Below are 527,948 nucleotides of genomic sequence, written 5' to 3'. Positions count from 1 at the left end.
AAGGTTGTTCAAAATAGGTTCAATTGATTTGCTGTTGGATCCTTGATACTGAGCTTTCTTCCTCCATTTATAGGCTTCAAGGTCTTCAAAAAAAAAAAAAAGGATAACTACTTGATGGGCGTTGCTGCTTCAAACCATAAAGAATTCACAAGATAATGAGAGCATGCCTTTCAAGCTGATCAATTGTGGTGCTTTCTAGTTTCAAACTTTGGGACCACTTTGCAGGAGGTGCCGCAACGAGTCAGCTTTGGGTTTTTTACCATTCTTTACTTGTCGGGAATTGAATATTCTCTGTCAAAGCAGATTTCTTTATTGTTTTGCTGAAGATCAGTCCATACCACCTGTACAAGCATAGTTGTTTGAATTGTTTTTTACCCAAAGCTCAAACTGCTATCCAATTAGCTCATAGTGCTTATAAAATGAACTGTCAAAAACCACTTAGATTGGTTATAAATATACTTTAATTGGCTTTTACTATAACCTCATACATTTTCTGTCTGAAATGGAACTACATCATTGGACATCTCTTATGTCTGAAGTGGGACTGTAGTGTCATACACTTGTGTTCGAAGCCATGCACTGTAGCTTCGGACACTATTGTTTGAAGGGTTGGTTGACCATGCGCTGGTCAATGTTTGCGGCCGGCTTCTGTCTGAAGGTCTTTGGGCCGTGTTTGTCACTAATTGGACCTTTACATATGCTGAATAAACTCTTGGCAGTTTGGGCCCCATTTTGCTAACCATAAGACTAGCCTGCTAACTATAGGAATTAACCTGTGTTAATTTCGGTTTGAACAATTACATATTTATCAGTGGATAAGTATATTCAGTGTATCTTCCTACCCATTCAATTCAAAAGAATGGATTTCTCTTTTTTAGAATTTAAAACAACGGATTTGGTTTTTTAAAATGGCAAAAGGATACAAAATTATGACAAAAGGATATGTTTGTAAAAGGAAAATTACGTGAGATATAAAATGCCAATGAAAATAGGTTAAAGTGTTCATTTGCTCTTTTGACTTCTTTTGGAATGTCAGATTCCAAATCTAGAATTTGGTTCATGTTTATGGTCAAATTCATAACATTGTATTGAATCTAGTTTAAAAACATTAAAATTATTTCTAATTCAATACAATACAACGTTCCCTCTTAGTATTATGGTCAAATTCATAACATGGTAAAAAATGCATTGGCTGGTGTATTGATGTTTTGTCTTTGAAATTTTGAAGATAAGGTGGGTAGGAAAAGAGGACATATAGGTGGAAATAGCAATACTCTTAATAAATAGTAAAAGAATTTTAAGTCGTGGTTGCCTATGTTGCACGGACACAAATACACGATATGGGGACACATCAATTAATTTTTCTTATATAATAATAAAACTTATATATAATTGAAAAAAATAAATTATTTATGTTCATATACTCCAATTTCACAATATCATATATGGTGAAATTCAAGCTTTCCAAGCCTTTCAAATGATATTAATTTTATATGAATTATAATTAAATTAACACATTAGTTGACCATAAGTATGAGTTGACCCGTATTCGGAGAGTGTCTTTACCATGTATGGGGAGTGTTTTGATAGTGGACACAAGTGTCCGAGGAGTGTCCGACACTTGGGCTTAGTGGAGTTTCGGTGTAACATAGGCAGTTGCACTATCATACTAAAAATAAGCATAGATTATTTAACAAACATTTTGCGGCATAAGTAAGACCCTTTAGCCAACGGGGTCTAATCAAATGGAAAAGAGCCTTAACTTGCAGACAAGAGGTCTCAAGTTCGAACCTCCATAGCATCATTTATGCGTGTGTGTGTGTGTGAGAAATCTCATTTCCCTCTAATTTAAACTATCGCTTATACTTTATTTAAAATTATTAAAAAAAAACCTTTAGTTGAAAAAAATAAAATTAATTTACTTTTTTGTACCCAACCCATTGAACTAAACTACAAATTATTTTGCACCAATAGAGAATTTCTAAACTTTTATTGCATTCATTTGGGGATTTTACAGTGTAGTCTTTTTTCTCGATTGGATTTTTCTTCATTTGCGGTTTTTTTAAGGCTAGATTTCAATGAGTCTACTATTGCTCAATCACTGGACTGTACTAATGTATCGTTTTGGGCACTTATTTTCTTTTATCTTTTTCTTTGTTTCCTCGTGATTAGTGCAGGTTGTGACTTTTTTTAAGCTCCTATTCCTGACTTTCAGGTTCGTTTTTGGATGTTTTCTTAGTATACTCTTAATGTGTTCAAATAAAGCATAAAAAAAAACTTTTATTGCATTCTCAAGTTATTTTTATATGCCTTTTCGGAACTAAAGTTTATTAAAAACCCACCAAGGTAGAGTAACACATCATAAAATTGAGACTCAACAAACTGATCTCAGCATCAATGCAACAAGGCCAGGGCCCAAATAAAACATTCAATTTATTTTGTTACAAGCGACATAAAACATTATTCTCCTTTTGTAGCTTTACGAAAACCTTTCAATTTCATGGGCCTGTAAAGTCTGGCCCAAACCCCGACAATATAATTCTGTGGCGGAGAAGGTAACGACTCATTTTTTGCGGCAATATCAAGCCCATAAAATGCGCCTGCTAGATAAGCGTATTCACACCAATTCACTTTTTGGAAAAGTAGCTTGTTGCTGCTGCTGGTGACGTTCTTGTTGTATTCCAGGACAGCAAACTTGGCGGCATTTATCACATTTGGATCGTTGGGGTCCAAAAGCTCCCAGGGAGGATGCACTACTGGAGGCTCTGTTGCACTTGCACCGGTGACAAAAAGAATAAGCAGTGAGATAAGAGGGAAGCATTTTTTGAGAGAAGACATCTCTTGCTGTGATTGTTGATTCAACAACTCAAGTTTCTGGGATGAGGGAAATCTGACTAGCAAAGCATGGTTTATATAGTTGATTTGAATGCTGGATTAGGTGCATCTTCCAAATTTAAACGACGGATTTTCATGTATTAATGGCAGTCTTTAATTTTTAAGAGAAAACTTTAGAATGGATTTGGGATATCATATGGTGCAACGAACCTAGTCACTTTCGAATACATTTTAAAAAAATGATTTTACTCATTCTTAGTATGTAAACCATCTTCTGAAGAAAACGTTATAGAGTAGCACCGTATCACTATTTTACTCATACTCAAAATCTGTCATTTATCTATTTTTATTTTTAAAATTTAAAACTAATTACAGATGGATATGAAATTATACTTTTACCTTTTTAATAAAACAAAAAAAAATCTATTTGTTGGTATATTTATGCTATAATTTAATTGTCGCCAACGTTGGATAGTAATTGTCTTTAGTTTTGGAAAACGTGCATACCAATTTGAACATCTTTGATCTGACTTTTTTTTTTTTTTTTTAATATCTAGCTTTGATCTGACTTGATTTCTTTTACCGTGATCATCTTTACTACATTAACTTTTGAATCCCATGGTAGATATATGAACTACAGAATGATCCACAATAAAAACAAAAGTAGATTATACAAACTAATAAGACCAATCAATTAGCACATACACTAATCCTTAAAAACGTCATGCCTCTAATTCTCATTCTAATTTTTGTTTCAAACTTTCAGCCCTAGTATCACAAATTCACAATAACATGTCTGCACAAACAAAAAGATGGCTTCTTGGCTATAAACCAAAGCTTTCACATGGTTTTTTTTCCCCTTTTACGGGGATGAGAGCAACGCGTATACATGCACTTCACTTATATGTGAGTATAATGGCTAGACTGTCCCTTCTATACCCATCTATACATTTATAATGAGAGGAAAAAAAATTTCTACGTATTTATCTAACTATTATGGAATAAAACGCGAGATGGGTGATGATTTTAGACTGTCATTGGACATAAAGTACAATAATGAGCCTTGCAGGAGAGGTGTCTGATGGATAGCATAATACCAGAAGATAATCAACAATGACTTAACAATGAATGCAAGTAAAAGTAAAGCAAGGTCCAACAAAACTACAAAAAGCCTTATCGGACAGAAACTGCAATCTACTTGGGACAGTGCAGAAGGTATGTCCAATGAGAGTTTTTCGGGTATATCTGCAGTCAGAACTTGTCCGAACTACAGATAGGAGTTTCGATTTAAATGAGTTGGAAATCGAGACCAACTATTAAATCATACCAAGCAGTGTTGGCAGAGCATATAGATTACAAACAATAGCAATGCAATTCCAGTCATGAGTTGTCAACTGAGCACTGGACAGAGTTAGTGTTTGGGAAACGAAAAGAATTCTGTTCAGTAGTTGTCAGCTGAGAACTCAGAGAAACGGAGAGGATTAGATTCAAGACTTGGCTTTGGTCTGCAGTGAGACGCTTTGCAAGAGTTTAAGTCTGGGTTACTTCAAGGTTGTCTATAGTAAGCGTATTTTGAAGGTTGTTCAAAATATGTTTGATTGATTCGCTATTGGATCCTTGATACTGAACTTTGTTCCTCTATTTATAGGCTTCAAGGTCTTCAGAAAAAAAGATGGCTGCTTGATGGGCAGAGTTTCGAACTTAGGGACCACTTTGCAGGAGGTGCCACAACGAGTCAGCTTTGGGTTTTTTACCATTCTTTACCTATCAGGAACTGAATATTCGCTGTCAAAGCAGATTTTTTTATTGTTTTGCTGGAGATCAGTGTGTACCACTTATACAAGCATAGCGGTTTGAATTGTTTTTTACCCAAAGCTCAAACTGATATCTAATTAGCTCATGCTGCTTGTTAAATGAATTGTCAAAAACCACTTAGATTGGTTATAACACTTTAATTGGCTTTTATTGTAACCTCAGACATTTTCTGTCTGAAATGGAACTGCAGCATAGTACATCTCTTATGTCCGAAGTGGGACAGTAGTGTCGTACACTTGTGTTCGAAGCCATGCACTATAGCATCTTCGAATTACCTACCTCGGTTTGAAGCTCTCATTGAGCTGTATAAGCATTGAAATTTCTTCTAAATAAAAAGCCTAAAGCGGTTCGCTTACTTACTTTGGGAAGTGAAATGCCAAGGCAGACCTCTATTTTGCTTCGAACACTTTTGTTTGAAGGGCTGGTTGACCATGCTCTGGTCAATGTTTGCGGTCAACTTCTGTCCTAAAGTCTTTAGGCTGTGTTAGTCACTAATTGGGCCTTCAAAGATGCTAAATAAGCTCCTGGTGTTTGGGCCCCATTTTGCTAACCATAATACTAGCCTATTAACTGTAGGAATTACCCTGTGTTAATTTTGGTCTGAACAATTACATATTCATCAATGGATAAGTAATTGAAGGATAGATATTCAGTGTATCTTCTCACCCATTCAATTCAAAATAATGGATTTCTTCTCTTTTTTTTTTCCAGAATTTAAAACAATGGATTTGGTTTTTTAAAATGGTAAAAGGAAACAAAATATGGACAAAAGGATATGTCTGTAAAAGGAAAATTAAGTGATATATAAAATGCCAATGAGAATAGGTTAAAGTGTTCATTTGCTCTTTTGACTTCTTTTGGAATGTTCGTTTCCAAATCTAGAATTTGGTTCATGTTTATGGTCAAATTCATAACATTGTATTGAATCTGGTTTAAAAACATTAAAATTATTTCTAATTCAATACAATACAACGTTCCCTCTTAGTATTGTGGTCAAATTCATAACATGGTATAAAATGCATTCGCTGGTGTATTGATGTTTTGTCTTTAAAATTTTGAAGATAAGGTGGGTGGGAAAATATGATGGGTATGTGTAAATAGCATACTCTTAATAAATAGTAAAAGAATTTCAAGTCGTGATTGCCTATATTGCATGGACACAAATACACCACACGGAGACACATCAATTAATTATATAATTATATAATTATACTTATATACATTTGAAAAAACAAATTAATTATGTTCAAATACTCCAAATTTACAATATCATATATAATGAAATTCAAGCTTTCCAAGCCTTTCAAATGTGGGTTATTAATTTTATATGAATTATAATTGCATTAACACATAAGTATGAGTTGACTCGTATTTGGAGAGTGTCTTGACCGTGTATAGGGAGTGTTTTGATAATGGACATAAGTGTCCGAGGAGTGTCCGACACTTGGGGTTAGTGGAGTGTCGGTGCAACATAGGTAGTTGCACTAACATACTCAAAATAAGCATAGACTATTTAACAAACATTTTGTGGCATAAGTAAGACCATTTAGTCAACGAGGTCTAATCTAGTGGAAAAGAGCCTTAACTTGCAGACAAGAGGTCTCAGGTTCGAACCCCCATGACATCATTTATGTGTGTGTGAGAGAAATCTTCATTCCCTCTAATTTAGACTATCGCTTGTACTTTATTTAAAATTTAAAAAACCTTTAGTTCAAATGATTAAAAAATTTAATTTACTTTTTTGTACCCAACCCGTTGAACTAAACTAAAAATTATTTTGCACCAATAGGGAATTTGTAAACTTTTATTGCATTCATTTGGGAATTTTATAGTGTGATCTTTTTTTTACCGGATTTTTCTTCATTTGGGGTTTTTTTATGGCTAGATTTCAACGAGGATACTATTGCTCCATCACTGGACTCCACTAATATATTGTTTTGGGTAGTAGTCTTCTTTTATCTTTTTCTTTGTTTCCTCGTGATTAGTTCAGGTTGTGACTTGTTTTAAGCTCTTATTCAAGACTTTCACATTGGTTTTTGAATGTTTTCATCCTATCTGCTGTATACTCTTATGGTGTTCTAATAAAACATCTTTACCAACAAACAAACAAAAAACTTTTATTGCATTCTCAAGTTATTTTTATATGTTTTTTGGGAACTAAAGTTTATTAGAAACCACCAAGGTAGAGTAACACATCATAAAATTGAGACTCGACAAACTGATCTCAGCATCAATGCAACAAGGCCAGAGCCCAAATAAAACATTCTCAATTTATTTTGTTATAAGCGACATAAAACATTATTCGTCTCCTACAGCTTTACGAAAACCTCTCAATTTCATGGGCCTGTAAAGTCTGGCCCAAACCCCGACAATATAATTCTGTGGCGGAGAAGACAAGGACTCATTTTTTGTGGCAATTTCAAGCCCATAAAATGCGCCTGCTAGTAGGGGCGGAGCCACACTGGGACAAGTGTGGTCCTGAGCCCCCACTCAAATTTTTTTATATTTTAAAAGTAATATACTGTTATGTATTTGTATATGTATATTATTTCAAATACCTTATGTTTTGATATGTACCCACATGTATTGTGGCGGACTTATTAAGGCACAATGAGGTAGTTCAAATTGCGCCCTTGCTCAGCTAGTGGTGATGAACTCTAGGTGTACAGATTACCTTATTTCCATTTTCAACATTTAAGTAAATGTCTTTGTCCTTTGACTTTAATTTATTTTTATATTACTCCATTTACTTAAGTTTACAATGTAAATAAGAAAGTACCCCCTATTTGAATTCAAATAAAAATACTAGAAAATCAAATTCTCACCAAGTCAAAATATGAAAAATCGGTTTTAGTGTAAAATACGACTTAGGCTAAAAATGATGGCTCATTAAGTCAATATATACTTCATACTAAAATCCTATAAAATCAAGTTTTCTTATTTCATGTGTAAGGAATAAAAGCCGCCAAAAATTATCTTAAGAAAATGATTATTCCGAAAAACCATTTTTCATACTTAGTCAATATTTTTTTCATGTATAATATGAATGCATAAAGGGACCTAAGGTTGTTTTTAATTTGGGAATTTTGATTTTTTTTATATTTCTATTGGACTTAATGGGGAAAAAGCTTTAAAGATATTTGCTAAATCACTACTCTTTGTCTATCTCTTGCAATTTTTCTTGCTTAGAATGTATTTGTCTATCCCTTTGTCGAGAACAATTATGATTGCAACCAATAAGCGATATAATTCTTGACATATGTGATATATATACACTATTTTTTGTATGTATTATGAGTTTGAATTTTTGATTCTTTATATTTTGTAAGAGGCCCCCACACACATGAAATCCTGGTTTCGCCACTGCCTGCTAGATAAGCGTATTCACACCAATTCACTTTTTGGAAAAGTAGCTTGTTGCTGCCGCTGGTGACGTTCTTGTTGTATTCCAAGACCGCAAACTTGGCGGCATTTATCACATTTGGATCGTTGGGGTCCAAAAGCTCCCAGGGAGGATGCACTTGATGCTCTGTTGCACTTGCAGCGGTGACAAAAAAAAAAAAAAAAGCAGTGAGGTAAGAGGAAAGCATTTTTTGAGAGAAGACATCTCTTGCTGTGATTGTTGATTTAACAACTCATGTTTCTGGGATGAGGGAAATCTGACTAGCAAAGCATGGTTTATATAGTTGATTTGAATGCTGGATTAGGTGCATCTTCCAAATTTAAACGGCGGATTTTGATGTATTAATGGCAGTCTTTAATTTTTAAGAGGAAACTTTATGATGGATTTGAGATATCATATGGTGCAACGAACCCAGCCACTTTCGAATACATTTAAAAAAAATGATTTTACACATAGTATGTAAACCATCTTTCTAAAGGAAACGTTATAGAGTAGTACCGTATCACTATTTTACTCCCACTCAAAATCTGTCATTTGTCTATTTTTATTTTTAAAATTTAAAACTAATTACAGATGGATATGAAATTATACTTTTACCCTTTTAATAAAATAAAAATATATATTTGTTGGTATATTTATGCTATAATTTAATTGTCGCCAACGCTGGATAGTAATTGTCTTTAGTTTTGGAAAACGTGCAGACCAATTTGAACATCTTTGATCTCAAACTAATAAGACCACAATAAAGAATGATCCACAATAAAAACGAAAGTAGATTATACAAACTAATAAGACCAATCAATTAGCAAACTTTAAAAACATCATGCGCCTCTAATTCTCATTCTAATTTTTGTTCCAAACTTTCAACCCTAGTATCACAAATTCACAATAAAATGTCTGCACAAACAAAAAGATGGCTTCTTGGCTATCAACCAAAGCTTTCACATGGTTTTTTTTTCTCCTTTTACGGGGATGAGAACAACGCGTATCCATGCATTTCACTTATCTGTGAGTATATTGGCTAGACTGTCCCCTCTATACCTCATCTATACATTTATAGTGAGAGGAAAATGATTTTATACGTATTTATCTAACTAGTGACTGACGGTAGTAGCTTCATACACATTGTTTCAAGGGTGAAGACAGTATCCAAGAGCAACACTGATAAGCGCCACCATACAAACATATAGTAGAGGAAACCCAACTTGGACTCTTTTCACACTCACCCCCATTTGGTTCAGTTGTGCCTGCAATAAAAGTACATACGAATGTCATGAATAAGAGTTTCAACAAGGTGCAAATACAAGTGCGCAGTGAGAGAGAGGTTAGCATAACCAAAGAGTAGAGCACACAAATTAAAGCACTCCCTCATTTTTAAAAGGAACATATTTCTGCATGCAAATTACAGGAAATTTAAAAGATAAACCATTTCATCCTCAATATAAACCCCAAGTAGGCAATTTACAGTAGATGTTCAACAACAAAAACCCAGAGAGCAGTTGGATAAACACAGTAACAAACCAGAAATAGAACTGCAATGCACTTAATCAGGCAAGTTATACATTTTTATCTCCCTGCTTGTCATAGAGAAAAATTAAAAAATCGCCTTGCATGAGAATTTTATTAAATTGAGAACGTATACTATATTGTCAAAAGATATTTGTACTATATCAGGTTTGTGTTTTTAATGGCAGTAGCACCGTCTAGTAATCAGGTAGTTTTTTGGACACAAAAAAAACTAATCCTTCAGAAGTAATTAAGCATTATTTGGAGAAAAATATGCTAGGGAAAATTTGTTGGCCTTCTACTGGAAACAATTTCAGGATGTAAGCAGAGATTTAAGGAAAGGGAAATGGTCTGATATAATAGAATTTTCCTTTGAATGCAGTTTACAAGGTCAGGCCACACACAATTGCGACCGAATGCAATCTTGATCACTTCATGCATTTCCTAAACACACCCGCAACGCAACAGCTTATCCCCCTCGAATTCAATACACCTCACCAAATGTAAAGACCCATGAAGTGAATCCATACCCTAGACTAGACAAATGAATTTTTTCGGAAGCGCTTAATTATGGTTTAATTGCAGCTAGGCTAGCCTAAAAGTTTACCACCGATGGAAATTGGAATAGTCAAAACGAGCAACTGATGTTAACCAAAACGAGCAACTATGAAAATGAAATGAAACAGAAAACTCAAACTCAAACTCAAAATGAAAAGAGGAGTGAGAAAGAGTCAAGGAAAGACATGTGAAAATGAATCTCTAAATCTCATCCAGAATTAAAACTATAAAACAAACAGCTAGCATGTGAAATCCTTCCTTAGTTACTAACTCAATAGACTAGGTGATCCCTTTTGCTGTATTCCTTCTATAAATGTATCAGAAAATATATGTGCTATCCTGTGCTGCAGGGAAAATTGTATTGTGACCGACTAATCCAATAATAATAGTAGATGGATATTGGGTGGTAACATTGTATATATAATGAGAAATTGGTAACACTGATCATATCATATCATTCTACTTTTCTCTCTTTCATCTTTTCTCTGTTCTCATGAACACCATCCTTGTCACCTTGTTGGTGTTCCTCGGAACACAAGGCTATGATCATCAATCTCATGCCTTGACCCTCAAAATCAAACACCAGCCCTTCCCGTTCACATTCCACAACCAAGATTCTGGTTCTTCTTCTGTGACACAGGGATTCTCTGGCCTCTTCTACACCGATGACCTCTACATCGGCACTCCTCCCCTCAAAGTCAACATTGCCATTGACACCGGCAGCAGTCCGACATGGGTGCAGTCTGCCCATTGTACCGAGTGTTTCAACGTCTCATTCCCCAACTTCAACCCCAACAATTCCATAACTTTCCACCCAATGCCCTCCCACCACCCGCTCTGTGTCCCTCTCTGGTTTGCTCCCGCCGGCAACTTCTGCCAGTACAGTGTGGGTTACGTCGGACACCAGTTCACCAAGGGCGACGTCGGCTTAGACACCTTCACCTTCACTCATCATGATGTCACAAACAACCAAACTGGGCACCACCACCACCACCACCACCGCCACCACAAAACCCAAATCCAGAATGTGGCATTTGGGTGCGGCGTCGTCAACCGCATCCCTGATTTGCCAGCACATCCTCGGCCTGCCAACCCCGTATCTGGAATTTTGGGGCTGGGGAGGGATCATCCCTCCAGCTTCGTGCTCCAACTGAGGGATATAACGTTGCTGAAATTCTCATACTGCCTGCCTAGACGCGTCGGAGACGAGGCGTCTCTGTTTTTCGGCGAAGAGGCAGAGCTCAAAGTTCCTGCGGGTCAAATCCAAACAACGCCAATACTGGGGCCATCAGATGAGCTCTATTATTTAAACATGACGAGTATAAGCTTGAATGGATCCATTCTTCCAATCGATCCGAAGCTGTTTACATCCGAGGGCGACTATGGAGTTGTTATAGATTCGGGGTCTCAGTACTCTGTGTTCGTGGACGCAGTTTATCAAGTCGTGCGGAAGGCAATGGTCTCGTACTTCATGGATGAGTGGCTGTTGCAGCCTATGCCTCCCAACAAAACTAGGTCCAAAATAGACCTTTGCTATGACATCACAGACATAGCAGCAGCAGCAGCAGCAGGAAGAGGCGGGCTGTTTTCAGTTGCGCCGCCGATGGTGTTTCAGTTTGATGGCGCCAGCCTTGAACTAAACCAAGAGACGACCTTCCAAATTTTTGATGAATTCAATGAATTCTGCCTGATGATAGAATCAGCGAACAAATTTGAATCCCCAAACATCTTCGGAGCATTCCAGCAGTTCAACCACAGATTTGTATATGATGTTGGGGCATCCAAGTTGTCATTTTCCCCAGAAAAATGCTGATCAGTTGATGCTAATATTATTACGTCTAAATAAAAAGAAGTCATCAACGATCGATCATGGTGCTGCAGCTGTACTGTTAATTATTAATCTCCAGAACCAGAAATACTAGGCATGTGTTTTTCTAATTCTATTATATCAGTCTAATCTAAGTCTTTTATTGTTGTGCTTAATTAATATGGATGGATGCCTCATGTCATGTCATGAATGAATCAGTTTATGAATGGTTAAATCGTTGTTGTTCTGTTATGTTATCAAGGGCATTGCAATGTGCAGCGATAACAAGGACACTGAGAGGGAGGCATTATTTTTATGGAGATTTTTTTCTTTCTTTTATATGGAAATCAATGATGCATCTTAGATTCAATGCTTTTTGTTGTTTCGTTAGAGGAGAAAACGTCAGTGGCAGCAAGCAGGCAGGCCCTTTCTTTTGTGGGTAACATAACAAATTTCTTACTGAGATCTAGTCTAGGTGAAAATATCTTTTGTTTTGGCTAAACAAAAGATGAACTATCGTCAATATGAAAATGTAGCAGTTTCTTAAATTCTGACTCTGTATACATTTACAAGACTCAAAATGGTTGGAGGCTTAGAAATGAGTCATGACTTTTCATGGTAGATTGGGTAAACAAATTATCCAAAATATATCATGACATTTGAGAGCATAATTGGGTGTAAGAAAAATATCATGACAACCTTAGCGAATAAATATAATGTCCCACTGACTTGAAAGTCCTTTACCTTCCAAATGTAGTTTATTAATTTTATATAAATTATAATTGAACTAACACATTAGTTGACCGTGAGTATGAGTTAACCCGTGTCCGGAGAGTGTCTTGACCGTTGGACATGAGTGCCCGAGTGTCCGACACTCCGACACTATGACACTTGGGCTTAGTGGATGCGATGCCATAATGATGAAGCTAGGCTATACAAGATCATTTAGTTCCATCCTGCAAGCACATGTACAATTTTCTTCTTTAGTATTGAAATTTCCCATTGCCATTGTCTTTGTCACTCTCATATTGATCAGTAAGAAATCAATAATATATTTTTCTTCTTCTCTGAGCTTAGGATTCATGTTTTGGTCTTTGCTATGTATATCAGGTTTCATGTTTTGGTCTTTATTTGTAAGCGTGATCCCTGTTGTAATATTTGGTGCCGTTGGTACATTAAAATATGCATATGATTAGGTAGGCTCATAGCCTATCCGAGGGGAATTATGCCTATTCTTAATCCTATTTTAGGTTCGTGAGTCGTGTGTTGCAGCATATATACCTATTTCAGATTGTGTATATATGCACATTACATTAGCTTTGCAGTTTGCACTTTATGGGCAACTTGTTATATTTGTTTTTCACAACTTCACAAGCAAGCACCAATGCACCATGCTAAGGATAGGTAGGAGGAGGAGGAGTGTTTGTTGTACCTTGTACATATCGGCTCTTAACATTATTGCATCATACGGTACCTATTGACTTGTTTCTACTAACTCTCTAAGTCTAGTGAGTGGGTTTATTGCATGTGGATTTGCAAATTTTAAAGGAAATTTCGACCTACGTTGGTTTCATTAGATGAAGTGATGAAATGAAACAAACCATTACAAGGCATGAAATGAAACAAACCTCACCTAATGAAACCAACGTAGTCGAAATTTCTTTCAAAAGGAAATATGTTGAGTTGAAGGAAAAGGAATTAGAACTGGTATACTATTTCATCGTTATTATGTCCAAATAAAAGAAGATTTATACTATTAAATATTAATGGTGCTTTCTAATTAATTTTCTTTTCAATCTCTTCTCTTTTTGTTATGTTAGTATGTACAAGAAACTGCCATATTTCAAACACCAGGACATGAATCAGGATGGCTGAACAAATTAAGGAAAAATGTCCAAAATATCAAACAACAAAGTCATGTTATTAATTAGCTATTACATTGGAAATGGGAGAGAGCATAGGAATTTCACACCTGATATATTATATATACGTTATGTTAGATTAGGCAACTTGGACATGTTAGCTAGGAGGAGGACTTATAAAATAATGGGATGGGAGTCATTATTTTTACAGAGGTTTTTAACACACAAAATAATTAATGGGAGATAAATTTTCTGGTATTACACTATTACATGAGGGTCGTCAATGGGTCGAGCCAGGCTAGCGCGGCCCAAATTTTATGGGCTTGGGTCGTGCTTTAAATAGAAAAGAGAAAATAATAAGCCAAGTTGAGCTGGACTTTTTCAAAAAATTCAAAGCCCAGGTCCACCCCATGGGCTAGACATGAGAAAGCCCAACGGGCCAGGAGGGCTTGGCCTATCGGAACGAGCCAAATGGGCCGACTATGTTTTTATCTTTTATGTTCATTTTTTTTCTATGTTTCTTTGTTACCTCCCTTTTCATATTCTCCTTTTTTTTTTTCTTTTTCTTTTTTTTCCCATTTTCATAGTTGTCTTTTATTATATGAATATACTTATGAATCCCCAATATCATGTTGAACAAAAAACAAAAACAAATTCTCGAATGTCATTTCTCTTTTGGTCTGAATTTGTTCCAGTACCCACCTAAGACATTTTACCCTTTTGACAAATGAGATGTTCAGTTAGTTTAATAATGGAAGCAATTCCTTGAATGCCAACAGAGGCACACTTGTTTAATGGAAGCAATTCCTTAATAGATATGGGCACTGGCCACAACCCGTACAAACAAACAGAAGGATACATAAGGGATGGTGTGATGTGCACAGATCACATGGTTGAATGACTCTGGAGACTACAAATTAGGACAAGACTAAATAAATGAATAATCTTTCTTCAGTTCCCTTTGTAAAAGGATCTTAATTTCAAGGGTTCAAAAAATTTGGCCCAGACACCAGCATGGTAATTTTCAGGTGAGTTAGGCAATGACTCATTCTTAGCTGCAACGGCAAGCCCATAAAAGATGCCTGATATATATATATATATATATATATATATATATACGGTCTCGCTAGAAACCACCCTTTGAAAAAACAACTTGTTTGTGACATTCTTGTTGTACTCCAAAACAACCCATTTTCCCATTTCTACCACAACTCGATCTCTAGTGTTTACACACATCCAGACACCAGGAACTCGATTTATTGTGGCACTAGCGATGGTAAGAAGAATGAGTAGAGTGGTCATCAGTATCAGTGTAAGTAAGAAATGAGGATACATTGTAATTTTAATTTTAATTTCTGGTGTGAATGTGATGAATGAGGAATCAAAAGTTTTTAAGCTTTGATTTGAAGAAAATCTTATTGTTGCATGGTCTGTATATATACTATAACGATTGGTTGGTTACAATTTACATTACTATTCGTCAAGTTTTGAAGACTGCGATGCCCCTGACCGCTTATAGGTTATACATTGGTAGCTAGCAGTTGCTTGTTGGTGAAGGAAGTGAAGCGAGAGAGATCTGGGTCTTGAAGTGGGCAAAAAAGCTGCTCGCTAGTGAAATGCGATAGGCGTGCCACTACTAGTGATACTTTTCTAGTAGAAAGAGGGAGTGAGGTGAAGATTAAGCCTGTTAAAGTATTGCACTCTTGTTTTCTTATCTTCTAATCCATTGCCCTTCAAAGAGAGGAATCTGGCTTTAGATTGGTTCTTTTCTATACCTCAACGAAGAAAACTTCAATATTTCACATATTATGGAATCAAACGCGAGATGGATGATGATTATAAACTGTCATCAGATATAAAGTATAATAACGAGCCTTGCAGGAGAGGTGTCCAATGGATAGCATAATACCAGAAGATAATTATATACCCAACAGAGACTTAACAATGAACGCAAGTAAAAGTAAATCTAGGTCCAACAAAAATACAAAAAGCCTTACTGGACAAAAAACTGCAATATACTTGAGACAGTGCAGAAGGTATGTCCGACGAGAGTTTGTCAGGTATATTTGCAGTCAGAACTTGTCAGAACTACGGATAGTAGTTTTGATTTAAATGAGCTAGAAGTTGAGACCAACTATTAAATCATACCTAGTAGTGTTGGAAGAGCATATAGATTACCAACAATAACAATGCATTTCCAATCAGGAGTTGTCAACTGGAAATTAGACAGAGTAAGTGTTTGTGAAAAGAATAGAATTCTAATCAAGAGTTGTCAACCGGGAACTCAGAGAAACAAAGAGGATTCGATTCAAGACTTGGCTTTGGTCTACAGTGAGAAGCTTTGCAAGAGTTTGAGTCTGGGTTAATTCGAGGTTGTCGAGAGTAAGCGTGTTTTGAAGTCTTTTCAAAATAGGTTTAATTGATTCGTTGTTGGATCCTCAATACTGAGCTTTCTTCCTCCATTTATAGGCTTCACGGTCTTCAAAAAAAAAAAAGATGACTACTTGATGGGCGTTGCTGCTTCAAACCATAAAGAATTCACAAGATAATGAGCGCATGCTTTTCAAGCTGATCAATTGAGGTGCTTTCTAGTTTTAAACTTTGGGACCTCTTTGCAGGAGGTGCCGCAACAAGTCAGCTTTGAGTTTTTTACCATTCTTTACTTGTCGAGAATTGAATATTCTCTGTCAAAGCAGATTTCTTTATTGTTTTGCTGAAGATCAGTCCATACCACCTGTACAAGCATAGTTGTTTGAATTGTTTTTTACCCAAAGCTCAAATTGCTATCCAATTAGCTCATACTGCTTATTAAATGAACTGTCAAAAATCACTTAGATTGGTTATAAATACACTTTAATTGGCTTTTACTATAACCTCATACATTTTCTATCTGAAATGGAACTGCAACATCGGACATCTCTTATGTCCGAAGTGGGACTGTAGTGTCATACACTTGTGTTCGAAGCCATGCACTGTAGCTTCGAACACTATTGTTTGAAGGGTTGGTTGACCACGCGCTGGTCAATGTTTGAGGCCGGCTTCTGTCCGAAGGTCTTTGGGCCGTGTTTCTCACTAATTGGGCCTTCACATATGCCGAATAAACTCCTGGCAGTTTGGGCCCCATTTTGCTAACCATAAGACTAGCCTGCTAACTGTAGGAATTAACCTGTGTTAATTTCGGTTTGAACAATTACATATTTATCAGTGGATAAGTAATTGAAGGATAGATATTCAGTGTATCTTCCCACCCATTCAATTCAAAACAATGGATTTCTCTTTTTCAGAATTTAAAACAATGGATTTGGTTTTTTAAAATGGCAAAAGGAAACAAAATTATGAGAAAAGGATATGTTTGTAAAAGGAAAATTACGTGAGATATAAAATGCCAATGAGAATAGGTTAAAGTATTCATTTGCTCTTTTGACTTCTTTTGGAATGTCAGATTCCAAATCTAGAATTTGGTTCATGTTTATGGTCAAATTCATAACATTGTATTGAATCTAGTTTACAAACATTAAAATTATTTCTAATTCAATACAATACAACGTTCCCTCTTAGTATTATGGTCAAATTCATAACATGGTGAAAAATGCATTGGCTGGTGTATTGACGTTTTGTCTTTAAAATTTTGAAGATAAGGTGGGTAGGAAAATAGGACATATAAGTGGAAATAGCAATACTCTGAATAAATAGTAAAAGAATTTTAAGTCGTGGTTGTCTATGTTGCACGGATACAAATACACGACACGGGACACATCAATTAATTTTTATTATATAATAGTACTTATATATAATTGAAAAAATAAATTATTTATGTTCATATACTCCAATTTCACAATATCATATATAGTGAAATTCAAGCTTTCCAAGCCTTTCAAATGTAGTTTATTAATTTTATATGAATTATAATTGAATTAACACATTAGTTGACCTGTATTCGGAGAGTGTCTTTACCATATATGGGGAGTGTTTTGACAGTGGACACAAGTGTCCGAGGAGTGTCCGACACTTGGACTTAGTGGAGTTTCGGTGTAACATAGGCAGTTGCACTATCATACTAAAAATAAGCATAGATTATTTAACAAACATTTTGTGGCATAAGTAAGACCCTTTAGCCAACGGGGTCCAATCAAATGGAAAAGAGCTTTAACTTGCAGATTAGAGGTCTGAAGTTCGAACCCTCATAGCATCATTTGTGTGTGTGTGTGTGAGAAATCTCATTTCCTTCTAATTTAGACTATTGCTTGTACTTTATTTAAAATATAAAACAAAAAACCTTTAGTTGAAAAAACAAAAATTAATTTACTTTTTTGTACCCAACCCATTGAACTAAACTAAAAATTATTTTGCACCAATAGAGAATTTCTAAACTTTTATTGCATTCATTTGGGGATTTTACAGTGTAATTTTTTTTTTATATTGGATTTTTCTTCATTTGGGGTTTTTTTAAGGCTAGATTTCAAGGAGGCTACTATTGCTCAATCAGTGGACTACACTAATGTATTGTTTTGGGCACTTATTTTCTTTTATCTTTTCTTTTTGTTCCCTCATGATTAGTGCAGGTTGTGACTTTTTTAAAACTCTTATTCCTGACTTTCAGGTTCGTTTTTGGATGTTTTCATAGTATACTCTTATGGTGTTCAAATAAAGCATCTTTGCCAACAAACCAAAAAAAAAAAACTTTTATTGCATTCTCAAGTTATTTTTATATGTTTTTTCGGAACTAGAGTTTATTAAAAACCCACCAAGGTAGAGTAATACATCATAAATTTGAGACTCAACAAACTGATCTCAGCATCAATGCAACAAGGCCAGAGCCCAAATAAAACATTCTCAATTTATTTTGTTACAAGCGACATAAAACATTATTCGCCTTTTGTAGCTTTACGAAAACCTTTCAATTTCATGGGCCTGCCAAATCTGGCCCAAACCCCGACAATATAATTCTGTGGCGGAGAAGGTAACGACTCATTTTTTGCGGCAATATCAAGCCCATAAAATGGGCCGGCTAGATAAGCGTATTCACACCAATTCACTTTTTGGAAAAGTAGCTTGTTGCTGCTGCTGGTGACGTTCTTGTTGTATTCCAGGACAGCAAACTTGGCGGCATTTATCACACTTGGACCGCTGGGGTCCAAAAGCACCCAGGGAGCATGCACTACTGGAGGCTCTGTTGCACTTGCAGCGGTGACAAAAAGAATAAGCAGTGAGGTAAGAGGAAAGCATTTTTTGACAGAAGACATCTCTTGCTGTGATTGTTGATTCAACAACTCAAGTTTCTGGGATGAGGGAAATCTGACTAGCAAAGCATGGTTTATATAGTTGATTTGAATGCTGGATTAGGTGCATCTTCCAAATTTAAACGACGGATTTTCATGTATTAATGGCAGTCTTTAATTTTTGAAGGGAAACTTTTCTTCTTATTTTTTGGTCAATAGGAAATTTGCAACGAAAATTTTACCCTTTTTTTAATGCATGTAAGAGGAAACTTTGGGATAGATTTGGGATATCATATAGTGCAATGAACCCAGCCATTTTCGAATACATTAAAAAAAAAAATGATTTTACTCATTCTTAGTATGTAAACCATCTTCTAAAGGAAACGTTATAGAGTAGTACCGTATTATTATTTTACTCACACTCAAAATCTGTCATTTGTCTATTTTTATTTTTAAAATTTAAAACTAATTACATATGGATATGAAATTATACTTTTACCTCTTTAATAAAATTAAAAAAATCTATTTGTCGGTATATTTATGCTATAATTTAATTGTCGTCAACGTTGGATAGTAATTGTCTTTAGTTTTGGAAAACGTGCAGACCAATTTGAACATCTTTGATCTGACCTTTTTTTTTTAAATATCTAGCTTTGATCTGACTTGATTTCTTTTACTGTGATCATCTTTACTACATTAACTTTTGAATCCTATGGTGGATATGTGAACTGCAGAATGATCCACAATAAAAACAAAAATAGATTATACAAACTAATAAGACCAATCACTTAGCAGACTTTAAAAAAATCATGCGCCTCTAGTTCTCATTCTAATTTTTGTTCCAAACTTTCAACCCTAGCATCACAAATTCACAATAAAATGTCTGCACAAACAAAAAGATGGCTTCTTGGCTATAAACCAAAGCTTTCACATGGTTTTTTCCCCCCTTTTACGGGGATGAGAACGACGCGTATACATGCACTTCATTTATATGTGAGTATAATGGCTAAACTGTCCCCTCTATACCCATCTATACATTTATAATGAGAGGAAAACGATTTTATACGTATTTATCTAACTATTCTGGAATAAAACGCGAGATGGGTGATGATTTTAGACTGTCATTGGACATAAAGTACAATAACGAGCCTTACAGGAGAGGTGTCCAATGGATAGCATAATACCAGAAGATAATCAACAATGACTTAACAATGAATGCAAGTAAAAGTAAAGCAAGGTCCAACAAAACTACAAAAAGCCTTATCGGATAGAAACTGCAATCTACTTGAGACAGTGCAGAAGGTATGTCCGATGAGAGTTTTTCAGATATATCTGTAGTCAAAACTTGTCCGAACTATAGATAGGAGTTTCGATTTAAATGAGTTGGAAATCGAGACCAACTATTAAATCATACCAAGCAGTGTTGACAGAGCATATAGATTACAAACAATAGCAATGTAATTCCAGTCATGAGTTGTCAACTGAGCACTGGACAAAGTAAGTGTTTGTTAAAAGAAAAGAATTCTATTCAGGAGTTGTCAACTAGGAACTCAAAGAAACGGAGATGATTAGATTCAAGACTTGGCTTTGGTCTGCAGTGAGACGCTTTGCAAGATGTAACACCCCGACTCCAAATTATTCCATATTTTAATTTAATTAAGTGAATTTACGAAATTGCCCTTAAGGTGAGGTTAATTTGGTCATTTTCTCATCCAAAAGAATTTTGGGACCACTAGGGGTATGGTTACGTAGGTGGTTCCGAGATGACTTCGTAGACAGGTGGCAGAATTGAATCGGAGTTATAACGAAGTTTTGGGGATCAAATTACTTTCGGTGGTAAAATCGTAAATAATTTGAAAAGGGTATTAGTAAAAATCAGATTTTTCAATTTCACCTCACCTTTTCTCTCTCTCTCTCCCGCGAACTCTCTCCCCCGTCACTGTTCACCCGAAAGGAAACAGCCACCCGCCGCCACATCCGACCACCCTAGCCTTCGAGACCAGTCCCGTTCGACTCGTCGTGAAGCCCCGATCCTAAACCACCCAAAATCCCGACCGGAAAGCTACAGAACCGCCGGTAGTTTCGACGGGTTCGAGCCGGACTTTTCGATCATTGCGCCGCCGCCTCGCCGTCCATTTCGGTAAAATTGGTGGGGTTTCTCTCTCTTTTTACGTGTTCTAGCTGGTTGTTACATAGGAATTGTTCAATTTTCTGTTTAGAATCCGATTTGAGAAGCTAGGTTTTGGCCGATTCTCAATTTGAAATTTCGGCCAGTTCCCGTACAAATTGGACTTCGTGATAGTTGATTAAAATGATCATGATCTTAAGAAGAAGCTAGGGTAGTAAGGGTGAGCGTTGGTGTGGAGAATTTCCGTCGTCGAAAATTACTTTGCAAACCCACGTGCTGCCGGCGCATGTGACGGCGCGTGGGCAAGAGTGGTGGAGCTGAATTATGTCCTGATGAGATCCTTAGGTTGTCACGAGCGAGTAGAATTTTGAGGATTTCAAAACAGAGGTCGTGGGTCCTGTGGACCCGGTTGACCCGGTTTGGGAAGTTTGACCACCCGGTTGACCGAGTGTCTTCTGAGGCTTTTCCATCGTCTGATTTGGATAGTTGGACGTTAGAACGTCTCTTTCCGCATACACTCACTAGAAACCCGGGAAACTAGGTTTTTAATTCAAAATTCTGTTTCGAAGCGCTTGATGTTAATCGCATGTTCGTATTCTGAAATAGGTATTCCGACCATGCATACGCAGCAGGCGGGACCCTCTCAAGGTCAAGCAGTGTGGGACTACTTGTAAGTGGACTTTGTTTTTACATAATATGCAAGGTTTTATGATGGGAAACTTTATGCATAATGTTTATTGGTATATTTAGATATATTATTTATTCAATGATGGAAATTGATATTTTTATGAAGTATTGGCTATATATGGGGTACTTGGGTTGTTAAAATGAGTTTGTGGGAAGGTTTGAATTTTGAAATATCTGTTTGGAGTGCTTTAAGCACTACCCTATGTATCTCCCCGGATTTGGAACTGATACTTGAGATACTTGGAATTGTCGGAACCCGGGACATCATTGATGGGATGTTGCTGTAGACCCTGGATTTGGGATAGTCTGCGCGCATAGGACTAGTTTTTTAGGCGTACAAACTTTGAGTATTTCGGCTGTACGTGCTGGCTGAGAGTTAGTCCCCCAGTTGGACGGCTCGTTCCCTAGTCACATGGTGAATTGAGGAATGACTCTGTCATGTTCACTAGTCAAACAATCCCCCGTTTGGATTGTTTTCCCGGTACAACTAAATGTTGGTTATAATTAAATATATATTTTATTATTATTATATTATATATTATTATACATATTTATACATATGAATATTCATTCGTTCTTGTTTCTCGGTAAGGGTACTTCCTCGCCGGTCGTGCCAGTGGGCACGTTTTCGAGAGTTTAATCTTTTAAGACTTTTAAGTTTTGAATGGTGGGTTTGTGAAGTGTTGTTCACGGATTTCGGACTTCGTATCTGGTATTATTTTAGTATATGTTCATATACTTGCTTATGACGATTTTAAGATGCATTTGGAATTCTTGCATGATTTTCTAATGGTGGGGTTATATTACGTTGATTTATTTGAACTGAACTTTATTTTTGTCCACTCACAATTTTCTGTTTTGCGCCCCCCAGCCAGTAGTGACTAAGCTCCGCAGTCAAGCCGGATCGGGTGCTTCCGAACCTTGAGTCTTTGTAGGGACTCCTTCATCTTTCTTTTCCGGTGGAACTCTGTTTATGTTGTATTTGAATTTCTTAGATATGCTCTGCGTCGCCCGCTTAGGGTTTGAATTGTGAGATCGGAGGCCTTTGTTATAAATTGTTTAACTGCTTTTAAAGCATGCTGCTGGTTGGGTTTATTAATTGTAAAATTTGAGCATGTTGAAGTTTGGGAAATGTTCAATTTACAGGAGAGACTCTGCCAAATTTTTGGTAGAAAGTCTCGGTCTTTAATAAGTGGGTCCGGCATCGGGGTGATGTCGGTAATTAGGCAGGGTATGTCCCGGTTTCCGAGGAAATTCGGGGCGGGTCCTGTCACAAGAGTTTAAGTCTGGGTTATTTCAAGGTTGTCGAGAGTAAGCATATTTTGAAGGTTGTTCAAAATATGTTTGATTGATTCGCTGTTGGATTCTTGATACTGAACTTTCTTCCTCTATTTATAGGCTTCAAGGTTTTTAGAAAAAAAGATGGCTGCTTGATGGGTGTTACTGCTTCAAACCGTAAAGAATACACAAGATAATAAGCACATGCCTTTCAAGTTGATCAGTGGTGGTGCTTTCCAGTTTCGAACTTAGGGACCACTCTGCAGGAGGCACCACAACGAGTCAGCTTTGGGTTTTTTACCATTCTTTACCTATCATGAACTGAATATTCTCTTTAAAGCATATTCTTTATTATTTTGCTGGAGATCAGTGTGTACAACTTGTACAAGCATAGCGGTTTGAATTATTTTTTACCCAAAGCTCAAACTAATATCTAATTAGCTCATGTTGCTTGTTAAATGAATTGTCAAAAACCACTTAGATTGATTATAAATACACTTTAATTGGCTTTTATTGTAACCTCAGACATTTTCTGTCTAAAATGGAACTGCAGCATCGTACATCTCTTATGTCCGAAGTGGGACTGTAGTGTCGTACAATTGTGTTCGAAGCCATGCACTATAGCATCTTCGAATTACCCACCTCAGTTTAAAGCTCTCATTAAGCTGTATAAGCATTGGAATTTCTTCTAAATAGAAAGCGTAAAGTGGTTCGCCTACTTACTTTGGGAAGTGAAATGCCAAGGCAGACCTCTATTTTGCTTCGAACACTTTTGTCCGAAGGGCTGGTTAATCATGCTCTGGTCAATGTTTGCGATCGACTTCTGTCCTAAGGTCTTTGGGCTGTGTTAGTCACTAATTGGGCCTTCAAAGATGCTGAATAAGCTCCTGGTGTTTGGGCCCCACTTTGCTAACCATAATACTAGCCTATTAACTGTAGGAATTACCCTGTGTTAATTTTGGTCTGAACAATTACATATTCATCAATGGATAAGTAATTGAAGGATAGATATTCAGTGTATCTTCTCACCCATTCAATTCAAAATAATGGACTTCTTCTTCTTTTTTTTTTTTCTTTTTTTTTCAGAATTTAAAACAATGGATTTGGTTTTTTAAAATGGTAAAAGGAAACAAAATATGGACAAAAGGATATGTCTGTAAAAGGAAAATTAAGTGAGATATAAAATGCCAATGAGAATAGGTTAAAGTGTTCATTTGCTCTTTTGACTTCTTTTGGAATGTCCGATTCCAAATCTAGAATTTGGTTCATGTTTATGGTCAAATTCATAACATTGTATTGAATCTGGTTTAAAAACATTAAAATTATTTCTAATTCCATACAATACAATGTTCCCTCTTAGTATTGTGGTCAAATTCATAACATGGTATAAAATGCATTCGCTTGTGTATTGATGTTTTGTCTTTAAAATTTTGAAGATAAGGTGAGTGGGAAAATATGATAGGTATGTGTAAATAGTAGTACTCTTAATACATAGTAAAAGAATTTTAAGTTGTGATTGCCTATATTGCATGGACACAAATACACCACACGGAGACACATCAATTAATTTTTTAATTATATAATTATACTTATATATATATTTGAAAAAACAAATTATTTATGTTCATATACTCCAAATTTACAATATCATATATAGTGAAATTCAAGCTTTCCAAGCCTTTCAAATGTAGTTTATTAATTTTATATGAATTATAATTGAATTAACACATTATTAATTTTGATAATGGACATAAGTGTCCGAGGAGTGTCCGACACTTGGGGTTAGTGGAGTGTCGGTGCAACATAGGTAGTTGCACTATCATACTCAAAATAAGCATAGACTATTTAACAAACATTTTGCGGCATAAGGAAGACCATTTAGTCAATGAGGTCTAATCTAGTGGAAAAGAGCTTTAACTTGCAGACAAGAGGTCTCATGTTCGAACTCCCATGACATCATTTATGTGTGTGTGAGAAATCTCTCTTCCCTCTAATTTAGACTATCGCTTGTACTTTATTTAAAATTAAAAAAAAACCTTTAGTTCAAATGATTAAAAAATTTAATTTACTTTTTTGTACCCCCCGTTGAACTAAACTAAAAATTATTTTGCACCAATAGGGAATTTCTAAACTTTTATTGCATTCATTTGGGGATTTTACAGTGTGATTTTTTTATATACCGGATTTTTCTTCATTTGGGGTTTTTTTATGGCTAGATTTCAACGAGGATACTATTGCTCCATCACTGGACTCCACTAATATATTGTTTTGGGCAATAGTCTTCTTTTATCTTTTTCTTTGTTTCCTCGTAATTAGTTCACGTAGTGACTTGTTTTAAGCTCCTATTCTAGACTTTCACGTTGGTTTTTGGATGTTTTCATCCTATCTGCTGTATACTCTTATGATGTTCTAATAAAACATCTTTACCAACAAACAAACAAAAAACTTATATTGCATTCTCAAGTTATTTTTATATGTTTTTTGGGAACTAAAGTTTATTAGAAACCACCAAGGCAGAGTAACACATCATAAAATTGAGACTCGACAAACTGATCTCAGCATCAATGCAACAAGGCCAGAGCCCAAATAAAACATTCTCAATTTATTTTGTTACAAGCGACATAAAACATTATTCGCCTTTTGTAGCTTTACGAAAACCTCTCAATTTCATGGGCCTGTTAATGCTGGCCAAAACCCCGACAATATAATTCTGTGGCGGAGAAGGTAACGACTCATTTTTTGCGGCAATATCAAGCCCATAAAAATCGCCGAGTAGATAAGCGTATTCACACCAATTCACTTTTTGGAAAAGTAGCTTGTTGCTGCTGCTGGTGACGTTCTTGTTGTATTCCAAGACCGCAAACTTGGCGGCATTTATCACATTTGGATCGTTGGGGTCCAAAAGCACCCAGGGAGGATGCACTACTGGAGGCTCTGTTGCACTTGCAGCGGTGACAAAAAGAATAAGCAGTGAGGTAAGAGGGAAGCATTTTTTGAGAGAAGACATCTCTTGCTGTTATTGTTGATTCAACAACTCAAGTTTCTGGGATGAGGGAAATCTGACTAGCAAAGCATGGTTTATATAGTTGATTTGAATGCTGGATTAGGTGCATCTTCCAAATTTAAACCATGGATTTTCATGTATTAATGGCAGTCTTTAATTTTTAAGCGGAAACTTTAGGATGGATTTGAGATATCATATGGTGTAACGAACCCAGCCACTTTCGAATACATTTAAAAAAAATGATTTTACTCATTCTTAGTAGTACCGTATCACTATTTTACTCCCACTCAAAATCTGTGATTTGTCTATTTTTATTTTTAAAATTTAAAACTAATTACATATGAATATGAAATTATACTTTTACCCCTTTAATAAAATAAAAAAAATCTATTTGTTGGTATATTTATGCTTTGTTGCCAACGTTGGATAGTAATTGTCGTCAGTTTTGGAAAACGTGCAGACCAATTTGAACATTTTTTATCTGACTTTTTTTTTTGATATCTAGCTTTGATCTGACTAGATTTCTTTTATTGTGATCATCTTTACTACATTAACTTTTGAATCCCATGGTGGATAGAATGATCCACAATAAAAAACAAAAGTAGATTATACAAACTAATAAGACCAATCAATTAGAACAGACACTAATCCTTAAAAACATCATGCCTCTAATTCTCATTCTAATTTTTGTTCCAAACTTTCAACCCTAGTATCACAAATTCACAACATGTCTGCACAAACAAAAAGATGGCTTCTTGGCTGTCAGCCAAAGCTTTCACATGGTTTTTTTTTTCCCCTTTTACGGGGATGAGAACAACGCGTATGCATGCACTTCACTTATCTATGAGTATATTGGCTAGACTGTCCCTCTATACCTCATCTATACATTTATAGTGAGAGGAAAATGATTTTATACGTATTTATCTAACTACTGACTGACGGTAGTAGCTTCATACACATTGTTTCAAGGGTGAAGACAGTATCCAAGAGCAACACTGATAAGCGCCACCATACAAACATATAGTAGAGGAAACCCAACTTGGACTCTTCTCACACTCACCCCCCTTTGGTTCATTTGTGCCTGCAATAAAAGTACATACGAATGTCATGAATAAGAGTTTCAATAAGGTGCAAATACAAGTGCGCAGTGAGAGAGAGGTTAGCATAACCAAAGAGTAGAGCACACAAATTAAAGCACTGCCTCATTTTTAAAAGGTACATATTTCTGCATGCAAATTACAGGAAATTTAAAAGATAAACCATTTCATCCTCAATATAAACCACAAGTAGGCAATTTACAGTAGATGTTCAACAACAAAAACCCAGAGAGCAGTTGGATGAACACAGTAACAAACCAGAAATAGAACTTCAATGCACTTGAATGCTCAAACCATTGTAACATTGGATTATCCAAGCCTTAGACAGCCAATAACCACAACAACCAAACAATTCAGACTTTGGCAGAAACTCATCCCTAGACAAACAACAAAACTACCAGAAAAGAAAAGGATGGGGTGCAAGAAATTACCAATTGCTCCTGTAATTTTTTCCTCTCCTGAATGCTTGAACTCCTCTCCTCTGTCAGCTTTAAAATAGTAACTTCAGCCTGGAAAAAGAAGTAAAAAAGAAAAAGAAAAAGAAAAGGAGCTTGGTTAATATTATATTTTGACAACCATCCAAGTAGTGTATCAGACAAATAACCAATCAGCAAAATTTTAGCATAATTAAGAGGTATACTGCTAGAGTCCAGTTTCTACATGCAAATTACAGACAACGAATAAGAACCACAACAATTGTATCATAAATTTAGAAAGAAAATTATGCAAAGACCAAAACCTGGCTCAGCTTTAATTCAAGTTCATTTAGCTTCGATTTTATCTCCTGAATATCTTTAACCAACTTCAAGTCTTCCACAATCTTTTCTGCATTCAACTCCACATCTCTTGCTAGTTTCAACTCCACAGCCTTTGATGGTTTCAACTCCACATCCTGTGTTGTTTTCAACTCCACATCTTTTGCTGGTCTCAACTCCACATCTTTTTCTGGTCTCAACTCCACATCTTTTGCTGGTTTCAACTCAACATCCCTTGCTGGTTTCAACTCCACAACCTTTGCTGGTTTCAACTCAACATCCCTTGCTGGTTTCAACTCCACAACCTTTGCTGGTTTCAACTCCACACCCTTTGCTGGTTTTAACTCCACATCCTTTGCTGGTTTCAACTCAGCATCCGTTATTGGCTTGGACTCCTTGCTATTAACAGATGTGAACTTTGCATCCTTTGTAACCTGCTTCATTTAAGAACCACAAAACAACATTACATAAGTGAATTCAGCATAATTGCATGATGGAATTGAACCACATAACAATATATCAAGAAACTGTTCCTGAAGGTGCAAAGCCACGCTTCCTAAAAAAATTTACTCAACTGTGTTGTCATAATTAACATATTCCTTTCCCTAAGTGATAATGCAATGCTCCTGGAGAAAATGAGAATGATAGAATAAACATAGAATGCAAAATGTAATAACAAGACCAATTAAAGTTTGTAACATTGTGCCGTAAGAAGAGTTTCCCTAACCATGTTCTGTTGAGGGAGGATTGCAACCCCACCAAATACTTGATCATTCAAAGCTTCATGCCCCAGCCCCTGCTTCAAGTCTACCTTGATTGGTGACAGCATTGGTGAGTTGGGTGGGCTAATAAGAGTTACTCTTAGCTTTTTCTCTTCAATGTACTTGCCATCATCTTTAGCAAACTGTAAATGAAAAAAATGAGAAACGAATACAAAATCTTAAAACAACAATTACCAATACTAGAAAATGAGAAACAAATACAAAATCTTAAGGCCAACAACAATTATCAAGACTAGAAAATGAGAAACGAATACAAAATCTTAAGCCCAACAACAATTACGAAGACTAGAAAATGAGAAACAAGTATAAATCTTAAGGCCAACAACAATTACCAAGACTTACCATGCTAGCTGTAATATCCTCATCAGTTGTCCCAGAAGAAACAATTGTGCTTTGGATTAAGAACTTATCTCTGCATTCCATATCAGGTGGAGCTGCCCTTGGAGCTTGCATTGTAACTACGTTGATTGTCAGAGTCAAAATTGTTAAACAAGACTGATTAAAGGAGAAAACAATCAGAAAATAGAATGCAGAGTAAGACCAAACAAATGATTCCATTAAAAATCTATCGAAAGCAGATAATTGCAATGGTACTTTACTCTGTCCATGAGGATAGAGCATGAGTAAAAATGTCAAAGTGCAACCCCAGTATAGCATATCATGATTCATAAAACAAATAAATTTTTTTTCTTCTATTTAAGCCAAAAATCCAGTAGTGAAACTTAAGCTTGAAAGTTCATCCTTCTGTACACGTTGATGAAGAAATGCTTACATGCAAAATCAAACATCAGTACACGCTTACAATGTACTAGGTGATATAAATGAAAAGGCATACCTGAAAATTCAGAAGTAGATTTTGGTAAGATAACACCAACATTTGGTCGCACACAGTATTTCTTAGGGGATGTAGTTTTAACCTGCCAATGTCATTGCTAAGTTACATTTGGTCACACACACTCACACACAATTCAATTCAATAATTTGGACACACACACACACACACAATTCAATTCATTAATTTGGACACACACACACACACAATTCAATTCAATAATTTGGAAAACAAATAAATGCAGTACGCACCTTAAAAGCAACATGGCGGTTGGTCATGTTAGTTAGCGCAACTGAGCATGAGCTTTGCTTCTTCAATTCAACTACGAAAACAATTACACAGTCAGTTTACAATTCCCAAGTAATTGGTAAACTAAAACATATCCTATTTCAATTCGAATATTACCACGACCCAGCAATACAATGTTTACATCTAGCTATGTAACAGTAACCGTTTGCAGGTACAGATTAACAAGAATCTGCACTAATCTGCTCAATATTCATAGTTTCAAAACCAATGCTCCATTCGATATGGAAAAACTAGAGAAGAGCTAAACTCATAATAGAAGGCAAACAGTTAAATGATTAAAAGAAGAACTAACAAAAATGAAAAATTACCGCTACATTTTAGGTCCAACTATGCGGGTCAACTAAACGAAATCAGCAAACCAACAACACCAAAACGTTATAAATTCCAAAGATGATTGTTGTGGCGATCGCAAAGATACCAGATCATAAAGAAAATGATTAGCATTGACCATCTACCAATAACGAACTTACATAAGAATTTCAATTCTTTGGGCTGAATCTCCAAAATTTGCGTACTCATTGTTGTCTCAACTGCACAACAATCCAACGCTAGATACTGATATCCAAATCTCCTTTTTCACTGCGTAGCAATGAAATGTTCAAAATATATTTAGAACTTAAAAATCCGTACACAATGCTCATAATATGTTGGTGATTGACACACCGTTTGGTTGCTGAGAAAATCTTAGAAATGAAAATATAGTAATTGAGTATATGACTCAAATTATTGAATCCTTGGGACCCAGTAATATTAATTAACGAAAATAAGAGAGAGACAGAGATGAGGAAAAAGAAAACCAAAAGTAGTAAAAAGTTTCATGCACTAGATCCGAAAACCAAAAGAAGTCATGATAAAGTTGTCGTAAAATCAGAATCAATCAATTTCCATTACCGCTTTTCTCAGCAACCAAACACAACACAGACCAAAGATCAAAACACTAACACCGGGTCGAGGGTTTTGACTTGTTTCTCAACTCGTACCGTCAAAACGCGTCACCGGAACGACGACGTGATTAATTTTCTTTTTCTCAAAACCAAAGAACCAGCTCAACAGTGTTTCATGTTCAGTCTAGACGAACTCAACTCAATTCTGAGTCGTTCTCCAAAACACAAAAAACAAGCAGAGGAAAACGAGCTGTAAAGGGACGACGCCGTTTATCGCATCTTCTTCTGAAGAGAATTGTGCTCAGAATACTGGTGGGGATGAACTTCAGAGACGACGACGTTTGGATCAGAGGGAAGAGAAAACTTTTACCTGTTTGGAGAGAGAGAACCGGAGAGGAATTGAAATGGCGTGGAAATGTCGCGTTTGGATGCAATATAATAGAATAGAGAGGGAAAGTTTGATAGAATCGATAAAAGTCAAGCCCTAGATTCTAGAGAGAGAGTATACGTTTGGTGGCCTGAAACATTACAGTGCTAATATATTGACGGGAGAAAGTGAAAGGCAACTAACCAAACCTGCTGCTGGTGGCGTTAGTTGTACCCGCCGTTAGGAGTTTGGACGACCCGCTTTTCTCCAATGGTCGGGTTTTATGGAATACGGGTCCCTCTTTCTTGATATTTGCCCCTGCCTCACTCGGGCGGGTTTAAATACGGGCTGAAGCCCAAATAAACAAAAAAGACTAACTGGGCCCTTCTTACGCCGTCAGATTCCAAAACGCCAGTAATGAAAACATAAGGGAGAATCAAACAAGTGCCGGCCCAATTTTTATTTTTATTTATTGCTAAAAAGACAATTACGATTTATTCTTCATTTTGTTGCAAAATATTATGTATTTAAATTTCATGAAGGATAATTTGCTGTATTGTTGAATCAAATAAAAATAAACTTATGAAGGGCCATAAATAGAAAGGATTGATTTGAATATAAATAAATAAATATAAGGGATTAATACAATTTATGCGTGCGTGTATAAAAGTGTAATTGGAGATCATAATCGGATGTTTAGTTATAACTAACGCATTGGCACGCTTGTGCCTATTGATTTTTTAATTACATAATTAAGAAAGATAAAATGGGTTGTTACATAAAAATAAGACCAATGTTCTGATTTGTTTTTTTATGTTAAATTTTGTTAATACTAAAAAATATAAATTGATTATATAATCCTCATTCATTTAATATTTTAACTTCTTAATATTAGTACTAACTGAGGGTATTTTTTTTTGTATTTTAAATGTTTCACCATTCTCTGTATATACTTTATATATATATAGATTTCGAAAATATGCAAAGAGAAATTGAAGAAAACCTAAGGAACTTGGAATGCAATAGCAAAATTATATTAAGGAACCAAATTAGACGTAAATTTCATTAACATAAACAATTAAAATTCTATTGATGTGTTTAATATAAACGATTATGAGAAATGGGTTGTTGAGGCCCAAAAAATCCACGGTCGGGCCAGAATAAATTATCGGCCCAAAATGACACTCTATCAAGGAAATGCGTAAAACGGAGTACACAAAAACCCGCCACATGCGAGTTGCAATCCACATGCCATGCTAAATAAATAATTCGTCATGCTAGAACATATCGACCCTGCAAATCCATGCTAATTATCTCATCAAGCATAATAAAAAACATGCCAAGCGACATGTCATGTCATGCCAAGCAGGAAATCATTATTACACACCCAACCACGCTATAAGCCTAAGTGGGCCCAAGCCACTCGAATGCCCGGGGCTTGCTTGAGTGGGTTGTGGTATGGATGGTAATAAATCAACATGAGGCTCATTAATGGGCCGAGAAATGGAAAGTTTCGGGTTGCTTGGGAGCCTCGAGACTCAGCCCATTTCTTGGCCCAAATATGTGGGTGAGCACAAGAGGAAAAGAAATAGCCCAAATAGCTCAAATATACCCAAATAGCCCCAAATAGCCTATTGACTCAAAGCCCAATATTTAACAAAATAGCCCACTTATTTAATGAACCACCTTAGCCTATACAAAGCTTCACAATAAGCCCACAAAAGCCTCAGCCCTTTGCAGGAAAAATAGAAGCCACGTAAAGAAGGTCTGCAAGTTCATTAAACAAAGCCGCTGGAGGTTCCAAACATGGGGGGAGCAAGTTCCAAGCAAGAAACATTCAAGGAACCAAAGAATATTAGCTTGCGAGCTGCCAGAAACACCCTTCGAACCAGCATATATTTCCCAACTCCTTTTCCCATCAGACTTGGCCATGGAAAAGAGAGAAGAAAGCAATAATAAAAAAATGGTGGGAATGGAAATATGTCACTGAGACAGCTGCAGGAAAATGGGGCCTTGAGCTCCCAAAATTCCTGATTTTGTGCTAATAAACAGAGAAAATTTCACCAAGATAGGAAAAGCCAGGGAAGGAGAAGAGAAAGGAAGGGAAAAGCTTAGCCAAAATGGGTAGAAACCATTAAGGTTTCTTAGGAATAGATGATTTCCAACGCCTATAAAATGAGGCCTCTTATACCCAACAAAAACAACCCACGCCTAGAAAGCAAGCTTTCTCTCTAACTTGCAAAAACCTAGCAATCTCGTGCACTGTTCACCATCTTTTCCATTATTCCCTTCTGGCAAACAGAGTATCTGTCAAGCTGTCAGAAGAGCATTGTTCTTCATTTCTCTCTTCCTAGCCAAATCTCCTACAAAATCTCTCTTTTCTCACCTTAACACTTCCCTTTTTCCCTCTAAGAGAGCCTAAATTTCCTCTTAGTGCTAAACTCATGTTGATTTTGCTCACATGCCACATGTCTCTCATGTCAAGCTTAAATTTTTTTCTGTAAGCATGCATAAATTATCTGTAAGCTGCCATTATTTTGGTTGGTGAAAGTAACCAAAATACTTCCTAAGGCTCTATTGCCTTTTCGAGGTATTTTGAGGCTTAATTTTCGAACTCAGGCAAATGGGATAATTTTATCATCTGCCTTTTTAAAGCCCATTTGCAGATCTTTGGAGGAAAAAGTCCCCTACAGGATTTACACAAATATTAATTGGATGCTTAGTATTTTTGAACCTCTACCCACATGGTTGCATTCTAATGATATGTTTAAAAGTTGTTAGGTTATCTTTCGAGTCTCCCCGAATCTGAAAATCATTATACAGCCAAAAAACAATTCAAATAAATAAAAAGGTGTAATTTAAAGAAAGCCTATCCAACATGCGTTGGCCCATAAGGCCCATTAAGTCAAAAGCGTTTATAGCCCAAAAACGTTTATGAACACTCACTCACTGTCTTCCAGTTTCTATTTGCTCGGTTCTTCAGTTCACCCTCTCTCTCTCTTTCTCTCTCTTTCATGGTACACGTGTCAAGCAGGGAAGTCTTATTAGAAAACTAAAACAGGTATAAATACCCACCAGCCAACGACCTCTCTGTCACTCTCATCCTCCTCGATTTCGCCGTCTCTCACTCTCCCTCTCTTCCTGCAATTTGATCTCTCCAGGATCCCATCAATGGCCGCCATCTCAGGAGCTTCTTCGATCTCCCTCCGCTCTTCTCCGCCTCGCTCTCATCAAAATCTCGTAATCCCAGTCTATTGTCATAATTTACCATTTCTCTGCTTCATTTTTTCCTTTTGAATATTTGTATATAATTTAATTGCCAGTGATTTTTAATTTTAGATAGAATTATTGAATTTGGTGCCATTTATTTTTATTTTTTATTGTCATTTGCCTTACTTTTTACTGGTTGGTTGCTGATAAAATTCAGTGATGTTACCTAATGCTACTTTTGAGATTTTACAAGAATTTGGATAATTTATTTTTTTCTTATTGTACCCATCTATTCATCTATTGCGTTACTAATTTCACTGGGATTTAGGTCTTTTATGGTTTTCTTTGGGGGGGGGGGGGGTTGTGTTTGAAACAAACAACTTATTGAACTCTATTGGTATGCTCTCTTAGATTTGAATATGAACTGAAGCACTCATGGTTGAACAGGCATTGCCCAGGACTAATGGTTTGAGGTCAATTTCACTTTCTGATCACGGAAGAAATTCCCTTTCTTTCGGGTTGCAGCAACGTTCAGTACACCTTTCTGTTTCCTGCGCTGTATGTATTTTTATATCATAAGCTGAGAGCCTTTCTTTGTTTCATTTATCCACAAGTCTCAAATCTTGTAAAAACTAAATGCCTAATAATATATGGATAACCATCGTTAATGTTAAATGTCCTTGAGCAGGCCAAGCCAGAAACAGTGGAAAAGGTGTGTACGATAGTAAGAAAGCAACTTGCATTACCAGATGACTCTGCAGTTACCGGCGAGTCAAAATTTGCAGCCCTTGGAGCTGATTCTCTTGATACGGTAAATTCAATATTTGTTAAGATGCTACTTGCCATTTTCTTTATCCTGCATTGTTTGTCTTCCTATAAGCATGCGGCTTTTGTTTGCTAGAGATGGGGCATTGTTTGGTACATTATATTGGTTCATTTGTCTTCCCTTGGATTTCTTGTTAGCAGGAGATATATTTTATGAAATAGAAAAACTGATACGGAAACGGATTGAAAAGTGAAGATATAATGTCTGTTGTTTGATTTGATCCATAAAGAGTGAAGAAATAGGAACTGTTGGGATGTTTGTTGGTACCAGGCTACCAGCTTTTGTAATTCTCTTGCTTTCAAGTTTCAACAATGTTAGTGGCTAGAATTCATTTTGGTTTTGTCTATCCATGTTAAGTGTTTCAGTTGGTGTAGTTGTTATTAAGTTTAATAACTTCTGATTTATGTTGTCATGTTGATGTAAAACGGCATGCAGGTTGAGATTGTAATGGGACTTGAGGAGGAATTTGGTATTAGCGTGGAAGAGGATAGTGCTCAGAGCATTGCAACAGTGCAGGACGCTGCCGATCTTATTGAGAAGCTCATTGAGAAAAACAAGGCTTAGAGATAGTAATCAAAGCAAGAGTCCGCGTATTCACTTCTTAGCCTGCTTTAGACTAGTTGAGTTGCTAAATATGAAATTATGAATTTACCAAGTTGCGTTTGTTTTTTTTTTCTTTCTCAATTGTATTTTTCTAGACGCCTATTTTAAAAGGTTTTGTTTCCTCCAGCAAATTTAATGTTGTTTCCATGAACTAGTCTTGGAAAGAAAAAAAATGCAATAGCTAATTACTGTAATCCCAGTATTACAGCCTCATCGTAAATTTTGCCGAAATATGAAGATGATAAAACAATTTAGATGATTATATGCTGTCGTAAGTTGATTACAATTACTAGTTCTCATTGTAAAATACAGAACTTAGAATACATCTGACCAACTAATTTATTTTGAAAATAAAAAAGACCAGTTAAGTTCGTTTCTTTACAGGCATGCATACATTCAAAATGTCGATGCCTCAACATATATAAACCTGCATACTCAAGGCAGTGATGGCATAAGTCTTAGAAATACAATTTTCATTATTTTTTACTGCAAAAGCAACCCAAGATGCAATATGACAAAAGATTCATTCAAGATACAGTATGAGAAAAGATTCATTCAAGATACAGTATTGACTTCTATATACAGCGAGTGCGGTGACCAAATAATCTTGTGATCAAGTGTTACTGCATCACTCCCAATCAGCATCAAAGAAACCAGCATCTTTCATCTCTGAATAATACACATTCTCCAAATGTAGATCTTCCTCCTGTTTTCATCCAAAGTACAATTACCAATTGGAAAAATAAAACAAAATAATACTACCACTATCTTAAAAAGAAAAACACAAAGTCACAAATACCTGGAAGAAGTCTGCCAGAAATGTTACATACAAAAGAGGAAGATAAAGGGCATGATAACAGACAACAGTGGCACCATAGAGCCTGCAAATAAAAATTTGGGAAATATTTAAAGCAGTTCTTTAATATTTGAATAAAATAATGGTCAAATGGAAACTTCAGATCAAAGACCAATCTACACACATACCAGAACCCAAATCTAGCCCCATTTCCAGTAAGCCCGCAAGCAAACAGGGCTAGTATGTTCAAGATAAACATGACAGCGGTATACTTGTAGAATGCAGGTCTTGCTGTAGAACAAGAACAAAGACATCAAAAGTTTGTTCTATTAGACAGCTATGAAATTGATGTAAACATCATATGAACTTACCTGGTAACCTTTCTCTCCACTTGGAATGGTACATGAACAATATGAAGCCATAAATTGCAGTAATCACTAGCCTGTGGACAACCCACAAGTCCCACTTCATCCGATCTGTACGATCTTTGTTGTCAACGAATAATGGAATTCCAAATCCAAATAGATAGATTGCCTGGAAGAGACACAATATGAAATTATAAGTCCATTATGTACCATGATAATGCTTCAAGTGAGAACAAAATAAGCAGGTGAAAGGAATTAGCAAATTGCATTGGGTCAACCACCCTACAACTACAAGTTGGGAGCTAAGAGTTTTGGCATATGCCACTAGCAGAAAAGGAGCGAGAATAAAAGTCCATTGTACCTCCACAGTCTCATATTCATATTCTAGAAGTAACTGGCAAGCATAGCTAGCTCAGAATGGTGAAAATCCATTTTGAGAAAAGCAAGACTGATACCTTGAGAAGTATATCCAAAACAACAAGGACCCCTGAGACAACGAAAGTCCGTGTCAAAGCTTCCAGTCCACTTGCATAATTCCCTTGGATCAAAAATGCCAGCAAGCTTACTTCCAAAAATAGCATCCCGGAGGTTGTGAACAAAGATAAGAAATTCCAGGCTAGTTCTTTTCCAGGAGTGCACTCCCATGCCTGCGCCAAAGAAGTGACAATTCAACCGGATCTTAGCAAAATTGTCAAGAAATGCCTCACAAGGAGAAGTTTAGACATAAACTACGAATTCTAATACACAAAACTTGAATAACCATTATTCCCCACCTCATATACAGCTACCAAAACAATTCAAAATACCCAAACAGCAATCATTTTCATACTATTCAGAGTAATTTATGTTATAACAATTTACCTTTGAAAAGCACACGAAATTTCCATAACCAAATATCCATCACACTTTATTGCAGCAATTATAACCAAAGGATCGTTAAGAAAATCCAAAACAATTATCACAGGAACGGTCTAAAATTAATAACCTAGAACCTTAAATTTTAGCTACAACCATTCTACTATTCAACTTAAAGGTTCAAGGTAAAATGAAGGATCAAGGCAAAGCTACAAACTTCAAAAGGGGAAAAGAGCCACGAACCTGTAAACAGCACCAAGCAAGATTGAGCAAGCTAACAAGCCAAAGGCACCCATAATACGCGATCATAATATACGACCGGCCATGAGAGAGCTTCGAGAAGCTTTTCCTTGCTTGATAGGCCAAGTACAGGACGAAAAGAAGCGAGGGTACAATTAGAGCGATATTGTGAAAAGCCCCATGGCACTCACCAAGCCAGCTGTAGAATCGGGAACCCGAAGCCCCTTCGCCTAGAGTTGAATTTGAGCCCGGGGAAAGTGAAATTGGAAGTCCAGGTTGTGAGGGAGCCTCTTGGAGAGCTCGCATTTTTTAATTCTGGGACAAAACAACCCTAATTTCAGTGACCCTAAGATCGATTTGGGGGTTCAACTCGAAAACCCTAACCCTAGATAATGGGTGTGGTGGAAAAGGGGGCTCCTTTATGCACTTGGGTGTACAAGGAAATAGCAGAGTCCACTTCTTCACCTGCTTCTTTACGATTGGTCAGAAGCGATGACTGGAGGTTTGGGACGTAAAGATTGGCGGGTTTAGGAACAAGCAGCACAACCCGATACACTTATTCGGATTTTGCTACCCGACTTTGAGATTTCTATTATTATTAGGGGTTTCTAAAACACCCAAAATAGGAGCTGAAATTATAAAAAATTCAATACACACAAAACATTTATAAACACACCCAAAAAATATACAATTATTAACTTTGGGGTTGATTTTGGGTGTGTTTCTATGTTTAAATAGTGTTTGAGTTTTTTTATAAATACATGTCTAGGATTGGGTTTATTTATAAATTTGTATATTATTAAAGCAAAATATCTTTTTTTTTATTTTCTTTGCCAAGAAGAAAAATACCATTAAATTAAAAGAGAGAGTGGGCCAAATCTGTTGATATTGCTGTCTTCTTATTTTTTTCATAGAAAATCTGTTTTTTTTTTCCTAGGGAAAATCTGCTGTTATTAAGTGACAAAGAAAGCTACCAACACTTGAAGAAATTTCGGATTATAATAAAGAATTTTTGGTTTTTTTTTAAAGATCTTTTCTATCGAAAGGGGGTGATAATATATTAAACTCACACACACACTATACGGATGCTAAAGTTAGGATCTTCACTCGGGGGAGCAATTGCTCCAAACCACTAGCCCTTTGCAAAGATTTTGTGTTAGATAGTTTGACATGGTATTTTTTTTAATAACATGGTATATTAGTAAATTGTCAAATATTTAGCACCAAACGATGATACTTAGCACCAAATTCGAATTGTTACTTAGCACCAAATATCAGGGGCTGGTATGATATTTCATAATCTTGAGGGAAAGTTTTCTAAAAAAATTAACCGTTACTGATTCAAACCAAACGTGTTGTAATGAACGCCAAAAGCTCTAATTTTTCTCCCTCCGTGCCTTATTTTTCGGATCATTTCCTTTGAAAACTCCAGAATTCCTACAAGGTTGGATTTTTGATTCAGCAGGATTTCATTGAAGAAAGCTAACTTTGGATTAAAAAGCTGTAAAATTTTACTGGGTTTGAAAAAGTCTTATGAAATATCCTTTGAATTAATTCTGGGATAATGTGATATTATTGAGTTTTCTTGTGTTACAAGCAATGGCATCCCTTTAAGGCAAGGAGGCACTAGAACTGCATTTGCCTTGAACAAATCCACCAGAGCAGGTTTCTTTCTGCTAAAGATAAAGAATTCAACTTTTGTTTGTCTCTTGCTGTTTGTGTATGTATTTGCTTTGTTAATTTTTCTTGGTGTTCATCAAATTTCAATGGCAATGGGGCGGCAGTAGCCATGGATCGAATGAGGCCGGTGTATGTCAGGCAGAAGAGCGGTGGCAGCACCCCCGGACCACCAACCTCACCAATGAAGTCGCCAATGCACCACCATGGGAGGTCGGGGTCGGTTGGAATGGGGGGTGCCAAGAAAGCACAGCACACGAAAGCTGCGGCTCAAAGACTTGCACATGTGATGGCCAATAAACCAACTGAGGACGACGATGAGGAGGACGACGACCTTTCTTATGATCTTAGCAGCTTGTCAAGCAGCACAGGGAGCATCGGACTTGCCGGTGGAAGATCAATGCGCCCTCGCTCCCCAATGGTAATGGGCTTGTGGGTAATGTTCTCTTGCCAGACTTTGACATTAATGAAGTTAACAGTTCAGATTCACAGTCTGACAAGAGAACGTTTACGAACACATGTTTTTAATGTGTTGTTATATTTTTATGCACATCATACTTACTTGAATTGAAACCTAAATGTCGTTGTGCTACTATTAGTCAGTTCGTACTGTTCAAGATCAACCTACATCTACACGCACAACACCGGGTGGCCGATCATCTCAATCTGTCAATCCTGTGGAACAGCCATCTTCAAGTCATTCAACACCAGCTAGCCGATCATATCAATCCTTAAACCAAGCAGAACAGCCATCATCTGCTCATTCAACGCCAGCAAGCCGACCCTTTCAATCCATCAACACTAAATCCATAAACTCTGCTGCCGAACAACCACATTCTCTTCGTTCTTCAATAGCTACTAGACCATTGCAGCAGTCTAGTTCCAACGAACAACCTACCTCTGCTCGTTCTATGTCAGCCATGAACTCTGTAGAACAACCATATTCTATTCGTTCTGGCATGGCTGCAACTCGATCATCTCAGCCTACCAACTCTGTAGAACCACCTACCTCTGCTCGGTCTATGTCAGCCATGAACTCTGTAGAACAACCACATTCTATACGTTCTGGCATCGCTACTCGATCATATCAGCCTACCAACTCTGTGGAACAACCTACCTCTGCTCGTTCCTTAGCCGCTGCTCGTCCACAATTAGGAACCAAGCCAGTCCACATGGTACCAGCTAGTGTACCTATATCACTTAGGCCACCCTCTTCTGCAGATGGTCCAGTTGATAATCGGAGAGAGCCAGTACCTATATCACTTAGGCCACCCTCTACTGCCATTCTATCAGAAGCTGCTGCAGTTGACAATCGGAGAGATAAAAGGTATCAAGCTTTCAAATGTGTACTACTTTGTGAATCATCATCTCAATTCTTTATTTATTTCTTTTGGTATTCTGTTGTTCCTTTTTTCTTTTCTTGGGGAGGGGTTGCAGGGTGAATGTTGTAACCTTGGAATGTCATTTTTCTTTTTGCAAGTCCAGATTATGTTATATCGCTTTTCCATTTAATATGGCCTTTGAAGACAAACATGCTTTAGATAACTCAGAAATCAAAGTTTTTCTATTTCGTTTCTAGATAGACTTGAACTCTATGGGACGATTGTTTGATCTTGGAACAATTACAGCAGAAATCTCATGTTTACTCGTATATGATTATATGAGAGAGACTCAACATAGTAGCTCATGTTTCGATTTTGTTGTTGCTTTGATATAAAGTAGTTCTTTAATGTGGTTTGTTTCAATTCCGTTTAACAAGTATGTCTTATATCTAATCCTTTCTAGCTCTGGTCAATGAGCAGGTTGTCTATGGATTTAGGCAGTTTAAACATGAGAGAAACTAGGACTCAGCGTTCTTCTGCTTTACAAGATGAGGTATGTAGTTACCTGTGTTTTATTACAACTTATGGACACTGCTGTGACATCTTTCGTCTCCGTTTGTTTCCTGTTTAGAACACTGTTAGTTATATTTGAAGTTAATTGACTTTAAATTTTAAGTTCATAGGTGAAAACTAGAGAATTGAAAAAGAAAAGTTATCAAATTGAGACTCAACTGATGAAGTGTAAATTTCATTGCAGCTTGATATGCTACAGGAAGAAAATGAAAGTTTACTTGAAAAGGTGATGCCAATGCATTTTTTTCTCTATAAATAATGTCAAATTGTTTGAATTTGGAAAATAAGCTTTTCCAGACCTAGTTAACCATCAGAAAGTGCTGCAACAGACATCTTCAGTTGATCCAATTTAATATAGTGCTCTCTCTTGGACATTGCTATTGCAGCACCATTAACTAAGCACAAGATTTGCATTTTGGGAAATATGATAGAGATCCACTGGTGTAAATACATTTTTGATAATTTGATACTGTTATCATATTTGTTTTTGGCACTCCATTTTGATATGTGCTTCCCCAGCTTCGACTTGCAGAAGAGAGGTATGAGGAAACAGAGGCAAGAGCTCGACAGCTCGAGCAACAGGTAATGTTTTATACTAATAAACTCTCACTTTTATTGGTTCATATACTTTTTTCTCTTACTGTAGTCGTATCTAATTGTTTGTATGTTCTTTAGGTTGCTACTCTTGGAGAAGGTGTAACATTAGAAGCCCGTCTTCTAAGCAGGCAAGCTTCAAAGTTCTCATGTATTTGTATTTCCAGATTGATTATTTAGAGAATGCTAATTCTCATTTGTTTGTCTTCAGAAAGGAGGCAGCACTGCAGCAAAGGGAGGTGTGTGTTTCAACATATCATTCATATACCTGCACCGTTACACAGCACATGTACTATGTATGTGATGTATGTGTATGCATACATAGCACATGTCACTAACTTTATTAACATTAATTTGTGCACATTGTCTTTGAAATGCTTTGGTTTTTAGACAGTATCATTCTCTATCTGGTCTAATTCAAGTTGATTGAAATATAACCTCACCATGACTTAGAACATGTTTCTCACAGGCTGCTTTGAGATTGGCTGCACAAACTCATGGTGGCAGTGGTGGCGGTAGTGGTAGAAATGATGAAGCAGAGTATGAACTGAAATCGCTTCGGATTATGACTCAAAGAATGATACTTACTCGCGAAGAGATGGTTTGTTCTCAATTTTTCAGCTCATGTTTATCAGTTCTTGTTTCCCCCCCTATTTTTTACATGATTTTCAGTGTTTTTATCTTAGGAAGAGGTGGTCTTGAAGAGATCTTGGCTTGCTCGGTACTGGAGTTTATGTGTTGAACACGGTAAGTCGTTAAGTAAGAAATTCCAAGATGCATTTGTGTTCTCGAAAAATTCCTCAGGAGGTGAAACATATCATTTGCATTTCTTTACTAAACATATTTTGCATCTAATGGGAAGTAGAGTATTTTGGCAGGTATTCATGCTGAGATTGCCACATCAAGATATGAATTCTGGTCAGCTCTTGCTCCTCTTCCTGTTGAAGCTGTCCTAGCAGCTGGAGAGAAAGCTAAGGAGGAGATAGGTAAGTTGAGTGCCTCAATCTTTATTGTTTCTTTTGTATGTTTGTCTTTGCCTTCTCTATTTGAAGGATGATATTGGATTTTTTCTTTAATTCAATTCTGTTCAGAACACAATGATCTAGATATAGATGAAAGAGAAGATAGTCCACTCGATTTGAATGAACTCTCGGGAGAGAGAAACATTGAGAGCATGCTTTTAGTGGAGAAAGGTCTGCGCGAAATAGCTTCATTGAAGGTTCTCTTCTGCATTCTTTTCTGCAACCCTGTTAGTCTGGATGCTGAAAAAGGGTTATATTCACTGCTATACTTGTAGACCTGCATGTTGAGTCTTTTCTTATTAGCAAATAAGTTAATAAAACAGAAAACAAAACTTGTCTTTGAATTGATCTGTAGATTTGCATAGCAATGACCAGTTTTAGTGTAATTATCTCAAAGGTAGAGGATGCAGTGGCGCTGGCGATGGCTCAACATCGACGACCCAGTTCAATGAAAACTGGTCTATCAGGTGAAGGGGTTCTTGATTACAATTGAGTGATTCATTTTAATCATTATCAGACCATGTGTATGTGCATTGTGTATAAACGATTATTTCAAGTGACATTAGCTGTGTGCATCAGTAAACCAAAAGGATCAAATAAACCAATAGAACCAAAACTGTGCACTCCATATGGGGTTAATTGGAATGGTAAATTAACTGAAACATCATGATAGTTGGCTGATGACTTTTTTCCTCCATGCATGTAGAGTTGAAGCTACCAATTGATGGACAGTTTGAAGCGTTTGGTAAGATTTTATCCCAAAAACATGATTTATAATAACTTAATCTTCTGACATAAGCCATGCCATGAGTTGTTGATAAATGCGTTTGATTTCAGAACTAAGCAAAGAGGAGTCTGAAGATGTGCTTTTCAAGCAGGTAATTTATGACACCTTTCGCCTCCTTATTTTCGATGAAGTGTAAATATTTGTGTGAAAAATGCCATTTCTTTTGCTGGTTTGAGTTGTTTGTAGGCATGGCTTGCATATTTCTGGAGAAGAGCCAAAAACCATGGGGTGGAAGCAGATATAGCAGATGAGCGTTTGCAATTCTGGATCAACCACAACTCCAAATCACCCACCGCTTCACATGACGCAGTTGACGGTGCATGCTCTTTCTTTCTAAGCTCTCTCTAATCATATTCTTTGTCTTACTTATGAAATGCTTTGGTTATAAAGATTGGAACTTGCCATTGTTGATATTTTGTTCTCTCTCTCTCTCTCTCTCTCTCTCTCTCTCTCTCTCTCTCTCTCTCTAACATGACAAATAGGGTATGAGCTTAAGGCCTTAAATTTGATATGCAGTTGAGCGTGGCCTTCTGGAGCTGAAGAAGTTGGGCATTGAAACCCAGTTGTGGAGAGAATCTCGCAAGTGGCTTGAGCATGATTCGATGCATAGAACCCGAAGTCTGTCTGATTTCTGATAAAAAAGTTGGAGGCAGGCCTTCTTCATTGATATAATCTCTTCTCCTTCCTTGGAATAGATTCATTTTTGTACAAGTTTTCTGGTGTGGAGAAAACCTAGCTAAAAGGAAACACCACATAGTATTTAATCATATGGTGTGGCAAAAAACAGATTAAAGTGAAGACTATCTTTATATAATGTCTTAATGGATCATGTACTCTCTCTGTAGCTATGTTCCAACAGGGCACACCTTACCCATCATGGGCAGGGAGCAACCAACATTTTCTCCACCTACCTTCCCCCTCCACTTCTTGGGTTAACCTAGAGGGCTAAGATCTTTTACCATTTTTAGCTAATTCTTTTAGCAATCCCTAAATCATAAACCACTAAGATGTATTTTTCCGCTTACTTATCAAAATAAACAAGATACGTTTTTCTATGTATTATAAATTTCTTACTTTGTTTTGTCTTGTTATTATTACAGGAGGGAGTCCAGTTCTTGACCTAATCAAATTCTAACCCATTTCCCCACCTACCCTCACCACTTTAGCTAATTGCAAGGACTTAAATTTAACTTTTTAGCTAATCGCTTCACATATATAAATAGCATATTACTACTGGAACTTCAAGTACTTGAGTGCATCATTAAATTTCCTATATACTATATACATATTTTATACATTCTTGCTATCTAATTGCTAATTCAAAACGACATGGACAAGTCTTCATCAAAATTGGCTCTTCTGATTGTGCTCATGGTCATTGTATCTGGTAAAATCTATCATTCTTGTTTTGCCATACTTGGTGTTTAAAATTAAATTAAATTGGATAACTCCCAAGATTTAATATCAACTAATGTCACAATATTCTACTCATTATATAAGTAAATAAATAAATAATTATTGGCAGGTTTGGAGATATCTGCTAAAGCAAGAAACATCGCAGTCGTAGATCCTTCTTACCCCTATGTGCGTGAATTTTTGGTGTGATTACCCCAAAGTAGAGGCGCATCCCATATACATAATACATGCATTGTTTGCCTACATGCATACATTAGTAGAAGATGTTTTAGGGTAATTTCAGAATCAGAAATATGATTTTTATAATGTTTTATTTTCTAGAGGTAATGACCATATTAATCATTTACAACTTTTGCTTACCAACAATGACATGTAACTTGAATTCATGCTTTCACGGAGAACAAATTTTTGTATTCAACCTTGAAATGCGTCCTTTTTGTCGGTGGATAAGATATATATATATATATATATATATATATATAACAACACATGAACACTTGAAAACTCATACATCTAGTTTGGGATCCTCAAATAATTTTATTTGAGGAAAATACATTTTTTCCAATGATCAAAACCATCTATTTTTAGGTCTTCATTTATAGATCATCCTTACAATTTTTAAAAAATTAGTACAATTTGAAACTAATTTCGACATCCAATAGACATGATGTTCTAAAAATGTTAATGTACTAATCATGTGGTGGTAGTGGTAGTGATAGAGTGGAGGTAGTGGTGGTGATGAAGGTGGAGTTGGTCAATAACTCAATTGAGTGGTGGTGATGGGGATCAAAGGTGATGGTGGTATGGTAGCAGTGATTGTGGAGGTTTTTGTAGAGGTGGAGGTGATCTTGAATGTGTATGGACAAATAGAGGTTTGGATTGGTGAAATACAAGTGGTGGAGTTGGATGTGAAGTGGAGGTGGTGTCATTTTAAAATGAAATGATATTTGAGGATTATAAAATAAAAGTTCTATCTGTTTATATATATATATATATATATATATATATATATATATTTTAAAACAACACATGAACACTTGAAAACTCATACATTACATACTTACTCACCTCTCTTTCCCACGTGAGATGATTGTAGTTTTTTCACCACCCTTTTTGCCAATTATGTCGTTTTCTTTTTAATTAGGTTTTATTGTCGTGTAGCTGAGAGAGGCTTCAACTTCAAGCCTGCATGAGCTTCAGCCCACGTCAAACTAAGCCCAGCCTACCCAATTACTGTGAATTTCTCATTTTGCCCCAACGTGGGTAGGTGACAGTAGACTCTAGAATCATCTCACTACTGGCTCCCAATGCGTTACTATAGACTGGCTCTTAATCGCATACCAGTTGCTTAAAAAGGTCAACCACATCGGCATAACATCCGATTCAGTTCAGATTGGTTCTTCTAAATCACCACCTTCTTTCTCTGCTCTCTTTCTTTGTTTCTCTCTAAGGGGTGTTCTGAGGTAAAGCTTGATTCTTTCCTATCTGGTAACTTCAAATTTTCAGCTTTTTCTTTTTCTTCCTGAACAAAATTACATTTTTGTGATATGGGTTTGATTCTTTTATCTGAACGTTGTACACAATAGCTCCGTTTGGATTTTAACTATTTATTATTGTAATTCTAGTTCGACTTTCTTGATGATCTTAAAGATCTGCCTTTTATTCTTCATAATATGCCAAATGTGTTTTTTTGTCCCCCAATTCCTGTCATTTTTTTTAATTTCTTATTGAGAATTGGACGACTGTGACTGAGCTTGAATTCTTGATTATCTACTTGGATTTAGTGTTTTTATTGTTTGTCTGTGTGTTTGTGAGTTCCATGACTGTTCATAGATCTCATCAGTTCTCGCTCTGGGTGAGCAGGATACTGGTTGCTCTGATTTGTTTTTACAAATTTTCCGCGTGATTATATGTTTATAATAAATTTTTCTTGAAAGCTGAAAGTTTTGTGGAAAATATGGACTGCTATTCTGAGGTCTTACTGTTTGGAGTGTTTATGCAACAAAAAATGGAGCTGGTAGAGCAATCAATGACTCATCTTAAATTGTTAATGCTATTTTTCAATTTAAGTCTAGTTTAAAGTGAAACGGTTCAGGGCTATATAATATGTGTGTTTGTGTGTGTGCGCATGTTCTGCTCCATTAATTTTTCAATCAGGTCTTTCTTGTTGTTTATCTAATAGTTATTTTGCTTAGATCACGTTGAACCATGGTGAAGGGTGTTGCTGTTCTTGGCTCCAGTGAGGGTGTTAAAGGAACCATCAACTTCACCCAGGAGGGAGATGGTATGTCAAATGCTAATTGATTATTCATGGGATGTATATTGCTACTGTACTGTTCAAATTGATTGCTTTTGTTTATTCCAGGCCCAACTACTGTGACTGGAAGTATTTCTGGCCTCAAGCCTGGGCTTCATGGTTTCCATGTCCATGAATTTGGAGACACAACCAACGGTTGCTTGTCAACTGGTAAGGACCATTGACCAGTACTTGTCTTCCTTTAAGTTCTGGTGGAGTTGGGGCAAGATCAAAGAACCAAAGAGTAGATCTCCACTCTGTTTCCATAATTTATATTCTTGTATCTAATGGTCAACTATCTTGTAGGACCGCATTTCAATCCTGATGCCAAGCACCATGGTTCCCCTGAAGACGAGATTCGCCATGCCGGTGATCTTGGAAATATCACTGTTGGGGACGATGGTAGATATTGTTTTGCTCTTTCTTTCTGTTTCTTAATCGCCTGAACACCCATTTTGTTGTTTATTGACAACTTTGTGGTCATCAAATTTACTTATTCCTTTGTCATTGCGGTTTGTTTAACACTCTAAATTTCTCTGTTTTTATTATTGCGTGGGAGGCATGGTTTTCTTGTTAGTTACATTGATAGGAAGGCTCAAACGGGAATTGAATACTTCAATCTATGTCTATTGCGACGATTTGATACTTTCTGAGTTTAATGTGTTTTATTTTTTTGCTTTAGGAACTGCAAACTTCACAATTATTGACAAGCAGGTATAATTGGCCTCCATGTTTACTTTTAGTTTATGCTATTTGTAAAAGTTTTGTACTCCACCTCTCTTTGAAGTTCATTTCCTCTTGTATAAAGGTTACATTATTGTTTGCAGATTCCTCTCACTGGACCACAATCAATCATTGGTAGGGCGATTGTTGTCCATGCAGACCCCGATGACCTGGGCAAGGGTAAGTTTTAGTGCTCTCTCTCCCTCTCAAGTGTTTCCATCTTATAGCAATTAGCATAATGAGGTAGTCAGTGAGATGGGTCCCACCTTGACACCTTTCAGTGGGTTTTCCCCACTCCACCTCTGTCTGTAGTAAGCGCTCTTGTAGTTTTGAGTAATTTTAGGCTGCTTCTCATTCCAATTGGCATACAATAGCTGCTGAATATGTGCAAATCATTTGGGACTTGGTATATTTTTGTTTGTTTTTATCATTGTTTTTTCTTGTGCCTCTCACCCTTTTAGATGAGCTGAAGACGCTGAAGAGTATTGGTTAACTGTCAGTTTCTAGTTCCTATGAGTTATTTTCTATTTCCATGTCAATTTTAATTACCATCTAGGTGTGAGCTGAAAAACCTGACAGTTCTGTTATTTCTCTACTTTGATCTGGCATCCATACCCCTTCTAATCCTCCCGAACAGCTCCTAGTCTTAGTTAGCTCTCCTAGCTGCACTAGAATAACTATTTATTATAGAAGAGTATGGCATCAGTCAATCTTCTTTGCACGAGCATTGAGAGAGAAAATAAATAAAGAGTAAGCAAGTAAACTACCGCGTGAGTGATATCTTTACTGAGGTTTTTCCTACCTCCCTTAGCGGGGAGAATGCCTTACTTGGAATCTCAAGCATTCTTTCTTCTTCACTTGCACAAAGCCCTTCTGTCGCGAATACAGTGCAAAGATTTTCTTCTATCTTCTTTGTTTGTGTCAGAAAAAGAATCAGTAATCGGATGCTATAGAGGAAGATTCAAAAAGTTAAGATATGCCAACTAGCTCAAGTCCCACAGTTGATTCAATAGCTTCAATAGCTGTGTTCTCTTTATATCTATCAATGAGGGCTTTCCAGACACCAAATGGATCAAAGAACTAATTCTTTTTGGTCTGACTCCCTGCTTCCCATCTTTTGTCCAGAGCTAAAACGAGTTATAAAGCCATATTTAGGTAGCAATAACCCCTTTTTCAACCATCTGACGTGGTAACATGAATACAATCCATTTTTTGGGTATTTCAGAGGAGCCCAAAGGCTCTCTCTATGAAATCCTACGGTCATATCTTTATCCTAAGGGCTATAGAACTCTCTTTGGCAAGCATTAAGCCGTCGAACTACCGACTCTATAATAAGCTTCTACGTGCTATATTCTCTTTGCCTAACACTCATGTTGTACACAGGTGGACATGAGCTTAGCAAAAGCACTGGAAATGCTGGTGGCAGGGTTGCTTGTGGTAAGCTGATTGGATTAATCTCATTAAACAAAATGCTGATCTTACAGTTGTCGTCATATACTTTGGACTATTCTTGTTGTATGATCATTTTAAGGTGCTTTTGACATCTCTGGAAATGGACGGTTATCCATGAAATTACATTGGTTTACTTGCAAAATCTTGGTTTGCTTAGTTTACAATAGAAATGAGAAGGCGAACTTGAATTAAGTTGATTCTATGTGGTTTATAGATATTGTCTTTTGCGTTCATCTGTAGAGGTCTATCTAGGTTGCAAATTTTTTATAGAGGTCTATGTTGCACAGTTTTTGTGTTGTATTGTATAGCCCTCTGTTATCTAGCTTTTATAATTTATATTGTATTGTAGAGGTTGGTTGTAGAGGTCTCTCTGTTGCTGCGTAGTTTTATATTGTTTGTGAAAGTCTACGTGCTTATAATTTTATGCTCTGTTCTATTTTTGTGCAGGTATTATTGGTCTCCAAAACTGAACTTGATCACAAAGCTCAAGACAAGACATGCAGTTTGAGTTGAATGCACTAGTTTCTATAAGCTTTGAGAGGGAACCGAACACAAAACTCCTTTGAATAAGAAGATACATCTGTCATATTTGGCTGACATTGTTTTGTTTGGTGCTATTTATAGAGTGCTTATGAGTTTGTGCATGTTTGTTTCTTTATCTCTCTTCAATGTCGCTGGTTCAAATTCGAAACTTCAAGGATAAAGAGATCGTTTATCTTACGACTCGGATGATTATAAGTATTGTAACAAGAAAGATGATGACTGAGCGATGATGAAAATGATAATGACGAAGGTAATGATTGCCATAGTGGTTATTGAATAAACGAGATGATACTGGATTGACCAATAGCTAGAGAAGATGATCGTAATTATTATTTATTATTATCCTGAAATAATATACATTGGGTTTAGTGTCGATACAACATCCCCAAACCCTAGTGCAAATTCTTTAATAATTAAGCAAAATTAATAAAGCGCAAGGTACTTGTAATTTAAGTGTTTTAAGAGTAAAAATTCTCTCATGTCTTTAGATAACAAAAGTGACATTGCAACTTGATAAGCAAAATAAAATGCAAGGTGAGCAATTAGTGAAATAAAATGTAAAGTGCTTGTAACTTTCTCTCATGTCTCTAATAAAAAAGTGACATTGTAACTTAATAAGCAAAATAAAATGCAAGTTTAAAATAAAATGAATAATTATCGTTGTACTTGAAGTTATGTGTTTGGTGTTTGAATTCGTCTATCCAAATATCACTTGTATAAAATAAAATAAAAATTGTTAACAAAGCAAAGCTAAAAGGCCCATGGCTTTTCAAGTACAAATTTTATGAATTAAATTTTAGTTCAATTAGATTAAATAGAATTGGCCAATCAGTGTTATACGGATTGCCAAGATCAAAGAGAAAATCCAGTAAATGATGTAAGAGCATCCATATTGGGATGATGTATTTTCGAGAGTGTAAATCTACTTTTACATTCTCTTTATACTATTGTAAATACTATTTTTACTATAGCAGGGAAGATGTAAATATAAAAATGTATAATTGATTTATTTCACCAACCGTAATGCGCTAACAGTAAAGCACGCTCGCTAGGAGGAGAGAGAGAGAGAGAGAGAGCGAAAAAGGCGCCTAACTGGTTCTGGTCGACACTCCTTCACCCCAAAAATCAAAATCCAAAGTTTCTAGGGCTTGATTACTAAAGCCAAATTGCAATCGACTTCGTTATACAATTCTTGTGCGGCCTTTAACTGATCGATGTCCAGTACCGTGGAGAAAATCTCAGGGGAGCTTCATATGAGGCCAGAGCTCCGCAAATCCTTCAACCTCCTGAAGACCCATGCGTCCAAAGTTGCCAATTTTACCCTCCAATGGCAGGACCTCGAGGAACACTTCCTCTCCATCGACAATTCCATCCAATCCAAACTCGACCAACTCCAAAAACAACAATCCAAAGAGACCCATCTCACTCCCACTCTGCAATCACAACCCAGTTTCAAAGAAACCGAATTGGATTTCCACGACAATTCTAAAGAAACCGAATTCAATCCAACTGACCCCCAACCGAGTTCCCGATCCGATTCTAAAGATACCCAACTCACTGCAACCCTCCAATCCTTGAAAACCCAATTCAATTTCGTCGAAACCCAAGTCAAAACCGGAGAGTCTTTACCAGAAAGTTCGAGTTGCAATGGTGTCCCAATACATGATGGCAAGGCATTGCTACTGTATTTGAATGAGCATTTGAAAGAAAGGGATTCGGTGCGTGATCTCATCGCAAATGCGCTTAAGGTTTCGGTGGACGCTGGGACGCTCGTGCTCGAGGCAGTAAGATGGTTTTATCCATCGGAGTCAACTAAGGGAGATGGGGACCTTGAACTCACTGTTGTTAGGAAAAGTTGTGTGCTTTTGTTAGAAGAGCTGATGAAAGTGAGACCTGTGATAAAACCTGAAATTAGTCAAGAGGCAATGAAGCTTGCATTGGTTTGGAAGGCAAAGGTGAGAGGTCAAACGACGAACTCTCTGGAGGTTTGGGGTTATTTGCAGCTTTTGGGTGCTTTTGGGTTGGTTGGTGAGTTTGACAGTGATGAGACTCTGAAGCTTGTTGGTTGCATAGCAGAGCGTAAATGGGCACCGGAGTTATTTAGGTCTCTTGGTTTGGCCAATAGAGCCTCTGGTGAGTTTTTGGAGAGCCTTTCTTATTGTTGTTTTTTTTCCATCTTTATTAGATATTTACTTTATGAATTGGTTTTGGTGGCCTTGATTATTTGTAGTTTTACTCTTAGAAATTGGATTATCCGTTGGTTATGGTGGAACTGTGTGGCATTTCTGTAAACAAAAGTATATATTTAATTTAAGTCTGGTTAATTTGAGTGCACCTTTCTAAACAAAATTATATAGATGTCACGTTCTAAGCTTTGATGTGATATTGTTTCTTTACAAAGACTTATTGTAGTTCTGTCCCAAAAAAAAAAAAAAAAAAAAAAGACTTTAAAGAGGACAGTTCCTTATTTGATCACCCCACAATCCAGCATGGCCTGGCCATGAGACATACTTGTTGTATCATTTGGTGCTTTAGAGTTGTTGCAACTTGCAATGGCAGTTTTTGTTACCAAAATGGCGTCTTTACCTTTGTTCATGATTATGGTGTTTTAGTAACTCTCATCCCTTAATGAACATGTTATCAATAATGTAATGAGAAATTATTCACACCAAATATGAGATGTAAAGAAAATTTAAGAAGATTTTTCATACTTTACAGTTTCATTCTAAATGTGAATGATAATCTGTCCTCCAAGAGTTACAGCCCCAATTGTAGCATAAAAATTGGATATTCGTAGAGATATATATAGTTTTTCAATGGAAATGTTCTGATGTATATCTGGGCTGAAGCAACAATTTTGTGAACATTTTTAGATCGAAACAAATGGAGCCTTGTTATTATTTGGAAACATGGTTTAGAAGCTTTTAATACGTGACAAATACTATGCATATTTGGAGTTTCCACTAGTCTTTGAGGAGTATCAAGTACATGGCTACAGGGAAAGAAAGTTTGTGGCACCTATGCTCTCGTTATTGTGGATGTCTTCTGTTATTAGCTGCTAGAAATTCTCCTATTGTCATTTTTCATTTCATTAATGTTTGTGATTCCTCGTCATTTTGGACCATTTGGCTGTTTTTATTTTATGACGGTAGTCTTGAACTAAGAAAATCTTTATTGTTTTTTTTTGCTACCTCTATCAAACCTACAAATTTGTTTTGTCCTGTAGATTTTATCCAAAAGCTTGTATCAGAGAACAAGCGACTTGATGCTATTAGATTCATTCATGCATTTGAACAGCTTGACAAGTTCTCCCCTGTACCCCTGCTTAAAGAACATTTGAAGTTCGCCAAAAAGGATGTGAGTTGCAAGAGGGGGCAAGATCGTCTTAGTGCACAGGTATAGGTTTTGTTTCTTTTGCCTCTTCAACACTCCTTAGACTCAGATGAAACAGCCGTCTTTTATATACTGTATCTTATTAAATTAAACCCCATGCAGGATGAGGCCAGAGAGAAAGAAATAGTCGCCCTAAGAGGCATAATACGATGCATTGATGACTACAAGCTTCGCGTTGAACCACAATATTCTCCTGAAACCCTCAGAAAACGCATCACACAGCTGAGAAGGCAGAGAAAAGAGAGGAAAGCAACTCTAACAGCTCCTGGCCGCGAGACTCAGGTGCAACACCTGAGTGGAAAGAAACGTACTGCCCCTGATTCGAAGACTCAACCAAATAAGCAGAACAGAAATAAGCATCAGCGGACAGCTCCAGCTCCAGCTGCTCGAAATGCTTCTTTTAGAGAACCAGCCACAGTACATTCTGTACAGCCATCCTATCTTCGGCAAGTAGGCTTGTTTGAGAGTCGAGGTACAGAATACTTTTTAACATCAGCTGGAATGCCTGGACAAGCAACCACTCCTCCCAATACCTTCATATGGAACCACTTCCACCTTTAACTCACTGCGAGCATCTCATCTTCAGCAAGGAGGCTCATTCTTAGGGCAAGGTGCAGAATACTCTGCTGGATACTATGATTCGGCACACTGCACTCCTGATACTCATAATAACTTATCCGCTCGATCCTATGGTTTGGTGGGTTCCTCTCCTGTTACCCATACCCAGCACTTGACAGCTCGAGACTATGGGTTGAACTCAGCAATTGCGTCCTATGGACTGGAGGGCAGTAGTCATGCGTCCTCGCATATGAGTCCGTTAGCCACACGATATGGGACAAGCATAGCTGCAAATGGTAGGAGTGGGCAGTTTGGATCAGCAGGAAGCCCTCCACCCGTTCGCATTACAAATGGGAGCCCAAATAGTTCTATCGCTTATGTCTCTAGGGATCCAGTGAGGATGCCTAATTACAATGACCGGTCAGTGTCTTCCAGTAGTGGATATGGCACCCTGTCTCAGTGCCCGCCATCTATTTATCACCTTTAGCACAATCCTGGCATTCCTGGTAATTTATACTCAGCTGTTGGTATTTCTGTTCTGTGTTATGTTATGGGTTTGTGTTTGTGTTTTTCAACCATTAGCATAAGAGAACTGTAATCAATTAGATTTTTTAGCTTTTCAAAGGGTGGTTTCGGGCGAGAGCACATTATATCAGGGGTCGTTGCCTTTACCACGCTGAAAATTACAAGGCTGGTGTCTGGGCCAGATTTGGAGCACGTTGAAATTAAGATCCTTTTACAAAGGTAAAGATTAATGTTATGTGTCGCTTTACTTTACAAAAAGAAAAAGAAAAATACACACACATATATATATATATATATATATATATCTAATAAAGAGATTTTGGGGTCCGGCCTGATTCGACATTTGCATTTACAGTCATATGCCAACCCAACCCAATCCAACCCAAGAGGAATTGGGCCTACATGTTTGTGTAATGGGTCCAACTGGGGATAAGATATTTTGACCTATGTCCCAAACCCAATTGCCAGCTAGACGACATAAGATCTGTGACAAAATTACCCATTTCCTAAACTAAAATGGTAAGCAGATTTTGCATTTAATTGAATTTCATCTGATTATAAAACACCTCAACATTGACAGACTCATAGTTACTATTTTGATCGCAAAATATACACCCTTGTGGTGAACCAGATAGCCGCGGTGGAGGAAGGACTTGTAGTATCTCTCTAGATCTGGCAACAACGAAAGACTCCTAACGTAATTCGAATGGGTCACTACGAATTCTATTTCAATTTTATGAATTATTTATATTTTAAGTTTTCATTCATAGATCATTTATAAAAAATTAAAAAAAAGGAGACAAATTGAAAATTATTAAGGCTAAAAAGAATGATAAATTGAAAATTATTAAAAAAAAGAAGAAGACAAATTGCTCAAACAAAATAAACGAATACGGACGGTGTTTCAAAAAAAAAAAACTCGAATGAATGATAACCATTAATTGATCAAATGGTTTTGAATTTAAATTACTTCTGCAGATATACTTTTTCTCTGAATACCTAAAAGATAGATGGTTGGGATCACCTGAAGGTAAATAGTGTATAAGCCCAATGACCTTTTTCTTTTGAAAGGATAAAAAGTTAACAAAGAAGCCCAATCACATATCATGGCCTATATTACATTTTGTATTTTCGAAAAGAAAAAACAATTTCGATTTTTTTTGTTGGTCTCAGACCATTTCAATTTTTTTTCTGTTGGTCTAGGAGAAACGAGGAGCAGAGCAAAATACACAGAGAGAGCGCGAGAGCGATAAACAGAGAGAGAGAGAGATGGGTAGAGAGGTCTCAGAGAGCTGCGTGGACAGTCTACTAACAGAGATGGTCTCTATGTACTGCAATCGACTATACGCCAATAAGCCTGAGCTCGCCGCCAGCAGGATCGACGCTATTGGCTACCAGGTCGGCCACCAGCTCTCCGAGCGGTACACCTTCCCGCACTCTATCTCAAACCCCTTTCTACGCCCTGCCCTCCATGATTGCTCTTCAATTTCATTGTATTCGAATAGCCTCTGTTTGATTTCATAGCAATTGGGCTTTCAGATCTGAAATGCGTATTTTCAAGTGTTTGATTTTAAGTTTGATTTCAGACTTTTTTCTCTTTTTCGTTTATAAGAGTTTGGTAGGGTGTTTGGTTGTTGAGAAGTTGTAGGAAAACAGACCACCTGTATGCATATGCGGCCCTTGCCTTTTTATTTTTTGATCCCAATCAAATTATAGGAATAGGAGCAGTGAGTGAGAGTATATGTATCTGTTTACTTATAATAAAAATGGAAGGCATTTTTGAGGGTGCAGCCAGTGATGATTAAATTTTACTTGTTAGGTACACAATGGAGAGGCCTCGGTTTACTGATCATCTAGATGCAATTAAGTTCATCTGCAAGGACTTCTGGTCCGAGCTCTTCAAGAAGCAGATAGACAACTTAAAGACCAATCATAGGGTAAATTTTAGAATCAATTCTGAGTTGGGGTTCTTTTTCATTGTGTGAATCTGATCAGAGTAAGATGGTCTTTGTTTATATTGTAGGGTACTTTTGTATTGCAAGATAATCGATTTCGATGGGTTTCACGCATGTCCCTTGATCCGTCTTCTGAAAACGGAGACTTATCTCAAGAGAATTCTGAGGCTGCGGATGAAAGCAAGGCAGCACAAGAACCAAACATGCATCTCCATTTCTCATGTGGAGTCATAAAGGGGGCTCTTCATAACTTGGGGATTGCTTGTGCTGTTTCTGCTGACACATCCCAGCTTCCTGCTTGTAAGTAGCTCTCCATTTAGCGGTTTTGAATTATAAATACATTTTCTGTGCACATTAAGTTACCTTTACAACCCTCGATCATGAATTGTCTTGGGGTTCTTAATATTATGTTGCATGATGATCATTGTTGCAGATTGTCTATTCATCAAGCTAACAATGCTTTATGTTGAATTGGTTTTCCACGAATATAATCTCCTTGACATGTGAAGTCGGATAACTTGACTTACCTGCAATAATTCATTGCCCTCCTCAATCCACTTATGTGTTAAGCATAACTTATTGCAGTGTTAATTGCTTATGAGTATACCATTTCAATACTCTTACCAAAACTTATTTAAGTTATGGTATTTTGAGCTACTGAATATAAATGTCCAATTGTTTCGCACTAGTCATGAAATTCAATGGTCCAGTTATGGAATTGTCACGAGATGATTGGTCACCTATGCTAGTTGGTTTAATGGTCTTCAACTTATTCTAGGTGGCTCATCTTTAATTAGAGAACAGTGAATTACTTGGTAAACATTAAAAAGTGGAGAACTCTTGGGGAATTTTGCTGTGCGAGTTGCAACCATGCTTAGAATTCCAAGTTGCCTGCATAAAAAGTGACGAACTCAGCCATAATCTGTCTGGATAGCAGCACCTTTGAACCCTGTATGATCTGCTTCTGGGCTCAAGTATCTGTTTCCTATAAGATCGACACTTCTTAGGTGAATCATAGGTTTCGCCTTGACTATTGCTTGGGATATCAATGATGTCAGTAGATCCAGTAGCTCGTCCTGCAAAATTTGTTCTGCCCTAATACTAGCATCAAAAGCCTTGACTCTTCTCCTCTACTTTAGTCATAATTCAGAGTTAACCCTTTTTTCATTCTAAATTTTTCTAAATTAGAAAGGACGGGTGAGTTTTATCCTTTGGGAATTTTCCTTTGTTGTTCTTGCTCCTTGATTTCAGTTTGAATCAATAAATATCTATCTTCTTTTATACTTGTTTTTCTCATCATTATTTCGTGCACTGAATCTGACACGATTTTATGACCTTATTGACAAATATTCCATTCATTATAGTTATCTTCTTGGTTTACTGGCACTCCCTGTTGTAATAGTGTTTGTTTGAAATTATTGAACAGGTTCATTTGTGGTTCGTATAAAGCCCTGATGAATGCTTCTCCAAGGAACTGTCAAAACAGTTAGGGTTTAATACATCGACTTATCAAGATTTGTAATCTTCTCCTCTCTCCTTTACAAGAGTTTTTACTTGATTTCAGAATTTCCTTGTAATCTTCAAACTAACACGAGTATTTGGGAAAAATCTCTGTTGCAACTTGCAATGCTATAGGAGAATGTTGAGAAGCAAAAATTGTTTTTATCCTTATATGAGACGGTGTCCTCCTCGCATCAGAAAGTTTGCCTGAACTGAGACTACATGATTGTATTTTATAATTAGAATGATGATTTAATTATGTTTTATTCAGTGAAATCCTCAAAATTTTATAGGAATTAGGAATTTGATATGTGATATGATGGGCCTACTGTCCGTTCTCCTTGTAATTCTCATCCAGCTCAACCAAATGCAGAACCGTTGGATGATTTTAAACTTGTCTCTAAATGAAATTGGACGGCTGAGACACAAATGTTATTTAAAATTGACGAAGTAAGGATAAGTGTGTGTGTTTGTTTGAGATAATGAACTTATAATTCAAAATACCCTTATTTAATGGAAATGTAAAAAAGAAATCAATTTATCAAATGGATAATATATTTAAAAAATATTGTTTGGCATTGTCAAAAGGCTAGTTATTTATTAAAAAATTGTAGGTGTTTCCTAGATTTTATTTAAGGAAGTTTCTAGTAAAAAATCTCACCAAGCGTTGGTAATTATGGGTGTAATGATATATTCCGTTATATTTTCCAAATAATGAGAGCAGTTAAAATCTTATTAGAAATTGATTCGAGTAGTACTACTGTAATAGTCCTAGTGGGAGTAAAATTAGGAAGATAATGGATTCCACCTCAACCGTCGGTGGTGCGCTCTAATTGTCGTCTGCAAAAGGTCAAAAAAATTTATTTTCTATTTAAACCCCACACTTCTCTTAGTTCACCCCATGTTCTAGTTCACCCCAACTTTTAATTTAAATTCTCACAATTTCTAAGTAAACCCCACTATCTTCCCAAACTACCCTTACATACACCCCAAGCTGAAAAAATAAGAAATAAAAGAGATTTTCTATTTAAACCCCACAAGCTACCTTTAGAGCCATGTCAATAAACTCTGCAGTCCACACTAACACGGTAAAACAACTCCAGAGATAAATTCATTTGACTCTTCCCTTATAAATTGGGACTGGTGTCTGAGCTTTTTATTCAGTGCATCATGGGTTGGTGAGAATATGTATAATTTCTGGCAAGCCTATGGGTGTTATGGAATTGATTTTAATTTCCTCTTATGCCTGAGTTTATCTGCATTGAGATCTTTATGATTGGAGAATGAATATTTTTTTTGTCTTTGTTTAGATATGCATCAAGTCAATATAACCAGTGTTTATTTCTTCTTTTGTCAATCTTCTAAATTGTTTCCCTTCAATGCGTTCTTATCATAATATCCTGTCTCCTAATTAGTGTTCTAGATGTGTAGAAGTAAGGAGAAGGGATATGAGACGATTGTAAAAGATGATTTCTGTGATGAGGTTTGGCATAAGTCCCAAATTCCCATTCTTAATTGTCAAATTAGAATGCTTATTTGCCTCGTGCATCATCTCATCATTGTTGTTCTTATTGTTTTTAATTTTCTTTTTTACATTTTGTTGTTTTTAAAATAGAAAAGCAATCTACTTAATTTGAAGAGTTTCCTTTTGTTTGATTTAAATATCGAACGGAACAGGCCCATGGGAGGGTGGAAAGATTTGCACACGTGTCCAAGCTGTATGGTTTGCGTGGTCCCTACTACACACACCACTTTTCCCTCTCCTCTTTGTTTTTGGTTTACAACTCCCCCTACTTCCGTGAGAAACAAAACAACTACAGGTTTCTTTGCGTTCGCTTTAAAATCCAGAGAAGCTACAAACCACATACCACACTCTCTTCTTTCTTCTCCTCCACTGTTTCTAGGGTTTCGTCGCTGCTGTTTTTCTTGTTTTCTTCGCTTTTAGTCTCCCGAATCTCCACCACGACGGAGACAATGGAGAAGATAGAGTCGGATTTGAAAGAGTCTGAGTTCAAGCAGAGGAGCCTGGCCAAGGCGTACGATATTATACATGCGCAAGCTAATTCGTTCCTCATTTTTACTGTGCAGTGGAAGGACCTAGACGACCACTTTGAGTCGACTCGGAACTCGCTAGAGACCCGGTTCCGTGAACTCGAGGCCCGCGAGGAGGATATCGGAGTCCGGGAGACGAAGTTGGAAGCCGAAGAGTGGGAATTTCGCTCGGAGAAGGAAGCAAAAGCCTGCGAGTTGAACGGCCTTGATAGATTGATCGATCAGAAATCGAAAGAGGTAACTGACTGTAAAAACCACTTGCATTCACTTTTTTCATTGATTCAAGAACACAGCGATGAGGTCATTGTTCAGGAGAATCGGTTGATGGAAGTTGAGAAGTTTGTTAGAGAGAAGGAGATGGAGTTTGATTCTATTGACCGGCGTGTTAAAGAGAGGACGAAAAAATTGAATTGGGTTGAGAAAATTGTGGAAGAGAAGGAGATGGAGTTTGATTCGATTGACCGGCGTGTTAAAGAGGGGACCGAAAATTTGAATTGGGTCGAGAAAATTCTGGAAGAGAAGTCGAAATTTGCCGAGTCTAAGGAGGAGGAAGTGAAACGCTTTCAAGAAGCGTTGAACAAGTACGTTGAGGACATAGAGTTGAAGAAGAGGCAATTGAATGAGATTCTTGGGTCAATTGAGAAGCACAAGAAAGAGTTTGATTTGAAAGAAGAGCTAGTTGAAGCAACGAAAAGATCGATTGAGGAATGCGACAGGAAGTTGATATTGAAAGAGGAGAAACTTAAGTTGATTAAAAAATCGTTAGTGGAGTGCTCTAATACACTCGAATCGAGAGAGAAAAATATTAAGGAAATAGATTTGAAAGAGAGAGATTTTGGTATGCGTAAGAATTCAATGGAGGAGTGGTCGTGTAAACTTGATTTCAGAGCGAGGGAACTTGAATTGATGGACAAGAGGGTAAGTGAACGCCTCAACGAGGTTAAGTTGAAAGAAAAGAATTTGGATGAACTCCAAAAATCGATCAGAGATGGCGAGAAGCATTTGGATAAAATGTCTAAGGGACTTCAAATGAAAGAGAGTCAACTTGAAGACCAGGTCAAAGAGCTTGCATTGAGGCAGAAAGAAGTTGATTCGATCAAAAAATCCAATGAAGAACGCACCCAAAACCTGGAATCAAAAGAGGCACAACTTGAAGACCAGGCCAAAGAGCTTGAATTGAAGCAGAAAGAATTATTTTCGATAAAAAAATCCACTGAAGAACACGCCTTAACTTTGAAATTGAAAGAGAGGCAACTTGAAGACCAGGCCAAAGAGCTTGCACTGAAGCAGAAAGAATTTATTGTGATAAAAAATTCCACTGAAGAACACAACGGAATCCTGAAAGCAAAAGAGAGGCAACTTGAAGACCAGGCCAAAGAGCTTGCACTGAAGCAGAAAGAATTTATTTTGATAAAAAATTCCACTGAAGAACACAACGGAATCCTGAAAGTAAAAGAGAGGCAACTTGAAGACCAGGCCAAAGAGCTTGAATTGAAGCAGAAAGATTTTGATTCGATCAGAAAATCCAGTGAAGAACTCATCCGAAACCTGAAATCAAAAGAAAGGCAACTTGAAGACCAGGCCAAAGAGCTTGAATTGAAGCAGAAAGAATTTGATTCCATTAAAAAATCCACTGAAGAACACACCCGAAACCTGAAATCGAAAGAAATGCAACTTGAGGACCAGGCCAAAGAGCTTGAATTGAAGCAGAAAGAATTTGATTCGATTAAAAAATCCACAGAAGAACACACCCAAAACCTGAAAGCGAAAGAGAGGCAACTTGAAGTCCAGGCCAAAGAGCTTGAATTGAAGCAGAAAGAATTTGATTCAATCAGAAAATCCACTGAAGAACTCATCCAAAACATGAAAGAAAGGCAACTTGAGCAGAAAGAATTTGATTCGATCAGAAAATCCTGTGAAGAACACATCCAAAACATGAAATTGAAAAAAAGGCAAATTGAAGACCAGGCCAAAGGGATTGAATTGAAGCAGAAAGAATTTGATTCGATTAAAAAATCTACCGAAGAACATACCCGAAACCTGAAAGCGAAAGAGAAAACTAATGCCCTTCATTCTCAAGTGAAGATTGAGCAACTGGAATGTATCCCTTCCAACCAGGCCTTTGTTCCTTCTTCTGCAATTAATCAATCCAGCATCTATAGGGATGGTAGAGGCTTGCAGTTGTTCATGAATGAGCATTTGAAGAGAATTGATTTAGTGGGTAGCGAAATCTCAGCTGTTCTTGAAGCCTCATTGGACCCAGCAAAATTGGTTTTGGATGCAATGCAAGGGTTTTACCCCTCAAACTCGACTGTAGACAACAGGGAGTGTAATTTTGATTTGAGAGTTATTAGGAGGAGTTGTATTCTTTTGTTAGAGGCTTTAAAGAAAGTCTCACCACAAATTAATCCTCCGGTGAGAGAAGAAGCAATTAAGTTGGCGGGTGACTGGAAGGCTAAAATGACGGGGGCAACCGAGAATTGGTTGGAGATTTTGGGTTTTTTGAGGCTTGTTACTACGTATGAAATCACCTCTGAGTATGATGGGAAGGAGCTTCAAAGTCTTGTTGCTACAATTGCCGAGTATGAACAGGCAACTGAATTATCCCAGGCCCTTGGTAGCACAGAAAAGGGATCTGGTAAGTTCTTTTCATTTATTTACTGTTTTTTTCACATTTTTGGATCTGAGTTTATAATTTGTATAGTTAATTAGGTTATATGTTATATTTCTGACCCTTGTCAACCCAACAAATAGAAGTCTATACCAGAGCAAAATGCCCTCTGCATGTTGTGGGATGGGATAGGCCTGTGAGTCATTGTCAATTTATAACAGTGATGACCCATGAATGCCACAAAGAACAGTTCTGAAATTCTGATTTCTTGCCTTATGGGAGCTTCTCTTTAGAGGGAAAAAGTTTTAATGATTATAATTCTTATTGTAGAGTAGCATTGGTTACAATTTCCCATTGGACATGCGTTTTACTCTTGTTTTTAGAGCAGTGTTGAAGAGTACTTGTTACTCAAAGAAGTTTCTGCAATCAATGATTTTTAAAAATGTTTCAAAACCATTGTCCTTTTTAGGCCTTGTTATTTTATTCTAGAAAGATGATATGTTACATTGCAAATTGTTTTTCCCTCTTTATTTTTTTTATAAGAAATGCTTTGTCCTTTGTGCTGTCCTGAAAATCATTAATGGTTTAAGTTGCCCCTACTTTATGAATATCTTGTTCAAGTCTTTTAGCATCTTGATACCATTTCGTCCTAGCTCTTGTTATTGAAAATTTTGCTTGTACTTCTAAATTAGCCATTTGGGCAGTCTCTATCTCCAACTTGCCCATAATACCGTCTGATGCTCTCATATATTCAAAACAAGACTTTTCTTAATTTCGGGGTTTTGCTTGGTAAGACTTGAACCTAATAGCTATCCCCATCCCCACTCCACACAACACTCAAAGCACAATTTGCACATAATGCTATAAATATGTTTTAATATGTTAAGTTCAGAATTATTCACTCACTAACCTGTCTACTGCAATTTTTTTTTTTTTGGCACAGCCAGCATCATTTGTTCCCCCGTCAAAACTGAGAAACCAGAATCTTCCCTGACCAAAAATGCAGCAGCTGTTTCTTCTCCGAATCTTCAACTAACTGCTACTACAGATGCAAGGAATTTGCAGGGGTTTGTACATGAGCTTGCGAGAGGGAATCATTTAATACAAAGTGAAACTTTGGCTGCTCTTCAGACGTCGTTGGACCCAGCAAAATTTGTGTTGGATGTGATGCAAAATTCTTTTGCTCAATACTGGGGAAATGGGGATGTTCGTTCTAGAGAAACTGTCATGTTGAGTTTCATCAACCTACTGGAGCAGCTAATTTGTATCTCACCGCATGTTGGACCTCATGTGAAGGATGATGCAAGAAATCTAGCAATCCAGTGGAAAGAAAAAATGGGAGCTGATACTCAAAATTCATTGGAACATTTGGGTTTTTTGCAGTTTATTGCTACATATGGGTTGTTTTCTACCTTTCCTAGATATGATATGGTATCGCTTCTTGGGAGGATTTCTCAGGATAAACAGACTCGAGAATTATGTCAGAAACTCAGTTTTGCAGATAAGATCCCTGGTAAGTTTCTTGAATATGAATTTTCATGTTGTGTTCATTGTGCTGTTTGTGTTTAGCTTACCATCAATCTTGTTTATTCCTTGGTAGGCTCTTTAATTTCCTTTTGCAATTTACAGTGTTTTGGCTATAGGTGTTTGTAACTCTGAGTGTCCTATATCCCATTCTTGTGTCACTTGTGCTAAAGTGATAATTATCTTTGGGTCGGTATTGACTGCTAATGGGTCGAATATTAGCAAATGGCTTGAAGATTTTTAATTTCGAAGATAAAATTCATGATATGAGGTTAGGAATTAGGAAAATGTACAATGAAGTTAAGATTCACTTAGAATATTTTATAAAACCCAACAAAATCAATATGTAAACAATCCCTTACATTGGGTTTTATAATATATTCTAAGTGAATGGTTTATCACTCTGTGGTTCAGAACCTCAGTATATTTATGCAGATTTGTAGCTCTTGATTCGTTTTATATCCAGTTTGTTGTGAATGATTATCCTCTCCTACTACTAGAGTTGGTGAATTCATGTTCTTGCTCCACTGGTATTCTGTGTTTTCCTTGCATAAATATGATTGTGTTCTCTGTTCTTCTTTTTCCATCCTAAATATTTTTTCTTCTTTTGTTAATGCATTTGCCAACATTACCCTCTTTTAAGTTTGGGCTATTGTATTCTCCTTTTGAAACTTCCGTGGAGTACTTTGGTTAATCCTGCAATTTTTTTTTTACATGCAGCCCATTTTATTCGGAATCTTATTGAAAGAAGGCAACTGATTGAGGCTGTTAGGTTGATTTGCACATTCAAGTTAATTGACACTTTCCCCGCTGTTCCACTCTTAGAAAAGTTTGTGGAGAATACAAAGAACTGGAACAGGAGAATTTGCAAGACAAAGAAATCACTAGATGAAAAGGTACCTTAGCTCTTCTTTGGTTGACCAATATTTGGTTCCTGAATATTTAAGTATAGGAAAATTGTATGGCTGTAAAGCTTACGTGCTATGTTTTTTTGCTCACAGGTTAAGGTTTTAGATAATGAAATTGCTGATTTAAGAGCTGTGATTCAGTGCATCAGAGATTGCAATCTCGAGTCTGTATACCCATCTGGGAAGATTGAATTACAAATAGCTATGGTTGAGAAAATAAAGGAGGGTCAAAGACGTTCAGCGATATCTCTTGCCTGCAAAGTTGGGCGACAAGAGGAGAACAAATCTCTTGTCTGCGAAGTTGAACAACATGAACAGAGTAAAGTTATTGCCATCAAGACTGAACAACAAGAGGCTAATAAGTTTGAACAACAAAAGCAGACAAATTGGAATAAACGCAGAGGGGCTCAACCACATCAACAACAACAGCATCCAAATAAATTCCAACGAACGGGGGGATCGGCTGCTAGACTATATCGAATGCCAACTTCCTGTCCTGACTATCAGCATAGAAGTGTGCCATCTTGGCAGCATGAGAATTATAGACACCCTGGGCGGTTTGGTATGGCTGCGGCCAACGAATATGGAATTGGCGCTAATTGTGGACTGCGGCAGTTTGGTATGTATGCCAACGACTACGAAACTGGTGCAATGCTGAATTCTGGAATACATCGGCCGCATCACTTCACCCCCAGCCCTCCTCCACTTGGCACTTATCAACCCTAGTATGAACTGCCTCAGATGTGTACATAGTAATTCCCGAAAGGCGGCCGCTCCCCAGTCTGCAGTGCTGCTGCCCATCTTTGGTAGGTTGCCAGCCTGCTTGCTTTTGTGAGTTGCACTACTTCCATTTTGGAGAAGCAACTGTAGGGAACCCTTGACAACATAGATGGAGCATTTGAAATATTTTGGGAACATGTTTACTGTTCATACAATGTTTTTTGGTCTGTTTTGTTCTAGGCTAGATGTTTATGTGGATTTATTACAGGTTAGTGATAATGTTAAGGCAGTACCTGATTGCTGCACTCTAGTTTCTTTCTTTAATATATTTGGTTCACCACCCTGATTTGCATAAACCTCTTTCACACGTGATGTAATTTCTTTTTTTGTTTTTTGTTTTTGTCACACTGGAATAACAATACCAGGGCAAAATGCCAAACAACAACATTGCAACGTAGACGCCACAACAACGTTTCTAAGATCAAGAATGATGATGGGGTTTGGATTGAAAACCCAGAGGGAATTAGACAGACTGGAGGAACATTTCAAAAATTTGTTTACAACTGGTGGTCACAGAGATTGGGGGGATGTACTTGATTGTGTTTCTCATACTGTTAGTGACAAGATGAATGCAGCGCTGACTAGCCCAATCTTGGAGGGGGGTGGAGGAATGAAAGCCCCAGGGCCTGACGGGTTTCAAGGAATGTTCTATTAGGCGTATTGGGACACCATTCTTGTTGAGGTGCAAGGGACAGTGAGATTTTTTGGAAGGTATTGTCTTCCCAATTTCCCTCAACTCAACCCACTTAGTGCTGATTCCGAAAATCCCGTCTTGAGACAGTTTCCCAATTTCATCCAATTGGGTTGTGTAATTATTCGTATAAAATTCTCTAATTATGGCAATAGGCTCAAACCTCACATGCCCAACCTCATTCATCACATCCAAAATGCCCTTGTCCATGGGTGCCAGATTCAAGATAATATTATCCTGGCTCATGACGTATTCCATTACTTGAAGTTAAGGAAATCGAAGAAGATGTTCGAAATGGGAGTCAAACTTGATATGAATAAAGTGTACGACCGCGAGGAGTGGGATTTCTTGGAGGCTGTGATGATTAGAATGGGGTTCACTGAGAGATGGGTGGAGTTGATGTATCACAACGGTGCATTTTTCTGTGATCCTTAATAGACAGCCAAGAGGAAGATTTAAACCCACCTGCGGATTGAGACAAGGAGACCCACTCTTCCCGTACTTGTTCTTATTAGTGAGCGAGGTTCTCTCCTTATTAGTGCTTAAGGCTTGCGAATCTGGTTTTTTGCAGGGCGTCAAATTAAGTTGGTCGGGACCTACTATCTCCCATCTCATGTTTGTCGATAATAACTTAATTTTCCTAAGGGCCTCAGAGCAGAATTGTACAGTCTTGTAAAGCGTCTGGACAACAAATTAGTCTGGCCAAATCAACTATCTTCTTCAGCCCCAATACTCAATCAAATTTAGGCCAGCGTCTCTGCCATATTCTTGGGATATCATAGGTTGATGATCCTGGGAGGTATCTTGGTCTCCCTACTATTTGGGGCCGCTCAAAGTGTGAGGCACTGCTATACATTAAGGAGAGGATTATGTCTAAAATCCAAGGTTGAAAACAACAATTTCTTTCGCAGGCAGGTTGTGAGGTTCTGTTGAAAGCAGTGGTTCAAGTGGTTCCAACTTATCCAATGCACATCTTTGTGTTCCCTTCCAAAATTTGTAAGGAAATTGATTCGTTAATGTCAAATTTCTGGTGGGGGCAGAGTGGAAATGAGAAAAGGATACACTGGATCAGTTGAAATTTTTAGATCTCTCAAAACAGTCTGGTGGTATGGGCTTCCGTGACCTTCATGAATTTAATTTGGCGTTGATAACTAAGCAATGTTGGAGACTCATCACCGAACCTGACTCTCTTTGGGCAAAAACTTTGAAGGGTGTTTATTTCCCAAATGAAATTTTTCTTCAAGCCAGAAAGGGTAGTCGGGCTTCCTGGTGTGGGCTAGTTTACTGTAGGGGATGGATATTCTGTTGCAAGGCGCTCACTAGCAAGTTCTTGATGGCTCTCAGGTTAGGCTATGAGTTGATAATTGGATTATAGGTTTTGAGGGTGGAAGGCTGCAACCAGTGGCTAATGGTATGGTGGATTTAGAGCAAAGAGTCAATTCCATTATTAATTTTGATACCCGTAATTGGAACCTCTATCTAATTCGACACCTGATTGATGATAGAGTTGCTGAAGCCATTTCCAAGATTAAATTTGCAAGCCTGAGGAATAAAGATAGACTGGTGTGGCCTTTCAAAAAGAATGGATTCTACTTCGTAAAATCTTGGTATAATTGGCTGCATAGCTCTTCAATTACTCGGCAACAAAATAGATCCTTCTCTTTTCGCAATGTTGATGTGGTTTGGTAGAAGTTTGTTTGTCAAACAAAAGCTCCCCCAAAAATTTGTAATTTTATTTGGAGAGCTTTTTGGAATGGAATTGCCACGAAGGAGAACTTATTTCTGCAAAAAATGGGCACCTCCCCTATTTGCTCTATTTGCGGTGAATTTGCCGAATATGTTGAACACATGCTCTTACTCTGTCCTTGGGTTGAACTTGTGTGGTTTGGTGGCCAATTGAATATCAAGTTAGACAAGGGAGCGATCACAAGTATGGATAGATGGTTGTTGTCAATCACAAATGAGGGGTTCTAAGTGTGACCGATCGAGAATGGATGAGTACTATTATTGCCCACAAATGCTGGCACATTTGGAAGCCTATTGCAAAGCTGTTATGGAGCATAAGGCCCCACATCCCCTCTCAGTTATAAGGGCAATCCAAACCTCTTGTGGCAATTTTTTTGGAGGTTCAGCGTTCCCTCAATCAACTTCGGAATGGTACATCTCAAGTGTATAAACCACCTCAGTGGTGGTCTCCTCCCCTAAGTAATATCATCAAAGTTAATGTAGACGTTTCATGGCGATCTACTGTTCAACAAGCAGGTGTGGGAATAGTACTTTGTAGTGCTTTGGAGTATTTTGTGGCAGGTGGGGCTCTTTCAATTATAGCTTATTCCTCCTTACTCTCTGAAGCTTTGGCTGTGTTGGGGGGGTGAAAATTAGCCAAGCAGCAGGATTGTGCTCAGATTGTATTGAATCAGGATTGTGCTCACATTGTATTGAATCATACTCCAGGGAGATTATCAATGCTCTTCAAGGGTCCATTTCAAGAGGCAGGTGGCATATGTATCTTGTACTCACATTGATAAAAGAGATTCAAGCAGAATTCAATGAGTGTAGTTGGTCTTGGGTTCCCAGAACCGCAAACCTGGCAGCATACTACTTGGCCAAGAAAGAAATGTCGAGGATGAGCCTATCATTTTAGGTTAATAGACCCCATCCTCACTGATATGCATTCTTAATAAGGATGGGTTACATTGTCAACCCCATCATTAGTTTGGGACTAGTGAGGAATTTGACGATGCCACCACCAGTTGGTTGGGTCGTCTTCTACCTCTAGTCTTTATATTTGTATGCTTTGTTTTTCTAGTTGTTGTTGTCCTTTAACTTTGGACTCTGGCTTTGTGATGTAATTTCGTTCATACTATATTTTCCAAAGTTTCAAGCATTAGACTATTTTCTTTTGCTGCAGATGTTGAAGATATAAGTCTCACATTGGAAACTTGACTAAATAAAAGACAAAATATAATGAATGGTTCTACTACTAATAACACTGAGGCCTTTTGTGATAAAATCTCACACCTACTGGGCTTTATAGGTGGTTAAGTTGGGGACAATATTGGTGTTCTAGTAGTGAGATGACCCGTCTCTCTGAATTTAACAGCAGAGTTTGTTGCAAAAAAGATATAATATTAATGGGGCATTGCACTTTCTAGTTTTTATTTTTACCAAAAAAAATTATAGAAAATTAGTTAAATATCAATTCCTAGACATAGTTCTATAAAGAAACCCTATATCATTTAATGTATATAAACACACCCAAAATAAACCCAAAAACTAACAACTGTCGATTTCTTAAATCCAACAGCAATGCTTGATTACTGTTTTGCCCTTTTGCTTTGTCTATTAATCAACTTAATCTTCATCACCAGCATCTCGAACTTTCTTCTTCTTCTTCAACAATGGCGAGGTTTATCGAGCTCTGCTTCCGGCTTTTCTCCTAGTCCAATTCTCCATTGTATTTTCTTCGTCTCCTCCACAACTCTTGCCGACTCCATTTCTGCAAACCGTCGCCAATTCACCTTCGCCCAAAACTCCATCGCCGATTTCCCTTCTCCAGTTAACGCACCACATCCTTCTTCACCTCCGCCGCCACCGCAATCATCTCCGTTGGCAGACGACAAGCCTCCAGTTCCTTCTCCAGCGCCGTAAATCTGAGCGACGTCAACCACAACAACCTCGAACAGAGATGGAGCTAAGAACTCCTCTGGAGGAATGAGCCATTCAAAGAAAGCAGAGATTGTACTTGAGATGATCGTTGGATAACATTCGTCGATCTCAGTACAGATACGCCGCCATGAGAGAATTGCTCTGAAGAACTACTCATAGTCTTGTATGCGCAAAAGCTCTTGAAGGTTATTGTGAAATTTTTAATTTCTTTTAATTTTTGTTGCTGTTAATTTATGTGTTTGCTTATTGTATGATTGAATTGAGGTTTTGGCGACGGAGATATGGTGATTCAATTTTGGGATGAGTTCTTGGCAGAAAATACTAATTAGTCAATATGAGTCATTGATGTATTGTCTTTTCTATTTTAGAATTATATAATAATTGGAATTAGTGATTTAGAATTCATTATGCTTGTTTTTCTCACTGTTGTTGACTTGTTTGGCTCTATCTGTGTATTCTATCTAATGTTTGTGAGCAAATTGCCATCTAAGTTTAGTTTTGTGTAACCTGATTCTGTAGGCTTATGAGGCAGATTTCAGCATCTCTTGATGCATCACATGCCATTTCTTGTCCTGAACAAAAAATTTGTGATATTTGTTTAAGGCAATGCTCATTTTGCAGCAACCTGATTGCATCAATGGGTCTGCAAGTCATCTGGAGTTTAGTATTGGCATTGCTAGATGCATATTCCTTGGTGAAAAAGAAGGTCCTTCACAACCTTATATTGGTTAGCCTCTTTGTAGTTGGAGACTAGGTCAGCCTCTACAAATCCTTGACTTACTTAGATGAAAATCTTGTGTGTCCATATAGTGTTTGCCATTTACTAGCTTACTCTTTTCCTTTTCTAACAGTTTACAGCAACATTGTCTCTTGCAGCAGCTTCTGCCTCATTTGGCATAATTGTGTTGTACTTTAGTGACTTGAGCCACTACAATTTTGGAGAGGAATGCCAAAAATACCATATGGCAGTTGCATTGGTGTACCTGAGCTGGGTAACAGTTGCAATTTCTTCTCTAATTATGCTCTAGCTATTGGCAGCATGTTAGACCACTTGTTTGTACAGGCCACAGGATTCGTTTCATCTCATTGTAGCCTTTCTCTGTCATATATATATATATATTTCATATTTTTTTTTCTTCAGAACATAAATAAGAAATTGATGTGTCAATAGAAAAGGAAACAAACTGGATAGAACATAGTAGTACAATATTAAAAACTTACTCTCATTATGTTGTCTTTTCACTAGAAGAAGTGGGATTAGAGTTGGGAAATAGTTGTATCAAATTGGAATTATAAATTGGATATACAATTACTTGTAAAGTTGAAGGATTAGCAAAAGGAATTACTTCTGTTGAATTTCTCCAAATTGATGATGATGTGAATTGGTTAGTGTCCGAAAGATCCTCATGAGTTCGTAACGTTATTAAGGAGAAAGACAGAAAGTGTAAGCTTTTTTCCTTCCAGTTTTCCACTATGAGTTAGCTAACAATGATTTTGCATACAAGAACTTAAACTATATATCTGTATTATTCATGTGGCATCTTGCCACTAGATCTTCATTTTCTTTTCTAATACAAATTGAACAAAAGAAAAGAAATTTGATAATTACTATTCTTGGATTTAGATTCTCAGTGATCTAGGTTCTTCGTAATTTTAATGCGCAAAACATTGTTTAGTGTTGACTTGGTTTTGATGTTTGGCATTATTTGGATTATTTATATTATCTATTATGCAAATGAAATGACGTAGTTGTTAACTTCCAATAAGTGGTATGAACAATTGTTATACTGTTCATACCCTGCAACTAAGTTGATTTCTATGACATAGTATTAACAGTATACTTATATGACATAGTATTAACAATTAACAATATACTTTGAAAATGGTACTTAGGTGGCGATGGGTAAATTTTACCACACAAACAAGACACAACAACCTTCACACACTTTAGACCTTGACCAAAAACACTTATGACTAGTCAAATGCTAGTCATGAACAACCACAATCAAAAGTGCACACAGAGCATGCCACAAAGTACCTGCAACCCTAGAAGATTACTAGTGACAACCTAGGCACTGAGAAGGACCGTCAATCTAGGCATCCCCTGTGCTAGCAACAACTATGGTGAAAGTGTGTGAAATCATTATAATCAAGTAAATACCAAATAGCAGATAAAGATGACTAGTCAACCACCAAGAACACAAATCCAGAAAAATTACAGATATGCAAAATATAAATTGTTCACCCAGAAACCCACAATTGGAAAAAACTGGGAGTCATCAACCGACCAGGCAATCCACTAAGTAGAAAAAGATTCTTACAAAGGATACACAACCAAGCTCAAGAAACACTTCTATCTCATCTGTCTAGGTTGCCAGCTTTCATGCTGATCATAGCCCTCTCACCTAAACTAAGTGTGTCATTATTGGCCCTCTTAATTAGGGAGTGAGAACTAGGAAACAACTAGCTCAAGAAATTAGCCATGTGTGTTATGTCTCAAAGAAAGAGCCTAAAAATGTGAAAGAAGCCTTGCGCCATGGTGAATGTTTTCTTGCAATGTAGGAAGAATTAAATCAATTTGTGAGAAATGATGTTTGGTACCTTGTTCCTAGACCAGTCAACACAAATGTCATAGGCACTAAGTGGATTTTCAAAAATAAAACTAATGAACAAGGTAATGTGGTAAGAAATAAGGCTAGATTGGTTGCTTAAGGATACACTCAAATGGAAGGCATTGACTTTGATGAAACTTTTGCCCTTGTTGCAAGATTAGAATCTGTTAGATTACTTATTGCCATTGCTTGTCACTTGAAATTTAAACTTTATCAAATGGATGTCAAAACTGCCATTTTGAATGGTATCTTAAATGAAGAAGTCTATGTTGAGCAACCCAAGGGGTTTTGAAGATCCACATCATCCAAATGATGTGTTTTGGTTAAAAAAAAAAAAGCTCTCTATGGTTTGAAACAAGCTCCTAGAGCATGGTATGAGAGGTTATCCTCTCATCTTCTAGGAAATAGGTATGTTAGAGGGTCGGTTGACAAAACTTTGTTTGTGAAAAAGTTCAAAAAAGATGTCTTGATTGCTCAAGTATATGTTGATGATATTGTGGTTGGTTCTACCTCTGACTTGCATGTTCAAGAGTTTATTCATGTCATGACTAGTGAATTTGAAATGAGTCTTGTAGGTGAGCTTAACTATTTCTTAGGTCTTCAAATCAAACAAAGCCATGATGGGATCTTTGTATCTCAATCAAAATATACAAAAAATCTTGTGAAAAAATTTGGTTTGGAGGGTGCAAAATTTGCAAGAACTCCAATGAGCACTAGTGCTAAAATTCATATACACTTGCATGACAAAAGTGTGGATCAAACTCTCTATAGAAGCATGATAGGAAGTCTTCTCTACTTAACTGATAGTAGACCAGACATTTCTTATTGTGTTGGAGTATGTGCTAGGTTTAAAAGTGACCCCAAAGAGTCTCACTTGTTTGATGTTAAGAGAATCATAAAATATGTGAATATGACTGTTGAGTTTGAGTTGTGGTATATCTATGACACTTGTGTCAATCTTGTTGGGTATAGTGATGCCGATTGAGCAGATTGTAGTGATGATAGGAAAAGCACTTCCGGGGGGATCTTTTATGTAGGCAACAACTTAGTTGCTTGGCATAGCAAAAAACAGAACTCTGTCTCCTTATCCACTACTGAAGCAGAGTATGTTACAGCTGGGAGTTACTACAATCAGCTTCTTTGGATGAGAAATGAGAGAGTGTTTTATGAAGCTAGATGCAAATTCGTATTTCAAATGCAGTTTTTCAAAAAGAAATCAATGGGAAAAACTCATAGATGAAATATTTGGTTCTCTCTTGAGGAAGAAGAAGAGAAAGATAGCAAGCCAATTTTTCCAAAACTTCCACCCAAAAGAGACGGCTGCCCAAAGAGGAATTTCGTAGCCTTTACAGACAAAAATTTCCTTAGGTCAGAATCACACTTGGCAGCAGAGAGAGAAAGGAGAATAGGACAAAGAAGTTGGTTATCCAGCTGGAAATCCAACAGAGCAAGGATGACTAGTCATACGAGAAACAAATGACTAGTCATCATTTTATAAAAACAGTTTAATGCAATGATATGCAATGCACACCTTACCTTTGTCAAATTGCTTGAACCTCCATAGGATATTTGTTAGTTAAGAACACATAGAGAAGCTATTCTTAATCTAAACTTGAGCTTGATCAACACAATAAAAATCCTATTACAAAGTTGTCAAGTGAAGCCAAAAGAAAAACTCAAAATACATACATTAACATACTTCTATGACATATTATCAACAGTATACTTCTATGACATAGTATTAACAGATTTTCAATAACAAAGCATGTTCTATATTTTACTCTATATATAGCTATGCACTTGAAGTTTATTATATGCATAATGTGATTTTTACTAGGTAGATAGTTCTATGACATAATATTAACAGTGTAATATTTTTTTTTTCTTACAGAGGTATTTCCTTTTGCCTTTGCGATTGTTTCTGGTGAAATTGTGGACAATTAGAGCTGGTTCCTGCAAAGGACATCAGATGTCTTGCTGGGCTTTTTTGGTTTTTAGTTTTTAGTTTTTTGTATGAAATGGTATTAACAATGTACTTATATGATATTGTATTAACAATGTACTCTATAATATGGTATTAACAATGTATTTCGGGCTTGTTGGGCTTCTTTTGGGTGTCTTTTGAGTTTTTTTGTGTTGGGCTTGTTTTAAGTTAATCAATGGCAGTCATGTAATTTATAGGAACTTCAACACTCATTTCCTATGTAGTAAATGATTTTTGGGTATGTTTCTAAAGTGCATTCTATATAGGGTTTTTTTTTATAATTTCAACCCATATTTTGGGTATACTACTAAAGCTCCCAAAAAAATATTAACCCAACTAAATGTTAAAACAATGAAAGGCATTGACCCATACAAATAATTAAAAATAAAATTCAGCATCCATGTTCAAGTGTTTTTACTAACCCTCTTATGATGTTTGTCATACCCGACCCTTAATTGGTCCGTTACCATCCCTATGTTTCACTTTTAAGTTTGATTTGTATGGTTATAATTTAAGGTTTTTTAGGTTTTACACATAAAAAAAATTTCACTTTTGAAAAAAGCCAAAGCTTTTTTAAAAAAGACAAAAAAACCACTCAACTTTCAAATCAAAGACATGCAAATGTATTGAATTCATTAGGAAATCTAAAAATAAATAAGGGCATTTTTGTCCATTTTTGCTTCTTTTAAAATTTTTCTCTCTCCTTTTGCTTTTTCCAAAATGTCCCTATAATTTAAAAGAATAAATAATAATTAAATTACTTTAATGGTGTGTTTACTAATCAGGAATTGAATTCCACCTATGGAGCCCAAATAAAATTAGAAATTGAATTCCTCATTTTGAAGGAATTGAATTCTTGGGTAGGAGGTGGTATTCTAATTCCAGGATAACTAATCTATTAGAAATTCATCTTTTTTACCCATTATATCCTCACACAAATTTGGAAATTCCAATTTGACATCTACTTTAACCCAATAACGATGACATTTTAGTAATTAGTACCACTCCTACCTCAATGCCATATGGTTCAGTAAACAACTTCAATAGGAATCTGGAATATAACTCCCTCAATCCATATGGTTTAGTAAACAACTTCAATAGGAATTCGAAATCTAATTCTCCTCAATTCAATTCCTTATAATCCAAATACGGATTTGGGCACGTGGTACCTTGCATGCTTGGGTGGTCCCTCCTTTTAGGGAGAGAGAAATTATAGAGACTTGAGGAGGATACGTGAATGTGAGTTGTACGACTCTCTTCCTCACAACATAATGCTATCTCTTCTTCTTTTGCTATCTCTCTCTCTCTCTCTGATACACTCTCTGGTTTAGGGTTTCAGAAAGCAAAATCTGTAAATCTATACTAGGCTTTTATACCATAACACTAACCTTGTTCAGCCATGGTAATTGTAGAGAATCTTCTTCACCTATGCAACACCTTATAATCTCTTTCTCTTAGATAGGGTGAGAGTTTGTATTGAGTTAGTTTGCTGCAAGGGAAGGGACCCCTATTTATACATGCATTACTCGAATGCCTTGCCCATCAAGAAGTATTCGGGTGTTCTATTTGCATTAGACTAGGTTTGTTTCAATCCATATTGCATCAGGAATTCTGTTAACACTTGTGTTTTACTTTAATAAGCTATGTACAAGTAGTTATCCAAGAAGCTTGAGATTTATTCCATAATCAGTTAAAACACTTGAGTCCTCTTAGGATTAGTAGATCACATTTCCAGGACTAAGACAATAAATTGGCTTACATTCTCTCACTTGATCGACTAATCCCTGAGTGTTTTTGTATTGATCACTTAAGACCTTTGTGAAATATAACTCAAACTGATTCCTATCAAGCAATTGTCAATTTCAAACAATGAGAAAGAACCATCAAGATTATACTGGATATCTAATACTCCGGGGTCTTTATAGTTACATTTAACATTCTTTAAAATCACATAAGCCTCCATCAGGATTGAACATAAAAAATAAACATGTTTTACTGTAAAACTTTATGAACATGTTCATTCAATGTCCCTTAATTCGACTACCAAGGTCTCATCATTTTATGTTAAATGATTTCACTATCATGAATGAAATACTGCACACAGATACCTTAAGCTAGCTTTCTGCTTAATTCCAGTCAAGTACTTGTGATAACATATACAACAAGTAAATTACTTTGATCTGTTGCATGAAATTTTTTCTTTATTTGGAACCTCAAACCATATTAACATCCATCGAAACCAACCAATTGTCAATAAAATAATAAACTCAGTAAAACTACTTAAACAAATAAGCTCTCACTGATTTAGGCATTCATATCAGCTATCAGTCCCATGCTTAAGACATGCTTATGAAAAACAGCATTTGGCACCCCTTTGGTGAGAGGATCTGCTATCATCTGTTCAGTGCTAATGTGACTTAAAGTAGTGTAACCTTGAGCAATTTTCTCCTTCACTATTATGTACTTAAAGTCTAGTAGCTTCGAACCTCTTGCTCTTTTACTGCCTTTTGCAAATAACACTGTTGCACTATTGTCATTCCAAAGTTGAATAGGTCTGTGAATAGATTCTACCACATTCAAACTAAGAATGAAATTTCTTAACCACATAGCTTGAGAAGTGGCTTCATAACATGCTAGAAATTCAGCAAGCATTGTTGATCCAGCTGTGAGAGGTTGTTTAATGTTTCTCCATACTGCAACTCCTCCAAACATAAACACAAAACCAGTTGTAGATTTTAATGTATCTTGGCATCCTAAACCCAAAGTTAGCATCTGTAAATCCTTGTAATTCCAGTTGCTCACTTATCTTGAATACCAGTTTGTAGTCTTTTATTCTATGCAAGTATCTCATAACCTTCTTCATTGCAACCCAATGTGCTTGTCCATGGTTTGACTGAAATCTCCTAACATGCTAACTGCAAAAGCCAAATCAAGTCTTGTACACACTTGTGCATACATTAAACTCCTCACTAGTGAAGCATAGGGTTTGTCAGCCATTTCAAGCTTCTCTGGTTCAGTTTTAGGTGCCTGCTCAGTGCTTAACTTATCTCCTTTTGCAATGGGAACATCATTTCTTGCACAATCCTGCATGTTGAATCTTTTAAGCACTTTCTCTATATAAGATCTCTGTGATAGTCCAAGCAAACCCTTCTCTCGATTTCTACTTATGTCTATGTCCAATACATAGGTTGCTTCTGCCAGATCAGTCATGTCAAAATGTTTGAACATAAAACTTTTACAATCATGTAACATAGTGAGATTTGTACAAGCCAATAAAATGGCATCCACATAGAGAACCAGGATAATGAAATGTCTCCTACTCATCTTCATATAAATGCACTCATCCAATGCATTTTTTGTAAATCCATATGCCTTCACAACCTTGTTGAATTTCAAATACCATTTTCTTGAGGCTTGCTTTAGTCCATAAATTGATTTGCACAACTTGCAGACTAAATTCTGCTTCTTTTCTTGAATGAAGCCTTCTGGTTGCATCCTGTAAATCTCTTCTTCAAAATCTTCATTAAGGAATGCAGTTTTAACATCCATCTGATGCAAGTGTAGATTAAAATGTGCTATAAGTGCCATAATTATCCTTAATGAATCTTTAGTTGAGACTAGTGAGAAACTCTCATTGTAATCGATTCCTTCCTTATGTGTAAAACCTTTGGCAACCTATCTTGCCTTATATCCCTTTTGAGTGTTTCTTTGTCTTAAGGCAGAGTTACAAGCTTCCAAACTCCATTCTTCTCCATTGAATTCAATTTTGATTTCATTGCTGCCCACAAGTTTTCACTCTTTTCACTCATCATGGCTTGTTTGAAAGTTGTAGGATCTCATGTGCTATTTACACAAAGTAATCATCTCCCAAAGTAGGTCTTCATTGCCTCTGTGACCTTTTTAATTCCATATCTGATTGTGAGTTATTTGTTGCTTGTGTCTGAATCATATTTTGGTTTTCTGCTAGTTGTGATTGATTGTCATTTATAAGCATTGGTTCTGCAGTTCTAACTTGACATGCAGCTGTTTCTTCAGTGTGATCCGATTGAGTGATGTTTGTATCATTTTGTGGCAATCTGAAAATTCCTTCTTCGGAATCTTGAACTGTAACATGGTCCATTGTTATTTCCTCAAAATCGAAACTCTCTTCTTTAGTTCTTTCTTTGTCAATCTCTATAAAAACTGCCCTAGATGTCTCTATGAATCTTGTAGTGTGATGAGGACAGTAGAATCTATATCCCTTTGTTCTCTATGGGTAACCAACAAAATAGCAACTTAAAGTTCTCGGATCAGGATTATAAGGCTTTGCTTCTGCTTTACAACCCCATACCCTAAAATGTTTGATGCTTGGTTTCCTTTCATTCATACTTCATAGGGAATCTGATTTATTCTTTTAATTGGAATTCTATTAAGGATATAGTTGGCAGTTTTAAGAGCTTCTCCCTATAGAAAAATTGGTAAGTTGGTACAGCTCATCATACTTCTTATTATATCCTTTAAGGTTCTGTTTCTTCTTTATGAGATTCCATTCTATTGAGGAGTGTCTAGATTTGTATATTGAGCCATGATTCCTTCTTGTTGAAGGAATTTTGCAAAAGAACCAGGATTTCTCCAAGTCTAATCAAACCTTCCATAGTATTCTCCACCTCTATCTGATCGAACCACTTTAATTTTGAGATTCAGTTGATTTTCTGCTTCAGCTTTGTAAATTTTGAACATGTCTAAGGCACTTGATTTTTCTTTAATGAGAAAAACATGTCCATGCCTTGAAAAATCGTCTGTAAAGGTTATGAAGTAGATGAATCCTTCATGAGTTGGATTTGGGAAAGATCCACAAATGTCTGTGTGGATGAGTTCTAGAACACCTTTGCTTCCTATTGCTCCTTTTTTCCTCAAATTTGTTAATTTGCCATTGACACATTCAATGCATACTTCATATGTGTTTTCATGATTCAATGGTGGTATGATTAATTCTTTGCATAGATGAGTTATCCTTTCTTTTGAAACATGTCCAAGCCTTTGATGCCATAATCTATATGAGACTTCATTGATTTTGGTTTGCACTGTGTTTACTTCCATTTTAATTCTTTTGCAGTTGAGTCGAAACATTCCATCAATAAGACTTGCTTTGCCAACTAAATCTTTATTTCTGAAAATGGAACAACCAGTTCCATCATTTTGCGAGTCTAGTAATTGACATAAACTCTTCTTCATAGAAGGAACATAAACTACCTCATCTAATTCCAAAACAAAACCAAAATCTAGCTCTATTTTAATTGTCCCTATGTAGTCTACTTGAACTTTTTCTCCATTTCCCACGAATACTTTGACTTCATCCCTGCTTGGCAGCCTTTGACAAAAATTGCAGGAGGTGTTTCTTCTCCGAATCTTCAACTAACTGCTACTACAGATGCAAGGAATTTGCAGGGGTTTGTACATGAGCTTGCGAGAGGGAATCATTTAATACGAAGTGAAACTTTGGCTTCTCTACTGGGGAAATGTGGTTGTTCGTTCTAAAGAAACTGTCATGTTGAGTTACATCAACCTATTGGAGCAGCTAATTTGTGTCTCACCGCATATTGGACCTCATGTGAAGGACGATGCAAGAAAGCTAGCAATCCAGTGGAAGGCAAAAATGGGAACATTGGGATTTTTGGCAGTTTATTGCTAAATATGGTTTGCTTTCTACCTCGACTAGATATGATATGGTAACTCGGGAATATGTCAGAATCTTGTTCCCTATTCTTGAATATGTATTGTCTTGTGTTCCATTGTGCTGTTTGTGTTTAGCTTACCATCAATCTTGTTTATTTATTCTTGATAGGCTCTTTGTACACAATTTTGCTATTTACAGTGTTTTGGCCATAGGTGTTTGTAGCTCTGTAACAAGAGAATTCGCAAGAAAAAGAAAAGGCACCTTCGCTCTTCTTTGGTTGTCCAATATTTGGTTCCTGAATAGTTAAACACTTGGCTCTTATCAACCCTAGTATGAAGTATGAACTGCCACACGCGTACATAGTAATCCCCAAAAGGCGGCCGCTCCCCAGTCTGCAGTGCTGCGGATCTTGGTTTACCATCCTCGTATATTTACCAGTAAGTTAATGAGTGGCCCAACTTCGGTAGGTTGCCGACCTGCTTGCTTTTGTGAGTTGCATTACTTCCATTTGACTGACTCAATTGTTGGGACCCTTGACAGCATAGGTTGGTAATCCCACTAATGTTAGCAAGCGGGCAAGTCTTGCAGGGAAGGATTCGCAGTTCTGGAAACTTCTAATTCCATGGGATGCAATTAATGGGGCAGTGTGTATCCAATTCTAACTTTTAATGACTTTTAATGAGTTTAAAAGTCTGAAGGTATTCAATTGTGACTTTTAAATAGTCTTTAAAAGTTTAGTTGTATTCAATTGTGAGTTTTAAAGAGTATTTAAAAGTTTTGAGGTATCCAAAATCTTAATGACCTTTGAAAACTTTGTTAAATAAATAAATTTTCAATACTTTTGAAGCTAATTCTTACTACCAAAAGTCTTGCTAATTTACACCAGATTTTATGAAAATATTGGGAAGCTAGGAAGATATAACCAAAACATCTCCAATTCTTTCTTCCCTCGTTATATCAAGCAGCAAGCAGATAGGTCTTTTTTCTTCATGGTTAGGGCTCCACTTTTGTAACCCATCTTGTCATCCACTTCCTTCAGTTCAGGTTAGTAAAATTGTTTGAATGTTTTCCTTCCCTTCTCATCCACACGTGTACTTTCCCTCTGTTGATGAATATTTCTTCTATTCTTTTCATCATGCTTGCATCCTGAAGCTTATCAATATTTCATCACAAAGCTATGTTTGCATATAAATATTTTATTAAATTGATTGTCTCATATGCTATGTTTGCATACAATATTTTATTATATAATTTTTTGCCCTTAAACCCATTAATTTATTATTTAGGTACTGTTTCTTTACCCATAATTCATTATGTGATAATTTTTTCATATAATATTCTTAATTTGATTACATCCCAATTGGGCTAGGAGAATTGTATAGACTCTTGTAATCTGACCATTTCTGGTTTGTGAGTGTTTATGAAATATTATTCGTGATTGAATAATATATATTTCTTTTGATAAGAATATGTTACTTATCTATGTGATTAGATTTGATATATAAAAATTTAAAAGGTGCATTGGATGCATTTTACTAATAAGCTATTATGAAAATATACACAATTAATAAGGATTTGTATCCAATTTTTTTTTTTCCTAATTTTTTGTTCCATGTATGCTAACTAGTTCATTTAACATAAAAGATAAATGCTATTCGTAAAATTTAAAATAATAAAAATAAGTATTTAAAAGTCTATAAAACTCTATGACAAAAGTATATGAAAGTTTGTCACTTAACTTTATCAAGTATATAAAAGTCATTAAGAATTTGTCAACTCTAGGAAAGTCACTCACTTAAAAAAAATTGGATACACCCCCCTAATTTTCTTTTTAAAAAAATTTACCATTAATAAATAATAAACCAACTAAATGTTAAAACAATGAAAGGCATAATTATAAGACCTCGACATTATAATTTAAAAGAAAAAAAGAAAAGCCATTGACATAATAATTAAATGAGTTTTTTTTACTAATAACACACGCTCACGTGTTTAGCTATTGGTTTTCTATTTTGTTTATTTATTTATGCTTTAAAATTTTAAAAAAAATTATGTTTCATATAAATAGGACCCATTATCTGATTTTGTTTTTAATTTGAATTATTTTAATAGAAAAAATATAAATTAATCATATTATTTTTATTTAATTAATAATTTTAATTTTTACGTTTGTATTAACTAATGTCATTTTCTGGTATTTTGAATGTCTCACTATTTTTTATCTTTTGCTTTATATATAGATAGATTAAATTTTATTTTATTTTCACTAATAATTAAATTACTTTAAACGAAAGAAAAGAAGATATTAAGCGCTAAATCCAGAATTAAAACAGGTCAATGACGAGTAGGACTGGATTTGGACACGTGGCACCTTGCATGCTTGGGTGGTCCCTCCTCATAGGGAGAGAGAAATTATATAGAGACTTGAGAAGGATACGTGAACGTGAAAGTTGTACGACTCTCTCCGTCACAGCACAACGCTCTCTCTTCTTCTTCTGTTCTCACTCTGATACACTCTCTCTGGTTTAGGGTTTCAGAAAGCGAAATCGTCACAGGCGGGAAAGCTCCGACTAGGCGCTAGGGTTTTCTCGTCTTCTTCCAACTTTCAATCTTCATTCTCCACCACCACCACCACCACGGCGTCTGTACCGTACGGTTATGGAGAAGATAGCCTCGGATTTGAAAATGTCTGAGACGAAGCAGAGCTGTCTCGGCCAGGCCTACGAAGCCTTGCATGCCCAAGCTTCATCCATCCTCCACTTTGGTGTGCAATGGAAGGAGCTTGAGGACGACTTTGAGTCGACCCGGAACTCGCTCCAGACCCGACTCCGAGAACTCGAGAACCGCGAGAAGAAAATTGATGACCGAGAGAAGCGTTTGGGAGCCTTAGAGTTGAATTTTGACTCGGAGATGGCGTCCAAAGCCGAGAAATTGCGTGGAGTTCAGAAATCGATCGAAGAGGTTGAATCTGGTAAACACCACTTCAACTTGCAATCGCTTAAGTTACTGATTGAAGAGCATAATGAAGAGCTTGATGTTAAAGAGAAGCGATTCTCAGAACTTCAGAGATTGGTTGGAGAGAAAGAGAGGGAGTGTGATTTAATTGATAAACGTGTTAAAGAGCGCACAAAGAAATTGAATTGGGTTATGAAATGTGTAGAAGAGAGGTCCAAGGAGGTTGAGTCTAAGAAGGAGGAAGTGGAAGTGGTTCAGGGGGTATTAAACAAGTGCAGAGAGGATATTGAGTTGCAAGAGAGGCAATTAAATTGGATGATGGGAATGATTGAGGAGAGCAAGAAAGTATATAATTTGAGAGAAGAGCAAATTAACGCAGCTCAAATATCTATTGAAGAATGTGACGATAGGATGAAATTGAAAAAGGAGGAACTTGGTTTGGTTCAGAGATCATTGGAGGAATGCTCTAATACTTTGGAATCCAAAGAGAACATAATTAAGGAAATGGAGTTGAAAGTGAGAGATTTTTATTTGCTTAAGAAATCAATGGAGGAGTGGTCCAGTGAACTTGAATTTAAAGAGAGGGAACTTGAAGGATGGTTTGAGAAGCTTGAACTGACAGAGAAACAATTTGAGCCACAACTCGAGGAACTCCATTTGATGGATAAGAGGGTCAATGAATGCCTCAATGAGGTTCAGTTGCAAGAGAAACATTTAGATTCACTCCAAAAATCGATACAGGAACGTGAAAAGAATTTGGATTCACTCTCCTATGGACTTAAATTGAAAGAGAGGCAACTTGAACAACAGGCCAAAGAGCTTGAATTGAAGCAGAAAGAAGTTGATTCAATACGAAAATCCACTGAAACTAATACAAAAAAAAGGAGATTGAAGAAGAAGACTAATATCCTTGATTCTCAAGCGAAGATTGAGCAATTGGAACATACTCCTGGTAACAATGCCACTGTTCCTTTGTCCAAAAGTATCCAGTCCCGCATCTACAGGAATGGTAGAGACTTGCAGTTGTTCCTGAATGAGCATTTGAAGAGACATGATCTATTGGGTACCGAAATCGCAGCGATTCTTCAAGCATCATCAGACCCAGCCAAATTAGTTTTGGATGCAATGCAAGGGTTTTACCCTTCAAATTCGGTCGTGGAAAACTGGGAGTGTGACTTTGATTTGAGCGTTATTAGAAGGAGTTGTATTCTTCTGTTACAAGAGTTAAAGAGAGTCTCACCACAAATTAATCCTCAGGTGAGAGGAGAAGCAAAGAAGTTGGTAGGCGATTGGAAGGATAAGATGATTGCGGTGGTAGAAAATTGGTTAGAGGTTTTGGGATTTTTATTGCTTCTTACTACATATGATTTGACCTCTACTTATGATGAGAATGAGCTTCAAAGTCTTCTTGTTGTAGTTTCTCAGCATTCACTGGCTACTGAATTAAGCCAGGCCCTTGGTATATCAGATGAGGCAAATGGTAAGATTTTCTTTTTTTGTTTCTTTCCCTTTTTATATTTGTTGATGTTTATATCTCAGTTTCTAATTTCTATAATACTCTTTCCCTATTTGGAATATGTAATAAATTGTTTCTGATTAAATACTCTGCGTTCAGGAACCAAATTGGATAATTGTTAGGTCAACAAATAAAAATCTATGCAATGATACCCTTCACATGTGATGCGATGGGATATGCTTATAAATCTTTCTCATTTTATAGCACTGATGGCCCATACATGTACATGGAAAAGTTCTGAAATGTAGATATTGTGCCTTATGGGTGCTTCTTTTAGAGGAAAAAAAAGGAAATTGAATGCTTATAGTTTTTGCATTGTAGATTGGTTACATTCCCTATTGCACATGCCTCAGAATTTGCATTTTGAAGCACCACTGTAGAGTGGTAATTTTCCCTAAGAAGCTGTTGCAAGCAATGATATTTAAGCATATTTCCAAATAGTTGTCCTTTTAGGCCTTGTTATACTCTGGAAAGAAGTGTTTTCATTTTATTTTTTAATCAATAATAATCTCTTTTGTCCTGGTCTGAAAATCAAAGTAGTTTCATTGTCCCCATTTTATAATTATGTTATTTTAGGCTAATAGCATATCTTGTTCCATGTTTCTTTCTGATTTATCTCATAAGAATTTCAGTGTTGGGGCCAGGCACACATGCTCTTCATTTGTTGTCATTTTATCCTAAATCTTGTTCTTGCATATTGTGCATATACTTCTGATGAGTTCTTTTAGGCAGTATCTATCTCCAATCTACGCATAATACCTTCTGATGTTGGCATATAGCAAAATAAGTGTTTTCTTATTTATTTTTAGTTTTGCTAGGTGATATTTCAACCTAATTGCAATGCTGACCACCACTTTCGCTCAAAGCTTACGTGGCACGTAATGCTATAAACATCTTTCCTTACTATCTTAAATTCAGAATTACACTCAGTAACAGTCTATTACGTTTTTTTATGTTCCTTATTGTAATTGCATAGAGAGCAGCATAATTAGTTCCCCAGTCAAAATAGGTGAACCCATATCTTCACTGGCCAAAAATGGAGCAACTTGTTCTTCTCTGGATCTTCAACCAGGTGCCGCCACAGATGCAAGGAACTTGCAGGTGTTTTTAAATAAGCATTTAAATGGAAATCATTCAATACAAAAAGAAATGTCGGCTGCCCTTCAAACGTCATCAGACCCAGCAAAACTTGTGTTGGATGAGATTCAAACATCTTTTGCTCAATACTGGAGAAAAGGAGATGTTGGTTTCAATGAAACTTTCATGTTTAGTAACATTGCCCTATTGGAGGAGCTAATGAGGGTCTCACGGCATGTCGGACCTCATTTGAAAGAAGATGCAATAAAGCTAGCAGAGCAGTGGAAAGCAAAAATGAGAGCTGACACTCAAAATTCATTGGAGAGTTTGGGATTCTTGCAGTTTGTAGCTACATATGGGTTGCTCCCTACTTTGAATGGAGATGAGATTAATAAGCTTCTTGGGATGATTCATCAGCATAAACAGGCTCTAGAATTATGTCTTACGCTTGGTTTTGCAGATAAGATCCCTGGTAAGTTTCTTGAAAATTGGCTTTCATAGTGTGCTGTTTGTGCTCCATTTACTATTACCCATTTATTTCTTGGTATGCAATTTAATTTTGTGCAATTTATAGTATTTTGGCTAAAGTTGTTTGTAATTACAGTATCGTAGATTCCATTCGTGTGCCCCTTGTGTAAGGGTGATACAGTTATCTTTGGGTTTCAAAGGATAGTTATTTTTCGGTTGGTTTTATACCCTGTCAGGAGAGCTAATGGGTTGAATATTAGCAAATGGCTTGAAGATGATTAAGAAAACTAAGATAAACTTCATGAGACAAGATAAGGTATAGAAAAATTCACAAGGAAGTGAAATAAGTCAAAGATTTTTTACAGACTGGTTTTGACTGCTTTTATGGTTACTTATTATATATTGTAAGCTCACGTGTTATAATTGTTGTTCAGACTGGAGAAATGTGTCCCTTTGTTGGCTTGGCATTTAGTTTGTTGGAATTGTGTACCTTCCTAGGATGATAGTTTCGTTACTCATGTCTTTTTCTCCCTGTTATCATGTTTTCCAGCATACTTATGATTGGTGTTTGAGTTTCTTCTTTTGTATCTTAAATATGATTTCTTTTGTTAATGCATTTACTTATAGTAACTTCTTTAAGTTTGGGTCTTGATACCATGCAATTCTCCTTTTGAAATTTCTCTGGAACAGTATGATGAATCATGCAATTTGGTTTTACATGCAACAGATTTTATTCAGAATCTTATTGAAAGGAAGCAACTGTTTGAGGCTTTTAGGTTTATTTGCACCTTCAAGGTAAATGACAAGTTCTCCTCGGTACCACTCTTAAAAGAATATGTGGAGGGTGCAAGGAAGTCTTACAGGACAGCATGGAGGAAAAAGAAATCACTTGATGAAAAGGTACACTCACTCTTCTTTGGACATATCCGATAGCTGCTTCTTAATTTGTTGAATCTAGGGCCATCCCATTGTAAATCTACATCTATCAATGCTTATTTTCGCTCACAGAATGAGGTTGTAGACCACCAAATAGCTGATCTAAGAGCTGTGATTCAATGCATCAAAGATTACCGCCTCGATTCTGAATACCCATCCAAGGACATTGAAATACAAATAGTTCAGTTGGAGAAAATGAAGGAGAATTGGAGAAAAATGGCGAAATCTCTTGGCTCTAAGGCTGAACAAGAGGAGAAATCTCTTGGCTCTATGGCTGAACAAGAGGAGAAATCTCTTGGCTCCAAGGATGATCAAGGGGAGAGACCTCTTGCCGCCACCCAGGTTGAACAAGAGGACAAACCTCTTGCCTCTAAGGAGAAGAAACCTAGTACCAGCACTTCTGTCTCCAAGGTTGAACAAGAGGATAAATCTCTTGCCTCCCAGGAGAAGAAACCTAGTACCAGCAATTCTGTCTCCAAGGTTGAACAAGAGGATAAATCTCTTGCTTCCCAGCAGAAGAAATGTAGTTCTATAATTTCTGCCTCCAAGGTTGAACAAGAGGATAAATCTCTTTCCTCCCAGAAGAAGAAACGCAGCACCAGAACTTCTGCCTCCAAGGCCGATCAAGAGGAGGAAAAAGAGAAGAAATGCAGCACCAGCACTTGTGCCTCCTCCAAGTTTGAACAGAGACAACAGAGTAAATATAAACGCCCTCGGACATCTGCTACACCCTATGCATTGCCAACTTTCCCTCGTGGCTATCTGCAGCCAAGTTCGTCCTTATTGCCGAATGGAAATTATGGACACCATGGACATTTTTGAAAGATTATGAGCAAAGCCACACTCACTTATTCATTGAGTTGTGCAAACAAAAGGAGACAAAAAGTCCCTAATACAAGGAAATAGAGTCCAGGAAACATGAGTCCGGACTATCAGGTCCATCACCTAGGAAACATAACTGTAGGTATCGGGGAATCACAACCCTACGGTCTATCAATTTTGGTATAGCTTCCGTGCCGAATGCTGGAATGCAGCACCAGTATCTGTTCTTGCCCAACCATCCTGTATATGGCTATTATTAAATCTAGTACGAAGCATGAACCTGCCATACATGCTGCTAACTTTGAAGGACCAATGTGCAGTGCTGATTGTGTTGATGGCACAACTTTGGCAGGTTGAAGGTAGACTGCCTGCTTTATTTTTGTTTTTGTTGTTGGTTTTCCCGAGTTGCATTGCTTTCATCTTGGAGAAGCCAAGTTCTTGTATTTTGACTGACCGACTCTATTGTAGAAATGTTTGACGGAGATGGAGGACTCCTAATATTGAAAAATCTTAATGCTCTTTTCAGACCAGCGTAAGCCCAATCTTACTAACTTGTCCAAAACAGAAGCTCATTCATTCAAAAGACCCATATGTTTTCTTGTGGGGAAACTTATACTTCTCGTGTATATATATTTTTTGTTTTTCCTGTTATTCAGTAGATAAATTTACTGAGAGCACATTTGAATATGAAAACAAAAATGTAAATTTGGAAATCAAACAAAAAATATAAAATTGAGAAATAATAAAGTTTGGATTTTTATTTAAAATAATTGAATGTGTAGTTTTTATATTTTTTTATGATCACAAAAAATATCATATAGATATAATAATGAAATACATGCTGACAAGTTACAATTAAAAGAGGCCAATCTTCTGCAAATTAAAAAAACTGAGGCCCTTTTTTTTCTGCCAAATAAAAAAAAAACCTAAAAGACTGAATTTCGAACATAACCTACCTACATTATTTTCCTTTATTTATTTATTTATTTATTTTGGGATTTCGAATCACATGTTTTGCCTGATTTTAGGTCACGGTTTTATTTTCCCCAAATTGCAAATGCAAATTTGCAACAGTGAGAAACGCTTGCTAGTGGCTCTACTGTGTGAAGGTAACGACAAAAACCCAACCAATCCAGCCAACCAACCAAAAGGAAAAGGAGCTCATAAGAAGGGCATGTCATAATCGAATCAATTAAAAGAAGGGTTATTTTATTTTATTTTATATAATTATTATTTTATAATCACAAATGGTGTTTGAGGTTTGTGAAATTATCATTTTTGGTTTTTTATGTGTTTTTATGACATTATTGGTCCTTATATTATATTTCACACATCAATTTACTCCCTCCCATTAACTATCGTCAAAATTTCTGTTAAATTAATGATGTGACATGTATATGGTACTCACGTATCCAATAAGGTAATACCATATGGATCTAAATAAAAAATTATGTTTTAAAAACAGTTTCACATTCAAAATTTAAATATATTTATATTTATATTTTAATATTGAAGAAGTTACGAAGGGACTTGGAAAAAATCTTTTTTTTTTTAATTTTAAATTTTTTAAATGTGAAACTATTTAAAAATATATATTTTTATTTAGATCTACGTGATATTATCTTATTGGATATATGAATGCCATATTATCATTTTAACGGAACCTAATGAAATGACCAAATTCTTGTATGATGTGTAATATAAATGACCGATAATGTCAGAAAAAAATATAAAGAATTAAAAGTGATAATTTTGCAAACTTATGGACTATTTGTGATAAAAAGGGCTAGAAAGACCAAGAAGATATCACTGGCTGGAAAGACCCATTCTGTTTCATTTACGATGGATGGACACGTGGCAACTTGGATGCCGTCCAGATGAAATTTGTAAAGTCATGGAGATTGCCCATTTTATAGAATCACAATCACCTGCATGGAACGACAGTGCTTGTGACTTGTGAACTTGTGAGCTTGTGAGCTTGTGAGCTTCAGAGCTTGAGGGCCGCTGGAGATTGAAGAAGAAGAAGAAGGAGAAGAATCTTCGGCCTACTTGTTACCTAAGTTCATTGCAAGAGAAAATCTGGAAAACCCAGCCCAAGGTATGTCACATGAGACCCTCATTCATTCTCTCTGTCAATCTCGTCTCCTCTGTTTTAGGGTTTTCAGAAAAAGGAAGCGTCTTTTACTTGTACTAGCCACCACATCCACAACCAGGGTTTTCTATTTTCTAATGCGGCTCTCCCCTGTTACTCTGTTTTGGGGTTTTGAGAAAGCTCTCTGCCACTCTCGTCCCTGTCCGTACAGCTACAACAAAGCTCTAAGCTTTTATCATTTTCTTCAACTTTTTTCACTCTCCGCCGTTCTCCACCGCCACGACTGGCCATAACCGTTACTAGTGTTTTCTTTCAGGAGGTACAGTAGCGAAGTAAGTAACAATGGAGCGGACAACACCTGATTTGGAAGAATCGGAAATGAAGCAGAGTAAGCTCAAGCTCACCCTGATGTGGAAGGACCTTTTGGAGCACATTGACTTCACCAGGAAGGATCAGGAAACCCAATTTGGCATCCTTGAGAACCAGTTGGAAGCCAAAGCCAATGAATTGGATGGAATTGACAAGTTGCTACAAGAGAAAGTAAAGGAGGTCGAATCGAGTAAGCAGCACTTGTGCTCCCTTCAGTTACTGATCCAAGAACATGAAGAAGAGCTTTCTCTGAAAGAGAAGCAATTCTCGGATGTTCAGAGATGCGTTGGAAACAAGGAGAGGGAGTGTGAGTTAATTGAAACACGTATTCAAGATCGAACAAAGAGATTCCAAGAATGTGAAGAAGAGCTTTCTTTATTAGAGAATCGATTCTCGGATTTTGAGAGATCGGTTGGAGAGATGGAGAGGCACTATGATGTAATGGGGAAACGTATTCAAAATCGAGAAAATCGGTTGAATTGGCTTGAGAAAACCGTGGAAGAGAAGTCGAAATTGGTTGAGTGTAGGAAGAAGGAACTGAAAGTCATTCGTGCACAGCTGGACAAGTGCTCCCAGAAGATTGAGTTGAAAGAGAGGCAATTCAATGAGATTCTGGGGTCAATTGAGGAGCAGCAGGAAGAATTTTCTTTTAAAGAAAAGCAAATTAAAGCGGCACAAAGATCAGTTGATAACTGTGACAAAGAGATAAAATTGAAAGAGGAGAAACTTAGTTTGATTCAGAAATTGATAGTGGACTGCTCTAATACACTCAAATCGAGAGAGAAAAGTATTAGGGCAATGGATTTGAAAATGAAAGATTTTTGTTTGCATAAAAAGACAATGGAGGAGTGGTCCTGTAAACTTGAACTGAGAGAGAAACAGTTTGAGTCAAAAGTTGACGATCTCAATAACAGGATCAACGAATGCCTCAATGAGGTTCAGTTGAAAGAAAAGCATTTTGATTCAGTTGAAAATTCGATACAGGAAAGCGAAAAGCATTTGGATTCGCAAGAAAAGTCATTACAAGAATATTCCAATGGACTTGAAATGAAAGAGAGGCAACTTCAGGAATGGGCCAAAGAAATTGAATTGAAAGAACAACAAATTGATTCAATTCAAGCGGCCACTGAAGACCACACCCAAAATCTGGAGTACACCCCTGCCAGTATTATCGCAGTCCCTTCTTCCTCAAGTAATCAATCCAGCATGAGAAGGGATGGTAGAGGCTTGCAGTTGCTCATGAATGAGCATTTGAAGAGAATTGCCTTATTGGCAAGCGAAATGTTTGCTCATCTTAAAGCATCATCAGACCCAGCAGAATTGGTTTTAGATGCAATGGAAGGGTTTTACCCTCCAAATTTGGGTGCGGACAAAATGAAGTTTGATTTTGATCTGACAGTTATCAGAAGGAGTTGTGTTCTTCTGTTACAGGAGTTAAAGAGGTTGTCACCACAGATTAATCATCAGGTGAGAGAAGAAGCAATTAAGTTGGCGGCTGATTGGAAGGCTAAGATGATGGTGGCAGCTGAGAATAGTTTGGAGATTTCGGGGTTTCTGTGGCTGCTTACGGCATATGAATTGACCTCTACTTATAATGCGAGGGAACTTCAAAGTCTTCTTGCTATAGTTGCTCAAACGGAACATGCAACTGAACTACGCCAAGCCCTTGGCATCACAGAAAAAGCACCTGGTAAGCTCTTTAGTATTTATTTTCCATATTTATATCTGAGTTTCTTATTTTATCACTCTCTTTGTTTTTTGATACACACACGCACGTAGAATAATTCTCTAAAGTGCACCATCCCAAACTTGATTTTCTGATTAAACTCTCAATGTTTGGAGGAGGGTCGTGTGGGTTAATTTGTCATATATTATTTACCCTTGTTAAGTCAATAAATCAACCTCTATATTAGTACATCAATGCCCTTTACATGCTATAGGAAGGGAAAAAATAAGAAGAAAAGTTGAATGCTCTTATATTTGGTAGCATTGGTTATGTTCCCCATCGGGCATGCCTTTAATTGCAGAGTAGTCATTTACTTTAACAAGTTGTTGAAGGCAATGAGTTTTAGCCCTTGTCATGTTCTGCAAAGATGATATCTTATATGGTAGACAATTTTTACATTTTATCTTTTTAGTACGTAAATAGTTTGTCATTTTTTTCTCGTCTGAAAAAGTAAACAGTTTCATTTTAACCTCTGTAATAAATCTGTGGTTTAAGGCTTTTAGCATCTCATGTTGCATGTTATGTTCTCATTTATCTGATGAGAATCTCAGTGGAGATATGTGGCAGTGGTTCAACATATGCTCATCTTTTGATACCATTTAATCCTAGATATTTTAGCATCTCTATTTCTGATTTGCACATAATACCATCTGATGCCTGACATATGCAACACGATAAATTTTTTAATTAAGTTTAGTTTTTCTTGTTTAGATTTGAACATAAAAGCTATAACCACTCTCACCCTACTGCTTACCATTTGAGTCAAAGCACGAATGGCACATAATACTGTAAATATATTTTGATATGTTAAATTCAAAATTATTCACTTACCAACCTGTGTACTGCCTTTTCTTTGTTTATTTTTGCAATTGTATAGCTGGAAACAGAGTTTCTTTCCCTGTCAAAATTGAGGAACCAGAATCCTCACCCGTCAGAAATGTAGCAACTTCTTCTTCTCCAAATCTTCAACTAGATGCCATAACATATGCAAGGAATATGCAACAGCGTCTAGATGAACATTTTAGTGAGAATAATTCGGTACAGAGCAAAATGTTTGATTATTTACGAGTGTCAATTGACCCAGGAAGACTTGCTCTGACGATGATGCAAAAATCTCTTTCTGAATACTGGAGAAAAGGAGGTCTCGAAGCAACTGTCATGATGAAGAACATCTCCATGTTGGAGGAGCTAGTGCAAGTCTTGCCGCATGTTGGATCTCATGTGAGAAAAGATGCAGAAGAGCTAGCGGTCAAGTGGAAAGCAAAAATGAGAGCCAATACTGATAATTCATTGGAGATTTTGTGTTTTTTGCAATTTATAGCTACATATGGATTGGTTTCTACCTTCAATGTAGATGAGACGGTAAAGCTTCTTGGGATGATTTCTCAGCATAAACAGGCTATAAAATTACATCAGACACTTGGTGTTGCAGATAAGATCCCTGGTATAAGTTTCTTGAAAATTGGCTTTCATACAAAAGCTTACAGGGAAAACATTTTAAATTGTTAATGCATCTTCTATAGTAACTTCTTTAAGTTTGGGCGGTGATACTGTGGAATTTTCCTTTTGGAACTACTCTGGATCAGTTTGATGAATCTTATAATTTTTGTTTTGCACATAGCAGATTTTATTCAGAATCTTATTGAAAGGAAGCAACTCATTGAGGCTATTAGATTTATCTTCACCTTCAACTTAATCGACAAGTTCCCGCCAGCACTACTCCTCAAAGAATACATGGAGGGTGCACGGCAGTCTTTCTGGACAATTTGGCTGGCAAAAGAATCACTTGATGAAAAGGTACCTTCACTCTTATTTTCACATCCAATAGCGCTCCTTAAATAGTAAAATCTAGGACCATATTTTCTGCTCATATTTACATCTATCAAGGCTTATTTTTGCACACAGAATAATGTCGTAGACAAGCAAATGGCTGATCTAAGAGCTGTGATTCAATGCATCAAAGATTACAACCTCGAGTCTGAATACGCATCCAAGGACATTGAAATACAAATTGTTGAGCTTGAAAAGCTAAGGGGTACTTGGAGACATTCTAGGAGACCCTATGCCTTTGAACAAGAGCTGGAAAAAAGGAAGGAAAGTAGTAGCAGCACTTCTGACACCAGATTTCAACCACCAGAGAAACGTCAAGCCATAGCAGCTGCTAGACCCTGTGCATCGTCAACTTTCACCCGTGGCTATCCGCAGTTAAGTTCGTCATCTCAGCTGCGGTATGGACATCCTGTGCAGTTTGACATGGCGGCCAATGACCATGAAGCTGCTGGTGCTAACTTTGGTGCCATGGAGTTAAGTCTGTCATCTAGGCTGCATTCTGGACACCCTGAGCAATTTAGTATGGCTGCCAACGTCCGCGAAATTGGTGCTAATTTTGGATGGATGCCATTAAGAATGTCACCTCAGCTGCTTGAAAATGATGCACACCCTGCACGGTTTTGTGTGGCTGCTAGTGACCATGAAATTGGTACTAATTTTAGTGCCACGCAGAATGCTGGGTTACTTCACCCTCATCACTTGTTTCCCAGCCCTCATAGTTATCACCCTAATTGAATCTAATAGGAATCTTCCACGCATGCAAACTTTAAAGGACCAGTTTACATTGGCATTCTGAAAATCCATCCCCAGTGTACAGTTCTGATTATAATCTTACCATCCCTGCCCAGCTTTGATAGGAGAAAGCACTTATTTTCACAGAAATGGAGTGCTTGGGATGTTTTGAAATCATCAATATTCGTAAAGCAATTTGATAACATTAATTAATATACGTAACTAATGCACATTTGAAAACATTGTTGTCGGTTTCCCATCAAGGCCGAGGGGGCTAGGGTTTCTTTCAGACAATCAAAGGCCCAAGGTTAGGATCTCTCTAGAAAATCAAGGCCCAGGGCTAGGGTTTCGATAGAAAACCAAGGCCCGAGTTTATGGTTTGCTAGAGAAACTTTTGCTTCTGTCTGTTTCTAGGAATTCATTTCTACTTTCGCGCGATCCGATCTTCTAGAGAAAGACAGATGCTAGCTTTCTGAGAATTACTAGCATCGTTTGGGTTTAGGGCTCTTGGATGGCAAAGGAGAACGAAGCGGCTTCGCAGGCCACCGTCAATGGCGACAATACACTCACGAGCTCTCTACGATGCCGTCCATAGGGGTGAGCACCGTTACCCTATCTTTTTGTTCGCACATTTTTCCTGTACTAATTCTAGGGTTTTGTATTTAGATCGCAAGAGGATGTGTTTTTGCTTAGGAAAACGACGGTAATGGCGAGAATGTACGAGGTCTCGATGTTGCCGTCCGAGGGTTCCTCATTCTCGGCGTGATAATAGACTTGTGTTAATAAGGGTGAGCATCTTTGCCCTATTCTTATGTTCACACCTTTTCTTGTATTAATTCTAGGGTTCCTTTCCGTGATAGAAGAACGCATAGGCAGTGAAACCTGATTGGCTTCAAATTAATAGTTGTAGAAATAATAGCATTGAAACAATAAATGAAGTTTATGGAGTGGAGTCGAATTAGGGTTCTTTAATGTAGGGGTGCACCAGATGCATTTTTTAAATATTTGGTATCACAGAGAGCAGAGAGCGTTCTTCTGATCACCAACTTCATATCCGCCCCTATATTTCCAACTTTATCTCGACCCAGAGTGAAAAAAAAAATGGGAAAAGGGAGAAAAACCATTACATTATCTACATCTCAAGTATAGTTAATTTTCTGCTGAATCCAAATTTAAGTTTCTTTGAGCTCATTGCACAAACTATATATTTTTTAAAGAGGTTTTGATTTTTCATTTTCTTTTGTAGCATGTGTTTGAAAAAACATATGAATCTGGACTTTGGTTTCAAGGAAAGTCACTTTCTAAATCCCTTTCTGCAAAGGATGCTCCAAAAAATTTCTCGTACAGGCACGATTATTTTATACTACCACCACTTGTTCCTGTTTCTTTACAATGTGTAGAATGATCTTATGTCTGCTCTTTAAGTGAGCTACCCTTTAAGCCTTATGATAGTTTCTTATGTCTTAAACTTTAAAGCATAACAAGATGTGGTACTTCTGTAGAATTCTGTTACAAGCCCGTGGGAAGGAAAAGAGAAGCCTTAGTAAAAGGACCTTCATCCTTCCATTCAGATTTTTCCTCTCTCACTCACACACACACACGCAGACAGTGACATTTCAATGCATATTTAGACTTTGTAAAAATATTCAATTTATCAATTAAACCAAACCATTATTTATGTAGGATATTAACCCTGCATCCCTTAAGCATTTCATTCAACTTCCTAGAGTTTGTTAGGGGTAACTGAAAGAACCTTTGGGTTTGAGTTATTCAAATAGATCCTATCTTATGTACTTCATTTTTATTCTTTTTAAGTTTTTAACTGTGACTAGGGATGGGCAATGGACACCCATGGGTACTAACCACCACCACCACCTAATTGGTATCCATTTGGGCCAATGGGTAACCCGTTGCCCATCCCTACCTACTTTACAAGTGGTGCCACAACACAGGGACAAGTATGATTTGATGGAAGTGTAATTTCCAAAATTCACACGAATGACAAAAAAAACGCTGGTCTCTTTGCATTGCAGGCTCAAAATATAGCAAGGAATCTGCAATTTGGGTTTGATTTATTTTTAAAGATCTTGACCTTTAGCCTATTACAAATTACTTTAAACCTTCTATATGATAGAATTTTACCACTCATCTTTAGGACTGTAGTACAAAATCGACAATGTTGGCTTTCGTGATCTGCAGAGATCCATATCTGTGCTCTTCTTCTTTTGTGTGTCTGTGTGAATGCTCAAACATCCAGTTTCATATGTGACGCATATCAAACTTTAGTTGATTGCATAACATGAATTTATAGTAATATATTTTATTCATTTCCTAACATGATTTTGATAAGATATGCATGATGAGAAGACTGTCTTTTGCAGCACAGGATTATATCTTAGTTGTAGAGCAGAGTAACTGCACCGTGATGTCAAAATAGACAGTTATAATTGTATTTCCGTGTATTGGCAGGTATTCTTTTTGGTAGTAAAATGTTGTTTAAAATGAAGTTATGAATATACAAGTGTAGTAATAGAGTATTTTAAAATGTTTCTTCAGGATTTGTGTTCTGGTTTGCGATCTTTAACATTCAGTGGTTATCACACACCAAATGTTCATCCTATGAGTTGCAGTAGTTCTATGTTCTTTTTTGTTATTGACATAACAAACTGTTCTTCCCATCATTCCCACTTGTGGCATTTTAATGTGAATTTTTTTTATTCTATGGTTTTTTTTTTATATCCTTTTATATCCTTTTATATTGCTAGCTTTCGAGTTTGTCCACATTTTAAAGACATTATTCGTTCTTGAAATGCCAGCGCTGGAGTCTGTTACTGTTAGCCTTTTATTTTGTAGGTAATTTTTTAGGATTGATATTTCATCTAGAGACGGGCAATGATGTTTTTTGTTAGTTAGTTCGTTAGTGTGACACTTATGTTTGTTTGTTGTGTCGTACACTTGCACATTCTGTAGTTATGCTTTGGTTCAACTTATTATTTTGCACACTGACCATCTGGTTTATTTCCGTCTTATTCCAATTGTTATTATCGTCTTATTCCAATTGTTATTATTTCTGATGGTTCTGAGTGTTTATTAATTGTTTAACTGTTTTTTTCCCAGGATATCTAAAACCAGAGGCTACGAGGATTTCGCCTCAAATTTCCTTTTTGTTTTTTTAACTAATTTGATCTAATTTCAATCAAAACAAGTCTGTATAATATCAATTCTTTTATTTTTTTTATTTTGATTAAATTCTTTTATTTGAGTGATGCGGATTGTAGTTTTTACTTGCATTGTATGCATGGTTTTCTTTTTCTTTTGTTAGTCATTAGAACATAGATTAGGCCCAAATATTTGTTGGATCGATACTACAGGGGAGCTTCTACAGGGGAGTCTCTAGTTTAAGAGGCTTTTACGTCTTTTTGTGACCCTGCTTTGGGCTTAATTTGTAGTGGCCCTCTATTAGGCCCACTTTGAAGTTTTTTGGCCCCACATTGGGCCTACTTGTCGTTCAATAGCGCTTCATTGGGCCTATTACCTTTATGGACTTCCTAGTGGGCCTTTTTGATCGAATATGGGCCATTCATTAGCACAATTTAGTAATGCGGGTCTGAAGTATCGATCCAACAAATATTTGGGCCTAATTTATGTTCTAATGAGTAACAAAAGAAAAAGAAAACCATGCATACAATGCAAGTAAAAACTACAATCCGCATCACTCAAATAAAATAATTTAAAAAAAATAAAAGAATTGATATTATACAGACTTGTTTTGATTGAAATTAGATCAAATTAGTTAAAAAAAACAAAAAGGAAATTTGAGGCGAAATCCTCGTAGCCTCTGGTTTTAGATATCCTGGGAAAAAAACAGTTAAACAATTAATAAAACACTGAACCATCAGAAATAATAACAATTGGAATAAGACGGAAATAAACCAGATGGTCAGTGTGCAAAATAATAAGTTGACCAAAGCATAACTACTGAATGTGCAAGTGTACGACACAACAAACAAACATAAGAAAGCGTCACACTAATGAACGAACTAACAAAAAACATCATTGCCCATCTCTAGATGAAACATCAATCCTCAAAAGTTACCTACAAAATAAAAGGCTAACAGTAATAGACTCCAGCACTAGCATTTCAGGAACGAATAATGTCTTTAAAATATGGACAAACTCGAAAGCTAGCAATATAAAAAAAATTCGTGTTAAAATGCAACAAGTGGGAATGATGGGAAGAATAGTTTGTTATGTCAATAACAAAAAAGAACATAGAATTACTGCAACTCATAGGAAGAACATTGGTGTGTGATAACCACTGAATGTTAAAGATCGCAAACCAGAACACAACATCCTGAAGAAACATTTTAAAATACTCTATTACTACATTTGTATATTCATGACTACATTTTACTACTAAAAGAATCCCTGCCAATACACGGAAATACAATATATCTTCCAGCTTTTACACAATCCAAAGGTATTGTCGACAACAGATTAACAAAAAATGAACGATAAACAGCTACTGTGAAAAATTATATCAAATTAAGCTTGATATGTACCAACTACAACTAGGAAATATAACAGAACAACCGAGAGAGAGAGTGAATAGATTTATAACTGCCAATCTATCCTCAGTATATATTTGACAATGTGGGCGGATAAATTTTAGTTCTATGAAATTTACTGCTTCAAATGTTATTTCCATGGTAATAACCTATAAACATTGCTTGGGTGCATAGATGCAAAAGCAAATACGGAGAACTTCTGAGACTCCTTGCAGTCTCATCCTAACTTGAAAAGTGGAGAAGGGGAGAGTCTAATTAAAACACTCAGATTACTGACATTGCCTAGAACATTGTGTGCAACAATATTTGAATAATGCACTAACCCATTTATGATTTTTCACGTTCTAATGTCTTCCACCTCATGTTACATTGAAAGTAAGAGAAACCCCATCATCTGATGTTCTCTTTTTGTCGGAACATCAAGTTGTTGAACAGTCTAGTTATGCATGGTTATTATTTCTACAGATCCGATCGTGGATCAATGGCGGACATCGAGGCGTAAACCTCGCAAAACAAGAATCGCATTTGAGGAGCTTTTCTTCATGCCCCGTCGTCTCTCTCTTTCTTCACGCTCAAGTCTCTGATCTACAACGAAGGCTCCGATCACAGAGCCAATGCCATTGTTAGGGTTTCCAGACCTTCTCCGTGTTTCTCATCCCTCATTTTCTCAGATCTGCTCTCACTCTCGTTTGGCACTCTGAGGGCCCGAGGGTTAAGGTTTATCATTTGCCAGATTAGGCTCCTTTTTGGATAAGAAGCTTTTCTTCTTCATACGATGTCGTTTCGTTTTATATCATAATTTAGAATTTGTAGAGTTAGTGGACTGGACTGGACTGGTTTGCTTAATCGCCTCGACCCTGGACTTGGCGGCGTGTCCTCACTTTCAATTCACTCTGGCCTATCCTATTTTTTTGGGGGTCGAAATTGGCCTATCCTTTTGTATTAGTCCAGTAGTGATAGCCTTTCTTGCGACATGTCGAATGAAATTACCGATGACTCCCATGATTAATGTTTTTTTTGCACTTTTTTATTGGTCATGGGCGGAATATGCCAACTTGCCATTAGCCCATCTTGGATTCATTTTTTTAAACTAAAAAATAATTGTGAGTTCAAAATCCATAATTCGCAGTTGGTAAAACTCATTTTTTAGAGTTCTTCTCTCTCTCTCTCTCCCTAGCTAATCCAAGTGATGGGTTTTTGAAACGTTTTTTGAGTGGGTTTTTTTTATATCTTGAGGCAGGTGAAAAACGTTATTTCCATGCCTAGTTTACTCGATTTTGAGTTCAAATTTTATAATTTTAAAAAAAATTAATATCAAATAAGTTTTAAAATCTTAAAATTAATATTTGAAAACTCATATTTTTTTAAATTTAAAAAATCATGTTTTTTTTTGGGCAAACAAAAGAATCATATTTTTAAATATCATTTTTTTAAATACATTTTTTTAGTAGAACACCAAACGAACACTTAATTTTCGATATGGATTTTACTGCCATAAAACAACCATGAGCTTTACATGTTCGAAATGTCATTTGAACACAATGCAACATTAAACAATCGCCGTAAAAAGAAAAGAGAAAAGCGATCGAAAAAGATGGATACGTGGCGACGTTTGGAGACACGACCATTGTACATTGGTTAATGTCCAAATGTCATTCGAAAGACATGGCCTTTATTGCATGCTACAGGAAGTTGAACGGCAGTGCTTTGCTCGAGAACAAGTGAGAAGAACCTTGTGAGGTTGAGAAAATTACAACCTTGGAGACGCTTGAGGTTGAAGAAGAAGAAGCAGCTTGGCCTACTTGCTACATAACTCCATAACTCCATTGCAAGAGAAAATCTGAAAAAACCCAACCCAAGGTATGGGAACAAGACCCTCATTCTCTCTTTCAATCTCGTCTGTCTCCTCTGTTCTAGGGTTTTCAGAAAATGAATCGTCTCTGCAGGGCTTAGGCTTAGCCATTAGGGTTTTCTGCTTTTCTGCTTTTTACCACTTGAAAGTGGCAGTGATTCCACCCACAATGCTTTCTCTGCTCTCCCCTGTTACTCTGTTTTAGGGTTTTGGAAACTAGGCACTAGGCTATTCTTTTTAATTTGCTTCAACTTTTCTTACTCTTTATTTTCTACCACCACGTCGTCTGTAACAAGTTTGGTCCTTTTACAGGAGAAGCAGCCCAACAATGGATAAGAAAGCTTTCAACTTGGAAGAATTAGAGTTGAAGCAGAGGAAGCTCGCCCTGCCATTGAAGGACCTTTTGGACTATTTTGATTCCTTCCGGAATGGGCTCCTCACCAGATTGCAAGAGGTACAGGATCACGAGAAGCAAATGGGGGTCTTAGAGAACCAAGTGCAAGCAAAAGCCAACGAATTGCGTGGAATTGAGAGGTTGATTGAAGAGAAATTAAAAGAGGTCGAATCGGGCACGGAGCACTTGCGCTCTTTTCAGTTATTGATTAAAGAGCATAATGAAGATATTTCTGTTAAGGAGAAGCGATTTTCAGATGTTCAGAGATGGGTTGGAGAGAAGGAGAAAGAGTATGATTCTATTGAAAAAAGTATTAATTGGGGAACAAGTAAATTGAATTGGTATGAGAAAACAGTGGAAGAGAAGTCAAAGTTGGTTGAGTCTAAGGAAAAGGAATTAAGAGAGGTTCAAAGACTTTTAAACAAGTACTCTCAGGACATTCAGTTGAAGGAGAGGCAATTAAATGAGATTTTGGGGTCAATTGAGAAGCAGAACAAAATATTTGCTTTGAAAGAAGAGAAAATTAAAGAAGCACGACGATTGGTTGATGAATGTGACAAGGAGATGAAATTGAAAAAGGAGAAACTTGGATTGATTCAGAAATCGATAGTGGAATTCTCTAAGACAATCGAATCGAAACATAAAATAATTAGGGGAATGGATTTGAAAGTGAAATTTTTTTCTTTGCATAAGAAATCAATGGAGGAGTTGTTCTGTAAACTTGAATTGAAAGAGAAACAATTTGAGTCAAAAGTTGAGGGGATTAGTCTGATTGAAAAAGGGGTGACTGATTGCCTCAACGAGGTTCAGTTGAAAGAAAACCATTTAGATTCGCTTGAACAGTTGATACAAGAATGTGGGAAGCATTTGGATTCACAAGAAAAGTCATTACAAGAATGCTCCAATGGTCTTGAAAAGAAAGAGAGGAAACTGGAGCAATGGGCCAGAGAACTTCAATTGAAACAACAGCAAATCAATTCAATTCGAAAATCCACCAAAGAACACACCCAAACTCTGGAATATACCCATGCTAACATTGCTACTATTCCTTCTTCTGCAAGTAATCAATCTAGCATCAATAGGGATGGTAGATGCTTGTTGTTGCTCATGAATGAGCATTTGAAGAGAATTGCTTTATTGTCTAGCGAAATGTCTGCTCATCTTAAAGCATCATCAGACCCAGCAGAATTGGTTTTAGATGCAATGGAAGAGTTTTACCCTTCAAATTCGGCTGTGGACAAAATGAAGTTTGATTTTGATCTGACAGTTATTAGAAGGAGTTGTATTCTTCTGTTGCAGGAGTTAAAGAGGTTGTCACCGCAGATTAATCATCAGGTGAGAGAAAAAGCAATTAAGTTGGCAGCTGATTGGAAGGATAAGATGACAGTGGCGGCTGAGAATGTCTTGGAGGTTTTAGGTTTTTTGTGGCTTCTTACTGCGTTTGAGTTGACCTCTACTTATGATGAGAGGGAGCTTCAAAGTTTTCTTGCTGTAGTTACTCAACCGGAAGATGCAACTGACCTATCCCAGGCCCTTGGCATCACAAATAAGGCACCTGGTAAGCTCTTTTATATTTATTTTTCATAGTTATATCTGAGTTTCTTATTGGTATAATACTCTCTTGTTTCTGAATATATACACACCCACACTTGTAGTACAAATACAATTCTCTAGAGTGCAATGTCCCAAACTTGATCTTCTAATTAAATTCTCAATGTTTGAAGAATCATATGGGTTATTTATCATGTTTGTTACCCTTGTTAAGTCAATAACTAGACATCTATAGTAGCACAAGTGGCACATAATCCTGTAAATTTCTTTTGATATATTAAAGTTGAAATTATTCACTTACTAACCAGTGCATTTCCTTTTCTGTGTTTCTTTTTGCAATTGCATGGCAGGTAGCACCCTTTCATTCCCTGTTAAAACGGAGGAACCAGAATCCTCACAAGTCAGAAATGTAGCAACTTCTCCTTCTCCAAATTTTCAACCAAGCGCCACCACAGATGAAAGGAATTTGCAGGGGTGTATAAAAGAGCATTTAAGTGGAGATAATTTAGTACAAAACGAAATGTTTGATGCTCTACGAATGTCATTCAACCCAGAAAAACTTGTTTTGAACCTGATGAAAACATCTCTTGATCAATATTGGAAAAAAGGAGATGTTGGTTTTGAAGCAACTCTCATGAAGATCCACATTCCCCTATTGAAGGAGCTGATGAAAGTCTTACCGCATGTTAGAGATCATGTGGAAGAAGATGCAATGGAGCTAGCAGTTCAGTGGAAAGAAAGACTGAGAGCTGATTCTGAAAATTCACTGGAGATTTTTTCTTTTCTGCAGTTTATAGCTACATATGGATTGCTTTCTTTCTTGAATGGAGATGAAATTGTAAAGCTTCTTGGCATGATTTCTCAGCATAAACAGGCCCTAGAATTACATCAAACACTTGGTTTTTCTGATAAGATCCCTGGTAAGTTTCTTGAAAATTGGCTTTCATAGTGTGATGTTTGTGTTCCACTACATTAATCTGCAGTTCACAATATTTTGGCTATTGGTGTTTGTAATTATGAGTATCCTAGATGCCATTCTTATGTACATACTGCTGGGGCAATAGCTTGGGGTTGGTATACTGCCTTAAGAAGTTAAAGGGCCGAATATTAGCAAATGGTGTGAACGTGATTGATAAACCTATGATAAACTTCATGAGTCGATATAGTTATGGAAATGTACAATGAGGTTATGTAAGATATTGTTTATTACAGACTGATCTTGTTGGAATATATTATATATTTTTAAGTGAACGTTTTATAACTGTGGTTCTGAAGCTCAGTAAATCTCCGCAAATTATCTTTTAATTGGTTTGATATTTTAGTTTGACAGGACCAGTGTCCTCTTACATCACTGGCATTCTGTGTCCTCTATTTAATATTGTGGTCTGATTTATTCTTTTCCACCCTACATATGTTTTCTCTTCTTTATGCTTTTTTTTTTATTTAGGACAAGCGATTGGGGGAGGGGGGTTTACACAAATATTCATTAGGTGCCTGGGGGTTTTCGAACTTCTGCCCGCATGGGTGGAGGTGGAAGAGCTCAACCAACTGAGCTATACCTCTAACATTAACCTCTTTACGTTTGCTTGGTGATACTGTGTAATTGTCCTTTTGAAACTTATCTGGAGCAGTTCGATCAATCCTGCAATTTTGTTTTACATGTTGCAGATTTTATTCAGAATCTTATTGAAAGGAAGCAACTGATTGAGGCTGTTAGATTTATTTGCACCTTCGAGGTAGTTCACAAGTTCCTGCCAGTACGACTCATAAAAGAATATGTGGAAGATGCAAGGAAGTCGTACTGGACAAAATGGATGGAAAAAAAATCACAAAATGAAAAGGTACATTTACTTTGGACATCAAATAACGCTTCTTAAATAGTTAAATCTAGGATGATTCTCAGTGTAAATATGCATCTATCAAGTCTTATTTTTCCTCACAGGATATTGTTGTAAAAGACCAAATAGCTGATCTTAGAGCTGTGATTCAATGCATCAAAGATTACAATCTTGAGTCTGAATACCCATCCAAGGACATCGAGTCAGAAATTCTTCAGCTGGGAAAACTAAAGGAGAGTTGGAGACCTTTACAGATATCTTTTACCTCCAAGTTGGGACAACGAAAACATGAAGAAAGGAAGAAGCGTAGTACTAGCACTTCTGCCCCCAAGTTTCAACCACCAGAGAAACGTCAAAATATAAGTCATCCGACACCTCTGGCAGCTATTCCTAGACCTTATGCATTGCCAACTTTCAACAGTGACTCGTCTCGGCTGTATGAAAACTATGGACACCCTGGGCGGTTTGGTATGGATGCCAATGACCATCAAATTGGTGCTAATGGTGCCATGCAGTTAAGTTCGTCATCTCTGCTGCATGAAACTGGTGCAGATAAGTTTGGCATGGTGGCTAGCAACCAAGAAACTGGTGCTAATTTTGGTGCAGTGGAGTTAAGTTCGTCATCTCGGCTGTATGAAAATTACAGACACCCTGCACAGTTTCATATGGCTGCCGCTGCCAACGAACATGAGACTGGTGCTAATTTTGGTGCCATGGGGTTAAGTTCATCATCTCTGCTGTATGAAACTTATGGACACCCTGCACAGTTTCGTATGGCTGCTGCCAACAACGTCCATGAAATCGGCACTAATTTTAGTGCCATGCAGAATGCCGGGCTACCTCACTCCCATCACTTGTTGCCCAACACTCATAGTTATGACCCTAATCAAATATAGTAGGAACGTTCCACACGCTTAAACTTTGAAGGACCAGTTTATATTGGATTGAATTCTGAAAATCCAGTCCCACTGTATAGTGCTGATTTTAGAGACCTTCAATTGCATCTATGGCACATCTTTTGGTAGGCATCCAGCCTGTTTTGTTTTATGTTTTGCATTACTTCCAGTAGGGGAAGTGTTTTGTTGCACAAAGTTCATACCTTTGGGTCGTCAAATGAAATGCTTTTTCCTAATTTGATGCTAAATTATAGGTTTTATTTACCTTGTGCAAAAGGCTGCAACAGTCCCGACCGATCTCTTGGACTACAGGGGTCCAAGAGATTTGTGGTCACTCACTGTTGGATGTAAATTCAACGGTTCACTCATTCTTGCACTCCTTTTAAGAAACATTTTTGAACCGTTAGATTAACATCCAACGGTGGGTGATCACAATCTCTTGAACTCCTGTGGTCTAAGAGATCGAGACTGAAGGCTGCCATACTATGAACTTTTTGTAGCTGTTAACTCAATACTAGAAATGATTTATTTCTCAAAATAAAAAGATGGGGGTGGTTATTTATTTATTTATTTTCACAAAGTGATATTCTAAACTACTCAAAGATCTCTAATATGCAACGTCTTGATCCACTGCTCTAATTCACTTCTACAAAAGATTATGGCTTATTAGACATCATCTTATTTATAAACAAAATAAATAAATTTGAATTGTAATGGGGTGGTGGTTTGACTAGGAGGATGGTGCGAGGGAGATAGAAAAATATAGGGTGAGACAGAAGAGGGAGACAAAAGGGGAATGAGGGGAAGGGGATGAGGGGGAGAGTTGCAGAGTTGTAGCTTTCTTTTTTCTTTTCTTTATTTAAGTTTTTAAATTTTTTTAGATTTTAAATGTTAAACCATTTTTTTAAAAATAATTTTTTATTTAGATTCACGTGTCATTATCTGATTGGATATGTGGGCACATATGTGACACGTCATCACATATGTGAAGTGTAACATAAAGGACCAATAATATCATATATATAAATAAAAAAAACATAAAGGACCAAAGGTGATAATTTCGCTAACCTCGAGACCATTTGTGATAAAAACCCTAGATAATAAAGCAGACTATCAAACTTATGAGACACCTATTTGTTGACTTCCAAATTATCAAATCAACATTTGAAGCTTTTAAAAAAACTTTTAGAGCACTTCCACCCATTTGTCATAATAAAGGGCAAAAGGAGGTAAGAGTTGCTACTATTCACGTGAATAGTGTTAACCCTTTCAAAAGGCTTGTTGTGTTTCCACTCATTGCCATAGCAAATACTATTTACTTTTTTTTAATTAACTTAAACGATTAATTTGGATAAGATTTTCAGTTGCCACGTGTCAATATTTCTTATAAAATTCATATTTCAAATTTCAGATCAGATTCTCTGTTGTTACGTGCCGATATTTATTATAAAATACAAATATCATATTTTAGATAAGATTTTCATCCGCACACTCCCTTTCTCTTGCTTTCTCATCCACATATCTTTTCATGTCTCTTTCAATTCTCATTGTGCGGTTAAGAGAAATTTGCTCCAAAATTTTTGTAATTTCATTGGTGGAATTACTCCATCTCTTGGTCTTTGTCGCCTTTCTCCCAACAGGCCTCGGCTCCCTTTGGATTGGTAAGTCTTGATTCATCAAGGAATCCAACGGCGAATATGATGTTGTTGAATCTTGAAGCGACGTTTCATTTAACACAACAGTCGGACTCGTAGGAATAATTTTGAATCTCAAACAATTTTTTGTCACCTCCTAACATTGATGATTGTTAAAAGATTTTTTGTCTTAGCTAATGGCATTAAACCACATTTGTGCTTGCATAATCTATAATAAATAAATAAAAATTGGAAATGCAATAAAAAAAATTTAAAATAGGACATTAAATTTAGTAAAACGGCAATTACAAATAATTTACCTCATTGCCAAGATTTTCGCCACTTTAAACTTGTCCTTCGCTTTTGCCGACGCATCTCTCCATTCCGTAACTCTTTATTCAAAATTTTATACCTACTAGCCAAGGCTATTTCCATACTAGCCGAACCCGATCTTTCACAAAATTCGGCATAAATTTTTCTCCACATATGAGAGAACTTCATCTCATTGCCTATGATCGGGCAATGACCAACTTGGACCCAATCGAGCAATGACCAACTTGGACCCAACATTCACACAACAAAATATCTTCCATGGTTGTCCATGACTCTCTAGCTTCAATGGAAGATGCTATTTGTATTTTTACACAAATGAAATTTGGAAAGTGAAGAAAATCTGGTGTGAAAAGTGAATAATATTGGAAGGATAAGAAAATGTATGAAGATTTTGTATGGAAAGTGAAGAATATTGGTAGGTATTCATAGAAAAAAAAAATCAGAATTTCGGTGGTGTTTGTTAAAAAAAAAAATCAATTTTTTTAACACAAAAATTAACAGCCGTTGGATTGGAGGAAAAATTATGATCGAAGACATCAAAATGCTACACGTGGCTTGTAGCCGTTGGCAAAAAGCAAGGCTAATGCCAGGCTGACTTCAGCGCTGACGTCATCGCCCCTCGGGCATGAGATCGGGCTTGTTTTGCCTTTAAACTTGCTCGGGTTGTAGAAGCCCCCTAGAACTGTGCTTGGGGCCTCAGGCCCCCACCTGCCCGGACCAACCCTCAGCGCTGGAAATGCCCTTAGGAGAGGGACCAACAAAATGGACAGACACAGACCACCCAATTTTGGTGTCGAGAAGTCCTTGTGTCGACAACACTGGGATTGAAGGGGGACTAGCGTTGGAGCCGGATTGAACTAAAATTCATAAGATCCTATTGTGGTCGTATCGTATGAGTTACGTAATTCAATTCATCAATCGAACCGAAGAATTTATTCTAATAATATAACACAAGTAATAATAGTCTGATGTGAAGAATCGCCCTGTCTATATACAACCTTTTCTTCAGACCAAAAAAAAAAATTATACAACCTTTTGTTTAACGCTACATGAATTGAGCTGACCCTACCAATAATCTCCTATCAAAGCAAAGCAACAAGTTGTACTTAGGTTTCAAATCAACACCATCCAAACCTAACTTCTTCTTTCAGAGAAGAGACGTGTATTTACTTGCCATCCAAAAGATCCATAATCCCAAGTGGTCCAACTAAAAAGCTATGGACTCTCATCAAATACAGGTAAGATTGGGCACCGTAAGTAAACATATGCATGAACCATTATCAGATTCATAATATATATAGATAACGACAATAAAAAATTGGAAAATATAATTGAGCCCCCACACCAAATCTTATAAGACTCGCACTCGGGAAAGGACAAAACATTGGTTGCTTTGTCTCTGCTGATGAGCAAAGTTCAAAAGTTAGTTGGTTTAAATAAAAGTTGGTGCATTCAAATTGCAAAGTGGTAAACTTTGTGGGTTTTGAAGCTTATGAGCTCCTCCTCCTTTCTGATATCCAAAGACCCTTTCTTTTTTACCATCCAGAGAAAAAGAAAATAGAGATTGAGGGTGGCTGTGGGGTGGGTTTGGGGGTTATAGCTTCCGGGTGGTAGGCATGGGGAAGAGGGAGAGCGCAGAGGGGAGAGAGAGAGTTTTATTTATTTTTTAAATTAAATTATTTTCTTATTTTTTTAATAAATATTTTATTCATATAATGTGGGACTCATCATGACAATGTATGTGATCATAAAAATTGAGAAAATATGAACTAAACATGTCTTAAGGTGTAACACATGCACCTAACCCTCACCCACCAACCTCAGTCTCTCGCTCTCTCTCGCTCGCACGCATCAAAATCACTTGACTTCGCTGACATTAGTCGCCATCTTTGAAGCTCAAACCTCAAGCAATTGACGCACAATGACTCTCCTTAGCGGACCGGTAAAGATTCATTTTCTGCATTCAAGTTTTCTGTTTTCTCCGTTTACTCTGTTTTCTCTGTTTTCGTTTCCGTTTCTGAGAATCTGGGTTTTGAGGGCAGTGAGAATTGTTATAGCAATCTTAGTTTTTTCTGACCCAAAATGGTAAAGAAACTCACCCTTTTGTTTGGCTACTAAGAAAATGGTGGGAAAGAAAGAAATAAGTTTCTCTGTTTTTTCATTGTTTTCTTTGCTTTCCCTTTTAACCAGAAGATTTTATTTTTGCCTCGTATTTTTTCAAAGCTTGACGTATTTTGTTTCTAGTTTTCTAAGAAAACTCAGGGGAAGAAATAGAATATGTTAGGTGTTTGAGCTTCGTTCTATGTTCCTTTGCACTGATTTACAAAACCAGAGTGCTAAGTTCTCTGTTTTTTTTCCCTCAATAGTTGTTCAAACTTAGTTGAATAGCTTCCTGCTGTAAACTGTTATGCTCATATTTCTTTATTTCATTGGGTGAACTTTTAGTCGGCTGTTTCGGATATTCATACTATCAATGGAACTCGAAGAAATTCAACACTCATCTGTGCGCCAGTAATGGCGGAATCAGTTGATCAAATGCTGGTCCAAATGGGGAAGGCAAGGGAAGTTGGTGCTGACCTCGTTGAAATTCGATTGGACTTCTTGAAGAACTTCAGTCCAAGACAAGATCTCGAAATATTGATTAAACATTCTCCTTTGCCAACTCTTTTCACTTACAGGTAATTGTTGAACCCATTGTTTTATCACTTTAGTTAATGAAATCTTTTCACAAGATATAAAGCTAGTCATAATTCCAGAGTTTAAGAATTTGACTGCAAATGCATGCCTTTTATGACTTGGGGATCAAATAATGTCTGCTGAGTCTCAAGTTATGCTATTCTAGTTGCTGAGAAGTCGCACTAGATTAAGTGATACGAGTAGTTTGATTGGTTTGTTTATGTTGTTTCGGCTGTCCAGATCTTCAATTGCTACTCTCACTTAGATTTCCATTTATCTCCTTCAAAGCAAGCAGACATCATGTATTGGACTTGTTGATGTTTTTCCTATTTTTTTGACTTCATTTTGCATTGAATTGTCTCTATTAAGGGCAGTCCATCAATATTTCTTATGCATCATTTACCTTATAGGCCAGCATGGGAAGGTGGTCAATATAAAGGTGATGACAACAAGCGACAAGATGCACTGCGTCTAGCCATGGAATTGGGAGCAGATTTTATTGATGTTGAACTGCAGGTAGGAATCTCATGTCTCTTTGGAATTCACCAGTTGATTAGTTTCCTGATGAAAGTTTTTACCTTTTTTTCTTCAGTCGTACTGTCTATAACATGGATGTATGCAACCTTTAGTGATATATAACCAACAAACTTAATAGCTTAAAGCAGAGACAGACATAAAAGAATAAAACATCGTTTTTTCTCCTTTTGCAATTAGTCAATCAGAACTCAAGTTGCAATTAATCACTAAGACTTTCAACTGTTTTCTCTTGAAGGTAGCCCATGACTTCTACAATTCCATTCAAGGGGAGAAGCCAGAAAAGGTCAAAATCATTGTTTCTTCACACAACTATCAGAAGACTCCATCCACCGAGGAAATTGGTGATCTTGTTGCAAGGATACAAGCCACTGGAGCTGACATAGTGAAGATTGCAACAACTGCCTTAGACATCACCGACTCTGCACGTGTATTTCAAGTACTAGTGCATTCTCAAGTACGTGACTCAATTCATTGCTCTGGTTTATGCAATTAAGGATTCTTTCATTTTTAAGAATAAATTTTTCCCACGTTATTAATGTGACATTTAAACTATTGATATATTTTGCATCTGTGCTGAACCTGAGAACAAAATAAAATTAATTCGCTGAACCTGCAGTTTTAACTTTTTCTTTGAGGAAACTCAAAAATGTGAAATAAAATGTTTTCTGAGTTTATCTGGTAATTTGTCATCTTCTACAGTGTGTGAATGGCATTTCAACTGAATCTGCAGGTCCCAATGATAGGGCTTGTTATGGGCGAGAAGGGTTTGATCTCACGCGTACTTAGTGCAAAATATGGTGCATTTCTCACATTTGGTACAATAGAGGCGGGAGTAGTATCAGCACCTGGCCAGCCTACTGTAAAAGATCTGTTGGACTTGTACAATTTCAGACTTATAGGGCCGGATACCAAAGTACATGGTGTGATAGGAAATCCTATTGGTCACAGTAAAAGCCCTCATCTTTACAATGCAGCATTCAAATCTATTAATTTCAATGGAATTTATTTGCCTCTGTTGGTTGATAGCGTTGAGAACTTTATCGACACCTATAACTCCCCAGATTTTGTTGGATACAGGTAAAATGTGATATCAGAAGCTTCAGCATAACATGTACTTTTCAATATATATTAGGTCTACTGCCAATATTTGTGTTCTGGACAGGGACTCTCAAATTTTTGGTCTCTTCAAGAGTTCTTTGTTTTTTCTTTTTTAATCTCAGTGGCTTTGGATGTAGAATTAAGATGTGTTGTTTTGAAAACGAGAATAACTTTTATTTATATGAAAAACAGTTTTACAATTCCTCACAAGGAGGCTGGATTAAAATGCTGTGATGAAATCGATCCAAAGGCCAAGGTACATCCTTTCTTTCATATCTTATCTGACATATTATGGTTGCAGCCCATCCAGTTACCTATAAATAGTTTGACATCAATTTATCTAGGAAGATCACTGAGCCATCTAACTGTTATAGCCTTTTAAAATAATTTTTCAATCAAAATATGTTTTGCAGGAAATAGGCGCAGTTAATTGCATGATCAGGAGAACAACCGACGGAAAATTAATAGGCTATAATGTGGACTATCTTGGAGCAATTGCAGCAATTGAGGAAGGACTTCAAGGTTTCTTTGCATTTTACATGTTATTCAATATTTATGGACTAACCTTTAAAAAAAATATGTTCATGGATCAAGCTATTTTGGTAGGTTGAATAACCACTATAATTTTCTTGCAGCATTAAATGGTTCAAGTAATACATCTGGTTCCCTGTTAGCTGGTAAGTTATTCGTGGTGATGGGAGCTGGTGGTGCTGGAAAAGCACTTGCATATGGCGGAAAAGAAAAGGGAGCAAGAGTTGTAGTTGCCAATCGCACATATGGTGAGAATCTTTAGTCGTGTGCTTTTACTCTGACAGCCAAGTTTCTTGCTCTTAATCCTTATTAAATTACATGCTTATAATGCTGGGAAATAGAAAATAAAGGAAATGTTTCATTTCACATTCTCATAACTTAAAAGAATGATAAAATTTTGAACATGTTATAAGGTTAACTAATGAGAAGAAACTAAGAATGTGAAAAGAAAGCTTTCTGTTTAATGAAATGGAAAGTAACTATTGGTTTGATGAAATTGAGAGTAACTATCGTTGTATTTAAATCCATTGTTTCTTCTGACTGCCAGACAAAGCCAAGGCACTTGCTAATAAAGTTGGAGGAGAAGCTATTACTCTTGCTGAATTGGAAAATTTCCATCCAGAGGATGGGATGGTTCTTGCAAATACCACATCCGTTGGAATGAAACCAAGAACTGATCAAACACCCGTATCCAAGGTTTGCCTCCCGTTATGCGTGAAGTCGTCAATTTGTTAAAAATATTATGTTTTCCTGGAACTTTTATCCATACATTCAAATTAATTAGCGTTGTATTTCCTTCTGTCATGATTAGGATTATATCATAATTCAATAGGTATATCTTTCCTTCTTTCTTGTGACAGAAAGCTTTGAAGCACTACTCTTTGGTGTTTGATGCCATTTATACACCTAAGTGGACAAGACTCTTGCAAGAAGCACAAGAGTCTGGAGCAGCTGTGGTCTTTGGGACAGAAATGCTCCTCAATCAAGCATTTGTACAGATTGAAAATTTTTCCGGTGTACCTGGTAAGTTCGATACGAAAGATCTTAACAATTCTAGTAATTTTCTTTGTAAAATCGTTTTCAATTTTAAACCACACTTTCAACCATTATCTTATCATTTTCTTCTCCTTCCTTGTTCCCCAAATGCAGCACCAAAGCAACTGATCAGGGATGTGTTGGCAAGAAATACATAAGCAGAAACTTTGTCTCATATCTCATGTTTTTGTGCAAGTAGCTATCCACTTTTGTTGTTGTACCAATAAATTTCCATTTCATCCCATATGGAATGTTATGTGAACATGATTTTCGAAATTTTTCGAATTTACTCCAAGCCGTAAATATTAGCCTGTAGACAGAATCATGAAAGGATTTTTGCATGTAATATTGCTTGGGATTTGGTAAAAGACAGAAGTTCATTCACTTGTATAATTCTCAAGATTCAATCTTTTTACCAGTTCATTCTTAATTGTCATGAAGAAGAAACACGGTGTCGTTTTAGTCCAACCCAGGTTTGTTTTTGGCGCAAAGTTTTAAACGCATCTTTGAAGTTTGGAGCACAAATATATCTTAAACAGACAAAACTACCCTTGATATTTTACACAATTCCCGCATTGGCTTCAAGATCGTTTGTCTTGTGTGAAAGTATTTGCCAGTTGGGCCTTTCGCCGAGAGCGTTTTTCCTCTATACGCTCTGCGTTTTGTGATCAAACCTTGTTCTGCTTTTCTTCTTCCGTGTTCTCCTTTTCAGTAGTTCCCGAGCACGCCGTGGTGTCAGCCGCAGGTGGAGGTGGCTGTCTGTCTGTGATGTGTTAAACGGAAATGGCGTCATCACGAATAAGGTGTTGTTGAAGGGTTGTTTCCAGCAGAGGAGAGGCCTGCAAGGGTCTCTAAGTTGTATAATTTGCTCATTTCTCTCTTTGTGTGTGGCCAAGTGAGTGCTAAAGGGAACAAAGAAAAGCCGCTGGAAAATAATAGATGGGATGGTTTTCCTTGGAAAGACGCGAGTAACGAAAACACACAAGTCAACCTATTAGCCTACCGTTTGTGTAAGGGACCTCCCATGACATTGAGCGTAGATATGATGATATGACCCGCCATTTCTCAAGAGGGCCTGCCTTACGGGATAAACTTGCTCATCCCAAGTGTATATTTCATCGTGTCCATAATTCTTATCACATGATTAACTCGACACAAAAACACGTGATGAGTATTGTAAACACAAAGAAATGTACAACTGTTATAAAAGGCAAATTCTCTAGCCCTATAGAATAAATTGTCACATTAATACGATGATGTTGAATTTCATAAATGAGACGGTTGTATTAAGTCAACATAGAGAGGAGACACATCACTAGACACAAAGCGCATGATGATGAGACACCCTGCTCTCACTCGAGAGAAGAAGAAAAAAAGGCCCGTCTTTCAATTTTATCATTACTATATATATATATATATATATCTCCTCTAATAATCCTCCACACGGAAGTCACGTGAGAAGATACATAGAGATGTCACATGAGGAGAAGCAGTTCAATATACGAGAGATAAGGAGAGATATATATAGTGAAGCAATGAAACGGAACATGAGACATAGAGCGAGACACTATGAACCGGCATTTGAGACATAGAGTGAGACATGGTGAATCGAGATAGGTAAGTTATTTCCCCTTCGTGACATGTCACATATATCACTTGAAGAGAGAGACATATACGTAAGTTATTTTTATTTATCTCTCATTATTAATTTTTTTGGTCCAAAATTTATCTCTCATTATTTATGACGATGGAATTGATTTAGTAAGGAAAATGGAAAGAACAATCCGTTTGGATTGAGGAATTGAAAATTACATAGAATTCTAAAATGACGGAATTTAGATTTCCATAATTCAAATTTCTAGCAATTGAAGATTTCATTGTTTGGATTTATGTATATCGAATTTGGTAAATGATACTACAGAAATTGTGAAATGACCCCTATTTTGGTAGACATTAAACTAGGAAATTTGATGCCCCAATTTCCACGATTTTTTCCGTGCGTCATTTAATAAATTCCGTGCTTAAATTGCCAAACAAGATAATTGTCAAATTCTCCTCTTAAATTCTCTAATTTTACTTAAATTCCGAGTTATTTTCCATCATCCAAAGGGATGGTAAGCTCTGGATTGGGGTTTTGGGGCAAATGGCCCGAATCAAGGCATGGCATACGGTGCCCTTCCATAATAGTGTACTCACTCACTCCCACTCTTCAATGCTTCTGCATGTAAAGTTGCAAACGTCATCACAACTCCCAACAAGTAAGTAATTCTTCTTCTTCTCCTTCACTCTCTTTTGTCATCACAACTCCCAACAAGTAGTGTTTCGGAATTTCTGTATGGTTTCTTGGTAATTTAGTTCACTCCAACTCCTTCCATGTTCGTCTTTTTTTTTTTTTTGGTTGTGTTTTGGCTGTTTGGCTGCTTTGATGAAATCCTGCATTTACTTGATTTTTATTTTAGAATTTGTTAAGATGGTCAAATAATTAAGGAATGTAGGAATGCTAAGGACTTGGGGAGTATTTAGTGGACCAACTTGAGATAAAGTAAATAATGAGTTTATGGTTGGATTAAGAAATTGAGGAAAAGAGAGGAGGATCTTTTTGATTTCATATTAACATCGAGAAGTAATTTGGTCTTTGGCATTATTGTGGTTGGGACTAGATGGATCTGAAATTTTCGTTTCATGCACAGACCATTCATGATATCTACATTGTTTGTATATATATGTAAAAGTGCATAATGCATATGCAATATGCATATACATATAGCCTATGTTCATTGTTTCTCATTCTTTAAACATGGATTTGAATTCTGGGCTGCAAGAGATTGATCGCTCGGGTTTCAGCTTCTGTGGTTTCGGACAGTACTTCACGGGAAAGGCGATGTCCTGAGCCTTTTGGCTGGGAAGACCCAGATTGTTGTTTCTCATTGTTTTTACAAGACATCTTTCCTTCAGATGATTTTGATACTTTGCTGAATGGTATTTGAAATTGTTGTTTGATGATAGTTAGGCTACACAGCTGCTGGGCTTATGTGACTTAAATTGTGTGGTTCGCATTTGTGCAGGAGGGTGAAGATTTCAGGATTTCCTTCTTTTGTGCAGGATTTATCTTAGGGTGCATCTTGTATATGAGATAATTTCGGTGATTTTTAAGTCTAAATCAACCATGGAATGCAACATAGAGGAGGCACTCAGAGCAATGCGACTTTCGAAACGAAAGAAAAAAGGTGGTGAATTTTCAGGTGCACTGAAGATGGCACAAAAGGCTAATGGACTCTTTCCCGATCTTGAGAAGATTCCTGAATTGGTTGAAAGGTGTAAAGCTCTTAAGAAAATTCCTCGATTACTTGCAAAGTGTGAAGTTCTCTATTTAATGATTGAAGTTGGTCTTTCTCAACTGAATGGAGGCCATCACCCGTGGACGTCTTCAAGCAAAATGCAGGGTCGTTCTAACACTAACTTTAAGAAAGATGAAAAAGAACCACGCACATTCACGTCATGTTGCCCTTCTTGTATGGTATCATGCTCAATCTACAAAGTCTATGAAAATCAATTGTTACTTTGTCACAAATGCCAAAGTACCTTTGTTGCTCATGACTTGTGTATTGAAGGTGTACAACCAGAATCTTCCGGGTACAAATTTGCGGATCATAAAGACTCTCCAAGCCAGGGTAGATCAGAAGTAGCCTCACAAAGTAATGATGGAACTGAAAACCCGTCTGCCACAAGATTTAATGGAAATGCAGCCTTGAGTCCGATGTCAAAGGCGAGAACTGCTGCTGATGGCAGCAGGGGGTCTAAGTCTAACCCTGAAAAGAATGATATTCAGCATGAGGTTGGAGTAGGGAAGGTTGGTTTTCAAATGTCCAAGTTTAGTCTAGAATCCGGGGAAAGTTGCAAAACTGGAAATAAAGCTAGAGCTGATTCTGGACAGGTTGAACTCAATGGAGGCTATCGCCTTAGGAGGTCTTCAAGAAAAAGGCAGAGTATTTGTTAGAATGAAAATCTATATCATGAAGGTGATTCTGTGTGTCCTCCCAAAAGGTTGAGGGACAGTCATATGTCCAGTGCTACTAAAAAGGTGCAGCAGAATGCTGCTGTGACTGATGGGGTATTTACAAGGGATAGGCCAACTGATTCTGCTGCTGCAGCTGCCGTGGATCGATACAAGAAAGAACCGAAACAAAAAGCGAGTGCCTCTCGAGAAAAAAGGTTTCGCAGCAAAAATTGCAAACTGGTGAGTTTGAGTTGGAGGTAAAGAAAGCAGTAATGCCATGCAACAATGAAACTAAGTCCAGAGCTGATGCTGCTTCTGGACCAAATTCAAACATTCCTGATCCTGAATTCAACAAGTTTGGGCTTGACAAGGAAATGCTGAAAAACATTTTTAGAGCTAATCAGACATGGGCTTTTTTTGCTCCAGAAGATGGCATGCCAAGATTCTATGCTCTTGTCAAGAAAGTGTACACCTCTGGATTTAAGCTGAAGATCACCTGGCTGGAGCCAAATCCAAATGACCAAGGTGAGATTGCTTGGTGCAACAAGGAGTTGCCAGTTGCTTGTGGTAAGTACACACTTGGTCACAGTGAAGAAATTACAAATCATCTTATGTTTTCTCATCAGATGCACTTCAGAAGAGGCAGGGGCAGAAACTCTTTTCTGGTATATCCTAGGAAGGGAGAAACCACAACTGGGATATTTGATGGAGTTGTGAGCCTGAAAAGCATGTACCTAACAAATTTGAATATGTGGAAGTCCTGCAAGATTTTAAACAAGATGTTGGCATTGAAATTGCTTATTTAGGCAAAGCAAAAGGATTTGTCAGTCTGTTTAAGCAAACCGAGATGCGCAGGGTTGTGTCGTTTCAAGTGCCGCCTAACGAGCTATAAAGATTTTCTAATCAAATTCCCTCTGTCAAGCTGACTGGTGATGAAAGAGATGGTGTCCCAAAAGGGTCCTTTGAGTTTGATACTGCTGCTTTGCCCCATGAATGCTGAAACTGTATGTTTTTCTTTTTGTTTTTTTTGGTGAGTTGCTAGAAGGTGAAGCCAGGGCAACCCCTCATCAACTTAGAGGAAGTGCTACCAGAAGAATAAGCAAGGCAACCTTACTGAAGTACGGGAAGGTGTTAGTCCATGTTAGGCTGATGATGCATCAAAGAATCATATAAATGAATTTTGCCCTTGGCTGTTAGTAGTTGACATGGATAGGGTCATTAAACATGAAGAGTTTTTGTTTTTATTTTTTATAGCCAACCTTCAAAAGTAGTGGATGGATCAATATATGCCAAAGGAATCAATCTGATTTACTGCAGATAGGAATATATGATTTTTCAGACGAAAAAGAATTTGAACACATGATATCGTGTGCAGAGTTAACTATTTTTAACTATTTGAGTTATAATTTCTCTGCCTAGTTGTGCTAAAATTAATTAAGTATACCATACTACCAAACTACTTATTGAATGACCAAAAATGATATATTTAATTGTGAAACAAATATAATTTTAATGAGTACACCCTACTCAAAAAATTGCATCCAACATAATAGGAAGAGGAGTCAGGAAGAGGAACAATCTGGCAGCCTCTAGGATAAAAGTCATGGCGAAGTCGTAGGATGAAAAATCAGCAAAGGGATGAAAAAGTCAAATAGCAATCGCCATAGAAGAAGTGGAAGGGTTCGTGACATCAAGAAGAATGAAGATTAAATCCCCCTTATATATGTATATACAGAGATTTTTTCCTGTTTTTACAGAGAAGGTAATTCTCCCAAGATAGATAATTACAATCTCAGAGAGGATAAGAAGGCGTGAAAAAGAAGTGATCACCTATCCGAGAACCTATCTGCCAAAATTGAAGAAGAAGAGGAAAAGGGAAAATATCTTTGCCGCCCAATAAAAAACACAATCACCCTACTCCAGGAGAAGAAACAGTTTTTCTATAAATACAAGAATGAGTGAACAGGGTAGAGGACACTCAAAAACCAAAAATCAATCAAAAACAAAAACTCAAAATGACTTCAAAACACTGAAGCAACCAAAGCTCATTGAGCCAAGACACAAACAAACAACTCAACCAGAAGCTCACTTGAATTCCAAGTGAAAACCAGCTTTAGATTAGAATTCCCAAGGTTCAGACTTAGAAAATAAGTCATTCAAATTTCACAAGCCCAAGCCATTGAAGCTCTGCCAGAATCAACCTTTGGTATCGATTTAAAGTTGAAACTTAGCAATCGAGTTGTCAACATTCCGCCCATCCCATGAGTTCCAATTGTATCTTCATCTCTCTAGCATGAGTATTTATTGTTATAGTTTTGTAAAAGGCAGTTCTGCCTAAAAACAATTTAAATTCCATCATTAAAATTTAAATTCCATCGTTTAAATTCCATCAACCATTTTGGCGTTTATCTTGAGATAAATTGTTAAAGTCCTCACCGTCTGAGGCAAGAAAAGAACTTACTTGGGAGATATTCTCACCCAAATTCACAATCGTTTGTTTGTAGAAATCAGAAGTTATCTACTCCAAACTAAGTCTGCTCTCACCATATTTAACCCTAATTAAATGTAGAGAAGTTTTCATACAGAACAACCAACAACGGAGGCGCAACTGCATATTTGCAAGTAGGATGACTGGAATAAAAGAGAATGAAAAATTCCAAAAGAATGACCACAACATTGAGCAAGTCTCCGGTCTGAAACACATTGTGGATGAAGCCAAGCAACATCAAAATGTGAAGTAACTGGTCCTAGTAAATTTTTAACTTTCTCGGACTAGCAGTGAGTGCCATGGAACTACCAGTTGTTCTTTTATAATGGTTTTACATAGAATTTGTTTATCTACTTTAGACACATCAAGATATTGCTGGGATTTAAAAATCCATAATTTTGTGTCCTTAAAAATGGTAGGTCATAGTAGAGATCCCTTGAAGAAATATTTATTACGATATTCAGAATTATAACATGAACGTGGGTGTTTATTGGGAAATTAATTACAGATATGTGTGATGTCGAAGAGTTACAGAGTATTAGGGTTGTGTGTTAGAGTGTATTAAGGTGTACTAGGGATATTTTTGGTAGTTAAATATGGTATACTTAGTTAATTTTATATTTTGATTAAAATATTAGGATGTACTTAGATGATACGGTGTACTTAGTTCATTTTAGGGTTCGTTTAGCACCACTCTAATATATTTTCTTTTTACTCTTTAACTTTTAGGGTATACTAGTGATTTGCCCCCTGAACTTGTACCTAACTTTCAATTGACCCCCTATCATTTTTTTTAGAAAATTAAGGATATGAACTTTTTTTGTTGTTGCCAATTTTCCCCCAATCGTTTAAATTCTTAACATTTCATCCAATTTTCAGTTAAATCATTTTAAAAATTATTTTTTGGAAAAAATTGAAGAAAAAGAATAAACCTAATGTCAACCCCTTCCATCTCCTCCTCCCTTCCTCCTCCCATGACTACCATCCTTTACTCCCAGACCAATCCCCACCCCCACAGACCCTTCCCCTACCTCCCATTCTGTATTTTCATCCCCAAACCCAGTCCCCCCTCTCCTCATGGTTTTCTTCTCCTCCCATTCCCCAATAACCATCACCCTCCACTCCTAAACCAATCCCCCACCACACAGATCCCTGCCCTCACCTCCTCCCTTGTGTTTTTTACCCCCTCCCTCTTGGGTTTTCTTTGTCTACCCCTATAGAGAGAGAGAGAGAGAGAGAGAGAGAGAGAGAGAGAGTATTATTTGAATTTTCTGGTTTTTACTTTATTTTTAATGTACAAAATGACCATTTTGCCCTCATATTTAACAACAAATTGGATGAAATGTTGTAGATTTAGACGGTAGGGGGGAAATTGGCGAAAAAAAGAAGTTCATATCCTTAATTTTCTAAAAAAGAGAATAAGGAGTCAATCAAAATTTATGTACAAGTTCAGGAGGCAGATCACTAGTTACTCTGACTTTTATAATGCATATGCACCTCACGTGCGTGATATAGGGGGAAAAAGAAGATGCCGGCAAAGTCATCTAAGCCAACGGTCCTTATTGGAGATCCTGACCATAGTTCTAGACATTTCCGCTGAAAATTTAAAATGAAGCATAAAGGGCATTGAGGCATTATTGGCTTCAGCGGCCCGCGAATAAAATTTCAAGAGAAATAAACCCAAATTTGGAATTTCATAGAAACTCAGGGAACTCTCAACTCTCCTCCTTCTCACCCCTTTCTCTCTCCGCTCTGCCTCCAAATATTTTTGCTCACTTTCGCTTCCCGCTCTCTCTTCCCCCCATCTTTTTCCATTTCTCTCTCAAAACGGAAACCCTAACAATCCAAATATCACGATTGAGTTCGCCTTCTTCTTCTTCTCTTGTTCGATCTACCTCTCACTCACTCGCTGTGATTTTTCTCATCAGCAAGATTTCTAGGGTTTTTGAAACCTCTGCGTAATTACATATTCGATCTTCGTTCCCTAGAAATTTACTCGAGCGCCCTGCTTGTTCGTTTTCTTCATTTCTGAGCTTAATTTTGGCTGTTTGGTTCTCAAGCTCTGGACTTGGGGTAATACATTGACTTGATCTGTATTTTTTAAGGCGATAGTACTTGTGGTTCTTCACATTTTATGTTTACTTATATATGTTTGGATTTGTGTTGTTTTTATTATGCATTTGTAAGGATGCGGTTGTTTCTAAGAGTATGTTTGGTAGCTGAAAAGAAAGATGGAGGAAAGAACAAGAAAATTAAGTGTTCAAGTCCTTTTGGTTTGGTTTTTTATTTTAAAGTAGGCTGAAAATTCAGTATAAGCTTATTTGAATTTTGAAAAATGATAGATGGTTCAAGGAAGGAAAGACATACATCAATACATGGAATTGGGTAGTACTTAGTAGATCACTGTAGGATAAAGTAAATTATGAGTTTATGGTTTTGATTAAGATACTTGCCGGAAAGGGTGGGCCTGATTGATTTCATATTCACATGTGGAATTACTTTGGTCATTTATACATATGTACGGTTACCATGTGGATTGGTTCTGATTCTTTCAATAGGTATTTTGTCTGCAGGTTTGGAATCTCTGGTTTGGGTGGTAGTTTGGTGTCAAAGGAACTGTTCTGAACCTTTTGGTCAGGAAAGGCCAGATTGTTGTCTTTCATACTCTTACAGGACGTCTCATTTTGATAGAACTTACTGAATGGTATGTCAATTTGTTGTTTCATGTTAATAAGATATATACGTAGAGCTGGTGGGCATGTTTGACTTAAGTTGCTTGGTTTGTATAGGTGCGGAGTGAAGATTTTGGATGACTGGACTGTGGACATGCAGGGGTAGATTTCCCTTTTTTTTCTTGTCTCGGTGTATATCCTGTATGTAAAAGAACTTAGGCGAATTTTTATTCCAAATCTTCCATGGAGTGCAACAAAGAGGAGGCAGTCAGGGCAATGCAACTTTCTGAGATAAAGATACAAAGCAATGATTTTACAGGAGCAAGGAAGATGGCACAAAAGGCACAACGACTCTTCCCTGAGCTTGAGAACGTTGAGAAGTTACTCACAGTCTGTGAAGTTCACTGTTCATCAGAAAACAAAATAGGTGGATCTGAAATGGACTGGTATGGAATTCTTCAGATTCAAAAATTTGATAATGATGCAACCATCAAAAAACAATACAGGAAGCTTGCGCTGTTACTTCATCCTGATAAAAATAAGTTTTCTGGTGCGGAGGCTGCCTTTAAGCTGATCGGGGAAGCAAACAGGGTGCTGGCGGACCAAGCGAAACGCTCTGTGTATGACATGAAGTGTAGAGCTCTAGCAAAAGCTGGTGCACCAAAACCATCAACTCATCCATCAAATGGAAACTTGTTTGTCAGGAAACATAACAATACTGCAAGCAATATTCAGAATAGTCCTCAGTCACAGTACACTAGCATGAATCAACATCAACAGGCGCAACCAGAAACATTCTGGACATGTTGTCCTTTTTGTAAGATAAAATACCAATACCACCAAGACTTTGCAAACCGATTGTTACGCTGTCAAAAATGCCGAAGAGCCTTTGTTGCTCATGATTTGGGTATTCAATTTCAGGTGCATCCAGAATCTGTCAGGAATCAATTTCCAAATCGAAAAGAGCCTCCAAGTCAGGGTGCTTCTAATGTAGCCTCACAAAGTAATGGTGGAACTGGAAACCCATCCTCCACCAAATATCAAAATGGAAATGCAGCCTCAAATCCATTGTCAAAGACGGGATTTTCTGATGATGTCAGTATGGATTCTAACAGTGAAAAGAAAGATATTGGGCATGGGGTTGGAATGTCCAAGTCTGGTCCAGTGAAGTCCAAGGATTCAGAAATTTCAAGAAATAAGAACAAAAAAAGAGGAAGGAATTCCATTTTTGAATCCAGTGAAAGCTGCAAGACTGGAAACACAGCTAGATCTGATTCTGAACATGTTATTATTCAAGAGAAGGTCAGTAAGCTATCTGAACCCAATGGAGGCAATCACAATAGGAGATCTTCGAGGAAAAAGCAGAATCTTTCTTATAATGAAAATCTAAATGATGATGATTTTGTGAGTCCTCCCAAGAGGTGGAGGGACAGCCAATTGTCCAGTGGGGTATCTAAGACTGATGGCTCAACTGATTCTGCCACTACTGCTTCTGTGGGTGGACATAAGAATGAGGCAGAACAAAACGTGACTGCTCCTTTAGAAGAATGTTCACCCAGCAAAAGAAGCAAACCTGGTGAATTTGAGAAAAATGTCAAGGAAGCAGCTATGCCAGATAATGATGACGGTAAGTTGAATGCTGATGTTGGTCCTGGACCAAGTTCAAATGTCGCATCCATGCCAGCGAGCGTTGAGGTTCCTGATCCTGAATTTAATAAATTTGGGCTTGGCGAGGATATGTTGGAAAATGTTTTTAGTGCTAATCAGACATGGGCTCTTTATGATCCAGTAGATGGCATGCCAAGATTCTATGCTCGTGTCAAAAAGGTATTCACACCTGGATTTAAGGTGAGATTCACCTGGCTGGAGTCCAATCCAGATGACCAAGGTGAGATTGCTTGGTGTAACAAGGAGTTGCCAGTTGCTTGTGGTAAGTACACACTTGGTCACACTCAAGACGTTACAGATCATCTTATGTTTTCTCATCAGATGCACTGCATAAAAGGCAGTGGCAGAAGCTCTTTTTTTGTATATCCTAGGAAGGGAGAAACCTGGGCCCTGTACCAGAATTGGGATATTGGATGGAGTTCTGAGCCTGAAAAGCATGTGCCATACAAATTTGAATTTGTGGAAGTCGTGTCAGATTTTGATGAAAATAATGGTGTTGGAGTTGCTTATCTAGGCAAAGTAAAAGGATTTGTCAGTCTGTTTCAGCGAAGTGAGCAGCATGGGGTTATCTTGTTTCAAGTACCACGTAATGAGCTATATAGATTTTCTCATCGAATTCCGTCGTTCAAGATGACTGGTGATGAAAGAGATGGTGTTCCGAAAGAATCCTTTGAGTTTGACCCTGCTTCTTTGCCCACCAATCTTGATGATTTCAATGACTTGAAAAAGGGTAACAGAGCCATGAATACTGAACCTAATGGTTTGTCCCGTGAGTTCCTAGAAAGTGAAGGCAAACCTGTTATGGGTTCTGGGAGAGTATGCGCAGCTGAGAAACAGGAGAATTCTGTAAGAGAGACTTCAATGCGTAGATCTCCAAGAAAGGCAAATAGCCAGTCTGCTAGTTCTGTTAAACTAGAAGCGACTCGATGTGACCTTACTCAACCCACAGGAAGTGCTTCTGCATGTCAGGCTGATGAAATTATCAAAACACCAAAGAAACATCTGAAAAATGATTCTGATAGAGAGACTTTCAGGCTTAGAAGATCACCAAGGGATTTAAGTAAGAACAGTACCAGAGCAAATGCAACTATGAAGCGCCCAGATTCCACCAACGATGAAAGCCATCCCAACGTCACTCCATCCAAAATAAACTCTACTTCTAGTCAGTCAGATGACAGAATGCACTCAAGTGTGAAGGATCTTCCTTCTGTTGGTTCCATGAAAAGCCCTGTTACCCCTCCATCTTCATCTCCTGCCTGTAGATTATCGCAGACTCAGTTCTATGACTTCAATGGGCAAAAATCTGAGGAGAAATTTCAGCTTGGTCAAATATGGGCATTGTATAGTGAGAGGAGTGGGATGCCTAAGACTTACGCTCAAATTAAGAGGATTGAGTCTAAGCCAAATTTTCAATTGCATATGGCACTGCTTGAACCTTGCTTGGAACCGGAAGGCATGAGTGAACCAGTTTGTTGTGGGACATTTAAAGTCAAAGGTGGTCAAACCAAGGTCTTCCCGCGCACCTCATTTTCTCATTGTCTGAAAGCCAAACCTGTTAAGAAGAATTTTGAAATAAACCCCAGGAAAGGTGAAGTTTGGGCACTATACAAGAACCACAACCCTGAGTTGGCCTATCCTAACTTGTGGAAGGGTGAAAGTGAGATAGTAGAAGTCCTGGAAGATAATGACCAGAGCACAAAGGTTGTGGTTCTGGCAAAGCTTAATGGATATAAATCAGTATATAGGGCTCCGAGAATCCACAGATTGAAAACTGGTGTGATTGACATACCACGGGCGGAGATTGGTAGATTCTCTCACCAAATTCCGGCTTTTCAGCATACCATGGAGAGTGACAGTCGACTTGCAGGCTATTGGGAGCTTGATCCGTTATCAATTCCTGGTATTACGACCATTTTAAATTAGAAATGTAGTAGATTGTAGCATCCTTTGTACCATTGATGTAACTGAGGCTACAATGCTGCACGAGAAAAATGGAATGAACTAGAAATTAATGTCAATTTACTTTTTCTTTCTGTTATATAGATTCAGTTTGTATGTGGAGCCAGGGGCAGTAGTTTTTTCTCTCCTCTTTCTTGGTGCAAATAAAATGCTGAGAAGAGGTTGCAAATACTTCTGGCAAAAACAAAAAAGAAGAGATTGCAAATATTGGTTTTCTGATATGCATGTTACATTAATTTAAAAAAAAATGGTGGTTGTTTTACAGAGGGGCATTCCGAGAATCGAACTCGGGACCTCTCGCACCCAAAGCGAGAATCATACCACTAGACCAAATGCCCGCCTTGTTCATTTAATCTTCATGAACTTTATTTATAGCCAAACTAACCATATATTAGAGTCCTCGCTCGCTTCCCAGACCCCACATAGGCAAAGGAACCAGGAGTTGTGTGCCGACTAGCGGCAGTTCTGAGCTCTGTGTTCAGTGCCTCTCTCTTTTCTTCTTTTCTTTGTGGTCGCTGTCACCACAAATTATTACTCCCTAGCTGAAGACCTATCAGTACGACGCCGTTTCTCTCCACACGCCGAAGAGAGCTCCTCTCCCTCACACTCCAGGTCTCTCTCTCTCTCTCTCTCTCCCTCGCTTAGTTTTGTTTAAAATTTGGCCATTTGCATAGTGCACTGTGCACTTTACTTGTTCGATAAAATGCTCATTTCGATTCGAGTCTGTGTAACTTTGAAGGTACTCACAATATTGGTCCTTACGTGTTTCCTATAAATGGGTTCTTCCTTTTTTATGTTTTTGTATATCTTCCATTGCCTAACACCTTTTCGATGTAATGCCTCAACGAAGGGACTGTATCTCTGCATGTTGGTAAATTTGTACAGTAAGGCATGCCATTGCTGAATCCAGATTTCTCATAGTTGTTCTAAGTTTCCTTCTTTGTGGTTGTGTATTGTTTTCAGCTTATTAAACAGAAGTAGGATCATTCTACATCAAGGTGTCTTGTGTGCGAGTAAAAAGGAAAACAAAATGTTGAAGCATGTCTTTGGGAAGGTGTGGAACAAAGGGGTTCATGTGTATGGAGGAAACAGAGTTCTGCCTTGCCTGTATGTGTCCACCAGTGGTTTCCACAGTGGACAGGTGCACTTCAAATCCCAATTTCCCAGTTCCCATATTTCTCATGTTCTGGAATTTTGACATCACAGAATTTTGGGTTAAGGAAGCACGTTTGAACATCTTTTTATGCTTGCATGATGCCATGAAGATTTGCTAGCCATCTAATTTTCCCTTTAGAAACCTTTTGATGAAACCAACTGCCATCTAATTGTGCAATTTATAGGTCAATTGTGCGCAGAGAAGTTTTTTCGGGGTAGAGGATTTCCTTGATGATAACAATAGCCGGCCATACACTTACCAGAAGGAGAGGATATCCAAAAATCCACAAAAACATGTATCATTCAAACAGCGCACCATAGCCTACATTGAACCATTTACACTTGATGTGTTCATCTCAAAGCGGTTTGTTTCAGCCTCTATCACCCACCGGGTGACCTGCAAGCAGGTTGCAGTTGCCGGTACCAACTCCAAAGACATTAAAGCTGTCCTCAAGTCTCGCTGTGATATACCGGCCTGTTTGGCCGTCGGCCAAATCTTAGCCGATAGGGCAAGAGAAGCTGATGTCTACACTGCTGCTTATACTCCCAGGGACAGGGACAAGTTTGAAGGGAAGATTAGGGCAGTTGTTCAATCCCTCATTGATAGTGGGATTGATGTTAAAGTTTATCTTGACTGAATTGGTTTTTCTTTCTCCTTTGAATTTAATTTTCTTTGGACGCTGTGAGAGGTTTTGTATGGAACTCTTATTTGTGATTATGAAGGCATATCATTGCCAATTTCTGATAGCTAGCTAAAGGCAGATGAGCTTTCTCTGCTCTCTATGGCCACATGTTGAAATTTTTGGAAGAAATTTTTTTGGCGTGGTGAGGGGTATTACAAATTACAATACATGTTAAAAAGATATTGTGTATGATTAAATACGTGGTATGTTAATGTAGTGTTAAAACATCCACTGAAATAATAATTTTGGATTCGAAAGACTATGTCCCTATGTCACATTTGTGACACTAAGACTGAGTAATTCAAAGTCCATTCAAGCACTTCATATCGTGGACCAACGTAAGCATGATCGGAACTAGGTTTTTAAAGCACCTCGTACATGCCAGTATAAGAAACATCGACCAACGTATGCACAAACTTTTTTTATTTTATTTACAAGAGCACTCTAGACACATACCTAGATTTTGGAAAACACGTTTCTGTTTTCCACCTTCATTTTGATTATTCTTGTTTTTGTTTAAGGAGGGAGATATGGTTATTTTCTTTTGATGCCCTTAAAAGAAAAAAGTGCCGAAAGAAATTAGCGGGTATAAAAGGAGGCTACTCCGGTAATTGGCAAATTCCAGACAGAGAGAAGGAACAAATCGTTCTTGATTTTATTATCTTTCTTTCTGTTCCAGATATTCTCCCCTCCCCTGTTTAACGTTCGTCGGAGTCTCTCAGTCTCTGATTCTCTTGAAGCAACGAAGGTAGTCTCCCTCTCTCTCTCTCTCTCTCTCGCAAACCATTACAGTTTTTTTCACTTATTTGAATTTTATTTATGGTTTTTGTTTTCAGATTCTGTGGCTTCTGTTTGGTCGCTGTGGGAAAGGTACGGAATCGTAAAGATATTAAATTTGTAGTGGCGTTGTTTGGCATTGATGTGTTTGCAAGCGCGGAATATGAAAATTTTCTGCTTGAATTGATTCTTTCAGTTTTGTGGCTAATAAGTTGAACCTCAATCGTATTATTCTGCTGACTAAGAATGATTTGGGATCTGAATTTTATGCTTCTCTTTCTTTTCTGGGCAGCCAAATAGAGGGTTGTTTTGTCTGTTCAGAAGTTAAGCTTGATTGTTTGCTTCCAGTCTGGGTCGGTTTTAAAGTTATTTCAATTTCTCATCTCGATGTGTCTGTCTAACAGGTTTATTTATTTATTTATTTTGCAAATTACTTGCATGATCGAAACTGGTTTTGAACAAATGATTGGCTTCATTGAGGGAACAGTAGAAATCTAGAGATTTTTAACTTTTTTTTTCTTTTCTGGTGAGCCTTTCTTTTCTTTTCTTTGTTTTTATTGTTGTGGCTGAAAATATATTCTTTCTGTTCATATCTTTCATCACCACATTTGGGTATGTGGGGCTTGATTGATTGATTTGGCATTGCCCTCGAAGTATGAGAATATGGTTATGTAATTACCGGATGTGATTATAATCTTAATTTTATGCTGAGAGTAGTTATGGCGAGAGAGAATGTAATTACCGGTAATAACTAACGAATACACACTCACTTCTCTTTTGGCATTTTCTATGGGATATAATGGTGTCCCTTAGATTTTCAACGGTTATTTTAAGCCCCAGAGGAGTTACCCTAGGAACTAACATAAATCTAAGTAACAAGGGTACTAGGAGAGAACAGGAAAAGAAAGTGTGCAAATAAGATTTATTGGTCTTGATACTGTCAGATGTACCAAAAATGCATGTGTAGCAGTTGGCATGATTCTGCCAAGCTGGCAAGTATGGAAAAAATTCAATAGTCAAATATTTGTCATGATTTTTATTAATCATTTGTTCCTTAGAATAAAGTAGTGATATTATTATCATGTAACAAATTTGCACGTGTAGCATGTTTCTGGCCGGTCGACAAGGATGGTAAAACAGTCAATAGTCAAGCCTTTTTCGTGATTTTTGCTGGTTGTTCATTGTGGTTTATTTGAGTAGATCAACTGTAACAAAGAATGCTCCTTAGATGGAGGTATTGAAATCATAAATAGACCCTGGTAAGTATCCATATTGAAAAAGCAGGATAATTATCGGCAGAGATAGATCTACAGGGGTGTCTTCATAATTTTCAAACGAGTGAGCCTCTGTGTTAAAAGGACAATGTAGAATGAATGAACTGTATTTTGACAGCTTAGTGCAGGAGAGGGAAGGGAAATTTGTAGATTGGAAGGGTTTCATGGAGAGAGATCTGTGTTTCTCATATTTTTTTTGTGAAACTACAACAAATTTATAGTTTTCACACTGGAGGTGTACTTGTTGAATAAAAATGGGGGATAGGACAACATCCACCTAAAGGTGTTGAAGTTATTGTTCTTTCCATATACATGACTTCATATACACATATGGATTCATGCACGTATACCTCATGCCCAGTGCAATATATATTCATGTGTATATAAGCATACACACAAACAGGCTCGCGCATACACACAGAGTTATTTCTCTGTTAGTTTGATAGCTTCATGCCTGTCAACTATACAGAATAAAATTGTGTACAAACAGTTGCAGTGTTGTTTTTGTTTTTTGGTTTTTTTTTTTTTTTTTCCTTTAGGGATATACAGAGGAAGGGGTCTTATCTTTACATGCAAAGCTAATGTGCACAAACTACCAGTCATACTTGGAACATAAAGCACCATCCATCATTTTTTCTTCTAGGATTTGTACTTCTACAGTTAGTGTTTTTTCAGTATTGAAACTAATTACAAAAATACAAATTTATAAATAAACCCAATCCTAGACATGTATTTATAAAAAAACCCAAGCACTATTTAAACATAGAAACACACCCAAAATCAACCCCAAAGTCAACTTTTTGGGTGTGTTTATAAATGAATTTTGAGTGTGTGTAATGATGGGTTTTGGGTGTGTTTATATGTTTAAATAGTGCTTGGGTTTTTTTATAATTTCAATCCCCATTTTGGGTGTTTTAGTGAAACTCCCTTAAAAAAAAGACAAGGGCATGAAGGTCGAAACCTTTTCTGTATTGTGCACCAAAATATTAAAAAGGAGATTTAAATTTGAGTGATTCTTGGATTGAAACTGATACCTTTCCACTTAGCTAAAATGTCTCCATGGATTTACTGTATTGCCTTTAAAAGAAATAATTTCAATGCTGTTTTAAGTTTTTATGTATTGCCAGAACAGAGTGAAGTATGGAAGGTGCTTTTACATTCATTTATTTTCCTTTTCCTTCTCATGTCGATTGATTCCTTTCCTGGTTATGTTGTTCCTGCATCCTTCACTTTTTAATAGAAAACAAAATAAATCACTACAATACCAAATTGTTTTCAGGATGCATTTGGCTTTGTGATCCTGATTGTATAGCATATACTATGGAACTAGATGATAACTATATGGAAACAGATAACAGGAAGGAGAGAAATAGTCCTGCAGTAGTGTTGAATAATTCAGAGTCATCTGAGCAAATCCCTTCCCCTGCAGAAGCATCCAACAACCTGGATTCATCTGAACAAATCCCCTCTCCAGCACAAGCATCCAAAAAACCAGACTCATCTGAACTGAAGACTTCTTCTGCTGAAGCGTTCAGTGGACCTGAGTCAGCTAAAATGAAAATGTCTTCTCCTGCAGAAGTGTCTAATAAACCTGATGTATCTGAAAAGAAAATTGCCTCTCCTGCAGAAGCATCCAACTCTGGAAAGAAAACCCCAAGATCATTGAAGGGCAAAGCTAAAATAGTGAAGAAAACTCCCATTCATAACAGCTTGAAAACGAGCAAAGGTACAACTAGCTCACAGGTTAATGGGAGGAAACGAATGCGGAATAGGGGTAACAACGAGAGTGGCAACAAAAGAGAAGAAGATGCCAAGAAGATGAATTCAAAAAGAGAGAAACAAGAGAATATCACGTGAATGAAAAGCATGCCGAGAAGAGCCATTGGGCTCAAAAGAATCCAGTAAAGATTGACGAATCCGAAAAGAGCCGACAAAAACAGCAGAGTACAGAAAAACGACGTGGGTCAGACAAGAGTCTGAAGAGTCAAAGGAACAGCGAAAAACATGATGAAAAGAGGGAAAAGCTTGGTGGTTTGATCTTCATGTGCAGTGGAAAGACAAAGCCAGACTGCTTCCATTACCGTATCATGGGTGTTTCAATGGGTAAAAAAGACCTTGTGTTGGGTATCAAACCTGGGTTGAAGCTTTTTCTCTTTGATTTTGATCTTAAGCTTTTGTATGGAGTTTACAAAGCATCCTCTTCAGGTGGCCTAAAACTTGAGCCAAAAGCATTTGGCGGAGCCTTCCCTGCTCAGGTCACATTTTCTTAGATCTCTCTCTCCTTGTTTGCTTTTTTTAGTTAACCAGACATGTATGCTGATGACTTGAAAACTTCAGGTGCGGTTCAACGTGGAGAAAGATTGTCTTCCTCTACCTGAGAGTGTTTTCAAGAAGGCAATACAAGAAAACTATAATGAGAAAAAGAAGTTCAAAACAGAACTTACAGTTCGACAAGTGAGATAATGTGCCCCCTGCCTTTTATTAAGTTTTCCTGGAGTGAGCGATCATTGTTTCTTCGCATATGCTGAACTAATAATATCCAATATTTTCCTTTCAGGTCAGGAAGCTCACAGCACTTTTCCAACCAGCTCAAGTCCATTCAACTGCTCTAGCCACCCGTTCCCCAGTCCAGGCTAAAGTTCGGGATCGGGGAGTTCATGAAGGAGCAAGGGAATCGCTGCCACATGCCCACAGGGATGCACATGCTAGAGATCTTTATGCCAATGGTGATGCTAGGAGTTATCCAGTGTTAGCTCATGAAAGGGACCAGCATGTTAAATACCGAGATGTGGCATCTGTAAGGAGAGAGGAAACTTCGCATGATTTATACCTTACTGAAAAGGAATATCGAGCTTATGGTCTTCGGGGAGAGAGAAGAAATGTGTCTCCTCGTATCGTTCCTCCAGCTCTGGAAGCTCACCATAGAGAGTATGAAAGAGAGCATCTTGCAAGACAGCCAAACCTCATTTACCGGGAGGCTGTCCCTGCACATCGAGAAAATGTTCATAACGTGTCTCCTCGTATCGTTCCTCCAGCTCTGGAAGCTCGCCATAGAGAGTATGAAAGAGAGCGTCTTGCTAGACAGCCAAACCTCATTTACCGGGAGGCTGTCCCTGCACATCGAGAAACTGTTCATTCCGATCCTCTCTACTTGAATGATAGAGATCACCCAGCTTATACTCGCGGTGCTTAGACATGAGTTGCCACCTGCAACATCTGCTTCTGCTGTAGATGCGTATGCAAGTGATCCATATTACGGCTACTCCTATTATGGTTCTTCATCATTGGACCCATATTTGGCACCCCAGAGGAGAGAGGAAGTTCCTTCGGGATCTTTTTCTGTTGTTGGGAGGAGAGAGAATCATCTAATTGAAACTGATCCTCCGAGGAGAGAAACTGATCGTGTGGAGAGATTATATTCAACACATGCTTTTGGTGGGAGGAGAGAGAACTATCTGATTGAGACTGATCCTGTGCTAAGGAGAGAAACTGATCGTGGAGAGAGACTATACTCAATGCATGCTGCTCCTGCTGATGCTGCATCCGGTTATAACCGGACAGAAAACTACCAGGCAACCAAGGCTGATGCATTGCCTGCGCCAGTTTCATCTCGTTATGCTTTTGCAGGTCCGTCATACTCCTACCGCTAAATGGCGCCCTTGCATCCCCTGTATGTGGGCTTTTTTTTCTAGGTTTTTTTTTTTTTTAAACAATAGGGAAAAAAACTGCATGTGACAAATATTTGAACTTTCAGACCCAAAGAAGGGACTAATACTTTTAACTTGTTAGTTGAATTTGTTAAATGGTGCTGCCGAGGTTGGCAGTATAAATGTTGGAACTTATTTATTTTGCCTTGGCAAGTTTAAAGAGTAATAATAATGAAAGGGTAGCTTTGGATTTAGCTTTTGCATATAAATCATAGCTCTCTTGCTCTGCTTGTGTTTGATAAATGCATATGTGATAGGCCTGATGCGCGCATGAGGAGAAGTGGGTTTTGGATAAAAAAATTCTTAGGCATAGACCTGAGTTGAGCCCAAGAAAATCAATTATTGGGGTAATCCCAGTAATCGACTTTCTTTTTTCCTGGGTCAAGACTCAAGACCAAGACAAAGAGGTTGTGATTGACTTGACCACATCAAGGATTGAAATTACTCCGTCACCTTCACAAGTTTCTCTGGGGAAGTACTCCTCATATGTTGTCGAAATGTACTTGAAACTTCCCTTAAAAAATGTTCAAGACATTCATCCCCCCACAATCACAAATCTTTATCCATTTATCCACATACGTTCTTCATGTTGACTGGCTTTATCAGGGTTCAGTTGTTGGATCTTAGGAGTTTCGGATAATCAGATGTCAAAAACACGATTGGTGTCTGACTAGTCCACATTCCATACACAAGCTTCATGTTTTGTATCATGCGCGTAACGTAAGCATATCGATTTTTCTCCACCAGGTATTCACAACACAATTAACCTGAAGTTTCTGCCAAATACTACTTTTCATTGCATTTTAAATTTTCTCCGTTGTACTAATTCTAACATATTCAATTAATCCTGAAAAGAACAATCATTGACGAATGAATCTGGATTTCATGTGACGTTGCATCTCTTACATAAGCAGCCACAAGTCTTGGTTGAATGTACCAACTCCACAAATGGCACAAACCCTTTTGGGATATGAGGGACCCAAAAGACATTCTGATACAAAAAAAGGACCCAAAAGACGTAGTCTTCTTTTACTCTGTGTACCAACTCTGGTTTTTTCCTCCTCTCTATAAATTAAGTAGTTGGGTGGAACACGTCAAACAACACTTTGCAATTGCCAAAGTTAACAAAAGTTAGCGGCTTATGACTCAAAACTCAACTAAAAAACGACATGATTTCTTAAGAAGCTGGTTTTGCGCAAACCAATTCAAATTAGGATAAATTGTTTTGACATAAATTTATTTCATTTTCATTTTTATGAGGAAAGTGGAAAAACTAATTGGTCATTGTTTTAACTTTTAACATGAATGATCATGTGAGATACCCCTAACGATGGATGAAAAACCAAAATAACACCATGTTGACGATTTTTACAATTCTAAGTCATTAAATCATCAAGAATTTTCATAACAAGTTCCATAAACAATACTCTTTTTGTTTTTTAATTAGTATAAACGATAGTCTAAATTACAAGGACTAAGACCAGTCATCTGTAAATCAAAACTCTAGTTTTACATTGAGCTAAACCCGTTGGCTTTTTGTTTATATTTTTTTTATTATGTATTTTTGGAGTTTTTATAAAAAATAGTTAAAATTGATCCCCTATTTTCATAAATGTCAGTTTTTATAAAAACTTTCAAAATTAGCCAAAAGCTCAGTTAAATAGACTCAAATACCCTCAGAATTTAAACCCCATAAACCTAAGAAGGAAAACCCTATTAGATGAAAGTAGGTAAGTTACACATTGAATTTCTATCTATGATGCGAAACCCATTGAATTTCACATTCATGGCGAGCACTAGAAGATTATGACCCAACCCATTAATTGGATTTTCAGGTTCCTTCAAAGTAAAGCTCGCATTTAGATTTGCTCTTGATTGAAGGCCGAATCATTGATTTTGATGAGTACATGAAATTGGTTCTCGATAAAGTTGAAGTCAACATTAAAAAAAAGAAAGAAAAAAAAGGGGGAAAGTAATGGCAAAGGAGACCTCATCTTAAGCAATATCGGATATTTTCAATTTTGCCATGAATTATTTTCAAAACTGTACTTTGGATTGTAATCCCTTCGTTTTTATTCGAACAAGTTTTATTTTATTTTAGAGGTTCTTGTTTTACAACAGTGATGACAAATAGAGTACCTTTGTTGATTAAAAGAGAAATGGCATGGGGTGGATGATCTTGGGGAGCGGTTGGGGTTGGGGCTGGGGCAAATGGTCAGGGAATTCTTGGGTTGGGGAAGATGTTGTTGGAAGCTGGTTATGGGTATGGAAAAGATTTGGGGTGGGGTGGTGAGTGTGACTTGGGGAATCGGGGCCTTGAGGTTGGGAAAGTGGCTTGGGTGTGGAGGTTGACAAGGTGGTGTGTTGTTGAATTGAAAGAAAGAAAGAGAGGAGAGAAGAGTGGTGACAATTGGGATAGGCGGGGACAGTGGTGTCTTGTTTATTTTTCAGTTTTTAGGTTGATGTGAGTTTTTGTTTTGAGGGCATTTGAGTATATTTAACTGAGTTTTTTACTAATTTTGAAAGTTTTTATAAGAATTAACATTAATGAAAGTATTGGATAAATTTGGGTTTTTATTTATTTATAAAAACTCATATTTTATATTGTAATAATTATTAATCATGCTCTCTATTTTTTGGGTGTAACCCGTACGAAACTTCCAAGTGACCCTAAAAGAGAAAAAAGAAAGAAAAACGCTTGGGCTTTTTATTTTTGTTTAATATACTTTCCGGATTTAAATGGAAACGCAAATTTTGGAGATTTCCATTTTGAGATATATAGGGAAGAATTTTCAACGAGCCCAAGAATTTTCTGAGAAAGAACACCCATTTCACTGCTATATAATATACATACGCTCGCTATTATAGGAGAAGGGCTCACGGAGGAAACAAGATCATATAACACGCATTGGCAGAGAGAGAGAGATATTAGCTAGGGTTTTGGAATTTGGAGAGAGAAATCAGAGGGTTTTAAGATTTGTCTTGTTGAGAACAGAGACAGCGAAGAGTCAGAGATGGGAGGTTGCTTTTCAGATGTGAGAGGAGGGAAGGAGGCCGTAGGCGGGGCCCAGCCTAGTTCCACAGTTCACAACGACGCCGTTGAGTTCTTTTACAGGTCCCATGGTGCTTTCCCACTATTTTCTCAACTCGAGGTACTCCCTCCTTCCTCCTCCCTCTTGCACGTTGCAATGTGCACTATTTTCTGAGAGTTAGCCCTTTTGTTTTTTATTTGTTTCTGTCCCAATTTTTTATTTCTCTTAAAAGATTTACACCTACGTTGAGCTTTTTTGTTGTCATTACATTGAGATTGAGTTTGAGTTTTTTTGTTGTCATTACATTGAGATTGAGTGAATGTTTTTTTATATATATACATATGACCATGTGCCTATTAGATTCTATTGTCATTTGTTTATATATATATATATATATATATCTCTCTCTCTCTCTCTCTCTCTATATATATATATACCCTACAATTTAGACCAATCTTCTTTATTCTTGTTGTATTTTGAAAATCTTTTGTTTTGAGAAAATTTGGTAGATTTGCCGTGCGTCTCTGGTTTAATTTAACGTGCTATTTTCAACTTTGAAATAATATTTTCATCAAAAGCTTTGCTTTCTTATCCTTCCAGAAAGTGGAAAAGTCTAAGGACCAAGAGCTTTGACTAATATATTCTTTGTGATGAATCTTCATTCATTGTGAAGTACAGGGCTGATGGCATATTGTGAATACATCTTCAATATCAACTTAGGCCAAGAGCCGTTGGTTTTTATATGAACAAAATGAACAAGTCTGTATTGTTGACAATGCATTTAAAATGTTGGGCCAACATGAAAAATACCATGGCTGGCTACAGTTGCCTTCGAGAAAACAAACATTCTCAAATGATTGGTGTGTTAACTTACGTGAGGCTGCATGCTGATTGATTGAGCCACACCTCCTTTTGGCTGAATTGAAAAAATGCCTACAAGATACTCTCTTCCTACAGAAGAACATTAGCAAGATTCCCGTTGTGCTGTTGCAAATTTGACTTTGGGAGCATGCATAGGACAAAATCTCAAAATAGTGTTTGTCACTTAAAAGTGTGACAATGTGGTCCTTACAAGAGTTGCAATGGATGTTGGACTTAAAGATATCATTTGGATGTGGACATAACCTTTGATCCTTTTCTCTCTGTCTTTTTCTTTCTCAGAGTTACATCAAACACTTCGTTTTCAATGACAGGCTCTGCTCAATGTGTTTATACGTACTTTCGAACTTGAAATGCCATGAGCCATCAAGCTGGACGTGTTAATTAAATAACTGTTAAATTGAAGTACCCCAAAAAAATAAAAATAAAAAAACTGTCGAGAGCAGCATGTTTGTTCCCAATAATGAAGCATAATATCCATGAATATTATTTACTGTCATGTCTGGTATAATTCCAAAATTAAAGTGCCTAGAGATTTGGCTAGTTTGATGCTTTATTTATTTCCCATTTCTTGGATGCGTTAAGTATGGTGTTTGTGTTCCATATAATCACTATGGGCTTTCCAAATGCCTGGATGGTTCCCTTGTTTTAGTTGTCTTCATTTTCTTTGTCTTATTTTTCTGTACCACTATGGGCTTTCCAAATGCCTGGATGGTTCCCTTGTTTTAGTTGTCTTCATTTTCTTTGTTTTATTTTTCTGTACCATTAGACCTTTTGTTTCATTCCTTTGAATGTATGTAATCATGTATTTCCCTTTTGTGCTACAGTTAACCCTGTCCGCATCTAACTTACTTGATCTTGACGTCACTTCAAAGGTATGTTTATATATATAGTTATCAGCATTTTTAACTCTGCCATGTCTTTATACCTGTTTATCATAGTAACTAAGATATTGTAACAATGCTTGACCCAAAAAAGAAGAAGATATTGTAGCAATGTCATATGACCACTACTGTTTAAAATCGAGGCTAAAGACTTACTGTGTCATCATGGGGACTTATCTTAATATAGTATATCCTGAAATAGTTATTAACTTGTTTAATCATATTTCAGAGTGATCCCATGGTGATTGTCTATGCCAAAAAAAGCGATGGTAAGCTAGAGGAATTAGGGAGAACTGAAGTAATACTGAATAGTTTGAATCCTGTATGGATAGAGAAAGTTTCAATTGCATATCAGTTCGAGATGGTGCAGCCATTGATGTAAGTTTCTCATATTTTTCAGAGCACCTATGTTTCTGAAGATGTCTTGTATTTTATCTTGCAAGATCTATTTTGACAATGCTACTTCTCTCACATTTGCATTTTTTCTTTGTTGTGCTGTCCCCTAAGATTCCATGTGTATGATGTTGATACAAAATATCACAATGTACCTGTAAAGGTATGACATGACTTCTTCTTTCAATTTTTAGCATTCGATTGGCATAAGAGCGTAATAGAAATCTTATTTTAGCCTTCTCATTGTATTATCTCGCAGACACTGAATTTGAGGGATCAAGAATTTCTTGGGGAAGGCAGTTGTGGTCTTTCGGAGGTAATTCCCTTGAAATCAGTACGGCTCAATAAAACTAGGTTACTTTCATTGAGCAGTGTGTGTATAGAGTTGTTTAGTTAACACTTCAGGTTATGTGTTTTGTTTTTTTCCAGTTTAATTTTCAATGTTGTAGTTATTGCAATGCTCACCATTGGTGCAACTAAAGAAAGATATGGATGTAGCTTGTACTATTTTCCTTTACTTACTGTATACAAAGATGTTTGCCAATGGAAACATATTGAAATCAGTGACTCAGATATCTCATAGATTCATTTGCTAAACTCTAACCTAAAGCTGTGTTTTTGTGGTACTTGTTCTCTTTTCTGGTGGCAGATCGTGACTAAACAAACTCGGAGTTTAACCTTAAATCTCATAAACCAAAATTGGCATGGAGGTATGAGAAAGTTTGGAACACTCACAGTCCAGGCCGAGGAAACTATTGCTTCTAGGAGTGCTGTGGAGATAAAATTTCGATGTTCCCACTTGGAAAACAAAGATTTCTTTTCTAAAAGTGTATGTGTTTTCAAAGCAGCTTCTTGAGCTCTTTTTACTTGTGAATACAGATTTCTGTTTTAGTCTGATCCTTATATTTCTTTTCCATTTCTTTACTTCAGGATCCTTTCTTAAGAATATCTAGAATTGTTGAGAGTGGAGGTTCTATTCCAATTTACAAGACTGAAGTTGTGGATAACAATTTAAATCCAACTTGGAAGCCAGTATGCCTGAGTATGCAGCAATTTGGAAGCAAGGTAAGCTTATGAAATTATTTCAAGGTTACCTGTTAAATTAGAGTATATAAGTCTGCTAATTGACAAATACTGTAGAAAAAATCTATAACTTTCTGAACCTCAATTTGTTGCAGGATACCCCATTAGTCTTTGAGTGTTTTGATTTCAACAGCAATGGCGACCATGTTCTTATTGGGTAATTATTGATTGGTGCCTAGCCTTTATTATTTTGTTAGTTTTTACTTCTTGCATGATATCATTACTTTGTGCTTGGACCGGAAAAAGGAAGAATGTTTTGGAATTTACCTCTCAATTGGTCTTATTTCAGGAAAATTCAAAAGTCAGTGGCGGACCTGGAAAAACTATACAAAGAAAGGAGTGGTGTGAATTTTGTCTTTCCAACTTCTCGTCAGGGTCATGAAAAGGTATTTATCTTGCATTCCCATTCTTGGTACTTCATGTCAATGTATTCTCACTTTTGCTTTATAAAATGCCAACATAGGTTTTGAAGGGCCAGCTGTTTGTGGATCAATTGTTTGAGAAGGAACAGTTCAGCTTTCTTGACTATATTTCTAGTGGATATGAGCTTAACTTCATGGTCGCTGTTGATTTTACAGGTAACTAATGTCTGATATTTAGAAAAGTTATTCAATTTTCACTTTACATATATATATATATATATATATGTTTGCATGCTTTGAATATTGAACTTTATCTAGGTTCAAATGGAGATCCTCGAAGTCCTGATTCTTTGCACTATATTGATCCTTACGGTCGGTTGAATTCTTACCAGCAGGTGAGTACATTTTAGATGCAGTGCTCAAATAGGGGTACTAGTTACACTAATAGGCTAATATAATGTTGTTAATAAAATGAGACATGATTTCGTATACCCCTTGTTTAAAATACCCTTGTAGGCTTCTTCAGTAGGTCAACAAGATAAAGTCGTTGGTTAAAAGTTATCCGATTAGGTTCAAGTTTTTTCATAATTAAGGTCATTCTTCGTTCTCGGGCTTTTGCTATGGGTGGCTTGCTGTTCAATGGTTAGAGAAAGCATCTTGATTGATTAGATGATTAGATGCTGTCTGATAAATCAATTATACCATCTGCAGGCTATAAGAGAAGTAGGGGAAGTCATTCAGTTCTATGATGTTGATAAGCGTTTTCCCGCTTGGGGCTTTGGGGGTAGGACAACTAATGGTACTGTGTCGCACTGCTTCAACTTGAATGGGAGTGCAAGTGACTTTGAGGTAAAGGAGTGGTTAAATTTTTGCAATGTCTCTTTACCTTTGTTGGCAAACTCATTCAATACATCTGAACTTTTATTTTGTTTAACCTTGTTAGAACTTGTTTGATTTATTTAATAGGTTGAAGGTGTTGAAGGCATCATGGGTGCTTACGCCACTGCTCTACACAACGTTTCTCTGGCAGGACCAACTTTGTTTGGCCAAGTGGTTAACAAAGCTGCGGAAATTGCCGGCAGATCCCTCTTGTCCTCCAACAACAAGTACTATGTCTTGCTTATTATAACGGTAAGAGGTGGATGAATTTTATTTGCATTTTTTTGTCTCTTGGGTTGAAATCTTTGTTTTAGCAATAATATAAAGGGCCATATTTTTTTTTTCTAGGATGGAATCCTAACAGACCTTCAAGAAACAAAAGATGCTTTGGTGAGAGCATCTAATCTTCCCTTATCAGTCCTAATAGTTGGAGTGGGTAATGCAGACTTCAAACAAATGGAGGTAATGCTTTTGTTTACATTTTGGATTTTCTCCTACTGGAATTTGATTTCTACATCTCATGAACTTGTGGTTTGAATTTTGTATCCTGCAGATCCTTGATGCTGACAGTGGACCACGATTAGAGAGTTCTACAGGTCGTATTGCTACACGAGACATTGTACAGTTTGTTGCGATGAGAGAAGTGCATAGTAAGTACCCGTCACCTCCATTTTTTTCTTCTGTAACACATTCATATTACCTTTAGATGATGATGGTAATTTCTTTCTTTTGGGTCCTCTCTTTGCTTTTAAGCTGATAAATTAATTGGGATTAATGTAACAGGTGGGCAGATTTCTGTTGTTCAAGGTCTTTTGGAAGAGCTGCCTGGCCAGTTTTTAAGTTACATGCGCTCCATGGACATGAAGCCACTCACCTTCCATGCAGGCCAACCATCTACATCATAGGTTCTTTCTTCTTTGGATTAGCAAGTAGTGATTAATTAGTTGATGCTTATGTTTCCACTGAGACAAGAAGCAGAAGCACTAGTTCAATCTCAAGAATCTGTTCATTATTACTAAGGATTAATTTCAAAGTGCTTTTTGTTTTTTAATTTCGTAGTGCTTTATCAGTGCTATTTTTTAAATCGTATTTACTCTGCAGTCCCTCCATATACGAAACCACACACAAACTCCAACAACATAATGAAGTAGAAGACTTAAACAACTCAAAGCTGCTTTCATTGGCCACGTCATGAATAAATTGAATAATTTCCCTGTTACATATATATACATTGGGAGAAAATAATTTCAGTACTGAACTGAATTACATGAAAGGAAAAAAATAATTGAGCTATTTAATTTTCTTACGAAAACATAACTACAAGGACTTATGGCATTCTCCAATAAGTATTTAAGTTAAGGATTTGTTACGTACTTTTTAATTTCGGTCGTTGGATTGCATCTAAGAGACTACCAACACCTTTAATGAATACAATCCAACGGTCAAGATTATAAGTATGTAACAAATTCTTAACATAAAATACTTATTGAAAAATCTCCCCAAGGGATTATGCGAGAGCAGCAACCTATTATTTTTGTGATGATGTCCTTCCTGAATTCTCCGAGGATGATGTCCTTCCTGAATCCTCCGAGCCCTCTCCTCAGAGAGAATTTTGGCCATCCTACATTATCAAGCAAAAAGTAAAAGTAATAATCAGTATCCCATTAATTTATTGAATTTACATGCATCATGCCACAACTTAATCAGAATAAAAGAGCAGATTATACACACCTCACGAGAGCCTCTGCATTTGTCTCAAGAGGAAGAGGCTCGGTTTCACTGGTATCAGAATCCAGTCTGGAAACCGGTTTCTTCAACAATGCCTCTCCAACTTTCACAAGATCATTCAAGTTTTTTTTGGTGGCAATATCCACAGAAGCCAATCTTCCGCTTAGTGTATCGTCCTGAATTCGGAGGTAATGGCCATGAGACTGAACATCTTCTAAAACGCATTGAGTGTGGTAATCAAGAATGCCACCAGTTACTTTGAGACACATATGCACCACTGGAGACGACCAATGGGGTCCGATGAGCCACTGGAAAGCACCCCAACGAGCTACTTCTTTGGCGTCGTACTCCTCCTCATCATTTGCTATACCAGTCCCCAGTGATACTAGTAAAATCCGCTTATGCAACTCTTCATTTCCACACCCAGGGTTCTTCTTGAGGATTTCTTTTTCCGCTTCCCTTATAGCAATTGAAGCCTACCCAAAAAAAATAAAAATAAAAATAAATAATGATCGTATATATGAATTATTCAGATTATGCAAATGAATAAGTTTTTGAAATTTGGGGCACATCAATACTACCGGGTTATTGGCAGCAACTCCACCATCAATGAGATTGAATTCTCTTGACTTGCTTGTTGAAGTTGTGGAACTAAATTGATGGGCCGGAAGGTAGGGTGGGGCTGCTGAAGTTCCAATGCATATATCCGACAGCAAAGCATCTAGGCTTGGGTGCCTTTTCAACTAAAATCATCACCAACATAAATATACAAAATCAAGAATTATTTATTTACAACAACAAAAATAATAATAATAAAACAGAACAAAGAATTAAATTATATACATATACGTGTCTGAATTAGGAGATAATTAATAAACAAACCTCAGAGCTGGAGAAAATAACTGGACGCGGCGGTTTTATATCAACCGTTGGGATTACAACATTAGTCAATGTGTCGTGCAAATGCTTATCGCCTAGTTTTTCCTTCACCAATTTGTGGAAATACTTCCCATTATATTTGGGCCTTACTAAACCTTTCAAACAATGTTTGATTTTGCCGATGAGAGATCTGTTGTACAAGGAAACAAAATTAGTTATCGTTACTCGTTATGCATATGGAAGTGTGGTCTCTTTATCAACAATTAACTGTACATACCTAGGTTGGTGGAAGATTTTAGGGCAATGTTTGAGATAGAAAGGGAGGATATCTTTTGCTGCAAACAAGGGACGGTTATTTTCATCTGGGGTAGCAAGCATGAGCGTCACAAGGCCACCTGTGCTCGTCCCTGCAACCCAATCAAAATAATCTACGAGCCTTACATGCTTACCATCAAGCCTCTACATATAGCCACCAAGTAAAGCAAAAAATTAGACTTACTAGATTACAAAAAAATAAAAATAAAACACAAGAGAAACACAACATAAAATTGTGAGTAGTAGAGCAAACATGTTAGCTAGGTATAACACCACGTGATAACGTGACTAATCCACTCATATTGTAATGTGATCGATCTTGAGCCTTTATCCATAACATGTGAATCTTGTGTTACAAAACCCCACAACTTATAAGATCGATCTTGAGCCTCATAACATTATTACAGTAGGTTTCAGATAATATTTGGTGTAAGATATCACTGTGGCACTATACATGGTTGAATTTGATCGCCATTATTTATCTTCAATGTGCTTAAAGTTAAGCAACCATCTATAAACTGGGGTTTCTGCGCCAATGCCCCGAGGCAATGAAGCCTAAATGTTTGAAAATTACAGAGAGAGTGAACATGTTGAAAGAGACATTAAAAATTAAGGACCGTATCCTATAATGCAGACTTTACTGCTATACTTGCATATTCGATAAAAGGGACTACTAATAAATTACCTGCAATATGTATATGCACACTTAGTGGTATTGTGACGTGATAAAATTTTGGGGCACTTGGTGGCAGTCGTGTAATAAGGAGTGATGCCACATTATATTATATCGTAGAAGTTCCTATAACATTCTATGAGCTAACAAAATTGCAGATTGGACTCATATATTTTAATGAATGAAATATATTGCCCAAAATAGAGTTGTAGTTTTATTATTTTTACCTGAAGCTCAGACTCTAGGAACTCGAGTGAAACTCCTTCGATGATCCCTCTTATTCCACCTCCATCAATGCTAAGAATAGTAGTGAGACCTCCATTAGTGGGAGAATGAAGGGATGATTTTGTTTTCTCCATGGGTGGGAAATTGAAGAGAAAGGCAATGCAATGCACAAGGCTTGATTAAAATTTAACAAGAAAAACTGAGAGAGCTATTAATTTGAAGTCTCAAGAATCTCAAAAAGAAAGGTTTGCTAGTTACGGGATTAACCAATTGAGTTGTGAGGTTTATATAGAGATCTTTCCCTCTCGGATCAGGTAATTTTAGTTTCCATTTATATATTCAAAGTTGTATTTGCTTTCCTTTTTGTATAGTTTCCTATATTGTTAGGATTTCCTACACAGACAAGTTTCTATAATATATTAAAAATACCTCACGCGTCAAAAGAATCATGCATATCCATAACCATAAATAGTCTCAATTGCTCACTTTTACATTTTCTGTCAACATACAAAGCCCAAAGTATTTTCAGTTCCGATGAAGTTTAGGAGAAAGAGAGATGTCTTGAAATTGATGATCAGTTCAAGCGTAAGAATGATGTCTATGGCGATCCTTATCCCGGGAAGAATAGGAGGAATTGTGATAGTCACGATCTGCACAGTAAGGGCAAGTGTCAGATGACGGGGTTCAAATCAAACTGACACAATTTGAAGAAACAAGAAGCAGCATATATTATTATATATACATTATAAGAACTAAGGGTGGCATTTTAGACTCAAAAACCGCAAAAACCAACCATTTTAGACTCAAAAACTGCAAAAACCAACCGACAATTTACCGCAATGAAACCACAATCGCGGGAAACCGAACCGCATTTGCGGTATAAAGAACCAAACCACATTTGCGGTTGCTGTTGCGGTATTTGATTTTCAAAACTTGCAGTTACCACAAACCGTGACTATATTTATAAATAAATAAAAATTGCATTTTGTATATAGCATTGATACTCAAACAACACAACGAAATCCTTCAAATCCACTCACCACCACCAATACTTGAGTTTATAACTTTAATTTGTAACATTGGTGCATTACATTTTCCTTTTAGTTTGTAACTTTAATTAACTTTGAATTAGATTTTTCCTTCGGGTTGCAACTTTAATTCATTTTGCATTACATTTTCCTTTTGGTTTGTAATTTTAAAGGATTTGGAATTAGAATGCTTGAAAAGTTGAGGTTGTGAATGTTTGAGAAGTTGAGAGGTTGAGAATTTATATATGCTTAAGAAGTTGAGGTTGTTAATTTATTATTTAGGTTGTGAATTTATATTTTTGGGTTTAAGTATGCTTGAAATCAAAACGCATCAAAAGAAGCATCAAAATTAGGCCTAAAATGTAGAAGATTGGATTTTTATGACATAAAAAGAACTTGCGGTTTTAAACCGCTAATTCACGGTAACCGACCATTTTTTGTGGTTTACCGCAATGCAGTAAACCGCAAAAAGCGGTCAGTTTACGGTTTCAAAAATCACCATACCGCAAATAGTCGGTCGGTTTGCGGTTTGAGCAAAAATTCGCGGTTATCGAACCGCAACCACCCCTACATTATAAGAACTATTCTTGAATAAGCATACCTCGTGACGAGTGATGTCTTGATTTCTCCAAATGGCCCCCTGCATTAATATTGTGCATTCAATATAGAAGTTCAAGTCAAAGAATTTCGGAGATTAGAAAATTTGAAATGACGCAAGTTCATAAATCCAATTTTAACAATGTGGTGGTGGGGAATTAAAACCCATAACCAACCTGAATCTTTTGCTCTATCCTTGGAACGATAACCTCGGTCCTTGGTTCTGTCCCTCTCAGCCTCCTCTCGATCTCGTTCCCGGTCAGAATCCCTGCCCCTATCACGATCCCGGACCTTCATTCTATCCCTATCCCTGTCCCTATCCCTGTCCCTGTCCCTGTCTCTGTCTCTCTCCCTCTCCCTCTCCCTCTCTTTGTCCTTGCTTTTATCACCACTAGATTCCATTCTGCGTTCAGACTTGGATTTCATACTGAAATCTTCTTTTGCCTCTCCCTCAATAGGCATACTTTCATCACTCTCTTTAGAGTCCTTCAGCTTGTCAGTGGCTAGCTTGGCCAACACACCCTTTGATCCACCAGAGTCAGGATTGACTTCTGCTGCAGCCTTTATATTAGAGGTATTGTCAATAGCTGATGGGCTATTCGTAGGAACTTCCTATGAAACAGCAATGAAAAAAAAAACTCCACATTATTAATGTAATTTCGGTATGATGCAATATAGAGCAGATTCTCGTCAGCCTGCAGTTGGCATCCTTGCTCACAGCCAGCAGTGCAGCAAAATGCTGACAAGTGGGCAACTGCAGTGATAAGAGAGAATATTGTAGAGCCCCCAGCTCTGAATAAATCTTGAGTGAGAAGGGGGAGGGGCAGGAATTAGAGAGAGAGAGAAAAGAAAAGAAAAAAAAGAATCAGAACTACCTTTGGATTTGGCTGAGACCCAGAATTCCATGACTTGTTAGAAAATGTAAAAGAATCTCCATCCTTACAGACTGGTACGTACTTTGCTTTAGGAAGGCTGTACAGATGAGCCAGCACCCTACAAACTTCGTCAATCCCTGATTTCTCAGCATCAAATGCCTTCCACCATGGCGGATTCTCAGGAAGGGGCACTTGAAACCTCCGAGCAGCAGCATAAACTACACCACAAGCAACAACCTCACTCTTGAATCGCACACACAATGTTGTACGCAAACTGCAGTTAAAAGGTTAGTGAGTACTAAACCAACAAAATAGTACATTGATTATAATTTTTTCAAATGAACTACACCAACAAGGACAACAAAGACACATAATCCAGTAAAACAGAAAATTCCAAATAATTAAACAATGTAAAGTTCAAAAGTTTCAAAGTCGCATGGAAAAACCAAGTACCAAGAAAGTAAATAAGTAATTGGCATATGTTGGGAGAGGTACCTGTCATTTGCTAGATTCCAGGCTTCTTGTGTTAATTCTGGTGGTGTCTCCAGAGTGGCAAGATAATTTGATATAAACTTATGAGGATGCTCAACATGACAAATGAAACCCATCTCCTTTAAAATATGTCTTTCTGCTTTACTCAACTCCATCTTCAAGTCAGAATATTTCTGGAAAGAAAGAAGACAAAGATAAACCATAGCATGCATTTTTGGCTCAAAATCATGATAATGGAAGACAATGACTTTAGTATGATGTGGATTATATGAGCTCTAACCTTTGAATACGGGTCCAACGGCTCAATGAGTAGGTTCTCCCTCCTACATTCCATCCTGTGGAAAACAATGATAACCTGCCTGGCTTTTTTAGGGCATTCCTCCAGTTTTGATGCAAGCCACAAACAGCTAGCAGCAACTTTCTACAAGAAAGCATCACATTATTAATGCAGAAGTTGTGACATTACAAGGCAAAAATTTAAAAGAAATCATTCATTCCTCTCAATTTCGGGACATGGTTTTAGAAAGAACGTCTGCTAAACAACTATTTGGACTAATTGAAGATAAAAGTACTCATCTTTCACAGCCCAAAGAGAAAACCACAATAAGTCTACAAATTAAAGAACTGTCATTTGCCTTTATCAGCATCCAAACAAATGGCTCAGAAAGTAATTATATATGTAGCAGAAATACCTTGACGTTGAAGCGTGCAAAGGACTTCTTACAATAGAATCGGTGAAACAGAACCTGACCAGTGGCCATAACAGCTTGAGGTCTGCAAGTGATCAAATGAAGCAAACAAAGTTAACAAAATTCACCCTCAAAGAAAAGAACAACAAGAAGTTCTACAAATTAAAACAAACCGGAACTGAAACCATACAATCTGAGCAAAATTCCACTTTCTTGGATTAAATCACAGCCATAGATTCTGAGCGTGGTCTCCGTGGCCTCATCTATGCCGTCCTTTCTCGACGGCGAGTTCTGCAATTGCTCATCGGTCAGATAGAACGTGTCTATCGCCGTGTATATCATCGTAGAAACCCTAACTAACTTCTACACAAAGTGAAATTTCACAAATTCAATCAAATTGAATCTCAAAGAAAACTGAGAAAGTTCCGAAATTTCAAAAACAAAAATCGTAATCATCCAAATAGAGCCTTACCTCCCTTCTTGGCGCCCCAGACTCAAATTAATCGAAGAGAATCAATCATGACATGAAGCAATTGGCTCTGAGCTATGCAATACAAGGTTATGTGATTATACGACGACATAATATGTGGGTGTTTTGGTCTTTTAATAGTTTTTTGGGTTATTTTTTAATAGCCCCTTTACTTTCGTGATTTTTCATTCCCGCCCATTTATAGGCTGCTGCAAGCAAGCTCTTCTCTACCTCTTCTCTACATGGAAGTGGGAGACCCAAATATCAAATACAGTTCATTTCTTTAGTCAGAAAGAATAGAAAGATTAACAATTTATATCATTCTTCTTCCAATGAGTAAAGATATCATTTTACAGAAATTGAAAGAAGAAGAAAAAGGAAAAAAAAAAAAGGGAAAAAGAGTCGGCTTTACAAGAAAAATCCCCTATGCTAATTGTTAACATAACAAATTGAATGTCTACTGTGATTGCGGCTACTTTCATTATATTACATATCCTTGAATGAAACACCAATCACAAGCAGTCGGCCATATCCCGTAGGCATAGATGGCTTGCAATAATGATACACAAAGCCAGAACAAGCATCTGATCTTTGCCAGATCCCTCTCTTGGTGTCACCCGCTGTTCAAGCATGAGAAATTTTGCGAGAACGGGCTATGAAGCTGTTCGATTGCTGGAAGAAACAACAAGAAGCAAAGCATACAAGGTTGAAGGGCCAGCAATCTGTCTCAGCCAGACTTCGATTTGGTTTGCAGAGACAACTGTCTTCTTGAGAGGGGCATGATGATCTCAAGAATATTCTGAAAGAATCCTTTGTCATATATGTTATTCGTAACCACTACCTCAACATCCTTAAGTGGGGATCTTCGGAACATGGCTCTCCATTTGTTCTCTGGAGGTTTTCTTTCACTACTCATCCCATTGATACTTGCTTTTAGTGCTGCAGAACTCGCTCTTGCTTCATTTAGCTTCCTCTGCCAGCTTACATACTCTTGCCACTTGAAAGTCTGCTTCAAAAGAAATGCACACACTAAGTTCCAATGTTTAAGTAATGACAGAAGCCACTGTTATGCTAAGCTTTCTTTTCCCGAGGGAGTGATGGAGCCTAATGAACTATCTCTGCCCCGCATCATTATTACCTCCTCTATCCTGCCCTCTTTGGAACTTTATATCAAGACATAACTATTCAACAAAGTCACAGAGAGAGAGAGAGAGAGAGAGAGAGAGAGAGAGAGACCTCATTTGTCGTAGTATTTGTGAGACAAAGTTTTGCATGGTAACCAAAGAAACCCGCCAATGACAGTGAAACTATTGCAAGAAACACCATAAGAAGTATTTGAGTGTTGTAGGCCCCCAACAACCACTGTAATGCATCAGGAAAGAATAAAGCAATGAGCAGCATGAAAAAAGGAAACAAAAAATAAATGAGTAGAGAAATATACAACCATGCAAAAAGTACCAAAACCACACGCCATATAAAAAAAATTGAACCCTATAACCCTCGAAATTTCCAGCTCAATGATTTAATGAAAGCAAATTATTATCACGGAAGAGTTCAGACTCTGCCTATTTATACACATTTCTAAGCTATGCTTCGTAGTTGGAGACATCATGGAAAGTAATTAAATGGTGAACTCCAACCAGGCTCAGCAAAAATATTTTTGGAAGCTGTTACTCTTCTACATTGGCAAAACAAAATAAATCAACTTACCTGCACAACATGCGGTGATAAACTGCGAAAAGAATTTTCTATACCATAATAAACTGCAATGAAGAAATTAGGGAAAGGAACGTTATTTAGGTTCAAATGAAACACAATCATCAAGTAGGAGGATGGAATGAAACTTAATTTACCAGTTAGGATATCAATAACTTTAAATTCTTTAATTTGTCCAGCAAGAATTAACCCAATGGCCACTGTTCCATATATGCAAAGTAAGGTGTGCCTGAAAAAGCACTAAAGAAATTATAACAAATAGACAAACAAAAAGTGTAGTATATTACCTCACAGCTAAAATAAAGTTAAAATTGACAGAGCAATTAAGTAAAACAGAAAATAAGATAAAAAATGCTTATTCATAAGTCTGGAATTGACACATTCATGCAAACATTAAGACCATAGAATGCTTATTCATTATTTGTAATTGAAACATTCGTGCAAATTTTAGGCCTAAACCCTAATGGTTATTCTCCAGTGTAATCTGTTGTGAATTTCAAGAGTGTAACGGTAAATGCCATAAACAAATTCAAAACCTCATAGACCAGAAGATCTAAAGTTTTTCCAATTTTTATTCGCACTAACTTCATATGCAAACATTGGATGGTTAAGTTTCAAAAAGAGAATGCAGATGATAACCTTTCATTATCAATCCGTGAAAAAACCGATTTTCTACCCATCATACCCATCAACATGTACAGTCAATTATTTGGGAAGCACAGGCAGTGGAGAAAACAAAGGGTCACACAAAACACATAAACACAAACTGTTGTTGCATCAGATAGAACTCACCACAAAAGAAATGCCATGAAGTACTGGATGTTTCTCTCACCTATGCAATTATTCTGCAATCAAAACCATGTTGTTAAATTCACAATCAGCACCACATAAAATGTCCTATATATGAGGGAAGGGATGGGAAAGAAGAAGAATAGTTCGAGAATTTCAGACCATCCATCCACAATGATGGTCAAAGCGGGCAACACAGCGATCACATATGCTGCAATGCTTAGACCTGGCAGGTCTAAACCACAGAGGAAGAAGGACAAGGTAAACGAGAAAGTAAGAAAAGGAAAGAAAGGAACAAAACCAAACAGCATAAATCTTTTCCATAAAAAAAAAAGACAACAGAAAGAAAACATTGGAAAGAAATCAATAAAGCAGGACTCACTTTGGAATTTTGCATGTTGAACATTCTTTCTCAGAGTATATAACATTGTCATAGGGATAAGCAGAGAGATACTGAGAAACATTATCAGCCTTCACTGTTCCTGGATCAGAAAAGCTAGTTAATAGAAAGAGCAGAACACCGACGCCAACAGCCAACAAGCTTGTATACCTGAAAGAACAGAGAAGAGAATGCGTAGAGGATTCAGTACTAAAAAATGGAAAATTTTATGTTAACAGAATACTTGACACATACCTGTGAATTTCACCTATATAATAGCCAGGAATGTAACCGAAGGAAGAATTTGCAACTAAGAAATACGTTCCTCCTACAATTGCAAGATATATTATCTGCACAAACAGAAAACTAACCATTAATCCTGAATCAAAGAGAAAGAGAAAAATAATTCCTAGTTGTCCACATCAGTAGGTGGAAATATCAAAGGCACTCGTATTTGACAGTTACACCTAGTCTTTTTCTTCTATTGCAGCCACAGTTCAAATTCACCAACTTTTAAGCAGTTCCTAATGATTCTGTCAAATTTACCAACTTTTAAGCACTTCCTAAGGATTCTTTCAAATTTACCAACTTTTAAGCACATTCATACACCTTTATCTGGAAATATTGTAACTTGGAGCACCAAATCCTCAATAGTCTGTTTTTACCACATTTTCCTCACTTTGGCTCCGTTAAGATTTCTCATGTTCTACTTACTCAAGCAAGAAGATAACCACAGATTTACCAAAATGCACACAACGTGAAAGACAAAACCTTTTACTGGATTATCTAATAAAACTGAGTTTAACAGAAGCAGCAACACCAAAAACGTGAATGAGACCGTAATGAAGCCACAATTCAATTCCCAATAAAGCACCCAAAGAAAATTACAACTTTATGAACAAAGTCAACTAACCAGAAGCCTTTATCTCTCAATTACAATCACAAAAATTTAGACAATTCTGTTTCGGGGACAAAAAAACGAAACCTGCAAAATTGGATTGGGTCGATCACAGCAGAAATACTCCACGGAGGAAATGGCATTAGTTCCCTTGGCCCCAAAAACAAACCCAACAAATCGTCTGCAAAATAACAGTAAATTGAATCTCAACAAAACCAAAACCAGTAGAAATATAAGTGATTGGAAGAGAGAGAGAGACAGAGAGAGACAGAGAGAGTACTGATTACTGAACTGAAAGTAATCGTAGGCGCCGAAGGTGAGAAAGTGGTGGATGCGTTGATGGGCGTGCCTTCGAAGATGGGCCATTGGCCACAGAGGAAGGAGACTAGAACAAGCGTTGTCACTAAGCCATGGCACAACAGAATCCACTGTACCTCCATTCTTACTTTTCACTTCTGACGACTCTTCTGACTTGCAGTTGCAGACTTGGTCGATGACTTCTTGGTTTTGTTTTAGTGGGAGGGAGACAGCAGATGAGGCCCTTTTTGGTTTTCGTTTTCGTTTTTATGCGGGCTTCCCACTTTGGAATTCTCTGCGGCTTAAATAATGTTTTTTCGTTCACAAAGAACAAAGAAAGCATCTATATATAAAATAAAAAGTAGATAACGGTTAAACATTCAAAATATCAGAAAATATTTTTAGTTAATGTAAATATTAAATTATTAATAATTAAAATTATTAATTAAATTAGAGTAATATAGATAAATTCATACTTTTTATATTTAAAAAATTAAAATTAAAAGAAAAATCAAATAATTGATCCTATTTTTATGAAACACAACTAACCATTATTATTTTTAATTCTAAAATAAATTTAAAATTTTTTTAAAAAAAGGCATCTCTGAAGAAGCGTGCAGAGAGGCTAATATTAATTAAAACTAAACAAAAAAAATCATTACTTACTTAGGGCCCCTATGGTAATGTTTTCGTAAAACATTTTATGCCCATAACAAAATGTGTCACGAAGATTTTCCATCAAAAAGGAAAAATTATTTCGGTTCTACAAAGTCACTAAAGCTGGTCAAGAATTGGAAGCGTGCATATATATAATCCAAAGGCTATTTTGAATCAAAATCTTTGGATTCATCCAAATTGACTATCATCTCCATACTCCATTGCAAATTCCTTACAGATATAGAAATTCAAATCTGTTATACTTTACATCCCATATAAATGAAAGAAAAGAAAAAATGTCATCAAAGCTTGATGAGTTTTTCAGAACCATTAGCTTAGATGTCTGCATTGCCAATGGTGTCCTCTATGACATCAATGCAAGATCCTACAGATTTTCCTTCTGACATGGCCTCTGCAAGCTTAGCTCGCACTACTTCGTGACGGCGCAAGATTAGGACAGTGTTTAAGACAGACCATCTGACTTGAGAATCTGTTTTCTTCTGTGTGAAGCCTAAGCTTCTGTACAACGAATCCAGCTATTTTAAGAGCAAGCACAATCCAGTTAGTAACTTGTTCCATTATGTCTGTCTTGCTTGCAGGAACAACAGAATCAAATTTGACCCCAAAAAAAAGGAACATAATCAAGTGAAACCTGGTTAATATCTGCCAGACCACCCTCAGCATAGCCGTATAAAATATACTCAGCAGCAACGCCGGCTAGCGCTACGCATGCAAATCTGTTCAGCGTCTAATAAGATGCATTTCCAATTCATGAAAGTTTCTCATTTCAAAAGGAAGGAGAAATTTTAGAGGTCAAGGGTAGAAACGTACGGTAGCTGATACTTTCCCTGCATTGACCTGTATGAAATGGGAACTGCTATAAATCAAGGATAATAATCAAAATACAGAATTAGAAGATATGATCAACGTTGAGCAGCATCGACGAAGCTTTACATAGACAATGGCAGCATACCTCTTCAGCAAATTCAAAATCCACAAAAGCAGTCCCAGCTTGAACATTGAGCGATCCTTCCTTCTTCAAAGCTTCCAAACTGGATAGTGTATATCCCTTTGGAAGGATGCCAACCAAGTATGCAATTAAGAAATGGCCAGCTTCATGCTACATAAATAGTTTCTCTTTTAGATGAATACTTCATGAGGATATCCTCACAACAAAATATCCGAAGGTTTCAGAACCATCGGCAGAAAGAGCATATAAGAAGATGAGAGATGGAGGGAAGGAGAGAGGGAGAGATCTTACTTGAATCACCCTGTTGTGGTACTTCTGACTAAAGGTGTGACCAATTGTATCAATAACCAAGCTACTAACTCCTCCATTGAAAGATACCTATGAGAATGTAGTGAAATAATAAGGCATTAAAAGCATTAGGAGTTCTTGTTTGCTAAAGTAATTAAAGAATGGAAATTGTAATTGAGCAAAAGTTGAAATGTCGAGAGGGGCTAGAAATGACTTCAAACAAGAAAAGCACTTCAGCGGATTCTCTTTATGGTAAATGTTCAATATCACTTGATGTATAGCTTACAATCTTTAGGATTGTTGTGATTGCTTCCAACAACAGCTCAAGGCTTTCAATGATATGGATTATCAAGACATGTTCTTAGACAAGCATAAGGAAATTACCGCGTCGAGAGTCCACAGAAACAACAATCCTAAAGAAATATAGAAAATCTGCTGTGCACTAAACCCAAACACATTCCATGCAGAAACACCTCCTAGCACAGCAGCAAGCTGAAGGTTTCTTTCTATGGAACCCAGAGTAGTATCTACTGGGGACAGAAGAGACGACGCTTCTATCCCATTCAGCTTTAGTTCATCCAAGCTGTAGAGCCTTTGGGGTACCTTGCACAATGAATCCATTTCAGTAAATGAAGTAAATCCAGACCTTGATATATCATATTGCTGCTAAAAATAATTCGGGAAAAGCCGAAAAGGTGTCCTAAAAGAAAAAGAACACCAAAAAAAAAAAAAAGAGAGCCAGAGTTTGGCAAAACCTGCCTAGCAGCACCAAAGCACCTGAGGCCACCAGGCTTGCCTTGCACATCTTTAACAAGTGAGAGCGCTGCTCGCTCATCTCCCTTATCCAACTCCTTATCCACTTGCTTCAAAACTTGTTGCCTTGATACACTAACCTCAGATGAACATATGATGCCAAAACTGGGAAATCTCAGGCTCAGTTGGAGTTGGGGTCTGTATGATGTGCCTGCATAGCAATGCATCACAGTGCCCATTCAAAGAAGAATTCAGGACACATTACCTTCACAAATCCCAACCAATGAAAAAGATTGGCTAATGTTTGAGACTAGTTTGTTTGTTGCACTCTTTTGGGCCACACAAAATGGATAAGCAATATTTATCTTCATATTCATGTAAATGTTTGTTCCTACACTTTTTCGCAGCGCAAGATTTTGAACCAATTTTCTAGTAGAGAATCCTAAAATCCCACATAAAAGTGTCGGCCCAAAACACTTACCATGTAAATCCCAAAACGAAAATGAAAAGTGTAAATTTGTATGTCGACTGTCACTGCTTGCAGTGCTCGTATTTATTTGTCAACATGTGATCGTTCATTTCACCATATCCTTGCAACAAAGTCAATATCTTACGAAAACATAAGTAAATTAGCAGACAAATTTTCGATCATTTCTCAATGGTGTATACACATATATACGTATTTTTCAATAGCACTTCCGTTTTCCGTATACATTTTAAAGACTCAGTAAAATAAAAGTTTAAAAATTAAAAAAAAATGCTAACGTATAATACACGTATTGTACATGGACATATGTAATTTTCTTGTTTTGTTTTTTATAAAAATTTCAATAATATACAAAAAATTCAGGATTATACACAAAATACTCACATATTATTGAATAGAAATAAAATATATTTAAATATTTAAATACTAATTATTCATTAAGTAAATAATATATAACTACTAATTAAAGTAATTAAAAAAGAGGAATTTAGTTTCTGCTATTTAATTGGTATAGCCGCACGGCTATACTTTTAAAGAAATTTTATTTTAGAGTTCCACTTGTATAGCCGTGCGGCTATTAAATCTTATAGCCGCGCGGCGATACTGTTAAAGAAATTCTAATCGTATAGCCGCGCGGCCATACTTTCAAAGAAATTATAGAGTACAGCCGATCGGCTATACGTTCAAAGAAATTATAGAGTATAGCCGACCGGCTATACTTTTGAAATAATCTATTCACGGTCGGCTATACTTTTGAAATAATCTATTTACATAGTATGGCCGCACGGCTGTGTTCTCTTTTTTTATAGTAAATAGTATAGCCGCGCGGCTATATGTAAAAAAACACACGTTTTCAAAAAAATTTATACAACACGGCCGGCGATACGCTTCATTTGTTATATGTAAACAGTATAGCCGGACGGCTATATTGGTGTCCTTTTATTTATTTATTTTTAATAAATAGTATAGCCGTGCGGATATACGCTTAAAATATCTATTCCAATCCTTTTTTTCATATAATTATTTTTACCTGATTTTCTTTTATCAATAAGAGTAATTTAGAGCATTATCCATTACTATTAGGTCATTGTCCGATTCACTATTTTCCATTTTTTAATTTTTACTTTTCCAATGTTATTACTCGTATAAAGAATTTAGCAATTTCCCGTTTAGTACTTGCGTATTATACATGTACGTATTTTTCTAATATTTATGCTTCTTCGTACTACACTTCATTGGTACATACAACGGGGTACCACTCACCACCAACACTTGAGTTTGTAACATTATTGCAAGACTCAGTAAAATTCATTTTGCTTTGTAGTTTTCTTTTTTTATAAAAAAGGTAATAATATATTGGAATGCTTGGAATTGTAACTTGCACGTACGTAATTTTCTTGTTTAGTACACGTATTTTTTACAAAAATTTCAATAATACAAAAAAAAATCAAGATTCTACACAAAATACTCACATATTATTGAATAAAAATAAAATATATGTAAATATTTAAATACTAATTATTCACTAAGTAAATAATAATTAAAATATATAAACTACTTATATATATATAAAGTAAATTTAGGTTTTAGCCAAAAAAAAATTTTCACTTTTGGAAAAAGCCAAAGCTTTTTTAAAAAAGACAGAAAAACCTCTCAACTTTCAAATCAAAGACATGCAAATGTAAAGGATTCCTTAGGAAATCCAAAAATAATTAAGGGTAATTTTGTCTATTTTTGGATTTGGCTGAGACCCAGAATTCCATGACTTGTTAGAAAATGTAAAAGAATCTCCATCCTTACAGACTGGTACATGATAAACTAGTAATACCGTGGTGATAGAGTGGCAATACAGGAGGGATACAAAATCTTGATTGTATTTATCTTTGGTTTTTGTTTTGTTTCATTTTATTTACATTTCCTTACTCATTTCTAGTATTCGATTTGTATCTTACCTATATGATTGTGTTAACTAAGTGTTCTACACGTACTCAAACTAGACCTTTATATAAGCCTCCAATTCCTTATGTGAACGATCCCGTATTTACAAATCTATACTCCAATATATTCGCACAATTGTGGATATTTTTAATTCAATGATTAGTACATGTAATTTTTGACAATTATTAATACATTAATTCTTGACAATTATTAATACAACACGAGGATAGTTCGGAATGTGTTTGGGCCCTCTCTCTCTCTCTCTCTCTCTCTCTCTCTCTCTCTCTCGTCTCTCTCGTCTCTTTCCCTTCGCAAAGTTGCAGCTTGTCGGAAGGATCCACCGTCAAGTGAATTGAATCTTTATCAAGTTGCGCCTTGATATCTCAACGTGCTCTGTTTATGTATACAAATTTACCGACAAGACGAATATGTTGGTATAGGTATTGTAAGGACTTTTTTGATTTTATTGTAGTATGATTTGGGTGATTTCATGTTCGATTAATTAAGTTGCTGGTTAAGTTTTCATAATTTTTGCAGTTTTGGAGTTTAAATTTGAAATGTAGATCCAATTCTTCTTGATTTTATATGTTTATTTTTGTTATTGTCCTGGATTTTCTAATTTCGTTCTAATTTGCTCCTTTTTGTGTTTTGGTTTGAGCTCCAATTTTTTTGAATCATTTTCGTGTTTTTTCTGTTTAGCCTATTGGTTTTTGAGCCTTAATTTGTTGTTAGGTAGCTGACCTTATATTGCAACATGTAAAACATGTAACTTTGAAATCCACCGTGAAGATATAAGGAAACCTCAGAGTTTATTGATAAATTGGAACTTTATGCAAATGAATTTTAGAGGAATCTAGCAAGTTGTCAGATATGAAGATATCAAGAACTCAAGGTTAAATGCTTCAAGGAAAAAAGAAGTGTTATTACCTTGCACCTTACTGCGTTCTTGATCCACTGATGATTTGAAATCTCACAGCATCACAAAAGCATGTCCTTTGATGAGAGAATTCACTGAGGCATTGTTTAAGACGGAAGTGTTGTATCTTATTATCCCCACCACAAAGGATCAAGAACCTATATCCAGAGAACGCAACAACCTTGACTGGTTATCACACTGGGATGCAGGCCAGTAGGGAAATTTATCCAAATTCAATGACGGACTTGACAGATAAAGTTGTCTACATCTTTTGGAGACACTGCCAAAACGAGTGAGCTTGACTGTTATATAAGGAATTTAAAGAATGTAATGAGCAACTCCCTCTGGAAGATCGCTAAATCTGTCTACCGTCCTCCTTCTCCTCCTAGCTAGTATGAACTCCAACACTCTGTCTAGGCAGCTTATGCATCTCCCCTGCCCTGAATGCTTTCCAAATGTTTAAGAATTACTGGATTTTGTAGAAAACAAGGATAGAGTTGTGTGAATTAAGGGGAATTAAGTTCATATTAAAACTGAAACATCAATTGCATTTACTATACACTGAACCAAAATAAAACCCTAATTAGAGTGCTTACCATTCATTCATATAAGCAAAAGAATTGGATCAAAGTAGGGTGACTGTTTATGGGGGGAACACAAACTTGTACTTACATCCTCTGTTATGTGGGATGCGGGCAGTGGATTGCACTTCATGCGCAAAGTACTCAAGTTAGGCATTCTCCTAAAAAGATAAGCTAATTCAGGGGCTAAGTGAGCTTCCAATGGTGATACACAAACAAGAAACATCATCTAATGGCATTGGCCCGCCTGCAAAGACGAATACACATCAACTAGCCAACGTTAAACCATAAACAAAGCACTTCTCTCAGACTGATCTTCAAACTAAACTTGGAGCATAAATGTGAATGTTCTTTCTAGCTAGTGTGACCGTTGCAATGCAATCACTCAAATCAAAACAATCCGAAATGTAAGATACATAAATTTATTAGCTCTATTGCATATCAAGACAGGAAAGATTGTACTCCAAAAAAAAAAAAAAAAAATCACACCAAATTGCAGGATATTTAGTATTGAACCAAAAGAAAAAGGCTGAAGAGTAGTCGCTATAACTTTTTCCCTGCGTATACTCCGAAAAACCTCAAACATCTTGCCAAAGCTATTGTGATCAGCAACCAGACAAATCTTGCCTTTTTCCAAATGCAATAATTTCCCCAGCTGGTGATTGATTGTGTTCCCAATCCATTCCAAATATGTAAGGTTTGGAGCAACAATGTTCCACGATTGGCCGGAAAAATTAGTCCGCCACCTGATGTGTATATCTTCAAGTTTCTCACCTGATATTTTAAGATTAGAAGGTTTATCGCCACCAGCAACAATGCTAAAGGATTTCAAAGAGGAGCTTTCAATGGTGATATCTGCCAACCCAACATGGCAACATGTTCAAGACGCAGTTCCTTAATGCATCTGCAGTGAGAGGAGATCCATTTGAACAACCCCTCATCTGTATCAACACGTTCAAGTGTTCCAACTTGGAACAACAAGCTGGGCGGGACTTTGATAGTTGCATTACACATGCTCAATGACAGAAACCTTAAAAACCCAGAAAGAAAGAGCCAACCTGGAAATGTAAATTGTTCCCCTCATTATTGTATATGTTGATATCAAGCACTTTGACCTACGGATCAGTGCCTTTCGAGATAGCTCCCATGATTTGACAATGCCATCGTGTTGCCAAAGCCGCCAGTGAAAACGAAGCTGCTGTATCTTGTTATTAAGAAGAATGAAGAGGTGGTTCGAAGAACCAACAACTCTACCCGCTGGCACAAGTTGGATTCATTCGGGTCGGAAAGTTGGACAAGATTCAAGGATGGAGACGAGAGATGGAGTTGTCTGCATCTTCTGGATACTGTGCCAAAATGGTGACGGTCTGCAGTACTAGTAAGGAAGGAGATAATGTGATGAGCAACTTGTTCTGGAATATCATATCTACCCTGCTCTCACCATGAACTCCTCTTTTACAACTTGCAGCAGCCATTTAAGTTATACCTTGGCTAGCTTTCCAAAAACTTCAGAATTACTGGATATCAAACATGAAATTGGTCAAGTTAAAACCCCTTATTGGTCAACTTCCATATGAAATTGTTGTTGAAAGCATATGCATCATCAATTTCATGTAGCCAAGAGAACAGAGCCCCCTCCTGAAGCAGAGCACAGAGAACCCTAACATGGCGTTAGTTGTTGATGTGAAAAGGACACGAAGACAGAAAGGAATTAGTTAAATGGATCATATTGGCTTCACACATAAACTAGTTGAACCAGGTGATGCGCTATGCCGTTTAATAAATTTGTGATTGAGTGAGCTGTGGAATTTCCTTCGGTAACTGGTTTACTATGGTCTGAAAAATATAGCTGGTCGTGTTTACAATTGGAGAAGACCGGCGCAAGATTAGAATGCGAAAAACTGAGGATTGATTTATTAGTAAGAGATATGCCTCTTTTTTTTAACTTGATTTGAGATAGTTGATCCAAAACTCTTTCACCTCATGAAGTGAAATCAAGCCCTAATGCATCAAATACCCAGAGGCACAAGCAATATCTAAAACATCCGCAGATGGTTTTGGAGAACAAAGTAACTTGAAAAGGGGAATTTAGTTGAGAAAATCCTAACACAAACTTTCATTTATAGCATACCAATTCCAAGTACCAAATGATCAAGCTCTATCCCAAAAAATTAAAAAACAACTTCATATAGTACAACTGCAGTAACTACTCTTTAACTCCACAGAAGGGAGAGAACCCTCTAGAACTCCTGAGAGGCGGATCCAATATCGCCCTTGCCTTTGCCCACCTTCTTCGGCAAAAGAGTTTGGTGGATGTTTGGCAACACTCCTCCATTAGCAATGGTCACAGACCCCAATAGCTTGCTTAGCTCTTCGTCGTTCCTCACGGCCAGTTGGATGTGCCTTGGCACAATACGGTTCTTCTTGTTATCCCTTGCAGCATTTCCAGCAAGCTCCAATACCTAAACACCCAATTTCAGACCAAAAGTCAGATCAAACCCATACAAATTCCATACTACAACAATCCATCACTTTCATGAAAATCTTAACCTATAAAACTCAATTCAATATCAATAAGATATAAAACTAACCGTAGGAACTTTTACTCATTTCACCAAAAGAACCGAACGCAAATACAAAAATCAATTTCAATTTCAATTTCAAATAACACAACCAACACATTCGATCTAGGTTAAACAATCCGATTAAACCCAGAATCAAGGCCCTCAAACATGAAATCCCATTACACAAACAAAATTAAAACCAAAATTTCAATTAATCACAAGCGGCCCATAAAAGTAAAAACACATCTAGATCAAACACAAACTAACCTCTGCAGCAAGGTATTCGAGCACGGCGGAGAGATATACAGGTGCGCCAGCACCAACCCGCTCTGCGTACTTGCCGGCCTTAAGAAATCGGGCGATCCTACCCACCGGAAACTGGAGCCCTGCTTTATGAGACCTCGATACAGACTTGGAGGCCTTCGGTTTGCCCCTGCCTCCCTTCGTCGAACCAGCTTCTTTAGAACTCATTTTCCCAAATCAACACTGAAATCACAAAACCCTAACCCTAGAACAGAGAACAAGTCTTGGGCGAGTGAGAGAGGCGTGCGAGGCAGAGAGAAAGAGGGATGGGTTTTTCTTAATGTGAAACTGAAATGCGAGTGGGGTTTGGAATAAATAAGAGGTCAAGCTGTGCTCTGGTTGGCGGAGAGTGCGGTCACACGGATCGCCAGCGTGGCACGCCCTTTGGAAATTCGCGGGAAATTGAATTTTGGTCCTTTTTAGTTTTCCCACGGTCCATCGCTTTGCGATTCTCATTTCGCGGTTAACAGGCAAACAGCCCAGAAGAAAAACGACGACGTTTGGGAATAAGTTATGGGCTTGAAGTTTCTTAACTTTTGGGCTCCGTTGTTGTGACCTATTGGATCGCAGCCCAAACGGTGAAGCGTGCGTGTAGGAGTACGATTGGTTGGCCCACGGAATACGATTCTGGAATCTATGAGCTGCATGACACTGAATCGTGACATGACGCATCAATCGCCATGAAGGGTGAAGCCGTACCGTTAGACAATTTTTACTGTGGATCGTACTGCACCGGGTTCTTTTTTTTAAATTTTTTTACTGTGGATCGTACAGTACTGGGTTCTTGTTGGCTTTTGGAAACCTAATACTAGTTAGGAGAAAAAGAAAAGGGCCCTTGAAACTTGAAAAAAGATTCTATTTTCCAGCTAGCTGTAATTATTATTGATGATTTAGTACGATGAACAACACGCTTGATTGATCATCTGATCAAGTAGGCTCCTATATTTGATGATGATGATGATGAAATATACGGTCTTGGGCTCTTCTTATTGTAAATTATTTTGAGGATGAGAAATTCGAACACAGCACCTCGGATTCCTAATCTTTTTAGACATCACAAAACAACTTTTGGAAAATCTATGTACACCCAGAAGTCTCCGTAGACACCGAATTTGATTTCCAATCTTCAGATTATTCATAATTTCGATGTACGAATTTGGTAATTGGACCTTACCACCCACCTTGTGCTGCAAGTCAACCTGGACAAATATAATTCTGATGTCCAAGGCCATTTCATGAACAAAGGAAGGCCCATTAGGCCCAAAATGAGAGAGAGAAAGAGATAAGAACAAGAAGGAACAAAAATGTGGCAAAAGAAAAGCCAAAACGCAGAAAAGGACAAAAGAGATAAAGGCAACAAGAAAGGGTTAGCTTAGGTGTTGAATCTTGGGCCATACACGTAGGCAAACAACTATAGAAAGATGCCCTCCCTCATTAAGGGCAGGGCAGGGAAGGGCAGGGAAGGGCAGGGCTTGGAGTTGGAGAGGATGATGATGGAAATATTTGAAATATTTGGAGTTAAAAAGGAGAAAAGAAAAATAAGAAGAAAAGGGCAAAAGCCAAACGCAGCAGGAGGCAGAAGAATCCAAAAACTGTGGGTAATTGTTGACCTCACAGTTAAGAGCAATGGTTCCAAAGGCAGTGGGCATGAACAATAATAGTGAAAGTCCCACCCAAAGTAGAACTTTGATGGTGAAGTTCATCGACAGCGACTGCTACTGACTTGAGAGAAAGATGAGAGATGAGAGAGAGGAGAGAGGAGAGAGATGATAGATGAGATGATGCATGCCTTTGCCCAGCAGGGGTGCTTGTTTGTTTTCGTTGCCAACTGCCCTACAAATAGTTCTAGCACTGCTACTCACAGAGTATAGCTCTTTTTTTCTTTTTCCTCTTCTTATGATATTTCTTTCTTACTTTACAGGCAATCAAGATGCAAAGGACGTACTATTTTCTTTCCAATTTTTGAAAATTTTAAAATGAAGATGACGTACTAGTCTAGTTAGTTCATTATATATTTTGGGTTTTGGGTTTTTGGGTTTTTGGTTTTCTTGTTTTCAAAATGAAATCAAAGTGTTGGAAATGCCAAAAAAATAAACGTTTACTGATGAAATGAAATGAAAGGGTCTTCTCTGTTTTCAAAAAGTTAAAAAGTAAGGAAGCAACAGAGCTTGAAATGTAACTGTCATTAAGCTTTAGCTCGTTATGGGCTTAATGACAACGACTAAATGTGAAAACGTGACATTGTCCTAATGGATTTTGGAAGGGGGAAAAGCATGATTGTGGAAGATTAGTTTTGTTCACTGTTTAAGTATTCTCACATGTATTTTCTGTTCTTAAGGAGGCAGCAGCTTTTTCTAAAGAGTGTTGATTGATCGTGAACTATCTTTTGCTTTTATTCTCCAAACGGAAAGTGTACAATATAACCAAATATAATGGAGCAAAATTAATCACGACTTAAATGTACATTAAGCATCACAAGAGAGCTTCAAAATACACTATAGTATACACTTCTACGATAGCACAAATCTTGTACATTGGCTATGCCATTAAGTTGTGCTTGTAACAACAACTCACATGCGTGTTAGTGAATATTAGTCGTTAGTGTTTTATTGACCCGCTTTCATGAACTACTAAAAATCACCCACCATAATCTCTCGTTACAAATTTTGATAATGTCAGTCACTTGTACATTCACGTTACGCGTGTGAGTGGATGTGTTAGCCATTAATGTTTTGTTAACTTGCTTTCATCCCTTATTGGGAATTACTCCACCATAATCTCTCGTTACAAATTTTGAAAACACCATCCACGTGTACGGCACATCTTAGTGGATGTTAGCTGTTAGTGTTTTGTTAATATTCTTTCAGCACATATTAGTAATCACATACTTGAATCTCTCTTTACAAATTTTGATAGCGCCAATCACGTGCACGGACTTACACTCGTGTTAATGTATGTTAGTCATTAATGTTTTGTTGACCCGCCTTCATCACTTATTAGGTAGGAACCATCCACCATAATATCTCATTACAAATATTAATAGCATAAGCCACCTGGACAACCACTCACACTCGTGTTAATGGATACTAAACGTTTAGTGTTTTGTTGATTCGTTATCATCAACTCCTGAGAATCACCAGCTAGAATCTCTCATTACAGAATGTTAATAGTGTCATCCATATGTACGTAGATGGAATCTAACCATCAACGTGCATAAATGATGAGGAATTACTTGTGGCGACTAACCATTGCATACATTACTATTTTTTTTTTTTACAGTTGTATCGCTCGCGCGTCACGTGTTACGATTAAAAAAATATCTACTCACACTCACAATGACATTTCCGTAAATACGATCCAAAATGAAAGACAAAACGGTCATTGTGGCACCGCCAAAAGTAGTACTTTGTGTTCGGACGGGCTCTGTTTGTCCTCACGTGCCCTGCCTTCCACCACACGCCCTGAAGCTTTTATTGCTCCATCCATCCAAATATTTTAAATTCCTCACTTTCTCCTGTTTTTCCTTTTTATTTTATTAAAAAGAAATTTAAGAAAATCAAGTAATTAACGAATTTAATTTCTTTTGGATAGGTGGGTTCCACTAACCGTGTTTCTTTCGGCCGCTCACTTTGTCCCCTTCCCCTCTATCTCCCGCGTCATCTCTGCACTCATCCCGCACATTAGCATACGCCCTCACTTGTATGCTAAAATACGCCAGCCCTCTTATCCTGCACCCGCTCCACACAAGCACACTCTCTATTGCTCTGTTTTATTGTAGTGAGATTTGTCATTTCATCACATGAATGCAGAGAGAGGTTTCCCCTAGAGATTAGGGGCTTGTTTTGTCTGGGACCAATGGGTTAACGAAGTACGATCTTAAAGTTGGAGAGATTCAAAGGTTAGGTGCAGCCTGGCTGGCTTTGCTTCTTATTTGAGTGTGAATACGTGAGGCTTTGTCTTTCTGAAGTGGGTTTGCTCTCAGAGGATCTGTGTTCGGTTTTCTACTAGCTGAGCTTTTGGTGTGGAATTTCTTCAGACCAGTTTCCATGGCTGGGACCAACGAAGTCAACGTTAATGAATCCAGGGTAACCACTTTTTCTTTGATTTTTTGTTTAATTCAAAGTTTCGTTTTGGCTCAGCTTCTCTGGGTTGTGGTTTAGGGTGATGGTTTGCTTATCTTAATGGGTTCTCTGTGTTGTGGGGTTTGGTTTGTGGTTTTGTTATAGAAAGCCAGAATTTGTTCTTGTTTCTTTGGTTGGTCTGAAGACTTTGTTCTTGTTTAAGTTGAGGTTTTGACCAGTTTTTATTTAGGATTTGGACAGATATGGTATTGGGTTTGTTATACTTGTTCGAGTTCATCAGGTTTTTGAAGCTCTTCTTGTTTGGAGATGTGATTGGGATTTAGTGTTGTGGTTTTGGCATTGGGATGGGAGGCTGAGTATCTGCTGAACTTCAGCAGCTTCAAGAAATTTGATTAGATGAACCATGATTGTATTTGAAGACTGGTAATAGATTTTAGGCTGTATGGCCAAATCCACTGCTTTATGGGAAGGCTTTAGTTGATTTTGGTTTTTGTGCTTTCTTGTCAAAGTGTTCATGTCCTTCATTTGTGGTGTTTCCATGATGTCTCTGTTACCTTGAAACAATAGCAAAAAGCTTTTTTTGTAGATGCCATTACTCTGGTGTTGGTTGGAGTTCTTGATTCTTAGTCATGTTTATCTTGTTATGTTGGAATATGAATTTAACATACATAATTTGTTTTTTGGGGATCTTATACTATATACAGACGGTGGTTCCATTGAATACATGGGTCCTCATCTCCAATTTCAAGTTGTCTTACAATCTTCTTCGTCGACCTGATGGGACTTTTAACCGTCACTTGGCAGAATTCCTTGATCGGAAAGTGCCAGCCAATGCAAAACCAGTTGATGGGGTTGTCTCATTTGATGTCATCATTGACCGCGAAACTGGCCTGCTTACTCGAATCTATCAACCAGCCAATGCTGAAGAATCTGTGCTGAATATTCTTAATCTTGACAAACCTGTGAGCAATGAGGTTGTGCCTGTCATAATTTTCTTCCATGGTGGAAGCTTTGCGCACTCCTCTGCTAACAGTGGCATATATGATATTCTGTGCCGCCGACTAGTTGGTATTTGCAAGGCTGTAGTGGTCTCTGTAAATTACCGCCGGGCACCAGAACATCGATTTCCTTGTGCCTATGATGATGGATGGACAGCCCTGCAGTGGGTCAACTCTAGATCGTGGCTTAAAAGTACAAAGGACTCAAAAGTTCATATATATCTTGCTGGTGATAGCTCTGGTGGGAACATTGTACACAATGTTGCTTTAAGAGCAGTAGAATCTGGAATTGATGTATTGGGAAATATACTGCTCAACCCAATGTTTGGTGGGCAGGAGAGAACTGAATCTGAGAAGCGATTGGACGGGAAATACTTTGTCACCATCCAAGACCGGGACTGGTATTGGAGAGCTTTTCTCCCTGAAGGGGAAGACAGGGACCACCCGGCATGTAACCCATTTGGTCCAAGGGGTAATAACCTTGAAGCTATCAAGTTCCCAAAGAGCCTTGTTGTGGTGGCTGGTTTGGATCTTGTTCAGGACTGGCAATTGGCTTATGCTAAAGGGCTTGAGGAGGCTGGCAAAAACATCAAACTTATGTATCTTGAGCAGGCCACAATTGGTTTCTACTTGCTGCCAAATAATGACCATTTCTACACCGTGATGGATGAGATAAGTAAATTTGTGTGTTCCAACTGTTAATAGAATTGACTTTCATCGCGTGCGGTGATATATAACCTAAGCTTGACATTTCACCCGGAATAATGAAGGGTTTGTTTGCAGTACGTAAGATTGTGTAGCTATAGTGATTATTACTATTGTATTGATAATTGTGGTACTAAAAGATCCTGCTGGGGTCTGGTTCTTGTCTGAGGAGGACTAGGCTTGGTTGTTGGATGCAAAGGTATATGTGGATCTGCATATAGCTGGATCAGCATGTTTTGTTCTGGTGCAAATCGGAGCTTCCAAAAATTTGGTATTTTGGTTCGATAAAGCTTTGCAGACAGCAGGTTCGATTAACTAAGGTTAGCAGTCCCACGATACTTCCAGATTTGAGGATTCCGACTACTGGCCACAATGAAGAGGAAGACACTCAGGATTGTTGGTGCAACACCCACATCCAGTGACTGATCCATGAGTCAGTGACTTGCTAATGTTATATTATATATAGCTAATTCGGAACATGGATGGAAAATCACCCTCCATGGTATTGTTGTCATGTATTATTGTGTATACTTATGTGCTAGATTCTATAAAATGGTTGTGTATTGGCTGTTGCCTTTGTTGTTTAAGCGTTCCAGTTACTTGGTATGCCAATATTTGATGTGAATGTTAATGTCTACTCTTAACATGTTGTGTATTTCTTTTCCTCTTTTCTCTCCTTAAGATCAGTTAAAAAAGCTCTCTAAGTTCTTATGGGGCCTTTTTATTCGACACAAAATGAATAATGGCTGTGGGAAGAAGCAATAAGCTGGAAACTTTATTTTTGGAGAAGTTGAATGCGACTTACAGGAGCATTATGCTGAAGGGGGATGGCAGAGTTGGATGGTGATTGTATTAGGTCAAGTCACTCACTAAAAGGCCTAGGAAAAGGAGGAAATAAAAGAGCAAACAAGCCACTAAATGACAAATTATACAGGCACCAAAGTACAATCTAATATGTCACATCTCAGCATCTCCCATAAGCATATGCGTTTGAATTTGGACCTTAAAAGAAAAGAAAAAACACATTAAAGGACACTAGCTAAAGAGAAGCAGAAAAACTTGTGTGAAACGAGGATAATAGGATAGCATTGTTTCTTCTCCTACAGACGTTCAAGGCTTTGAGCCCATGTTTGTGTTTCCATAAACCATACAATCAACAACTTTAATGATAATTTTCAACAGGATTTGACTCAAGATTTATATAAGTGAACCTGATTATCTGTATCTCTAATTCTCTTTAGGATGCTAAATGATTGAAAGAGTTCATATTTTAGGACTGATGGAGACTGATTTTGGGTCATCCTTGTCAGTTCATGAATGCCTCTCCTCTCTTTTTCTGCATGTGTAACTCAGAAGGTGGTAGAGGAAATGCAAAAAATGGCTTGTTTCTAAAGGAAAAAAGTACCCCCTACTAGTGGTGGTTGGCCTGTGGGTGCTTTTCTAAGGGACCACACTTAGAATCAAACAATGCCATCTAATCTGGGTGAGTTGCTTTCACAATGATTTAAAAACTGGCACAGCAAGCAACAGCTAAGCTTCTGAAAATGACATCATGACGCCTTGTTTGTGTTAATTAATCTGTTTTTTTTCTTCTTAATTTTAAATTAAAGTACCCAGAAAGCCTGCTATTAGTTAATTAACAGGAGAGGAACACAAGTGGGTTTGTTTGTCAGATGTGGTTGTTTGTTTATATAATTTGAGGTTTTGCCAAACACAGTCGTCATCCACTATGAAAAATTCATATCAGCCAACAATTATCAGATCAACTGACGTTAGCGAAATAAAGTCAAGCGTTCTTGGCTTTGAAAACATATTCTTAATCGGTTGAATCGGTCTATACCATATGATCCATGGCAGCCATAATTCATTTCCATGATGTGAAGATGTTTGTCGTCAGCATGCTTATCACTGAATTGTTGAATAATACAGTCTAATGATGAAAACGAAAGTGTTCTTCAAATACACTTGGAAATTAGTTCATTACTTTTTTAAATACAACGATAGTTTAAACTTATTATAAACACACTTGGTTTGGTGTTCCTGAATAACCGACCTAATCCACGTTTGCACGCTGTTGGAAATTATCAAGTGGGAAAGATTGTCTTCATCGGTTAATTGGGTTTACAAGACAAAAGGTACTACAGCGTTTTGCAGGGGGGAAAGCTTAGGAACCCGGCCCAAAATCAAAAATGCTTGGGCCAGGGTGTCATACATTCTTCTCCTTCTCCATATAATCTTGGACTGTATTGTTTGGTCTCTTCTGTGCATTGTAAAATGTTGCACTAAAATCCAATCATCCACCGTGATATTCCATATGTGGGCAGAAGCCATGTAGTGGCATGGCAGGCCCTGCTCCGAGTAGCTATTCATCCATGGTCTGATCAACAAGGATAAAGCCTGCTAGTTCATGCCATTTGTCTCATTGCACACATGTCATAAAAAACCTAGTTAGGCTGCCAGAAAGGAAACATTTCTAGTTTCTTCCACCACTCAAAGATGAATGATTGACAGTATCATCATCAGAACTGAGATTTGGCACAGATGGCCTTCTATAGATGGTGAATCAATTGAATATTTCATTAGTCAGTTTTCCAGCACAGATAATTTGTCTCATTTTATGCAAGACCTAAATGACAAAAGGCATAGAAATCTGAATAATCTTTGGGCCAAATTTGTCTCCAAATTATGCATTCCTCAATTGAAAAAAAGTGAGCAAGCAAACATCAAGACATGCCTAACCAACAAAAGGATATAGCAAAGTAGATCACACCACATACTTCACAATATGCCATCTAGAAGGAAACGTGAGCATTTTCAAATATGAAACAACAGAAGAGTAAAAAAGGCAGAGAATCCCATTGATTCAGATAAGATATCCTTATTCCTTCATTCATATAGCTGGCAAAAGAACATAGCATATCAAAGTATCCCATGAGACCTATTTCTGCACCAAAAACATTATTATCTAGATTAGAAGTTCAAAGAGGACAAACATGATAACACCGTGCCGTCAAGTAGCACTTGACTGGTTGATACAAGAACCAAGAGCAACCTAGTCCTTGTAACAAAATTGGCTGATGAACTACTCAGCGTCCTTTAGCAACATATGCAACAGATGCTGCAGCAATAATTGTTGTTGCTGATGACACCAAAGTCCAGAAACTCTTCTTCTTCTGTGCCTCTGCTACCTTCTGCAGTGACTCAACTTGCTGCTTCAAGTCTCCAACCATCTTCTCCTTGTTTCTGAAAGCATTTTGTATGGCATCCAACTCCACCACATATGGTTGAATTTCTTTTCCAAGCTTGTGATCATTGGGAACCACTTCTTCCTTACCTTCAGACTTAGAAGATACCAGTGCTGCAGTGTTCTTCAACATAGTCAAAGCTCGCTTAAGTTTGGCTCCTTCTGATTCAAATTTAGCTTCCCAATCATGAATTTTCTTCAGAGCCTCAACAAGGTTCTTCTGCATCAGATCTTTTTCCTTTACCAATGACTCCAAGCGGCTCTCCATCACTTCATTTTTCTCAGAAACGTTGTCACGCTCACTCCTTAGTTTTCCCAACTCTTTCTCAGTTTCTTTAATTGTCTTCTCCCTATCTGAGATAGTCAGCATCAAGTCTTCCACTTTCTTTTTCTCCCCATCCAAACTCTTCTGAGCCTCGGACCTCTCCTGCATAACACGGTCAACAGCATCTTTATATTGACTAACTTCAGAGACCAATCGTTCATTCTTATCTTCTTGCCCACTGCATGAATTTCGCAGTGTAGATACAATATCCCTTTGTTCAGCCACTTCTCTGTTCAGCTCAGCAATTTCAGTTTCTTGATTTACTTTTGCCTCCTCCATCTCATTCTTCTTTTGCTCCATTTCCTTAATTCTTTGCTCCTTGTTTTTCAATTCCTCAGTAACCATATCTAAAAGTGCCTTGTGTGATTTCACTTCCTCATTTAACCTTTCAATGCTGTGCTCCTTCTCCCTCTTCTCCTCCACTAATGCCTTAATGTCCCTCTCCCTCTCCTCTTCCTTCCCCATAGCCTCATTAATACTCTTCTCCAACTCCAAAACCTTAAGGTGCAACAGTTCCTTCTCTTGCCTCAAATTCAATTCAACCTTACTCAAATGCTCCACTTCATTTTCCAATCGAAAAAGTCTCACTTCTTGCCCATGTTTTTCCTTCTCAATCTCATTCTTTTCTCTGACAATCCCTTCAATCTCCTTCTTCAAACCCTCAGTTACTCTTTCCGACTCAGCATGCTTCCTCTGAGCCAAATCCTTCTCTCTGATGACTACCTCAACCGCTCTTTCTTTTTCAGCCTTTTCCTGCACTAACCCCTGACATTGGATTTTGAGCTTCTCAACTTCATCCTCAGTAAATCTATCTTTTTTCTCCATTTCTACCACTTTCAACCTCAACCCATTCGCCTCCTCAGCAAGACCATCAAAATCACTCTTCACCACATCCCTTTCCCAGCACACTCGGTTCAACTTTACCTTCTCATTTTCAAGGCTACCCATAAGCTCATTCATTTCCCTCTTCAAAAAAGCAATCTCAGTATCTCTCTCGCTCTTCGCCCTCTCAATCTCAACCTGCTCTTTCACCATTTGACCCATCTGAGCCAGAACAAAAACACAAAAAACACTCTTTTCCAACTCCAGGCCAACATTTTCCTCACTCTTCCCAGTCAACTCACTCTCCAACAACTTACTTTCCACACGAAACCTAGTCAACTCAGATTCCAAACCCTCCTTGGCCTGCATCAAAGACTCAACTTGTTGCCTGCGATCAAAGGTCTCCTTGAGGAGCAGAGAGTTGAGGGACTTGAGGTTCTGAACCTTCTCTGAAGGCTCATCCTTGGCGGTGGCTTGGTGGGTATTGTTCTGAACCTTCTCTGAAGGCTCAACCTTGGCGGTGGCTTGGTGGGTATTGTTCTGAACCTTCTCTGAGGGCTCATCCATGGTGGTGGCTTGGTGAGTATTGTGGCTTTGGGACTGATGAGCTTCGTGTTTGGTGTCTTTAGGTTGGTGGGTCACTTTCTTTTTTGCCATTTTGTGATGCTGTTGTGATGGGAAATGTGGGATTGAGGATTAGAGTATTAGGGTTTTCTAGGGTTCTTATGGTTGAGATGTGGGGTGGGGGAGATATTTAAAGAGATAGGGATTTTGAGAGACAGAAGAGAGAGAGAGAACTGTTTAAATGTTTAAATGTTTTGGGGGGATGGGTTAGGTTTTAAAATTTGGGGCCCAGGCCCTCTGGCCCAGAGCTTGAATAAATCCTAGAAAATTGGAAAATTGGAAATTGAAACTGGAAGATAGAAAGATGGGGCTGACTGTTGGGTGGGGGGTGCTCTTCTAATTTTTGTTTTGTTTTATTCTTGATTTTATTTTGCTGTTTGGAGCCCTATCTTACAGCCACGTGTCTCGGTTTATTCATATGCTTCACTTTTAAACGGTCCGGTGCTGAGTGCTGCTCACAACCTCGCTTTCTGTAGTAAACAATGATTTCTTTTTCTATTTCATGCATTTATTAATACATGAAGTTTTTGAGAAGTGTTCAAATTCCTGATTCTAATTGTGTTTACTAATAAAAGAATGCCTAAATTTCAAAATAATGAATTAGGTAGCCTACTTGATTTCATTGTCATTCCTTTTCTATATTCTTGATTTTCCCACATTTATAACTTTCTTAAATAAAAAAAACTTTTCTTATCGAGAAGGATGATAATATACTAAATTCACACACTGCACAGATATTAAAAATCAAACTCAGGACATTTCTAAGAAAACAATTGCTCTAAATTACTACACTAGTGAGTCATTTGCAATTTATAATTTTTTAAAACTAAAGTAAGGAAAAATGTTATAAATAATTGGGTTATGTTGTATGAATCAATTCATATGGTACATATTTAATTATTTTATACTAAATCTGTGCTTATTTTATGATAAACTTATTATTAACGGAATATTCTTTAATAAGTATTTGATAAAAATATGCAACCAATACTTGAGATAAAATAGTTAATGGAGAGAATCTCCTATTATTGACTAATAAATAGATTTCTCTCTCTGTTTGATGGTTTTGGACTTGGAGGAGCAAAGATGCTGGGAAGAGTCCTTTGGATGTTGATCACTGTAACTGGACTTCTGCTAAATCCTGTGGAAGCTCAACCTCACAGAATTCTTGTAGACACTGATGTGAATATAGATGATGTTCTTGCTCTGTTTTATCTCTTGAAGCAAAATAACACAGAGTTCGATTTGAAGGTTTATTCTTTTTCCTTTTAAGAACATGGATATAATTATTTGCACCTTCTGCGTTTCATTCTGGAATATTATAAATCTTCCTCTTTTAGTTTCACGAAATTGATTGGTGTTTTATGATCAATTCTGGTCTGTGTCACTCTACAATCTGAGAAAAGCCTCTTTCTTTTAGCTGCTTCAAGCCTGTTTGAGATGGGTTGTGAAGAAATGATGCGTCCTCTCTCAAGTTGAAAATTTTGGAATCAAATGAAAGTTCATGATGCACCATTTTTATGAACTATAATCTTATATGTATAGATATGTCCATGGTGATTGATTGAAAATTTGTAACTGAGGTTGCCGCAGGCAATTACTATTAATGCAAATGGGTGGAATGATGCTGGGCACGCTGTTAATTATTTGTATGACATTCTTTTTATGATGGATCGCGACGATGTTCCTGTTGGTGTTGGAGGTGAAGGTGGCATTTTGCCTAACGGTACCATCCTTCCAAATGTTGGGGGTTATCTTCCCATTATTGACCAGGTGCGTGTGTCTAATCAGAAACTGTTCAACAAAAAATAGAGACTTAACCAATTGTTTAACCCTGAAATCTTTAATGTCTTGTTATGAGTTCTAATGTCACAGGGCGTGTCCACGGCCGGTGGTTGCAGATACAGACAAGAAGTACCACCGGGCCAAGATGGGCGTCTAGATGTAAATACAAACTATGGCATACGCAAGGCTTTACTTCCTCAGGTACCAAATAATGGCCTCATGTTTTTTCTTTTCTGGTTTCATTTTTCAATGTAAAGTTTGTTAAACTAGGCAACCAGTATTGCCAATATATTATATATCATATGTCAGATACAGTAATGAAGCTAAAATTACAAACACAATCTGATACTAGGACATGTTGTAAATTTAGTATGAATGCAATCCTAGGCACAGCAGTTGGTTGTATCGTTTTCTTTGCCGAACTAGAAGTAGTATATGTTTCTGTCTGTACATGAAACAGGGTGAGAGAAAATATATGCCTCTTCAACAACCTACAGCTCAGCAAGTGATGAAAGATGCAGTATCTGCAGGTCCCGTCACTGTGTTTCTTATGGGCGCTCACACAAATTTAGCCATTTTTCTTATGTCCAATCCTCATCTGAAGAACAATATTAAGCATATATATGCTATGGGAGGTGCTATTAGATCAACCTGCTCTGAAAATGCCACCTCCTCCGAGGCAGGGCTGTGTGGTGACCTCGGTAATTTGTATTCACAAGACAGCAATCCATACGCAGAGTACAATATCTTTGTAGATCCTTTTGCTGCATACACGGTATATATGGTTGTTTGCTGACCATTCTACGCTGGACTAAAGTTCATAGTGACTGAATATGAGCAATGATTTATGACCAAATCAGGTCTTACATTCTGGCATTCCAGTCACACTCATTCCTCTGGATGCAACAAGAACGATTCCTGTAGATGAGAAATTTTTCTCAGCATTTGAACAGAAACAAGAGACATATGAGGCACATTACAGCTTCCAGTCCTTAAAAATGATTCGTGATACATGGCCTAACAAAGAATTTCATAAGGTAGTTTCCTATGATATCTTGTGCTTCTATGTATGAGCTAAAAGTCTGCAGTTCTGCCCTGATTTTTATATCAAGATGTTTGTCTAACTCAGAAATATATTAAAGAGACTTTGACTATTTGCAGGAATTTTGCATGTGGGATTTTTTCATGGTTGGAGTAGCGTTATCTCAAATGCAAAGTTTAGAGAGAGATGAGGGAGAAAATGAATTTGCTAAAATGGAATGGAGGAACATATCAGTGATTACTTCAAATCGACCTTATGGAATTTCAGATGGCTCAAATCCTCTTATTGATGGGCGTTCAATCCCAAAGTTCAATGTACAGAAGAATGGGGTGCATAGTGGTCATGTTCAGCTGGGAATCCAAGACCCGTTTTGCCTTGTCAAAGGGAGAAAAGGAAAATGTCAGGTGCGGTACACTAGTTTTCTTTCTTATACATTATTCATATCTTGATGACTTTAGGCCTCAAAAGATGTATTAACTAACTGAATTTCAGACAATACTAACAGGATGGTTACACAAAGGAGGTAAATGGTCCTGAAACAGTTAGTGTTCTTGTTGCAACAAAAGCTAAGGCAAATCGTGACGTTGACAGCATTCTTGCCAAAGAATTCTATAAAAGTTTCTTGGATGTAAGCTAGTTTATGATTCTATCAACTTTGGCCCAATCCATGTTCTCCTTTCCATTTATATGACATACAGAAGTTATGTTCTCTCCTTGTGTAATGCATGTTCTGAGTGAAATTTCCTGTAAGACATACAAGTTACATGCAGATTTAGATTTGTCGCAACCTGTCTACAATACATGGTGATAGGCTTACGAGCATTATTTGGCGATTGGCTTTTGCAGGATCCTATTTTGTCTTGGCTACAGAATGATAATTTCAATTAATGTGTCAAATGCAGGTTATAAATCGACCTAAGCGAATTGGACAGCTTAATACTCGAGCAGGGTTTCCACCCTATCAGAGTGTACTTCAAAAACCAGATTTTGGAAAGGAATTGATGAGTAAACCCGTGGTTTTTGATATGGATATGAGTGCTGGGGACTTTCTAGCTCTTCTATATCTCCTAAAATTACCTGTAGAACTGATCAACCTCAAGGTATTATACTGCCATTGTAGGCTTTGTCAAGCTTGGTGCTACACATGCATAAATACACATGAATAGCCTGACTGAGTAGCTTTGTGGGGCCTCATGCTAGCAAAGTAGCAATTACACATTTTGAATATGATTAATAATTATTTATATGATAGGAGTCTGCTTATTGCTTCCAAGTTCAACAAACAAGCCTTGAAGGATATTGCTATTGCACACAATGATGTTAATGTAATTTTATCAATACTCAGAAACTCTTTTTTGTTTGAATTTTCAATGTTATCCAGGGAATACTGGTTAGTGCTAATGGCTGGGCAACTGCTGCAACCATAGAAGTTGTATATGACATACTGCATATGATGGGCCGTGATGATATTCCAGTTGGTCTTGGAAATGTATTTGCAGTTGGTCAATCTCATTCAGAGTTCCCTTCTCTTGGAGACTGCAGGTACAGCAGCTCCATTCCTCAGGGTAGTGGTGGCTCCTTGGACTCTGATACACTCTATGGATTTGCTCGTGACTTACCTCGCAGTCCTAGAAGGTATCACTGTCTGTTTAAACTAGTAGACAGCTAGTTACAATGATGTTGTAGACAAATGTTTTGTGTAAGATGGACAGCTTACATTAATGATAAAATGATTGGGTTCTTCATGTCTGTTTCAGATACAGACCAGAAACCGCTGATTACCCTGGACTTGGACAACCGACTGCACTAGATGTTTGGAAGTCCATTGTAAAATCACTGCATCCAGGATCCAAGATTACTTTGTTGACCAATGGACCATTGACAAATTTAGCCCAAATCATTCTTTCTGAGAACACAGACTCAGTGGTCCAGGTAAATGTTGTCTATGTGGTCAAATGCTTATTGTGTAGCAAAGGAACTTGGTTTTTCAATGGTTGGGTAAGTTTATACCCAACTGAAATTTTTAGTGGTAGAACAAAACCAGACTATAAAGATGTTAACCTTCAATTTGCATGCCATGCTTTGATATCGGATGCTATTTTCATTGTCATGATTTTCTTGCAGGATGTATATATTGTTGGGGGACACATTCCCCACGATAATGAAAAAGGAAATCTGTTCACTGTCCCTTCAAATGAATATGCAGAGTTTAACATGTTTCTTGACCCTTTGGCTGCAAAGGCAGTTTTAGATTCAAAACTGAACATAACACTGATTCCATTGCGGATCCAGAAGCAAGTCAGTTCCTTCCAGAATATTCTTGTTGAATTGCAGCTAACAGATAAAACTCCTGAAGCTGCATTTGCCCAGCATCTACTTTCAAGGCTTTGGAAACTAAAACAGAATCATCATAGATACCTTCACATGGTAAAGTTCCATACAGTCAATTAGCTATCTAAAGAAGTCTCTTTTCTCCCATTATGTTTATCTGTCCATCTGGTTGAATTCAAGTTTCTTTCGTTCTGGACACATCTTCAACCCAACCCCTTAAAAGCCAAGCCTGACACGTGGACAATTTAATTGGGTGACGTCGAGCATGTGTGTGCTTGAATGCTTATAAGTTTCTGGTACACTGACATTGCACGAAGGGCTAGGGTACTTGAATGCTTCAATGCATGATACATTTTTCAACTCGCTTTCACTCTGAAGAACTTACATTTGTTTCCATTCTGTCATTTCACAGGATACATTTTTGGGGGAAATCCTTGGTGCTATAATCTTGGCTGGTGGTCATCCTCTATTAAACCAAACCTTTGAGTTTATGCCTCTCAAGGTGGTGGCTGAGGGAGATGTATCAATAATTGGGCAGCTGCTTATTGATGAAAATCAAACAAAGATGGTGAAGATCTTGTGCAGTATAAATCCAGAGGCATATTATGAACAATTTGCTAATATATTAGGAGCCAAACAGCTTTCTGCTGTTATAGCAAGCTTTGTTGAGGAAAAAGGAACATGGGCTACCCAACCAAATAGAACTTGTACAATTAATCACCTGGCCAACTGATGATGTTTTCTCTTGAAAATTAGGATCTGTTTAGTTATATTGTTAATTAATCTGTAAAATCCATCTTGAGTGTAATATGTTTGTGTTTCACAACGAATAAAACAAAGGAAAGTTAGAAATTTGATAATTATCTTTTTCCCTTTTTCCAATCTTGGTTTCCCCCTTGTTGTTTTTAGGTTACATTGGGAGGAAAGAAACCCTAGGGTTTTGATGCTGGGTGCCAAGCAAGGGGAAAGGGGGAGGGCCACAACCATTGTGGTAACCCCGCTAGACTGACTTGGTTTTCCCTTTAGCTGCAAAACAAACCAAGCACTAGAGAGTAACCTCATCTGATTGATTTTCCCTTTAGCTTACCAAATATTCTGTTTAGGAATTTTAAATTTGATTAATTTCAGTTAATCTTATAATAATTACAATTTACTCTCCTTCGTAACTCTCATTTTTATCCACGTTTTTTAGGTCATGGAATTATGTAGATTATTAGGCTGAGTTAATAATTGATATTATTATTGTCCATTCAAATGTAGGTGGTGCATATTGTCAACGTCTAGGGTTGGCTAAGTTGTTAAGAAATAGTACTTGGAGAATAGAAAGCATGGGTTGTTTTGAGGTGACTCTCTTTCTAATCCTGCTGCTTCCACAATCTATAATTATTATGGTTATCATAATTACTGATTGGAATTAGGAAGAGCCTTTACCAACATTGCACTTCATCCAAACAAGATTTAGAACACAATTCTGTTCATGACTCATATGTTATTGTGAGTTTTTTTATTATTATCAATATTTTATATAAAAAGAAGAAAGAAAAAAGGCATAAAAATTGGTTGGTTAAACACGAGGCAAGAAAAAACAATATTATATATTAGATACCCTTGGACCAAGAAGCATAAAATCATACATACAAACACAACACAGCATGCAATGCAGGTCTATTATTTTCTCATTAGTACCATCCAGTCCAGACTGTCCTGTAGATATCCCACGCCACATTAAAATACAGTTGACAGTAACTTGACCTTGAACTGCACATCTATCTCTTCATTCATTGAATGTAATATATGATCATGGAATGCTGATTTAATTAAAAATTAATACTGCTCATTCAACTAAATCATCCCAACAAAGTGGGCTTTTCTCTCCTTTTTCAATACCCTAATACGCTCGATACTCTTTTATATCGATAGGAGGGTGGAATCAAATTAACGACCTCTATATTGGAGAGAGAAGTATCACTGAATCAAGTTGTTGATCATAATATCCTCGATACTTGCAGATATATTCCTCATAATATGCTAATTAAATGTAAGCAAAAAAAAACATGCTAATTAAATGTAAGCAAGAAAAACCATGCTAATTAGTCAACAATATACAACAAATGGTTGGTAGAGAAACTAGCAATCTCTATGAAACTTTTTAAACTTGTGATAATGTGGCACATTCAATTTCATAATGATACAAACTTCCTCATAAATTTCCACAACCACACCACAAGTACTCTTCTTGCTCATGTACATTTGCTTTTGTGCCATCTACCAAGTCATTAACATGAATTATTATGCACTGATTATGAAACTAATTTTACCCAATTGCTTACTTGGGTGAATCCGAAAATTTTTTAACATAGAAAAGAAAGCAACTTTTCATTGCATTATCTATCAGATTTTGAGTAGTTAGTTTTCAGTGCTGCTTGTACTCAAAGTTACCACACTCTCTCCCACTCACTAGAGATTAAGTGCAGCTGGTAACTTATTGCTGTTTGGTTTTTGCGTAAGAAACTTTTGCCATAGAGAATAGAGATACTATTAAGAGGTAGAAATATTCATTCACATCCTTAACCATATTAACTCAGTTCAGCTTCTTTGAGCCCCAAGCAATCTGGATGCTCAACCAAATAAGAGATAAATAGAAGAGGAAACTAAAAAACAAGCTTCCACTGCAAATCTAGCTACGGACCCCCCACCTCCACAGTGTGCTTGCTTCTGTTATTTTATCTGCTGATAATAACTTCCCCACTGGGTTTCATCATTAAGCATCATTACCTTGGCAGTGGACCGCCGGCGGCCAAAAGCTGTTTCTGTAGCTGCATATGAACAAGAAGGACATCAAGGCTTTGAGACCAAGAGCTACCATGCATGCTTGTTTATGAAACAATTTCTTCTACTTACCTTGAAAAGAGTTTCCAGCTTATTTTTCACAAGAGAATACTCATGCTTCACATGCTGGAGAGACTTTAGGCACCTGCGGACCAATATTTTTCATTCAGATTTATATGAACATTTTCTAAAACTCATGGTTGTGAAAGACCAAATTTTATTTACCCTTCAACATTCTGCTCCTCACTGCAGTCACGAAATGCAATGCAGGCCCTCTGAACTCTCTGAACACCAATGCTGTTATTGCAAGAACCAAATTTTCTTCATGAAACACCAACAGAAGAAACATATATATAGACAAGAACAAGTACAACTAAAAAAAAGAGCTCTTTTTTTAGCTGACAAATACTTTGGAAATGTTATACATTTTAATGACTCTGGTGGTGAGTGAGCGATATTCTCAAGGTACATGCCTTCATGTGGGACAAAGTGGAGAAATGACTATCTTTCCAAGAAAACAACTTAAATATTTGGACTTTAGTATGAAAGATTTGCTGATATGACATTTCTGCTTGATGATAAACCCTCCAAATTAGCCAAAGGGAGCTTTGAGTCTTGCTTAAATTTTCATTTCAAAGCTGGAACTGTTGGAAGTCCTACTGGTCCAATTCTATGTTTCAGATATTTTCCAAGACAATTCCACTGAAATGTTCAATGGAAGTTTTGAATGTTTCAAATTAAAAGGATGTGTTTGCATCAAGCAGCAACTGATATGGTGATATCAAAGTGACTTGAAAGGTCAGAAGAGTGCTTCTTCCCATGCTGAACATAAGGGGGATGCATGAGACAGGTGCATTCTGTAAATATATGAAATAACCAGTAGGGACCTATAAAGGGAAAAATAACATATACCTGGAGCTGCTACCCTTCAATTGGTGAACATTTTTATCCACAAGTTTAAAGTCAACAGTCTGCTGATCTCTGCACCCAAAAATAAAGAGAAAATATAAAATATAAAAGAGACTAATAAGGCCCTGACTGTAAGTAGAACCATATATACCATACCAGGGCAAGAAAGTTACTTGAAAAAAGATAAATATTGGGAAAATTAATGATGAGAAAGCTTTAGTTCTTACAGAGCTTTGGTCAGTTCATCCATAAGCCTTTCAGAATCTTTAAAGAAAAGAGACACAACTTCAACTACAAAATCTGGGTTGTTCTCATCTTGCAGTTGCTGAAGCTGGTTGAACTGTTCATCCAGAAATGCCTTCAAACAAAAGAAAAACTTATCATTAAAAAAAAAAGGAAAAAAAAAGAAAAAAAGAAGAAGCCAACCCAATAAGCTGAACAGAACAAACACACACAAACTTCCTATATCATCCAATATACTGACCTCATCAAACAGTGAAGCTGTGTAGTCAACCAACTGCTTCTGCAACTGAGACACACCATCAGCCATTGTTTCACTCTCAAGCTCCACAGCACTCATTCTTTTTGGTTTTGTGTTTTCTACAGATCTTATGGATTCATTGCACCTTCTTCCCCCTCTTTAAATAGAACAAACCCCAATGGAAGGGTTGCTTAATTTTTATTTTTATTTTGTAGACTGAGGAGAGGAGGGATGCTGTTAATTAAGATTCCTACCTTTGTGGGTTATACATGCATATACATGTATAGTACATGAAGTCACCCTTTCTGTTATTCCTTACTTGGCTACTAGCTAGCTAATTTTGTAATTCTCTTTTCTTTTTCTTTCTTTTCTCAACACATTATATAAGGTTAAGATAAGCACCCAACTTCTTTCCAAATTTAAAAAGCATCACAAGATCCAAAACCTGATGCCATGTACCTTCCCTTCTTTTTCTTTCAGTAATTATTGCTCTCTCTCTCTCTCTCTCTCTCAAATATATTATTTCATGGAGCTAGTTTTCTCTTTTGTTTTTCCTCTCCAAGGTGCTAACTTAACTTGTGTTTTTTGGGGGGGAGGGGAGGGGGAGGAGTGTGATAATTTCCAAGTCTGGTCCACTCTTGTTGTGGAAGTTTTCGCTTGTCTATTACTCATGAGTACCAAACTCATGTATAATTAATTAGCATAATATAAAAGTTATTTGGACAAATACAATCTTATTAGTCCAATAAAGCAAACATTTGAGATTCTTTTTTTTATTTCAAGCGATAGTCTAAACTACATATAAGGGAATTTCTCTCACACACACAACTATGATGTCGTGGGAATTTGAGTGCAAACATTTGAGATTCTATATACGAAGATAAGAGAGATTTTAGGTCACAAAATAATACTGGTACTCTTTTTAACCCAAGAGAAGCAGAAGCTATATTATTCGAGTGACATGTGATGGGAAAATGACTTCAGACAATTCTCCATCCATATCTTCTGGATTTTTATTTTATTTTCTGGGATAGACTTTGTCATCATAATAACAATAATAAAAGCGAAATTTTAACATTTCTATGTACAAAGAGTTAAGTTGGTATGGCATAATAAATAAAGTACTGAACTTTTCTTGTCTGATGAATTCTCAACGGGCATGTGATAGCCTTTTATTTTTACCCTTTTCTCAAAAAAAATAAAAAATAAAAAATAAAAATTTATGTTTACCCAGTCCTCCATCCATCCATGATCCGTCCACCTTTCTTTTTCATTCGTACCCCTTCACAATATTTAACGTTGATCTCTCAATCTTTTCGAGATTCTTTATAATTAAATCGATGTTGCTCTTGTCTTTGTTGGGTTGTTTGCGTTGTTGCTGTTTGATTGGTTGGTACATTCGCATCGATAATTGGTTAATACCAGGTAACTGAAAAGAGGGACAATTTAGCAGAGCTTAGGCCTCAGTGACCCCATTGTTTCAGAGTACTAAATTGGCCCCACTTCTTCAAGCTCAGTAATAACTTGGTTCATCTTTCTATTTTTGGAGGGGTAATTTGGTGAGGGTAATTTTTGCAGGCATGGGACACGTGTCAGAAGCTCAAAGCATTGTGTGTGTGGGGGGGCACGCATATGGGATTTTTTTTTTGGACGAACGAATATGGGATTTTGGCTGCATTTGTTTGCAAATTGTCACAAATTTTGAGGCATCATTGGCGTTGGGTTGGGGAGAGGTTGGCATCTTACATGTAACATGTTGCTTGCAAGAGGCTGCGTTTGCATGATTGAATTCAAATGGGAAAATGATTTTTTTGTTAGGTTTCTGTGGGAAATGATGGGAATTTATAATAATAGCAACAAGATTTGGACCTTACTATTTACCCACTAGGGCAGTTCAAGATTGATGTGTGTTTCTTTTTTGTGGCTCAATTTGGATTGAGATCAATGTATGAGTTGTCACTCACAACCCTTATTGTTGATGATCAACTTTGTTGGGGCCTATGACTTCGGAGTTTGGATAAGCTTCCTTCATCTCATTGTTTCTTTGTTGAATTTTTGTTTTTGAGTCGATCTGTTATATCTTCTTATACCAATCAAACCAAATGTGATATCTTTTCACATATACAATTATCAAATTGATTGATGAATTACTGTGGGTCCTCGCTTAAATTACAAATCTTCTGTCTTTGACTCTTGACCCCAATTTCGTTCAACTTTGCTGACCAACAAAAACACTTTTTAGACATTTAGAACCATAAAGTAAAGAATGTTACTTTCAAGTACAGATGATTGAATTCTGATTATTCGTATATTGTAAGTCTCATATACATCAATAATTAAAATTAACTCATACATATACGGGCGACTGAATTTAGCACTATCTCCGAATCAACCGCATGCTAAAGATACTGCCTCCACCACTATCTAAGGATGGCTTAGCTTAGGGATTTTATTTTACTTACTCGAGTCAAGGACAATAGAGACCACATGGGAAGTTACTCATATGAACCCACATTGAACATTGATGACGACAAATCCAAGACCTCAAACGACAAAAGCCGACCGTTTTCGTACCGACCGGGCATGCCATAGTACCAACGTCACAGGGCCCAAACCAAACCAAAACCCAACCTAGCACCTTCTCCTCTCTTCTGTTCTGTATAGAGAGAATGAGATATTTAATCATGGCATTCAATCAAATTGGGTTCACATTTTTTCTAGGAGAGAGAGACAAGGGACCACTGCCCCATTCTATTCTGTATTCTCTTCCTGTCTTCCTCTTGATATGATATGAAGGGCATCAAAGTGGGTCCCAAAATTTAATACCATCTTCAAACATGAATTCATATTAGCATGGTAGGCCACAAAATTACAAGAATGTGGCATGTTTGGTAGAATCCAAAGCCATGGATCAAGAAGCTTTTTTCCCTCAATGTTTTCTCGTTACTAGTACCAGTAAATATTGTACATCACATCTTTTGTATTTATGGCAAATATTCTCCTTGTTTGGGAAAATTTTGAAATTGGCCACAATTTTTTTGAACAATTTTGAATTTTTTTGAACATTTTGTCTTTCTTGAAAACACAACCACACAACCACAACCATATGCACGCCATAAACACACAAATTCATACATGTGATAATGTGCATTGTACGTGATAATGTGCATTGTACGCATGTCTCTATTCTTATCCATTTTAAGTTGAACTTCTTTTTCTGTGTTTTTAATTTCTAGTTCATAAGAAGCTAGGCAGTCAATAATGTTCACATGCCTTTAGTTTTAGCCAATGAAAATTGAAATTATAAACTGACAAGACTGGAACCTAAGAAGCCAATGCCAAATAAATTAAATCCTCAAAGGCATTATAGGAAATTTTTTGTACAACTCCTATACCAAAAGAATGATGCTTGAATTGAACCCATATACAGAGATTGAATTAGAAAGCTCCAGACAATGAACTAATCACAAAAGCAAGGAATGCAACTTGTACAGTTATAATCTCTTTAGATTTTCACTTTATTCTTTTTTTTTTCCTTTTGTTTGAAGAATGAACAATGTTACGCATCACATAAAGAACCTGTCCACACAAATCATTTCTATTATGGATCTCAATTTACAACATTTACATGAGAATTAGAAGGGGAGGTACCAGGCATTTGCCCCAGCAGCAGCACCATGACGAACCAAAGATTAAGTCAGTAGCATCTCCATCGTTGAAAAGAAACAACTTCAATTCTGAAACTTCATCAATTAAATTCCACACCAGCATTTGGCTGAGGTTTGGCCAATCTTTTTTTAACCTTTTGAAAAATAAGAAAAGGTCTGATTACTTTGCTAGAATTTGAGCACTGAAAGGTACATCATCCTGCAACAGAGTATGGAAACATCAATGGATAGCCATTCCACTTTTCCAACATAGAATCATATGTCACATGCTATTCCCAACCGGTTCCATTGATACTATGTCCAAACTTATTGTTCATAAAAATCCAAAAGCATGTACAAAGCAGGATCATTGCGAAAGTGTTAGATAGCAGGCATGCGACGCCAATATGGTATCAATGAAATCCAGTAAAATAATAATTGATTACGCCACATTTGACAATGCTAGAAAACACAATAAACAAGTATAGCAGGGGTCAGCACTCAAGCAGCATTCATCTTTTATGTAAATATCCAAAAATAAGGAAATTGAATATAAAAGTGAACAAGTGGTACATGTTTATGGTCCTACCTTCCTCTGAGAAGGCAAATATACCACCAAGCATTTCATCACTGTCACCAACTTCCTCGCATTTCCCCCTATCACGGGGGCTGCTGCTATCCACATCAGTTACAACTTCAGTTGATTCACGAAAGTTGCTCAGAGGCGATGCTTTACAATAGCCCTCATGGAAAAATTGCTCAAAATCCAGCGATTCTTGTACTGGTCCCTCATCGAGGATGTTCATACTCAGATCAGAACGGTTAGAACTTATATTGGAACCTTCACTGGCCCCACCACTATTCACCGACTGAACCTCTTTTGCAAAAGTTCTATCGGCTGAAAGGGAGCTGGTCGTTAAAGTGGATAGACTATTTGAATAATTACTATTCTCAACAAGAGAAACACCTGAGATAGGTTGTTTCGAAGATATTAACATAATATTTTTGTTTGTGGAGCTTTGGTTCAGTAGAGGTGAGTCAGGTGACACCAAAAAAGATCTCCCTCTTTTTTCGCCATTACGTCCACTCCCGGGTTGGTGAATGGGTGGATAAGAATCACCTAACAATTCATTAAAAAAATAAAAGTGGCATTAGAAAGTCCTTCTACTGATAAAACAATGATATTACATCATAAACACTTATCTTACCAACATCTGGGTTTTCAGCTGAGCCAGTAGGTGCCACCTTGTCATCAGAAATACCACCCTTTTCCTGAAAGTTTTCTTTAGCTTCATGAGAATCAGAAGATGAACTTGAGTATCCTCCAACTACACGCCTGCATAAAGCACCCAAAAAAACTAATTAGTGGTTAATATATTCAAAAGTTATTTTAGTTATACTATTGAGTTAATAATTTGGAAACACCAGGCTCACAGAACATACAAGCCTCATGAGACATGTAAGTTTGGACAATTTAAAGAACACAATAAAGGTCGTGTTAAAAAATATGAACAGTCCATTTTTCTTCATCTTCCATATAAATTAGGGCCGTAAAAATATAGCTTTCCAGAAAAAGTCATCAAACCATACAGAACCACCATCATCAGAAAAAAGTCCTCATAAATACAGATTTTCAGGGAAGTAATAACCCTCAACAAGCAAGAAAAAGAAATATAAGATGGATCCATATGAAATGCTACAGAACGAATAAAGGCACAAATTCATTTCCATGTTAACATAAATAATAAGGTAGTTACCAGAGGGGTAGAATAAGATAATAATAGCAAGGATACCACAACTTGATGAATACAACAGCTAAATTACCTGCCACTCCATTCAGACTGAAATCTATGAAAAGGATGAACAACAGGTAGCAAATCCTTCCGCCTAATTTCCACCTCGTGAACAGGAACCTTCTCTATTTCCATCTCTCCTCCAGTAAGATCCTTAGTGAAATTTAGCTCACTAGCCCCCAACGGACTCATTGTATAGAAATATATCTAACAAATAAATGAAAGGATCACAAACATATTTAATAATGCTGACAATCAAAGGGATCTCACTGTCAAAATATAAAAGGTACCTTAGACTTTTGCCAGATTGGAATCCTTCCAGAATTGATATGAACCTCAGCGTTGGAGAGATACAAGTGAGATCGCTCAAGGGGTTTTACCAACTCCTTATCCCCAATATCATTGTCATCACATTCAGAACTATCCATGACTGTCTCCACATATTCTTGTTTCCCAAGCATAATCCCGGAAATGCATTCCTCTCTTTCAGGCCAATCATTTCTTCGGCAAACATCCCACCATTGAAGAGGCTCAACTCTCACTCGCAAATCTTCATCCTGTATCTGCACTGAAGAACCTGGCCCTGTTCTTGAAGCAGCTTCACCTGGCTCTCCCCCCACTGATGGAAGTAGTTTATATTGAATTGCATAACCAGAAGGAGTGTAAACCAATAGGTTCTCCAAAGCAGTGACCTTCGCGTGAGAAGATTGCAGATCATGAGGTAAAGAACTATGGAATACAGTGGCAACAGCCCCAGACGGAATGGAAGCCTTTCCTGCTGCAGAAGATGCAGCATTACTAACTGTGTTGAGCCACCCGGAGTTATTATTCTTTATTCTGCTAACCACAGAAAGGGTAACTGCCGGTGGTGGAGAAAAAGGTTGCTGATTTGTCATGAAATAAGGAGTAGACCACCATGGTGCAGATGGAACTGGTGAAAGAGTAGGCCCATCAACATGAGAGTTCTGAATTTGAAGAATTGTGTCACCACCAAAGGGGGACAAAGCAAAAATATGGCATGTCCCCCTGGATGAAACAATTGCAATCCATTGACTATATTGACTAAAACAGATGTCTTGGATCACCTGTATAATAAGCACAAGGAAAAACAAAGCCCAGATCAACATATGAACATAATAGAAAGAGCATAAGAGAACCCATTTAAAGGCCAAAACGTACAGCAGATGTCATGCCACGATGTAGCTTGTAAAGGTGCACATGAGAAGAAGTCCAGTCATAGCTTTGAGTGCCTGATCCATTATGCGAGCAGGATGGCATTATTCGAAAAATGTTGATATTGTTTCCATGTATTGAGGCGGTAACAAGAAGAGTCCCACTTGGGTCAAAACATAGAGCAGAAATGGGACTAGTATGTGCCCTAAATTGTGATACAACAGCTCTGGAAAGAAAGTCTTTTACAACAACCTGCAAAGACCATTTTGAGTAAGTAAATATGCTTCAATCAGATTTGCTGAACGTAATAACGTAAAACATTGTGACACTATAAAAACCAACCACATCCCGCTGTTATTTAGTATCGGGTTTTTCTAAACTATTGAGCAATAGTAAAAAATAATAGTAGTAGTAGTAGTAGTAATAATAATAATAATAATAATAACTATTGAGCAATAGTAAGTACGTGGTAGATTCTTAAGCTCACCTCAAACAGATTGTCTCAAGGAAATGGAATTTATAACTCAAAATATAAATAATAAATCCTTTCTTTTTTATAAGTACGCTGTGAAACAATGATGATTCCAGTGTAAGATTAAAATATAATTTTCAGCTAGAAAGAAAACTTACCATTCCAGCAATATCTGTTTCTGTTGAATGTGATGCAACCCTCCCAACTTTCCAGCTAGAATTTGATGACACAGGAGAGCTGGAACCATCGGGTATAAACTCTTGATAGTACTTGGACAAGGTTTTGTAACCCATGTCTCCCAGATTCAGTAAACCAGTTGCTAACTGTTTACTAGATTCCATTGCATATCGAGCCATCAGACTCCCACTGCTTGGTGAAGTTGATGGACTAACACCTGGAGGAGTAAGACTTTGCGGACTGAGGCGGCCTGTGTTTGACAGCAGAGGGTTGTTGGAAGCATAAGCCAACCACCTGGGACCAACAGCCATGGGACCATATCCAATATTGACCCCAACCAGTCCTTGAACTCCCAACTGGGGGACAGGATAAGTAAGGACACTGAATTTGTTCTCAAGAGTGACAGCATCAAAGCAGTATATCTGCCAACAAACAGTTGGAAAACAAAAAGAACTTAAGCCAGGTTCGAATACTTTTCATTACCTATTTAGTCATATGAATTACATAACATTCATATTTAAACGATGTAGCTTCTGCAGTGAATGTCTGAAACCAGTAACCTACAACCATCCAATCTGGTTCTTCTGGTTTATTAAAGGAACATGGTGAACTTTCCACACACACACACACACACACACACACACACACACAAACATCTATAAGATGATACAGTTATTCAGCCTCTACAGTTTGGCTGGAAGGAGAAGAGAAAAAAAGTAAAGCAATGCATTCCCAAATGCATATAATATTAATGAATACTTGGGATAAGTTAATGCTTACTTGTGATGCAAGACCAACGGCTACTATTTGAGGACTGCATCTAACCATATACACAGTTGAACGGAATCTCAGAACATGAACATAATTGCAAGACCTTAGCGAATAAAACCGAACAGCTGTAGGAGACAAAGGAGAGTTTCCTGTTTGAGGCTCAGTATGACCATTGACCAACCCCTCTCTCCCTGTTTGCATCATACCTGAGCTCTTTGATTCATCACAAGCAACAACCATGAGTAAAGGATGTGAAGATCTGAATCCTTCCTGACCCTCACACTTTGCAGGCAGGGGTTGCATCTGTAAGAATGTAACTGGATCATCACGCCTCGATGCAAGTTCATTGACATTAGAGGCATCTTCAACATCCAAGACTTGAAAGCCATTGGAATAACCGAGTAGTAGAACATGTTTGAAGGAAGATGGACCAAGCTCTACTCTGTCAAAGCAAGCCCACAGCACCTGTTTGCCACAACAAATTAAACTACACTGATACATCGAATCTAATAACAGATTGTACACAAAGAAGTTACTCAAACCCATTAAATCAATTGCATTTCATGTATGTTCTTGTTGGTTCTATATCATAAGGCAAACAAAGCATTTGACTGTAGAAAATGTTGAAAGTGTACACACTGGCTCTTACAACTTCCAGTTTTTTTAAAGCAATGCCACACTAATTCCATGACTCACCATTTTACAACCATCCACAGCTCTTATTTACTCATACATCTCACAGTTTAAACATATACCATCATCATACAGAAAATTCCAGGTTTCCAAAATCATGTTTTTGTTATATTTTGACTTCTATCTTAGAATTTGGACACAATATACTCCAGGATTTTCTTACATGTATATGCTAGGTTTGAAATGGTAACGGTCTACTGGACATTAATTGGATGATTGTTTCAATGAAAAACATCAAAACCTCATGGACAGGGTACATAATAATGTTCCACAATATCCATATCCTTCAGACAGCATAAGATTATCAATTTGATCACCATCAATAAATAATAATGGCTGCCATCATCCAAAAATGATATTACCATTCAACATTCTTAAATTTCCCCGGGCCATATCCATATCCAATATGATCCAATATCAACATTCTCAGATTATCAATTTGATCACCATCAATATATGTCTGATCATAAATTGGCTGTATTTCAACTTCTTTATTAATTAATTAATCAGGACTTCATTTATTCCCATCCTCAAAATACTAACCACTCTAAAACATCAGTTCTGACAAGCACAACAATTAAGTTGGAGTGTCCACTTTCGAAAACACTCAATTTCACATGAAGCACAACAGCCAAGCTCTTCATTCATTCTCCGCCCTCATTATCCGACCAACCAAACATATTTAAACTGAAGAAAATTCAATTTCACGAGCCAACCATTCACTCCAAATGAAAATTCAAAATCCCCTCACATTTTAATTGTTCTCCTTCAATTTTCTCAACAATCGAGCACAAAGCTTGAGCTCTTCATTTCACTCTCTGCCAAATTAAATCACATTAACTCAAAAAGAAGACAAAAAAAGAAAACTCAAAACTCCCTCACTTTCTAATTGTCTTTCCCTCAAATTTGCCTCAGCAACTAAACACAAATAACTAAGTAAAAATTAAAATTTCGTTTTCATATCCTTTATCCTTCAATTTTACCTGTTACCAAACAAAAAAAACAACACAATTTCCCGAAAATCAATTGCTAAACCTGTTCTCCAATTCCACAAACTTCCTAATCAAGGAACATGCAAATAAACAAATTTTAAATTTTTAAAACGAAATTAAACCTGGTCGCGGCAATCGTGAGGATCAGCGGAGATGGAGGCGGCGACGGAGGCGCCGGCTGACCGGACACCGGAAGAGGCGGTTTTAATGCAAGAAGAAATGAATTTCAGAGAATTAGGAAGGAAGCCATTAGTATTGCTATGATGGTGATGATTAGTCTGAACAAGCTTGCTATTATTGTTGTTCTGGTTCTTCTTCATAGTCAGGCAATAAGAGCCCGGGGAATGCAACCCGCCACCGGAGAGTTACCGCGAGTGGGAGGAGTGGACCCCACCGCCGACGACGGTCGCCGACTTAAGGCGATCAGCAATAGCATAAGATAGTTGGGTGAGGAGGAGGGGGATTGGAACGGCGTCGTTTTTTACGGAGGGAGGGAAGGTGGTGGTGGTGGTTGAGTTTTGACCTTGGAAGGCTTTGAAATGGAGACGGTTCGTTTCGGTTTGTACTGGAAATGTGGGTTTCTCTCTCTCCCTCTCTCTATCTGGCTTTTTAGTTTTGTTTTTGCTTTAGACTCCCTCTCTCCCTCTCTCTCTGTGCTTGCCTGGTGTTAATTGCACTGTAAGCTAATTTGGGGAAATGTCGAATGTATCCCAGTAGGATTTGGATAATCTCGTTGGTTCCCTATGGAATTTATTGACAATTAAAATGAAAACGAAAATGGTTGCAAATTTACGATTTTGCCCTCACGCGTATTTCTATTTGAAACAAAACCCTCTAAACATGAGTTTAAGCCAGTTGGTCAAAGTAATGAGATGAGATCCTTTACACCAAAGTTTGAATTTACCTCTTGTAAATCATATTAATTTAGGCTATCGTTTGTATAAAAAAGGAAAAAATAATCTATTTTTTTTTGAGAAAAAATATATCTTTCGTGTGTTAATTTTGTTGTTGTTGTAGTTGGAATTTTTCATGTTTTCTATTGGGTGAGAAATTCTTCATTCATATTTATCCATTTAATCTTGTATAGCCAAAAACAAAAACAAAAAACATGTATTGGTAAATGATAATTGATTTAAAACTTTCCTTATTTTTTTTACAGAAATTCATAGATTAGTGAGTCAATGTATCAACCAAAAAAAAAAAAAAGATCTAAATTTCCCTTGATATAATATTTAATCCAGAATTGAAGAAGTTCCCATATTTAAATTTTTTAGGATTTCGTTGTTTTCTCCCTTTCTTGAATCACATAATATGGGGTCAAACTAGTCTTTTTGAATCTTATTTGAAGCATTGAAGGCCAATTAGGGTCAATATCAGTATTTGATGAAAGTGTTGGGGGCCAAACGGGATTAGTGGGAACTCTCGGGGAGACCTATGATATTATAGACATAACGTAAGGAATAATATAATTTGAAAAACAGGGGACATTTGGTTCCTTTACGACAAGGGACGAGAATATCTTAAGCCAAGATGCGGAACACAACACGTTTGTTTCTTTTTGTTTTTTTTAATGGACAACGGTGGTATGATTATTTGCTGTCATCTCTTAACAGGAAAGAAATCTGAGATTGACTTTTTTTTCATATATGAAAATTAATCTAAAGTAGAAAAAGTACCAGATTATTATGTTGGGCCAGTTACATTTTGGATATGGACCTTTTTTAACGACCCACCCCCAATGAGAAAAATCAACCAACTCTTCATTTCAGACCAAAGAACAAATATTTTGAACATAAAAAATTCATTAAACAAGCAAATATTAAGTAGAGTTGAAGAACTCATCCCATGAGGCTCAAATTTTTCTTCCAAACAAAGTAAAAATCCAACAAGTTTGAGCAATGGAAGAACAAAAGCGGTGCCATTCGGGTGTTCATATGGAAAGGAAAAACCTTTTTTTTTTTTTACATGGAATTCATGGCATCTGACATGAATTTACATGATAGACAGAAGCCACAGTTTCAGTGATGAGAGAGTGCTTTCAAGCACCATGAAGATCAATATAAAACCAGTTGACTTCCATGGGACTTGCAAGCACCCCTAGAAAAGAGTCTATGAGAACTGCTATAATTAAACATTGTTCAAATATTCTCTCCACCTGTTTCAAGAACCAAAAGCAACCTGCTTGTGACGGTTGAGATCGCCCAGATACTTGGTTGAATTATATTCTTGTGCATCCAACAGTTCTTCCGAGTATGTTCTTTGATGAGACCTCCTTTTCGATTCTTTTGCGCAGTTCGATACATATTCATCACCTCTTAGAAGTACCACAATCTGCACCCAACCAAAGAATTGTTCATCAATCTGCCATCCCATACAATACATTTTTCAAAGCATCTAAAGGGTAGGTAGTATGAACTCCTTCCTAATCCTTCTTTTTGTTTTCTTTTGGTTTTAAATGCAGTTACAATTTTATAGTCTGCCACAACACAATGTTAGATCACATTCAGGCCAGTCATATTCTGCCATAACTTCTTCTGATTGTGAACTTACACAAACCATGAAAATATGAAGCACATAGATATGCATCTTTAATTTGTACTTGCCTGACTCATTCGCGGACGTAAAATAGAAGACTGCTCAATGCATAAAGATGCAGTCAAAACCACATGATCCATCTCTTTCTGGTCATAGTTGTCACAATAGAAGGATCAACAAGCTCCTTGATCTCATTGTTATCAAGCAAAGGCTTTGCCTACAACAGAGAAAAAAAATAATTAAAAAGGGAGCCAGGACTTGTATATATTGACATCATGAGATGATATGTTTCAAACTATGCAGAAGCAAATTTACCCAAATTACAACACTTTTCTGAGAATCATCCAGAGCTGGACGCCCGCTGATAAGCTCCAAAAGTAGGACTCCAAAAGAATAAACATCTGTTTTTTCATCAACTATTCCATGCATGAAATATTCAGGGGCAAAATACCTGCCATTTAAGGGTATAATGAAGAAATTGAACTATAAAGAGCGTTATTTAACTGTAAAATGACACAGGCTACCATACATACCCGAATGTGCCCTCAGATTTTGAGACATTGTGATGAGTCCATTGTTTGGGTAGCCACTTTGCAAGCCCAAAATCACATATCTGGTATAAATTGGCATACTGATCAGTAAGTCAAATTTAAAGCGATAAACAAAAACGAGACATAGTTTAGTAGTGTTAATTGTTCTTTGCCAATACGAAAGAGGCAATCATCATTCACAGTTTTCTACATTGCCATAACTGTTTGTTATCCTTGGCTACACATTATGATAAAAACAAACCAACAGCAGAAAGAGGAAATACCTGAGGCACAAAATCCTCTGTAAGTAGAATATTATCAGCCTTAATATCTCTATGAATGATTCGCCTCTGACAACTCTCATGAAGATACAGCAGACCATCTGCTATCCCCAAAGCGATTTTATATCTTTTACTCCAATCCAGTTTGTTAGCCTTCAGACCTGGAATACGCGGAATACTTAAGAAATCCATAAAAGTTTAAATTAAGAACATGAATTTACAAATTGTGATCATACCGTGCAGGAGAGATCCTAAACTCCCAAGTGAAGATAATTCAAAAACAAGGTGCATTCCTCCTTCAACGCAACATCCAATTAACTTAGCAGTGTTAGGATGATCTACGTGAGCTATAATGCCAAGTTCAGATAGAAAGCCTGCTGTTTTCTCATCTGATGTTCCTTTAGTCAGCCGCTTTACTGCTATAAGCTGCCCATTTTTCAAACAACCCTTATAAACTTCGGAATAGCCACCCTTACCAATTGTATTTTCTGCAAGAAATAGGAACCAGGAAGAAAATATCATAATCAAGATGAAAAATAAGACTTCCATTTGAAGTTTCTATATGGATTAAATTCAAGTCAGTAGTCTTGCATTTGCAGTTTTGTAAATTCTGCTATAAATGTGAAACAAATGAGTCTCATATTGGATAGTAGGTTTAAATTTGTGGACGAAATTACTGACCATTGTTAAAATTATTGGTCGCCCTTTGGAGGTCAGAGAAGGTAAAGGTCACCAGCGAAGACTTGAAGTTGTATATATTAGCTAGTCCTGGATTCTCTCTTGCACTCCTGATCCTTCTTCTTGATGATATCTTTGGCACGCCAAGAGGAGGGAAGGAGGCTAAGCGCTTAATTGATCTTTTACTCCATAATTTAAAAAACTTACGCCAGTGAGAACGTGAACTTGAATTTGGACAAGGAGCTTCTGATTCTGTTGTGCTGTTTTCAGAAACACTAGTTTCAGATTCAAAGCTTCTTATGCAAACTTCTAAAACTCCTCTAGGAGTTTGGGCATCTTCTTTCTCCTTTTCTATGTCCAAACATCTCAAATCTACAGAGAAGAAACCAAGCATTATGACAGAAGAATTAGAACATGGAAACAGATAAACACAAAGAGGAAAGGAAGTTGCCTTGGGCAGAAGCACAAGGAAGTAGAACACCTCTTCTTTTCTGCTTCACCTTAGAAACCTCGTCTGGTGCCTTCACCGTTAAGTTTTCAGGATCCTTTCCAGCCCCCCTGGATAGAAGTAAATCAAAATGTTGGCAAAGAATCTATAATCACAAAAAATGAAGGAAGTGAAAATCAGAATCTGCATCTCTGAAAGGGCAGATATAAGCCAGCCATCACGGCTCTAGTGAAGGATTAAAAAGGCTAAGACATTCCCTTAAAAAGTTATTTCCTCAATTTCAGACTCAAAATCAATATATCATCCACCACTTGAAACAGGACAGGAAAGGTACAAGAATTTCCAAGGGTTCCTAATACTGAATGATGCTGCAAACTTGCCAAAGTGCCAGAAAGGAAAGAGATTTATGCCATTCTTTGCCATTGCACAGACATTGAAAATCCAAAAGATCGCAAGCCAAAAAACCAATAGAAAAGCTTAGAAAAAGGATAAACAAAAGAAAGAAAAATCATCTCAGTTTTGCAGAAAAGACCACAGCTTTTACATTGGCATACATAATCCACAAGACCCACAAGCTGAACCTCAACATAAAACATTACAAAATGGTAAAATTTTAAAAACATGAAGGTATAAGGTATACCCAAATGAGAGAACATGGGGGAGAAAGCACACATACCATAGACAATAAGGTCCCTGCTCTTCACCATCCGCCATGAACACTGTCATAAACCAGCAAGAACCACTAGCCTGGCCAAGCAAAATACAAAATAGTCTCAACAAGAAGGCCCTGCTAATCTCTCTTTTAAAGGCAAAAATATTTTATTTTTCTAAAGCTACAAAATCTTCTTGTTATTATCCATAAGTAAAAGAGAAGGGAATCTAGAAACTAAATATGGAAGAGCCTCGCATTCATTATTGTCTTAAGTTTGTTTACTCTTTCTCTTTCCTTTTTCACACTGTTTTCTCTCCCTTTCGTTGAATTTTTTACATCGGTCCGAAAGAGTCGCTGCTGCGTCGAACTGGGTTACTGACAAGTGTTCAAAGCTCGACAGCGACTTCTGCTCTCAACCTTAAACCGAGTGAGAGAAAGTTTCACACAGAGAGAGAGAGAGAGAGAGAGAGAGAGTGGACGTTGGTCGTGGTTTGATTAAATTCTTGCGTCTTTCCACAAATTTAATATGTTGGCCTTGGTTTGTGAGACATCCTCACTAATTTGTTGGCACAGTTAAAATGCCAAGCTTTTCAATCTTGGGCTTCTTAATTTGTTTTTTAAGTAATTATATTTGCCCCAAATTCAACTAGGGTAATCTACCACAGAATCCTCCCATAAGGAAGGATGATCCATTTTTGGATCTTCCCTTTGGATATGTGCAATCTACTTGGTTGATATTGAGGTTTCACTTTTATGGAAGAATCTCAAAGAAAAAAAAAGATTAAGATTTTACCAAATACATGAAAATGTTAGGATTTTGAAATGATTAAGTGCACTAAAATATTTGAAATCCATGCATTTCTTTTTATTTCATTCCAAAGAAATACATAAGAGGCCACATTTAATAAAAGTAGATGTTGCATCATTGGGCAAAAGTTGTTTCCGAGAAAGCATATTCACGGGCTCCTTTGCATTTCTTCATTTATGTTGGGATTCAGAAAGTACAAATAGTATCTAAAAAAGTGTTCCGCTAGTATAGAAGAGTCCTCGAGTAGAGCGCGAATAATTCCACCATTACATGTACGCTTGACTCGTGTTGAATAACTTTACTATCAACTTTGGACAGATTTCTTTATCCAAAAGTAGTCACTTTAATTTCAATATTTTAAATATAAATTTCCCAATTGAACGTATGTATTTCATTTCCTTATTAACAAAAAATATATATCTACTCCATATGTGAAGTACTTCCAAGCATAAAATTTAGCGGAATTGACCTCAAATAACTTGATGGAGCTCAAAAATATATGATCATCTATAAGATAGACCTTATGATAATAAAAATAGCATTATATCATGAAAGTTTGATTAGGCAAAAACATATAGGGGAAAGGGAGTGTATGGATGGTATAGAACGCAAACCTATGCATGGATTGGGAAACAACACTGACCCGACGCCATCTCCCAATGTGAGGTTAGAAGAATGTTGTTCTGTCCCATCGCAAGACAACCCAGTACGGTCCCAACATAAAGTAACCCATTACAAATGGGGGATAGCATCAAGAAAAAATGATACATTATAATAAAATACACCTTCGTGACCTACACTACACGAAATATTATAATTTGCAATGACACTCCTTCTCTGGCAATCCACAAGCTTGTTTTAACCACTTGCATATGCATGCACTTTTTGTTTCTTGTGTGAGAAATGAAATCAAGAAATGAATGGCGTATTGTTATTAATTAGGTGTGTATGGTGTTTGAGTCGTGAAACTGAGCCTGATATGCCGGTTGATGTGTTAACATGTTCATTGTCCGAGTCTATGAAGATGTGGACATTCAAGCTAAACACATTAAATATGTTGTTGCTTGATTTGGTGGTCAAAATCAAGCACATCAAGTGGTGGATTGGTGTAAAGGCTTCCTTTTTCCATACTTTTGTCAATACAATTCTGCCAGAAAACATCCACGTTAAACCTGAAAGAACAATGACATGAGAAATTATTTGTACAACACTTGCCGACATAATAAGAAAAAGAAAAAGAAAGAGCAGGATTTCATGTGCATCATCAAAAGGATGGTCATCATGAATTTGTAGTTAGAGGTGAGATGAATTTGTATATCCATAAATGACTGATGAGACGATCATTTAATATCAACGTACAATCATATGTTTCTAGATAATAATTCATGAAAGAGAATTGTGTGGAGGGAAGGATCTGACAGTAACGTTTACAGAGAGTATGGTTTATTGGGCTATATAAGTTAGGCAGATCTGTATGTATTTGAGTTGTGAAATCAAAATCAGATGGACCCTGTGTCAACATGTGCACTGTCTCAGTCATCATGGCTCTATGCATGAATTGTAACTTTTACTTTTGACCATGAAGATGTGGACATCCAAGCTAGAGACATTAAATTTGTTTTTGCTTGATTTCATGGTCATAATCAAGTGGACGATAGGTGTAACGGCTTTCCTAAATATGCAAAATAAAAGTAAAATGAAAACAAGACAAAAGATTCACTTGAATAGTGATGTGATGGGCTTCTTAATTGCCAAAGATAAAAAGTTTATAAAAAACAAAAACAAAAACAAAGGGCTTCTTGAACAAGATGAAAAAAAAAAGTCCATGCCCAAAAGAAGTCCACAGACCAAATTTTACATCACTCATGGCAAAAGATCAAATTTTGAACTTGAGTATAAAGGAGCGAGCAACCCGCTTCAACTAACTTTGAACTTCATATACCGACCTGTAAAAATGTTTGCTAAACTCCAAAGGAGAGCATTTGCATTTTAGCCAAGATTGGCGTCATAAAAGAAGACTTACATTGAATGTTGATTGGATGATTGAAGCAGCTTCTACGCCACTCTCAAAAGTTGACAAGGTCAAACACCACCATGGAAATCATAAGAGAGCTTCACAAATTATTATCAAGCAACTGCTTGAACTCCTGTCAAAAATGTCACAATTGTAGCAAAATCCGACGGTCTACAATCCTGTGATCAAAATACTCCTCTCAACCTTAGAGTACTTATAGGTGTGAGCAAACACATCCAAGGCTCCCACTTTTAAAAATCGGTTATGTCTACTTCCATGTTGGTTCCCTCCAAGTCTTACTGTCAAACCTCGTATATAGAAATGGAAGAGAATTGCAAGCTTACCATATAATTCATTTGACTTCTTCTGAGATTACTCAAGCAAAAGTTTTCATTGAAAAGCAAACACATTCAATTGAATTGACCATCAGTTTCAAATGTTTGATGAAAAACTTAGCTTCAAATGCCTCTCTTCTTCTTCCTCTATCTTGGGTTGTGCTTAAGCTTCACCAGTTTTGGCTCCTGCGTTGCCAGCAGCCATGAAATCCCACATAGAAAATTGAGCAATGCTCCATGTCCATTGGACATTGATGCTTTCCGTAAAATAATCCGTGAAGGTGATCAACCCATCTTGCTTCTTGACGTCCAGACAGAGTGCCAGTTCATGCTTGAAGGAATCCTGTTACTTCGATCAGAATATCTCCGAACCACCGGCTACTTTTCCCCGCCTTCCAATGCCTCCGAGGCATGTTGGCATGCCTATGAAAGTTTGAGCAATGAGTCGTTACCCGGGTTCGGGGTTCAATCCACTTGTGGATTTAAGGCCAGTTTGATGACACGGAGTTGCATGAATATCACAACCCGGTCACAGTTTGAAAGCCTGATTTCTCAATCTGAGCTGCAGGGAATTCAGGACTCTTGCAATCAGTCTTTGGAGAATAATTCAACTTGTGATTCATGTAAGCAGAGGTTGTGGCGTCTTTAAAGTGCTTCTAACTTTGGTAGGCCTGTGGATGGGAATGAATCAGATTGCAATAGCTATCCATTTATGTATGCTGCAGCTTTTGCTAGCAGGTATGGGCCTACAAACTTGGGCACAGTCAAGTGTTTGTTTTCACTAGATTTCAATGCCTTTAATGTAAATACTAAAAGGATCAAGCATACCAAGGTAATGCATTGGGCGGTGTTGGTAGGATGTGTTAGTGGGTTCTTTGTGGCAGTTTTGGTGGTTTGGGTTCTTTGGAGAAGGCACAAGAAGCACAGGGGAAGGAAGAGAAACATGGCATTAACCGAGATGGGTTTTGCTTCAGCCATGGAGATTGTTGGTGAAAATACCAGTTTGGTTAAGTTCCCATTTGAGGAAATCAAAAAGGCTACCAAGAATTTCTCAAGGGAGAACATAATTGGGATGGGAGGCTATGGGAATGTCTATAAGGGAATATTAGCTGATGGGTCTGAAGTAGCTTTGAAAAGGTTCAAGAACTTCTCTGCTGGTGGGGATGAAGCTTTTGCACATGAGGTGGACGTTATTGCAAGCATTAGGCATGTGAATCTTGTTACTGTGAGAGGCTATTGTACTGTGGCAGTGCCTTTGCAAGGCCACCAGAGGATAATTGTGTGTGAATTGGTGCACAACGGAAGTCTCTATGATCATCTTTTTGATTCAAGGATGAAGAAACTCAGTTGGCCAATTCGACAAAAGATTGCTAGTGGAATTGCCCGCGGATTGGCTTATTTGCATTACGGTGTAGGAGCCTGCCATCATCCACAGAGATGTTAAAGCTAGTAACATACTTCTAGATCAAACATTTGAGCCAAAACTGGCTGATTTTGGCTTTGCAAAGTTCACACCAGAAGGATTTACACATTTGAGCACAAGGGTAGCTGGGACACTAGGATATGTTGCACCTGAATATGCCATGTATGGGCAATTATCAGAAAGAAGTGATGTCTACAGTTTTGGGGTAGTACTTCTTGAGCTTCTGAGTGGGAAAAAAGCGGTTGTAGAAGCTGATGGCACCGGAACTTTGCTGTTGGCAGATTGGGCTTGGTCCCAAGTGAGGGAAGGCAGTCCATTAGATGTTGTAGATGAAAACATGCCTGAATTGGGCTTTGCAGAAGTTATGGAAAGGCATGTTTTAGTTGCAGCTCTTTGCTCTCATCCAGTAGCATATGCAAGGCCAACAATGGACCAAGTTGTGAAGATGTTGGAATCAGATTTTCCACTTCCCTCAATCCCAGATTGCCCTCTTGTTGATGAAATGGTTAAAATAGATCAGCCAGCTAGCTTTAGTGGCTCAAGTTACATTTCAAGCCCTGAGGGCCAGCAACCATGTGGCTATGAGAGTGACCATCCCATTCTAAGTGGTTTGGAGAAAGTGGGAAGTTCACAAAAACACATGTAAAGATAGTATTCCAATTCTTTTGAATCATTATAGAGAAAGACATTTTTTACTGAAGGTGTAAAATTCTTTGATTCATGGAGCCATTCAGCTCAAATTTTGGTAATTAACAATTGCTGAACCTGACACTGGTTTGCTCTGGCTACAGAATCTTTTCTGATTATGTGTTACTATTATTGAGATTGTTCTGTCATCATCACTTAAACTGAGAAGTTCTTGTGCTGAAACTTACCCATATAACTTCTTGACTTTGAGCATGGACAAACTGGTCATATGCATACTGGTGTATTTTATAAGTAAAGAAAGAACACTGGTGGTGTAACACATGTGTTGACTTGATCGTTTCAAATGGAAACTTAACTGAACATAGACTGTAATTATACTAAACACTAAAATGATACTTTCAATGCTGACCTAGTATTTAATAATTTCATCTTGCTTCTCGATTAGATTCTTCGTTGCCGGTCGATTTAAGCTCCATAATCTTCCCATATTTTTCAACAGATGGAAGAGTTTTCAAAGAAACAGATCATATTTTTGTCAGCTTGATTGCATAGTACTTATTCCATTGGATAGGACAATTGGAAGATGTTAATTAGAATAGGACATGACTACATTCTAATCCAACCAAGGAACATAGGAAGAATCTAATAATTAAGGCCTATAAGGTATATAATATTGATGCATCATGTGGTGATCTACCATAAAAACTAAGACAAACATGCCAGGTCTTTTTGGCAACTCTTCTTTTGTTTTTCCTATTAGACTAATTCTTTGGTTTTCATGATTATAAGTTCTAACGTCTAAAATATTCATTTTGATTAAAAAATATATATTCATTTTGATCACAAGGCAACTTCACATAGGAAATGCGCTTATAGGTGTACTACACATACCCAAGATCGGTCAAACAAAGTAGAGCAAATTTTCAGATATGCTCAGATATTTTTCTCCAATATGGAGGTATTTATAAGAAAGTGCAATTCTAAATTACAATAGAAAATAAATCTAAATTACTATAGGAAATAAATCTCAATTAGAACTAGACAAATAGGTAAATAACCAAAAATCCTAACATAGTAAGAAACCAAAATCCTACTAAGGACTTGCTAAAACTCCTCCTCAAGTTGGTGCAAAGATGTTTTGCATCCCAATTTGAGAAGCAAGTCATAGAACACTATACTCGACATTAACCAAATCGAACAACTATAGAGAGGGTCTTGTCGTAAACCATGAGTGAAACAACTGACAAACCAAATCAAAGTTCGCAGCAGAAACATAAGAGCAAACCCTAAAAAATAGAGCACATAGCAGAACACATAAACCTTATGAGCACGATAGTAGGTAAGGCAAAACATAGAAACCTTGTGAGCACGGCAGAACACAAAAATTCAATTTGAATCCCAATAGTAGGTTGGTGGAAGATTCAATATGAACAATCATAATAGGGGTATGAGAAGCATTAGATGAAGTAGAACCAGAAGCAGGTGAAGAAATAAAGGCATCAACATTTGGCATGGTAATGGATGGGGCGGAATAGCGGTAGTAGCAGTAGTAGCAAGATATGCGGTGCCAACAGTGGCAAGGTAGGCGATGACGATGGGCTAGGATTATAGGATAGGTATATAGTGCATGATGCAAATAAAGAGCCATTAGAATGGAAACAGCCCAAGAGCGTAGCCAAGCTCTAATACCAATTGATGCAGCAACACTCGAGCAAGGATGTTGGAAAACATGAAACACGAACCACCAAGCCTAGATTATGAGAAAAGATGAGAGAACACTCTCTTTGTTTTCAATTTCAATTATCAACAACCACCCTCGGAGAAATATGAGCATACAAGTATTTACAGACTTAATCTCTCATTGCATACAATGAACTAGCACCTAAATTAATTAACCCATTAATTTAGATACATTAAGCCCCATCCAAATAATTACGACTCTAGCTATTCCATTCCAATTATATGGAATTTATTAGAAGCCAAAACAAAAAGTTCATGCATTGAACTTATTAATGCTTTTTATTCAAATGCCCCATAAACTTTAATGGCTCTTTATCTGCATCAGAAATAGGTAGTGTTTAGGGTTAGGGTTTTTAATGTTGTAGAGATGGATCGAAACACAGCAACAACATCGACAATGACAAAAGAATGACAAAGGAGAATTCCTCCTAATTTAGCGGAAACTTCTCTTCATTCTCCCTCTCCCCCTTAAGAGAATGGGTTGTTGGAGCCAAGAAATTGGCAATATCTTCATACATCAAGGTAATGGGGATACGTCAATAAATATATCATTTTCAATCTCCCTCCCCCCTTGAAGTGGAGGGGAGGAGAACACTTAAATTGCAAGGAGAATGCAAGCACATGTCACAAGAAAACCTACGTCGCAAGCACATTGTGTCTATCTCCCCCACAAATCCGAGGCTTGCAAAGGATCAAGATTTGGAAGAAGATAAAAAATTAAGGATAAGCGGTGAGCGGTGAGGGGGCTCACGAAGGAAAAAATAAGGTTTGTAAAAAAGTAGCAAATAGACACCCAGGAACCTGGTTATGATACCAAGTCAAACAAAGTAAGGCAAATTTTCAGATATGCTCAGATATTCTTCTTCAATATGGATTTATTTATAAGGAAATACAACGCTAAATAAAATGGGAAATAAATCTAAATTACAATAAAAAATAAATCTCAATTATAATAGGACTAGACAAATAGATAAGTAACCAAAAATCCTAGCATAATGAGGAACCAAAATCCTAACTAAGTAAGGAATCGCTAACAAGACCCCATATTTAAAAGTCAGTTAGAAGTTAGGATCATATCCACAAGTGATTTTAAATTGTTTCCCTCCAACAATAACTGCCAAAATCCAATTTAACTTTCAAGACTTTAACCATTTGTGAGCTCCCAATGACTGAAGTCAAACTTCCCATTTCCCTTCCAAAAAACCAAAAGGGCCATCCCCATTTCTGCAAATCTCATGAAAACCTTAATAAGCTATCATATGCCTGTTTTTCATTTCCTCCTTGGATTGGTTTTAGGCTTCACCAATTCTATAGCCGGTAGCCATGAAACCTCACATAGAAAACTGGGTAATGTTTCATGTCCATTGAATATCAATGCTCTCCAAAAACTCATCAGGGAGAACTCTCTACCATTCCCCAAGCAGGATATTGCAACTGAGTGTCAGTACATGCTGCAAGGAATGCGTCTGATTCGATCAGAATATCTTCGAACCAGTGGATTGTTTTCACTGTCTCCTAGTGTCTTGGATGTCTGCTGGGATTCATATGAGAATCTAGTCAATGAATTCATACCAGGGTTTGACATCAAATCCACCTGTGGCTTGAAGACCAGTTTCATTTCACAGACTTGTATGAACATCACAACAAAGTCTGATTTTGAGAGCTTGGTTTCAGCACAGGAGTTGCAGCAAATAAAGGGTTCTTGTGATCAGTCTTTGAAGAATAATTCTGCTTGTAATTCCTGCGTGGAACGCTTGTCGACTGTTCGTGCCTCTTATTTCAAAGCCCCTAATGATGGGAATGTTTCGGACCCCAATGGGTACCCATTTATATATGCTGCAGCTTTTGCTAACAGGTTTGGACCAACTGATATAGGGACTGCCAAGTGTTTATTTCTGCTTGATTTCTCTCCATCTAGGAAAAAGCCTAAAAACTCCAATGCAGTGATGTGGGGGATCATGACGGGTTGTTTCCATGGCTTTGTTGGGGCAGTTGTAGTGCTTTGGTTTCTTTGGATATGGCACAAGAAATGGAAGAGGACAAAAAAGGAGAATTTGGTTCAAATCGAACCATTTTCGAGTGTGGAGCTGGAATCCTGTGGCAGAAATTCTTCTTCATTAAAGCTCAGCTTCGAGGAAATTCGAAAGGCTACAGGGAATTTCTCAAGGGAGAACATAATTGGTATGGGAGGATTTGGGAATGTTTATAAGGGGATATTAGAAGATGGGTCAGAAGTTGCATTGAAAAGGTTCAAGAACTGCTCTGCTGTTGGAGACCAACTTTTTGCACATGAAGTGGAGGTTATTGCCAGTGTAAGGCATGTGAATCTTGTGGCTCTGAGAGGCTATTGTATTTCAACATTGCCTAGAGAAGGCCACCAGAGAATACTAGCTTGTGATTTGATGCGAAACGGAAGCCTCTACGACCATCTTTTTCTACCAGAATTCAAGAAGCTTAGTTGGTCGATTCGCCAAAAGATTGCGCTTGGAATGGCTCGCGGATTGGCTTATTTACACCATGGAGTGCAGCCTGCTATCATTCATAGAGACATTAAAGCAAGCAATGTACTTCTGGATGAAACATTTGAGGCAAAACTGGCTGACTTTGGCCTTGCAAAGTTCACACCAGAAGGACAGACACATGTGAGCACAAGGGTGGCTGGGACACTTGGTTATGTGGCTCCTGAGTATGCTTTGTATGGCCAAATATCTCAAAAAATTGACGTGTACAGTTTCGGGGTTGTGCTACTGGAGATTTTGAGTGGGAAGAAAGCAGTTATTGAATTCACTGATGAGAACAGGCCTTTGTTATTGGCAGATTGGGCATGGTCACAAGTGAGGGAGGGCAGAGCTTTTGATGTCCTTGATGAAGGCATGCCTGAGTTAGGCCTACCAGAAGCAATGGAGAGATATGTTTTGGTTGCTGTGCTTGCTTCTCATCCAGTAGCATATGTCAGGCCAACAATGGACCAAATTGTGAAAATACTAGAAAATACTATTCCAATTCCCTCCATCCCTGACCGTCCATTATCTCTTTTATCACACTGATGATGCAGAGAGATCTTCAAGGAGCTTCAATGGTTTGTATTTACAAATGCAACTCAACAGACCAAAAATGTAAATATCATATCCCATGTGAGACATGGTTTAAAATTGATTCATGTTTCAAAGTGCCTCATGAGTTTTGGTTTGTCTTTTGGAATCATAGATTAAAAGAATTAATAAGAGAAATATAGCAGCCATATTTGTATTAATTATTATTCATCATCTCTGTAAATTGTGGCCTACAATTTTACTAAACAAACTAGGCAACAAGTTAAACATCATCAACATGTTCTGTCAAGTGTCCCTGAAATTAGAGCTCAGCTCATGGCCATGGTAGGAAGTTGGCATCATCGTCTGTAGCAGCAGGAGCTGGAGAAATAGGGAAGCCCTTTTTGCAGCAGTGACACTGCTTCATAACGCAAGTGCAATAAACGCATATAGGTCAATACGAGTAGCAGTCTTCAGCATTGAGGCAGGAAAGATTTTGTACAGGCACCCTTGCTTCCGCATGTAGCTCCAGACCTGCCATGCCAACACATTTGAGTTCCCATTTTAGTTATAAACTTACCAACTTATTCTTAATGCATTTTCATGATACTTTTCCTAGTTTCGATCCATTTGCATGACATAGTTGCTAATTTAGAAGACATGATGTTTTAATAAAGGCCATATTTTGGGTTTTAACTTTCGAGTTTTGGTCGGACTTAGGGTACCTAACACTCGAGAATTGAAGCCTAAATTTAACCGAGATATGTAGTATTATTATCCCAAAAGTAAATAATGAGGATGAGATATCTTACCAGATGCAAGAACCAAGTGTGCAGCCAAAAAAGCCATTTTTTAGGCAAACTTGTCCGTGTCTTTTTTAGTTAGCAATGAGATAGCAAGGCAGGAATGTATAATGTTGGTAATCGCGCTTGTTGTTTGCACTCAAGGACTTAACTGTTGGTAATAACTTCCGATTGATTCATGTTTCAAAGTGCCTCATGAGTTTTAGTTTTAGTTTTGGAATCATAGATTAAAACGAATTACTAAGATTAATTTTAGGTAATTCAAATTGTTGTTTGTATTAAAAATAAATAATTTAATGCATGGAGTTTGTAACTCAAGTGGTTAAGAGCATTTACCGTTGCACCTTAGGTTCGATTCCCCCTGGATCTTGAGCCTCTGCATTTATATTACGTACATTTAAGTGCGTTTTGGAACATCTTAGCCCTCTAAATGATCTAATGTTTAAAAACAACCCACATCATAATTAGAACTTTTTTTTTCCACAATTGAGACTTTAACGCCGTTTGTCTCATCTCTATATTCCACTTTCTTATTTTGTCGTTCCCATTTAGTTTTTTATTTTGTGGGATGCTAAATGAACCTAAAATTAACTGAGTACACCATTGATGGACTCAGTTAATTTTAGTGTTAGTTTAGTAGCACTCTTTATTTTTTGGGGTGAACTGGGGTGGAAAAACCCAAACAAACAGAAGAAAACTAATTTGCACAAATCGTCGCTCCCCTCGTTTCACTTTATTGCATCCTCACTTTGTTGTTTGGCTGAATTCATGTGCATCACAATATTGGTTTTAGTTTTAGAATATCAACAACTTGCTAAATTAATCTGGATCCTAAACCCTCGGATTAATCTGATTTGAATTGTCTTCTTGTTCAATCAATTCGAATTGTCTAATTAGTTTGTTTAGAGAAGTCGCTCAAAGCCCCAATCAACCTAAAAGACGATTTTTAGATTTTCGGCAACTGAGTCGTTTGGATTTGACACCACAAAATCGTCGTGCGTGTCCAGCAGCTCCAGTGAGGCTTTAAGTGAGCGAAGCCAAAGCTGATTCGTGTCCGGATCAGCTTGGAATCATAATAATAAGTTAGGATCTAGGAGCAAGAAGAAGCAAAGCGATAATTCGCCAGCCAAATCCAGATTCAAGATGAGATCTAGTAGCAGCAAAGCGACGATGTCTTCACTATCTTCTTCAACATCAGCTTGTGGCAATCGTCGGAGGCTTCGATCCTACGATAACAAGAATGAAGACCAATTTTCTCTGATAGTGAAAAGAAAGTCGTTCCGGGACATTACTGACGAAAACAAGCGATCAGCAAATCCAAGGGCGTAGAGAAGGGGGATGAGTTTACGGCTTATTAGAAAAATAAAATTAAAACCAAAAAACTTTTACAGTGGCTTGCTATCAAACATGAGTTTACGGTTAAGGGCATTTACCGTTATACCTTAGGTTTAATCTCCTCATCTCATATATTGCTTGTATATAAAAATAAATTAATAAGAGAAATATAGCAGCTATATTTTTATTAATTCTTCATCATCTCTGTAAACTATGGTTTACAATTTTATTGAGCCAACAAGGCAACAACACCATGTCATGTGTGCCTGAAATTAATTAACTTCAGTTCACGGCCACGGGAGAAAGGGGAGGAGGAATGGTGTGATGCGCCTTTACTTTCTGGTTAGCACAGCAAAAATTTGCACATTCTGGATCATAGAGACAATCAGGCTCTATGACTGCGATGTTTCTTGCTTCAGCACATAACTCCAAACCTGCCAACAATTAATTATTGATTTACTTATATAATGAGTAGAATATTGTGATATTAGTTGATATTGAATCTTGGGAGTTATCCAAATTTAACTTAATTTTAAACAAGAATGAGAGATTTTACCAGATGCAATAACCATGAGCACAACCAGAAGAGCCAATTTTGATGAAGACTTGTCCATGTCTTTTTGAGTTAGCAATTAGATAGCAGGAATGTATAAGATACGTATATAATATATAGGGAATTGACTGCTGCGCTCAAGTACTTGAAGTTCCTGTAATGATATGAGATTTATATAGGTGTAGCAATTAGTTAAAAAGCTAAGAAATTAGGTAAAGTGGAGAGGGTAGGTTGGGAAATGGGTTAGAATTTGATTAGGCAAAGGGCTCGACTCCCTTATGGAATAGCAAAAAGAAGAAGGTAAGAAATCTAAAATACATAGAAAAATGTATCTTGTCTCTTTTGATGAGTAAGCGAAAAAACACATTTTGTTGGATTGTGTTTTATGAATTTCTAAAAGAGTTATGATTCATATAAGAGTTTGATTTCCTCCCATTTTAACAATAAGAAATTTAATATAGAGAAAAATTCATGTTTTCTCTTTTCGTAAGTAAACAAAAAATGCATCTTGTTGGATTGTGTCGTATGGATAGCTAAAAGAATTAGCCAAAAAGGTCAAAAATCTAAACCTCGGGGTCAAACCAAGTGGTGAAGGTAAGTGGTGACATGTGTTAGATCAAAAGTTTGATTTCCTCCCATTGTAACAATCAGAAATTCAATATAGAGAAAAATTCATGTTTTCTCTTTTGGTAAGTTAGCGAAAAATGCATCTTATTGGATTTTGTTGTATGGATTGCTAAAGGAATTAACTAAAAGGGTCTAAACCTCGGGGTCAACCCAATTGGTGAAGGTAAGTGACGACATGTGCTATATGAAAATGGTATAAAAGGCTATTAAAAAAAACTAATTTTGTATAAAACAAAATAAAAAACAAAGTTCACAAAATAATCTAAAACAATTAATTACTATATATTATGTAATTTATGAAATTAGTAAAATTTTTAAATACTAATTATTCACTAAATAAATAAACATAATTACTAATTAAAGTAATTATAAAAGGCTAAGATATTACTTAATTACAAAAAACAAAACCATTTTGGGATATACTTTTAAAATATTAGAATATATTTAACGAGTATATCCGCGTAGCTATACTCTTTAAATATATATATGAATATTTTTACAGTATAGTCACAAGGCTATACTTGTTAAATATTAACATATTTTAAAAGTACAGCCGAACGGCCATAATCGTTAAATATATTCTAATATTTTAAAAGTATAACCGTGCGGCTATACATTTAAAATATTAGAATATATTTAAAGAATATAGCAGCCCGGCTATACTATTTAAATATTAATATCATTTTGTTATCATCACGAATTAGATTATCCTCTAAGAGGCATAGTTGAAAAAGAAAGTCAATAACAAATCACTTAGTTCAAATTCAACCTCACGAATTTCAGAATCCTAAGCATGTTTTTCAATGCTTGATTGACCAAATGCATTTCGTAAACATGAACTTGCTGGATCAAGACACATCAATTGCTTCTGCATATAGCTCCAAACCTACCATGCCAACACATTTGAGTTTCCCATTTTAGTTATAAACTTACCAACTTATTATTAATGCATTTTCATGATAGTTTTGCTAGTTTCGATCCATTTGCATGAGATTGTTGCTAATTTAGAATACATAATGTTTTGATAGAGGCCATATTTTGGGTTCTAACTTTCGAGTTTTGGTCGGACTTAAGGGTACCTAACACTTGAGAGTTGAAGCCTAAATTTAACCGATATATGTAGTATTATTATTGCCAAAGTAAATAATGAGGATGAGATATCTTACCATATGCAATAACCAAGAGTGTAACCAAAAAAGCCATTTTATACAAACTTCTCCATGTATTTTTCAGTCAGCAATTAGATAGCAAGGGAGAAATGTATAATGTTGGTAATGGCGTTTGTTGCACTCAAGCACTTGCTTTGAATCCCACATAGTATGTATTTATATACGTGAAACAATTAACTAAAGAGGGTAACAAATTTAATACAGTGAAAAATGCATATTTTTCTATGTTGAGCAAGTAAAAAATGCATATGTTTTTTTTAAAGGGGGTAAGAAAGCATCAAACGCATTACAATACCCAAATTATTTACACATGTCGCACTTGGAATGGATTGATATATATTTTTGTTTGTGGGGTTTGTCACCCATAATTGGGCCGAGCTTAAGCCCTCATAAAAGTCACAAACGAGAAAGGCCCAAAGTCTTTGCCTATTTTCACTTTTAGGAAGAACCCGTATAATCTTCTTCAACATCTTTTTCTTGGTTTGAAAGAGCTGATTTAAAATCTGCTTGGACCGCGTATTCTTTTTCCCCTTGATTTCGGTTTCCTCTCTTTTCTTTTTTTATTTCTTTTTTTATTCCCTTCCATCATTCCTTAAGTCCCATAGGTTTGATCTCCCAAATCTTTGGGGTTGCTTTTTCCAATAAACGTTGGTTACATTTCTTTATGTTATTTGTACCAGTGAAAGTCGTAAGACCATGTATGGGGGCAAAGGTCAAGGAAGTTGATTTGTCTATTCGGTCCAAAAAAAGAGGGGAATGCACATTTGCTTGAAAAATACCCATAAATGGTATTTTTCGTAGAAATAGTATTCTTGCTTATTTCGATGATCCTCGCGAATTGACTTGGGTTATGTGGTTTGGGGTGTATTGACCGCATCTTTTGGTGTACTGGTTATTCTTACCTCGACAATTACTAGGAGCGGGATCGCGAAATGTTTGCCCAGGGCATAAGGGGCATTTTACACAAAGGCCCTAATGCTTATTGTTACATGTGTAATCAGCCTGATTGATTCATGTTTCAAAGTGCCTTATGAGTTTTAATCAAACATTAAAACGAATTACTAAGATAAATTTCAAGTAATTCCGATTATTATTTGTACTAAAAATAAATAAATTAAGGCAAGGGGTTTGTTGTTCAAATGGTTAAGAGCATTTACCGTTATACCTTAGGTTCAATCTCCCCATCCCATATATCGCATGTATCATAAAAAAATAAATTAATAAGAGAAATATATAGGCTATATTTTTATTAGTTCTTCATCATCTCTGTAAACTATGGTTCACAATTTTATTGAGCAAACAAGGCAACAACACCATGTCATATGTGCCTAAAATTAATTAACTTCAGTTCACGGCCATGGGAGAAAGGGGAGGAGGAATGGTGTGATGCGCCTCTACTTTCTGGTTAGCACAACAAAAATTCGCACATTCGGATCATAGAGGCAATCGGCTCTATGACTGCGATGTTTCTTGCTTCAGCACATAACTCCAAACCTGCCAACAATTAATTATTGATTTACTTATATAATGAGTAGAATATTGTGATGTTAGTTAATATTGAATCTTGGGAGTTATCCAAATTTAACTTAATTTTAAACACCAAACATGGCAAAACGAGAATGAGAGATTTTACCAGATGCAATGACCATGAGCACAACCAGAAGAGCCAATTTTGATGAAGACTTGTCCATGTCTTTTTGAGTTAGCAATTAGATAGCAAGAATGTATAAGATACGTATATAATATATAGGAAATTGACTGCTGCGCTCAAGCACTTGAAGTTCTTGTAATGATACGAGATTTATCTAGGTGTAGCAATTAGTTAAAAAGCTAAGAAATTAGGTAAAGTGGAGAGGGGAGGTTAGGAAATGGGTTAGAATTTGATTAGGCAAAGGGCCCAACTCCCTTATGGAATAGCGAAAAGAAGAAGGTAAGAAATCTAAAATATGTAGAAAAATGTATCTTGTCTCTTTTGATGAGTAGGTGAAAAAATACATTTTGGTGGATTGTGTTTTATGAATTTCTAAAATGTTATGATTCATATATGAGTTTGATTTCCTCCCATTGTAACAATAAGAAATTTAATATAGAGAAAAATTCATGTTTTCTCTTTTGGTAAGTAAGCAAAAAATGCATCTTCTTGGATTGTGTCGTATGGATTGCTAAAGGAATTAGCTAAAAAGGTCAAAAATATAAACCTCGGGGTCAAATTAAGTGGTGAAGGTAAGTGGTGACATGTGCTAGATTAAAAGTTTGATATCCTCCCATTGTAACAATAAGAAATTTAATATAGAGAAAAATTCATGTTTTCTCTTTTGGTAAGTAAGCAAAAAATTGTGTCGTATGGATTGCTAAAGGAATTAGCTAAAAAGGTCAAAAATCTAAACCTCGGGGTCAAATTAAGTGGTGAAGGTAAGTGGTGACATGTGCTAGATTAAAAGTTTGATTTCCTCCGATTGTAACAATAAGAAATTTAATATAGAGAAAAATTCATGTTTTCTCTTTTGGTAAGTAAGCAAAAAATTGTGTCGTATGGATTGCTAAAGGAATTAGCTAAAAAGGTCAAAAATCTAAACCTCGGGGTCAAATTAAGTGGTGAAGGTAAGTGGTGACATGTGCTAGATTAAAAGTTTGATTTCCTCCGATTGTAACAATAAGAAATTTAATATAGAGAAAAATTCATGTTTTCTCTTTTGGTAAGTTAGCAAAAATGCATCTTCTTGGATTGTGTCGTATGGATTGCTAAAGGAATTAGCTAAAAAGGTCAAAAATATAAACCTCGGGGTCAAATTAAGTGGTGAAGGTAAGTGGTGACATGTGCTAGATTAAAAGTTTGATATCCTCCCATTGTAACAATAAGAAATTTAATATAGAGAAAAATTCATGTTTTCTCTTTTGGTAAGTAAGCAAAAAATTGTGTCGTATGGATTGCTAAAGGAATTAGCTAAAAAGGTCAAAAATCTAAACCTCGGGGTCAAATTAAGTGGTGAAGGTAAGTGGTGACATGTGCTAGATTAAAAGTTTGATTTCCTCCGATTGTAACAATAAGAAATTTAATATAGAGAAAAATTCATGTTTTCTCTTTGGTAAGGCAAAAAATTGTGTCGTATGGATTGCTAAAGGAATTAGCTAAAAAGGTCAAAAATCTAAACCTCGGGGTCAAATTAAGTGGTGAAGGTAAGTGGTGACATGTGCTAGATTAAAAGTTTGATTTCCTCCGATTGTAACAATAAGAAATTTAATATAGAGAAAAATTCATGTTTTCTCTTTGGTAAGTAAGCAAAAAATGGTAATTGCTAAAGGAATTAGCTAAAAAGGTCAAAAATCTAAACCTCGCAAATTAAGTGGTGAAGGTAAGTGGTGACATGTGCTAGATTAAAAGTTTGATTTCCTCCGATTGTAACAATAAGAAATTTAATATAGAGAAAAATTCATGTTTTCTCTTTTGGTAAGTTAGCGAAAAATGCATCTTGTTGGATTTTGTTGTATGGATTGCTAAAGGAATTAACTAAAAGGGTCTAAACCTCGGCGTCAAACCAATTGGTGAAGGTAAGTGACGACATGTGCTATATGAAAATGGTATAGAAGGCTAAAAAAAAACTAATTTTGTACAAAACAAAATAAAAAACAAAGTTCACAAAATAATCTAAAACAATTCATTACTATTTATTATGTAATTTATGAAATTAGTAAAATATTTAAATACTAATTATTCACTAAAGAAATAAACATAATTACTAATTAAAGTAATTATAAAATGCTAAGATTTACTTAATTACAAAGAAGAAAACCATTTTGGGATATACTTTTAAAATATTAGAATATATTTAGCGAGTATATCCGCATAGCCATACTCTTTAAATATATATGAATATTTGAACAGTATTGTCACGAGGCTATACTTGTTAAATATAAACATGCGGCTATACATTTAAAATATTAGAATATATTTGAAGAATATAGCAGCCCGGCTATACTATTTAAATATTAATATCATTTTGTTATCATCACAAATTAGGTTATCCTCTAAGAGGCATAGTTGAAAAAGAAAGTCAATAACAAATCACTTAGTTCAAATTCAACCTCACGAATTTCAGAATCCTAAGCATGTTTTTCAATGCTTGACTGACCAAATGCATTTTTTAAACATGAACTTGCTGGATCAAGACACATTAATTGCTTCTGCATATAGCTCCAAACCTACCATGCCAACGCATTTGAGTTATAAACTTACCAACTTATTCTTAATGTGTTTTCATGATATTTTTGCTAGTTTCGATCCATTTGCATGAGATAGTTGCTAATTTAGAATACATAATGTTTTGATACATGCCATATTTTGGGTTCTAACTTTCAAGTTTTGGTTGAACTTATGGTACCTAACACTGGAGCGTTGAAGCCTAAATTTAACCGATATATGTAGTATTATTATCGCCAAAGTAAATGATGAGGATGAGATATCTTACCATATGCAATAACCAAGAGTATAACCAAAAAAGCCATTTGTTATACAAACTTCTCCATGTATTTTTTGGTCAGCAATTAGATAGCAAGGTAGAAATGTATAATGTTGGTAGTGGCGTTTGTTGTTTGTTGCACTCAAGTACTTGCTTTGAATCCCACATAGTATATATTTATATAGGTGAAACAATTAGCTGAAGAGGGTAACAAATTTAATACAGTGAAAATTACATATTTTTCTTTGGTAAGTAAGTAAAAAATGCATCCTTTTTTTTTTTTGGTAAGAAAGCATCAAATGCATTACAATACCCAACTTATTTACACCTGTCTCACTCGGAATGGATTGATATATATTTTTGTTTGTGGAGTTTGTCACCCATAATTGGGTCGAGCTTAAGCCCTCATAGAAGTCATAAACGGGAGAGGCCCAAAGTCTTTGCCTATTATTTTCACTTTCACTTTTTCACAAAGGCCCTAATGCTTATTATTCCTTGTGTAATCAGCCCGATTGATTCATGTTTCAAAGTGCTTTATGAGTTTTAATCAAATATTAAAATGAATTACTAATATAAATTTCAAGGAATTCCGATTATTGTTTGTATTAAAAATAAATAAATTAATGCAAGAGGTTTGTTGCTCAAGTGGTTAAGAGCATTTATCGTTATACCTTAGGTTCAATCTCCCCATCCCATATATCACTTGTATCATAAAAAATAAATTAATAAGAGAAATATAGCAGCTATATTTTTATTAATTCTTCATCATCTCTGTAAACTATGGTTTACAATTTTATTGAGCAAACAAGGCAACAACACTATGTCATGTGTGCCTGAAATTAATTAACTTCAGTTCACGGGCATGGAAGAAAGGGGAGGAGGAATGGTGTGATGCGCCTCTACTTTCTGGTTAGCACAACAAAAATTCGCACATTCTGGATCATAGAGGCAATCAGGCTCTATGACTGCGATGTTTCTTGCTTCAGCACATAACTCCAAACCTGCCAACAATTAATTATTGATTTACTTATATAATGAGTAGAATATTGTGATATTAGTCGATATTGAATCTTGGGAGTTATCCAAATTTAACTTAATTTTAAACACCAAGCATGGCAAAACGAGAATGAGAGATTTTACCAGATGCAATGACCATGAGCACAACCAGAAGAGCCAATTTTGATGAAGACTTGTCCATGTCGTTTTGAGTTAGCAATTAGATAGGAGGAATGTATAAGATATGTATATAATATATAGGAAATTGACTGCTGCGCTCAAGTACTTGAAGTTCCTGTAATGATATGAGATTTATATAGGTGTAGCAATTAGTTAAAAAGCTAAGAAATTAGGTAAAGTGGAGAGGGTAGGTTGGGAAATGGTTTAGAATTTGATTAGGCAAAGGGCTCGACTCCCTTATGGAATAGCCAAAAAAAAAGGTAAGAAATCTAAAATACGTAGAAAAATGTATCTTGTCTCTTTTGATGAGTAAGGAAAAAATACATTTTGGTGGATTGTGTTTTATGAATTTCTAAATGAGTTATGATTCATATAAGAAATTTAATATAGAGAAAAATTCATGTTTTCTCTTTTAGTAAGTAAGGAAAAAATGCATCTTGTTGGATTATGTTGTATGGATTGCTAAAGGAATTAGCTAAAAAGGTCAAAAATCTGAACCTCGGGGTCAAACCAAGTGGTGAAGGTAAGTGGTGACATGTGTTTGATCAAAAGTTTGTCTTCCTCCCATTGTAACAACAAGAAATTTAATATAGAGAAAAATTCATGTTTTCTCTTTTGGTAAGTAAGCTAAAAATGCATCTTGTTGGATTGTGTTGTATTGATTGCTAAAGGAATTAGCTAAAAGGGTCATAAATCTAAACCTCGAGGTCAAACCAAGTGGTGAAGGTAAGTGGGGAAATGTGTTATATCAAAAGTTTGATTCCTTTCCATTGTAACAACAAGGAATTTAATATTGAGAATAAAAATCATGTTTTCTCTTTTGGTAAGTAAGTGAAAAATGTATCTTGTTGGATTGTGTTGTATGGATTGCAAAGGGAATTAGCTAAAAGGATCAGAAATCTAAATCTCGGGGTCAAACCAATTGGTGAAGTTAAGTGGGGACATGTTGTAGATCAAAAGTTTGATTCCCTTCTATTGTAATAATAAGAAGTTTAATATAGAGAAGAATACATGTTTTCTCTTCTAGTAAGTAAGCGAAAAACACATCTTATTGGATTGTGTTGTATTGATTGCTAAAGGGGTGAAGGTAAGTGGCGACATGTGTTAGATCAAAAGTTTTATCCCCTTCAATTGTCATTTAAAAAATTAAACTTTTTGATACAATTGATATTGAGGGAGGGGGAATCAAAACTGGAACCTCGGGTGAGGTAAAACTCTTAACCACTTTAGCTACAAACTCTTGCGCAAAAAAGAAGGAAAAGAAAGCATCTTTCATCTTTTGGTAAGTAAGCAGAAATGCATTTGTACCAACATAGTTACATTACACCATGTTCGAGTCTGTAATGGATTGTCAAATCTCCCCCATAATTCTAAAAAGAAACTGTGTTTTTATCTTTTTCATCCTACTTTAAAATCTGTCTGACTTAGGCCCAGGATGAAAGTTAAAGTATCATACTTCTGAAAATAAACTAAAAAATTACGAACATCTTGTACTACTACTAATGTAGGCAAACGATGCCCGAATATATGGGAGAAGAAGTTGAGTTGGTAGATTAATGTAGCAGGATCATAGAAGTTGTGTTTTGCTAGAGAATTAATTCAAAGCTTTTTTTAGTAATCAATATATTTATATAAATCCGTTCGGTTTACAATTTGATTGCAGTAACATCTTCATCAACATGTCATATGTCATGTAAAGTGCGCCTGAAATTAGAGTTGATGCTGCTGATGGGTCAATGGGAGAAGCATTCTTGAAACTTCTTACAAGCTGGACCAGGAATGATTAGTGTTTACTGTTTGCACTGAACTACTTGCTTTGAAACCCCACAACACATATTTATATAGGTGAAGCAGTTAGCTAAAGAGGGTAAACAATTTACTACAGTGAAAAATGCATCTCGTTTTTTGGCTAAGCAAGTAAAAAATGCATCTTGATGGATTATGTTGTAGCTACACTACATTAGTTACACCTGTCTGACTTGGAATGGATGAAATGTGTGGCCTTCAAAAGTTGTAAAATGATGACTTTCCTTTTCTAAAAAAGTTTGCAAATGGTTTTCTGCACAGGTAATGAAAGATTGAAAGTTTAAAGATTTTCTCATAGAGACTTTGAAACTTGTCTTGAAAAAATTTGGTACCAACCTCTTTCTATCTCACCATATAAAGGGTGAACAATGGAAGAAATACGAGCATCACCTGTACACACTTATTTGAGTACAACAAACAAACTCTTAGTCCTCTACGTTAATTGGAGTATCATCCTCCAAATTCCCAGGCGAGGTTGTCTCCGGAAAGAATTCTTCATTTGGATACATCTTCTGGAAAAGCTGTCAAGTTCAAGCATTAACACCAAATTTCATAAGGGTGAATATCGAGCCATGTATAGTAACAAGAAATGAAGCATTATAAACAAAATATGATGCCAATTAAAAGATGATCATACCACCACAGCTGCATCTAACAGACCATCGTAGCTGAGATTTCCATCTGGCATGGGAGTTGAAATGAGATGTTCATGTTGCTCCTGAAATCAATGTAAACCAGAGAACAAAAACAAAAATCATCATAGATGGACATCAAAAGGGAGGGATGAGTAAAAAGCAGTCAAAAATTGCATGTAAATCAATGCGAGAAAATTATTGAGAAACAAAGTAGAGTGCAAAAAAAATTAAAGCCAACATAAGTGGCACACCATATACAGCTCCTGAATATACAATGTGCTCCAAAGTAAGTTAGGTTTCACTTTCACTTGTGCATCTTCACTTTTAACTGTGGAACCATTTTCAGGATTTCCAGGACCAGGAAGTGTGAGAAGAGAATTCATGGCCGCATGTAGCAACCTTTTCCCTTGTTCCTCATGATCACATAAAGCAGAAAAATACAACACAAACCTGAAGACACACCAAGGTAAACAAGGTCAAAATTTAATAGCTTCTTCAAGAGAGTGGGGAGCTTATTTCTTGAGCATAATTTTTTTATATTTAACATAAACATACATGCCCTTTGGACAAACATCTGCTTCCAAACTGCCACCTTCTGTCTGGATAACCCGGAATGTGCCATCAACAGACATGCCCTTTGGACAAGCATCCATTCCCGAACTGCACCAGCTATTTGGATAACCCGGATTAAGGTATCCTGTTCAGGGTACAAAGCTAGGGAGGAAAAGAAAGCAAAGGAAATGATTACTTTTTATTATTATTATTTTCTCAACAAAGTACAGTAGCATACCCTAAATTAAGTCTTACTTCTAGGAGGATATACAAGCAAACAGTTTGATGTTTTTGGCTTCACAGAACTGGCTGTGATGCATATTCCCCTTGCCACCTTTCCTTTAGTATCTTTAAGACTTAAACCTTGAAGGCCTTCTCTCAGACAGTCTGGTGGAGATGGAGCTGGTGCCAAGGGGACGGTGAAGGCTGGATTCAAAACTAGATGATGACTAAACAAATCCTGACCTGAAGCTAATCTAACACCCTTATATTTCCCACTATCCTGCAAAATTCTCAAGCCAATTTACATATGAAAATTAGTTTGCAACTTTCAGGAACCACATGTTAGTTTATCGATAAGTATATTCACTCTTATACCTTGTCCATAAGCACAGCAGTCACTGGCCTTCGCATAGCCTGCATGATAGAATTTTCAAAAGAACTAAGAGAAAGTGGTAAGCAAAACCAAAAAAATTGGCCCAAAATAAATAAGTAAACAATAAAGGGTACATGTGTGCAAAGAAGTATGTACAGGACAGCAATGATGTAGGATGTTTTTCCTTGAAAAACAAGAAACAGATACTTCTACTTGAACTTACACAAATGCAACCTTTAACAGCCGCACGACGGCCAAAGAAAGCTAATAAATCCCCATGACCATACTTAGGATAAATCCAAGGGCCAGGACCATTTTCAGACCTTGTGAGAAGAAGAACAAGCACAATGAAGAACATCACCACAACAATAATACATAAAATCTGAAAATTCATTAGATAAACTGTAATTACTGAGCAGAAAACGGAGAGGAGAAAACTAACTAACTAACCTCGATTTGTCGTAAAGTGCTAAACACTCTATCCCAGCTCTTGTCTTCAGATTACTTTTACAAACTTCCAAGTTGAAATTTTCTTCATCATAATCTATCATGGCAATGTACAGAAAAAACCTATTTTACAGAGCAAAAAATGACAGCAAGTTCAAATTTTTGTCAGCACATTCCAATTTCCAAATATAAAAAATTAGCAGCAGAACATCTAATCCAAAGCAAATAAAGAAATAAAAAACTCAATAGAAAAAAATAATAATAAAAATTGAAGTGATCAATGTGTACATACGACTTAATCTTGGCTGACAAGTGCATTCCATCTAAGAAATCAACAAAAGGGATCTCCAAATCCTCCTCCGAAATCTTGAAACTTTCACTACAAATTTGGCTCCATTCTTCGTCTTACTGCTGAACAAGCTTGATGAAACTCCTCAACTTGGACTTCTCAACAATCTTTAGGCTCTTGTCCACAAATACTTCTCCTTTTGAATATGGAAAGATATGTAACTTCCCATTGCTCTCATAAAAAACGCAAACTCCATCGATGCTTTTGAATTTCAAGATCCCATTTTCCACATATAGGTCGACACCGGATTTGATAATAAAGTCAGTGGCTTTGTCACCATGGAACAAAAGCCTGGGCACGCCAAGGTCAATGTTGAATTTATCCGCAGAAGGGATTTCAAGGGCATAGTTGGTAGTTTCAATGTCGGAGTATAGTAGCCGTGGGATGAGCTCTAAGGCCACAAAATCATGGTGATCATGAGCATGGCCGCTGCAAGTAGGGTTTTTAGCAGTAAAATGGGAATTTAGGAAGGAGGTGAATTGATGGATGGGAAGAGAGGCAAAGTGGCTGCCGTTAAAGTCGTTGGGGTCAATTTGGAGGACGGTTTTTCCGGCAGCAGTGGCTGCGGCGGCAATGGCTATTTCAGGGAGGCCTGTTCCGATCACAATAAGGTCATACGTTGTGGGTTCGATTGGAGAGTCTGAACTCATGGCTGCTTTGCAGAGCAAACGTTTGACGTGCTAGACAAGACAGAGAGAAATGCACCAACAAAATAAACGAAACGAACCGAGAAACTTGCAGTTTGCTTGGACTCACAACTTGGTGCTGGGAGATTGCGGGAGAGGGAGAGAGTGCGCGGGAGGGTGAAGAAGAAAGGCACGCGCTTTGCTTCTAAAACAGAGCAATTAATTTGAAATTTGAAGTATTAGGATATGGGAAATTATTTTCAATTAAAAATATTTTTCGCGAACCAAATTGGGCTTAATGGCTTTTTCTTTTCTTTTATTCCTTTAGTGGCCTAATATTTTTGCACGTGACCATGGACAGGGGTCACGTGACCAGATAGGAACCTGAAAAAAAGACAAAACCTTTACAGGGAGGAGTTCACTGTCTTAAGTGATGATCTTTGATAAACCAAAGAATAATAAACTAGAAAACGACAACTTTTACTTCATTACATGGAACAAGGCCTCAACAATACGACAACAGAGCCCCCAAGTTCATATTTTTATCTCCACATCTCTTTACTCTTTCTTGTTTTCTGCATATTTCTGCCCAATTCTCAGTTCCATATTATTTGTTGGTTTTGATTTGAAGGGAAGTACCCAAAACAAAAAATATGGGCAGGGAAAGCATAGAAGAAGGAAAATTATCAAATCCTCTGCTTGTCAAAAATATTGATTCTGAATCTCAAGTCTATGGCTATGGTGGTAGAGGTGAAAACAGTGGTGCTGGTAATGAACAACAAAGTGGAACTTTCTCATCGTCGGCCACGACCATGGTTGTGCTCAGCTCTCTGGTTGCTGTGTCTGGTTCCTATGTTTTTGGGTCTGCGGTAAGTTTGAGTTTTGTGTCTGATCTGATGATATGCGCGCTCTGTTTGGACCCTGTTTTCAACACTAAAAATTTGTTGTAGTGGCATGGGATCAAATGGTCGTTGGTGTGTCTTTGAAATATTTCTAGCCCTTTGATTGGTTTACTAGTGGACTGAGCCATTGCCACGTGTATGATTGTTTTACAGGTGGGATATTCCTCACCAGCTCGGTCTGGGGTCATGGATGATTTGGGCCTCACTGTGGCTGAGGTTTGTATGGATTTTTAGAAAATTTGCCCCCTTTGTTTCTTTCTCTTGTTTGGTGATAATGTATCCCCAAACCCTGCTATCTTATGTTTGCTCATCTTATCATGTTATGTAGCCTATTACATAATGGCAGCAAATAGGAAGGGAACATGTATGTATGTATATACATCAATGTAGTTATGTATATGTCTTCTTTATACTTCAACTTATGGGCACTAGCCATTTTGCAGTACTCGGTTTTTGGTTCAATATTGACAATTGGAGCAATGATAGGAGCAGTAGTGAGTGGGAGAATAGCAGATTACATAGGTAGAAGAGGTGTAAGTTTCTGCCATTACCCTTTTGTTATTTCTATAAATTTTCTAATATTTTAACTCCAAACCAACTACTGATCTCTTCAATTTTGCTCAATTCGGGTTGTTTTGGGAGGTAGGCAATGGCCTTTTCTGAGATATTCTGCATATTGGGATGGCTAGCCATAGCTTTCTCTAAGGTTTTTCCATGGTTTCTCTCTTTAGTTGCTCTTTATATTCAAAAAAGTGGAATTCTTGGTTTCAGCTCATGTTTTCAACTTTTGTTCTTCTTCAAAGGTTGCTTGGTGGGCTGAGCTTGGAAGACTGTTGGTAGGATGTGGAATGGGACTTCTTTCTTATGTGGTAATTTTTGTTAGGAATGTATGCAACTCATAAGAGATTGTTATTAAAGTTCCAGGTAAAAGTTTTTATGTTTCAATAACAAACAGGTGCCTATATACATAGCAGAAATAACACCAAAGAATCTGCGAGGAGGATTTACAACAGTTCATCAGGTAAGCATAAGCATCATGATTTACAAATTTGGAAACCATTAGATATACACTCATTGCTTACTATTTCTCACTGATTTTGCAGTTTATGATTTGTTGTGGTGTGTCACTAACATATCTTATCGGGGCCTTTTTTGAACTGGCGAGCTTTGGCTCTCATAGGTAACTTGCTCTTCCTCAATGATTTAAAAATGACTCTATACCAGTGAGATACCGCAAAAAAAAAAATCTACCTGCCAATGGATTTAAAAAGAAAACCAGGAGAAATATAAACCGAAGTAATTGACAGTGTTTTCTTTTGTCCAAAATTCAGGAACTGTTCCTTGTGTTATACAGATCTTAGGTCTATTCTTCATCCCAGAGTCTCCTAGATGGCTGGTGAGTCATGTGGTTAATTATATAAACATGGTTTCCCCAATAATGTCAACATTTGTCCTTTGATATGGAAAACTTGAGGAACTTTTGACATGCTTGATTGTGAGCCCATTTTCAGGCAAAGATTGGTCAAGAGAAAAAGTGTGAAGATGCTCTCCAGAACCTTAGGGGGAAGAATGCTGATATTTCTCAAGAAAAATCTGAGATTAGAGTAAGTTTTGAATTACAACAGTAAATTAATGACACAGTAACTCTTCTGCTTCTGCTGGAAACAACCAGTATTTTGAGTAGGATGAAAAAAAAGGACTAATATGTGTTTGTATTCTCTTATAGGACTATACAGAAACTCTGAAGCGGCTTTCAGAAGCAAGCATTCTTGACTTATTTCAAAGAAGATATGCGTATTCCCTCATAGTGAGCTTTTAAATCAGTCCCTTCTGTGACATCCTGCCTTTCTGTTTTTATTATCATAACTTATAATTGTGTTAGGTAGGAGTTGGCCTTATGGTACTGCAACAATTCGGAGGGGTTAATGGCATTGCCTTTTATGCAAGTACTATATTCATTTCAGCTGGTATGTGAAAGGCCTTTTTAGATCTTCTTTCATTTATCTAACAAGAGCCAAAAGAAAGCAGATGATGAATGAAATGAATCTATGGCTTATGACAGGATTTTCAGATAGTATCGGGACTTTAGCTATGGTTGCTGTTCAGGTGCTTGATGCTCTCAGTGTAATTCCAATTTGGCTTCTGTTTATTACTTCCTACTCATTGTATTTCTAATTTCTCTTCCGCAGATTCCAATGACCGGTTTGGGTGTAATTTTGATGGATAAATCTGGAAGACGTCCACTTCTTCTGGTAAGAACAAAGAAGAGTGAGAATTCTGGTCTATGTAGTGATAATAATACTAAATGAAAATCTAGTACTGAAGTCTGATAATTCTTACAGGTATCTTCAACAGGAACATGCTTAGGTTGCCTCCTTGTGGGGTTGTCATTCTTGTTGCAGGTTCCGTCTAGAGCACGATCTAGTCCTCTTTCAATTTTATTGTAATTTTTAATTGTTTCTTGAGAGAACCAAGTCTACCATGTGTAGAACCTTCAACAATGGAAGCAGGTCACTCCCATCTTGGCGCTTGTTGGCGTACTGGTAATGCAACTGGACTTGAATCTCGAAAGTTGTTTTTCTCCAATTTTCTTTTTGTAATGTGCCAATAGACCTAAAGTATTGCTCAACCTCTTTGAAACCCATAATCAGGTATTTACAGGATCGTTCTCATTGGGCATGGGAGGAATTCCTTGGGTTATAATGTCAGAGGTAGGTTATGTTTCACAAGCATGATCTCCACAATTTTAACTGAAATATTAGAAGCTAATTTCAGTCATTGCATACATGTGGCATCTTCTGTAAATGTTGACTTCTATTTCAGATATTTCCCATAAACATGAAGGGCTCAGCTGGTAGCCTAGTAACATTGGTTAGCTGGTTAGGTTCTTGGATTGTCTCATATGCTTTTAATTTCCTAATGGATTGGAACTCAGCAGGTAATGCCACAAAGTTTTCTCTTCCTAATTCTGTCTGGACTGGAATGAGAGAGACAGTCTCACACATTTCATCTTATTTCCCTCTTCCAGGAACTTTCTTCATGTTTTCATGCGTATCTGGTGTAACCATTCTATTTGTTGCAAAGCTGGTACCAGAGACAAAGGGGCGAACACTAGAAGAAATACAAACATCGATGAATCGGTTTTCAGAAAAAAGATAAATGGTATGCCTGCATCATGACATTGTCAATCCATTTCAAGTGTCATTTGCAGCATGATGAAGTATGTTCTGAATTGCAGCCAAATTTTGCAATTCAAAGTTTCCCTGTAGCTTTGGTCCATCAGACAGTTACTTATCACACAATTTCTTTCTCTTTGTATTTAGCCTGTTGTTGATGATCAGCACCTTAGACCAATTGTGTATTTTAGTTTCAGTTGCTCAACAGGAGTGCTGTTGGTACGGCACGAAGGAGAAGCATCTCAAAATGTTTGATGATGTAGTTCTAACTCCCGAAGATTAGCAATAAGACATTAAAGTTTATTGTTGGTTGATTGTTTAGGTTTGTGACCGCTTTGCCTTTGTGGTTGTGTGGTCCTTAAAAGTTTCTGAGAACAGGAACATAAAAGCTTTTCATTACCGCAAGCTAAGGAGACATGACTTGAACAAATCATCAATGTCTAAGATGGAAAGGGTAAAAAGAATTGCATGAATACACAGCGAGAGAGTCATCTGTGAAAGCTTTTTCAGTTGCAACGAAGTTAGATTACAGCCTCTAAGACGGTCCACAACTTTTGAAAGATAAGAAACTAGCTAGCAAACGAATTACTTTTCCTGAATCTCTAGGCATATTAGGTAACATATGCAATACATGAATCCCATGTTCTCTTGTTTCTTATGGCACGGAAATTAGGCCATTGTTTTAGTCCCTGACGCTATCCCTCTCCCAAGGCACAACCTACATGATTTATATTCATTAATATTATGAGGTAAGCCACCTAAACTCCAGTGTCCTAATTTCCTACATAAAGGAGTGCCCTGTATCAGCTCCAACGCAAAGCCAACTAATATAACCAGTAAACAAACTCTCTTTTCTTTCTTTCCATGGCTGAATTACCATCCCCAACAACCACGTCCACCATCATCCCCTTCCACGATGGTCAAAGGTGGCTCGAACTACCCTGTCCACCAGACCTTAGCCAGTGCAGCTAATCTTGCTAACCTTCTACCTACCGGCACAGTCCTCGCCTTTCAGACCCTCACTCCTACTTTCTCCAACAATGGGTCCTGCCAACTTTCCAATAAGTTCCTTACAGCATCTGTCATTATATTTTGTGCTCTCCTTTGTTTCTTATCTTCATTTACAGATAGCTTCAAGGACAACGGTACTGATGGGAAACTCTATTATGGCATCGCCACATTCAAAGGCCTCTACATCTTTAACTACAGTAAACTTGAGAACATTAACACGGATTTGGAAAAGTATAAGATCAAGTTCTTAGATTTTGTTCACGCCTTTATGTCGCTCTTTGTGTTCTTGATCTTTGCTCTTAGCAACTCCCATGTGCAAAGCTGCTTCTTATCTGGCGTGGGAATAAACTACAGTGAGTTAGCAATGAATTTGCCACTAGGGGCTGGGATTTTATCAAGCTTCTTCTTCACAATCTTTCCAACTGCTCGTAGAGGGATCGGATACACAGACATGGTGCCCCAAGCATAATATATAGTAGCTTTGTAAAACATAAATTATGTAGATGTGCATTCCAAAGAAAACAAAATTATGGAGATTTGGCTGTTGATATGAACTCCTTATACTGCAAATTATGTTTACTGTTCATTATTAGGTAACTTATTTTTAACAATTTGAGAACAAAGAAAAGATTATAGGACTGAAAATAGCTTTATTATCATCTTTCAATTTCAAGGCCAACCACAAAAACATAGAATTAACCATCACTATAACTAGTAAAAACCAGTCATCAACTTAACATGTTTTAATCAATGAAATTGGAAATGGTGGCATGGGGCTCACATGCCTTAGCAGCTGCAGTGGGCACAACATCAGGGCTAGGCTCCACATGTTTCCCAAGAAGCTGTTCAGGCAAGTCCTTGATACCCTTTAGATTAAAGGAGTACAATATTTTGAAAGGATGATACACAAGCTGGTGCAACTTTACTTGACCATATACACCTTCAAAAATTCCAGACCCACCAGTCACAGCCAAATAAGAGTCCCATAAGTCAAATAGGCACCCTGCGCAGATATGTGACCATAGTCTCCAAAGTAAAAGCTGTAAGCAACCTCATATCGGTCACCGTTCTTTTCTGGTTTGTTTTGGATTAAAGTGGATATCCCTGCTGTAATTCCAATGCGCTTCTGCAAATCACCAGTGTACAATTTGTTAGTAAAGGGGACGAGATCACTGAGTGTGTTGATTTAACCTCAAGTAAGCCGTGCTTGCGCAGTTAAGTTTATTGATCTCGTAGATATGAAGGACTTGTGGAGCTTGTTCAGTGGGTGCTGTTTGCTCAGAGGAAGATGATGGGTTGTCTTGCATTCTGCAAGTGAACAATGGGGATGTTTTGGTATATGGAAAGCAGTTCAAATGAGAGGTGGCAGTGTGGAGTTTGAGATCAGATGGATTTTGGAGCTTGAAGGGTAGGAATGGCTTACTGGGGGAATGGATGGCAGCAGCCTTGGGTTGGCAAGTTTCACAAAGGAGGGGATGAAGCTGAGGGAAGAGGTTGAAGAAGCCATTGATTGATCAAAGTTGTTAATTCTTTTTCTATGTAGTGATTGGTAGCAGAGAAAATGATGGTGGAAAGTGCATGGAAGAGATTGTATTTATAAAGAGTAGAATGATGAAGAAGACAAGTGATGAGTCAATATGGCATTTAAGGTGAAAGGGTGTGGAGATTGTGAACGACTGACTCATTGTATTTCCCTTCCCAAGTTACATCAATATTCATTGATTCCAAATTCCAATGCGAGAAATGAATCAATTTCTTTGATTTTTCAATTTCAGTACTGCATTCAGAGAATTTCATAATTCCTACATTCCCCTTGCTCCAACTTCAGTGCAAATAAAAGCCCCACCTTTCTTTAAAATTATTGATGGGTGATATAAACAAGACTTTAAATGCACAACAAAAATGTTAGAAATCTTGATCGTCATTTACAACTATGCGACATGCAATGTTATTTTCGACATCAAGCATCCGAAATGTGATGCCAAATGGGCATAAATTAATTTTTTTTTTTAGTGCAATAGTCTAAACTACAAGGAGGATGAAGGTTTCTTACACATTACTAATGTGTCATGAAGGTTCGAACATGATACTACAAGTGTGCAAGTAAAGGCTATTTTTCACGGGGCTAGATCACTTTGACAAATTTACATAACTAACAAGAACATCAAGCTTATTCCAACACAAAATCCCATTATTTTAATATTGATATTAATTTTTTTTTAATTAAAGGGTTAATTACTCAAATGGTGCTCAAACTTATACTCGATTTACATTTTGGTCTCTCAATTAAATTATTCGTTCAAATGGTTCATCAACTATATATTATTCGGTCAATTGATCCTACCGCTACATTCTGTCAATGTTGCCATCAAATGTAAGGGTAAAACCATCCATAACCGTCATATGTTCCCTAAATAGGTGATAAAGTGGTGATACATAGGTAATATAATGGTGATAAATGGGTGATAGAAATTGATGTTTGTGTTTACCTTTGGGTAATTAATCCCCCAAAAAAAACCTATTTCCCAACTCCCAACCCCCAAACCCCTAGCCCAATAAACCCATTGCCACAGCACCCCATCTTCTCTTCCCCACAGCCCACCCTATCTTCCCCTCCCTCCATGTCCCATTCTCCTCCTCTACAACATCATCATCATGGAGCGGAGGTCGAGAAATCAGCTTCGGCGATTGTGTTCACGGGGTTGGGTCGCAGGTAAGGATCGAGGATGGGTTGCGGCTGATACTGGGATGGTCTTTAGGGAGAAGAAAATACAGATGGAGAGGGAGAGCACATGAAAAGGTAGCGGGGGTTGGGTCGCAATTGTTGATCTCTTCCTTAAAGATTAGGATGAGTCAATGTTTGTCAATGGTGTGAAAACACTTCCTTATGTTGAATTCCAAAAACTAGCGAGAGGTTCCCCATTCTTCTTTCAGGAGTAGGTTATGGATGAGGCTGGGGTGATCGTTGGGGAGAAGAAAATACAGAGGGAGAGAGAGAGAGAGAGAGAGAGAGAGAGAGAGCACATTGTAGCATGTGCTGCTCACATGGCTAAATTTAACAGAAAATGTAACAACAGAACTAAAGCGCCAATTAATAAAGAATTGGTGGACCATTTGAACAAATAATTTAGTTTACGGACCAAAATGTAAATTGGGTATAAATTTGATAACCATTTGAGTAAATAATCCTTAATTAAATATTTCAATTTATGTGTTATAATATAAATGAATAAGAATAGTGATATGTGATGAGGTGAATGAATTGTGTTGACCAGTGACCCACAAGAGAATAAAATCAAAATTGTGCAAAATCGACAACTCCTTATCAACCTTTGGCTTGCTGATTTGGTTTGATCAACAAAACGCAGTCTAGTACACTTTGATGGAAAATTTTCGTGGTCTGGGTTTTGTGAACATTTCAACCTCCCAAAATGGGTAATAGTCCTCAATTTTTGCTTCAGTCTCAATTTGGTTTATAAACTAACATTTTCATTTCAATGGTTCTTCAACTCTTCATTTAGTATCCAAATTGGTCCTATCGTCAAAGTCTGTCAATTTTATTGTTAAATTGAGGGGTAAAACCATCCATATAAAGTATTTTTTTGTTGGAAAAAAAAGTGTAATTAAAAATTAAAGTAAAATATTGCAAAATCTACTTGAACTTAACTTCAAGCGGCCTTTTGACCAAATTTTTTAAAAAAAACTCCAAGCGGCTAGCGCTTGCTCCTAACCCCACTACTCGTACACTCCTCACGTTCCTATTCCTCCAAATTCATGGCTTGGCAGCCACGCATTCCCGCATAAGTGAGGTGAAAGTCGTGCTTGCAACCAACCACGTGGTCGTGAACCTCATGCTTGCCTCAAAATGGGCAATCGGAGTTGTAAGCCGAGTCAGAAACACCGAAACAGAGAGACCGGTTTTGCTTGGATCCGACAGCTATGGGAAATTGCTTGGATAAGGGCATATGACGTCATAGGAATTAGAGGGGGTTGGAGGCAGTGGCAGACCCCATGGCAGCCATGGAAATGGGCTTGAAGGTCCATATTTTAATTTTATATGGAGAGTTTTACCCTTCAATTTAATGGTAATATTAACCGTTTTTAACGGTGGGACAGTTTTGATACCAAATAAAGAGGTGAAGGACTATTGAAATGAAAATTTTAATTGGTAGACCAAAATGATACTGAGACAAAAATTGGGGGACCATTTCAGTAAATAACACTCCCAAAATTATACTGAGATCCAAAAACATACAAATCATTATCCATGGAACATGTGGGTGCTTATAATTTTGGCTAAAAACCATATAATCTTGCACTCGCGATAAAAGTTTGACTCCCATTTCATTGTTTAGTCGCTCTCCAACAAAAAATAAAAAGTTGTAATCAAATACTTTGTATTTGGCACCAATGCATATAGCTCTGAAGATATTTTTTTTATGCTCATTACCTTTTTGGATATTTAAATTTGGAAATAGGACCTTGGTACGAACCCTTTTTGGAATTCATGTCGAGGCAATGTCGCATTCGGTGGATAGAGGCTGACCCTGCCCATGGCAAATTGGCAATGGAGTTGTGCAACTTTATTATGCCAAGCCAAAATAACTATACATTTAAAAAGAGTGAATGCAATGCAATTGACCATTTTCATGTTATATATACCATAGTATATATATATATATATATAATATAAGGATGGATAAGTCACTTATTATTATTAGCCAATTAACAAAATCAACCAAAGATTCTTCAATATACATGTTCCTAAGAATATCCTTTTCAAGTCACCAAAGTTCAAATCAACAAGGTCCCCCCAACATCGTACGCACTTGGATGGAGCAAAACCACATCAATCTACCCTACTATGTACTATGGTATAATTTATACTGTTTAAGTGAATTATTATAATTTTGTATATATGAATTAGGTTAGTTAATTAAAACACGATGTCCCGTCTTTTTACACTTGAATTTGATCTCCTCTCGATTCATTAAGGTAGCTTAGAATATCAACTTATCAAAAGATAAAATGTATTGCAACAAAAACAATGCTTATTAGTTGCTGATTAAGTAGACTGTTAATAATGTCGTAGAATATTGCACGTACACCGTACAATATTCATGGGAACCGTTTTGGGTTGTGAGATATTTGGCATATCACATCAAATTATGCATCCAACAGAAAATGAAAGTAACGAAGGTCAGAGCCCTAGGCAGGCCCCCAGCTGCAAATGCCAGTGGCAGTGCCAGGTAACACAACCATAGCCTTGCCACCCTAAATAACTAATCTGAAACATTTATACATCTGTCCCTCACTTTAAAGTTAAAGGGCTCGCTGAGTTGACCTAAAGTCAAACACACAAACACACAAACACAGAATATCAACTTTAAAAATAAAAAAAAAGTGTTGGTGACTGGTGATGATAGGATTGCGTTATGGAAAGACTAGTGGAAGAAAAAGGCAGATGTGAGCGAAGTCTGAGGCCATCTTACGTGGGACCCGGCTTACTTTCCTCCTCATTTCCCATCTATCTATCTCTCATCTCACTTTAGAGCTAGCTCGCTAGAGGCTAGAGCTCCTCTTTTTTTCTTTCTTTTATCTGTCCTAAATTACAATTTCTTTTCTTTTCTTTTGTCACGCTGGCACTCTCTTCACCATTCCCACTACGTACCCACTGCTCTCTCTCTCACACACACACATTTGGCTCCTATAGGCTATATGCATATCTATCTTTGGCGTGGGGTCTCTATTATTAATACGATTCACACTCCTCTCTTTCCTTCCCCAAATTTTTTTCCCTTCCCTTCACTTAACAAAAGCCCAACATTTTCATGACCCCATTTTTCTTCTCACTATTATCCTTCATCCTCTTCTTCTTCACTTTCTCTCTGCTATATTTTAATAAGAAGTTCCCTTGTTATTCTTATAATAACACTGTTTTTCCAATTATGATTATGAGCTTTTGTAGAAAAATCGCCCCTCACTCTTTCCTTGGCCTCACCTCAACAACTACTACTACCACTACTTCAACAGCTGCATCAACCTCCATAGATGCTCACCATGAAAAGCTCCCCTTCAAATGCCACCACTGCATTTCTCCCCTAAGTTGTAGAGCATCAAGAGGAGGAGGGTTGCTAGGTTTGGTCAACGCACCAGATTATCATCACATCAAACACCAACCCCTCCTCTTGGAGTCTTCTTCCATCAAATCCTCCTCCTCCTCTTCCTCATCCTCCTCATCAGATTCTTCATTATCACCACTGTTTTCTCCTTCTCCTTCTCCTCCTCCTAGTCCTCCTCCTCCTCCTCCGGCAATTGAGTTTGAGGCAAAGAAAGATTATGCAGGTGGGTTTGGGTTCATAGACGACATAGGAGGCGGCGTGGACGGCTTGATGTCGTGCACGGAGAGCCTAGGGTTTGAGAGCTCGGACGAGAGGCGAGTGGATGACCATCAGATCATTGAAACAATCGGCCACCATCATCAGAATGAAGATGATGATCCTGTGGAGGAGGACGCCTGTTTGAGGATGATGAGGCAGTCGATGAGGAGAGTGTCCAAATGGAAGAGGACGGGGGAGAAGAGAGAGGAGGCCAAGAAGTTTCCACCGCCGCTTTCTTCTTTAAACCAGAATGGGCAGCCCAGGTATTACCTAAGGCCTGTCAGGAAAGACGGGAGGCTGGAGCTCACGGAGGTCAGGATTTACAGGCCTGAGATCTTGCGTGCTTATCGTCAAGATGGACGGTTGAGATTGCATCTTGTTACCCCCGAACCTGATCTCCAAGAAGAAGAAGAAGAAGAACAACAACAACAACTAGAAGGCATACAAGAAGAAAATGGAGAAGAAGAAGACGTTATTGATGAGAAAGAGAGTATAATTAATGTGAAGGAGGCGGGGGAGGAGGAGGAGAGGAAGCTGGCGGTGGGAGGAGAAGGGTTTCGGAGGTGTCAGAATCTGGTGAGCGGCGGCCACCATCACCACCGTGGAAACTTTGGGCTGTGGAGCCAGCGGCAACATTGTGTGACAACCAGGTGATGATAACATAGCAGAGAATACTATGGCATGATGTTCAAGTGGCCGCGTTGAGAAAGAGACAACTGTACTGCCTCTACGTGTAGTTTAATTAGGAAGAAGGACGAGATGTTTCATAGTAATTAATTAATGAATTAGAGAGGGAAAGTCAATTAATCGAGAGAGAGAGGCAATTAATTACGAAGGTAGCTAGCTATCAGGTCATGTTATGTTTGCAGTGGAGGACACTGTTTCTATCTATCAACGATTTAACTATTGTGATTAAAGTACGTTAATAGGTTGAATAATTAGCATGTGGAATCTATATTATAATGTTGATGATGTGTGTTTGATCAACAAATTTTGAGGGTCCAGAATCATTACATCAAGTAGACGGTGAGGAATCTCTGCAATTGCCTGCAGGCAGGAAGTGCGCAGATGATGAAACGCAGGCCCAGAAGCCAGAAAATAACAAGCAAAAATAGCTAGGCTAGCATACAAACACACCCACATGCACATACAGTACAGATGAGATGACCAGTTGCGTTTGCCAAACATAGGAGCTTTCTGTTCTGTCATATATGTATATATTCTGCCAGTGTTCCACATACATCACCATCATATATATATCTTCTCTATATTATATCGTCTGCTGGCCTTGAATTTTCAAAACATCTCACACTCAATGTTTTTATGTAAAACAAAAGTAAGTAAAAAGCTATTACCTAACTAGTCATGAGCTTCATGTGATTCTTGTTGAAGTTATTTAAGACGCGTGCATTAGTCCGAGAGGAAAAAAATAATTATAATTTTGACTAGATAATTGGAGAATAATTTATATATATATATATATATATGAGATAATACCATGGTGCTATTCCAAATCAATTACTCATTGTCATGTATTTTAACTTTTCGACATAATAGTGCAATACATCCACTATAACATTCCGTTATATGTAAATTCTTCTCCGATTTTATGTATCAAATTTTAGGCAACACTTTAAAGTTTAAAATCTTAATAATAACTTTAGAGCCCAAAACAATAAATAAAAAAATTGTATAAACCATGCAGATAAGCTAGAACTAAGAGCATCCACAATGGGAAGGTGTATAATGAGGTGTATGTTAAATATACACCTTTGTGATCGGAATCATCCGCAATGCAGAGGTGTAAACGAGTGTAAATAAAAACTTGTTTAAGAATTAGGGATTTAAACGTTTTCGTTAATAATATTTATTATCTTACACGATTCTAAGAAAGTTGAATACTCAGTTGATCGACCCTCAATCTTACTGTATGAACATTTTGCATCATTATCATGAGATGCAAATTTAGATGCACATATACATCTCTTTTTACATCTCTTGTAGGTGGGACCTACATGAGAAAAAATGGATAAAAGTGGGACCTACAGAAGAAAATGTGAAAGAAATCAATTATACATATTTAGATTTACATTTTTCCCACTGGGAGCAAAAATTATATTTACTACCACTTGAGGTGTAAAGAAGATGTAAAAGTGACTTTACATCCCCGAAAATAGACCCTTCCACTGTGATGCTCTAATCATCCAATGAACTGAAAAAGGAATGAGAGGGACGTGAAGCTGATGAAGACAAAAATAGAAAGGGTAATAAGGTTTCTAGGTGGATGACGTTGTTTTGTTGACTGCCACGTACTGCTATATATCATTAACAGCTGGGAAGGAAGGAAGACTTTCCACTAAAAGCATCCACAGTGGGGGGGTGTGTATATGTGGGTGTATGTTAAATATACATCCGAGTCATCGGAATCGTCTCTAATGGGGAGATGTAAATATACATCACCACCATGAGGATGTAAAATAAAATGTATATTTACATCTATTTTTATATTCCTTGTAGCAGGATCCACCCTAGAAATGAGAAAACAAATGAAGAAAAGTCAACATAAAAGGTTGGGACCCATAGCTACACCCCCCATTTGAGCAAAAACATATTTATACCTCAGAGGTGTAAAGGGATGTAAAAGTGGCTTTATACTCCCCGAATTTACATCCTCCCACTGTGGATGCTCCAAAAGTCATTGCCATATATATATATATATATATATATGCCAACTGAAGTGAAAGATCCTACTAGTACTTTAATATTAGGTAATTAAAATATAATCTTCACTTTTCAGGTTATTTCTAATTTATTTCAGCTTTTAGTTTAGTTTGCTGCAGAGTAACAGATTCATGCACCTACCGCCGCACATTTTACACATGCTTGATTAATATTGGTGTGTTCCTAATATTTTATTAACAATTAAAGCTAAATCATCACTTTACAACAATAACCATGCTGATTAGCAAAGCGACTGGCATTTGCGAGACTAAATAACGAATAAATCGTGGTTCAATTCACGTTAATCAATGAGTTTGGTGCATCTCTTTCGTTTGATCATGTGCAGAATATGAATAGAAATACATCCCTATTTCTATATTGTTGCGCTAGCACACACGTATTATAAGATGTCAAATTAATTACAAGATGTTTCTTGTCTGAATGTTACAACTGACAAATTATAAATACACTCAAGTTAATATTTGAATAGATAAAAAATAAAAAAATATGTGAAATTTTAGGTGAATCTTAGGTGGCTAAGTATTTCAAATTTGGGTTAAGATCTAATTGACCCATATGTATATACTTGTTTATTACATTTTCGAATTAATGTATAAATTCGTTCTCCATCTTAGATTATAAACGTGAATTAACGTAGCTTTATCACACAATAATTTTTCGTTTAATAGGTATTCATTAATGTAAAAAATTGTATATATAGTACAAGTTGGTTCAGAATTTTCCCAGTGCAGTTTGCATGTTATTTGGTCGAAAAAACCTGAAAGAGTATAGTCATGAGAGAGGGAAAATTAGAGGGCAAAAGTGAAAAAAGGTTTCTACCAAAATCGTCGACAGCAGGGTTCGAACCTGCGCGGGCGAAGCCCAACAGATTTCAAGTCTGTCTCCTTAACCACTCGGACATATCGACGCTTGTGTTAGCTTGAACATCCTATTGGTAGTGACCCAAAACTATGCCACAGCTGTGGATTGAGCTAGGGCTGGGTTTTGAGCCCAAACCGATCATCTACCAGGAAGTCTCAGCGGAGCAAATATAGATCAGCCAATTGGGTCCGATTTATAATCCAAAATTCATAACAACGATATGACGGATCAACAGTTTGCAAATTCATAACAAGTCAGCCGGAGGAGGGATCAAATTTATCTGAGATATAATTCCCGATGTGATGTTGAAGCCATCAACGAAGCTTTTACTTTCAAACGCTATGCAGTGTCGTTTAAATATTAAAGTTCAAGGAGAGTGAACGTCAACCGGTACGTAGCTCATATGGTAGAGCGCTCGCTTCGAGAGGCACGGGGTTCGATTCCCCGCATCTCCATCATGTTGTTTCATTTTCTATTTTTATCTTGCACCGTTGGATTCACTAACCAGACAAACAACGATCAAGTTGTGCGCTTGTTTTTTTATTTTTTTAAACTCAGAAATTTGAAACATGTTGCAAAATCGGCACAAATGAAACCCGAAAAGTCAAAAGTGCCCTTACTCTTTTGTTTTGCCCCAAACGCACCCATCGAGCAGCACTATGGAAGGAAGAGACATCCAGCTCAAAACCCATTACACAATCCATGTATATATATATATAGGGTCATGTTAGGGAGACCAACTTTAGATACTAACTTGTGTACCATTCTCTAATAGAGGTAGAGCCCACCAATACAATGGGTCTCACGCTTTATTAGAGAGTTGATATACAAGTTGGTATCTAAAGTTGGTCTCCCTAGCATTTTCCATATATATATATATATTAAACATTTATGTGAATGTCTTGACTATTGGGCCCAAAAAAATTCAAGATTGGGCCCAAATATATTTTCGGCCCAGTACAACACATAGCAGAAAATCCTTATTTAAACAACATGTTACGCTACAAGCTTAAGTGGGCCCAAGCTACGCGAATACATGAGGCTTGCTGAGAAGGTTGTGGTATGAATGGTTACTGAGCGTTCACGAGACCCATTGATGGTCCAATGAATGGAAGTTTTGGGCTACTTGGGAGCACCAAAACTTAAGCCCATTCATTGAGTCCAAACATATGGGTAAGCATGAGAGAAAACCCAATAGCCCATCACCTTAAGAAAAGGCCCAACCATCTTAGAAAAACATCTAATAGTCATAGCCCATAAAAAATCCCACATCAACCAAAGCTTCCAGCAGTCTGACGAAATCAAAAGGAACTCACAAGCCGCTGGAAACAAAACAGTCCAACCCAGCACCTTATAAAATATCTAATGTCGTGCATCTTTGTTAAAACCAGATAGCAGCCAAACCACCAAAACCAAGCAAACCCACGTGTTGATCACATTTTTTACGAAGCATCCTTACCCATTCTTTCCTCTTCAAGCTTTAGTTAGAAAACAAGAAACAAAAGTGGGTGGCTCCTCACCCACATGGAGAAGTCCAGTTGCATGAGGACCTTGGAACTCCAAAAAGCTTTAGGCCTACATGCTCAGGCTAGGGAAGTTTCATCAAATAAGATGGAATGGAAGAAAGTGAAATAAAATGAGAGAGGCTAGCTTGATAAAATTAAGGTTTTCAGTGCCTATAAAAGGAAACACTTTCTATCTAGCAAACACATCTCAGATCTGATCTCAAAACTCACATGCATTGTTGCAAGCCTCCCAGCAATCAAGACAAATCATCGAAGGCAAGCATCCCCTATAGAACCCTTCAATTTCATGCTTTGTTCTTCCATCTTTTTTCTCTCTCTTTTAAAACCCACATCTAGATAGAGCAAGTTTTATCTCTCACCTTTGAAATCTCTGCAATTTCAAGCCCCATCCTTCCATCTCCCTCATTTTCCCTTTTGGTAAACTATTCCAAAGCTTGACAAAGTTTTAGTCGAGCTGCCGGAACTACTCAACACACCCAATATACCACCATCTCTCTCTCTCTCTCTCTCTCTCTCTCTCTTCAACAAACCATCTTAGAATCCCTTTCCCTTGCTTTGAACCTCTGTTTCTCATAGGAAATCACAGTTTTCTCTCTTTCATGCTAAACTCGTGAGTGCTCAGCTCTCATGCCACAAGCTTCTTATGCTAAGCTAAGAATTTATCTGTAAGCGACTGTTGGTTTTATTGGTGAAGAAGTCCAAAATGTTTCCTAAGGCTCAGCTACCATTTCAAAACACTTTTAGGGCCTGATCTTTGAACTCAGACATAGGGGCAGCTTTACATGTTTCTCTTTTTTGGCAATCCAAGCCCATTCGTCAAGCTGCTGTAATAAAAAGACCCCTACAACTATAAGTAGCAAAAGCTGATGGCAAAACATTTGGCCTATGGAAGGATATGTACAACCCACAATTTGCTCAAACTTTTCAAAGAGTGGAAGATTTCTTGGTTTATGGGCATGACTCTCTTTGAATCTTCTTTGGATTTTAAAGTCATATATCCTATTATTATTTGCTTGATGTTGGGCATGTCCATGCATTATCAACTGTCACAATGTTATTAAAATTAGTACAAGGTTCAACCATCATCGAAAGGCAACAAACTTGCCTAAAAAAGATGCATATCCATTTGCACACGTTGCATTATTATTGATCATCCCATGCCAAAATTATACAACTAGAACCAAATATTTATAACTAGAGTCCACCAATTCAATTCAGGTGAAGAATTCAATTCAAATGTGACATGTTTTGAATAAAGAAAAAAGAATTCAATACAACTATGAAATTAACATTTTCTTTCCAAGAGAAAAGGAGGCGGAGGTTTTATTGAAAATATTTATTTAAAACAAGTGAAAAGGCCAAAATGAAAAAGAATTGGGGAAGCCTATAAATTGCGCAAGAGAAGAAACCCAGAAGCCAAAATGCCCCACTGCGCATTGTCGCATTGTCGCAGTCCATCAAAATAGACCAAGAGCAAAGAAAGAAACCCCACACGACCAAAGAGCTAACACATTTCACATTCTTGTTTCTCAGACTGAGAATCTGAGAGAGAGAGAGACACACACACACAAAGAGATTCACATTCAAACTGCTAAAGAGAAAGAGAAATTGAAATCCAAGATCTCAAGACCCAGAAGACAAAGACAAGAGAAGAGGATCATAAAATGCAGCAGCAAAATTGCAAGAGCAAACCGCAGCCAGTTCTTCCGAAGCGGATAATTTTAATGCGGCACGGCGAGTCTCAGGGCAATCTAGACACCGCCGCCTACACCACCACCCCCGACAACAAAATCCCACTAACGGACGTGGGCCTGGCCCAGGCCCACCTCGCCGGTGCCCACCTCCACCGCGTCATCTCCGACATCGACACCAACAACCCCAACTGGCGCGTCTACTTCTACGTCTCTCCCTACGAGAGGACGCGCTCCACGCTTTGTCAGATCGGACGGTCCTTCTCCCGGACACGTGTCATCGGCGTCCGCGAGGAGTGCCGGCTACGGGAGCAGGACTTCGGCAACTTTCAAGTGCAGGATCGGATGAAGGCCATTAAGGAGACCCGGGAGAAGTTTGGCCGCTTCTTCTATCGGTTTCCGGAGGGAGAGTCCGCCGCTGATGTCTACGATCGTGTTTCAAGTACGTTTTTTTCTTTTTGGGTTTTTGCTTTTGTTGTTTGTTTTTGTTTTGATGAGCATTTTGGCAATGTGAGGCATAATTAAGAAGTGATGGTTTAGGATTTGCAAGATAACCCAATTGGGAATTTGGTAGTTTGTTTGTGTTTTTGGTGAAAGTCCAAAACTTTACTTTATTTTGTTGGGTTATTTTGCATTCCATTTTTTATTCTGAGTGGAGTGGTTTCGAATTTGATGAAACCTTAAGTGGAACGTTTAGATAATTAGCAGGGTTTGAGGTTGAATTGTGGTGATGCTAAGTTGTGAGTTGAGTTGAGATGAGCAGGGTTTGAGGTTGAATCTTAAATATGTTCAAGCTTGGCTTGACGTTTAAGTACCTCTGGATCTTTAGAAAGAGGCTTTCCATTTGGAAATTGCATTCTGTGATTTAATAATGCTTTTCTTTGGAACCAAAAAGTATTGTCCAAATGTCTAATGATGATTGAAGTAGTGCTTTACACATAGTGAAGAGGTTATTGAAGAGGTAATGATCCATGGTTAGAAAGTGGTGGATGGCATGGAAGTCCAATTTAATAAAGTAACCGCTATAAGATGCTTTCACTCTCTGCAGATTTGTGAACCAGACCACTAGTCGTTGAATTTTCTCAATTTTAAATTTGTGAAACTAGATTCCAATGAAATGCAGCTTTAGATTTGTAATGAAAACGTGAAATCACACTTGCTGATGAGATGAATATATGGAGGTTCTGAAAAGTTTGCTTATGTATGTATTTGATTGTTGGATAAAGGTTTTGGATTTACAGCTTTCTATATCGAAATAAATATATTGCCTAATAACAAAGATAATTGCAGGTTTTCTTGAATCATTATGGAGGGACATTGACATGAACAGGCTTCACCATGACCCTTGCCATGACCTCAATCTTATAATAATATCACACGGGTTAACGTCACGCGTCTTCCTCATGAAGTGGTTCAAATGGACGGTTGAGCAATTCGAGCACCTAAACAATCTTGGAAATTGCGAATTTCGAGTGATGCAATTAGGAAAGGGCGGAGAATACAGCTTAGCAATCCATCACAGTGAGGAAGAACTAGTAGAATGGGGTCTCTCCCCTGAAATGATAGCTGACCAAAAGTGGCGAGCCCATGCCAACAGGGGTGATTGGAATGAGCGTTGCCCCTGGTACCTTGATACTTTTTTCAACCGTCTAGCTGACTCGGAAGACAGCGGAGAAAGTGAAGACATTTGGCATGAAACTGATGAAAAGATTCAACAATCAAATTGATTGTGCGAGTCTTGAAACCAAACTGATTCTTTTAGCATATAAACTAGGCTCCTCAGCAATTGGGTTGGGAATTCTTTTGATTTAACATGTAGTTGATTGTTGTATGTTCATAGTATCTCTTGAATGCTGGAAATAGAAATTAGCAATATCAATTGGAGTCCAGAATTTTACTGATTTCTTTGTTGTGAGGATTCGATGGGCTAAATTAGGGTTATGTAGTTTGGATTTGTTGAAAGAATGAAATTTGCATGCTTGACTGATTTTGTACAGGAGATGGATGTGAATGCATGGCAAACAGGACTGCTTTTCCGAAATGGGCATCAAATGACATTTTAGATGGCTAACTAATCAAACATGTGGTCCTTAGTTTGGGCTCTTATTTTTTCAGCCGCGCACAATTGGCCTCTCTCTATTGCTTTTTCTTGAAGGGCTAAATTAAAATACTGAAAAATTCAGGTGCAAACTAGCACAAGCAATGGCCTACTGAAGCTGGAAACTACTTGTTTGTTCCACTTGGACCCAGAGCAGAGCGACTCCACCTTCATCTGATGAAGCAGCCTTGGTCAGCATCAGGTAGCCACATTGGTCATTCAAGATCACTTTCTCTTTGTTCCTGCAAATATGAAAGATGTGGCACTATGATTCAATAACTTCGGCTACAGCTTTGTTAGCACCCTACTAACAATGCCAACAGAACAATTTGACAGAACGACCCGGCCTCAATAAAGAGAAGAATGAAACAAAAACCCAAAAAATTAGTCATAAAAGTCATATACCTTAAGTAAGCACCATATATCCCCAGCTCAGATACAGTATCATCTTTATAACAAATGCCATTGCGCATCAAGAATGTGCGCGAAACAGTAGGGAATATCCTCTGCATTAGGATATAAGCAGCATCTGCTTCTGATCCTTCTTTCTGCAATCTCATGAGGGCTTCCTTCACGTCATTGCCATAGATATTGTTCCCTGAAGTATAATGATTACTCGTTAATAATACTTGTCATTACTACAACAGCAGAGTAAAGTTTAGGAACGCGGACCTCCGCCTTCTCTTTGGGGCTTCATAACATATAATCCAGGCCTTCTATTGCGTCTTTTACGATATCCGAGTCGTCCAAACTCCACAATCCTACAAAGCATTTCCGCAATTTTGCAATGTCCTCTTTATTGTCAACGAACCTGCTCACATGAAGATGAAAGAAAGCTTTGAGGTTACTGGTTGTAACAACAGTAACCATTCTTTCTTAAAGTCAAGAAAAGCACACACTGAGCTTCTCATATCTCAAAGAAACAAATACATGATTCATACAATTCATACTTCCAGCTACCAGCTCCAAAAACAGAGTATTAAAACGGTTAGGATAATAATGTGACAATGGATGGAACTTAAATCCAGACATAACCCTCAAGAACATTAGGCTTCACAAGTTCTTGTTGAATCTTTTTGGTCCCTGCTAGATGATAAGAAATTGAGGGGCACTTGATGGCAGATGACTGCTCCATCAGTAGCCTTGCTTTCCACTCCTACAAATTAAAAAAACATGGTACTAAAAGCCATACAATAGACATCATATTCTGAGGACACATTTTTGCAATCGAAGTGTCATATTTCTTTTATAAGTAGCGTTTTAAGTATCATCTTAAGCATATTTCAAGTTAAGTCAACGAAATAAAGACATCCAAGAATGATCATGTGCGTAAAAAGCATGGAACAACATCCAAGAGATATTCACACTTACATGTCCAATCATACAAATAAAAACACATGCAGGATTAGCCCACCAAAGTCACACCCAACAGATATAGAAGAAATCTACATATGCCTTTATGGACTTGAGATTTACTCTTCTACTTTGTACCCTTTTTGTAGATAAGTAACTACATTTTCTGCTACTGAACAACAGAAGCTCACCACTACAAGAAGGAATGTCACATTCTTCTTAAAAAAGAATCAGTATTTGCATAGCAGGAAAGTAAGACTTGCTTACTGATTCAGAAGGATAATCATTTAGTGTGTACCCAGCTCTGAAATACACAACAGCAATTGCTTGGCCACCCCTGCAAGTTAAAGGCATTTCAAGACATTAAAGTCAACGATATAACATGCTAGATCCACAAATCTAGATTAGTATAATGAACTTTCCACAGCTAATAAGGCTACATACACAACAAGTGTTCCATCTGGTAGAAGCTCCCCCTCTGCATCAATTTCTGCCAATGTTTTCCGAAGAGTTGATACATTATGTGTGTTATACAGTTAAGGAACATCCTAGATCAAAGATACCACTTCCTCCAATATAAAGCTTGTTGTAAGCTAAAAAGGATATATTTCTTTCAATAGAGCAGAAAGCCAGTGTTGGTCATACATGTTGCGTTCATCAGCCTGAACCACGAACATGACTACAGCCCTGCACATATATTTGGAGTTAATCGTACCTTTATTCACTTTGCTGAAAGTGGCAGCAGCAGAAGGAACAAATGAGACATTGTGTCAGCTCTAACCTTGGGTCATTGTATTCCTTCCAAGCTTTAGCCAAAGCCTCTACAAACTGACTGGCTGCAGGATTATTAGGAACTCTTTTGGAATCCAATCCAAGAAATTCTCCATAGTGGTTAAGTAAGCTCCTGGAAAATGACAAGCTATGGGTAAAATACTTGGTAATCTTATTATGCTTAATTTTTTAGCATTGGATATGAGAATATCAACAGATATACACACATACAAATAAATATCAACATGGTTTGGAAGAATATAATGAAAACCTATGTGGCTAAGTACAGAAATTTCATAGGATACTTCTTCCAATTGCAATCGTTTAACTTCGAAGGAAAGACCTGGACCCACCACACCCTGAACCTTTACTAGTTGAACCAACGGCCAAAAGATTGTTTTGGAAATTGATAATTGAGACCTTTATGCATCCAAGACTCAAAATATGATTGATTTCTATGTTTGACAAGCACAAAGTTTGCAGTCTTTGGAAGTCTTTGGAATGCAGATCACTTAACACCACATATAAACACATTATGATAAGGAAAATTGATGGGCCATACAAAAACCACCAATATGCTTCTAGTTTTGGTGACTTTTAACATACAGGAACAATTTCATAAGTTGAACCCAGCATTACATTGACTAGTCATAAATTCATGGGCGAATCAATGAATGCATATTAATTACGAGATCTCCGACTACTTAACCTGTGAAGATCACCGACAAGACAACCGAGTCCTGGAAATGAACATGAAATTGTGTTCGTCTCTATCTGAAGGAGTAGTTTAGTTTGTTCATCAAGCATATAATCTGAGCGATGTAAACCCATGCGTATATCCTGTTTAAGTGATTAAAATAGTTTAGCATCTTCACCACCAACGAACAAAAAAGTTATCCACTTACACCAAACAGGACCTAAAGTAAATCAAATAAAATCAACATATAAGTGGCGCCCAGAACTAGATACTGTAATACTCCTGTCTGTCCATTGTATCATATTCTGAGTATGTCTGTCTTTCATATAACTTGTAATATAGGCAACTATAAGAAAATCATCCAGAAAATTTATAAGAACAACACTACCATAATCTGGAGATATTCAACTAAATCACATTCAATGTAGATTAAGTTCTCCTCTCACAATAACTAGTTTCCACATGTTGTACTCATATACCAGTTACCTCTTTCTTGTTAATCTCTTGCATCTTGGAATGAATATCTAGAAGTCCAGATGTAAAAGCATCCGATTTCTTCGTTCTGCGATATGAAGATTATATTAGTTCATGAGCTCTAATCTCTAGAGACAATAGACAAAAGCTGTAGCTGTCATGTATGTTGATTTTCTATCTTATCCCCATACCCAATCCATTAAAGTTCAAAGTAAGCTTCTTAGGGACAAGTATATCCCTAGCAGAGGTTCAACATTCTTTCTTAGGCACAATTTAAGTGCAAGACAAGCTCCATACCTTGCGGTTGGTTGTCGGCAAGGAGAAAGGGGACCAGAGTGCCGTTAGGGTTTTTAAGAGAGGAAGCAACTTCTTTAAAATTAATGATGGGTGATATAAACAAGACTTTAAATGCACAACAAAAATGTTAGGAATCTTGATCGTCATTTACAACTATACGAGATGCAATGTTATTTTCGACATCAAACATCCGAAATGTGATGTCAAATGGGTATAAATTTTTTTTTTTTAGTGCAATAATCTAAACTACAAGGAGGATGAGGGTTTCTTACACACTACCAATGTGCTATGAAGGCTCGAACATAAGACTACAAGTCTGCAAGTAAATGCTATTTTTCACTAGGCTAATCTCTTTGACAATTTTACATAACTAACAAGAACATCAAGCTTATTCCAACTCAAAATCTCACTATTAAAAAAAAAAAAAAAAAGATTAATTACTCAAATGGTCATCAAACTTATATCCGATTTACATTTTGGTCTTCAATTAAATTATTTGTCAATCAACTCTATATTATTCGGTCAATTGGTTATACCGTTACATTCTGTCAATGTTGCCTTCAAATGTAAGGGTAAACCCGTCCATAATTGTTCTATGTTCCCCAAATAGGTGATAAAGTGGTGATACAGTGGTGATAAAGGAGTGATAGAAATTGCTTTTTGCGTTCACCTTTGGGTAATTAACCTAAAAATATAATAAAATAAGAGATTTTCTATTTAAACCCCACATTTCTCTTTGTTCATTCAAATACTTAAATCATTAAGTTGTAAGTTTTATTATTGTGTAAAAAGACAAAAAAAGGTCATCCAACTTAATAATTAACCCTAGTACATCTATACACACACCTCACCACTCTTCATATTAAGTTTTAGAAACCTCCTTCCAATTTCCTATTTACAAACTCACTCACTCACTCTCTCTCAACAATACCCAAGTGTTAGAATTCCAATTACAGTTCTTGGAGAGAGGTAAAGTTGTTCTCTTTCTCTAGAAAGTATTAAATTTCGGATTTGTGGTTTCATTTGTTTGTGTTTTTTTTTGTTGGGAACAAAGAAAATTGTGGGGTTTAAATAGAAAATCTATTTTAGTTCTTATTTTTTTAGTTTGGGGTGTATTTAAAGGTAGTTTAGGAAGATAGTGAGGTTTTCTTATAAATTATGAAAATTTAAATTAAAAGTTGAGGTGGACTTAGAACATGGGGTGAACTAAGAGAAGTGTGGAGTTTAAATAGAAAATCTATATAAAAAAAACCTATTTCCCAACTCCCAGCCCCCAAACACCTAGCCCGATAACCCCATTGCCCTAGCGCCCCATCTTCTCTTCCCCACAACCTAACATATCTTCCCCTCATCTTCCTCTGCAACATCATCATCAGGGCTCGAGGTCGAGAAATCGGCTTCGGTGATTGTGTTCAAGAAGTGGTTGCTGGGGTTGGGTCACGGGTAAGGATTGGGGGTCGGTTGTGGCTGAGGTTGGGATGGTCGTAAGGGAGAAGAAAATACAGAGGGAGAGGGAAACACTTCCTTATGTCGAATTCTAAAGACCAATGCGAGAGGTTCCCCACTATTCTTTCAGGGGTGGGTTATGGTTGAGGCTGGGGTGGTCGTTGGGGAGAAGAAAATACATACATAGAGAGAGAGAGAGAGAGAGAGAGAGAGATATGCTGGGGAGGTTTCGTTTGGTTTTTTTTTTTTGTTTACTTCTTGTTGTTTTTTATTCTTTTAAAGTTTTTAATTAATTTTAAAAATAAAGAAAATTTTGTATTAATTAATTTTTAATCATATATTTTTATTTTTTAGTTGTCAAAAGTCTTATTTACCCCCATAAATGTAGCATGTGCTACTCGCATGACTAAATTTAACAGAAAATGTAACGGTAGGACCAAAGCGCTGATTAATAAAGAGTTTGTGGACCATTTGAACGAATAATTTAGTTTAAGAACCAAAATGTAAATCAGGTACAAATTTGAGCATCATTTGAGTAATTTACCATAATATAAATGAATACAAATATTGACATGTGATGAGGTGAATGAATTGTGTTGACCTGCGACCCCACAGGAGAATAAAATCAAAGTTGTGCAAAATGGACGGCTCCTCCTCAACCCTTGGCTTGCTGATTTGGTTTGATCAACAAAACGCGGTCAAGTTCACTTTGACTGAAAATTAAAGTGGGCTAGGTTTTGTGAACATTTCAATCTCTCAAAATGGGTAATGGTCCCTCAATTTTTGCTCCAGTCTCAATTTGGTCTATAAACTAAAATTTTCATTTCAATGGTCCTTCAACTCTCCATTTATTAATATTTTAATTAGTAGACCAAAATGATACTGGAGCAAAAATTGGGGGACCATTTCAATAAATAACCCTCCCAAAATTATACCGAGATCCAAAAAACATACAAATCATTATCCATGGAACATGTGGGTGCTTATAATTTTGGCTAAAGACCATATAATCTTACACTCGCGATAAAATTTCAACTCTTATTTCTTTGTTAGTCGCTCTCCAACAAAAAATAAAAAATTGTAATCAAATACTTTGTATTTGGCACCGATGCATATACCTTTGAAGATATTTTTTATATGCTCATTACCTTTTTGGATATTTAAATTTGGAAATGGGACCTTGGTACGAACCCTTTTTTAGGAATTCATGTCGAGGGAATGTCGCATTCGGTGGATAGAGGATGACCCTGCCCATGGCAAATTGGCAATGGAGTTGTGCAACTTTATTATGCCAAGCCAAAATAACTATACATTTAAAAAGAGTGAATGCAATGCAATTGACCATTTTCATGTTATATGTACATGTGAATACGTGGGTTGTGTAAGTCTCATATAAATATAAATATATATATATATATATATTAACAAATTTTCGTTACATCAGATAGCATGTTCCTAAGAATATCCTTATCTCTTCAAATCAATCCGCCGCCACCGCCCCCCACAACCCCCACATACGCACGTCCCACTTCGATGAGTACATGTACCCGTGTGGAATCTATATTAGAATTTGATGATCAACAAATTTTGAGGGTCCGAATCATTACATATGACGGTAGGAATTCTGCAATTGCCTGCAGGCAGGAAGTGCGCAGATGATTAGGGCAAAAATATCGTCTGCTGGCCTTGACAAAACATCCCACACTCAATGTTTTCATGTAAAACAAGTCGTCATGAATGTGATCGTGTGCATTAATACTAGACAATTTAGAGGATATTACCCGTTATTTCAAAACAATAAAAAAATAGTAGTGCATTGTATACCTCCACTATGACATCCCGTTAATGTACCATGTATTAAATTTTGGGCAACACTTTAAAGATAAATACTAACTTTAGCCCCAAAATAATAAAAAAATAAATTGAGCTAATCATCCCACGTGGTTTAATTCAGATAAACCATGCAAATAAATTGCATTCGTGAGACTAAGTAACGAATAAATCGTGGTTCAATTCAAGTTAATCAATGAGTTTGATTAGGGGTGGTTGTGGTTCAACCGCAATTTTTGCCCAAACCGTAAACCGACCGACTATTTGCGGTATGGTGATTTTTGAAACCGCAAAAAGCGGTTGGTTACCATGAATTAGCGATTTAAAACCGCAAGTTCTTTTTGTGTCCTAAAAATCCAATCTTCCACATTTTAGGCCTAATTTTGATACTTCTTTTGAAGCATTCTGAGTTCAAGCATACTTTAACTCAAAAATATAAATTCACAACCTCAACTTCTCAAGCATATATAAATTCACAACCTCTTCAACTTCTCAAGCATTCATAACCTAAATAAAATTAAAGTTACAATTCCAAGCATTCCAATTAAAGTTAAATTTCTCAAGCATTCACAACCTCAACTTCTCAAGTATTCCAATTCAAAATCTTAAAGTTACAAATCAAAAGGAAAATGCAATGCAAAATGAATTAAAGTTACAACCCAAAGGAAAAATCCAATTCAAAGTTAATTAAAGTTACAAACTAAAAGGAAAATGCAATGCACCAATGTTACAAACTAAAGTTACAAACTCAATTGTTGGTGGTGGTGAGTAGATTTGAAGGACCTCGTTGTGTTGTTTGAGCATCTAACAACTACAATTAAACAATAAAATGCAATTTTTTTTATTAAAAAAAATATATAATCACGGTTTGCGGTAACTGCAAGTTTTGAAAATCAAATACCGTAATCGCACCGCAAATGTGGTTCGGTTCTTCATACCGCAAATGCGGTTTGGTTTCTCATGATTGTGGTTCCATTGCAGTAAATTATCGGTTGATTTTTGCTATTTTTCAGTCTAAAATGCCACCCCTAAGTTTGATGCATCTCTTTTGTTTGATCATGTGCAGATGATGAATAGAAATACATCCCTGTGTTCTATATTGTTGCGCTAGCACACACGTATTATAAGATGTCAAATTAATTACAAGATGTTTTCGTCTGGATGTTACAACTGAAAAATTAAAAATACACTCAAGTTAATATTTGAATAGATTAAAAAAAAAAAGTGAAATTTTAGGTGAATCTTAGGTGGCTGAGTATTTCAAATTTGGGTTAAGATCTAATTGACCCATATGTATATACTTGTTTATTACATTTTTGAATTAATGTATAAATTCGTTCTCCATCTCATATTATAAACGTGAATTAACGTAGCTTTATCACACAATAATTTTTCGTTCAATAGGTATTCATTAATGTAAAAAATTGTATATAGAGTACAATTTGGTTCAGAATTTTCCCAGTGCAGTTTGCATGTTATTTGGTCAAAAAAACCTGAAAGAGTATAGTTATGAGAGAGGGCAAATCAGAGGGCAAAATGAAAAAAGGTTTCTACCAAAATCGTCGACAGCAGGGTTCGAACCTGCGCGGGCGAAGCCCAACAGATTTCAAGTCTGTCTCCTTAACCACTCGGACATATCGACACTTGTGTTAGCTTGAACATCCTATCGGCAGTTATCCAAATTAGTGGGAGGAAACTATGCCACAGCTGTGGATTGAGCTAGGGCTGGGTTTTGAGCCCAAACCGACCATCTACCCGGAAATTTCAAGTCTCAGCGGAGCAAATATAGATCAGCCAATTGGGTCCGATATGACCGATCAACAGTTTGAAATGGCCAACCTTAATTGTTGTGTGTTGAAGCGGTTGAGAAAACAAGTGACAATAAATTAATATAATGCTTAAAGTAGGTAGCTAACAAGTCAGCTGGAGCTGGAGGAGGGATCAAATTTATCTGAGATATAATTCCTGATGTGATGTTGAAGCCATCGACGAAGCTTTTACTTTCAAACACTATGCGGTGTCGTTTAAATATTAAAGTTCAACGAGATTGAACAACGACGGGGACGTAGCTCATATGGTAGAGCGCTCGCTTCGCATGCGAGAGGCACGGGGTTCGATTCCCCGCGTCTCCATCATGTTGTTTCATTTTCTATTTTTATCCTGCACCGTTGGATTCACTGAAAAACTCATCAACTTGAAACATGTTGCAAAATCGGCACAAATGAAACCCGAAAAGTCAAAAGTGCCCTTACTCTTCTTCTTTTTTCCTTAATAAAAGGGGTAAAAGGACATGGAAAAAGCACCCATCGGGGCGGCATTCCAGCTCAAAACCCATTGCACAATCCATATATATATAAAACATTTATGTGAATGTCTTGACTTGTACAACTAGCAAAGCTGCTGACAAACATTTGACGTGTGGAAGGATATGTACAACCCAGCCTACACTTTGCTCAAACTTTTCTCAGAGTGGAAGATTTCTTGGTTTATGGGCATGACTCTCTTTGAATCTTCTTTGGATTTTAAAGTCATATATCCTGTTATTATTTGCTTGCCGTTGGGGATGTCCATGCATTATCAACTGTCACAATGTTATTAAAATTAGTAACTAACAGGTCTCATTCAAGGGAGTGCTATGGGAGATTATTCACTGCTTTTTCCTTGTAGTCTTCAGGCAGGTCAGGAAGGGAAGCAGAACCGACAAGCACGGAGCCCAAGGCAAGACAGGAGTCTACCAATTCAATTCAGGTCAAGAATTCAATTCAATTCAGACGTGTTTTGAATACAGAATTCAATACAACTATGAAATTAATATTTTCTTTCCAAGAAAAAAAGGAGGAGATTTGGGGAAGCCTATTATAAATTACACATTGCACATTCTTTTTTCTCAGACTGAGAATCCGAGAGAGAGAGAGACATAGAGATTCACATTCAGACTGCTAAAGAGAAAGAGAAATTGAAATCCAATATCTCAAGACCCAGAAGACAAAGACAAGAGAAGAGGATCATAAAATGCAGCAGCAAAATTGCAAGAGCAAACCGCAGCCAGTTCTTCCGAAGCGGATAATCTTAATGCGGCATGGCGAGTCTCAGGCCAATATAGACATCGCCACCTACTCCACCACCCCCCACAACAAAATCCCACTAACGGACGTGGGCCTGGCCCAGGCCCACCTCGCCGGCGCCCACCTCCTCCGCGTCATCTCCGACATCGACACCAACAGCCCCAATTGGCGCGTCTACTTCTACGTCTCTCCCTACGAGAGGACGCGCTCCACGCTTCGTCAGATCGGACGGTCCTTCTCCCGGACACGTGTCATCGGCGTCCGCGAGGAGTGCCGGCTACGGGAGCAGGACTTCGGCAACTTTCAAGCGCAGGATCGTTTCAAGGCCATTAAGGAGACCAAGGAGAAGTTTGGCCGCTTCTTCTTTCGGAATCCGGAGGGAGAGTCCGCCGCTGATGTCTACGATCGTGTTTCAAGTACGTTTTTTTCTTTTTGGGTTTTTGCTTTTGTTGTTTGTTTTTGTTTTGATGAGCATTTTGGCAATGTCCAAAACTTAAGAAGTGATGGTTTAGGATTTGCAAGATAACCCAATTGGGAATTTGGTAGCTTGTTTGTGTTTGCGGTAAAGTCCAAAACTTTACTTTATTTTGTTGGGTTATTTTGCATTCCATTTTTTATTCTGAGTGGAGTGGTTTCGAATTTGATGAAACCTTAAGTGGAACGTTTAGATAATTAGCAGAGTTTGAGGTTGAATCCAAGACCATGAAATGCAGCTTTAGTATTTGTAATGAAAACGTGAAGATCCACACTTGCTGATGAGCAGTGAATGATATGGGGTTCTTGAAGAAGTTTGCTTATGTATGTATTTGATTGTTGGATTTACAGCTTTCTATATCGAAATAAATATATTGCCTAATAACAAAGATAATTGCAGGTTTTCTTGAATCATTATGGAGGGACATTGACATGAACAGGCTTCGCCATGACCCTTGCCATGACCTCAATCTTATAATAGTATCACATGGGTTGACGTCACGCGTCTTCCTCATGAAGTGGTTCAAGTGGACGGTTGAGCAATTCGAGCACCTAAACAATCTTGGAAATTGCGAATTTCAAGTGATGCAATTAGGAAAGGGCGGAGAATACAGCTTAGCAATCCATCACAGCGAGGAACAACTAGTAGAATGGGGTCTCTCCCCTGAAATGATAGCTGACCAAAAGTGGCGAGCCCATGCCAACGGGGGTGATTGGAATGAAGCGTTGCCCCTGGTACCTTGATACTTTTTTCAACCGTCTAGCTGACTCGGAAGACAGCGGAGAAAGTGAAGACATTTGGCATGAAACTGATGAAAAGATTCAGCAATCAAATTGATTGTGCGAGTCTTGAAACCAAACTGATTCTTTTAGCATATAAACTAGGCTCCTCAGTGTTATGGAGTTACAACAGTATTTCAGTTACAATAGTTAATCCTACTAATTATAGGAAATGGTCAGTTGTCAGTTACATTGTTATTAGGCAATAACTCCATATTTATGTTTGTGATAATGACTTGTTGTAACTGTAGATTATTCTCTACATACTTTATATATATTGTATAATTATCATATGAATAATATAAGAAACTTCCTCTTTGGTGTCATGAGCCCCCCATTTTTCCAATATCTATCTACATTCATGCTTCCCCTTCATTCCTTAAGCTTCATCTCTCTCTTCCTGCCCAAACACTCGTGCTCCTCACCTTAATTCTTCCCTTCCTTATTTTGTTTTTATTAGAAGCCCATATCTATAAATAAAATAAAATAAAATAAAAACTTCATTTCCTTTCACTTTTCCTAGTCTGCAATTGTGGTTTCTCTCTCATGTATTTTTTATGGTTTCTTTCTCTCATGTATTTCTGATGGTTTCTCTATCGTGGTGTCCATTCTTTCCCATTGTTTGTTGATGCTATCTGTCATCGCTCAACGAGCCATCTCTCTTTCCTCCGTAAGCCTCATCAACGCTCGCCGAGCCTTCTTTGCCGTGATACACAGCCAATGTTCCCTTTGCACAGCCCTTGTTTCTTCCTCTGTGTTGTCGACTTGGTATCGGCCACTTAAGCCCTATTACTGTGTTGCTGCCTTGGTATCGGCCTCTCACGCTCTATCTATGCTCAACTTGTGTTCTCCTCCCCTCTTCAGCCCAATCTCTTTCTTTGATTTTACTGTTGATCTCTGTCTTCTTCAATGCTCTCTTGCCCTGCCTTTCTTCTTCTCTGTTTCAAGGGTATTGTTTTCTTTTCTTTATAATTCTTTTATGTTACTGGGATATTCTCCTCTCTTCTTTTCAATTGTGTTGTCTATCTCCCTGTCATGGGTTGTCTTTGGCATCTTGAGTTTCCATTCCTTTTCATGGGTTATCTCTTGCATCTTGTTCTCTCTCCTTTCTTGCCTACTTTCTCCTTTTGATGGGTGTTACCTTTTCTCATCTCTTTCTTTCTCTCCTTTTTCCGTCTTTATTTTGAAAGGATTTTAACTCTGTGTTTTACCTACACTCTCTTTTCATTTCTTTGTCTCACTTGGTTTCCTCCTTTATTTCTTATTATTTTATTTTTTTGGGTCAATCATCCCTCTTTATTTTAATCTATATGGGCCTCTATCCTCTTGTGATAATCTTCTCTTTATTATTTCTCTGTTCCCCCGTGGTTTTCTTCCCCATACCTTATTATCTCTATGGTGCTTTGAAATTCAACCTTGTCCATGCTCTCGTTTTCTTTTCTCTGTGTCCCAAATTGGTTTCACCTCCTATCATCTACTGTTCTTTTCTCTTTGACACATCTTTCTATGTTTATTTGAGAGACTCTTTCCCTCCATGTCAAGGAGTTCTCTTTTCTCTCTCTTCCTTCTTCAACCTTTTTCACTGTTATCTTTGTAATCTTCTCTACACACCAATGATATCCCTGTGCTTAGCTCTCTCTCTTAAGCTCTATATTTCTATGCTTTCCACGTGCTGGGTTTTTCTCTTATTTTCTAATATTTATTTTATTTAAAAAATTGTAATTTATTTATGTACTTGTCTCAAGAGCCTTCTTTCTCACGCTCCTTTTAATTTATCTATGTCCAATGGCAAGTGTTTCTTCTCTTTTTTGTGGTTCTTTTTTTCTTCCCCATCCCTTTACTTTTAAAATTGTGTTTCTCTCTCTTTGTGCACGACTTTCTGGCCTTTCCCACTTGATGATGGGTTTCACTTCCCCATCCCTTTATTTTCCCGCTTATTGCATGCTCTTTATCCTACCTAGAGGTGATTCCTAGGTAGAGTTATGTTTCCACTTGATGATGGGTTTCACTTCCCCATCCCTTTATTTTCCCGCTTATTGCATGCTCTTTATCCTACCTAGAGGTGATTCCTAGGTAGAGTTATGTTTCTCAGGTGCCTAGAGTTGTTCCCTAGGTACATTAGACTTGTATGTTAGCCCTTCATTTTATTCCCTCCTTCCATGAGCCCATGCACTCCTTCACTTGCTGCCTCTCAATGGGCATTATTTTTATTTTTCTATTACTTTGTTTCTCTCAAGCCGTTGTTGCACCTATGGAGTTCTTCTTTTTTGTTTCCCTTACTAGACTACTACAAACGACTGCTATTGCCATCTCCATCACCATGTGGTTTCTTCATTCAAATCTTGCTATGCTGTGCGCGCTCGATTTGCGGAGGAGTATTATGGAGTTACAATAGTATTTCAGTCACAATAGTTAATCCTACTAATGATAGGAAATGGTCAGTTGTCAGTTACGTTGTTATTAGGTCATAACTCCATATTTATGTTTGTGATAATGACTTGTTGTAACTGTAGATTATTCTCTACATACTTTATATATATTGTATAATGATCATACAAATAATATAAGGGAAAATCAGTTTCTACACTCAACAATTGGGTTGGGAAGTCTTTTGATTTAACATGTAGTTAATTGTTGTATGTTCATAGTATCTCTTGAATGCTGGAAATAGAAATTAGCAATATCAATTGGAGTTCAGAATTTTACTGATTTCTTTGTTGTGAGGATTCGATGGGCTAAATTAGGGTTATGTAGTTTGGATTTGTTGAAAGAATGAAATTTGCATGCTTGACTGATTTTGGATAGGAGATGGATGTGAATGCATGGCAAACAGGGCTTTTCCGAAATGGGCATCAAATGACATTTTAGATGGCAAACTAATCAAACATGTAGTTCCTTAGTTTGGGCTCAAGCCGCACACAATTGGCCTCTCTCTCTATTGCTTTTTCCTGAAGGGCTAAATTAAAACCGAAAAATTCAGGTGCAAACTAGCACAAGCAATGGCCTACTGAAGCTGGAAACTACTTGTTTGTTCCACTTGGACCCAGAGCAGAGCAACCTGCTTTAACATAATGCGCGAGGATGATCGTGAAAAATGAAATGGAGCATTTGACTGGTGGCTGGGTGTGTCTAGAGAATGACACGTACTGTGCCAACATTGGCCAAATAAGATCTTTCACAAAAGAAAGGTTTCCTGTTCTCAAACAAACACCATCATCAAAGCAACATTCTTATTCAACCCAAACTCGTTAACCGAATCTTTCCTTCTCTCTCACACTGCCACCCTCTCTCTCTCTCTCTCTGCAAAATTCTTCAAATCAGTCCTTTATACTTTACCGGGATCTGGGTTTCCTTTATTTTGGCGGAAAAAGCAGAGGTTGTCTTTCACACACATACACAAAGATATAAAATTCACCTGATTTGAAGCAAAAGTTCTTGAATGTGCTTCAGTCACTGAGTTAGTCAGATTCTCATTGTAGGTCCCAGATCTTGAAGTGGGCATCTTTGATTGGATATTGTTAATTTATTTATGCCATTATTGCACACATTCTTAGAATTCATTAAAATTGCTGTGAAGTTCTGAGTTTTATTCATATTATATGAGTATGTAACCCAGATCCTGAAAATGAGTTTTTGATATCTGATTTTGGGCATTCTGCAAATTTGGAAACAAACAAACCGAAGTTGGGTTTTGCCTTTTTTTCTTCTTATTTTGGGTGGGAAATAGATGGCTCATCCACCAGACCACGGGTTTTGTACTAATGGTGTTGTGAGGCTGGTTTTTGTTTTAGTGGCAGTGTGTTTGGTTGGGTACACTATACGTCCATCTTTGCACTGGAGCTTGAAGGAGAAAGGTTCATGCCCTCAGTGTCCTTGTGATTGTTCAAAAGATTTCGACCCTATACCTGTAGGTGAGATTCACTTTTCAATGATTGTTAATGCAGTCATATCAAATATAGAAATGTTGGTTCAATTTGAGTTAACAATTGTTTTCGAAGGCATGTTCCTATTTTTGGTTTTGCAGAGCAAATTGTTAAATTAGTCTTAAATTTCTATAATTTTCATGTTCGAAGCCTGAGGTTCTAATAAAGGAGCGTACTTGGGCGTTGTTCGTTGGGTCAAGTATATTAAATTGGTTATCTTTCTATGTCAGTTTACATAGAAAGATATGAAATTCCGACTTCCATATATGTTTTGTATTAGGTTGACATTAAGATATGATATTCTGCTAAGCTTATTTATGGAAATACATCATATATTAACCTCCTTTTTCATGTCACTTACCAGATATTATCAATAGCTCATTTTCAGGTCAGTTCAACCCTGTCTTGAGTTCTCGTTTCTTTCCTGTTTCAGAAGAACATTGTCGGTTGATGTTTTTTTTTTTTTTTTATTATTTTTTGGTAATGCAGATTGTGGTAAACATGAACCAGAAGTGAAAGAGGAAATGGAGAAGGATATCATAGCCTTGATGTCGGAGGAGCTAAGTTTGCAGCAAACTGTAGCGAATGAAACCTTGCAACGGACCGATGCATTGTTGATGGGTGCAAGGAGAGTCTCTTTGCACTACCAAAAAGAGGCAGAAAAATGCAATGCAGGAGTTGAAACATGTGAAGAAGCAAGGGAGAGGGCTCAAGCAGAACTTGTAGAAGAGCTTAGGCTTTCAGAAGTATGGGAGAGACGAGCTAGGGAGCTTGGATGGACAGATAATTCTTGAATCAAGGCATTACCAATATTTTTCTTTTGTTTTATGTTTTTCAACTTGGTCATGTTTGGCCTTCATTTGCAAGACTGCACGTACAACTGATGCTTCGAGGCCTTTCTTGCGGATATGAATACTTTCAGGCTTTTAATGTTTTATAGTTTTGAGAATGAAACTTTCAGGATTTTGAAGTTGGGCCTGTATTATCCATCTTATCTTATCATTCCCATATATTTTAAGAAAGTAGGGGTAAGGAGAAATTTGTCGTGCTAAAGTGTTCACAAATGGAATTACTACTCTTTTCTCTCTGTAAATAAATGAAGCGAAAATGGGAACAAATACATGAAAAATGTGTTTTGACTTGTCAAAATTCAGTAACCTCTCGGATCTTGTGGTATGTTTTATTATGAGTAAATAAATCAACCGTGAAGTATTTGGCTCTATGAATCAACCCATTTAAGCAGAATTAGGAAGCCAGATTCCTCAGGTTAAATATAAACTATCTAAGACTGCAAATCCAGCTGCAACTCCACCTTCATCTGATGAAGCAGCCTTGGTCCGCATCAGGTAGCCACACTGGTCATTCAAGATCACTTTCTCTTTGTTCCTGCAAATATGAAAAATGTGGCACTATGATTCTATAACTTTGGCTACAGCTTTGTTAGCACCTTACCAACAATGCCAACAGAACAATTTGATGGAACGACCCGGCCCCAATAAAGAGAAAAATGAAACAAAAACCCCAAAAATTAGTCATATACCTTAAGTAAGCACCATATATCCCCAGCTCAGATACAGTATCATCTTTATAACAAATGCCATTGCGCATCAAGAGTGTGCGAGAAACAATAGGGAATATCCTCTGCATTAGGATATAAGCAGCATCTGCTTCTGATCCTTCTTTCTGCAATCTCACGAGGGCTTCCCTCACGTCATTGCCATAGATATTGTTCCCTGAAGTGTAATAATTAATCGTTAATAATACTTGTCATTACTACAACAGCAGAGTAAAGTTTAGGAATGCGGACCTCCGCCTTCTCTTTGGGGCTTCATAACATATAATCCAGGCCTTTCTATTGCGTCTTTTACGATATCCGAGTCATCCAAACTCCACAATCCTGCAAAGCATTTCCGCAATTTTGCAATGTCCTCTTTATTGTCAACAAACCTGCTCACATGAAGATGATAGAAGCTTTGAGGTTAGTGGTTATAACAACAGTTACCATTCTTAATCTTAAAGTCAAGAAAAGCACACACTGAGCTTCTCATTATCTCAAAGAAACAAATATATGATTCACACAATTCACTACACTTCTAGCTACCAGCTCCAAAAACAGAGTATTAAAACTGTTAGGATAATAATGTAACAATGGATGGAACTTAAATCCAGAAATAACCTCTCAAGAACATTAGGCTTCACAAGTTCTTGTTGGATCTTTTTGGTCCCTGCTAGATGATAAGAAATTGAGGGGCACTTGATGGCAGATGACTGCTCCATGAGTAGCCTTGCTCTCCACTCCTACAAATTAAAAAAACATGGTACTAAAAGCCATACAATAGACATCATATTCTGAGGACACATTTTTGCAATCGAAGTATCATATTTCTTTTATAAGTAGCCTTTTAAGTATCATCTTAAGCATATTTCAAGTCAAGTTAACAAAATAAAGACATCCAAGAATGATCATGTGCGTAAAAAGCATGGAACAACATCCAAGAGATATTCACACTTACATGTCCAATCATACAAATATAAACACATGCAGGATTAGCCCACCAAAGTCACACCCAACAGATATAGAACAGATCTACATATGCCTTTATGGACTTGACATTTCCTCTTCTACTTTGTACCCTTTTTGTAGATAAGTAACTACATTTTCTGCTACTGAAACAGAAGCTCACCACTACAAGGAAGAATGTCACATTCTTCTTAAAAAGAATCAGTATTTGAGTAGCAGGAAAGTAAGACTTGCTTACTGATTCAGAAGGATAATCATTTGGTGTGTACCCAGCTCTGAAATACACAACAGCAATTGCTTGGCCACCCCTGCAAGTTAAAGGCATTTCAAGACATTAAAGTCAAAGATATAACATGCTCGATCCACAAATCTAGATTAGTATAATGAACTTTCCACAGCTAATAAGGCTACATACACAACAAGTGTTCCATCTGGTAGAAGCTCCCCCTCTGTGTCAATTTCTGCCAATGTTTTCCGAAGAGTTGATACATTATGTGTGTTATACAGTTAAGGAACATGACTATTTATGAATTTTGTAAACTAGCGTCCTATCAAAGATATAAGCTTATATAACTATAAGTATACATTTTCCTAGAGATACCACTTCCTCCAACATAAAGCTTGTTGTAAGCTAAAAAGGATATATTTCTTTCAATAGAGCAGAAAGCCAGTGTTGGTCATACATGTTGCGTTCATCAGCCTGAACCACGAACATGACTACAGCCCTGCACATATATTTGGAGTTAACCGTACCTTTATTCACTTTGCTGAAAGTGGCAGCAGCAGAAGGAACAAATGAGACATTGTGTCAGCTCTAACCTTGGGTTATTGTATTCCGTCCAAGCTTTAGCCAAAGCCTCTACAAACTGACTGGCTGCAGGATTATTAGGAACTCTTTTGGAATCCAATCCAAGAAATTCTCCATAGTGGTTGAGTAAGCTCCTGGAAAATGAGAAGCTAAGGGTAAAATACTTTGTAACCTTATTATGCTTAATTTTTTAGCATTGGATATGAGAATATCAACAGATATACACACATACAAATAAATATCAACATGGTTTGGAAGAATATAATGAAAACCTATGTGGCTAAGTATAGAAATTTCATAGGATACTTCTTCCAATTGCAATCGTTTAACTTCGAAGGAAAGACCTGGACCCACCACACCCTGAACCTTTACTAGTTGAACCAACGGTCAAAAGATTGTTTTGGAAATTAATAATCGAGACCTTTATGCATCCAAGACTCAAAATATGATTGATTTCTATGTTTGAAAAGCACAAAGTTTGCAGTCTGTAGGAAGTCTTTGGAATGCATATCACTTTTAACACCACATATAAACACATTATGATATGGAAAATTTATGGGCCATTTTCACCGTTACTGCAATATCTGACATACAAAAACCACCAATATGCTTCTAATTTTGGTGGACTTTTAACATACAGGAATAATTTCATAAGTTGAACCCAGCATTACATTGACTAGTCAGAAATTCATGAGCGAATCAATGAATACATATTAATTACGAGATCTCCTACTACTTAACCTGTGAAGATCACTGACAAGACAACCAAGTCCTGGAAATGAACATGAAATTGTGTTCATCTCTATCTGAAGGAGTAGTTTAGTTTGTTCATCAAGCATATAATCTGAGCGATGTAAACCCAAGCGTATATCCTGTTTAAGTAATTAAAATAGTTTAGCATCTTCACCACCAACGAACAAAAAAGTTATCCACTTACACCAAACAGGACCCAAAGAAAATAAAATAAAATCAACATATAAGCGGCGCCCAGAACTAGATACTGTAATACTCCTGTCTGTCCATTGTATCATATTCTGAGTATGTCTATCTTTCATATAACTTGTAATATAGGCAACTATAAGAAAATCATCCAGAAAATTTATAAGAACAACACTACCATAATCTGGAGATATTCAACTAAATCACATTCAATGTAGATTAAGTTCTCCTCTCACAATAACTAGTTTCCACATGTTGTACTCATATACCAGTTACCTCTTTCTTGTTAATCTCTTGCATCTTGGAATGAATATCTAGAAGTCCAGATGTAAAAGCATCCGATTTCTTCGTTCTGCGATATCAAGATTATATTAGTTCATGAGCTCTAATCTCTAGAGACAATAGACAAAAGCTGTAGCTGTCATGTATGTTGATTTTCTATCTTATCCCCATACCCAATCCATTAAAGTTCAAAGTAAGCTTGTTAGGGACAAGCATATCCCTAGCTGAGGTTGAACATTCTTTCTTAGGCACAATTTAAGTGCAAGACAAGCTCCATACCATGCTGCCTAGCCGGCCAGATATACCACAACTATTCTTATTTGACACACCCAAGTCAAGCAGATTGGATAAGGCTTTCCTAGGATAATTTAAACTAAATTTCCAGCATGCTCATTTTCAAAATCACATACATAATTAAAAATACTATGTGCAAAAATACCTGGACAGTGAATCCTGCAGAAACTTTGCATCCAAACTCACTCGATCAACAAGTTCATTAAATATGGGGGCTAACTCACACGCTTGCTTCCAATGACTTTCTGGAAACGGCATCGGCAATAAAGCAAACGGCGCATGTACCATGCCCACACCAGGTACTTTTCCTGATCTCTGTAATTTACAGCATCCAACATCAAATTTCAGATTTTAAGTTATACACTGACAAATCATCGTAGAGTATCATTTCCAATAGCTTCTGGTAACCAAAAGTCTGCTCATTTGTCTAAAAGTAGAGCCTTTTTTTTCACGTACAATTACAAAGATGAACTATAGCTTTAAGAAAACAATTCCGGAGCAAGCACTTCTTTTTTTGCCAACCCGGAACAAGCACTTGGGTGCCATGTAAAAATTAATACCGAGGTAAGCTGTTCTCTCGAATCACTTTTATTTATTCATACATAGGATCAGAAAGGCAAACCCGACAACTTCGTATTCTTAGAAAATAAACATGTTTCTAACATTGGTTGTCTAAAAAACTGGGAGAAAAGAAAAGCAAATGAAAAACAAAAATTGAATATGATTCTCAGGAAATCTCAATCTAATCTTCAACAATCATACGCTGAATCAAGTGTTTCATTTTTCAAGTAACTAAAGACTTCTCAGACCACAAAAACGAAAATTAAGAAAGAAAATAAAACCTTCAAATTTCAATTTTTTCCATTTTCATCAGCTGAAACCAAACAAACAATTAGCTGAGCAGTACCACTGACCTGAACAGACTTGTCACCAACAACAAGCCCATGAAGAGAGCTCCAAACAAGAGCATCGTACAAAATCTTCTCAACCAATTCCTGATCAATCCTATGAAAATCCAACAAGGGTCTTGTGCCATTTCCCTCTTGGGTCTCCCCAACTTCAACTTTCCCACCCTGGAGAGGCAAAACTTGCGAGGGTTGGGCCATGATCCTGAGATGGGTCTGGAATATTTGATTGGTTGGATTCAATTTGAAAGATGGATTTGGTAATCCAGATTGTCTTATATGAGAAAAGGCAGTGGCTTTGGGATGTGAGAGCAGAAGGGTGTGAGTGGAGAGGGTACTGGAATGAGAGCATAAAGAATAGGAAGCACCCATGTTTGACCCTTTTAGTTGGTGACCACAGAGGCGGCTTTAAACGCACACCTTGGGCGCTCAATGCATACCCGCCATATGCCTTTGCAATGGCACTCTTTCCCACAATGATGTCCAAATTCAGTACCAATTTTAGACCTTTTTGGGTCATGAATGAAATAGATTCCGCTAGTTGGTTTCCACATGCTTTTTACTGTTAAGATTTCACAAGCTCGGATATGTGGCCCACATCACTATTACTAACATATTGTCTTCAAATATTGGTCTCCATGTTTTTAATAGTGGAGCAATTCATTATTTGTTATATGTTATTAGAAGTAGAATCACTCTTTAGTGAGTCACACATACAACCAATTCCACATCTTCACTTCTTTAGTGAGTCAAGGTTTCAATATGTAAATTTGAATTTCAATTCAAGTCAATTTGGGGTTTTTTTGTTTCAAGTTCAATCGGGTTGAGTAAACTGACCCACTCTAATATTATGTTAAGATTTTAGAGGGACAAATCCAAAGCTTATTACTACCAGCATCAATGCTCTTGATAGTGAACCATTTATTACATATTGTATTTTATTTTATCAAGTTTCCTCTGCGGCACTTCATATTGTTCAGCATCTAGCTTATTTTTGTCCTGATCTTTTTAAATCCAGTATCAATGCATTGTGCCAAAGCAGCCCGTCATCAAGAAGAAACTCTGGAAGGGAGTTGAAATATAATTCCAGGTCTGAAAACGGAACCTGTAATTCAATTCGTTGTATAAAATTAAATTTTTTTACAATAAACACGCGAATATATAATATCAAATATGAAACAATCAAACTACGAAATATTTTGGCAGTCCTATGAAATATAACTACAATTAAACTATGAAATGTTTTGGGGGCTTTCCAAACACGAATTTTGAATTTCTTGTCCACCTTGGTGCACCATCCTCGTGGTCGGCCGCAGCGGCGTCGTCGTCATGTTATTCATAACGTTGGCATTGGATTTGGTGTGGCTGCAGCATGGCTGATAGGATGTGCTGCCTAGAGTCACAGTCTTGAGCGCTTGTTCTTGTAAAATTTTCATTAAGAAGCTGAAGAGCCTGTGGAAAATTCCTGGTGATAATAAGGATTGGCTTTCTCTTGCATCCATTCTCCAAAAATCTTCTCTGGAACCAGGGTTGCTTTGCTTATGTGATTATATGCTAGCCAGTAACTTGGCGCTTGAGAAACTGAGGCTTCAACCCTTTATATAGGGAGAGTTACACAACTGAATAAGTAGTCGCTTAGAAGGGAAGTTTCACATGACTTTGTATATTGTTTTGCCGGATGCTTGTCAGTGAAAAACTGCGAAAGACATCTAGTTACATCTCATTCACAGAAGAAAACAAAGCACAATTTCTTCCCTAACCAGATCAGGAAAAGGAAAGTTACAAATTTGTTACCCTTTACTAATTTCAATTCTAGCGTAAGCCAGAAACCTAATCAGAACAGGAAAAGCAAAAGTTACAAATTTCGAAAATTCCCTACAAATTTAAATCAATGTTTTGATCTAGTAAGCAACGTTTGTTAGTTGATTAATTGTGGCCTATATTTGGATTAACCCTATGTGGTTACTGTGCTTCCATATTTGTATTACCCCTTTGTAGGCATTTGTATTTGTCATTGTGGCTTATGGTAGTCTTTGTGCCTAATTTATGAATACAATTATCGCTTGTGGCCTTTGTGCCTATTTATGAATACAATTATCGCTTTTGTATAAATAAATAAAAAGTTTCTCTATATGGATATAGGAAACATAGAATCACAATCCCTTAACTTGCAAGACAAACTTTACAAACAAAGTGACTTTAGAATTTGGCAGAGGGACAGAGGCATATCCAATATCTATCCAATAACTGTCCTCATATGCCGATTTTACACCAAGTTGTTAGATGCTTTTGGGGACATATTCTTTCCTTTTCTTGCAAGAAAGAAATTCTTAAACCCCAAAGTTTCACCACTAACTTTTATCATAATTAAACTTTTGCAAGGAAAACAAAAAACTTTATCATATTCATAATCATATCCGATATAAGGAAATTCTCCAATAAGTATTTAAGTTAAGGAATGGTTACATATTTCTAATCTCGACCATTGAATTGAATTCATTAAATGTGTTGGTAGATTTAATATGATTCAACTATGTTAAAAATATGTAACCAATCACACTTATTGGAGAATCTCTCATCAGGTATGATGATTATATCTGATTCAACTTGTATAATTCAATTATATTTGCCTATGCTAGCTAGTTGAAGAACTGTAGCATGAGCGCATTTGGTTACATTGTATATTTACACTTACAAGTTACAACAGAGAGAAGTAACACAACCCTACAAGGCCTTGAGTTGATGTAGTTAAGATTCACAAATATGTGCCATCTTCTTGCTCAAACCAGAACCAACCTTCAGAATTGATCTTGAAGGTTTTTGTTTTAGCTCCTCTTTTGCTAGCTCTAACCAGTTCAACTTTTCAAACGATTTGCTCCTTCGTCTTAACTTCATAGCTTTCTCCATATCCTCTATCCTGTCGCATATGCTAACCGTTTTCTTTGGAGGTTTTACTTGCTGTGCAATTGTTGCTGCTTCATGTGTTTCCTCTTCTGGTGTCCTTCCTGCATTACCATAGAAACCATTGTCCACATCAGCATGGTCAGCTGAACAACCAAGGGAGAAAGAGGGGGCTAACTTGTCTGAAGTATTGTTACCCGAAGTTTTTTGAGGCATTGATTCATCGTGCAGTTGGGCTAAGCCTTGCTTCATTGGAGGGCCTAAAGTGACAGTCTTGACAGTTTGATAGGCTAGGCTTCTCGAGATGATGTTGTAGAGCCTTCGGCAAATGCTCAGAGATTGAAAATGTTGTTCTCTCCCATCCATTTGTTGATTTCTTTCTTTGTCCCTTAAAATAATTGTTTAGTGTGCAATATGAATGCAAACTGGAGAGACCATGGTTTGGAATTCTGGATGAATGGTTTGCTTTTGTGGATACCATTCTGACTGGTTGTAATTTGAAACTTTGAAGTAAGGTATTCTATGTTTCTTAAAAACAGAGATAACAAATCCTTTCTTTTTTTCTTTTTTTTAAAAAATTGAGAAACTTAATGGAATGAAAGAATGCCAAAAATGGCATTGTCCTTGTCGAAAGTTATTCTGAAACTCAATGAAGCACAACATAATACCTAAGGAAGGCATTTTAATTGTCGAGTTGAGAGAAAGAAGAAGAAATTGGCAATTTGCCGATTGGTCCTTTTGCAGTTGAGGACATAAGAACATCTCCATAGGACATTTTTGCCCTTGGATTAGCACAGAGAGAGAGAGAGAGAGAGAGAGAAACTGTTTAAAAATAGGTTTTATCAATCAATCACGAATTATGAGCTTTAGACTCACAAATTGTTTTTGAGTTAAAACCGATGGATCCAAGTAGAATAACAACAAGCATGAGCTTATTCTCCCAATGGTCAATTGGTATTGTCCACATGTGCCCCGAGAGCCATAACTTTCAATTATATAAAACCAATCAACTATTTTGGTAACAATTAACATCAACATAATGGAATTACCATACATGATCTTTAAATGGTAATTTAGAAAGCAAACGGTTTCGATTATGACACGTGTATTAAAGAAAAATTCATTGATCACAATATACTAGATTGTCATTTTTCGGATTTACCCTTTTTTTGGGTAAAAGATTTATTCATTTATGCAGACCTACTTTGAGGATCAAGATACATATAAAATGAAAAAAGTCTTATCAAAGTAGGCAATCCAATGCAACCATTAGAAAATAAAAAACATTAGGTGACAAATGGAGTGTGTTTAATCTTTAATTCCAAGACAAGTCATATGCTTAATGTATAAATTATGCATAGAAAAGTAAAAAGGATGATGAATATTGCGACAAAAATGGTTTGTATTTAATGCAACCCAACAATGTTTGGTTTGGTCATTTTATTTTTTTTACTCAATGAAGTGCTATGTATAATAATTTTCATTAATCATGGGACTAATACAAGAGGATGGGCGAATGCGAATTGAGAGTGAGGACACGCGCCAAGTCCAAGGTGAAGGCAATTAAGCAAGCCAGTCCAGTCCACTAACTCATAAATTATAGATTATAAGTTAAAATACAAAAGGAAACGACATCGTCTGAAGAAGAAAACCTTCCCATCCATAAAGAGCGCCTGATCTCTCACATGATAAAACATTAACTTAACCATCGGCCCCTCAGTCAGAGTCCCGGACGAGAGTGAGAGCAGATCTGAGAAAATGAGGGATGAGAAACAGAGAGAAGGTCTGGAAACCCTAACAATGGCATTGGCTCTGTGATCGGAGCCTTCGTTGGATATCAGAGACATGAGCGTGAAGAAAGAGAGAGACGACGGGGCATGAAGAAAAGCTCCTCCAATGCGATTCTTGTTTTGCGAGGTTTAACGCCTCGATGGCCGCCATTGATCCACGATCGGATCCGTTCAAGAGCTCACTGTTGAAATCGCGTAGTAATTAACACCAAGACCAGAGATCTGATGGGGCTAGGTATGGGGTTTCCAGGACCCGTCAAAGTTGATTTTGAAATTTAGGGTTTACTTAGGTTTATGTTTACGGAGATCATTGTTTTTTATTTGATGGAGCGACATGGCTGGGGAATTAATTAGTAGGTCGGGGTTTAATTCAATGCATTAATGCGTTCGCTGTTTGCTTCCATTCCAGGTACATTCCCTGTCAGCTTGCTCAAGATGCGATAGAGTGCGATGTGGATTGATAGGCACTGACAGCGGGCCTTCCCTTATCTTTAAGGTTTTACTCCTTTCTCATTCAGCATGTGGATGTATGTTGTTCTTTTGTAAGATATCATTTTTTGTTTTTAAATGGAAACAAAATAAGTTTCCAGAGGTAAATAGCATACTATTGTTGAAAACTTGAACGATATATCTGACAAAAACAAAATTGGCACACATTATGGGAGCGCTTTGAAATAGCATATTTTTGTTGAATGATATATTCTGATATGAGGGAGTGGGGTTCGGTACCTTACATATGGAATCGGGAACATTGTGACATCACATCAGTGATACACGGTGGCGTGGTGAATTTAAAAGTAAGCATTTGTAGCAATATCGGATGGATCCATGTATAACTAGACTGTTCGACAACTTGATGTTCCGACAAAAAGAGAACATCAGATGATGGGGTTTCTCTAACTTTCAATGTAACATGAGGTTAAAGACATTAGAAAGTGAAAAATCATAAATGGGTTAGTGCATTATTCAAATATTGTCGTACACAATGTTCTAGGCAATGTCAGTAATCTGAGTGTTTTAATTAGACTCTCTCCTTCTCAACTTTTCAAGTTAGGATGAGATTGCAAGGAGTCTCAGAAGTTCTCAGTATTTTCTTTTGCATCTATGCACCCAAGCAATGTTTATATGGTTATTACCATGGAAATAAAATTTGAAGCAGTAAATTTCATAGAACTAAAATTTATCTGCCCACATTGTCAAATATATATTGACGATAGATTGGCAGTTATAAATTTAGAAGCCTATTCACTCTCTCTCTCTCTGGTGTTCTGTTATATTTCCTAGTTATAGTTGGTACATATCAATATTAATTTGATATAATTTCTCATTGTAGCTGTTTATCATTCATTTTTTTGTTATCTGTTGACTATACTGTTGGATTGTGTAAAAGCTGGAAGATATATAACATATATAATTTCTATGTTAATTGTATTTCCGTGTATTGGCAGGTATTCTTTTTGGTAGTAAAATGTTGTTTAAAATGAAGTTATGAATGGACAAATATAGTAATAGAGTATTTTAAAATGTTTCTTCAGGATGTTGTGTTCTGGTTTGCGATCTTTAACATTCAGTGGTTATCCCACACCAAATAAAAGAACCTGTTGTTCTTTGTTCTTTTTATTATTGACATAACGAACTGTTCTTCCTATCTTTCCCACTTGTTGCATTTTAACTTTAATTTTTATTATTATTATATGGTTTTTGGGATATGCTTTTATATTACTACCGTTCAAGTTTGTCCACATTTTAAAGACATTATTCGTTCCTGAAATGCCAGCGCTGGAGTCTGTTACTGTTAGCTTTTTATTTTGTAGGTAATTTTTGAGTATTGATGTTTCTTCTAGAGACATGCAATGATGTTTTTTGTTAGCTCGTTTCGTTAGTGTGACGCTTTCTTATGTTTGTTTGTTGTGTCGTACACTTGCACGTTCAGTAGTTCTGCTTCAGTTCAACTTATTATTTTGCACACTGACCATCTGGTTTATTTCAGTCTTATTCCAATTGTTATTATTTCTGATGGTTCTAATTGTTTTATTAATTGTTTAACTGTTTTTTTTCCCAGGATATCTGAAACCAGAGGCTACCAGGATTTCGCCTCAAATGTCCGTTTTGTTTTTTTGAGTGCGGCGGATTGTAGTTATTACTTGTATTGTATACATGGTTTTCTTTTTCTTTTGATAGCCACTTGGAACATAGATTAGGCCCAAAGATTTGTTGGATCGATGATTGCGACCCGCAATACTAAATTCGGCGTCGTCAAGTTTAAGGTTATATTATAAACGACCAAATAGGACCACTTAAAGGCCCATGAAAGACAAAATTGGCCCAATGAATGAGCCACAAACGATCAGAATGACCCACTGGAAAGCCCATAGAAGGCCCAATGAGGGATCGATAAATTACAAAATTGGCCCGACGGATTTCACTAAACGACAAAGTAGGCCCAATGAAGGGCCACTGAACTACAAAATAGGCCCGACGGACTGTCACTGAATGACAAAGTAGGCCCAATGAAGGACTACTAAACAACAAAGTAAGCCCCAAGAAGAGCCACTAGCCGACAAAAAGGCCCAACAAAATTCACTAAAAGACAGGATAGGCCCAATAACGGCGCACTAAACGACAAAAAAGGCCCATTCAGTTTGACTAAACGACAAAAAGTGGCCCAATGAATAAATGCAAAAAAGACAAAATAGGCCCAATGAAAAATACTAAACGACAAAATAGGCCCAAGAAAGGACCATAAACGACAAAATAGGCCCAAAAGAAGGGACAATAAACGACAAAATAGACCAAAAGGAGGGACAATACACGACAAAATAGGTCCCAAAGAAGGACAATAAACGACAAAATAGGCCCAAAATATCCATAAACGACAAAATAGGCCCAACTAAGCGAAAATGCTTATTTTGTCGTTTAGTGACCTTAATCGGGCCTATTTTGTCGTTTTCAATGGGCCTATTTTGTCGTTTATGACCTCCATTGAGTCCGAGCACTTTAATTGTCGGTGACCTATTTTGTCGTTTACGGGCCTATTTTGTCTTTACTGGGCCTATTTTGTCTTTTAGTGTACCCTCATTGGGCCAAGCTTTGTCTTTTAGTGTGCAATCATTGGGCCCATTTTGTACCTTACGGGGCCGATTTTGTCGTTTAATCAGTCTTCCTTGGGCATATTTTTTCGTTTAGTGTCCATTAATCGGCCCATTTTGTTGTTTCCGTACCTTTCATTGGGCCTAGTTTGTCATTTTTGAGCATTCAGTGGGCCTATTTTGTCATCTACGAGACCTTTAGGGGCCTATTTTGTCGTCAATGGCCTGTGCAGCGGAATTACATCGTTCATGGGCCTTTGTTTGGGCCGACTTCAACGTTTATGGGCCATAAATGGGCAAATGCGAAGCTATTAGGGCACGTTCACTGTTATTGGGTTGCTTTGAACAGTTAAGGGGCAAATACTTTCTCGGACCGAACACGTAAGCCCATAATTTATATACAAATTTATAAATAAACTCAATCCTGATGCGGGTTTATAAATGAGTTTTGAGTGCCAGAAGTGAAACTCCCTAATTTATAATGGTGCGGGTCCAGAAATTCCAAAATCATAACAAAATAAGGCCCAACCATTGAGCGACCAACTATTGTGGTTATTGGGCCCAACCCGTGAAAATGCATTTCAGCAAACCATACGCAGATTATAATTTCCAATAACAAAAATTAGACCTATTGACTAAATATAACATCTAATAGGAAGTGGATCCATGCACAGAAAAAAGAAACAACAAATAAATCGCCCAGCAATCTTTAATTCTATTTGAAGAAATTTGACATCAAACTGAGGATATGACCATGATTCTGCAACTTCACATATCCCTGCAAGGGCAAAGTCAGTTTACAAGTCCGACAATGTTAAAAAAGGAAAACGGATAACCCTCAGTCAGTTAGAAAACAGTCTATTGACATCATGGTGCAGTGACTCTCTGCTCTACAACTATGAATTAATCCAGTGCTGCAAAAGACAGTCTTCTCATAACCCATGACTTCTCAAAATCATGTTAGGAAATTAATAAAATATATTACTATAAATTCATGTTATGCAATCAACTAAGGTTTGACATCACATATGAAACCGGATGTTTGAGCATTCACAGACACACAAAAGAAGACCACAGATACGGATCTCTGCAGATCACGAAAGTCAGCAGTGTCCATTTAGTAATACAGTCCTAAAGATGAGTGGTAAAATTCTATCATATAGAAGGTTTAACATAATTTGTGATTGGAGAGAGTTCAAGGTCATTAAAAGTAAATCAAACCCAGATTGCAGATTGGGTGTGTCAAGACCCCATGAAGAATTCCTTGCTATATTTTGGAGCCTGCAATGCAAAGAGACCAGCGTTTTTTTGTCATTCGTATGAATTTTGAAAATTACACTTCCATCAAATCATACTTGTCCCTGTGTTGTGGCGCCACTTGTAAAGCAGGTAGGGATGGGCAATGGGCAATGGGTTACCCATTACCCATTGGCGCCACATAAGATAGGATCTATTTGAATAACTCAAATCCATGAGTAGCCTTGCTCTCCATTCCTACAAATTAAAAAAACATGGTACTAAAAGCCATACAATAGACATCATATTCTGAGGACACATTTTTGCAATCGAAGTATCATATTTCTTTTATAAGTAGCCTTTTAAATATCATCTTAAGCATATTTCAAATCAAGCTAACGAAATAAAGACACAAGTAAGCACAATAATGATCGTGTGCGTAAAAAGTATGGAACAACATCCAAGAGATATTCACACTTACATGCCCAATCATACAAATAAAAACACATGCAGGATTAGCCCACTAAAGTCACACCCAACAGATATAGAACAGATCTACATATGCCTTTATGGACTAGAGATTTACTCTTCTACTTTGTACCCTTTTTGTGGATAAGTAACTACATTTTCTGCTACTGAATAACAGAAGCTCACCACTACAAGGAAGAATGTCACATTCTTCTTGAAAAAGAATCAGTATTTGAGTAGCAGGAAAGTAAGACTTGCTTACTGATTCAGTAGGATAATCATTTGGTGTGTAACACAACTGCAATTGCTTGGCCAACCCTGCAAGTTAAAGGCATTTCATGACATTAAAGCCAAAGATATAACATGCTAGATCCACAAATCTAGATTAGTATAATGAACTTTCCACAGCTAATAAGGCTACATACACAGCAAGTGTTCCATCTGGTAGAAGCTCCCCCTCTGCGTCAATTTCTGCCAATGTTTTCCGAAGAGTTGATACATTATGTGTGTTATGCAGTTAAGGAACATGACTATTTATGAATTTTGTAAAGTAGCGTTTTAGCAAAGATATAAGCTTATATAACTATAACTATACATTTTCCTAGAGATACCACTTCCTCCAACATAAAGCTTGTTGTAAGGTAAAAAGGATATATTTCTTTCAATGGAGCAGAATGCCAGTGTTGGTCATACATGTTGCGTTCATCAGCCTGAACCACGAACATGACTACCGCCCTGCACATATATTTGGAGTTAACCATACCTTTATTCACTTCGCTGAAAGTGGCAGCAGCAGAAGGAACAAATGAGACATTGTGTCAGCTCTACCCTTGGGTTATTGAATTCCGTCCAAGCTTTAGCCAAAGCCTCTACATAGTGGTTTGGAGTATAGCTCCTGGAAAATGAGAAGCTAAGGGTAAAAATACTTGGTAACCTTATTATGCTTAATTTTTTAGCATTGGATATGAGAATATCAACAGATATACACACATACAAATAAATATCAACATGGTTTGGAAGAATATAATGAAAACCTATGTGGCTAAGTATAGAAATTTCATAGGATACTTCTTCCAATTGCAATCGTTTAACTTCGAAGGAAAGACCTGGACCCACCACACCCTGAACCGTTACTAGTTGAACCAACGGTCAAAAGATTGTTTTGGAAATTGATAATCGAGACCTTTATGCATCCAAGATTCAAAATATGATTGATTTCTATATTTGAAAAGCACAAAGTTTAACTAATAAAATGGATAAAGTTGGAAATATAAACAGAAAAATAGTAAAGGAAAACTCATTAGTGCTCTCATTTTTCACCACCAATTTCTTGTCCTCAAAATATGGGAAGATATGAAGTTGGTGATCAGAAGAACGCTCTCTGCTCTATGTGATCCCAAATCTTTAAAAAATGCATCTGGTGCACATCTACATTGAAGAACCCTAATTCGACTCCACTCCATAAACTTCATTTATTGTTTAAATGCTATTATTTCTACAACTACTAGATTTAGAGCCAATCAGGTATCACCGCGTGTAGTGAAACCCTAAGCGTTCTTCTATCACGCAAAGGAACCTAGATTTAATACAAAAAAAATGTGTGAACAGAAGAATAGGGCACCATCGAGATCTCGTACAGATTCTCGATGTGTTTCCCTAAGCAAAAACCCATCCTCTTCAGATCTAAATACAAAAACCTAGAATTAATACAGGAAAAATGTGCGAACAAAAAGATCGGGTAACGGCGCTCACCCCTCTGGACGACATCGTAGAGATCTCGTGAGTGTATCGTCTCCATTGACGGTGGCTTGCAAAGCCGCTTCGTTCTCCTTTGCCATCGAAAAGCCCTAAACCCAAACGATGCTAGTAATTCTCAGGAAGCTAGCATCGTCGTCATAGTTGCGAAAGTTAAAATGAATTCCTAGAAAAAGACAGGCGCACAATTTTCTCTAGCAAATCATAAACTCGGGCCTTGAATTTCTAGAGAGATGTTAACCTTGGGCCTTGATTGTCTGAAAAAACCCTAGCCCCTCGGCCTTGATTGGAAAAGCACAATACATAGTAGAATGAGGCCACGGAGTCGGCCTTATGAATAGCCCAAGGCGGGTCCGGATACTTATAGTACTTTTACCGTGGTGAAAAGACCTTCTTATCCTTGATGTTTTAGACTGAAATGAAGACGTGTCCATTTGTCAAGTGTTTTCTTTCTTAACAAATCAAAAGCAATAATTTTTTTTTCCTTTTAACCAATTATTGTTTACTTTATTAAATGCAAAAGAAATATCGGGTGAAATGTGTACATCAAATTGCCATGTCAGCTATCAAATTTCAATTTGATGTTTTAGATTTGACATTTTCCTTTGGAGAGAGCTGCATGCTCGTCATGCTGCAATGTGAGATCAAATGAGCTCCTTGCAAATTCTTGGAAGGCAAAAGGACAGTTTCTGAAGAATTGCAAAATAATGAAAATAAATAATGGCTAGAATGCTCTAAGTATTATATTCCTGCATGACTCAAGCTAAAAGTTGAATTTAGCAACCAAAAACATAGCTACATACACATAATTAGTACGACAAATTGAGATATGCTCAGTTTACAAAATTGGTTAACAGCATTTATTTCGTCATTAACACGGTACAGTAATCTAATGGTGAATGGTAGTTTGCTTAGAGAGAAATCCTCCCACAAAGACGCCAGAAAGCCTTATCATGGAAGAGAGATTTTTCAAATACCCAGATATCACGGACAAGGACCTACAGAGCGCAGTAAGCATATTAGCATCACAGAAAAGGGGGGAGGGGTAAGTCACAGAACATGAGAAAAAATTTAGTCAGCAACCCCATATTACAAAAGATATTAATGCATTTTACCTCCTTTGATTTATCTCCCGAAACAATGGAACCATTTGAGTCATATGCTTCGAACTTCTGCCAGAGAGAAAAAGGAAAAAGAAGTATTCTCAGTGGATGAAACTTTTGAATTAAAAGCAGTAAGTTATGAACAGATAAAAGCGGTCCTCAGTTCAAGCAGACAGTGAAAGAAAGCACCATTGAAAGGATAACATGATAAAATGAGTCCTGAGTCCAGCCGCCCATATACCTGCTTTGTCAGAAACTCAAGTGTAAGCTGTATGAACACCTTCTCGAGATCGTTCCGATCAACACCAATCTGTAAAAGGGGGGAAAAGGCATTCCATATAAGACACCCGGTGTACTAAAATTTAAGGAAATATTCAATTGTTACAATTTTTCCTTGGTAAAGCATCCTAATTCAATTCTGTAAGAACAGGATGGAGTAACCTTCCTTGGTTAAGCACCCGGTGTAATAATATTTAAGGAAATATTTAGGGAAATATTCAATTTATACTCTAATTAGACAAGCAATTACCAGTCGTGCTCGCAAAGTTCGTATTTTCACAACTGGTTCCACCATTTCCCAGTAGACCTTATTCCATATGGAGTCTCTTTGTTTTATTTCATTCTTTAGTTCCTGTAAACAAAAAGATAATAAATAATGTCTCAGAACCTCAATAGCAATCCCTTTACATCAGAAAAAGCAGCATAACTACAGCAAAAACCGAAACTAAAAAGAACAGAAGCATACAGAAAACATTTTCTCTGTAACTGCTTTCCTTAAAGAATTTTTGTCCCCATTTGCCATTAGAGTATTTATCTGGAGAAGAAGGTGAATAAATTAGCTACAGGAAGAAGATCAGACAGTGCAGCTGAAAGAGGCAAGAGAAAATTGAAAGGCCAAAAAAAAAACAGCTAGACTAGAACATAAGAAATTTTCATTTAAATTGGAAGTAAGAGTTAAAAGGGCACTACACTATTACAACTATTTATAAAATACAGAATGCATAAAACCTAGAGAGAAGAAACTACGTAGGAAAAGACAAAGATACCTCCTTATATAACTGTATTGCTTCTTTGTAGAATAAATTCTTTGAATAGCCCTTCTTTCTTAATTTAGTAATGGCATATGCACTTTTGAGCTGAAAATTGGAAAAACAGAAATATCTCAAACATAGATGTTGAATATTATGCCTTAATTGACTGAATTATAAATATATAAACGTCTGCATTCTAAATTTAAAATGAGTTACATTCCTCTAACACCAAGGCAACATAAATAAATTACAGCGGATGGCATCAGATAGCCATCCTAGTAGTAGTCTATGCATCAAACCAAAACATAAAAAGGAGTGGAATTTAGAATCAAAATATGGGGGACGGAGGACAGAAATGAAAGAACAGAAGAAAGAAGCTTCAACAGATTAACCAATGGCTTGAATCAATAAAACAAGATAGTTCTGTTTAAGCTGAATCTCTGAATCTTCACCTCTAAAACTATATCTTCTTTTGTTCTTCTCCACCCACTTCTGGTGAACCATCTGATACATAAAACATCAGATTGTTCATATACAAGGACAGGATATTATAGAACAAAAATATAAGTAATCAAGTCTTAACAGTTGTCCAGGGAAACTGAATCTGGGAGAGTTTCAATGATTACTAGTGAGTGACTCTTGTTAGAGTACTAGAGTTCCATCAGTATGCAGGCCTACTCTAATTACCACAATCTACAAGATCAATAAAATTCACTTTTGAAGTAACTAACCTCTTGAGAAATGAGATTTTTTCACGAGTTGTATAAGGCTCGTAGATAAACCCTGGACTCAACATGGCAACTTTAAGAGCTCCCTGCACATATCATAAGGCAACCACACATGGTATTATGGTTTGTCTTGCATACGAGCAGACTAAGAAAATTAGAATTCCATGGGCTGTTTTTTTATGAGCACAAGATGACAGATACAACTCTAACCTGTAAAAATGGATACTTCAGTAAAGCAGAAATGGAATATATTAACAAGAAGCAAAGCACTAACCACCAGCCACATAAACTGAACCGGAACAGTTACAGTATGAACAGTTGAGCAAAAAGATAGCATACCATTTGTCTTGCTTGTGCAGGGGCTTTTACTTGTGTTGATAGCAACCTTGTGTCATTCAAGAAGATGGGTAACTCAACAGCCTAAATTCAAAATAAAGAAATAATAAAAAGGGAGCTCAATGAATTGCAACATTTACCAAGGGTTATAGATACATAATAAAAAAAATGAGCATGGGCATCCAACTGATTCAAGTTATAATTTTAGAAACTCACCATTGCAGACCGCAATGTGATAGAACTTCCGAGGGTCCAAGGAAGGGCTCCATGGCCCTTGTTCCGGCAATAAAGTTCAGGGACTGATGACAAAGAGAAGTATCTCAATTGCTAAAGAATTTAACGCAAACCCAATAAAGTAATGAGAAATTACTTCATGAATGCCTCTTGCAGAAATTTACCAGTTGAAATACCACTTGCATAGCTTCTTGAGCTTCCAAGCCTGAAAAGTTTTTAAAAATACCATATTTTAAAACTGGTTTTGCCGCATAAATACCAATTTCATTAATCAAAAGAAGCATTTTCAATTCCCCTCCATTTTGCTTCCATTGTGTCATCTCAAGCTTTGAACAAAAAGTAAAATTTTCAATTCTCAGAGACCAAGCAGGGCATTAACCGATCATTTCTACTCACAGATGGGACGATTCTGAAATCTGAGCCGTACGATGGAGAGCTCGAATCTGGTGTACGCTTCTGAAAGCCATCATTAATCACAAATCTTCGAAACCCCAATTTGAGTTTCTATCAACAACATGGAGATCGACAATAGAGAGAGAGAGAGAGAGAGAGAGAGGTTTTGTGTTTTCATTAATAGGGTTTAAGGAGGAATTATACGGTGCTTCGCAGTGTACCAATATCATGGGTTGATCCCTTTTTCCCTTTTCAATAAATAAATAAAATTTTAAAATAAAGATTATTCTTTTTTTTTTTTTACAGAGGAAATGAGTAAACTCCAATTTTTATTTTTATTTTTCAAATGAAGTTATATCTTATTTCTCATCATTTTTATTTATTTATTTATTTATTTCACTTAGAAAACATCATTAAGTCATTGGGCACCTCTGAGAAATTGGAGATAGTTTTGCTTCATCATACAATATGCTCATTTGCAACAGGCACAAGGAAGTTCAAGCACTTATATTGTGAGTAAATTGACTATAATACAATTTGAAAACTATTGGCATTTCTATTTCCAAATTTAAGAAAGAAAGGGGAGGAAACTTTGCTCAAATGTTCTAACTACAGCACCAGCCCCACTCTCTCACTTTACATACAGACAAGAACAACAAGCTCCTAATAAGTTTATTTGTGCATCAAAAAAATCAAAAAATAATTAGAATAATTACTTTTACTGTATATTTATTTAGCCTTTGATTTCAAGGAGTATGTTCTCCAGCTTCTGCTGCACCACTTGGTGAACCAGGAACAAATGGAACAAAACCCCGTCCACCGAACACCGGTCTCATGAACTTGTCATCAAATTTTCTCCACAAGTAGTGAGCAGTCGAAGTTGGATGAGTCATCAGCAGCCTTAAGCTACTTCCCTTTCTGGCTGGCTGGCTGTTGCCTTCCCCACTTGGCTCGCCTGGTTCCAGGAACAGTAACCTTAAGTCTTCTAGACTTGGGATATCAGTTGCATCTGAAGTGTTTGGTTTTGCATGTTGAAACAGCAGAGCTGAGATTAATGGCTTTGTTATGGAGCCAAAGACCTGTTTGGATTGCCAAAACCAATTTCAGTGACCAAGCACAAAATGGAGCTTGGTGCAATATAAGTAACAGAGACAGAAGCAGGCATACCACTGTGCTGAATAGAACAACAATTATGGTACTGGTGATCATCAAGGAACTATCTCTTGTCGAAGTCGAACCGGTGCTGTCTGTAAACTGCATTAGTAGATTGTGGAAGTCAGAACTTGAGAAGAACCCAAATACATCTTGATATGTTAGGACTTGAAACATCATCAACTTACTTGGCTGTATGACAAAGCAATAGTGACTGCACCTCTCATTAGGCCTGCCCACCACATAATAAACTGGCATTTTCAAAAGAGTCAGTCAATTTGGAAGAGCAGTTGAATAACAATTACCCAAGCGCTTAGGTGCTTCAGATTAGTACCTGGTTACGGAACTCGATTTTCGTACCATCTCTTTTCTTAAAACAATTTGTAATGTTTGCAATTGGGAAAACAAATGCTGCCCTTCCGATTAATACGAGTGCAAACAACAGTGAACTGACACCAATTGAAGTTCCTGGACTGAACCAAAGAGAATGTTACAAGTCAGGCATAACATGTTTCAACATTAAAATTGAATTTTGCAACTTTTTACCTAAATTCATATACAAATCTGCCTATCAACTACAAGCTCTGGAGTGTGAAAGAGAATAGTAAGGTTACCTTGCTTTGCTGGCTTTCCATTTGTCAATGTCCAAGGCATCCATACCAACATAAAGGAATATAAAGGTTTCTGCAATGAATGACATTGTTGCAAATGCATGTCTGAAATAATCAAACAATACAAGATTACGATATATATCGAGTTCCTTTCGTTCTCATACTAATGTTGTAATTTACAACCAGCCATCTTTGGACTCCTCAGTCAGAAGGAAATCAAAAGAGGATTCTGTTCTTACTTGGTTGTTATCCTTGAGCTTTCTGTAACGTTGTGCCATGTGTAGTGGGACATAACTATGCCACAGAAGAAAACGGTCAAAATTCCACTGAGACCCAAAAGCTGCAAAAGAACAAATTTGTTAATATTGAGATCACAACGTATCCAGTTAAACATTACATACTACAGAGATCTCAATATTTTCAGAAAAGAGGAAAAGAAAACAAGACTAGTACTTGAGTAATTCATATTGAGATTCTTTGTTTAGCTACCTCAGCCAACATGTATGACAAATAAGCCATAAGCATCATGAGGGCACATTCACGATCTGTAGAATGTCTGTTGGAAAGAGAATCACAATTTCAGGGAAATTGGTAGAAGCAAGTTTCACAAGAATTTGAAGTGTTTGCTCATACCTTCCAAAGTAAAGTGTTTTTATGATATAAGCGCTAAGTAGGCCCGCCTGAAACATTGTAACAAAAGAAAGTGAGAACATAGATGCCAATAAACTAATGATTCTGTGCAGTAACTAAAACAACCAGCAACCAACTTACTGCTATACCAAGAGCAGTACTGGTGAAGAAGAGGTAAAGAAAAGTCCCCAACAATTTCAAGGCTGTAAGACCATCGATGTCACTAACGTCTAGCGATTGTACTGCATTGAAAATCACAATGGAGGTAGCATCATTCACTACTCCCTCCCCGAAAACGACACTGTAAAGAAAGGGCGTCTCATCTTGATTAAGAACCTTTAACATGAGAAGAAGATGAGGCGTCAAAGTTAGACATCAGTTCAAGAAACATGTGTTTGCAATGAGACTATAAAATTACCTGCAATGTACAAACTGAATCAGTTGCTGACAATATGGCACCAATAGCTGCACACAAAGGAACCAGTAAGCACAAAATGATCACTATAGAGCCATGAACAGAGACATTTAATATCAAGACAATGATTCAGAGGGAGATTTTTACTCACCTAAGAAATCTTGAAGGGTCAGAGTTGTGAAACCAAATCTTTTGAAAAGTAAATAGGCGCCTACACAGTTTTCCAAAAGGAGCAAAGGAGGAGTTAGTGTTCAAATATATTGTCAGTATATAAATGTATAGTGGAAGTGGAGGAGAGATTGCAAGTCTTTACCTAATGATATGAGGCAGAAAGAAATTACTGTACCAACTATTCCAAATAACAAAATTGTGGTGAAGTTCTTGAAAAATTGCTTTTTCTTGACCTGGAAACTGAAGAACGATCAAAATAAGAGATCCAAAACCGATTTGGGTGAAGAAACTAGGTATCAAGCATGTCCACATGTGACAAGTTTCAAGCTTCGCAGTCAAAATACAATATTCAAGATCTGAAATTTATCTTCACCAAAGAAATTTCAAACCCCACATTAAAATCTATGTTGCTTCATTGAGCATTGCAGAGGACTGGAGCCTTGAAACTGAAATACTGGAATTGCATAGAATTGAGATTTCTTCATACCCAGCGTTGAAAATGATTGGGGGAAGTAGATAGAGGAAGAACAAGTCTTCACTAAAGATCAGAATACGCGAACTCTGGAACTTGGTCACCAGCAACACCACAAGCCCAGCAACCAAACCCTGTTTCCAACAACACGCACAACACACAAATATATATATAAAATTGCATAGAAAAACTATGTGACATAAACAAAGGGTACAAATTTACATACCAAAAAAAGGGCAGTGATGGATTCATTGGCCCATCGGTTCTCTTCCAACAAATGACCAATTATGATGCAAGCGCAGAGGAGGGTGAAGAACACACATAGTGCAATAACAGTGCTGGTGCTGAAAATGGAATCTTGCAGTGGCAACTGAGACTGTATGGATTCAAGAGCTGCCATTTTTTGGTTTCTTTTGCAGCTGAATTGGTGGGCATTCACCTGGTCGGTTCTGAGAGTTGGAGAGAATATGGTAGGAGAAAGAGAGTTTGGACCATGAAAAGAAGAATGATACAACTTTGAGGCTTGTGTTGTGTAGCTGGTTTTGGCTTCGAATTTAAGACCAGGAGTGGACCAGAAAAAAAATGGAGGGAAGAATGGTAGTTGATGATGGGGTTTGGATCGTCTGCAATGAAATCTATTTTCAGCTGCTGCAGTTTGTCAAGTGGCACTACTTGTTGGCTTGTCATTCTTTGTTCTGGTTTCTCTTTCTTCCCCTCATTGGCTTATTGGATGGGATCAGTTTTGAGTTTTAAGATGGGGATTTCTTAAGAAAGCTGTCCTGTTGAAAAGGGCAATTAATGATTCACATATGAGTTGGTGTGCCCATTTAGTTGGAGACTAATTAATCTTCATAGTATTGTATGTTATTAAGGAGAAGTTTGGCAGCTTTTTTTTCTTTTCTTCTTCCTGTATTTAAGTAAAAAGAGCTAAAACGGGAAACGATTGTTAGACTATTTGGTCAGAATAGTGGGTCTGTGCTCAATATCCAAATTTGAGTCTCCCTCTCTTTAAATTATGTGTCACAACTAAACACCAAACCTCACTCAGCCACTCACACACACAGAAACAAAGAAAACCAAAAAGATAGGAGGACTTGCGTATGTTTGATATGATTGAGCATCAAAACTCTAAAGCCTCTTGACCCAAAAACAAAAAACAAAAAAAAACTCTAAAGCCTCCTCATCAGTTGAGCTCCACACAGATGGACAAACGTGGCTCTTGACACGTTCACGTTCCAATCAATTCAAACCTTTGATTAGATCTATCTCTATTTATTTATTTTTTTTTAATTTCTTTGGGCACTAAAAGCCTTCTACGGCTGAGTCTGGGGGTGATGAATGGATATATATATTGTCAAAGTCTTTGTAGGCCCACCATGGAACCATTGAGTTGGGGTCATTTTCCAGATGATTAATTATTATTGTTGTTATTGTAGTATGACTATCGAGTTAGAAGAACCCAGTGAAATCAAATCACATGTGATATGAAGTTACCATCAATTGACTTGTAATATGCTTCTTCATCTAATTAAGTGGTTCTGGTTGGTTTGGTTAATATATACTTAACTCTCCTTTTCTTTTTGGTCCAAGTTCAATTATATTAATTTCATTCTAATACATAAAGTTGATGATGATTGATTGATTGATAAGTAAAAGACGTAATGAACAAGCATGATTAACTTGATCAACGTATCGAGTTTAAATTATCGTTTTTACTAAAAAAACAGTTGGTATTTGTTTGTTTGTTTTTTCCATTTATAATGGGACAAGGGAAATGAAATCATTCAGATTTATTTAAATAATCTCAAACCATGGAAATCATATCAAGTCAAGATCTAATTATACCTCAGATTTTCTTAGATCAAATAATAATTTTCGGATTTGAGGTGAGGGAAGGAGCGAAGGAAGATGCTCTACAAAGTAGAAAATAAAACACTTGTTAATGATGAGCTCGATCGAACATGGCCAGGCCACCATATCTGTATTACAATCTGGAATTAAGGATTTAAGTTACTAGTGCGAGGGCGACGGACCACATGCAAGGTTTTTACTAGTGCACATGGGGCTTATTTTGGATGTGATGTGAAATTTGAAAATGATATATTTCCATGACTTCTTCTCTATAACCCTTTTAATTTTAAATAGGTATTAAATTAAATAATTCCAGCATTTTCTTTTTGAATTGGTCAGCCCTAGTTTAAGCATCGGTCTCTTCAATTTCAACATCAAATTTGAGGAATTGATCAGCCCATTAAGCTAAAAAGATTTCGCAAACCCAAACCTCGACCAGTTCAAAACTCAAATGAGCCTCCATGACTTAAAGTCCAAAACGCATGCCTCACAGAACAAAACGCAGCTTAGGCTTAATAAAAGAGCAAAGGGCCAATGGGTAAATATATTCTCAAAAGAATTTAAATGAGGTTAGTTCAAGAACGTTGGAAATTAGAAGGTGCTCCTCGTCAAATCTCAAAATTTTAAGCTGCTGTGCAATGCAAGCCGCCGCCTTTCAAGTTCAGCCTCCTTAAAAATACACTATAGAACAGTCATGGATATGGCAGCAGACCGAAGCTTCACGCCGTCATCGTTCCACTTCGACTGCGGGGCAGTTGCTCCAGCAATGTATGTCTGTAACAGAACAAAGAAGAGACAAAGATTGAACTTATCCAACATAAACATAGAAACCACTTGCATGAATGATTCTATGACATGGGACATTTGATAAAGAATCTTTGCTATGCAAGTCTGGTATATATGTTCATCCATGATTCTTGACAAGAAACAAGCAAGCAGTGTTTTAGCAGTATGTGTTGACAAACCTTTCCACCGTTAACAGCAGCTACAAGTGCTGCATGCTGTTCTTGTATACCAAACTCGTAGAAATAGTAAGTCCTGAAATGTGTCACGGCATTGGGACAACATGTGTCAGGAAAGATTTTGAAAATCCTATTTGCAAAAGCGGCCAAAAAGAAGTTATGCTTGCTTCCATATGATGTTCCAACAGCTATAATTTTACAAGTAGAAGGGTGTATATAGCATAACAAGCATGGCTACTTTCTTGAGAGAGAAAAGAAAGAGATATTGAACTTACCTGAAACCTTCTTCTTCCTTTATCTTTATAGTTCGAGCAGAGTATACAGTTGATCCAACTGCAATTTCAGAATTATTAGGATTAAGAATGAATACCATATATAACTGGAGGAGATACGGAGATACGCAAACCAGAGGCCCATGCACATTCCATATATGAGTTGTCAGGACAAAGAGAATATATATCTAGTCTAGATCAATGCTTACAGAAAATTAAAGTTATATATTGAAGTTTTTGGTTTACAGAATCAGAGAGGCGGAGAAAATAGAAATCATGCGACAATATACCTGGAATGAAGATTTTTGCTGCCTCCTTCAAGGAACCTAAATCTGTTATGTCTTTGGCCTGTCCAAGTTAGCATATATTAGATAAACTGTACATTAGTATTTATCAAGCAGTTTAGAAAGAGTACATAACAGAATCACCTAATATGGGTTCATACACGATATAATGGAAGTTGTTATGCTTCTAAAACCTGATCAGCCATGAATAAGATGGTTACTTCACTCTAAGATATCTATATATTACAATGCTTATGTCTTAAGAAGCCAAAACGTCTGAAGGGTTGACAGGGAACCAAAGGCAAGAATTACAACAGAACATTTCTGATAAGTGCATATTTTATAAATGCAAGAGTCATGTCACCCATGATACAAGAGCTGAAGAGAGAGAGGGGAGAAAGAAAGCTAATTATAAAACATAACTATCAACCAAATTCATGCATCTAATGAGAAGGTCGGATGACAAAAGCTCAGTGAAAAACCACTCTAAGAGGAGCTAAAGCATGTCAAATATAACCACAGAAGCTCAACACCTCCAGATTCCATCATTCTCCTCACACAAAGAACAGAAAACATAACAGTAAGCCTATGCAATAAAACCATCAAACATTCCATTTGGCCAACCACCACCTCAATCAACATAGTGGTTATAAACCAAAAATTTCAAGAGAGAATGAGAAAAAGGCACAATATCCACTAAACTAACGCGGTATTGTTGTTAATTCACGTGTGTGCACACACATGTGCTATAATATAGCTAATAGTAAATAAGAATAGGAGTAGGACAAATTATATTAAAAAGTCCATGATTGTCACTACAAACCTCTAAAAAGGTTATCTTGAGTGAATTGGATGGGCGAATAACAACACTCACAACCTCATATCTGCATCAACCAATAACAAGAAGAAAAACACAATAAATACTAAAACTAATAAGAATCACTGGAAAGCATCCAAAAACAAAATTATTTGTTAGCACGTTCTGTATTGTTAGTTTGCTTCACGTAAATATAAAAGAGCTTCGAAGATGTAAATTTAAACCATGATGAGGCGAACAAGTTATAAAAAACTTTCAAGAGTAGGGAACTTATGAAAATAGCATACCCATCAGGAGATGCAAAACGTGCGGCAAAGGTCTTGGGCTTTACCTTATCTCCATAAAGGGACAATCCAGTATTGTAATCCTAGAGTTTAAACATATAAGCAGCCAATTAGAAAATCGTGAATGAGAGGAAGGCAATAATGTAGCAACCCAAAAGCGAACAAGAGTAGGTCAATAATGAGAGAAAGGCAGTAGATTTACATTCACCAAAAACAAAACAAAAAAAGCATTAGATTTACCAATTATGAACCTTAAGTACATAGAGAAATGAAAGCTTCCCTTATGTGCATTCCCAATTAAAATTGACAATGAAGGATAAAGCCCCTAACAATTAATGCGATAATTTCTTTCATGGTAGAACATCTTAGCAGACAATTACAACGATAACACTGATATATTTCATTCTATAGCAATAAAATAAGTTTATAGTCAAACATCTCTCTCTAGTCCAAAATTAAGCATAACAAATGGATGCCAAAACGTATCCAACTTGGAACCATTCACTTAGTAATCAAAACATATACTAGAACTTATAAGGAACAAAACAATTTTTACACAATACGTGTGCTTTAAGGTCATGTACCTCAGGCTCCGAAACATCCTGAAACTGAGGGGGGACCCTAATGGCAAACCCATCACCGAAGAACTGGAACCAAGATTTCGTGTTAGCGATGCCGGAAAGGGATGGTCTTGGAGGCGCTGAAGCTTCTGGTGAAGAATGGGCAACTGGGTATTGCTGAGGGGTCAAGGAAATGAGAAAAAGGGAAGTGCTTTTGAGGATGAAGCGTCTTTTGGAGGTGGTAGAGTCGGTGAGAGCGATCGTAGGCTGTGGTGGAGTGAGTTTTGGGGCGGTCGGTTTAGGGTTTTTGGGAGGAATTGGTGGGTGGGGAGGGAGGGAGAGTAGAAGAATGGCCATGTGAGAATGAGGATGGCATTCATGGCTGTTGAAAATTTGGAGGGAGATAATGTGGGGACATGACCTGGGGTTTTTGTATGTCAGGATTGGGAAAGTTGGCTTTAGGTATTTGGATCAATGGAAAGGGTAGTTTTGGTTATTTGAACTAAAAATGGTCAAAAAGTTAGAGGCTTTCCCACTGATGTGGCACAAAAAGTTACACACTTGGCTCATTTCATTTGGAAAGTCCAATTTTCTCCTTTCTTTTTATCAAGAATATCAACCAAAATGGTGATGTGTTCACCAGGAGCCTTTGAAACAAACAGAGCCTATACGTTATCCACATTCAAATTCAGCCAACCAATCCAAAACAAAAGAAATCCAAACCACCCAAAAAACAGAAGGAAAAAAAATATGTAGAGAATCACTCATTTTTCCCTCTCACTGTTTCGCCATTCTAAATTCTATTTGTTCACCATGGAAACCATTCTTTCTTCTCCCTCACTCTCTCCTCTCTTCAACCCAAAACCTTCTTCTCCTAAGACGCTTTTGTCCCCCTCTCTCCAACCCAATTCAAAGTCCCTCCTCCTCACAAAACCTATCACCTCAAGCCTCAAAAAGCAATCTGTTCCATCACTCAAAACATCTTTGCCAATACCCAAGGACTGGTTCTCATATGCCCAGCAAGGACTAGCAGCTCTTGCACTGTCTTTAGCACTAAACTTTTGCCCACTCTTGCCTAGTGGCAATGCACTAGCATCTGAGTTTGATGTTCTTAATGAGGGACCACCCAAAGATTCCTATGTTGTTGATGATGCAGGCGTGCTAAGCCGGGTGACTAAGTCGGATATAAAGAGGTTGATGTCGGAATTGGAATATAAGAAGAACTTCCACATCAATTTCATCACTGTTAGAAAGCTCACTGTAAGTTGTTTCAGTTTTTTTTTATTTTAAATATTGTGTTTTATGAATTTTGAGTTTTCTGGGGTACCCTTTTGAGTTTTGATGATGATATGATTTGGTTGCAGAGCAAAGCTGATGCTTTTGAGTATGCTGACCAAGTTTTGGAGCGCTGGTACCCTTCTGTTGAAGAGGGCAACAATAAGGGCATTGTGGTGCTTGTCACCAGTCAAAAAGAAGGAGCAATCACTGGTGGCCCTGCATTTGTCCAAGCTGTTGGAGAAACTATCCTTGATGCAACTGTATCAGAGAACCTTCCTGGTAACCATGCCTTTACTTTTCAATGTTTTCATTCTTCAAGCAACTTTCTTTTTTTGGGTTGCTACTATTTCTTGTTTCAAGCAATGAATTTTATTGTATATGCCACACACACACTACAGTTCTAGTTTCTAAGACTTTGCAGCTAAGTTGATGAGCTTATTGGATGTGTGATTGCAGTCTTGGCTACAGAAGAAAAGTACAATGAAGCTATTTTCAGCAGTGCCAAACGGCTAGTTGCTGCCATTGATGGGCTTCCAGACCCCGGCGGCCCCAAGCTTAATGAAAACAAACGCGAATCCAATTTCAAAACCAAGGAGGAGACGGACGAAAAGCGTGGACAGTTCTCTCTTGTAGTTGGAGGATTGCTGGTGATTGCCTTTGTTGTTCCTATGGCGCAATACTATGCTTATGTCTCAAGGAAGTAAGGGTGGAATTTGCTCAGTTAGATTTGTCTTTCAAATGTTTCCCATAAATTTCGAAACAACATGTATAACATGCAGTTATACAAATGATCATTTTAAAATGGTTGTTGAGAGACTTGCAATCAGAGGGGATCCTTGGTCTTGTTGATATTTGTAAAAATTTATAATGGAATTAAGTTGTACCTATGACTAACTTAAGGTGTCAGCATTATTTTACTTTCAATCGAGATTAAGACTTGCATGCTTGAAGGGGAGTTTTTAAACTTAAGTATGCTCTTCATTATTAATGAATAAGATTAATTTTCACCAGGAGAACACACTCAGTTTTTACAGTCTTCATCCAATAACGAATGATGTAATGAAATTGCTGTTCTACTGGCTTCTGTGCACTTCAAATACATTTGTGAGAACATAGGTTTGCAGTTACATTAATGGCTTAGCATTAGAGTTTTCAGGCAAATGTTAATATGTATAAGAATAACATATTGGGACTTCAGAACTTGAGCTTCAGAAGGAAAGGCATTTTGTCTGAGAAAGGCGGATCAGAATATTTTCCGGTGAGTATCTTTGATGAGACAAACTGATTTGCAGCCTCTGTGTAATGAATTCCATCCCAACTAACATAGTCAGTACTATCACTGCATCCTTTGGCTGTGACAGAGGTTCCATTCAAGGTCTTTGTTTGTCCACAGGTAATCTGACTGTCATAGTTCAACGGCGGACCTCCATACCCACAGCAAGCCATAATAGATTGTTCAAATCCTGCAGATTATAAATCATAAAAACCAAATATGAGATTATTAAAGCAGAAACGTTGCCAATCAAGATATGAACAACTCAAAGGTGTTGAGATGTGCTAACCATATCGGGAATAATTTGAAATGAGTTCATATTTTATCGAAAAGATATCAACATATACGACATTTGCATCCGCATATTGGCCTTGCAACTTTTTAGTGAGGGCATGAAGCTGCAGGTTGAAAAGTTTTGCAGCTTCGTTGTGGGAGCTGACACATCCTCGTTCATCAAGCCTTGATGGATCAGTTCCAAACTTGGCAACATTCTGAGTCAAGCATCCGAGAGGACCTGTGTTGTGTATCCAAAAGTTCCTACCCCCTTGATCATATAGTTTCTGAAAAATAGAAAAGAAAGAACCCACAATAAGAAAACAAAGAATGAGAGTTTGGTGTCATTTTTATCCAATACAAGTTTGTGCTGCTGATAATTTAAACTGAAAGTATCAATCAGCCTTGTTGTGTTACTGAACTGACCTTTAGTCCTGTTTCAAATTCTACCAAAATTGTTGGAATTGAAGCAAGAATCTGATCCAATGTTTTAGAGTAAAATGCACCAGCAAGATCATTTTGGCCTATATCGAACATGTAAAGCCCCTTCGAAAAGAAATCTTCTGTAGGCAGATACTTGCTAAAGTTCTTACCTAGATAACCAAAAAGAAAGAAATAGTTGGATATCTTGTCTAATATTCATATGTTTCTTTCACTTAAAGATCAAGTTTTAAGAAGATTCGAGAACAGACCTTTAGCTAGCAATTCAAGAACCCTGGCTTTGAATCTAAGAAACTGATTGACCTGGATCCCAAATGAAAATGGGCAGATGGATGTTGCAGTTGCTGGAAGTATAGTTGACCCAGCAGCGGCAAAATTGCACCCTTTTTTGAAACTTGGCAAGCCAACTGAATCCAAATAGGCATTTAGAAATGGAAGCTCCATTGCATTCACTGCAAACATTATACTCGAGACATAAGGACAAATTCAAATGTATGTATCTATATATATATATATATATATATATGAATTAAATGCAGCAGAACAAAGATTAGAGGAACAAAATTGAAAAATTACTAAGAAAATCAACGATGAGACGGCCATCAGAGTATCTCCCAGATGGGTTTTTGAAATAAATCTGTCCATTAGGAGAGACAAGGGTTTCAATGCCAGCAGAAACAAGATTGCCAGTGTCAGAATTTGAATCACCGAAGTTGAAAACAGCAGGGTGGTCGAAGTGAATGGATTTGGCAAGAGGTAAAGAGATAGAAATCAGGGTGAGAATTTGGAGAATACGGGTCTTGGTAGCCATGGAGATTGGAAAGTGAAACAGAGGTTAACAACTTCTTAAGCCTATAGCTTTTCACTTGTATATGCAAACAACAGCAAAATATATACTTTATGAAACCTTTCATGAAAAGTTTTTGTTTGGTGAGAAGTGGGGCTCATCTGTAAGTTGTTGGTTTGCTTTCACATCTGGAAACCCAAAGGCCCCAAGACGGAAGTGTTTCTTGGTCAGTTGCAATATATTCATATACTATAAATGTATTCATGTATGCCAAGATTTGGATACCATTCTAAATGTATTATATTCAATTATTTAAACATATTGAATATAACATTTTCTAGTATTATTGTTCAATCAAAATCATTTCTTTCAAATATCCCCGTCCGAATGGAAATATTTTTTTACGTAAAAAGATATGACCACAGGATAATTAGACAAATTATGTGAAGTTTTGAACAGCAAATGTGAGAAGTTTACTGAGAAAATCTATCATGAGGCGGCCATCAGAAAACCTTCCAGATGGAGTTTTGAAGTAAGTCTGTCCATAAGGCTGGAAACCAAGGCCAGCAGCAAGCTCACCAGTGTCAGAGTTTGAATCACCGAAGTTGAAAACGGCAGGGTAGTAGAACTTTGGCTTTGAAATAGGTAGAAAAATGGAAAGTAAGGAGAAAATTTGGAGGATGGCATTCTTGGTAGCCATGGATATGAAAGCTTAATCTTCACGGATGCGTTATGTAGCAACCACCGAATATCATGTGTCACATGGTGCCAAGTTTGAAAGTACTTATATGGGGACATGGTGAAAGTTTGCTTTGAGTCTTGGAAAGGCTGAATGAAGCCAAAAAGCAAAGTTTATTTGTTCAATTACTGTTTTACCCTTCGATTGTTGAACACACTTGATGCCCAAGTTTAGCCAAAAGTATATTTACGACTACAAAAGTAGAAAACCTAACAAGTACATAAGACAAAGATAGCTGTAGTTTCCGTTGTGTTGAATATTATTTTAATCCCATCTTAGGAATTGTAGAAAAAATTGACGGAAGTCTATAAGCTAAAACATGAAGCACCATAGAGCAAACAAGGATTTCAAATTTACTTGTGATACGAATCTTAGAATTTTACTTATATTTTTTTTGATAAAGTGATATTCTAAATTACTTTAATATATGAGAACAGAGATCGAATTCGAGAGTAAAAAGTCGAACACACGATCTTATCCAATTAGTATTACTCGAGTCTACAAGGGCCTGCTTATAGTTTTTTTTTAATTTTTTTCAAACTACAAAATATGAGCTCTCTATATGCATGGTTTAGTATTTTAATATTTACATACTTAGAAATTGGTGCACATTTTAAAATTTTATTGCACACATGCTTGTATTCATTCACGATTTAATATTGATTTCCGATGGGGCATGTGATGAGTGAGGATGAGAATGAACTCACTGAGAAGATCTATGAGCAGACGACCATCAGAAAACCTCCCAGATGATGATGGAGGTTTGAAGTAGGTTTGTCCATAAGGCAGTGGAAGTTGCCAGCCACGCCCAGCAGTCATCTCACCTGTGTCTGAGTTTGAATCACCAAAGTTGAAAACTGCAGGATAGTTGAATTTAATTGACTTTCCGACAGGTAAAAAAATCGCAAGTAAGATGACAATTATTTGGAGAACGGAATTCTTGGTAGCCATGGATGAAAGCTTAATCTTCACAGAATCACGAGAGAGAGAGAGAGAGAGAGAGAGAGAGAGAGAGAGAGAATTAGCTGCAAATTTTATTGATCTATTGAACACTGACAAAAAGTTAAGCAATAAACAAGCATATATAAGTTTACCCTCTATTTGTAACAGGTGACCTAACCGCTAATGCATCATCACTTTTTGGGGTAAATCCAGCTGACATCAGGATTCAGGTTTAGGAGCCAAGGCGAGGGCGGAATCAGGAATTTTTTAATAAGTGGTTTAACTAAAAAATTTAGCTTAAAATCTAATAGGTTTTTTTAAACAAAAAAAGGGAAGCAAAAATCAAAACTGTAGCTTACATGTTTATGATCTACACGTGGATGCTAGTCATTGGTTTAAAATAACAGAAAACAAAATTAAAAAAGCCTAAGAGAATCACATATGATGGGCCATTTAGATTTTTTTCTTCAAAACCAGTCAAACAATATGGGTAGAATATTTTCAAATATATTTATATCTCCAAAAGGAGGTATATATAATACAAGGTTGTAATCTTAGTAGGGTTATACAAGGAAATAAGATAAAATCTTAATTACACTATCTGTACAAAAAGGAAAGAAATAGAGTCCTAATAGACTAGGAAATAAATAGAGTCCTAATAGACTAGGAAATAAATCTCCTAAATAATCAGGATCTTGCTAACAAAAACTCCCCAAAAGGAAGCAGACTTCTTGTTGTTGGCCAATATAGATATAGGTTTTTCCTTCAAAAGCTACCTAGGCTACAGTCCACCTTAGTCGTGGCTGTGGTTCCGTCCTTGGAGCCGAGTTTCCTTTTCTTTCTATTTTTCTATTTTATTTATTTTTAATTTATTTATAAGTTTTGGTGAAATGCCAAATTTCCTTTTCTTACTCAAAGAAAAAAGTTTGCTTTGAGGTTTCAAAAGGTTGAATGATTTCATAAAAGTAGAGTTTTATTTGTTCAATTAACATTTTACCCTTTAACTATTCATTATCAGATACCTTAATTAGTTGAAGAGAAAGTATATCCACAACTAATGTACTTATAAAATGTACATCTACAACCATAGATCCCAACAAACACCATCTTATATTGGCTTAAGCTGTAAGCGTCTATTCTGCTTAGTGTATACAATTTGAAGGGGCATATTCGGGATTGCAGAAAATTACTTCTTAAAGCAAGAAATACACGAAGATGAAGCACCGGAGAGCAAGCAAGGACTCAAAATTTTCCTTAGACGAATCTTGGCTTTTTCATACGCTTGCACGTCCACACCACACGTCTAACAAAACTTTCCATTTTTTTGGGGTTCGATTATAGAAAGTCTGCCAATTACTGTATTTCAGTTTCCTGTCACTAGTGATTTCAGCGAACGATTTCCACGTAGACCAATATTTAAAGAAGTTGGGTTTCTTCTGGCCAAAAAGAAGAAATGGGGCTTTTTATCCGAAACACCTCCATTTCAAACCCAAAAGCAAAGAAACAGCACATTTGAAATAGTCAAAGCTCAACTAGACATAAAACTATTAAAGCCCAAATAGTAGAGTCAAGACCAACCCAGATATCTCCTTTTCCGTTAGCCCAAATAGGAGTCAATGTCAAACCTCTCATAGCATTGACCAAACAAAAAAAAGCCCCCTGGCCAAAGATCAAAGACATGGGATATTTGATGGGCACAAACTCCTCTAGCAAAAAATTAATATAGCTAAGCTAGGACGTGTTAAAAATCACAAATTTTACTCAGTTTAAGATAAATTCGTGGAACTAGGCCTCATGTGCGTGTGCCAAGCTAGAAAGCATGTAAAGCAACCCACAACAAGAAGCTTAACTCTCTCCAAATAAGGTGGAATTCAAATTCTGGCACAAACTGTACAAAATGGATGTAAGGGCTCTTGCTGTGCTTGAGAATATGAGCAATGTTCAATTGACCTCACAATTCAACAACTTGATAGAGGAGAGTGACCTCACCCAAGACACAAAGGATCTGAGAATTCCTGGTAGTTTATGCACAAGACTTGAAGTATTATTATCTCCAGCCTCTTTGCCTGCTGCATGAGATCTTTCAGCAGCTGCTAATCTCTCCTTCAGACCCTTATTCTCTCTCTTAAGCTGTAACAGCATAAAATCGGCGATAAAACTCGTTCTTAAGACAAGTATATGAGGTTGCCAACATTCTCACTACAAAGTAAAGTGGTGTTCAAGACAACTTATTGGACTAGATCAGATTGTTTATCAATAAGGTTCAGCTAATTCAGTGGTAACGTGTACCTCATCGACAGTGGATGCAAGTTCTTCCACTGCTTGCTGCAATGAGACAATCGTCTGTGAAGTGACATCCTCAAATGCTGAATCCAACTCTTCAGATGAACAAGGATCAAACAAAATGCCATTCAATGTGAACAACTCCTCAAGTAACTTCACATCTTCAGCATCAAATCTCTCCTTCAACTATGTGTATGCACGGAGGTTGTGTTAGAAGAACTATAATAAAAGTTCACATTGACAATTTTACAAGAGAATTATATCTAACCTTGTCAAGGATTATCTCGCATGACTCATGTTTAATTGGAGATGATGCAGGTCCCTGTTTTTCAGCACATTTATCTTCATTACACTTGACACGTGGTGACATCTTGATATGCTTTGCCCTGGCAAAATGTCATATCCAAAATGGAAGTAAGATTAAAAGTCAATTCAAAAAATTTCTTTATGAGTCCTAATTCGTAATTAATCGAATTGATTTTCTTTTTCTATAGAAGAACTAGATGCTCAATATATCTTATGCAATAATGAAAGTTTTGCTCTTGGGGAAGTTGTAACAAAGAGAATACATCCTTATTGTGTGCTCAATCAAGCTATATTAGGGACTGAGGGCAAGAGGATAAGAAAACAAAATACTGAATGGCGTGCATTATAGGTTTTTGAATAATATATACCTCATCCCAAAGCGAAGAGTGGAGAGACTCTCCAATGCATTTGAAGGGCTTGGTGAGCAACAACACAATAATGCAGTGCGGGAGTTTCCTCCCTGCAAGATGAGGACCAGTAGATCTTCAATACAAATAACTGATAATACTATGGTGAAAATGACCAAAGGGAGGAAACTGACCAGTGAATCTTGTAAAATCCGAGTAAGCTTGGAATCACGAAACGGAATGTGGTTCGCTTTGCCTGGTGAACCACATGTAAGAGCATTTATCACATTACCAAGGACTGAGAGGGACTTGTTGATGGTCTTGGCTTCTTCAAGAACTTTTCCCTCAGCTCCAGTTTTCTCTACTTTCTCGGATCCAGCCAAGTCGACAAGAATTAATTTGCCAGTTTTCAACCTATCCACAGATTCAAAATGTTCAAGATCATAAAGCCAAAGACTTAGACACCAATATAAAATACAGAAATTTTACCTGTCATCTCTCTTTACTTCTTGGTGAACTGTGAATATGTAAATACAATGGCTTCTGCTGCTGGCCATGTTCATTTCTATGTCTGTATTAAGTTTTGAACACGATAATAGAAAGTGGATAACATTCCCATCCAAAAAAGAATGCTGCTATTATACTATGCAATTAAGAAACAACCAGAACTGAAAAAGAAAAGCAAAGGACACGGGTCTCCCCCACAGCTCTGTTAGCTATGCCACTCTGCATTATAAACATCACTGTTAAAATGTAAACCATAAACTATAAACTGACAGAGATTTCTGAAGTAAGTTTATCTTACAGATAGGCTTTGTAATGCTTCTGCAGGATCTGACACAGAGATCTGGAAGAAGGGAAAATTACAAGCTGTTTCTCAGTCCTAAGGCAATTCACGACATATATTGCAGAAATATTAAATGTCTAAATCCTACACAACCAGGATTCAATCTGTAGTCATCTCAGTTTTCTTGGTGTCAAAAGGATTTGAGCAAGCAAAACATTAAAATTTGAAACATGACTGGATTGATTGAAACTTTTTTCACTTCTAGGACAAACCCCATTACCCAAGACTAAGATTTAAAGTGGACAGATTGAACATTAGAAGCCTCAGTAGCTCTTGTGTGTGCACATGCATGTTAGTAGAAATGAACCAGTGAAGTTGGTAATCAAGCCTATTGCATTGCTGCCAACAAACGTTGCCAGCTTGTATAGGTGTATAATTTAGCATATAGTATCATGATAACCTATATGAAAATAGCCTCTATAATTACTCCTATTGATATCATGGGCATACAATTATGCACATATTTCTTCAAAAGCTAGGGATACCTCTGTTACTCCATTCAACAATATCCCCTGCGATTTACTCTCCTTAATCTGTATGTTGTCTTTTGATAAATCAAAAAGGTCCCTGAGTAAGAAGTGTAGTTAACACTAACTGAAACTGTAGTTATTAGAACCTTCCCAGAGTTCCACCATATTCAGCTTACTTTATACCCCAAAGAGAATGTATTTGAGTCAACTTGAGTCATTCCACTTCTACATACCTTACTTTTTCCATGTATATCTCTACCTGAAAGAGAAACAAACAGATACAGAAAATGACATCAGTAGAGACATTGCAACTTGCAACGTGTGTTTATAACCCCTAAAGGTAAGCGTATCTTAATACCATTGACAATTTGATTGAGTGCTTCCTTGTTCCTCCAGAAGATTTAATGCAATCAAACAGTCCCTCAACTATTCTTGGAAGTAATCCTCTTTTCTGCTCATCACATACCAGTATGCTAGCCCCCTGCACCAAATATGCAAACATTACTAGGCGTGAGTTTAATTAATTCAATATCTATTAACAATCATCTCAAGAATACTGTGATACCCCTGCCTCACCTCCATGCTATATGTCTTCCCAGCTCCAGTCTGTCATTGGTTACAAAAGGTTTGTAAGTTAGAACCAACAAAAAAACTAAGACATGCAATTACTAGACAGAAAGTGAACACATACATACAGGCAACCACCATACGGAGAAAAGTAAGACAACGATATCCTACCTGCCCATAAGTGATTATCGTCCCATTGATTGCGTCCACAGCATCTGTATCATGGTCACCGAACATAAATAGAACAAAGAGCACAGCATAACTGAGTTGGATATACATCAAATCAATACTCCAAACTAGATTGTCCCAATTAGTAAACCCTTTAGTAGTTTGGCTGCTACGAAAACCTAAGAAAAGAGATGGGGAGTACTCTCTTGCTTCTTCTTTTTTTCTTTCTCTTTTTAGGAATTAAGTAGAGAATCCACAATGTATCCATTAATATAAGAGCTAACAATCCACAATATTTTTACCTTTCACAATAGGCCAAGCTAGAAATTCATAAACTTGAGCTTGCTCGGATTTCTCGTAGAACACCTTATCAAAGCTAAATGTAAATTCTTCATCCTTCTCATCCTAGCGTACAACAATTCAAATCTTTTAACATTTATTTCTCAAACACACAACGTATTGACCAAACAAAAATAGCAGAGTTAATTTTAAGAAATTGAGGAATACATGGATGCATGAGCTCAGAAATGGAAAATGTTCCATGGATGGAAAGAAAAGAACCTTGAAGAGGAAAGTTTCAGCGTCTATGCATCGAATGCAGACTGTATCGCCGTGATCTCTTCTCTCTTTGGAGCTCAAAGGTCTGAAACGAGCACAAATTGTCATACTCGACATTGTCTGGCCGTGCTAAAAAGCTAAATTTGATCCAAACCTGCAAAAAAATCAAACACAAAAAGAGCGTCGGTTCTTATATTAGAAAGACAAACTCATATGACTGTTTGGCTGACGATAAATTATAAGAAAATCAGATTTCTAATACAAGATTGATGCTATTTGGTTGCTCAATATCTGGAGAAGTCTTAAAAATTGAGCTGAACTGTTGTGTTAGAATCAGCCTAGAATGTGAAAATACGTTCGAAATTCAAATGATGTCGATTCATTTTCTCAGCAGCCAAACAGCTAACAGAGTCGACCTCAAGCATTCGTGAATAGTGAGCTTCGAAATCTGTTTGGCTACTGAGAATTCAAAGAGAAAAATAGAAATCGAAGAAATAAAGGTAGCGAATCTCAGATTTTTCTGCAGTTTCCTACATTTTCTAGGCAACCAAACAATCAAGAGAGATCGAGAGAGTACTTTGGGTTTTACGCGCGAAAAATGAAAGTTGAAAAGAGTGCAAAACAAACTTCAAGAGGTAGCGTTAGGTTACCGGCTTTTATTATAGCTTCGCACCCCAACCCAATATGTGACAGAGCGACGCGTCGTTTTTTAAACATGGCGAGACTGACTAACGCATCATGTTGTCGTTGGCTACAAAAAAATCACTTAAGAAACGGCGTCGTCTTCCTGATTACCTTGTAAAATAAAACCTTTGCAGCCATGGCGGTGTGTCCCCAGCCTACTGGACATTGCTAAAACCCTAGAAAACTTTTCAACGGCAAAGGGACAGCCATGGCCGACCAGGAGCTCCACCCATCAATCCCTTCATGTCTCCACTTGCTCTCTGCTCTCCTCTCTATGGAGCCCACCGACTCTCTTATCGCCTTGGCCCGGTAACTTCCCCGGCGCACGTTAGCACAAAGCCGCTTACTTTAAACCTATTCATCCAATGAGAAATGCAATTGAACAACTTCTTGAGTTTTACACGGTGGTCGGCGCATTTTAGAGTCTGATGGCGCAAGTTAGCAAGTTCACCTTCTTCTTTGATAATGGTTTGTATTTGTGAATTGTGTAGGGTATGCGGTGGAGGGTTGGTTACTGAGGAAGTGCAGAGGTTTGTTTGGGACCATTGCATAGCCAAAGATGTAAACTTTTTATGGCCTCTGCTTATGCACAGTTCACTTAAATGCAATCTCTATCGGTTTTGGTATTTTTTTCTCAAGTATGAAGTTTGGTTCAGTTGAATGGTAAATGCAGGCTGGCAAGTTGCATGCGCCTTATCTGAAGAAGTTTCTGAAGAAGCTCATTGCTGAAGTTGAGCTGAACCAGGGTGATGTGCTGGATGAGCTATACGAACAGTATGCTCATTTCATGGCTTCTTTGAAGGTACTATAGCTAATTAAGGAACAGCTGTTTGATGAAATTGTTTGATTTAAGCTAATTACTTGTTTTAAATTGGAATTAACAAGCTGTTTTGTTGATTAGGACAGTGATTTTGAAAAAGGAAATGCAAGGGTCTTCAAATGCATTTCATTTCTTTTTCCTGATGGTAATGGTTTTAATTCATGTGATGTTGGTGTGTGGAGTTTCTTATTCTTGATTAGCATATTGTTTTAACGACTTGGTACCTCTAGGTTGTTCTAAACTTCCGAGTTGTCCCAAGTCGAGGAAACTGATGGCACCCCTGCAATGTTCACTCAACATGCTTGAAGGAGATACAGGGTATATTTCACTGTTGATATCTACTAAACCAGATTGTTGATTCCTTTGTCTGCATAGAGAGGCAATTTCCTTGTTTTTTTGATACCTTTTCTAGTTGTACAGCATACAACAATTTGACAGGCTATAGCGTTTTACATGTTTGATTAATCACTTCATTTTGTTTTTACTAAGAGTTACTGGTATGAAGTATGCTAATTTAAATTAGTATTGGCTTTTTTTAATGTAGGTGCTCGGTTTGGCCATCAAGTCTTTTTTTATCGGAATGTATACTTTCTTTTCCAGAATTATTTTCTAATAAGTCATGCTTTGAGGTAAGTTATATGTTCAAGCATCTATCCAATCTAGTTGGACATAGATGTTATTGGTTACAAGAATGTAGCCATGTAAGCCAAGAGTTGGCCGACTTTTCTTTTACCTTGTACAACTGATGTCTGTAAAAATCACTAGTTCTTACTGTGCTGGTTACTACGTTTTCGTTTCTTGTAATGCACTTTTCTTTATCTTTCCATGTATCTTTATTCACGTGGATGCCACTATTATGGCCGATATTCATTTCACACTTTTGTTTTATTTACGATGAACTAAACAATAGGTTGGCTCGGGCGTTGGTTTGGTTGGCATCTGTCTTGCCCATGTGAAAGCATCCAAGGTATTATCCAAAATTCACAAGTAATGTAATACCGTCTCCCTTTACAATATCATTGGATCAAACTGAAATTGATTTTACTTCAATCAGTAGAAGGTCTTGGAGAATTTGTGTTCTTTTACCACAAGTATGTGAATTGTTATAACCGGATGAAACACGCTCGTAGCTGACATTTGTTTCTGTGTTAGGGTTGAGGGTGATTTAACCATGCTTTGTGTAGTTTTGTAACTTTCAATTTTTAATGCATGCACACAAAGAGAGACATATGTATCACTAATTTCAATCAGGCAAATGGTGTCTGTATTCAGATTGTGGATCACTTTATAAAGTTTGTATTTGATATAGGTGATACTAAGTGATGGTGACCTGTCAACTTTAGCAAACATGAAGGTCAATCTGGGACTGAACCACTTCAGCGTTGAAACTGATATGTCAGAAACTACTGAAGATCCAAATATGGTAACTGACAATATTTTACTCTAGTTGGTAAAGAAATGAATGACGGTGCATTAGAATTGCATGACTTGCAATACCATTTATAATAATCTTACAATCTCAGGTTAAATGCCTTCATATGCCCTGGGAATCTGTCTCAGAAAGTGAGCTTCAGAACCTCAAGCCAGACATAATGTGAGTATATGAGATAAAGTTAGTTTGTGAACAGACACTGCAGTTTTATCCAATCTGTTTTTCAGTCTTATGAAGCTTGAAAGCTATTCTAATTTCCTTTCTCTTGTTCAACAGTTTGGGTGCAGATGTAATATATGACCCCGTATGCCTCCCTCATCTTGTTCGAATACTTGCCTTTCTACTAAACCCTAAGAAATTGTATCCTGAGAAGGGGAGTGGTAATCACCTAGGCCTTTCATTGGAAAGTAAATGTACTGATGTTAAGGTCAATGGAACTCATCAAGGGAGTGCTGGTAATGGTGATAAATTCCAAGCTTTTCTACCCAAAAGAACAGAAAACGGTGCCACAAATGCTGGATTGAAGAAAGGCTCAATGGCTTTTATCGCTACTGTGATCCGCAAGATTGAGACATTCGATAAATTCTGTGCTTTGTTAGACTCGGCTAACCTTACCATCAAAGACCTAACTGATTCACTTAGGCCTTTCAATTTGCTTCCCTACATGCACTCATATGATCGAACTGGTGTACGACTATTTGCCATCTCATGCAAATAGGCTTTGTGCAATTCTCACTCTTTAAAGTTGTAAGATTTGTTAGACTTGTAAGGTACTTCTAAAGCTGTATGATTTTTTTCTTCTTCGCACACAAATTGGGATGAGCATTGGTGAGCTGCCTTCTTTCTTGTGGGAATTCCACAACTACACAAAATTCAAAACCATACACATCCAGAGATCAAGATTTTACCAATTGTGAATCGTCTTTACTTTGATTTCAAGTTTCAATAGAACAGGTGTAAAGGACTTTAGTTAAAAAGAAAGCAAACTGATCTCTACACGAAAATGTACACAAAGGGTGACCACAAAAATAAGACTCCAAACCAAAGCCCCACCGAACGGCTCATCCACCGCATTATCGTGCTGCTTTTTTGTTTTGTTCTGTTTTGATGAAACAGCAGCAATGAAGGAAGGCACCATATGGGTCCTTAATTTGATAGCCAGTCTTGTCACTACACGAGTCCTCCAATATTCCCATGTGTGGTGGTGGTGACAGCCCCTTCACTTTACACAGTAGTTGATGACAGTTGACAGTTGACAGTTGACAGTTGTTACCATGAAATTGCAAATGCATAACATGTCATGTCATGGTAAAAAGTTTCCTGCACACATTAAACTTGTCCTATTTTCTCTTACTTCATCAACTCTTTTTACACATCCATAAAAAATATCAGCAACTTTAACGCTAGCATAATGTGAAGGGTCATTTTTGGATTGGTCAAAATCCCAAAGGACACCCATTTCTTTTACTTTTATTACGACACCGGAAAACATGATCGTATCGTATAACAATTGTCTATCTCTAGGCCAAAAGAGATTAACTTTTCTCTTTTGGGGTCAAGGAAGAAGGAAATTTCAAAATGGTTTAGTTTAATATCAGAAAAATAGTAAATATTATTTGTTAAATCTCACTGGACCAGATTCACTGCAGATAAACATTGAGATTGATGCAAGAGCTGACTTTCGTGTCTGTTCTTGTGACAATAACGAGGTAGACCCGGAGCAATCCAAGTTATCCAAATCATTCAGTTTTCAGTTGCAGAGCTGTCAGCTATACATGCATTCAGCTCCCAGTCTCTAAACAAAACTCAATCAATCTCACTAAAGGTTGTAAATTTCAATCCAAGCCCATCACCATGAATGAGCTGAAGAACCAAGCAGAGGTTGAAGTGGAGGCGATTCATTTGTGGGCTACTCCAAGATCACTGAGTACCAGCCTCATGTACTCTTTTGCTCAGGTGCCACTCCATTTTCTTTAATATTCTTTTCTGGGTTCTGTAAGAAAGTGCAAAACTAAAGATTCTTTTTTTTTTCTTCACCAAATTCTAACAAGCCTTTTATCAGAACTTTTGGTTTGGGGAAACTTAATGAACTAAACAGTATTGATTTCCAGAGCTTCTTTGTTGTTTTGGTTTCAGAGGGATGACATAGAAGTGCTTGATGAACCCCTCTATGCAACTTTCCTTCGGGTGACGGGTTTTGATAGGCCCTACAGGGAGGAGGTTCTGTCCAAAATGGTATGTCAGTGAAAATTTCCATCTCTTCATCTTTACAAGTTTACTTTTCAGGCTGATTTGGAAAATCAGCTTTGCTAGGAGGATCTCTATTGATTTTCTTTTCATAAAGATGAGCTTTACATATTTTTCTCTGAGACACAGGTTTTTATGCTTTGGTTTATTTCAAAGTTTTGCGCTTGGCAAACTTTGCTATATTGCATAGGTTGTATAATTGGTTTTACTACTGTTATTATACGAGCACGCTTGCCTTATACAAATGTTATGTTTCAAATTGTAGACTTCACAATTTGTTTTTATCATCTATGATTCTCTTTATCCTCACTCTTCACTTTGAATGTTTTGTGTCAATTGTATCAGGAACCTGATGGAAATAAAGTTGTAAAAGATATCATTCTTGGTCCAGGAAGAAATAAGTATCGCCTCTGTAAGGTGATAAACAATACCCTCCCTGGTTGAGCAAAGTAATGTCTGTGTTCATAAATATTGAGTTTAGCTTTCTCCTTTCAAAGTTATGTTGTGAATTCTTTTCCCCCTAGCTATTAAGTCCACAGCATACCAATGGCTAATAAGACTGTAAATACTTGTCTAAAAATATATCACTCGCAGTAAAGGTCAATTAATTTCAGGTTTAAGAATTATGCCCAAAAGAAATATAGATGAAAAGAGGCAACCGGTTGACAAAGTAACTAGCAAGAGCAAGAATACTATCTGGCTATCAAATGTTTGATAAACTAATACAAAAACTCCCTTCAGATTTTTGCAGTTTTCCCATCGGCCGTTTTACAAGATGAGGACCCTAGAAACTGAAATTGATCACCAATTCCTTTATTATATTATGAGAATTTTGCTATTAAATGGATCAGAGCTCAGAACTTGCTTTTTATGCGTTGGTGGCTTTGCTAATTGTGTTTTATAGTACTATCAGTATTTTTTTAAAATTGATCTCCAGCATATGGCCAAGCAACGTGTGCCTGGTTTACCAATTGATTTAATGAAGACAGGAAAGCACGTCATTTTGACCCGGAATCCCCTTGATATCTTGGTAAGAGTCTACTTTCATAAACAGATTGAAATCTCTTTCGTGGTCTTGGTAATTTAACCTGCTTCTGGCAAATATTGGCATGTTTAATAATTCACTATATCTTTAAATATTTTGTGCTTAGACTATGCTTCAGATCACTTGCTTTAAGTTACTGACTTCTTTGTTGGATGTTTTGTCAGCCATCCTTTGACAAGGTTGTGCCTCCATCGCTTCTTGAGTTAGGTTTGGCAGATCTGGTCTCAATATACAGTGAGCTCTCTGAACTGGGGAGACCCCCTCCTGTTATTGATGCAGCAGAGCTTCAAGTAGATCCTGAGGTGTTTGAGAGCTTTTTTAAATGTTGACAATCGTTAATTGTACAAATTGTCGATTTATCTTCTGTAATTGTTATTAAGTTTTCATATCCAGTTGTCTGCCATTGTTCAGTGGTTTTTCTATAATCTCTTCTGGAGAACTTTCTCAATCTTCTATCTTTTTTATCTTTATTTTCACCTCATCTTGTTGATAATGCAGGCTACATTACGTGGTCTTTGTGAAGAGTTGGATATCCCTTTTCAGTCCACAATGCTTAAGTATGCAAAAGCTATTCCATTTGAAATTGAAAATGTTTTAGTCTAGTTTCTTTAGACAAATGTGGATTTTTCAAGTCTATTTTTTTTTTTTTTTTTGGTGCATGATAAGTTTCCAATGAAATTTTTTTCAGATGGGAGGCTGGTCCAAAGCCAATAGATGGTGTTTGGGCCCCATGGTGGTATGAAACAGTGCACAAATCAACAGGATTTCAACCACCAAGAAAGTATCCCATGGTATGCTACTTGTGCATTACGTAACGTTAGAGTTGAAACCTTAAAGAGTTGTATGTTTAATCAAAGAATTAGTCTTTTTTTTTCTTGAACTGATGTTCATTCTCAGCTTTGTTATGTGTCTGGATCATAAGCAATCAAAGTTTGGTTTCTGTGTCAAAACGTGCTCAACTCTAATTTAAATGCTAGAAATTGATCACCAGCTTGGAAACAAGGGACACAAAGATTATCTGAAAATAGAGATAGTTAGGTTATATAACAAGTACTCCTGAATTTGGTTAAATATCTCTTTCTTAGTCATAAATTTGTGCCTTTTAAACCTTATTCTTGTCTTTTCTCACAAAATTTTGTATCATGAGATTGATAATGACAACTGAACTTATGACGTGACAGAATGTTTCGTTTGAGCTAATGCTCCATGTGTGTTTTTCAGCCATTCCCTATGTCTCTGTATGATGTACTTGAGCAAAGTCTACCTTTCTACAACTTTCTTAGGCGCCATGTGAAGCAGACATCGTGCCTTCTTAAGTCTCCTTTGCCTGAACCCGATCTTCCAGTTCCAGAAAATGAGAAGCTACTTGCATGGGTTGGTGATGAGATTGTACCACGCGAGAGTGCAAAGGTACTTGTACATGGGTCACTTGATGATCTCCACTGGACAGAATCATCCCTCCAATCTTTTGTTTCAATGCTTAGCCATCTAAGGATATTTATTTCTATCCTGTAACCTGTCTAAGGTTTCTGTGTTCGATTCGGTTGTCCAAGGCGGTGATTCAGTTTGGGAGGGTCTTCGAGTTTACAATGGCAAGATATTTAAGCTTGATGAACATTTAGATAGGTAAGTAGAAGAAAGGTTAAAGTTTCAACAAGATTGATGCTTGGTGACTATAGATTAATTGGAAAATTTATGATTGAATATTCTGGTATAATATGTTGATGATACTTAATTTCCCTGGAAAGATTTGATCTGTAATATTGAATCTTTGATAAACATGTTGATTTCAAGAAGACATCGTATTGCTTGCCAAGAGAGAGTAACAAGTATTTAAACAAGGATTATTTAGTTGTTTAATTCATTTATTAGCCTTTATTCTCCAAATTTGTCATTGCTAAAGATATTAGGAGCAGACCTTTTTTTACTGTCCTGTATGTTATGAAACTGTGATTTCTATAAGCTCCTATAAAATTTATGAATTACCCAATTTCCTATTTTACTATTATTATTTTATTCTTTTATTAGCAGTCCCTAATGTAAACTTTATTTTGATATCTACAGGTTATTTGACTCAGCAAAGGCTTTGGCATTCAACAATGTTCCTACTCGTGAAGGGGTAAAGAGTTTTTCAATTCATTGTATTGGATCTTATGCAAGGAGATCTTTTCTTCAGTAGCTTTTGCCTATAGTTCTGTATCTCATCATTGCAGGTTAAGGAAGCCATCTTTAGTACTCTTATTCGAAATGGAATGTTTGACAATTCACACATCCGATTAAGTCTGACGCGTGGGAAAAAGGTACTGCCCTGCCATGCCAAGTTTTAGATTGAAATTCTTTTAAGTGTAGTTGTTCAGTGCAGTCTTTATTCTTCTAGTAGTGATTAGTATCGTTCATCTTCTTCAGGTTACTTCTGGCATGAGCCCAGCATTCAATCTTTATGGATGCACCTTAATTGGTAAAACAAAATTCTTAATCCTCTGCCCTGACATGCAAATGTTTATATTCTGTTTGAAATGCATGTTCTGAGGTTGCTATGTGGACACGGAAACCTAATTGTGCTGGATGTAATATACTAATTGCTTTATTGACTGCTTAACGCACTAGTGAAACAATTGGTCTTTCTTATGCTGCACTTGCTATTTCTTTTAAACATGCAGTCCTTGCTGAATGGAAACCCCCTGTCTACGACAATGCAAGTGGTATTACTCTTGTTACAGCTACCACTCGTCGTAATTCACCAAATGTAAGCTTTAGGGAGTAGTGGTAAACCAACAAACTTGATCAATTATTATGTATATTTAATGAAGAAAAATTATGAAAATTTGAACAGTAAAATGCTGTAAAACCTAAATTAGTCAGTAGAGAGCAATCAGATTAATTCATATTCCGTTGTACCAGAAGGCCTGATTTGATTGATTTCTCCTATTTCAGTCCATTGACTTTTATTTTTGTTTTCCTTTTGTTTTTACCAGAATTTGGATTCAAAGATTCACCACAATAACCTACTCAACAATATACTTGCAAAGGTTTGTTCTATTCACATAATCAAATATCTCTTTAACTATGCAGATTTGGTTTTAAGTTAACTACTGGACGAGTTAATGGTCTGTTAGTGTGAAATAATCTGTTTTCTTTTTGCAAGTCTTTGCTTAAAATAGCACCCTTTAACCATAAAACTTTGTGCGGTCTATTTTGTACTCAGGCCCATTTTAAATTTTTTATAATGCACATACTCATGTTATGGAACTCTGCTAATAGTGCAGATAGAAGGCAATAATGCAAATGCCGCTGATGCAATCATGCTCGACAAGGATGGTTATGTGTCCGAAACAAATGCTACGAACATTGTAAGCCTGTGCTTTTACTTGTCAGGTTTTAGTGCTGTATGAAAACTTGGTAGTTAGGTTCCATTTGTCATATGTAGTTTTTCATTGTTCTTTTCCAAATTTCTATTGAGAAAGTGTCGAAATCCTCCATGCAAACTATCATGAATTGAATGTTAGATCGCTGGATCAACTTACAATCTGGCATAGGGACTATTACTATTGTAATGGACACAAAATTTCGATCCCTCCTCCTTGAGTAATCAATGGCATATAAAATATTGATATTGTATTATTGTGTCCTAGCAATTACCTATGGGTAACATTTCCTTTGAAATCTTTTCATTAAAGGAAATCAGTTCCTTCCGGTCCATGTAACTTATATGACATCCGCACTGTAAATAAACTCCTGTGTTTGATTTCACAGTTTTTGGTGAAGAAAGGCCGTGTTTTGACACCTCATGCTGATTACTGCCTTCCTGGTGTGACTCGAGCAACTGTAAGTTGTGTAGATTTCCCTCCTATTATGACAACTGTTATCAAACTTTATGAATTGAACTTACATTTGTGCAATGACTGGTGAAGAATACTTTGCACTTGGTCTTCCAATGACTTACTTATTTTTCGAGATTTCAGGTTATGGACCTTGTGGTGAAGGAGGAGTTGGTCTTAGAGGAGAGAAGGATCAGCCTATCAGAGTTCCATACTGCTGATGAGGTTTTCTTACATAAATATATATAGATGGTCACATAATTTGTATATATTTATGAACTCCTATTTCCACATGTTTATTTCCAACATGGTCTTCCTTCTATGGACAATAGGCTTACAACTATAATGGATGCCCTGCAGGTATGGACAACAGGAACAATGGGAGAACTCAGTCCGGTGAGTGCCTTATGGACATTGTAATCTCAGTTGCATGCTACCTGCGTATACAATTTGGTTCATTTCTAAATCTTGTAAACGTTATAGCCTGTATTTGACAAAACACATTTGCTCAACAAGTTAAATAATGGAATTCTTGCTAAGATGAACAACCATCTGCTACAGTTTGAAGTTTGATATGACTAATTATGAGAGGAGGTCCATAAAACCTGTCCAACCAGGTTGTAATTATGCCAGCTTCCGCTCATCAACGCTGTAATCTTTCCCTCTTCATAAGAACCAATACTTAGTCAATGGGATTTTGTTTTCCAGGTTGTGAAGATTGACGGCCGTCTAGTTGGAGATGGAAAAGTGGGGCCTGTGACTCGAATACTGCAGAATGCTTACAAGGAGCTGACAGAAGCATCGGGGGTGCCCATACCAACCTATCATGATACCTGATAATTTGCTTCCCAAGGTGAGAGTGTCTCACTTTTTGTTCACCCGTCAACTTTTATGACACTCAAAACAATGCAAACTTAAACAGTTCTTCTGAGTTGAAGATTAAGAAAACTTTTAGCGGATATTTTGATCCAAAATTATGCTTACTACTTTCATTTCTTCATTGTCTGCACAACTTAACCACTAAATACGATCACGGTTCATGAATGGCAGGTTGTAGCCAACTGGCAGTGGATGAATGAATCTCATGGACCCATGATGCATAGATGGAAGAGCTTCTCTCACAGATACGAATAAAAGTACCAAATGTTGTTGGTTCAGATGTGTAGAGAGCGCCATTGATTTTTCATTTTTTATTTTTTATCTTTCCCATTTTAGGAAGATCCTGGGAACTATTAAAATGTAATTTTATATTGTGTTAGTAATATTACTACGACTGGTTGTATACTACCATTATATCGCAATAAATAAATAAATTCTTTTGCCGTTCATCATATAATGATCTGGTGGTCTTCCAAACGACCCAAAATCTCTTTCTTTTTTTGATACAACCGATATTAGAGGAGGGGAGAATCTAACTTATGACCTCAGGTGCCGGGATAATTGCCTTTAACCACTTGAGCTACAAGCTCCTTTTTCTGCTCCATCATATAAATTATAATGTTGTGGTGTTTCAAGTCAGAGGCTTCGTGCCCTGAAATAATCTCTTCTAAACTTTGCCAACTCTTTCAAATGATCGAAAATGTCTTTCAGACTGGAATTGTGACATATTTACATGCAATGCAAGGGAAGTCGCATAACAGTAATTAACGAAAAACAAAATTGTTCAAAAAAAAAAAAATACGTTCCACTTTGCATATGCACGAAACTTGAAGTGCAGCTCATGCTTTGCAAACAAATTATGCAGAGCAGAACTTACGTTACGAAATCTTCATTCATACACGGAAAATATATATGATCCTACTACACAGCAACACAACCTAAATCACTTCTCTTTCTCAAAAGGGTTTTGCTTTTCATGTTGTATCGCTGTGTATCCTTAATTAGTGGGTTAATTAAAAACTAAACATCATTATAAGTACTGGTGTTGCTTTTTAATCAGTGGAAAGTTTTAAAAAGGAATTGGTCAAGCTGTCCAAGATGGATAGAGATCATACAGAAAGAATGAAGTGTGCATCTTTTATTCATTGAACTATAATAATCAAGGGCCACAAGCTTTCGTGTGGAATGCACCCTCCACTCAATTGATTATTCAAATTTCTTACTAAAATCTACAAAAGCTAGATATAATTTTTTTGGGGAGGACAAAATCATACGTTCTTTAATCGGAACTCTGCTGGTGGCCTTTGTGCGCAATCCACACTTCATACACTTTTCTGCATTTTAACAATTTTATAGTACTTAAGCCACCACCACCACCATAACAAGCTCACACTAACCCGTCAATTTGAGATACAATTCGGAATTTTCCTTGGTAGGTATCGGGAAGAAATTGGAATGTAATAATATCGATTAGACACATTTATACAGATACAGAAAGAAAAAAAAAAAAAAGGTTCTCTATACGCATGCAACCACTAGAGATTCAAGTGTTTGAGCTCAAAAATAAAAAATGGCATATTTTAGTTAGCCATTAATTTTGATTAAGTAAATCAAAAGCAGCCCTTGATTATGGTTAGTGCCTTCCATCAACATGTGCACTAAGTTAACCACTCCATAATTTTATAAACCTTGTCTATAAATACCCCATAACAGGGCGTGTGTCCTCCACAAGCAATCAATATTCAAATCCCCTTGCTTCTTTTTCATACTAATTTGCTTCACTTAAAACTTCCTAAATGGCTGCCCAAGGAGCTCTTGAACAAGCTTCCACGAACCATATTGAGATTCCAGTTTATGGAAATGTTGCCGATCAGCCAAGACAACAATCCCAGAGGCCTGAAGATGAAGAAGATGAGGCTTTTGACTACTCCCAGAGGACACAATGGCTTCGAGCCGCGGTGTTGGGAGCCAATGATGGGCTGGTCTCGGTTGCATCACTGATGATGGGCGTGGGAGCTGTGAAGCAAGACGTGAAAGCCATGCTGCTTGCAGGGTTTGCAGGGCTGGTGGCCGGGGCTTGCAGCATGGCGATAGGAGAGTTTGTCTCTGTGTACACTCAGTACGACATAGAGGTGTCTCAAATGAAAAGAGATGAGATGAGAACAAATGGTGCTGCTACGGAGAATGCACAAGAGGCAAAGAAGAAGAAGCTGCTGCTGCCAAATCCTGCACAGGCAGCTATGGCTTCAGCCATTGCATTTTCGATAGGTGCCGTGGTGCCTTTGCTAGGAGCTGCATTTATAAGTGAGCACAAGGTGAGGCTAGCCGTTGTGGTGGTCTTGGCAAGCGTGGCGTTGGTTGTGTTCGGAGGAGTAGGAGCCAGGCTGGGAAGGACATCGATGATGAAATCTTGTGCCAGAGTTCTCGTTGGAGGATGGATGGCTATGGCTATTACTTTCGGACTCACCAAGTTAATTGGGTCTAGTGGTCTGGAAATGTGATCAAATTTTATGCCTTTGTTGTCATTGTGTTCTTATATCTTCTTGTCATTTTCCCTTTTGATGATGTTGCTGGTGGTGTGATTGCAGCTGCATAGAGGCAGAATGTAAAATTTTAGTGTGATAGTACGAACTTGTGTTCGTCGAATAATGTTGGTGCCCTTATAATTAATCTACACAACTATATTTGGGTTGGTACATGCGCTTGTACTCGCTGATCGAGAGTCACTATATGCATGACACACGTGTTCGGCACATGACACGTGATGGGTGCACAGTTATACAAACAAATTTATAAATAAACTCAATCCTAGAGATGTATGCACCCAGGACATGTAAGTTTTTCTCCTAACATAGAGGAGAGGACGGTTAGTTGTCGGCTCACTGATGTTCAGTTGCAAAATGCATATGCCACTTTCGAAACAGCACTTCCCTGTCTCTCATGATTCCAGACGCAATGAACACGAGAGTTCGAAATCCTAAGCACCATCTCTCTCTCTCTCTCTCTCTCTCTCTCTGCATCGCATGCATACAAGACTAAAGAAATCACTGTACACATTACCCAACTCTTCAGACCAACTCTCAGTTAATTTCTAGTTTTGACCCCCAACAAACCTAACTTTCCTTCCCCAAGACTCCAACCCACTAGTATTACAACACTTTCAAAACGAAACCGTATGATGCCAAATTGTCTTATCATCCATACTTTTTACAGGAGAAAAACTTCGATAGTTTGCATCCATCCAATTGTACAAGAAAAAACATCACCACTTTGAAAGCCACTAACCACAACCCATCTTCGTTAAAACAACCCTAATTATTATGCAGGTTGCATTCCATGGCAGAAATATAAGAACGATAATGGATTTAAATTAACCCAAAAAAAATAGATGTACACAGAAAACCACATGCTAAGATACGTTATCAAGTGTAGAGTTGGTAATATTGCATCATTTAACGACCTTGGGAGAAAAAAGCAGTTTGGAACAGGAACAAAGAAACAGATCATCTTCTTGTCTCAGCAAACAAACCACGGCCAGGAACAGAAAAACAAGGCAAGACCAACAACCTTTCCCCCATGTGCAATTTGATAAGGAGACCCAGAGGACAAAACAATGGAGCAGTTATTGAACTCATCAAGAGCTTCCAAACAACAACCTGCACATGTTTACGCAGAATGGAACTCTCCCACCAGTGCTGTGGTGAAGGTGAGGGGGCTTATGTTCGAGTTAAATTGCAGATGGCTTGTTCTGGCCGAAAAGACTTTCAAAATATTTACGTTTAAAACAATGCATGTCCAATTAGTAACACAAACCCAATCATGGGTCGAAAAAGAGACCAGATCCTGCCAAAAGGTTAAACATATCAATATAGCAGGAATGACAAAAAAGGAGATATCATGTATCAAAGTAACTTATAAGAGGAAATATTACCCGCTTGACTCCCATTTATTAGTAAGATACCGAAAACAGGGCAGCCAAAATGGACATTCTACTTATAGGACCACTTCTACTTCCAAGTAACAAGAAGCAAACTCCCAATAGCGGACCCCTCACAATCTATTCTCCGAAATAACCAAACACCAAATGACCTTCCAATATCGCAATTGCCCATGCAAAACAGTCAACAGGAACCAAATGACCTTCCAATATTTCAATGGCCCAAGCAAAAGAGTGAACAGGAACAGACAGGATGCATAGCATTTGCAGTCACCGATGCATGATAGTCATAGACAACCACCAGTCGTAATGGAATTCACAGAGTATAAGGCCAAATTGAAATATCATTTTCAAGCAAGCATAAAATTCCATCGGATCAAAACATTCGGTTGATCGTTTAGCAACAAAAAACAGGTGAATATCTATGCAAGATTCGCACTTCAAAATACTGGTCCAACTAAATTAATCCACCCAGACAATCATCACAAGAACACATCCAGCAAGAGGAAACTTCGATGCATTGCAGACAGTGATAGTCAGCCGAGCAGCTCCTCGGGTTCCTAGGCTGCAATTAGCACATCAACAAAACTTCCTTTAGTACAATACTAACAGTGAAAAACATGAAAGGAAAGAGTTGTGTTACATACCACTATCCGAAGCAATTGTCCTATCCAGAACGGAAACCTCCTCCTGTCCCCCGACGTTCATATGGCCCTGAGCGGTCACGACTGAATCGATCACTTCCAGAACTTGAACGACCACCAGAATCCCTGCTGCGCCCACTATATCGGTCTCCATTTCGATCAGGTCCACCCCCACCACCACCATAACGACCACTGCCACCACCCCCACCGCCACCTCCACCACCATACTTATCATCCCTGCTACCATACCTGCCTCCTCCCCTTGAACCTTCACTTGGGCACTCCCTAGCAAAATGTCCTGGCTTTCCACACTTAAAGCATTCTCCTCCTCCACCTGATCCACGTCCACCTCCATAATCACGACCACGGTCACGGTCACGACCACGGTCACGACCGCGGTCACCGTCATAATCTCTACCTGAACCTTGGTGAGGCTGAGCTTTATCAACAGTAATAGTTCGTCCATCCAAATCCATTCCATTCATTTCTTCAATTGCCTCTTCCATTGCTTTTTTATCATCAAAAGTGACAAACCCAAATCCACGGGAGCGTCCAGAAAACTTATCAACAACTACCTATGTCATTTAAATTATTTCACCATAAAATTCCATTGATGAGTATTAGGAATATCAAATAATATCATGTTGAACAAAGCATGAAAAATTAGCACCTGATTTCAATCAAACCAAATCAAGATCATATTTTCCCATATTATACACTATCAAAAGAAGTTATTCACGGCCATTGCCAATTTCCCTTCTGATTCCCAAACCCTCATGGGACACTATGGTCATCCAAACTAATTGATTCCGCCAAGCAGTATCATCCTCAGAAACAAAGACCAGATGCAATAATCAACAGAAGAAAAAGAAGTTATAAACAAATGCTTGATGAAAATCAAACACATTTCATTTAGACTGTATTCAAACATAAAAAAACAAATCAATACCTTGGCTTCAACAAGCTTTCCAAACTTGTCAAATGCATCTTTTAGACTTCTATCAGATGTTGACCATGCCAGGCCACCAATAAAGCATCGATATTCCAGCTCTTCTGACATTTTTCTAAACTGCAAATTTACATAAAAGAGGGCATCAATCATGGAAGATAAACAAAAAGAATCAGGAAAAACCATTCAATAATCTATGAAAAAACTAACAAGAATTCTTCCCAATACTACATAATCTGGAGACAAGTAAACAAATCCGATGAGAGAGGAAAAATAAGCTCCCCCCACCCCCAATTAACTCTCTTTACCGAGAAAAACTTCTTTGAACCCCACACCAAATTCACTACGTCCTTCTATTGTTGATACACAGGTACGAATATGTATATCCAATCCATAGACATACACACTAATACTGGAATTGAAGAAAACCCACTTAGGGTTTTGGGCATATGTAAACAATTCTATACTAGGAGCATAAGAACAAAAGCATACATAGGCATACACTCATATTGAAATTATCCAAAATTTCTTGGCCCTTACCTTGTTTGAAAATTTACAGGCCCTATATAGTAGATCCTAATTAATTATCCATAGCACATAAGAAGCGAATCATCAAGATTTAAAACATACAAAATATCCATTTAAAAGAGAAAAAATTTGACAAATACACGCCAGAGAGCAGAGGCCAAAGGTAAAATTAAACTCATATAAATTAGAATGAACAAATCTGCCAAATTTCTAAGTGAATTCGAGAACAACAAAATCATAACCTAACAATATAAGCGCGGAAGGGGTTGATTTTTCATACCAGCAAATAGCGACGCAAGGATTTAGATCTCAAACGCGGAGAGAAACACAGAGAGAGGCTAAAAGAGGCTTTGGGTTTTTGCTTCGGCTTTCAACACAAAACCTAAAGACAGAGGGCTGCGGGTGTGGTGTAGGCTGGAAACCGGGTCAACGGGTTGTAGGGTTTCTTATTTTTTTCTTCCCGGACTCTGTGTCTTATTGGTCCACGTGTCCACTAAGTTAAGATATTTTCTTGGTTATTTCTGCTATAGAATATTATCACCAAAAATAAAATAAAATAATTAAAAGATGATAAAGCTTTGCATTCCCTTCCCTCGATATTATTCGAGTAATTAGAATATCGATTTGTTAAAAATAAAAAATAAAAAATAAAAAATGTTTGAAAATGTGTTTATACCCGCGACATGCATTAGAGACTTGTACACAAAAGTACAACATTAGATGGAGCAGAGGGTTTAGGGTTTTGCCCTCTTGTTTGTTTCTGTGAATCGCAGGCAAAAGAGAAGTGAAAACCAAGGAAGAAGAAGAAGATGTGGTATCTGTGCGTGTTCTTCCACAGATTATTAGACTACAGGAAAGCCGAGGTCGAATCTTTAGCACAACTCTTTAGCAACGAAGATCAAGAATACCAGTGTTTGCAATGGAGGCTGCCACTGCTCCACCACCCAGATTCCCCTTTCCATTTCGTCGATCTCCCTTCGGAAGACGTAGCCAAGAGCATCGCCAATCGAAGTCAGTACTTCTTTTCCTCCATTTCCTCTTTCTCTCATCTGCATTTTTTGTTAACTGGCCTTGAATTTCTCAAATCTGTAATTTGCTCAAATCGAAACCACTGTAATCTCATATTCCCAATCATGGCCTGTAAGATTTTGTACTTCATTGATCCTCATTGAGCAGAGTATTTCACTAAAATTTGAGCTTTCAACTTGGTATATGGTAGGCATACTTGTGAAAGGAATGTATGAACTTTGGGGAGAAGGAGGTAGCTATGAGGAACTGGAAGAGTGTATAAGAAATTACCCAGATGAGCGGAAGTTGCCGTACCTAGACTCCAATAGTACTTTCAAGATTAATGTTGACACCTTTGGTAAAGTCATCAGCCTCCAGGAGCAAACCCAACGCATTCAGGGGCTTAGCTACATTCCTTTCAAGGTTAATTTCTTAATCTAACTTATTCACTTCGGTTTTCAGTTTGGGTTAGATTCTGCAGGGATATGCACTCAAAGTATTTGTACAAGTACAGAAATCTGCATTTTAGCTCCAGAAAAATGATCTCAAATTGTTCTTCATTGTCACTAATGATGGTGGTTGCTACTGATCAATATGTTGCAGGGTCGAGTTAATTTGAAAAATCCAGAACACAAGTTCTGGCTTATGGAAACTGATGATTATGGAGCTAGCAATGGTCTTCCACCAATGGTCCAAAAAAGAATCTTTTTCGGTCGGGAGATTGGTGGTGCTGATAGAAAACTTTTACCTACATATCAGTTGAAAAGCCGTACTTATCTTGGACCAACGGCCATGGATGCAGAAATGGCTTTCTTAATGGCAAACCAAGCTTTGGCCACACCAGGGAAGCTTGTCTACGATCCTTTTGTTGGCACTGGGAGCATTCTTATATCTGCTGCCCATTTTGGAGCCATGACAATGGTTTACACTTCTTTCTCTGTAGTCCAATTCTGAGTTATGTGACAATTGAATCTTTTCCTTCATGTCAGGCATGCAGTTAACTATCTTTCTATATGGGCTGATCAAAATTTTCAGGGTGCAGATATTGATATCAGGGTGGTACGTGATGGCCGTGGCCCTGACTGTAATGTCTGGAGCAATTTCAAGCAGGTGAATATGCTTTATGAGATTGAGTTTTTGGTTTGAAGGTGCAGTCTATGGAATTATTTCTCAAATACTAATTGGCATCAGCAAGCACATGATAAGCTTATGATGATGAATATATCAAGACTTCTCCTTTGTATAAAGTTCTGACGGGGAAAGCTATTAATGATTTCTACTTATATGTTAGACCATTCATGATGGAGTGGAACGAACTTTGAAGTTTCTGTATCTTGGAGAAAGTTCAAGTGCTTGTATTCATTTTTTCATACTTTTTGGCAGTATGGATTACCAATGCCGATTGCTTTATTAAGGGCAGATAATAACCTTCCTCCTTGGCGTACTGGATTGAAAGAGGTACTCTTTCTCTCTATATGTTTGGTTCTTGTTGCATTGTGAACACCATTTACTTCCTTAGATGGCATTATTTAAGTAGCATGTGCTTTTCTTTTTATTTCCCAACTGTTATTCTATTTTTGGTGGTTACTTTATTTTTACTTTAGCAAACTGTTTGGCTGATATAGAACATCATATGTCCGGAACCACCGGATGAAAGAAAACTAATGATTTGGTCGTTTATATTCCACTATTTTTCCACAAGAAGACTTGAATAGCCTACTAGTTTTCCTATAGTTACTTTGGAAATTGAAGGATTGAAACTCAGCAGCATAAAGCTTCATGTGTATGGTGATTTTGCATTTTAAATCGTTTTGGTCTCTCTGTTGAGAAATATAAATTCCCAAATTTGGGGTCTTTTGTGCACTAATACTTATTCATTTCCTTGGTCATTTTCGCTTGTGTAGGTATTTGATGCCATAATTTGCGACCCCCCCTATGGTGTTCGTGCTGGGGGACGCAAATCTGGTGGCCGGAAGTTGATGAAAGGAGTTATCGGCCCTTACATTGTTCCGGATGACAAGAGGACAGACCACATACCATCAACTGCATCTTACAGCTTGGTCGAGTGTGTACATGATTTGCTCGACCTAGCTGGCAGGATGCTTGTAATGGGTGGGAGGCTTGTGTTCTTCTACCCTGTGTTGAGTGAAGATGATAATATCGATAACCATTTCCCAGAGCACCCGTGTTTCAAACTGATTGCTACCTCCGAGCAGATTCTGAGCTCACGTTACAGCAGAGTATTACTGACAATGGTGAAGACAAGTCCATACACTGAAGACATCGCAGAAGCAGCCAGATTAAAACACCTAGACTTCAAAGAGAACCATCTGAAATGGTTAGAAGATGGAAACCTTCATTCTGCAGTTTTCAGTCCTACGGATCCACAATCAAATGGGGCTGCTGATCATGCAAAGTTCACCAAAGAACCAAAGCCAAAATACAGAGGAAAATATGTATAGGCTTGACAATTGGCTTTTTAGCTTGAGTGGTGCTGCTACAGCTAGGTAGGAGAGTAGAAGAATTTTTGGTTATCCATGCATTACTTAGAGAGCTTGTAAGTTAATTTCGTTTGTTGTAATTCTAATGAAAGACCAATGTGATTTCCATATTTTATAAATGATGAAATTATATATCTTTGCCCTTATTAATTACAACAAAAAAACAAAAACAGAAAAAGGTAACTATCCGGATATGGGCTATCTTTCTTGTGCTCTCAGAGGGGTGAGGGCAAAGGCCCAACAAAAAGAAAAGGGAAAAACTTCCTGGGCCCAGGTCACTTTTCTCTCTTCCCAAACAATCGGTAAGCAAATTGACCCCTTAAAAAAGTAAAAAGAAACAAAAGGGAAGCAATGGGGTAACCAAGTAGGGCAAGAATTCCTTGTTTAATTTCCAAATGATGTAAAAACCCCACCAGCGCAGTATATCCACTTTATAAAATTACCTAGGGATTCGATTCGGCAATGAACAACGTACGGCTTCGTGGCCCCAAATATTATCTCCAATGCAATTCGCCAATTATTATTTATCTTTTTTAATTCATTTCATTTTATATAAAAATTCTCACAGTTGAGTTGAGCTGAGCTTTTCTAAACTTGTTCATGCATTCATGCATGACAATGGCATGATGGCAGCCTCTTGCCTTCTCATTCTGTTTTGACTTCAACTTATACCGTTTATTGGTACTAATTTATACGTCCTTTCCGAATGAAATATGTTTTTTTTATAACTTTTATATGAATTCTTTTTGTATCTTCTCATCTCAGATCTTCACATGTTTTCTGTTTGAATATTTATAATCAACAATGTGAAACCTTTCCCAAAGGCTGCAAGTGATGATATTGCCCGTTAAATTAGTAACTAGATGCAAAGGGTACCATTAGTATAGTGGTTTGGACTTTGGAGCAATTGTTCCTGGAGGAAAGGTGGTTATGGGTTCGAGTCCTAATATTCATGTAGTGCATGTGTGAGTTTAGTTTGTTATCGCCCCTCTCAATAAAAAATGTCTTGAAAAAATATATACTAACTAGATAATTAAACAACAGAGACTCTTTCTTAAACTGAAATGGAGGAAACCTTAATTAAAAACAAGAGAAACACACCCACCACATATGAAGGTGTAAAAGGATGAATTTCAAAGAGAGGGGATTAACTAACTAATTAAAAGAGGGGTTTTTTTATAATCAATTCAAATTCAACATTGCCTCCTCTTGAATTGTAGCTAGCATCTGATGCACAGCTGTTGCAATTTCATCCACTGAAGCCAGTGTGCACTCATCTTCTACCTGCTTACAAATTTGTTTTAAAAAAATTAATCACAAAAAACATACACAGATGACTAATTTCAAATTTCTAAACTTTCTCCACTAAATTAACAACTTAATTGAATTGAAATTAATCACCTTGAGGCTGAGAGAGTAGAGGACAACATCATCAGCAGTGACCACATTGAGATGAAGAATTGTGAGGTGCATACCATGCAACCCAGAAACAATCTTCAAGAGCTGCTTTGGGATCCTCTTGGCTCTCACTTTCAGGCTTGCATGGCTCTCCACCATTGTCACCTCTATGTCAGCTGCAATGTTACTCAGCTTGCACTCCATCAAAGGCAGCTCAGCCATGGCTGCCGCCGCAGCAGAGTCGTGGTCTCCGCTGGACCGGGTTGAGTATTGTGGGAAGGTGAAGAATTGGGAGAAAGGCACACCATTATTTGGCTTTTGGGTACCAAGAAAATGCACTTCTTGCTCTAGCTCCTTCACAAAATTAATCGCACCTCCAATGATTGATGCTTGGTCTCCCTAATAAAACCAAAAACAATGTCACATTTTTTGGTCGGTCCAATAAACTCAACCTTAATTATAAAAATTAATAACAATAATATTAATAATATTAATAAAAGTAGAAGTAAGACATATGTGTAATTATGTATGTACCCTTTGAACATATGAGTCTGGCATTAAAGATCGAAGCACAGAGAGATACTCATTCATCTGTTTTCTTCTATTTCGCTCAACTGCAATGTGAGTCATTCTCTGGTTCTCAATCTCCTCCTTGTTCTTTCTACTCTTGGCACGGCGCCGTTTGGCACGAGTACTAGGCATGCTGTCAGCCATTGTGATTGTGTGATCCAATGGTAGGTGATGAAATTCGGGTTGATCATCAGCTGGGCTAGTAGTATCACTAACATCTGGGTTTGGATTGGAGAGCTGCAATTCGTTGAAATGTGGCACCATTGAATTCAAAGGAGCTGAGGAATAGTAATTAGTACCATAATTAGGAGGGTTATGATCTGTTTGGTGGCCGAGAAAATCGAGGGAGGCTTGGTGCTGGAGCTGATCGTGATGATCTTGATCGTTGTCGAAACCGAAATTATGATGATCATCATCAAAAGAGCTCCAATAGCTGTAGAGGTCTTTGTTTGTGGCGCAACTAAAAGGGTCTTGAGGAAAAACAACAGCATCAAGTGCCATAATTTGTTGTCAAGGTGAAGCACAGAAGAGACGCCCAAAAGAGATATATATTGCGGTGGGTTTGGGGTCTTCTGTTGTGCGGATGGAGAAACTGAGCTGCCTTTTAAAGGGCTTCATGATGGAACAAATCTACAGGACGTCACACGTGAAATAAAGTTGTACTTTTTCATTATTATTGCAAGAGAAGGAATTAAACATATATAACTAGCTGCACATCTCAATGTGATTTTGTATGTCTCTGTGTATGTGTATATGCATTTAACAAAGACACATATTTGCTTGCAAGAATCAGACACACATATATATTTTATATACACATGTCACGTCGTCAATGGATTGAAAATGAAATTTGTCAAATCTTGCTGTTTTGGAAGTTAACAAAAATAATACCATTAGAATCTATAAAATGATACACTTGTGAAAATAATGACAAATTACTCAATGGACTTTTAATTCTCAAACAACTGCGCATGCATGTCATTATCCTCTCATTTTCTTATTATTATTTTTTTTTTCTTCTCAAAATCTAAGAACTCAATTGATAGTTTCGAACCTCTGCCCACATAAATGGAGATGGAAGAACTCAATCAACTTAGTGATATCTCACCGGCAATTTATTCATAAATCTTAATTACCCGTGAAAACCAAAAATTAGGCAAGTAATTATGATGTTTTGAAGTAGGTAATAAAGTGTGGGTTGCACGTGCTAGGGTGCCAGCTAGCTACATGGAAGGAAGCTTAAAGAAGCTGTGAAGCCGAAAGGCATTGTCATTTGGTAATAATAGGGTCGGATTGTACAATCCAGCACCGAGAGAGAAGACCTAGGGAAAAAGGTTGATGATCGATGCACAGAGATTCTTTACAGAGTTTGGAGAGAGAGAGAGAGAGAGAGAGAGAGAGAGAGCCTTCTTCCTTGCATGGCAGCTATCTTTCTGTCAGGCTTGTACGAAATAAGAATCCATGTGATGATATAATAATATATCATCATATCATCACCCAGTACCAACAAAACAACCAATTGCCACATCACCACCACCACCACCACCCACCACCCTTGAATTCAATATGGCAACAATTATAGGCTACTGTGTGTTTCTTTCTTTCATAATTTTGCTAGCTAGCCTCAGCTTTATTCAAACAGCTAGGAAGGATTCATGGCAAAATATTTTCTCATCTTTTTTTTTTCTTTTTTTTTCGTGGTACCTTGGACCCAGAAAAGTTGGTGGCATGCCAAATGAACATGTCGTAGAACAAACAAAGCTGAGGGATTCCTAAAAGTGCATATATATATATATATATATATATGAAAATATAGGGATTCGAATTTCCTCTTGTGCTTGACTGCATGCTGCTAACTGCCACCAAATCCACACTCTCTTAAAATAAAATATATTGCCAGATCCTAAACTTGGTTAATTGTATACGGGTGCTTTTCTGGGTTAATTAATAATTAATTAAATGGGTTTTTGCTGGCACAATCTTGTAATTAATAAATTAATTGAGTCTATTAAGTGAAAAACACAGTGCTAAGATTCCCTCGTTACCTAGTCCCACAAAATATGAGTCTCTCTTAATCCAAACAAAGAGCACGAAACTTTCTAGAACACCAATTAATGTACGTATATATATATATATATATATCATATATTTGTTTTTTTTCAACCGAAAATAAATAAATAAATAATATATCGGTTGATTTCTTGGAGATTTGGTGAAAGGGAATTACTTGTATGAAACTACGCACCTGATCATGTTTTGGAGTTAAAATTGACTCCTATAGTATACATCACCAACCGATCTAAACCCTTTTTGTTTATAATAAAAAAGCCTTAGACTTAACTGGCTCTCGTTTGGATGCGTCTAATACATTGTTTTTTGAAGGAGAGATATGCACCATGACGATCAAGTCTTCATAACAATTTTGTATCAACCCCTTTTTTTTTTAATAAGATTTGTCTTTGACCTTTTACACACTAAATTGCAGGGAAGGCATCTTCTTGTAGATTTTATTAGCCATGATTGAGATAAATTGTTTGTATCGAAGTCGCACGGAGAGCGCGTGATTTGTACTCGCAATAAGGGTTTTTCTTATATATTTTTTTAAGTTAATTAGTGTCACATGTGTGCGTATATATATATTATAAAAAGGCAGACCAATTTTTGCCATCTTCCACTGTGTTGTTGTATTCGATCGATGCAGAAAACTATTTGGGACGCAAATAAAGTTACAAACAGCAGCAGAATCATAATATCTTATGATTGTGTTGATTGATAAACCTATATATTATTATGCCATCAAGGTTCAAGATAAAGGAGGAGAAGGATCGATACAATTAATGTGCTAGCCCCCACAGATTTGGACTGGAGAAAAAAATTGGTATCTATATCAACACGTTCACACTTTGGAGCTTAGCCCTAGACGTAACATGGACAAAATTGCACCAGTGTTTCACCCTTGAGAGATTCAAAGGAGTGCATGATTTTGAGTAGGTAAACTCGATCCTGCTAATGCAATCAAAGCTGTTAGAGCTAGCTAGGGCGATTGATTAGGTATTAGGCCGGCACGGCCGGTTACTGGATCTTAATACCAATTTCAAAAATTATTGACCCTACTTAAGAAAAATGTAAGTACATGGGGGCAGCAAATGGGGGCAGCAAACCATTCTTTTCTTTGATCGAGTTTGATCAAGTCTCCCATCAAACAAAGTTTGATCGAGTCAAAGATATTCAGATAAATAAACTAAGGATATTTCTCATTAAACAAACAAACTAATTACTTTGTCTTTTCTTAAATCTTCAAAGTCTTCCCATATTTAATGAGCCTCAAAGGCAAACTTATTTTCAGGTTGAAATACATGCATGAGATGAGATGAACTAGTGCCGCGTTCATGAGGGAGTCGGTGGATAATTAACCATACGTACAGTCTACACAGTTGAAGAAATGGAATGGAAGGGAAGAGATCGATTTATACATGCATGCGATGCGATGCGATGCGATGCGCCCCAAGATTTTGTCTGTATCCTATCAGGTTGAGTTTGTGGATGGAAACAGATGTCAAGGATTTGGATTTTGTTTTTGCCATAGGATGTGGAAACACTAAACCCCTCTAGTCTATTAATAGGTTTTGTCTTTTGTTGATGATAATTACTCTAATTAATAATCACTAATCTATTTGAGCAGTGAAAGCCCCCACCCCCTCTTTGTGTTTCACAGCTCACACTACCCTTCCCTTATGTTCATGCAATTCTTTACCTAACAAAAAATATTATCATAATTAATTATATATTTAGGATAATTAAGTATCACTGATGACCACAACAACAGGGGGTGGTCTTTGTAGATAAGATATATTGTATACATGCTCCAAAAGTTTAAGATAAATTAAGATCTAGGTTAAAAATACGGTTAGTTCTCATAATTTTTTTACTTTATAGTATATAGCACTACTAGCAGTGACTGAGGCAACATTGAACTTTATGTCACAGAGATTGATTGAGATGGCATATATGTTTCTTGTTATTACTGTACGGGCATCTTGTATTTTCTACTACCGCTCCTTACTTTCCTCCTTGTTTACTAATGTAATAAAGTGTATATATATTCATTTGTGTCCCTTCACAAAACGAATATATTGTACATCTACTACCTACAATAAGGGACTGTCCTAAGATTCTGGAGGCTCTAGGCAAACCCTCAAATTCACATTGTATATCTACCTAGAAATGCATCTACCTTTCTTTCTTATAACTTTTCATATATATATATATATATATATATATGTGTGTGTATAGCGGTGTGTACAGTATAAATACAGAAATAATACCCTTTTCCAGCCATCAAATAAAAATATATATTGGAAAGATAAAAAAGTGAGAGAAATCATTGACAATATATGCCAATTGTATACATCGTTGAAAAGTAGGTCGTTTTCAAATTCCAAAAGAAATCCATTAGCTAATTTGGTCGCAGCATTTTCTGTAATTGCTTTTGTATTCATAGGAATAGTCAACACTGCACGTTGTACAACTGAAGACTATTATGCATTGCATTCTAGTATTCTAGTATTCTAGTATTCTACCAACCAACGAAGAAAAGGCTCTGCAGATGAAGATTATGCTGATTCTATTATGTGCTAAATTTTGTGCTTAAAACCCAAAATCAAATCGATTGACCAATCATTAACTACAATTTAAGATTGAATCAAAGGTCGAAGGACGGAATTGAATAAAAATAAGGTTTTTTTTAACACGTGAGTGACATGACTATAGTATTGGATAAAGCCGATATATATATATATATATATATACATACATAGATGCATATCTATCTATAATTATATTCAACTCTACCCATCATCATGATTAGACCACGCATTGCATTTGCTATTGCTGTTCCCAGAGAGAAACAAGGCTTGCTTTATCTTTACTTCAAGTAGAAACACAAAAGGAGTTTGAAAGATGACTATTAGACGTTCGTACAGAGAAAAAAAACTGTTTGCTTTTCATCTTATTCTATCATGTGAATTGTGATTACCCCACAACCCTTCTTGTGGGCTCTCCATCTCTCTCCTGTATGAGTATCATAAATGCTTTATATATTCCCTCGATCTAACTCCAAACCCACGCAGAAAAAGAAACAACCTCTCTCTTTTGAATCAATTCCACCAAATGTTAACATGTTGGTATAATATCTAACTGTTACATTCATTCGTACATATACATATATAATTAATTCTCTTATTCTGATGACCGTACGTTATTATCGTACTGACGCCATTATAAACATAAAAGAAAGAAGTGATAAATACTAAAATATATATGACGTTCGTACGTTGTCTGTATAGGAGAATTTATATATAAGAAGATAGTGTTTTGTTTTATTTTCTTGGTGCATGGAAAAAATAGTAATTATTTATATATAGGCCATTGAACCAGACCTGAGATGGTCGATTTGAGTAGCCAACTCAGCAGCAGCAAAATCCATAATTAAAGGCAGACACTTTTTTCCAGATCCATCCTAACAAACAGCAAAATCGTTGTCGTCTAAAAGCTTAATCAAATCTCTCGACCGCCCCATTCCTTCACCAACCTGTCCTACACTGAATACCTTTGCTTCATCATCATTATTATTATAATTATAACAGCAAAAACCAAAAAGTGTATTCGTCTCCAATCAAAATCCTTTCTTCTCAAGGCTTTGATTTCCATCTCAAAGTGGCCATAGGCCTTTTCACTTTTCTAAAGCATATAAAATACATTATCTATATGCAGGATTGCTTGTATTGTATCTGTTGTTTTAATGTCTAATTGTGGCCAATGACTTGTTTTTTGTACCCAAATGAACTCCTCTCATTGCTTCTTTATCTTTATAAATAATTAAATTCTCTTTATATAGTTCAACAAAAGAAATGAAAGAAATCAATCATGTGTATACATAAGTAGATAGCTAACAACTACCTTAAACTCGCATTAAGTTGATCGACATTATGAAACCGTGAGAAGAAGAAAAAAAAAAAAGAATGCACACGTAAGCGACCGAAGTCGGTAAGCTCAATAAACTAGTGAACACCAACATTATATGCATGATTACCCAAAAATAGACAAGCATGTTGTCACACCACATGAGGCTACAAACGACACTCCTTGGTGAGGAAATAAGAATTTTCCTAGGGGGAGGGTGGGGTGACTTTACAACGGTCCAAAACCCTAGCTACCATATGCAGTAACATATGTAACATGCATGCAAAATTGCTATTGAATTGAATGGTCATTATTTATAGACCATAACTTTTTACCTGATTAACGTTTACTACACTGTTCGAAATGACATAAAGAAATTTGTCTTCACGCGTTTGGAAGAGCACCTTCATGGCTCCATCTACCACGGCCATTTCAGCCGTACACGTGGCATCTGATGATGAAACCTCAAGAACTGTCACATTATGGATTATACAGTTTCCCCCAACAGGAGGGCAGCCATTCAAAAAACAGCGGCTGCAACAAATACCAGTTTCTGTAGAACCAATGGTTTCTGGTTGGGTTCTTTGGAAGCAAACCAAGAATGCCCGAATAAATAATTGATGCACAAAAGATACAATAATAATGAAAACGATATATATTTCATATAAAAATGGTACCCATAACTATTTATGAAATTATTTTTCATATATATTATATCAAGTTTATCCACTTGTAAATTTAAAATTCCACCATCAGTAAGTGAAGTATATAGTCATCTTTTTTGTAAAAAGGAAAAGAAAAAGATTCAGTTTGGTCTCCTTTTTTTTGTTGTTGAATATGATGGACGTTGACGAGAAGTTATAAATTAATACAGTAGTATGGTCACGTTGTATATCTTGTACATGCATTATAATATGGATAGACGACAATGAATAGTATTAATAAATAAATATCCACTTATATAACATGTGTACAAGCATTGGCGGAACATTTAAAAACTAGTTAAGTTAATATGTATTAATGCTAAAGTTTATTGGAAATTGTAAAGGGTTTGTAGCTCAAATAGTTAAGTTAAGATTATTTACTCCTGTCTTAGGTTTGATTCCCCCCCTTTCCTCAATATCACTCATATCCAAAGAAAAAAAATAAAAATTAGTCAATAGAGCTATGAAAAGCGTGGTTTATATGATTTAATGTATACTTTTATTTCTAAAAGGACTATAAAAACTGTAAATACAATAAAAAAATTATAATAAATTTTTAGGTAATAACTTTAGCTAGCTCGCTTGTTGAAATATTCCTGGTTCCACTCTTGCATACAAAATGTACTACCGTAATATTCTATAATCACTCAACATTGACATATAAATTAGATGGAGCAATTCAGCAGAATTTTCAGAAAGCAAAGAATTTAGGTGGTGTTGGCTAGTTTTTAGGCTTTCCCTTAATTCTATGACCCCCATGGAAAAAGTATAAGCATCTTTGCCTAAAACTTATTGGCATATATGATATGAGCAAAGCGATGATGAAATATTTAACACAAAATTCCGGATACCAACAAGCAAAGAACTAGACAAGTCATATTTTTCATCAAATATCAAATACAAGAAGTATAATTCCTATGAAAGAAATACAAAATGTAAGGTAATTGAACCCAAAAAGAAAAGAAAATATATGGAGTTGACTGATGAAGAGCTTGTGCTTGTTTAGGTCAGTGAAGGTAGCCCAGAATCACAAACAGAGGACAATTATGGGCTTTGGGCCATCTGAATTAATTATAGCGGATGCTTCTTCGTAGGGTGAAAAAGTAAATAAGAATTTATTTAGGTTGATAAGGTTGATCACTATGATTACCAATCATTCATCATGATTACGATCGAATATTGCAATGAGGGTTGCTTTGAACCTAAACAAAAATCCAAACAGCATAGGCTTAGGCAGAGAGAGAGAGAGGCCTAGAGAGAGTATTTTGTGACATCCATGCCCAATATTCCTCATGCTAGCTTTTGGGCCCCAATTTGAAGTTGACATTTGCATTATTTTTGTGGTTTCTTTGAGACTTGAAAGACCTAGTCATGATTCGTTCAAAGCAAAATCCAAATTTGATTATGAAAATTTAAGAGAGCTGTTTGCCATACGCCTTTGTTTTTGTTTTCTTTGGTAGCCCCCATATATATCATCTGCTTTACATAATTATGACAACCTTTTTGACCATACTTTGCTATTGTGATTTGTGAGGAAACAACCCACCTTTTAAACCTTGAATTTTATTATGTATAATCTGCAAATCAAATCCCTTGTCTCTGTAATGGGAATCTCATTTTATACGTGGCGTGGCATCATAAGAGTTTCAGCATCTATTTCTTTTATACATGGCAACCGATTTCACTATAATGCTACATAATATATTAGAAATCTCGACACATGTTATGCATTCTTAAAGAAAGTTACTGCATGAGAACATTGAGTAAGAAGAAGTAAAGAGTGGGAGAGAGAGAAAGTCGGTTGGAAAATTGAGGTCGAATTACTATAGTACCCTTGCCTATTTATTTTTTTAAATTAAAATTACTATAGTACCCTTGGCTTAAAATTACTTTGTTTGAAAAGGCTATAATTGGCATTTAACCCTCGTTGATACATATAATAAATACACACAATTTAACGACTTTTTGGGCTGTGTCCAGGCTTCAGAGCTACGGGCCTCATGGGCTTCATTTTTTGGGTCCTTTTGGGTCTTACAACTCTTTATTGAAAGCCCAAATGTAAAAGGCATATGAGCAAACAGCCCCAGACAGGCCAGAAGAAAGGTCCAATGAATCAACGGGAAACTCTGAGCACTCAAACAGCCCAACTATAATTTAGATAGGAAACTGATACAATCATATATTGTTAAAAACATTATTTCTACACCAGAAGTTCTGGGTTCGATTCCTCCCGATCTTAATATCGTTTGTATAAATATAAAAATTAAATACAACATTATTCAATTACATGTATTGCAATATTCTGTCTCACGACGGTGACACAAAAGGAAATGAAGAATTTAATTTGAATTTTCTAAGGCATAGTTTTACTTTTAGAGGAGGTGTTAGACTTCAGGTATAATTCTTGTTGGTCGGCGACCTAGAATTAATTCAAAGTTTGACAATATCATATGACCTTTGGGGCTTAGATTAAAAGTCAAATGAATTATTTAATTAGTTCCAAGTAAATAAGAGTTTCCCATCACTTTCTGAGAGAGAGGAAAATAATTCTAATGTCCATTTCTGTCTAATTTGTTTATTTTCACTAGAATAAGTTGACTAATGGCAATGCATATATAAGAACTGAGAACTGACTAATTCATACAAAACCCGTTCGAGAAAAAAGCATCAAACGCATTTCACACATGCAACTTATAAATCAAGGGAGAATTATATATGAAATTATTATAAAAAGTTTTAGAACCGAATTGTAAATTATGTTAACATGAGTCGCTCATGAAATGTAAATGTAAGTTACGAATGCACATCTCATTAGCCGTGAAGGGCTATTAGTCATTCATTTCTCATGATTTGTAAGCCTCGAATACTGATCACATGATGTATATCCATCCGCATATGTTAACGAGCAAAGCTTTCATGAATATTTTAGTCGTTTCAAATTACAATAATTGAAGACATGCATTTAGTTTGGGTCAAGCACAATTAAATTCGTAGAAATATGACACGTATGTGAGGAGTTTTTATATTTTTTGGTCGAAAACTGGTGTACGTGTGGAATTTATTGTGTGAGATGAATCATTTAAAAACGCTATTTGAGTTGTGGAGTCGTTTTATGATGAGAATGTCATATATGGACACATCTATAATTTATTTGAATCAATAACTTCACTTAAATTTAATAAAATAATCTTATAGTTTATATAAATGTCTATATTAAAGGTCCATATACGGTGCCCTGGTTATGTTATAGAATTTCGCTTGGATGTTGTCTTGTGTATAAATGCAAGGCTATATAAAGTCAAATGCAAAGGCCCACACCGTGCTCTTCCCTTCGGACCACGCTACTTGTTTAGTGGTTACAGAACCAACCCATTTATTTGAATTGATATGACCACCTAATAAGCGGAAATGCTATAATGAGATTTAAAGTGAGGAATTATTTGAAGAGGTCAAATCTCACCATTAACAAATGTAAAGAAATTATGAACTTAAATATTTTAAATGTTTTGACGGTCGGATCGGTCTCCTCAAATAATCTCCTCACTTTAACTCCTCATTGTAGAAGCTCCCCCTATCAAGCTAATTTAGAAAACTAGATTCTTCTAGAAACTTTTACGGTACTTCTCACATTGCAACTCTTCTCTCCAATACTTTCTGACAGCCGTACGATTTGGGCTGCTAAGAAAAAAATTTGTTCAACTTCTTATGAAATGTTGACCCACTTTATTTTTCAAACCTTTACCAACTTTTAGCTTAGTTGTACTATTTTGCTAACCTATAAACACATACATAAAATATTACACAATTACCACACTTTCAAATTTTTATTTTTTTTGGGAAATTGTTACTTTGCGAGAAGATAGGCTGTCAAATGTAAATAAGAGTAGTTGCAACGAGAATAACATTATTTTATTTTTTCTGATCAATAGTATTATGTCATGTGAAATTATTATCATGCACTTATAGTGTTATGGTGAAAATAACAAAATAGTGATAATCTTGTTTCATAAAAGTCTTTATCATAAATAAGGCCATGTATAAAATTGAAACCCCTCCTCAACTTTTTTTTCTTTTCAATAATATTTTTCATGGTCAATAACCTTTCTTTAGGCAATATGCTCTTATCATACTTTTCCAGTCTGTTGAATAAAAAATGAAAGTCATAGTTTTCATAAACAATAATTTATTCTTTATTCTGGTCAAATAAAGGCACGAATTGCGGACAATCATATATAACAAGTTCATGCTATTTGGCTTTGAGGGAGAAAAAAAATTTGAGATACAAAAACAATGTAATCCAATAGTAGATTTGTTTCTAGTATATATAAAATGTATTCCTAAATGTCTCGTTAATTTCAAGCAAAAAATATTAACAACTATCAAATATTCACAATACTTTAACGAAAAGACAAAAATTTATGTCCATTTTGTACAGATCATCACATCATCCAGAAGAATGGAAATACGACGTACGATTTGATCTCTGAATTTGGGACTGGTGGAGGGAGGCATTTGCAAGACCCCATTTTTCATATATTTTTTACTTTTTATTTGTCTCCGAAAGCACCGCGTGAGTCGACGTGGCACGCCATCCACGACTTAGCTGCTGACGTCACCCTTCACGAAGGGCCAGAGAAACTCCACTCCAATGAGAGGAGAGAGAGTGTGGGCCCTACTCCCCATACCCCTCCCATGGTCCTCGCTTCAATTTGTCTTCTTCAGCTCTTCCCCTTCTTTGTTCCCCACGACAGCTTCCCAGACACTCACTCCTTCTCTGCTCTCTCTCTCTCTCTCTCTTTTCTTTTCATTTATAAGTCTCTCTCTTCCTCCCTCATCCGCTAACTAACATCACAAGGACAACGTGCCCTCCTCCCGGCGAACGTTACACACCACGCCATGACTCCGATCTTATCCTATGACGCCAAGCATGGGACCCTCACTTTCTTCTTCCTGCTGCTTCTCTCGCCGGCAATCTCCCCGGTCGGAGCTCAGCCCACCCCCGACCCCTACCACTACCAGCGCTTCAGCCCCTCCATGGCCATCATCATCGTCGTCCTCATCGCCGCCCTCTTCCTCATGGGCTTCTTCTCCATCTACATCCGCCACTGCTCTGACGCCCAATCCGCCAGCATCCGCGCCGGCGGAACCCACACCGGCCGCTCCCGCCGCGGCGTCTCCCGCGGACTTGACGCCGCCGTCATCGACACCTTCCCCACCCTCGAATACTCCGCAGTCAAGGGGCTCAAAATCGGGAAAGGCGCGCTCGAGTGCGCTGTCTGCTTGAATGAGTTCGAGGACGACGAAACGCTGCGTTTGATCCCCAAGTGCGACCACGTGTTCCACCCCGAGTGCATCGACGAGTGGCTGGCTTCGCACACCACGTGTCCCGTCTGCCGAGCTAACCTCGTCCCTCAACCCGGCGATCCAATCACCCAACCCACTGTGCTCAACTCGGAACATGTACCGGTTGACGTCGAAGCTCAGAACGACGCCGTTGAGTGGGCACCGGAAACAGACGAGGGCTGCCAGGAAACGGTAGAGCAACCCGAGTTGGTGAGCATAAACCAAACGCTGAACCGGAACCGTACACGCGGATCGAGATCGAGCAGGTTGCGTAGGCTGTTCCCGCGGTCCCACTCGACCGGGCACTCTGTGATTCAGCCGGGCGAGGATACGGAGCGGTTCACCTTGAGATTGCCGGTCGAAGTGAGGAAACAGATCATGAACCGGAAACTGAACCGGTCCGTAAGCTTGCTGGTGTTGCCCAGAGAAGGGAGTTCGAGGCGTGGGCCGCGAATGGGCGAGAGTGGCGGTAGTAATAGGTTGCTGAACTATAGAAGGCTTGAGCGGTTGGACCGGGGTTTTAAATCGGACAGGTGGGTGTTTTCGAGAACGCCGTCGTTTCTGACGCGGATGTCGAGTCTTCTGTCGCCGAGGGCGGCGGCTAACGAGGGTGAGAAAGCGGTGGAGCCTGGGATGTCTAGGAGTGGCTCGGTTCGGCCTCCGGTTTAATTTTATTCTTTTGTATTTTTTAATTTACCGCCACCGTGCCACGGGCTTAGATGAATTTGTTAAATTGTCTATAAGAGTTTTTGTTGTAATTTTCTGGAATTTAGAATTAAAAAAAGACCCGAGTGAATGTAGTATGACAATGTTGAAATACAAATTAGATAGTAAATGGAATTAATATTTATTGTTTTATTGGCTGTCTTTATCTACAACTTATTATTTATTTGTTAAATGGAATTAAACTACTTTATTTGTTGTAGTTTATTTCAATTTTTATTGAGCATTAGGGGAATGAAAACAAAGATAAGTATAAAAAATAAAAAGTAGTTTTAGTGGAAGTGGTCAAGAAACAAGTAGTGGATGTAGCACAATATTATAGACATACATTCTGGTCCAGAAACAAGTTGTGGTCCATAATGCATAATGATTTGTCTATTGGACTTTGGATTCTTGCCCTCACAATAATTATGCTAATTAATTGTTTCCCAATTCATACAAGTAAAGTACCTGTTTATGCTAATTAATTTTGCTAATCAATAGTTTAGAACATCTCCAACTGATGTGTCAAAAGTGTCACATAGACATTTAACAACTATAAATAACATCTCACATCACTTCATTCGATGTTTTAAAGTGATGTGAAATAAAGTAGAGGTTGAGATGTTATTTTTGACATCCCAAAAGCAATATGTCAAATTAATATTTTATTATTTTTTCTTTTCTTTTCTTTTTAATTAAAAATAAATCAACACTAAAATGTAATAAAATAATATTTTAATTTGACATTTCGGGTGGAGTGTAAAGCTGTGTAAGATGTCAAATTACACATCAAACATCAAATTTAAATTTGATGTTTGGTATTTGACATCTTCCTTGGAGATGCTCTTAGATATAATTATTTTCCTAAATCAATAGTTATATCTACTTGGATTTTTTTTAACATTACTCAAATAAAGTATGGGAATAAGTTTAATAACACTAAAAATTGTACTATTGCAATATTCTCAAAGAAATCTTTAAAAATATACAAATTTTGAATATATTTGAAAAATAAATAAATGTATTTTCTTCTATTATATTGAAGTATTGAACAACCATTGTGATGCTTTTAACAACATAAAGCATTAATTACTATATTTTTTTTATTGGCATGCCGCATGTGGGTCTCATAATTAGCATATTGCAATTGTAATAGAGGGTTTGTCACACAACACCCTCTATTACAATTGCATCTATTGCAAATGAAATTTTACTATTTTAATTCAATTTCACGTAATAAAATTGCATTAATTATAACCATTACAAACATGATGTGATGGACATGTTAATGCATAAATAATGTATATAACATAAACAATAATGTGTCTGCATTTATATTTATTTATAAGTTGCAGTGGAAGGAATCTAAAACCATTTTCCCATCATATCTGTAACTTGACTGACTTATGGCACTAATTCTTCCCACTTTCCATGCTTAGAATATATATATATATATATTTTTCTGCTTCATTTTTTATACTTTTTGAAATTACCAACCAATTTCTCCTTCAGGCAGGCACATATTCCAGCCTTCCACTTCCACGCAATTAGATTTTTATAAATTATTCTTTTGACTTTCAAGTGCCATAAAAAAGCCCTCATATCATATCTTGGAACATATCTTTAATCAAAGTTTTCGACTCTCTCACTCCTTACCCATACCTTCACTCCAAGTTTTGCCAACAACTCACCCCACAAATGCATTAGAAGAGTATGTTTATATTTAGAGATAGGATGATGACCTATACTATTCACCAACAATTATATGTGCACGAGGTCCACAACCGGTTGACCAAAAAGTATCACATACTGACATAGTAATACCGTCTTATTCTATAATTTCTCACAGAAAAGCATGCTTCTATTGGCACCCAAAAACTCATATATAGTTGTCTAATTTTAATCAATCGACAAAAAAAAACAAAAACAAAAAGTTCTCTAAATAGAAAATGTTTAAATAATAAGCCCAAGTGGGAGTATTGAAAATTTTCAATACAATGGGCTTCAAATGTCCACAATCCATCGTCACTTCAAGCCCAGGCCTAAAACCCAACTACCCCTCACAAATCCGTCAACGTACTCAAAGAAAGAGAAGCAGCATCAGAGAGAGGGAGAGGGAGACATGGAAGACGAACACGGAGGGCAAAACACAGAGTCAGACCAAAACAAAAACAAGAAGAAGACAGTGATAAAAATACCATCTTTTCAAGAAGTTCTTGAGAGTTCACAGTCAAAATCAACCCCACAGTCTCTGTTCACTCCTTCACAGAGCTTTTCTCAAGCCTTTGCCTTCGTCAAGTCTTCTGAGTTCTACTCGCCTCCTCCTCCCCCTGCCACCTCCTCGCAACCCCTACAGGCCTCAGACACCGGTAATTCAAGGTACTCTTTTACCAATTTCAATCCAAACCTTTTATGTCTGTGCGTGCATTGTGCTTCTGATGGATAATTTTATTTTGATTTAAGTTAGTTGCTGATTGTGGAAATGTGGGCTATTGTTTGTTTTCGTGGAAAACGGTTCATGGGAAAGTTCTGTAATTCTCACACTTTTGTGGTGGGTTGGGAGAGATAAAGGAGAAGTTTTCTTAATATTTTGGTTTCTTAAAAATGTAGTCTTTAAAATGTTTGAGTTTGCTAGTTCCATTTTCCTTACAACCAAACGAAGCAATTCACTTTGATTCGAAATGTTAGGCTCTTTATTATTTTCTGCCATTTTGGTTGCGTAGGAGCTCAGAAAACTGAGAGGTTGCCAACTTAAGCTAATTGAACCATTTCTCGTTTTAGAATATTTGTATTTTCTTTGCCTGGTATCTGACTTTGAGATGTTTTTTCGTGTTTTTTTCTTGCTTTAGCAAAACTGGTCAATCTGATGTTCCATCATCATCTGCTCCTACAAATGCTGTTGCATCATCATCATCACCTGCTCAGCGTCGCAATGCAATTATTGTGAGCCACAGACAGGTCCAGTATTTTTTTATTTTCGGTGCATTTTTATTGTAATATTTAAAATAATGGTGGTTCTTTCTTATGAGTTTAACTTTGGGTGGAGTAAAGTTCATGAGCTGGAGAAGTTTAAACTTTGCAGTGTGTGGCACAACTATATTTTGCAGTTCTACTATTTTCAACTCCGTGTAAAATCTAATTCCTCCATGCAGAAGGGAAATCCCTTGCTCAAACATATTAGAAATGTGAGGTGGGAGTTTGCAGATATTGTTTGTGACTACTTACTTGGACAAAGCTCATGTGCTCTCTATCTAAGGTTTGAACTTTTCCACTTTGGTTTTACTATTTTATATACATGTGAGCCTATAGTTAGGATGCTCTGCGGTAAATCTGTTTCAACTGTTATCTGAAATGTTAAGATGGAAAAGTGACTAACAGTTAGACATGCAAGATATGTTGTTGCCTTAACTTTTCCTGCTTGAAGTGTTTATAACCTCTGGAGTTGATGATGCCTACCTCATGCTCATTTTTATAAGATGAAGTTTATAAATTTAATTCGATCCATGTATAATTAGTTTTATATATAAACATGGGCGATGATCGGTTGCTGCAGTCTTCGGTATCATCTGCTGCATCCAGACTACCTATATTACCGTATAAGAGAATTGCAAAAGAATTTCAAGCTTCGTGTTGTTCTTTGCCATATTGATGTGGTAAGCCATTGTGCCAATCAGTTGTCTTTCATAACTTTAATAGTAATTTGTTTTTTCCTGGTTTATGTTTTCTTGCAATCCAGTTGGACACATAGACCAAGCAGTTCTTTTTTCATCTTTGTAATAGAAATTTGGTTACTGCTTTCATTGGTTTCAGGAGGATGTAGTTAAGCCTTTACTTGAAGTTACTAAAACTGCTCTGCTTCATGAATGCACCCTATTATGTGGTTGGAGGTACATATATTTTATTTGAAACTGCAAATCAAATATCCAATGTAGGCTATGGTTGCTTTTTTTTTCCCTTCAAATATCCTAATCAAATTGTATTCACTATTCTTCTTGTAAACTTCTTCAAGAACATGATGAACTTTTTCTTTAACAGAGGTTGAACATCTGTTTGTAAAGGTGTTTAAGCATTTGGTTATTTCCCAGTAGCTTAGTTTTTGTTGGTTTGTTTGACCCAGCTTTGCTTTTAATATGTTTCTATAGCTTGGAGGAATGTGGTCGCTACTTGGAGACCATAAAAGTTTATGAAAACAAGCCTGCTGACATTATTCAAGGTCAAATGGATACAGACTATTTATCACGGGTATCAATACAGTTGAGGTCAATTAATCAATTATGTTTTTCATGAAAGCCAAATTAGAGTCTTACTAAATTATTTGGTTAATATGTTAAATATCAAGATTGCATTGTATGATGTACAGAATTATGAATTCCTTGAACTGATAATTGTCTATTTTATATTATAGTTAAATCACGCGTTAACGACAGTTCGACATGTTAACAAGACTGATGTTGTCACCCTTGGTACTACGTTTGGGGTATGGCTGCAGTTTTCACTGAGAATTTGTGTTGGCAGAGAATGTGCTTTTTGGTAATGTTGATATCAAGCTCATTGTCATGTTATTGCAGTCTCTTTCTCATATCATGGATGTTTCAATGGAAGATCTAGCTCGTTGCCCTGGGATTGGAGAGCGCAAGGTATTTGTGTTAATGTTTTTTCCTTTTTCTTTATGTTCAGACCAACATTCGAAGTGAGACATAACAAATAATGGTTTCTTGTTTTTGTTTTTATTGGCATGCGCATTCTGTTTGGTGGATTGTGTTGTATATTGTAAATATTTTGGTTATGGCTTTAATTTCTCACCATACCTTGTGTATCAGGTAAAACGTTTGTATGATACATTTCATGAACCATTTAAGCGTGTGGTTGCCAGCCGCCCTGCTGTTCCAGAAACCTCTGCCCCAAGCAATGCTGAACCTGGTTCAGTGGATGAAGAAGATAAAGAAGCGGAGGAAACAGAAGACGAAAGCAAACGCAGGAAGAAAGAACCAGAATTGACTGTTAAGTCAGCCTTGTCTGTTGCCTTTTCCAAATATGCTGATAAAGTTAATAAAAAGAACAGCAAGACACAAAGAGAGGAAAAAGGAGAAACAAGTGCTGCCATGGAAGCTGAAACTGAAGAGATGAGATCAAAGTGATCAGTAACTTGTCCCATTCGATGCCATTGGGAAGAAGATGGCCAGCTTCATAGACAAGTGCATTAACATGTTTAGTTGCTGTAGCTCTCTATTTGTGGGTTACAGTTCTGTTTTTGAGACCATAAAAGATCACGGTTAAGAAACTATTACACAGACGCTCTTCTTGTGTATCCATCTTTGAAGTTGAGGGGTCTCCTTTGTAACTTGGGTTTAGCTGTATCAAATCTTTTATTTTTATTTCTTGTGAAATGATCTTTTGGGTTATGGGTAAGCCAAATACCATGGGTAATGAACTATGGTTGCTTCAATCGTACTAATTTAATCATATCAAGTTTATGTATTTGACTTGTATAATAATCATGTAATATTTGACTTGCATTGCCCCAAATGCCATGGTGAAAAAGACTAGAACTTTTTGAAGAAATACAACTAACGTGAAGTGGGTGGGTGTGCAAGAAGAGCAAGTTTTGATGGGTTATGTCTCTTTCGTTTTTCTAAGTTGATTTTGAATGTCATTGGTGCCCACAAATATGTTCGGTCACAACGACCAAAGGAAATTATGAGTTCGATGTTTTAATGGGGTGTGCTGTTTGTTTGTGTTATTTTCATTGGCATATCATGATATATGCTTACGATGTTAATAACGAGATTTTCCTCTCAAGTCCAATCCAAATCATACTAGGATTAATGAACATGGATCGGATTTGACATGATATGATGTGGTGTCATTTACAAAATTAGGGATTATAAATACAACATATATATAATCAACATATGGTCCTCCAGGAAAAGATGGTAACTTTCTCTTTCATGACTAAATTATCTTTGATGGCAACTAAAAAAGGTTACAGCTTTATCAATTCTTAATTTACAACAAAAGCAATGGTGTTCAAATCAAAGGCTTTGCATACAGGAGATAATCACAGCTAATTAACAATGCATGTCCTCTGTCTTTCTAACATCTTTGCATTTGCTGCTTGATCGTCTGCTTGTTAAGGTTCTGACAAAGAATCGAAAGAAATGGCTGTTTCTAATGTTGGTGTTTTCCCATGTGGTGTGTGAAGTTTGAAGCACATGAAACATTAATTTCACCTTTATGAGTCAGCTTTACTGAAACTCAATCTATTATTGACCATTGGTTTTTCACTTTTCACTTTATTTATGAAAACTTGACATGTTTTCAGTGAGAAGAATTATTGCCAAAGGCTGATCAGATATCTGAACGGTTTACTTCAAGTTGCTGTTTTCACATAGCTCCTAATACCTTGGACTTGTCATATAATTCTGAAATCTAGACGAACCAGAAGAGCAGGAGTTTTTAACCAGAGGAATTAGAGAAGGCACAACATCAGTCATTAGAGGCCGATATTCAGCTTCTGGCTGCACGCACATTGCTGCAATAGCTGCTATCTGTAAAAAAGAACAACAATTTATGGTGGCAAGAAAAATTTAGAATCAATAATTTGCTGATGATGATTATAGGAAGCTAAGCTAAGCTGACCTGAATTAGATCCCTCTTTGAGAATTGCCCCTGTAGAGCTGGGTCAACCATTTCCAATACTTTTTCTCTGTTAGTTAACCTTGGAAGAGCCTGATAAATCATAGAACCAAAATCAATTGCTTTTTAGTTTGATGTATAGGGACATTGTATGCTATGATGATTGAATATTATTGAGAGGAAAAAGTGATGAATTTATTCATTGACGGACCCATGAGACAAGGACATGCTCTCCTGGAGGCCGTTTGGTGTCTACCGGCACACGCCCTGTTAAGAGCTCTAAAAGAACCACCCCGTAGCTGTATACGTCTGATTTTGTAGTAAGCTTTCCTGTTGAGGCATACCTATATCAACAAACGTCCAAAACTCATTAAAAATAAAACATCACCGTCATTAAGTTGAGAAACTATTACACACACACACATGATGCTCTTCTTGTACTTCCATCTTTGAATCAAAGGGTCTCTTTGAAGTCTTCTTAATATGCAGTTTCTAAAATGGTGTTTAGGTATGCATTTTCATTTTCATTAACAGCCTTTTGCTTTGCCCAAGTAACACCTGAAGATGATACAAAAATGACAGCTAACATAGCAGTGATCTAGTATATGCTCCCATGTGCATGCTTCTATTGCTGTGCCTATATATTTGTTGGTATCTTAATGAGAATGAGAGGGGGTCCATTACAGATGATATAGCACTCACTCTGGTGCCAGATATCCTGTGGTCCCCAGCACACGCGTCGAAATCTGACCGTTGATTTTATCAGAACCCATCTTGGCCAATCCAAAATCAGATACCTTGGCATGAAAGTTTTGATCTAACAGAACATTGGTGCACTTGAAGTCCCGGTGTATAACAGAAGGGATGGCATGCTCATGGAGGAACTCAAGGGCCTTAGCACAATCAAGAGCTATCCTCAATCGGGTCCCCCAATCCAACGGCTGATGTTTGTTTGTGGAATGTAGATGGTGTTGCAGAGTACCATTAGGCATGCATTCAAATATGAGGAGCCTATGGTGCTGGTCAGCACAATAACCAAGCAGCTCCACCAAGTATGGAGAGTGCAATCGGCTTAGCAGATCCACCTACAATACAAAGATATGAGGCATTTGTTATTTTCATTTTTCTCACAAACCCATGTGCAGAAATTGTCTAGAGGCAATATTGTATTCTGCAATTCAAGGTCTAAACTTGTTTAATAAGACATGCACACATAAAAATGAAATAAAAAACTCCTTGATCAAAACATAACCAGGACTTAAGTCAACCCCCAATATTTGCTTATTTAAGTGAGGTTTAGATAACACACCAGGACTAGAAAGTGATAGCATTTTTTGAAAGATGTAGAGATAGAAAGAGACAAAAATCTATTATTAGCCTCAGCCTGTGTTGACAATACAAAGGCCTACATCTAATAATGACAACAGGAAGAGAAGCAAACACAGAAACAGCAATTAACCAAAGAAAGAGGGGATTGAAAGCAGCAAATAGGAACAAAAAGTAATAAATGAAGTCACTCACCTCAACCCTGAAGGAACGCTCTCCTTGCCTTCCTTCCCTGTGCAGCATCTTAATTGCTGCCTCAGTCCCATCTCTGAGGACCCCCCTATACACAACTCCAAACCCACCATGCCCTATCACATTTGCTTCACTAAATCCATCAGTGGCTTCCTCAAGTTCTTTGTATGAGAACACTTGAACTCCTTTGTATCTGCTTGCTGCTGTGACTATAGGTGTCCTAATTGACCTTCCAGAGTTCCCTCCTTGGAGGCACCCACCCTTCACATCTGCCACTCAAAATCAATGGACTTGTTCAAAATAATGTCTTTAATTACACAAATACATCCTAGCAAAGATGAAAATGAAACACAAGATGGGTATGTTTTATTACCTGGGCTAGAATTAAAGGCCACTGTGGTTTGAGCAATGAACCTGCTACTTGTGTTGTTCATGATGCTGCTCTCTTTGTAAATATTGCCATTGTTTTTGGTGGACTTGACGACACGGCGAAGCATTAATATGATAAAGATTATAGCAAGGAGGACCATTACTGAAATGGTTGATATGATGATAATGAGAACAGATTTTGAAGGAAAAATGCCATGGTGGTGATGGTGGCTGTAGGGTTGAGAATGTGAATGATGATGTTTGTGAGTCTGGTTTTCTGCAGCAAGGCCTATTGGCCCTGCAGATGCAGCAGCAATGGTGTTAACTTTCATGAGCACAAAGTAATGCAAAAGCGAGAGAGAGAGAGAGAGAGAGAGAGAGAGAGAGAGAGTGGGTTTAGTAATGTTGAGGTGGAAGTTTGTATATGGGTAGTGTTGGGAGGTTGATTTTGTTTCCCTTTTAAGTACGATGCCATCTCTCTCTCTCTCTCTCTCTCTCTCTCCCCAACTTTGGTAATTTTACTTCACATGATTCTCCTCTCTCTCTCTCTCTCTCTCTCTCTCTCTCTCTCTCTCTCTCTCTCGTGAATACCAAATGGTTTTGTGTACTTCCTTCGTCTCTTCTTTTGTATTTTTCTAAGGAATTGTCCGTGTCTCTGTATAAGAAAATCTTGGAAGCTTTTGCACCATTTCATATCCATTCTCAACTCAAATCATTATTTCCTAATTATAAACAATCCACTGCATCCGAAAATTCCGTTTTATCACTATTCTTGACTTGCAGACAGGTGGATAATGACTTTTTTCACCAGTTCAAGTGGACTTGGCAAGTCTGCCAACTATACAATTGCCACCGAAAAATAAACAACAGAAAAGCAACTTCAAACCCAGGAATCGGGAGAATAAGGAGATAATGCGCAGATACTCGCAGGCTTGCCTACCATCAGTTTCTTCCAAGAGCAATGCTACGATCAGTCGGCCACGCAGCAGGATACAAGACACCGACCTTGCATCCCTCTTCTTCCTCTTAAGATGTCATAGGTGAATGAGAGATAAAACTGCTGTTTTGTGACTGGGTAACATTTTGCCGTTACATTTGGTACAAGTTAGGTGGTGCATAACATGGGTATGTAATAAAGTCATGTGGGGCCAAGTCGAAACAGTTAACACAATGCATCCCAAGTTATTCATGTCAAAAGAGTCTCAACTAAGCAAACGAAATTATTTCTCAATCTGGGATCATAAGGATTTGAGATCCTGGCCAACCCAATCCTATTAATCTTCATTTGGTTCAACCGTGTAGGATGATCAATCAATATCTATCACATTGCAAATCTTTTATTCAAATGGACATCATGCTAGTAATAAAATTTTACAATTCCATCAGTCGTCTGCAAAACCAAGAAACCGACTGACAAGCTTGGCGACAGGTGTGGCATCACCTGGGTGGTATGGAATGAGGGAATCCAAATTCATGTCTGCTATAACACGATGAAGTGTCTGCGGACGAGCATAGTACAAATGCTTCCTGTCTGCTAGTTCCTCTGCCAACTCACTTTGATGATTGTCCATCAAATCTTCATTCACCACCACAATTAACGGCTTACCATGCCGCAATGTCTCAAATATGCTCCCTGACCCTGCACCACAGCAGAATAATATTCACATAAAACATCAAGCCCATGATATATCAAGGATCAAAGTAAATGAAAATGGATCACAATTAACAAAGTTTTCCTCTTCTCGTACTTTTATTTTACGCATAAACTTTCCTCTAAAACATTCATTTGAAATTGATGAATTTTAAAAGCCAAGGGAAAAAATACAACTTTCCGAAAGATAAGAAGACGCTATCCGAATTATACCTGCATGACTAATCACAAGAGATGCTGCCCTCAGATGGTCTGCAATGCTTGATGAAAAAGTGAAGTATTCTACAGCAAGGGTCTCATCTCCTCCTTCAGACTGCATTATAAAATAAAATAAAACGGCTCATGCATTCTTTAAACCTCCGCTTTGCAACCCTAGAGTTTGCTACTTCACAGTAGATTGTGAGCAGCAGAAACTAACTACAATTCATGCAGAGTAACTAGAACCAGAGAAATAAAAAAAAATACCTTGGTGGGGATATAAGATCCACGGCCCATTTGAATGAGAAGCTGGGTATACCCTCTCCTTAACAACTCTGCTTTAACCTCCTGAGTATCCACTGCTCTAATAAGAGCATCAAAAGAAGTAGTTCCAACAGTTACAAAAACTGTCTTCTTCGGCTTCACAGTAGCCTCAGTATCTCCCATCTACAATCATGTAAATTTCCCCAAAGCACAAACTACTTAACCCTATAGCAATCACAAGCAACAAGAAACACCTATCACAATAAAAACAATTAAGGAAGTAGGAATTATGAAAATAGGGTTCTTCTCCAAAAACAAAATCGACAAAGAATACGCACAACAAGAAATGCAAAATAGCAATTTGTTAAACCAAATCTGATAAATTTTACTGAAAAATACCAACTTTAAGCCGTTCAACAACGCCATCAACAGAAGAAATATAAATGCACGTCTTAATCATACACAAGATCGATAAAACTCACAAACCCAACGTTTACAAACTTACTCGGCAGTGAATTCCGACGCAAAAATAACAGTTCCCATCAAACTGACCAATTACTGACTCAATTAATCACAAGAACCTGATTAAGTTAATAAAAAAACAAAAATTTGACAGATTATTGAAAAGGCTACAGACCTTGAAGAAAAGGCTAATGGGCTTGTGCGACTGAAATTGAAGGGGACGGTTGGGATGGGAGTACGTGGCGGTTAATCGACGGTTCTGAGCTCTCTCAGCTCTTCTCGTGCCCTCCCAAAGTGGTGACTAATCGACTCTAAGCTTCGCCATGGCCGGTCAGACTGACAGTTTGAGAAGAAGAGAGAGAGAGAGAGAGAGAGAGAGAGAGAGAGCGCGCGCGCCGGAGGGTGAAGAAGGAGAAAGGCACGGGCTTTGCTCGAACACGTGTGATGGAAACCGCACGTGAGAAGTGAGCTCCGTTTTAAGTTGGGTCTTGGGCTTATGACATATTTTTCAATGGGCTGGTCTTGTGTTCAACTCACGCGACATTCTATTAAATAAATGGGTCTTTGCTGTCATTGATGTTGGTTCTTTCAATTGGTCCGTTTGAGTTTTCTTATAGGTTTGTTTTGTAGAGTTATTCTATAGTGAGGGTCCTATCTCTTAACTGTTCGTTCAAACTAACTAATTTGATTCAACGACTAACTAATTTGATCCAACAGTTAAGAAATAATGCTCTCACTATAGAATTCTACTTGTTTCGTATTGTTTGTAGGCTTTGTTCTCTTTTATGGGCGATGGGCCTTGTGATCTTTGTTCTACATTTTGGGTCATTTCATTTCGATTTAAACACTGGCCCAAACCCCTTTGGGTCTCTTTGTAACACTACGTTCCTTGAACATAAAGAACACAGCTTTTTACAACGACAATTGAATTGTCCTGCTACCGAGTGTGTTGTTGTGTTTGGGTTGTGTGTTGTGTGTTGTGTGTTGTGTGGTGTTGGGGTGTGTGAAGGGTTCAAAGGACAAAGTGAGGGAATATTTGAGACACAAGTGAGCATATAAGAAGGAAAAGGGGGGTGCTTTGGGTTGGGATGTTTAGACGAGAACAAAGGAGGGGGACAAAAGTGAGGCTCTTCAGTGTGGATTTGAAGTCTAAAGGTGAAAAAGCAATCACTGCCTGCGACTATGACCATACTTATTCTTGGGGATTTGAATCTTTGTATTGGATTTTGTAACCATTTCTCTTTTTTTATTTTCTTTCTTGTGATTTGGGACATTAGTTTCCATTCCCAACATACAATTGCAGTTTGTGCACTTCACACGCTTAGAAACTTCACATGTGTGAGCTGGGTAGCATCTGTCACAACTAGACAAAGCTTCAGTTCAATTTCAACCAAGTGGGTTTTGACACATTCGGCTCTTGCATGTTAAGTTTGGTAGGACAGAGAGGGATGATTGGAAAGAAGAGTGTGTGTGTTAATCACATTATGAAATCAGTCACATCACCATCAATTGCGCAACGAGACAAACTAGTGATTAATTATTTTACCGGATGTCGTTCGTATGAAGAAAAGTCAGCTGCGTGCCTGGATTGAAACACATGCATAATGGATTTACCTTTGATCTGGATTTGAAGGATGATAATATTTTATTTGAGGACCCAATTTTTTCAGTAAAAACAGAGAATGAGTGTTTTGTTACTTTTCCATGGTTCACTGGCACACAACAAGACATATGGTGTTAAATGGATCAGAAAATGCGTGATTCACTTTACCTCCATCAAATCCAACATAAAGGAGAGGAGAGAGAGCCTGTGACCAGTCCAGAGGTGTGACTGTTCACCGACTAGCACCATAATTTTGGATCCCAACCCACCAGCCAACCATCTCCATTGTCCAGTCCATTAATATTTTATATAAAGCCTCTGATCTGGTCTGGTCTGGTCTCTGACCTAATTGTCTCCTCCTTTCTCGGGGACCCAGCTGACCTGACCTGAGCTACTTACTCTCAGAACCAAACAAACCCAGCTGTGTAGAAATCAATCAACAGCTGCCCATTTGGCCATATTTCCCAGTAACATAATCTCTTCCAAGCAACTCCGATTCTACATTTCTTTTAATAAATACCAAAAACAGAAAAATGGGTTTTCATTCACTACCATCTTCTCAAACTTCATACCAAAAACAGAAAAATGGGTTTTCATTCAGCAATTCAATCCAATATCTCAAGGACGACTTCACTTCACACAAGATTGCAATCTTCCCATCTGAATCTGATCATAACAAAAGAAATAAAATTTATTCATATATATGTGGTACAAATTTCTGTCATAGGAGCTGGACAGTTTAGGCACGCGCAGGGGCGGATCCACATAGGGGCAAAAGGGGTCTTGACTCCTGCAAGCCCAGAATCCACTATTGGATGTGAAAATGTTGACATCTGCAAATTGCCCCTAAACTGCTCCAGAGAGCGCAGTACACAAGTATAGCAGACAGATTACCTTATTTTCATTTTCAACATTTAAGTAAATGTCTTTATCCTTTTACTTTCATTTGTTTTTATATTACTCCATTTACTTAAGTTTACAATGTAAATAAGGAAGTACCCACTTTTCATTTGAAGAGGATTGCACTAATTTTTTGATTTATTATCACATTCTTAGAGATATTTCTAGTGTATTGCAATGATGTCTATTTTTTAAAGTTGATGCAGTTATCTTTGATAATGAACATGAGTATTTTGTATGGTTTTATCTATTAATTATGAATTAGAGTATTATCATTTTATTTCAATAGGTCTATTTTATATAATATTTTTTTAAATCTTTTACATGTTGACCCCCGTAATGAAAATTCATGGATCCGTCACTGGGCATGCGTATAGTCTGTAGAGAAGCAAAAGCTTTAAATGGGTAAAGTGGCTTGAACTCGAGCCATTATGAATGAACCATATAAAAGCAAATCATCCTGCCCTTTGCTTTTAAGGATTCGAATGTTGCATACGTTCACAGGCTTCAACAAAAAATATAGCTAGATATTTTGGTCCGTACCCTATATTGATTCGAGCCATAGAGTAGTAGTGCAGGAAAAAAAAAGTGTACGTATAATTTGAACCAACTATTATTAGTTGGTTGCTTTCCTTGTAATCTTTTGATCTCCAATTATTAGAGAGATTTGCAGTCAAAGTTTTGGGTTGGAAAGCCATTTTGTGAGCTACCCTATGCTCAGCTGCATAAAGCATTTTAATAACGTTAAATTATTTATCTCTGGGTTTCTAACTTTGTGGCGAGTGGTGGGGTTCCTTTTTGTCACCATTCAAATATCTTTTACAGATCAAGAATATCTTTTGCTTCTTCTTTTCTGTTTTTTTTTTTTTGGTTTCCTTCTCAAAGGTCTCAAAGGTAAAATAAAGAAGCAATGAGGACAAGAATTTCTTCACGGGTTAGGCTTTTGAGGAGGAGGACGAACAATAATGTTGTTGCAAAAGAAGGGTTCAAACTCAGAGAGAGCATTTTGATTCTTCTTCTTTCACATCTAAGAGATAGAGATATATATATATGGGTTTAGCTTTGAAATGCTCCGTTGCTTCTGGCAATTGGCCTTATCTGTGAATTGACCATTTTACTCTTATCGATCTCTCAAATAATTTCACAGTCGAAAATGGTCGAACTGACAGCCATGCTAGTGTCCAAACTTACGCTGACATGCTTCACAAAATACAATAGATGACACTCTTTCGGCAACTGCATCATTGCATGAGCTCCATCTTTGCCACGCTCGTGTTTAAGTTTAACCATAAAGATTCAAATTGTACTTGATAATCACTTGAGATAAAAGTTTTTGCATCCGTGGGCAATGGGGGTTTTATGATTCGAAAATTAGATGGGTAAAACTTAAATACTAAACTTTATTAGCATAGTCAATGCATACTCAGGATGGACACTGACCCCTCTTAAATATAGTTGTATAGACAATAATATGTTAGTGATATTGTAAAAATATTATAAAATTCCTCACAAATTCTTAAATGCTGACTATTTTCTTTGTTTCTCTTTCATTCTCATGTCTAAATTTCTTTTGAATTGCATGTATTTGTAATCATAAAAGAGTGATAGGTTATTCATACAAAAACATAAAAAGATACACATAATCAATGAGGACGTAATGAGCCTTACCCTCAAATACATCTCTATCCATAAATAAAAGTTCCACAAATGCACAAATAAACACTAAAACCAAAAGTAAATGCAATGCAAAATAAAACAAAACTATCGATGCTTATAACTCTTAAATTCTTCAATTATCAATGCATTATCAACATTATTAAAAAACTAGCTTTCATCTCTAATTAAACCCTAGAATACTCAATTTTAAATTAAAACTATAATTAAAGATATATAAAAAATGGAGGGAGAAAGAAGGTAGCTAAAAGATAGAAAAACAAGTTGATGTCGCATATCCAAAAGAGAATGAGAGAGAAGATGTGATGTAGGGTTTGCTTTTAATTTTTTTAATTTTGGACTGAACTTATAGCATATGGGTATTTTATATTTTAAAAAATTTGGGCTGGGTAGACAGTGGACACCCAACCAGCCCTATACATAAGTTAGGTGAGTTGGTAAATCCGTCACCGCAAACAAATTCTAATTTTCATTTCAGTTATATGAAATTAATTTAAAGTAATTTATTGCTTATATAAAAAAAACACAAAAAAGAAAGGATATCCAAATAATTTATGAAAGGGTACTTGCAAAAATTTATTGGGCTTTAAATAATTGTAAGAGCATTTGGGTGATGGAGCCTCGGATATAAAGGCCCAGTGCTAGGGCCCACCACTGCTCGTGATCCCAGAGAAGATGGGGCCCATGGCTATTGATCTTTCGTCTAATCATGTCTGGCCTTGTTTCCAAAATAAGTTATTAAATCACTTTCTGCGTCCCATAAAATTATAAAGCCATGTACTTTAGCAATCCTAATAATGTAACACAGAGAGAGCCGTGTCCAGCCAAGCAATCGCCAGCTGTTGCTTTACAATTCGTGCAAAAAGTGGTACAAAATCATGTTTAAGCTCTGCTTAAATCTTGCTTAAGTCTGGCTTAATTATGATTAATTATGCTTAATTTGCTGCTTTAGTGTTGTATTAGTTTCTACTATGTTATGTTAGAATATAATAGTATTTTTTTAATTGATGTTTTCCTAGTGAAAGGAGGAGGCAACTATTCGGTGTTTCTTTTTTTTCAATTGGGTTTCCTTGGCGAAAGGAGGAGGCAACTAATCTGAGCTGAACTAGGATTAATCCTTAACTTTCCTGTTTCTTTTATCTTTTCTAAACTAGGATTAGTTTTTGTTTAGCTATATAAACCACGCATTGTTGTTCAAGTTGTATTATTCAGAAGATATTCGATTTATAAATCTGGTCGCGGTACTTGGAGCTGGAGCAAACGGACTGCTCTCACTCCTCTCTCTCTCTCTCTCTCTCATTCGCTCTCTTTCTTGCTTTGAAAAAATATTGCTTGAAAAAAGAGTGCATAAAACCCTCGAACGGAGGAAGAAAGCTAAAAGATAAAGTGTTGAGTTCTCTCTCACCAACCGCCTTTGAGCTCTCTTCCTCTCTCTCTCTCTCTCTCTCTGTGTCTGCATTTATATCCTCAGCTCACAATCTCAAGCAAACCTGTTTGCTCTCTCTCTCTCTCTCTCTAGACAATGAGTAAGCTGGAGGTTATGGATCTTCAGGTACACTTTTGTTTAAACTATTTTCGTTCATAATGTTCTGAAACAAAGCTATGCTGTACTGTTCCTCTGTTAGTTTCTTTCTTACTAATTCGGCACAAACAGTGACTCAGTCTAAGTTGGTCTTATGGGATTTTTTTGTTGTTGCAGAGATCGGTTTACAAAGTAAATATTTGCTGCTTGGGCTGTAGGGGGAAAGTTCAGAAAGCGTTGAAAATTGAAGGTATGTTCGTTTAATTTGTTACCCATTTAAACTAGTCAGTATTTTTTCATTAATATTAGCTTAACGTACTGATCTTTATGCTGTGAATTTCAATGGGTTAAGTAGTTTTTGTGGCTAATTGTTTGAATGGTCTTGTTGTCCAGGTGTGTACAACAGCATTATAGATGCAGATCAGGGGATGGTGACTGTGGTTGGGAATTTTGATCCAATCAGATTCATTAAGAAACTTAAAAAAGAAGGCAAAAAGGCCGAGCTTCTGGGACTTCAAAGTGTTTCAAACAACATCCAAGCTCAGCTCAACAATCAGATGCCTGCTGGGAAAGGTGGAAAAGACAACAAATCTCAGAAGCAAAAGGATGGCCAACAACAACAAGCAGCACAGCAGCAGCAGCAAATTCAAAGGGGGTAAAGCCATGAAAATGCCTCCGCCCAAGGACCAGAAATCTGTGAAATTCAATTTGCCAGAGGATGAATTTGGTGGGAGTGATGGTGAGTTTGATGATGAATATGACAGTGAGTTTGATGATGAGGAATTTGATGAGTTTGGTGATGAAGATTATGATGATGATGATGATGAACAAGAGTTTGGGCATGGCCATGGCCATCACCAGCAGCAGCAACCCAATAAGATGATGCCAGGTATGATGGGTCCGCAAGGGCCTTATGGGAAGATGATGCCAATCATGGGAAATGGCCATGGGCCACATGGGCCTGCTGGAATGATCAATATGCATGCTATGAATGAGAAAAAATTAGGTGGTGGTGGTGGTGGGGGAGGCTCTGCCAAGAAAGGTGGGGTTATTGAATTTCCTGTGCAATTGAAGGGCAAGAGTGGAAATAATGAAAAGAAGAATGGTAAGGATGGAAAGAAAGGGGGTGGAAATGGCAAAGGAGGGGAGAAAAAGAAAGGAGAAAAAGAAAAAGAAGAGTGCAAGAGTGGAGGTGGCTTGGTGGGTTGGCTTAAAAGAAGTACTAGTATAGGAAGGGGTGGTTCCAAAGGAAATGGTGTGGATGGTGGTGATGGGAAAAACAATGGCAAGGGCAATGGAGGGAAAAAGGGTGGAGGCAAACATGATGGGGCCCGTGAACTTAAGAAGGGGAAAAATGATTATCATGAAATTGATGTGGTGCTCAATCATGGCAAAGGAGGGAAAGGGGGCAAAGAAATCAAAGAAGGCAAAGAGGGGAAGGGAGGCAATGGAGGCAAAGGAGGCGGCAAAGGAGGAGGCAATGGTGGCAATGGAGGAGATATGCATCAAATTCAAATGGGCCAAAAGGGCCAGATGGTTCCAATTGGGCAGATGGGTCAAATGGGCCAGAGGGGTCCAATGGGTAATTATCCAATGGGGCAGATGGGTAATGCTCCAGCAGTTCAAGGATTGCCTACACCATCGATGATGAACGGTGGATATTATCAAGGGATGGGGCCTGCTGGAAACCCTTATAACCAGCAGCAGCAGCAGCAGCTCCAGCAACTACAGCAGCAGCAGCAGCAGCAGCAGCATGCAGCTGCAGCAACAACAATACATGGCCATGATGATGAACCAACAGAGAGGCAATGGCAATGGCAATGGCAATGGCATGTACCAGCCCATGATGTATGCACGGCCACATGCCCCCATGAACTTCATGCCTCCTCAGCAAATGCCATCTTCAAATGATCCTTACTCCAACTATTTCAGTGATGAGAATCCTAATGGTTGCTATCTTATGTGAACAAGTAAAAAGTAGCTAGGGTTTCAGTAATGTTTTTTTCTTTTTCTTTTCTTCTTTTTAGGATTATTGTATTTCTGGTGCTTAATGCAAACACTATGGAAGTACCATTGCTTATGTTACTTGGTAATATGGGTAAATTTTGCTTCTTGGTAAATGTATATTAACCCTAACCTAATTCTCCCATTGATGATTTGTTTAACCAATTTGTTTAGGATCTCAATTAAAATACTATAAGGGTTGCCGCAGAGGAAGGCACTTTAACCAAGGTGCATCATGTGTGGGTTTCAACTTGGAAATATTTAAAGCATCAATCTCTATCTATCTGTTGAAATCACTAGGTCCATGATTTTTCTCCTTTTGACTTACATTTCCTCACCAGTCTCCACCAAGTCCGGATTGGAAAGGTGGCAAAACGTGACTTCATTGGCATTATAATTTATATACACAGACAGAGCTATCAGAAACCAGAATTGAAAAAACAGAGCCATCAGTATTTTTCTCACCTGGTGGGGTATGAGATAAAGACGCTGTTCTTTAAGCCTCACCAAACCAAACTAAATATATGGGCTTTGCCCATGTGAGCCTTTCATATTGACCCAATCTGAACAGGCCTAAAAATCTTAAGTAAGCTTCAGTTTCAGATATGATGATTAGTCTACCGTTACAGAAAAGAACTGGTTTTGAAATTCATGTCGGTAAGCTTTGTACCTATGTGGTGGAGGCTGCCTCTGGATGGATGAACGTAGAAACTGTGTTATTGCAGAACTCATTCTGCTTTATAAACCATTAAACATGATCCCTATCAGATTAAGAAAGATGATTAGGGTGATTTGCTTTCCAAATGCAAAACTAATGCCGGTTTGGAGTACCGGCCAAACCCAGTGTCATTTTTGTTTTGTTTGTTACTTAAAGCACAAGGTACTGCATGTCTGGGGCAGCCCATTGAAGCCCTTCCTCACTGCCAAGTACCCCTACATACTCACCAACTCTTTGTTCTCATATCAAGATTATGCTCACCTCTTTTGCTTTCAAATCCCTCAAGCAAGGACACAATGCCAAATTCTGAAATGTCCATATGCAAGCCACCCCTCTATAAATTGCAAGCTCTGCCTCTCTAGTTCTTTGCCAATTCCAACCGTTTCATCTTCCTATCTATACCAAAACTTGTTCATTTCCAAATTCCAATTGCATCCATGGCTCCTTTCCTTCATAATTTCCTGCTCTTCTTCTGTTCTTTATCTCTTCTCATTCTCACATCTTCAGCAACCAAATCCCAAACCCAAGTCCCCATCAGACCAAACAAGCTTGTCCTCAAAGTCCAGAAAGATAGTGCAACCAATCTCCATGTGGCCCAAATTCACAAAAGAACCCCTCTAGTCCAGTTCCCCTTTGTCATAGACCTAACTGGGAGGTTCTTATCAGTCAATTGTGAGAACCAATACACGTCATCAACTTACAAAGCCCCTGATTGCCACTCAAGCCAGTGTGCTAGGGCCAACAGCCACACGTGCCGCACGTGCAGCTCTTCGAAAACCAGACCAGGCTGCCATACCAACGCTTGTGGGCTCTTGACCACGAACCCTGTGACCCAACAAAGTGCCCTGGGTGAGCTCGCAGAGGATGTCCTCAAAATCCCATCAACCCAAGGCTCAAGCCCTGGCCCAATGGTCACACACCCCCAATTCCTCTTTGCTTGTGCACCTTCCAATATCTTGCAAAAGGGGTTACCCAAAAATGTTCAAGGTGTTGCTGGTCTAGGCCACTCCCCAATTTCCCTACCATACCAACTAGCTTCCCACTTTGGCTTCCCACCAAAATTTGCAGTGTGCCTCACTTCCTCACCTGGCAAAAATGGCGCCGTTTTCTTCGGTGAAGGACCCTATTTCATGAAGCCGGGCATCGATGTGTCACGCCAGTTGACCTATGCCCCATTGACCATAGGCCAGCAAGGAGAGTACTACATCAATGTTCAATCAATTAAAATCAACAACGCCATGTTGCCTTCGATCCCAAAAGGTGGGTTTGGTGGGGCAATGATCAGCACCACAACTCCCTACACAACTCTCCAAACCCCAATTTTCAGGGCACTCAATCAGCTCTTCATGAACCAGCTTCGAGGTGTGCCTCATGTGAAACCTGTGGCACCATTTGGGGCATGTTTTGACGCAAACAGAATCCCTACCAGCAAGATAGGGCCTACGGTTCCCAGCATAGACCTTGTTCTAGACAATAAGAAAAACATCATGTGGAGAATTTTTGGTGCAAACGCTATGATTCAGCCACGTCCTGGCGTGATGTGTTTGGCGTTTGTGGACGGTGGGATGAGGCCCAAGGCTCCAATTGTGATTGGGACCCAGCAGTTGGAGGATAATCTGCTGCAGTTTGATTTGATGAACTCAAGGCTGGGATTTAGCTCTTCCTTGTTGTTCCGCAGGACCAACTGTGCCAACTTCAACTTTGGCACCTCCTCCACCAGCACTGATCCGTAGATTGTGAACCCTTTTGAGAGATGATCTGAGGGTTTGTGTGTGTTGATCAAATAAAATATGTACTTTAAAGCTTTGTGCTTGATGTTGTCTGTAATTAAGTGACGGCATAAATAAAACTTTTATTTACTAATATTGTTTTATGTCTTTTTCTTGCTTGAAACTCAAATTTAGTCCGTATATGCATGACATGCTCAAATGGATTCCAAACCTAATGAACAAATGGGTGAATGGTCCATTTCATGGTTATGCATCTTAGTGCTAAAAAAATGACCTTGAATTGCAGATTATTGGTCTTGTGTTCAAAGTTTCATGGCACCTAAATAGTATTGTGTTTGAGAACCTCTCATTCCCATGTAGTTTAGAGTATCGCTTGTACTTTTAAAAAAATTCTTAATACATAATCTGCTAAATATATAAAGGAGGCTTGAGGGTGACTTGGGCTAGTGCTGCCATTGCCAGGCCAAGGCGTGTTTCGGGCTAAGTTTATTTTTTGGGCCTGTAACCCCGTTTTTGTTAACTACCAAAAAAAAAAATTTCAAAGCCAATGATATTTTGTTGGGTCTATCATTTGTTTTAAAAGGGAATATAATATTTTGCCAATTAAAGAAAAAGCCTTCCTTTGAAGAGCCCCAGAGCCCAAAGAGCCAGGATTTATTGTTATTTTCCTGTAGAAGCAACAGTTAATAATTAATACAAATTTTTTTTTTAAAGAAATAGTATAGCCGTTCGGCTATATTCGTGTTTACTAATCTTTTAAAAAATAGTGTAGCCTAGAGGCACTTTTTTGACACTTGGCGCCTAGGCACTGGGCGGGTCTTTTAAATAGTATAGCCGCGCGGCTGTATTTGTGCTTTCACTAATTTTTCTATAAAAAATAGTATAGCCAGTTGGCTTTACTTGTTTGACACGTGGCGCTAGCGCTGTCAGGGTTTTTTTGTTAGTATAGCCGAACGGCTATACAGGGTTTTTAAAATTTATTTTTAGAAAATAGTAGAGCCGCGCGGCGGTAATCGGTTGTATTTATATAGTATAGCCGCCTGGCTGTACACGTGGCGCTTAATCGTTAGTCTTTTGTTTTGTTTTTCACAGATAATATAGCAATAGATTTTAAATTTTTTTTAACCAATTGTATAGCCTAGCGGCTATACGCGTTTTTACTAGTTTTTTTTGAAAAATAAGTATAGCCAAGTGATCCAATGGTTTTACATGCAACTTCAAAATTTCCAATTTTTTATATTGATTTTTCTCATGTTCAATATTTGGAGAAATTATGGAATAGAATAAATAAAGAATTACAGACATAGTAAAAACCAGATCAGCAAAAATTGCCAAGAAGATTAAAAACGGAGGGCCCCACCTACGTGTCTTTGTCCAATGACTGAGCAGTATTGCCAAAGTGTGACGCTCTCTCATCCCCTTACTTTCTATGTGATTTGATTATTATAAGTACAAACAAAACAAAACCTCCAAGTCTTCGTTTCTTCAAACCCTCCAAAAGAAAACGCACATTTTCTCTTTCTTTCTTTCTCGGACCAAAACCAGAACAAGCAGAAAACGAAGCAAAAAAACCCAAAAAGGAAGAAAGAAAAAAGATGCATTCGTTTGGGTACAGAGCCAATGCTTTGCTAACGTTCGCAGTCACAATTTTGGCCCTCATGTGTGCCATGGCCTCTATCTCTGATAATCTCAACCACCCCACTCCCACTTCCCAAGTCCAGGTCCTTTCTCTTCTCTTTGGTAGATCTAGGATTTAAAAAGTTTGAATTTTGTTTTGAATTAGAATACCCAGTTCGATTTTATGTATGATTTTGCTTGTTGGGTCTATTTAGGTGCTGAACATCAATTGGTTTCAGAAGCAACCAAATGGCAATGACGAGGTACATTTCTCTAATTTATAGTTTGATGGGTTATATGTGAAATTGTTCTGTATATGAATTCGATTTGGTATTGGCTTAAATGGGTTTTCTTTGATTCTTCTTTATAATCTAGTTTAAAGACTGCCACTTTGGGATTTATTTTCTATAGCAAGGGTCTTCGGGTTATTTTCTATATCAAATTTCCATGTGTATGCAGTTGTGTTTGTATTGACTATGTATGGATGTACAGGTTTCGGAGGGTTTTGTGGTCTAGTTTCAGTACATCATTTGGTTCTTTGATCTAGGTGTATTTTATGTGTTGAAAGTAAAATATAAAACATTAATATTACGATCCTGGAGAGCTTAATCACCTCTTTCCACATATTGGTGTGAGCTCATTGGCTGTCTGTTTATAGATAATCAAGTACTAAGATCACTGTCCTTCAGCCTTTTAAAAGATGTGGTATTTCTCCTCAGTCGAAAAGGTGGTCCATGATTTGACTAGTTATAGGTGGTAGTTGCTGGTGTTTAGCTTTGTGACACATATAAGAAAACAGAATGGGATTGTGACTATAGGAAAACAGGTAAAAGAAAATTAGAGGCCTTTTTATTTTTGTTTGGTGATCAAACTAAGGGGGCATTTACTAAAGCTCGAGGTTATAATAAACTTGGTATTGGCAGCAGTTACAACTGCTCCTGAGCTGCATGAACTGTTTTCCCCTTCCAAGTTGGTTACGCTTTGGATCATCAACATTGGATTTTCCCTTTTGATTTGTAGAGAAAGTAGATGGGTGATTAAGAAAGGAAGATTATGTGTATGGAATGAATCACAATTTGATATGAACTAAAGTGATTTTCATTTTATGCAGGTCAGCATGACTATGAATATATCAGCAGACTTACAGTCATTGTTTACGTGGAACACAAAGCAGGTTTGCAATTTTACAAATTTTTGCGTGTATGTGTTAGCAGGAATTCACAGTTGCATACATTTTTTTGAGTATATCTTGTGTGTTCTTCAAGTAGTATTTGGGTACACTGCGAGGAAGTTTTGTGATAATCATGGGTTTGAGAGTAAATGTAACTTTCATGCACAGGACTAGAAGCCAATAAACAAAAGTAAAAACTACTCCTCATTTCCGTTGAGGAAGTGTCTTTGTTGTTGTGTTTTGCTGTATTTTCTTTGGAGTGTCTAGTGAAATTCAAATTATGCAGAACACAATAAGACAATTGAAGCTCTTTTCTGATTTTCCTGCCAGTTTATGTCATGCAAGTATGATTCATAACCTTGACGCTAATACCTTCTACTTTTATCTGCAATGCGTGACAGGTTTTTGTTTTTCTAGCCGCTGAGTACGGAACCCCAAAGAACTCACTGAATCAGGTAAAGCTACTTTGGATCTGGCTGCACATTTGCTTTTGGAGTTATATTTTTTCAATTGTATTTCTGCTTTAGTTATATGTTTCGGTTTTGCTTTTCTTGAGATAAACATGAGGTTGTCATCCCTAGGGCTTGTTGACTGTACCAGTGCTTTAGTTGCAGGTTACATAAGTCGTTGCTCTCTATTTTACAGATCTCTCTGTGGGATGGGATCATACCAACCAAAGAGCATGCAAAGTTTTGGATTCATACTTCAAACAAGTACCGTTTCATTGATCAGGTATGCCGTCTTCATGAATTAGTAGAGTCCCTTCCATTCTTTGCATCTGTTTCTTGGCGTTATGAAGAATAAAGATCTAGTGTAGTTTAGTGGTTCAATCGGAAATTGACAATCTTTATGATTGTTGCTTGTGTAGGGAAGCAATCTCCGGGGTAAAGAATTCAACTTGACGTTGCACTGGCATGTGATGCCCAAGACTGGCAAAATGTTTGCTGACAAGATAGTCATGTCTGGATATCGCTTGCCACAGGAATATAGATGAGGTTGTGTTTGTATTTGTTCTGTAGCTTTAGCCTCTCTTAACAAGGAATGATCATTGCCAAATTTATAGACTTAGAAACACGGAAGGCTTTCAGTTCTGATAAGAAAAAAGAAATATATTGAGATTTGCTTGGATTTTGGATTCTCTATAACTTGGTGTGCTAATTCTTGCATTGGATTGGAGTTACTGTAGCGTCTTGCAGTCCGTAGCCTCTGTATCCCCCAAGGAAACCCCTGTAACCCAGTTTTTTATTTATTTAAAATTTTAAAAATTGTTTTAAATAACGAATAAATTTGAAGGGTATTGGAAGGTTGGGACAAATTTAGTGGGTGTGTTAATGTGAATTAATTTTCCTTGCCCGCCGCAAGTAATGAATTTTATGTGGACAGGCCTAGGGGGGAATTGGAAACGGATCATATTTCCACATTGCTATTGGATTTCGAGAGTTTCCGTTATTGTTGATGATAAGATTACAAATGTCCCTATAAATTAAATACAGACTTGTTCTCTTCAATTCACACTTTGCTCTCTCTACGCAAGATGAAGCACACACTGACCATGGACATGGGGTCGAACCCAGTTGTCCCTGCTCTCAATGCTCCCAATGCCACCACTCTTCCACACCACAAAAGCTGCGCCAAATGCACCCCTTCATCCATCAAAACGCAAAGTAAATACAACCTTAGAGCAACACTACTACTCTCACGAACCACCCCGTCCCGAAAGAGAAAACAAGAGCCGACACTGCCACGAGAACAAGAACACGGACACGAATATGAACACAAACATGAACATGAACGCAAAAATAAGAAGACGACCATGAGAGTGGTTCGCATCCATGTTTGGGACCCCTATGCCACTGATGATTCTTCTAGCGATGACGAAAATAACCTAGAATAGGAAGAGTTTAGGAAAAAATTTATTAGAAATATTTTAGTTATATATTAGCATCTTGACTTTCGCTCACTCATATCAATAATTTTTTTTGAAAGTTTATTTTATCTTCATCTATAGAAAGTTTTTGTGGAACATTGATTCATGTTTCATTTTTACTTTTATAATTATTTACATTTTAATACTATTGTTTTACGTATTTGTCCTTTTAAAATGAAGCAATTGTTTAAAATTTTAATTATAATAAATTGTTGCTACATATATTTAGATAAAAATAAAATAATTTTAGATGATAAACAAAAACGCAATTAAAAAAAAGAAATACAAATTTATAAATAAACTCAATCCTAGACATGTATTCATAAAAAAACCCAAGATAAAACATAGAAACACACCCAAAATCAACCCCAAAGTATTTTTGGGTGTGTTTATAAATAGGTTTTGAGTGTGTGTAATGATGGGTTTTGGGTGTGTTTATGAAGTGTTTTGGGTGTTGGGTTTTTTTATAATTTCTCAGGGTGTTTTAGTGAAACTCCCAAAAAAAAAAAAAAAGATAAAAGTATGCTCAGCTCTTATGCTAAAGAAAAAGAGAATGGAAAAAAAATTAAAAAAATCTGAGTCTCTTTGGAAAGAAACCAAAAAAGCCGTTTGATTTTCAATATCGTGGGTTAAAAAGTCGCAAGTCCAAACAAGGACGAGTAAAACTACTGTCATGGGCCTGCGAGTGTAGCCCAAATCTGATCACAACCAGCTATCGCTCGCTGTTGCCTCTCCAGAAAGTTTAATCCCCAAATCCATTCGGCGGAATCAAAATCCCTAACCCTAATTCCCTAGTCGACATCGTCGCTGGCATGACACCTCTGTCGAGTTAGTAAAGAAAAGGTAAAGACTGGCTTTGGCAATACATATCTAATTGGTTGAAAAATTAACTTTTGAAAGAGACCAACGATTTGGTTTTCAATATTCTGGGTCAAAATCAAAAGTCGAAAGCTTTGGGCTTTTTCTTTCTCATTCTTTTCTCTTTTCTCTCCAGAACTCGAAGCAGAGGATATGACGATTGGAGGCCTGCGCTAAAGGGTGTTTGGGTTGTTCTACATTACGGTTCAAAGCACAAGTCGCTCGGTTCAAGGCAGTGTTAATCTTCTTTATGGTAAATCTTATACTTAATATATTTTAGAACTTCAATTCAAATATTGTGGGCTTATGAGTGATTCTCTGGACTGTAACCTCCAATCATGTAGTTGCTAATTGGGTCTGATATAACTTTTGTTAACTCTGTGCTCTTCAAACTTGAAGCAGCTGTCTGGGTTGATTACCTTACCCCTTAAGAAAAGATGCATTTTGTCTTATGTTTTCTTGGAAGTCACCTTAGAGATGTAGATAGATAGCAAGTAAATGGCTAATTAGGTGCTAAGATAATGGAATTTTATCTCTGTCCCAATAGAAGGGTACTGAAAGGTAGGTCATACGTTAGAACTGAAAATACTTGGAGAGTGGGATGCTGATCTCTATTAACAACTAAAACTTAGCAATTGAGTCTTAGAGACTCCTTAATTATTGCCACCTTTATCAATTGTGTTCATACTAATTGAGTTTCACATGTTCATGGAGTTTCAAAAATGTTGGATAAATGGTTTTTTGATATATGTATGTAGTTGAGCATCATGTGATGCTGTAAGTGTTTGTTCCACAACACGAAAAGCTGCAAGGTCTGGAAGTTAGTAGCATCCTAGTTCCCTTTGGGTTCTGCTTGATAGATTGCTTTGGGTCACTGTGCTGTGGTATTGGCATATTGATTTATTGTTTTAAAAAGCTTTCTCCTGTTTGATATAATTCTTTGGTCTTGTATTTTAAACTCTAAGTTCTGGTTTCGGAAGATAGAAGACATATGGTTCCTTTGTTTAGGTGAAACATATTGCTCCACAAGGTTCTACAGTCCGACAAGAAAGGGAAACTGGAATCAGAATTTTACTTTTATGAGATGTTGAAACAGATATTTTTATCGTACGAATGCTACTCCTTTCTAGGCTCTCTAGTTTATGTCTGGTGTTGTAAGACTCTAGTTTTGGCTGACTCTTTCTTTTCTTCTTGTTTAGATAAAATTTTTCATATGCTGTAATTATATTGATTTCATAAGCCTTTTTTTTTTTTTCTTCTTTCTGAGGACCTCGTGTCTTATGCTTTTTGTTGCATGAATCTGATATTTTCTTTGTTCTTGCTTATCTAGTGTTCGTACACACAGATGCATGAAATTACTTTTGGAGTTTTTCTGACCCTGTTGTATTTGTGAATCGCAGCAGTCATTCTCATAATAATGCGTAGCTGTGGAAATGGCTTCATGTGTGATGGGAGTCTGAGCGATTCTAAAGCGTGCCCGGTTCAAACTATTTGGGCTGGCTCTATTAGCCTAGGCACTGGAGCAGATCAAGTTAAATTTTCAGCAGCCAAGAACCATTCTACCGTGCAAGAGTCATGGGACATAGCAGATGTGCTAATCATTTATTGTCATATTTCCTTACCAAAAACATGAGAGAGAAGTGAGATATATGAGATCATGCTATTGTTTTGTTTCATGTGTGCGATATTTTCATTAAAAAAATACACTAGGAAATAACTTGAGAGAAACTTGTAACAATATTTGGATTTAAGTGACATTCCCAATTTACTGTGTGTTTTGTGAAGGGAAAAAAACACCAAAAACGGGTGGTGGATGAAAGAATGGTTTTTTAACTTTTTTCCAACTTTTAGCTGCGGTTTCTATAAACCGTTTCAAAAACAAGTAATCGCAGCGGTTAGCGACGGTAGAAAGCGCTGCTATAGGCACTCTCCTGATAGGTACCTTAAAATCGTCACGAATGCTTCAAAACCCGTTGCAAAAGATTTAAAACCGCCGGAAAAGACAGATATCGTCATCTAAAAGGAATATTGCCCTACTTTCTGTCTGCTGATTTGGGTGGTTGTTCCTTCTGTTTTTCAGTAGCCGTCTATTTTACTTCCCAATAATATTGTAGGCCATTTAGGAGACCAAGAAATCAAAGATTCAAGTCAGTAGAACAACGAATTAATATCAATTCTCTCAAGAGAAAAGACCATCAAGTTCAAAGGCTTTAAATTAAACCCCCACATGTACATTGATGTGATTTTCATTTAACCCAAAACAAATATGCACACAAACCACACGTACGTCTTTCTGCTCTAGACGTTTTTATTCATAGTATTTTGTAGAAGGTGGTGCTCATCATCAATTTTGTTACTGGGGTGAGTTTAGCTTGTTTAGGAATAACAAAAATGCTGAGCAGAGAAAGTAGAACAAAATTCACTAGCACTATATGCATAATGCATGCAATATAAAGTTACAGTGCTCGAATTGGATTCAGAATGTTGTCCTTCCCCTGATGTTGTTCGAAGAAAGACTCAAGAGGTTGAAAGAATTTCCAGAAGTTCGCGAATCTTCTGCTCGACATATATATGGACATTAGCAATATGGTTGGTTTTCATGTAAATTTGCAGCTATGCAAGTTGTGTTGCAAAATCACAAATATAGGGCACCTGTGAGAGTGGTGGATTTACTAGTGAATGCATTTCTCTGTATCTTACTAGGATCCGAGCTTCTAATCGCCTTTTTATTTATTTATTTATTTCATATCTGAATATTGCGATATCGCTTGTCACAAGAATATAGATGATGGTGTTTTTTAGTATTGTGTATCTAGATAATATAAAGAAGATCATAGACACGAAGAGGGTTTTCACTTCTGATAAAGCAAAAAATAAAAATATGAGATTTGCTCGGATTTTTGGATTCTCTATATAACTTGTTTTTTTTTTTTGGCCAAGATTCTCTATATAACTTGGTTTCCTAATTCTTGCATTGGGAAACTAATTCAACCAGACCTCTTTATTTATTTATTTATTTATTCGCGTGTGCGTTAATATTTTGAAATTATTAAATTCCTTTTCATGCAAGGAATCAATTATATGTGAATAGCCCTAGGTTGAAACTTATATTATATATTATTAACAGGATTTAGCCAAGTGGAAACCCCTGATATTATTTTCTCCTTATTGCTTTTGGATTTGTAGACTTTCCCTTATTTGAACATAAGATTGCAAATATCCCTATAAATTAAATACATGTTCTCTTCAATTCACACTTTGCACTCTACACATGCATGATGAAGCACACATTGAACATGGAGGGTTCAACAAAAAGTGAAACGAGAGAAAAGCCAAACTCAGTCATCTCAGTCGTTCTTGCTCTCGGTGCTTCCAATGCAACCACTCTTACGCACACCAAAAATGGCACCAAATGCACCCGTTCATCCACCAAAACGCAAAGTGATTGCATCCTTATTAGACCAAAATTACTATCGCAATCCACACTTTGCCGAAAGAGAAAACAAGAAGCAGCCATGCTACAACAACATGAAGAAGAACAAGAAGATGAACAAGAACAAGAACAAGAACTCAAACGCGAACATGAACATGAATGCAAAAAGAAACGTTGAAGGTGGTTCACATCCAAGTTTGGGACCCAATGCCATTGATGAGTCTTTTAGCGACGAATAAAATAACCTAGAATAGGAGGAGTTGAAAATGATCTCGATACTTGTTTTTTGGTTTTTATGAAAAATTATAGTAGAATGCTTTTATTTATAAATTAGTCTCTCGATTTGCGCTCACGTGTTTGTTGATAGTTTCTTATTTTTATTGTATTTTATCCTTATTTATAGAGAATTTTTTATTTGTAACACAACTTAGGCATGATTCTTGGGTACAAATTTTTGTACAGTCCACCACGATCTTAAATGTTTGTTATTAAATTTTCACATTCTATTTGAGGGAAAGTGATGAAATCCGTTGTGTTACCTAGCTAGGGTTCTTAATTTCATGGAAGTCATTGGGGTTCTTTCTTACCCATGAATTTTGTATGCAGTATGCTTGTAATTGATTTTACGAAAATTATTGGAAGGAATTGAAGTGATGAATTATATTTCAGATATCATGAATATAGTGTCTGTCTTATGAATAACGTCTGTCCCAAGCCAGGCTAGATTTTAACATTTATTTTTTGTCTTTGTGTTTTTTTTGTTGTTGGTATGGATGGGCCAAAGCCCATAAAGGAAGGAAAAAAAAAAACTGGAGGCCAAATGTTTGCCCACTCCCGAAAACCATCTGAAGCATTTTAAGAGCCTTATGATCCTCTACAAAGCCGAAGACGCGCTAATGTGCAAGGTGTTTGCAATGACTTTGCAAGGAGCAGCTCAGGACTGGTTCCACACCCTGCCATCTGGGTCGATCAGCAGCTTCAAGGAGCTTGCTTATGTCTTCACTAAAGAATACACTTCTTATCGGTCAATCAAGAAGAATCCTGACCATCTGTTCAACCTGCACAAGAAGTCCATTGAATCCCTGCGAGACTACATCAAGAGGTTCAAAGCGGAGAGGGCAAACATTGTAGGATGTGATGACCAAATTGCGTCCTCTGCCTTCAAGAGAGGTTGCCAACCGAATGTGAGTATGTCGCGGTGACCATCTATCCTCGCCAAACACTGGTAGAAGTCTTCGCTATAGCAGAGCGCTACGCATTATGGGACGACGACCGGATCGCCACGAAGAAGGCTGATCAAGTAGGCGAGCAAGCCAAGAGAACAAGCGTAGATCACACCTCGGGAGGTGCTTCGTGAGAGCTACACCAAGTTCACTATCCCGATACACGGATCTTGGCCCAAGTAAAGACATGCCTTGGTTGAAGAAACCATCGCCTTTAAAGGGAAACCCAACCAAGAAGGATACCAGTAGATACTGCACATTCCATGAAGGGCATGGTCATTACACAAACGATTTTCGCTGGAAAAGGCACCTTGAAGATCTAGTCAGAGACGGCCATTGCACAAAATTCATCGCAAGGAGGGCTATCCAGCAAATCAAGGATTGTGACGCAGCTAACGATGAACCTCAACGAAAAAGGTCATATGGATCAACACGATCCTAGCTGACTCCAAAAGCCCGAACGACCACCGGGGCAAAGAGAAAGATCAAGCAGGCGACTTCCGTCTCTTAAGCCGTCACTAGCAACCAAGTTGTGGAAGACGAACCTTTCATCATCTTTCAATGGAAGGAAGTTCTAAGACAATGAAATACCCATCACCTCCAAGGGTACTATCCATGAAGCTCTTCACCTATCAGCTCGGCTCTAAGCAGGCGACCAAGCCTTCCTCACCTTCATTGAAGACAAGTTACTTTTGATGTTACTCATGGACTCATCGACACGTCTTCGGACGTAGGCCAAACGGGTCACCATCATCGACACGTCTCCGGACGTAGGCCAAACGGGCCACACACATCGACACGCTCCGGGCGTAGGCCAAACGGGCCACTATCATCGACACGTGATCTGGGCGTAGGCCAAGCGGGCCACACATCGACACGTCCCCGGACGTAGGCCAAACGCAGGTCATACACATCGACACGCCCCGGACGAGGCCAAACGGGCCACTATCGCCGACACGTCTTGGGCGTAGGCCAAACGAGTCACTCTCGCCGACACGTCTCCGGGCGTAGGCCAAACGCAGGCCACACTCATCGACACGCCTCGGGCGTAGGCCAGCGGGTCCTACACGCCGACACGTCCCCGGGCGTAGGTCAAACGGGCCACTATCATCGACACGTCTCGGGCGTAGGCCAAGCAGGGTCACACATCGACACGTCTCCGGGCGTAGGCCAAACGGGCCACTATCATTGACACGTCCCGAGCGTAGGCCAAACGAGCCACTATCATCGACATGTCTCGGGCGTAGACCAAGCGGGTTACACATCGACACGTCTTGGACGTAGGCCAAACGGGTCACTTTCATCGACACGTCTCGGACGTAGGCCAAATGGGTCACTCTCATCGACACGTCTCCGGACATAGGCCAAACGGGCCACCCTCATGGACACGTCTCCGGACGTAGGCAAAACATGCCTCAACCTGAAGCACTCAAGCAGTTCACAAGACACTATGCAAATTGAAGTTGAAAAAATAACTGAAATTTCCTTAGTAAAGTGACCAACTGGCCAAAGTTCAACAAAAAGAAGACGATCAGGCAAGACCAATTACTCTAAATGAGAAAGCAGACTACAAAAGCTAAAAAGAGATAAAGAAGTCTTCATCTATTCCGAGACGCCAGCAGGAGATCCCGATCTGCAGCCACTTCGTCTGTCTGATCACCACACTCTCAGCTCAACTGCCTGATCCTCAACGTCTGCCCCCACCTCCTTTTTGAAGGAGAAGAAATGTTGCTTCCTTTGTTTTTCCAAAGAAAGACTTGAGAAAGCACCAAGATCGCCAGCCTGACGGATTTGGTCAACCATCAGCACAAGAGGATGGACTTGATAGAAATTGCGTCTTTAGCAGATCGACACGCCTGCATCCCCTGCAGGCTAGATTTTTCAACCTTTGGATCAGCCGCTGAAGTTGCAGAAGGACCTTTCGTTCGGGCAGATGACTCTCTTGCTTTCCTAGCCTCCGCCAACCTCACTTCCAAAGGAATTTGCGACGTCGAATCAACTCCACGCTTGATTGCTCGTGACTCAACAGTTGAAACATGATGGTTGGATGGATGAGCAGACTGCCCAGATCGACTTCCAATCTTCGACTAGTACAAACGACTCGAATTTCAAAAAGGAGCATCCGCATCTCTTTGCCTCTCAACAAGTGAGCTAGATCGCGCACAGACTACTTTACGGAGCATATCACGATCTCCAAACTCATCAGGCTTGAGCTCTCGAAGACTTGACATCAGCCTTCCTCTTTTAGGGGAGTTTAGCAAAACACTCCTCATGTCCAGCAGGCAGATCATCAAGGCTCGAACCATCCTGCTTCCATCTATCGACATCCTTAGCAGGGGCGTCCACCAACTTTCTCCGATCGTTGCTCAAGAGCGCCGCGGTCACCGCCGCTAATCGTCTTTGGCGCCAATCACGACGACAACCAGCCTAGTCCCACCCAACTGGTCCTCGCCTTGAAAAAGAGAAGACGAAGAAAAATTTACGTGCTCGACTTACTTTGGGATGCACGGCAACTCCTCTCTTCGACAAGCAGTACAAAATTCTCCAAGATCTTTCTCAAGCTAGAAAGTAGAGAAGTTAAGTTTGCAATGTAAGAAAGAGTGAAGAGAAGCCCTGTATTTGTATAAGTTGGACAACTCAGGTCAAGAAGGAATCGCAAGCTCATTCTTATTGGGAATCCAACTCCAAGAACAGTCAGAAGCCTACGCCAATTAGTAATCCTATCTACAAAAAGCCTGCAGACACAGTTGGAGAGCCCGAAAAAATAATTTCATCTCCTACATGCCACACAAGCGCCATGCAGTGAGGGCATTTGTGGAGCAGATATTTTCGTCTCCAATCACAGCGCCACGTGGAAAAGAAGATTATCTCTTTTAATTAATTAATTGAACCAGTTTATCTGGCCAATTAATTAATTGGGATAAATATCTTAATTAACATGATATTATCTTTATTTAATAAGATAATATCATTAATTAAGATATTATCCTAATAAAGAGAAGATAATGTCATTATCTCATATATTATCTCCATAAAAAGAGATAATATCATTTAATTAGATATTATCTTAGTCCGACTCGATCCCTACGAATTTGGGTAGAGAATAAACTCAGCATATTCTCTACGAAACTCTAGCCCCGAGGCTCCTATAAATAGATGACTTCATTCATCATTCAAGGTACATCTAAACCTACTCCTAATACCCGAGAAAAATACCCGAAGCTCTCTCTTTCTCCCTCTCCACTCTCCATATTTTCTCCACACGGCTCCGCCACCACACACGGCTCCGGCCGCCGGTTCACACCCTACATAAACACTACTCCGTACCCTTTGCTTAGCTATTGTTTTCCTACAAACACTCGAACTAACTTAGGCATCGGAGGGCCTTTGGCCAACACCCGGGTGTGGTCTATTTACTCCAATCTGCTTTTACAGGAATCGAGGAAGAGAGAGAAGGAAGATCAAGGTTGAAGGATCTAGAAGCGAATATTCTCCCGTGAGAATCTAGCCCGCAGGGATGCAGCGTGTCGATCCGCTAAAGACGCAATTTCTATCAAGTCCATCCTCTTGTCCGAAATGGTTGACCAAATCCAGTCACGATCTTGGTGCTTTCTCAAGTCTTTCTTTGGAAAACAAAGGAAGCAACATTTCTTCTCCTTCAAAAAGGAGGTGGGCAGACGTTGAGGATCAGTGCAGTGGAGTCGAGAGTGTGGCTGATCGACAGACGCTGAAGTGGCTGCAGATCGTGGATCTCCTGGGCGTCTCGGAATAGATGAAGACTTCTTTATCTCTTTTTAGCTTTTGTAGTCTGCTTTCTCATTTAGAGTAATTGGTCTTGCCTGATCGTCTTCTTTTTGTTGAACTTTGGCCGTTGTCACTTTACTAAGGAAATTTCAGTTATTTTTTCAACTTCAATTTGCATAGTGTCTTGTGAACTGCTTGAGTGCTTCTGGGTTGAGGCATGTTTTGCCTACGTCCGGAGACGTGTCAATGAGGGTGGCCCGTTTGGCCTATGTCCGGAGACGTGTCGATGAGAGTGACCCGTTTGGCCTACGTCCCGAGACGTGTCGATGAAAGTGACCCGTTTGGCCTACGTCCCAAGACGTGTCGATGTGTGTGACCCGTTGGTCTACGCCCGAGACATGTCGGCGATAGTGGCTCGTTTGGCCTACGTCCCGGGACGTGTCAATGATAGTGACCCGTTTGGCCTACGTCCGAGACGTGTCGATGTGTGACCCGTTTGGCCTACGCCCGAGACGTGTCGATAATAGTGGTCCGCTTGACCTACGTCCGGGACGTGTCGGCGTGTATGACCCGCTTTGGCCTACGCCCGAGGCGTGTCGATAAGTGTGGCCTGCTTGGCCTACGTCCGGAGACGTGTCGGCGAGAGTGACCCGTTTGGCCTACGTCCCAAGACGTGTCGGCGTGTGTGACCCGCTTGGTCTACGTCCCGAGACATGTCGATGATAGTGGCTCGTTTGGCCTACGCCCGGGACGTGTCAATGATAGTGGCCCGCTTGGCCTACGCCGGAGACGTGTCGATGCGTGTGACCCGCTTGGCCTACGCCCGAGACGTGTCGGATAGTGGCCCGCTTTGACCTACGCCCGGGGACGTGTCGATGTGTATGACCCGTTTGGCCTACGTCCCGAGGCGTGTCGATGCGAGTGTGGCCCGCTTGGCCTACGTCCCAAGACGTGTCGGCGATAGTGGCCTTTGGCCTACGCCCGGGACGTGTCGATGTGTATGACCCGTTTGGCCTACGTCCCGGAGACGTGTCGATGTGTGTGGCCCGTTTGGCCTACGTCGAGACGTGTCGATGATGGTGACCTTTGGCCTACGTCCGAAGACGTGTCGATGAGTCCATGAGTAACATCAAAAGTAACTTGTCTTCAATGAAGGTGAGGAAGGCTTGGTCGCTTTGCTAGAGCCGAACCGATAGGTGAAGAGCTTCATGGATAGTACCTTGGAGGTGATGGGTATTTCATTGTCTTAGAACTTCCTTCCATTGAAAGATGATGAAAGGTTCGCTTCCACAACTTGGTTGCTAGTGACGGCTTAAGAGACTAAGTCGCCGCTTGATCTTTCTCTTTGCCCTCGGTGGTCGGGCTTTGGAGTCGCTAGGATCGTGTTGATCCATATGACCTTTTCGCTTGAGGTTCATCGTTAGCTGCGTCACAATCCTTGATTTGCTGGATAGCCTCCTGGCGAATTCGTGCAATGGCCGCCTCGACTAGATCTTCAAGGTGCCTTTCCAGCGTAAATGCTTGTGTAATGACCATGCCCTTCATGGAATGTGCGATTCATCGTATCCTTCTGGTTGGGTTTCCCTTAAAGGCGATGGTTTCTTCAACCAAGGCATGTCTTTACTTGGGCCAAGATCTGTGTATCGGATAGTGAACTTGGTGTAGCTCTCACGTCAAGCACCTCCCGAGGCCGTGATCTACGCTGCCGCTTCTCTTGGCTTGCTCGCTACTTGATCACCTTCGTGGCGATCCGGCCGCCCCATAATGCGAGCGCTCTGCTATAGCGAAGACTTCTACCGTTGTTTGGCGAGGATAGATGGTCACCGCGATACACCACATTCTTGGCAACCTCTCTTGAAGGCAGAGGACGCAATTTGGTCATCACATCCTACAATGTTTGCCCTCTCCGCTTTGAACCTCTTGATGTAGTCTCGCAGGGATTCATTGAACTTCTTGTGCAGGTTGAACAGATGATCTGGGTTCTTCTTGATCGTCCGATAAGAAGTGTATTCTTTAGTGAAGACATAGGCAAGCTCCTTGAAACTGTTGATCGACCCAGATGGCAGGGTGTGGAACCAATGAAAGCAAACATTTGAAGCATTTGTGGGAGCAGATATTTTCGTCTCCAATCACAGCTCGCCACGTGGAAAAGAAGATTATCTCTTTTAATTAATTAATTGAACCAGTTTATCTGGCCAATTAATTAATTGGGATAAATATCTTAATTAACATGATATTATCTTTATTTAATAAGATAATATCATTAATTAAGATATTATCATAATAAAGAGAAGATAATGTCATTATCTCATATATTATCTCCATAAAAAGAGATAATATCATTTAATTAGATATTATCTTAGTCCGACTCGATCCCTACGAATTTGGGTAGAGAATAAACTCAGCATATTCTCTACGAAACTCTAGCCCCGAGGCTCCTATAAATAGATGACTTCATTCATCATTCAAGGGACATCTAAACCTACTCCTAATACCCGATAAAAATACCCGAAGCTCTCTCTTTCTCCCTCTCCACTCTCCATATTTTCTCCACACGGCTCCGCCACCACACACGGCTCCGCCACTTGGCTCACACCCTACATAAACACTACTCCGTACCCTTTGCTTAGCTATTGTTTTCCTACAAACACTCGAACTAACTTAGGCATCGGAGGGCCTTTGGCCAACACCCCCCGGGTGTGGTCTATTTACTCCAATCTTTTTACAGGAATCGAGGAAGAGAGAGAAGGAAGATCGAAGGTTGAAGGATCTAGAAGCGAATATTCTCCCGTGAGATTATTTGCACAAACATTTGGTGCTTTCATTGAGAGCACGAGTTATACTCAACGCGTGCTCAAGGAATCCGTTCCTCCTATTTTCCAATCTACCGAAGCCTTCCAAACAACCATGGTTGGAAGCAAACGCACTAGAAGCAAAACCGCCGCGGCTCGATCCGAGATGGCCCAAAGCCATTCCACCCACGATCCCGCGATCGACATGGTGGCACCACCACCTCTCGCCACCGTGCCACCTACCGGACCCGCAACCGGATCTAGCAACCTCCGTGGCACTGCCGCCGAACATGGTGGACCCTCCCATCAAGGTGGGCTCGTTACACCACCGATTTAGGCCTGGTCTTGGAGCAACTGCGTTCCCTCCACCGCCTCCACGCCAACGCACACTCTGGGTACACGTCTAATGAAACCCTAGGCCGTGTGCAATTGGGCTCCACACGCTTCTCTCCTCCCGATCCACAAAGTCAAGCAGATCTCAACCTGAGAGTCGACCAGCTAGCTCAGAGAATGGATGACCAAAATGCTCTTATGAGGCAGCTCATTAATCAAATAAACATGGCTCAAAATCTTGGCCTTGGACAACCAGGCGAAGAAAGAAGAATAGACGAACGATCGGTGGGCACTCAACGGCACCAAGCGGGTCGAGCAGGAGTGAGCGACAAGGCGATGCACAACCACGTGATCAGCTTGCCGACATGTCGCAAGCATTTGCAAGCCACACGCAGCTTACGTGCGAGAAAGGCTAGGCCCACGACTTGACGTCCGTGCTCGCCTGGGCCCGCAGGAAATGTGCTACATAAACACTACCCGTACACTTTGCTTAGCTATTGTTTTCCTACAAACACTGAACTAACTTAGGCATCGGAGGGCCTTTGGCCAACACCCCGGTGTGGTCTATTTACTCCAACTGCTTTACAGAATCGAGGAAGAGAGAGAGGAAGATCGAAGGTTGAAGGATCTAGAAGCGAATATTCTCCCGTGAGATTATTTGCACAAACAGTTCTTTCTTACCCATGAATTTTGTATGCAGTATGCTTGTAATTGATTTTACGAAAATTATTGGAAGGAATTGAAGTGATGAATTATATTTCAGATATCATGAATATAGTGTCTGTCTTAAGAATAACGTCTGTCCCAAGCCAGGCTAGATTTTAACATTTATTTTTTGTCTTTGTGTTTTTTTTGTTGTTGGTATGGATGGGCCAAAGCCCATAAAGGAAGGAAAAAAAAAAACTGGAGGCCACAACGGCAGAGCCCAACCTCCGGACAAGGAATATGACACTCCAAACATCCAAACGGAAGTTAAAGAGGCTCCGAATGCAAAGACCCGTGAAATCCAAACTCGGTGCCAGAGCTCTCCTGCTTCTCGCTCTTCGCTCACTAAGAAATCAAAGGTGCCAAACCCTAAATCTCTTGCATTTACATTCAAATATATATACATACGCACTCACATAAAGTTGCATTTTGATCACTTCATGGCTAAATGTGATGTTTGATAAGATGCAGTTTGCAGAAACTAAGCTCAAAACAGTAATCAATGTATAATTGAATTTCATTTTCCTTTGTTTCTTTTTAGTTTTTCTTTGTTTAGAGACCGAATAGTTCGTAAATACAATTTTATCTCAGATGCCATACTAATAATCGTTCTTTAGCTTATGCTTTATATGCATAATTTTGATTCCTAATTTGAGTCTGGATATAATCATGCAGCTATTTTCATCGGATTTTGGCTAAAACTTTTGAAGTTGCTTTGACTGAAAACCAGTTTACTTACCGCCGAACTACTGAAAGCCTATAAGATGCTAGTTTCCTGACCTCTCTGGTGTTGCAGTGACATGACTAGGTTGGCTGGTGTTTAATTAATCAATTGAAATGTTTGTAATTCACCAAAGAAAGGTGGGGATGGGGGTTGGTTTTATTATGGTTATGATGAAATTTCATTGTTGCAGGGAGGGAATGGGCAGCCAAAACCCAACAAACAGTGAGCGCTTAAGGACGAGTTGGACCCTACCTATGGAACGCTATTTTATTGATCTTATGTTAGATCAGGTTCATAGGGGGAATAGGATGGGCCATACATTCAATAAACAAGCTTGGAATGACATGTTGGTCATGTTTAACGCCAATTTTGGGTCTCCCTATGATGTAAATATCTTGAAAAGTCATTACACTAGTCTGTGGAAGCAATTCAATGATATAAAGAATCTTCTCGATCAGAATGGGTTTTCGTGGGATAACACTCGGCAAATGGTGATTGCTGATAGATATGCTTGGGATGCCTATGTCAAGGTGCATTACTTAGCTTATATCTACTTGTGAATGTCTTCTAATTTGTGAAAGGTAATTGAAATAATGTCCATGCAGGTTCATCCAGATGCACAGTTGTACAGGAACAAAGCTTTGATGACCTTCAATGATTTGTGTTTGATATATGCGCATACCAAAGCAGATGGAAGATACAGCCTTTCAAGTCATGATATAGATTTCGATGATGACATTCAGGGAATGACTGACGGTGTGTCTCTAAATCCTTTAATGACATAGTGATATATTTTCTCATACAAGTTGAAATTTATTATGTTGGTTAGTTATGATGATTTGTATGTTGCAGTGAGTATTTTTTTATAAATAATTCGCCTGCTGCTCTTTTCAATTAAGTGAAGCCAATCATAACCTAAAAGTGAAACTAAAACCTCAATTTAATTTGCTTTCAGTTCTTTTGCAAGCTATTCCTCTCTGATATGCTCAAGGTGCTTAGCCAGAAGGGGTAGTAAATTTTTCTTGAATAAGTGAGTCCAGAAAGTCATAGTAACTTAACTATTTATGAATTAATTGCTAAACATTGGATTTTATTATACTGACTTAGCTAATACTTTTGCAAATTAACAAGCATGAACTGTTCTTTATGAATAAAATTTTCTTAGTTATTCCAACTTTGAACAACTGTCCCTTCTCTCAATTATTTGGGGTCGGCTTCTAATGTCTGTTCTCTCCTGGGCCATATATTCATTTACTTATTTATGTTTCTTTGGTTTTTTGTTTTTTCGGTTTAAAGGTGTCGGAATGAATAGCCCTACCCTTGCCCCTGGCCCTGGCTGTGTTCCTCCCCCTGCAAGTAAAGTGCAAACAAATACAGATTGGAAACCACCCATGGACCGATTTTTTCTGAAGCTTATGCTGGACCAACTGGGAAAAGGAAGTAAGACCAATAATTCATTCAAGAAACAGGCTTGGAAAGACATGGTCACATTGTTCAATGCAAAGTTTGGTTCTCAATATAGGAAAAGTTTCTTAAAACAGCTTTATAAGAAACTGTTGAAGTACTATGCTGATGTCAGAAGCATACTTGCAATTAAAGGATTTTATTGGGACGAAAAAGAACAAATGATAGTGGCTGATGATGATGTTTGGGATAATTACATCAAGGTATATTTTTACTTGTATTTGATAGCATTAAGTTGTGTACATTTTTACACTTCTGTTGTTGATGTAGGCACTTCCAGATGCACGTCTATATAGGAAGAAGCCCTTGCTGAACTATCAAGATTTGAACTTGATATATGGAAATGAAATTAGCAATGTACTTCGTAGTCATTTGCATCAAGGCACAAATTCTGAAGATGACATCTTACAGTACATGACTGGTGAGGTTCATTAAATAACCAAATTCATATGTTTGAAATAGTGTTAAATAAATGAATGATTGAACAATTATGTCTATAAATGGGTTCTATTATTCATGTAGGTGAAGAGAGGGAGGGCCATTCCGTTTATGGTAATGGTCATTTGGCTTCCTTCGAGGATCTTGACAGTGAAGGCCAAGATTTAATGATAGGTGTGTTTCTTACCCAGCTCTGAAGATTAGAATACTCTATGTTGAACCTTGCTATGAGTAAAATCTCGAGTTATGATATTTTCAGGTAGTAAATTGAGTAGAAATTCCACCTAAACAAGCTTGAGATAGTCTGATAGTAGACACTGCTTGTGTTTCATTAGCCAGTACAATCTATGCTGTTGAGGATGTGCATATAAACTTCGAACTCTTGCTGTTACCTAATAATTTTAAGTAATACAATTTTAAATGGTTATCTCCAGTTTTCCTTTGCAATTATTTCTGTGATTTGTTCATAATCATTTTCCATATTCAAAATTTCACAATGTCCAATGTGGGTGTAAAACCTGTGAATTATTTATGCCTGTCTGCAATCATCTCTTCAATGGCAACTATGTACTTACAACATTTTGGTGGATAGAAGGGGAAGAGTCAGAAGACACTCAGATCCATGGAAATGATGATTTTTCAAGGACAGATTGGACACCTCCAATGGACCGTTTTCTGATTGACCTCATGCTGAAGCAACTGCAGAAAGTGAATAAGATTGATTATTCTTTTGACGACCAAGCATGGATAGATGTGCTTGTGCTGTTCAAGGAAAGATTTGGGTTACAACAAGACAAAGATCTCTTGAGGAGGCGCTACAAAAGTTTAGAGAAGCAATACCATGATACAAAAGATCTTCTTGACCAGAGAGGGTTTTGGTGGGATGATACACAACAAATGGTCACAGCGTATGATGACATTTGGGATGCTTATATTAAGGTGCATTACCTATCTCTTTGTGTCTTATTCATCAGTTTATATATGTGTTAACATATGGTATCTATAGGAACACCCAGATGCGGAATCATACAGAACCAAATCCAAGCCATACTATAATGATTTGTGCTTGATTTATGGAAAGTCAAAATCAGGTGAAAGGTGCAACCAATCAGGTCAAGCTATGGGCTGTAATGGTGATGGTGAGTTTTTGCCTCGATGAAGTCTCCCCTCTTCCTTCTCTTAAGATTTTGGAGCCCAGCCTGTGGAAACATTACTGTAGTCTGATAGTGTTGTCGGGTTTGCAATGTGTTTATTCCTTAAAATGTGCTTATAAAGTAATGTTACATCAATACCTTTGAGCTTGTTGACATGACATGTGACATCATGGCTGTCTGAAGCTCTGCCTGGTTTGCTAGATATAACCAACGTGATTACTTTTGTCTTTCATTAAGCAATTTTAATATACTTGATGAATCAAAAAATGAAAATTTTCCTTATACATGTATTGTTGTTTTATTCCTAAAGCAGCTAAGTATAACCATAGCTATCACTGTAGAACTGATTGGACACCTCCAATGGATCGATATTTCATTGATCTAATGTTGGAGCAAGTTCGCAATGGAAGTATGGTTAACTCTAAATTCAGCAGACTAGCCTGGACTGAAATGGTTTCAAAGTTCAGAGCAGAATTTGGTTCCCAGCATGACAAAGATGTTTTGAAAAGCCCTTTTTTTAATTTGAGGAAACAATTCAATGGCATGAAAGCTCTACTTGACCAGAGTGGGTTTGCTTGGGATGAAATGCAACATATGGTAACTGCTGATGATCATCTTTGGGATGCTTATGTCAAGGTGTGTCTTTTGTTGAATTGTTGATTGCATGAGAATTGTATGTCTATTACAGGCTAACAGCTCACATGTTCTGGTGCAGGAACACCCTGATGCACGATCATACCGCAATAGAACTCTCCCAAATTTCAATGATTTGTACTTGATATATGGAAATGGAGGCATTTTTAAAAGGGAGAGTACTTCAAGTGCCATGGATGATGATCTGGGAGTTAATCTTGGTGCGTGGCCCTCTCTCCCTTTCTCACAATGCCATAGATGTATTCTGCTCGGCTCTTTGATTATTGCAATGGAATGAACTTATTACAAATGTTTTAGGATGTCAGAAACTTTCTCAATATGAACTTGTTTTGCAGGGGATGAAACTCAGCGAACATTATCTTCGGAAGATGATGTCTGGGAAGCTTATATCAAGGTGCGTGTTTTTCTCACTAGTTGCTGCCTAGGACAAAAGGAGGTTCCTATTTCTAGTACTAATTACAGCCTCTTCAACATTTGAGGAGGGAAGCAATATGATGTGTGTGCAAGTTTTGTATGTGTCCATGTTGAATGAACTTGTTGGGAACGTATGCTATCCCTTTGCACGAAGTGAACCCTGAGTAGCTTTGGGCTCAGGAGACACTTTCCTGATTCGGTGACATGCGTTTCTTTCATGTCAATATGATATTTTGCAGGAGCATCCATATACAATTGCATGTGCAAATAGAATCTTGAACAGTTATAATGATTTGACAAAAATATACGGCAATGGAGCCCGTGATGGAAGATCAAGTTGTTTCAGTAGGAGCATGGAGAAAATGGAGAAAATGGGGATCAACATGATGTTTGGTGATTCCCCAGCCATGGAGTATGAAATATTTGATCAGCAAAAGAAGCGAAAACCAGCAGCTTCATCCACCTCAGCTAGTAAAAGAGCTCAAAGAATCATCAAGGAGGAGATACAAGAACCATTGGATGAGAAACCACATATAGTAAAAGGGTTGGTCAGCGATGAAGAGGACAAAGACTGCTGCTCAATAGAACGCATTGTTGCTGCACTTGAAACAGTACCTGGCATAGATGATGAGCTCTTCTTGGAAGCTTCTCTAATTCTAGAAGATGATAAGAAAGCCAAGATGTTTGTGGCAATGGATGTTGCAGCTCGAAAGAAGTGGCTATACAGAAAACTTCGCCAGTAGCATCTTAGTTGCCCGTTAGCATGCAAGTGTAGTTTTGATATGCTTATCATCCTTGTGTTTTTTTTTCTCATGTAAATTAGATAAATGGAAAGACAGTTCCCCACTACATACATAATGTAATTCCCTTGTGTATATCGGTAGGTTTTGAGATGGGCTTTTTCCCTGCTATTGAACAAGAAAGCCTAAGCTTCTTCTTCTCCTTTTTATGTTTTTATAAGCAAATTAATTAACCTCAACATATGCTAATTATAGCAAAAGGATTATCTCCACCCTATTATGAGTTTCTTTGTGTGGACAAAATATTATTATGAGTTTAGGTTTACCTTTTAAGCCTAGTTAGCATTTTCCCGTTTAATACTATTATATATGTACATACATATTTTTCATTTATACTTATGTTTTTCGTATATGTCTTAAAGACTCGGCACAATATATACTATTTTTTTTAACAAGAAGTATAATAAATATATTATACATGTACGTACATAGTTTTCACATTTAATACACGTATTTTTTATATAAAATTTTGAATAATACAAACAAAATTCGATATTTTTCACATATTATTTTATATATATACATATACAAAATAAATTATATTAAAATATTATATAGTGACGAACTTTTCGGTATCTTGCCAAAATTTTACCCAATAAAACAGGTACTTTTCCTATTTCGTATTTTACTAGGCTTTGAATCTTATAAGTTGTAAATCGAATTTCATACTTACCAAGAACTGCAATACGTATTAACAATAATTACATTAATTACAAGTAAAACAGTAAATGAAGTTACTGATGAATTAAAGAAAACAAAATTACCCAGATCAAGAAAAAAGAAAAGCTACTGTGTCGTTCTTCTCTGATGAATTACTGATGAATCTTTTCTATTATGTGAACCGCGTAAAGACCAAGGTCGTCGGCAAAAAGTTGGATCCAAATTCCACTCTGTGAACTGGGAGGAAGAGCCAAAACAAACACACAGAGATGGAGACAGTGTCACGACCTTGACAAAAGATTGGTGCTTTTGCTAAATGGCATGGCCATCTCATTCTCTTCTTTCAGAATTTGCTTTCTCTCTCTCGCGCTGCTCTCTACCTTCTTCTTCTTCCTCCTCACAACCCCAAATTCCAATTCCCCAAACTACACCTCCCCATTTCTCATAACCCCCCACAGGTTCCTCATCACCACCCCAGCAAAAAACCCACCTTGCTCCACCACCATAACCCACTCCAATGGCCTCTTCAACTACTTGTACCTCCATTTCTGCCTTTTCAGCCAAAACCCTTTTTTCTCTCTCTCTTCTCTGTCTATCATCCTCCTCCTCCTCTTCTACATCCTCATCAAAACAGCTCAAGATCACTTCTCTTTGGTCACAACAAAGCTCACTTTTTCCCTCAATTTAACTCCAAGCATGGCCGCCGTGACCCTCTTAGCGCTCGGCAACGGCGCCCCTGACGTCTTCGCATCGGTCGCGGCGGTCCGGACCGGCCAATACCGAACTGGCTTCGGCGCAATTCTCTCGGCCGGTACGTTCGTCTCGGCGTTTGTGGTTGGTTTCGTGGCGATTTACGCCGCACCCTTTTCGCTCAATCCGGCGCCGTTTGTGAGGGACGTGTTGTTTTATTTGACCGCGGCGTTGTTCTTGTTCTATGTGTATCTTAGTGCCGAGATTTTTCTGTGGCAGGCTGTTGGGTTTGTTGGGTTTTACTTGTTTTTTGTTGGCCTTGTGTTTTGGATGGACTTGGGGTTAGGTGCAGGAGGAAAGAAGAGCAGGGTTGAGGAGGGTGTGGTTGGAGACAGTGAAATTCAGAGGGGTTTGGTTGCACCAGATTTTGAGATCGGACAAGTTTCGGAGAATTCAGAGGATGGGAAGCCAAGTTTCGGGTTTCGGCGAGCTCTTGTAATGGTATGTTTCAGCTAAGTTTGTGTTTCTTCTCAGCAAAAGTTTAGTTACAATGTGCACTATAGGCAATGCTTTAAAGGGTGTCCTTAGTTCAGGATTAGTGTCAATGGCTGTTTAATGTTTTTCGAGAATTGATCAGACTCCTTTTCTCAAGAACTACTTGATAGAGGAATGTGGATTGTGTTGAATGGTATCTACACAACTTGCTAATCAACTCATCACTTTAAATTTCTATATTCTCATGGTTTCCTTAAATATTTTCCTCATTGGAACAGATGGTTTGGGTAGCCGAATGTAGGTGAAAGTCGCCATGGATTTCATTGGGAAATGAAATGACAATTTGGATTTTGAGTTTAGGCTTGCCACTTAGTTAATGTTACTACTTTTGGATCATAAATGTTTATGATCATTTGATATTTAATGACACCATAAATCGGCTACATATCTCGTAGGCTTTTATACTGAATAAAGCTTCCTCTCTTTGGCATTGCAGAAGGAAATGAATTTGAAATTTTATTGTTTTCTGTTTGGAAGACTTCTTCTATCAAGAATAATGACTATTGAATTGAAAGTTTTTACTTTACTATGAATAATTTTTGTGAACCTTTTGTAGGGTCGATGATAAATTAGATCATCTAAATTCCTGTAGATGAAAGGTGCAATTTATGAAATAATTAAAGGGTGTGATATAAATTGTAGAAGCACTTGCTCAGAGGTTCATAGCGTTTTGGGATAAACTGCATATTTCAGTATATCATCTCTTCTAGTTCTTCTTGAACTTGGAGAAAACATGAAACTTTATATTCTGATTGAGCTCATTTTGCCTCTATACAATTTTTTTACTTCTTTGGAAATTTGTATTTGTTAACTCTTCTTGTTTCATATATAGATCTCAAAAGCATGGGAGCTTCCAGTCTCAGTTCTTCTAAAGCTCACAATTCCGCAAGCTGCACCTTCTGAATGGAGCAGATTCTACACATCAGCCAATATTGCTCTTTGCCCTCTAGCCCTTCTATATGCTTGCAATTCGTTCATGCCATTCAACCATCCTGTTGTTTTTCTCCTTTCCGATACCCATTTGCCCCTATGGTTTGTAGTCCTCTTGGCAAGCTCCCCTCTTGCACTTCTTCATTATATAGTGGAAAAAGATCCCCCCAAAACTGAGCAAATGCCTGTATTGCTTATAGCATTTGTTATGAGTGTTTTTTGGATATCAACCACTGCTGGAGAACTGCTGAACTGCCTTGCTGCTCTTGGATCACTTCTGGAGTTGCCACCTGCACTTCTTGGGCTTACGGTTCTAGCATGGGGAAATTCAGTGGGGGATCTTGTTGCTGATGTTGCACTTGCCAAGGCAGGCCACCCTGCAATGGCCATGGCTGGTTGTTTTGCTGGGCCAATGTTTAACATGCTTGTTGGACTTGGAACAGCTTTGGTTATACAGACATATAATGTTTATCCGGAGGTGTACGAGCTTCAGTTCCATGTGGGTATTATAATTGCATTTGTTTTCTTGCTTTTGAGCCTGATGGGATCTCTATTGGTGATTACATGGTGCAGATTCCGGGTGCCTAGGTTCTGGGGGTTTTGTCTTGTTGGTCTCTATGTTATTTTTATGGCAGTTAGTTTGGTTATTGCCAAGTTTTCAGGATGATTCTTTATCCATTGAGATTGGATCTACCATAGAAAAATTGCACGCAACCGGGGATAACTTGCAGCAACCGAATGTCATCTGAGCTTGATCATGCCAACTATGACTTGGATGAATTGTGCATATTATAGAAGCATCGTTCATTGACAATGTAAGAAAGAGGTCAAGGATCAAGAAGTACATTGCTTGTTGAAGAATTATGCACCCTCTTTGCTCCCCCATATGAAAAGGATATGTAGCTTTTACAGGTTCATTTGATTTTTGTTTCAACACTGGATAGCTGAAATTCTTTTAGACTACAAGAACTGTTGAAATAATCTTCTTGTAGATGAAATTTTTATAGGTGGTATCATTGTTAGACCCAAAATCTTGGCTCTTGCACCACTTGTAACATTACCAAATAGCAATGGCAATTTTTTGTTGCAATCAGCACAAAGTGGTCCAAATATTACACTTTTATGTTCTCCCTCAACCTCCTTACAATTTAGAAACACGGCCATGAACCATCCTCACCCTCTTCAGTGGGGAAGAAAAGCACCGGTTAAACATCTCCGGTCCTTATTAGAACATTGATGAATTATGGTATCAAAATTAGGTCCATGAGATGAGGGTTTTGTGAAGTGGTCCATGCATGTGGTGGATTCTCTTCCTCTTTTTTTCTTTTTTTACCCCTTGGGGGAGGGTTTTGTGAAGTTGAGGGTCACGATCAGAATCAACATAGACTTAATTTGAGGGGACAGAAACTGATGATAATTGGCTCTTACCCTAACAGGTTTTAATAATATGTGCCCAACACTTGAAAATCACATTATTGGGACCATTGATTTTTGGTTTATGATACCAATCTTCCTAAATGTTGACTTCATGGAATTTACTTTATAAGAAAGCAGGAACTTCATGATCACAAAAGGGCATTTCCCTAAAGGATATAAAGGAAGAACTTTTCCTTTTCTTTTCCTTTTTGGAGGTACAACTTCTTTTTCCTTTTTTATCATCACTTTTGTGACAAAAAATAAAAGCAAATATAAAAGAACTACTTTAGCATGTATTGCAGGCCATGAATGAAATCAAATACATTTTCGAAAAAGTAGTTTCAAACCAACATTCCTGGCTTGTTTGGGACGTCAAACTCTCAACTAAACTATTATAATTAAACTGAATAGAAGTCTAAGCTTCACAATAATGGCGTAAAAAGTGACTCAACTGTTACAATTAAATTGAAAAATAATCGAGTATTAAAAAATATGGGTTAACTTATCTCAACTTTGGACTTGATCTTATAAAAAATTAAACCATTGGACTACAGAAACTAAACTGAACAGTAGTATATTTTTTTGTTTTTATGCCGGCCTTTGTCTATTTTTCTCCTTGTTTTTCGAGTCTCTCGTTGACGCGAATATTGGTGCACATTTAGAATTGCACTTTTATAAATTTGGATGTTATCTAACTGTAATTATTTCCAATAATATAAATTATAATTAACAAATAACACACAGCATATCATTAGAAAATACTTTGAAAAAGAAAATAAAATCCCATCCCAAAATTGAATGGATCTGGTGACAATCATAGGTTCCAAATAAGTAGAGTGATCTTCTCCGCGTAGCCAACAGGCACCATGATCAAACATAACATAATCCGTCATGCCCCTACCGTAAATAACAACGTCCACCAAGGGCAAAACCGTCAGACAAAAAAAACTCCATAAAAGTTCGATGTTCTGACAATTTTAAGTCAGAATCGAACACTCCCTCGCAGCTTTTGTTCTTCCTTTTTAGGTTTGTATGCGAAACATTAATCATTACGAAAAACAATACATAGAAAAGAAAAAGAAAGGTTGCAAACCCAAAAATCTAGATCTTTCTCTGTACGAAAAATTTCCAAAGAAGAGAGAAAAATAGAAAAGTTTCAGCCCAATAGTTTTTGTTCTCATTGCCCAGATGGATATTTCTGTGGCTCTGTTTCTGAAAGAATTTTCCTTCTTTTTCAGGTACTCAATTAATCTTGCGTAGCAGAGCACCACCTGTTTGAGAAAAGGTACGAAAGACAGGCATACGCCCACACACACACACGTAAACCTCTCTGGTTATATATCTGTGTGTTTTTATGTATTTCTTTGCGTGCGCGCGCGTGTGTGGTGGGTTGGTCTTAGATTGCCAAATGGGTGATCTTTGTTCTTTTCCCATGTAACATTTTTCTTTCTGGATATGGGTTTTCTTTTACTGTTGGTTTTGTTGCCCGTCTGAAATCAAATGTTGGTTTTTTTTATTTGCTGTGATTCCGTTTTGCCTAATTTTTGTTGAGGAAATGTTTTTCCTAATTGAATGATCATATATCATGCGTTTTCGCGCTGGAATTATTGTTTTGTTTTTGCTTTTATAATATTTTATTCTCCTTTTTCCGTGTTTCTGCTCTGTCTTCTTCGTTGATCATTGTGTCTGTTCTTTCTTTTTTCTCTTGAACATACTGTTAAGCTGGGTGGTAGAATGATTCCTACAAAAGAAAAGTACCGTCTTTTGTTCAGAAGATGCCACTTTGACTAGTACCCAGATAGTGGATTGCAAATCTAGTGGATTTGCTGAAGATTTTTAGTTATAAGAGAGCATTTAGACCCTTCATTCAGTGATTTGACTAGTTTGGCAGCTGGAACTTTTGATTCTATCACATGGGGAGATTTGAATAAATGAGTATGCTTTGATCTTTTATCATCTAAAGAGGAAAAAGAAAAGAAAGAAAGAACAAACTGTTTAGATTTATTATGTGCAACGTAGAACAAGATGGATGGGCCCTCATTTACCATTTCATTGTGTGAGAAGGAGATCCTTTGATATTTGAGGAGTATTTAGTAACTAGCAGGTCTCTAAAGCAGAAGTCTTTTCTGTTGCTTGCTTCTATCAGGGCCAAGTTGCTATGGATCCACAAGGGCATAACCAACCCCAATCTATGGGGATGGTAGGCAGTGGAGCTCAATTGACATATGGTACTAACCCATATCAGCATAATCAGATGGTTGGGAGCCCAAACCCGGGGTCAGTTGCCGGAACAGTGGGAGCTATTCAATCAACTAGTCAATCTGCTGGAGCTCAGCTTGCACAACACCAACTTGCTTATCAGCATATCCACCAGCAGCAACAGCAACAACTTCAGCAACAGCTGCAATCTTTTTGGGCGAATCAGTATCAAGAAATTGACAAGGTAACTGATTTCAAGAACCATAGCCTTCCCTTAGCAAGGATCAAAAAGATTATGAAGGCTGATGAGGATGTGAGAATGATATCAGCTGAGGCACCTGTAATATTTGCCAGGGCATGTGAAATGTTCATATTGGAACTGACATTGCGGTCTTGGAATCATACGGAAGAGAATAAGCGGAGGACACTTCAGAAGAATGACATTGCAGCTGCAATCACAAGGACTGATATCTTTGATTTCTTGGTAGACATTGTGCCAAGAGAGGATCTGAAAGATGAGGTCCTTGCATCAATTCCAAGGGGAACAGTTTCTGTAGGAGGACCGGCTGATGCACTTCCATACTGCTACATGCCGCCTCAGCATGCGCCTCAGGTTGGGGCTCCTGGGATGATTATGGGTAAGCCTATGATGGACCCATCTATGTATGCTCAACAGTCTCACCCTTATATGGGTCAGCCAATGTGGCAGCAGGCACCGGAGCAGCAGCAGTCACCATCAGATCATTAGCGGGTGCAGCATGGAAGTGAAGAAGGTGTAAGTTACTTTGTTTTTGTTCTCCAGGCTTGTGACTGAAAGCTGAGAAAGCAAAGTGGTGATTTGAATGTGTTGAAGAAAACTTTGGTTTTTGTAATTATAATGCAATTTCTTACCTTTTGTGGTTAACATCTAGCATCTTTCGTCTCGTAGACTCTTCGCTATAAAACCATATGGTTGGTGATGATGCAGGTTGTGAACTGATTTTTGTTAACTTTTTTTTATAGTAAAAGAATGGTTATGATTAATATACGTGTGGCTCTCATGGTTTAAGCAAGGTATTTGTCCATGATTCGTGCCCCTTTTTTAGTATGATATTATGAGACCTTGAATGCTGTAATGGAACTGTAGCATCAATTTTTTGAGACTGTTTATGCTGCAATGGAACCAGATTCCTGATACCTGAGTAGGAATTAGTGGTCAATTGCAACCAAACACGGGAAAGTTCCATCTGAAACTTTGGCTTTTTGAAACACGAAAGCCATTGTTTGATTGCCACATGAAATCCAAGCAGACCCATTAAGCTACTTTTTCAACTTTGGAGCTTCCACAAGGACAGTAAATAAGTCAGAATTGTTTCAATGACTACCATTATTCATGAAGGGAAAAATATAACATCATCGAAGCAATAAGTTTGTTGACATAATAACAAAATATTAATTTGCTCACCATTTTTTTGTTTGGGTTACAATCAGGGCCAAGGCCCAAAGAAAAATAAATTATCAACCATTTGTGGGCTGAAATTAAATTCGATCACAAGAATGGGCCTTCTTTCTTGTAACAATGGATGACTTTTGGGCCCAGGTATAATTCTGCCCAATTTCCAGAAATTAGGCCCAAATAAAAAAGAAGGGAAATCATGAGCTTACGTGCAAATCTTCGTAGCTGATCACCCTAAGCACCTCCCGCCTCTATAAAGCACCTCACTCTCTGACAGCTTAGGATCTGTGATCATTAACATTGAGAGAGCGCAGGGCAAATATGCCTTAAAAGGAAATTAACCCTGAAAAATAAATAAAAGGAAATTACCTCACTCAGTCCATCTGATAAACAAGCAAAGCAAACGGGCAAAAGCCCAAGGAACTCCCCGCTGCGACGCCGTTTCGTACATCTCCGGCCGCCCTCAGATGGCTGCCTCCGGGCCAACTAGGTATACGCACACATACCCTTTCACCTTATACATATATACACTTGATAATTTATATATATATATATATATCTCTCTCTCTATAGGCTATATGAATTATACAGATATGAAGTCGAATATTTTCACTCAACTGGTTTCAGTTCATTTTAGACTATTTTGGGGGTTCAGATCGGCAATTGCATGTATGGTTATGCGTATATATGAGTATCTGTGTAGAAATGTCTGCTATTTGTATTATATAGTAAATAGACTCGTATGTTTGCAGGTCGATGTTAGGGCTATATGCAAGTATGAATTTCTTGAAGAAGCTTTTGTGTACAAGAAATTGATAATGGTGTGTGTTTTTAAGTTGTCCCTTGTTATGCATGTGCAGAGGCAGAGCAAATTTTTTCATGAAAAAGTTGGTATGAGTGGGAAATACGCAGAAAAGGAATAAGAAACGATAAATATTTGTTTGATTAAAATAGATCTTCTATTTGAGAATTTGTTGGATGAAATTGATGATGGGAAGTGTGGCCTGGTTTGGCAGGTAGATTTTGAAAACTGTTTCTTTGAAAATTTGCCTATGAGGCTAGAACAGCATGCTTTTAAGGAATGCTATTGGTCATGGTAGTTCAAATGTGATTTTAATTGAGGATCTGTTTTTGGAACCGGAAATGAATTTTATGAGATATTGGTTTTTAGGTCTTGATCGTCAGTTAGGGAAACATTTTATTTATTATAATAATTCCAACATGTCATGCAATACGAAAATGGCACGCTGCATGCATTTCCCACGCCGTTTTCAAAATTTTCCCATTTTCAGAAAGAAAAAACCATATTACCCAAATGGGGTCGCAGAAGTTTGATTAGTTCTTTATCATTTATTTGAAGTGATTATTGTAGAATGAGTAAGATTGATATGGAAATGAAGTTTTTGAAAAGATTTGTGTCATTTAGGAAATTAGGAGAAGTGAAATAAATAGATTAGCCTATTTATTGGATCATTTTCTTTCATTCACTTCCCTCTGGCAACCTATAATATTTGGAAGTTTTCCAGTTTTTTTGTTAGGTTATGTAGTTGTTGCAAATACTCATCAAGAATAGCAAGTCTTTAAGTAGATCTTAAAACATTCAACAAGTTTTGTTCCTTGAGTTAAACATAAAAAGTAAAAGGAATAAATCATGCTAGTTGTGATACTGAAAAAACCTAGGATTTTAGGGGAAAAAACCCATAAGGAATTTGTAAAAGTAAATGCAAAAAGGGAAACGAGTGAAGTCACGCTAGTAGTGATATTGAAGAAATCACAAGAATTTCCGGAAAAACGCAGAAAGGAATAGACCGAGTAAGAGAAAATTAAGTTTAACTAGTATAGCTGTGCAAGTTTCTTTTGGTAATGGTGGTCCATGATATATATGCATTTGTGCCTCAAGGACATTTCAAGGAAGATAGAGCCACTCTGGGAGTTTCTTAGGTTTGGGATTGTAACATTAATTTGATTGTTACCAAAGAAAAAGGAAAATGAATTGGTGGAGTTGCGGTAAAATGGGGTAAGAGTTGAAGAAAGTGTGTGAGCTCTAATTAGTCCCATTGCTTCTCGATTATTGAAGACAAATGAACGATAAGGCAGAGAGAATATGGTTGTATATCAGAAGGTAGCTTTTCCTGACAATGGCAGAGAGGATAGCCTCTGCAGTTTGACTAAGGGTATATGAGTGCTGACTTGCTGATACATATATTATGCCTAAATAGCCTATGTTTTAATAATTGTCTTTTTCTAGAGTAGGAATAATCCGAGAAAATTTGTTGTGTTTGTCAGTTTGAGTTAGGGCCAGCCTTCAGGGGAGCCTAGTGAAGCAACTGCCTTGGGCCCCCAAGTTTGATGATTTAAATAGGCCCCCAGATCCAAGGTACCAATGTTGCATTAGGCCCTTAAAAATATGCTTATTTAATTCTAAATAAAAGCTCCAGTCCAATCCTCACATATATTTGTGAGGAGAAAACACAAAATCTATTTGCCTAAATTTCGTCTTTCTTCCTCTGGTTCGCTCTGGTTCTCCGTTGTTCGAAATACCATTTAGGTTGGTTCTTTCATCAATTTATTCTTGCTCTTCCCTTTGCTTGGTGTGCTTATCTTCCCTTTGTTTTTCTCATTTTTGATTTTGTTGATGATAAATTCTGTATAACACTCTGTTGTATTTTAAAGAAGATTGCTTTATATTATGTTCGTTAATCAAGAGCACTGGGTGTATATGACGAGTCTATTGTTTCTTTCAAAAGATGTGTACTGTAAGTGCTGCCTGGAACAGATTGGTTTTAGGGTATGTCATGGTAATGGTGTTGGTTATATGTGGCTTCCAATATGCCGACATGTCCTTTTGCATCCCACTTATTGTGGTTTAATAAAGAAAATCATCTTCTGGCCAAATTAGGTGGTTTTTTTAATGTCTGAAATGCTATTAAGCTAGTAGATTAGTTGTACTTTATTACTTAGCAACAAGAATTTGGATTTTTCTTTATTTTTTATATTTTATTTATGCCAATGCAAATTTTCTTTGCCTCAGGACCCCAAATTCCCAGGGTTTACCCTGCAACGAGTGCATGCTTTTGTGATTACACTGTAGAATTTTAATAAACAGAAAACTCACTTTTTTTTACAGCTAATATTGGAAAATAACCATTTCTCACATTCTTTTGAGAGTGAGTAGCAAAATATGTATTTATTCTGACAAAATATTCTCTTTGAATAATGAAATATATGTTTCACCTGACTACTTAGTATTTTTTTTTCTTTCTAAATATTTTCACGCTAGAAATCATTTGGACGCTTTACAGGTGATGCTTGATTGTATGTGTCAGCAGTATGGGATTATTATCTTATTTTATCACGGTAGTGTTTATGCAAGTTGAATTTTATTTGAATTTTATTTTAATGCAGCATCTTCAGATAGTCTTTATTGTACCCTATTTGCCTGTTGTGATTAACTTTGAGGACTTCTTGTAGGTTTGCAGGAACAAGTAAAACTAATGAACCAGATCATTTTGATCCTCAACAACCCATACTTGATGTGAAACCTCTCAATAGCATGCCTTATATTGGTCCACCTACAATGCATCCATCAACAACTACAGACTCTGATGCACAAGAGAAACTGAAGCCAACTGTGATTATTCTACCTCCTGACTCAACAAGGGAACAGTGGAATAAGGCTTTGGAAACCAACAAATCAGGGATTGTTTTGACTGGAGCGGCTGCGAGGGGACAGGTGGGACCAATAATAGGATTAGTTGATATTGGCGAGAACGAAGACTCATACTTATTTCGTGTCAATCTACCAGGGGTTTTAAGGGATGAGAGTGAGTATGAACACCTTGCGTCATTTTGTTTACAACGAAGACTCAGTCTTGTTCGTTGACTTAGCATTCTTTATCTTATATATTAATGGTTGATTGGTAATTGTGATTGAATCGTTATGGCGTATTACACTAGGTGTGCATACCTCTTTTACAAAGGTGTGAAAATCAATCAATTTGTTCTACATTAGTCATGCACGTGACGACTTGTCTGTTTGTTTTGTAAAACCTTCGTCTTAAGCTTTCAATAGTTGGGTTCTCCGGTTGTCATGAAAATTGGATTGGTGCTAAATTGAGATTGAATCTTCATCAACATGTCTTGATATTATTGATCATGCTTAATGAACCAGACCACTGTCTTTGTGCATGCAGATTTTGAATGCAGCGTTGACATTGATGGAGAAGTATTTATAAAAGGAGTAACTACGACAGGAGAGAAAACAGTGTGCAAAAACTCCCAAGTCTTTAAGATGCAAACACAAAATCTGTGCCCCCCAGGTCACTTCTCTATCTCGTTCCAGCTTCCTGGTCCAGTTGAGTGCCAAAAAGTTACTCTCTCTTTTGAGACTGATGGGATTTTGGAGGCCATTGTGCAGAAAAAATTACCATAAAAGTATTCCGCTTTGGGGAGCTTGTATGGTTTTTTATGATGTGAAATTAGAATGGAGAAGACTCTAGGTGGTGAGGATTTATAGACTATAAATAATTGCCTCTGATATTGCAGAGGATGAAGGCGGGGATACAAGCTAAATGGTGATATACAGTAGGCTTGGTCGGGCTCAAGTTATAGTGAAGTAGGGCTTTGTTAAGTTGTTTGTACTCACTTTAGGACCGGAAGCTGTGTTCATAGGTGGACTATGGTTATGTACTAGCCACATCCTTTGTGAAATATTTTATTTCCGTTGAAAGTTCTCTCTGCCAAGATCAATTCATGGTGAAACAGCTGCTAGTTCTCTTGAAATTTGCCAGAGGCTTACCTTCGTTCATTTTGTGGAAAATGTTCTTTTATGGATTTATTTTTCATGAAAAATCCTTATGAAAAAGGCTATATATATTATGAGTTTCTAGTATTTTGCGTTTATGATATTTTTGGTGGGTGGGTGGGTTGACAGTAAGGGGCTGACATTGTTAATGGTGTTTATGTTGTCGGATTAATTAACAGCTTGCTTGCAGGTTTGAACTCTGAAACCCAAATTAAGAAATGTTCATAGATTTGGTTTCTTTTCTTTACCGGTCTCTTGGATATCTAAATGACCAGCCAAATGTTTTGGCTGAATTGATAAAAAGATTTTTTGTAAACACCCTCTAGCATTTATGTCATGAAGGTTAAGATAATCCAACCTTAGTCTCATCTCAAATTTGTGGTTCAGTTCCCATTCAAATTTTTCTAGAGCCTCTGACAAGAATTTATGGCATCTATATCAAATTTCACTGTTTCATGCTTGTGCACTCTGAATTGTTCATTTTAGGAGATTCACGGTTAAAAGGTTGAAGCAATTTTGACATCAGAATGTTTGCTTGTCATGTGAAACCGCATAATTCGTAGAGGTATTACTATTCTGAATCCTGTCTTCGAATGTATTTAGTTATTTTCTTCCCAAATCAGGAGATTATGAATGCTATAAATATTACAAGCAAGTTGTTTGTTTTGTTAAGGTTATAATTATTGCTTTTTACTTGGAAAATCATCTAATGATTTTCTTACTATGTCACCCTTTAGCATATATCTTACAAAATATTTAATGGATGTCTTAAGTATATCTGTCTTTTTTTTTTCCCTCTTTTATATCTTATATACATAGAGAATGTTTAGCATTTCATTTTTGGGGTCTTCAATTTTTCGCCTATTTTTCATGTTTTCTTTGCTAGTCAGAATTGAATGATGATTCAATGTTTACCTTGGTTGGATGTAATGAATGATAGCCTCTATGTCACAACCAATTATTAAGGTAAACAGACAGTTCATCTTTCTTATCAAACAATGACATATGTATCATATCAATGGAAGTCATTTTCTAAGGACAGTACTAGATTTATCTTCTTTGTCAATAAAACACCGTTTTAATGTGTAAATATGCCATTGCCTGGCCGTAGATATGTTCTCTTTACTCTTTGTGCAGGAGCCACGAGTAAAATGGTTTCTTCTTGTAATAGGGGCTAGGTAGGAGGTGTTGAAGTGTTGGAATTTGGTGCCTCCTTGCAATGGGGAATATAAGTGAGGCAAACCTATTTATTATCAATGTAATTCATCTGTAGGTGTTAATGATTGCTCGGTGAGATGTTTTCTACATATTCATGTAGAAATTGCATCTCTTTCATGTTAAGGAGACCACTGAGTCAAGATAAGTGATCTCTCAACTATGTGGAATTTTAGGTTTTATTTAATTCAGATCTTGTTGTAGCTTTATGCCTATGAAGCCGTTACCAAACCTCTTGGAAAATTGAAATACTGGCTACAAATCCTGGCGTGCCGCTCGTTGTATTAATCCTGGTGTGATACTGCATGGTTTCCGTGTGCGCGCAGCTTCGTGTTCTGAATAACTCTATAAGTACTACCAGTAGTTGCATCCCTAGAACATATCTGTTGGTCATTTGTAGCTAGAAATCAAAATTATCCAAGGTCCATTGTTGTTTTTGTGTTTTAGAGTCATGATTTCTGGAGAAGGTGCAGGTGAAGGTGACGTTGAAGATGAGGATGATGGGCATCTCAAAGTGTAGACTACCAGAAAGTTGGACATCTCGAAATGCAGATGTTTGAAAAATCGAATTGGTGATAGATTACCAGATTAATTTCCCTTCTGTGGCGGTGTATACACCAATGTATGTTTAGAAAATAAAGAAAAAATAAAAATCTTCTCAAAATGGTTTGATTCTGAAGCACTGTGTTAGAAAACTTTATTTGCTTTTATGGGAGCGACTTTATTACATTGTAAAGTAAGCTCCATTTTAGATATGAGATTATTTGTAATGTTTTCATATTTTTCACGTTTGCTCTAGATGCGAATAAACATTTATGAATTCAAGATAAAAAAATATTCACATATAGCTTTAGAAGTTAATTTTTTTAATAGAAATTAGCTTGAGATATGTTCTTCAACAAACAGAGTTCATCGTATAACCAAACCAAATTGTTTATTAGGCCTATTTATGAGCTAATGGGAGAATTTAAGTCCACTTTGGTGCGAATGAAGCTAAAATTTTCTGACAGATAAAAAGGACTTAAAATCTTGAAAAGGAAAGGGAAATGGCAATGCTTTTTACATGGAAGCAAGGAGATAGAGGGCGGGGGCACCAGAGGCCAAGGACCGAGACGGTATCGCGTTGGTCGAAACCATAAATGAGATGGACATATGTGAAGACTAAGTTATGGGTGGTCATAATATAACTTCAGCAAACATGTGCATTGTTTAGTTGGGTGGGCAGAGTGACCCTATTATAAATAGTGGATGCAAATGTTTGAGATTTTGAGCTTGGCATCTCAATCTCTTTGCTATTGGGGTTACAGAGATTATAATACTTCTTGTTCATATAATTGTGAGCAATATTCTTGAAGGGTTTTGTTTGCAGGCTCTGATCTTCCAGTCCAAACTGCTCGTTGTCATTGTTGGCTAAATCGCCAACAATGGCAGTGAGCAGATTGCACTGGGAGGAAGTAACTTTTATGTCTCTTTGCAGCTTCCTTCTCCAATGGCCCTGTGCTTGCCTTTTGAGATTATGACAGATAAACATGCATATGATAAATATGTCATCTGGGAACTTTTAAGTAAAATAAATTTGGAAATGAATCAATAAAATATACTCATGAACTTAACAACTTCATTTCGACTGAACTATGACCAAGATTTTTGGCAATCCTCCTATCTTTCATCAATTCTCTAGCTAGCTTTACTTCCTGCCATCGACCGGCCCTTGCGTATATATTTGAAAGAAGAACATAAACTCCACTACCATAAGGTTCCATTTCTGTTATGCGTCTTCTCACTTGGTCAGCTAGATCAACATTTTCATGTATCTCGCAGCCATTCAGGAGAGCTCCCCATACAGCAACATTGGGTTGAAGTGGCATTTCTTCCAGTAGTCTCACCGCCTCTTCAAAGCGGCCTGCTCGACTCAAGAGATCAACCATGCAGCAATAATGCTCTTCAGTTGGTTCTATGCCATAAACATTTACCATTGAGGCAAAATGTCTCTGACCCTCCTCCACAAGACCAACATGGCTACATGCACATAAAACCCCGATGTAAGAGATCTGGTCTGGAACAACCCTAGCATCCTCTTGCATTTTTCTGAAAGTTTGTAGCGCTTCCATACCGTGCCCATGCATAGCTAAACCAGTAATCATGCTAGTCCATGCCATCGCATCTTTCTTCTGCAGATTGTCAAAAATTCTTTGAGCACTTCTTGCATCTCCAGTTTTGGCATACATGTCCACTAAGGCAGTGCCAATAGCTGTGTCTTTGCCCATGCTAGTTTTTGATACATATGAATGAAGACTTTGTCCCAATGCCAAAGCACCCAACTGCGCACAAGCACCTATTACACCCAGAAAGGTAGCTTCATCCGGAGCAAACCCAGCATTCTGCATATCAGAAAAGAGACCAATTGCCTCCTCAGCCCGGCCGTACTGATTATAAGCACTAATCATGGAATTCCAGGTAACCAGGTTTCTCTGAGGCATTTTGTTGAACAGATCTCGTGCAGTTCTCAAGCTGCCACATTTTGCATACATATCTAATATGGCAGTTGCTAGAACTATATTGAAATTGAAACTTGACCCAAAGGGATCAAACCCAAGTTGGCGAATACGACTGTGAACCAACTTTCCAGTATCAATATCCCTACTTCGAGCACAAGCAACTACAACATGCACCATGGTGAACTCATTAGGCTGTACATTTTGAAGTTCCATATCCTTGAACACCTTTATAGCCTCAGTAGCCTGATTGTTCCCAACAAACCCAGAAATCAAACTAGTCCAAGCAACTACATTCCACTTAGGAATATTATCAAACACTTTCAGGCCTGAATTCATATCTGCAAAAGAAGCATACATACTAAGCAAACAAGTAGAGGCATACATGTCCAACTCAAACCCAGTTTTCACAATGCAATTATGAACACATCTTCCATAATGGTAAACAGTGATTAGGGAGCACGCTTTAAGCACAAATGGGAATGTAAAATTGTCCGGCACGTAACCCCTTTGCAGCATTTCTCTATACATTATCAAAGACTCAGCTGGGTTTTCACTATTGGAGTAGCCTCTGATCATGGAGTTCCAGATATAGACACTAGGCTGATTAATTTGGTGAAAAACTGACTTGGCATAAATGAGGTCTCTGGCTTCAGAATTTGCACAAAAATCAACAAGCCTACTTAATGGGATCACATTCTTAAAAACTGAGGTAGTGATCATAAGCCCATGTAATTGTTTCAATTCGCTCATGGATTTGCATGTTTCCAACAGTGAGAGAATGGTGTTGTAGTGTTTCTTCATGAATCATGAGCCTTCTTATTCAAAGGAAAGACCTTGATGGGCAATGAAAAGCTTATATAGGAGCAAAATGTAACACTCAGCGTATGAAACACTGAGCTTTCTATAGGAGCAAAATGTGAAAGCACCATGGCAACATATCATTTGGCACAATGCAAAGAACACATGTTACCATAAATAAACAAAATCAATCATGAAACAAAGAATCAAATTTCATTGTATTTTTTACTACATATCATATCTCATTGTCTTTGAGGAAAAAAAAAAATTCCATTACAAAAGAAAAAAAACTATGCTTTCTCTTTCTCTTAGAATGTTCTTCTTCGGCTTCGTCTTCTTCTTCTTCTTCTTCTTCTCCATGTTACAGTCTCTATTATTGGATAACAAGCCCTAAGCTTCAAACCCCATTTTTGCAATTCCTCTCTCTTAAACCCAAAACCCACCAAAACACCCCCAAAAAGGACTGCAAAAAATAATAATAATAATAATAATAAATACAAAGATATTCCATTACAAGAAAAAAGCTATGCTTTCTCTCTCTTTTTCTTAGAATGCTCTTCTTCCACTTCTTCTTCTTCTTGTTCTCCATGTTAGAGTCTCTATTATTGGATAGCAAGCCCTAAGCTTCAAACCCCATTTTTTCAATTCCTCTCTCTTAAACCCAAAACCCACCAACACACCCCCAAAAAAGACTGCAAAAATACCTATCTTCTCCCACCACTGAACCATAGCAACCCCAGAAAGGCCAAAACCCAAACCGCAGCAAAGCACATTGCTTTCCACCTCGCTTCCAAACAACAACCCCAAACCAGAAATCACCAAAATCCCATACAACAGAAACAACAAGAACAACTTTCTGTTTCTTTTCCTTCCGAACCCATCAAAGCCTCCTCCTCCTCCAAAACCCTTCCAAATTCCCAAACCCCCTCCATTGCCATCTCCACTGCAAATTTCTTCGATAACCAGATCCAGCGGCTGAGGCAATATCTTGAGGTTAGACACGATAACGGGCATCAATTGGCGCAACAATCTTGGTAATCGTAGAGACCCAGCTCGCCTTTTATTCTTCCTTGCACATACAATCTGTTTTTGGATCTGGATTTCATGGCAGAGTGAAAGTGAAACGCTAAAAACGGGAGATTTTGGTACAAAGATGGCGTTTTGAATCGATGTGTTTGTTTTAACAATGGGGTTGAAGAGGCAAAGAGAGGATTTTGAGAAGTCCGGTTGTGTTTGGAGGTGAAGGGTCTTCAGCATTGTACACTCCGCTCTCTGTTCTCAGAGATGAAGATTCGAAGAAGAAGAAAGGTGACCGTTTGAAGAAACAGCCTAGGGTGTTTTGTTTTTGTTTTCCCTGACCTAAAAGAAAAAAGAAAAGAACCCTTTTTTTTTGCAGGGCCCTAAGCTTAAAACATGTGAAATTTTGTGTCATAGTCTAATAGGAAAGAATCTTCATATTAGAATTGTGTAATAATATATGTGGACCTTGTCTTCCTAAATTGACATTTCGAAACTTGTTATCTGGTTTTGGTTTTTTTTTTTTTTTTTTTTTTTTGCCAATATATTAGGCAATTTACAAAACATAAGTTTATCTTAGATGAAATTGAAGACAACCCCAAGTATCAATTGAATTTTCAATGCTTTTGGAAGATCATGGAGTGGATAGGGAGGAGGGAGCTAAATCCATGACACGTGGATTTGGTTGAAAATTGAACTGAATGATTAAGGTGATGCTGATGGAGAAAAAGTGCTTCAGGTTCTTTAGTGGATGTGATTGTAGGACATAATATTATCATGGGGTTGGCTTCGATTCATCCACACTCTACAACTATGCTTAAATTGACAGGAGATGGCAAAAGGCAACCAACCATCTTAATGGCATAACTACTTCACACCCAAATACTTCAAGTTCAGCTTATTTATGTCCTCCATAAGATGCCAGAGACTCCAAAGTTGTTTGTGAAGAATAATCTCTCTGTGTTCGAACTTTTATGCAAAAATGCAAGGCTTTGTCTTCCCTGGAATTGACAGGCCTGCCACAGGCATGAAAAGTGTTGATAGAGAATATCCTGCACACCGTTCAGTATCTGGTGGGAGGCAAAGCAAATGCGTCATGTCACCATCCAATGCCGGCATGGTTGTTGAAACTATAGAGAGAAGAAATAAGCACTGGTACCTCTTCCTTCTCCTGTTGTCAACTACTTGTATGCCAATACTGTCTTTCTGGTTCTGATGTATGTTTTCGAAACTATTCGATCTTTTCTTGCAGGTTTGTCCGGACAAAAGTGGCAAGTGATTTGATCATACAAGTTGGAGATTCCAGCTTTCACTTGCATAAGGTATGCTACTATGCTGAATACACTTCTTAATGGAACCAACAAAATTGACTTGAGCTATTATCAGGATCCGCATGTGAAATACGGATTGCTTTATCAAGAAAGGCTTTCTTTAATTGTGGGGAATTATTTTACCAAACTAGGTCAGCATGCTTATAGTAATAGCTCTAGGATGTTGTTACAATCATTATCTGAGTCTTTCGAACCCATCTGCCTTGTACTGTTTTGTTTAAGCAGCCTATTGATATGGAATTCCTCTTAAAAATGCCTTAAGTGAAGTCAGGCATCTGACATGTCGTATCGAACATTTAGACTCAAAAAATGGATCCAAATTTTGAATTAAGAAAATGAGATGTCATGTTCAGATTCTTTATAGTTTGATTTACTGGTGTTTTGGTGCTCAGCTCCCGATGGTCATGAGAAGTGGACACTTGAACAGACTAGTATTCCAGAGAAGTGATGCAGAGAGAGAAACCAGTCGCAAAATTCACATAGACAATCTTCCAGGTGGAACCAAAGTTTTTGAATTAGTAGTCAAGTTCTGTTATGGTTGGAAGACTGATCTAACAGCTGCCAACATTGCTCCACTATATTGTGCTGCACATTTCTTGGAAATGAGTGATGATTTTGAACAAGGAAATCTGATATCCAAAACTGAGGCTTTTTTGAGCTTTTTGATATTTTCATCATGGAAAGACACATTTAGGATTTTGAAAAGCTGTGAATCCATTTCTTCATGGGCTAATGAGTTTAAAATCACAAAACGAAGCGCCGAAGCCATTGCTTGGAAGGCCTGCACAAACGTTAAAGCATTTGGTTCTTCTGAGAATGATAATGCACAGTGCTTCAATGTTCTACCAAATAATGCAGAGAACTTCAAGTTTGAAGATGAAGCTGACATTTGGTGGTTTGAAGATGTTTCATCCCTAAGAATAGATCATTTCATTGAAGTGATCCAAGCCCTAAAATGTAAAGGGATGAGAGCAGACCTTGTAGGATCATGTATAGCTCATTGGACTGCTAAGTGGCTTGAACGAATCACTTCTGGGCTTGAAAGAATGACCCCAAAGCATATGACCCATCAATTACTAAGAGTTACAGCTGAGTGCTTGATTAAGGTACTGCCTACAGAGGAGAATTCAGTTACTTGCAATTTTATACTTCATCTTCTTAAGCTGGGGTTCATGACAAAGATAAATTCCGAATTGCTGAGCATGCTTGAAAGACGAATCGCTTTCATGTTGGATCAATGTCATGCTCCAGATCTCTTGGTTAAGAACTATGGAGGTAAAGATAGTGTCCATGATGTAGGTCTTATTGTAAGGGTGGTGGTGTCTTATGTTTCTATAGTTTTGAGTAGTCCCACACCAAAAATGTTCGCCGTTGGAAGGTTGATAGATGGGTATCTTACTCTAGTTGCAAAGGATGAGAACCTTACGGTGAATAGTTTCCAATCACTTGTAGAAGCATTGCCGAAAGACGCTCGGTATTGTGATGACAATCTTTATAGAGCCATTGACATGTACCTCAAGGTATAGAACTTTCTTCTCTTCCTTATTTTTTTGATATCATGCAGTAGTTAATGCATCTCATCACCAATTGAACCAGAAGAGGATGCAAATCTTACATTACTATAGGCTTAACTGCAATGACTTAAACAACTAAGTAGCTTATTGTTTTCTTACTGCAGGCACACCCTAGCTTAACAGAAGAAGAAAGAATGAGTCTATGTGGATCCCTGGAATATCATAGACTGTCACAAGAAGCACGCGAGCATGTAATGAAGAATGATCGGTTGCCCCTGAAGATTACGACACGGTTTATCCTTCTTGAACAAGTAAATATGACTAGGTCAATGACAGCTATTGGATCAAATTACCGAAGAATGAAGACTCAGGCAATTGTCAGAGTAAACAAAGGTTTAGGGAAGGGATGGATGAACTCCAAGAAGGAAATAAACTTGATGACAAAAGAGGTTGAGACAATGAGGGTGCAACTCAATGATTTGCAAATGTGTAAATTAAAGCTTCAAAACCAACTGAAAAGGTGCATTATTTAGAAGAGAAATGTGGCCTTCATCAGAAAGTTCTTGGTATTGTACTCTTTTTTTTTTGCAACACAAGTTTGACACCTTAATAATGTATAAAAAGATATAATGGTCTGCATTAAGAAATTTTTATGCTATTTAACACCTTGAAATACCTCAGGCTCTGCTCTACCTTGAATTAAGACCACCAGAGAAGATCCACTTCTGGTCTTCTATTACCAGAAACTCAGATGCAATTACAAACCGGTTGAACTCAAACTGTCTTGGCACTATCAAGAAAGATAGGCTAGGCTGACAAGGACCTTCAATCGGGAAACTGAAAATTTTGTAACAGCTCAACTAGACTAAGCAACAACTCAAAACAGTGTAAAATTCACAGTGCAAGAACATCAAAGAAATAGTTCATCAACCATATTTGGGTACGTGGTGACAAATTAAGAAGGAAAGAAATGTGTACACTGAACCAGAATAGTTGGCACATTAATATGAATAAGCCTGCCAGACCAGAAAACATTGTGCCTTCCATAAATCTTAACACTAATCACAGAGGCAGGCTGATTTAAATGAAAATTATCGTTCGACATGACGCGACGTGTCCCTTGAAAATGTAATTAAATTAATGGCATGCTTTACAAGATTATAAATAGTGTGAGGATAGTACATGTTTGATCACCCAAAAACAACTGACCTGTGGCAGAAGATACATATGAAAGCAAAAGCTTGGCTCCATTTTCCGGCTTGACTTTGCAATCCATCAACTTTCTTGATCAAGAAAAATTGGATTGTTGAAGGCTCCGAATCGCGTCATGGAACAAGCGGGCAGTAGCAGCAGCAAGAGGAAAGGCAAAGGGGTAGCTAGTAGCAGCAGTGCTGCAGAAACTGACACTTCATGGCCATTCAAGTTAAAACTCAAACTAGCCAACTTGTACACTGATCTCCTCAAGTTTGACCCCTCAAAGGAGTTTGAAGAGCATGTTGTAGGGGCCATGAGTGAGGCTAACCGCAAGCTACTGGAGGACTGGAAACCAGTTTATATATCAGTGTGTGATGTAACTGATGCTGCTGATACTTGTCAAACTTACAGCATGAAGTTGGAAAAGAAAGAGTCTTACTGGTTTGGACCTGGTTTTTTTACTCATCAGCCGCCCCCTACTGACACTTATTGATTTGACACCATTGGGCCCCTTAGACGTGTCGTGGACATAAGGAAGTTGTTCTTTCAGATCGAGAGATTGGCCCTCGATGGTCAGACAACAACAAGAACACACTTCAGTTTACTGGTTTTTTTTTGTTCCAAGGTTGGACTTGCGCACCTTGTTTTGAGAGGAAACAGAGATCAATACCCTATGTACAATAGTTTTAAGGGAGTTTCACTAAAACACCCAAAATGGGGGCTGAAATTATAAAAAAACCTAAGTACTATTTAAACATATAAACACACCCAAAATCCATCATTACACACACTCAAAACCCATTTTTAAACACACCCAGAAAGTTGACTTTGGGATTGATTATGGGTGTGTTTCTATATTTAAATAGTGCTTGGGTTTTTTTATAAACACATGTCTAGGATTGAGTTTATTTATAAATTTGTATAGTTTTAAAGGATTTTTAAATTTCATAAAATTATTTAAGATAATTATATATAATTAATTACTATTTATTAAGTAATTTTATTAAAATATTTAAATACTTCACTACATAAATAATAATTAAAACAAAATATATTTAAAGCGTATAGCCGGGCGGCTAAACGCGTATAGCCAGCGGCTATACTTTTTAAATATTTGAATATATTAAACAAGTATAGCCGAGCCGCTGTACTATTTAAATAATCGAATATATTCAAATATTATCGCCGTGCGTCTATACTATTTAAATATTCGAATAAATTTCAGCCGTATAGCCGCGCGGCTACACTATTTAAATACCCGGCTATACTATTTAAATATTCAAATATTTTCGAAGCGTATAGCCGAGCGGCTATAAAATTTAAATATTCTAATATATTCAAAGCGTATAGCCGCACGGCGGTACTATTTAAATGCTCGAATATATTCAAAGAGTATACTCGTTCGGCTATACTAATTAAATATATTCGAATATTTAAATAGTATAGCCGACCGGCTATACTGCTAAAATATATTAGAATATTTTAATATTCTTATACATTTAAAAGGTATAGCAGCGCGGCTATACTATTGAAATACTTTTGGTTTCTAATTATGCTTGTAGTTAAACGATTTGTTGATCCTCAACCAAAAATACAAAGAAAAGGAAACGACATTGTTTGCGGTACAGCTAGAATAATAACCAGACGGTGATGATGAATGAACATTGAAGAAAATAAAGGATAGTGAATTAAAGGTGCAGACATGGAGCAGCTGAATGTGAACAAGAACACCAGCTCTTCTTCTTCAGAGGACTCAAATCCGTGTCCCATTTGCCTCGGACCCATAATTCAAGATTCTTACCTTGACAAGTGTTTCCGTACGTTCCCTCTCTCTCTCTCAATTTCTGTTTAGAATCTGGGAAAACTGAAAGGAGAATAAAACGAAAGAAAAGACCCAGTTTTTGTAATTTTCTCTGCAACCAAACGGTGGGATGGAATTTAATTTTTGGTTTTTTAATGGTAAGTCGGTGTATCGACATTTGTTTTCAGTTTTCATGAATTTGGTTTCTCCAAGAAATCTGAAAGGGTCATAAAGAGACCAAATTGGTGAAAGATTTTCCTATGGTTGCCTGTAATGAATTTTTGCTATTAGTAAGACAGATGAAAGTTTAATTTATATTTGTGACTGATGAAAGTTTAATTTATATTTGATTTTGGTTAAAAAGTTTAGGGCTTCCTTTTTCTATAGCTGTAAGCGGTCATGCTGAAAGCTTCAGTATTATGTTTCCTGTAGTTGATAAGCTATAATGCTTGATAAACTCGGTCTTGTTGTATGAGTGTACCTGCACTGTATTATCTCATGTGTTGAGCCTCATAAATTGACAAATTTTGTGTTGCAGATAAGTTTTGTTACAATTGCATCTTACGTTGGACCAAAGTTGTTGCTCACAAGCAGTCTTGCCTGCCTACGTCTGTAAAGTGCCCTCTTTGCAAGGCCAGTTTGTTCATATGGCATTCTATTTATCATACTCTGCTCCATTTTGTTTCTTATGCTGCGAAAAATTACTGACCACACGAGTGTTTGGGTATACCACTTCTAAATTTAGTCATAGTGCTGATTTTTAGTGGCTTGGCGCAGACTGCAAATTTATCAATAATACATGGATATGATGGAAGTTCTTTTCAGAAGCATTACATCAACCAGGATTCTGGGTATGGGTTCTGTTGTTTCTTTTCTTTTCGCATGTGTCTGTGTTGTAAATGTAATTTACTTATGTATGTTTCGTTACTGGTATCTGCAGCTTTATCTTATCAAAAGATCACAAGTATAGATTACAATGCTATTATACTGAACCAGGTTTTGTGCTTGTCATTTGATTTATTGTTTGTGTTGTTTCTTATTTTATATCCTGAGAATCGCTATCACCGGTCTAGATGTCTTCCAGTTAACTTTGTTTTTCAGTCAGGTTTCTTAAATGACATATTTGATGTCTTGCGGTATTGGAAATCCCATAAGTATCTTCAGCCAAATCGCTGGCTCCAAAGTTGGTTGAGAAGGGAAATCCAAGCTCTGATGCAGGTCTTGAGTTCTTCTTGCTTGAATTTTCTCTCTTGGTGACATAAGGCACATTTCATTGTTTCAACATCCTAGAGACTTTCGTTTGTTTTTGGCTAGAATCACCCAGTCCACCTGGCTAAATCATAAAACTATGCATATGATCTATCTTTATCGACGACAGACCTGGCAGGAAATCCGTTTTAATCCTCTTTATAGCTAACTTGCTTCTTTTGCTTCTTGTAGGAGGAAGATGTTGATATCATTATGCACCACATACATGGGCTGATTCATTCATCCCTGACTAGGTGAAATTTGTTACCGTTTGGATCTCCAATTGAAAAATGATTTGATCATATTGAATGACGTTTCCCGGTTTAGTCACCTTCTTTTGAGTTCTTTTGGATGAGATATGAAAAGGGATATACTATTTGAAGGCTTGAAAACCTGCAGAGTTTCAATAATCTTTGTGTCTGAACTTGCCTGCCTGAACCCTGCATTTTTTAGGCACGAACAAAAGGGTCAAACGAAAACACCTGAAGCCAAACAAAGAGAATTTCAAGAATCAATATCTGATGCAGCAAGGCCTTTCCTAGCAGCAAGAACTGATCGGTTTGTAAATGAGGTGGAGCTATTTCTTGCTTCGGGTTTGAACATTGAAGCATACGATGCTGTGTGCATGCAACGCTTAGGTTGGAGTGCTCCAGGAGTAACTACGGAGCCTAGAAGGAGAACTTGCCGAACACAGACCTGCGATCCCTTACTTGTATATTTTTTATGACTCCGACTGTAGTGATTGAAAGTTTCATCTTAACATGTATGAAACAATCACTTGCATTCTTGTGTTCACTGATATACACTGTACTTGTATTGGATCCATAAGCGAACAGTTAACATCGGTACTTGAAAATATAAGAGCCTGCATTCCCATCTTTTTCATGGGCTTTTACTATTTTAGGTTCTTGGTCTATCCAACTTGTTTGACTCTTGTGGACTACATTGACACCATCAACATAATTCAATTATGACGTAATGTTTTTTTTTGGGTTTTTTGGTTTTTCGGATTTTCATTTAATGTTTTTTGGTTAAGAGTTCGATAACAATAAATAAATTACTATACACTGCGGATGCTAGAACTCAAATTCATGACTTTTTCTGAGAGAGCAATTGCTCCAAATCCTACACTAGTGGGTTGTTTGCATATTGACAATCTTTTGAGGTACTACAATGTGGTTGTTTTTGAAGTTGAGATAGATAAGAGAAGAGGATGAGGGATGTAAGCCAGAGATGAGAACAGAAGAATGCATAGAGATTTTTTAAAATTAAATAAATAAAAATTGATAACTCAAAAATACTTTTATCGACCTATAAACGTAACCCTACCAATCACTGGATTTTCCACTTTGCCCTTACTGACCCGACGCGACTAACTCATCCACTTTAAAGGGTAATCTCGTCATTGTGGTTGAAATAGAATTACAACGGCCCGTTATGCGGAAATGTGTAATTGGATATAATCGTATCATATGACTGATCAGTGCTGGGCTTGTCTGACAGAGCAGTAGCAGATATGGCGATAGGCTCAAATTATGGAGCTTTCATGGAGAAATTCGTTCTGCAACCACACTCTTCATCACATGACCTTCCTTTGAGTGGCCTCACTTTTGCTGTCAAAGACATGTGAGCCACTCTGTAATCTATACATGTGCTCTCAAGTTTTCCTCAATATATCACTCTTTCATTTGGTTTATGCAGCTTAAATTCTATGTTTTCGTTCTTATTTGCCAATTTCAGATTTGGGTTCAATCAATCACTGTTCTTGAGTAAACCATTTTGTGTGTTTCTGTGATTGTGTTTGTAGTGTTTGTACAAACTATAAATGATTTTTAAGCTATTAGGCTGTATCTATGTGATTTGTGTGCGTTTATGTGTTTTGTAAAACCATATTGATAGGGTACTGAACTGCGCAATCTTTTCATGTGTGTATCTGTGGTAAAGCTAAATTTTTTTGTTTCCTCACTTAAATTTCAACTTGGAAGCAGATTTGATGTGGCTGGATATGTGACTGGATTTGGAAATCCTGATTGGGCAAGGACTCACCCAGCTTCCGAATCGACAGCTCCAGCTGTTTCGGCAATCTTGAGGGGAGGTGCCACATGTAATGGTAAAACTGTCATGGATGAAATGGCATACAGGTTAGTTGAATTACTATTTTGATTGCATGAAATGGCAACAAAACAATCTATATAAGTCTATTTTCGTAGTATTTTGTATTTGAACAATGATACCGTGCAATAAAGAGCTGTAGGAAAGAAGGCTCTTAATTTTGTAACTTGACAGAATTTCACATTGTGTTTTTGGCAGTATAAATGGAGAGAACAAGCATTATGGTACACCCATAAATCCATGCGCACCGGATAGGGTGCCTGGAGGATCATCTAGTGGCTCTGCTGTTGTAGTAGGTGGAGACCTTGCAGATTTTTCCTTAGGTAAGTTATTCCTTCTTGTACGATCTTTTGTATTTCTTGCCTCTTTTTGTTGAAGCACAAGAAACTCACTTTTTCAGGAACTGACACTGGAGGAAGTGTTAGAGTTCCTGCCTCATATTGTGGAATTTTTGGATTTCGGCCATCTCATGGTGTCATTTCTACTTCTGGAGTTATTCCTATGGCACAAAGTTTTGATACTGTGGGTAAGAAATCAAGTGTTTTATTTTATTGCAGTCCAGAGATTTTTGGATATGACAAAAAAACTCTGTTTCGGATTTCCCTCAATTTGATATAATGGGAAAATATAGTCTTTATTTCTATTTTTGGAAGCAGATAACTTCTTCCACCTGATGATTCATAAGCTATCCATGGATTATGCGTTTTGATTGATTATTATTTGTGATACTTTTGTAAATTTAAGTTTCAGTATTAGGAAATATGCTATTTTTCAGAAAGCTTTACTCTTGTGAATGATGTATCTCTAGTTGCAACATAAGAGCTTTATAATATGTAGCACTCTTGCAATTGAAAATCATCCCTTTGACACCAACTTCTGATCTAGGATGGTTTGCGAGGAATCCTGCGATTTTGAATAGAGCTGGAAGAGTGTTACTGCAATTGTCTGATATGAGTCCTGTCGGACCTACTCAGTTGATCATTGCAGATGACTGTTTCCAGCTTTCAAGCATTCCAAGCAATCGAGTAAAACAAGTCCTTGTTGACTCAGTTGAGAAGTTATTTGGGGGTAAGTGAATTGACCATATTGATCTGTTTTAGGTCCAGCTATAAGCATTTTAATTCATACATTATTGAGTCCAAATTATTTTTTCCCAGCATTTTAAGTCACAAATATACCATCTAAATTGGAGAAGATATGTTATCACCTGAAAATCATCATCCTCTTAACTTGGTTATGTTAGGTCTCTTGCTGAGATACAATAAAGACGCCATCATAATATGGAAAGAAGAAGCTCACTTATTTTATCTACTAATGCAGGTCATGTTATAAAGCATGCTAACCTTGGGGACGTTGTCAAGGACAAAGTTCCAAGCTTGAACTGTTTCTTGGATAAAGGAAATGCAGGTCAAGAGTATAATATTCCATCCTTGGTAGCCCTATCAAGTGCCATGCGTCTACTTCAAAGGTGCTGACTTGGTGGACTTGAATATAAAAGTGTGATTTCTCTATGTTGATTAATGAAATTCAATTTATCTTTGGTGTTGAGTTCTAAATATATCATTGGGAGCATAGGTATGAGTTCAAGAACAACCATGGTGAATGGGTCAGTACAGTCAGACCTGATTTAGGTCCTGGGATAGCAGAACGTGTATGGGAAGCTGTTCGAACAACAGATGAAAATGTCTATGTATGTCAATCTGTGAAGACTGAATTACGTGTTGCTCTTACTGACCTTCTTGGGGTATTCTCTCTCTCTCTCTCTCTCTCTCTCTCTCATGCAAATCTTCTTTTTGGGATGTGATGATCCCACACTTAAAATCAAATGAGTTCAAATCCTTATTATTCTTGACAAAGTTTCTTGTAGGAGGTGTCAAGGATGCCTGTATGCATTAAGTAACATAGTATACAATGTTGTTTTTACATGTCCTGCCTATGCACATGGACAATATTTGGTCGGATTCTCTTGAATGTTCAGAACAGTAGCTCTGTTCCATTTGACTCACGTTTCTTCTCCGAAAAACGATTTTGGGAGAAACATGTTTTGTAGAAGGATGAGAGCACAAGACTATTTGTATCATTGCTGTAAAGCTTTGATTAATCTTACTTGAATGAATCTGGCTCATCCAGTTCCTGTATATGCCATCTCAAACATAAAGGGAGCCTTTTTCAATCATATTGAAGAACTGATTCATTCTTACTCAAAATACCTGACGTTGTTCCCCTGCAAAAACAACCATTAAACGAGGATTTTCCCTCAGGCCAAAGGAAACAGAATGAGAACTTTCCCATGTCATTTCAATGATCTTGTTTTCTCAATAACCAAATGAAGAATATTGTTCATATTTCCTCATACTTTTCAGATTGGTTAGAGTAGAGAGACTGAAAGATTGTTATTTGTTGCTACTCAGTGTTAGTTTTGAGATAATTTGGTAACAGAGATAACCTTGCATCTTACTTTCCTTTATAACCCGTTGGCTTGATTTTCTTCTAGGATTTTGGTGTCCTCGCAATTCCTACTGTTCCAGGGGCTCCACCAAAACTGCAAACAGATCCTACTACACTGGAAACTTTCCGTGCCAGGGCTTTTAGCTTGCTATCCATTGCCGGAGTATCTGGGTTCTGCCAGGTTTTTTAGCCCTCTCTAGATCTCTCTCTCTCTCTCTCTCCCCCTCTTTCCATGAGTGCATGTTCGGGCATGAGGCCAAATGTGACACATTACAGTCTTTTCCTTCCTCAATTACGCCAAATACCTTGTGAAAGTATGTCATCTCTTTCTACATATTTGCAGGTTAGCATACCACTAGGCCTGCATGATGAACTACCTGTGTCAGTTTCCTTGTTGGCAAAACACGGCTCGGATGGGTTCCTACTCAATCTTGTTGAGACTCTTTATGACACTCTCAAAGAACAGGTTGGAAACTTGGGGTTGCTGACAAGATTATGAGTTGCAAATTCTGGTCTCTTCCTAACATATGAGTGTGAGTTCTGATGCCTAAAATAGACAGGAATTTCCCTGCTTTCATCCTTGTGTATGGTTCATGAACAAATAGTTATACTAGCAAACTCATCTGAGCCTGACCAATTGGCCCAGTTTCAAGCTGTTAAAGCTTTTATAACAGCTTTTATGGTCACATTTCCAGATACTAAATAATATCTTGTGAGAGCATCCTAAAGTAGGTAAATAAATACGGCCTTTGTGTTCTTCTGCACAATAGGCCATTAAAAATTGAGCTATGAAGAACCTACTCTGGTTGCTCTTGCTGCCATTAAATTTAGACTAGTAGAAGTGAAGTAAGTAGTGGCAAATGCCTGGTCAAGGAAGAAGGTGGGGGTAGAGGTAGGTAGTAGGTAAGGTAAACAAGAGTGGGCGCTCTCTTCAGCCTCTGTCAACTGTGTTTGCTGCGTTCAACAAATGACAACTTGTATTTATGGGCTTCTGACTTCATTAATCTTTTTATTTTTCGGTCAATAAAAGCCCCTAAGACACTATGTGTGGTTTATGAGTGGTTCTGTGTCCCAAAACCTAAGCGCCACTTACACTCGTGCAAAGCACGGCCCACTCTCGTAACATCTGGAATTATGGGTGGAATTTGTATACCATACAATTTTATATACTTTCCTTTGTTTTGTCTATCAGTGCTTGCAAAAAAACTTGCATGTCACAAGAATAACACCATTTTGATGTCTCCAGCTAATCACGTAGATAAGGATTTTACCTGACGAAACTAGATGGTTGTGATTGGTATGAATGTTGTGTCTTGTACCAACTGATTCGATCAAATCCAGTTCAAATTAATCTGTTTTTGAAATAAGTAGAGATTAAGTAAGACCTCTAAATTCACAAGTTGATATAATTTCATCATTATGAAATTGATCGTAGAAAGCCAATCTAATTCAGTTGGATTCTAGCTTCAAATTTGCACTTGAATTGGATTCAATCTATATCGAATTGGATGCAAATTTGCCAAAAACCCCTGTATACAAAGGTGAAATTTTCTTATGTAACAAAACGAAAAAGTGTACGAGACTGACTTGGCAGGAAAAAAAAAAAAAAAAAAGGTCACCGAATTTTGCCCTTTCTTCACCAACCCAGTGGCCTGGTCCCCGCGGATCGTTCATCCACGCGCCACCACCTGCATGGCAAAAAGAAGAAGCCAAACAAGCGAATCGGAAGGACCCCTTTTTATAATGAGGCCAACAGCGTTGAGTTGAGTAGCAGCAGCAGCCTAAATGCGACCTTTCCAACGAGTATGGATCAAATAAATTCATATTCCAACATTTAACTGATTTAATTCAACACACACACTCACATTCATAGTCAGTGAGATTGTTTGTTTGTTTATAAGTAATTAGCACCAAAAGAACCACAGAGAAATTCAATCAATAACCAGATTGGTTGTGGAATTCAACTGAATTTTGAAGAGAATAATGGAAGTGAAAGCTAGAGCTCCTGGGAAAATCATCCTCTCGGGTGAACATGCTGTTGTTCATGGATCTACAGCCGTTGCTTCCTCCATTGACCTCTACACCTATGTCTCTCTTCGATTTCCCACTCCTTCTGGTACGCTCTATCTCTCTCTTGCTATTTTGGGTTTCTTCTTCTTCTTTTTCTTTTTTCTTCCATCTATCGATTTATTTATTTGGTTTGTTCTGGTTTTGGTGCCTTTGGGATTGGTTTTGATTTGGGTTATGGTTGCGATGTCATTCGGAAGATACAATTTTGAGTTCTGTTAACCGTGTCTCTCCTTGAATCATTATTGTATTTTCTTTTGAATGAGATGATTGTGTATCTGAAACTTATTTCTACTTGGGTTCATGGGTGCTTTGTGATTTTACCAATGCAAAAGTTTGTCTTTGTGTGAGCTTAACATTTGCCTATTGGATTGCTTGAAATCATATGATTAACCCTTTTGATATGATGTATAAATCTATTTCGTGGATTACTCTGCTAGCCTAGTTGCAGGGTTTATGTGATATTAGAAATCTGATTACTTTCAGGGATATGTTTTCAAGAACGATAACTTTTTTGATCTGGAAACTAATGGGATTCATATCCTCAAGTGATATTGAATGAATTTCTCACTGCTGTTTCCTGCTTTTTTCATAGACAATGATGATGCACTAAGACTCCAGCTCAAGGATGTTGGATTAGAGTTTTCATGGCCAATTGGTAGAATTAAAGAAGCACTATCAGAAAAAGATATTCCCAACTCATCAGTGCCGACCTCATGTTCAATAGAGTCACTTAGATCACTTGCTGCTTTAGTTGATGAACTAAAGATTCCAGAAGCAAAAATTGGACTTGGTGCTGGAGTGTTGGCTTTTCTTTGGCTGTATTCATCTATACAAGGGTGTGTGTCCATTTTTTGTTTATATAGTTGAATGCTTTTAGTTATTGGATGTTTATTTTTATTTTCTTAATTTCTAATTTCTTCTCTTTATTGATCAGATATAAGCCTGCGACTGTTGTTATTACGTCTGAACTTCCTTTGGGTTCAGGCCTGGGTTCATCTGCAGCATTATGTGTTGCATTGTCAGCTGCTCTTCTTTCTTTCTCAGACTCTGTAAATCTGGATTTGAGCCACCAAGGGTGGTTAACTTTTGGGGAAAGTGAACTTGAATTGCTGAACAAATGGGCTTTTGAAGGTGAAAGGATTATCCATGGAAAGCCATCTGGAATTGACAATACAGTTAGTACATATGGTATGTTAGTTTTTGACTTGTGTCAGATAATTATATCTTCTTGCATCAATATCTCATTTCTTCTTCTTTTGCTAATCTTCTTTCCTGGAATCTTTGAATTATAAAATGCTGGAATTAATTAGATATATAGTTTCTCTGGATTAAATATGAATGATGTCCAAAAGCTAATGGTAAAAGGGAAATTTGTCAATGCTGTCCAAGCCACCATTTTTCATTTATGAAGGAACTACTTTACTAGTGCTTGCTAGTACCTTGACGATAATCCAACTAGATCCACATTGGATCCTGGATCTCTTTTGGGTTCACCCAGAACTGTGTAATTTTGAATTTCTGCATTTCAAGCTGCTTGTCAGCAGCCTCCTTTCAAATAGGTAATCAGATATTTAGGGATACTATAGCAATTAACCTTACCCACCAAACCAGTTGATCCTAAATCTTCATCTTAAGTATGCTTAGTTATTCTATATATAGGCTGTAAAAGACTACACTATTTTGCATAATGTTTAAGAAAACTTCAATTTGAAGATTGAGTGGGATTTTATAGGGGTCATGGATTCTCATTTTGGGTTCATCATGATTAATCTAGAAACTTCTGAATAACCTTTAATTATAGTGATTCAGGTTGACATGTTTGTTAGAGTTCAAATGTTAACCATGGAGTATTTAGTTTCCTCATCTGTTCAAGGGAAGGGATTAACTGCATTTGATTTTCTAACGCAAAATTCTTATGCAACAGGCAATATGATCAAGTTCAAATCAGGTAGCCTAACTCGCATCAAAACAAATATGACACTGAAAATGCTTATTACCAACACAAAAGTTGGGAGGAACACAAAGGCCTTAGTTGCTGGTGTTTCAGAGAGGACCTTAAGGCATCCAGAAGCTATGGCTTCTGTGTTCAATGCAGTTGATTCTATCAGCACGGAATTGGCTGCGATCATCCGATCACCCGCTCCTGATGATCTCTCCTTAACTGAAAAGGAATCAAAAATAGAAGAGTTGATGGAAATGAACCAAGGTTTGCTCCAATGTATGGGGGTCAGCCATGCTTCAATTGAAACCGTTCTTCGGACAACGCTCAAATACAAGTTAGCTTCGAAATTGACAGGAGCTGGGGGTGGAGGTTGTGTTCTCACACTATTACCAACCTGTATCCTTTTTGTGATTCCTTTTATTTTTAGTTTCTTATCTTTACAGTTCATGATGAATGCCTTGATATGGTTTAATGAGCTTGAATTTTTCAAAATTTTGCCAAAATTAAACTATCTTGCCTAAAAAGTCTTTGACTATATGAAGCTAGATAGACTAGCTTGCCTAAACAATTTTCTTATTTTCTCATGTCTTGAACATTGTTTCTCTTAACCACATGAATCAGTGTTATCAGGAACTGTTGTTGATAAAGTAACTTCTGAACTGGAGTCTTGTGGGTTCCATTGTTTGACGGCTGCCATTGGTGGAAATGGTGTTGAAATTTGCTTTGGCGATTCATCCTAACCTTTAAGCTGAATCTCAAGTGGTGAGAGTAAGATCTAGCTCCATTGCTGACTGGTAGGGCAGAAGCACTGTTTGATCTGTAAATTATCTTATTGTGTTCTGCATTCAAATCTGATCGACTTTCGTCTTCAAGCTTATTTGACGGGAACTCTCAGCTTTTTTGTTCCAAATTAATAATTTAAATATATGCCAATTCGGTGCAAGTCAATCAATGTAACTTTTGTCATTCGTGATATTGGAAATAAATGTTTTATCTTTTGGGGAAGTGATGCAATGCCTATTGTTACATTCGACTTTGCAAATTCTGCATAGATTTCTTGTGACACAAACCAGATCGTTGCATTGCATATATATGCAATTCCTTGAGGCCGGACTTGAATTGTTTGTTAATGTTATGCTCCGCAGAGCTTAGAATTGTTTTTACATGTCAAACAGACACCCAGCAACATAACTAAAACTCTTTTCATATTTTATTAGCAGAAAGCACATGTACAGACCATTCCATGATCATTCTCTACATATACAACTCTTACCCTTACAAGGAAACAGAAACTAGCTAACACATTATGACTCAAAAGACCCAAAACCACCAGCCGAAAGACTCCTCCACAAACCTCATCACGCATTCACTACAGCCCCACCTACAAAATCACAAAATAGCCATTAAAATACAAACAAGGGTGGGTGTTCATCAGACCAAATGCATTATCACAGACAGATCATTACCATTGGGATGGAGAACTTGGCCAGTGTAATAAGAAGAGAAAGCATTGTCAGCAAGGAAGATGTAAGCCGGCGCAACCTCATACGGCTGTCCAGCTCGCTGCATTGGCACTTCGGAGCCAAACTGTGTAATCTTCTCCTCATCAAAAGATGCCGGAATCAACGGTGTCCAGATGGGTCCCGGAGCTACACCGTTGACACGAATGCCTTTGCTTACCAGCTGAAGAGAAAGTGCTCTAATGAATGCCACAATGGCTCCCTTGGTGGAAGTATACTCAAGCAGCTGGGCGTGTCCCTTGTAGGCTTTCACTGATGTTGTGCAAATTATGGAGCTGCCTTCTTTCATGTGCTTCAAAGCATGCCTCACACATTCACAGTAAAAATGTTAAGACCATGTTTGGTGTAACATTCTGGTTTTCTATTTGTATTTACCTGGTCATGTAGAAATGAGAAAATATGTTGGTTCTGAAAACCCTCTCCAAACGGGGCTCATCAATCTCTTCCACAGAGCCCGCCTTGTAATGCTCGGCCGCATTGTTGATGAGGATATCGATGCGGCCATAGGCTTTTACCACCTCCTCAACAACCTTCTTGCAGTTTTCATCATAACCCAGATCGGCTGCAAGGGCCTTGGGGTCCTTGGCATCAGAAGTCTACACCTTTTTAATCATTTGGATTGTGTCATTTGCGTCCTTGTCCTCCTGCTCCTTCACATATGTGAAGAAGCCACAGTTGCACCCTCTTGAGAAAACAGATAGCACACAGCTCGACCAATCCCAGAGTCCCCTCCTGTAATTAGCGCCACCTTCCCCTGCAAAACAAAATTATTAGCTACTAATTAATATTAAGCTCTTAACTAAGCTGAATTATATGTGATGATACTTGGAGCTTATTGGAGGGCTTGTAATCTGGGTTTTTGAACTGAGGATTGGGGTCCATGACATGTTCTTTCCCAGGCTGAGTTCCTTGTTTTTGAGGAGGGAATTGCTGCTTGCCACCAGAAGCCATTGTTCTTCCAAAAACTCTTCAAATGGGACTTTTCAAAGAAGTTGCCGGAGAGCGTGGTTTAATATTCCAGTGATTTCCGAGGTGGATTTTGGGAGAGAAGGAAGAAAAAGCTGACGATCTGCTTGCTAAGGCTCTTGATAATGAGGAAACTAAAAGGGAAAGCATGCAAGTGGTACACAAGATTTGGACAATAGGATTATATAGGGATATTGAATTTGACACGTGGCAGGGAACCAGTGTCTACGTGTCCTGACAGTCGCATGCAGTGTGCACATCTGTGGAAGCGGACAGCTTTGTTGACATGGCCATGCCTGAAATCAAGAGGGGCTTTCTAGAGTGACCAGGATGATGCGCTAATAATATCCTCTGAAACATTGACATAACTCACACCAGAAGATCAAATCAGAGGAGGAGAAATGAAGAGGGCTTGAAGAACAAAACTTATGCTGCCATTGGTGTGGAAATTATTAAGATCTGAGCTACATTGCTGACTGATCTGTAAATTGGTTTGTTGTCTTCTGTATTTTAAATCTGAGTGCATGCATTTCGCCTTCAAACTTTTGAAGGGAACACACAGCTTCTTTTCTTTTTCTTTTTTTGGTTCTGCTCAGCTGTGATATTAGAAATAAATGTTCATATATTTTGGGGAGTGATGTAATTAAATAATTTTAACATTCAACTTTGTAAGTCCTGCACAGAGATTATACATTTATGAACTCTTTAACTTATTTGTTTTATTAGCAAAGAGTGCATACAGTATGTACATACATTACACCTGAGCTAATAGATACAGAAGCAGACATTTACAAATTAACCCATTTCATCACCGTTCTCTGCATACACAACTCTTACCCTTACAAGAACATAGTACTAGCTACTTTATTATGACCCAAAACACAAAAAGCCACCACCTAAAAGATTCCTTCCGTCAAACCCCATCAAGCATTCACAATAACCCCACCTGCAACATCACAAAAATTGGCAAAATTTTTAATAAATATGTAGCAAAATTACTATACAAACAAGGGTGCAGCAGCACGTCAGACTAAATGTTTATATGAACAAATAGTCATTACCATTAGGATGGAAAACTTGGCCAGTATAGTAGGAAGAGAAAGCATTGGAAGCAAGGAAGACGTAGGACGGGCCAACCTCAAACGGCTGCCCAGCGCGCTGCATTGGCACTTCAGAGCCAAACTGTGCAGTCTCTTCCTCATCGAAACATGAGGGGATCAACGGGGTCCAGATTGGTCCAGGCGCCACACCGTTGACACGTATGCCTTTGCCTACTAGGTGAAGTGCAAGTCCTCTAATGAAGGACACAATGGCACCCTTTGTTGCAGTATAATCAAGCAGCTTATCATTTCCTTTGTACGGCCACCACTGATGTTGTGCAGATTATGGAGCCACCTTCTTTCATGTGCTTCAAAACATGCCTAGCACATAATAAAAATGTTGTCAATGTCAAGGGCTTCGTTTGGTAAAGCTTTCGTTTTCGTTTCGTTTTTATTTACCTGGTCATGAAGAAATAAGAAAATATGTTGGTCCTGAACACCCTCTCCAAACGGGGTTCGTCAATATCTTCAACTGAGCTTGCCTTGTATTGCTCGGCAGCATTGTTAACCAGAATATCAATGCTTCCATAGGCTTTGGCCACCTCATCAACGACCTTCTTGCAGTTTTCATCATAACCCACATCAGCTGCTAGTGCCATGGGGTCTTTGGCATCAGAAGTCTTGGCCTGCTTGATCATTTGCATTGTGTCACGTGCGTCCTTGTCCTCCTGCTCCTTCACATATGTGAAGGCCACAGTTGCACCCTCTTGAGCAAAGAGATGGCACACAGCTCGCCCTATCCCAGAGTCACCACCTGTCACTAGCGCTATTTTCCCCTGCAAAACTTAATTGTTAGCTGGTAATTAAGTTTAATTAAGCACCTATCACTATATATAACAAAAATTATAAGTACTTGGAGCTTATTGGAGGGTTTGTAATCTGGGTTTGTGAACTGAGGGGTGGGGTCCATGGCATGCTCTTTCCCAGGCTGAGTCTCTTGTTTTTGAGGTGGGAATTGCTGTTTACCACCTGAAGCCATTGTTCTTCTCGAAAATTTTTAGAACAAGAAAACACTGATGATCTGCTTGTTAAGGTTCTTGATGAGGATAGGATCAACTATGTGTTGTGGTAGTGCAAAATGTTGATATGGGGTTATATAGAAATTTGAATTGACACGTGGAAGAACAGGTGGCAGGGAGCTGTTTCTACGTGTCCTGACCTTTACATGCAGAGTAAACATATGTGAAAGGGGACAGTTGTGTTGACATGGCCATGCGTGAAAAAATCAAGAGACTTCCTGGAGTGATCAGGATGGGGCTCATAACACTAGAGAAGGAAACAGAGGAAAAAAAATGAAGTCTTGAACAGAGCATACTTGAACCAAAGCCTCTGATTGTTTGAGGTAACTGATTTTTCTTCGATGTTTTTTTCTGGGTTTTGGGGGCATGCCTTTGCATGTTGTCCACGTGCTAGGCCAACTGGCCAAGCAACTGATACTTGTCAATCTGACACGAAGCTTATCGTTGTGCAATTGATCAACACTTAAACACCTGGAAGCTCTTTCAACTCAAACCACCTCATAAAATAATCTCAAGTCTTTCACTTCTTCCACCTCTCTCTGTCTCTGGTACATTCTTATCTAAAGCTTATTCTCTAACTTTCACAAAAGGACTTTCTGCATTAATTGAAACCATGGCCTCCCTGATCAGACTTAGCTTCTTCTTCTTTGTGCTTTTTCATGCCTTTCTCTTACTTTCTCCCTTTGTGCATGGTAGTGGTATGTGCTCACTTTTCCTTTCCCTTTCTCTTTCTTGAAGTCATTCTTTTCTGTGAGGAATTATTTGAGTTGTATATGTACTCTGCTCTCTGCATGCATGTATAGCAGGACAAGCCTGATTATTAGTTATTAGATTTTGCTAATGATATTGGACAGCTTCAGTTGGTGATTAAGTTAGTTGAGGACCAAACTTGTCGCATTTGGTATGATTTCAGACTTTATGTGGCTAACCAATTCTGAAGCTTACTACACACCTATTTGCCTGCAGATGAAGATGAGGACAATCTTCTCCAAGGCATTAACAGTTACCGAAGATCACTAAACTTGCCAGTCCTCGTCAAGAACGATAACGCAGGTTGCCTAGCAGATAGAATTGCTGATGAAATAGAGGACCTGCCTTGCAGCAGCCCCACCAACGGTGCTAACATTCTGCCTAGCTCCCAGAGTCCACTCGCCAATCTTCCCAAGCACTTAAGGAAGTGCAAAATCGATGCCAACAGCACACAAGATGGGGTTATTTTGCCTGTTTGTGTGCCTAAATTGGTCCCAACTCTGGTGCTAACCAATTATACTCACTCTCCAAAATACGCAAAGTATCTGAACGATTCGAGGTTCAGTGGGGTTGGGGTTGGCTCTGAGGATAATTGGGCTGTGGTGGTTTTGGCCTCATCTAACCCAAGTGGAAACTTTGCTAATGCAGCAGGATCTTTAGTTTCAATGTTCGGTTTTGGACATTATTTGGTCTTCTTGTTGTTAGGAGTATCTCTTATCTTGGTTAGCTGAAGTTGAAGTTGTGTCTTTTGCTCTTGTTCTTGTTATGTTGTACCTTATATGCAACTTTTGGTAGTTTTATATGAGTGTATTTTGATGGAAGGATTCAGATTGTATGTAATTCCTGAACTATATATGTTTTTATTTCAATCTGTTATTTGCATTAGATATGTAATTATGCAGGCAGGGCATCTTTGTAGTATCTCAGCTAAAAGGTACATAGATCTTAACTATGCCATTTCTGAATAAGATTTGTCAACCAGAATTCTCTAGGCAAGAGATATGAGAGAGAGAGAGAGGGAGAGAGAGAAGCAACTCTATCCACTTTTCCAAGTTATGTATAACGAACAAAAAGAGATTGCACCTGGAACAACTTGGCAGCCAAGGCAACTCACAGAAAGCAAAGAATTGAGGAACAATATTCAGCTCAAAGTCTCTAAAAGAAAATCTTAACCGCAAGCCATCTTCTTATTCTTTCCCTCTGGTGTGTTTTTATCTACCCTCTTGTCACAAGGCCTTGTCCTAGCAAGCACTGAAACCATGGCCTCTTATAAACTGAGCTTGTTTCTCCTGGCGCTTCTCAATTGCTTGCTCTTTCTTTCTCATCCAGCATCTTGTAATGGTATTCTCTTTCTCTGTCTCCCATTTTTCCATATTTGTTTTAGTCTGTTTGAAGAGAAACAGAAAGTGTTCTTATTTCTTGGTTTGCAGAAGAAGAAGACAAAATTTTCCAAGGACTTAACAGCTTCAAGCAATCACTAAAGAAGAACAGCAATGCAGAATGTCTAGCTGATGAAATTGCAGATGAGCTAGAAGACCAGCCATGTTCCAGTGCAGACGACTACGCCATAGAGCCAGGCAATGGCCCAAAATTCCCAAAATTCAACAAGCTCATCAAGAAGTGCCACATAGACATCAACACCACCACAGATGGTATCATCTTGCCCGTTTGTGTGCCCAACTGGGACCCAGATCTTGTGATAAAAAACTACACTCACACCCAATATGCCAAATATCTGAATGGTTCTAAGTACACAGGAGCTGGGGTTGGCACTGAGGATGATTGGGTGGTGGTTGTGTTGAGCACTGACACAGAAAGTGGAAGCTTTTCTGGTGCTCCTTTTTGGCTGCAATTGGCATGGTTCATTACATGATGGCCATGTTGCTGGGGTTGTTCTTGATTTTGCTCTGCTGAATTGCTCTCCTGTTTTCTCTGATTATGTGTTGGTGGAATTTGTGAAAAAATAATGATGTGATTTTACCCTTCTCTTAATCACTATTGTAAGAATGTGCAACTTTTTCTTCTGATTTAAAAGTATGATGTAATTGTTTGTCGTTGCAATTATTTCTCAGTTCTCATTCTTTTCAACGGCAAAGTTTGCTCTTTCCCGACAATTTTCGTAGGGATCAACCTCTCCTGGCGAAGTTTATTCTTTGCCGACAAATATTAGCCGGTATAGACATTTCCCGGCGAGTGTGTTCTTTATGACCAATTTTCGCCACCTTTCGGCCAATTTATCTTAGACATAGACAACATGCTTTCATCACTAAAATAAAATAAAATAATTAGACAACATACACATATGCTTGGGCTTAGTGGTTGAAAATGACTCCAAAAAATAACAAATACTATCTTCCCATTTTTTTAAACCTTGGATTGCCATTCTTGAATAAAATTAATTTCCATTAAATTCAAGTGGTATATATAAACTTAATTTAAATTTTTAACTCTAATATATTTGTTTATATATAAGTATAAAATTATGGACACATTCATAAGAGCATCTTGGAGATGTCAAATGCAAAATGTTAAATTTGAATATGATATTTTATGTGTTAATTTGACACTTTGGAACAAATTTAACTCTACAAATATCAAATATCATATTATTTTATTATATATTTAAAAACAAATTGGACCCATATGAAGCATAAAATTTTAAAAATAGAGTAAATAATAGTGAGATTCATGATTTAAAAAAATCAAAATAATGTTTGACATCAAGCTTTTTGATTTGTTATTTTTGACATATCTCTTCCAACATTTAAATCCACGTAGGATCTAACTACTCAGTTGCAGCAACTTTAACTTTCAATTTTTGCTATTTTATGTTCATATGACAATTTGACATATCTATTGGAGATGCTCTAAGTACGCTATCAAAGGACGAATGAATAAATGACAAATTACTTGAAAAATTCAATCAAAAACATGAATTTAATAGAATGATATTTTAAAAACGAAAATACATTCTAATTGTTTTTTACCTCTAATGTATGTCGTCCAAATATGTTTAGATTTCGTAGACTCTCAGTTCTCATTCTTTCCAACAACAAAAAACTTTGGCTTAGCTGTATTGGATCGATGGTCCACGTCAGACTCCCACAAGCAACAAAACCAAAACCTGCGCGAAACAGAGAACACCAAAGCCATAGACACAGAGAAACAGAGAGAGAGAGCTTCAAAGCCCTCAGAGCAATGGCGGAGGACGACGACGCCGAGGGCTTCGGAGACTTCAAGTTCGTCACCGCCGTCGATCCCAATCCCAAGATCAATGGACGAGTTTCGACCGTCTCAGATGACGATTGGGGCGATTTCGTAACCCACAATACAAGTCAGATCAAAACTCAGGCCGTGCACTCCATGGACTCACATACTCCCAATCACCTCCCACCCAAATACCCTACGACCCTTTCGGTTTTTTCAACATTGCTAATGGGTCGGCGCCTTCCCGACCCAATTCCGAGCCAAGCCGGGTTGACACTGAGCCCGAGAAGGTTGACAAGACTCGTTGGATGAAGCCTCAGGGAGCTCTGCCGTTATCGTTATTTGGGGAAGAGCAGGAAGAAGAGAAGTCTGGTGCGGGCGAGTCCAGGGTTGGGGACGTTGCGACCGGCTTGACAAAAAATGAGGGATTTGTAAAAAACGAGTTGAATTTGAATGTGAGTAGTGTTGGGATTAACGATTTGATTGCGAATTTGTATGGTCAGAATCCAAAATTCGTGGTTCAAAATGGATCGAATTCGCATTTGGGGTCTGGTGGTCCTAATTCGACCATAAAGGGGTTGAATTTTAGTCCCAATACGTTGGATTTGAAGTTTGATTCACTGATTCCAAATGAAAATGGGAAATTTGGTAGTTTGAATTCGGCTTCGAATGGTTTGGATTTGAAATTTGATGGTGTAGATTCGCATTCGAATTTGGGGTCTGGAACTCCTCATTCGACCAAAAACGGGGTGAATTTTAGTGCCAATGCGTTGGATTTGAAATTTGATCCTCTGAGTGCCAACAAAAATGGGCAATTTGGTGTTTCGAATGGTTTGGATTTGAAATTTGATGGTGTAGATTCGAATTCGAATGCAAATGGGTTGAAATTCGATTGGGAGGAAGGAAATGGGGATTTTGATGAGGAGGATGATGATGGTTGGGAATTCAAAGCTGCGGATTCAGAGCGCCAGGTTAGCAATGAGAATTTTAAGGTAAGGTGGCTTTTTCTTTGGTGATTTGATTGATCTTGTTTGTTTAGAGTTTGCACTCTGTTTGCTTTCAGAGAAAACTGTAATGAGAGGATATTAGAATTTCTCTCGCTCTGTGTGTTTTGAAATGAGTGAATTCTAGGTGGATAAGTGACGAACAATTCCATTTAGCTTTTGAATCTGCTTATACGTATTGCTTAACACCAAATGGAGCATTGGTAAAGCTATGACCTTTGCCTTTGTTTTTGTTTATTTGTTTATTATTTTGATTTCACTGTTCATATCAGGAACAAGGGGTTGTGGAAGTAGCAGGATCGAAAGTAGAACCAAATGCATTCACACACCTAGGAATCCAGGCGGGTATTGTTTTATGTTGCATGTCTTGTTTTTATGTTGTTTTTGTGCCACCATTTTGAAATTTTGTTGGAAATTTTGAGCTAGTTTACATTTCAATCAGTCTTTGTTCTTTAGGGTCCAATTTGCAATTGCGCATTCACATAGGAACTTAATTTTGCCATTAAACATTGGAATATTGTACCATGCCATTAGACATTAGAAGTCGGATTTTCATTTGGGCCACCAAGTCTGACATATCCTAATTTGAATGTTGATGAGAATGGCAGGAAAATACTGGGGGAACTGGACTTACTTGGGGGTTTGGAATTGATGCTCCTGAATTTAATAATGTCTCTGTTCCATCTCATGGAAATGATCAATGGGGTTTTTCATTTGATTTCAACCCAAGCCCTGTAACTCAAGATAATTTTTTCTTGGATCTGCACTCAAAGAACAAGCCAAACAACGCTGAAACTGTACCCAATTCTTCTCCAGTTGATGGAGATGTGTGGGAATTCAAGGATGCACTTTCAGAAAATGGATCAAAGCATAAGTTGGTGTGTTAGTGTGATTTGGCTTTGTAGTTTTGGTCTGGTTTATTAAAATGTTAACTTTTTACAAGCATGTCTTATAATACTTACTTTTTGGTTGTAGGGAGAGTCAAAGGCTGCCATCCATTCTGGTTTAGATGTGCACTCATTAGATGGTGTTAGTGCTCGTGCTCATAATGAGTTTTTTGCTGGATCTGATGGAATTTCTCACAAGTCTGGTGAAAATAACTTTGCATTTCCTTTCATCCCAAATTCTGGCACTGAAGATTTTATAGTCTCAGATTCATATTCCAGTGACAAGAAAGATGACATTGCAAAGGGCTCGAGTTGTTCCCCAGCCAATGACCATGTTGAGTCTGATGACAATTTTTGGGAATTTAAGGATGCATTTTCAGAATCTGGATCAAAGCTTGAGGTAGATGATTTAGTTTGACCTTGATTTATATGCATTTTTTTTTTAAGTTACTTTAAAAACTTTCAACAGAAATGAATAGTCATACTTCCATTTTGATTTTAGGGGGAGTCAGTGATTGCCTGTAATCCTCCTACGAATATAAAACCGCCTGCAATTAGTGATGAAATCCAGGTGCTTACTCCAGATATATATTTTATTGATGAAGTTCTGTATGATTTTGATATTTAACTGAGATGTATATAACCATCATAGTGAGAGCATATTGCATATTCTTTATTTATCTAAAGCAACTTTACCATCGTGGTGTTTAAACGATTGTATTAGTGTACACTCGAATTCATTGTTTCTTCTTTTTCTTTTTTTGGTGATGGTGGGCTATGCAAGGAGGAATTTTACAGCATCCATTCTTCGTCATAATGCTTGAACTTTCGTTAGCAAACTTTTGTGTATGTTGTTGAAGTTTCTATTAATTATGATCTACTAACTTGTAATTGTTTTCCTTCTATATTACAGCACAATGAGGTAACATTGGAGAGTCATCGGCAAGCCTTGCCCCTGTCCATATTTGGAGACGAAGAACTGGAGACTGATGATTCCTCAATCCGTGAAGATATTTCTACTCATGCAGCTGTATCCCACCAAATAAATACCGCCAAAAGCCCTGTGCCCAATATATCCATCACTGATCTAATATCAAGCTTATACAGTCAAGTGGACCAGAACACTAATGCAATTCATGCCCCAAAAGCAACTGAAAATCCTCCGCATCCTGCCTCAACAGTGTTGGAGTCTGTTTTGGGTGATGATGATTTTGATGATGATACCTGGGAATTTAAGGACGCTGTTTCAAGAGATCAGGACCAAACTTCTATTACTAATCTTGAACATTCACCTCAAAATTCCTTGACCAAAGTCCAGCTGGATAATCTTGTGGATTTCTATTGCAAATTGAAAGATGAATCATACTTTCTTGCACTCCGCCATCTTGACAATAAGGTCAGTAAATTGCTCTGGAGTCTGACCCTTTTGTTATCAAGTTTTTAACAGTATTAAATATCTGAATGTGCATTTTGTTAGAAAGCTCAAAGTAGTGCTACTCTTTCTGGCGAAGATACAACAGTAGAGGCTTTGGAAGAGGAAATCCAGGTTTGTAGCTTTATATGACCATTTTAGTTTTATTCTTTTTTTCATTATCATTGGGCTGTTTACTTCTCTTATGCCTATATATAACTCAATTGACTCCATGGTGCATTAGCTAATAGATCTTTCTAATAAGGAGCTTGGTTTTTGTATGAATGCTTTTGTTAGGTTTGCAATTTCATATTTACTTCTTGTTGTTGCTATTTATAATGATCTTCATTGGAGAATAACACTCTTTCACTTGTTGTATCTTTGTGTTTATAATACATAACTCCATATTTTGACTATCTTGAGAATCATCATTAGAGAATAGCATGAACTGTGACAATCAGAAACTGATGTTGGTGGATTTCATACTTTTATGAATAATGAAAATATTCAACTTGTGAGTAATTAACTCAATCCTTTTCTGTTACTGTTATTTGAGATTTGAAATACACACATGGTATTAGATGATTTAAGTTTATGCTATGGTGCTTGGTTTTGAAATGACTGGTATTGTTGTGGCTTGTAACTTTGCCAGTTACTTCTAATTAACTTTTTGTTGTCTCTTGTTGTAGAAATTATATAATGAACTGCATCAAGACATTATGATCTCCGATCAATTCCAGTCAGGGAATCCTTCACAAAGAAATGCATGCCTTAATGAATTTCATAAAGTTCTGAAGGATCCAAAGTTCCAAGTTCTTGAGTCAGAATATCAGTTGTCACAAAGATTGTCATTGGTATGTGTCTTGGCATTGATATGATGTAAAATCATGGAACATTTCTCGTTTGTAAATTACACAGCAATCATCATAAAGAGAAAAGGCAGAAACAAATGCACAAAAACACTTCCAATGTCTATCAAGGAACTTTTGTTATGTCAAATTATTCATAATTGAAAGTTTATATTTTCTGTTTCCATTTTCAAAGGACTTGGCTTGACGCTGCTTGTATTTTGGCTTTGAATAGGCAGAGAAGGATTTGAGATCATCAATTGAACTTTCAAGACATGCAGCATCCACGTTAAGGATTCTTAGATTGGGATCAAATGAGGAGCAATCTAATTACATTTCCACGTGGTCTCAAATAGTATCTATTTGTGCTCAAGAACTGAAACATGGTTCTTCAATTTGGATGCAATCAATAGAAAATAATGTTCAGAATCAAATATTGTCTGATCCTCAAGGTATTTTCACAAAGTACCTGTTCTTGATGACATCCCTAGTAATAATTGTTATTTCACAAATTTTATCTTTAATTTGCTTTTTGGTTGAAACACAGGCAAGCAGTATATCCTTGCACTTGGAGAAATTTACAGAGTAGTTTTAGTTGTTGGAACCTCAGCCAAACTGTACAAGCCATGGACTCTATTACATTCTTCAGATAGTTCTAGCTTGTTTGCTCTTCTGAACGAGTGTTCTACTCTATGGTCAAGTTCGGGACTCAATGAAGCTCTCAAGAGTATTGCAGATACAATTGATTTTAAATATGATGGAACCGTTAACGCACTGCTTGAGTCCATGACATATGTTCATCATATTGATGCATTTGCACTTCAAAACCATGTTGTTAATGGACAACAACCTACTTGTTCACTGTCACTATTAACTGCAGGAGCTGTGCCAGGTATGCAGAAATTGATTTTAGTCACCAAAGAGACATTTAAACTAAGATATGTGAGGTGGATACTTGGTTTGCTTCATCTAGTAAATTGGGAGTTCTTTTAGCTCAAGGAAAGTGTGGTTATATATTTTTACTTCATCTCAAAACTAGCTTCTGGTTTTATGTTCTCTTAATGTATTTGTTTGTTTGTATGTTTCAGGTATTAAAATGGTGGTGTGGAATGGGGAACACTTCTTATTGACGCTTGCAAACTTGTGGACAAATTTGATTAGTCCTGATCCTCCGAAATTGCCCCACTTGAGTTATAGCTGATGGGAAAAAATCATGTTGAAGTGATGAGGACTTTGTTTTGACATGCACTTTGGCTGAGATTGCCATTAAAATCCTTCAGTTCCCTCTGAAACATGGCCTTTAGGGTGTAACCATTGTTTTGCTGAGTGAAAGGATGAACATCAATCAGCAAAAAGGTAGAGGCTTCTCAACATCACGGTCACAAAGAAAATCTAAGTTTGGGTTTTAGAAGATATAAAAGCCCGTCGGCTGCTTGGTTTAATCGTACTGAGTTCTGATCCAAATTCTTGTATTTTGAGCGACATTCTTTTTCTGGGAGCTGTTGTACAATAGAAATTTGGCTCTAGAAAGTGTTTGTATTCTAGTTATGTATGTCTGACACTGGCTGGGTGAATAAGAAAGCATTCACATACCCAGTAATAGAATTTTGAAACGAGGAAGAAAATAGGGTTCTCCAATTTCCAACTTTGTTTTTATTTTTTATTTTTTATTTTTTATAATTGTATTGAGAGTTCACTCTACGAAAAGGAGGTGTCAACTGGTTTACTAATCAAAAAGCTTACTTATTGGTGCAAATAGAACTTTACAAACAAAAAAAAAAAATTCATATTTTTTATCTGTGTTCTTTTGCTCATCAGTGAACCTCTAATTAACATAAGAGAAATGTTAGCAACCTTTTCTCTAATCTTCTCCTTTGGATCTTCTCTATTTTTTGCTTAACATCCTTATACTTAAAATAATGTCATTAATATATTATACAAGCTAACTTATGCTTTCCAAATTTACTTTTATTAAATGTATTCAATTTATCCAAAAAAAAGTTCACAACTTTCTTACCATCTTATTAAATTTGTAATTTTTTTAACATTAATTATTATTTTTAAAGAGGATGTTTGCTTTTTTTTAAAAGAGGATGTCCTTTCTTTTTAATTAAAAAAAGAGTCTAAACTTAACGTTAAAAAAAAGGACATTTCCTCTTCTTTTTTTAAAGCAGATATTTTCTTAAATAAAAAAATTTAACGTTAAAAAAAAATTTAATAAGATTGTAAGAAAGTTGTGAATTTTTTTTGTATAATATATTAATGACATTATTTTAAGTGTAAGGAAAATAACACATGTCAAGTAAAAAATAGAAAGTCCAAAAAAAGTCGAGAAAAAGTTCTTTAGCATTCCCCTTAACATAAATATCGATTAATTACGCGTGGCAATCAAAAATCAGATTTTTATGAAAATAATAATAATAAGAAAGTTTTGTTGTTGTATAAACATAAATATCGATTAATCAACACATATAGAATAACGAACCCAAAAAAAAAAAAAAAAGTTGCCTGAATTAACAGTAAAAAAAGGGGTGGATCCGACAAAAGTCGGGTCAAATGGGCCCAAAATCACCGGCCCAGTCTTTTTTTTTTTTTTTGTTCTCAATTGTTTGTTTTAGGAGAAAAAAAGAAGAAGATATTAGGGTTTTGGCTTGCCACTATCAGTAACAGAGTATACAGTTTATTCCTTGCTTGCGTTGTTTTTCTTTAGCTCCCAACTCTTTTCGGTTCCAATTTGCATCCATAGATAATCAGACACTCGGAGTAGCAAGCAGAGGTAGACAAAATGTTGGACATCAATCTGTTTAGAGAAGAGAAGGGCAACAACCCCGAAATCATCCGCGAATCTCAACGCCGTCGTTTCAAGGGCGTCGAGATCGTCGACGAGGTCATCCAGCTCGACAAAGAATGGCGTCAGCGTAATTTCTCTCTCTCTAAAAGCCCGAGCTTTTTTCAGTTGGTTCAGAAAGCCTGAGCTTCTTTTTTTTCATTTTCTAAAAGCCTGACCTTTTCATGAGCTTTTAGTATTAAAGTTTGGATTGTTCTGGTGATTATATTTAAATGTTAGGTCAATTCGAGCTCGAGAATCTTCGGAAAGAGTTCAACAAGATCAACAAGCGAGTTGCTCAGCTAAGGATTGTCAGTATTTCATCTCTCTCTTATTTTATTTTATTTTAATTTCTTCGTTTCCTAAATTTTCTTTAATTATTGGATAGATTTCTGAAAATTGTTCTCAAATCACTAAGTTAAAAAAAAAATTCAGAAGATTGATTTTCGAATGGATGAGGAAATGGCTTCACGAGTTTCTGTGTGGTTGCATCGAATTGCAGTGGTGATTTGGATGCTTACTTGAGTGTTTGTATTAATATGTGCACGACTGCACTTGTAGGCATGTGAATGCAATGCAGACTCCTTTGCCTACTCACATATGACACTTGAGTGTGGAAACTTAATTAAAATTGTGCTTCCCAATCCTAGAAAGGTCAATAGTAATTTGAATAAGATTTCATTCCCTCTTGCTCTGGAAAATAAAAACAGATTCTTTTAGTGCCATCAAATGCAGCTTGATTTTGTTTTCTTTAAGTTGGTATGTTTCTATATTGAGTTCTTGGTTTTTGTTATTTATGGATTATGTGACTGAATTTTATAATTTTCTGGGATAAAAGGCTGGTGAGGATGCAACTGACGTGATTAAGGACACAGAGGAAAATAAAAGGTTGGCGGCAGAGAAAGAATTAGAAGTTAGAGAAGCTTTAACACAGTTGAATTCAAAATTGGAAGTCATTGGAAACCTTGTGCATGATTCGGTTCCCATCAGTAATGATGAGGTAGTGATTTGGCACATTGATTGTGCTTTTACCATGGCTCTATGTAATGCTTATTCTGATATATGGTGTTATTATGTGTTTTAGGAAAATAATGCTGTGATTAGATCATGGGGTGAGAAGCGAATGGAGCCAAAACTAAAAAATCATGTTGAGCTTGTTGAGCTTCTTGGGATCGCAGACTTGAAAAAAGGTATTGACTCCACTTGGTTTCTTGGTCTATGAGGTTTGAAAAAGCTTGGAAAATTTATGGATAGTTTAAGTTAACATGGCATGGCATGTATAATCTATATTGCCTAATTACACAGTAGCCTGTTCTTTTAACTCAATCTGCTTAAAATGTATAGGTGCTGAAGTGGCCGGGGGTAGAGGTTTTTACCTGAAAGGTGCTGGTGTACGCCTTAATCAAGCTCTGATAAACTTTGGTCTTGATTTTCTTGAGAAAAGGGGATATACAGAATTGCAGACTCCATTTTTTATGAGAAAAGATATCATGGCAAAGTGTGCTCAATTAGCACAATTTGACGAGGAACTTTACAAGGTAATGTTTGTAATTGCCAACATTTTTTGTGTGGGCCACATAGAGTTTGTTCATTTACATGATTTTTGTTGTATTTGTGAAGTTTTGTTTTTCATTAATAAATAGACGGGCTTTGCTTGATGATTAACTTGTCAAGAGACTGTACTTGGTGTGGATTTTTTCATTCGAAAATACAAATGAATTCATCATTGGAATCATTATTCCTACATTTTGTTTGCCTAATGTGAGGATGACGTTTGATTTAGTTGTTGTGGAACAGGTAACCGGTGAAGGTGATGACAAATATCTGATTGCTACAGCTGAACAGCCACTTTGTTCATATCATATAGATGATTGGATCCATCCATCGCAGCTACCCTTAAGGTTGTAACATCTTGCTGGAAGTTTTGGCTATAAACGAGTGAGTTGTGTGTTCTGTTCATTAAACTTTAGGATTCTTTTCTCAGATATGCTGGATACTCGTCTTGTTTCCGTAAAGAAGCTGGTTCACACGGTCGAGATACCTTGGGAATTTTTAGAGTTCATCAGTTTGAGAAAGTTGAACAGTTTTGTATTACAAGCCCAGATGGAAGTGATTCTTGGGAAATGCATGAGGAAATGATAAAAAACTCCGAGGATTTTTATAAATCGGTATCATATCCTTTTCCCTGATCACTTTTTTATTTCCTTTGCATATATATTTTTAATATCTATTGAGTCTGGAAAGTATTGTTCAGTGACCAGGTGACTTTTGAATGTCAAATGGCATTTGTAGCACATTGAACTGATTTAAGTTTACTCTCATTCTACTTTTACAGAGGAAAATGGTTATAATGCATGGTTGTGCATGTCTGTAATTTTATAAGTCGGAGGTTGACACACCAGCAATCCCCGCTTATTGTAAAACAAAGATGGATACCTTTTTATGGATTCAATTAATGTTGATGAACATTTTCTGTTTAGTAGTGTCATTACTAAACTTGATCAATTTGAATGTTGCGATTTTCAGTTAAACCTCCCCTATCATGTAGTCGCAATCGTTTCTGGTGCTTTGAATGATGCTGCAGCAAAGAAGTATGATCTGGAAGCATGGTTCCCTGCATCTCAGACATACAGGGAGTTGGTCTCTTGTTCAAATTGTACAGACTACCAGTCAAGAAAACTAGAAACTCGATATGGGCAGAAAAAGGTAGGTCCTGAGTCCTCTTTGCTGCTGATCGTATGTCTAATTTAACATAAATATTTTGGTTATGTATGCCTTAAGAAATTTAATCGGGTAAGAAAATAAGTGACTTTTACACTGGGTCATATATAACTGTCTGGTCTGCACATTCCACTTAGAAGCTGCATGGACAATTTCATTAAGCTGCATTTTTCTATATTAACCTTGCTGTGTTTTTGTGCTTTTGCAGAGCAATGAGCAGACAAAGAAATATGTTCATTTATTGAACTCCACTCTTACCGCGACTGAGAGAACCTTGTGTTGCATTCTTGAGAACTACCAGAGGGAAGATGGTGTGGACATACCAGAAGTTTTACAACCTTTCATGGGCGGAAAGACCTTCCTACCTTTCAAGAACAAACCAGCCCCTGAAGTCAAAGGGAAGAAATCAAAGGCCTAAATTCATAATTTTATTTTGAGTTTTCAATGAAGAATAGGTTAATGAGATTAGTTCATGACATCGCTTACGTAAACTATTCTGATGATTGTTTTGAGAAACTGTGAAACCCAAATTCCATGTCTTGAAGTTGATGTAATGAATTTTAAAAGTTTGGCACTTGTTTAGTCCTGGTTTGTGTTATAGATACATTTTGACCGCCGATTTGCACCTTTATATCAATAAGACGTACCCTTTTGCTGCAAGAAGTCGTCGGTACAGATAGTTTTACCAAATTAATATAAGTTTTTGCAGGGGATTTTAGTTTAATATTGGGAGGGTACTTGTTATTCATAATGTAATAATCAAGTCGCCCCATTTCTGAAATGATCTATTTTTGCTTCTGCAGGGTACGCAACCCTGTTCCTTTGAAACAAGCTGGTCCACAATTCTCATCTTCTTCAATCATGAAACTGTTTGAAAAGCCATTCTTCAACTTGGTCCGGCGCTTTGGGTTAAAAAGACTTGGCATGATGTTGAAATGAGAATAACTCAAATTCTGTTTCGAGTCACGTTTCAATTGCACCAAAATAAAAACTCTGAGCCCACAAATTGGAAATTTTGCATTATAAAGGGATTAAATGTTGGAAACTATTGCATCTGCAATCTTGTTTTTGCTCTCAAAAGTCAAAGAACCATGACTTTGGAGCACCACACGTACACAATGTGGCATCAATTTAAGATTATATTTCTTGTCCACAATTGTACGGAGATTCCCGTTTCTCAGCTGATATGATCTTCTCTATTTGCTAGTTTGTAATTGTATGGTTGCTTCTTTATTTTTCTGTGTTGGATAATGAAAACCAGCTAAGTTGCTTCTTTATTTTTCTGTATTGGATAATGAAAACCAGCTAAGCTTTTATCACTGAAGTTGAGGACAACAAGATTTTCAAGCAATTAGCCCATTCGTCATTTTCACAGTTGATAGCCTGATAAAGTTTTTTAATCTCTCCCTTTAGAAAGATATGAGTCCAAGCACAACAGTCATTCCCATTTACAAATTTTTGTATATAACGATCTTCTCACAATAATTAATCTGAGATAGTTTCGATACGAGAAAGTAGTTAAAAATAAAATACAACGAACAGACGAAGTACGTAACCCAATGGCCTATTCGAAGACTGAATGAGGATAAGGCATTGTGGCATTGCAAGTTTGCAACTATTCATTGACACCCAAATTCATTATCTCTTCATCATCAACATTACAGAGCTATACTTAAACAAGAGAATTTGGCCCATCTTGTAGTAAAATGAATATAGTCAGTGCTCGAACCTGATATGCAATGACCCAAAATGATATTTATACTTGATTTGCAGTACACCATAAACTCACATTTGCCAATACTTATTTCATACAAACCTATAAATTTAAGGTTCTAAAAGTACCTAAAAAAACGTCTGAGCTTTCTTCATTTCCAAAACTAAAGAAAAATAATAATTCTTTCTGTCATCCAATAGATATTGGTAGGTTATGTACAGGCGAGCTAGCTTCTACACAACATACCTGTTTCTGAACCTACCTATTGTGCAATGGGTCAGGAGAAGAAGGCACTTCTCTGTTGATAGTTGCAAAAAAGCCTTCATCTGTAGAATTACTGGAGCTTTTCCTCTCAAGAACTTGAGGCTTCTCTGGATTTTCCACCTTCTCATTTAAATATCTAGCTCCAGAAACTCCAGTGTATAAACCTGAGATGCCCAGGAAGATCAACAGAAGACCAATAACTTGATTCCTTGAGATGAACATGGACATGAGCAGCGTGAGCAGAACTTCTGTGGATCCAAAAGTAATTGTTTTTGTCTCTGTTCAGCTTCCCTTTAAGCCAACATGTGGAGAATATAAAAATCAGACTTTTGGGTTCCTTTTTGTGGAGAGAGAGAGAGAGAGCTTTTGGACTTTGGACATGTTGAGGAAGTTGGCAGGTTTTAAAGGCAGGCCAGGAGAGAAGAACTCCAACTTCAAATGTTTGCTTGTGTGTGTGAATATGTAATTGGTGAGATTCCCAAGCATAAAAACTAAACTATATGATAGGAGAGTGAGACTTTAACTGGTGGTTTTGTGATTGCTTGTTTGACTGGTTGTGTGACTTGTGTCCTACACCACCAATGAACCCTTCATTTGTTTAAGAAATTGTTTAACATTTCCCAATTACCAAACCAAACAACATATGTCATTGACTCATTATTTAGTATTTACTATAGCTTAAACTAGAAATTTAATCTAATTACTTAATTATAAATAGAACATATTACTTCATTTGGGGAAATAAAGGGCATTTCAGAAATTTTAGATAGGGGCACATTGATAATGTTTCAAGTCATATTCAAACCAACCAGTCCAACCAATATTATACAATGTGCTTTCTATAAAACTACTTGTAATCAAAACCCTAATTCAACTTATGCATTGTCTTCTGAAAGGTCCTCAATTTCAGGATCTTGGTTTTGACTCTTGATTTTGGTTGTCATCAGTTTCTTCATTCGGCATTTCAAATGTCTAAACTCGTAAATGTGCTAGTGTCCATGTGAATATATGCAATCTAGGCTAATGGTACATATTTTTTCGATTTATTAATCGTCGTTTAATTTGTTAATTACGTTTGCGTTTCAGAAAACTAGGGGTTTGCCCTTGCCTTTTGAAGTAACATTTGTCTTGCTGGGCATCCGTTTGTGGTTATATATTTTACCCTTCTTTTGTTTCTTCTTTTGGACTAGCTTATATGGCAGTTCTTCCATAAATGTATCTCCTTCTTTCTTTAATCCCAGTGTTAAGGTTTGTCTTATTGATCCTTGATCTTGTTTTAGATCTCTCTTATCTCTTTCACTTCACTGCATATTATATTACTTCTTTCTTTGTTGATTTTCATGAAAATCATCAGAAATTATAGCATACGTTTCAGCCTTTGTGTTGCTAACATTAATGCATGTGTGCCAAAAGTAAAGCATGGTTAGGATCATGGGCAAGTTGCAAACAAGAACAAGAACAAAAACAGAAACGATGAACTCTCTGAATTGAACAGATTTTGGGTGCGTGTTTCAAAATACTGCAGACATTTGAGATTAGACAAGTGTCAATTTTTAAGGTCTTTATTTATTTGTATGCGTCCAATCCAAGTGTTTTAATAAGAGATGGTGATGCCCATACAAACAGGCCTGTTTGATGAATAGGTTATAGGCCTGAGAAAAAACATGTTGTTTAAACGGCACAAACTGTTAATTTAATCTCACTCTCATCCTCTAATTAAGTGCAAAGTCATCTCTCTTTCACTCCTTTATTAAATTATTACTCGTGTTTAGGTCTGTCTCATGCTTCCATTGTCACCTGTCAGTGTTTCTCTCTCTATCTTTTTCTCTTCTCTTTCCTTCGAAATATTAGTAATGTAGATTAATTTGGCCGGCACTTACTTACCATGCTTGACTAAAAAACCAGATGAAAATTTAACCACCTTTACCCAAAGTCAGTCTGTTATGATTATGATTACGCTTTTGGTTTGTAGAAAAATGAGACGATTATCTCCAAATTACTTCGGTAATCATGACATTATTGGACATTTTGAGGAACAAATGGAAGATTAGAAGCCAACATGACTTGGGACCCATTCGCATTGTCGAACCAACTACGAATTTGAACCTGAGCTTTTAGTCAAAAGACTTAATGATACATTGGAATTGGAAGAAAGCTTCATTAAATTATGTGCAAGTATATTACATTTAACTTAAATCGTTAATTACGTTTAGACCTGAAATCATGCTTACGAAAGACTTAACGACTCGGGAAAAGGCTCCCACCATGTTTGACCGCTGAATTGGATCAGGAAAATAACGAATAGTGATCACATACTCTGATACATATGAATTTGTATTGCCGGAAAGAATGAATACAAGATGTTTTTATAGTTGATGAATGAATATTTCAGCTAACAGTAACAAGCCAATGGACAAAAATATCTTTACTTTGTAATCTACAACTCGTTCATGCCTCTTTATGAAAAAGCACGGTTTAATCTTAGACTGTTATGGTGAACAAATAGAGTTTTAGCACGACAGACAGAGCCAACTGCAACAGAAAGATCCCGGCGACAATCAAGAACCACCTTTCACCGGCTGAAACGATGTGGGCTCGAAGGTTAACTGCAACAAAGGTGGCAGACATAACCCCAGCTACGCCTGCAACTACCCATCTGAAGATTTCGATGGGCACAATTGAGAGGCACTGCAACCAAAACAGAGTAGGAATGTCAGCTAGCTATTACCATCTATCTCAATGGGTGACTTTTTTTTGTATTTTGACAAACAGAAGCACAACAGAATTTATTGATGGAACTCATCTTGCACCTATTGAAACATTGTATCTTAATAAAACAAGGTGAGATTGATGAAGATACCATAACTGAGTCAACTATGATATTTGGGTTTAAAACTATTAGAATTGACACTGTTTAGAAAGCTTCTCCAGGATTCTTAAAAAAATTATTCAAAGACCATTTTGACAAAAACATTCAGTATCTGGATAATTTCTGGCAAAAGTTTTCCTCCCACCTTGAATCTACACATACACTGCTTGAGACGATGGGCATAAGCTTTTGGGAGAGAGGGGTCAATGTAGCTCTTCTACACCCAAACCTTTCTCCTTTCTAGAAAACATCTTTGTGGTAATAAATCTAATTAAAAAGAACTACACTGGAAAACCAGGGACTTACCAATGCTGGAATAAAGACAAACAGGGAGTAGCCATAGAGACAAAACAGCTGAACGAGACCTGATGGTGCTGAGAAGTATTTGAGAATTACATACAGTACAAGAGGAACAATAGTGACATAGCCATAGAACAATCCAGCAGACCATTGCACTACATTAATGTCATATTCCCAATCTTTACTCTTGATCTTGTGTGCTACATATGTCACAAAAGTGCCGATGGCAGCTGCTACAAATATTAGGGTAGTGCATATCCAGAAAGGTCCATACCTGCACAGCATTTGAAGTTAAGATCAGATGACATGTGTCTCACCATACAGATATTTTATGAGACACATTTCCCAATATTTTCTCAAATTTTAAGATTAATTATTCTAATATCAAAATCTTCATCCACAATTATCAACTCTCAAAAGGACTCCACACCTCAGGGATGTTTGAATTTCAAAGGAGAATGCAATTTGATACTAATATTCAAAAGATTACATTATAGACAGATAATTTCAGTTAAGTTGACAGAAGAAAACTTACAAATCTGGGCTGTTAGATGTTTTCTCATTGAACGTTCCACTGAATGGAAGGAGTGAATCTTTAATCCTCTCTAGAACATCGGAAGTGTCAACATCAAAGTATGACTTGTAAGAAGATACAGAGAATACCCGTAGCCAACCACTCTGCTGGGATTCATCAGAACCAGATACAGGTTTTGAAAACGTGTCTGTATCAAGAGAGAAAAATGGCTATTACCCTTTAACATGACAACAAATGACAACCATAGAAAGAAGAATAATAAAAAATATTAGTAAAACAAAATACTCTTAACACTTATAGAAAGAAGTATGGCTAGTAGTTTTAACACTCCTTATGAATGAAAGGTCTAAATTTTATTGTAAGTCCCTCTTGGGTGTAATACCAACTATCTGACATATGAATGAAACAGAGGCACGAAGGAGATTTCAGTCATTTTTGTTCAAATATCATCTCAGCTCTTCTAAGGTTTCTTTTCCGAACATCTACTGTGTTAAATTTCATCTCTCCCATGATTAGCAGTTTAAAGGACTAAATCACAACAAAAACCACATTTATTCTAGATCCTTGTTGATTCTCAATGGTACACCTAATTACTATTGCTGCAGATCTCTTTTTTACTTATAGTGCTGATCCAACCTAATCAAGTCTTATCATCCTTCATGATGGAACCATCAATCCAAAGACTTTAAACTTAGCTTTCAAAAGCTTTTTAGGCAATGGATCCAAAGACTGTATTCCCTGGACTAGAAAGATCACAAATAATGTAGGAAAGACCTATAGCAAGGCAAAACCTGGCTCGCACATTTCCATAAATAAAATCAGAACTAGTATGTACCATCGGCATCACGAGGAGGGCGAGCACCACTAGCAATCTTCCCGTGTGCCTCAGACGGAGGAAATGTCTGAAGGTTTGAATCTGCATTTTTACAAATCATACAGTTATTTCAAATAATGAGAGAACTTTGCACCTACAAACTCAAAACCTAGCAACTGAGCTGGATGTTAGTAACATTAAACCCATCTAAGCAGAGGTTATTGAGCCCCTTCCACTTCAAGCCAAATAATACTGGTAAACTACATTCACAATTATGCTTATTCTTCCGCTATACTAATTCAATAAAGCCCTTCGGCAATAAAAATTTACATTTTCAACTGAAATTTTAATCAAACAAAAGCTGTCTGGTTGCTGAGAAAGGCAAGAAAGTAGAAAGCATCGTTAAAATTCAATTTTCCTGCATCAAAATCCAACAGTTTGTAACCAAATTTTTTTTCCAACAGCTAAAAACATAACACAATGATGCAACGATTGCAAACTGATTCTTTCCACATCTAATCTTGTTTCGTAGTATTTTCCCTCCGTTTCGCGCCAACCAAATAAAAGGTAAGGAATTCCACAAAGTAATCACTCATTTCCAGAGCTCAAAAATAGAAAGGAATTGTACCTTCGAATTTGACGGTGAGGTGACCTGGATCTGGAACCGCCTGTAGAATTTGCCAACATCATCTCACCAGAGATACATACATGTATAAATATACGCATTTTTATGAATTTATGAATTGAATGCTTACAGCAGGAACGGATCCTGAGACGTTTTGGTTATCAATGCTCGTATAATTTCCGGACATCATCTTTCCCTCTCTCTCTTTCTGCTTCTTCTTCTTCTTCCTCCTCCTTGTCTGTGCTCTCGCTCAGATCTCTCTCTGGTGCTCTCGGAGACTTGGAGTAGCGCGTGGCTTTTATTATCTTTTTTGCATTTATTTTACTCGTTAATTTTTCTTACATGACAAATATGTAATGGAGACCCACCCAAAAAAACTGACAAATATGAGATGGTAAGCTGAAAAGAAAATAAAAACTAAAAAGGTGGATTGAGGTTTGGGCTTTTGTTGGGCCCAAGCTTTTCTTTGGTCAAAGGCCTTTATTTTTCTTTTCTTTTTTTAAATAACATTCAAAATATAAATTTCCTTTTTTTTTGTCTGCAAAATAAAAACACTATAATTGTGTGTTTACTAATCAGTAATTGAATTCCACTTATAGAGGATTTCTGCATTGACTTCACATCAAGGAATTGATAAATAAGTGGGGCCCATACAAATTAGGAATTGAATTCCTGATTTTAGAGGAATTCAATTCTTGGGTGGGAGGTAATATTCTAATTTCTGAAAAATTAACCCATTAGGAATTCATCTTTTTTACCCATTATATCCTCACACAATTTTAAAAATTCCAAAATTTTCATCTTACTTTAACCTAACAACGAGAACATTTTAGTAATTAATACCACTCATAACCCAATTCCATATGATTTATTAAATAATTTCAATAGAAATCCGGAATCTAACTCATCTCAATCCATATAATTTAGTAAACAACTTCAATATGAATTCAAATCTAATTATCCTCAATCCAACTCCTCTTCAATTCAATTCATCCTCAATTCAATTCTTTATAATCCAATTATGAATTAGTAAACATGCCATGAACATGTTAACTTACTGGATTTTAAGGACATTTATTTATTTATTTGCACTTCATTGTTAGTATTTTGAAGAGGAAATTAGATATTCTGGTGCTTTTTTAAAGGGAATTTTATTTTTTTTGCTATAATTCAGATGTCATTGTTCACTTGTTACTTTAATACAAATTTATAAATAAACTCAATCCTAGACATGTATTTATAAAAAAACCCAAGCACTATTTAAACATAGAAACACACCCAAAATCAATCTCAAAGTCAACTTTTTGGGTGTGTTTATAAATGGGTTTTGAGTGTGTGTAATAATGGATTTTGAGTGTGTTTATATGTTTAAATAGTGCTTAGGTTTTTTTATAATTTCAACCCCCAGTTTGGGTGTTTTAGTGAAACTCCCTTATTTTAACAACAAAATTAGGTAACTTGTTAACAGTTTACCATTAGCTATCTCAGAAATCTTAGAATTTGAGCAAAGTTTGATGGTCATTTGCCATGTTAACGAAAACCACATTTACTATGGTAATTAAATTTCCATCTGAGAATAGTAAGCAACAGCAATCACACAATTAAAATTTATGCATAATTATTTTTGCAGAACAAAATTTCCGCTCTACATTATTTCTCTTAATTAAAAGCTCACCCTAAAGTACCGAGCTCCAACAGATTGACACGACCATCATCTTTGAAGCAGGGCCTGAACCATCACTCCTCTCTAACAACAAAAAACCACTTTATTACAAAAGCAAGAGCTCCTATCTGAAAATTAGTATTCCACTTTAAAGAGCACGTCTGTTTTCAGCTAATCAGATCAAACTCCCACCTAATTTACATGTGAATTCTGCAAGTTCTTGTTGGTACAATTCCAATCAAGCATCTTTTAGTCTTCCCCTTGTAAGCAAAAGATACCTTCTGATTGAAAGTAAAAGAACCCAAGTAGCAGCTGAAAGTTTTTCCTTGATCATCAAAAGCAATGCCGAGCTAAGGACAGTCTTCAAGATCTGTGCATGCAATCCCTTGAAGAAGCCCAGAATCCCTTCCTTTTTCCATATAGCACATAGAACTCCTGGTATCGTTTTGCTGGACTTTGGTCGAGCATTCTTGGTTTTTTCATTATCGTCCTCAGCAGCTTGGATCATGACCTTACACCTGTAGAAAGTAAGAATTTCAATTGATATTCATAGGTTATAAGTGAGACACAGTTTGAGAGAGAAATTACGTACCTAATGGCAGGGTAGGTTAGAACGGTGGCAACAGTCTTTGAGACCGCGCCTAAAGCAAATGCTGCAAAGGCAGAAAGGGCTACTGGGGACAAACCGCTGCCCGTTTTGTTTTTCCTTTCAAGAAGTCGTTGTTTTAGCTGATCAAACACTGTATACTGAAGTACATAACAATTTCAGTTTCAGCCTCAATTATCATCTTCAAATATTTTGAGTTAATGGGAACGTAATAAATTGCAGTCAAACTTCAATTCTAGAGACAAAGGCAACAGAATCAGTAATTAAAGAAAGAAAATGCCAAGGTAACTACCTGGATTGCAGGGTTTGCGGTCAGCAACAGGGAGATTCCAAGACCATCAAATGCATCAATCCAGGTGCCCTCTGCAAGGGTCTTCAACAGCCCTTTGGATTTTCCAAAGGCACTTGTCTGCATCCTTGATGAGGCTGTGTCCAGAGGCTAAACACACGGTGATAACCAGATAGTCATTAAACTTCAAAATTCAGTGATGTAGATTGCTTGTGCATAATCATAGAGAAGTAAAAGAAAATGCCATGAAGTTCATGACATCAATATAAATAGAACCCACAATCTTCCTATTCTCAATTTCACAGTTAAAATGGGAACAATATTCACTGAGGCTGAACTCATGTTTTGCTATAAGAAATTTATATCCGAGGTTTATTTTGTTATTTTTGTTTGTAACCCCAGGTTCTTATTATATCACTTAAACAATTCTCAAGTAAAAATGGGGAGCACTTTACACAAATGGCTCACCTGAGTCACAATGGCAGTGCAAGCCCCAGCAGCAGCAGCAAGGATCAAGTTCGCTCTTGTACCTATTGATTTAGAACCACTTGTTTCCAGATATAGTCTTTTGAAGTAGCTATACCCATAGAAGTAAACAAACTGAGCAATGAAAGATTGCAGGTTTTTTGTTTCCAGACCCTGATACAGCGAAAGAACCTGGCGTGTGGATATTGCTTCCCAGAAAACATCCGAAAGGTTCCTATATAAGACAGAACCAATGAAATTTGGTGAATTGTATATCACTTAGTTAGCTGACTGGTGACTTACACAATCTATGACCATGAAAAACGTAAATGTGTGTATGTATATTTAAAGCCTCAATTGTAGCGTGGTTCCTACAGCACATAGTTAAAGAATTCATCATGTGTAGGCTTTAAGCGCATCAAAAACAGGGGAGTTGCTACTAATTGTAACAGTTAAATTGCAACTCACTGGCACTAACTATATAATCTCAAATCTCCCCTTCTCATGGCAGTCATGTGGTGAAACATTTGTTTAACTATTTCCGTGATCATTTATCTTTTTCCAATTTGCAAATTTTCCAGTATGTAGTTTTTCTTTTCTCTTCTGTGATCAAAACTTGACAATATGAACACCAGTTGAAAATTAAGAAATCCAAAACACGGTGAAATTGCATTTACAGATGACACCTCGAAGTTGGATTGCTACAAAGCTCTGTAGCATTCGATGAGACTCGCAACCCAATTTTGTTTATTCCATATAACTTTCAAATTCATCTCAATTATATGATGATCCAAATTATTACTTGGTATTCACCTATCAAGTTCTTGAACATTAACAACATATTGGAGTTAATTTCCAGCTACCCAATTAAAATTCACTCAGAAATTCTCGCAAAAAACCAACAAAAGAAAATACAGAATTTTCCAGGTCGACCGATCACAGGTCGATGATCCAAAGAAAATATACAAACCCAGATAATAAAAAAATGATAATAATAATTGAGGATGTAAGAATGAAGAGGCAGGAGTGTCCTTACTTGTATCTGGCCTGATCATTGCCTCGAACTTCAGCTTGGTACCTGGTTTTGCAGGTGTCAAGAGGGTACAAGATGGTGGTGCTCAGGAGTGATCCAATGGCTCCTGAAGTTGCCTCTGATATAGATTCTAGATCAAGATCAACACCCATCTTCTCCAATTTCTTTTATTTATTTTTTAGATACCAGTAAATACGTAAGATATAAAAAACAAAAATAAAAATGTTATATATATATATAGAGAGAGAGAGAGAGAGAGAGAGAGAGATGGAGAAGGTAGGTGGCGTTGAATATGAGAGTGCCGATCGATGTGAACGAGTGGGAAGAGAAGTAACGGAAAGAGAGGAAGACCGGTGTGGTGTCGTTTCCTTGGGATTTGAAACATGTGGATTGTCTCACCGACCTTTGATTAATCACGTGGCGCGGTGCAAATTCATTCATCAATCATATGTTTCACTGCAATTCGTCATCCCTTCATTAACACCTCATTTCTCACTAACCTTTTTGAACTTTCCATAACAGCATGTATATGGCCAATATGCCCCTAGTAGAAATGTATGCATACCAGTTTCTGAATTTTCTTAAAATAAATTATAAAAGGATAATTTATTAACAATATGACTATACAATCAATATTTTTAGGCACTCGCTTTTCTGTTTTTTAGTGGGGATGATAGTTTACACAAATATTCGTTGGGTGCATGGGTTTTGAATTTGTGTTTTTATATATATAGAGGTGAAATAGCTCAATCATCTGAACTATAATGTTGTGATATTTTTCTAGCTTTCTGTTTTTGTTTTAGGGTATATTCGGTTATTAGTAGTATATTGAATTTATGAGGTACGATTACCTTTGATTATAAATGACATGTAGCTAACTAATTCCAACATATTCTGTAGGTAGCTAACTTATAGTTAGAAACTCTTTATTTTTTAGGAGAATGACACCTCATCCTATGAGTACGCATGATTCTCTCAGACCATATGGTCAACTCCACACTGAAGTGGAGTCAAAGTTAAATTTTGATGGTTAATTACACAATCAATACTATTTTGTTCCAACTTTTTATTCTACACGATGATTTTTGAGCTCTTATTTGTGATCCGTTAAAAAATATTTAATTTCTCCAATGTGCTTCCTAAAAAAGGTTCTTTCGTGCCAATCAACATGGACTTCAAATATACCCAGGTTTATTGCTAACATTATTAGCAAATAACATTTAACACCGTGACAAACTCTTTTACAAAATATTAAACACCTTATTTAATTTTCAAACAAACACATGATTCATGGGACAATCCCAAATCTCACAAGATGTAGAGCACCCAATTGTTATAGCAAGGCTGGGTAGGGTAGATAGCTCACAATAAGAGTTGCAGCCATAACAAGTAATTTGTGCCATAAAGTTTGAGAAAATGTGCACCATTACATTAGGACCATAAAGAGAAGATGCATAATCAAGAGCCGTGGAATAAGCCATGAAAAAAGAAAAGAAAAGAGAAACCCGTGAAAGTTCTTGAGAATCTCTGATACCATGTATAATTAAGATAGTACATAAGTTGGAGTCGTATCATAAAATGTGATAAACTCCCTCAATCCTTAACATAAAATCCTTAATGCAACCAAACACAAAAGATCCTACTGCAACTATACCGATGGGAAGAGACCAGTGGAATGGGTTGCTGTGCTAACATGATCCACATTGGTCGAGAGGCTAATTCGACAATTGGTGTCTTAGAGTATTTCCCACCGAAATGCCAATTCCAACGTGGCAAGTTTTAACCCAAGAAAAAGACATTTTAAGCCTTCCAACCGTGATGCCAAATCCTAGTTGGATTGACATCCTTCACTTTTGCTGTCAAAATTGACACCAAGATGTTGAGATGTCTTTTTATTTTTTATTATTATTTTAATGATGAGCCCACTTTCTTTTCTCCTCTTCCATGTATAGTTCTTAACTCTATTTAATATTTTACTCTTAAATATCGGGGCCACCTGCCTTTAAAAATAATAAAATAAAATGTATATTTGACATCTTGGTTGGATAAAGAGTTGTCAAATTGGTTATCAAATTTAAATTTGATGTTTGGTATTTGACAAAATGCTCTTAGAGTTAAGTTGCAATATTAACTAGTGTAAATTTATTAAACCAAAATTATAGGCATTACTCTTATTTTTCTTGTTGAGCTTTGATTGAATGAAGAATAGTACATTTGTATATCACATCCCTATACTATCTTATGTAATAGAGATGGACAATATCAATTAAAATTATTTAATATTTTCTTTTTTTTATGATTTATTCCAGTATTTGTTTTTCTAATTGTCTTATATTAAAACACTTCATTGATTTAATTGATGTGACATATAATATGGACATACCACATTATGTGATATAAAAATGTATGATAAAAATATGATAAGTATAGCATTACTCTTGAATGAAATAGACATTTAGTGCCCATTCAAACTCCTAGGTAGGCCTCTCGCATAACCCCGACGTGGCAAAAACGCCAAAGAATATACAACTAAGCTTGCCGAATAAGCCACATCGGCCTACGTGTCAGTACGGCTAAGAATAAAATATAGGAATCCGGTAAAAATAAAAAAACACAAACCAAAACGTATTTCTTTCTCTGGAAATTTCCTCACATTTTCTCTCACGAGCAGCCACAGCCACCACAACCGCCACCACTAGACCAGCTAGGGTTTCTGGTGGGTTCTATTGAAGCTTCCTGGACAAAGAAAGAGTTCTCAAGTCTCCATCATATCCCCGGTATTCCAGGTAAATTACCATTCATGCCATCGCTTCCGCCACCGCCCCCACCCTTCTCTCTATGCATTTCCACTCATTCACAACGCTGAGGTTCTTCGAATCTTGTGTACTTTATATTACTTGATTGTTTGAATCTTTACTCCCTTAAAAACTGAATTTATTTACGGTTTTGCCATTGCATCACTCACAAGCTACTAAAAGCTTCATAAGATTTATGCGTGATTGAAATTTTTTGATTCGCGTTTGCCACTAATAATTTTGAATAATTCTGGTTATGCCACTGCGCTTGTTGCAAAGCGTTATGCCCGAATCACATTCTTGTATATTTTAAGTATTGGTAGTTTTATTGAGCAATTAGGGTTTTGGGTTTTTATCTGCAGTTTCAATGGCAAAAGCTGCAGCAGGAACTGATAACCCTGCCACCCCAACCGCTGTCCGGATCGTTGTGGCTGGAGACCGTGGCACTGGGAAATCGAGCTTGATTGTGACTGCTGCAACCGAGAACTTCCCAGCAAATGTGCCTCCGCTGCTGCCCCCAACCAGGCTGCCTGAAGATTTCTACCCTGAACGTGTGCCCATCACCATTATCGACACATCATCTCGGTATGAATTTCATACTTGACATAAGGAAATGCTTGGTTTAGTTGCTGAGAAATGTAGGAAAGGAAAAGAGAATTAGTCACGTTCGTCAGTCACCCTCCTGCTGAGATTGAATTGTTTCACTCTGTTTACTGAATCAGACCGGAGGATAATAGTAAAGTTGCTGAAGAATTGAAGCGAGCTGATGCAATTGTGCTCACGTATGCTTGTGATCAGCCTCAGACTCTTGATCGACTGAGCACCTTCTGGCTTCCAAAACTTCGTCAGCTAGAGGTGTGTGCATGCCTTTTTTTGTTTTTTTTTGTTTCCTTACTACATATGGTGTACTACTTGATAAGTTTAACATCCAATTTTTATAAAGAGAAAACTAGAAGAACAAAACACCTGATGAAAACCTTAATCTCAACAGTATATCATTCGCTGTGAAAATGAAGGCCAATAAATTTATTGTTGAACTGATCTGTTTGAAAAGTGGTTTGATATAGACGTTAAAATAAACAACACCTGTCTTTTAGTATTACTTCTGATGGGGAAATATCAAATTTAATAAGCAGGTGAAGGTACCTGTTATAGTGGTCGGTTGTAGGCTGGATTTGAGAGATGAGAACCAACAGGTGAGCCTGGAACAAGTGATGTCACCAATAATGCAACAGTTTCGGGAGATTGAGACTTGCATTGAGTGTTCAGCGTTTAAACATATTCAGGTATGTAGTAATGGCTCCTCTATTTTCAAGTTCTGCTGCTTCTTAGTATGTCACTGTTTTGTGAAAACATGTACCATATGATGTGTTGCATTTCTTCATACTTTATTATGTGTGTTTGGGTTGGCTCCTAATGATTGGGGACTTGTTTATTGTATTTCACACATTTATATGAACTACTTGTGTGTTACATTCGCTAAAGTTTTATTTAATGGCTACCAAGGATCTAGTTTCAATCGATGGCTTTATGTTGCAAGTATTTTTTGTTATTTTGGCATTGACACTGTAATTCTCTGACTATACTATCGAACGCTTTGTATTTTCAGATTCCTGAGGTCTTTTACTATGCACAAAAAGCTGTTCTTCATCCAACAGGCCCATTATTCGATCAGGAAACACAGACTTTGAAGGACCAATGTGTGCGAGCCTTGAAGCGGATTTTCATTCTTTGTGATCATGACAGGGATGGTGCCCTCAGTGATGCAGAGTTGAATGATTTCCAGGTTATCTTTTTATGTTTTTCAAAGTCCTAGTGTTCTATGTGATCTTTTGATATGATCTTATGGCATATTCTCGAATCTCCTTAGCTCAATTCATGGTAACTTGTTCCTGAGATTCATGAATATTTCAATGCTTATTGTAAACAGGTTAAATGTTTCAATGCTCCATTGCAACCTTCTGAGATAGTGGGTGTTAAGAGGGTTGTGCAAGAAAAGTTACCGGAAGGAGTCAATGAACGTGGGCTTACATTGACAGGATTTCTCTTCCTTCATGCACTATTTATAGAAAAGGGACGTCTAGAGACAACGTGGACTGTCCTCAGGAAGTTTGGATACAATAATGATATAAGACTTGCAGATGAACTAATCCCATCTCCTATGAAACGGACTCCTGATCAGGTAATATTTATTGAGTTTCTGTTTCTATTATGCGCTGACATTGTTGAGATACTTTATTACGTGCTGATGTTTCATGCTGAAGCGAAGTAGAGATCCCTTGATTTTTGAGTAATCATTTTCAAGAATTTAGTACCTTATTTATGTTATTTTGCCATCAGTGCCTGTATTTTGGTTAAAATTGATTATTCAATGAGTGTTAGAGTCCTATTAATTAAGTACCTTATTCTGACCATTTTGAACAAGCCAGAGGCCCAGAGCTACTCTCTGCTGTTATCTAGGTCTGTGCTTGTGTGTTGCCTAATCAGTAATTCTCTTTACATATACATATTCTTTGCTAGAACCATAGAAGCATCAATCCAAACCGGGCCTTCGAGAGACAAGACTGGGCCCTATATATGATGTGTCATAATCATGCCACCTTAATTGCATCATGTTCATGAAATTCTTTTATTAATTATACAATATTCCATTATGTCCTAAAAATTTATTTTACTTTTACATTTTCTGAAGCTGTTTTATGTTTAACTTTGTTGGCATGTGGGCAGAGTGTGGAGATGACAAATGAAGCAATCGACTTTCTAAGGGTAACCTTTGACGTGTTTGACAGTGACGAAGTATGTCTCAGTACTGATCTTTTCAAATGCTACATTCTCTTATCCTAGATATGTTAATCTTGAAGACGTTTGTTCTTTCCACCAGGATGGGGCCCTACGACCACGTGAACTTGATGAACTATTTTCTACTGCTCCAGCAAGGTAATTGTATTTCTTGAGAATCATTTTTTAAATTTCAATTTGTTTTAGTTGGTTGCAACTTGTTTCTTTTCCATATGAGGTCCTGTTTGCAGTTGTGTTTTCACTTCATTTTTGCTCATCTGTTATTATGATGTAATGTAAGAGTGTTAAATCTCAAGAAATTTATGATCAACTTGATGTGTCAATCTTTGTTGGTGAGTAGAATCTTGATATTATAATTTGTACACATGGCCTAGCTGTTGTAACTTATAATTCATGACTTTCTACCTAAATGTTGGTTTTCAGTTAAAATTTTGGTCTGTTGAAGCTTCATAGTTCATAATGTTTTCAAAGTTCTTAATATTGATAAATTCTTTACTCAGTCTAGTTCACTACAACCCTAGCTATGAATATCTTGGCATGTTTTAAGTTTTGCCCTTTGATGTTGCAGTCCGTTTAGTGAATTGCCATATACGGATGCTGCAGAGAGAAATGCATTTGGAGGGTTATCACTTGATGGATTTTTGTCACAGGTATGTATGCATATTTCTGTGTCTCTCTCTGGTGGGGGAAGGGATATTATGCTCTTTGTTCTTGTTACTATCCAAGTCTTGAATTATACATGGATTTATAATTGCATTAACATTCGTAGTCATGTTTGTACTTTATCACATGTAACATGCATTTACAAACAATTGTTATTTTTTCTCTTTAGCATGTACCCACATATTTATGAGTAATATGCATAATTTCAGTGGGCCCTCATGACACTCCTAAACCCAGCTTCTACGATGGAGAATCTGATATACATTGGTTATCCTGGTGATGTTTCATCCACAATCCGTGTGACTAGGAAGAGGCGTTTAGACCGCAAGAAGCAGCAATCGGAAAGAAATGTTTTCCAATGCTTCGTTTTTGGTCCAAAGAAGGCTGGGAAGTCTGCACTATTGGATTCATTTCTTGGAAGGTCTATCTTATGGATTATCATCTAGATTTATTCTCCTTTGAATTTAGTTTTTATTTATTTATATTACATTACTTAACATTTTTTTTATGATAACTGGAAATGCAGGCCATTTTCTGATAATTATAATCCAAACACTGAGGAGCGTTATGCAGTTAATGTTGTTGATCAACCTGGGGTAAGTTGTACTACATGAAACACCTTGTGTCTTGACAATTAGATGGAATATGCTCTCTCTCTCTCTCTCTCTGTGTATTCCTCAGAGCCCGAAACTTATCGTGGGGAAACAAGAAAGCAGCAATGTAAAAGCCCCCTTTTAGAAAATTAATTGAGTGTATCAAGTTTTACCTCTAACATGAACTAGGTTATTAATGTATTAGCTCATCGCTGAACATTGTTGAGTGTATGCTTAATTGCTTACAGTTATTCTGAGCTTTTATTTATAAATAATTTTCGTATGTGTACAACTATAGTTTGATTGGCAATCTACATTTTTTGTGAGGTCTATTATTAGTCCTTTTAATGGGTTGTCTAATTTTTTAAATATGTTTTTCACAGGGAATCAAGAAAACCCTAGTGTTGAGAGAGATTCCAGAAGATGGAGTTAGCAAATTGCTGTCAAGTAAAGAGGCTCTGGCTGCTTGTGACATAGCTGTGTTTGTTCACGACAGGTAAGCAGAAGCCTAAAATGGTTGTGTAATTTCCTATTCTGTTTTTTCATCTTTTGGTATTATTTTGCTAGTTATTTCTCCTATTTCAGTCTTAAGTTTATGTTTCCAGATGTAAAACATTTATTATACTTTGATATATCTTTTCCTATTTTGTATTTAAAAGTGGGGCCCTCATCTAATGTAAATGGTAAACTTCCGTTGTTTAGAAAACTGGCAAATTTATAGATAAGCAGAATATCTTTGTTTCGGCTGTCTAGAACTAGATGGCAAAAAAACGAAAACGGTCATTGTTGAGGATGGCTTGTGTATGTGATTACTGCACACATGTATTCTGTATGTACCCTACTCTTTAGGTTGTTGGCTAAGAGCATTACTTTAACATGTGTATATTCTTTCCTTACTGTTGAAAATTCATTTTATTTACTGTTGAATTACCTATAAATTCTAATAGTTGGTGCCTTCTTCTTTGCTAGTTCTGATGAGTTGTCCTGGACGAGAGCAACTCAGTTGCTGGTAGAAGTTGCTAGTCATGGTGAGGATACTGGCTTTGAGGTTCCTTGCCTCATTGTTGCAGCTAAAGATGATATGGATTCATTCCCATCGGCCATTCAACATTCTACGAGGGTATTTTGATGTTTTTTTTCATTGACTATATTTTCTTTGCATATACTTTTCTATGTAAATTGGAATTGTAATATTAGATATCAATATATTCTCTTATGTAAAACAAGAATGAACACATCTTTAATATGCTCGTGCAGGTTAGCCAAGATATGGGAACAGAGGCTCCTATACCTATCAGCACAAAGTTGGGTGATTTGAATAATTTATTTCGTAAAATTGTAAGTGCTGCAGAGCACCCTCATTTGAGCATTCCTGAAACTGAGGCTGGGAGGAGCCGCAAGCAATACCACCGGCTCATAAACCGCTCACTTATGGTTGTTTCTGGTATGACGACCTTTTGCATTTCGATTGTTCATTTACATGGTTCTTGTCATTTTTTATATCTACTAATGACATGTGGGCCTCATGGCACATCCTTGCCCTTAAGAAGAGGGGTATAGGGTGACTACTGGGGTTCAATACCTGGTGGATGCATGTGTAATGTGTCTTTTGAGAAGAAAGGAATTGTTAGAACTGCTAGGGTAATTTAAATTTTCTGGGTTTTGAAATAATCTGCTCACTTTTAGGAGAAGTTTATATTAAAAAGGCACGCATTTGAATGGATTTTCCGTTAATAAACAGTGGTCAAAGTTCAAATTTGTTGGTCATGAGTATTCCCTTCTGGATGGGGTTTCTAATGAATTTGGTTCAGCAATTTTCGATGATTATCTGTGTTTGGTTAAATGTTTGCTTTGTTGTGACCAAGCTTTATCTGTCAATTTGTTTGCACCAAGCTTAGTGGTTATAATTTAGGTTGTGGACTTTATGGAATTTGTGTTGCTCTTCTCAGTGGGAGCTGCAGTGGCCATTGTTGGACTGGCAGCTTACCGTGTCTATGCTGCAAGGAAGAATGCCTCCGGTTAGAGGATAAAGGATGAAGTTTCATGTGCATCAACTGACTTATTACTTGAGGCCGACTTTCTGCAAACTTGATGGCTTCACGAAGCGGTCATCTTCAGTTCCCCATTTTGTTGGGTGGATTTGCAGAGAGATTGCAAGTATCTGTTTAATTATTACACCCTTGAAACCTTTCAACTCTTGCCGTCTCGGCAGGGTTGTATCAAGTGCGCTAAATGTTTCCTTTCCATCAGGTTCCCATTGTGCCTATGGCTAAAGCTCTTTGAAACAGATGATATACAACTTACAAGGGTAAATTCGTTTTTTGCGTTTGTCATTTCCATAAGCGTCCAATAATATGTTAATAGAGATAAATTCAGTTTTAATATCATCAAAAATGGAAACGCTACATGCCAGGAAGATTTCTTTGGAGGGCCATTAATTAAGGCCGTAGAGGATTGGTTTTACTTTTAATTTTGATAAGGTGGTGTCCATAATTAAGTATTTGCATATGTTGCCCCCCTTTATTTGTTTGTTTGGTTGAATGTTTCCCCTTTTATTAATAGTTATCATCTTCATAAGATGCCAAAATTAATTACTTGAGGAAAGGTGCTGGGTCCGGTCCATCTGTGTAGTGGTGTGTATGAGTTTTGTATATTATTGTCTCTCAACAAGAAATATCCTAAAAAAAAAGAAAAAAAAGATAGCAAATCGTGCATTTTATTGTATATATTCAGGAAAAACCCACAAGTCTACACAGATTGGGTACAAATTGTTCGATAAAATTGGCATAGTAATACTTAAAAGAAGTTGTGTTAACATAGTATTGTAAAATTTAAGGACTAGTTTAAAACCAAGGTTCCCTAATGTATTTTACATTTTTTCTATTTGAATTTGAATCAAATTAGGTGTCTGAACACCATACACAAAGGCGTTTTGTTTTGTCAGTCTCCACGGATGCTGGACACCCTCATTAAGCGACTAATTTGTTTCTCTCCAACACCTTCATCCTCAAGCTGCCGACAGTATTCTCCAAACGTGTCTATCGTAATTTGTTTCTCTCCACATTCATCCTCAAGGAGTTTCTCCAAACGTGTCTATCGTTACAGAGTTTAAAATCCAGACTCAACAAGAATTCAATCTCTAATTTGTTCAACTCTGATAAGCTCACACCTCCAATTTTGGCATAGTAGGCGTTACTATAACATCTGCAGTCACAGGAAAAGTAACTCAACAGTCATGAACATCACCAATAGATTACACTTGGTGCCCCGGTAACAGCTAAAACACAAACCAAATGATCACAAAAAGTAACCGTTTTAAACATGAAAAGTAGGCACTTACTCATCATCCATAAATTTTGCAGCGACCACAATGCTGGTGATCAAAAGGCGGTGAATGTTGAGAGAAGTAAGACAAATCCCTCTGCGTTGAAGGAACCTTTCGATGTATATGTATGCAACAACAAAGCAAGAAGGGCTGCAGCTTGAGTACTTGAAAATGCGCTCGATATACCGTCTAATGCTCAAGGCGGGAACTTCTGATGCATGGAACATTGTAATCACATCTTTCATCTTTGATCCCCTAATTAATTTCTCATTCTTTCGAATGGATCTCTCTAAAACCGAAGAAACAACCGATAAAACTCGCGGCGTTCTTGTTGCAGATTCTTCCAATATTCCCACAGCGATGAACACCATGCCATCAAGTGCCACTGTTCCCATGTTTAATTAAAGAGACAATTTTGATGTTATGTTAGCTCGGAAAGATGCATATATGTATACACATATTGTGGCTCAATTCTTGGCTACTTTACTTATTCTTTTCTTTTCTTTAACTCCACTTAGAGATATACATGATAATAGTATAAACTACGGCATAAATTAAGGCATATATTCAATAGCAAAGAAAGAAGGATGTAACAATACAAAGGATAAAGTGTAAGGGCACCACTTTGGGTTCCAAAATTATGAAAACCTGAATATTCTTTTTTGATAAGAAGGGGATACAATTTCAAGGGATATTTATTGCTGAAATGGAATATGTTATACTCAAGGAATTGTTTTTACTATTTGATTTATAATGAAATAAAAGGCAAAGTATCCCACCATTTATTTGTTAATTGGTATGAAATTTAATTCTTGTTATAATAAGCTGGATGCCTGTTTTGGCCAAACATGCCAGATATGTCTCTTAGCATGTTGAACTGTTTACCTGATTAAGGTAATAGTTTAATTACCCGCTCTCAATCAGGTAACATTTTCTTTTGGATTTTCACATCTCATTTTTCCAGTATGGGTTATTTTTGAATCCGCAAGGTAAAAATATTCTACCTTCATCTTCACTTTGAGAAGTTCTACTTAACTCATAATAAATATAGCTCATACTTAACTTGTACATATACGATTCATTTTTTCATTCCTGATTGTAAGTAAACGCGTGAAAGTCAAGAATGAAAGTAATTTTGTTTCTTTTCCCATACCCATTATTGATACGTAAGTACATATCCTTAATTCCAATGTACCAAACTGAGATGGGTTGTATGTATTTTGAAAGATGGAAGGTATATTTTTTTAATGGAATAAAATCCTTATATCCACACTCATATAAGGTAATATATATATGGAATAAATTGCATATATATATATATATATATATATATATATATATATGCAGATACTTCTTCGTGGAACGTACAACCATGCAGACCTTCCTATTAAAACCGTTTCCACATATAGCAAATTATGCTCCTCATTTTTTCGGTAGAAAAATATATGCTCCTTCAAGGCTCTCTCTTACACTCTCATACAAGGCCACTAGAAGGCTGCTTTTGCTTCACCCAATTATGTGAAAATGGCTTCCAAGTTCTCCTTCTCCTTCTCTTCCAAACACTTCATTCTCTGTCTATTTATTCTCTATCTGTGCCTCTTAATCCTAATTTTATCATCATTTATACCCGCGAAGCCCAGAAACCTTGTTATTACCAGTCGACACCAACAGGTTTTTAAGAATGAAATCAAGAATGTGGATTGGTTCATTGCCATTTCCAAACTATTCAAAATCAAGGGCAGGAAAATTAAGGTTGGTTTGGTCAATGTAGATGATTATATTCATAGTCAACTTCATGGACTAGAAGATCATGTTGAGACAGTCTTAGTAGGGTTTGAGCGTGTGTCCAAGGACAAAAAATGGGGGGACTATTTTCCAGAATGGATCGATGAAGACAAGAAATGGGACTCCCCGAAGTGTCCCAAAATCCCAATCCCCAAATTGGAGGGGTATAAGGACATCGATGTGGTGCTTGCCAAAGTTCCGTGTGACAAGGAAGGGATTAGGGATGTGTTTAGGTTACAAGTTAATTTGGTGGTGGCTAATCTAGTGGTGGGGGAAGGGTGGATGAAGCCTGATGCTCATCGAACGGTGTATGTTGTGTTTATCGGGTCATGTGGGCCCATGGTGGAGATTTTCAGATGTGATGATCTTTTGATGCACCGAGGGGACTATTGGGTTTATATGCCTGATATTGGGAGATTGAAACAGAAGGTGCTTATGCCTGTTGGTTCTTGCCAACTTGCTCCTGGTTATGCAGAAACAGGTACTAATTAGTTAACTAATAAGAATTCATTCATGCCGTTCTAAACCATATTTTTAGTCAACATTTGGTTGGTTATAGTTGGTCAAATATACGGTATCACATAGTGTCAATGTAAATATATATAGACATAGTTGCACATACATGAGCCAATTTGAAATATATATAATTCACATAATGTTACAAATTATCTGGGTTTGTAAATATTTTGAATATGTTGCAGGTACAGAAATCTGGAAAAAGTTCATGTATAACTCAAGCTCATGGACCCCATACATCAAGCGGAGGCTTGCGTATGTAACAATCCTGCACTCTTCAGAAGCTTATGTCTGTGGAGCAATAGCTCTAGCCCAAAGCATCAGACAAACCAACTCCACCAAAGACCTGGTCCTCCTTGCTGATCACTCCATCACTCCCCCCTCCATCCAAGGCCTAACCGCAGCAGGGTGGAAGATCAAGCAAATCGAAAGAATCCGAAGCGCATTTGCCCGCAAAGGGTCATACAACGAGTGGAACTACAGCAAACTCCGCCTGTGGCAGCTCACAGAGTATGACAAAGTCATTTTCATTGATGCCGATCTTTTGGTCCTAAAAAACATAGACAGGTTCTTTATGTACCCACAATTGTCAGCTGTGTCAAATAACAAGATGTTGTTCAACTCTGGCTTGATGGTTGTGGAGCCATCGAATTGCATGTTCGAATACCTAATGCGAAAACGTTCAAGATCAAACCATACAATGGCGGTGATCAGGGCTTTTTGAACGAGATTTTTACATGGTGGCATAGGTTGCCTTGGAGGCTAAATGCCCTGAAAATGTTTAACAGACCAAGTAAGGAAGGAAACAATGAGATGGCCAAGGATCTTTACGCAATACATTACTTGGGGAAGAAGCCATGGACTTGTTACAGAGATTATGACTGTAATTGGGAAGCGAATGGACGAAGTGTTTTTGCAAGTGACTCGACTCACAGGAGGTGGTGGAAAGTGTATGATAAAATGCCAGAGGAGCTGAAATCTTATTGTGGGTTGACAAATAAGATGGATGCAGAGTTGAAGGAGAGGAGAGATAGAGCATCTAAGGCTAATTTGTCTGATGGGCATTGGAAAATTGAGGTGAAGGACCCTAGACAATATCACTTGAATATATAGAGCTACATAGCTTTGATGTAGTTTAACATAGCATTTACTCTTGCACCAGAGGTTCTATGTTTGATTTTCCTCCTCTCTGAAGATTCCTTGTATCAAAAAATAGCCACTCCTTTTTCTTTTTGGGTACTTTATGTAATTGTGAAATTTGGGTTTTTCTTATGAATGGGTATGTAACTATACCATTTGATTTCTATAAATTTATAAAATAAATAAATAAAAAAAAAACTCTACTATTGCCATTGGTCCTATTTTTGAGTTTACTTAATATACTACTTTCCTGTTTTACCCTTTTGTTTTGAGTGTTTTGGGAGGTTTTTTTTTTGTGAGGTTTTAAGGTAGGGCTTGTTTTAAGAAAATCCATGATAGTTTTGTAAATTATAGGGAGTTGGAAGCCTCTATTTTATGTTGTAAATGAGCTTTATGTGTGTTTCTAAAGTTTATTTTATATAAAGTTTTTTATTTATAATTTGGCCCATTATATTGGTCATAATAGTGAAACTCTATTTTCATAATTTGTTGGGTCGATTAAAGTATTGGGTTAATTGGGTTCCTAAAGAAGAAGATTATGATGGAGTTGAATGTTTGACTCAAGGCGGCCTCATTTATTACAATAAGCCCAGCCCAACTTGGAAATGGGTTGAACATATATGGGCCTAGGTGTCCCTTCTCCATGTAGGACCATTTCTGTAATTTCAATCAATCAATGATTAGCTAAGTAGCACTCACAAATATTTAAATATATATATATATATATATACAGTTTCCTTCTATTGAGGGATCCTCAAATAATTTTATTTGAGGACGCCTTTTAAGGGACCCTACAAATTTTTTCCCAATGATCCGAACCATCTATTTTTAAGTTCTTCATTCATAGATCATCCTTACAAAAAATTAGACAAATCGGAAACCGTTTCGACATCCAATTGTGTCTTACAAAATCAATGAACACGATACTTCAAGAAAATGCTAAAATTTCTATAACTCAAATGAGTTGTCAAATGATATCGGATTCAAGTAATTTTTTGTAGAGAATGATCTTTGAATGAGTATGTATAAAATAGACGGTTTGGATTAGTGAAATACAATCCGGAATGAGGCCTACAAGAGGTGTCCCTCAAATAAGCTTATTTGAGGGATCCCTCAATGGAAGCTCTCTGTATATATATATATATATATATATTATAAATCTTGTATTCTATGTTATGAGAAATACAAAAAGATAAGGGTTATTCGCAGTAATGGTCCCTCAACTATACCCGTATTTATATTTAGGTCACTGAACTCAATTATTAATTGTAGACGTCACACAATTAGGTGTTGTGTTGCACCATTAGTCATTCCGTCAAATTCTATTAAATTTTCTGTCAAAGGTGAGGAGAAATTCAGAAATTCATCCACAACCCTCCATTGCCGTAACCCAATCTTTGTTGACACCAAAAAATTCAATTAAAAAGATGCCGCACAGCAACAAGAATATTTTCAAATATTCATAATAAATACCTTCAAACCAGAAAACAAATTCAAGATCTCTCATTTTACCTTCAGACCAACCCTTCTCCTAAATCACATCGATCTTCTATAATCTTCGAACCCAATTCAAATACACCAATTTAAAATCCGACCCTTTTGCAAAAGCCACTAAATCTGACTCATGGGTGCTAAATTTTGTAGACTTTTGAAACAAAAATGAAAAAGGATAAGTGCTGAAATGATGAATCTTTGGACCTCCCCGAGGAAGCAAACAAGAATGGAAGGTTGGACCATAGGTTCGGCACAAGAGGAATCTTTCTTAGACTCGGTTCGCCGTCAGTTTGCAAACCATTGAGAGGTTGAGAGGGAAGAGGGGTTGGTGGGTTTTGAAGTTTTGTGCAGCAGATATGTAGGAATTTTTATTATTTGATATTAAATTCGAATTTCCGAATTTACAAATTTACAAATTTTGAAGTTGTGGAGGAAAGAGAGGGTTGTGGATGAATTTCCTAATTTACCATTACTTTTGACAGAAAATTTAACATAACTTGATGGAAGGACTAGTGGTGTAACAAAACACATATTTGAGTGACCTCTGCAATTAATAATTGAGTTCAGTGATCCAAATGTAACTACGAGTATAATTGAGGAACTATTGCTACAAATAACCCAAAAGATAAATAAAAATTAATCGACCATGATGACATGCTCCCATATAGAAAGCAAACCGACCCGGCCATTGCTTACCTAGTAACTTTTCCGGGGCTTGAATAACTTTTGAGGTTTACTTTTATTTATTTTTATGATTTTTTTTACAACGAGCGATGTCAAAAGAGGGATGTTTTAAAAAACCAATATTAAAAGAGGGAAATTCGAACACATAATAAAATACTTAACTACATAGTAAAAATTCAACAAGAAAAAATAATCTGTAGTGTAAGGTATAATTTTCTCACTTGTTCTATAGGCCAGGCCACTAGCCAAGCACTATTACTTTTATCTTATTTTAGTTTTTAAAATATACTCCTCCGCCTTTTTCCCTCCTCTCTCTCTCTCTCTCTCTCTCTCTCCCACAAGTTTTCTCACTCCCTTTTACCGACCAAATGAAATCCCAATAGCAGAACGCGACGCTCTCACACACTCTCTCTCAACTCTCTCTCTCTCTCTCTCTCACACACACACACACACACACACACAGACAAATGCAAGACATATTCGGATCAGTTCGTCGATCACTGGTGTTCCGTACAGCATCAGACACCGAAGAGTCCCCAGTAACCCTAGTGGACAAGATCAATTCCTGCATTCGAAAATCCAGAGTCTTCTCAAAACCCTCGCCGCCATTGCCTTCAATGCCCAAAGACAATGCCCCTCCGATCCGATGGCGCAAGGGCGAGTTGATCGGTTGCGGTGCCTTTGGCCGTGTCTACATGGGGATGAATCTTGGTTCTGGAGAACTTCTTGCTGTTAAACAGGTCCATATTATCTATTGGTTTTCTGCTGTTTTAGGCCTTATTTTTGGGTTTTGGAGTTTTCTTTTGTTCTTTACGGCTGGTCATTCCTTCTGGATTTTGTTTAAGTTTGGTCTTTGAGTGTCAATTTGACTTATTTGGCTTGTTATTTTATTTTTTCTGGGTTTCAATTTCATTTGTTTTTATGTTGATTATATGGATTTGATCTGGAGCTGGTGCTGGAGCCGTTTCTTGTTAGCTCTCAAAATTTGGGTTTTCCTCCAATTTTAGTTTTGGAGTTGATTTTGTTAATTCTCGCAGGTTTTGGTTAAATTTTTGTTCTGAGTTTGATTTTTGAATCATGCTGGAGTATCAACTCTATCTGGATTTTCCTTGATTTCACTTTACGATTTCCATAGCTAGTTCAGTCTGGGATTTGGTTCAGAATATAATTTTGATGTGTGCTGGTTCTTTCACAGGTTCTTATTGCAGCAAATAGTGCTTCAAAGGAGAAAACACAGGTTTGAATTGAATTCTTGTTTTACTATACAGCTAAGTTTTTAAAGTGATATATGCCGTTGCATGTGATGATTGTGATGCTGAGAATCAGCACTGACTCTTCACCACCTCTCCCTTTGTTTAATGCACATCACAAAATTGGATAGGTCGTATTGTCAAATATGCTAGAACTTTTGAGAAGGTTTGCAGACAGTTTCCAGAACCATTGTTTCCATAAAAGGAAGCTTAGCTCCATTCTTGTGCATGCCCATGATGTGGTGAATCTCGGATGCCATTAATTTGTGAGAGAACGTAAGTGTTACTCTAAGTCGATGAGTGTGCATAGGAAGTGATTGTGAGTGGATAGCTGCCCTCTATGTTAGGTGTTTGGGCTTGTGTATGAGTGAATGAGGTGCAAGAGGTGTATGAGTGCTTATTGTGTATGACTAATGTAATGTATTCTGATCTATATATAAATTTTTGTACACTTAATTTTTAATCTCCAATATTTCTTATTATTTAGACATCTAAAACATTTTCTGAAGATTTTGCCAAGTATGACAATTGATATCATATCTTTTTAGTTGCTATTAATTCGCCCATTAATGATTTTAATGCTATAAGTAGGCTCACATGAAGGAGCTTGAGGAAGAAGTGAAGCTTCTAAAAAATCTGTCCCATCCAAACATTGTGGTAAGTTGTCTTTCGTCGATATAAACTCTTGGAGTCTATTGATTTTCTGACCTTGTACTTTGTTTTGGTTTCTTAGAGATATTTAGGTACAGTGAGGGAGGAGGAAACCTTGAATATTCTGTTGGAATTTGTCCCTGGTGGGTCCATATCATCGCTTCTGGGGAAATTTGGATCTTTCCCTGAGGCTGTAAGTCCTTGACGACTAACTTTGCATTTTGTAGGTCTTTTGAATGCTAAACTTATACAATCTGTTTGAGCAGGTAATAAGAACATACACCAAGCAGTTGTTACTGGGACTAGAATATTTGCACAAAAATGGAATCATGCATAGGGACATTAAGGTACTCCTCACCTGCGGCATGTATAAAATTGTCAATCACCTTTCCTGATGTTTTCTTTGTAAACGGTTAATATGTATCTCATATTAACTTTCAGGGAGCAAATATCCTTGTTGATAATAAAGGATGCATTAAACTTGCAGATTTTGGGGCATCCAAACAGGTCGTTGAGCTGGTACAGACATTTATTTCCTTCATTTCTATTTAGACGTGCAGTATCTATTATGCATGGTTACTTCTATAATGCATGGCCTATCTAATTGAGCAATGCGTTGTTGTAGGCAACTATTTCTGGTGCTAAGTCTATGAAGGGTACACCATACTGGATGGCTCCTGAAGTTATTCTTCAGACTGGTCATAGCTTGTAAGCACAATATTAGCATCTATTTGATTTCAGGCATGCTATTCGATCATGACATGTCATTTCTGTATTATCTTGGGTTAGAGTATTGATTCACTTCAGGAGGTGTATTGCTGGTAGTTCTTCCTAGACAATGATTGCAATTTTGCATTATCTATTCCATATTTCTTGGATAAGTAAAGAATGCTGATATATGAGAATAACTCTGCAGCTCTGCTGATATATGGAGTGTTGGATGTACTGTGATTGAGATGGCAACAGGAAAGCCTCCTTGGAGCCAACAGTACCAAGAGGTAATTAATCTGCTAATTCTTTAAGTCTTATAATAAAGTTTTCCCTCCTGCTTGTTGCACTAACGGCATGTTTTTCTAGGTTGCTGCTCTCTTCCATATAGGGACAACAAAGTCTCATCCACCAATCCCTGAGCATCTTTCCTTTGAGGCGAAAGATTTTTTGCTAAAATGCCTGCAAAAGTATGCTAATGTTGTCTTCTTTACATTATTTCTATTTGGATTCAAACTCTCCTAGATATGTGTTGCATTTATCTGTTCCATTAAACTATAAATATGATTCTTGTGGAGCAATCAATAACATTCATGTTTTAGGTAGAGAGACAGAGGAATGGCTCAATTTATGTATTTATTTTCTTTGAATTTATGTTTATTTTGGTCTTGTGGCAGGGAACCAAATTTGAGGCCAGTGGCGTCTGAGTTGCTTCAGGTAATTTAAATCTCATTAATGTTTTCTTTACACAACGGAGTTTCTTTATATCTTGTAAATCGTTTGCTTCCAGTGTAATTTTTTTTTGTGTTTTCTGTTGGCGAAGCCCAAGTCAACCCTTATCTTATCAAGTTCTTACACTTCTACTCTTACAACTACCTGCAGCATCCATTTGTAACTGGGCAACATATGGAACCTCATCCTGTTTTTCGTAATTCCGTCATGGTAATGAATGAGGTTGTACAATATTGCGGTTGTTTTTCACCATTAAATATTTTGAGTGACGCTTAATTTGCTATCATCAGGCAGAATCTGAAGTCCCATCTCCATCATATTCTACAAACCTACACATCTTGTAAGTAGTACAATTATGCTTCTTTGGAACTTGTAAAATCAGAGAATGTGTGCTATAATTTTTTTACAGGCTTTTGACATGGTAGCATCAATTTTGTTGCCAGCGAGATGTCAACCTGCCCTGATTCAGATGATATGTGTAATTTGGGTAGTTTGCAACACTCAACCATACATCCTAACAAGTTGTTGGGAAGTAGAAATGTTTGGGGAGGAAACAGCAGTGATGATGATATGTGTCAGATTGATGACAAATACGGTACTATGGTGGGCGAAGCAAAGCTCGGTTCTTCTTTGATGCCCGACAACCTTAAGGTAATTGAATTTGTGCCCTCAAGATTTGGATAAGTTTTAAGCAGTCAAGAAATTCAGAAACTAACTGTTTGCATGCTATTCTGTTATGTTAGAGCTTTAACCCAATGTGCGAGCCCACTGATGAGTTGGGGTGCAAATTTGGTGGAAGTTCAGAAACAGAACAAAATGGAATGAATCTGGATACAAATCACCAAATGGATTTTCCTGCCAGCCGCTCTGGAACTATTGGAGAGGGAGAAAAAGACTTTTCATTTCCTTGCGGAACATCACTTGCAGAGGAGGATGATGAACTTACTGAATTAAAAATTACGGCTTTTTTGGATGAGAAGGTACTGTTTTGGTTGGAGTTAGAATTATTTGTCTTCTATGTTACGGGACATGGGTATGGATGGGTATGTGTCTTGGAGGAAGAGTTAAATAACCAAACACTTAGCCATGCCATGCATGCTGACATTATTATGGAAAGCTGAAATTAAAGGTTTATGAAACTATCTTGCAGTCATGTTTTTTTAGATTTCGGTTTGGACTTGATTAATTCTGAACTATGCCATTGATCAAAATCTCAGGCTCTAGAACTGAAAAGACTGCAAACACCATTATATGAAGAGTTCTACAACAGCCTGAATGTAGTGTGCTCTCCAAATTTTTTGGATAACTCGCCTGATGAAACCACCTCAAGGTACTTGAAATTACCTCCCAAAAGCAGATCGCCTAGTCGGGGTCCAATTGGTACCCCATCTGCAGTAGCTGATGCTCTTAGTTCTGGAAGCCCTGGGAGTAATGGCAGGTGTGTATCAAATATTGGCAATGGAAATGATCAAACTGCACAGGACATGCCATCACCTCCACTCAGTAATTTGAAAGGTCTTGTAGTTGATGGACAGCAAGAGCCAGGTAGTCCAAGGTTAGTTCATGCATTCTGGTTCATGTAATTCGATCTTTTTTTCTTTTTCTTTGCTCTCCACTCTTTTGAGTAACATCTGATATATGATAGTACTCGCAGTATGAGCTTCTCTGAGAGAGAGAGGAAGTGGAAAGAAGAGCTTGATCAAGAGCTCGAGAGAAAGCGAGGTAGATGTTTCTTTTCCTCTTCTGGTTTCAAATTCCAACTATATATATTATTTGATTGGTATAAATAGTGTGGAACTTGTAGGATTCTGCTTGGATTTTGATGTGCCCACAAAGATTATATCTAGATAAATGTAACATAACATGTCTGAAGTTTAGTATTAAATAATCTAGGGAAAATGCATAAAGTGTACAAAAAATATAAAAATACAAACCATCTTATATGTAGTTTGGTGACTGTCACTTAAGTCAAATGGTGGTGTTATCAGTTTTCTTTGCTTTTGCAGAGATGATGCGGCAAGCAGGTGTAGGAGGGAAATCATCATCTCCAAAGGATCGAGCTTTAAATAGGCAGAGAGAGCGAACTAGGTTTGCATCTCCAGGCAAATGAAGTATGTGAGCTGGTCCTTAAGATGGTAGTTGTATCTTTCCTTGGGGAATTCATCCTTTGGAGTTGGAGTTTTGGAGACAAATATACCTGGTGCTCCAGTTTACCAGCTCCATCCTCTCCATGCGGGAAACAGCAGTGCTGCTGCATCCGGTTCAATTCCTCATTGTGCAACCTATAATGATGCCCTTGTATGTTCTATCAAAGGCCAAGCTAGTGATTGCAAGCAGGGCTGCATAAAGCAATGATCTCAAGTTGTTGGATATAAATATATAGATTCTTTTTGGGGGTTGGGGGGGAATCATACAGTGCATATAAATTGTATTATTGATGTAGTAATCTGGATCTATGGCACAGGCTAGATAGATAGTATACAAGAACTTGATGCCACTGTTTTTGTGTGTGTTTTTTGTTCTTGTGATTAATGGATTACAAAATCGTTTCCTGTGTGTAATTTCTGGTGTTGTGCATACAGCAGCAACTAATATAGTTGAATTTGAGTTTTATCCCAAACCCATGTATAATGAGATGTTACCTCAAAACTCAAACAGCGAGGGGCCCAGATATCATAGAAGACGGAGAGCTTTTAAAATGAGGGGTTACAATGAGAGGTTGAATCCAACAATCCAATAATAAATCTGCACCGAATTGGACGATTATTAAGGAGTGTAGACTCTGCACCGTAGAGGATAAAAAGAGAAGGCTGTGGTATGGCCCGATACTTGACATAACAATACGGAATGAATGGGCTTAATCCACAAGAAGACCGATGAGACCCGACCCGAATAAATCACAACGTAGCCTGTGCCTTATAATTTGATCATTCGTTCGACTTGCGCCTTATCTGAGGTCTCTTCTGATATTTTGATCTGAGACTGAGAGAGACTTCTCTGCTGAACTATCTCGATCTAGAGACGTCGGCTCATTTCCATTGGAGATTCTGAGATTTCGCTGCTAAATGGAGGACGTGGGAGGCCGATATGGATTAACGATTCGAAGATGGAGGTTTCTAGGGAGGCCAGCATACGAACCGTCGTCGTCGTCGCCCTTGGTGTTCGCATCACGAGGGATCTGCGAGAAATTTGCATGAAATCTTGGAAAGCGTAGCGTAAATCTCTTACTCTCTTCTTTGAATTCGTCAATCTCTAGCACATCTCAAATCCTAACCTATCCCTATCCCTAACCCTAATTTACCATTTCATTTTACCTTGTTTTAGATCGAAGAAATTTGTGCATACGAACCGTCGTCGTCGGCCTTGGTGCTCTCGGTCTGCGAGAAATTTGCATGAAATGTAAATCTCACACCCTTTTTTTAAATTCGTCAATCTCTAGCATGTCTCAAATCCTAACCCTAACCCTAATTTATCATTTCATTTTACTACCTTGTTTTAGATCGCAGAAGCTTGTGATCGGCCTCGATTTCCGAGACCATGGCTGGGTTGCGTAAAGAGAAGCATCTTCAGACCCATTCATTGCATAGCTTCCACTTCCAGCGAAGATCTTCAGGTGAATGTTTGAATTTGTGGTTCTTTAATTGATTGGTTTCTTGTTCGGAATTGAAAGTTTTAATTTGGACTGTGCTGAATTTCTCAATTAGAACGCTTAAGTGTTGGGGAACATGACAATTCATAAGGTGCGTATAAATTATGTGTGGCAAAAGCGAATGGCTTTCGTCAATGGCCAAAGTTGGCATGGTCCTTTTAATCCTTTTAGAAAAAGGTCTCTTTCATGCATTATTACTAGTGTGGTTTCTCACTGCGAAGCAAAACACACATGGAATCGTATTTGTACTTGTGTTTAAATTGTGTAACTTGTTTGTTGCATGGTATGTTTTAGCTGCAATTCTATGTTTTGTATGTTTACTTTGTTAGAGTAAGCAAGAGAGCTTTAGAATATTAGAAAGCAATGTGTTAAGTAGCTTCAGAATATCTAGGAAGTGAAGTTTTAAAGTTATGATGAATGCTGTGGCAAATAAGTGGGTTTGCTTGCAGTACAATATGGGCTATAGCAGCCTGAATATGATAATGGTCATAGTTTTGTATGCTACGTCGAATTCATGCTTAAAATCATAATAGATTTTGATGAGGTGTAACTGTGTTAGTTATTACTAGAGGCTGCTACAAGTGTTCTAAAAGGCTTGTGCCTTAAGGTTAACGTCTTGTTTGTGGGGATGAAAAAATATATACTAAACTAACTATAATATTGTAAGTATATTATGAAAATACCCTTGAGGGATCTTCTTTTTCAGTCTTAGTAATAGGATTCTTATCTTATATTACATTGTATAGTCTTCCTCTGTTCAGGTTTATTTTATATGTTGTGTTTGCTGTGGGCCTCATTTTAGCTAGTTGGCTTGGCTGCTGGGTACTTATTGTTACCTTTGTCTAGGCCCAAACTTTTCGGTTACACCCCCAGCAATTGCAATTTGGGAACTAGTATTTCTGATATCAAATCAGTACTTCCGCAATTTTGGCCCAAGAAATTTACACCTTAGTGTATTTTATCCATCTGTATTTTTTTGAATACTTGATATTCTTTTCTGCAGCTATGCTTCTGTTTATATGAATTAATTTGGTTGTTGTCTGCCTTTTTTGAACAGCCCTTATGTAAAGATTGAAAATGCAAAAAGGTCCCTGCCGAGAAGGCACGGGTTTGTTTAAGATGAAGCGAAGGTTGCTGCTGAGAAGGCTTGGGATCTTGAACAGCACGGAATGCTATTTTGTGTGCGCGCGCGTTTCTTTTATAATTTTATAATTTTTTCAGCTCATATAATGAATAAGGACAATGAATTACTGAAAACAAAAACAATTAGATAGCAGGTAAAAACAATTGCATGATATGGAAATATGACATTAATACGGCTGCATACATCTTTAGCAGGTAACAATTATTTGGACAGTTTCCCGGCCTTTTCATATTGGAAGGCCCAGTAATCACCAAATAGGTCAACTAAAAGGCCCACGGACGATAAAATAGGCCCACTGTAAGCTGTATCTGCATACGAACTATAAAATAAGCCCAATTAAACTTAGGCAACGACAAAATGAGGCCCATTAGGGCCGCTCAAAAGACAAAGTTGGCCCAATCGACGCTTCATAAAAGACAAAATTAGCCCAATTGACTACGAAAACGACAAAATAGACCCAATGAAGGCAAAGGAAACTACAAAATAGACCCAGTAAAGGCCTCAGAAACGACAAAATAGGCCCAATTGGAGTCAGAAAACAACAAAATAGGCCCATTGAAGGGATATAAACGACAAAATAGGTCCAATACAGGGCCACAAAACGACAAAATAGGCCCAGTTAAAACTTCATAAAAGACAAAATAGGCTATATCGGGCCAGAAACGACAACATAGGCCCAGTAAAGGCCTTAGAAAAGACACATTAGGCCCAATATAGTACCATAAAACGACAAAGTAGGCCCAGTAAAGTCCTTAGAAAAGACAAAATAGGCCCAGTAAAGTCCTCATAAACGACAAAAAAGGCCCAATAGGGTCAGGAAACGACAAATTAGGCGCAATATAGTACCATAAAACGACAAAGTAGGCCCATTAAGTCCTCAGAAACGACAAAATAGGCCCAATAAAAGCCTCAGAAACGACAAAATAGGCCCAATAAGGGCCTTAGAAAAGACAAATTAGGCCCATTCAAGCCCTCAGAAACGACAAAATAGGGCCCAATCCAGCCCAGAAAACGACAAAATAGGCCCATTTATGGTATATAAACGACAAAAGAGGCCCATGTAACGGTCCAGAAACGACAAAATAGACCTTTTGGGCGTTATTGGGCCGATTTGTTGGCCATTTTCCAAGTTACTGGGCCGAGTTCTGGGCCTATTTTAAGCGTTATTGGAGCCTTTTCTCAAGTTATTGGGCCCATATTGGGCCTGCTTTCAAGTTAGTGAGCCTGTATTCAATTTATTGGCCCGTTGTCGGGTTGTTGGGCCCACATACGCGCGGAATTTCATGTAATTGGATGTCTGGGCCTTCTTTACTGGTAAAATTTCACTTGTAGGGACCCACTTCCGGAGCTTTGGGGCCTATTTAATGCAAGTTTATGACTCTAGTGGTGAAATATTGAGCCAGTTATATCAAATTTGATTTTACGAAATTAAATTTTTGTATCAATCGACCCAATGTTTAAAATAATGAGTTCGTAACAGTGAATGGATCTGCCATCAACAATACTAGAGAAAATTTGATGATACTGAAACACGGAATCGGACCTACTGGGACTTACTGGACCTAATGGGAATTATGGGGCCGACCATTCAGTCATCCAGTGTTTAACTCCTAACATGTAATGAAGTTTCCATATTAAAAGAAATTAAAATATCGACTGCAAATTGAAACTAAAAAATAAAAAATCGAAATACTTAATCATAGAACCTAAAACAAACTAAAACAAAAAAGAGATTAAAAAACACTTGGAAAAACCATGCCAGCCGTGCTTCAACTCCAATCCTCTTTCCCATTTGGGTTTCATCCGTTGCCTTCATTTTCCTACCGCCTCAACCGAAACATATGAAAGGAGATAAGAGGAGACGGATGAGACAAGAGAGAGAGAGAGAGAGAGAGAGAGAGAGACACACACACACACACACACACAAACAGAGACCATGCAATGCGGAAAAGAAACTGCAAACAATGACGGAAATTTGAAAAACGCCTGCAAGACCAAAGAGAGAAGTAAGTCGATGTAGAATAAAGTAACACACACTTGGATATCGACCCAAAGAAAAATCAAGTAATGTAAAACCAAATGATATCACGTTTCATGCTTCACAATTTTTAAAAGTTTTTTTTATTAAACAAGAAACTTTAGTTGAGCAAGAAGAAAAGGAAGAACGAATGCATTATAGAGGCAGGAAAGAAACCAGTGAAACAAGGTTAAGCAACTGCTACACTGTTTGAAGGAAACCCATCTGTAAAATGTAACATCCCATAACCAAACTCGAATGTCAATGAGGCTGAGTGAGCTCAGTTAAATGTATGACCTGCACATTCATCAATAAGGAATAAGAGCCACAAAGAAAAACAGGGGGGAAAACTAAAGTCTGGCAAGAATATAACGGGGCTTTTCTCATTACCAAATCAATTTTGTGCATAGAAATGTAAAAATGCCAGCCACTAATGATTCGTATATATATACACACACACATGTACTAGACGCATCAAACAGAAGCCAAGCATGTTGATTACGATGACAGTCACCGTACCAAGAGATAAACTAAGGTGTGGGAAAGAGAATGGGTGTGCTAAAAGTGGATGCATGACCGTCAGGTAAGATAACCTGCTTGGATGCACGACTGGACATCAAAATGTGAGACTTCATGCATTATAAGCATCATTGACCAGAAGGCCGGCAAACCACCACATCATATGAGGCGAGCTCCATAATAGAATCTACAGAGATTTAAAAAGTAATCCATATAACTCTCAAGCCCTAAACTGAATAGAACTAAAAACTGTCCAACTTATAAAATGAAAACCTAAAGCGCAAAATACCCTAGGGAGTTATTCGTGCATGTTCCATAGACAAATTGAAAACCGAATGCTCGTTTTCAATCAACTTAACAATGGTTGTAACTGTTTAAATATAAAGCACAGAGGCTAAGTAAAAACAAAGTTAGACATATATATATGAACAAAAATTTCATGTATTTTACATCAGTAGAATAACTAGGTTAAATTAATCAAAATATTCCGATTAAAAAATAGTCAAAAACTGCCTACATAGGGGAAATTGAACCTTTTCTTTTTCTCCAAACAGGTATGAAATGGATTCTTGCTACTAGTGTAAATCTAGCACTCAAAATTAGGGTTTAAATCATCGATTCAGACTCTTACCGTAATCTGAGACAGATCCTGATCCGCGCGACATGGCTACGTTCTGGATTGTTGTCATCTTCATCGTCGACGCAGAGACCAACGATCTCACTATTCTCTTTGCACCATCCGAAACCCTAAATCATTGCCTTGTTCGGAGGCTAACAATGGTTGTAACTGTTTAAATATAAAGCACAGAGGCTAAGTAAAAACAAAGTTAGACATATATATATGAACAAAAATTTCATGTATTTTACATCAGTAGAATAACTAGGTTAAATTAATCAAAATATTCCGATTAAAAAATAGTCAAAAACTGCCTACATAGGGGAAATTGAACCTTTTCTTTTTCTCCAAACAGGTATGAAATGGATTCTTGCTACTAGTGTAAATCTAGCACTCAAAATTAGGGTTTAAATCATCGATTCAGACTCTTACCGTAATCTGAGACAGATCCTGATCCGCGCGACATGGCTACGTTCTGGATTGTTGTCATCTTCATCGTCGACGCAGAGACCAACGATCTCACTATTCTCTTTGCACCATCCGAAACCCTAAATCATTGCCTTGTTCGGATCCGGATCCGGATCCGGACAAGGCAATGAAAATGATTTAGGGTTCGTATTTTGCCATGGGGCTCCATTCTCGAATGTCATCTGCTCAGAGACGCAAGCGACGGAACCTAGGGATTCTCTACTCCCTCGGACTCTCTAGCTCGCTCTCTCGCTTAATCGCTTGGAATTGGAAGTCAGATCTCATTGTGGAGTGATTTGAGAGGCCATTTTTCGTATTTGCCCGGTTATGATATGGGCCTTTTATACGAATTTCACCGACCCAACAAAATGAGAGTAATTAAAAAAATCAAACAATATTATTACTTTTCTTTTCTCAAGAATGCATTTGTATCTGGGTTTGTTTTTTTTCCCATTACGTAGGCTTTATATTTTGTCCTTAAAAAAAAATATAATAGTGTAAATTACTCAAAATTAATTGGAAAAAGGAATTCAAACTTTGATGCAACCAAACGAGATCATTGCCCTGGCCAATTAACATTACCCTCGCGTGCTATCATTGTTAATAATTAAGTTGTCTTTTAAGATTTTAGTCAGTACATAATAATTCAAAATAATGCCACAAGGAAAGATGAATGCAGCCAAAGAAACTGCTGAGTGTAGAAGTACTCGTCCATCTTACATATTGTGTGTGTGATTCTTCAGTCTAACAATCTTTTTTCAATCTCCTAATTAAGGAATCAGAATGACTGTCTACCTATTAGATTACTCCATTTTTAGGAATATTCAGAGTTAGGATGATGATGTGCATTTGAATATAAAAAAACAATTACACATGATAATTGTTAGGTATCCTCCATTGCACATACTTCTCTCAACCTTTTACATGAAAGAATGGAATGACAAATTTGCATCCTTAAGCAAGAAATAATCCAAACTAATGGAACACTATGGACATTGAGGAAATATCTTAAAACACCAAACACAATTCAATCCAAACCAAGCCGTTGTGCATATATTATCTATAATCATTAACATGTTTAAATTCTCCGAGCTGAAATTCCCAATGGCAATGAGCAAGTTGGACGCTGTTTCAAACCACGCATTACTACTCCCTCACTCTTTTGCACACTCTTTCTGCTCTTCAATGGAGACACCAATCTAGTTGCCAATCTCGACGGCGAAAATGACCGGCGCAGTTTCGAGGCAGTTGACATCTTGGGAGACTTCTTGGCTATTTTTGTTGGAGAAAGAGAAGAAACCAATGGAGGGCTCTTAATCTTGACTTGAAACTTGGAAGCTGAAGGTGGAGACTTGATTAAGAACTTGTGTGGAGTCTGAATCCGTGGCTTATTATTATTTTCATTTCTACCAATGATTGGTGACCTTGTCCTGCAAAACTTCTGCTGATTCTGTGAACAAGAAGAAGGATCTGAGGACAAAAACAAAGGGTTGGGAAATAAAACACTCTTTCTAGCCCATGGCCTATTCTTGGGAGACACTCTGTTTGCCAAGTATCTGTTGTTTTCTTTCAATACTTCTCTCTTGTTTGGAGGTGAAACCTTGAAATTGATTCGAGAACGGGCCCGTTGGAGTATTGGGGAACCTGATTCTGATTGAAAGGATTGAGATTTGTTGTGCTTCTCCTTCTTCCTTCTGGCCCTGAGTTCTGTGTTTTCAGGGAGTTGCCTCTGTTTCCTCTGTTGGGTCAATGGGGTTTTGGGGTCTTCCACAGTGGTTTTCTTGGTTTTACTACCAACTGCTGCTACTATTTCTCTTGCAAATTGACTTGCTTGTAGAATTTCTCCGACTGTTTCACCTACCAGCATTGCCGGCAATGACATTCTCTGCCACTCCCCTGAATGTAAATAACAATGAAGTTATTGCCCAATTTGCTCTATTTGGTTTCCAAAATGAGGTTAGAAAGGAAAAAAAGAAACTTTGAATTCAAAATTAGAAACCCATTTGGACCAATCTATGATTTCAGAGAGAGAAAGATAGAGAGAGAGTTACCTCCTGCATTTGCTGGAAACTTCCCAACAGGAGATTTCCTAGGGGCAGAACCTTTAATCCTTCATAAAGCAAAAGACCCATTTGAGTTCACATATCAAAATTGACCAAAACTAACCAAAGAGTTCAAATCAAAATCAAAGGCTGAGAATTAATGATACAAATCAAATTCAAATCAGATTCTTACCTTGCAGTTTCTTGTTTGCATCGGAGGCTAGTCCTTAGATAACCTCTAGTACTGCGAGGGCTGAGACTCACTCCGGAGATCACCTTTGTACCACCTGAAACTGTGTACTGTAGCTCCTGCAACCGAGCCATGCATCTATCCACCTTCACAAACCCACAAAATAACAAAAATTACTTCAAAAGACAAGAAATTCCCACAGATTCAACTTCCACCAAATATGGTGCTTTGCTGCTGGGAAAGTGAAGGAAATGTATAAAAAATGAACTGAACTTTCAATTCAAGAGTTGGTCTCAGAGAAAAGAGAATGCTGTGCTGTTGGAAACCAAGTAGCGGAGAGCTTTTATTTCTCTCTAAGAAAAAATTTCATGTAGTTTACCTTCTTCACTGTTTCTCTGAGCAAAACAGGATTCAGAGGGGCTACCATTTTCCTCTGCTTTGGTGGGGTTCTCGCAACCATTTTCACTTGAAAGAGAAACACTAAGTGGGTCTCAAAGATCGATCTCTCTCTCTCTCTCTCTCTCTCTCTCTCTAAATACCCATGAAATGGGTTTCTTTCATTTACTCTCTCTCTCTCTCCTCCTCTCTTTGGTTCCTTTTTGGCTTTCGCAGTTTGTCTCCGGAACTGAAAAGTCAAACGGGTCTAGAAGCAGAACACTTTGGTAACGGATCTTTTGTTATGTTTCTTTGATGGAGTCCAACGGTCGAATTTATCCAATGAAAACGGCTACTTTTGGTTTCAATTTAGCCGCAAATTTTTCCTCTTTTAAAAGGGTGAAGCTGTTATTACGCATAGATCTAACGGTCGGTACCCTTTCTTACTTTAGTCATTGTGCAGCTACAGTCCATCAACCACCATGGACACCGTGCTCGAATTTGAACCATATTGCATATCAGTCTCACAATTTAAATTCATTTTCCCCTTTCAATGATTCATTTTCCCCTTTCATATGAATATAATTAATTTCCCTTCTTTTGAATGATCCCTTTTCATTACTAGATTTGAATTCTATACATATTCAGACTGCAGATGTGATGTCGTGGCAGAAGGGTTTTCATATTTTCTCAGTTCAATCAATATTCTAATTTATAAAGGAATTGGCTCATGACTTCTTGAAATCTCAAATTTCATTTAACAAGGCAATACTAAGAAATGCTCGAAAACTTTGTAGGGAAAATAAGAATGATTGGTGGTAAGCAAGAAGCATACAATTGCAACACTATCCCAGAAGTTAACAGGTAAATAACAAAAAAAGAAAAGAAAAAGGATTTACTGTTCCAAGGTGTTTGAAAATATAGACAGTGACTACTTGATTCATTGCATCTCATAAGAAACTCGGGAAGGCAGTAACAGTGATGGCCTTCTGTTATTTTTCATGCCTCTCAACTTGAGCGGACTCCAAATTACTGGTTTCCGCTGTAATGCAACAGCTGTTGGATGCCTCTCCTTTGCTGAGCCAAGCTGTGCCGGGGGACTACTCATGAACTTACTGCTCCTCCTCATGGTAGCTGGTGTTGTCTCAGCTTCTGTTGTCAACTCAGGCATTGGAGAGAACAGCCTGGAATACCGTGCCTTTCGTGGATCCCTCATGAATGACTGTCTGCAATTGTTAAATCGAGAGGCAGAAGTATGGAGGGGCGTTGTCATGTGAGAGTTTGGCTCAGGGCGATAGGTAGCAATGGAAACCCGTCTCTTAGGCTGAAGAATCTGCGAGGTTGTTGTAGTTGGAGGTCTGACAGCAATGGAGATTCGTCTTGGTAAAATTAGGCTTTTTTGGTTTCTTCCTGCCAATGTTGTGGAAATGTTTTCTTTGCCATCCATTGAAGATGGGACAACAGAAGTTGTACAGCTGGGTTTTTTGGGTGGTAAAGCTGGGGGCATGAAGTTGGTAATTCTTCGCAGAGGTAGCCTCGATTTTGAAGGAGCCAACGGTGGCTTCTTCTCTACAGCAGTCTTCTGGGCTGCTTGTTTCCGAAATGATGATGCTGAAGACTGATGAGAAGCAGCTGCAAAAGCTCTAGTCTTCCTGTTTCAGTCTTGTCTTCCTTTCCTCTCCCAATTGGTTCTCAAGGTCTCGAACCTATTATGGACAAATGTAGTTGTTAATCTATGAATACACTAATAAAAAATAAAATTAAAAACTCAGTAAGATAAATCAACTTCCCAAAACTCAGGGGAAAGTTGTCTCTTTGAGTTGTATTGAGAATGGAATACCTTTTCTTGTAGATTTCTGCAGATGTGTTCTCTTGCAGCAAGCCTCAACTGCAAAGACTGTAAGCCATCCTGTAGTTTTTTTGTTTCCTTCTCATCTTGCTTAGCCTTTTCTGCCTGTTACATTGGAAATCTAAATATTTTTATAATTTGAAACCAAGAGAAGAAAGAATAAAGTAAAGGGTTAAATTACTATAACATACCATTTGTTTGTACTTGAATAGCTCAGTGAGGTCTGCCTGTTTGCGAGCAGGGCCACTCTCTATTCCCCGGACTGGCAAAATTCAAGGAACATAGTGTCTCTCCAAGATCTGAGGCACTTGGGCTGATCTGGACAAACATCAAGGTTTTGCAATCTCCTCCTGCAAGTTAAATTTCAATCAACATCATGCATGTAGAACCAAATTAGAGAAGCCACTCACATTAAGTAAAATACTACTACAAAGGCTCACCTAGAGAACTCTGTAGCATATGAGTCAGCTTTGAATTCCTGGTTTTTGCAAACGAACACAAATTTAGATACAGTAAGCAAATGTGAACATGAGAGAGAGAGAGAGAGAGAGAGAGAGAGAGAGATGCCTGTAAGGAATGTGGGCTGTTTTAGATGCAAGGGATGAGATAACATCACCAAGGGCTGAGAGAGATTTGTTTATAAACTGAGATTCCTTCAGTCTTTCACCTTCAACATCAATCCTCCCCACACGCTCACTACCAGCCAAGTCTACTAGCCAAAGTTGACTCCTAGTCCTCTGCCCATTTATCAAGTTCTCCCCCTTAACAGTCACTCGCAACAAGCTACAGAAAAGAAACTTGAACTCATTACAATCATATAAGGAAAAACTGTATGTTCACTCTGATTTGAAATAGTAAGAGTACATGTGATTTTGCATGTAGTGTTTACGGGCAATCTTGATCCATTTTGCATGTGATCTGGTAGAGAAACAAACTAGAGTCTGAAAATATAGAATTTAGGAAATTAGGAGTATGAAAAATACCAGTGAGAACGGCTGCTCAGCTCATTAGCACTGGTAGATCCAACAGATCTAGCTCGGCTTCCAGACTTCAAAAGTTCCCACATCTCTTCAAAGCCATAAACATGCGCTTCAACAAGTCCTGGAACATCTATGGTTCCCTCTGCAACTTGCTTTATTTCCAACCTTTGTTCACATAACACAATATGTATTATGACTCAACATTATATCCTCTAATTGAGATTCTTAAGATGCCAATAGATAAAACAATATTACCTCTTCAAAGAAAAAAAAGTCAGCCAGTTACAATTATTTCTTTAGAAGAAGTTAAACCCAGAGGGCAATCATATTTGGTTCTTCAACATCTTAAGACGCCAATAGATAAAACAATATTACGTCTTCAAAGAAAAAAGGTCAGCCAGTTGCAACATTTCTTCAGAAGAATTTAAACCCAGAGGGCAATCATTTTTTGGTTCTTCAACGTCTTAAGAACAGCCAAGTGCATGTTGATACTTGATTCAAATAAATTTTCTGTATGAAAGGTAGCAAAGCCTACTCAATTAAAATTTAAGCAAAAGAAAACTCACTTCTTTGTTGGTTGATTGGTGCTATCGACCAAGAGGTCCCTTATCTTCTCATTATAAACCTCCAGCATGCTAACACATAATTCATATCTCATGAAACCACCTCTGTCTTTTGAAATCCGAAACAACTCCTCCAGAGTCCTGTAGTTAACACCCCTATTTTCAGGGGTTCCCTCCATTGTAAAAGTCTTACCAGTCCCAGTTTGTCCATAGGCAAAAATGCAGACATTAAAGCCATCCAATACTGAAGTCACAATGGGTTTAGTTTGAGCAAAAACAGCCTCTGCATATTTAAAAAACTCAGCATCAGTGATACAAAATGTGTTTATAATTTATTCATCGTAACAATCAACTGTGGAGTATTAAACCATGCATTGCAAATCAGTATGACTTCTTATATACCTTGGTTGTCCTCAGGTCTGAACACATGGTCAAACTTGAACTGCTTTTTTGAGGAATCAGAGCAAATGACCTGGAGCTCATTATCTAAGGAGGATTCGAATTCAATAACGGAACTAGATCCAGTTGAAATTTCATTTGGATTCAAAGGTCTACATCTGCAGAAAACCCTGATGTTTCCTTTAAGCTCGATTACTTCATTGTAAAGTCGCTTCCGCTCAGAGGACTCATCAAGGTACTTCTTCTTTAAAAGTTCATGTTCCATACCTAGAGAGCCAGCAACAACCGATTTCAATCAAAGAGAAAGGAAAGTTGGTAAATAATCATGAGTGATCAATGCAAAAGGCTCACTTAGCAGCTGAATAGTGTTTAAAACTTCAGGGTCTGGAAAGGAATGTGTAGTGAGCTTGACTTGATCAGACAAGACAGTATGGTCTTTCTTTAAATCCTGAAAAAAAAGTGCAATATAAAAGATGAATTAGAATGTTAGCCGTAAAACAGTGAAAACAAAAACTTTTTATAAATTCGTTCCACCCACATTTCACCCTGTGGCAGTCAATCATTATAATTTAAAAGGAAAAGAATATACAAATGCTTTCAATAACTTTCTAAGATTTCCTAGAAGCAAATTGAAATACAGGATGCTATATTTAAAAAATTACCTGAATTTTGGCACTCAAATCAATGATCTTCTGCAAAATTGGAAGGGTCTGTCCCTGATATGACGAAGCTTCTTGAGTTCCATTTGACTCACTACTCTCATCAACCAAATCAGAACCCTCAACTTCTTGTGTAGCAATACCTGAAATAAATTCTAAATCATTAAACACGTTGCAGAAGCAATATGTATATGTACCATGAGAGAGTGGGTGTTAGCCGTCTAGTTGCTGAGAAAATGTTATAATGGATATGAAGATTAAGGTTTAAAGCCTGGTGAACCACTCATCAAAACTCAAACATGCAAATCAAAGAAAGAAAAAAAAAAAATCAAGAATTTATAGTGCACCTTAGTTTTTTTTAATGTCATTTCAACTACTAATTTTACATCTGTAATATCACAGTTCAGTTGAAATCATTACAATCTTTAGTTTAAATATATAAAAAATCAAGAGTTGTAGAAAATACACACCTTTGTCGCTGACATAACTGTTCAACTCGCATGTCGCAGCTTCTAGGGTTTTAACTGGAAACATAAAAGATTAAATCTAATCAGAAAATTTCCCAATTTTACATTCTCTAGGACTGAAAATAAAATAATAATAATAAAAATCAGTAATAATCGCATTCAACCTCAAATTCGACTTTAAAATAAACAAAACCTCAAATTCAACATTTTCTTGCAATTTTGAAACTAGAAAAGTGGGGAAAAAACACAAACCTTTATCGGATTCTAAAAAAAGTAACATTTCATCTTTTTTTTCCTTTTCATTTCAAAATTAGGAATTAGAGAATAAAAGAGGAGGAGAAGAAAAACGAAATCGGAAAATTAATAAAACAAAACAAGAACACGTACTTGTTTCGGAGGTTGAAGAAGGCTTGGAATCGTGATCTGGAACAACATGGTCGCAACTTTCAGGGATCATTTCCACCATTTGATCTGAAGAAAAGAAGCAAAATTCGTCATTATTACACCGTTTGAACAAGGATTTAGGAAAATTAAAAAAAACAAGAAATCATGAGAGAGAGAGAGAGAGAGAGAGAGAGAGATTACCCTCCATGGCGAATCAGAGCAAGAATGTGAATTCTAGAGGGAGAGTGAGAGTGAGGGATGGCTGAGAATTCTTGACGAAGACCTCTGATAGCTAGAGAGAGAGAGAGAGAGAGAGAGAGAGAGCGTTGATTGTTTTAGGACCGGAGGTGTTTGTCAGGGTAGGGTTTTGATTGCGTTGAATTTGAAATTGAGTGAATCACAGCCGTCGGTTTAAATGGAAGGAGCTCTTTCTTTCTAACGGCTATCAAAATCTTCTCACTGGGCCATAAAGGGCCCAATTGGCCCAATCGGTGAGAAGGAAAAACGACGCATAGTTTGACGTCGACTTATTTATAACTACGATGCAACATTCACGTCGTTTATTAATATGAAAATTAATAAGAGGTGCAATTTTGTTAGGCCTTGATTGGTTTTCTTCCTAATTCCCCATAAAGATCTGCACTGAATCACAAAACAAATAAATAAATTTATATCTAATAAAACATAAAAATCTCTGTAACTTCGCTCCTATAACTACTTTTCCAGTGGCTAAGTTCGTCATTCATGGCTTCCACATCCCCGAACTGCTTGTTTTACTTCTGCTCCCCTTCTTCAATATCCAACTCAACCTCAACCTCAACCACACAACTGCCCTTATCTTATTCTCACTCTATCTTTAATGGGTGCAATGGGATTTCAGTCACCAAAGCTTGGCCTTCTAGCTCATCAAGAATTTGTGCCAAGTTTGAACAGTTCCAAGGTGAGCCTCCCCAGGACAATCTTGAAGATACAACACCACCAACCCTAGAAGCAATTTGAAGAAGATGGTGAACAGGAGGAAGAAGATGACAGGTGACTTAATTTCTTTCATAATTTGGGTCGTATGCAGTTTTTCTTTCATAATCTAGTGTGCATATGAAGTACAATTGGGCTGATTGTGGAGGGAAAATGGTGATTTCCATTTTATGTAAATGAATAATTCAAGTGTGTTCTTTGAGCTGCGGTTAATTTTGAATTGAGATTAAAAGAAGCTTCAATATCTATGCTTTTACATAATATTGTTTGGAAAGGCATTGATGTAATTTGTTTAATGGTTTAGCTGCTTGCCTTCTGACTTGGAGGGTGCAGTCCGGCAATCTGGTGAAGCAAGTGCAACATTTGTGTCTTCAGGAGGACTGAGAGCCATAGTACGTGCCATAACAAAATGTAATCTGATTGATGCATGTTTGAACAAATTTGTGCGGAAATAGGAATATTATTTTCTTGTCTCATAGTTGACATTCTTTAATTTTCTTGGCTTGTCTGCTCAATTTGTTTCGTAATTTCGTTACAGGTTGAGCTTTTAATCCCCCAGCTGCAATTTCTTGATGAAGAAGGTGCACAAGCTGAGCTCTGGGAATTGTCAAGGGTTTTCTTGGATACGCTTATTGAAGAAACTGGTGGTCAGGTTAGTTGAAAATGTTTCTTTAGTTAGGAAACTTTAGTAAGTGATATTTAACCAAGAAATAATCTCAGTTGATAAGTTGTGCTAATTTAATTGTTAGAGAGTTAAAGCCATATTTCCTGATGCTGGTGCCGCAGCACTTCTAAAATACCGGTGGAAAGATGCCGCTTTTGGATTCTCCAGGTAATTTATACCATCCCACTAAGTCTTCACTTTGATTAGTCATCCTCTTCAGTTGAATTCTCTTAAGCTTACTTTCGGTTCGCATTTGTGGCTTTAATCTTAATCTTCTGTCCCCTAATATCCAGCTTAAGTGACCGAAAGCCGGTACAGAGTGAAGATGAGATTGTGGTTATGGTTGTTCCTGATTATCAGATGTTGGAATATGTAGAGAAGCTTGCATCTACTCTCTCAGATGATCCGGTAAACTAGTGATTCTTACTGTTGCATACCTTCTTAACTTAAACTTACTGAATAGCATCTCAAAGTGGGAAGGATAATTTTCGACATTTTCTTGTGCATTGGCAGCCAAGGCCTCTCATCATGTGGAATCCCCGTCTCATCAGTGAGGATGTTGGAGTTGGATTTAATGTTCGAAAGCTCAGGCGGTACTTTCTGAGGTATAATTCTGATCTCTCTGCATTCATATATGGTCATTCTTAATTTTTACTTTCTGCATTTGTGTTGTGCAGCACTTTTACAACGGTGTACTCAATGAGGCCTATGCAGTCTGGTGCTGTCTTTAGGTGCTATCCAGGGTAAGGGATTTAAACATCATATCAAATTCTTAACATTTAAATTGGCCTCTTTGGTCTATGGTTTCGGCCGCTAAGTGCTATGGTTTCTGCACGTTTACCAGGTCATGGAAGGTGTTCTATGATGACAAGGATAGACCAAACAGATATCTGCTTGCCAAAGAGCTCATTAGGCGCCCGGATGCCGAAGAACTTGAGGTTAGTTACTTGTTGCCAACCCCTTCACTTGAACAGATTACACAAAATGTATAAACAAGCTCAATGGCGTTGGTTTGATCTTTTGCAGATGATATTTGGAAATGTAGACGAGAAGTCAGAGCAGGGCCAATCTTTGTTTGATCAAGCGGCAGGGATCTTCTCTTCACTAAATCGATTTATGAGGGTCATTTCAAGATAGACTTTGTCTCTGATCTATCTCCTGAATTGTAATGTGTATTGTGTATAATATTTTCTAGCACAAACCGAAGTTGCGTTTGCTGCTTTACGTCTGCTGTTTTTAGTGAAAACAAATGAAAGAAAGACAAAATACACATTTTTCGTATCACTGAAATTGAGTGCATCTGGCATATAATTTCTTGAGCAAGGCAACTTTAATGATCTCTTTTACAGGCAACCCAAATCAGCATTTCTGGATTTCAATTTCTTCCCCCTATAAATACAGGGCAACCAGCTACATGTTTTGTTTGACTATGAAGACTGAAGATACTATGCTAGCAACATATGTGCTCTAAAACAAAGTCAAAACCAGTCTACATGTTGTGTTGAAGCTTTGGGTTGCTTCTTCGGCTTTCGATACCGATTGTTCTCAAACCTGGCTTTAACTATAAGCGAGTATAGCAAATCCGCCTCGGCTGAACTGTCATAAGGCATGTTCAAGATACTACAAAATCAAGAGTTACCACACAGAGGAAGAGTTAATTAAAAGATTAAACAAGGAAGAAACAAACAAGTTAAGTTTTCTTTTGTTCTTGAAAATTAATAACCACCTGTCAAGTAACTCCTCCAAGATAATTCTCTGTAAAGGTGTAACATAATGAATGCAACTTCTTGGGCACTGACCAACTGCAAGCTGAACTTGGTAATCATCCCCAACTCCTATTAACACACATACAGAGTGGACTTTAATCAGAAAATTAACAACCTATTCCACCTTCTACAATTCCACCATCCTCAAAACCATAGCATAGGTTTCATCTTCTGTTCCTGTATCTACAAACAAAGACGAAAACAAAACGAAATAATTAAACCAACCTGGAGAAGTTGCTCTTGCCGTCCCGGTTGAAGCATAAGTGAAGGCATGAGGAGCTCTTTGTACACATGAATATGGACAACCTGCAGATTTTTTTCCCTCTAAGTGCTGCTCATTCTTTATAATGTGATCGTAAAAAGAATCAAAGCTTTATACCTTTTCCAACACAAAGAACCTCGTTAATGAAAACATCAAATGCTTCACATTCTGGATTATCAAAGGGATCTACACATTCCCTACAAATTCATCACCAACTGTCAAGTATTACAATAAGGAAGCAAAAAACAACAGAAACATAATAGAATGTGAACTTAAAATGGACAAAAATGATAAATTATATATATATATACACACACCAAACAAACTCCAAGTTTACCTTTCAATTATCTCCGATCGGCTGTAATTAGATAACATCTGCACACATTATATTAACCACCATCATCACCAATTATTCTGTTTTAGCAAAACTCCATTTTTTTTCCCTTGAAAAATATTATAGAAAAAATATTTATAAATAAAAATGGCATCTTTAAATACAGAAAAACCTCATAGGCTTGAATTACACGGCGAATCATCATATCAGAATCTTTCCCAGTCCTATTTACATCAGGATGAAACTGCTTGACCTATTTTTTTTCACAATCAAAATATAAAAATTTGAATTAAACAACATATATATACAAAAATGAATGCCATATTTAATTTTTCTTTAATAAAAAGAAGAATGAAGATAAATACTTTGGCGCGGAAAGCGGCTTTAAGGTCGGTGGCTGAGCAGGTTGGCTGGACGCCGAGAATAGCGAAAGCGGATGAAGTACCGGAGGGAGGAGCATCCTCTCCGGTGCTGTCTCTGCAATTCTTCAGTGTGAATTTGTGACGGCGGTGAGTTTTAACGGCTTTTTGAAATGGAAAAATTGGAGGTGTCCAACCGCACACGGATAAACGTTCCATTTCTCTCTCTTAACTTTTACGCGGGGCTCTGCTATTCTGTTAACGAGTGAGTGGAGTAGAAGACTAAAACGCTGCGTTGGAGTTTTTGTGGATCCCTCCTCCATCTTTTTTTGTTGGAATCCCTTCTGAGCGAATTTTAGATGTATAAATTTTTATTCTTTTTTTTTTCTATATCGATATAGCGAGAAAATATTGAGATGATATAATTGGTCTAACTGAGAACAATGTTCCAGTAAAATAAAAGTTCTATTAGATAAGTATCTGATTGGGAACTAATTGATGGTGAGAAAACAATTTATTTTACACACATGATTTTGATATTGACAATAATAATATTATACAGACATAAACACACTCACAAAGGACTTTCATGAGCCCTCAGTATGAAACTTCACACGAGCAAAAGGCCAAAAGAAATTAAAAACAACTGGTAAATGTAAAAGTTTTCCTATATATATGGAGCTTCAAATTCCTCTTTTTTCGAGACATTTTTTCAACATTGGCACAACAGAGGACATAAGGGGTCGTTTGTGTGGACTCTCTTCTGTGCAAATCATCCCTACCTCAAGCAATTGAATGCTGCATTGCTCAAGCTTCTCCAAAGCATCACATGCGTCTTTTGAGCTCGCCTCCTGCTTCAGTGTGGTGTCAACAACATCCCAAATTTGGTCTGGAAATGCAGAACCCACCCACTTCCTTAGATCAAGCTCATCCGAAAACACATTACTCTTTTTCGCGTAAACATCTCGAGCAGAACCACACCAAAGCTATACACATCCCCTTTAGCTGATACCTCAACTCCCTGCCCATATTCTGTTTCACAAGCAATATATATATTCAGATGGTTGCTCATAATTGCTTTAGTTTCTGGTGTTTCTGATATATGAAAGTGATGTATGTTCATGTGATATGCATACCTGGGGGAATATAACCAATCGATCCCCGTAGGAAACCTGTTGTGCTGACATGTTCTTTCAATTTGTCAGCTGAAATGAGCTTTCCAATCCCAAAATATGCTACATGAGCCACCATATCATTGTCAATAGTATATTTTCTGGTTTTATATCACAGTGCAAAACTTGGACTGGACAGCCTTCTTGAAGATACTCCAATCCATTGGCAATATCTACCGCTATTGACATTCTTTCCCTCAAAGTTAATCTACAAGCTCCTTCCTCTAGTCCACCCGGATAAAGATGTTGTCCCAAGTTTCCATTCCCAATATAATCAAGGATAAGAGCTTTAAACCCTCTGTTCCAGGTATATCCTACCATTCTAACAAGATTCCGGTGCTTGATTTCAGACAATATTTGACATTCCCTTTTAAAGCTTTTGAAACTCTGACTGCAGTCACTATGCAGAACCTTAACAGCCACAGTAATTTTCCCATTATCAATAATTCCTTTGTAAACTGATCCAAAGGTTCCTCTACCAAGGAGATAAGCCTCATTGAACCCAAATGTAGCAATTTCAAGTTCCCTTTGGGTGAAAGTTTGACTTCCATGATGTTCTGGGGATTCCATTAGCATCACATGCGCTGATTTTGAATCCTTTTTTCTCAAGAAAAAACGAACAACAAAGAAAGCAATCAGCACACAGCTTACTGCAACTGCTGCAACCATAAAGTATATTACCCCAATTCTTTATCCTGCATTTTATGTTTTGAACTTCACAAGGAGGAAGACCAATTAGTGCAGAACCACCACACAACCCCACATTCCCCAGGAATGAGCTTCTATTTAAAAACACAAACCTTCCAGTGTATGGAACTTCACCTGATAGCCTATTATAAGATAAATTGAGAGTCCTGATCATCTGTTGATTAGCAATCCAGATTGGAACGGTGCCATTTAATCGATTATGAGACAAGTCCAAAACTTCAAGATGACTGATTAATTTCAGAGACTCCGGAATCGTTCCTTCAATCATGTTATTGGACAGGTTCAGATACACCAGCGACATGCAACTTCCTATCAAGCTAGGTATGACACCAGAAAACTTATTCTTCGAGAAGTCAATTGCCTGTAGAGACACCAGCTTTCCAATGCTTGCTGGAAGTTGTCCTTCGAAATGATTGTTTGAAAGGTTAAGTGAGAGTGCTAAGTTTGAAAGAAGGCCAACCTGTACAGGAACAGAACCTTGTAAGCTGTTAAAAGATAAATCAAGCAGCATCATAAGAGAACATTGAGTAAGCTCCACTGGAATTTTTCCTGACAGGCGATTTCTAGACAGGTCAAGATATCTCAGTTGTGAGAGATTAGCAAGTGAAGGTGGAATCAACCCGCCAATCGAATTCTTCCCAAGATTCAGTACTCCAAGGTTATGCATATTCCCTAAGTCATCTGGAATTGGCCCAAGAATTCTGTTTCTCTCCAAGTATAACCTCTGCAAATTCCCAAGCTTTCCAAATGATGGTGGAATTTTTCCTTCCAAAAGGTTGTATGACAGGTATAAGGTTACTAGGCTGCTTAAGTTTCCAATACTGTCTGGTATACTTCCCATAATGTAATTATCCAAAAGATTGAAGTAAAAGAGGTCTTTTGAAAGACCACCTACAGAAGACGGTATATTTTCTTTGAACGAGCATGAACCAAAGTGTAGCTTTTTTAGAACTGAACAGTTTGTGAGAGCTGTTAAGAAACTGAGGGAAGAATTACCAGAGCTGCCACCTAAGTAGTAGTTGGAATGAAAGTAGAGAACCTCTAGGTTCTTTAACATTCCCAACTCTGCAGGAACTTCCCCCTCTAAATTGTTGAGACTCAGATCAAGCAGTGTCAGCTGAGAGAGATTGGAGAGGGTCACTGGAATTCTACCAGAAAGCTTGTTATCATTCATGTACAATATCTGCAAGTTCTGGAGTTTTGCACCCAGCTCTAAAGGGATTTCTCCACTTAATAGATTCTCAATCAGAGAAATCTCACGTAAAGCGGTGCAGTTGCTAATTGCTGCAGGTACTGGTCCCTCAAGAAAGTTCATATGGCGGTACAGAATCTCTAGCTTTCTTAATGCTCCAAGTTGTGGTGGGATCTTTCCAGTAAAATAATTGACAGCCAGTTCTAGTTGTGTCAATTCAGTCAAGTTCGACAGTGATGATGGTAGCACTCCAGTGAGTCTGTTCTGTGACAGACATAAGTACGTTAAATTCTTCATCCAGCTGAGTTCCTTAGGAATGATCCCAGATAGATTGTTGTAATTCAAATCTACGACTTTCAAGCTTTGGCAACCATGTAATGAACCAGGAATATTACCTTCAAGGTTATTTTCACTTACATTGAGAAATGCTAGCTCTGAAAGTCCTCCCAAGGAAGATGGAATTTTTCCATAGAATCTATTGCCTTGTAGAGACAGGGTGGTAAGAAGAGAAATATTGGATATAAATGGTGATATCCCTCCTCGCAAATCCATGTCTATGAGTTCAAGACCTACACCCCGGTGTTGGAGATATGGGTGGCATGTAATACCAGTCCAGTTGCAGAAGGGATTGGCTTTGTTCCAAGTTTGTAGATGACCTTTGGGATCGCTTCTTAGACCCTCCTTGAATTTAAGAAGAGCATGACAATCTGTGGATTCTTCACAAAGAAACGCATAACTAGATGGCAGAACGAGTAAAATGAAGAGAAAACAGCCCATCATGGCTGTGACGCAGTTCTTCAGATTGTATGCCATTTCTCTCTCTAGCTTCTAAGAACTTTTCCTTTTTCTTCCAGATATTTTTATCATTTTGAAACTGCAGAAAGTTGAGTAAATTGATTGGCTTGACAATTCAAGTGACTTCTCTCAAAAGCAATATGTAATTTCATGTAATTTTATTGCATGATCATTGATCACTCAATCTTGAAGCCTTGGCATAAAAAAAACAATGGAGCACAAGGTGCCAACAGTATCCTTGGGTCTTGGAGGGATGAGCAACTACAAGACTTGTAGCATTGACAGTTTGACATTTTGGTCCCTGGGCCCCCATCATAAGAACTGGTAGTCAATAGCTTTGGCCCTTGATAACAATAATTCATCGCTGTTTACAGAGCAGTTGTTGAAAGCCATAACTGAGGCTTCTTTTGCTAGCCACATAATTATTTGAATAAATGTTTCATGCTGAGTCACCTGATAAACCCAAATCTCCAGCTATTCACAAAGAAGAAATATCAGACATATTTTTTCACATTTAAAGTTCCCCAACCAACCCAATATACCTACTAACCACCCTTGTTCATCAGAAACCCTTCAATACACCCAAAATAGCAAAAGTGAACTTCACAATGCAAACATAAAATGGCAGCAGGGCTACAGGGGACCAACTTGGCAATCAATTCCTTCTGAGTTGCAATGTAAAAGATAACCATTCATTATACCTTATGCTACTAGTGTTCTCTTTCGTTTAGTCTACAAAACGAAAGGGAAAACCCAGCTTTGTACCAGCTTCTTTAAAATTTATCCTGCCGTGGTGAAAAATATGCCGGATAAGAAATCATAATCCCGCATGCGAAAGTTCAACAGTTGAACTTCTCTGCAGATAATATTAACACAGAAAATTAGTATAATACAGGAATGACAAACCTAAATCATTCTTCTTCTTTTTCCAACAGAAATACAACCTTCATGGTTTTGGCTTGTCTGTAATAAAGAATTGGCTCTTATCTCTTTCATCATCACCTAAATAGTAGAGTATAAACCTCTAATTTGTTACATATCCTTCATCTGTCATAAGTCTATACAGTTCTACCAGAACTCCATAAATGATCTCTGTTTGTGGATGCATTCTATCCCCAACAACAAAGCTCTGAACTTTGTTTTCAATCTCAATCCAACTAATACCTGTTTCTTTTGCGACCCCCATTTCCTTCATCCCCTTAATGGTCTTTGCTCTCTCTTTCCACCTTCCTTCAGAAGAATATATATTCGCTAGCAAAACATATGGTGCCGGGGTCTCAGGTGCCACCAAAAGCAACTGATCTGCAGCATACTTACCGATCTCCGATTCACCATGAATGCTACAAGCACCAAGCAATGCTTGCCAAACAAGTACACCCGGATTCTCAGGTAGTCCCTCAATGAAATTTTTGGCCTCAGTGAGAAGTCCTGCACGACCTAACATGTCAACGACACAAGCGTAGTGTTCTGGTCTTGGACTCATCCCAGGGTTCTCATTCATGGAGTTCAAAAATTCCATGCCCCTTTCAACGAAGCCAACATGGCTACAAGCATGAAGTAGAGACAAAAATGTAACTTCTGTTGGTTGTACACCATCCATTTTCATCTCTTCATATAATTGTAATGCTTTGGAGCCATCTCCATGACGGGCAAAAGCTGCAATCATGGAATTCCACGAAATTGAGTTCCTCTGAGGCATCCTACTGAACACTTCGACTGAATCCTCCAACTCTCCACACTTGGAGTACATATTTATAAGCCCATTGCAGACAAAAGAGTTATGACCAAAACTTTTTTTGACAATTAAAGAGTGGAGTTGCTTCCCTAGACCTAAAGAAGTATCAACACCAAACACACCAAGAACAGCTGAAACCATGTTTGGGTCGATTTCAATTCCTGCTTTCATCATTTTCACAAATAGTTGGATCGCTTCACTTTCAAATCCATTTTGTGCAAATCCCACAAGGATAACAGTCATGGAAATCTCATCAAGTTCTTCTGTGGATTCAAATATTCGCCATGCATCTTCCACGCTGCCACACTTCGAATACATGTCCATTAGTGCACTCTCAATGCACAAGTCTGATTGAATTCCCAGTTTCCATGCAAGTCCATGAATTTGACGCCCTACACTTATTGCCTGCAAACCAGAACATGCAGTGAGTGACGCCAAATAAGTCAAGGAATTTGGATCCACTACTCCACTACGCATCTCCAAAAACAATTCCAAACTTTCCACATAGAATTCATTTTGTGCGAGCCCCGAAATCATTGCCGTCCATGTAATCACGTTCCTCTCAAACATCTCATCGAAAACCCGCCTTCCTGAACCGAAACACCCACATTTACAATATGATGTGATCAAAGTATTCCCCACTGCAGTTTCCCGCTCAAACCCATTCAAAACCACCAAACCATGCATCATCTTATTCAAGTGACAAAACTCAGGCCCATCAAAAGCTGCTAAAATCGAAGTCAAAGTTGCTCTATCAAATCGATAAAAATCCGATCCACGCATTTGCTTAAAGTAGCCAAACCCAACATCAGACTCCCCGTTCCTTAAAAACCCAGATATCATTGTATTCCACGAAACTGTATCTTTCATGCCCATATTGTCAAACAGCTTAACTGCATTGGAAAATTGACCGCATTTCAAGTACACTGAAAGCAGAGAATTCCAAACAACAAGGACATTACGATAATCATCTTGACTCTCGGGGTAAAAGAATTCAGGGTTCTTAATGATAGAGGCATGGAGGGAAGAACCCAAGTGAAAGTTTCCTTCTCTTCCACAAAGAGAGAGAAGCAGGCTTATGTCTACATGGTTGAGGATCAATCTTGAGGTTGTTTCTGCAGAGAGGTTTTGGTGAACCTTGGCTTTGAAAGGAGAGATTAGAAACGAAGCCCAAGAGGGCAAGTAGTGAGAGTTGAGGTTCTGAAACTGAAAGACCCATCTGGATTTCATCCATGAAATTGGGGACACGGAGACCAACTGCAGTTCTCTCAGTTTCTTCAGAATTTCGCTTTGATGTTTCAGGCACAAAATACGATAGCGCAGACTAAACGGTGACTCTTCTGGGCCCAAACTTTTTAGGCTCATCAAATATAAGCCCAAAAATTGGGAGCATGCAGCCCATTTGGGACTGCTTGGGCTGCCTGCTGCATTGGATAGCGCGCACTCTCTCAGATATTCTCCCTCTCTTTCCTGCGGTACTTTTTTTTCCCTCCATTGATAAGAAAATAAGGGAGAAACAATGTGCAACACAAGATCATGTGAAACTCAAAAAAGAGATAATTCTCAGTTTGTATCTTTGTTTTATTCCTACCATCATTTGAGGAGGTTGATGTACCATGTTCGAGTACAAGCACATTGGGATAATAATGTCTGTAAAATTGGACATTGTTTCCTTACATTGGTCTTTGCTCGAGGAGCAAGATCTGTTGTGTATAATTCAACTATTACAAAGAGCAAAGGAAAAAAAATGCATTAACCAACTCAATGGACTGTATGGATACCATGGTAATTCCATCCATCAAGAGTAACTCGGGGGGTGACACCAGGAGGGGCCTCAAAAGAGATCTTGATGGGCATAGCTTCACCTGGCACCAGTGAAAAATAGTTGTCTGAATAATGAACAGGAAGAATTCTTGTGTCTTCTCCTTCCTTATGGTCTGTCTTCAATCCATGAACTGAAAAATGAAGGAAGAAAGCAACACCTGTGTCGTTGCCATTGATTTCAGCAACCCTCAAACCACCATTCTCCTTTGTGAAATGTCTGGATATTTTCCGAAACCAACCAACTTCAAGCTCTTTGTCTGCTCCGTCATGTGTAGATTCCACTGATGCTACATCAAAATCACCATCACCTTGTTTAGTAGTGAAATTGTTTTGATAGGTTAAACTTTTCGGCACTGGTTTCTTAGATTTGTTCTGGATGCGCATATGCATTTCATAGGTGGTTCCTTTGATGGAAACCTGGGATGTAACTTTTAATGGAACTGTTTTCTTCCTGTACGGTTCTAACAGCTTGTAATCTCCACCAGACAGATGCAACCAGTAAAAGTTCCTGGATATAATGCGATAATCTGACATGTGATACAGCTTGAGAAGAAGAAAGTACACTGGCCTTGGGTTTTTAGATTTTGGATATTTCATCTCAGCAATTGGTACTGTTCTTTTTGGCGGCATGGACACCTTTTCATGAGCTTTGTAGTATGGGCATGTTCCTTCTAGATCCCACACCGAGGCTTCTATAGCGACATCAGATAGTTCCTCTGATGTAGTGTTGACAACCTGTTCAAGGCGGCAAGTTCCACTTAGATATGGATTCCTTCTGTGAGGACTTTTCTTTTTTCTTTCTTTCTTTACAGGTAAATTTTCCACTAATTTCAGTATTTTAAGAAGAAATCAGAGCATATTTGCACGTCGCCAATTAATTAGTCTGATTATGATTTTGTTATAGAACTTACCTCTATGAAATATGTAGCCAAGTTAAGCTGGACATGGATTAGCTCTGCTGCGCTTCGACAGCCATAGAAACCTGCCGTTTGGTCTAGAAAATGGTCGTAAAGTTGCCCTCTAAGACCTGGCCAAGGATTCTGTGTTTTCCAAATCAAAACACCAGTGTATTTACTCCACATGCGGGAAGTCCAACCCTCTAATAGAGCTTTATACTGAATGTAGTTAGCTAGTTGAGCCTGAAATGATTTAAAGTCAAATAGTCATAACAAAGATAGAGTCCAAATGCACCCTGAATAATAAAAATACTATTTTACCTTCAAGCAAAAATCATCAAGATCCTTTGGCGACCCATAAAGTAAAATCTGGTCATGAACCTCGCCTGGTTTTGAATAAGGGATGTATTTATAGTGTACCCACATGCCGTTTGGAACTTCTTCATAATCATTGGAAACCTTCTTAAACAAAGGAATCTGCCGTGCTTCTGGAGGCATTGTAGCTCTGATGGTAGCTGAAACAGGCATACCTACAGAACCAACTTCAGGATTGAACCCATATTTGTAAAAGTCATCTTTAAAGAAGTCTTCAGGGTTTTGAATTTCAAAAGGGCCATCAGTGAAGTCCCCCTTTCCATTTGCAAATCCATCCCACAAGGACCCTTGGATGTAAATGCGTGTACCATCAAGATATTGGCTTGGATCGTCCGACCCTGCAGAAAAATCTTTAACAATATTGCCACTCTCATTTGATAAGCTTTCAAAATTTGGATAATGCCTGAGGTCATGTTTCAAAGCTGTGTTGATGTCATCTGGAGGAATTTGTTTACTTCCACCCACCCAAAGGGCAAGACTTGGATGGTTCCTTAGAAGCTTGACAGTATCTCTTGCGCATAGCAAGAAAAGATCATGGTCCAGTGGACCATTTGGATTTGATACTGGGACACCTCGTCCATTGACATCACCAGTAATCCAAAATTCTTGCCAGACCTACAAAATTTAAATCAGCAGCAGTATGGATCAGATTCACCCAACTAATTCCATGGCCAATAAATTTTAAGCCAGGCTCTCAAGATTTAGCAGTTATTAACTTCACAAGTCTACTGCCCTCCTTCCCCAATAAAACCTAGTTAAACATGCACAGAGAGAGAGAGAGAGAGAGAGAGAGACATAGCTTACCAACAGGCCATAAATATCACAGTAATGATAAAATTCTGGCCTCTCGGCCACTCCCCCTCCCCAACAACGGAGCATGTTAAGATTCATATCTGCATGAAACTTGATGTCTGTTCTGTAACGCTCTTTTGAAAGTCATAGGAGGCCATCTGACACTGTCCAATTACCACCACGAATAAAAATAGGCTGACCATTGACCTTGAACAACCTGAAGCGCAGAATGTACGGATAACAGAACATACACACCAGAAAAAGAGTTAGCATGTTGAAAAACTGCACATAAGGTAATAAACACACACACACACACATATATATATATATTATATAATTACCTCCCACCGGTGGTAGTATCAATGTGGCTCTCAATTTTGCGGAATCCAAATAATTGGCTCCACAAATCAGATTCTCCGTATCCCTTTACATCGACAGTAATATCAACATTGTACAAGGATTGCTTTCCCATACCATTTGGCCACCATAAATTGGGTTTGTAGAAGAAGAGCTGCCAAGTTATACTATTTAGAACACAAGCATTGAATGTTGAATGCAAGATAAACAGATAGTCCAAAATGGATTCTAGAAATTTACTTTGTTCTACTAAGATAATAAAAATGCATCATATGTTCTTTCACGGACCTCAGGAAATGTATATTTCACCCGTGATCCAGCAGGGATTGACAGATGTTGAGTCTGAAGATGCTCTACTAAACAAACGTTTCCTTCAAGTTCTGTTGTGACTTGGATATTCAAAGAACACTCGACAACGCAGGTACTTCTATTTTCCAACTCAATTGTAGCATGAAGATATACCCTCTTGAAATTGTCAAAAAACGATGAAACCAAGTGGGGATCAATTATTTTAACTGGCTGCAACAAAATGGTAATGAGTCAAAAATTGAGCTTATACAAATAACTAATATTTGAATGAAAATTGGTATCTGAAGATAATAAAAAATGCAAGACCAAATACATTAGCAGTGCAGAATAAGACGAAGGAAATTCTGACTGAAAGGGAAGCAAACTCACCCCTGTTACAGAAATTGACACCTCATCCCATATGCCAGTGTTTCTATCCCTGTAACAGTATATAAGCGAATTACAACAGAAATCTCGTGTACGGAAAATATCTATATAAAAATATCTGAAGATTCTGCAAGGGCAGGCAAGCAAATAGATCTGACAAGAAGTTTCTAGATCAAACTATTAGAAGATACACGAGAGGATGCATACAAATCATTTCCTTTATCACCATGGCCTTTCAATGCAGTGCATTGATTTTTCCTCCTAAACAATAAAGGATAGCCTTTGAACCATTTTAGCTGGAAAGAGGTGGAAAAAATTTCCTCAACAAACAAAAAGTATGCTGAAACGTTTTCTGCCATCCCAAATTAGAAAGAAGATGAAAAGGATATCATGATCACAAAATACTAAAGAAAACACTCTACAATCTTAATATGGTAAAACACAGTCACCTTATAGGGCACATCCAATCCCAACCTTCCACATATTGTGCAGCTACATCTTTCCTGATCTGAAATGAAAATTAGATACCGTAAGGCACTTGCCTCAATTTAATAATGAACTCTTTTCAAGTCACCATTGCTCTTGCATGAGACCCAGTATCTGAATGAAATTCTGAAATCAGTAATTAGTAGAAGGATAAAACTTTGAGCAAAAATCTAAAAGAAACAGAATGTAATCAAATAGGTTTTATGGATATGGATGTGTACCTCATGATCGCCACCTTGCCCACCCTCAGGAGGAATGGTCCCAGGATTATCTGGCGGGTAAACACGAACAGCAAGCAAATTTCGACCATCAGGATGCGCTATATCAGTGACATCAAGAGAATGTCTTCGAAACATCCCTCTTGGCAGGTCTTTTTTGTGCCCATTTAAATATACCTCTGCGTAATAATTGATTGCGCGGAAATTCAGATCCAGGAACTGTGTGCTGGACTGGAAAAAGGGTGAAGCAAATTTAGAGGAAAACTAAAGTGAGAGCAAACTTACAAATCTTTCTTAAATTGCATTTATCATTTAAGTCGGATATGGCTTACCAGTTTACACTGAAAAGTTGTGAAGAGCCAGAATGTGTAGTACTGCCTCCCGGATTCAGTAATATCTATGATGTAATCGTTTTGCAGTTCATAGAAGGGATCGGGTACATCTTTGCCCTTCACCAAGGTTGCCATAACACTGTCAATTACAACATCTATGATCATTGATAGCCAAGTTTTGATTCAAGAAGCAGATTTGTTTCATCAGTTGGTTGCTTCAATCAAGATGGAGTTAGATGAATTAGCAACAATAACCAATAATTATGCTCTACATACACTAGAATGCTAGAAATGAATCTAGTCAGAATTCCTGAAGCATCTTTGTATTTGTAATTAATGTTGAAATACAGGGTTCTCATCTCAGCAAAAAATATTGATACAGTAGAGAGGCAACTTAAGGCTTAGAAATTGAAGTTAATCTAAACTCAGCCAGAACCCAAAAAATGAAAACTCAAAACTTGAATCAGATTAACCCACATTTACTGAAACTCATAGAAGTGTTTTATTATGTCAATGTATATGTATGCGATGGAGAGAGAGAGAGATATATATATATATATATTACGTTCCGGGGACGACGGCCTCCATCCAAGGAAGGGCAGGGGAGGGAGGGTGGGTGGTGGTGAGCTGGGTGCCACTAACCGTGACCTCCCTGTCTCTAGTCCCGATCCAACCCGAGTCCAGCCTCGTCTTCCCTATCGCCGCCATTGAACCCTAGCTCTCTCTCTTTCTCTCTCTTTCTCTCTCTCTCTCTCTCTCTCTCTCTCTCTCTCTCTATACAGTCACAGTCAGTCAAAGTCACAGTCTCACTCAAGATCTCTCTCATTTTAAAAGTGTGTACTTTGAGCGCGGGCTGTGCTGACAGAGACAGCCGACAAAGATGACGGGAAAGATGGCATTATTTATTTATTTATATATTGATTTTTGCCGCGCATCACACCCACCGTTACACAAAACGATGTCGTATGCTCCATTATTTATTTGACAACATTTCCAGGACCTTGATCATCATATTTTATCTGTTTTGACATGATATAGAGTTTTTTATTTCATAACTATTTGTTGCTATAAATTATAATTAGAGTTTTATTTTATGACTATTTAAGCCCTCTATGGAGTCCCATTAAATCCTTATAAACGTCCTCTTCTTCGTTGTGTATAATTCAACTATTACAAGTAGCAAAGACAAAGCAGAACAAGTTTTTAAACCAGCTCCATCAATGGACTGTATGGACACCATGGTAATTCCATCCGTCAAGAGTAACTCGTGGGGTGACACCAGGAGGGACCTCAAAAGAGATCTTGATGGGCATAGCTTCACCCGGCACCAGCGAAAAATAGTTGTCCGAATAATGAACAGGAAGAATTCTTGTGTCTTCTCCTTCCTTATGGCCCTTCTTCAATCCATGAACTGAAAAATGCAGGAAGAAAGCCACGCCTATGTCACTGCCATTGATCTCAGCAACCCTCAAGCCATCACTCTCCTTTGTGAAATGTCTGGATATTTTCTGAAACCAACTAGCTTCATGTTTTTTGTCTGCTCCATCATGTGTAGAGTGCATCGAGGCTACATCGAAATCACCATCACCTAGTTCAGTAGCAAAATCGTTTCGATAGGTTCGGCTTTTTGGCTCTGGTTTCTTAGATGTGTTCTCCACAAGCATATGCATTTCGTTAGTGGTTCCTTTGATGAAAACCTGGGATATAATCTTGAGTGGTACTGTTTTCTTCCTGTATGGTTCTAACAGCTTGTAATCCCCACCAGACAGATGCAACCAGTAAAAGTTCCTGGATATAATGCGATCGTCTGACATGCGATACAGTTTGAGAAGAAGAAAGTAAACTGGCTTTGGGTTTTTAGATTTTGGATATTTCATCTCAGCAATTGGCACTGTACTTTTTGGCGGCACCGATAGCTTTTCGTGAACTTTGTAGTATGGGCATGTTCCTTCTAGATCCCACACTGAGGCTTCTATAGCGATGTCAGATAGTTCCTCTGATGTAGTGTTGACAACCTGTTCAAGGCAGGAAGAGACAATGACAGCAATCTCAAGCCATGTCTCCAGTGTAAACTCCGTAAATAGCCAAGTAACCTCTAAGAAATATGTAACCAAGTTACCTCTAAAAGATATGTAGCCAAGTTAAGCTGGACATGGATTGGCTCCGCAGCACAGCGACAGCCATAGAAACCTGCCGTTTGGTCTAGAAGATGATCGTAAAACTGACCTCTAAGACCTGTCCAAGGATTCTGTGTTTTCCAAATCAAAACACCAGTGTATTTAGTCCACATTCGAGAAGTCCAACCCTCCAGTAGAGCTCTATACTGGATGTAGTTAACAAGTTGAGCCTGAGATGATTTAAAGTAAGTCCAACAGTTAAAACAGAGATAGAACCAACGTGCACCCTGAATAACCAAAAGATTAGTTTACCTTCAAGCAAAAATCATTGAGATCCTTTGGGGACCCGTAAAGTAAAATCTGGTCATGAACCTTGCCTGGTTTTGAATAGGGGATGTATTTATGGTATTCCCAGATGGGGTTTGGGATTTCTTGATAATAATTGGAAACTTTCTTAAACAAAGGAATCTGCCATCCTTCTGGAGGCATTGTAGCTCTGATGGTAGCTGAAACAGGCATACCTACAGAACCAACTTCAGGATTGAACCCATATTTGTAAAAGTCATCCTTAAAGAAGTCTTCGGGATTTTGAATTTCATAAGGGCCATCAGTGAAGTCCCCCTTTCCATTTGCAAACCCATCCCACATGGATCCTTGGATGTAAATGCGTGCACCATCAAGATATTGGCTTGGATCCCTCAACACTGGGGTCTTGCCACCTTCATTTAATGAGCTTTCAAAATGTGGATGGAGCCTGAGGTCTTGTTTCAGAGCTTTGTTGATGTCATCTGGTGGAATTTGCTCATTTCCACCCACCCAGAGGGCAAGACTAGGATGGTTCCTGAGAAGCTTGACAGTATCTCTTGCACAAAGCAAGAAAAGATCATGGTCCAGTGGACCATTGGGATTTGATACAGGGACACCTCGTCCATCGACATCTCCTGTAATCCAAAATTCTTGCCAGACCTACAAAATTTAAATCCGAGGCAGAGCAGTATAGATCAGATTCACCCAACCAATTCCATGGCCGTGAGATTTCAAACCTGATGCATTCAAGTTTACTTATCCCTCCTTCCCCAGTAAACCCTGACAAAACATGCACATGTTAAAGCAAGAGCAGGCATGACTTACCAACAACCCATAAATGTCACAGTAATGATAAAATTCTGGCCTCTCAGCCAGTCCACCACCCCAACAACGGATCATGTTAAAATTCATATCTGCATGAAACTTGATGTCTGTACTGTAACGCTTCTTTGAAAGTCGTAGGAGGCCATCTGATAATATCCAATTACCACCACGAATAAAAATAGGCTGACCATTGACCTTGAACAACCTAGAGAGGAGAATGTACAAGTTAAAAGTTAAAACAGACTCTCAATTTTGTTAAACAGAATCTACATTAAGTTTTATATAAATACCATACCTTCCTCCAGTGGTATTATCAATGTGGCTCTCAATTTTGCGGAATCCAAATAATTGGCTCCACAAATCAGACTCTCCATATCCCTTTACATCAACAGTAATAGAAACTTTGTACAAGGATTGCTTTCCCATACCATTTGGCCACCATAAATTGGGCTTATAGAAAAAGAGCTGCCAAATAAATTTGATTTAGTACTGAACACAAGTATTGAAAGCTAAACCTAATAAATATAACGAATTGAATATCAAGATGAACAGGTTCTCCAAAGGGCTTCTAGAAAAGTATTGTTTTCTGCTAAAATAATTAAAATGCACACTATGTTCTGTCACGAACCCCAGGAAACGTATATTGCACCCGTGATCCAGCAGGGATTGACAAATGTTGAGTCTGAAGATGCTCTATTAAACAAAAATTTCGTTCAAGATCTGTTGTTACTTGAATATTCAATGAACACTCAGCAACCCGGGTGCTCTTATTTTCCAACTCAGTTGTAGCATGCAAATATGCCCTCTTGTAATTGTCATAAAATGATGAAACCAAGTGGGGATCAATTACTTTTACTGGCTGCACCAAATGGGAAAGAGTCAAAAAACAAAAGAACTTATTATAAACCACAAAGGCCATACTTACACAGTACAAGGAGTCAACAACTTTTCATTGAACCTCAACACAATTCAAATGATCAGCCCATATAAAGGTAAATCTATTTTCTTTCCCAACAAGATGAAAATCAGCATATCACTATAGAGACAGTATCACAATGAAAATTCTATGACAGGAAGTGAAACATTAAGACTAAACTCACCCCTGTTACAGAAATTGACACCTCATCCCATATGCCAGTGTTTCTATCCCTGTATCAATATACAAGTTAATTACATTGGAAATCCTTTTTACACTGATAATACATCCTCTGGCATCCCATTTTAGAAGGAAGATGAAAAGCATATCATTGGTTTGTGATCACAACATGCTAAAGAAAACACTCTGCAATCTCAATAGTAAAACATAATCACCTTATAGGACACATCCAATCCCAACCCTCCACATACTGAGTAGCTACATCTTTCCCGATCTGAAACAAAATTTGAAAATTAATAGTTATATTAATCTCAGTTTGCTTATTGCATACATTTGATAATTAACTCTTTGGAAGCCATCATTGGTCTTGCATAAAATCCAGCATCTTAATGTAGAAGGATAAAACTTTGAGAAAAAATCTAAAAGAAGGCTCATGGATATAGATATACCTCATGATCACCGCCTTGCCCACCCTCAGTAGGAATACTCCCTGGATGATCTGGAGGGTAAACAAGAACAGCAAGCAAGTTTTGACCATCAGGATGCACTATATCAGTGACATCGAGAGAATGCCTTCGAAACATCCCTTTTGGCAGGACTTTTTTGTGCCCATTTAAATATACTTTTGCAGAATAATTGATTGCACGAAAATTCAGATCCAGGTGTTGAGTACCTGACTGGAAAAGGGTCATGTATTTAGAGGAAAGTATCCAAGTGCTAAAATATCAAGGAAAACAAAAATTAAAATCGAGGATAATCTTACGAATCTTGCCATAAAGAAAGAACATGTTATCATTAAAATGTATCACTTACCAGCTTACATTGAAAGGTTGTAAAGAACCAGAATGTATAGTACTCTCTCCCGGAATCAGCAATATCTATGATTGACTCGTTTTCCAACCCATAGAACGGATCGGGTACAACTTTGTTCTTCACCAAGGTTGCCAAAACACTGTGAACTAAATCATGATTAACCCTGAGCCCTGATAGTTTTTTGTAAAATTATGATTCAAGTTGTAGGCTTTCATCAGTTTGAATTAATTCCAAATTGTTAGTGGAACAAGTTCAACGTAATTCTACCAATGAGTTTCATATGTCTAAACACATATTGACGTCATGCAAACCCATTTTAGAACTGTAAACACTGAAATGAACTTGAGCCCAGAACCAAAAGATTAAACTCGAAACTTTAATCAAATTAAACCACATTTACTTAATCACATTGAAATTAATGTGTGTGTGTGTGTGTGTGTGTGTGTGAGAGAGAGAGAGAGAGAGAGAGAGAGATTACGTTCCGGGAACAACGGCCTCCATCCAAGGGGAGGTGGGGCCCAACGGAGGGAGGTTGGGTGGTGGTGAGGTGTGTCCCACTGAGATGGACCTCCGTGGACCTCGCGGAGAGCCACCCCGAGTCCAGCGTCGTTTTCCCTATCGCCGCCATTAAACCCTAGTTTCAGTCAATTTAGCTCTCACTCTCACTCTCAAAAGTCAGAAATGAAGAGGAGACTTCATCACTCATCCGAGTTTTTTCTCAATTATCATTGCGCACATGAGTTCGTGAGTGTGGGGCAGAGGCTCAGACTCAGACCGACAAAGATGATCATCCCTTTTGTTATCTTTTACAGCTGAGATTTCTATGTGATACAGTTATATCCGTTATAAAGTAATATTTTTTCACAACTACCTTTTGATTTTACCGCGCATCACCATCATACAACGCCGTTTCCTTCCGTGCAGGATTAGTAGTTTATCATTTATTTACGGCAAAGGTTGCAAACAATTCACTAGTACAGTGGTTTGGAACAATTGTTCCCTAATAAAAGATTTTTTTGTTCGAGTCATAATATCCGGGTGTATGAGTTTAGTATATTATCACTTTTCTTAATAGTAAATGTTCTCAACAAAAAAACCTCAAATGCAAGGGGTTTAAGTGAATTTAGGTTTTAGCCATAAAAGTACTTTTACTTTTGGAAAAAACCAAAGTTTTTTTAAAAAAGACAGAAAAACCTCTTAACTTTCAAATCAAAGACATACAAATGTAAAGAATTCCTTAGAAAATCCAAAAATAAATAAGAGCAATTTTATCCATTTTGGCTTCTTTTAAAAAATTTATCTCTCCTTTAAATTTTTCCAAAGTCTCCCTTTGACCAATTGGTCTAACTTTTTCGATTGTTAATTACACCAATTTAACTCAATAATGTGCATTTATGCGAGCTAGGTCCATGCTGGTGTTACTTTATTATCTTTTCTTTTAAATCTTGCATCATGGCTTCCTAGTCCTATTGTTGTATTATCTTTTCCCATGACTTCTTTTTCTTTCTTTTATTTCCTACCCCCCTCTCTTTCCCATAAGGATATAGTTGAATTCAGGGAGACAACATCATATGTGACCGGGTTACATGGCCATGTGATGTGCTTAGTTGCTCCAAACAAAGCAACAAAATCATTAAAAATCAAGACCCAAGCTTTCTCAATCTCATCTTCTTCAACTATTCTTTTTTTTTTTCCATTTGGTTTGACATATTCAAAGTCTTTTTGGCCCCAGATTGAGAAGTAAATTTATCCTTATGTGATATCTCTGCCAAATTTGAAGCTCTGAAACTTGGTTTGAAATGATATATTGGCATGTTAATGTTAAGCTGACAAAAACTTTATCTTTTTTGCTTTTGTTGTAATATATTATTGGTTCAGTAGACCATTAATTATTATTTTTACGTAAGTTATCAAACTAGTAAGATTTGAAATCGTCCAACTGATGATATTAACGGTCAGGATTTTGTTGGCCGTACCGTACGTCGGCAAACTACAAGCCATGAGGTCATGGAAAGGTCGATGAGAAATATTTAAGATTATAGCCGAGCGGCTATACTATTTTAATATTCGGAAATCTGAAACGCTGTTTGCGCCTTCTTCGTCACATTTGCCTTAAAAAGCGTGCCTTTTTTTCCCATTTGTCAATTTTTCTGTTACTTCAATTGAACCTTTAAAAAAGAAAAAAGAAAAGAAAAGGGGGGAACACCAAACAGACACCAAGCAAAGCAAAGTAAGCAACGAGTTAGAAGCGCTTAACAAACTTTCCCACCTATTTTCCAGCGAGAGAATTCCCTTTTCCCGCGATCATATTCATTTTCCGAGAAAATCATCGCATCAAAAGATTCAAACCCCCGGAAAAATGGAATCTCTACCTGCTCCTCAGCGTCGCCTCCACGCCATTCACTCCCACCTCCTCCCTCCGTCAACCGACCATCCTCCTCACTCTCATCTTCACGCTAACCTCACCGCTGGTGAGTTTGCTCACGGTACATACTCATCTCTCTCTCTCTCTCTCTCTCTCTCTATATATATATATATATATGTATAGGTGTATGAATAGCAGAAGGAGAATTTGAAGCTGTGGTCTTGTGTTTGGTCTTGAGCAGGGCAGGGCTACAGTGTGGTGCTCCCAGAGAAGTTGCACACAGGGAAGTGGGATGTGCATAGGTATATATATGCTTTTCTTTCTTCTTCTTCTTTTTTTTTGTGTGTGTAGATTTTAGCTACCTTAATTTGTTGCTGTAATTATTTGGGTTGCTTTTGTTATTGATTTGCTGCAGATCTGCACGTTCGCCTTTCAAGCTCGTCAATCGATTTTCTGATCATCCTCAAATTGGGACTTTGCATGATAACTTTGTGTCAGCCTTCTTACTTTCTTACTTTCTTGCTTGGTTGAATAAATTGAGTTAATTAATCCCCTGTTTTTATTTTTTAGTTATTTATTAATTATTATATTATGGAAGAATTACAATTGTTTAATTGTTTGGTCGAAATTTCTGAGAAATGCAGACGTTCAGTTGAAGTTTTTAGAGATTACAAATTCTTAGGTACACGAAATCGGGTGGATGGAACTGTTGGAGAGTAAGTTGGTTTGTGTTGTGCTCTCTAATCTTGTGCGTAATTTCAATTCCTTCTCCATGTAAAGTCGTGGTCTTTATGATTGAAGGTACAAATGGATGACATATGGAGAAGCAGCCACAGCTCGGGAAGCAATAGGCTCTGGCCTACGCTTTCACGGGTTAGAAAAAGTAAATCAAAATCCATTACACAAGTCATATTCTCTGCTTTGATGATAGACTATATTTGCCAAAATTTGATGGCATCATCTTGGCTTGGACAGGGAGCTTGTGTTGGACTTTATTTCATAAACAGACCAGAGTGGCTGATTGTGGATTATGCTTGCTCTGCATATTCTTTTATCTCAGTTCCTTTATATGATACTCTTGGTATGTACACCTGTAATTGCTCAAATGAATGGTTCCGAGTTTGTAAACTCTGTTTTAACAGATTTTCGGTCTATGAGCAGGCCCAGATGCAGTTAAGTACGCCGTAAATCATGCTGGTGTACAGGCAGTCTTTTGTGCCCCACAGACTCTAAGCACTGTGAGTTTTGATATTTGCTTCTTCAGCTGTGATTCTGTGATTTTGCAATTTTGCAATTTTGCAATAAATGATGCCTGCAAGGAATGTCATAGGCTGGTGCATCATTCAAAGATGTATTATTTCTTTCTTTTAATGTTTTCTTCAAAATATTCTGCAACGTACCATTTCTGTTGTTAACAATTTGAAAATGGGAAATACCAGTTTGTATCTGAATTCTGCTTTTCATAATATGCTAATTTATGCTTTACAAATTTGCCTTACATCTTATAAGCCTCTCCTGATTCTTGCAGATGTTAACTTTCGTATCTGAGATTCCGTCTGTACAACTTATAGTGGTATGTACTCTTGAAATCTTATTATCTTATTCTTGTCTAAGTTGAAAATGAACGAATGCATATTTTCCAGTTTTCTAATCCTTTTGCCCCTTGAAATCCATAAATGTAGGTTGTGGGAGGGATGGATGAACACTTGCCTTCGCTTCCATCTACATCTAGAGTGAAGCTTATATCATATTTAAAGCTCATCAGTCAGGTAAATTTTCGACTTTAACCTATCCTGATAATTTTTTTCAGTTATTTGTAAATTTATATTCCAAGTATATTCTTATCTTCCGAACAGAGAAAAACATATTCTTTAGAATTTTGTTTTGCTAATTGTATGCTTTTATCTTGGTGTAGCATTAATGTTTGTTTATAAAACATGTATGTCTTCACCTTACAATGATTCTCTTTTAGGGCCGCAGTAATCTGCAGCCTTTTTGCCCTCCGAAGGCTGAAGATGTTGCAACCATTTGCTACACAAGTGGTACGACTGGAACACCAAAGGTAGAGCTTGCTTTTTTATGAAACCATGCTCAATTTCTGCTGCAAAAGCTCATTATATATTACTATGGTGAAATACATTATGGACCTCGTTACTTGTTTTAATCGTGTTTCTCTACCCCCTCCTCCCCCTCAAAAAGGGAGTTGTATTGACCCATGGAAACTTTATTGCAAACGCTGCTGGATTCTGTCATGCAGTCACATTCTATCCCTCGGATATGTGAGTACATTATATATAAATTATTAGTTGTCAGACAATTTTCATATAGTGTTTAAATACATTTTATTTTCCACAGTTACATATCCTACCTTCCTTTGGCACACATCTATGAACGAACTAATCAAATTATATCAGTGTACTACGGTGTTGCTATTGGTTTCTACCAGGGGGTATGTGACTCTTCTGAGTATCATAGTTTTAGTATCTCCTGGAGTCTCTGAGGCCATTCAAGCATTACGTACAGCTCTGTCCTTAATTGCAGGACAATCTGAAATTGATGGATGACCTGGTTGCACTGAGACCTACATTATTTTGTAGTGTGCCTCGGTTGTACAACAGAATATATGCCGGGTAATCATAGTTGGCTGCTGCTTAAAAGTATTGTTTATTATTGTTCATTTCGTCTCCATGTCACATCTAATTCAGTTCATCACAGGATTGCAAATTCTGTTAAAACATCTGGGACTCTAAGGGAGAGACTGTTTCAAACTGCCTACAGTTCCAAGAAGCAATCCATAATGAGTGGTAATATACACTAATAACTTCACCTTCTCATAGGCTATTACTTAAGTCATGCTGTTGTTAAATTTCTCTATGTTAAACAATTATTTCAGGTTCGAATGGATCACCAATATGGGACAGATTGGTGTTCAACAAAATAAAGGAAAAGCTTGGAGGACGAGTTCGTTTTATGGGATCCGGTGCTTCACCCTTGTCCCCTGATGTCATGGACTTCCTTAGAGTGTAAGTTGGCTATCTTATAGAGTGCAATTTAATAATAATTTATTATTTTTTTCAAGTGTTAAGACCAATGAAATTTTTGCTGCATATGTAACCAAAATCGCAGGTGCTTTGGCTGTCAAGTAATTGAAGGATATGGTATGACAGAGACTTCTTGTGCCATGAGCATGATGGATGAGGGTGACAACTTATCTGGCCACGTCGGGTCCCCTAATCCCGCCTGTGGTGAGTTTATCAAACTTATCATACACAAATGTATATAAGAATTTGCTGTTAGATAGCATATTATCTTATTCTAAGTGTCACATTTCGGATTCTTCTCTGTTTTCCACCCTCTCTCAGTAGCCTTTTTTCTTTTTCAGAAATAAAATTGGTGGATGTCCCTGAAATGAATTACACCTCTGAGGATCAGCCCCATCCTCGTGGAGAAATCTGTGTCCGGGGTCCAATTGTCTTTCAAGGCTACTACAAAGACGAAATCCAGACGTACAGAACTTGCATCTATTATTATGATCACAGATACAAAATTTAGCACCAGTGAGTCTACCTGACTGTGCAGTTGATTGAACAGGAAAGAAGTCATTGATGACGACGGCTGGCTGTATACTGGAGACATTGGTTTGTGGTTACCCGGAGGCCAGCTTAAGATCATTGATAGGTGAGATCTTATCTTACAGATAATTATAGTTCAAAAATATTGATTTGTAAAACGAACATGTCATTCAGAATCTCTACTCTTTTGACAGGAAAAAGAACATATTTAAGTTGGCACAGGGGGAGTATATAGCACCAGAGAAGGTTGAGAATGTCTACGCCAAGTGCGAATTTGTTGCTCAAAGTTTTGTATATGGTGAGGAGATTGAGTTTTCTTTGCATATAAAACATCGCAGCAGCTATGCTTTACTTGCTGATTTGTTCATTTTATGCTACTTCTAGGTGACAGCTTCAACTCCTGTCTAGTAGCTATAGTTGTAGTGGATCCAGATGTACTGAAAGCGTGGGCTGCATCTGCAGGCATAAAGGTGTGATTCTTTTTAACCTCCTAGGTTCATCTCCATTGTCTTTTAGTTCATGCAGGCGTGACGCTTGCTCGATATGTTTATCCTTTTGATGAAAACATAATTTTTTTTGGTTTTTTGGCTGACTCTTATTGCATTTGATGCAGTATGAAGATCTCACACAACTGTGCAATGATCCAAGAGCAAGGACTGCTGTTTTGGCTAGCATGGATGCCCTTGGAAAGGAGGCTCAGGTAAATCTGTCTCAAGCCATACTGCCTGAAATAATAATCTTCAGGTTGCAAGGATTCTTGTAGCTTATATTTAGTGTTTCATTTACAACTGCAGTTGAGAGGTTTTGAATTTGCAAAAGCTGTAACTTTGGTTCTTGAACCATTCACATTGGAAAATGGCCTCCTCACTCCAACCTTCAAGGTAAGCTTCTATTTTACTTGTCTTGGATATCAAAAACGATGAGGGAAATATGGGTTGAAATTTACATATCCTAGTATCACTGTATTGACTTGGAACGCTTTCCAGATCAAGAGGCCTCAAGCTAAGGAACACTTTGCTAAAGCAATATCAACCATGTATTCTGAGCTATCTGATGCTGTACCGGCAAAACTGTGATAATCCGAAAGACATGGAAGCAGGATGAGAAAAATAACCATCCTTTTCCTTAGCCAAGAAAAGAAAAGAAAAAGTAATAACCATCCTTTTTATTGCAATTGTAATTGACACGTCGAAACCGTCTTTGATCGGATGATGAGGTTTTCATTGTTATTCTTTATGTGAAAAGAAAAAAAAAACTATAGAAACTTTTGATTCTTTGTAGCCCATGCTTGGGCCAAACTTACCCTTCTACTTCAGAAAGAATGGAATCATATGGCCTCAATTCAATTCCTGCGTTCTTCAAGTGATCCATCACCTCTGCGCTCACTTTAGAAGTATCTATCTATAAATAACTTCGCTTTATCAGTCTCCACAATCCAATATGCACACATCACTGCCTCTCTGCAAAACAAAATTTAGCACATCATTTGGATTAACACAAAAGTATGAACGTTTATGAATAATTTTGAGTTACAATTTTATATTTGGTTAAAGAATCAAGAATATATGAGAATAGCCGATAAACGGGGTTAACATGCATCTTTGCCACACACAAAAAACGCACTGTACAGATAGGTTCAGAGGTATTACCAAGTTCAACAGCCTGGCAATTTCATCAAGCATGGATATAACTATCACAGATGAACCAGCATCAGCAAGTTCAGACCTCAGAGTCAACAACTTGGATGCGACATCTACACCAGCATACTTCAGGTCATGTACTCTAATGGGTTTGTTTGGAAGCTTTGGTCTTGATTCGTTCCATGGAATACTAGAACCCAGTGCAGAAATGCTACAACACCCGGGCTATATGCAAAATTAACCAAGAATTTAGTGTTCGAAAAATCAGCCGTCTAAGCGCCCGCCTAGGAGCTAGTGGCTAGGCGGGTCTCTGTTAAAAAATAGTATAGGCTATGTTTTTTTTTTTTTCAAACAGTATAGTCCACACCCAAAAAAAAGTATAGGATATACACGGTTTAATCAATGTTTCTTTAAAAATGGTATAGCCGGGCTACACTATTTTATATACTTATTTTGACACGTGAGTGCCTAACCGATAGGCGGGTCCTTTATTTTATTTTATATATATAAATAGTTTAGCCGTGCGGCTATACGCGATTTTATTAATGTTTCTTAGAAATAGTATAGCCGGGCCGCTTTACTGTTTTAAATCGTATAGCCGCACGGCTGTACTGGGTTCTTAATTTTTTTAATAAATCGTATACCCGCGCGGCTATACTACGGTCTTTATTTCAGAAAAATAGGATATCCACGCGGTTATATTGATTTTGACACGTGGGTGCATGATCGTTAGGAGAGTCCTTTTTTTATTTTTTATTTTAAATAATGTTTCTTTAAAAATAGTATAGCCTCCTGGCTATACAAATTTTGACTCGTGGCGCCCAATCGCTATGCAGGTCCTCCTTTTTTCAAAAAAAAAATAGTATAGCCGCGCGGTTATACTATGTTTTAAAAACTAGTATAGCCGCGCGGCTGTACTATCCCTCAACGTCTACTAATTTTTCATTTTCTTTTTGGCTTTTCTTTTCGTTAGTCGTCAAGATTGTGTGCCGTGCAGGAGGCCTTTGATGCAAGAGATACCTGGGAGCTTGCCAAGACAATTTTATATGGCATGAAACTTTAAATTAATAGGATTTAACAATCATGAAACAAGTTTATATATATATTTTAATTGTCTCATCGCTGTGGTAAACAGGTGTGCTTGTATACAAAGGGGGTACATGAGAGAAGAGAATGATCGATGGATGGATGGATAAGAATCACATCACAGCTTAACAAGTGGTCTGGTGTTGTTCCAAAGCCATTCACGAGCATAACCATCCACAAGCGGGGACACCTGTGAGACCTTAAGGTTAGTTATAATATCTAAATTGGAAAATATTGTAAATAGGGTGGTTTCTTGATCTCTACCAACCTTCTCCCAAACTTGTGAATGATAATCGTTAAGCCAATCAAACTCCGCAGCAGAAAGCAAAGATAAGTCGATCAATTTAGCCTGCATGGTAAAAAAAACCACATGAAAAAGAAATCATAAAATGCAGGCCTTCTTTTAAGAACAAATCACTAAAACGAACTCATTAGGGCCACAATTCTAGCTCAGCACCAAAGTCATGCATAAAACCAATGTGATAAAGGGATTGCTCTACTTCAAATTGGGTTTTCTTAGTCGGAGGTGAACCAAAACTATTCTTGTAATAACATATTGGTTCTGCACTCACTTTCAAAGGTCATACCCATAACCAGTTAAAGTATTATACTACGTCACCATATGCATACCTGAATGGGGACAAATGTGAGTTTTTCAAATCCCAGGTATCCAATTCCTCCAAAACGATTTGGCGTGTCAACTTCTTTCACAACGAGGAGATTCTGTATGAAAATGAACATGTGAATTACTATGGAACAAGAGTAAAAGACATGAGCAGAAAATTTGTCATATGGTAGAGCAACAAAGAGAATTAGCATCAACATTATTGATAGAGATACAATTAAGTGCATAGAGAGAGAGAGAGAGAGAGAGAGAGAGGCGGGAGGTACCTCAATCCGAATGCCAAAAGCATGGTCTTCATAATAGCCAGGTTCATTGCTAACAATCATGCCTTTCTGTAAGGGAGTCATATTTCCAAATCGAAAGCTAATACCTTGAGGTCCTTCATGAACGTTTAATGCAGCTCCCACACCATGCCCAGTTCCTACCACATTAGAGAACAAAATACACATTCACTGAGCTCATCATCAATTCAGCAAGACAAAAGTTCATGATGAATTGATAGAAATTCAAGGAAAATACCATGCCGGTAATCCAGTCCTATCTTCCAAAGGGAAGAACGAGCAAATGCATCCAAGACAAAACCAGGTGTGTTTTCAGGGAATACTGCTTGATCAAGAGCTATATGACCCTGCATTGCAAACTCTATCAGAAAAGTCAAACACAACCAGGGATCTCAAATACAAAATTGGTCAGTCTAAGGAGTAGAATATCAAAGTGCATTAATTATGTAAATTGCATAACTGCATGTGTTGGTTGAGGATCTGTAGTACAATAAATACTAAAATACTCTACTTTAGTTATGCAAATAAGTTTCGGTTAATTAAAAGTACATCAACATCACAAATAAGTACACCATTGCATAATTGCCTGATATCCCCAGAGAAAAAAAACCCAATCTTTAGAAAGTATTGAGACCTTTGGCCCTGCCCTCTTCAGATATCTTTACCCAATTTATGCAGCCTTCAAGTAAATAAATTTCATAAGAATTTATTACCCAGAAAACCAAAGGAATGTACTTAGTACCTGTAAAACTCGAGTAAAGCATTCTTTTTGTCGCGAGGGAGGTTCGCCAAAATGTACGGTCCTCGTTATATCAGTTGTTCCATCAACGTATTGACCACCACTATCCAATAGGAAGAGTTTCTTGTCATCCACAACACTACAACTATCTGGTTCTGCTCTGTAGTGTATGATTGCACCGTTTGCACCAGAACCTGGAAAAGCATTCAAATTGTGAGTAGAGAAGTTTAAGAAATCAACAAAGGAACTATTGACTCAAAAAATAAGAAAAGGACAATAAAGAGAAGAAGCAAAAAAGAAAACATCTATGTAATAAGCATTAACTTAGGGATAAGAACATGCTTATCTACAGAAATAAAAGTAAAAATCTCAAATAACTGTAAAAAAAAAGGTAAAAAACAATAAAGGTTTGACATGTACCACTTATGGTGTCAAAGCTTGTATCTAGGAAACCAGGCTGTGCCGAACGAAATTCAAGAAGTTTGTCTGCAACCTCTACCTCAGTTAATTTCATATTCTTTTTAATTTGTTCTTCCATCCAAACCCAAAACTGCACTAGAGCAGCAGCATCCCTGCACAGACATCATCACCTTGACCCATATCCTTAAATTTTAAACCACATATGTCTCTGTAATGAAAGTATAGATAGAAATTCTCCCTATAACAGAATTTCTAATATGGTTTATCGGGAAAGAAAAGCCACATGCATATATGGAGACTATCTTGCTACCAATCCCTTTCAAAATATTCTTCATAGAGTGATTAAAAATATTGTTCTCACCTAAAAACTCCAATGACTGTCAAATTTGACCCCGTCTACACCCTCAGGCTCAACAGCACAGGAAAAAATCATGGACACGTAACTAGAGAATATGATATCTAATCCACTAAATTTATACATGTTTAGCCATAACTTAGGAGGTATTTTCTTACACAAAATTCATATACATAACCCAAATGAGAGCTTAAATTTTTTAGGCATTCTACTGATCAGTTGTCTGATGATGCTAACAACTAAGCTTCAGTATTATCAACAAAGAAGTCAACCAAACAATGATATGGAAAGCACGCACATATGATTATGCACATAATCAAGTTGGAGGGTGGAAATAATTACCTTAAATGACAACTCCGCATGCCTTCTAACTCAGAATCATTTTTCACTGCCTTTGCTAAAGAAATAGGGGACACTCTGTAAATTCCAGTGGGTCCTCCAGACCAACCATTTGAGTCGTCATACATCTTAGTCTTACTTTTTGTTTTACTTTCAAGGCTCTGATAATATCTTTCACAAGCAGAGTTAAAGGTTTTGACAATAGCAGCATTAACAGAAGATATATCCAACCAAACGTTAGCTCCTTGTGCTGCCAGACTGAAAATGAAAAATAGGTTTTAATAGTTTGGTGTTACAAAATGAGTTTAGCTCCGTTAAAAAATATGAACATCTAAGACAGTAAAATAATGAAAATGAGAAAGCCATCATAATTTGCCTGACCATTACAGCCAAGAGACCTCGTGTCATTACCTGACAACTTTGCCAGGGCCCATATTAAAGTTGTTCATGAAATCATTTGCAGAAAATCACAACACTGAAAAATATTCCCTATAAAAAAAAAAGGTTTTAGCTCACAAACTTACCCTTCGACTTCAGAAAGAATGGAATCATATGGCCTCAATTCAATTCCTGCATTCTTCAAGTGATCCATCACCTCTGCGCTCACTTTAGAAGTATCTATAAATAACTTCGCTTTATCAGTCTCCACAATCAAATATGCATACATAACAGGTGAATGTGGAACATCACTGCCTCTCTGCAAAACAAAATTTAGCACATCATTTGGATTAATAAATGGAACACAAAAGCATGAACATTTATGAATAATTTTGAATTACAATTTTATATTTGGTTAAAGAATCAAGAATTCTGAGAATAGCTGATAACTGGGGTTAACATGAATCTTTGCCCAAAAAAAAAAACCCGCAGATAGGTTCAGAGGTATTACCAAGTTCAACAGCCAGGCAATTTCATCGAGCATGGATATAACTATTGCAGATGAACCCGAATCAGCAAGTTCAGACCTCAGAGACAACAACTTGGATGCGACATCTACACCAGCATACTTTAGGTCATGTACTCTAATAGGTTTGTTTGGAGGCTTTGGTCTTGATTTGTTCCATACTTCGTCCACAAGATTTTTATCATACACGAACACTAACTCATGATTCTTCTTAGCAATGCCCTGCTTTAACTCCTCTGCAGCATCGGAAGAAAACAAAAACTGCTCCCTTCACAATATAAAGGAGGTGGCATCACAAACAAAGCAAGCACAAAGAATAATAAAAAATTAAAGACACAAATTTTAATGAGGGGGAGCGCAACGAAAACATGATCAAGCTTAATAAGTTCAATTATCAAATTACCAAAAAGTGTATTGATTAAAAAAGGAAAGATGAAACTTGATCTATTACTTGAAATGGTTGAAACTTTATTTTCTGAAAGCTGGTTAAAATCCACATTTCATAAGTAAGCAATTCAAGAAGTCAAGTGCTATTTGACTTAGAAACTTATTATAAAGAAATGTGAAGGCCCATTTTAAGAGGCTAAGAATTGCTCACAGGATCAATGCCAACTCTCCCACCAGGAGCCAAAACATCATTCAACCATTCAATAGTTGTAGGAACTCCAAGACTACCAGCCCTCATGAGAATCCAACTAGAGCTTAGCTGCTTTTCAGCCTAACAATAGGAAAGAGTAAATGTTATCAGGAACTGCACCTCAAGCCAGATTATACAAAATCAGAAACCATTCTTCCAATATGATAGCACTACAAAATATAAAACTCAAAAGAAAAGAGACTATGATGTGCATATAGTAAAGAAATAACACACAAGAGACGATCTAAAAGTGAAAGTGAAAGTGATTTTGTATCTTTAAATACCTGAAGAAAATAGCGCCCATCAGTCCAAAGAGCTGCTTTATCCTTTGTGACGACTGCAGTGCCAGCACTTCCAGTGAACCCCGATATATATGCCCTCCTCATATAACATTCAGCAATGAACTCACTCTGAAGCCAAAATGAAAAGGGCACTTACAATTTACTACAGGCAACATGGAATACTAGAACCCAATGCAGAAACGCTACAACACCTGAGCTATATGCAAAATAAACATAGAACCTAATAGCTAAGACTGTTTGGTCCTTGTGATACATAAAGACGTGAAACAAAAAAGGAATAATGTCAAAGCTGTTTAGATAAACCTAATACTGAAAAGAATTTCAGCATTTTCTTTCCATTTACTCATAACTTCAAAACTCAACAAAACGAAAAACTTCAACGAACTCTTAGTTTTACAATCTAAATGCTTCAAACGGTAAAACCCAGATGAATTGTTCAGCGCACTATCGCATACCACAAACTAAAATTATGATTATAAAAAAAAACTAAAAGCAAAGCTCGTTACTTTCAAGACAGTATCTCAAACTAGACAAATTCATGTGTATCTTACAACCGACACACCATCACCATGCTGAATCATAAACATGTGGAAATGATCAAATTTTCACAAAGGAAAGAAAATAAAGGATAGACAAAAACCGACAACTCTCAAAATAAGCAAAACCCAGTTGTTTTCTACAACCCACACACAATCTCAACCGGAAAAAAAAAAGGAAGCAAAATTCGAATAAAAGCTCATAATCCTCAGTAGAATAGATCAAACCAACAAAACACAATTAAATCCTACAGCCAGCAAACCCTCACAGACCACTAAAACCTCAAACGAAACACAAAGAACAATACAACATTTCAAAAAACTGGAAATTTAACCTGGTGAGCATCCTGAGAGGGAATGATATAGGCGTCGATGCCAACACTGGGCTTCGAGAAGAGCTCGCGGAGGGCACGGAGCTTCTCGTCGGAGTCGGAATTGGAACGCTTGTTTCGGAGCTCCGAAGAGGGCTTGGCAGAGAATGAGGTGCAATTTCGGACTGTCAAGAGCGGGGCTTTCGGGGAAATAGTGAAAATTTTGGGGTGGGATTTGGAACTGTGGAAAATGGGGAGCGAGAGAGAGAGGAAGCGGAAGTAGTGAGAGTGTGAGGAGGGAGAGCAGAGAGGGCGAGCTACTTGTGACGACAGTGAGTGCATCGTGGCAAAATTCCGCGCCGGTGGGGGGAGGAGAGAGAGAGAGAGAGAGAGAGAGATCACAGATGAAGCTTTTGTATCAGTTAACTAAAACACAGAGAGGGAAGAAGATACGATTTTTGCCGTTGAGAACGAAGATTGATCTAAAATTAACCCCCAAAAAAAAAAAAAGTTTCAACTAAAACATCCAAAATAAGGAAATGTAATTATAAAAAATTTAAACATCCAAAACACTTTATAAACACACTCAAAATTCATTATTACACACACTCAAAATCTATTTATAAACATTTTCACCTAAAAAATAACTATCTCTCTCTCTCTCTCTCTCAAGTTCTCAACTCAACAATGTGTTAGATATTAAATTTGGAGTTAGGGTTTCATTTGTTTGTGTTTTTTTTGGTTGGGATTGTGGGGTTTAAATAGAAAATCTCTTTTAATTCTTATTTTGTTTGTGTATTCTTAGAAATTGTGAAAATTTAAATTAAAAGTAACTTAGAACATGAGCTTGTGGGGTTTAAATAGAAAATCTCTTATAAAAAAGGAGTGTAAGTGGATACACTCTTTATAAACACACCTAAAAATATACAATTATTGCCTTTGTAATTGATTTTGGGTGTGTTTCTATATTTAAATAGTATTTTAATTTTTTTATAAATATATGTCTAGGATTAGGTTTATTTATAAATTTGTAAAAAAGAATTATTTCTTTTCAGCACTCATGGTAACGACGTCGTTTTATGTTATGATTACTTGCTATAAATATTAAACTGGACTAAAATTAAGACCTTTTTATTAACTTACAAAAAAGATAACCTTTATAATAAAATATTGTTAAGCCAAAATCCGCCCCTTTTGACTTAAAAAATTCACAATCCCTAACCAGTGAGACAGAGAGAGAGAAGCTATTTCAATGGCGATACAGAGCTCGAGCTCGATCAAAATTCATGCTTTAGGCTATACAACTCAAACCCCTTCTCTGGTAAGCTTCCAATTCGCCAATTTCTCACTTCTATTATTTGGATAGCGAGAACATCAAGCAGTAGAAATGAAAGAATAAAACTCTAATCTTCTCGCCAAATGCAACCATTGAGTGTTTCAGATAGGTTTAGCTATACATTTTTTGGACTTTGAAGCAGTTGAAAACCCAATTGTTGTTTTTATTTTGTTTTCAAAAGGAATTGAAGGAAAACATTTTATTTCTTTATTAGAAAATTTTGTTGGGAAATAAAAGAAATCAGGGTTTTGGTATTTAGTGCATGTATAACATTACGCGTTTGTAAAGTTTTGCATTGTAGAATTGTGAACTATGTATGGAATGGACTTGTGGGAAGGTTGTAAGTAATTCTTTAATCTGTCAATGTAGTTTGAAGGGAGCTTCTGTGGGAAACTATTTCTGAGGCACTTGGGGAAGGAATGACTCATCCAGTTGTCTCTGTAAATACGTGCATTCAGAGCCATGCTAATCTTTGTGAAAGTCAGGGGTATGATCATAGAGTAGAGATGTTATGGATCTAACATTCATGGCTAATGGGTAAAGCTCAATTTTTTGGATGGCATTTAGCTTGATATTAATTCTATGTAAGAAAGTAAATTTCGAGTACTCAATCTGGCATTTTATTAGTGTTTCCATAGCTTAGCTATGATGGCTGGTATCCAATGCATGGTCCCTCCTCTTCTTTCCCTCTTCTCTCTGTTTTTCATCATGATGGGGATCAGGCAATTAAGAGTCTTGAAGACTGTTGGCCTCTTTAACTCAATTGGTGTGTGTCATCAAAACTAGTTAGTTTGATTTGGTTGTAATTTTTGTTTGGGATTGAGAATATTAGATGGACGTCTCATTCATCCTCCTAACTTTCTTTCATTTATAACATCTGCGATTGTTATAAGAAATATTAAAAGAAAAGTAGCTTACTCGCAATCCACTTTCACCATGAGGCCAATAGTTCTCTGTAAAATACTGGGGGTCATTGCCTGCCCACCCCCATCAATGCATGCACCTGCACACAACACTGACAGAACAACACATATCAGGCATGCATTTGCGAACATATGAACTATGACCTTAGTTGCAGGTTTTAAGTTTTCTCTCATTTGGCATATACTGGTCCACACTCGCAAGGGATGTGCCATTCCTGGTCTAATGGTAATGTTGAATAGTGATAGTTTGTATGTCTCATGCCCTTTTCTTTTGGCCATTACCACAATTGCTTGGTAACAATAGGAAAATACGACTGCAACTCCTAATAGCCAAAGTTTATTCTGATAGGTTTGCCACTCCTTGACATGCACTCCCCCACACTTGTTTATTGCCTTGTTTCGTCCCAAAAAGAAAAATTCAGAGCTACCGTGTTTTGGTCATTGGTGAATCATAGGCAGTTCAGCTTTTGGCTTCTAAATGATCTTCTTGTCATTTTTCTGTTGCTCTTTCCTGAACAAGCTCTCGTTCTTATTTCTAGTATAATAGTTTTGTTTCGAAGTTATGATTTCATCTTGCACTATGCAGGTTATGTTCTATGAAGGCTTGATAGATTGGATAGAGTATGGGAAGCAGTACATATTCATAGGGATGTAGCAATACCAGGATTCATCAGGATAATCCAGCTTTAGCGCTTCTAAGAGCATTTCCAGCAAGGGGCCTTGGGGAGAAAATGGTGTTTCCAGCAACACAAATTGCCAGGGCAATGATAACATGCGAGAGGAGATTTTTAAATTTCTTTCCCATCTGATCTTGTTTGTTGAACAGCGTGGGGAATTTTTGTGTATCCAATTAAATCATTTGGACGAAATGTCTTTGTCCTTTTACTTTTTTTATTTTTAATTACTCCATTTACTTAAGTTTACAATGTAAATAAGGAAGTTATTTGGATTCAAATAAAAATACTAGAAAATAAATCTCAAAATATGAAAAATCGGTATATGTGTATAAATAAAAAACCCATAAAATCAAGTTTTCTTATTTGGTTTTTTTCTTGAAAATGATTATTTCAAAAACCATTTCATCTTAGTTCTATTAAAAATGTAAAAGTCACAAAGGACACGGAGCAGGGAGGAGATGATTTGATTTGAATAATCTATCGATCTTTTTGTTGAACAGCGTGGGGAATTTTTGTGTATCGCTTTTTAAATGATGTTTTCATGTGCTGATTAAATGTAAAAGTCACGTCAGTTTTGAATAATCTATCGACTTTTAGTGGCGCTATTGCTGTCTGTCGTTACATTGACTTTTAGCAACGGTTAGCGGCGGTTTTATGCGCTTCTAAAGACCTTTTTAGGCTATGGGGCCTTTATTTCGTCACTAAAAGCACACAAACCGGTGCTAAAGATGAAAAACCGTAGCCAAAACACATAACTGTCATATATATTCTGAAAATTGTATTTTTCTTTCTATTTTCATGTAGACTTTGTATTACTTCACCTAAAGTGCTACTGGACATTTGGCAAGTCACGTAGAAGCTGCAATAAACTTCATTGCACCAGTGCAAACCAACAACCATGCCACAATTTCAAAGTTAAGAAGCCATGAACTTGCTTATTGTGTTTTGGACTAAATTCCATAATTTGTGAATTAGGTTTGAGGATTATTAAATTGATTCCTGATTTCCAATGATTTTTGTAATAGGTTTTCAAAAATATTGACAAATTCAAGGGAAGAAACAATAATTTATTAATTAATAATTTTCATTGTATTAAGCAAATAGAGTCGACTTGTTCCTCTGCTCTGCCCAAGGTATATAAAGAATAAAAACACCTGCGTACGTGCTCAGAACTCATAGTCCACTATGTATCAAACATATTATTCTTCTTAACTTCAAAATTTATGTTTTTTTAGGTTAAACTCCGACTGTTTTATTGTGTTGATCTCCAATGTTTTGCTCATATTTATACTCGAATTTGTTGTGCTGATTTATGGTTTCATTTGTACTTCCCGAGCAAGATCATATGATAGGTCTTAACAAGCTTACCACCATAACCACACATAATATTGTGCATTGACAACATTAATTCAATTATATTACTAATTAAAAGTTACAAACCATCATTAAATAATTTTTACTTAAAGCTTGTTTGGTGTCTATAATTGAATTGAATTAGAAAAGTCACTAAATTTAAAATATGTTAAACGAAAGAATAAAGATAGAAGTGAATGATTTTGCATTTCGGGAATTAGGGGACCCTCTCCCTACTTTCAAGGATTGGTTCCCATTTTGGTCGTAGTGGGAGAGGAACTCTGCAAACTATTTCGCAAATGGATCACTAGCGACATGTCGTTTCCTTCTTACCCAAACTCAAACGAGAAACGACACAAGAGGTCGCACCATTCTACAGCCATAAAATAATAAAGAAATCTTTAATAGGAAAAGCTCAGAGCTTTTTCTCCCCACTTTACTTTACACTCCCTCTCGCCTCTCACTTTACTTTTCAGTTCTACTCCGTAGATCAAAGTTCAAACCATTCAGTTCCAGTTCCAGTTCCTGTTCAAGCTCAATAAATCCCCATTTTAAAAGCTTCAAGCTTTCTTCAATGGTGATCATCACAGAGGAAGAGGAAGACCAACAACGACAAGAGCCGAAACGGTCATCAGAGATCAAACCAACCCAACCTTCAAAATCAAAACCCACTTCTTCACCAACAGAAACACCAGTTGCACCACAAAATGGTCAAAATCCATTCGCTTTCTGGTTCTACTTCACTCTTACAGTCTCTCTTGTGACCTTCTTCTTCATTTCTCTCTCCTCTCTGTCCCCACAAGACCCAAAGTCTTGGTTTTTGAGCTTGCCCGCGTCTCTTCGCCAACACTACTCCAAGGGCCGCACTATAAAGGTTCAGACTCACTCAAACCAGAACCCCGTTGAAGTTTTTTCTACTGAGCAAGGTCCTATAACAGCAGAAAATGTTGTTATTGTTCATGGGCTGGGTCTTAGCTCCTACTCTTTTCGAAAAGTTACTGAATCTTTAGGCTCTAAAGGGGTTCGTGCGGTTGCGTTTGATTTACCTGGAAATGGGTTTTCGGATAAATCGGTGGTGGAGGTTGGAGAGGGACCAACTGGGATTTTAGGGAGGTTTTGGTATGTCTATAGTGAAATTCAAGAGAAGGGTTTGTTTTGGGCATTTGATGAGATAATTGAAACTGGCCAGATTCCCTATGAAGAAATAGAATCTCGGATGCCAAAACAAAAGTTTGTAAAGCCAATTGAAATGGGTCCTGATGAGATTGGTAAGGTGTTGGGACAAGTGATTGAGACTATAGGTTTGGCCCTGTGCATTTGGTTTTGCATGATTCAGCTTTGGGGATGCTTGCAAATTGGGTTTTGGAGAATTCGGAAGCCGTGAGGAGTGTGACGCTTATTGATACCTCATCCAGATCGACGGGTGCTTTGCCTTTGTGGGTTTTGGGAGTGCCAGTGGTTAGGGAGGTTGTGTTGAGGTTTTCATATGCTTATACATGGTTGATTAAGCTGTGTTGCTCAAGGGGGATTGATGTTTTGGAAGTGGATGCGCATAGACTTCTTTTGAAGGGTAGGGATGGGACAAAAGCAATTGTTGGAATGGGGAAGAAGTTAAATCATAGCTTTGATATAGCAGAGTGGGGTAGCTCGGATGGACTGATAGGTGTGCCGATGCAAGTGCTTTGGTCTAGCAGTTGGTCCAAGGAATGGAGCGAAGAGGGAAACCGAGTTGCAAGTGCACTTCCACAGGCAACTTTTGTCACCCATTCTGGGGGACGGTGGCCTCAGGTGAGGATTTGATATATTCAGTAGCTACTGCTTGTTTTTCGTGTTTGTGGTAAGACTAAAAATCTCAATATCTGGGATACAATTGTTTGGTCTCAGTTTCCATAGGATAGCTGTTTCGAATTCTAAATGGTAGAAAGATATGAAATTTGTCTCCGTTAGGTTCTGAATGCGACTTTGTATTGCCTGTCAAACAGATATGTAGGACTGTAATTACTATAAAGATAGGATGTAATGGTATATTCAGAGAATAGCATCTGCATATGGTCTCTATGTTAGTTTCCATATAGAGCAAACAACTGTTGGGTTGAGGAGGCTTACTCTTTGGACGGCCAGCCTTGATTTAAAATCAATATAACCAGTTAGTTCCTGATTGAAAATGTAGAATATGTTAAGTGGTCTGTGGAGGATTTATGCCTATCTTACCAATTTTGTAGTCTAAGTCAAGAAGCTGGCGGTTGGTTTATGGTTTATGTTGATGAATACTGAAACAACACTGCTCTTTGTTGGAATCTGATGTTAAAAATTACTACTGAATGGCTAGGGCAAAAAGGTATTCGAATCGGAAGACAGTTGCAGATAGTTTCTTTTACTGTGTGTGTGTTGAGTTCTTTATAGAATCTGAAGCAACAAAGCCTGCTGTTGGTATAATCATATGCATGCTTTACTTTATTTGTTCTCTTTTATTCATTGCCCTCGTGTACGATACTATCAGTGCAATCAAAATACTAATGCTTTTTCCTACTTCTATGCTAAGCTAAAGTAAAGACTTTGATTTTACTTTCCATTTCATGGATGAACTAAATATTTCGTTGAACATCATGGCAAGTAGTTCAAGAAATTACTCTGTTTCAAGGTCTTCTTACTCATGGTGTGTGGAAATTCAAATAAGCTGATTTATTCCATCGGGTTATATAGGAGGACGCAGCTGATGAGGTAGCTGAAAATATTGCTTATTTTGTGTCCTCGCTGCCTGCATCTGTCAGAAAGGTTGAGGAAGAGCCCATCCCAGAGCATATTCAGAAGATGTTTGATGAAGCAAAAAGCGGTGAGCATCATGGTCATGATGATGGGCATGACCACCATCATGGTCATGGCCATGTTCATGGCACTGGTTATCCTGATGCATACGGTCTCGGCCACAGTCATGGATGGTGAAGTTGATGAGTTTTATTTTGTTTTAAATATTTTTTCCCAAGCCAGCAGTTGATATAGAAATTAGATTTTAGGCCCCCTTTTTCTCTGCCATGGATGCTCGGAAATTCTTATTTGCTGTACAAGATGCCTTGATGAAGGCGTTTGTTCTGCTGAATCTTTGAAGCTGTGATGTATTGTATTTTGTATTCTAAATTTAAGAAAAGAAGCTGGGTGATATGTTAAATTTATATGTCAACATATATTTCTTTTTCTTTGCAAGTTTTTTATTCGTGCAATATAATCCATATAAATAGGATTGGAAAATTAATAGTTGGGATCTTTATTTAAAATAAAGAAACACCCAAAAATATTTTCACATTTTCTTTTGTAATTTTTAGTGCAACAAGGGCTTCTATGTTGTGGGCCCTAAAATGTGGGCCACACTGTCTACGTGGCCCAACAAAGAGAAATAGCTAAACCCAACAGTCCAACAACTCAAAACGTTCAGACCGATTTTTTAAAAAAAAAAAACAACTCAAAACTTATCTGAAATTTTAACGGACGTCGTTGATTGTTAGTTCGTAAGCTACAAAGGAACCCCAGGATCTACTCTCAGCTTTTAAACGACAATGGGCTGCTGCGGGGACGAAGAAAACGACGACGACATCCTCAACCCTCTCAACCCCACCACCACCACCGAAATCCTAGACTTCTCCGACTCCACCATATCTCCGATGAACTCTCACTTCTCGGCCTTGACTTGCCGCGACACCCTCCGCCTCATCTTCGAGAAGCTCCCGATTCCCGACCTTGCTCGCTCCAGCTGCGTCTGCCGAGTCTGGAACTCGGTCGCCTCCGATCAGGAGATCGTCACCAGAGCCTTCAAAGCCCCTTGGAATCTGAAGCATATCATCGGAAAGCCAGCATCTGGAAACTTCTGGAGAGACAATTCTCTCGGAAAATTCGCCATCTCGCACCGGATTGTCCGTGGCGACAGCATCGCCAGTCTCGCCGTCAAGTATTCTGTTCAGGTATCTAGGGTTTTTATGATGTGTTTGGTCGCCGAGAAAATAAAAAAGTCAAGATTTTAATTAAAATGTTGTGTGATGAATGGTGATCAGGTGATGGACATAAAGCGTTTGAACAACACGATGAGCGAGCACGGAATATACTCTCGTGAGAGATTGCTGATCCCGATAAGCAATCCGGAGATGCTTTTGCAGGCTACTTGCTATGTTGAAGTGGATACTTGTGCTAAGAGAGAAGTGGCTGTGCTGTATTTGGATGGCGGCCCTGAGCTCCACAAAACGACCAGCAATGGCAGCTCAAGCACGTCTTCTTGCTCTGCAACTGATTTGCAGAGTAAGAAGAGGGTGATTGAGTCACTGAGGAGAAGCATGCAAGTTGATGATGCCACTGCTCACTACTACTTGACCATTGCTGATGGTGATCCAAGAGCTGCAATCTCTCAGTTCTCCCAGGACCTCAGATGGGAAACCCACCTGGGCTTTGCTTGATACAGTAATTTCTACTTTGGAAACCATGAAAGTTAAATACCCATGGAGGGTCTCCAAGGCAAACCCTAGTTTTGAAGCATTGCAAGCCTCACTAGCCACTGGTTTTGGGAGATTTGATGATAACTATAAAATAAAAAAAAGTGTTTAGATTTATATTGTTTTCCAGTTTATGATGCTCATTTCATCATCAACCAATGGACCAAAATGTGTATGGAGTCTTATGATTTGCAATTGTAAAATAAAGCCTACCACCTACCTACTTGTGCTTTGTAATTGTTTTAGTGTAAGTGCCCAGTGTCAAAAGTGTTAATATTGTGTTACATGCTATCCGAATTTGATAGGAATTTAATTAGTTTTTACTTGAAAGTTGAATTTCTACATTGAAAGTTCAAGAAATGGCCAAAATTATCTTTGCATGCAGCTGGTGGAGCACAGGAACAACATTCCCCAGTCATTTACTAAAATACGCTAATATCCAGATGAATTTTATTCCACTGAATTTCCCGGGAGGGTGATATAATGGTACAAATAGGTTCCCCTACAAGACATGTAGATACTTCTACAGGTTAACTTATGCTTCATGGCATGGTTGTTTTATGTACAAACTGAAACAGAGATAAGTAGGTTCAAGCTTTGGGCGAAATAATCATGGCTGGCAGATACAAAAAAATTTCTGCCACTAAATTCCAAAGCTTCGAATATTAGAAAAGAAAATTAATCAAATCCGAACGACTTTCGGAAAATTCAATCGGATGCTTGGCTGCAACACCCATTATTTTTTTGTTCTGATGTATGCGGCTTGTTCGACAATGCAGTCAACTCCTTTTCATGTTCTTCCTTGAGAACGCTTTGCGCAGTTGCTGTGACAATCTTGATGAAAAAGTTCATGAGCATGAGCCACACAACAGTGTTCCAAATCGAACTAAATGATAAGTCCCACTTTTTCTCCTGGAAGCAGAAAATGGAGAAAAGTATATCTTATATGAAACACTCCAAATAGGCTCAAACACTTTACTTGTAAAATTAACTTATAACGTATAGATACTCAAGCCATAACACAGAAAACACTACCTTGCTGTTTGCGGGCACTGCAGGAGAGGCATGCATATACTTGTCTTTCACAATATGTAATTTGGCGATGAGGTCGGGCACAACCAAACCAAATCCAGGGACAAAGCTGAACGCCCAAATCAATTTATTTTCTACCAAGTCCAGAAGTTGATTGTTGCAAACTGAGATGATGAAAACTGTCTGCAATTACGGGGCAACATAAACCGTTTGTGAAATGAGCAGACACTATGAAGCTTCAAAATGTTGAAATATCTTACAAGGCAACAAACCTGTATGTGAGTCTTGATAAATGCCTTTCCAATCAATGTTGATAGGAAGAACGTCCAAAATGGAATGCCAAATTGTCCACACATTATACCGGCAAGGTCAAATAGAGGGTTGGGCACCTGAAAATTATTTCGGATAAACACATCAGGAGGTCTCAAAAGGGAACTAAGTACAGAATGTGCTGAGAGAAAGTACAATTAGCCTCAGGAAAAAGGGGTATCCAAAATACATCTCCAAACCCTCATTTCGGGGCAATGACATATTAGAAAAGTTTTGCTAGAAGAGAGAAAAAAAAAATACCGAAGCAAGAACTAATATAGTTAAAAAGTTCAGATATTGTGTATGAGAAAGAAGCCATAATTTGATCCGGTTGAGACGATTAGCTACAATTCCACTATCTTCAGTTGAAGAAGAATCCAAGTCTTTCATGACTTCCAACTTTTCGCCAGATATACGAGCTGCACATAATCATAGATTAGGAGAGATTCAGAAATTCGTTCAGGGAGAAATTAGTGGTTCAACATATGCAATTCACTCACCCTTATACTATGTAGTCAGGTTAAAGAATCCAGATATACTCCCGACTTACAAAGGGCCATGAAATAAGTAAAAGATGAACATGTGAGCACGTACAAACACAAGTGCATGGATAAGTTAGACTAGCTGAAGTTTTTCTAACAGGCTGTTCCTGCCTAGAAATTGTTTACTACGACGATTGCAGAGTATCGAGATAGTGAGTACAAGAAGATAGTTTGTTGTTTTGTAGTTACCAGCTCTTGATATGAAATAAGGAGGAAGCTCTCCCAGTGCAGTTCCGATTCCCCATAGGATAGCCTCTAACTGAACCTGAGGCAATATCCTGCTAAGTGGAACCCTTGAACTGTGCTGCGATAAAAATATGGGGTCCCCAAATTCAGAGCAGTCTCTGTCCAGCCATGAAGGATTACTTTTCAATTGAATGGTGTCATATGGGGCACTTTTTATGTCAACTCTGCCACACTGCACGGACTTCATAGTAAACAGAGCTATATGAGGCCCCAAATACAGCACAAATGTGTGCAAACCAGATCCTGCATAGAAGAACAATATAATAAATTCATTCCGAGTGTTGTCGAAAACAGGACAACTCTATCCACCAGAAAGTCAAAATTTCATGCTATTGCTTACCAAGACCAATTGATGATGCTACACCAAGAGCCAGCCACCAGAGTCCGAATTGAAGATAACGAACAAGCTCCTGAATATGCTGCAGTATGATTAATTTATAAAATCAATAAAGGAAAGTCCAAAAGTGGGCATAAAAATGCAATTCAATTAAATAAATAATGGGCATAAAAATACCTCCCAAAAGTGGGCATAAAAATGCAATTCAATTAAATAAATAATGGGCATAAAAATACCTCTTCTTGAGGTCCACCAAAAGTTATGGTAAGCATTCCTATACCTCCTGCTAACATAATTAGAAGCACAAGCCAACCACCTTTTGCCATAAATTGTCGAAAGCATTGGCCAAAACCCAACATGAAATACTTTAATGTCTTTAATGGCTGCGCTGTAAGTGTTAAGCTTTCTAGTTCCCGGTGCTGCTTCACACGCAGTCCTGAGCAATTAAAAGATTAGAACATATGCTCTGCTAAGTACAACTTACATGGAACATTAAGATATCTAATCTGCAAAAAGAACAAAAATGCAACTAATTTCTTATATTGGATTTTTTTTTAAACAATTAAACAATTATATACGGCAGATTCAACGTCAGTTACACAAACTCTTCTATTCCATATGCCTACCCAATAAAGGTTCGATTTTTATTCTTTTTTGGGAAAAAAAAAAAAAAAAAAAAAACCAAAATTTTGAAACCTTTTGTTTCCATTTGATTCGCCCCTTCACGTTTACAATTTAAATACACAAGCCAGCGAAATGTGATTGTATAATTATAGAGAAAATTTGAAATCAATTGAAGAAGCTGCGTAAAAAGTTACTCACCGGTGATGGAGGCGTCCATGGAATTTGACGAGGGGGCATCGGAGAGATCCATTCAGAAACCCTAAAACTGAATCTATGCGCGTGATTTTGGATTCAGGATTGAAGCTTAGGGTTCATAGAGAGAGAAGACGAAGAGCGCGAAAATTGGAACCGAGCTGGGACGGAGAGAGTACGGTTTGCGTGGTAACGCTCAGTCTCAGAGAGAGAGAACGGGTCGTTCGTTAGAGACTGGGGAGAAAATGATAGTGTGCAACGGAGACCACAATAAGCTGCTCTGATCATGACGGTTTTAGTAAGTGCCACGTAAAGTGTAGGCTTGACTTTTAGGTCAAATTCAGTTTCTTCCGTTGTGCTGACACGGATAGTCGTTTACTCAGTTGGATAGGTTGCAAAAATGAGTCGGGTTGGGCCAGTTCGGTTAGACCCAAACCCAACTAGACCTTAGTTTGAATTAAATCAGGTTGGCCAAGTGAGACCCTCCTTTACAGTGCGAGATTTTAAACTAATCTATGCGGTGTAAATATGGATCGAACTCTGATGCAAGAGGATGAGCACACTATGCAACCCTCCTTTACAACCTAATCTAGGAAGATGCATTTTTTGCACGCTTACCAAAAGAAAAGATGCATTAACTTTTGTATGTATCCAATTCCATACCATGTTTACCTATTCCTCTCCACCTGTATAAATAATATATACTTTGTAGCAGTAAGACATAGCACCAATATCATATACGTATTCCTGCTACATAATTTAGCTAGTGAAAAAGACATGGAGAGCCTTCCTCAAAACTGACTCTTTTGGTTCTATTCATGGTTATTGCATATGGTAAAAGATCTCATCATTATTTAATAGTAAATTATGTAACTAAATATATATTGCAAAAAATACAAGTATAAGCTGGTCAAAGTTTATAAACTAATTAAAAAGGGAAACTCAAGTGTGTGTTGGCATGGCATTGGCAGGTGTGGAGCTAGGGGTGGGTATGGTTCGGGTTATACCGGTTTTTGTTTCAAATTAGAACCGATTCGGTACTATTCATCCATTTTAGTTTGGTTCGATTTTAATTAAAAAATTACAAAAATTGTCCGGTTCGGGTTGAACCAGTTTCTGTCGATTCAGTTTTGAACCATATTATAAAAATTATTTTTTAATACTATTCTCAACTGAAATATTGTTATTTTTTACTTGAAAATGAACAAATTATTCAATTTCATATAAAAATAAATATTAAAGTTAGAAAATATAGATATTTTGAAATTGAACTTGGATAAATATTAGTTTTTTTTTGTTAAATTAAAAATATAGCATTAAATATAAATATATATTGAAATTATATTTTTTTTCAATTTGATCGGTTTGGTGTCCGATTTTTGAAGACATGGAACCAATCCAAACCGGTCCGGTTCGATTTTTGACCGGTTGTTGACTTTTTGGTCAACTAGGTTTTTTCTTGTTTGGTTTGGTGTGGTTCGGCTTAGATTTCCGATTCGCTGGTTTGAGTGCTCACCCCTATGTGGAGCTATATGTGCAAGGGTGCCCATAGCAAGTCTTGCTTGTAAGAATTTCAAAGAATGCTACTCGTATTGCCCTTCGTGCAGAGTTTGCAGGAGCGTTAAGGGGCTATGTTACTGCAACAGAGAGAAGTGCATATTTCTCCAACTCTTACCCTGGCAATGACCCATTAGCATCAACTCTAATTTTCAGCCACACATGACATGGCCAGCTATTGAAACAAAATTATAAACCGGACAGAGATTAATTAATAACAAAAAGGGTAACTGTTCTCTTGTTTGTTAATCCGGTTTAATTTATAATGCTTAAACCAAAAATAAGTAAAAATCGGGTGGGCATTGGGGGACCCATGAATTTTTCGGGAAAGGGCAATTTTTAAAACGCTAAAAGCTAAAATTTTAAAAAAAAACACCAAGAAGATAGACAACCAAATACCTTAGAATTTCCTATAAATAAATAAAAAAACTTAGAATTTAAACAATTCTAATGTCATTTGTAATTCATAGAAGAAAAAAAATATAACATTACAATTAAGTTACAATTATTCACCGCGAGTTTTCATATCATGAAAACAATGACAATATTTTATACAAACTCGGTATCTTTTTTTTTTTCTTCTTTT

General features: G+C 37.4%; 87 protein-coding genes, 10 long non-coding RNA genes, 4 other non-coding genes and 11 pseudogenes across 163 annotated transcripts; 62 read left to right on the top strand and 50 right to left on the bottom strand.

The window, feature by feature from the left end:
* Positions 1-10,588: 10,588 nt before the first annotated feature.
* LOC103318537 (aspartic proteinase nepenthesin-1-like) lies at positions 10,589-12,100 on the top strand. The gene has a single exon (XM_008219934.3). It carries the CDS (start codon positions 10,611-10,613, stop codon positions 11,928-11,930), a length of 1,320 nt encoding a protein of 439 aa, XP_008218156.2. The 5' UTR covers positions 10,589-10,610; the 3' UTR covers positions 11,931-12,100.
* Positions 12,101-26,753: 14,653 nt separating this feature from the next.
* LOC103318534 (vesicle-associated protein 2-2) lies at positions 26,754-31,336 on the bottom strand. Of its 2 annotated transcripts, none has more exons than XM_089051529.1 (9): positions 30,858-31,336; positions 30,348-30,456; positions 29,820-29,890; positions 29,572-29,653; positions 29,079-29,194; positions 28,682-28,858; positions 27,939-28,391; positions 27,631-27,708; positions 26,754-27,183 (listed from the first exon to the last, which is right to left on the bottom strand). In XM_089051529.1, the coding sequence occupies exons 2-9, from the start codon at positions 30,394-30,396 to the stop codon at positions 27,067-27,069; spliced, it is 1,143 nt and encodes a 380-aa protein (XP_088907655.1). In that variant the 5' UTR covers positions 30,397-30,456; positions 30,858-31,336; the 3' UTR covers positions 26,754-27,066. The 2 variants fall into 2 exon arrangements, with proteins under 2 accessions (XP_088907655.1, XP_088907657.1); XM_089051531.1 differs by having other exon boundaries at positions 27,939-28,388.
* Positions 31,337-34,208: 2,872 nt separating this feature from the next.
* ACP1 (acyl carrier protein 1) lies at positions 34,209-35,898 on the top strand. The gene is made up of 4 exons (XM_008219922.3): positions 34,209-34,368; positions 34,786-34,896; positions 35,027-35,149; positions 35,600-35,898. The coding sequence occupies exons 1-4, from the start codon at positions 34,300-34,302 to the stop codon at positions 35,726-35,728; spliced, it is 432 nt and encodes a 143-aa protein (XP_008218144.2). The 5' UTR covers positions 34,209-34,299; the 3' UTR covers positions 35,729-35,898.
* Positions 35,899-36,225: 327 nt separating this feature from the next.
* CAND2 (Protein of unknown function, transmembrane-40) lies at positions 36,226-38,599 on the bottom strand. The gene is made up of 6 exons (XM_008219921.2): positions 38,027-38,599; positions 37,384-37,575; positions 36,935-37,097; positions 36,752-36,854; positions 36,567-36,648; positions 36,226-36,473 (listed from the first exon to the last, which is right to left on the bottom strand). The coding sequence occupies exons 1-6, from the start codon at positions 38,327-38,329 to the stop codon at positions 36,396-36,398; spliced, it is 921 nt and encodes a 306-aa protein (XP_008218143.2). The 5' UTR covers positions 38,330-38,599; the 3' UTR covers positions 36,226-36,395.
* A 907-nt stretch (positions 38,600-39,506) lies between these two features.
* On the top strand, positions 39,507-44,812 carry LOC103318595 (uncharacterized). 2 transcript variants are annotated; one of them, XM_016792364.2, is made up of 17 exons: positions 39,507-39,688; positions 39,811-40,121; positions 40,300-41,027; positions 41,503-41,575; positions 41,780-41,821; positions 42,115-42,177; positions 42,271-42,320; positions 42,401-42,428; positions 42,659-42,790; positions 42,876-42,936; positions 43,068-43,175; positions 43,281-43,408; positions 43,609-43,678; positions 43,918-43,956; positions 44,049-44,089; positions 44,185-44,314; positions 44,515-44,812. In XM_016792364.2, exons 2-17 carry the CDS (start codon positions 39,813-39,815, stop codon positions 44,631-44,633), a joined length of 2,121 nt encoding a protein of 706 aa, XP_016647850.2. In that variant the 5' UTR covers positions 39,507-39,688; positions 39,811-39,812; the 3' UTR covers positions 44,634-44,812. The 2 variants fall into 2 exon arrangements, with proteins under 2 accessions (XP_016647850.2, XP_088907622.1); XM_089051496.1 differs by having other exon boundaries at positions 39,808-40,121.
* Positions 44,813-46,679: 1,867 nt separating this feature from the next.
* CSD1 (copper/zinc superoxide dismutase 1) lies at positions 46,680-50,529 on the top strand. Of its 2 annotated transcripts, none has more exons than XM_008219920.3 (8): positions 46,680-46,877; positions 47,610-47,698; positions 47,780-47,881; positions 48,017-48,112; positions 48,393-48,424; positions 48,538-48,613; positions 49,817-49,870; positions 50,333-50,529. In XM_008219920.3, the coding sequence occupies exons 2-8, from the start codon at positions 47,623-47,625 to the stop codon at positions 50,353-50,355; spliced, it is 459 nt and encodes a 152-aa protein (XP_008218142.1). In that variant the 5' UTR covers positions 46,680-46,877; positions 47,610-47,622; the 3' UTR covers positions 50,356-50,529. The 2 variants fall into 2 exon arrangements, with proteins under 2 accessions (XP_008218142.1, XP_016651950.1); XM_016796464.2 differs by having other exon boundaries at positions 46,716-46,902.
* A 923-nt stretch (positions 50,530-51,452) lies between these two features.
* Positions 51,453-55,174, top strand: LOC103318594 (FRIGIDA-like protein 1). Its single transcript, XM_089051503.1, is given in 4 exon segments — positions 51,453-52,561; positions 53,655-53,824; positions 53,924-54,355; positions 54,357-55,174. Coding segments are annotated over 4 exon segments (2,031 nt in total). The 5' UTR covers positions 51,453-51,642; the 3' UTR covers positions 54,867-55,174.
* Positions 55,175-56,173: 999 nt separating this feature from the next.
* LOC103344717 (Transport protein particle (TRAPP) component) lies at positions 56,174-58,635 on the top strand. 2 transcript variants are annotated; one of them, XR_016126611.1, is made up of 5 exons: positions 56,174-56,331; positions 56,730-56,841; positions 56,928-57,159; positions 58,286-58,377; positions 58,495-58,635. XR_016126611.1 is itself a non-coding variant. In XM_089051508.1 (4 exons), exons 1-4 carry the CDS (start codon positions 56,174-56,176, stop codon positions 58,312-58,314), a joined length of 531 nt encoding a protein of 176 aa, XP_088907634.1. In that variant the 3' UTR covers positions 58,315-58,635. The 2 variants fall into 2 exon arrangements, 1 of the variants encoding a protein (XP_088907634.1); XM_089051508.1 differs by having other exon boundaries at positions 58,286-58,635.
* Positions 58,636-60,157: 1,522 nt separating this feature from the next.
* LOC103344716 (uncharacterized) lies at positions 60,158-66,530 on the top strand. Of its 2 annotated transcripts, XM_008248339.3 has the most exons (5): positions 60,158-60,648; positions 60,724-63,049; positions 63,966-64,535; positions 65,267-65,442; positions 65,548-66,530. In XM_008248339.3, the coding sequence occupies exons 1-5, from the start codon at positions 60,334-60,336 to the stop codon at positions 66,178-66,180; spliced, it is 4,020 nt and encodes a 1,339-aa protein (XP_008246561.2). In that variant the 5' UTR covers positions 60,158-60,333; the 3' UTR covers positions 66,181-66,530. The 2 variants fall into 2 exon arrangements, with proteins under 2 accessions (XP_008246561.2, XP_008246560.2); XM_008248338.3 differs by having other exon boundaries at positions 60,158-63,049.
* A 3,705-nt stretch (positions 66,531-70,235) lies between these two features.
* On the top strand, positions 70,236-71,960 carry LOC103344715 (uncharacterized). 2 transcript variants are annotated; one of them, XR_016123238.1, is made up of 3 exons: positions 70,236-70,779; positions 71,114-71,348; positions 71,471-71,960. It is a non-coding gene; the product is annotated as an uncharacterized LOC103344715 (long non-coding RNA). The 2 variants fall into 2 exon arrangements; XR_515109.2 differs by having other exon boundaries at positions 70,251-70,779; positions 71,216-71,348.
* An 11,334-nt stretch (positions 71,961-83,294) lies between these two features.
* Positions 83,295-89,150, top strand: LOC103344714 (uncharacterized). Of its 3 annotated transcripts, none has more exons than XM_008248337.3 (4): positions 83,295-85,281; positions 86,294-86,866; positions 87,590-87,762; positions 87,871-89,150. In XM_008248337.3, the coding sequence occupies exons 1-4, from the start codon at positions 83,505-83,507 to the stop codon at positions 88,618-88,620; spliced, it is 3,273 nt and encodes a 1,090-aa protein (XP_008246559.3). In that variant the 5' UTR covers positions 83,295-83,504; the 3' UTR covers positions 88,621-89,150. The 3 variants fall into 3 exon arrangements, with proteins under 3 accessions (XP_008246559.3, XP_088899997.1, XP_088899996.1); XM_089043871.1 differs by having other exon boundaries at positions 83,308-85,281; positions 86,327-86,866; XM_089043870.1 differs by having other exon boundaries at positions 83,308-85,281; positions 86,318-86,866.
* Positions 89,151-90,559: 1,409 nt separating this feature from the next.
* Positions 90,560-100,869, top strand: LOC103344711 (uncharacterized). 4 transcript variants are annotated; one of them, XM_089043802.1, is made up of 7 exons: positions 90,560-90,718; positions 91,029-92,771; positions 93,685-94,251; positions 94,432-94,604; positions 94,713-95,966; positions 96,036-96,157; positions 100,403-100,869. In XM_089043802.1, exons 2-5 carry the CDS (start codon positions 91,055-91,057, stop codon positions 95,370-95,372), a joined length of 3,117 nt encoding a protein of 1,038 aa, XP_088899928.1. In that variant the 5' UTR covers positions 90,560-90,718; positions 91,029-91,054; the 3' UTR covers positions 95,373-95,966; positions 96,036-96,157; positions 100,403-100,869. The 4 variants fall into 4 exon arrangements, with proteins under 4 accessions (XP_088899928.1, XP_088899927.1, XP_016652630.2 ...); XM_089043801.1 differs by lacking the exon at positions 100,403-100,869 and adding an exon at positions 98,487-98,635; XM_016797144.2 differs by lacking the exon at positions 100,403-100,869 and having other exon boundaries at positions 93,892-94,251; positions 96,036-96,341.
* On the bottom strand, positions 99,107-100,405 carry LOC148921211 (uncharacterized). Its single transcript, XR_016123152.1, has 2 exons — positions 100,261-100,405; positions 99,107-99,222 (listed from the first exon to the last, which is right to left on the bottom strand). It is a non-coding gene; the product is annotated as an uncharacterized LOC148921211 (long non-coding RNA).
* A 666-nt stretch (positions 100,870-101,535) lies between the features above and the next one.
* On the top strand, positions 101,536-106,716 carry LOC103344713 (uncharacterized). 2 transcript variants are annotated; one of them, XM_089052065.1, is made up of 5 exons: positions 101,536-101,797; positions 102,102-103,741; positions 104,085-104,654; positions 105,403-105,575; positions 105,659-106,716. In XM_089052065.1, the coding sequence occupies exons 2-5, from the start codon at positions 102,118-102,120 to the stop codon at positions 106,466-106,468; spliced, it is 3,177 nt and encodes a 1,058-aa protein (XP_088908191.1). In that variant the 5' UTR covers positions 101,536-101,797; positions 102,102-102,117; the 3' UTR covers positions 106,469-106,716. The 2 variants fall into 2 exon arrangements, with proteins under 2 accessions (XP_088908191.1, XP_016652628.2); XM_016797142.2 differs by having other exon boundaries at positions 101,541-101,797; positions 105,677-106,716.
* Positions 106,717-110,170: 3,454 nt separating this feature from the next.
* Positions 110,171-114,705, top strand: LOC103344710 (bifunctional 3-dehydroquinate dehydratase/shikimate dehydrogenase, chloroplastic-like). Of its 2 annotated transcripts, none has more exons than XM_008248332.3 (11): positions 110,171-110,377; positions 110,881-111,113; positions 111,522-111,627; positions 111,884-112,102; positions 112,379-112,725; positions 112,939-113,002; positions 113,160-113,268; positions 113,382-113,525; positions 113,825-113,973; positions 114,138-114,300; positions 114,427-114,705. In XM_008248332.3, exons 1-11 carry the CDS (start codon positions 110,357-110,359, stop codon positions 114,468-114,470), a joined length of 1,599 nt encoding a protein of 532 aa, XP_008246554.2. In that variant the 5' UTR covers positions 110,171-110,356; the 3' UTR covers positions 114,471-114,705. The 2 variants fall into 2 exon arrangements, with proteins under 2 accessions (XP_008246554.2, XP_008246555.2); XM_008248333.3 differs by lacking the exon at positions 110,171-110,377 and adding an exon at positions 110,379-110,520.
* Positions 114,706-117,478: 2,773 nt separating this feature from the next.
* Positions 117,479-119,309, top strand: LOC103344709 (uncharacterized; annotated as a pseudogene).
* A 3,074-nt stretch (positions 119,310-122,383) lies between these two features.
* Positions 122,384-127,175, top strand: LOC103344708 (uncharacterized). Of its 2 annotated transcripts, none has more exons than XM_089051967.1 (3): positions 122,384-122,870; positions 123,371-123,501; positions 123,587-127,175. In XM_089051967.1, the coding sequence occupies exon 3, from the start codon at positions 123,713-123,715 to the stop codon at positions 127,058-127,060; it is 3,348 nt and encodes a 1,115-aa protein (XP_088908093.1). In that variant the 5' UTR covers positions 122,384-122,870; positions 123,371-123,501; positions 123,587-123,712; the 3' UTR covers positions 127,061-127,175. The 2 variants fall into 2 exon arrangements, with proteins under 2 accessions (XP_088908093.1, XP_008246552.2); XM_008248330.3 differs by having other exon boundaries at positions 122,437-122,870; positions 123,356-123,501.
* Positions 127,176-127,362: 187 nt separating this feature from the next.
* Positions 127,363-127,434, bottom strand: TRNAP-UGG (transfer RNA proline (anticodon UGG)). The gene has a single exon. It is a non-coding gene; the product is annotated as a tRNA-Pro (tRNA).
* Positions 127,435-127,528: 94 nt separating this feature from the next.
* LOC103344707 (uncharacterized) lies at positions 127,529-128,998 on the top strand. Its single transcript, XM_008248329.3, has 3 exons — positions 127,529-127,708; positions 128,060-128,237; positions 128,437-128,998. The coding sequence occupies exons 2-3, from the start codon at positions 128,127-128,129 to the stop codon at positions 128,887-128,889; spliced, it is 564 nt and encodes a 187-aa protein (XP_008246551.1). The 5' UTR covers positions 127,529-127,708; positions 128,060-128,126; the 3' UTR covers positions 128,890-128,998.
* A 418-nt stretch (positions 128,999-129,416) lies between these two features.
* Positions 129,417-134,886, top strand: LOC103344706 (uncharacterized; annotated as a pseudogene). The gene is made up of 5 exons (XR_016126891.1): positions 129,417-129,682; positions 129,771-129,804; positions 132,265-133,240; positions 133,323-133,439; positions 133,543-134,886. The product of XR_016126891.1 is annotated as an uncharacterized LOC103344706 (transcript).
* A 2,475-nt stretch (positions 134,887-137,361) lies between these two features.
* Positions 137,362-143,424, top strand: LOC103344705 (protein BONZAI 3). 3 transcript variants are annotated; one of them, XM_089052006.1, is made up of 17 exons: positions 137,362-137,844; positions 139,431-139,478; positions 139,717-139,865; positions 139,995-140,043; positions 140,140-140,196; positions 140,530-140,709; positions 140,811-140,945; positions 141,059-141,120; positions 141,253-141,349; positions 141,427-141,541; positions 141,644-141,720; positions 142,037-142,174; positions 142,292-142,456; positions 142,553-142,666; positions 142,758-142,854; positions 142,988-143,109; positions 143,306-143,424. In XM_089052006.1, the coding sequence occupies exons 1-16, from the start codon at positions 137,707-137,709 to the stop codon at positions 143,107-143,109; spliced, it is 1,743 nt and encodes a 580-aa protein (XP_088908132.1). In that variant the 5' UTR covers positions 137,362-137,706; the 3' UTR covers positions 143,306-143,424. The 3 variants fall into 3 exon arrangements, with proteins under 3 accessions (XP_088908132.1, XP_008246547.2, XP_088908135.1); XM_008248325.3 differs by lacking the exon at positions 143,306-143,424 and having other exon boundaries at positions 137,363-137,844; positions 142,988-143,255; XM_089052009.1 differs by lacking the exon at positions 143,306-143,424 and having other exon boundaries at positions 137,706-137,844; positions 138,403-139,478; positions 142,988-143,255.
* Positions 143,361-146,322, bottom strand: LOC103318591 (patatin-like protein 2). Of its 2 annotated transcripts, none has more exons than XM_008219990.3 (6): positions 146,027-146,322; positions 145,089-145,270; positions 144,815-145,001; positions 144,514-144,675; positions 143,936-144,408; positions 143,361-143,825 (listed from the first exon to the last, which is right to left on the bottom strand). In XM_008219990.3, exons 1-6 carry the CDS (start codon positions 146,156-146,158, stop codon positions 143,606-143,608), a joined length of 1,356 nt encoding a protein of 451 aa, XP_008218212.2. In that variant the 5' UTR covers positions 146,159-146,322; the 3' UTR covers positions 143,361-143,605. The 2 variants fall into 2 exon arrangements, with proteins under 2 accessions (XP_008218212.2, XP_088908154.1); XM_089052028.1 differs by having other exon boundaries at positions 145,089-145,218; positions 146,027-146,151.
* Positions 146,323-146,460: 138 nt separating this feature from the next.
* LOC103344704 (cyclin-L1-1) lies at positions 146,461-150,319 on the bottom strand. Its single transcript, XM_008248324.3, has 9 exons — positions 150,178-150,319; positions 149,896-150,068; positions 149,709-149,790; positions 149,297-149,437; positions 149,020-149,189; positions 148,525-148,798; positions 147,826-148,261; positions 147,654-147,692; positions 146,461-146,674 (listed from the first exon to the last, which is right to left on the bottom strand). The coding sequence occupies exons 2-9, from the start codon at positions 150,045-150,047 to the stop codon at positions 146,604-146,606; spliced, it is 1,365 nt and encodes a 454-aa protein (XP_008246546.2). The 5' UTR covers positions 150,048-150,068; positions 150,178-150,319; the 3' UTR covers positions 146,461-146,603.
* Positions 150,320-150,477: 158 nt separating this feature from the next.
* LOC103344702 (DHHC-type zinc finger family protein) lies at positions 150,478-154,551 on the bottom strand. The gene is given in 11 exon segments (XM_008248323.3): positions 150,478-151,180; positions 151,411-151,536; positions 151,885-151,937; positions 152,028-152,119; positions 152,683-152,735; positions 152,842-152,914; positions 153,062-153,229; positions 153,314-153,408; positions 154,044-154,137; positions 154,249-154,294; positions 154,297-154,551. Coding segments are annotated over 11 exon segments (1,179 nt in total). The 5' UTR covers positions 154,397-154,551; the 3' UTR covers positions 150,478-150,901.
* A 526-nt stretch (positions 154,552-155,077) lies between these two features.
* LOC103344701 (uncharacterized) lies at positions 155,078-157,313 on the bottom strand. 2 transcript variants are annotated; one of them, XM_089052047.1, is made up of 7 exons: positions 156,928-157,313; positions 156,553-156,760; positions 156,172-156,258; positions 155,884-156,030; positions 155,742-155,768; positions 155,563-155,658; positions 155,078-155,446 (listed from the first exon to the last, which is right to left on the bottom strand). In XM_089052047.1, the coding sequence occupies exons 1-7, from the start codon at positions 157,158-157,160 to the stop codon at positions 155,246-155,248; spliced, it is 999 nt and encodes a 332-aa protein (XP_088908173.1). In that variant the 5' UTR covers positions 157,161-157,313; the 3' UTR covers positions 155,078-155,245. The 2 variants fall into 2 exon arrangements, with proteins under 2 accessions (XP_088908173.1, XP_008246543.2); XM_008248321.3 differs by having other exon boundaries at positions 156,553-156,771; positions 156,924-157,304.
* A 2,964-nt stretch (positions 157,314-160,277) lies between these two features.
* Positions 160,278-162,510, bottom strand: LOC148921210 (uncharacterized; annotated as a pseudogene).
* A 420-nt stretch (positions 162,511-162,930) lies between these two features.
* Positions 162,931-163,997, bottom strand: GAMMA-H2AX (gamma histone). Its single transcript, XM_008248320.2, has 2 exons — positions 163,675-163,997; positions 162,931-163,305 (listed from the first exon to the last, which is right to left on the bottom strand). Exons 1-2 carry the CDS (start codon positions 163,876-163,878, stop codon positions 163,084-163,086), a joined length of 426 nt encoding a protein of 141 aa, XP_008246542.1. The 5' UTR covers positions 163,879-163,997; the 3' UTR covers positions 162,931-163,083.
* Positions 163,998-167,426: 3,429 nt separating this feature from the next.
* LOC103344699 (gibberellin receptor GID1C) lies at positions 167,427-170,082 on the top strand. Its single transcript, XM_008248319.2, has 2 exons — positions 167,427-167,795; positions 168,497-170,082. Exons 1-2 carry the CDS (start codon positions 167,757-167,759, stop codon positions 169,490-169,492), a joined length of 1,035 nt encoding a protein of 344 aa, XP_008246541.1. The 5' UTR covers positions 167,427-167,756; the 3' UTR covers positions 169,493-170,082.
* Positions 170,083-172,353: 2,271 nt separating this feature from the next.
* On the bottom strand, positions 172,354-174,742 carry LOC103318589 (uncharacterized). The gene has a single exon (XM_089051994.1). The coding sequence runs from the start codon at positions 174,541-174,543 to the stop codon at positions 172,582-172,584; it is 1,962 nt and encodes a 653-aa protein (XP_088908120.1). The 5' UTR covers positions 174,544-174,742; the 3' UTR covers positions 172,354-172,581.
* Positions 174,743-175,522: 780 nt separating this feature from the next.
* LOC103344698 (nucleoside hydrolase 3-like) lies at positions 175,523-180,528 on the top strand. Of its 5 annotated transcripts, none has more exons than XM_008248318.3 (12): positions 175,523-175,761; positions 176,104-176,283; positions 176,386-176,496; positions 176,756-177,070; positions 177,156-177,332; positions 177,457-177,741; positions 177,843-177,965; positions 178,240-178,437; positions 178,719-178,972; positions 179,095-179,269; positions 179,462-179,764; positions 180,081-180,528. In XM_008248318.3, exons 1-12 carry the CDS (start codon positions 175,597-175,599, stop codon positions 180,399-180,401), a joined length of 2,607 nt encoding a protein of 868 aa, XP_008246540.2. In that variant the 5' UTR covers positions 175,523-175,596; the 3' UTR covers positions 180,402-180,528. The 5 variants fall into 5 exon arrangements, with proteins under 5 accessions (XP_008246540.2, XP_088908113.1, XP_088908098.1 ...); XM_089051980.1 differs by having other exon boundaries at positions 175,622-175,761; positions 175,931-176,283; XM_089051987.1 differs by lacking the exon at positions 179,462-179,764.
* A 1,673-nt stretch (positions 180,529-182,201) lies between these two features.
* Positions 182,202-184,216, bottom strand: LOC103344697 (histidine-containing phosphotransfer protein 1-like). The gene is made up of 6 exons (XM_008248317.2): positions 183,891-184,216; positions 183,634-183,764; positions 183,410-183,478; positions 182,723-182,794; positions 182,570-182,642; positions 182,202-182,484 (listed from the first exon to the last, which is right to left on the bottom strand). Exons 1-6 carry the CDS (start codon positions 183,984-183,986, stop codon positions 182,440-182,442), a joined length of 486 nt encoding a protein of 161 aa, XP_008246539.2. The 5' UTR covers positions 183,987-184,216; the 3' UTR covers positions 182,202-182,439.
* A 1,791-nt stretch (positions 184,217-186,007) lies between these two features.
* On the bottom strand, positions 186,008-194,267 carry ATG18H (autophagy 18h-like protein). 4 transcript variants are annotated; one of them, XR_016127338.1, is made up of 10 exons: positions 193,728-194,266; positions 191,930-192,385; positions 191,131-191,571; positions 190,507-190,752; positions 189,618-190,412; positions 189,359-189,534; positions 188,743-188,870; positions 188,124-188,654; positions 187,539-187,754; positions 186,008-186,543 (listed from the first exon to the last, which is right to left on the bottom strand). XR_016127338.1 is itself a non-coding variant. In XM_008248313.3 (9 exons), exons 1-9 carry the CDS (start codon positions 193,923-193,925, stop codon positions 187,685-187,687), a joined length of 2,976 nt encoding a protein of 991 aa, XP_008246535.2. In that variant the 5' UTR covers positions 193,926-194,267; the 3' UTR covers positions 187,374-187,684. The 4 variants fall into 4 exon arrangements, 2 of the variants coding, with proteins under 2 accessions (XP_008246535.2, XP_008246534.2); XR_016127339.1 differs by having other exon boundaries at positions 186,008-186,538; XM_008248313.3 differs by lacking the exon at positions 186,008-186,543 and having other exon boundaries at positions 187,374-187,689; positions 193,728-194,267.
* A 1,360-nt stretch (positions 194,268-195,627) lies between these two features.
* RBK2 (ROP binding protein kinases 2) lies at positions 195,628-199,089 on the bottom strand. Its single transcript, XM_089041419.1, is given in 11 exon segments — positions 195,628-195,936; positions 196,209-196,303; positions 196,306-196,357; positions 196,456-196,591; positions 196,674-196,753; positions 196,955-197,112; positions 197,188-197,439; positions 197,633-198,001; positions 198,081-198,187; positions 198,754-198,824; positions 199,012-199,089. Coding segments are annotated over 10 exon segments (1,470 nt in total). The 5' UTR covers positions 198,804-198,824; positions 199,012-199,089; the 3' UTR covers positions 195,628-195,765.
* A 2,924-nt stretch (positions 199,090-202,013) lies between these two features.
* On the top strand, positions 202,014-204,004 carry LOC103318587 (putative LRR receptor-like serine/threonine-protein kinase RKF3 pseudogene; annotated as a pseudogene).
* Positions 204,005-206,929: 2,925 nt separating this feature from the next.
* Positions 206,930-208,798, top strand: LOC103318586 (putative LRR receptor-like serine/threonine-protein kinase RKF3 pseudogene; annotated as a pseudogene).
* A 9,601-nt stretch (positions 208,799-218,399) lies between these two features.
* On the bottom strand, positions 218,400-218,933 carry LOC148921209 (uncharacterized). Its single transcript, XR_016123321.1, has 2 exons — positions 218,814-218,933; positions 218,400-218,674 (listed from the first exon to the last, which is right to left on the bottom strand). It is a non-coding gene; the product is annotated as an uncharacterized LOC148921209 (long non-coding RNA).
* A 1,987-nt stretch (positions 218,934-220,920) lies between these two features.
* Positions 220,921-224,111, bottom strand: LOC103318585 (rab escort protein 1-like; annotated as a pseudogene). Its single transcript, XR_016125730.1, has 10 exons — positions 223,177-224,111; positions 222,888-223,007; positions 222,661-222,760; positions 222,440-222,478; positions 222,098-222,344; positions 221,957-222,004; positions 221,846-221,882; positions 221,542-221,740; positions 221,293-221,373; positions 220,921-221,176 (listed from the first exon to the last, which is right to left on the bottom strand). The product of XR_016125730.1 is annotated as a rab escort protein 1-like (transcript).
* Positions 224,112-224,397: 286 nt separating this feature from the next.
* On the top strand, positions 224,398-228,258 carry LOC103344693 (sugar transporter ERD6-like 5). The gene is given in 19 exon segments (XM_008248310.2): positions 224,398-224,728; positions 224,915-224,977; positions 225,205-225,294; positions 225,408-225,467; positions 225,565-225,630; positions 225,717-225,782; positions 225,865-225,909; positions 225,911-225,941; positions 226,093-226,157; positions 226,273-226,365; positions 226,488-226,568; positions 226,644-226,728; positions 226,824-226,867; positions 226,951-227,013; positions 227,104-227,163; positions 227,251-227,304; positions 227,413-227,472; positions 227,585-227,699; positions 227,790-228,258. Coding segments are annotated over 19 exon segments (1,488 nt in total). The 5' UTR covers positions 224,398-224,512; the 3' UTR covers positions 227,921-228,258.
* A 154-nt stretch (positions 228,259-228,412) lies between these two features.
* Positions 228,413-229,502, top strand: LOC103344692 (inactive Serine/Threonine-kinase, putative (DUF679)). Its single transcript, XM_008248309.3, has one exon. It carries the CDS (start codon positions 228,854-228,856, stop codon positions 229,415-229,417), a length of 564 nt encoding a protein of 187 aa, XP_008246531.2. The 5' UTR covers positions 228,413-228,853; the 3' UTR covers positions 229,418-229,502.
* A 130-nt stretch (positions 229,503-229,632) lies between these two features.
* LOC103318584 (allene oxide cyclase, chloroplastic pseudogene) lies at positions 229,633-230,745 on the bottom strand (annotated as a pseudogene).
* A 3,954-nt stretch (positions 230,746-234,699) lies between these two features.
* Positions 234,700-236,245, top strand: LOC103344691 (FANTASTIC four-like protein (DUF3049)). Its single transcript, XM_008248308.3, has one exon. It carries the CDS (start codon positions 234,780-234,782, stop codon positions 235,980-235,982), a length of 1,203 nt encoding a protein of 400 aa, XP_008246530.2. The 5' UTR covers positions 234,700-234,779; the 3' UTR covers positions 235,983-236,245.
* Positions 236,246-238,895: 2,650 nt separating this feature from the next.
* Positions 238,896-238,977, bottom strand: TRNAS-UGA (transfer RNA serine (anticodon UGA)). Its single transcript has one exon. It is a non-coding gene; the product is annotated as a tRNA-Ser (tRNA).
* Positions 238,978-241,788: 2,811 nt separating this feature from the next.
* Positions 241,789-244,049, top strand: LOC103344690 (Phosphoglycerate mutase family protein). The gene is made up of 2 exons (XM_008248307.2): positions 241,789-242,590; positions 243,439-244,049. Exons 1-2 carry the CDS (start codon positions 242,122-242,124, stop codon positions 243,873-243,875), a joined length of 906 nt encoding a protein of 301 aa, XP_008246529.2. The 5' UTR covers positions 241,789-242,121; the 3' UTR covers positions 243,876-244,049.
* Positions 244,050-244,267: 218 nt separating this feature from the next.
* Positions 244,268-248,424, bottom strand: LOC103318583 (glutathione synthetase, chloroplastic-like). Its single transcript, XM_089048290.1, is given in 12 exon segments — positions 244,268-244,488; positions 244,652-244,844; positions 244,919-244,960; positions 244,963-245,082; positions 245,282-245,402; positions 245,867-245,936; positions 246,044-246,124; positions 246,206-246,286; positions 246,381-246,503; positions 247,080-247,210; positions 247,554-247,629; positions 248,381-248,424. Coding segments are annotated over 12 exon segments (1,215 nt in total). The 3' UTR covers positions 244,268-244,355.
* Positions 248,425-252,674: 4,250 nt separating this feature from the next.
* Positions 252,675-252,756, bottom strand: TRNAS-UGA (transfer RNA serine (anticodon UGA)). Its single transcript has one exon. It is a non-coding gene; the product is annotated as a tRNA-Ser (tRNA).
* Positions 252,757-253,173: 417 nt separating this feature from the next.
* On the top strand, positions 253,174-253,246 carry TRNAA-CGC (transfer RNA alanine (anticodon CGC)). Its single transcript has one exon. It is a non-coding gene; the product is annotated as a tRNA-Ala (tRNA).
* Positions 253,247-253,454: 208 nt separating this feature from the next.
* On the top strand, positions 253,455-255,759 carry LOC103318582 (phosphoglycerate mutase-like protein AT74; annotated as a pseudogene). The gene is made up of 3 exons (XR_016124309.1): positions 253,455-253,862; positions 254,006-254,595; positions 255,054-255,759. The product of XR_016124309.1 is annotated as a phosphoglycerate mutase-like protein AT74 (transcript).
* A 699-nt stretch (positions 255,760-256,458) lies between these two features.
* Positions 256,459-258,228, top strand: LOC148921208 (uncharacterized). Its single transcript, XR_016124313.1, has 2 exons — positions 256,459-257,407; positions 257,507-258,228. It is a non-coding gene; the product is annotated as an uncharacterized LOC148921208 (long non-coding RNA).
* Positions 258,229-258,458: 230 nt separating this feature from the next.
* On the top strand, positions 258,459-260,338 carry LOC103344688 (uncharacterized). The gene is made up of 3 exons (XM_008248305.3): positions 258,459-259,344; positions 259,721-259,744; positions 259,846-260,338. The coding sequence occupies exons 1-3, from the start codon at positions 259,161-259,163 to the stop codon at positions 260,148-260,150; spliced, it is 513 nt and encodes a 170-aa protein (XP_008246527.1). The 5' UTR covers positions 258,459-259,160; the 3' UTR covers positions 260,151-260,338.
* A 74-nt stretch (positions 260,339-260,412) lies between these two features.
* On the bottom strand, positions 260,413-265,589 carry GSH2 (glutathione synthetase 2). Of its 2 annotated transcripts, none has more exons than XM_008248306.3 (12): positions 265,115-265,589; positions 264,346-264,515; positions 263,901-263,976; positions 263,427-263,557; positions 262,697-262,819; positions 262,522-262,602; positions 262,293-262,373; positions 262,116-262,185; positions 261,533-261,654; positions 261,164-261,303; positions 260,897-261,089; positions 260,413-260,742 (listed from the first exon to the last, which is right to left on the bottom strand). In XM_008248306.3, exons 1-12 carry the CDS (start codon positions 265,475-265,477, stop codon positions 260,619-260,621), a joined length of 1,674 nt encoding a protein of 557 aa, XP_008246528.2. In that variant the 5' UTR covers positions 265,478-265,589; the 3' UTR covers positions 260,413-260,618. The 2 variants fall into 2 exon arrangements, with proteins under 2 accessions (XP_008246528.2, XP_088902653.1); XM_089046527.1 differs by having other exon boundaries at positions 262,041-262,185; positions 265,115-265,588.
* Positions 265,590-267,697: 2,108 nt separating this feature from the next.
* LOC103344687 (uncharacterized) lies at positions 267,698-268,556 on the bottom strand. Its single transcript, XM_008248304.3, has 2 exons — positions 268,204-268,556; positions 267,698-268,110 (listed from the first exon to the last, which is right to left on the bottom strand). The coding sequence occupies exons 1-2, from the start codon at positions 268,370-268,372 to the stop codon at positions 267,854-267,856; spliced, it is 426 nt and encodes a 141-aa protein (XP_008246526.2). The 5' UTR covers positions 268,373-268,556; the 3' UTR covers positions 267,698-267,853.
* A 1,110-nt stretch (positions 268,557-269,666) lies between these two features.
* LOC103344686 (uncharacterized) lies at positions 269,667-272,067 on the top strand. The gene is made up of 3 exons (XR_515107.2): positions 269,667-270,031; positions 270,206-270,292; positions 271,859-272,067. It is a non-coding gene; the product is annotated as an uncharacterized LOC103344686 (long non-coding RNA).
* A 1,498-nt stretch (positions 272,068-273,565) lies between these two features.
* Positions 273,566-275,100, bottom strand: LOC103344685 (uncharacterized). Its single transcript, XR_016124312.1, has 2 exons — positions 275,015-275,100; positions 273,566-274,907 (listed from the first exon to the last, which is right to left on the bottom strand). It is a non-coding gene; the product is annotated as an uncharacterized LOC103344685 (long non-coding RNA).
* Positions 275,101-277,052: 1,952 nt separating this feature from the next.
* Positions 277,053-280,331, bottom strand: LOC103344684 (Mitochondrial inner membrane translocase complex, subunit Tim44-related protein). Of its 2 annotated transcripts, XM_008248299.2 has the most exons (12): positions 280,173-280,331; positions 279,941-279,981; positions 279,759-279,841; positions 279,546-279,626; positions 279,210-279,292; positions 278,931-278,982; positions 278,494-278,583; positions 278,193-278,261; positions 277,977-278,078; positions 277,689-277,757; positions 277,460-277,516; positions 277,053-277,342 (listed from the first exon to the last, which is right to left on the bottom strand). In XM_008248299.2, exons 1-12 carry the CDS (start codon positions 280,244-280,246, stop codon positions 277,256-277,258), a joined length of 888 nt encoding a protein of 295 aa, XP_008246521.1. In that variant the 5' UTR covers positions 280,247-280,331; the 3' UTR covers positions 277,053-277,255. The 2 variants fall into 2 exon arrangements, with proteins under 2 accessions (XP_008246521.1, XP_088900414.1); XM_089044288.1 differs by lacking the exon at positions 278,193-278,261.
* Positions 280,332-280,644: 313 nt separating this feature from the next.
* LOC103344682 (sodium/hydrogen exchanger 1-like) lies at positions 280,645-284,233 on the bottom strand. The gene is made up of 14 exons (XM_008248298.3): positions 283,847-284,233; positions 283,636-283,754; positions 283,291-283,388; positions 283,129-283,188; positions 282,981-283,027; positions 282,704-282,898; positions 282,566-282,612; positions 282,422-282,488; positions 282,172-282,272; positions 281,936-282,037; positions 281,656-281,794; positions 281,510-281,572; positions 281,337-281,423; positions 280,645-281,248 (listed from the first exon to the last, which is right to left on the bottom strand). Exons 1-14 carry the CDS (start codon positions 284,018-284,020, stop codon positions 280,916-280,918), a joined length of 1,632 nt encoding a protein of 543 aa, XP_008246520.1. The 5' UTR covers positions 284,021-284,233; the 3' UTR covers positions 280,645-280,915.
* Positions 284,234-285,987: 1,754 nt separating this feature from the next.
* On the bottom strand, positions 285,988-289,056 carry LOC103344681 (tagatose-6-phosphate ketose/aldose isomerase, putative (Mog1/PsbP/DUF1795-like photosystem II reaction center PsbP family protein)). Its single transcript, XM_008248297.3, has 7 exons — positions 288,675-289,056; positions 288,094-288,173; positions 287,813-287,873; positions 286,996-287,053; positions 286,709-286,766; positions 286,437-286,509; positions 285,988-286,245 (listed from the first exon to the last, which is right to left on the bottom strand). The coding sequence occupies exons 1-7, from the start codon at positions 289,005-289,007 to the stop codon at positions 286,153-286,155; spliced, it is 756 nt and encodes a 251-aa protein (XP_008246519.1). The 5' UTR covers positions 289,008-289,056; the 3' UTR covers positions 285,988-286,152.
* Positions 289,057-289,359: 303 nt separating this feature from the next.
* TLP18.3 (thylakoid lumen 18.3 kDa protein) lies at positions 289,360-290,822 on the top strand. The gene is made up of 3 exons (XM_008248296.3): positions 289,360-289,910; positions 290,015-290,207; positions 290,385-290,822. Exons 1-3 carry the CDS (start codon positions 289,464-289,466, stop codon positions 290,630-290,632), a joined length of 888 nt encoding a protein of 295 aa, XP_008246518.2. The 5' UTR covers positions 289,360-289,463; the 3' UTR covers positions 290,633-290,822.
* A 62-nt stretch (positions 290,823-290,884) lies between these two features.
* Positions 290,885-293,423, bottom strand: LOC103344679 (GDSL esterase/lipase At1g54790). Of its 2 annotated transcripts, none has more exons than XM_008248295.2 (5): positions 293,180-293,423; positions 292,167-292,367; positions 291,901-292,067; positions 291,491-291,761; positions 290,885-291,391 (listed from the first exon to the last, which is right to left on the bottom strand). In XM_008248295.2, exons 1-5 carry the CDS (start codon positions 293,400-293,402, stop codon positions 291,123-291,125), a joined length of 1,131 nt encoding a protein of 376 aa, XP_008246517.2. In that variant the 5' UTR covers positions 293,403-293,423; the 3' UTR covers positions 290,885-291,122. The 2 variants fall into 2 exon arrangements, with proteins under 2 accessions (XP_008246517.2, XP_008246516.2); XM_008248294.2 differs by lacking the exon at positions 293,180-293,423 and adding an exon at positions 292,492-292,835.
* Positions 293,424-295,490: 2,067 nt separating this feature from the next.
* Positions 295,491-300,850, bottom strand: LOC103318581 (ATP binding microtubule motor family protein). 8 transcript variants are annotated; one of them, XM_089041056.1, is made up of 17 exons: positions 300,725-300,850; positions 299,933-300,083; positions 299,674-299,776; positions 299,375-299,418; positions 299,213-299,242; positions 298,995-299,117; positions 298,870-298,895; positions 298,652-298,733; positions 298,125-298,166; positions 298,012-298,045; positions 297,809-297,884; positions 297,514-297,733; positions 297,341-297,432; positions 296,935-297,052; positions 296,673-296,852; positions 296,373-296,513; positions 295,493-295,819 (listed from the first exon to the last, which is right to left on the bottom strand). In XM_089041056.1, the coding sequence occupies exons 2-17, from the start codon at positions 300,044-300,046 to the stop codon at positions 295,658-295,660; spliced, it is 1,587 nt and encodes a 528-aa protein (XP_088897182.1). In that variant the 5' UTR covers positions 300,047-300,083; positions 300,725-300,850; the 3' UTR covers positions 295,493-295,657. The 8 variants fall into 8 exon arrangements, with proteins under 8 accessions (XP_088897202.1, XP_088897182.1, XP_088897173.1 ...); XM_089041047.1 differs by lacking the exon at positions 300,725-300,850 and adding an exon at positions 300,580-300,715; XM_089041042.1 differs by lacking the exon at positions 300,725-300,850 and adding an exon at positions 300,507-300,556.
* On the top strand, positions 300,744-303,697 carry LOC148921207 (S-adenosyl-L-methionine-dependent methyltransferases superfamily protein). 2 transcript variants are annotated; one of them, XM_089041082.1, is made up of 10 exons: positions 300,744-300,922; positions 301,105-301,174; positions 301,287-301,415; positions 301,515-301,578; positions 301,664-301,751; positions 301,978-302,062; positions 302,344-302,400; positions 302,743-302,856; positions 302,957-303,027; positions 303,142-303,697. In XM_089041082.1, exons 1-10 carry the CDS (start codon positions 300,822-300,824, stop codon positions 303,581-303,583), a joined length of 1,221 nt encoding a protein of 406 aa, XP_088897208.1. In that variant the 5' UTR covers positions 300,744-300,821; the 3' UTR covers positions 303,584-303,697. The 2 variants fall into 2 exon arrangements, with proteins under 2 accessions (XP_088897208.1, XP_088897211.1); XM_089041085.1 differs by having other exon boundaries at positions 300,852-300,922; positions 301,270-301,415.
* A 671-nt stretch (positions 303,698-304,368) lies between these two features.
* LOC103318580 (branched-chain-amino-acid aminotransferase-like protein 1) lies at positions 304,369-311,303 on the top strand. 3 transcript variants are annotated; one of them, XM_016792349.2, is made up of 20 exons: positions 304,369-304,821; positions 305,002-305,100; positions 305,458-305,529; positions 306,050-306,142; positions 306,322-306,459; positions 306,656-306,714; positions 306,846-306,948; positions 307,379-307,567; positions 307,683-307,783; positions 308,222-308,276; positions 308,371-308,457; positions 308,564-308,615; positions 308,818-308,903; positions 309,133-309,186; positions 309,424-309,507; positions 309,911-309,982; positions 310,120-310,200; positions 310,336-310,371; positions 310,684-310,828; positions 311,026-311,303. In XM_016792349.2, exons 1-19 carry the CDS (start codon positions 304,720-304,722, stop codon positions 310,810-310,812), a joined length of 1,692 nt encoding a protein of 563 aa, XP_016647835.2. In that variant the 5' UTR covers positions 304,369-304,719; the 3' UTR covers positions 310,813-310,828; positions 311,026-311,303. The 3 variants fall into 3 exon arrangements, with proteins under 3 accessions (XP_016647835.2, XP_088897161.1, XP_088897157.1); XM_089041035.1 differs by having other exon boundaries at positions 306,026-306,142; XM_089041031.1 differs by having other exon boundaries at positions 306,017-306,142.
* Positions 311,304-312,338: 1,035 nt separating this feature from the next.
* On the top strand, positions 312,339-313,550 carry LOC103344678 (vacuolar iron transporter homolog 4 pseudogene; annotated as a pseudogene). The gene has a single exon (XR_016121889.1). The product of XR_016121889.1 is annotated as a vacuolar iron transporter homolog 4 pseudogene (transcript).
* Positions 313,551-315,117: 1,567 nt separating this feature from the next.
* Positions 315,118-317,347, bottom strand: ATRZ-1A (RNA-binding (RRM/RBD/RNP motifs) family protein with retrovirus zinc finger-like domain-containing protein). Its single transcript, XM_008248292.3, has 4 exons — positions 317,193-317,347; positions 316,385-316,504; positions 315,439-316,010; positions 315,118-315,356 (listed from the first exon to the last, which is right to left on the bottom strand). Exons 2-3 carry the CDS (start codon positions 316,493-316,495, stop codon positions 315,459-315,461), a joined length of 663 nt encoding a protein of 220 aa, XP_008246514.1. The 5' UTR covers positions 316,496-316,504; positions 317,193-317,347; the 3' UTR covers positions 315,118-315,356; positions 315,439-315,458.
* Positions 317,348-317,579: 232 nt separating this feature from the next.
* Positions 317,580-320,555, top strand: TRM11 (tRNA modification 11 protein). Its single transcript, XM_008248290.2, has 6 exons — positions 317,580-317,923; positions 318,132-318,343; positions 318,524-318,841; positions 318,956-319,030; positions 319,304-319,378; positions 319,825-320,555. The coding sequence occupies exons 1-6, from the start codon at positions 317,722-317,724 to the stop codon at positions 320,380-320,382; spliced, it is 1,440 nt and encodes a 479-aa protein (XP_008246512.1). The 5' UTR covers positions 317,580-317,721; the 3' UTR covers positions 320,383-320,555.
* An 899-nt stretch (positions 320,556-321,454) lies between these two features.
* LOC103344675 (transcription factor bHLH94-like) lies at positions 321,455-322,963 on the bottom strand. The gene is made up of 3 exons (XM_008248289.2): positions 322,354-322,963; positions 321,823-322,218; positions 321,455-321,705 (listed from the first exon to the last, which is right to left on the bottom strand). The coding sequence occupies exons 1-3, from the start codon at positions 322,888-322,890 to the stop codon at positions 321,604-321,606; spliced, it is 1,035 nt and encodes a 344-aa protein (XP_008246511.2). The 5' UTR covers positions 322,891-322,963; the 3' UTR covers positions 321,455-321,603.
* Positions 322,964-333,796: 10,833 nt separating this feature from the next.
* LOC103344674 (E3 ubiquitin-protein ligase ATL6-like) lies at positions 333,797-335,255 on the top strand. The gene has a single exon (XM_008248288.2). It carries the CDS (start codon positions 333,951-333,953, stop codon positions 335,064-335,066), a length of 1,116 nt encoding a protein of 371 aa, XP_008246510.2. The 5' UTR covers positions 333,797-333,950; the 3' UTR covers positions 335,067-335,255.
* A 1,913-nt stretch (positions 335,256-337,168) lies between these two features.
* ERCC1 (nucleotide repair protein) lies at positions 337,169-340,548 on the top strand. 2 transcript variants are annotated; one of them, XM_008248286.2, is made up of 9 exons: positions 337,169-337,481; positions 337,952-338,060; positions 338,210-338,358; positions 338,656-338,755; positions 338,913-338,989; positions 339,245-339,344; positions 339,508-339,579; positions 339,671-339,739; positions 339,923-340,548. In XM_008248286.2, the coding sequence occupies exons 1-9, from the start codon at positions 337,225-337,227 to the stop codon at positions 340,238-340,240; spliced, it is 1,251 nt and encodes a 416-aa protein (XP_008246508.1). In that variant the 5' UTR covers positions 337,169-337,224; the 3' UTR covers positions 340,241-340,548. The 2 variants fall into 2 exon arrangements, with proteins under 2 accessions (XP_008246508.1, XP_008246509.1); XM_008248287.2 differs by having other exon boundaries at positions 337,171-337,481; positions 338,255-338,358.
* A 498-nt stretch (positions 340,549-341,046) lies between these two features.
* Positions 341,047-344,050, bottom strand: LOC103344671 (Protein kinase superfamily protein). The gene is made up of 6 exons (XM_008248285.2): positions 343,630-344,050; positions 343,260-343,525; positions 342,441-342,823; positions 341,950-342,082; positions 341,742-341,831; positions 341,047-341,650 (listed from the first exon to the last, which is right to left on the bottom strand). The coding sequence occupies exons 1-6, from the start codon at positions 343,955-343,957 to the stop codon at positions 341,498-341,500; spliced, it is 1,353 nt and encodes a 450-aa protein (XP_008246507.2). The 5' UTR covers positions 343,958-344,050; the 3' UTR covers positions 341,047-341,497.
* A 782-nt stretch (positions 344,051-344,832) lies between these two features.
* Positions 344,833-346,517, bottom strand: LOC103344670 (glycosyltransferase family protein 28). Of its 3 annotated transcripts, none has more exons than XM_008248283.3 (4): positions 346,376-346,517; positions 345,742-345,963; positions 345,490-345,589; positions 344,833-345,264 (listed from the first exon to the last, which is right to left on the bottom strand). In XM_008248283.3, exons 2-4 carry the CDS (start codon positions 345,919-345,921, stop codon positions 345,008-345,010), a joined length of 537 nt encoding a protein of 178 aa, XP_008246505.2. In that variant the 5' UTR covers positions 345,922-345,963; positions 346,376-346,517; the 3' UTR covers positions 344,833-345,007. The 3 variants fall into 3 exon arrangements, with proteins under 3 accessions (XP_008246505.2, XP_088898239.1, XP_008246506.2); XM_089042113.1 differs by having other exon boundaries at positions 345,742-345,921; XM_008248284.3 differs by having other exon boundaries at positions 345,742-345,992; positions 346,376-346,514.
* Positions 346,518-351,352: 4,835 nt separating this feature from the next.
* Positions 351,353-353,992, top strand: LOC103344669 (Heavy metal transport/detoxification superfamily protein). The gene is given in 5 exon segments (XM_008248282.2): positions 351,353-351,929; positions 352,077-352,149; positions 352,293-352,545; positions 352,547-353,654; positions 353,656-353,992. Coding segments are annotated over 5 exon segments (1,674 nt in total). The 5' UTR covers positions 351,353-351,899; the 3' UTR covers positions 353,866-353,992.
* Positions 353,993-354,140: 148 nt separating this feature from the next.
* On the top strand, positions 354,141-356,484 carry LOC103344668 (gamma conglutin 1). Its single transcript, XM_008248281.2, has one exon. It carries the CDS (start codon positions 355,059-355,061, stop codon positions 356,352-356,354), a length of 1,296 nt encoding a protein of 431 aa, XP_008246503.2. The 5' UTR covers positions 354,141-355,058; the 3' UTR covers positions 356,355-356,484.
* Positions 356,485-357,815: 1,331 nt separating this feature from the next.
* LOC103344667 (signal peptidase complex subunit 3B-like) lies at positions 357,816-360,284 on the top strand. The gene is made up of 6 exons (XM_008248280.2): positions 357,816-358,072; positions 358,184-358,231; positions 359,080-359,142; positions 359,541-359,594; positions 359,785-359,871; positions 360,008-360,284. The coding sequence occupies exons 1-6, from the start codon at positions 357,947-357,949 to the stop codon at positions 360,131-360,133; spliced, it is 504 nt and encodes a 167-aa protein (XP_008246502.1). The 5' UTR covers positions 357,816-357,946; the 3' UTR covers positions 360,134-360,284.
* Positions 360,285-361,735: 1,451 nt separating this feature from the next.
* On the top strand, positions 361,736-363,694 carry LOC103344666 (uncharacterized). Its single transcript, XR_515105.3, has 3 exons — positions 361,736-361,909; positions 362,061-362,177; positions 363,325-363,694. It is a non-coding gene; the product is annotated as an uncharacterized LOC103344666 (long non-coding RNA).
* A 10,680-nt stretch (positions 363,695-374,374) lies between these two features.
* LOC103344665 (uncharacterized) lies at positions 374,375-380,014 on the top strand. Of its 9 annotated transcripts, none has more exons than XM_089053197.1 (13): positions 374,375-374,513; positions 374,830-374,962; positions 375,069-375,408; positions 375,484-375,634; positions 376,175-376,545; positions 376,613-376,763; positions 376,865-376,954; positions 377,376-377,719; positions 377,787-377,919; positions 378,248-378,570; positions 378,650-378,788; positions 378,924-378,982; positions 379,242-380,014. In XM_089053197.1, exons 2-13 carry the CDS (start codon positions 374,955-374,957, stop codon positions 379,743-379,745), a joined length of 2,613 nt encoding a protein of 870 aa, XP_088909323.1. In that variant the 5' UTR covers positions 374,375-374,513; positions 374,830-374,954; the 3' UTR covers positions 379,746-380,014. The 9 variants fall into 9 exon arrangements, with proteins under 9 accessions (XP_088909323.1, XP_016646771.2, XP_008246500.2 ...); XM_016791285.2 differs by having other exon boundaries at positions 378,245-378,570; XM_008248278.3 differs by having other exon boundaries at positions 377,373-377,719.
* Positions 380,015-380,578: 564 nt separating this feature from the next.
* On the top strand, positions 380,579-383,737 carry CAX11 (cation exchanger 11). Its single transcript, XM_008248276.2, has 2 exons — positions 380,579-381,653; positions 382,540-383,737. Exons 1-2 carry the CDS (start codon positions 380,784-380,786, stop codon positions 383,302-383,304), a joined length of 1,635 nt encoding a protein of 544 aa, XP_008246498.2. The 5' UTR covers positions 380,579-380,783; the 3' UTR covers positions 383,305-383,737.
* Positions 383,738-384,967: 1,230 nt separating this feature from the next.
* NF-YC9 (nuclear factor Y, subunit C9) lies at positions 384,968-387,275 on the top strand. 2 transcript variants are annotated; one of them, XM_008248275.3, is made up of 3 exons: positions 384,968-385,079; positions 385,292-385,338; positions 386,200-387,275. In XM_008248275.3, exon 3 carries the CDS (start codon positions 386,212-386,214, stop codon positions 386,998-387,000), a length of 789 nt encoding a protein of 262 aa, XP_008246497.1. In that variant the 5' UTR covers positions 384,968-385,079; positions 385,292-385,338; positions 386,200-386,211; the 3' UTR covers positions 387,001-387,275. The 2 variants fall into 2 exon arrangements, with proteins under 2 accessions (XP_008246497.1, XP_016646798.1); XM_016791312.2 differs by lacking the exon at positions 384,968-385,079 and having other exon boundaries at positions 385,163-385,338.
* Positions 387,276-387,973: 698 nt separating this feature from the next.
* LOC103344661 (alpha-crystallin domain-containing protein 22.3-like) lies at positions 387,974-392,578 on the top strand. The gene is made up of 3 exons (XM_008248274.2): positions 387,974-388,177; positions 391,159-391,511; positions 391,881-392,578. The coding sequence occupies exons 1-3, from the start codon at positions 388,155-388,157 to the stop codon at positions 392,117-392,119; spliced, it is 615 nt and encodes a 204-aa protein (XP_008246496.1). The 5' UTR covers positions 387,974-388,154; the 3' UTR covers positions 392,120-392,578.
* Positions 392,579-395,242: 2,664 nt separating this feature from the next.
* MEF19 (mitochondrial editing factor 19) lies at positions 395,243-397,124 on the bottom strand. The gene has a single exon (XM_008248273.3). The coding sequence runs from the start codon at positions 397,003-397,005 to the stop codon at positions 395,308-395,310; it is 1,698 nt and encodes a 565-aa protein (XP_008246495.2). The 5' UTR covers positions 397,006-397,124; the 3' UTR covers positions 395,243-395,307.
* Positions 397,125-397,409: 285 nt separating this feature from the next.
* Positions 397,410-398,390, bottom strand: LOC103344659 (uncharacterized). The gene has a single exon (XM_008248272.3). It carries the CDS (start codon positions 398,257-398,259, stop codon positions 397,549-397,551), a length of 711 nt encoding a protein of 236 aa, XP_008246494.2. The 5' UTR covers positions 398,260-398,390; the 3' UTR covers positions 397,410-397,548.
* Positions 398,391-398,823: 433 nt separating this feature from the next.
* LOC103344658 (root phototropism protein 3-like) lies at positions 398,824-401,511 on the top strand. The gene is made up of 4 exons (XM_008248271.2): positions 398,824-399,174; positions 399,272-399,341; positions 399,743-400,870; positions 401,029-401,511. The coding sequence occupies exons 1-4, from the start codon at positions 399,002-399,004 to the stop codon at positions 401,395-401,397; spliced, it is 1,740 nt and encodes a 579-aa protein (XP_008246493.1). The 5' UTR covers positions 398,824-399,001; the 3' UTR covers positions 401,398-401,511.
* A 2,132-nt stretch (positions 401,512-403,643) lies between these two features.
* Positions 403,644-406,003, top strand: LOC103344657 (RING/U-box superfamily protein). Its single transcript, XM_008248270.2, is given in 8 exon segments — positions 403,644-403,875; positions 404,398-404,492; positions 404,637-404,710; positions 404,800-404,855; positions 404,965-405,077; positions 405,300-405,361; positions 405,561-405,773; positions 405,775-406,003. Coding segments are annotated over 8 exon segments (807 nt in total). The 5' UTR covers positions 403,644-403,760; the 3' UTR covers positions 405,854-406,003.
* Positions 406,004-406,567: 564 nt separating this feature from the next.
* AMI1 (amidase 1) lies at positions 406,568-410,728 on the top strand. The gene is made up of 9 exons (XM_008248267.2): positions 406,568-406,733; positions 407,096-407,248; positions 407,418-407,542; positions 407,620-407,745; positions 408,105-408,287; positions 408,540-408,687; positions 408,795-408,963; positions 409,714-409,848; positions 410,011-410,728. The coding sequence occupies exons 1-9, from the start codon at positions 406,624-406,626 to the stop codon at positions 410,164-410,166; spliced, it is 1,305 nt and encodes a 434-aa protein (XP_008246489.1). The 5' UTR covers positions 406,568-406,623; the 3' UTR covers positions 410,167-410,728.
* Positions 410,729-411,391: 663 nt separating this feature from the next.
* Positions 411,392-414,684, top strand: MK (mevalonate kinase). The gene is made up of 5 exons (XM_008248266.3): positions 411,392-411,783; positions 412,330-412,573; positions 412,672-412,925; positions 413,662-414,075; positions 414,301-414,684. Exons 1-5 carry the CDS (start codon positions 411,651-411,653, stop codon positions 414,417-414,419), a joined length of 1,164 nt encoding a protein of 387 aa, XP_008246488.1. The 5' UTR covers positions 411,392-411,650; the 3' UTR covers positions 414,420-414,684.
* A 207-nt stretch (positions 414,685-414,891) lies between these two features.
* Positions 414,892-415,793, bottom strand: LOC103344654 (NADPH-dependent aldehyde reductase 1, chloroplastic-like). Its single transcript, XM_008248265.3, has 3 exons — positions 415,575-415,793; positions 415,146-415,504; positions 414,892-415,060 (listed from the first exon to the last, which is right to left on the bottom strand). Exons 1-3 carry the CDS (start codon positions 415,580-415,582, stop codon positions 415,038-415,040), a joined length of 390 nt encoding a protein of 129 aa, XP_008246487.2. The 5' UTR covers positions 415,583-415,793; the 3' UTR covers positions 414,892-415,037.
* A 1,314-nt stretch (positions 415,794-417,107) lies between these two features.
* LOC148921206 (NADPH-dependent aldehyde reductase 1, chloroplastic pseudogene) lies at positions 417,108-417,539 on the bottom strand (annotated as a pseudogene).
* Positions 417,540-417,660: 121 nt separating this feature from the next.
* Positions 417,661-418,244, bottom strand: LOC103344651 (glucose and ribitol dehydrogenase-like). The gene is made up of 2 exons (XM_008248264.2): positions 418,119-418,244; positions 417,661-418,041 (listed from the first exon to the last, which is right to left on the bottom strand). The coding sequence occupies exons 1-2, from the start codon at positions 418,242-418,244 to the stop codon at positions 417,661-417,663; spliced, it is 507 nt and encodes a 168-aa protein (XP_008246486.2).
* A 21-nt stretch (positions 418,245-418,265) lies between these two features.
* Positions 418,266-419,916, top strand: LOC103344650 (Glycoprotein membrane precursor GPI-anchored). The gene is made up of 2 exons (XM_008248263.2): positions 418,266-418,982; positions 419,251-419,916. Exons 1-2 carry the CDS (start codon positions 418,898-418,900, stop codon positions 419,763-419,765), a joined length of 600 nt encoding a protein of 199 aa, XP_008246485.1. The 5' UTR covers positions 418,266-418,897; the 3' UTR covers positions 419,766-419,916.
* Positions 419,917-420,217: 301 nt separating this feature from the next.
* Positions 420,218-421,122, top strand: LOC103344649 (putative GPI-anchored protein At5g19250; annotated as a pseudogene). The gene is made up of 2 exons (XR_016123275.1): positions 420,218-420,375; positions 420,465-421,122. The product of XR_016123275.1 is annotated as a putative GPI-anchored protein At5g19250 (transcript).
* A 1,011-nt stretch (positions 421,123-422,133) lies between these two features.
* LOC103344648 (uncharacterized) lies at positions 422,134-428,128 on the top strand. Its single transcript, XM_008248259.3, is given in 12 exon segments — positions 422,134-422,395; positions 422,398-423,233; positions 423,518-423,586; positions 423,854-424,123; positions 424,221-424,532; positions 424,635-424,703; positions 425,046-425,528; positions 425,610-425,678; positions 426,233-426,397; positions 426,627-426,843; positions 426,939-427,283; positions 427,480-428,128. Coding segments are annotated over 12 exon segments (3,111 nt in total). The 5' UTR covers positions 422,134-422,232; the 3' UTR covers positions 427,593-428,128.
* A 903-nt stretch (positions 428,129-429,031) lies between these two features.
* On the top strand, positions 429,032-433,095 carry LOC103344647 (seryl-tRNA synthetase / serine-tRNA ligase). 2 transcript variants are annotated; one of them, XM_089046453.1, is made up of 10 exons: positions 429,032-429,309; positions 429,459-429,529; positions 430,057-430,218; positions 430,303-430,408; positions 430,563-430,756; positions 431,016-431,119; positions 431,203-431,386; positions 431,745-431,924; positions 432,148-432,341; positions 432,746-433,095. In XM_089046453.1, exons 1-10 carry the CDS (start codon positions 429,177-429,179, stop codon positions 432,876-432,878), a joined length of 1,461 nt encoding a protein of 486 aa, XP_088902579.1. In that variant the 5' UTR covers positions 429,032-429,176; the 3' UTR covers positions 432,879-433,095. The 2 variants fall into 2 exon arrangements, with proteins under 2 accessions (XP_088902579.1, XP_008246480.1); XM_008248258.3 differs by lacking the exon at positions 432,746-433,095 and having other exon boundaries at positions 432,148-432,602.
* Positions 433,096-436,230: 3,135 nt separating this feature from the next.
* On the bottom strand, positions 436,231-439,395 carry LOC103344646 (uncharacterized). Its single transcript, XM_008248256.3, has 6 exons — positions 439,191-439,395; positions 439,064-439,103; positions 438,457-438,537; positions 437,622-437,808; positions 437,093-437,360; positions 436,231-436,605 (listed from the first exon to the last, which is right to left on the bottom strand). The coding sequence occupies exons 1-6, from the start codon at positions 439,248-439,250 to the stop codon at positions 436,399-436,401; spliced, it is 843 nt and encodes a 280-aa protein (XP_008246478.1). The 5' UTR covers positions 439,251-439,395; the 3' UTR covers positions 436,231-436,398.
* A 1,242-nt stretch (positions 439,396-440,637) lies between these two features.
* On the bottom strand, positions 440,638-443,372 carry LOC103344645 (peroxisomal adenine nucleotide carrier 1-like). The gene is made up of 5 exons (XM_008248255.3): positions 443,121-443,372; positions 442,088-442,319; positions 441,623-441,769; positions 441,316-441,470; positions 440,638-441,241 (listed from the first exon to the last, which is right to left on the bottom strand). The coding sequence occupies exons 1-5, from the start codon at positions 443,267-443,269 to the stop codon at positions 440,962-440,964; spliced, it is 963 nt and encodes a 320-aa protein (XP_008246477.2). The 5' UTR covers positions 443,270-443,372; the 3' UTR covers positions 440,638-440,961.
* Positions 443,373-445,729: 2,357 nt separating this feature from the next.
* Positions 445,730-452,490, top strand: LOC103344644 (mitochondrial Rho GTPase 1-like). The gene is made up of 15 exons (XM_008248254.2): positions 445,730-445,903; positions 446,275-446,497; positions 446,635-446,767; positions 447,049-447,198; positions 447,522-447,698; positions 447,843-448,094; positions 448,640-448,708; positions 448,794-448,849; positions 449,280-449,361; positions 449,584-449,795; positions 449,901-449,970; positions 450,351-450,463; positions 450,937-451,087; positions 451,225-451,411; positions 451,917-452,490. The coding sequence occupies exons 2-15, from the start codon at positions 446,280-446,282 to the stop codon at positions 451,988-451,990; spliced, it is 1,944 nt and encodes a 647-aa protein (XP_008246476.1). The 5' UTR covers positions 445,730-445,903; positions 446,275-446,279; the 3' UTR covers positions 451,991-452,490.
* Positions 452,491-453,005: 515 nt separating this feature from the next.
* Positions 453,006-453,770, bottom strand: LOC103344642 (Cyclin family protein). Its single transcript, XM_008248253.3, has 2 exons — positions 453,308-453,770; positions 453,006-453,171 (listed from the first exon to the last, which is right to left on the bottom strand). The coding sequence occupies exons 1-2, from the start codon at positions 453,685-453,687 to the stop codon at positions 453,006-453,008; spliced, it is 546 nt and encodes a 181-aa protein (XP_008246475.2). The 5' UTR covers positions 453,688-453,770.
* Positions 453,771-454,816: 1,046 nt separating this feature from the next.
* On the top strand, positions 454,817-456,706 carry LOC103318579 (putative UDP-glucuronate:xylan alpha-glucuronosyltransferase 5). Its single transcript, XM_008219981.2, is given in 3 exon segments — positions 454,817-455,558; positions 455,779-456,264; positions 456,267-456,706. Coding segments are annotated over 3 exon segments (1,668 nt in total).
* A 2,594-nt stretch (positions 456,707-459,300) lies between these two features.
* LOC103344641 (mitogen-activated protein kinase kinase kinase ANP1) lies at positions 459,301-464,813 on the top strand. Of its 4 annotated transcripts, none has more exons than XM_089054021.1 (17): positions 459,301-459,651; positions 460,107-460,148; positions 460,753-460,818; positions 460,895-461,005; positions 461,079-461,159; positions 461,254-461,319; positions 461,438-461,520; positions 461,729-461,810; positions 461,890-461,990; positions 462,198-462,237; positions 462,403-462,462; positions 462,543-462,592; positions 462,696-462,903; positions 462,996-463,232; positions 463,470-463,807; positions 463,898-463,974; positions 464,259-464,813. In XM_089054021.1, exons 1-17 carry the CDS (start codon positions 459,379-459,381, stop codon positions 464,360-464,362), a joined length of 2,019 nt encoding a protein of 672 aa, XP_088910147.1. In that variant the 5' UTR covers positions 459,301-459,378; the 3' UTR covers positions 464,363-464,813. The 4 variants fall into 4 exon arrangements, with proteins under 4 accessions (XP_088910147.1, XP_008246474.1, XP_008246473.1 ...); XM_008248252.2 differs by having other exon boundaries at positions 461,254-461,331; positions 463,907-463,974; XM_008248251.2 differs by having other exon boundaries at positions 461,254-461,331.
* A 251-nt stretch (positions 464,814-465,064) lies between these two features.
* On the top strand, positions 465,065-467,222 carry LOC103344640 (uncharacterized). Its single transcript, XR_515104.3, has 4 exons — positions 465,065-465,467; positions 465,577-465,651; positions 465,752-465,865; positions 466,959-467,222. It is a non-coding gene; the product is annotated as an uncharacterized LOC103344640 (long non-coding RNA).
* Positions 467,223-468,501: 1,279 nt separating this feature from the next.
* On the bottom strand, positions 468,502-471,006 carry LOC107881005 (uncharacterized). 2 transcript variants are annotated; one of them, XR_016127294.1, is made up of 4 exons: positions 470,630-471,006; positions 470,213-470,392; positions 469,240-469,359; positions 468,502-469,031 (listed from the first exon to the last, which is right to left on the bottom strand). It is a non-coding gene; the product is annotated as an uncharacterized LOC107881005 (long non-coding RNA). The 2 variants fall into 2 exon arrangements; XR_016127295.1 differs by having other exon boundaries at positions 470,213-470,368; positions 470,630-471,003.
* Positions 471,007-471,536: 530 nt separating this feature from the next.
* Positions 471,537-473,539, bottom strand: ATN (cyclin family). The gene is made up of 4 exons (XM_008248250.3): positions 473,277-473,539; positions 472,901-473,043; positions 472,717-472,775; positions 471,537-472,561 (listed from the first exon to the last, which is right to left on the bottom strand). The coding sequence occupies exons 1-4, from the start codon at positions 473,355-473,357 to the stop codon at positions 471,744-471,746; spliced, it is 1,101 nt and encodes a 366-aa protein (XP_008246472.3). The 5' UTR covers positions 473,358-473,539; the 3' UTR covers positions 471,537-471,743.
* Positions 473,540-474,062: 523 nt separating this feature from the next.
* Positions 474,063-478,957, bottom strand: LOC103344638 (P-loop containing nucleoside triphosphate hydrolases superfamily protein). The gene is given in 15 exon segments (XM_008248249.2): positions 474,063-474,920; positions 474,922-474,978; positions 475,113-475,226; positions 475,313-475,385; positions 475,387-475,471; positions 475,562-475,599; positions 475,689-475,904; positions 476,105-476,266; positions 476,668-476,947; positions 477,067-477,330; positions 477,415-477,511; positions 477,726-477,865; positions 478,193-478,246; positions 478,577-478,660; positions 478,775-478,957. Coding segments are annotated over 15 exon segments (2,379 nt in total). The 5' UTR covers positions 478,782-478,957; the 3' UTR covers positions 474,063-474,212.
* A 272-nt stretch (positions 478,958-479,229) lies between these two features.
* On the top strand, positions 479,230-481,502 carry LOC103344637 (DUF1995 domain protein, putative (DUF1995)). The gene is given in 10 exon segments (XM_008248248.2): positions 479,230-479,568; positions 479,570-479,605; positions 479,853-479,940; positions 480,087-480,200; positions 480,298-480,380; positions 480,506-480,620; positions 480,726-480,817; positions 480,890-480,955; positions 481,057-481,150; positions 481,239-481,502. Coding segments are annotated over 10 exon segments (1,050 nt in total). The 5' UTR covers positions 479,230-479,317; the 3' UTR covers positions 481,350-481,502.
* LOC103344636 (Chaperone DnaJ-domain superfamily protein) lies at positions 481,485-483,246 on the bottom strand. Its single transcript, XM_008248247.3, has 7 exons — positions 482,940-483,246; positions 482,747-482,827; positions 482,578-482,615; positions 482,358-482,437; positions 482,204-482,284; positions 481,939-482,047; positions 481,485-481,832 (listed from the first exon to the last, which is right to left on the bottom strand). The coding sequence occupies exons 1-7, from the start codon at positions 483,150-483,152 to the stop codon at positions 481,691-481,693; spliced, it is 744 nt and encodes a 247-aa protein (XP_008246469.2). The 5' UTR covers positions 483,153-483,246; the 3' UTR covers positions 481,485-481,690.
* Positions 483,247-483,414: 168 nt separating this feature from the next.
* On the bottom strand, positions 483,415-486,818 carry LOC103318578 (uncharacterized). The gene is given in 5 exon segments (XM_089053105.1): positions 483,415-483,879; positions 483,882-483,965; positions 484,070-484,195; positions 484,198-484,789; positions 484,791-486,818. Coding segments are annotated over 5 exon segments (3,093 nt in total). The 3' UTR covers positions 483,415-483,616.
* Positions 486,819-486,862: 44 nt separating this feature from the next.
* LOC103344634 (Tetratricopeptide repeat (TPR)-like superfamily protein) lies at positions 486,863-489,905 on the bottom strand. Its single transcript, XM_008248244.2, has 2 exons — positions 487,745-489,905; positions 486,863-487,656 (listed from the first exon to the last, which is right to left on the bottom strand). Exon 1 carries the CDS (start codon positions 489,898-489,900, stop codon positions 487,825-487,827), a length of 2,076 nt encoding a protein of 691 aa, XP_008246466.2. The 5' UTR covers positions 489,901-489,905; the 3' UTR covers positions 486,863-487,656; positions 487,745-487,824.
* A 169-nt stretch (positions 489,906-490,074) lies between these two features.
* LOC103344631 (mannosylglycoprotein endo-beta-mannosidase-like) lies at positions 490,075-495,479 on the bottom strand. Its single transcript, XM_089053115.1, is given in 11 exon segments — positions 490,075-491,094; positions 491,271-491,498; positions 491,577-492,245; positions 492,435-492,639; positions 492,764-492,933; positions 493,068-493,298; positions 493,458-493,506; positions 493,904-493,962; positions 494,162-494,389; positions 494,491-494,629; positions 495,056-495,479. Coding segments are annotated over 11 exon segments (2,919 nt in total). The 5' UTR covers positions 495,199-495,479; the 3' UTR covers positions 490,075-490,296.
* Positions 495,480-495,613: 134 nt separating this feature from the next.
* On the bottom strand, positions 495,614-500,445 carry LOC103344633 (mannosylglycoprotein endo-beta-mannosidase-like). Its single transcript, XM_008248243.2, is given in 12 exon segments — positions 495,614-496,505; positions 496,610-496,837; positions 496,920-497,573; positions 497,739-497,943; positions 498,034-498,203; positions 498,367-498,597; positions 498,839-498,887; positions 499,050-499,108; positions 499,284-499,511; positions 499,648-499,786; positions 500,126-500,157; positions 500,159-500,445. Coding segments are annotated over 12 exon segments (2,910 nt in total). The 5' UTR covers positions 500,276-500,445; the 3' UTR covers positions 495,614-495,707.
* Positions 500,446-501,824: 1,379 nt separating this feature from the next.
* On the top strand, positions 501,825-506,937 carry LACS7 (long-chain acyl-CoA synthetase 7). Of its 2 annotated transcripts, none has more exons than XM_008248241.3 (23): positions 501,825-502,133; positions 502,254-502,314; positions 502,428-502,505; positions 502,657-502,728; positions 502,814-502,895; positions 502,988-503,093; positions 503,174-503,250; positions 503,541-503,585; positions 503,695-503,781; positions 503,985-504,074; positions 504,212-504,291; positions 504,368-504,461; positions 504,554-504,642; positions 504,728-504,816; positions 504,906-505,035; positions 505,139-505,257; positions 505,395-505,518; positions 505,604-505,690; positions 505,779-505,882; positions 505,969-506,054; positions 506,198-506,284; positions 506,379-506,465; positions 506,571-506,937. In XM_008248241.3, the coding sequence occupies exons 1-23, from the start codon at positions 502,007-502,009 to the stop codon at positions 506,658-506,660; spliced, it is 2,091 nt and encodes a 696-aa protein (XP_008246463.2). In that variant the 5' UTR covers positions 501,825-502,006; the 3' UTR covers positions 506,661-506,937. The 2 variants fall into 2 exon arrangements, with proteins under 2 accessions (XP_008246463.2, XP_016650993.2); XM_016795507.2 differs by having other exon boundaries at positions 501,855-502,118.
* A 1,360-nt stretch (positions 506,938-508,297) lies between these two features.
* LOC103344629 (Metallopeptidase M24 family protein) lies at positions 508,298-514,189 on the bottom strand. Its single transcript, XM_008248239.2, has 13 exons — positions 513,784-514,189; positions 512,895-513,020; positions 512,572-512,691; positions 511,959-512,234; positions 511,594-511,766; positions 511,073-511,327; positions 510,376-510,527; positions 509,959-510,149; positions 509,455-509,563; positions 509,202-509,356; positions 508,941-509,033; positions 508,579-508,659; positions 508,298-508,500 (listed from the first exon to the last, which is right to left on the bottom strand). The coding sequence occupies exons 1-13, from the start codon at positions 514,099-514,101 to the stop codon at positions 508,429-508,431; spliced, it is 2,121 nt and encodes a 706-aa protein (XP_008246461.2). The 5' UTR covers positions 514,102-514,189; the 3' UTR covers positions 508,298-508,428.
* A 714-nt stretch (positions 514,190-514,903) lies between these two features.
* Positions 514,904-516,737, top strand: LOC103344628 (uncharacterized). The gene is made up of 3 exons (XR_001677833.2): positions 514,904-515,080; positions 515,465-515,632; positions 516,605-516,737. It is a non-coding gene; the product is annotated as an uncharacterized LOC103344628 (long non-coding RNA).
* Positions 516,738-518,460: 1,723 nt separating this feature from the next.
* Positions 518,461-521,218, top strand: AXR4 (alpha/beta-Hydrolases superfamily protein). Its single transcript, XM_008248238.2, is given in 3 exon segments — positions 518,461-519,352; positions 519,355-519,836; positions 520,752-521,218. Coding segments are annotated over 3 exon segments (1,452 nt in total). The 5' UTR covers positions 518,461-518,622; the 3' UTR covers positions 520,992-521,218.
* Positions 521,219-521,503: 285 nt separating this feature from the next.
* LOC103344626 (peptidoglycan-binding LysM domain-containing protein) lies at positions 521,504-522,807 on the top strand. Its single transcript, XM_008248237.3, has 2 exons — positions 521,504-522,001; positions 522,092-522,807. The coding sequence occupies exons 1-2, from the start codon at positions 521,600-521,602 to the stop codon at positions 522,485-522,487; spliced, it is 798 nt and encodes a 265-aa protein (XP_008246459.1). The 5' UTR covers positions 521,504-521,599; the 3' UTR covers positions 522,488-522,807.
* A 134-nt stretch (positions 522,808-522,941) lies between these two features.
* LOC103344625 (vacuole membrane protein KMS1-like) lies at positions 522,942-526,077 on the bottom strand. 2 transcript variants are annotated; one of them, XM_008248235.3, is made up of 8 exons: positions 525,812-526,077; positions 525,226-525,425; positions 524,993-525,071; positions 524,596-524,895; positions 524,126-524,283; positions 523,828-523,944; positions 523,559-523,738; positions 522,942-523,435 (listed from the first exon to the last, which is right to left on the bottom strand). In XM_008248235.3, the coding sequence occupies exons 1-8, from the start codon at positions 525,861-525,863 to the stop codon at positions 523,232-523,234; spliced, it is 1,290 nt and encodes a 429-aa protein (XP_008246457.2). In that variant the 5' UTR covers positions 525,864-526,077; the 3' UTR covers positions 522,942-523,231. The 2 variants fall into 2 exon arrangements, with proteins under 2 accessions (XP_008246457.2, XP_016648187.2); XM_016792701.2 differs by having other exon boundaries at positions 524,993-525,062; positions 525,812-526,011.
* Between the last annotated feature and the right edge of the window lie 1,871 nt (positions 526,078-527,948).

The sequence above is a fragment of the Prunus mume genome, linkage group LG1 (genome assembly GCF_029339155.1).
Source record: "Prunus mume cultivar Tortuosa linkage group LG1, ASM2933915v1, whole genome shotgun sequence".
Taxonomy (NCBI): Eukaryota; Viridiplantae; Streptophyta; class Magnoliopsida; order Rosales; family Rosaceae; genus Prunus; species Prunus mume.
Note: the sequence above shows the minus strand (reverse complement) of the source record. Positions and strands in the feature narration are given on the sequence as shown.

Bases quoted from the DNA above. Each gene is read 5' to 3' on its own strand.
- LOC103344692 (XM_008248309.3), top strand. From the start codon at position 228,854: ATGGTCAAAGGTGGCTCGAACTACCCTGTCCACCAGACCTTAGCCAGT.
- LOC103344710 (XM_008248332.3), top strand. From the start codon at position 110,357: ATGACTCTCCTTAGCGGACCG. The intron at 112,726-112,938 runs GTAAAATGTGAT...TATGAAAAACAG, and splicing joins CCAGATTTTGTTGGATACAG to TTTTACAATTCCTCACAAGG. The intron at 113,269-113,381 runs GTTTCTTTGCAT...ATTTTCTTGCAG, and splicing joins AATTGAGGAAGGACTTCAAG to CATTAAATGGTTCAAGTAAT.
- LOC103344705 (XM_089052006.1), top strand. From the start codon at position 137,707: ATGGGAGGTTGCTTTTCAGATGTGAGAGGAGGGAAGGAGGCCGTAGGC. The intron at 139,866-139,994 runs GTAAGTTTCTCA...CTGTCCCCTAAG, and splicing joins GAGATGGTGCAGCCATTGAT to ATTCCATGTGTATGATGTTG. The intron at 141,350-141,426 runs GTATTTATCTTG...ATGCCAACATAG, and splicing joins CTCGTCAGGGTCATGAAAAG to GTTTTGAAGGGCCAGCTGTT.
- LOC103344661 (XM_008248274.2), top strand. From the start codon at position 388,155: ATGGCTGCCTCCGGGCCAACTAG. The intron at 388,178-391,158 runs GTATACGCACAC...GACTTCTTGTAG, and splicing joins GCTGCCTCCGGGCCAACTAG to GTTTGCAGGAACAAGTAAAA. The intron at 391,512-391,880 runs GTGAGTATGAAC...TTGTGCATGCAG, and splicing joins AGGGGTTTTAAGGGATGAGA to ATTTTGAATGCAGCGTTGAC.
- LOC103318537 (XM_008219934.3), top strand. From the start codon at position 10,611: ATGAACACCATCCTTGTCACCTTGTTGGTGTTCCTCGGAACACAAGGC.
- LOC103344717 (XM_089051508.1), top strand. From the start codon at position 56,174: ATGGGTAGAGAGGTCTCAGAGAGCTGCGTGGACAGTCTACTAACAGAG. The intron at 56,332-56,729 runs CTTCCCGCACTC...TGTTAGGTACAC, and splicing joins CAGCTCTCCGAGCGGTACAC to AATGGAGAGGCCTCGGTTTA. The intron at 56,842-56,927 runs GTAAATTTTAGA...TTTATATTGTAG, and splicing joins ACTTAAAGACCAATCATAGG to GGTACTTTTGTATTGCAAGA.
- MK (XM_008248266.3), top strand. From the start codon at position 411,651: ATGGAAGTGAAAGCTAGAGCTCCTGGGAAAATCATCCTCTCGGGTGAA. The intron at 411,784-412,329 runs GTACGCTCTATC...CTTTTTTCATAG, and splicing joins TCGATTTCCCACTCCTTCTG to ACAATGATGATGCACTAAGA. The intron at 412,926-413,661 runs GTATGTTAGTTT...CTTATGCAACAG, and splicing joins CAATACAGTTAGTACATATG to GCAATATGATCAAGTTCAAA.
- LOC148921207 (XM_089041082.1), top strand. From the start codon at position 300,822: ATGGCCGACCAGGAGCTCCACCCATCAATCCCTTCATGTCTCCACTTG. The intron at 301,416-301,514 runs GTACTATAGCTA...TTTGTTGATTAG, and splicing joins ATTTCATGGCTTCTTTGAAG to GACAGTGATTTTGAAAAAGG. The intron at 301,579-301,663 runs GTAATGGTTTTA...TGGTACCTCTAG, and splicing joins TTCATTTCTTTTTCCTGATG to GTTGTTCTAAACTTCCGAGT.
- LOC103344699 (XM_008248319.2), top strand. From the start codon at position 167,757: ATGGCTGGGACCAACGAAGTCAACGTTAATGAATCCAGG. The intron at 167,796-168,496 runs GTAACCACTTTT...TACTATATACAG, and splicing joins TCAACGTTAATGAATCCAGG to ACGGTGGTTCCATTGAATAC.
- LOC103344713 (XM_089052065.1), top strand. From the start codon at position 102,118: ATGGATAAGAAAGCTTTCAACTTGGAAGAATTAGAGTTGAAGCAGAGG. The intron at 103,742-104,084 runs GTAAGCTCTTTT...ATTGCATGGCAG, and splicing joins CATCACAAATAAGGCACCTG to GTAGCACCCTTTCATTCCCT. The intron at 105,576-105,658 runs GTACATTTACTT...GCATCTATCAAG, and splicing joins AAAAATCACAAAATGAAAAG to TCTTATTTTTCCTCACAGGA.
- LOC103318581 (XM_089041056.1), bottom strand. From the start codon at position 300,046: ATGTCGAGTATGACAATTTGTGCTCGTTTCAGACCTTTGAGCTCCAAA. The intron at 299,243-299,374 runs GTAGGATATCGT...AACCAATGACAG, and splicing joins CGATAATCACTTATGGGCAG to ACTGGAGCTGGGAAGACATA. The intron at 299,118-299,212 runs GTGAGGCAGGGG...TATTTGGTGCAG, and splicing joins GGAAGACATATAGCATGGAG to GGGGCTAGCATACTGGTATG.
- LOC103344629 (XM_008248239.2), bottom strand. From the start codon at position 514,101: ATGCACTCACTGTCGTCACAAGTAGCTCGCCCTCTCTGCTCTCCCTCC. The intron at 511,767-511,958 runs GTAATACCTCTG...TTTGTTTTGCAG, and splicing joins TTGCCTGGCTGTTGAACTTG to AGAGGCAGTGATGTTCCACA. The intron at 511,328-511,593 runs GTAAGTTTGTGA...TTTCATTTTCAG, and splicing joins ATTCTTTCTGAAGTCGAAGG to TCTGGCAGCACAAGGAGCTA.
- MEF19 (XM_008248273.3), bottom strand. From the start codon at position 397,005: ATGAAGAAACACTACAACACCATTCTCTCACTGTTGGAAACATGCAAA.
- LOC103344644 (XM_008248254.2), top strand. From the start codon at position 446,280: ATGGCAAAAGCTGCAGCAGGAACTGATAACCCTGCCACCCCAACCGCT. The intron at 448,709-448,793 runs GTATGTCTCAGT...TCTTTCCACCAG, and splicing joins ACGTGTTTGACAGTGACGAA to GATGGGGCCCTACGACCACG. The intron at 451,412-451,916 runs GTATGACGACCT...TGCTCTTCTCAG, and splicing joins CTCACTTATGGTTGTTTCTG to TGGGAGCTGCAGTGGCCATT.
- CAND2 (XM_008219921.2), bottom strand. From the start codon at position 38,329: ATGCGAGCTCTCCAAGAGGCTCCCTCACAACCTGGACTTCCAATTTCA. The intron at 37,098-37,383 runs GTATCAGTCTTG...TGTCTCTTCCAG, and splicing joins TTTTGGATATACTTCTCAAG to GCAATCTATCTATTTGGATT. The intron at 36,649-36,751 runs GTATGTGTGTAG...TTTTATTTGCAG, and splicing joins GGGGCTAGATTTGGGTTCTG to GCTCTATGGTGCCACTGTTG.
- LOC103344707 (XM_008248329.3), top strand. From the start codon at position 128,127: ATGTTGAAGCATGTCTTTGGGAAGGTGTGGAACAAAGGGGTTCATGTG. The intron at 128,238-128,436 runs GTGCACTTCAAA...TGCAATTTATAG, and splicing joins GTGGTTTCCACAGTGGACAG to GTCAATTGTGCGCAGAGAAG.
- GAMMA-H2AX (XM_008248320.2), bottom strand. From the start codon at position 163,878: ATGAGTTCTAAAGAAGCTGGTTCGACGAAGGGAGGCAGGGGCAAACCG. The intron at 163,306-163,674 runs GTTAGTTTGTGT...TTGGGTGTTTAG, and splicing joins TCGAATACCTTGCTGCAGAG to GTATTGGAGCTTGCTGGAAA.
- LOC103344708 (XM_089051967.1), top strand. From the start codon at position 123,713: ATGGAGTGCAACAAAGAGGAGGCAGTCAGGGCAATGCAACTTTCTGAG.
- LOC103344690 (XM_008248307.2), top strand. From the start codon at position 242,122: ATGCAGCAGCAAAATTGCAAGAGCAAACCGCAGCCAGTTCTTCCGAAG. The intron at 242,591-243,438 runs GTACGTTTTTTT...AGATAATTGCAG, and splicing joins TGTCTACGATCGTGTTTCAA to GTTTTCTTGAATCATTATGG.
- TRM11 (XM_008248290.2), top strand. From the start codon at position 317,722: ATGTGGTATCTGTGCGTGTTCTTCCACAGATTATTAGACTACAGGAAA. The intron at 317,924-318,131 runs GTCAGTACTTCT...GGTATATGGTAG, and splicing joins CAAGAGCATCGCCAATCGAA to GCATACTTGTGAAAGGAATG. The intron at 319,379-319,824 runs GTACTCTTTCTC...TCGCTTGTGTAG, and splicing joins GGCGTACTGGATTGAAAGAG to GTATTTGATGCCATAATTTG.
- LOC103344681 (XM_008248297.3), bottom strand. From the start codon at position 289,007: ATGGCCATTCTTCTACTCTCCCTCCCTCCCCACCCACCAATTCCTCCC. The intron at 288,174-288,674 runs GTACATGACCTT...TTTAAACTCTAG, and splicing joins AGGATGTTTCGGAGCCTGAG to GATTACAATACTGGATTGTC. The intron at 286,767-286,995 runs GTATATTGTCGC...CTGAAATTGCAG, and splicing joins AGCAAAAATCTTCATTCCAG to TTGGATCAACTGTATACTCT.
- TLP18.3 (XM_008248296.3), top strand. From the start codon at position 289,464: ATGGAAACCATTCTTTCTTCTCCCTCACTCTCTCCTCTCTTCAACCCA. The intron at 289,911-290,014 runs GTAAGTTGTTTC...ATTTGGTTGCAG, and splicing joins TCACTGTTAGAAAGCTCACT to AGCAAAGCTGATGCTTTTGA. The intron at 290,208-290,384 runs GTAACCATGCCT...GTGTGATTGCAG, and splicing joins TGTATCAGAGAACCTTCCTG to TCTTGGCTACAGAAGAAAAG.
- LOC103318534 (XM_089051529.1), bottom strand. From the start codon at position 30,396: ATGAGTACGCAAATTTTGGAGATTCAGCCCAAAGAATTGAAATTCTTA. The intron at 28,392-28,681 runs GTTAGGGAAACT...TCTTAAATGAAG, and splicing joins TCCTCCCTCAACAGAACATG to CAGGTTACAAAGGATGCAAA. The intron at 27,184-27,630 runs GTAATTTCTTGC...CTTTTATTGCAG, and splicing joins AAAAATTACAGGAGCAATTG to GCACAAATGAACCAAAGGGG.
- LOC103344701 (XM_008248321.3), bottom strand. From the start codon at position 157,160: ATGGGCACTGTGATGCATTGCTATGCAGGCACATCATACAGACCCCAA. The intron at 155,769-155,883 runs GTATGCTGCCAT...CATTTCATACAG, and splicing joins ATTTTGAATTTGCTGAAGAG to GTCAATGCAGGGAAAGTATC. The intron at 155,659-155,741 runs GTACGTTTCTAC...GCATCTTATTAG, and splicing joins CAGGGAAAGTATCAGCTACC to ACGCTGAACAGATTTGCATG.
- LOC103344654 (XM_008248265.3), bottom strand. The intron at 415,061-415,145 runs GTAATGATCTGT...GTGATTTTGTAG, and splicing joins CCAAGTTCTCCATCCCAATG to GTGGGGCTGTAGTGAATGCG.
- LOC103344679 (XM_008248294.2), bottom strand. From the start codon at position 292,726: ATGGCTACCAAGACCCGTATTCTCCAAATTCTCACCCTGATTTCTATC. The intron at 292,368-292,491 runs GTAATTTTTCAA...TAATGTTTGCAG, and splicing joins TCTCATCGTTGATTTTCTTA to TGAATGCAATGGAGCTTCCA. The intron at 292,068-292,166 runs GTCTGTTCTCGA...TTGGTTATCTAG, and splicing joins TCTTGAATTGCTAGCTAAAG to GTAAGAACTTTAGCAAGTAT.
- LOC103344642 (XM_008248253.3), bottom strand. From the start codon at position 453,687: ATGGGAACAGTGGCACTTGATGGCATGGTGTTCATCGCTGTGGGAATA. The intron at 453,172-453,307 runs GTAAGTGCCTAC...CTGTGACTGCAG, and splicing joins GCAAAATTTATGGATGATGA to ATGTTATAGTAACGCCTACT.
- LOC103344658 (XM_008248271.2), top strand. From the start codon at position 399,002: ATGCAAGGCTTTGTCTTCCCTGGAATTGACAGGCCTGCCACAGGCATG. The intron at 399,175-399,271 runs GTACCTCTTCCT...CTTTTCTTGCAG, and splicing joins GAGAGAAGAAATAAGCACTG to GTTTGTCCGGACAAAAGTGG. The intron at 399,342-399,742 runs GTATGCTACTAT...TTTGGTGCTCAG, and splicing joins CCAGCTTTCACTTGCATAAG to CTCCCGATGGTCATGAGAAG.
- LOC103344650 (XM_008248263.2), top strand. From the start codon at position 418,898: ATGGCCTCCCTGATCAGACTTAGCTTCTTCTTCTTTGTGCTTTTTCAT. The intron at 418,983-419,250 runs GTATGTGCTCAC...ATTTGCCTGCAG, and splicing joins TCCCTTTGTGCATGGTAGTG to ATGAAGATGAGGACAATCTT.
- LOC103344716 (XM_008248338.3), top strand. From the start codon at position 60,334: ATGGAGAAGATAGAGTCGGATTTGAAAGAGTCTGAGTTCAAGCAGAGG. The intron at 63,050-63,965 runs GTAAGTTCTTTT...TTTTTGGCACAG, and splicing joins TAGCACAGAAAAGGGATCTG to CCAGCATCATTTGTTCCCCC. The intron at 65,443-65,547 runs GTACCTTAGCTC...TTTTGCTCACAG, and splicing joins AGAAATCACTAGATGAAAAG to GTTAAGGTTTTAGATAATGA.
- LOC103344651 (XM_008248264.2), bottom strand. From the start codon at position 418,244: ATGGCTTCAGGTGGTAAACAGCAATTCCCACCTCAAAAACAAGAGACT. The intron at 418,042-418,118 runs GTACTTATAATT...TAAGTTTTGCAG, and splicing joins AACCCTCCAATAAGCTCCAA to GGGAAAATAGCGCTAGTGAC.
- ATN (XM_008248250.3), bottom strand. From the start codon at position 473,357: ATGGTTGCGAGAACCCCACCAAAGCAGAGGAAAATGGTAGCCCCTCTG. The intron at 472,776-472,900 runs GTAAGAATCTGA...TGCTTTATGAAG, and splicing joins TGCAAACAAGAAACTGCAAG to GATTAAAGGTTCTGCCCCTA. The intron at 472,562-472,716 runs GTAACTCTCTCT...ATTTACATTCAG, and splicing joins GTTTCCAGCAAATGCAGGAG to GGGAGTGGCAGAGAATGTCA.
- LOC103344684 (XM_008248299.2), bottom strand. From the start codon at position 280,246: ATGATGGCTTTCAGAAGCGTACACCAGATTCGAGCTCTCCATCGTACG. The intron at 279,293-279,545 runs GTATGCTATCTT...TGATATGTGCAG, and splicing joins CTGCACAAGCAAGACAAATG to GGAGCTCTTAAAGTTGCCAT. The intron at 278,262-278,493 runs GTATCTTTGTCT...CTTCTTCTCCAG, and splicing joins CAATACAGTTATATAAGGAG to ATAAATACTCTAATGGCAAA.
- AMI1 (XM_008248267.2), top strand. From the start codon at position 406,624: ATGGCGATAGGCTCAAATTATGGAGCTTTCATGGAGAAATTCGTTCTG. The intron at 407,746-408,104 runs GTAAGAAATCAA...CTTCTGATCTAG, and splicing joins ACAAAGTTTTGATACTGTGG to GATGGTTTGCGAGGAATCCT. The intron at 408,288-408,539 runs GTAAGTGAATTG...CTACTAATGCAG, and splicing joins AGTTGAGAAGTTATTTGGGG to GTCATGTTATAAAGCATGCT.
- LOC103344691 (XM_008248308.3), top strand. From the start codon at position 234,780: ATGACCCCATTTTTCTTCTCACTATTATCCTTCATCCTCTTCTTCTTC.
- LOC103344670 (XM_008248283.3), bottom strand. From the start codon at position 345,921: ATGGGAGATACTGAGGCTACTGTGAAGCCGAAGAAGACAGTTTTTGTA. The intron at 345,590-345,741 runs GTATTTTTTTTT...TTTATAATGCAG, and splicing joins GATCTTATATCCCCACCAAG to TCTGAAGGAGGAGATGAGAC. The intron at 345,265-345,489 runs GTATAATTCGGA...GCTGTGGTGCAG, and splicing joins TCTTGTGATTAGTCATGCAG to GGTCAGGGAGCATATTTGAG.
- LOC103344698 (XM_008248318.3), top strand. From the start codon at position 175,597: ATGCTGGGAAGAGTCCTTTGGATGTTGATCACTGTAACTGGACTTCTG. The intron at 176,284-176,385 runs GTGCGTGTGTCT...CTAATGTCACAG, and splicing joins ATCTTCCCATTATTGACCAG to GGCGTGTCCACGGCCGGTGG. The intron at 177,966-178,239 runs GTAAGCTAGTTT...TGTCAAATGCAG, and splicing joins TCTATAAAAGTTTCTTGGAT to GTTATAAATCGACCTAAGCG.
- LOC103344641 (XM_008248251.2), top strand. From the start codon at position 459,379: ATGCAAGACATATTCGGATCAGTTCGTCGATCACTGGTGTTCCGTACA. The intron at 461,160-461,253 runs GTACTCCTCACC...ATTAACTTTCAG, and splicing joins TCATGCATAGGGACATTAAG to GGAGCAAATATCCTTGTTGA. The intron at 462,593-462,695 runs GTAAGTAGTACA...TTTTGTTGCCAG, and splicing joins TCTACAAACCTACACATCTT to CGAGATGTCAACCTGCCCTG.
- LOC103344646 (XM_008248256.3), bottom strand. From the start codon at position 439,250: ATGATGTCCGGAAATTATACGAGCATTGATAACCAAAACGTCTCAGGA. The intron at 439,104-439,190 runs GTAAGCATTCAA...CAAATTCTACAG, and splicing joins TCTCAGGATCCGTTCCTGCT to GCGGTTCCAGATCCAGGTCA. The intron at 437,809-438,456 runs GTACATACTAGT...CTCTTGATACAG, and splicing joins CCCTCCTCGTGATGCCGATG to ACACGTTTTCAAAACCTGTA.
- LOC103344711 (XM_089043802.1), top strand. From the start codon at position 91,055: ATGGAGCGGACAACACCTGATTTGGAAGAATCGGAAATGAAGCAGAGT. The intron at 94,252-94,431 runs GTATAAGTTTCT...TGCACATAGCAG, and splicing joins TGTTGCAGATAAGATCCCTG to ATTTTATTCAGAATCTTATT. The intron at 94,605-94,712 runs GTACCTTCACTC...TTTTGCACACAG, and splicing joins AAGAATCACTTGATGAAAAG to AATAATGTCGTAGACAAGCA.
- ACP1 (XM_008219922.3), top strand. From the start codon at position 34,300: ATGGCCGCCATCTCAGGAGCTTCTTCGATCTCCCTCCGCTCTTCTCCG. The intron at 34,369-34,785 runs GTAATCCCAGTC...ATGGTTGAACAG, and splicing joins CTCGCTCTCATCAAAATCTC to GCATTGCCCAGGACTAATGG. The intron at 35,150-35,599 runs GTAAATTCAATA...AACGGCATGCAG, and splicing joins GAGCTGATTCTCTTGATACG to GTTGAGATTGTAATGGGACT.
- LOC103344634 (XM_008248244.2), bottom strand. From the start codon at position 489,900: ATGAGCCTAAAAAGTTTGGGCCCAGAAGAGTCACCGTTTAGTCTGCGC.
- LOC103344674 (XM_008248288.2), top strand. From the start codon at position 333,951: ATGACTCCGATCTTATCCTATGACGCCAAGCATGGGACCCTCACTTTC.
- LOC103318595 (XM_016792364.2), top strand. From the start codon at position 39,813: ATGGATCGAATGAGGCCGGTGTATGTCAGGCAGAAGAGCGGTGGCAGC. The intron at 42,178-42,270 runs GTAATGTTTTAT...TATGTTCTTTAG, and splicing joins CTCGACAGCTCGAGCAACAG to GTTGCTACTCTTGGAGAAGG. The intron at 44,090-44,184 runs GTAATTTATGAC...AGTTGTTTGTAG, and splicing joins AAGATGTGCTTTTCAAGCAG to GCATGGCTTGCATATTTCTG.
- LOC103344671 (XM_008248285.2), bottom strand. From the start codon at position 343,957: ATGAAAGTTAACACCATTGCTGCTGCATCTGCAGGGCCAATAGGCCTT. The intron at 343,526-343,629 runs GTAATAAAACAT...TTTGAGTGGCAG, and splicing joins GGCCTTTAATTCTAGCCCAG to ATGTGAAGGGTGGGTGCCTC. The intron at 342,824-343,259 runs GTGAGTGACTTC...TTTGTATTGTAG, and splicing joins AGCGTTCCTTCAGGGTTGAG to GTGGATCTGCTAAGCCGATT.
- LOC103344697 (XM_008248317.2), bottom strand. From the start codon at position 183,986: ATGAGTGCTGTGGAGCTTGAGAGTGAAACAATGGCTGATGGTGTGTCT. The intron at 182,643-182,722 runs GTAAATAAAATT...ATTGGTCCGCAG, and splicing joins GAGGAGCAGAATGTTGAAGG to GTGCCTAAAGTCTCTCCAGC. The intron at 182,485-182,569 runs GTAAGTAGAAGA...GTTCATATGCAG, and splicing joins AGCTGGAAACTCTTTTCAAG to CTACAGAAACAGCTTTTGGC.
- LOC103344688 (XM_008248305.3), top strand. From the start codon at position 259,161: ATGGCTCATCCACCAGACCACGGGTTTTGTACTAATGGTGTTGTGAGG. The intron at 259,345-259,720 runs GTGAGATTCACT...GTCACTTACCAG, and splicing joins TTTCGACCCTATACCTGTAG to ATATTATCAATAGCTCATTT. The intron at 259,745-259,845 runs GTCAGTTCAACC...TTGGTAATGCAG, and splicing joins TATCAATAGCTCATTTTCAG to ATTGTGGTAAACATGAACCA.
- LOC103344645 (XM_008248255.3), bottom strand. From the start codon at position 443,269: ATGGGTGTTGATCTTGATCTAGAATCTATATCAGAGGCAACTTCAGGA. The intron at 442,320-443,120 runs GTAAGGACACTC...TGTCTTATATAG, and splicing joins AATGATCAGGCCAGATACAA to GAACCTTTCGGATGTTTTCT. The intron at 441,770-442,087 runs GTGAGCCATTTG...CCGTGTGTTTAG, and splicing joins GCACTGCCATTGTGACTCAG to CCTCTGGACACAGCCTCATC.
- LOC103344682 (XM_008248298.3), bottom strand. From the start codon at position 284,020: ATGGCAGCTCTTGAATCCATACAGTCTCAGTTGCCACTGCAAGATTCC. The intron at 283,389-283,635 runs GTATGAAGAAAT...ATCGTTCTTCAG, and splicing joins CCAATCATTTTCAACGCTGG to TTTCCAGGTCAAGAAAAAGC. The intron at 282,273-282,421 runs GTAGCTAAACAA...GTTCTTTTGCAG, and splicing joins TGTCATACATGTTGGCTGAG to CTTTTGGGTCTCAGTGGAAT.
- LOC103344667 (XM_008248280.2), top strand. From the start codon at position 357,947: ATGCATTCGTTTGGGTACAGAGCCAATGCTTTGCTAACGTTCGCAGTC. The intron at 358,073-358,183 runs GTCCTTTCTCTT...GGGTCTATTTAG, and splicing joins CTCCCACTTCCCAAGTCCAG to GTGCTGAACATCAATTGGTT. The intron at 359,872-360,007 runs GTATGCCGTCTT...TTGCTTGTGTAG, and splicing joins AGTACCGTTTCATTGATCAG to GGAAGCAATCTCCGGGGTAA.
- ATRZ-1A (XM_008248292.3), bottom strand. From the start codon at position 316,495: ATGTCAGAAGAGCTGGAATATCGATGCTTTATTGGTGGCCTGGCATGG. The intron at 316,011-316,384 runs GTATTGATTTGT...TAAATGACATAG, and splicing joins GAAAGCTTGTTGAAGCCAAG to GTAGTTGTTGATAAGTTTTC.
- ERCC1 (XM_008248286.2), top strand. From the start codon at position 337,225: ATGGAAGACGAACACGGAGGGCAAAACACAGAGTCAGACCAAAACAAA. The intron at 339,345-339,507 runs GTATCAATACAG...TTTATATTATAG, and splicing joins ATACAGACTATTTATCACGG to TTAAATCACGCGTTAACGAC. The intron at 339,740-339,922 runs GTATTTGTGTTA...CTTGTGTATCAG, and splicing joins CTGGGATTGGAGAGCGCAAG to GTAAAACGTTTGTATGATAC.
- LOC103344668 (XM_008248281.2), top strand. From the start codon at position 355,059: ATGGCTCCTTTCCTTCATAATTTCCTGCTCTTCTTCTGTTCTTTATCT.
- LACS7 (XM_008248241.3), top strand. From the start codon at position 502,007: ATGGAATCTCTACCTGCTCCTCAGCGTCGCCTCCACGCCATTCACTCC. The intron at 502,506-502,656 runs GTCAGCCTTCTT...TGAGAAATGCAG, and splicing joins ACTTTGCATGATAACTTTGT to ACGTTCAGTTGAAGTTTTTA. The intron at 502,729-502,813 runs GTAAGTTGGTTT...TTATGATTGAAG, and splicing joins GTGGATGGAACTGTTGGAGA to GTACAAATGGATGACATATG.
- LOC103344647 (XM_089046453.1), top strand. From the start codon at position 429,177: ATGTTGGACATCAATCTGTTTAGAGAAGAGAAGGGCAACAACCCCGAA. The intron at 429,530-430,056 runs GTCAGTATTTCA...CTGGGATAAAAG, and splicing joins GAGTTGCTCAGCTAAGGATT to GCTGGTGAGGATGCAACTGA. The intron at 430,409-430,562 runs GTATTGACTCCA...TAAAATGTATAG, and splicing joins GATCGCAGACTTGAAAAAAG to GTGCTGAAGTGGCCGGGGGT.
- LOC103344704 (XM_008248324.3), bottom strand. From the start codon at position 150,047: ATGATATACACGGCGATAGACACGTTCTATCTGACCGATGAGCAATTG. The intron at 149,438-149,708 runs GTATTTCTGCTA...GCTTTCTTGTAG, and splicing joins TTGCACGCTTCAACGTCAAG to AAAGTTGCTGCTAGCTGTTT. The intron at 149,190-149,296 runs GTTAGAGCTCAT...CTTTCTTTCCAG, and splicing joins CGTTGGACCCGTATTCAAAG to AAATATTCTGACTTGAAGAT.
- LOC103344659 (XM_008248272.3), bottom strand. From the start codon at position 398,259: ATGCTGAAGACCCTTCACCTCCAAACACAACCGGACTTCTCAAAATCC.
- LOC103318589 (XM_089051994.1), bottom strand. From the start codon at position 174,543: ATGGCAAAAAAGAAAGTGACCCACCAACCTAAAGACACCAAACACGAA.
- ATG18H (XM_008248313.3), bottom strand. From the start codon at position 193,925: ATGAAGAAGAACCAGAACAACAATAATAGCAAGCTTGTTCAGACTAAT. The intron at 190,753-191,130 runs GTAAGTTTTCTT...TGGTCTTTGCAG, and splicing joins AAACAGATATTGCTGGAATG to GTTGTTGTAAAAGACTTTCT. The intron at 190,413-190,506 runs GTACGTTTTGGC...CTTATTATACAG, and splicing joins ATCGTGGCATGACATCTGCT to GTGATCCAAGACATCTGTTT.
- LOC103344636 (XM_008248247.3), bottom strand. From the start codon at position 483,152: ATGGAACGTTTATCCGTGTGCGGTTGGACACCTCCAATTTTTCCATTT. The intron at 482,828-482,939 runs GTATTTATCTTC...GAAAAAAAATAG, and splicing joins AAGCCGCTTTCCGCGCCAAA to GTCAAGCAGTTTCATCCTGA. The intron at 481,833-481,938 runs GTGGTTATTAAT...TTGATTTTGTAG, and splicing joins TTGGAGGAGTTACTTGACAG to TATCTTGAACATGCCTTATG.
- LOC103344714 (XM_008248337.3), top strand. From the start codon at position 83,505: ATGGAGAAGATAGCCTCGGATTTGAAAATGTCTGAGACGAAGCAGAGC. The intron at 85,282-86,293 runs GTAAGATTTTCT...GTAATTGCATAG, and splicing joins TATATCAGATGAGGCAAATG to AGAGCAGCATAATTAGTTCC. The intron at 86,867-87,589 runs GTAAGTTTCTTG...TACATGCAACAG, and splicing joins TTTTGCAGATAAGATCCCTG to ATTTTATTCAGAATCTTATT.
- LOC103344665 (XM_089053168.1), top strand. From the start codon at position 374,437: ATGCAAAGACCCGTGAAATCCAAACTCGGTGCCAGAGCTCTCCTGCTT. The intron at 375,635-376,174 runs GTGTGTCTCTAA...TTCGGTTTAAAG, and splicing joins CATTCAGGGAATGACTGACG to GTGTCGGAATGAATAGCCCT. The intron at 377,920-378,244 runs GTGAGTTTTTGC...TTATTCCTAAAG, and splicing joins TATGGGCTGTAATGGTGATG to CAGCTAAGTATAACCATAGC.
- CSD1 (XM_008219920.3), top strand. From the start codon at position 47,623: ATGGTGAAGGGTGTTGCTGTTCTTGGCTCCAGTGAGGGTGTTAAAGGA. The intron at 47,699-47,779 runs GTATGTCAAATG...TGTTTATTCCAG, and splicing joins CTTCACCCAGGAGGGAGATG to GCCCAACTACTGTGACTGGA. The intron at 48,113-48,392 runs GTAGATATTGTT...TTTTTGCTTTAG, and splicing joins TATCACTGTTGGGGACGATG to GAACTGCAAACTTCACAATT.
- LOC103344625 (XM_008248235.3), bottom strand. From the start codon at position 525,863: ATGGATCTCTCCGATGCCCCCTCGTCAAATTCCATGGACGCCTCCATC. The intron at 523,945-524,125 runs GTATTTTTTTTT...AATAATTTTCAG, and splicing joins CTATATTAGTTCTTGCTTCG to GTGCCCAACCCTCTATTTGA. The intron at 523,739-523,827 runs GTTTGTTGCCTT...CCGTAATTGCAG, and splicing joins TTATCAAGACTCACATACAG to ACAGTTTTCATCATCTCAGT.
- NF-YC9 (XM_008248275.3), top strand. From the start codon at position 386,212: ATGGATCCACAAGGGCATAACCAACCCCAATCTATGGGGATGGTAGGC.
- LOC103344675 (XM_008248289.2), bottom strand. From the start codon at position 322,890: ATGGCACTTGATGCTGTTGTTTTTCCTCAAGACCCTTTTAGTTGCGCC. The intron at 322,219-322,353 runs GTACATACATAA...TGGTTTTATTAG, and splicing joins CAGACTCATATGTTCAAAGG to GGAGACCAAGCATCAATCAT. The intron at 321,706-321,822 runs GTGATTAATTTC...ATTTGTAAGCAG, and splicing joins TCTACTCTCTCAGCCTCAAG to GTAGAAGATGAGTGCACACT.
- LOC103344626 (XM_008248237.3), top strand. From the start codon at position 521,600: ATGGGCTGCTGCGGGGACGAAGAAAACGACGACGACATCCTCAACCCT. The intron at 522,002-522,091 runs GTATCTAGGGTT...AATGGTGATCAG, and splicing joins CCGTCAAGTATTCTGTTCAG to GTGATGGACATAAAGCGTTT.
- GSH2 (XM_089046527.1), bottom strand. From the start codon at position 265,477: ATGGGTGCTTCCTATTCTTTATGCTCTCATTCCAGTACCCTCTCCACT. The intron at 262,820-263,426 runs GTTAAGTAGTAG...CTCATTTTCCAG, and splicing joins CTTGTCAGTGATCTTCACAG to GAGCTTACTCAACCACTATG. The intron at 261,304-261,532 runs GTTATTTCTGGA...TCATGTGAGCAG, and splicing joins AAGCCTAATGTTCTTGAGAG to GTTTGTTGACAATAAAGAGG.
- LOC103344687 (XM_008248304.3), bottom strand. From the start codon at position 268,372: ATGGATGGGAGAGAACAACATTTTCAATCTCTGAGCATTTGCCGAAGG. The intron at 268,111-268,203 runs GTAACAATACTT...ATGGTAATGCAG, and splicing joins AATGCCTCAAAAAACTTCGG to GAAGGACACCAGAAGAGGAA.
- CAX11 (XM_008248276.2), top strand. From the start codon at position 380,784: ATGGCCATCTCATTCTCTTCTTTCAGAATTTGCTTTCTCTCTCTCGCG. The intron at 381,654-382,539 runs GTATGTTTCAGC...TTTCATATATAG, and splicing joins TTCGGCGAGCTCTTGTAATG to ATCTCAAAAGCATGGGAGCT.
- LOC103318591 (XM_008219990.3), bottom strand. From the start codon at position 146,158: ATGGAGAAAACAAAATCATCCCTTCATTCTCCCACTAATGGAGGTCTC. The intron at 144,676-144,814 runs GTTTGTTTATTA...TGATGATTTTAG, and splicing joins TTATTTTCTCCAGCTCTGAG to TTGAAAAGGCACCCAAGCCT. The intron at 144,409-144,513 runs GTAGTATTGATG...TTTTTTGGGTAG, and splicing joins GAGTTGCTGCCAATAACCCG to GCTTCAATTGCTATAAGGGA.
- LOC103318580 (XM_089041031.1), top strand. From the start codon at position 304,720: ATGAATGAGCTGAAGAACCAAGCAGAGGTTGAAGTGGAGGCGATTCAT. The intron at 307,784-308,221 runs GTAAGTAGAAGA...TGATATCTACAG, and splicing joins CTTGATGAACATTTAGATAG to GTTATTTGACTCAGCAAAGG. The intron at 308,616-308,817 runs GTAAAACAAAAT...TTAAACATGCAG, and splicing joins TTATGGATGCACCTTAATTG to TCCTTGCTGAATGGAAACCC.